This window comes from Bubalus bubalis, chromosome 3, assembly GCF_019923935.1.
Source record: "Bubalus bubalis isolate 160015118507 breed Murrah chromosome 3, NDDB_SH_1, whole genome shotgun sequence".
NCBI lineage: Eukaryota > Metazoa > Chordata > Mammalia > Artiodactyla > Bovidae > Bubalus > Bubalus bubalis.
In genome coordinates, this window is record NC_059159.1 from 103496588 (window position 1) to 103992266 (window position 495679).

Sequence of the window (495679 nt, forward strand, 5' to 3'; positions counted from 1 at the left end):
TTATTTTAGTAGGCCCCAAACCCTCATTCTGCAGGTGCAAAAATTAAGCCTCAAGAGAACTGACTTCCTAATGCTCGAATATCCAAGTTATTGTCCTGGATAAGCAGCTTAGCTGCCTGTGTTGGTTTGGTGTATTGGCAGGGCCTGAGGGCATATTTCTGCAGGATTCTTGTCTGCTGGGAATTGGGGGAATATGTTTGAACCCTGTGGCGTTAGAGGCTAATTCGATACCAATGGGGGTTCGAGACAGTTGTGTGCTAACAATATCCATCACCAAGGGAAGCCATTCGTCTATCTCAAAACACCCGGAAGGAGCAAGACCCTTAGTACAGCAGGTTACGGAACCGGCGACCGGGACGAGGCAAGTAGTAGGACACCGGGTTGAGCTCAAATCCTGCTTTGGTCAGCTTCAAAAAGGGACGAGCACTTAAGAGGGCTGAAGATAACGGGACTCTAGAAGAGACTAGGTCACCCCACCTCCCAAAGCCTTTCCCGGAGGGGGCCCGCCATGCGTCTTTGCGTTCCGGGAGAGACCGATTTCTTGTTCATTAGTGGCGCTTACTCCCCGCCCTGTAGGTAGGGAGGGAGTCAAAACCTCGCCTCTTCGCTCCTGAGGGCCGGAAGAGCTTGGACCTTCCCGGTGCGCGCCACGCCGCGGCTGGAAGGCGGGAGGCCGGCGCGCAGCCCACGCGCGCCCCGCGTTCGCCCGCTCTAAAATGGCGGCGGAGGCAGCTCGCTCACACCCCGCCGCCCGCGCTCCTCCGAGTCGTGGCCCCGGGAGGCGGGAGCGGGCCGGAATGCGCGAGGGCTCCAATCCAGAGAGTTCCCCATGGCCCCGGCATGCTAGAAGTCAGCAGGCGACCGCTACCGGGAATACAGCCGGCGCCTCAGAAGCGGGAGGGGTAGCTAACGAAAAAATGAGGGTAAAAAAGAGAGCGAGCGAGCGGCGGCACATCCGGGAGCTTACGCCCGCCCCGCCCCGGAAATGGTGTTTACATGGGGGGCGGGGTCTCTCTTCAAAGTGGATTCTTCCCCAGCTGTAGCTGGTTGTCTCACAAGGTGTCTGGAATCGTCTTCAACAGCCCCTCTCCTGGGTTAGCCGTTACCGTCTCCCGCTCTGAGGCTTCTTGGCACAATGCAGGCTGCTGCGACTGGTAGCTCTCGTTTCACAGAAAGTATCCCTCGCGCTACGGCCCTAAATTCGTCCTCCAGCCTCGCTAGGGCGTGTAGTAGTGTACCTCCGAGGGGAATCTGGGGGTAACCTCAGCCCCTGCCAAACCTAGCGCATCTCTTTGGAATCCTTTCTCGGAAACCTGCCCTCGCTCCCCCCGGTAACTCGGTTCGGGGGTTGTCCGTCACGGAACTGAGCCCGCCCCTTCCGGCTGCTAGTCGGCCCGCCTCCTCCTCTCTTCCCTCCCCCACCCCTCCCCGTGCGAGTGTCTCCCTCTCCCTCTCGCTCCCTCTCTCTTCTCCCTCTCTCTCTCTTTTGTGAGTTATAGCAACCGTTGCCTTGTGAATCAAGCGCCATAGTCACCGTAGTCCTGGCGACTGTTACCCATCAACAACAACTACTCCTCTCCTCCTCCTCCTCCTCCTCCTCTTCCTCCTCCCCACCACCACCATCTCCATCACCCACCAACAACACCACAATAATCCACAGCCAAGGTGAATATTCTTCGGTCTCTACATGTGTGTGGGAGCGTGTGGATGCGTGTGAACGCTTGTGTCCGTGCGTGTGTGTGTCCGTGTGTGTGCGAGCCTAGTGTGGCTGTGCGGGGGTCTCACTTCTGACACCGGGGCTGCAGCTGCGGCGCCGCTGCCGAGGGGATCGGTCCCCCGGGCTTGTTTACAATGGACCGTGCGCGCCGCGGCTGGGTCGGGGGTGTGGGCGCCGCGCCGCCCGCCCGCCGGCCCTGGCCCTCCGCGGCCGCGCTTCAGGGATGGAGCGGGAGCTCGGGGGGCTGCGAGCGGAGCGGGAGAGGGAGCCACAGTTCTGCGCTGCGGACGGTGGAGCTCTCCCCTAGGTCTGGGGCTGAGGAGGAGGGCCAGGTGAAGAGAGGATTTTTTTTCCCTTTCTTTCTTTAATTTTCTTGTTTTTCAAAGCTGCTTGATCCCTGCTTCTTTCAAAACCGAAATAGACAACAGTGTGCAAGGGGGGACCCAAGAGGTGGTGTTCTGTTGTTGTTGTTCACTTGTGGGGCCTTGTTACGGGTTTTGTTGTTTTTATCCTTATACAACGGTGAACTTTTCTCACCGCCTATTCCCTTCATTTTTGCCCCTCTTTGCCTTGTGCTAAATGAGCTGCTCTTTTACCATCATCATCAGCTGCATGGTTTTCTTTTTTCTTTTAAAACTGTATTCTTTGTGCTGCAAACAGTCTTAATATCCTTTCAGCACTCTTCCCTCCTCCCTTTCTTTTACCCCCACACCCCTTTCACACACACTGGAACCAGGGGCTTCTTGGCTGGGTTCTTTGCTGCACTGGGAAGAAGATCTTTTTTTTTAAAGTCTCTCTCCTCTCTCTGTCTCTCTTGGTGTGTTTGTGTGTGAGTGTGAGATTTAAACCGGATGCAGGGCATCTGTGATACTTGGTTAGTAGTTATTGACAGTGCTTTATCCTTCATGTGGAGATGGGAGGGGTACTAGTGAGGTTCCATTTCACTTTGATGAACCGCCTTCCCCACAGTGGAGTGTTAACAATTTTCATTGTGGTTATGAGACTTTGTGTGTTACAAACAGGGAAAGGACAGAAGGAAGCTTTGTGAGAACTGTTTACAGTGTTATTTGTGACACTTATGGTACTTCTGAAGAGTTTTTTTTTTTTTTTCCTTCATCTTCTCTGTTCGTTTTCCTTTGAGAGTTGAAATTGAAGTCAAGTTGTTCATAAAGAATGTATGAAGCTACTCAACTTGAAACGTGTGTATATTTCACTTTCTTTGTGGTTGTTAAGATCTAGGCATGTGTGTACTTAACTGTCTTTTTAATATTAGTTTTTGGTTTTCTTTGGACAGTGACTTAAGCCTGCTGAAGAGAGAGAACTTTTTCCTTTTTAGGTCTTTCCTTCAAAATTCTATTTTTCTCTGTACATTTGAATATTTGTCAGTCCTCAAGTTATAGGCTCTTAGATACAGGTAACTCAGTTTTAGAGATCCTGTAAATTTGTTCATTTTTCAGCACAACGTTTAATTAATAGATCATGAGTAAAGAGTTTGATAGTGTGTGCTAAAGCAAATGTAATGTACTATTTTATTTGCACATATTGAAGTTTCCAAATTGAAATTTTTAAATACTTACTTAGTCTTTTTTTTCTAACAGCAAACCATATATTGATTTACCCGACAGAACAGACCGTGGATAATGTGACAGTATTAATTATTCTTGAGATTGTCAATGAGCAGGTTGGGTAATTGTAATGCAATTTAAGGCTAATACTTTGTAAAATAAGAGAGTTTAAAAACTTTTCCTTTTTAAAATTAATTTCCTTGTGGTTGGTATTTTAAATGAAGATGCTGTTGGTTCTGAACGAAGACTTTCTCAGAGCACTAAAATTTCTTTATGTTTGTCGCCCCCTCCCCAACCTAGGTTTCATGCAAATCTCTAATACTAACCTGTATTTTTTTTCTGTTCAGGTGAGTGTCAAATGCCTGAACACTTTTGGCTGGTGAAGTTCCTGGGTCCTTATAAACTTTGAAGTTAATAGGAGTTTTACTGTCTTGAGACAGTTTCAGACTTTATGCCATTTACATAATACATTTTCAGTCGAGTAGATTATATGCTATAATTTTATAGTTTAATGTTTTTATTGGCAGTGTCCAAGAACTTTTTTGAGGCATTTCACTCATTACAACTATCTCAGGTTTTCTCTAAGTTAGATTTTCATTCACAGGGTGTTTTGAGAGCAGAAGTTAATTTGAATTCTATTACTTATCTGTTATTAAAAGCACATATGTGATATAAAAGTTGCTGCTAGAGATGCCTTGGACTCAGGTGTGTCAACATTATTCATATGGATCAAGTAAATAATAGCCAGAAATACTAACAAAGGATAAATATTTAAATTTAATATACCGATAAATACTTGGTAACACTTAAATTTTTTTTTTTCCTGTGATATTTTTCCTAGGAGAGACTATATTATGTGTTGGTATTTGTGTTTGTATTACACTAAAAAAAAACCTGAAGTGTCCAAACTTTAAAACTAAAATTATTAAATAGGAGTTACTTGTAACTTATTTTGAATAGCTGAATATTTGTGATTCATTGTATGTCATAATGTCTGTCTCAGCCTTTTTATGTTATTGTGCCTATTGCATTAAATGGTATAGGCATACTTCTGTAGTGCATTTAAATGCATAACAGTAAACTAAAATGCACTTCTCAAATGCATCATTCCACAATGTTTTCATTATATGGGATGATTATGCTAATTAAAAAATAGTATATTATTCCTCCAGTATTCAAATACTCTTGTACTCAAGAGGTTTATAGTTAATAAGTTTAGGATATGCAAAAAACTTATAGTTTATGAATTTAATATATGTTAACCCTAAGCAATATTTTCTATAGAAGCATTTAATGGTAAAAAGGTATTGCTATTAAAAATTAGGAATTAAAATATGAATTTTGAATCAAAGATTTAATCTTTTATTTAAACGATACATGTTACAGTTTGATAGCATGTTTCATTGTTCTTCAGAAGGTTGATGTTTTATGTACCCTATAAACTGTCAACTGAAGAAATCAGTGGGTGGAGTTTGATTTTACATCTCAGAGTTTTTAGTAAGTATGTGTATATATGTGTGTGTATTTAAAAGGGAAGATAGAGTATCGATATGTAGGAAGAGTTTAAAAAAACTTTTCTGAACCGTGAAGTAAGAATGTTAACTTTGTTTTTTTGTGTGTCTCTAGTGAGTATGTTACAAGAAATAAGAATACCAAACAAAAACTTTTCAAATTACAAGGTCTTCAAAGACATAAACTTTTACATTATGAAAAATCTGATAGGTTTTTTTTTTTTGCTTGCTTGCTTTGTTTTTATTCTGAGCATTAGGCTAAAAATCCTCTATATCTAGTTACTTTTAAAAATAAACAACTTAGTTTCCCTAATGCAAATATTTGTCTTTAACTCTTTGGTATAGAGTCCCAGTGGCTGTTGGAAAACAGATTTTAAATTCCTTTCCGTTCACAGGTGCATAGTGTTCCCATATTTTGGAAATCTAAGATTAAATGGATTTAACTAAATCTAGCTTTGTTAGGGACAGATGGCTGTTTTAAACAGGTGTCACTTTCGTTTCTAGTGCATTGTGTTGGGACTTCCAGTGGTTCACAGACGAGCTGTCTAAAGCAGGTGGCATCCTTTGCTTTTGTTCTTAGTAAAATATACTTTTGGAGTTAATTATTTTCCTAGGAAGAGTTGTTTTTCTTTTTAAAGTAAAGGTTTTGAACTATTCAAATTGAGATTCCTAATTTAATTAACATAACTTTTTTTTGAATATCATTCTGTTTTTGAGCTGTGTAAGCTGCAGGTCCTTTCAGAAAACACTTCAAATTCTTTAAACAGTGATAAATTCCATTTGAATCCAGAAAACGTACTCAGGAGCACTTTACACAGTCAGTTTATCTGAAGCAAAAAGCCAAGGCAGATTTGAATAAAGTGAAATTAGGGAGCATGAAATTAGGTAACAAGTTAACTTTTGCTGTCCCATACTTGAATGTTTTTTTAGCAGCATTATTTTAATTTAAATATTAAGTGTTGAGAACTGGTGTTGTTTTGTTGGTTACTTTAAATATTATCAAGTGAAAACATTTTCCTGACCTACTTTGATTATTACTATAAAGATTTTAGTGCTCTTTTTAAGTGAACATTGTTCTTAAGCATTAATGTTTAAAAATATGTACTGAAATAAATAAGAGTGTCAATCTATTGATTTTTAAGATTCATATTTACTTGAATTCTATCCTTTTTTGGTGGAAATTTTATACATCTTACAACAGATGCACCAGAGGGTGCTATGCTGTTTGCAACAAGAGATTATTATCACAAAGAATGTGATCTGATTAGAACTTTTATTTAAAGAAAAAATTTAATTACATATGCATTCAAGCATATAATAGCCTTATTTCTTTGGAGTTTAAATTTAATATACTGTCTTAATTGGCAGTTTTATATCAAAGCCTGTCTCTCTGAACTAATATATATTAGCATAGTATAAAACAATATCAAGATTGATATCTTTGGTATCATCTGAATGTCAGCATTTGTCCCATACGCACATACATTTATCTTCTTATTAAGGTATTTTAATTTGTATCTAAAAAAAATTAGCTAACTTGAGAATCATACTATTTTGGCCGTGTGGCTTTGTACTCTGTAAATTGGTTCTTGTTGCACCTATCAATATATTGTATATCCTTATAACATTTATATATGGCATAATTAGTGGTATGCTTTTTTATGGTATAATCTAAAAAAAGCCATTTCAAAAGTATAAATTGTAATAGTTATCAGGCTAATTAACTCAACAGCAATAATAATAGAAACTGTCTGGAGAATTTGGTCCCTACTTCATGCTGTTAGAAGAGTCTGGTTTGAATATTTAACTTGGCTTTATTATGTGAAAGTTTTAGATTCTCTGCTTTACTCTGTGCCTTATACTTCTAAACTGGAAGTGACCATATATTACTTTATGTTTCTGAGTATTTGTTCAGCAAGGTTTTTTGGGAGAACACTTGAATTCAGTCTTTGGGGTTCTTGCATCATTGACTTTACTTCTTCCGTAGTGCATGTACATGTAAGGTAAATACTGAAGCGGTAGTAGTCAGTGTTTTCCTCAAGTAAGCTTAGAAAGGCACAGTTATATCAAGTCAGCTTTTCTCCAGATGATGGATTTATGTGTACTGTAGTTCCACATTTAAGTACAATCAGCAAAATGTGATTTTTTTTAAAAGTGCCTTTATAAGACATAGTATTTCATGTGTTGAAATGCCGCCAAGACTCCAAAACATCAATGGAGAATAACAATATTTTAAAGTATTAGTCTTGTTAAAATAGGTTAGGCATTTCTCCTCAAAAATATGGTCCTACTAATTCATTAACAGAATTGGTTAATGAATAAATTATTAAATTGGCATAACCAATTTTTGCTAAGAATTTTAAGTATTATGACATTGTTTCAAAACCTTTATATTTGATGTTTTATATTTCATATCAAACTATAAGACATATTTCATGAAAAATCAGTTAAAAAGTTGGAATGTATTTAGAGTATCAAATAGGTGTATGTTTTGTTTTTTAAATATATTGAGGGTAAATATATTGGTTAAAAACACAAGGCTTTGGATGCAGATTTCAGATAATTTTATCAGCTGTGGAACCTTGGACAGGTTGTTTCCCTTCGTTTGGCCTCAGTTTTCTCATCTCAAAAATGGATGTCTTAGCCTGCCTTACAGAGTTTTGTGAAGAGTAAAGGAGCTAATTTATGTAATGTGCTTTGTTCAGTACTTGACACAGAATATATGCCCAGGGGCTCAGTGGTAAAGAATCTGTCTGCCAGTGCAGGAGACATAGGAGATGTGGGTTCGATCCCTGGGTCAGGAGGATCCTCTGAAGGAGGAAGTGGCAACCCACTCCAGTATTCTTGCCTGAGAAATCTCATGGACAGAGAATCCTGTTGGGCTACAGTCCATGGGGTTGCAAAGAGTTGGACACGATTTGGGAACTGAACATGCAGGCACCCATTCACACACATGTTCAGTACATGTTGGCTCTTATGGAATACTGAGAAAATACCCAGTCTAAAATTTCTTTGAATATGCTATTGGGTCATAAGTTTTGAAAGATTTTGCTCACTGACCTACATATTAAATGATTATTCCCTTTCCCTCCTTTTGAAAATAAAGAGACCGAAGCTATCAACCGTAGGCTTGGATCACCATTTAATGACCAGTCTTGTTTTTACACTGAATTAATAGGATGCTGGGGCTTCCCAGCTGGTGCAGTGGTAATGAATCATCCTGCCAGTGCAGGAGATGCTGGAGACCCAGGTTTGATCCCTGGGTTGGGGATACCCCTTGAATGAGGAAATGGCAACCCACCCCAGTATTCTTGCCTGTAAAATCCCATGGACAGAGGAGCCTGTGGGCTAAAGTCCATGGGGTTGCAAAGAGTCAGACCCGAGTGAGTGATTGAGCACACACAGTAGGGTGCTAGCCCAAAGTTCTGTTTTAGTTTTCTACAGCCTTGGATTCTTTTTATGTTGGATACCTTTTCTGGTCTAGGGATCTCAGACTGAGAATTAATGGTGTAACACTTCATAAACTCTTACACTTCCCATTGTCCAATTTATATTTTCCCTTTCCCATCTATTACACATGAATTCATTTGAAAACATTTTGAGCCCTACTTATATAAAATGCAGTCATTAATACATAATGATGACAATAGTTGTATAAAGATGAGTTCATCAAGGGGTTATTCCCAATTATAATGCACTGCTTAGAATTGTTATTGTAACAACAGTAGAAAAGTGTGTGAGGTCACCATTTATATACCTGTAGCAATAAGTAATTTTAGAAGAGTTTGCCAACCCAAATCTTGGGGTATAAAGTAACCTCAAGAATGTTATTTTGTAAAACATGTAATATGAAATTATAGAGGAAAAATAACACCTTTGGTTTCCTTTGTTAGGGCGTTAAAGATGTTGAAAGAATCATTTTAGTTGACTGCTATATCTGAAGTTACTGTTCAGTAAGCTTGCTATGTTTCTATTTTTCTAAGCACTTTGACTAAGAATGAAATGTTTTTCTCATTTTAGAGTGATCTAAATAGCCCCAGTCTTTCTCCAAGTGGAAATATGATTTATCCATTACAGTTGAAAATTTGCCTGATACTGTGTGCCATCATTTTTGCTGAAGCATTGTATACTGTACAGGCTTTTTGCCCATCACCCTCATCTTACCTACTCCCATCCTTCCACTTCTGTTCAGTGTTCAATTAATTATATGACTCCTTTACATTATTTTTATAGATAATTAGTCCCAACTTATAAAGTAGGCAGACTCTCAGCTCAGCCATCTCTGCTTCCTTTCGCCAGTGAATCTAACATACATTTTCAAGGGAACTTTTGGAAAAAGGCTAGGAAATGTGACTTAGATGGTAAGATTGTATATCATTCTTACCAGTTTCATTCATCTGTTATCTTTATAAACTTTGTCCTCTTGAAGAAATTCATATCCTTGTTCCACTAATGATGTAGCCTGAGCGTAATTATGCTCCACAAGTTTCTCTTCCTAGTCCCGGCTATGTACTGGCCTCTGGCTAAGCACTTTTGGTTGACTCTCTGCTCTAGTCCAAGAATACCTTGTTTGCAAAGTCACATGTGCCTGCCCATTGCTGACTTTTAACTCCTGGATTCTTTTTTCTCTGCTTTCATTAGAAGCTGTAATTTGTTGTTGTTTAGTTATTAAATCTTATCTGACTCTTTTGTGACCTCATGGACTGTCGCCTGCCAGGCTCCTGTGTCCATGGAATTTCCCAGGCAAGAATCCTGGAGTGGGTTGCTATTTCCTTCTCCAAGGGATCTTTCCGACCCAGAGATCGAACCTGTATCTCCTGCATTGCAGGTGGATTCTTTATTGCTGAGCCACCAGGGAAGTCGGCCAGAAGCTGTAATACCCAGTCAGTATTGCTTGCCTTGATGTCACAGTACCTGGTTGAGATTAAGAGAGGTCTTCCTGTTTAGGCAAAAATGGTCAAGGGATAATAGGAGCTAAGAGTGAGGCAGCTTACCTGAAAATGAAAATACATTGGTTGGAGAGAGGAGACAAATACACTGACAGGTGATATGCAAGGAGAAGATAGGGGAACTAGGCTGAGAAATAAAGGTCTTCAAGCAGCAGCCAAAGAACAGTAAAGAGGAGGGAAAAAAGCTTCTGTGCTGATATGCAGTCTGCCACTAAGTGAAAAACCTTAGGCTAGTCACTTAACCCCCCTAGGTCTCAGTTTCTCCATTTGTAAACTGAAACAGTAGGGCTGTGTGATCTCTAAAGCCCTTTCCAGCACTAGTCGTCTATGATTCCATGGTGAGATTGTCGGGGGTGGGGGGGGGAGGGAAACATGCCAGTATCATGGAGCCTGGAATCAGTGTTGCCTTTACTGATGGCATTTTGCTTGCCTGTTGTTTCTTCTGATAAGAACAACAAAGAAAACCCAGAGCCTGAGTCTAGCATAATGGCCATGTCTATGGCATAGCCTCAGAAGCTTCCACTATTTCAGTGGGCCCTGAGGGGAGCTGTGGCCAGGTTCCCTGATTTCCTCACCGACATAGGAATAAGCTGAGTCTCGCAGCTTGAGCTCCTGCCGCGCCAGCTCCTTTATGTCTCTGTGCCAGACAAGTGTCTGACAGTTGGGGCTCCTGCCTGTTGCTCACCAATGAGATAGTTAAAACAGGACATGATTTCCCAACTCTGTGGATAGGCAAATTGACAGGGAAAGTGGGGGCATGGAAGATAAGCTCTCTCTGTGAGCTTTGTTCACTCTCATTAGAAGTAGTAAAAATTAATTTAGTTTCTGTTGGTCTCATTTTTCAATATTTCTTCCCCAGTTACTAAAGCCTTGACCTTTTTTCTTCCCTTCATACTATTCGGCTACTTTTGAGAAGAGCTAAAATCCTGTCAAGGAGTCTGAGTAAGTTCTTGCGCTTCTTGACTGCTTTTGGGGCCATGCTGTGGGATGCATTGGCAATCATTGTTGCTTTTTGCTTTCTGAATATTGTTTATACTTCGGTATGCATTTTTTAAATTCAGGTTTTTTGGCAGAGAAATTATGTCTTTTGGTCAAGAAGTATGCATTTTCATAACTTAAAAAAATCTTTATTGGAATATACTCGACTTAAAATGTTGTGTTAGTTTCAAGTGTATAGCAAGATGAATCAGTTATACACACATATATATCCACTCTTTTTAGATTCTTTTTCCATAGAGGTCATTACAGGGTATTGAGTAGAGTTCCCTGTGCCATACGGTAGGTTCTTACTAGTTATCTGTTCTATATATAGTAGTGTGTGTATGTCAGCCCCAGTCTCCCAGTTTAATCCCTTCCTTCCCCTTTCCCACTTGGTAACCATAAGTTTTGTTTTCTACATCAGTGACTCTGTTTCTGCTTTGTAAATAAATTCATTTATACTATTTTTTATATACCAAATATGATATTTGTCTTTCTCTGTCTGACTTACTTCACTCAGTACTTTATTTGGCAAGTGCACTTAAAAGATTTTAGAGGCTTTTTCATGAGTTCATTAATATAAGTCTGATGTTCCGCTCTATCTCACCTTACCTCTCTTACCAGTTTAATAAGGGGTATATGAAAGATTAACAGATTTTAATCATTACTTTTAATATTTGAATGCTATTTTTTATTGATTAATAGAAATGTATTCAAGTTTCTGAATTACAGATCTGAATGCTTGATGGCTTCAAACATTTCAGTATAAAACTATCATCCTTAAAAATGCATCTGGCCCTCTCAGTCTCAATCAGCATAGTTTATGTTAACATGCAATTAGAAACCCTTTGCTTCTCAGTTAAATTTGTTTCTTCAATGCTTTAGTTGTGGGGTTGGTGAGGGAGGCTGCTGGAGCGGGGCAGGAAGAAAGAGATACATGTAGAAATTATATCCTGTTTCCATGATTGAATATTAGTGCTTTGCATACTCTATCCAGTTGGTTTTCTGGACTGTAAAGTTTTGGTGGAAATAAAGATTAGAGTGGGGATTGCAGAGCATGTGCGGTGGGGTGGGGAACAGAAATGACTTTAGGTGACCCGGTATTTCTTACAGATCTGTTTCCTTTCCTGTGTTGTAGTATTAATCAGGGTATGTACACTTTTGGAGGATAGGCATTTTATTATTTCATATTTGTCTGATTCCTTTTCTCCTAAAACTTGACTGTATCTGTGTATGTATGTTGTATATACAACACCCTTTGTATATTGGTATGCAGTAATATCTTTCTCTTTTTAAGAGTCTATATTGTGATTTAGTCCTGCACAGATTTAGAAAGGTAGGAGTAAATAGTGAGAAAATGTAGTTTCTGTGCTAGATAACAGAAATGATTCCTTAAATACACCTCTCTGCATTTTTCTTTGATAGATTGTTTTGTGGATATATATTTTTTGCAATAAAATCTAGATTTTTCCTTTATTCCTGCTGAGGCTTACATTTTAAAAGAACCAAAGACTGTAGTCTGTCACATCAGGCTTTCACTGATTGACATCTGATTATATCTGATAACAATCTTGGAGATGAGTTTTAATGAAGTGTCAGCATAAGAGTCATTAAAAAAACACATAAAAAGATACTATATTAGTGATCTTAAAATCACTTTTACATCTTAAATATACAATATGCATATTTGACATGCTGTGATGAAAACCCAACATGAAATATTAATACACAGACACCAGATAAAGTGAGATTATTTGTTTTGATCATGTAACATGATCACATTATATGCTTTTAAAGGACATTTTAAAACATGATAATTTGTTTAACAAGTCATATTTCTAGGGTGTACTTTCATTAAGAAAACTGGATTTTAGCTTATATGTAGTGTTTTGTGTATGTGTATATGTTTGTGTGTAGACCTTTAGAAAATCATTTTAATTGGTACTTCAGAACTTCGGTCAACACTTTTTGCCCACTGGTTTTTGTATTTTGCGTATCTTGGAACAATATTAGTGTTATTTTCTTGAAGCAGAGAAAATTAGGGGACTTTGTGGCTTAAGTTCTTTGAATGACCTTTCTGTGAATTGGGGAACAATTTTTAATAGTGCCTCACATTATACAGTGATATTTAAAGGCTACCTTTACTTAACAAAGGCCATGAATGCTGAAATTGAATTGAATTGTTAAAGGCAAAAATTGTAACTCTGATTATAGTAGGTTAAGATAATGTATTGCTGGATCAACATTTGATCTTTTATTTTCAGAAACCTGCCTAGTTTGAAATTTAAAACCTTTTAAATAATGTTGAGTGAGTAGAACTGTATAATAGATGTGGATTTATATTTCAGCAAAGGTTTGAGAGGTAGATGGTTTGGAAGTCAGGTGGGATTTTATCTTTGAAATTGGGAGGTGATGTATTTTAATATTTTTTGATTGGATTAGATTTACTTGAGTACTTACTGGTCTTGATAGAAATGCCAGTGACCGTGGAATGGAGATGATCAGAGACGTTTGTGGGAGGAGGTCATTATATTGATCCTGGCATGTCACTCAACCTTCCTTCGTGCTGTCCTTGATAAACTTTAAAGTGAAGACATCTTTTTTGGATAATATGAACCTATGATATTGTGTTTTTGTTAATTTACATGGCTGTCTGGAATTTCCCAAATCCTACCACAGCCTTGTGTGATGCATTGTCCATGAGCTTCGGAAGCTCCAGCATAAGTTTTGGTTTATAAATCTTAGAAAGAATGATAATTGATGACTAGGCATGCCTAGCAACCCACTCCAGTGTTCTTGCCTGGAGAATCCCAGGGATGGAGGAGCCTGGTGGGCTGCCATCTATGGGGTTGCACAGAGTCAGACACGACTGAAGTGACTTAGCAGCAGCAGCAGGCACGCCTAGAACAACACCTTAATCTGAAGGAATGGGATAAGATGAGGGTAATTTGGTAATTTCCAGTCATATACTTGGAAAAATTAGACTAGGAATAGCGACTAGTACAGTATAGAGAAAAAGAAGGGTGATGTTAGGGGCCACATAGGAAATTCACTTGGCTAGATTAAGCATATTTAGTAATATTACTACTATCATTAATAACATTATTTATAATATTTTATTCTAAAATATTCTAGCAGAGACATAAGAACACTTTGATATGTTAGTCTATAAGCTTGTAGTTTTATATCTTTGTTCTTTAGCTTTATTTTTGAATGAGAAATTAAGGATTTATATCAATGTGTATTTAGTGCCAGTACTGTTTTGGTTAATTTAGGAATCCTGAAATGGCTTGACTTTCTATTGGGTTTTAAGGAATGTTTTAAAAGAAAAGTGAAAAATTAGGTATTTGATACAAAATTAGATATTCTTGGCTAGGTGGACATATTTTTTAAGATCTGAAATTTTAGAAGGCAGAAATTATCAAGATGATATTTAGACATCAGGAGGGATTTAAAACAAAGGATCGGAGGAGACATTGAAAATGCAGTTAGATGAAACCTTGAAATAAAGGTTAAAAATAAGGTGAGATGGATAAATCAAAATACGAATGGTGTAATAATTTGTTAGATGAATAATCACTTCTTGGCCTTACTATGATTTTAACAAAGAGAGGAAGCTGAGAAACAAATTATACTTAAGTTCCTTATGGGCACCACATTTGTTTTTTTGCCTGAAATATTTACAATAATATCTGAGACCTTTGACTATTATTGTATGGGACTTTACTATTAATGTTGTATATAGAAAAAGAATTAAATGATAAATTACATCAGAGTTTTCTTGTAATTCTTTTATTGTTACAAAGTTAAATGTTAGTATAAAAAATTAATATATTCCATTAGAGTATCTGATTAGTGTATATGATATCCAAAGTAGTTAACATTTGGGAAGCCAGTGTATAGTGAAAAACTGTGTACCATAAATGTGTATATTCTTAAAACTTCCTTATTTTGAAATTTTAAAAACTAATAGTGGAGAAGATAGAATAGTATAGTGAACCCTTATGGGTCTGTCTCTCAGACCTAACTATTATAACGTTCTATTGTTTTCAAAGCTGTATAATATGAAATAATTTGTTTATTGAAATAAACTTGAATCACACTTTAACATTGCTCTGAAGAAGTTTAAGTCAAATGTTAAGAACAGATTCAGTGTAGCCTTGAAACCATGGAAACCACGCTTTCATTAATTTAAGACAAAATATTTAAGAGTGATTGATCTTCTTGTTGTTTCTTCTCAGCAAAGCATTTGTACATTAGGAAGTTTCTTCTCATTTGTTGGTCAAGTCCTTTGTTTATTACTTGCAGCCTCTTCTACTTGGAATCTACCTGTCATTACTAAAGGGAACAAGTGCACAGCTGCAGCCCTTGTTCACAGGGCACAGGAAAACAACTGTCTTTATATACACCTGCTAGAGGTGAAAGGGATTACTGTTTTGTACATCATTCTTTTAACTTGTTTTTGGGTAGATTTGGATGAACTGTTAAGAGCCATTTTGTAAGGTGACAGGGAAGAGACCATTTATCTTCTGGAATATTCCCTTTAGAGTTAGCTATTCAGTTACTTGGAGAAGGCAATGGCACCCCACTCCAGTACTCTTGCCTGGAAAACCCCATGGACAGAGGAGCCTGGTAGGCTGCAGTCCATGGGGATCGCTAAGAGTCTGACACGACTGAGCGACTTCAATTTCACTTTTCACTTTCATGCATTGGAGAAGGAAATGGCAACCCACTCCAGTGTTCTTGCCTGGAGAATCCCAGGGACTGGGGAGCCTGGTGGGCTGCCGTCTCTGGGGTCGCACAGAGTCAGACACGACTGAAGCGACTTAGCAGCAGCAGCAGCAGCATTCAGTTACTTGGATATAATAGAACATAAAGGAAGAGACATCCATTGGTAAGAGTTACTGTACTGAAAACTTATGACATCATTCAAAGCAATTTAATGTTTTTTTATTGTCTTCAGAGAATGAGGAGAGTCCCTTAGTTTTATTATTTCACTGAAGTTTTGTTGTTGAGCCACTAAGTCGTGTCCAACTCTTTGTGACCACATGGACTGTAGCCCACCAGGCCCCTCTCTCCATGGGATTTCCCAGGCAAGAATTCTGGAGTGGGTTGCCATTTCCTTCTCCAGGGGGTCTTCACAACTGAGGGATCGAACTTGCATCTCCTGCTTTTTGCAGGTGAATTCTTTAACAGTGAGCCACTAGGGAAGCCCGTGACTGAAGTCAGGCGGTATAAAAGAAGCTTATTTCCAATGCTGGAGTCTATTCCCCCTCGCCAAATCCATTATTCATGTTGAAAATTATGCTGTAATGAGCAGAATAATATGTGTAACAAATAATGATTAATGTCATTTTGTATGTTGATAAGGGAAGAGAACCAACTATCTTTATATTTTAATGTAATTTAGAAACTAAGCAGTTCCTAATGTGAGAAAATCATGTTGCTCTACTTACTCTCTATTGGAGTAACTCCCCAGTAGCAAACAATGTTCTGATTTGGAAGAACACCATGAGAAGGAAAGCTATGTCAAATAATTGACTTCTGTTTTAAAACCTGAACCTGTCTGCATAACAGCTAAGCTTTTGAGTCTGAAGCTGGAGCTTCAGATCGCCTAGAAAGAATGTTTTCCTTTCTCAGGGACCCAACTTCGGCCTTTCTCCCTGTTTCTGCTTAACTACTCTATATTCTTCTGCCTCTTCACTATGTCTGGTCAGCACAGCTGAACAAAAGGGGTAGCCAGGATGCTAGAGTAGAGATTGAAGAGGTGAAAAGGTCTGTTGCTAGATTTACACATGCTTCCAGGTGGTACAAATAGATTCCAGGAGAGACGTAATTAGGATGTTTTATTTTAGAAACAAAATTTTTAAGTTGGAACAGACTGGAGGTTATCTCGTTCAACCCTCCATCCTCTATTTATTTGAAAGAAAATGGAGGCTAAGTGACTTGGAAGTATAACAAATCAGAGCTGGGGCTCTTGAGCTCCAGACTCCTCACTCCTTGACCAGTGTTCTCATGCTGTATACTTCTTACGGTGTATACTTAACTTTCATTAAAGGCTGGCAACTCAAATGTGCTGCCTTAAATATTCACAGTACTTGCTTATTTTATCTACAAGTCTGAGCTCCATATTTTTCCTAGAAAAAGTAAAGTTTTATAATTCTGTATTAAAATTTTGAATATATATCTTAATTTATCGTGTTATTGTCATTGAGTTGCTAAGTTGTATCTTTTGCGACCCCATGGACTGGAGCCCGCCAGGCTCCTCTGTCCATGGAATTTCCAGGCAAGAACACTGGGATGGGTTGCCATTCCCTTCTCCAGGGGATCTTCCCTACCCAGAGATCAAACCTGCATTGGAGGCAGATTCTTCACCACTGAGCCACCAGAGAAGCCCAGTTTTTATCATTGTCAACTATAATTTTTGGTATACAGGTCATTATTTAATTGTTTTATTTAAAAATGACATAGAAATGCAATTTAAAATGTTTTCCAGGCTCTTAAATAGGCTGTATTCTAAGGGGAAGTATCGTATTTGCTTGTTTTTTTTTTAAAGAAAAATAGCAGATTTGTAATCTCTATCGTTTGTACTTCCCCTTTCTGGGTGTTAGTGATGTATGTCATAATTGTATTAGTGTACATTATCTTCAAACTTGGCATATACCTCTTTACTTATTTGAAGAGGTAAGGGTGATTCTAATCATTCTAAAGATTGTTGTAAAAAGTTAATGAATTATTAATTATAGAAATTGAGATATTTGTTCCTCTAGGTCACTCTCTTGAGTGAAAGTAAAATTACTGGCAGCTGATATTGGCTATACAAGTTGAGACTTGCCTAGCTGGGATTTAAAGGTGCTGCAGCACTCTTAAGTCAAAGAACCAACAAATGAGAATGTGAAGGGACTGCCTGTATTCCATAGCAACTAGAAGCAGTATATGCAGTCATGCTGTTATATGACTTCTTATTTTCTTAATCTGAGTTTTTGGAAGGATCTATTGTTTACTGATTAATAGTTTGAGACTGTGGCAGGAATAAGTAATTACCAAGATTTTGTCTTATTTTTCTATGTGTGTGTGTGTGTGTGTTAGATTTGGAAGTAAACCTATGAGGTTAGGCTTGAATTTAGTTTTGGTGTATCCGGTTTTGTGATAAAGATGAACAATTTGAGCACTAACCCTGTTGATTATTTGAAACAATCCACCTAAGAGAGACTGAGAAATTGACAAAAACCCTGAACTTTCTAGCAGTAACCTGATGCTCTTACCAGCTTTATTTGTGGCACCAAATCTTAAAGGATGCATTTATATAAAACAGGAGTAGGTTTCCTATGGGGGAAAACCATTTGTCATTTGCTCTTAACAAGATAAATCCCTATGGACAAACGTTTCTTGTAAAACTGTTCCCCTTGGATTTCTTTTCTCCTTCAATAAAAAAGGAGCTATGATAAACAAAGGTATGATGAAATATTAGTTAGCTCTTGCATTTTTGCCTAGAAGTTACTCATTCTTAATCTTTATGGTTTTATTTTTTTAATTTAATGAGAATTAAGAATCAGGATGCAGTGCATTAAATCGACTTTGTGTTAACTGAAGAAAAGGGGTTTTGTTTTTGAGTGAGCGTGGGGGGTGTCTTAATCATTTACTTTTAGACTTTATAGTCCTGATTTGCCAGCATGTACCAACTGGCCCATAAAATGGAACAGAATATACAAATTATTCAGGTTAAGAAATGCTGATTACTTGGAAGTCTAAATTGAGGTTTCAATACAGCGTTGCTGCTACTGCTAAGTCGCTTCAGTCGTGTCCGACTCTGTGCGACCCCATAGACGGAAGCCCACCAGGCTCCCCCATCCCTGGGATTCTCCAGGCAAGAACACTGGAGTGGGGTGCCATTGCCTTCTCCATCAATACAGAGTTACCAGTTACTAAATATTAGACTGCTGGATTTGTTGGATATAAAGAGGAAGAATATGAAACATGGTGTGTGGTCTTAATAGCTTATGAATTTATAATCTGGCTAATTTTTTAAATTAAAACTGTTTCTAAATATGAATTAATAGAATCATCTAAATAGGAGATACTTTGGATGTTCTCATATAGCCCAGAGTTTTTTTGTTGGTGTCAAAGGCTAATAGAGTTTGCCAAGAAAGCACACTGGTCATAATAAATACCCTCTTCCAACAACACGAGAGAAGACTCTACACATCACCAGATGGACATCACCAGATGGTTAATACCGAAATCAGATTGATTATATTCTTTGCAGCCAAAGATGGAGAAGCTCTATACAGTCGGCAAAAATAAGACCGGGAGCTAACCGGGGCTCAGATCATGAACTCCTTCTTGCCAATCTCAGACTTAAATTGAAGAAAGTAGGGAAAACCACTAGACCATTCAGGTATGACCCAAATAAAATCCCTTACAGTAGATGTGAGAAAAACATCCAAGGAATTAGATCTGATAGACAGAGTGCCTGAAGAACTGTGGATGGAGGTTCCTGACATTGTACAGGAGGCAGGGATGGAGACCATCCCCAAGAAAAAAAAATGCAAAAAAGCAAAATGGCTGTCTGAGGAGGCCTTACTAATAGCTGTGAAAAGAGAAGCGAAAGCAAAGGAGAAAAGGAAAGATATACCCATTTGAATGCAGAGTTCCAAAGAATAGATAGCAAGGAGAGATAAGAAAGCCTTTTTCAGTGATCAGTGCAAAGAAACAGAGGAAAACAACAGAATGGGAAAGACTAGAGATCTCTTGAAGAAAGAGATACCAAGGGAACATTTCATGCAAAGATGGGCTCAATAAAGGACAGAAATGGTATGGACCTAACAGAAGCAGAAGATATTAAGGAGAGGTGGCAAGAATACACAGAGGAACTGTACAAAAAAGATCTTCATGACCCAGATAATCATGATTGTGTGATCACTCACCTAGAGCCAGACATCCTGGAATGTGAAGTCAAGTGGGCCTTAGACAGCATCGCTACGAACAAAGCGAGTGGAGGCGATAGAATTCCAGTTGAGCTATTTCACATCCTAAAAGATGATGCTGTGAAAGTGCTGCACTCAATATGCCAGAAAATTTGGAAAACCCAGCAGTGGCCACAGGACTGGAAAAGGTCAGTTTTCATTCCAATCCCAAAGAGAGTCAATGCCAAAAAATGCTCCAACTACCACAGAGTTGCACTCATCTCACATGCTAGTAAAATAATTCCTAAAATTCCCCGAGCCAGGCTTCAACAATATGTGAACTGGAAACTTCCAGATGTTCAAGGTGGATTTAGAAAAGGCAGAGGAACCAGATATCAAGTTGCCAACATCCATTGGATCATAGAAAAAGCAAGAGAATTCCAGAAAAACATCTACTTCTGCTTTATTGACTATGCGAAAACCTTTGACTGTGTGGTCCCAACAAACTGGAAATTTCTTCAAGAGATGGGAATACCAGACCACCTGACCGGCCTCTTGAGAGTATGTCAAGGCTGTATATTGTCACCTCGCTTATTTAACTTACATGCAGAGTACATCATGAGAAACGCTGGGCTGGAAGAAGCACAAGCTGGAATCAAGATTGCTGGGAGAATTATCAATAATCTCAGATACATAGATGACACTACTCTTATGGCAGAAAACGAAGAAGAACTAAAGAACCTCTTGATGAAAGTGAAAGAGGAGAGTGAAAAAGCTGGCTTAAAGCTCAACTTCAGAAAACTAAGATCATGGCATATGGTCCTGTCACTTCATGGGAAATAGAAGGGGAAACAGTGACCGACTTTATTTTTCTGGGCTCCAGAATCACTGCAGATGGTGACTGCAGCCATGAAATTAAAAGACGCTTGCTCCTTGGAAGAAAAGTTATGACCAACCTAGACAGCACATTAAAAAGCAGAGACATTACTTTGCCCACAAAGGTCCATCTAGTCAAGGCTGTGGTTTTTCCAGTAGTCATGTATGGATGTAAGAGTTGGACTATAAAGAAAGCTGAGCGCCAAAGAATTGATGCTTTTGAAGTGTGGTGTTGGAGAAGACTCTTGAGAGTCCTTGAACTGCAAGGAGATTCAACCAGTCCATCCTAAAGGAGATCAGTCCTGGGTGTTCATTGGAAGGACTGATGTTGAAGTTGAAACTCCAATATTTTGGCCACATGATGTGTAGAACTGACGCAGTGGAAAAGACCCTGATGCTGGGAAAGATTGAAGATGGGAGGAGAAGGGGACAACAGAGGATGAGATGGTTGGATGGCATCACTGACTCACTGGACATGGGTTTGGGTAGACTCCGGCAGTTGGTGATGGACAGGGAGGCCTGGTGTGCTTCAGTCCACAGGGTTGCTAAGAGTTGGACACTACTGAGCAACGGAACTGAACTGATTTTTTCTGGCCCTGATTTTATAGTAACCATTTGAGCAATGCAGTTATAGTATTCCAAATGGATTTTTTTAAGTTCTGCTTTTTTAAACTGATTTTGTGGAATGAAATGATTTCATAAGTTTTTGTTATTTGTTCAAATTAGCATCATCAGGGAGTAGATTTGAGCTGACCTAATCAAGGTCTCTTTTCCTGTTATGTTTTCAAGTGACATTTTGTTACCTAACTCGGTATCTGTATATGCCTTGATGTGTGTGTGTGTTTGTGTATGTGTCTGTGTGCATAGAATTTCAGAGTTGCCTGGAAATTCCTGTGTGTAACAAGAATAGTTCTTAGTTTCAGAATTTGAAGAGTGCCTTGTAGAATCCAGTACCTTCTTCCCATTTTCTCATTGTTGCAGACTGTGGAAATTCCTCATGCTGCTTACTGTGGGAGAGACCTGGGGGACAATTTTTTGGGGGGTGGCTACTTTGAATACCCTCAAACTCTTTAGTTTCTCCTTTTGCTGCCTAGCTTCACTGTTCTGCTGAGATGTCCACAAAGTGCAAAAGTAGGGCTTGAGTTCCCAGGTTTACTAATGCACTTGGTGTCAGAGTGGATTATTACAGTAGTCAGGTGTGTGGTTGCACTTGTGATGTTCCACTACAGTTGCACTATGAGATGTTACAATTGGCTTTGATGTCTACTATGGAGATTTTACCCTGAAGAATGTTTTCATTTTTATGAAACTATCATCCATGAGTCCATCCAGCTTTTTTTTTAACCAATATATGTTCATTCTGTATCATCTCTTGAGATTTTGTTTGGTAAATTTGCTACAAGTTATGAAGTCATCTTGACCTCTCTTCAGACTTAAGGGGTTCCCTTCAATTTCTGCAATCACTTTAGGTGTACAAGTTCATTTTTACTGTTTATATCTTCAATTATTTATTGAGTAAATATTGGCACCTACTTTATGGGCCAAGCAAAGGAATGCTGTGGAGGATACAACAGTGAACAAAATTGATCAGGTCTGTGCTGTCAAAGGGTTTATAGTTGAACAATTGGCAATGAGAGAGAGAAAATAAATGAATATTATAATAAATGGTTATAAATGTTATAGGGAAAAATAAAGGAGAGTAGAGAGGGTAGGGAGAAGGCAATGGCACCCCACTCCAGTACTCTTGCCTGGAAAATCCTATGGACGGAGGAGCCTGGTAGGCTGCAGTCCATGGGGTCGCGAAGAGTCGGACACGACTGAGCGACTTCACTTTCACTTTTCACTTTCATGCATTGGAGAAGGAAATGGCAACCCACTCCAGTGTTCTTGCCTGGAGAATCCCAGGGACAGAGGAGCCTGGTGGGCTGCCGTCTCTGGGGTCGCACAGAGTCAGACACGACTGAAGCGACTTAGCAGCAGAGAGGGTAGGTGATGAGAGTGAAGGAAATTTTAAATAGGGAAATTAGGAAAAACTTGAAGAGAAAGTGACAAAGTGTTACAGAGGTAAGTAGTGTTTATTTCTTCAAATGTGGCTTTATGTGTTTATACTGATGCCTTGATTGATAGTAGCCTTCCTTCTGTAAAGGAAGAGCTACAGAGCTTTATTTTCTTCTGTCAATACAGAGCCCTATCTGTTTACACCTGTCCTTACATAGTACTTTTCTTTCTTCCTTTCTCTTTGCTGCCTTTTATCCATTTTATATGCTTTTCTCTGACTATACAACCTTTTCATTTATATATTCTTTTGAAGTTGTATTGACTAAAACTGTTGACTAAAAACTGGTTTCTATAAGAGATTGGGAAGATTAAAAATCTCTTTTAAAATTTTTTATTTTTTTTTGGAGGAGAGAGGAGATTTTCATTTCTTTAAGTTCACCCTACCTGCTTACAAGTTAGGTTCTTCTCAAACACCTGTAACCGTCACTAAAATATATATTTAAAAAAAATGGAAAGAATTGATGCATGAAGTATTAAAGGTAAAAATCACAATAGATAAATAGAAATTACTCTAGCCAAACTGCTTATTTGTTGATTGTGGTCTCAGTTTACTTATATGGCTAATTTAAACAGAACCAAGAATCTTTGTATACGATGGTTTCTATGGTCAGTGTCTTAGATATGAAATTGAAAAGTCCTTGTTTGTATAGGCTAGATATCTGTCATTATCCAGTCATGCTAATTGTGACTTCTCATAGGTTTATGAATTGAATTTATTTGTAAAATTTTGTATATGCAAAAAGAGATAAATGAGATTATTTAGACAAATAAAAGTTATTAATGGGGGGAAATTGTCTTGAATTCTGTTATTTTGACAAATAGGTTGTCATACTGATATTTTTTGAATAAAATTTTTCAGTGTACTAATGTCAAAATTGTATTTTCCATTTCAAATTCAGTGTCAGATATTCAACACTATGTGCCTGTCATCCATTATGAAATGTACATATGGTTTGACAGTATTTGAGGGTATTGTACTGTATTGGAATACTTAAAGATGGTACAAAATATATAATATAAAAGTATAGTTTTTAATGTATTTAAGTTAAGAAAGTGGAAACTGCTGTGGAGTTTTAATCATATAAACTACATTTCTCTGAATTTATATGACTTTGTATGTAATATTTATTTCTAATCCTGGTTTCCTTCTTGAAGGTTGGTTAAATGGTTATACTAGAAGATATGCCCAGGCATTTGTGTCTGAAGTAAGTCATATATTCCCACATTTTAGCAGCTGGTAGTTCAAAGTTTATTGAACTTGAGTACTTGCTATTTTTGCCATTAAAAATATAAATAAATAAAGTCAAATTTAGTATCACCGCTTGTTTGTACCATCACCATGTTTATGAAAAAATATGTAAGCTATATGAAAGATTTTGGAAAGCAAGTCTGCCCTCATATTCTCTCCTACCTAACTTTTCATTAAGGAAAAATGTTAAAATACACAAAAATAGAAAATATGATGAAATAATGAAATGAATTCCTATGTATCCATCTCTCTGCTTTAATTAGTAAGTTGTGGTTAATCCTACCTTAGCCATTCCTTCTCACTTCCCATCGACTCCATTATTGTTGGCCTCACTTTTTACCTGTGAAAAGGGATCCAGCACAGTCGAGTCAGGCCTAGTGCTCACATTGCCAGTCCTTTCCTCTGCTTTGCCATGTTGTGCCATCTCCCCACCCCCTGGAAATAGAGAGATGAATGGGAAAAAAAATCACGAAAAGAATAAAGATTAGTTTCCAAACAAGTATCGTTTAAGATTTTGAATTGTGAACTTTCATATTTCTTATCTCAGATTTTGAGTTGGAATTAAATATTATCTTCCACATTAAGTGCAGACTCCACAAAGTCAGTTTGTTAGTGCCCTGCGAGAAAGTAACATTTTTCTCTTTACAAAGATGGTTCCTTTTTATTTTTTCTAAAGATTTTCTATGTCTTTTCTTTCACAAAAAAAATTGTGAAATATGAATCTTTGAGATTTTTGGCATTTATAATGTGGTACAACTGAAATTGGCCCTCAGATTTATAGAATGTACTTCAAGATGCTTTTTTCAGTATCCTGTTATGCATTTCAGAAATCAATTGATCCAGTTTCTTTTTGCCCATTAATTCAATATTTTTTCAAGTTTCTAAATGATAAAAGTGATTATTAGTAGTTAAAAAGTAAAAGTGTTTTTTGAGGTTTTAAAACAAGTTTTTAACTGATAAGCAGTCTTCCAATCAGATGTTGTATCACAATCCTTTAATAAATCTTAATATTTAAAACTCTTTCTTTGTCCATCAATATCCTTTGACCTTGGCTAAATAAATTACAGAAAACTTTTGAAAAAACGTATTTTGGGAAGTATTCTGTCAGTAGATAGGAGCTGGTAGAAGCAAGAAGGGCCATATATTTGGGGCTCTTATAATGATTTTTTTTCTTTTTAATTAATAAGATGATTACTAAAAAGAATTCTAACCTCTAAGTTGTTGGCTACCAACCCTAGTTATGTGATTTATTAAAAAGCCTATAATTCTTGACAAATGCTTATGAAATTTTTAAAAATTCAGAATTCAGTTTTATTCAACTTTTGTTGAGGATCTTTGATTTTTAGGGGAGAGGGGTTGGTATGTAGAAATGAAGTGTGACAGGGCGTTGCAAATCCAAGCAAACTTGAATGTGTAAAAGACAGGCCAAATTCCATAGATAAATATGTGATTCTCTATAGCTGCATACTTCTGGTTCTTATAATGAAGCCACACTTCATGATTTGTTGTGGCTTCATAACTTGAAAGACAGAAGACCTCAATGGACACCAGAAAGCTCTTTTTCAACAACACTTCTCCTATAAGATATCCATTCTCATTTAACAATTTATTATTCTTTATTTCACTCCATTGCTTTTTAGTTAACACTGCCTGTGAAAAGTGAAAAATTAAAGTGTTAGTCTCTCAGTTGTGTCAGACTCTTTTCGACCCTATGGTCTGTAGCCTACCAGGCTCCTCTCCCCGTGGAATTCTCTAGACAAGAATACTGGAGTGGGTAGCCATTCCCTTCTCCAGGGCATCTTCCTGACCCCAGCGATCGAACCCCGGTCTCCTGCACTGCAGGCAGATTCTTTACTGTCTGAGCCACCAGGGAAGCCCAGGTAACTTTGATTCTTTCAGAGCAGATTCTTCTAGAATTATGTAATACATACTGGTAATTAACCAACTATTAATTGCTTTAAAATAAATGCATTTGCCTGACACAGGCCCTGTGAATGGTATACTCATAAGTAGAATCTGACTTTAATGACTTTATTGACTACTGTGTGTCTCTGTGTGTGTAGTGTGTATATTCTAATGTTTTGTTCTTGTTGAAAAAAACCAATTTTCATTACTTGAGAAAGGTTTTCTTATATTATTAATAGGTTCTTAGTTTTAGAATTAAGTTTTTCTAATCCTAAATGAGAACTGGAAAGTTTTCAAAGTTCTAAACTGTAAAATTAAGTTGAATCTTCAAGTTAAAAACTCTTTTTTTTTGCATTATAGTTGTAACTGATGATCACTGCATCTTTTAAGAACCTTTTTTTTTCTTTGTTGTTGCTTGACTTAAGAAGAAGTAAGAGTGAGTCAAGGAAAATACAATTATTGAATTTAAAATTTTTTGTCTTTGTGTTTTTTCCTTTTTTTCTCAGCTATAAAATTAATCCTCATGTTTCTGCAAAATTTCTTTCAGTTCTTCTCTTTCTGCATTCTTGTCTCTCTTTCCTATGCTTTCTGTCCCATTTCCCCCTTTTGCTTGGTTCTACTCTGCTTGGCTTTCCTTACAGACTTTTTCAGCTCTCAACTTTCTCAGCCAACCCATCCTGCCTCAGCCTTGGTTTGTTGCTCAAATGCTGCCTTTGCACCTCTCAGCCTGCTTCAGCTCTCTTGTTATTGAATTCTTTGTCTTTGTTTTTGGAATAATTGTTCTGCATTCCTCTGCTTATTGTTTCTTGGTACGTTTAGAGAAATAGCTAATTTCCTTTATTCTGCTTCCTATGGTACATAATGAGAAGAAGAAATAAAAAACAACAGTTGAAGGACAGGTGCTGTTGGCTCTTTAAAAAAGAATAAGATGATGCAGTTGACAGCTTATTTTAAACAATGCTCCCAGTTTGGAGTAGATAGAAGGGCTAAATGTTGCTGTGAATGTAAAAAAATGAATGTTGTTTTAATTTTTTTAAAATTATTTTTAACTTTCAGAAGTTACAGGCAATATTAGTATAGCCAGAATATACTCAGAAAGTTTGGATTAGATGATGATGTAAAATCATGTATTGTTTTTATTTCTCTGATGGTCTTTGGTATTTTATAGTAGACCAGCATCTATTTTTGTCTTTAAATACTTTATGAAAAAATGCTTATCATACATAACTTAATAAACCTCAATACAGTTTCTTCCTTTAAAGAAGGTAGAAGTCCCTGCCCATGTTTCAAATTCTGTTTCACATAATTTGTTTAGCAGTATTTTATTGATAGACTACTATTTTTTCTTTTGTTTGCATTTGCATTGAAGTAGTACTAGATGTAATTAATTTATGTCATTAACTTGTTGAATGTTAATCTTTAAAGTTATAGAATATCTGATAGGATACAATAGATTTTGGGATTAATATAAAATTATTACCAAAAGGGGTGACAAGAAAAACAAAAATCTGGTTTTATAATAAAATGAAACTTAGAATTTCTTTAGTTTTTCAGTGATTTTGTGTGTGTGTGTGTGTGTGTGTGTGTGTGTGTGTGTGTGTGTGGTGGGGGGCTGCTTTTAGTTCATGACTTCATGACTTCTGGGTTCCTAGGTTTAATTTACTTTTCTACTATTTTTTTTAATCAAAGTTGAAGATGCTTAATACTGCCTTTTTTTTTTCTTCCTTGAAACTTTCTCAGTTCATCTGTATCCATTATAACCTTTTAGGAGACTGTGTGGAAATAAAAACTTGGGGATGCTAGATGGTATAATTGAAATGTAGATCATAATCTGTTCTTTATTTGTTTTACCAAATTAGGGATTCTAAGGATACATTTTGAATATTTGTGTATGTTTAGCATTTTGTTCCTTTGTTAGAAATCTCTCAGTGTGACTTATTTTTAATAGGATGTGTCTTGAATTGTGGTCCAATCACTCTTGAAAAGTATTAAGCCCCTTAAACACACTGGTCAGACCCATAGAGGGAAGCCTACAGGTTTATTAGCACTCCTTAGCCTGAAAGCACAGCATACCCTTCTAGGTTGCACAGCAACAGACTCCTAGCAACCGTAATAGATTGAATTTCTAAGAGTGACCAGGCCGGATGTAATAATAAAGCAAGAGGTACAAACAGTTGTCATGGTTTTCTTTTCACAGTAGGCTAGTTTGATTTGGGGAAGCTTAGCCCCTAAAAAATGGGTAAACTTCTTATAAAAGTACTACTATTTGTACATACGACTTCTGGTATTAAAATAGCAATAATAATACCAAATTTAAAGAGCTACTGATTTTTAAAATGTATGCTCAAAATAAAAAAGTAAAAGGAATATCATGTAAAGGAGTTTTCAGGGAGGTGTTTATAAAAAAGACTTATAAAACCAAACTGTAGCAAGACAGTCATACTGAATGCTTGTTAAAAATTGCAGTATTTGTGCTCTCTTTTGGGGATCCTCTGTTTTAATTTTTCAGCAACTCTTTGTAGTTTTATGTATGCAATTTAAATGATGAGCATATAAAACTGATGCTTATGATAAACTTAAAAATTATAAAAAAAACCACACTATTTGAACTATATATAAACAGTGTTTTTTGAAATTATGAGTCAACAACCAATGGAGCAGAGAATCTATTGAAGAAAAATGAATAAAGTAGTAAAATGTACAATATTCCACAGTGAGAGTATAAGTATCTGTGATAATTCCTAAAGGTGTAATACTGTGCTACAACTTTGTTAACATTTCTCCTGGGTATTTTTTAGTCTGTATTTGCTTACATAGGCATGAAAAAGAGATGAATTCAGATACATTCACAATCTGAAACAGGATGCCTCCATCAAAAGAAGTAGATCCTCATATAGCTGCTGAAGTTGGAGTGGAACCCTATAGCCTTTGACAGCAATAAGCTGTAAATATACACACATACTAATACCCTTGATTTGTTCATCTTTTGTGTCAGCATTTGGACGAGATTGTTAAAGTGGCAGTTTTAGTACATACTGGTAATTACAGTAAAGAGCAGAAATTAGGTATTTGTGACCTATTATATTTCATTAAAAGACTTCTTTATTAAAATGGCACCGCTTATTCTGATTACATGACAGCTGCCCTAAACAGATTAGAAAATACACAGCTTTAGCTAAAGGTAAAATCAACCTCTTAAGCTCATGGCATAGAATGAGTAAATGGTAAATAGTATAAACTATTTTTTAACAATAAATTTTCTTTACATAGAAATTTTTATCAGTGATTAAGTGCCATTCTTTTTGTGTGTGTGTTAGTGTGTGTGCATTTCTATAATAATAAGTTATCCACAGTGCCATTTTCCTCTTGAGGTATTTTAATACACCCACCTAATATTATATTAGCTTCCTAGTAGAGAATGATATTAGGAGGTGTCATAGACCCAGGGATCAGCATGGCATCACCAAAGAAACTTTTTTCTGCTCACTGGTGAATTAGCGTCCAAATTCAAATTCAGTGTAAATACTACCTTTACCAAGCAGAACTAGGTTGTTTGGAAGTTTTACCACTAGAATATCTGAAGTATTAGTAATCCACTAGAGCTACAGTGAGTTTAATACTTGAATTTAGGCATCACTTGTACAACATTGAATTGTCTGCTTTTCTAGGGAATAAATTTATTATGTGGTTGTTTTTTACAGTCAGTGATATTTCTGAAGTGTTACTGTCTTTATTTTACATAGTGACTGCATACCACCGTATAGAAGTCACGCCTATATTCTGAATTGTAGTTGAGCTGTTCCATAGGCTGACCTGCCACACCTTCTAGTAGTTAACGACTTTGTCCTCTTCCACATCATGAGGCATGGTGTGAACTGTAATTCAGCCTATGAGTATGAAATCACAGCTCACTCTTGAAGACACAAAAACGATTAGTATGAAGCAGACTTCTGGAATGATTACCTCTTTCAACTAATCTTGAATATAGATTTTTGTTGTGATTGTCCCAATATTAATAGAAGTCTATTGGAGTACTTGCATGGAACTGTAAAGTTTCCACAGAGACCCAAAGTATGCTATGTGAGACACTCATGTGAATTTCACTTACACTAATATCCATGGCTACTTATGTCTTTAGCTGAAGAAAATAAAAATATCTGATGCGTGTTGCATGAGCTTTGTCAACTTGCAAAACTGTTAGAGGAAGGTGTGAGTCCTAGCCTTTTGAAAATTAAAATAGACCTGAGTTCAATTCCTGGCTTATCATTTGATGACTAATTATTTTTAAATTCTTCAACTATTTTAAGCCCAGATTTTTAATGTAAACATGAAGATATTGCATATACAGGTTGCATTATAAAGTAAAAAGGTGAATGATAAACAAGATGTATCTATAGAGAACTTAGCGTGAAAGTCTGTTTTGGCACTCAGACGGTAGCAAGTATGGTCATTATCTTTCTAGCTTACTCCTTGTGGTAGGATGTGAAGAGGGTTTTGTTGGAGAGGGTGGCAGCTGAAAATAGTAACATGAAATCAGAAAATAATCAGAAAATAATGGTTTTCCAAGAGGAATATGTATGTATATTTTATTAAGTCATTTTCAGTATTAGGAATTTGTTAGAATAAACAGTTTATAGTAATCCCTCTTGTTCACAGATTCAAATATTGGGACATCATCTTTAAAGATTACAGAGCAATAATTGATAAAAAAATACACACTGGTCAGATGAAATATTAATTACTCTAACATAGGGTAGAATTTAAAGAATAAAGCAATTTTATTTTAGTAAGTCTGTATGGTGATCCTTTGGACAAGGAAATGGCAACCCACTCCAGTGTTCTTGCCTGGAGAATCCCAGGGACGGGGGAGCCTGGTGAGCTTTCGTCTATGGGGTCGCACAGAGTCGGACACAACTGAAGCGACTTAGCAGTAGCAGCAGCATGGTGATCCTTACATTATTTAAACATTTGACTTCTCTCCAGTTTTTTCTTCCACGTAAAAAGTAGGAGTGGAAGTGAGTAAACTGCCCAGCCTTGTGTTAGCACCTAATACTAATGATAAAGGAAAACTGAAAATGAGTTATCAGTAGCTTCTGCTAAGAAATAAAGCAACAGTAGAGTCCCATAAAAATCTGATTACCTATGGTGCTTTTTGGCCTACCCTTGAAAAAATGTTCAATATACTTAATGTTCGATTTACAAAATATAGTTTAAATTTTAATATATACCGTTGTTGCTAAAGGGATCATAAAGGCATTTAATTTAATGATAATATTTGCAAAAGAATAGAAGTGGTTTGAACTGTAGCATTTTGAAGTAGCTAGTGGGATTAAACTGGTTTAGGCAATAACTCTCCTATTTCAGTTCTTTGAAGAAGGTAATTCTAGCCGAAGCTTAAGTAAAGGAGGAGGTAAGGAACATACTTAACTTTGCCTTGATATTGTAAAAGGGAAAAAAATACCAGGCTACAGTGATACTTAGAGCCAAGGGAAAATAGCACTTACTGTTAAGAAAATACAGTTTTTCAGATAAAACTACTGGCTATTGCCTGTAGTTCTATAAATTTTAGATTGAGTATGACTTATGTATGGGCTTCCCAGGTGTCTCAGTGGTAGAGAATACACCTGCAAGTACAGGATACCTGGCTTCGACCCCTGGATCAGGAAAGATCTCCTAGAGAAGGAAGTGGCTGCCTATTCCAGGATTCTTGCCTGGGAAATCCCATAGATGGAGGAGCCTGGCGGGCTACAGTCCATGGATTTGCCAAAGAGTCAAACAGGACTTACAAATTAAACAACAACGATGACTTATGTGCTCATACTGTTAAGCTGTTTTAACAGTATCATTTTGAAGAAGTAAATATTGCTAAAAACATTAAATTGGGAAATATAAAATTTAAGTTAACCAAAATATAATTCTGTTCTCAAGCTATTTTTTTACATCAGTGAATATGTAACTCTTGATTTATCATTTTGTACTTATGGTGCCATTGATCACTTGTGAAAACATAGAGGATAATTGTACCTTTTATGCTTAACTGAAGATTATGGCCAACCAAGTGAAGATTCATTTGTGAGCTTCATAAATATTCTTTTTGTAAAGTTTTTTCTCCTGAAAATGAAGTTTTTACTTTATAATTACATCTTCCTTGATATTCTTTGTACTTTGAGTTGTTGAATTGGGAAGTATATTTGCATATATATATGTGTATGTATATATATGTAAATATACACAGGAAATAGCATAAACTTTCTTCTCAGTGCAGACTAAAGTTAGAATTCTCCATATTTAAATAATTGCTAAGTGAGAAAAACTTAAACTACTAAACTAGTCCAAACTCTCACTATTGGTAAGATCTTTTCACACCACAGTCTTCTATATAAAATTGAAAGTGAAAAGTGAAAGTGAAGTCGCTCAGTCGTGTCCGACTCTTAGCAATCCCAGGGACTGCAGCCCACCAGGCTCCTCCGTCCTTGGGATTTTCCAGGCGAGAGTACTGGAGTGGGGTGCCATTGCCTTCTCTGATATAAAATGTATACTGCATGTGAATGCTGCTCAAAGTATGAAAGGAGGACCCTGGGGCGGGGGTGGGGGGGTGGTCACCAGCCCCAGGAAGTCTTTCCTTTTCAACTAAATATCTATGTGAGGCTGCATTTATTTTATATATTTCAATCAAAACAGCAAGTTGTGTGTAAAAGTAGACCTGAGAAGCCAGTTGCTTTCTATTAATATGTTAAAGAAGTTTATGAAACTAAAATAATGCCTACCGACCTGTGTCCTGAGAAGCTCCTATGCAGGGCAAGAAGTAACAGAACTGGAGATGGAACAATGGACTGGTTCAAAATTGGGAAAGGAGTATGTCAAGGCTGAATACTGTCACCCTGCTTATTTAACTTTTATGCAGAGTACAGCATGCTAAATGGCAGGCTGCATGACTTGCAAGCCGGAATCAAGATTGCCAGGAGAAATATCAACAACCTCAGATATTTAAATAATTTAAATCAGATAGGCAGATGATACCACTTTAGTGGCAGAAAGCAAAGAGGAACTAAAGAGCCTCTTTTTTTTTTGTAAACTCCAATTTTTTTATTTTTAAAATTTATTTATTTTTTAATTGAAGGATAATTGCTTTACAGAATTTTGTTGGTTTCTGCCAAACATCAACATGCATCAGCCATAGGTATACATATGTCCCCTCCCTCTTGAACTTCCCTCCCATCTCTCTCCCCATCCCACCTGTCTAGGTTGTTACAGAGCCCCTGTTTGAGTTCCCTGAGTCATACAGCTGTCTCTTTACCAGTCATACCAGTCCCATTGGCTATCTGTTTTACATATGGTAATGCAACTCTCCATGTTACTTCCTCCATACATCTCACCCTCTCTTTCCTCCCGTCCCCCCACCATGTCCATAAGTCTGTTTTCTATGTCTGTGTCTCCACTGCTGCCCTGTGAGTAATTTTATCAGTACCATCTTTCTAGATTCTATACATATGGGTTAGTATGCAACATTTATCTCTCTCTATAGAGCCTTTTGACGAAGGTGAAAGAGGAGAGTGAAAAGGCTGGCTTAAAACTCAACATTCAAAAAACAAAGATCATGGCATCTGGTGCCAACACTTCATGGTAAATAGATGGGAGACAAGTGGAAACAGTGACAGATTTTATTTTCTTGGGCTCCAAAATCACTGTGGACAGTGATCGCAGCCACAAAATTAAAAGATCCTTGATCCTTGGAAGAAAAGCTATGACAAAACTAGAAAGCATGTTAAAAAGCAGAGACATCACTTTGCTGACAAATGAACATATAGTCAAAGCTGGGTTTTTCCAGTAGTCATGTATAGATGTGAGAGTTGGACCATAAAGAAGGCTGAGTGCTGAAGAATTGATGCTTTCAAACTGTGGTGCTGAAGACGACTCTCAAGAGTAACTCGTGGAACAGAGATTTGCAAGGAGATCCTTCCTGGTGCCTTCCACGTTGCACCGTATATGTAAGTCCATTCGTATATAAGGTTGATGATCCATACTCAGCTGGACCAGATGCTGGGTCCAGAATGTTTATGAGTACATTCATTCATTCACAAGATATAGGCATAAAAGATACTCTCCAGGGCATCATAAACTGTGGAAGGAATTTAGAGATCACATTTGAGTGCAGAAGACTGGAGATATCTGTGGGAAATGTAAATGAGGAAGTGTGTGTATTTAAAAGGCTTCTCTGGTGGTTCAGTTGATAAAGAATCTGCCTGCAGGAACTCAAACAGGGGCTCTGTATCAACCTAGAAGGGTGGGATTGGGAGGAAGCTGGGAGGGAAGTTCAAGACGGAGGGGGCATATGTACAGCTATGGCTGATTCATGTTGACGTTTGACAAAAACAAAATTCTGTAAAGCAATCATCCTTCAATTAAAAAATAAATAATTAAAAAAAAAAAAAAAAAAAGAGTCTGCCTGCAGTGCAGGAGACCTGGGTTTAATCTCCAGGTCAGGAAGATCTCCTGGGGAAGGAAATGGCAACCTACTCCAGTATTCTTGCCTGGAAATCCACATAGACTGCTTCATCTAGTGGGCGAGGCAGGGTGTAAACTGATAATCTCCATAAACTCTATGACAGAAGTAGAAACAGAGAGTTCAAGAGCAGAGGTATTGGTTAGCAGTGTTAGTTAGCATTAGTATTAGTTAGGTATTAGTTAGCATAGTAGCTATGTCTCTGGAGAGTTGTATAGCACAGAAGCCAGTGCTCTCTGCAAATGAGATATAACAAATGGAGATACGAAAAGTAACTAGGAAAATAAAGGACCTTCAGTTGTGTTCTGATAAAGCCAAGAGGTGGGATTTAAATGACTCAAGGGAAACTTATTTAGAAAGCATGGAGAGACAGGAGAGAGGAGGAGAATAGAATATCTCAGTTGGTAGGTTTAAAACAGGGAAATAGACAGCCTCTTAGGATGGTCTCAGTCAGTTCAGTTCAGTTCAGTCGCTCAGTCGTGTCGATGGTCTAAGTCTGGAGAAATAAAGATGAGAAGATAATCTGAGGCAGCAGATACAAAAGTGCAAAGGCCATGTATCCTCTGGCAATGGCCAGAGGGGAAACAGGAACCATTGCTGCAAGTTCAGGATGCTCCAGGACATGGAAGTTTGCCTCTTTTAATTAAAAGCAAGTCCAGGCTACTTAGAACCCAAATAACAAAGGACAGTATTTCTCCTGAGATCATAAGGGAGGCAAGAAGAAGTTTGATAAGGCATTGAAGGTCTAAAATGAACCATGGACTGAATTAGAACTTTCAACCTCAGGGAAGTGGTGGACACCAGTCCCGCCCAGAAGGCATGTTTTATACAGCAGTCAAGACTTTCATTGGCATAAATATCATTTCAGGAACAATTAAAAAAAAAAAAAAAAGAGTAACTCGGTCAGCAAGGAGATCCAACCAGTCAATCCTAAAGGGAATCAGTCCTGATTATTCATTTGAAGGACTGAGGCTGAAGTACTTTGGCCACCTAATACAAAGAGCCAACTCATTGGAAAAGACCCTGATGATAGGAAAGATTGAGAGCAAGAGGAGAAAGGGTCAACAGAGGATGAGCTGGTTGAATGGCATCACCAACTCAATGGACATGAGTATGAGCAATCTCTGGGAGATAATGAAGGACAGGGAAGCCTGATATGCTGCAGTGCATGGGGCTGCAGAGTTGGACACGACTTAGGGACTGAACAATACAAAAAACAATGCTACTGTTCTCATAAAATTGTTTTTTTTTCCTCAGAAAATTACAGTTATTTCATAAAATTGTGACTGTTATAAGATGTAATGGTTTTATTAATTTCTCTTTTTTTATTCATGTATTTTTAGGTGTCCAACATAATGATTTGTTATTTGTATACACTGCAAAACGATCAGGACAGTAAATCTGGTTACCAACCATCCCATACAAAGTTACAAAATTTCTTTTTTCTTTCTTGTGATGAGAACTTTTAAGATTTACTCCCTTGGCAACTTTCAAATATACACTACAGTATTATTATAAACTATAGTCACCATTTGTATATTACATGCCCTTAACATTTTTTATTTGCAAGTTAGTACCTCTTAATCAGGTCATCCATTTGCCCACCTCCAATTCCCCTCCACTTTGGCAGCCATCTGTGTTGTTTTTATTTTTTTTAAATGAATTTGGCTTGTTCATTTGTGTTGTCTTTTAGATTCTATAATAAAGATCGTACAGTATGTCTCTTTCTCTGTCTGACATATATACACACTGTCCTCAAATAGTGACAGTTTTACTTGTTCCTTTTCAGTTTGGATGCCTTTTATTTATTTATTTTCTTGCCTAATTGCTCTCACTAGGACTCTAATACTACGTTAAATAAAAGTGGTGAGAGTGGTGAATTCAGTTAACAGTTTGTCAGTTTTGGTTATTTTGTCAAAGAATGGGTTTTTAGGTTCATTGATCTCTTCTGTTGCCTTTTTAGTCTCTTTTTCTGCTCTGATCATTTTTATTTCCTTCTTTCAACCTACTTTGGGCTTTGTTCTTCTTTTCTAGTTCCTTTGAAAAGTGGAGAGTGTTAGTTGCTTAGTTATGTCCAACTCTTTGTGACCCCATGGACGTAGCCCACCAGGCTCCTATGTCCATGGAATTCTCCAGGCAAGAATACTGGAGTGGGTTGCCATTCCCTTCTCCAGGGGATCATCCCAATGCAGGGATGGAACCTGGGTCTCCTGCACTGCAGGCAAATTCTTTACCATATGAGCCACCAGTGAAGCCTAGTTCCTTTAGGTGTAAAGTTAGATGGGTTGAGACTTTTCTTTTTTCTTGAGCTAGAGTTGTATGACTATACATTCTTCTTAGAAGAACTGCTTTTGGAAATGGCAACCCACTCCAGTATTCTTGCCTGGAAAATTCCATGGATGGAGGAGCCTTATAGGCTACAGTCCATGGGGTCGCAAAGAGTTGGACATGACTGAGCGACTTCACTTTTTCACTTTATATTTTGGTACCTTGTGTCTCAAGGTATTTTTTTAATTTTTCTTTTGATTTCTTGACCCATTGGTTGTTTAACTGTATGTTGTTTAATCTTCACACGTTTATGAGTTTTTCAGTTTTCTCATAATGTGTAGATGAGCTATTCATTTATGTAAGTGGGTTATTAAAGTTCTGCAATATAATTGTATTCCCATCACTTTCTCCCTTTAGGTGTGTTAATATCTGTGGTGCTCTTATGTTGGGTGCATGTATATTTACAAATACTATTGTCTTCTCTTTAGATTGACCCCTTTATCTTGATGTATGTGTGTGTGTGTGTGTGTGTGTGTGTATTAGTCGCTCAGTCTTGTCCAACTCTTTGTGACCCTATGGGACTGTAGCCCACCGGACTCCTCTGTCCATGGAATTTTCCAGGCAAGAATACTGGAGTGGGTTGCCATTCCCTCTCCAGGGGATCTTTCTGACCCAGGGATTGATGTTTTACAGTCTATTTTCTTTTTTTTTCTGATAGAAGTATAGCTGCCCCAGCTTTCTTTTGGTTTCTATTGGCATTCTATATCTTTTTCCATCCCTTGACTTTATTTGTGTGTGGTGTTCTATATCTGAAGTGAGTCACTTGTAGGAGTATATAGATGTGTTTTGTTTATGTATCCATTCAGCCACTCCATATCTTTTAATTGGAGCAGTTAGCTTATTTACATTTATCTTTTACTCTTTCAAACAAATTACTTATCTCTGTTTCACTGAGGTTTTTGTTGTTGTTAGGTTTTTTCTTGTTCTTCTCTTTCAGACTTGTTCTCTGTCTTCATTTTGCTTGACTCTGTTTGTTTCTATATATTAGGTGAAATAACTACCTTCCCAATCTTGAAGGAATGGCGTTGTGTTTGGAGATGAATCTTTGTATCTTTCAGCCTCACCCTAGGTCTTGGTTGTTGAACCTTTGTGGTTATCCAAGCAGCCTGACTTATTCCTGATAGTTCCCAGTTGTTGAGGCTATGTCCATAACCTATCAGTGTTCCAAAGGGAAGTAGCTCAGTCAGCAGCTATCTTTAAGCTGACGAGAAGCTAGACCTTCAAACAGCTTTTTAAGAATGCAAATATATACAGACCTGTGGGATTGCAATCATAAACACTGCTGGTAACCTGGAGGTGTCTTGAGCATCACTTGTAAAAATCGAGGCTTCAGTCATGTGTATAAGCTGTTTTCTGGGACAAAGTAGAGAACTGTTGCAAGGTCAAGAGATGCACAAAGATGGTATTTCCCAGCCTGTTTTCACTGGGCAGCTTTGTAGTCTCTAGATGTGTTTGACAAGCCTTAGTCTGCCCCTAAAGCTAAATAAATTATCCTTTTTCACTGAAAGATCTAGGATATGTTTCATTCTACTGACTCTGTGGTGCCTTGAGGCTGATGCTTGCCACAACTATCTTTCCAATTGTTAATAGTCCTGTGGGACCCAAGAATGCCAGCCCCCCGGCCACCATAGCCAGATAGGTGAGCAAGGAGTGTTCTGTGTGTGTATTGCCTATGCCTGCCAACTTCATTGAGACAGCAGGAGAGCTCAGGACTTGGGTGAGCCCACCATTTTTGGCAGGGCCGCGAGAGAGTACAGGGTCAGGGTGTACCTGCTAGCACCTTCATGGCGGAGGGGAGCAGAAAAATGACCAGCTCCTGGTGGCTCAGACAGTAAAGAATCTGCCTGCAATGCAGGAGACCCAGGTTCAGTCCCTGGGTCTGGAAGATTCCCTGGAGAAAGGAATGGCTACACACTTCAGTATTCTTAACTGGAGAATTCCATGGATAGAGGAACCTGGCAGGCTATAGTGCATGGGGTTGCAGAGTTGGACACGACTGAGCAACATTCTCTTTCTGTCCCCATAGAGTCCAGTCAGGTCTCTGTCCTTCTGGTAGCTGCTTTAAGACTATGAGTGCATCTTATTCACATATAGTGAGTTTTCAAACTGCTGTTTTTGTGCTGGTGTCCAGAGAGAGTGAGTCTGAGCTCAAGCCCTTTAAAGTATCCCGGCTCCCTACAGTCCTTTGGGTGTCTTGGATGTGAGCCCCATTGTTTTCATAGCCAGACATTTTGGAGGCTTGTCTCTTTGCTGCGTATCCTAAGGGTTGGGGTGCCTGATACGGGGCATGCACCTTTTCCTCCTGAGGGAGAAGCTCTGGATTTGTGAAATCCCCCCAGTTGCAGGTTGCCATGCGGGGATGAGGTTCTTGGTGAGGCTGCCTCTGCTCCCGGTTGTGATCTGGCCTTTTTACTGTTTGCTGGCAGAATTTTTAGTTTTTATTTTTTTTCCCCAGAGGGAATTATTCCTTATGTAGCTGTAGGTCTGGTTTATCCACGGGAGGAATGTAGGATCTTCCTGTGCCACTATCTTGGACTTTCTCCTTCCATTTTATTTTCTAGTACAATAAATGAACAGGCATAACCAGTAGTGAACTGAAACTCCTCTTAATAGCTGGAGAGAGCCAGTGTTGTTCATATCTTCTTAAATCTTTATTCAAATGTCACATTGCTAACTTGAAACTAGCCATATTGGGAATATTTACATTATAAAATGAGTTGAAACTACAAATTTGGCATTTTTGAGGGTGAAGGGAGTAAAGTTGGCTGATGAATATATCAGTTCAGTTCAGTCACTCAGTCATGTCCGACTCTTTGCGACCCCATGAACCCCAGCACACCAGGCCTCCCTGTCCATCACTAACTCTGGGAGTTTACCCAAACTCATGTCCATTGAGTTGGTGATGCCATCCAGCCATCTCATCCTCTGTCATCCCCTTCTCCTGCCCTCAATCTTTTCCAGCATCAGAGTCTTTTCCAATGAGTCAGCTCTTCGCATGAGGTGGCCAAAGTATTGGAGTTTTAGCCTCAGCATCAGTCCTTCCAATGAACACTGATCTCCTTTAGAATGGACTGGTTAGATCTCCTTGCAGTCCAAGGGACTCTCAAGAGTCTTCTCCAACACCACAGTTCAAAGGCATCAATTCTTCGGCGCTCAGCTTTCTTCACTGTCCAACTCTCACATCCATACATGACAACTGTAAAATCCATAGCCTTGACTAGACATACCTTTGTTGGCAAAGTAATGTCTCTGCTTTTGAATATGCTATCTAGGTTGGTTATAACTTTCCTTCCAAGGAGTAAGTGTCTTTTAATTTCATGGCTGCAGTCACCATCAGCAGTGATTTTGGAGCCCCCCAAAAATAAAGCCTGACACTGTTTCCACTGTTTCCCCATCTATTTCCCATGAAGTGATGGGACCGGATGCCGTGATCTTCGTTTTCTGAATGTTGAGCTTTAAGCCAACTTTTTCACTCTCCTCTTTCACTTTCATCAAGAGGCTTTTGAGTTCCTCTTCACTTTCTTCCATAAGGGTGGTGTCATCTGCATATCTGAGGTTTGATATTTCTCCCGGAAATCTTGATTCCAGATTGTGCTTCTTCCAGCCCAGCGTTTCTCATGATGTAGTCTGCATATAAGTTAAATAAGCAGGGTGACAATATACAGCCTTGACTTACTCCTTTTCCTATTTGGAAACAGTCTGTTGTTCCATGTCCAGTTCTAACTGTTGCTTCCTGACCTGCATACAGGTTTCTCAAGAGGCAAGTCAGGTGGCCTGCTATTCCCATCTCTTTCAGAATTTTCCACAGTTTATTGTGATCCACACAGTCAAAGGCTTTGGCTTAGTCAGTAAAGCAGAAATAGATGTTTTTCTGGAACTCTCTTGCTTTTTCCATGATCTAGCGGATGTTGGCAATTTGATCTCTGGTTCCTCTGCCTTTTCTAAAACCAGCTTGAACGTCTGGAAGTTCACGTATTGCTGAAGCCTGGCTTGGAGAATTTTGAGCATTACTAGCGTGTGAGATGAGTGCAATTGTAGTTTCAACATTCTTTGGCATTGCCTTTCTTTGAGATTGGAATGAAAACTGACCTTTTCCAGTCCTGTGGCCACTTCTGAGTTTTCCAAATTTGCTGGCATATTGAGTGTAGCACTTTCACAGCATCATCTTTCAGGATTTGAAATAGCTCAACTGGAATTCCATCACCTCCACTAGCTTTGTTCATAGTGATGCTTCCTAAGGCCCGCTTGACTTCACAAAGTCTGGCTCTAGATGAGTGATCACACCATCATGATCATCTGGGTCATGAAGATCTTTTTTGTACAGTTCTGTGTATTCTTGCCTCCTCTTAATATCTTCTGTTTCTGTTAGGTCCATACCATTTCTGTCCTTTATAGAGCCCATCTTTGCATGAAATGTTGCCTTGGTATCTCTCATTTTCTTGAAGAGATCTCTAGTCTTTCCCATTCTGTTTTTTTCCTCTATTTCTTTGCATTTTGCTGAGGAAGGCTTTCTAATCTCTCCTTGCTATCTATTCTTTGGAACTCTGCATTCAAATGGGTTTATCTTTCCTTTTCTCCTTTGCTTTTCGCTTCTCTTCTTTTCACAGCTATTAGTAATACCTCCTCAGATAGCCATTGTGCTTTTTTGCATTTCTTTTCCATGGGGATGGTCTTGATCTCTGTCTCCTGTACAATGTCATAAACCTCTGTCCATAGTTCATCATACACTGTCTATCCCATCTAGTCCCTTAAATCTATTTCTCACTTCCACTGTATAATCATAAGGGATTTAGGTCATACCTGAATGGTCTAGTTGTTCCTACTTTCTTCACTTTAATTCTGAATCTGGCAATAAGGAGTTCATGATCTGAGCCACAGTCAGCTCCCGGTCTTGTTTTTGCTGACTGTATAGAGCTTCTCCATCTTTGGCTGCAAAGAATATAATCAATCTGATTTCGGTGTTGACCATCTGGTGATGTCCATGTGTAGAGTGTTCTCTTGTGTTGTTGGATGAGGGTGTTTGCTATTCCACTGTACAACTAGGTATAATACACATAAACAAAAACTCTTTGGTATCTCAGAAAATTTAAGATCAAGATGGGCTCTAGGACCAAAAGTTCTGCTAATCATAAATGAATTACTTTGCAAATTCAGTTCCAAAGTCTGTGCTAATATATGATCAAGGCGGATTATCAGCCGGGGGGTTTGTCTTTAGAGCCACTTTACCAGTTTCCCCTATAGTTCCTTCCAAAAAGATTAACTTCATAAAGTGACATGAATATACATCATATCCTTTGATGTTGCCACCCTGCTAAGTTCATAGCTAATTACTTGTTGAGTGATCAGAGACTCACAGTATTACAGGGATATTTAACATTGGGCATGAGAAAAGATTCTGGGTTGAGTAGTCAGAGAAGTCTTTAGGAAGGAGGCAAAGTATGATGATATGGATCTTAAACGTTTTTAGGGAGGTGTGTTGGCTAGGGATGTGGGGAAGGGCTGGCTTACATGGGAACGAAAGGCAAGGTATGATTTTGGTGTGAAGACATTGAAGAGTATTTTAGGAAATAATGAACAGATGCGTTGAAAGAAAAATCAGGCTAAGGACTTGAAACTTAACTGAGTAGGGCATAACCAGCAGTGTATATTTTAAAAACTGGATCAAATGTTAAGGTAAAAGAGATCTTTTAGGGAGATTAATCTGGCAGATATATGCAGATTAGCAGGGAGCAGTCTAAAGCCAGGTAAATCTCTTAATCATCTGAAAGGAAGTGTAGTGTGAAGAACCTGGGCTGTTAATTTAGGAAGACCTTGATTAGAATCCATCTTTTGACACTCTGTTACTTTCAACTCATGGATAAGATGAAGATATAGATAGTTGGGTTGTAACACAAAGGGTGTGAACGAGTTTAGTAAAGATTAAATGGTTGGTACTATGCTAGGACTCAGTGAGTGGTATTATCAGTGCTAATTTTGCTGCTACTGCTGCCACTACATTTGTAACATTTGATGAATTATAATGAAGATTAAAACTGGTGAACCATCAATGGAAACAGGGTGTAGAAACCAGGCCCATCCTTAACACTTATGGATGCAAGAATACACATGGAAGTTCACTCATTATGTGTCTTGACTATTTAAATGCTGCAAATCAGTTAACTGTTAAATAAATGCATGCTCAAATTAGGGTTCTAATTTGACTGATACAGCTTTATAATGAGGTTTTAGAATTTTAGGATTTTTAAAGTGTTCTGTTCTGGAGCATAGTGGCCAAAGGAGAATTGGCCTCTGTCACCTCATTTTTATCCTGTACTCTCCCTCCTTTTCCCTGTATTCTAGGTTCTTTGCCATAGCATGTCCACATGCCCACTCCCAAAGCAACCTTGCCTTACCCCTTGCAGACTATCTTTTGACTACCCCTTGGGTATGCCTGTGTTTCTGTCCTGGGGACGATACTCCAGGGTTCTCGGCCTGGCAATTCAGAATCTTGGAGATCTGCTGTGATACAGTCAGAGAGGTCAGAAAGCATTCCTTGGACTCTACAGATTTTTTACTTCATGAAGTACCTGGACAGCAGTCAAGAATGGGTTCTCTAAAGTGTAAGGCCCAAGGCAGTGACCACTTTTGCCTGGGTCTCAGGATGGTACTGGAAGGGACCATCTGACATGAGTGGCAAGTCAGAATTTGTTTACTATTAGTTGTGGAGTTTGAGAAAATGAGAGTGAAATAGTGACTACCAGGAGAATCAGATGTTAAAGAATCTGCCTGCAATGCAGGAGACCCAGATTCAGTTCCTGGGTTGGAAAGATCCCCTGGAGAGGGAATGGCTACCCACTCCACTTTTCTTGCCTGGAGAATTCCCTGGACAGGCAAACCTGGCAGTCTACAGTCCGTGGGTCACAAAGAGTCTGACATGACTGAGCATCTACTATAACATAAAGGACAATTATAAAGCCACTGAGAAAGTTAGCATAGTATGTGGGAGCAAATGGGGTGGGACCTGAATACAAAAAAATATTGTGTTTTGTTTGGCATTAAGTACCTAATCAACTTCTAGCATATTGCTAAGCACATAGTAATGACTCAGTGTTAAAGGGAAAGATGAAGATACTTGGATTATCTGGACCAGAGATGAGAAGAAAGTCATTGTAGAGTATAGAAGGAAAATAAGTTCTTATGGGGCCAGTGTGGAGTTTTGAGGGTGGGAGCATCTTGCTGTTATTGTCATGGCAGTGAGTGCGCTGCTTGTGTGTGTGGATCATGTATATTAAATATTTGTATGTGTGGCACCTAACAGTTGCAATTCTTTCTTAAATGAGTAATTAAATAATATTATATGAGAACAGGCTCTAAGAAATGAACTGGATTTTAAAGTTAAAATCATAAATGGCAAAGATTTATATTATCAGTGAACTGATATGGAGGCTGAGAAACTTGTAATAATTCAAGACATGAAGAGATCCCGAACAATTATGTTATTATCAGAATGAGGTCGTGGAATATGTCTTCAAAGAGGAGATGTTACTTGTAACTTTTCTGGAGAGGAGTAGAAGACACAGATAACTGTAGATTAGCTTGACTTTTCTTACTTGATATTCAAGTTAGGTACAGGTGAATGTGGTTGAAAAAAGAATTAGAGCTAAAGGAGTTGGTAGAATTACCTGAGAAAAATCTAATTGTAGGATGTATAAATCATAGTCATTTTGCTCAAAATTATTATGAAGTATTTAGTCACTTGTGTGTGTGCATGCTAAGTTGCTTCAGTCGTGTCTGACTCTTTGCGACCCTATAGAGTGTAGCCTGCCAGTCTCCTCTCCCCATGGGATTCTCCAGGCAAAAATACTGGAATGGGTTGCCATGCCATCCTCCAGGAAATCTTCCCTACTTACAGATAGAAACTGTGTCTTTCTATGTCCCCTACATTGACAGGTGGCTCCTTACCACTTGAGTTACCTGGGAAGCCCATTTAGTCATTTAGTTTATCATAAATATGTACAGTAATGCCTCATGTCAGAAAATATATTTCATAATGATAATAAAGTAACAGGAAAATCTGATAATAGGGTTAAAAATTTCCAAGTTATTTTTGAGAACTCTGGTGTGTTAATTAGTGTTGATTATTGCATTTTTGCTGTAACTGACTTGTAATCACCTAAATACACAGCAAACACCTGTGATTATTTTAGTGATCCTTGTCTTGTCTTGTTCAAGTAACCCTGAGAGTGTGTATTTAGACTGTTCCTGTTCATATATACTCAGCTGTGCCTGTTTGCTTTGTTATTGTTCATAGTTTAATGGACCAACATAAAAATTTATGGCAACTGTCACTTAATGTCACCTTTAACTTTAAAGAAAAAAGAAAGCAAGCAAAACTAAAGCATGCCAGGCAGCTCTGATATTGTTTACAGTTGACTAAATGATAGAATACTCTATACCTAATTTATATCTGATATTATGGGCCAAATTTAGGGCAAAAAAAGATGTGAACATATATAAATAATACACTTAATTGCATTTTTGTATATCAGTGTTACCCTAAATATATTAGCCAATAGAAATCATTAGTTTTAAAATAATCTTGCCCATTCTTCTCCAAACCAAGTATTTCTTTTTAAAATTTCCATAAAACTGAATAATCATATATACTTAGTTCTCCAGTTTGTGAACTGTTTGTATATTATTTCTGGTTTTTTATTTTTAAGAAATAAATCTTATTTAATCATTTTTAAGGAATGAATAAATATATGTTACCTGCTAATCCGTTCTCACTTTTGCTTCTCTGTATCAGGGTGCTCTCAGAATTGGCTGGCCTGTCATCTTCACAATTTATTATTATTTTTTTCCATTTTTCTACATTAACTTTATTTTTTTTCTTTTTTTTCATTTTTATTTATTTATTTTTACTTTACAATATTGTATTGATTTTGCCATACATTGACATGAATCCGCCATGGGTGCTCTGGGCTGGTGCACTGGGATGACCCAGAGGGATGGGATGGGGAAGAAGGTGGGAGGAGGGTTCAGGATGGGGAACACCCATGGCAGATTCATCTTCACAATTTAAAACGGTAGATTTTTTTCCAAGTATTCTTCTCTTCATTATTTTCCCTCACTTATATTTTTTCCTAATTATTATGTTCATAATGTTTACTTGCATTCTAATTCTTTGAAAAATCTCTCTTCTTTTGTGCAAAATCAAAACAATATTTTTTTTGGCTACATTGGAAGCTTTAAAAATACAATTATACAAAAATACAATAAAATAATTCATTTGTATGGTAATTAATATTTATCTAGATTCAGTAATTTAAAGTAATCATATAATTTCTAGATATCAAAGAATTCATTTTTAATGTTAACCTAATTCTTCTTGCTTTTAATATTTTAGGCCACTTGGTCATTCTGGCATTTTATGGTAGAGAATACATTGAGTTTGGCTCATGGAAAGAATATGAGGTAATTGATCCATGTTCTCTATAAATTATGAAGTAAATGTACACAAAACCTAGAGTAATATGTCAAATATGGAATCTCATGTCTGAATTTTTTCAATAACTTTTAAAATACGAGATTTTGAGATAGGTTTTTCATTTTTTAATGCTTAACAGTAGCTAATATGGTAAGGAACTTTATTTTCATTACTACTTTATATATTTAAGACAGAACAATATTAGAACTCTTTTTCACATTATATGGTTACAATTAATATTTTTAAATGCTTCAGATAGCTTAGCTGTCTGTGGGGCTATAGAAACCACAGGAGCATGCCTCCTTCCTATCCTCCTCCCCATCCTCCTTTAAGTAGGATTAGAGGCATGCTACACTGTGAAATATTAACAGCTAGCGCACACAGTTTATGGGGGAAGTAGTGAGAAAGGGCGTTGAGGCTCCTATAATGTGAAATTCCTAGGCATTCAGAGGGTGAAAGCGGTTGTGAGCCTCACAGGTTAGTCTTTTCCTGTCCTTTGGCATCCTTATGTCACCCTGCATGTGCCTGTGTTTGGTTAACCCTGAAATGGCACTCAGCTAAGTGCATATGCCACATTCATTTCCATAGTTGTTTCATAGATTACTAAGCTTCAAGCCTGTATCAGAATTAGTTCAAATTAAAGATAGTAAAATATAGGAGCTATCCTTATGAAATCCAGCCAATGGCATGGGAGTGTGAGAATCAGTAGATATTAATTATGTGGTAGAATAATAGGCTAACCTACTGCTGATGTCATAATTCCCCTGCTCAGTAATGTGTTGGTTATGTAAGAAGGTACAGCAGTTTGTGTGAACTTCTGCTTCCACTACAGCAGTACTTTAAAGAGAGGCTTTCCATTGGCATTCAGAAAGGTGAAAAGTGCAGAGGTGGTGGTGGAGTGGGTGGTGGGAGGGGCATAAGAGGGATAGGCGTAGAGTCTGAGTACATGTATGCTGTTCCTCATCACTGGGCTTGGAGACTGTGTTTGTTCCCGAATTGAATTACATTTTTACCTTCCCACATAGTTGGTATGCAGCTAAGATGCAGCCCATTCAAGGTGGTAAAACATTGCTCTTTTGACATTTCTTTAGTCTTCAGCATCTGTGGGAAGATAACCACACAATCTGCTGCTTAAGAGACTTAACTGAGACTCAGAAATAAGCTGGAGCTATTTCCTCCATTTCAAACCTGTGGTTTTATAAAAGTCCACAACAGGATGCACTGAAAATTTCCCTATGTGTTTTTCAAAATTCTTTATCAATATGAGGTTGCAAGAAAGATAAGGTAAATAGTTCTACATCTAAGACCTTTGTAATATGATTTATAACAAAAGCTATGCAGTCATGTATGGGAGTTATGATTTAAGAGTTATAATCTTCATCACTGATAGTACATTTTAAGAGACTCAGTGCCCATTCCTTCAAATAGTTTTCCTAGGAAATTTTGCAGCTTTATCATATTTCTTAAACCATTTGAATTGTCTTCTAATGAATGAGTCTGATATTTATTCCTTATCATTCATTTTTTATGATTGAGGGCATCTGATATAGACATTGATATCATATCTAATAATTGTGAAAGCTTGTGTGGGCCTAGAGAAAAGGGTTTCCATAATATACTTTGGTTAAAAATGCTTGCAAATAACGTTTATGTAAGATAACTTGAATTCTCCTGAGAAGCCATAGAGAATAAGTTTATATGTGCTCTCCTCCCACTTTTTCCTTTTAATCTGACTTTTGGACTTTGTTTCATTTTGATAGTCTTAAACTTCTTTGTTATATGTGAAACAAGTAAATTGTCCTGGGAAGGAGAGAAGTAGGGAAGGAAAAATACTTCTCCTTTTTTGCATAACATATGGGATATAAATTATAATATACTTTACATTTACATCGTAGATCACGCTTCAAAAAATATTAAGTTCTTCTGTGTGGACAGCATCTCACTCAACTTTCCCACTAACTAGTTATATGGGACCATATTATGTATGTGAAAACCCAAGTCCAAGAGAGGTTAAGATCACACCTTTGAACACAGTTACACAGCAGGTAGTGGAAAGTCTAACATGTACACCCAGGTCTTGTGATCTCCAATGTTCCTGTCCACTGTATTAGTAATTTTCAAACTGTATTTTCCAGTCAAGTTCTACAGGAGCTGGCTTGGGGAATATTGGTGGCTGCAGAGAAGGTCCGTTTTTGTCTCCTTTTCTTTTGAGGGTCTGGGAAGTATTTCACTAGGAGTAGGGTTTTAGAGCCACTGCTCTATACTGCTTTTCTTTGTGCAAGGACTGTAGAAGAGCGAACTTATCCTACTAAGTGACAAACAAGGCTATCTACCTCTTTTCGTACTGACATTGTGAATCTAGAAATAAAAATTAGGCTAATGGCCTTTTGCTTACTTCTCTTCCTTGTCAACTAAGTACTTACTGAATAGGTACTGAACACAGTACACAGGATACATGAATTGTTGGCTTTTTATAAGGGCCAATGACAGTTGGCTTGAAAGTAGTAATATAGTTTTTTAATAAAAATTAAAATAGAAACTGTTCATATTAAATGTATCATATCTTGGTTGTAAAGTGACATTTATAGGCATTATCATTTTTATATCATTTAAAATATTGATTGTACTTAATAATCCCAAGCCTAGTGGTTAAGCATGTGTTAGTTGCTCAGTGTGTTTAACTATTTGTGACCCCAGGGTAGCTCATCAGACTCCTCTGTCCATGGAGTTCTTCACACACTAATACTGGAGTAGGTAGCCATTCCTTTCTCTAGGCAATCTTCCTGACCCAGGGATTGAACCAGGATCTCCTGCATTTGCAGGCAGATTCTTTACCATCTGAGCCACCAGAGAAGCCCCAGTTAAGCATATTCATCCTTGAAAGTTGTTTCATCAGCTACTGTTTATGTAGAGAGCCTTGAAAATTCTAGATTTTAGTAGCATTTATGAGTAATGCTAATAGTGTCATGGAATGTTTCCTTCATCATATTGCAGAACTCTAGAGTCTTTGATAATAATGGATTCCAAAATATGTATTCACCTTAACCAAGCCTTATTGTAACAATCTATGTAATTACATATCTTCAAATAGAAAATAAATTTCATCAGTGATTCAGCAAAACCATCATGAAATTTAATGACAGTTGGCAGAAAGCAAAGGAGAACTAAAGAGCCTCTTGATCAAAGTGAAAGAGGAGAGTGAAAAAATTGGCTTAAAACTCATTCAGAAAACTAAGATCATGGCATCTGGTCCCATCACTTCATGGCAAATAGATGGGTTAACAGTGGAAACAGTGTCAGACTTTATTTTGTTGGGCTCCAAAATCACTGCAGATGGTGATGGCAGCCATAAAATTAAAAGACGCTTGCTCCTTGGAAGAAAAGTTATGACCAATCTAGATAGCATATTAAAAAGCAGAGACGTTACTTTGCCAACAAAGGTCCATCTAGTCAAGGCTATGGTTTTTCCAGTAGTCATGTACGGATGTTAGAGTTGGGCTATAAAGAAAGCTGAGCACTGAAGAATTGATGCTTTTGAACTGTGGTGTTGGAGAAGACTCTTTTGAGAGTCCCTTGGACAGGAAGGAGATCCAACCAGTCCATCCTAAAGGAAATCAGTCCTGAATATTGGAAGGACTGATGCTGAAGCTGAAACTCCAATACTTTGGCCATCTGATGCAGAGAACTGACTCATTTGAAAGACCTTAATGCTGGGAAAGATTGAAGGTGGGAGGAGAAGGGGACGACAGAGGATGAGATGGTTGGATGGCATCACTGACACAATGGACATGAGCTTGAGTAAACTCCAGGAGTTGGTGATGGACAGGGAGGCCTGGCGTGCTGCAGTCCTTGGGGTCACAGAGTGGGACATGACTGAGCAACTGAACTGAAAAGTTTATCACATATTCAAGATAAGAGTAATTGTTTAGACTCATAGCATTTATAGATTATAGAACAGTTTTTTATCTTTTTTATTTTTAAATTTTTTGATTGAGATATAGTTGATGTACAATATTATATAAGTAAATTTACAGCTTTATGATTCACAATTTTAAAGGTTATACTCCATTTATAGTATAAAATTTTGGCTATGTTGTACAGTATATCCTTGGAGCTTATTCATTTTATACATAATAGTTTGTACCTTTTAATGCCCTTACCCCATATTGTCCCACCCTCCTGTCCTCTTCCCACTGATAATCACTAGTTTGTTCTCTATATCTGTGAGTCTGTTTCTTTTTGTTGTATTTACTAGTTGTTTTATTTTTTAGATTCCACACATAATGGACACTGTACAATACTTGTCTTTCTCTGTATGGCTATGTAATATGAGGATAATAACTTTTGTCTTGCATCCTTATGAAAATTAAATAAAGGATATATATGAAGTACATAATCCAGTGCTTGGTACAGCATAGTGGTTACTAAATGATACAGTCATGCCTGGGAGATATTGCATATTCAGTTCCAGAGCATTGCAGTAAAGCAAACATTGTAATAAAATGAGTCACATGAGTTTTTTTGTTTGTCAGTTTGCATATAAAAGTTGTGTTTACACTGTTCTATAGTCTGTTAAGTGTGCAATAGCATTATGTCTAAAACAATAATGTATACCCCTTATATATGCAAAGTATTTCTTAAAGACATAGCACATTTATACTAAGTATAGTTTGAAGCACTTAAATATTTCTGCTTTGCTTTTATTTTTTAAGAGAAATCTTTAGCAAAATTAAAAATGTTAAATGATTTGTAAGAAGAAACAGCTGTGAAGGATTTATGATTTGAAGCTATCATTTGGAAGAGGAATAAAACTAAATTTTCATTCAGTGCACATATTAACTGCTTTTTAATCAATATTTTGTATTAAAGGTAATAACATTTGAAAGTTTACAGAGCCTCAGGGTTATGACAGTTGGCATTATTTTAAATGAAAATTATTTTATTTTATTATTTCAAAAGTTATATATGCTTAATATAAAACATTCAGAAAATACAGAAAGGCTTCCCTGATGGCTCAGATGGTAAAGAATCTGCCAGCAGTGTAGGAGACCTGGGGTCAATCCCTGGGTCAGGAAGATCCCCTGGAGAAGGGAATGGCAACCCGCTCCAATATTCTTGCCTGGAGAATCCCATGGACAGAGGAGCCTGGCAGGCTACAGTCCATGGAGTTGCAAAGAATCGGACACAACTGATTGACTAGACACACACAAAGGGAGTAAAAAAATCATTCTCCTCAAAGCTCACTACCCATCTGCTTACAAGATTGCTGTCACATCTCAGAATTTCTCTAGTGAGTTTGTATGGCATTCTTGGGTATGCTTCTGGCCACACATGTGCATGTTTCCTTTCCCTGTAAACACAGAAATATGTGCATATTCTCTTAAAAGTTGTCATTCAATTTGTTTTTTAACTTTTAACACTCATATTCTTTCATGATAATAATACTGTATGTATTCTTTTTGGCATATCTGCTTAATCAGCTCTCTAGCTAGACATGTAGGTTGTATTCTGAATTTTGAGTTTATGGTTAATTAATGTACATACATCTTTGTGCTTCATCCAATAATTTTCTTTGAATGAGTTCTTAGGAATGTAATTGCTTGGGTAGAAGGCTGTGTACAGTTCAGTGTTTTGCTCTCTAGATGGATCATGCCATTTCATGCTTGGAACAGTAACACTTTAATGTTTCATTTCTTTGCATGCTTTCTGATACTAGGTGTTATCAATTTTTGTAATTTTTTTTTTGTATTTATGCCAGTTAGTTGGAAAAAAAATCTCACTTGTATTTGCATGTCTTTGGTAACTAATGGTAATTTTTTAAAAAAGTATATTAGCCATTTTATTTCTTTTGGTGATTGTCCATTTATTTCGTTAGTACCCTTTCCTGTTGGACAATGTCTTCTTTTCCTCCTCCTTCATTCTTTTAAATTTCAAGATTTCTTCATAATAGAGGGACATAAACTTTTATTTGTAGTTCGTACTCTACATATTTTTCCATTTAAAAATATTTGCTATTTTACTCTTTTTGGTTTGCTCTTTTAGAAATATTTTAGAATGTAGATATATCATTTTTTTCAATAGATACTCCTAAATTATAATAAGACCATTATAATTCATGATTCAGTACATGGGTTAAAATTTAGATATTTTAAAAAATGGTGGTAGTTTTCTGATTGGAAACCGTTTTGCATATGAGAAAGGTGGTGAATTTCTCATATTAGATATGTTTGCTGTAATTCCAGTTTCAACTGCAAATAAAAAAGAATTGTGTGAGAGAAAGATATTTTGATGGAGTTAGTTGTAGTTACTTTAAAGCCAGATAGTCCTGGGTTTGTTTATTTCTCTTTAATTTAGATGAGAAGCATTTTTCAAGCGTCTGTTATACATTAAACATTGAAAATGGATTTTCCACTTATTAGCTGTGTGACTGTTGGCAAGTTACTCTGAGTTGTCAGTTTCTTGACTCAGTTTATTTATTTGAAAAAGGGAGATAACTACTTTGTTGAGTTACTGTAAGGATTAGTTATAGTTTACTTGGAGTATTTAGCAGCACCTGACATAATCAGACAACAATAAATCTTAGTTTTAGTGTTTTTGTTCTTTATATTAATGATAAATAATTTTATAATATTGCTGTGATAGTATTATAATTTAGCATATTGGGTAATTAACTATGATTATTATAATTTTATTAAGAGAGAATGGTGCCTAACTAGATTTACTATACCTAGAATCCTATCAGATAAATATTACTTCCTTTTATTTGTATAGCAGTTTTGTTTTCAGAGCTCTTTCTCATTTCTTGTTTTATTTGCTCTGTACAATTTTCCTATAACATAAACAAGACCTGTATGATTATAAGGTCCTATGGCTTATAATTGGTTTTCAGGTTCATTTCCTTCTGCCTATAATCAAGATTCTCACAGAACCTAGATTGACCTTCAGAATGGAAAGGAATAGAATAAAATTTGACTATAATTGCCAAGTCTTCATTTAACTCTAGCCATTTATAGATTCTTGTGGTTGTTCCCATTCTAGTCATCTGAACATTGGCTTTAATGTTTTAATAGTCTATTATGTTGATGGTGGTTACAATGAACCATATCTGGGGTATTCACACCCTTGTGAACTCTTTTTTCTTTCAGTTTGGTCTGGGCCTTACTTGTGGCTCAGCTGGTAAAGAATCTGCCTACAATGTGGGAGACCTGGGTTCGATCCCTGGATTGGGAAGATCCCCTGGAGAAGGGAATGGCTACCCACTCCAGTATTCTGGCCTGGAGAATTCCATGGACTGTATAGTCCATGGGGTTGCAAAGAGTCAGACACGACTGAGAGACTTTCACTTTCTTTACTTAACAAACAGAATGCAACAGATTAGAGCTGTTTGAAGTCTGAGCATAAGCCTTAATACAACTAGGTTACTTTTATATTTTGGGGAGACCTAAACCATTATGTCAGAAATCTGGCTACCTTCCTAGAGGAATCATGTTGAACCGAGACCACATGGAGAGAGAGGGAGGGAGGGAGAGAGAGAGAAAGAGTGAGAGAGAGAGAGAGAGAGGAAGGTGCCAGGGAGGAAAGGGAAGGAGGATCAGAGAGGCTCTGGAATTATGTAGAGACAGAAGCCCAGCCACCCTAATCCTAGTATTCTAGTTAAGCCCAGTTCCTATCTTCCAGCTCAAAGCAGTTGTGTGAGTGACCATCAGCAGGATGAGCAGAAGAACAGCCTAGCTGAGCCTAGCCTCGTTTGCAGAATTATGAGCAAATAAAATAGGTGTTTTTGTTTTTTTTCTTTTTGAGCAGTAAGTTTTGAACCCAGGTTGCAGAACTATGAGCAAATAAAAATTTTTTTTGAGCAGTGAGTTTTGGAGTGGCTTGTTGCACAACAGTAGAAAAGCCTGAGAAGCTTGAGGTGTACTTGAAAATAAAAATCTTGCTCAAAGTTGTCTCCCTTTCTTGGCCCATTTTGACAGTTTTGGTCTTTTTGTGGTTTGCTAATATCCAGGAGTGTTGAAGACAGATGACAGTAATGAGTAACTTTCCTTTCCAGAAGTTCTTAAATGCATAGGTTTGGCAGGATACTTGGATAAACCTGAGGTAAACCCTATTTCTGGGCTGAGTCTCTTCAGAAAAGTCTCAGGAGCTAGGGTTGCTTCCTTGGTTCAGATGTCAGATTCTTCTTTGTTGAGTTTCACACTCTGTCTTTTGTGGCTTTTTTTATCCCTATCAAGTTGAATTGGATTTGGCCTAGGTTGGCCAGTTAAGATGGAGAAGGAAATGGCAACCCACTCCAGTGCTCTTGCCTGGAGAATCCCAGGGACGGGGGAGCCTGGTGGGCTGCCGTCTATGGGATTGCACAGAGTCGGACACGACTGAAACGACTTAGAAGCAGCAGTAGCAGCAGCCAGTTAAGAACAAGATAGAATAGTCTTTCTTCCTTTCTTGAACTTGTCCAGAAAGACGTGGGAGGCCTTTAGGTTTGAGAGTAAAACTATGACATGGACTCACCTTTATTTCTGATCATTCACATATTACTTAACAGGAAAGATATACTACTGTGAGACATTACTTACTCAGTTTATTTTTTTCCTCTCACAGACCAGTTTCTTCCTATTTAACTGTAAATATTGCATATTTTATTCTACAATTATAATTTAAAAATTATAAAAATAAAAAAATTGCAAAATGTTCTGTAAGTTTTTACTAGAGATGAGAACCAGTGATCTAAATGCTTATAAGTATAATTTTAAAAACAATTTTGTTGTTAAAATGCTTTTTGTTTTTTAAAAATACATGAAGATAGATTTATAATATTACAGAGCTTGATTGGCTTCTAGATTACTGGAGTGAGGGCCTCAGTGTACTCCCTCTCTGTATAACACAACAAAAACATGGGCTACTCAACTAAAATCAACCATTTCAGAATTATGGCTGTTGATCTTAGCCAGAGGATGAACTAAAAATTGTCTGTCCGAGAGAAAACTACTGAACTATGGATGATGACATTGGCGTCTGATTTGTGTACTCTCCCATTTTCCCTCCTTCCCCAGCTTGTGGTATAGCAAAAGCTGACAACATTGTTGACAATGGAGAGATCTGACCACTTTTGGAGGTCCATGAAAAGCACCATATCTAGAGCACAGTTAATATTTTGCCTGAACTTGCAGCTCCCTGGGAAAACCCAGCTCTCAGAGAGAGACTGGCTGTTCATTTGACTCAGAGCTCAGCTCTCTTGGGGGGAAAAAAGGCCTATGCTCTGGACTTTGCTAAAACAGTAGCCACTCTTGGCAACATCTCCACCATTTAAGGCTGTGATTTCTGGTGAGGCAAACAAGACCCTGGCCAGGAACTTAAAAGGAAATCCTTGAGGATTAGCCAACAACCATAGGGAACTTTGAAACGCTCCAAGTATTTCTAAGATACCCCAAAGACTATAGGATGTACAAGGCTTTGCATATGCCTGGGAAAGGAGAGGATCCACCTCTGGCTGATTTTGAGGCTCTGTGCAAGAAGGAAGTGAAAGCTATGGCCGTCTTAAAAGCTACCTGAAGTTAAAAGGTGTGACTTCTCACAGGCGTTGCTTTGGCAAAGGGTGGAAGATACACAGGCAATTAAAGAAATCTTCTGACCAATCATTGGTTGATCAATAAATTATACTGATCCAGGAAGCCAGGCTTAAATATAAAAACCTGAAATAACTCCAGTCCAGTTCAGTTGCTCAGTTGTGTCCAACTCTTTGCGACCCCATGAACTGCAGGACGCCAGGCCTCCCTGTCCATCACCAACTCCTGGAGTCTACCCAAACCCATGTCCATCAAGTCGGTGATGCCATCCAGCCATCTCATCCTCTGTCGTCCCCTTCTCCTCCTGCCCCCAATCCTTCTGAGCATTAGGGTCTTTTCCAATGAGTCAACTCTTCGCATGAGGTGGCCAAAGTATTGGAGTTTGACCTTCAACATCAGTCCTTCCAATGAACACCCAGGACTGATCTCCTTTAGGATGGACTGGTTGGATCTCCTTGCAGTCTAAGGGACTCTCAAGAGCCTTCTCCAACACCCCAGTTCAAAAGCATCAATTCTTCAGTGCTCAGCTTTCTTCACTGTCCAACTCTCACATCCATACATGACTACTGGAAAAACCATAGGCTTGACTAGATGGACCTTTGTTGGCAAAGTAATGTCTCTGCTTTTAAATAACTCAGTAGCCACGTAATACAGGGATATATAATTAGTTCATGAAAGTGCTAAACAAATAAGCAGCACCAAGAAAAAGAATAGAACTAGTGATTAAAAAGTCTCAGTGGGGCACTGTGGAAGATTCTGATACCAGAATTGTTAAAATGTATTATTTAAAATGGCTAGCTTTCAACACAAAAATGGGATTTTAAGAAATAGAAAAGTGTGCTACATACATGAGAAAAAGTGAAAAACAGAAAAGTTTTACTTTTACTTTTTACCTAACAGAAAAGTACCCCTGTGGGAGTCTAGATTTGGACTTAAAAGACAAAGACTTTTAAGTCAGCTATTGTAAATATGTTTAAGGAACTCAATGAAACCATGTGTAAAAAACTAAAGAAAAGTGTGAAATTGTTATTTTTCCAAAGAGAATACGAACAAGCATAGAAATTAGTTTAGAAGAACCATATAGCAATTTTGAAGTTTAAAAATATGTAACAAAAATGAAAAATTTACTAAAGGGGCTCAAGTAACTGATATGAGTTGGTAGAAGAAAGTATTAGTCAACTTGAATGTAGTTGACTAATTATCCAGTGTGAGGAGTAGAAAGGAATTGAAAGTGAACACAACTTCAGGAGACCTATGGGACATTGCAAGTGTATCAACATACACATAATGGGAGTCTGAGAAGGAGAAGAGTGGAAAAAAAAAAAGGGCAAAAAGAATATTAAAAGAAATAATGACAGAAAACATCACATACTTGCTAGAAAAATATTAGTTTGTGCATTAAAGAAACATAGTATACTCCAAGTAGAATAAACCCAAATATAGACAAATCATAGACATCAAAATCAAATTTAGACATCATAGTCAAATTTATGAGAGTGAAAGAGAAATCTTAAAAGCAACAAAAGAAAAATATTGATAGCTGACATCAAAAACCATGGATACTAGAAGACATTTTCAAAGTGTTGAAGGGAAAAAAAGACTGTTAACCATAAATTCTGTTATGTTGCTAAAATCTCTTTCAATGATGGAGAAATTAAGACATTTACAAATACACAAAAACTGAGTTTGTCACTAGCAAACCTGCCCTACAGGAAACATTATGGGGAATATTTCAAGTTGAAACAAAAGGATACTAGACAGTAAACATGAAGAAATAGAGAGCAATGGTAAATTGATGAGATTATAACATATAGAGAAGTAGTTTTACAATAATAATAGACAGGCAAGGAAACAGAGGCATATTGGAGGCAAGTTTTAAATTATTATTAAAATTTTAGTGTTAATCCAGACTCAGTTCAGGTCAGTTGCTCACTCAGTCGTGTCCAACTCTCCACAACCCCATGGGCTGCAGCATGCCAGGCTTCCCTGTCCCTCACCAACTCCCAGAGTTTACTCAAGCTCATGTCCCTTGTGTCAGTGATATACAACCATCTCATCCTCTCGTCCCCTTCTCATCCCATCTTCAATCTTTCCCAGCATCAGGGTCTTTTCCAATGAGTCAGATGTTCACATCAGGTGGCCCAAGTATTGGAGTTTCAGCTTCAGCACCAGTCCTTCCAATGAATATTCAGGATTGATTTCCTTTAGAATGGACTGGTTGGATCTCCTTGCAGTCCAAGGGACTCTCAAGAGTCTTTTCCAACACCACAGTTCAAAAGCATCAATTCAGTTCAGTTCAGTCGCTCAGTCGTGTCTGACTCTTTGCGACCCCATGAATCACAGCACGCCAGGCCACCCTGTCCATCACCGACTCCTGGATTTCACTCAAACTCAAGTCCATCGAGTCGGTGATGCCATCCAGCCATCTCATCCTCTGTCGTCCCCTTCTCCTCCTGCCCCCAATCCTTCCCAGCATCAGAGTCTTTTCCAATGAGTCAACTCTTCGCATGAGGTGGCCAAAGTACTGGAGTTTCACCTTTAGCATCACTCCTTCCAAAGAACACCCAGGGCTGATCTCCTTTAGAATGGACTGGTTGGATTTCCTTGCAGTCCAAGGGACTCTCAAGAGTCTTCTCCAGCACAACAGTTCAAAAGCGTCAATTCTTCGGCGCTGAGCTTTCTTCACAGTCCAACTCTCACATGCATACATGACCACTGGAAAAACCATAGCCTTGACTAGACAGACCTTTGTTGGCTAAGTAATATCTCTGCTTTTCAATACGCTATCTAGGTTGGTCATAACTTTCCTTCCAAGGAGTAAGCGTCTTTTAATTTCATGGCTGCAGTCACTATCTGCAGTGATTTTGGAGCCCCCCAAAATAAAGTCCGACACTGTTCCCACTGTTTCCCCATCTATTTCCCATGAAGTGATGGGACCAGATGCCATGATCTTCGTTTTCTGAATGTTGAGCTTTAAGCCAACCTTTTCACTCTCCTCTTTAACTTTCATCAAGAGTCTTTTTAGTTCCTCCTCACTTTCTTCCATAAGGGTGGTGTCATCTGCATATCTGAGGTTATTGATAATTTCTCCCAGGAATCTTGATTCCAGCTTGTGCTTCCTCCAGCCCAGTGTTTCTCATTACTATAGTCCAACTCTCACATCCATATATGACCACTGGAAAAAACATAGCTTTGACTAGATGGATCTTTGTTGGCAAAGTAACACCTCTGCTTTTTAATATGCTGTCTAGGTTGGTCATAACTTTTCTTCCAAGGAGCAAGCTCTTTTAATTTCATGGCTGTAGTCACCATCTGCAGTGATTTTTGAGCCCCCCAAAATAAAGTCTGTCACTGTTTCCATTGTTTCCCCATCTATTTGCCATGAAGTGATGGAATCAGGTGCCATGATCTTAGTTTTCTGAATGTTGAATTTTAAGCCAACTTTTTCACTCTCCTCTTTCACTTTCATCAAGAGGCTCTTTAGTTCTTTGCTTTCTGCCTTATGTGTGGTATCATCTGCATATCTGAGGTTATGGATATTTCTCCCGGCAATCTTAATTCCAGCTTGTGTTCATCCAGTCCAACATTTCTCATCAAGTACTCTGCATATAAGTCAAATAAGCAGGATGACAATGTATAGCCTTGGTGTACTCCTTTCCTGATTTCGAACCAGTCTGTTGTTCCATGTCCAGTTCTAACTGTTGCTTCTTGACCTGCATACAGATTTCTCAAGAGGGAGGTAAGGTGGTCTGGTATTCCCATCTTTTGAAGAATTTTCCACAGTTTGTTGGGATCCACACAGTCAAAGGTTTTTGCATAGTCAATAAAGCAGAAGTAGATGTTTTTCTGGAACTCTCTTGCTTTTTCTATGATCCAGTGGATGTTGGCAATCTGATCTCTGGTTCCTCTGCCTTTTCTAAATCCAGCTTGTTCAGGGTTCACATACTGCTGAAGCCTGGCTTGCAGAATTTTGAGCATTACTTTGCTAGCATGTGAGATGAGTGCAATTGTGTGGTAGTTTGAGCATTCCTTGTCGTTGCCTTTCTTTGGGATTGGAATGAAAACGGACCTTTTCCAGTCCTGTGGCCACTGCTGAGATTTCCAAATTTGCTGGCGTATTGAGTGCAGCACTTTCACAGCATCATCTTTTAGGATATGAAATAGCTCAACTGGAATTCTATCACCTCCATTATCTATGTTTGTAGTGATGCTTTCTAAGGCCCACTTGACTTAGCATTCCAGGATTCTGGCTCTAGGTGAGTGATCACACCATTGTGATTATCTGGGTCATGAAGATCTTTTTTGTAAAGTTCTTCTGTGTATTCTTGCCACCTCTTCTTAATATCTTCTGCTTCTGTTAGGTCCATACCATTTCTGACCAGAATGTTTTAAATAAAATGATAATTGTAATTTCCAGAGCAACCACTTAGAAAATAAAACATTGTAGTGAAAGAAACAACCAAGGAATGAAAAAAGTATACTAGACAGTATCTATTTAACACAAAAGAAGGCAGGAAATGATAAAAAGGTACTGTAGAGCTCAAATATACCCTTATAGAATTGAAGTTATTAATATATAATTTCCATGGAATAGCATATTTATATAATCTTTAAGAAAATGTTACCAATAGAGAATATAGGTCAATGCTTAATTTTATGGTACTATTGGATACTTATCTATAGATTAAAAATATGGTATAAGAAAAATGCACTGAAGTGAAGTTAGTGTGAAAAGATTCAATTAACCCTGGGTTCTTAAAATGTAGTTTTGTTTGCTTGGAAATGAAACAGCAACGTATGGATATGAGAGATACTCTTTTTTTTTTTTTCCTGGAAGTTTAGGTGTAGAAAATTTAGTTCTTCACCTTCCTCTAAATATGGAAAAGAAATAGTGAGAAAAGTGCTTTGGGGAAAAGAGGAGATCATGGCAAAAAGTCATTGAGATAAATGCACATAGGAAAGGGCTGTCAAAAAGAGTAATGTTCTGGACACAGTATTTCAGAAGTCTTGAGAGGTATTTCTGCCTGCATTTTCCATATATTGTTGATTCTGTTCTCCATTGGTGCCCAGTCGAAATGAATATGCGATCTCATAACAAAGGTTGTTCATTGTTCAAACAGCCACATTTACAATGTCTTCCGTATGCATTCAGAAAATAGAACACATGTTTAGCTTCATAGTGTGAAGAAAGTTTAATTATATCAAACACTACGTGTAATTTTCTTATAGGAAAAGTGATTAAATTGAATAGTTTTATTCCTGATTTAAACTGTCATTTAAATAAAAACATAATTCTCAACCTGTTTTCAGTCCCAGCACAGTTGAAGAATATAGCACAGTTGCCTCAGTATTGATAGCTCACTCTACTGGGAGCATCTCTCTAGGTGAGAGTAAGAAATATTTTAAAAGTCCTGCAAGTAATTCTGACATACCGTATGTCTTTCCATTAGAAGTAACAAATGTAAGTCATAGGTTCCTAGAATTTTATAGGAATTAGTGTTACTGAGATTATAATGATTAATATTGAATCTACTCTTGTGAGATTATTTTATTTCTTAAGCAAGTTATAGTGAACGTTTTCAGTACTTTTCCTGTGAACTTATCAGAGTTTTCAAGATGTTTTTATTTCTTCGGCTTTTCTCTAACCAGACTAACCATTTTCAAGTACAGCACGCTAACTGTATGTGCATTGTTGTACAACAGACCTCTAGAACTTCAGCTTGCAGAACTGAAACTTTACACCCTTGAAGAATTTCTTCCTTCCCCTTAGCCTCTGGTAATGACAATTCCACTTTCTAAGAATTTTACTATTTTAAATATCTCATATACATAGGATCTTTCAGTGTTTGAGATTTTGTGAGTGTCTTATTTCACATACTGTAGTGTCATCAAGGTGTTGTAGAATATGACAGGATTGCCTTCTCTTTAGAGTCTAAATAATGTTCCATTGTACAGGCACACCTCATTTTATTGCACTTCATTTTATTGTGCGTCTCATATAGTGCACTTTTTTTTTTACAAATTGAAGGTTTATGACAACCCTGCATCAAACACATCTGTTGGTGCCATTTTTTCCAACAGTATTTGTTCACTTCTTGTCTTTGTGTCACATTTTGATAATTCTCCCAATATTTTAAGCTTTTTCATTATTATATTTGTTATGGTGATTTGATATTCCTATTGCGAAAAGTTATGACCCACTAAAGGCTCAGATGGTTAATATTTTTTAGCAATAAAGTATCTTTTAACTGAGATTTATACATTTTTTAGACATAGTGATATTGCACATATAATAGACTGTAGTATAGTGTCAATATAGCTTTTATATGCATTGGAAAACCAAAAAAATCACATAACTCAGTTTGTTGGCAATATTTAGTTTATTGTGGTGGTCTGGAACCAAACCTGCAATAGCTCCCAGGTATGCTAACTTTATGTGTATACTATTTATGCATTTATTTTTTAAAATTTATTTTATTGAAGTGATAGTTTTTTCTTCAGTGGTTTTTAAATTGAGATATATTTGACTTATACTGTGTTAGTTTCTGCTGCACAGCAAAGTAATTCAGTTTACACATGTATATATTCTTTTTCACATTCCTTTCCATTGTTTATTACAGGATATTGAATATAGTTCCCTGTGCTATATAGTAGGACCTTGCTTATTCATTTTATATATAATAATTTCCATCTAGTAATCCCAAACTCCCAACACATCCTATCCATTTATTTATTAATGGGCATTTAGGCTGCTTCTACTTCTTGGCTATTGTGAATAATGCTGTAGAGAAGATGGGTGTATAAATATCTCTTCAAGGTCTTGTTTTCAGTTCTTTTGTATATATACCCAGAGGTAGGATTACTGGATCATTTGATAATTCTATTTTTAATTTTTTTAGTAACTTCCATACAGTTTCTCATAACAACTGCACCATTTTACATTTCCACCAACAGTACACAAGGGTTCTACTTTCTCTGCATCCTCACCAACACTTGTTATTTTATGTTTTTGGTTTGGTTTTGTCTTATAGTGACCACCCTAACCATTTCTAGGTCTATAGCTTACTGCTAACATGATGTTAGGCCTTTATTTACTTTTGAATCACTTTCTAAAGAAACAGAATAGTTATTGCAAATCTTCACAAACTGTTCCCTGACCTCAAATACTATAATACTAATTGGGGCTAGTGTTCTAAACATATTACATTGAGTGTGTAAAACTGGCCATTTGAATTCCTTCATACTTTATCAAATATGGTCCTCTTTACTTTTGCAATTCATATGATGCTACATTACACATCAGCACCTTCTAAGGCAAAGATAAAATGCTTTTTTCTGTACCTCTAATTTCTAAAATGGTAAGCTTGCATGATCATAATGGTGATTGCTGTCACTGAGTAGCTTATCTTGTTTCCAAGCAGTCTATAAATGCCACATCCTCAGGTACATTACTTCAGCGTATATCTAGGCTGCTGCTTTGATGTTCTCTGAACATGGTGTTCTCCATTTCACTTACCCTACTGCATCCGTCTGTGAATTTTTCTGTCATCTGTTTTCCACAAATTTCTTGCCTAAACAGTGTTGTGTTGCCAAAAACTTTGCTTCAGTGTGGGTAGACCAGCTCTCTTACAATGCCCTATATAGAATAAACTAGCCATTTAATAGTAAGTATGCCTTTGGGTGTGCTTACAGTCTTATTGAAAACAGCAGATATAATGCTTATAGTTCATCTAGTTTTAAATAGTTGAATTAATTTCGGCAGTTTCTATTTTGCAGACATGTAGATTGATTGGGAGCCAAATGTTGTTTCTAATTTGTCTTGAACTCTTCCAAAGATCATACTGCCATGTTGTAAGGTTGGAGGAAAAGCCACTTTGAATATGAGGACAGATCTGTAGTCAAGGCTGGACTCTGCCACTTGGCTGACAATGTATATTTCTAATCCTCCAATGCACAAATCTCATAAGTAAGTTTAGATAGTGATACATAAAATTTTTATTTTAAAGGTTTCACTGATACTGTAAGCTTGTGTTTTTAGCAAAATTTTTAACCAATTCTACACATTAGAATTTTCCTTTTACAAATAGTGAAGATGAAGGGATTTTTGTTGTTGTTTAGTTGCTAAATCATGTCTGACTTTTTGCAGCCCAATGTACTGTAGCCCACCAGGTTCCACTGTCCATGGGATTTCCCAAGCAAGCATACTGGAGTGGCTCGCCATGTCCTACTCGAGGGGATCTTCCCGCCCCAGGGATTGAACCTGTGTCTTCTGCTTGGCAGGCAGGTTTTTTACCACTAAGCCACCTGGGAAGGGATTTTTAGACTCTGGTAATACTTTTATCACTTGTATTTGACAGGAGGTCTCTTCTGATGAGTTTGTTTCTTATAGTTTGTCCATTAATTGAAAAAGTCAGTACAGCTCATAAAAGATGATGTATACGTTCCACTAACGTCTTAACTCAAAACATAAATGTCTCTGGGTTAGGGCCAAGGCCTTTCCTTTGAATGGGTGTGCTGACTGGAACAATGCGTCTTTCTTAAATCTATTATATTTATAGCAAATCATTTTCAGTTTATACTTTGTTTCTGTAATGTAGATTAAAACTTTAGAGAATTGAAAAGCAATAGTTTTCTAAGTGTGGTTTCCAGACGAACAGCATCAACATCACATGGGACTTTCTTAGCATGCAAATTTTTGTTTTCACCCTAGATTCACTGAATCAGAAACTAAGAGTGTGGGGCTCTACAATCTGTTTTTATAAGGCCTCTGAGCTAAAGTTTGAGAGCCATTGTTCTATATTTTATGATTTTCATCAGTTTTTTATATTTCTCTTAACTTTCTGTATTTTAACACCAGTGTTACATAGTGACTTGCCTTTATTAAGTCTTTCAAAGCTTTTGAAGAAGTTTTTAAAGATACTTTAGCTTTTGTTTTTGCTTTCACTATTTGTCTAGTAGATAATTAAATTAATTACAGGAACAATAAAACTCCCCTAATCAGCAAATACTGATGATCTGGGGAGAAGAGACACTCAGCATTGGGGAGCAAGACTATAAGGGGTGGACCAGAGAGTAGGCCACATTCTGTGAGTTTTCAGCACACTGTGGGCATCTGTCCCTGTAGAGGGAGAGGAAATGGAGAATGTGGGTTCAGTTAACAAGCTGGGTAAATGAAGCCTGGTCAAGAGAGTTTCTCATATATTGTGATATTTTTCTGTGTAAGCTTATCAATTTCTGTGATCCTTACCTTTGTAGCCCTTAATTCAATACTTGAATATTAGACTTCTTTCTGTTGATCTATGAGTAATCTTGATTGGAACCTGAAGTTTGAGATTTGTTTTTGATGACTTCTAGACCTCTTAGGCAGAGAAGGCAGTGGCACCCCACTCCAGTACTCTTGCCTGGAAAATCCCGTGGACGGAGGAGCCTGGTGGGCCGCAGTCCATGGGGTCGCTAAGAGTTGGACATGACTGAGCTACTTCAGTTTCACTTTTCACTTTCATGCATTGGAGAAGGAAATGGCAATCCACTCCAGTGTTCTTGCCTGGAGAATCCCAGGGACGGGGGAGCCTGGGGCTGCCATCTATGGGGTCGCACAGAGTCGGACATGACTGAAGCGACTTAGTAGCAGCAGACCTTTTAGGTCAATGTGGAGAAAGCAGAGAACCCACCCAACAGCTCATGGAGGAGATGGACCTATTCTCATTGACACCAAGCAGGAAACTGCATAGCAGCTGATAGTTGAAGTAGAAAAGATAGAAATGTTGCTTCCTAGCCTGAGACTATAACTCTTGATCCAGTTTATAGGGCATACTTTGATTTGGGAGAAAGCAGTTAGACAATGTAAGGTTAATACAATTCAACACATCATGATGGCTATTCCTACCAAAGTGCAGGTAAAATATTTGCCCATCATCGAGATACAAGACTTCCCAGGTGGCACCAGTGGTAAAGAATCTGCTTGCCAATGCAAGTGATGCAAGAGACGTGGGTTAGATCCCCTGGAGTAGGAAATGGTAATGCACTCCAGTATTCTTGCCTGGAAAATTCCATTGACAGAGGAACCTAGTGGGCTACAGTCCATGGAGTTGCAAAGAGTCGGACATGACTGAGCATCTGTGCACATGATGTGAGCTACAAAAGGTGTTATGTAAGTCAGTCTGGAATCTGGCCTGCTGAACTGAAAACAGTGTTGTTTGGCTACATTCCGGATGGAGTTTCGATTGAGCTGCTTTTCTAAATATATGTTTTAATTATTTGTATATTTTTAGCCACATTGCTAATCTCCCAAAGGAGAAGGGCATAAATAAGCTATCTGTATCAACTCTGGATTTTCTTGTTACTGCAATAGTTGGGTCATAGTACCGCTATGAAACATGTATAGAAAACTACCTAATACAAAGAAAGTAACTATCATATAACAACATCAGATACTGAAACAGTTGTTCAGTAAAGCAGCTGTGCTAGGCTCACTGAAGTTTGGATGCAGATTTGATACTGCTTAGTATTCATTCTTGAGTGACACAGTAACTCTGTCATTCTACTAACAAAGTAATGGCTGCTATAAATCTTATTTTAAAAAGGAGTGACCATTGCTTAAATGCTTAAGACAGACTGGAAGTTTTGTTAAAGATAGGCTCTAAATTCATGTACTTTATGTGCATAGCATAAATTGTAAGTCTATATTTAAATTCCACTTTGTTGTCTGGAGAAATATTTAATAAAAGCAATGAAACTTTAGTTTCACACCAAACTAGAGTAAAAGGAAATGAAAGTTAACAGATAATAATTGCTGAATAAGTTTTAAATGGTAACTATAGACTAGTGATCTATCAGATCAGATCAGATCAGTCGCTCAGTCGTGTCCGACTCTTTGCGACCCCATGAATCGCAGCAAGTGTTAGGTAATGTTGTTATTACAAATATTCCTCTAGAATGTTATTATCTAAGTTTTATAGATGGGTAAAATGAATTAAGAAAACTGCTGCCTTGCCCAAGGCCACTTAACTAGTAGGTAGTGGAGCTAGGATTTGAACTGTGTCTGTTTAATATCAAAGCCCAAGCTTTTAAACACTACTTTACACCTTAATATACGATGCTTTAATATTCCTGGCCTGCTCTCAGAAACTTCTCTCTTCCTGTCAAATCCAGAGATAACATTCAATAACTTGACAACAGTGACCTTTCTAAGCAAATATAGAGTGCTACAGAACCAGATGGCCCAAGATTATATTTTATTTTTCTGGCTCAAAATGAATTGTCTGTTCTTGGAATGATAAAGTCCAAAAAAGAACCTTCTGTGGCCCCAGACTTCATCAGGCCACAGGACCAGCTAGTGCCTTTATCATGAACCAGTCACAAGTACAGGGCCTTATGTCTTCATACCGTAATTTAGATAGGGCCTAATGAAAGGGCAAGAAGCTGCTTTACTAAATGAGATCATTCTGGCCTTCGGTAATGTCAGTGCATTTGGGTAGAAAGATTTTGAGGAATTAATGCCAAGAAGGCCGTACTACTGACTGTCCTATTAAGTGGATATAAGCAAGGAGAAGTCTGATTTATAATTTAACAAACTCGCAAATTAGGCATCTTTTTTTTTTTTCCTTGGTGGGATTCAAGTTGGATTTTTCTAACGTGCAGAACCTTGTTCTTGATCATTCAAAATCTGAGTGGAAATCTTTTTGACAGTCATAGGCAGATATCTTTGGAAAATAAATTCTGTATTGGAAATGTAAGTTATGTCACATGTAAGTGTAGACATGATGCCTTCATGGGCTCCATTCCACTGAGTAGACTTCAGAGTTGGAGAGACCAGGTTACATAGTGTAGGCATAAAAGTGTTTTAAAGATACGTTAAAGCCAACTTGTAATTGACAGTAAAAATTACAATGACAAAAGAAACACGACTTGGAGTCAGGAAGCCTGTGTTTAAGACTTTGACATCACTCTGAAGGATTCTTCAGCAAGTGGTTTAAATTTCTCTCTGAGTCTCAGTTTTCTCATTTGTAAAATGAGGCCAGAATACTACTATTACCTGCCTTGTTTCATTACAGGGCTGTTTTGAGAACCTAAAGAGGAGCATGTAACCAAGTTCTGGTGATGTACAAATAGACCGTGTTGTTATGGTGGCCTCTAGTACCTGATCGGAGGTGTCCTGAGTTGTGAGTAGGGCAGACCTGCCTTTGGAATTACTCTGTTATTTAGTAGTTCGGTGATTTGTGCCAAGTTACCACAATCTTGAACCTAGTTTCTCTCACCTGTATATGATGATAATCCCTCTAACAGAGTTGTGAGAATTGTATTAGTTGTAGATGCTATTTTTAGGTTTTTATAAAATAATCAGCTGGGAATTATAATGTTACCTTGAACAGATGTCAGAAAGTAAGAAAGAAATAGCCAGAGGCTTCTTATCTGTTCCTAAATGTCTTAGCAAGATAAATAATCCAAAGTATATTAGAATGTTAGTGCTAAAAGGACCCTGGAGGGTCACCTATCTTATCCTCCTCATTTTAAGACAAAGGATTGTTTCCCAATCATATTTTTTCATTTTTGCTTTGTGCATTTGGATAACACTCTCACCAGCATCATCAATTGTACAGGATGGCAACCATTGCTCGATCTTGATAGATACAGATTTTTTAAGATGTAGAGTTAGAGAAGAATTCTGCTTGGGGATAGTATTGTGTTATGAAAAGAACCTGGGCTTTGTTGGCAGAGTTACAATGGAATTTTGATCCTGTCAATTGCTAGTTAAGGGACAGTAGAAATTTTGCTTCATGTTTGTTTGGTCCTTAACTATACTATTTCTTTACCTATCGCACAGGCCATGTCTGTGTCTGTAGCTTAGCCATTTCCACATGTGAGTCTTTGGATCTGAGATGACTTTGCTTTTTATGCCGTTAAAGATTCTTGACCTTTTCTCCCTTATCTCCTGAAAATAGATAAGTGATTCCTTTAGATGGAAGGGAGGAGTGCTGGGTTAGATGTAGTTAGAAAAGACTTCTCTTTAAGGCTGGTTTAGGGACTTAAACGTGAAGCTACTATGTGTAAAACTAATTTTTTTAGGCTATTTGTTAGGTTTTTTTCCTTATGTAATTGAATTTCAATTTATCTATGTTGATTTTGCTTATATTAGGGGGTACATAGGTTTAATTCTCTAGAAAGCTAAATGCATAGTGTTTTAATATGGAATTTTAAAATACTGTTAAGTGTATTCTTGCGAGAAAAGCTCTTTACAAGAAATAAAAGAATAATGTTTTATCACTGAAAACTCAGTAAGAGCAAATGCGCAGAATGTTTATGTTCATAATCAAGAATAATGGCCTTTGTATACTATTCCATAGGTTATATAGTGATTTTTTTTTAACTTATTAAGAGTAATCTTTTCATTCTTGTTTGATATTTTCTGGATAAGAAATATACAAACTAATTAGCTATTCAGTTTTAGATTTTAATGGGACTAGATTGAAAAATGTAAGTTTGATAGATAAAAGACTACATGATACTACATAGAAGGTGGTAATTCAGTGTGAATTTTCTGTTATTTATCAGGATTTTAACTTTGGAATGAGTTTTTCTTTCCCTTTGTTAAATAAATGGCTAAAATTTCTCCTTTGATCATCTTAACATAATTTCATTGCAACCACTAGTCTGTGGGGTTTCAGTTGAATTTTTTTTAATATGAATTTATGTGGAGAGGGTTGGTATCTTTCAAAATTTTGACTACACTAATTAGAGAATGGGCAGTCAGTTTTTTGAGTATTAAAATGAATTGGTTTTGAAAAGGGATACAAATGTTTATTCTTACATTTTGCAACTTGTTTTTTACATTGTCCTTCAGAATGTTTAATATTTCATAATGAGATATGTTTTTTCAGAAAAAGAAAACAATTGGCAAAAATATGAGAAATGTTTTCAGTTGTCCAAGGCTAATATTGACTTAAATAGGTCTAGGTCTTCATGGTTGACAGCTGCAGATAATTAGTTTTTTCTTTCTTAACAAAGAAAGCAAATGGAGCTGCAAGACATTCATTGCCTTTTCTGTCATCATCATAATAATGTATGTATTTAACTTCTGCAGTTCCTTAAATTGATTTAGTGCTAAGCTGCCTACATTACATATAATAGGAGTGACAAGTGAAAGCTGCAGCACATATTTGCGTGGCAAAAGGGAGCTGTGATTGACAGCAGAGTTCCTCTCTACAAGAAATAGCAGTGTTGTGGAACTCAAAAAGGGCCAGATACATAATTCTTCAAAGTTTTGAGCAGATTCATGAAATGAATTTTAAGAATTGATTGCCACTTGGTATATTTGAGTGTCTGTGTTCTTGGCTCTGGGTGAGGGGCACAGACGGACAGAATCTTCCCCTGACTGCTGAATGTGAGGAAGTTCCTTTTAAGCATGTTAGGATTGGTAATTTAAGATTGATACTTACAAATTATAGATCAAATTATGACTCAGTAACTGAAAATTCCTTCAGCTCTAACCTGTTCCCTTTATTTGAAGAAGTCAAATAATACATCTATTCAAACGAGAATTTTAAGACCATAAAGCAAACTGTTTTTTTCACTGAAAATACTCATTTTCACATGTTTCTAAAATCTGAAGGATCACTTCTGGAAAGATAATTGTGTAACATGTCGTGATTTCTTTTGACCAGAGAGTGGCTAAGTGTGATCATCTTTCAAAAGTACTCAAAATACCCTGCAGTTCCTTTGTTTGTTTAACACATGCCCAGAAGCTATGGTTGAAAAGATACTTGGTGATTGCCATTGAATAATATTCTTTGAGGAGCCCAGAATGCTGGGCTTCATACTGTGCCATGGGACATGCGTTTTGTTTTGGTGGCAACACCTTGTATGTTTGTGAGGTGGAGGGGAGCCCTATAGGTCTTTGTACATTGGCAGCCTCTACTGGCCATTGCAAAAGTGCAGTATTGACCTCTGTTCTTTCCACTCTGGGTTGCATAGGATTTTATTTGGCCCCAGCTCTCTGTTGTTGTTCAGTCTCTAAGTAATGTCCAATTCTTTGCAACCCAGGGACTCAGCACGCCAGTTATCCCCTTTTAAGAACTAGCTTATCTGTTGGATCTCAAGTTATAGCTATTAAAGAGCTACCAGTCCAATGCTGTTGTCAGTAAACTAATATAAAGAATGGAATTTTTTTAGAATCTTGGGAAAGATTACACATATAGCCCTGCTCTGAGAAATAATTTCCAACTAAGAGGTAAGATAGATTTGATTTTTTTTATAAATTTTAAAATACTTTCTAAGTTGCGTGCTTTTGAATAGGAATTTACTTATTACTGGTAAATAACTCTGATCTCCTGGAAGAAAGCCTTGACTCAATGATAGTTAATTAAACAGATACTTATTTGTTCTTTAGTTTATGGTGTATCAACTATTTTAAAAGTTTCCGGAAAGTGGGCATATAACTCTTACTGGGCTTTGTGACTGTAGATACCTGTGGGGATTTTTGGAGGTTTTGGACTGTTTAGAATATAAATTACAAATATCTGTACATAAAGGATCCAAGTGCAGTAAACCCTGCATTATTCTGGCTTTAGTTGTAGAGACTTGTATAATGTGTTTATCTTTGTGTTTGGGAAATAATTTGACCACAGTAGATGATTTCCTCAACAAAACAGATCTGTTATGACATTTCAGTTTTGTAAGTGGCTCTACTAGTCTTCTGCTTATTTTTTAGTCTCTTGGCATTTCAAATAAGATACCTAGTTGAATCTTTGTGTAGTCTTACAGATACTGACTTTCATTCCTATGGCTTCCACTTATTCCTGGATTATTAGAGTACTAGATCTCTTTGCTACCAGGTTCTGTGCATTCTAATTCAACTCATACATCACCACCATATGTATTTGACTAAAATACTACTTTTATCACATCATGCTGTTTTTTTTTTTTAATGATTTATTGTTTTCTTGAGGAAAAAGAGCATAATAGTATGGAGAATGGAGCAACAGAGGAGCACTCAGGTAGGTTTAGAAGGATCTGGGTTTTTTTCTCTCCTTTGTTGTTGTAGTACTTTAAGCATAAACATAGACCTTCCAAGTCTCTGTTTCCTCATTCTACAAAATCATTTTTTGTGAAGATTGTTTGAGATAATATATGTGAAATTGCCATGAGCTCTGAAGAACTCTCTTACTTTCATTGTCTACAGAGTAAAAAGACCAAATTCCTAAGACTAGAATTTCTTCCCAAACTGCTCCATTTCTGTACTGTGCCTGACACATACAATAGGTACTCAATAAATGTTGCTTGGATAAATAAACCCTATTTTTCCAACTTACCTTGTACTTCTTTCTAATCTTCCAATTTAGGTAAGTCTTTCTCTGTTGAAATTGTTGTTCACATAGTCACATCTATGTCATTTTTGTGTTCATTTTTTTCATATCCATGTTCAAGAATGATCAAGTCCCTTATATCTCAAATAAAAGTCCACTTTTGCTTTCTTTCTTACCCTAACAGTGTTCCAGTCCTTTTATATATATATTTTTTGGCATATATATTATATTGTTAATAAAAGTGTCCTGTATATATGCCTTCTCTTTTCAAGTGTAGTATAAGCTCTGGCAATACAGGAATATTACATTTTTCTTTGTAGTTACTCTTTAGGAATATTTTAATGTGACTTGTAATATACTTAGATTGATGCGTTAATAAGTATTGATTTATAATGCACATGCCAGGAGATAAAGTTTAAGACAAGGATTGGCAGGATGTTACAAGTGAGATACTAAGACACTTTCAGACCACTGATACTGTGATTTATAAGGGTAAGACTCTGGGAAAAAATAAGTTACATGTTATTAGTTTTCTATTTTATTAAAGTGTCCTTTAGAATAAATGTCTTAATTAATAAGCCGGTCCTCATATACTAGTATAGTTTCTTTGCAAATATAAATGAAGTGATAAAAGGCATAGAAATCATAGGGATGCTAGAGTGACTGACTTTTCCACTGATAACTGTTTGGGGTTTTTTAGCATTTAGAGTTTTACATATTCAAATCAAACGATGTATACTTGTGGTGGATTCATTTTGATATTTGGCAAATCTAATACAGTTATGTAAAGTTTAAAAATAAAATAAAATTAAAAAAAAAATCAAATCAAACAAATTGCAGTTATTTCTTGAATAGGTAAGTTACCAGAGATTCTTACTAATGTATGTCTTCAGCATATTTTTGAGTGAGTTTATTTTTAATTGGTTTTATTCAGCCATATTTTACATATAATTCACCCACTATCACCCAACAAGAACATTTCTATCACCTCAGCAAGCTTGTTTATGAGCCTTTAAAATCAATCCTTTACCTCTTTCTTAGGCTTCTGTCAGCCACATCTCTGCTCAGTGTCATTGTTGTCTTGCCTTTTCTAGAATGGAATCATAGTGTACAGTTTTTGTACCTGTTTTTTTTAGATTGTATCTGTACGTGAGTCATGTAGTTTGTTCCTATTCATTGTATGGCTGTGCCACAATTTTTTTTTTGTTTAATAGTTGATGGATCTTTGGAGTATTTCTGGATTTGGCTATCATAAATAAAGCTATTATATACGTTTGGTACAAGTATTCATATAAGCATATGTTTTTGTTTCACTTGGGTAAATGAGTAGGAGAAAGATTGCTGAGTCTTATAATGAGGAAATATTTTAATGTTATAAGTGACTGCCAAACTATTTTCCAAGTGTACCATTTTTGCATCTCTTCTGGTAATGTATGAGTTCCAGTTGCTCTGCATCCTTGCTAATAGAAGTACTGACAGTGTTTTTAATTTTAGCTCTAGTTACATTGAGTATGTAGTAGTAGTAGTTTATTGCAGTTTCAATTTGTATTGCAGAGAGTGACTAATGATGTTGAACATTTTCATATACACTTATTGGTTATTTACATATCCCCATTTGTAAAGTATCCATTTACCGTTTACATTTACTTAAAAAAATTATTTATTTTTAATTGAAGGATAATTTCTTTACAGTATTGCATTGGTTTCTACCAAAAATAAACATGAATCAACCATATATTTACACATGTCCCCAAAAATCATGTTTTTTTCCTCCTTATTGAGTAATTTTTAGATATTTACATATTCTGAATACAAACCCTTTATCAAAAATATATTTTGCTGGTTTTTCCCCTCACATTGATGTGCTTGCCTATTCATTTTCTTAAGTGTGTCTTTTCAAAGAACAGAAGTCGTACTTTGATGCAGTTAATTTATCAATTTCTTTCTTTGGGCTTTCTATAGAGTATTAAAAATTTTGTCTAATCTAATGTCATTTTATCTGTCTGTTTTCTTCTTGAAGTTTATCATCTCTTTAGGTTGATGATACATCTTAAGTTGATTTTTATATATGGGGTAATGTAAGTTTCATGTCTTTCCATATGAGTATCCAATTTTTTCAGCATCATTTGTTGAAAGCACTATAATTCCTTCATTGAATTACTTTGACACCTTTATTGAAAATCAATTCATGATATATGTGTCGGTGTATTTGTCTTTTTGTATTTTAGTCTGTTAATCTGGTAAATTACACTGATTGATATTCTAATATTAAGCAGCTTTTAAATTCTAGGATAAGTCCCATTTTTATCATGATTTATTACACTTTTTATGTGTTACCAGTTTGATTTCTTAGGATTTTCTTACAGACATACTTGTGTCTGTTTTCTTGAGAAATATTGGTATTGATTAAATTTTCTTATAATATTTTTGTCATTTAAAAAAAAATTAGAATCATGCTGGCCTCATAAAAGGAGTTAATGAATGTTCCCCCCTCTTTTATTTTCAGAAATAGTATAAGCACCAATTGATTTATGAATTGGGAAACACAAAAGTTCACTTATGTTACTCTAACAACTTATTTATTATCACAGAAATAAATATTTTAATATATGATATAGGGCATGTTATTCTTTTCAGATGTTCTCCAAATGGTTATTTATTTCTAAAACCAAGATAAAACAATAAAATAGCTTATACAGGTATGTTCATGCAGATATTTGCAAAATTTGACATGCAAAGCAAATGTAAATTTGGATGAGAATTTGTTTTCAATAAACTGTAAATACCTGATACTGTGTTTCATAAAGATGTTAATATTTGCATTTGCTGTTCATTGAAACATTTTGTACAGCCTTTTGTACATTCTTATTAATTCGTACTTTATACTTCAACTTCTTAAGATTTGTCAGTGATAATTGTAATTGCAGTGAATTTTTGAAAAAAATTTGACCTAGCATAATATTGTTTTCATTGTGCTTCTTCCTAGCCAGAACCAATTCCTTGAAAGGGCAATAGTTCTTAAATTTTATCTTTTTGATGGGAGGACTGGTAGATGGATTTCAAGTGCTTAGTTGTTGATTTGACTAAACCTTATTGGATGGCTTTTTACACGGTGATGTTAAAATCATTCTACCTTCCTCCAAAGCATATTCTGTGGGCTTTAGGATGAATAAAAAATGCTGTTTTACTAACACAGTATCTGTTAAAATTGTTTTGGAGGATTGGGAAATTGGATTAAATGAATAAAACTTGTGAACTATACTGTTGAATAAAGAAACATAAAACTCAATTTATGTTTTCATGCAATGAAAATTGTTATTCTCTGATGTACTTTCAAGAGTTTTAAAAATTTAACATTGCTACAAGGTTTAAAAACGTTTGTTACTTATGTTTTGCTATGTAGCTTAGACTGTAAACCCCATGAGGAGAGACCCTATACCCTGTAAATCATCTAGTGTATTCTTATCTTTATAAATATCATATAACATTTATTAGAATAGTGAGATTTCAAAACTGCCTGAAAAGTTTAAATTATATGAAAAAGAATTTCACAAGATGCTTAAATAGATCTTTTTGCATTTTTTCTCATTATAGCAGTCATGAACTTGAAATTTTTCTCCTGTGTAAATTTGCTAAATGCTTACTTTGCATTAAATACCACTGACATAATGACATAAAATATAAGAATCAAAACCTGTAACTAAATCGTTAAACATATTGTTGATATTTTGCATGATTATATTTTAAGAAGCATTCACCCCATGAGTTGCATTTACATTTATTTACTGTATAGAATGACATAAAAAGGCAAGTTACAAATTACTGCATTAAAGGCAGCTGTGGTACTACTACTACACTGTACATTTTAAATGAATATTAGTGAAAGAAAATAGGAAAGAAATAGTAAATCTCAAGGGTGTCATAACTCACTGGGAAAAAATGTATTTTGTAGATTACAATAATTTGTCATTTTACAAGTAAATATCATTCTGTGGGAACATTAAATACGTCAAAGAGAGAATATAAAGAAGCATTGGTAGGCATGTGTAATTCTCTATTGTACATACAGTAAAATATGTTGCTTATTAGGAAACTGATTGTTTAAGTGGTCATCTGAGTATAATTCTTCCTCATTATAGAAATAGAGGTATGAATACTTGGAATGGAAAGAAAAATAGCAGTGTTTTGGAGCTTTTTTGTTAGTGGACTTTTGTAGCGTATAACTTAACTATTATCATGTCTTAGTGTAATTAGTGATTTAACATATTGTTTGAGGACTTGTTTTAGCCCCTAGTACTATTCTTGAGCCTGAGAAGGTGAGAGGTGACATACCAGCTCTGAGATTCTGTGAAATCCCAGCTCAGTTAAGGTGTACAAAGAATGAGGTGACTAAGTGATATGAATAAACAGGTTTATTAGTTTCAAATTGAATGTTAAGAAAAGTAAAATTGGACATTAAATGTTATATTGTTGTTTTTTAAATGTTGACTTACTTACGATTGTGTAAGAGGAAAGCTTGGTAAATATCAGGCCAATAATTGTTGTACTGAGCAAGGACTTTTTCCTTACCATACTGTTAAAACTATTATGTGACATTGCTAATATTAGGTTATTTCACTTCATACATGGGTAGATTGAGGTGCAAGAATATTTGTATTTATAGCATGAATTGTTGAGGTGCTATATTAATGTGTCTCATTATATGAAAAATAGGCATCTTGGTATAATATAGAATTTGAGTCCAGAGCAGATTGTCTTTTCTAAGTATATATATGTAGCTTTTAGACTTTGTCAGTCTTTGTCAGTCACTCTTCAATTTCTCACAGAACCTTTGACAAAGCTAATGATTGTGGATTTGTATCTAAAGTTGGATTTTTAGCCAGGAAAATGAGAGGGCAAGAGGAAGATCCTAGACTGAGGTCCTTTGATATATAACCATCTATTTTTTTTAATTGTAGGATAATTACTTTACAATGTTGCACTGGTTCTGCCATACAACAGCATGAATCAGCCATAAGTATATATTTATCCCCTCCGTTTTGTGTCCCTCCCACCCACCACCTCATCCCACCTGTCTGTATCATCACAGAGTGTGGGACTGAGCTCCTTGTGTTATATAGCAGCTTCTCACTAGCTCTGTTACACATAGTGATATGTATATGTCACTACTCTTCTCTTGATTTGTCCCACCCTGTCCTTCCCCCACTGTATCCACAAGACCATCTTTTATGTTTGCATCACTGTTTCTGCCCTGCAAATAGGTTCATCAGTGCCATTTTTCTAGAGTTCATATATATGCATTAACATATGATATTTCTTTTTCTCTTTGACTTACTTCACTCTGTATAACAGGCTCTAGGTTTATCTACCTCATTTCAAATGACTCAAATTCATTCCTTTTTATGGCTGAATAATATGCCATTGTGTATATGTACCTCAACTTCTTTATCCGTTCATCTGTCAATGGGCATTCAGGTTACTTCCATGTCCTGGTGATTGTAAATAGTGCTGCAAAGAACATTGGGGTATATGTGCCTTTTTCAGTTATTATTTTCTCAGAATATGTGCTCAGTAGTGGGATTGCTGGCTTGTATGATAGTTTTATCCCCCCACCTTTTTTTTTTTAAAGATTCTCCATACTCTTCTCCATGGTGGTTCTATCAATTTACATTCCCACCAACAGTGCAAGAAAGTTCCCTTTTCTCCATATCCTCTGTAGCATTTATAATTTGTAGATTTTTTTATGATGGCCAGTGTGACTGGTGTGAGGTGATACACTTCATTGCAGTTTTGATATTAACCATCTTTTGAAGTTGAGAATTTCTTATAATGAAGTTTTCCCTCATCATGTCACTGTGGAAGTGAAAGTTGCTCAGTCATGTCCGACTCCTTCCAAGTCCAGGACTATAGACTCCATGGAATTCTCTAGGCCAGAATACTGGAGTGGGTAGCCTATCCCTTCTCCAGCAGATCTTCCCAACTCAGGGATTGAACCCAGGTCTCCTGCTTTGCAGGCAGATTCTTTACCAGCTGAACCACAAAGGAAGCCCAAGAATACTGGAGTGGGTAGCCTATCTCTTCTCCAGCGGATCTTCCCAACCCAGGAATCGAACCGGGGTCTCCTGATTTGCAGGTGGATTCTTTACCGACTGAGCTATCAGGGAAGTCACTATAGTAATTTGAAATAGTTTTTCTTGATTATACAAGAAACACATTTTATATAGAGGGAAGGAACTAATATCCCTATCTCATTTTCCATAGATAATATGTATTTAGTTCAGTTCAGTCACTCAGTCGTGTCCGACTCTTTGCAACCCCATGAATCACAGCACACCAGGCCTCCCTGTCCATCACCAGCTTCCGGAGTTCACTCAGACTCACGTCCATCAAGTCAGTGATGCCATCCAGCCATCTCATCCTCTGTTGTCCCCTTCTCCTCCTGCCCCCAATCCCTCCCAGCATCAGACTCTTTTCCAGTGAGTCAACTTTTCACATGAGATGGCCAAAGTACTGGAGTTTCAGCTTCAGCATCATTCCTTCCAAAGAAATCCCAGGGCTGATCTCTTTCAGAATGGACTGGTTGGATCTCCTTGCAGTCCAAGGGACTCTCAAGAGTCTTCTCCAACACCACAGTTCAAAAGCATCAATTCTTTGGCGCTCAGCCTTCTTCACAGTCCAACTCTCACATCCATACATGGCCACAGGAAAAACCACAGCCTTGACCAGACGGACCTTTGTTGGCAAAGTAATGTCTCTGCTTTTGAATATGCTGTCTAGGTTGGTCATAACTTTCCTTCCAAGGAGTAAGCGTCTTTTAATTTCATGGCTGCAGTCACCATCTGCAGTAATTTTGGAGCCCAAAAAAATAAAGTCTGACACTATTCCCACTGTTTCCCCATCTATTTCCCATGAAGTGATGGGACTGGATGCCATGATCTTCGTTTTCTGAATGTTGAGCTTTAAGCCAACTTTTTCACTCTCCACTTTCACTTTCATCAAGAGGCTTTTGAGTTCCTCTTCACTTTCTGCCATAAGGGTGGTGTCATCTGCATATCTGAGGTTATTGATATTTCTCCCGGCAATCTTGATTCCAGCTTGTGCTTCTTCCAGTCCAGCGTTTCTCATGATGTACTCTGCATATAAGTTAAATAAGCAGGGTGATAAGTAATAATAAGGGTAAAATAAAAATGCCCCTTATAAATAAAATAGTTTTGGTTATTATTTAAGATACCCTCCTTTAACTTCCACTTTTTATTGAAGTTTACCTTACTCTGAATGGATGAAAAAATAGTAAGATGAGATGATGGATAAGTAAGTAGGGGCTGGAATGATACTTCATGAGAAGATTCAGAGGGGAAAGAATGTCTTTCAGATTAATGAAGCACAGACCAAACAGAAAAACAAACATTTGACCCTCATGAACATGTCTGTAGAAATGTACGGTTATATATGTGTGTGTTCAGTCGCTTAGTCATGTCCGACTCTTTGTGACCCCATGGACTGCAGCCTACCAGGCTCCTCTGTCTATGGGATTCTCCAGGCAAGAATACTGGTGTGGGTTGCCATGCCTCCTCCAGAGGATCTTCTCAACCCAGGAATTGAACCCACATCTCTTTTGTCTCCTCTATTGCAGGTGCATTCTTTACCGCTGAGCCAACAGGGAAGGCCCCGTGGTTATATGTACAGTATTGTTAACCATGTTATGTATTATGTATATGTATCATTTTTAATTAAAATTTATTTTGATTCTGGTTGCTTTTTAGTTATATTTCTGCATTCAAATGAAAAAAAGTGTCTTCACAATAGTGAGAGTGAAAGTCGCTCAGTTGTGTCTGATTCTTTGCGACCCCATGGACTATACAGTTTGTGGAATTCTCTAGGCCAGAACACTGGAGTGGGTAGCCTTTCCCTTTTCCAGGGTGTCTTCCCAAACCAGGGATTGAACCCAGGTCTCTCGCATTGCTGGCGGATTCTATTACCAGTTGAGCCACAAGGGAAGCCCAAAATACTTGAGTGGGTAGCTATCCCTTCTCCAGCAGATCTTCCCAACCCAGGAATCGACCCAGGGTCTCCTGCATTGCAGGCAGATTCACAATAGAGGACTGCTAAATAGGCTGCCAACTTTCTGTTTTTAAGTTCTTTGTTCTGAACATTTAATGAGTAGGATCTCATCCTGGAACTTCCCAGGTGTGTTTTCCACAGATGTGATTGGAAGAGAAATCATTCCTGTTTATCTGAATGAGAATGCTTTGATAAAATTCCTTTGATTCTAAGATAACTAGATGAAATGTGTTGCATAAATCATGTCAAGCAAACAGTTGTCACCTGGCACTAGAGCTTGATGAAGTTTTAGAATATTGGCTTGTTGCCTGTAGTGTTCAGTTATGGTTCTATAGAAAGTCTGTTTGTACAGATGAAGCAGCTCTTGGTATTGCAAATGGTATGGCCTGTGTGAGTTTATTGCAGAGACACCTATTCTGAGTTCCCAAGACACACTCATCAAGACTTTGTTTTAATGTCTCATTGCTCTCCCTTTGGCATACTTATAAGAAAATGAAATAGACCCTTATCTTGCTAAAACCCTTACTATTTACATAGTTCATTATCTACACAGTAAAGTTTCCAGAAGATAGTAAAATTTGGACTGTAAGATACTGCTTTTATTTGCAGCTATTAACTCTCTGTCCAACCTAGTCTTCCATTTCATCTTTTAACAAAAGTTCTACATCCCTCTTTACTTATTGGCAGTTTAGTCTGCCAGTTTTCCTAGCCTTTTTAACAGAATGATAAAGATCTACTCAGCATGTGCAGAAAAGCGATGATGAACCCATGCTCTTCAATTCTAGAATAAACTATATCTACAGGGGTTTGCAGTTCACAGTGGGCCAAACTTTCTTCCTAAAAAGTATATTGTATTTTGCCATTTCCAGGCTTTAAAATTTCTGTCATTTGTAGGAACACTAAGTTGTTTTTTTTTTTTTCTTTATGTCTTTGGTTGTCATCAGTTCAGTTCAGTTCAGTTGCTCAGTCGTGTCCGACTCTTTGGGACCCCATGAATCGCAGCACACCAGACCTCCCTGTCCATCACCAACTCCCGGAGTTCACTCAAACTCACATCCATTGAGTCGGTGATGCCATCCAGGCATCTCATCCTCTGTCGTCCCCTTTTCCTCATGCCCCGAATCCCTCCCAGCATCAGAGTCTTTTCCAATGAGTCAACTCTTTGCATGAGGGGGCCAAAGTACTGGAGTTTCAGCTTCAGCATCATTCCTTCCAAAGAACACCCAGGACTGATCTCCTTCAGAATGGACTGGTTGGACCTCCTTGCAGTCCAAGGGACTCTCAAGAGTCTTCTCCAACACCACAGTTCAAAAGCATCAGTTCTTCGGCGCTCAGTCTTCTTCACAGTCCAACTCTCACATCCATACATGACCGCAGGAAAAACAATAGCCTTGACTAGATGGACCTTTGTTTGCAAAGTAATGTCTCTGCTTTTCAATGTGCTATTTAGGTTGGTAATAACTTCTTCCAAGGAGTAAGCGTCTTTTAATTTCATGGCTGCAGTCACAATCTGCAGTGATTTTGGAGCCCCAAAAAATAAAGTCTGACACTGTTTCCACTGTTTCCCCTTCTATTTCCCATGAAGTGATGGGACCAGATGCCATGATCTTTGTTTTCTGAATGTTGAGCTTTAAGCCAACTTTTTCACTCTCCTCTTTCACTTTCATCAAGAGGCTTTTTAGTTCCTCTTCACTTTCTGCCATAAAGAAAGTGAATCTGGCAATCTTGATTTCAGCTTGTGCTTCTTCCAGCCCAGTGTTTCTCATGATGTACTCTGCATATAAGTTAAATAAGCAGGGTGACAATATCCAGCCTTGATGTACTCCTTTTCCTATTTGGAACCAGTCTGTTCCATGTCCAGTTCTAACTGTTGCTTCCTGACCTGCATATAGGTTTCTCAAGAGGCAGGTCAGGTGGTCTGGTATTCCCATATACACTTTTAAAAAATTCCTTTCTTTTCATCTCCAGACTTCTCATTACATTGCCTTTCTGTGCTGTGCTTAGTCACTCAGTTATTTCCAGCTCTGCGATCTCATGGATATACTGCAGCCCACCAGGCTCCTCTGTCCATGGGGATCCTCCAGGCAAGAATAACTGCAGTGGGTTGCTATGTCCTTCAGAGGATTTTCCCCACCCAGGGATCAAACCCAGGTCCTCCCAGATTGCAGGTGAATTCTCTACTTTCTGAGCCACCAGGGAAGACCCTCCCTCTTTGTAGGGGATTATATTTTATCATATCATATTTTTGATCTGAATCCTTTTATTTGTATAAACTTGTAGCTTTGTTTTGTGTGCATATAAACACTCAATGTCAATTCAGTTTAGTCACTCAGTCGTGTCCGACTCTGTGACCCCATGGACTGCAGCACTCCAGGCTTCCCTGTCTATCACCAACTCCTTGAGCTTGCTCAAACTTATATCCTTTGATTCAGTGATGCCATCCAACCATCTTATCCTCAATCATCCCCTTCTCCTCCTGCCTTCAATCTCTCCCAGCATCAGGATCTTTTCCAATGAGTCAATTCTTTGCATTGATGTACATGTATTTTAATTTTGCATTGCTGATATTATGTTATAGACATTATTTAGTTTGCCCTCAGCACTAATACTAAAGACCATTCCATGTTACTGAGTATACACCTTGATTTGTTTTAACTGCTGCATAGTGTTTTGTGGGGTTTCCCTGGTGGCTCATTTGGTAAAGTCTGCCTGCAGTGCAGGAGACTTGAGTTCAATCCCTGCATTGGTAAGATCCCCAGGAGAAGGAAATGGCAACCCACTCCAGTATTCTTGCCTGGGAAATCCCATGGACAGAGGAGCCTGGTAGACTACAGTCCATGGAGTCACAAGAGTTGGACAAGACTTAGCAACTAAACCTACCTACCTGTATTCTGTAGAGAGAATTTGCTTCTTTGTATTTGTTCTGTGCATTGGACACCTAAATCACAAGGCCTTATAATAACTGGGTTTATATTTTCAGGCAGTCTCTTGCACTCCAGGCAACTTAAATCCCAGCTACTTGACGTTAACCACTCTTGTATGAAAACAAGGCACTCTTTATATTACCCTACCTTTGGACATACTTTTAGTCTTTTACTGACTATTTCCTCACCTCAGGACTCATTTCATTTATCATTTTCTTGATGAAGACTTCAGCAACTGTTTCATCCTTGAGCTAGTCGCTTTGTAGCGTGCTCACATAGCACTTTTATCTTGGCATGTTTGGGCCTGTATTTCTTCCCCAATGTCTGTTTTTTTCCTCTGGATTCCTTGAAGGCAGGGATAAGCTCTTAGGTCTCTTTGTATCCTTTGCTCTAGTTGGGTGAATTGCATATATTTGGCAAGCAATAAAATCTTGATTGAGTGCATGAAATGTTTATAGTGAAGTACTGGCAATGTAAGCATAAGTGATCCTCGTACATAAGATGGGGTTGGAACAGAAATGCAGAAGTGGTATAAAAGAGAAGAACATACAAGAGGCTGAATCCCAAACTGTTTTGAAGCTCATAACGGGGCTAAGGACCACAACATGTGTTCAGATCGTGAAGGAAAACGAGAAAAAGGATAAAATATTGCTTGGGTTAGATTGTGTGATAATACCAGATATTGGAATTTAAGGCAGAGCTATGGAACTTCTTGGTGATCTCAACGTCTCTATAAAAAAAAAAATGATACTCAGATTCAGTAAAGGAGACTAATGATGGTAGCAAGAGAGTTAAAATTTCCAGAAGGTGAAGCAGTGATAAGAAAGTACTCAATGCTCTCAACTAGTAAATGTCCTGAAATTAAATGACTTGGAGAAATGAGTGGTTTTTGAGCAATTTATGGTCAGTAGTAGAGGTCCCCAAAGACTTAAGATCCTGCAAATACTGCTTTTTTAAATTTATTTATTTTTTAAAAAGGGGTAAAAATAGAATTCTGAAACTCTGAGATTAGTGGGTATCATGTCTGTCTTTGGGACAATTTTTAAATAGATCATTAAACAAATGATTTGTGAAGACTTAACTAGAAAAGAAACAGTCCTCTGGAAACCACATACGTTCAGTTGGAATATATCATATTAAACTCATGTGATTCTTTTTCCTGTGTAGGTGGAGTAAGTTGATTTGGCAAGGCCTTGGACAGAGTATCTCACATTATGTTTATGAAATAGATGGTCAAATTAGGTGCTGTTTTGAGAGGACAGGTAGATTCATAGATGTTTGAAAAAAGGTGATGAATGGATTGCTGTCGGCTTGAAGAGAGGTATTTCTAGAGATGTGACTTGGCTCTTTCTTTCACTCTATCCTGTTAATCAATTTTATCTCTGGCTTGGATGAAACAGGCCCATCATATTTGCATATCACATAAAGCTGGAGCTAAAGCTAATAGTTTGGATAAGGGAATCAGGATTGAAAAAAGGCTTAGTTGTCTGAAATGATTGGCTGAAATTAAAATGGCCTTCAATAGTGATTAATGTAGAATTCTGCATATAGGTTTGTCAAATTATCACACTGGTAAGAATCAGATGTGTTTTAAGAGCAGTTCATCTGAAGAAGACCTGAAAATGTGATATAACTGTCACCGCTGTGTCTCAGGTATAGATTATTTTAATAGAAGTGCAGTGTTTGGAACATAAAAGTTGCAGAATCCCTGGACTGGTTAGAAAATACCATTGTGTTCCTTTATAGCTTCCAGGTTTTAAGAAGTGTCTGAGAATTTTGTCATAAAAAGATTATTTTAAAGAATCAGAGTGGTTTCCTTAATAAAACTTTTGTGCATGTATGTGCAGAATGAGGGATCATCAGAATAATAGTTGTTTTCAAATATATAAAGACTGAAAGAGGAATTATCCTAATTCCATATTTGTTCAACTTTTAAAAGGAAGTATTGAGTTCCTATTCTAGGGCTGGAAATTGTGCTGGGCATTGGGAATATAATAGTGACTAAAAATGGGAAAATAACTTCATCTTTACCCTTTGTGGTACTGACAGTCTGGTGGAAAAGTCAGACAGTAAGCAAAATAATTATATGAGTACATGTAATTGCAGCTATGCTAACTACAGGAAGTAAAGGTACCTGGCATCCTGGGAGTGTATAATAGGAGCATTTGATTTGATTAGTAAGGGAAGGCTTGCTTGAGAAAGTGACATGAGGTAAGAGAGTATACTATATGTTGCTGCTGCTGCTGCTGCTAAGTCACTTCAGTCGTGTCCGACTCTGTGCAACCCCATAGACAGCAGCCCACCAGGCTCCCCTGTCCCTGGGATTCTCCAGGCAAGAATACTGGAACGGGTTGCCATTTCCTTCTCCAATGCATGAAAGTGAAAAGTGAAAGTGAAGTCACTCAGTCGTGTCCTACTCTTAGCGATCCCATGGACTGCAGCCTACCAGGCTCCTCCGTCCATGGGATTTTCCAGGCAAGAGTACTGGAATGGGGTGCCATTGCCTTATCCAATACTATATGTTAGCTTGGTGGAAAGGGGAGCAGAGAGGGACCTAATGTGAGTAAGCGTGCTGATTATAAAGGATGGAAAGCCTGTCTGGTGCACAGAAATTATGTTCCAAACCGGAAAAGGAAGTAGTGGTCAGGCCATTCAGACCTTACCAAAAAGTTTATTCTGTGTCTGGAAACACTGAAAAGCATTTGCTGGTCTTACCTTAAAGAGTGATTTAAATTTGGGAAGATGTCTATGGCTATAGACTGGTGTGAGGTCAGAAAGGTTGTGGTAAACCACCTGGGGAAGGACTGCACGGGGTGGACGGGGGGCATCACGCTGCACTAAAGGGGGTGGTCAGTGAAAGGGGACCTGAGCTATGGGGAGAGTGGGGAGAGCAGTGTTTGTATGGCCAGAGGACTTGGGTGTGAATCCCACTTCTGCCAATTACTAGCTTGGTGCCCTTGTGCAAATCACATTCCCTGTATCCCTGACTGAATGAACTGCACAACATTTGCTCACAGGTTTTGTCAGGATTACCATATATGTTTTAACATCCGTGTGAGTGACTTACAAACTGTGAAGTGTTACATAACATGGAAGAATTGAGAAAAAAATCAGTCAACAGTGGTCATTATTGTATTGGCTGGTGGAGGAACGGGATGAATGTTCTTAAATGTTTCCTAACCTAACCGTTTGAAATAGATGATTCTTTAAGATTTTTATCATTGTACTTTCAGATTTCCACTGAAAATTCACTGACAGGCACAGTGTAAAAATTTATAGTTATTCAATGCCTTTTGACTTTCTAGTTAACAGTCAAGTTGCTTCAAGTGGTTTTGAGTCAGAGATACAGAGATACATGAGTTTTTCTTATGTGTAATCTCAAAAGCAAGAAGGGGTTTTAAGGAGTCTTGTAGCAAAACTCTAAAAAAAAAATCAGGAAGTATAAAAAAATACCTCAAATAATATCTTTTGTTAAGGTACTACTTTCATATCTTAAGTTGCATGCAAGTATGTAGAGATACACACTTCTACTAAAGTGTTTGCCTTGTATTTGTATGTAGATGTGTGTGAATCCCCACAAACACAAAAGGTCCTGTAAGTGGAAATATTACCTATAGTTTTTGAAGTGCTTTAATTTAAAACCTGTGGTAAAATAGGTATCAGTGTAAAATATATTGTTTAATTCCCTTTTTGAGAAAGGATGAGAATGGTATTTCTCATAACTCATAGGAAAGAAGATGCATTGGTTATGTATTATTTATTTACATATTTATACACTCAAAATTCATTCAACAAATATTCATTGATCATATAAAATTTTTATATGTGTTGCTCTAACTTGATTTTTATTAAAATTATTTATATATGTTACCACTAGTCTCAGAAAACTTTGTCTATGTGTGACATACCCCTTTGCAAGTAAACTAAAACAAAGGGCCAGTATACAAATATAACCTAAAATTTTAAACTTAGCAATTCTCTGGCAGAATCCCAAAGACAGCTTCAACCATAGCATTTGCACATTTAATCAAATTTTCTGTTATTGTCATTGATTATTTTGTTGCTTTTATGGTTCAAAAGAATTATTCAACTTTAAGTATGTTACCTATAGTGTGTGAGTCTTTCATGTTTCTTAAGATTGGAGACTTTTCTGTGCAGAGAAGGAAATACTGTTCATTCTAGTTCTTTAATGCTTTTTCTTTAGGAAGCTAGAAGTAATAATTGCTGAAAACCAGTTGCATTTTAAAGGTATTAAAACTTGGAAGTTGCTTCTGGATGCATAGCTAAGTAGAAAAACAAGTTTGAGTGAGAAAGCAAATCTTCCCACAGGCTTCTATTTATACTGATAATGGCTGTAATAGATGGACCAAGCATGGCTAAGGATTTTACATGTACTTGTATTTAATCTTTCCAACAAACTTATGAAATGTGGGTATTGTTATTCCAGTTTTACAGATGAGGACGCTGGGGTTTAGTGTGGTTAAATAACTAGTATACAGGCAAACCTAGATTCAAGTCACTTTTGATTCCAAGACTGCTTTGCCAGTTGAGACAGCTGATTTGGTACAAAAGAAGTTGTTTGAAATAATTTTAGATTTCTCTGGAGCTGTGCTTCTTGCTCTTTGCTATGATACTGCATTAAAAGGAGATAACAGACAGCAGGTATGAAGGTAGAAGTAAGAAAATTATAGTAATCCCTGAGTAGTAATGAATTTCTTGTTACTTCTGTAATAACTTTTTCTTTCTTTCTTTTTGAAATTAGGAAAGTATGATAACACATTTGCAGGAGACTTAAAAAATACAGAACAAAGTTACATATAGTTCCACTATATATATTACAATTTTTTAAAGTGAATAAATTAAGATTTTTAGTTGGAATTGCAATATCAAATTCTCAAAGATTAATAGAATGAATAGACAGAAAAGTAGAAGGCCTGAAACGCACTATGAACCAATTCAACATAATGAAGATTTATACAGTTTTCAGCTAATGTGTACACATAGTAAAAAATAATTCAGGTAGCCCATGAGTGTATACAGTTGAATTATGTTTGCCTCCCACGCCTGTATCCACTAGAGTCAACTGTTCTATCTGATTTCTGGTTATTCTTCAACAGATAGAATTAACATGGATTGATTTTTTTTTTTTAATTAAGAATGACATTTGAGCATCAAAGAAACAAACTGGAAACACCCAGGTCTGGAAACTGGTTAACACCCAAATGGGCCAAACTAGGGATAGATGCCGATGAGATTCATTGATGAGAATGCAGACAGGCCATCCCGTTAGCCTCCATCCCATAGGAAAGTCCTCCAGGTAGGCTTGCTCCATTTTATAGATGAGGAGATTGGTTATTTCTGTCAAGTGCATAGTTCCATAAAGAGCCAAACTCAAATGCAGGTCTGTGACTCTCACCTTTCCATTCTACTGCAGTGCAAGTTACCTCTGGATTTGAGAGTGTTGTGAAGAATTGTACAATTGAAGTGGTCTAAAATTGACTAGAGTTTCTGCAGGTAAGCTAGATAGCAAACTTTAGACAGTGAAAGGCAGTGGAAGATCTTTCTTTTTTCAACTTTTAAAATACATCTTTAATATTACAATAGATTCAGATTTACAGAAAGCTTATGAAGGTAGCACATAGAATTCTCATGTATCTTGCACATATTTTCCTCTTATTAACAGATTTTCCCACTCTAAAGTCTCTCTTTAACCCCCTCTTTCCACACTATACTATTTGAAAGGAGGTTACTCTATGGAGCCCACACTTAAGGAGTCAGGAGTTATGTTGCACCTCTTTGAGTGGGAAGTAGCTTTGTGAATTATTTAGAATACTTCTGAACAAGATATATGTTTCTTCTCCCTATCTGTTTGTTTATTTAGCCAATCATTTATTTATGTAAAGTATGGATTCAGTGATATTTATTTTATACTTTAGGTTAAAATCCAATATTGTTTTATTGCTCAAATTATTCTAGCTTTGGTCATTGGCAGCTTTTTAATTGTTCTGTGTTAACTCCTGTGTTTCTTTGACATACCCTCATCATTGTGTTTTGTTTCATTTTTTTTTCTTTTTTGAGGCTTTCCTTTCTCCTCAGGATGCATCAGACTTACCTTTACATTTTCTGCTTTACTCCTAGAATCAGTCATTTCTCTGAGGGGCCCTGGTTTCTTTTACTGGAAAATGGTATTAGAAACTGTGATTTTGATGACAGATAGCAGCTCTTTTAAAACTAAATGTTGAGTTGAAAAGAAAGTTACAGCCATTGTCCCTTGAAGTGCTGAATTAGGTCACTGCAGTAATTTATTTGTTAATATTGTTAGAATATAAAACTTGCCTGAGTGAATTGAATAGGATGCTCATAAGAGTTTTTAAGGTAAAATTCTAAGAAATATTATTTTATTATTCTTTTCTGTTACTAAAAAAATAAAAGAAAACCTGTCCTTGATGGCACTTTATTTGACTTAATTTGTCCTTGACCAGAACCTGAGGCAAAACTTCAAAACCTGGTAATTTGAAACAGGTTGGGATTAATGCTAGGATTTGAGAAGACTTTATGCTCCATTAGGAAAATTACCAAGCATGGAGTCTATGAAAGACATATAATTAATATTTATCTAAAGAATAATGTGTCACTAAGCATTTTAAATTTGTGTAAGAATGAATGAGAAACTATTAACAAAAAGCAAAAAAAAAAAAAAAGTAGAAAGGAGAAGGAAAAATGACCACTGAGCATGGTTACAGTATCGAAACAGTGTGTCCTTACTGATTTATAGGAATATTCCCTATTAAAGATCTGGCCTTTCTAATGCTAGAATTGAGATTTCTCTTAATCTGAGATATTTGTTGATAAATCAGACAACCCTTTCGGTGGGGGCATTAAGGGATTTGTGTATATGTATTTGCAGTCTTAGTAGTACTGATGAACATTTCTTAAAAGTTTATTTCTCAATTTTATTTTTTGCCCTGCCTTGTAAGGCAAGTATTCCCTTTTGCTCTTCAGCATCTACCATTTCAGTAAACAAGTTGAATTTTTACACCTCATCTAGCAACCAGGTCAGAAGTATCCCAGGATCTGATAGGTGAATGTGTATAGTGTATGTTTGTTTAAAAAAAAAGAAGCAGCAGCAATTTTGTAAGAATTAACCAGATGCTTTTTCCTGGGCTACAGTCATCACTATCCTAAACTGTTATACTGTAATTTGCTGTTTTTTAGTTTAACTGTGAAGAGTAGTCTTTTGAATCAATGTAAATAGAAAAGTATTGAATTAAACTGATGAGGCGTGATTGCAGTTAGTAAAAAGTACAGCATTAATGAGGAAAAGAACCAGGCAGGTAAAAACTGAAAGTTAAATGAAGCACCCTCTAATGAATAAGCAAACGTGACTCAGTGCCCAGAAAAATGGAGTGAGACAGAGATGCCCAGAGAGCCCTAGCATGAAAATAGCTGGCAAACCTCAAGAGGGATGGAGCTGAGTTTAGACATTGGGAAATTAAAACAAAAAGGTTCTGACAGAAGTGCTAAAGATTATGCTTGAAGAGCCTGGAAATGCTGATCTGGGACTCACTGGAGGAAAGCCTAAATGCATTAAATGTGCACATTTGCTTGGTGTAGTATGCCATTTAATTCTTACATCAGCTGTTTCATTTATTATGTCATTTTATTCTTTCATCAACTCTTTAAGGCAGTGTATTATTACCTACAGTATTACAGATGAAAGAAATGAGGCACAGAGGGGCTTGAGAATATGCTACCAACCTCACAGAAACTAATCAGGTAAACCCTAAAAATTTGAATTTTGAATTCCAAAGCAGTTTGGAGATCAAGGTAGAGAGAAAAACCCAATTCAGTTTAGCATACACGCAGACACTTAGGACCAGGGCAACCACCGGGATGATTTTGGAGTCTATGGGTTGAATTGATTAACAGAAAGGAGTTTAAAATGGTGGCTGTTGGGTTGAGGTAGTTTAGAGCAGTTGAAAAATGAAGACTGGGATAGCCTGCTGTATTCAGAGGGCCTTGGAATGGACTGAGGACTGGAGATAGCTGATGGAGCAAGTGGACTTGGGGATTGACTGAAAGGTGGAGATGGGGTTATTGTTGGTCCATTTAATTATCGTTTCACATTCATTTTGATCTTATCAGGATTCTTATAGACTAAAGAGAGTAATTTGTGACTCTCCTCTTGAGGGGAAGATACATTTTAGGGGTTATTCTTGAGTCCGAAAAACTGGTTGTTGGTATTATTAGTCTGTGAATGGGAAAGGAGAATAAGGAAAACCACTGTGAGCTGTAAGAATGTAATATATTTTAAATGGTATGTTTATGTTTACAGAGTAAATCTCAAGAGCAAATTAATTACAGGTCTGTAGTTCTTGAAGTTAAGTAGGCTAAGTAGGGGAAAAGCGTGATTTAATCTTGCTTTATTGCTGGCCAAATCTCTAGGCTGGTCATTTTTTTCCTTTTAATAAAAATCCTTGTGGTTCCTTGTCTTCCCATTAGCTCATAGTTGAGAGCTCTGGTAAGTTGTCTGTGAGACGGAGTGTATTAGGCTTGCTTGATTAAAATTGTTCATGAGAGATCAAGCAGACAAGGGACTTTTAGCATAATTAAAAAAGCACTGCTAGCCTTTAAAGACGAGATTTCAGAGATTTCTGAACTTAAATCCACCTGTAGGGAAGTGTGTTTATATAATTAGATTCCAGTTCTCTCATGAACCCTTCTTTCTTAATTCATACATGGTGTCCTTTCCTTTTATGGAATATCATATTTTCATGCAGGAGATGAGAAATGCTGAGGAAAGCCAGAACTTGAATGTGCTGAAACATTTCCCTTGAAAGATCATAATGTGATAAGTTAAACAATCAGTTACCTCCTTATGTTAACCTGTTTGTTTATAAAAAGAAACTCAGGAACAAAGTTGAAGATAGTAAAGAGAAAAATCAAAGCGAATTGCATATCCTGCGTTCGCTGCCTAATCTGAGAAAATTTATATCAGCGTTTGAAAAATAGTCTCCTTTTATTTAATGGATATCTTAGCCCCAAAGTATTTTTTTTTTTTTTTGTCTTTTCATTTTACAGCCCAAATTTTTCAGTGCTGCACTCTGAAATCATTCAGTTATTATCCCCATTTTACTATCATGTTTCAGGGGAAAAAAAAGATGATTATAGTTAATGTGGTTTAAAATGGCATCTTTTGTCCTTTTAAAGCAAAGTTGACTGCTATATACTTTTAGAGCACTTTATTGAGCACTTCAGTTTTCCTTTGTGTGTTTTTTAAGATACCTTTTAGTTTTTCAGAAAGCATAAATCAAAATGTTACTGCTATAGTGAGGCAGTGTTTTAGAAGAAAATTGCCAAGGTGTGAATTTTTTTTTTTAACCTACCTACCTGTGTAAGGCATTTATTTCATGGACTAAGGATTACTGAACATGTGAACATTTCTTTAGGAAAGTCATTTTCCTTGGCTAATAAGTAATGTTTTGTTTTCACCTGGAAAATTGCTTTAGAACATTTCTCTTGTAATTAAAATAATTTTTCCATTAGCTGAGAGTGGTTCTCAAAGCTTCTTGACTTTTTTTCTCTAAGTTCCATCTTATTTTGCATTTTTTAAAAGAATTAAGTCTAGGCTGATTGTAACATAAAACAACAGGATCTAAGCTATTTCCATGTCATCCCAGTGCAAGTGGATAATATAATAAAAGAAGCTCCCCAAAGTGTAGCATAAATTATCCCAGTTAGACATTAAGACTGATTTTAGGAACTTAGTCAAAGATATATTGGCTAGCATAAAAATAATTTAAATTCATAAAGAACTGAGGAAGCTTGGAATTGAATTTTTAAATGGAGGTGTTTTTTTTTTTTTTGATGTCTCATATCAATCTGTAGGAAGAGAGCTCTAAACAAGGTTGTATCTTGAAATGGTATAATCTGTGAATAGTTTTGTTTGTGGGAGGAGGTCACAGAAAGGTTATTCCTCTGGCTTTTTTCTTGACAAGTAATCAGAGTACTTCACAGATCCCCTGGTTTCCAATTATTTTATATAGTCTTGAGAATTAATTTTTGCATCAAATTATACTTCCTTAGTTTTGATTGAATAAACTGTTTTGATAGGACTGTACAAATAGGCTAGATAATAATAGTTGCTTCAATTAATACATACTTTAGGATGAAATCATAAAGAATTAGCAAGGTGCAGTGTGTGTTATAATAGTGGCAACTAGTATGTCTCTGTCATAGGCAGTATAATTTCTTTTGTGTACCACATAAAGGAAAACCCTTACGTTTTCCTTATTCTTGTTTAATTTAAATGCTAGTTAGTATAGCCATTTAATTGTTTATTCATCCACCTGTCCACCATCCATTCATTTAGTCAATAAACATTTATTGAACCTTTCTCGAATATCAGGAATTGGACTTGGGTACTGGTGATTCAGAGATGAATAACTGTTCTTGAGATTATTTTTTTCAAGAAACAAATTCACAAGTAATTAGTATGAATAGAGTGCTGAACATGGGAAAAAAGGTACATCTAATTGTTGCTGAAATGTCAATGAAGACATCAAAGGGGAGGCACTATTTAAAGTGAGTCTGGAAAGATAAAAAGTTCCTTCAGTTCACTACAGTTGCTCAGTCGTATCTGACTCTTTGCGACCCCGTGAATTGCAGCACGTCAGGCCTCTCTGTCCATCACCAACTCCCGGAGTCTACCCAAACCCATGTCCATCGAGTCGGTGATGCCATCCAGCCATCTCATCCTCTGTCGTCCCCTTTTCCTCCTGCCCCCAATCCCTCCCAGCATCAGAGTCTTTCCCAATGAGTCAACTCTTCACATGAGGTGGCCAAAGTATTGGAGTTTCAGCTTTAGCATCATTCCTTCCAAAGAACATCCAGGACTGATCTCCTTTAGAATGGACTGGTTGGATCTCCTTGCAGTCCAAGGGACTCTCAAGAGTCTTCTCCAACACCACAGTTTAAAAGCATCAATTCTTCGGTGCTCAGCTTTCTTCCTAGTCCAACTCTCACATCCGTACATGACCACTGGAAAAACCGTAGACTAGACAGACCTTTGTTGGCAAAGTAATGTCTTTGCTTTTGAATATGCTGTCTAGGTTGGTCATAACTTTTCTTCCAAGGAGCAAGCATCTTTTAATTTCATGGCTGCAGTCACCATCTGCAGAGATTTGGAGCCCCCAAAAATAAAGTCTGACACTGTTTCCACTGTTTCCCCTTCTATTTCCCATGAAGTGATGGGACCGTATGCCATGATATTCATTTTCTGAATGTTGAGCTTTAAGCCAACATTTTCACTCTCCTCTTTCACTTTCATCAAGAGGCTTTTGAGTTCCTCTTCACTTTCTGCCATAAGGGTGGTGTCAGCTGCATATCTGAGGTTATTGATATTTCTCCCGGCAATCTTGATTCCAGCTTGTGCTTCTTCCAGTCTAGCGTTTCTCATGATGTACTCTGCATAGAAGTTAAATAAGCAGGGTGACAATATACAGCCTTGACGTACTCCTTTTCCTATTTGGAACCAGTATGTTGTTCCATGTCCAGTTCTAACTGTTGCTTCCTGACCTGCATGTAGGTTTCTCAAGGGGCAGGTCAGGTGGTCTGGTATTCTCATCTTTCAGAATTCTCCACAGTTTCTTGTGATCCACACAGTCAAAGGCTCTGGCATAGTCAATAAAGCAGAAATAGATGTTTTTCTGGAACTCTCTTGCTTTTTCCATGATCCAGCAGATGTTGGCCTTTTGATCTCTGGTTCCTCTGCCTTTTCTAAAACCAGCTTGAACATCTGGAAGTTCACAGTTCACATACTGCTGAAGCCTGGCTTGGAGAATTATGAGCATGACTTGACAAGCGTGTGAGATGAGTGCAATTGTGCAGTGGTTTGAGAATTCTTTGGCATTGCCTTTCTTTGGGATTGAAATGAAAACGGACCTTTTCCAGTCTTGTGGCCACTGCTGAGTTTTCCAAATTTGCTGGCATATTGAGTGCAGCACTTTCACAGCATCATCTTTCAGGATTTGGAATAGCTCAACTGGAATTCCATCACCTCCACTAGCTTTGTTCATAGTGATGCTTTCTAAGGCCCACTTGACTTCACATTCCAGAATGTCTGGCTCTAGGTGAGTGATCACACCATCGTGATTCTCTGGGTTGTGAAGATCTTTTTTGTACAGTTCTTCTGTGTATTCTTGCCACCTCTTCTTAATATCTTCTGCTTCTGTTAGGTCCATACCATTTCTGTCCTTTATCGAGCCCATCTTTGTATGAAGTGTTCCTGTGGTACCTCTAATTTTCTTGAAGAGATCTCTATGGATGGAGGTTTGTGACAGTGTACAGGAGACAGGGATCAAGACCATCCCTATGGAAAAGAAATGCAAAAAAGCAAAATGGCTGTCTGGGGAGACCTTACAAATAGCTGTGAAAAGAAGAGAAGCGAAAAGCAAAGAAGAAAAGGAAAGATATAAGCATCTGAATGCAGAGTTCCAAAGAATAGCAAGGAGAGATAAGAAAGCCTTCCTCAGCGATCAATGCAAAGAAGTAGAGGAAAACAACAGAATGGGAAGGACTAGAGATCTCTTCAAAAAGTTCCTTCACCAGGCTGAAAATAAGAGGAAGGCCATGCTGAAAGGTGAGAATAGAAAGTACAGATGCATTGCATTTCTTAAAGAATTGCCAGTATCTATTTGGAATATACAGCAGAAATAATTGGAAATGGTGTTGGAAAAGTAGGCAGGGATGTCTCTCATTCAGCACATTGATGACTTTAGGCTCTACTTGTAGGGAGTTACAAGGCATTGAGGGAAATAAAGCTGGATAAGTAACATGAGATTATTTTGTACTTTTGAAAAATAAATTGGCTAGAATTATAGGAAATATTTGGATAGGGAAGAAAGAGATTACATAGTGAGCATCAGATGGCCTAGTGAATTAGAAAGCAATCTTATATCATTGGGTTTTGGAGCCAGACAGACTTGACTTCAGATCCTAGATATGAAGAAGGTTCCCTTAACTTCTTTCAGCCTAAGATTCTTCATTTGTAAAATGGAGATAATAGCTGTCTTGAAGTATGGTAAAGTTCAAGAGCTCTAAATTCTTTGCTTAAATTTGTAGGCTTATAATACATATTCAATAAATGGTAGCTATTATTATTAGTTATTGTCCTGTAAGTACTTAGAATTACATGGTAAACATTATAAGTGCTCCTTTCCCTCAAGAAATTTATAATAATTTAATATATGCTAAAACAAATGAACAAGATAAATACATATTTTTTAAACTATTTATTTTTGAAATCTCCCTTATTGCTTTCTCTGTGTGGATAACTCAGTTGAAGATTGACAAATGAGTTCATTAACCTTGCTCATATATTCCCAAATACTTTAAATCATTCAGAATATTTGGTGTTGATGGGTTTATGGTCTGATAAATATGATTAAATAAATTTCTCCCCAATTGGAAACTGTTCTGTTTTTATAATCAGTGCATTTAAAGACCAAGAAATACTGTCTCCTATCTCAAGTGGGAATTTCTTCTAGGATCCCCCTCAACAGGTGATTAAATTTCTGCTTGAACTCCTTTGTGAGGGTCCTTTACCCTACAGAGAAGTCTATTCCACATTCAGCTCAAACTGGAATTGTAGGATATTTTTCTCATGTATTTTATGCAGCTTAGTTTTAATTTCTACTGCTTGGGTACTAGTTCTCTCCCCAAATCAAATAGACCAAATCTAATCAGTTTTCACTTGCTGTGCCATCTACTGTTTGTCAAAAGCCATCCTGTCTTTTTTCAGGCTTCTCATTTCCAGGTTTACTATATTTTCAGGTTTTCCAGGTTTTGTGGTTGTTGATTTGTTTAAGGAACAGGTTTGTTGACATATATTTGATATAAACTACACACATATGTTAAGTATACAACTTTGATATATGCACATATTTGTGAAACCATAACAGCAGTCAAAATAGTGGATATGCATTTACCCAATGGTTTCCTTGTGTCTCTTTATATTTCCTTTGTTCCATCACTCCCTGTCCCACCAAGCCAGATCCCACCCTTCCAACCCCTACAATCACTGCTCTGTTATTGTTGATATGGATTAGTTTACATTTCCTGAACTTTATGAAAATGAAATCATACAATATGCATTCTTTTTTTGGCCTGGCTTCTTTCATTCAGCATAATTATTTTGAGATATATCCATATTGTTACAGATAATGATATTTTATTTCCTTTTATAGATGAGTAGTGTTTCATCATAAGGATATTCCACAATTAGTTTGTTCATTCACCTGTTTATGGACAATTGGATTATGTCCTGTTATTAAATATTATGATTAAAGTAATTATGATCATTGATATTATAAGACTTTGTATGGACTTAGGTTTTCTTTTGAGGAAAGGATGATAAATACCTAGGAGTAGAATAGTTGGTATACATGATAGGTATATGTTTAAATTTTTAGGAAAAATTCCAAACTTTTCAAACTAATGGTACCTTTTTATATTTCTACCAGCATAGTATGAGAGTTCTAGTTCCTCTGCATCCTTACCAACACTTGGTATAATAGAATTCATCCTACTGTATGTGTAGTTGTTTCTCCTTATGGTATTAATTTGCATCATCCTAAGGTTAATGATTTTGAACATGTGCATATTTATCATCTTTATATCTTCACTGTTCAACTCTTTCATCCATTAAAAAAAATCAAGTTGTTGTTATTGAATTTTTTTGTTGTATAGTCACTCAGTCATGTCTGACTCTGCGACTCCACGGACTGCAGCACGCCAGGCTTCCCTGTCCTTCACTATCTCCCAGAGTTTGCCCAAACTCGTGTCCATGGAGCCAAAGCTGCCATTCAGTCATCTCATTCTCTCTCACCCACTTCTCCTCCTGCCCTCAGCCTTTCCCAACATCAGGGTCTTTTCCAGCGAGTCAGCTTTTTGCATCAGTTGGCCAAAGTATTGGAGCTTCAGCTTCAGCATCAATCCTTCAGTGAATATTCAGAGTTGATTTCATTTAGTTTTGACCTGGTTTGATCTCCTTGCTGTCTAAGGGTATCTCAACAGTCTTCTCTAGCACCACAGTTGGAAAGCATCAGTTCTTTGGTGCTCAGCTTTCATTATGGTCCATAATGAATTTTAAGAGTTCATTATACATTATTGATAAAAGTCTTGTACTGGATATATGATTTGCAGATATTTTCTCCTGGTCAGCTTGTCCTTTCATTCCCAAACACAGTGTCTTTCAAATAGCTGAAGATTTAATTTTGATAATGTCTAATTTATCAATTTTATCTTTGATGGATTTTAGTGGTAGCATCTTTCTAAAAAAGTCTTTGAAAGGAAGAAAGTGAAGTTGCTCAGTCATGTCCGACTCTTTTCAACCCCATGGACTGTAGCGTACCAGGCTCCTCTGTCCATGGGATTTTCCAGGCAAGACTACTGGAGTGGGTTGCCATTTCCTTCTCCAGGGGATCTTCCCAACCCAGGGATTGAACCCAGGTCTCCTGCGTTGCAGGCAGACGCTTTACTGTCTGAGCCACTAGGGAAGTAAAAAAAAAGTCTTTACCTAACTCAAAATCTAAACTATTTCATCACATATTCTCTTTTATAAGTTTTATGGTTTTACTTTTGACATTTGTGTCTACAGTCTACTTTCATAATAAAGTTTTTGGTTTGAAATAATTTTCAACTTGCAGAAAAGTTACAAAGGCAGTAAAGGAGTTTATTAATCACTTTCTCTTAATAACATCTTATGTAACATGGTAAATTTGTCAAAACTAAGTAATCAGTGTTGTTACATTACTGTTAACTACATTTCAGACTTTATTTAGATTTCACCTTTTTTTTTTTTTTTTTAAACTATCTGTTTTCTATTCTAGAATTCAATCCAGGATTTTATATAGTGTTTAGGCCTTATAGCCCCTTAGTCACCTCTGATCCTTGACAGTTTCTTAGTCTTTCCTTGTTTGTTTTTAATGACTATGACAGTCTTCAGCAGTACTGGTCAGATTCTTTGTAGAATGTCCCTCAATTTGAGGTTGTCTGATGTTTCTCTTATTTTGACTGGGATAATTTTGGGGAGAAGCAGAGATAAGTAGACACATGGTGTCAACATGTTTTATCACTGGTACTCCTTAACCTTGATTACCCCACCCAGATGATATTTGACAGGTTTTTCCATTGTAAAGTTAATCTTTTTCTCACCCTTTCCATGCATTATTCTTTGGAAGCAAGTTACTAAGTATAGCTTTTCTCCAGGGAGGCAGAGGGTAGCGGGGTGAGGTGGGTTCAGGGGGAGGATTTATGCTTCCAGGAAATGAGTATCTACTTAAATTGTTTGAAATTATTTTGAAAGATCAGTACTATAAATGGTATTATTTTTCTCTTTTCCCCCTCTTATTTATTTCTTCAATAATTTATTATACCAATATGAACTCATGTATATTAATTTTATACTTTTGGTTATAATAAAATACTGTGTTTTAATTTTGCTGCTCAGTTTGCCCCAGTTTTTGCCATTCCAACTCTTTCAGGTTGATTCCTGTATCCCTTGGACTTAACTTTTCTTTTTTTTTTTTTCCTGCCTTTCTTTCCCCTTTAGTACTTCTTTGTTTTCTGCCACTACAAGATGTTTATTTTCAGTGCCCCAGCCTTAGAATCAGCCAGTTCTCAAAGGAGCCCTAGATACATTTGGGGGCATATGTTATTTAGTAGAAACCAAGATGTGGGCATTGGATATGCTGGTTTCTGCTAGTGGGGTGTCACTGTGTCTTGGTTCCTTTAGCAAGCACAACCAGGAAATATATGTATGCATGCTAACCTATGGTATACACATCTAAAATTACTTCTGCATCTGACCATTTTTATCTATATTAGTCTAATTCTGAATTCATACTGATATTGCTGACTCTTCTGTAATGAATAATGTTTATTCATAAGGTGTCTCTCCATCAGTGAGAAGCATGATTCACACCATGTTTATTTGTTCAACCACAGTATACATGTAAAGCAGTTTCAGAGTCATTAACCTGTACCCTGCAATCCATTTTGAGTTAGTTTTTGTATATGGTATGAGATGGATGAGGGTTCATTTTTTTAAAATGTGAACATTCAACTGTTCCAAAAATATTTGTTTAAAAGGCTATCCTTTCTTCACTAAATGCCTTTGCATCTTTGTTAAAAACTGATTTTCCATTTATATATTGGTCAGTTTTGGAACTCTCTGTTCCATTTGTTGGTTTGTTTGTCTTTCTTCATTCTAATAACTGTTGATTATTGTAGCTTCATTGTAAATCTTGAAATCAGGTAATGCTATTAGCCCTCTTTTTCAAAGTTGTTTGGCTATTCTATGTCATTGCATTTTTTTAAAATTTTATTTTATTTTTAAACTTTAGAATATTGTATTGGTTTTGCCAAATATCGAAATGAATCCGCCACAGGTATACATGTGTTCCCCATCCTGAACCCTCCTCCCTCCTCCCTCCCCATACCATCCTTCTGGGTTGTCCCAGTGCACCAGCCCCAAGCATCCAGTATCGTGCATCGAACCTGGACTGGCGACTCGTTCCATATATGATATTATACATATTTCAATGCCATTCTCCCAAATCATCCCACCCTCTCCCTCTCCCACAGAGTCCAAAAGACTGTTCTATACATCAGTGTCTCTTTTGCTGTCTCGTACACAGGGTTATTGTTACCATCTTTTTAAATTCCATATATATGCGTTAGTATACTGTATTGGTGTTTTTCTTTTTGGCTTACTTCATTCTGTATAATAGGCTCCAGTTTCATCCACCTCATTAGAACTGATTCAAATGTATTCTTTTTAATGGCTGAGTACTACTCCATTGTGTATATGTACCACAGCTTTCTTATCCATTGCATTTTTATATGAATTTTAGGATCAGTTTGTCAGTTTCTACCAAAAAAGACTAGTGGGATTTGGATTTGAATTGCATTGAATCTTTTGATTAATTTGGAGAGAACTGACATCTTAACAATATTGAGTCATATCTCTCATGACTATATAATACCTCTCCATTTACATATGTCTTTAACGTCTTTCAGGAGGGTTTTGTAGTTGTCAACTTATAGTCTTAAACATCTTTTGTCAGGTTTATTCCTGAGCATTTTATGTGTATTGATGCTACTGTAAATGGTATTGGCTTTTAATAGCAACTTCCAATGATTAGTTATTAGTAAATAGACATATGATTGATTTTTTTAATATTGTTTGTTATTCAACTTACTCTAGTTCTGGCCATTGGGAGCTCTGTTTGGTTGGGTTTTGTGTCCCTTGGACTTACATCTTTTTTTTTTTTTTTTCCCTTTTCCCAGCACTTTCTTTTTTATTGACACTATAAGATACCTAAGGCTCATCTTATATTTTCAATGTCCCAGCCTTAGATTAGCAGTTCTTAAAGGAGCCTTAGTGTCTTGAAACCTTATAAAACTTACTAGTTCTTGTATCTATTTTATAGATTCTGTCTGATTTTCTACATAGAAGATCATGTTGTTTGTGAATAAAGAAAATTTTATATCTTCCTTTCTCGATGCCTTTTCATTTCCTTTTCTTGCTCAACTGCAACAGAGAAGTGATGGGAGCAACTATTTCTAACTTGTTCCTGATCATAGAGAAACGAAGCATTCAGTCTTTCCCCATTAAGTATGATGTTAACTGTAGGTTTGTCATAGATGCACTTTATCAAGCTAAAGAAATGTTCTTTTTTTATCTTGTTTGCTGAGGGTTTTATCAGAAGTGACTGTTGGATTTTATTGAGTACTTTTTTGGTACCTGTTTAGGTGATCATAAGATTCTCTGTTTTTAGTTTCTTGACATGGTGAATTACATTTAATTCACTGTCCCTTTCAGTTTTGAAACCCATAATTGACTCTACTTGGTTTTGATACATTATATTTTATGGATATTGTTGGATTCAGCTTTTTAGAATTTTTATATTTAATGGGGGAATATTGGTCTAATATGATTTCCTTTTAAAATATCTATGTCTGTTTTTGTTATCAAGAGCAATGCTGGTCTCATAGTATAAATTGGAAAGTATTCATTCCTCTGTAATTTGGGGGGAAATTTTTAGACTTATTTCTCCAGTGAAACTACCCGGGGATGGATTTTTCTTGTGGGAAGGTTTTTAACTACAAATTCAATTTCTGTATTAAAAGTTTACTTTCATTATCTATTTTCTGTGTAAACTTTGGTAATTTGTATTTTTCAAGGAACTGATTATTTTTTCAAAGCTGTCAACCTTACTGGTATAAAGTTATTATAATATTCCCATATGATCTGTATATTCTGTAGTGATGTCGTGTTTCTCATTCTTGATATCTTTTTCTTTCTGATCAGACACATCTATCTAGACAGCTATCAATTTGTTGACCATTTTAAAGAATAAGCTTTCTATTTCATTTACTTTTCTTATTTTACTGTTTTCTACCTCATTGAATTCTGCTGTGATCTTTATTATTTATTTACTCTCTTCTGCTTAATTTGCAGAATTTTTGCCCTTAATTTGCAGAAGATTTACCCTTCTTTTTCTGGTCGTAGAGTGGAAGGTGAAGTCAATGAGTTGAGACCTTTATATTTTTCTAATACAGATGTTGTCTATTATAGATTTCCCTGTAATTACTATTTTAGCAGCATTGCACAAAGTTTAATATGGTGTGTTTACATTTTTTTTCCATTACATACTTTCTACCTCCTCTTTTTGTTTCTTCTTTGACTCTGGTTATTAAGAAGTGTCTAATTTAGTTAATATTTGGGAGCTTTCCAGAGATCTTTCTGTTATTGTTTTCTAATTTAGTTCAGTTGTGAGCAGAGAATATACTTTGTATGACTTGAATCCTTTTAAATTTGAGACTTGTTTTATGACCAGAATATTCTATACCTTGATTTCCAGTCAGTTTTTGTTTCATGTATTTTATTTTATTTATTTTTTTGAGGCTTGGTGTCTGTATTTGTTTAACTAAAAACTACTTCAGCAGTCTATGCATTGACCAATACATAGACTTTATTTTTTTTTAATTTTAATTTATTTATTTTAATTGGAGGCTAATTACTTTACAATATTGTAGTGGTTTTGCCATACATTGACATGAATCAGCCATGGGTGTACACGTGTTCCCCATCCTGAACCCCCCTCCCACCTCCCTCCCCATCCCATCCCTCTGGATCATCTCAGTGCACCAGCTTTGAGCACCGTGTCTTATGCATCGAACCTAGACTGGCGATCTGTTTCTCATATGATAATATACACGTTTCAATGCTGTCAAATCATCCCACCCTCGCCTTCTCCCACAGAGTCCCGAAGACTGTTCTTAACATCTGTGTCTCTTTTGCTGTCTCGCATATAGGGTTATTGTTACCATCTTTCTAAATTCCATATATATGCATTAGTATACTGTATTGGTGTTTTTCTTTCTGGCTTACTTCACTCTGTATAATAGGCTCCAGTTTCATCCACCTCTTTAGAACTGATTGAAATGTATTCTTTTTAATGGCTGAGTAATATTTCATTATGTATATGTACCACAGCTTTCTTATCCATATCTTTCTTATCTTTTTCATGTATTTTAAAGCTCTTTTTCAGATACATAAACATTTAGAATTATTATGTTCTCTTGATGAATTGACTACTTTATTATTATGAAGTTATCCTCTGTATTCCTTGTAACTGTTCTATCCTGACATCAACTTTTTCTGATATTAGTATAGTCACTCTAGGTTTCTTTTGATTAGTGTCAGTGTGGTATGTCTTTCTGTCCTTTTCCTTTTACCCTGTGTGTGTCTATATTTAATGTACCTTTTTCAGAGACAACATATTGTAGGGTCTTGCTTTTTTTAGGAATGTGATGATATGTGTCTTTTAATTGGAGTGTTTGGATCATTTACATTTACCATGGTTGTTGACATGGTTCATTGTAAGTCTGTCATCTTACTGTTTGTTCTCTGTCCCATCTGTTCTTTGTTCCCTTTTTCTCTTTTCCTGGCCTCTTTTGTTTATTTGTATGCTGTTTCTGTGGTGATTTCTAAACGCTTTAAGCATCTTGGTTGTCATTTGGGTTAGCTTCAGTTTTTTGGAAGATTGTGTAGATTTATCATGTCAGATTCTCAAAGCTTGTATGTTTAATGTTCTCTAAATGTTTTTGACTAGGAAATTAAGGTTTTTTTCTTAATCCTGAAAAATTGCTTATGGCTTTAATGCTGCTGCTGCTAAGTCGCTTCAGTTGTGTCCAACTCTGTGCGACCCCATATATGGTAGCCTGCCAGGCTCTCCAGTCCCTAGGATTCTCCAGGCAATAACACTGGAGTGGGTTGCCATTTCCTTCTCCGTGGCTTTAATACTTAGATGTTAATGTAAACCAGTGTTGCAGTTGGTGTTAAATAACCCTTTTTAGGATCAACTATTGGCTTCTGTGTTCTTTTCATTCCTTGATGCAAGACTCTGTATGAGAAGGTGAGATATTTGGAGCCTGAGGGTTTTTACTCCTGAGGACCAGATGAAGTGGATCTTAGAGAAGCCATCTTGCATTCCTAGGTTAATTACTATTTATCTGTCTTGATTCAGGATCATTTTCCACCCCCCATTTTATTTAGAAAGAGGAGAAAAAGAAGAGAGATAAATTAATAGTTATTTTCTATATCAGTCTACTCTTTCTTTCCCAAATAAAGGACTGATGTAGTACATGTTTCAAATAATGAACAACATATTCCTATAAAGAAGTACATCAGTATGTCATCCAACATGGAGAAGGCATTTCATGTCTTATAATTTCAGTAGAGAAGGGAATGGCATGACAGAGAAAGGAGACATGAGCTTAAGTTTGAGTGATGGTATGGTTATTTTATCAGGTTTGGAAATTGCCAGATCAGCACCTATCTGTCTTGGATTCTAGGAAGTGGCAAAATATGAGCTCTGTATGTAGGTTCTCAAGAGGCCTGTGTAAGGCCATTCACCCTGGCCTTGAACTGAGAAAAAGAACTTCTCCAAATTCCTCCTTTCCTGAATTTGCCTTGTTCCTAGTGGTTTTCCTTGAAATAGCTTTGTCACTAGAGGATTTTTGTTGAAGTAGCTCTAGTTTCTAGAAGATACGTAAATCAGGGTATTCTTGTTCATTCTGTATTCTAAGTCTAGCTCTTAAAATTTCAAAGAAGCAGAATGTGGTACATCCCTATTAAATGCAGGTGCTTTCTGCCCTGTTTGCTTCAGACAGTTGAGTGTCTATAGTGGTTAGAACTGATGATTTGTAAGCTGATGAATGGGTGCCAAAAACTGAATATCTCTCAAGTACAGTGGAGCCTATAGTCTGGTCTCCATGAATATTAGGGCAGTGTGCCAACTAGAGCTGGCTTAATTCTGCAAGCAGGAGCCCTTTGCAGAAGGATTCATGGTAATTAACCAATTCAAAGTGCAATATTTTCCTTTCATTAATTTGGCAGAAAACAACTAAATATCTACAGCAAGAATGTTTTTGACATTCTCACTTGCTGCTTGGAAAAAAATGGATACTTTGAATAATACTATAAAGAAAACTGCTAAGATTTTGTCATTTTTATTTAAACTTCTTAATGTGGATTACTCAATTAGGAACTAATTTTTTTTAACTAAATAGGAATAGTTGGCTTCATGGGTGATCAGAATTGAGTCATATTTTGAGGTAACTGGCTTGATTCTTAGGGAGTTTATGGCTTGGACTCATTGCCTTTTACATCTCCTTTTTCACATGTCTGAATAATAGAATTCCAGTTTGGTGTTATAATTTCCTATCCTTTCTCCCTTCAGAAGTTGATTTCTACTTCACATGTGACTTAGAATTTCTCTCTGTTCTTTTTTTTTAGATTAAATATATTTGTTGTCTTAATAAGTTTATTCCAATAATGGTTAATTTTTTGCTTAAAAAAAAGGTAGTTAGAACCAGTCACTGGGAATGAAGTATTTTGAATAATTTTGGAACTAAAGGTCCAGTGACAGCAGATTTTTCCCTGGAGGAATTACTGAAAAATATTTGTTTTAGGATATATTAATCTTTATATAAATGCTCTTATCTTTTGAAAGCATTTATCTTTTCACTAAAAATATGTTTAATAATATTATTCATATCTTTGATTACTGGGGTCTGGATTTTGAAAACTTTCTTTTTAGTTGAGTTATTTCTTAGTTTTATTTATTTGAGTTATTCCTCAATTTAATACCTTTTCCTTATATAGTTTTGACATACATTGGATATTGGCATAGCTCTTGAAATCCCAAAGAATAGCCTGGCCTCACAAGAAACTGGAAGTCTTTGTCAGTAAAGCCATGAGCAGCCTAGCTACTAGTAATATTTTCCTCACCTTGCATGTTTGCTTTATATCTATATGTCTTATCCTCACACTGCAAATCTACTGTCACATGACCAAATATATGGTCACTTTTACATCTTATTACCACAGTGTTCAGTATACAATGAAAATTATTAGACATGCAAAAAACAAATTTACAGAATAACCCAGGAAAAATTTTATTCCCTAGTGAAGAAGAAAAAAATAAAAAGAGACCTTGCAGTGGCCTAACTGTTGGATTTAGTTGACAAAGACTTAAGTATGCACACCCAAATCAGGACTTCAAAAAAAAAAAAAAAATTCTGTGGTCTTTATGTATGAACAGATAGGAAATCTTGGCAAAAAAATGAAAACTATACAAAAAGAACTAAATGGAAATTCTAGAACTGGAAATAATTGAAATTTTATTGGTTGAGCCTAAATCTGATCTGATCTGAACAGTTTATTGGTGATAATAGAAAAATAACTGAACTTGAAGCATACTAATGAAATTTATTTGATATGAAGAACCTAGAAAGAAAAAAGCTAAGAAAAATGAACCAGAGATTCAGGGACCTAAAGAATTTCACATTTGGTTATCTGGAGTCACAAAAGGAAAGCATGAGAAAGGGCATAAAAATTATTTCAGATATAGTGGTTGAAATTTTCTGTATTTAATAAAATGTGAATTTACACATCCAAGAAGCTCAACCAACCCCAAGCACCTGGGCACATTATAGTTAAGCTGCTGAAATAGCCAGTCGTCAATAAGGTGGTGGTAAAGAAACTGTCAAGTGGCTTTAAGTATTCCACTACCATTTTGGAAAGAGCAGTTAACTTTAATCCCACATGGGGAAAAATATGGAAGGTAGGACTGGTTTATATATATGGAATCATATTCTACATGCCTAGATTCATTTTAAAATATAGGATTTTGCTTTTCAGATTACAAACATAATGCAGGCTCATTGGAGGAAATATATGATAATATAGAAATAGAATATGAATTGCCCATGATCAAATGGCTTTTGGCCTTTTATTCTACTATGTTTCCTTTTTTTTTTTTTAATTTTTTTTGTCAATTAGTGGGAAACCATTAAAAAATACAAAATGTTTTTATTTAAGACATATTTCAAAATATTGCCTAAATTCTGATCTCTAGTTAGTCATAAACCAATTGTGGATGAGAAATTATACACAGAATTATAGACCATGGAAATTGCTTACAATTTCTATATTAGGAAGCCTGAATACATTTTTTATAAAATTAATAAGACATTCAACTGTGTAACTGATATTTCTTTCTCCTCCCTCATTTTGGGTAAAATATTGTCCTGCTAAAATTTTTCTATAGACACTATGAATATTTAAGAATTTTTTCTCAATTAAGTGATATGTAGACAAAATGAAATTGATTTTTACCTGAAGATCACCAAAGACAACGTCCTATTTCTTATAGATATTTTTTATCAGAGGAACTTAGACAGGAATCTTCAATGGTTCTCAAAATTCCAAAGTGGTGAGGCCAATTATTATATTTTCTTACCAGTATTTAATTTTTTTTTCTATATAATTCTTAAACGAAATATTTTAAATGATGAGTCACATTAATACTGGGGTCCTTTGCTTTTAACAGTAACTTTTTTTAAACAACTTTATTGTCTCGTAGCTTTGTAGTCTGGTTATTAAAAGTTCTATATCTGTGTTCTCAGGGCTCTGATATATTTGGGAATTGGAACAGGATTCAAGAGGAATAGTGAGAAACTTTGTAGAGCAGAGGCTACCTACATGTCCACATTTCACTTATCAGTTAGAGCTGAACTCTAGAGATTGAAGGTTCTTTCACCCAATTTCTAATTGATTGTGGCAGCTTGAAAATAGAGATGGCACCATCTTGTTTTCACCTCACCAATTCAAGAAATGTGGCCCAGACCCTTTAAGTCTGGAGCTCCTGTGGAGGAGTAAGTTAGAATAGATCTAAAACCATTTACAAGTTTTAAAATAAGTGCTTATATGAAATATCAACATAGGACAAATAAAAGATGTCCAACGAATGGGAACTTAGATTATGTCTCTGTTTAACACCAGAATTACTTTAATAGTGAATTTGCCAATAAATTACAAAATCAAAAGTCTGATACACAACTTGTGCATTCTAGTCTGTTTTCCCTTGGCATGAAGTTCCTGCCTTCTCAGTTTTTATTGCAAGTAATAAAAATTTTTTTCTTAAAATATGAAATAAATTTTAGCCTTAAATGAAATACATTAACTAATGTAACCCCAGAGTCCAAAATGGGGCTACTTTGGGAATGAACCCTTGGCTTTGTGACTTCCTTTCTTTATTCTGGTTTCCTGATGTTGGCTTCATTCTGATTCCGCTGTCTTGATTCTGATTTGGCTTCTAGTAGATCCTAAGACTGACCATTTCCGTATTTATCTCCCCTGGACAAAGGCGTATTGGCCTCAGTATTTCCAACAAAGTCTTGGTATCTATTCTGATTCAAGCAGTTTAGGTCATACTTCACCTCAGAACTAATCACCATGGCCATGATAGTTGAAAGTCGTAATTGTTGAATCATGCTGGATTGTGTGATCCATTCCTGAAGTAAAGGGTGGAGTTAACATCCTTGGATCCCCAAGTTAAAATGTTATCTTCTGGGAAGAGAAAAGGGGGGAGAGTAAATGTGAAGGGACGTGATTAATGTTCATCACATATGCCATCATCCTTTACAGCCACCTCACCTTTAAGACATACTTAAAGACTAAACTTTCTTTTATTTCTAACATAGGGGACTTATTGTTTTCCTCTGAAAAGTAGGAAAAGCACAATTTTCCTGGTCAGTTGTTTTCTATCACTAGGACAAACAGCTTGTTATTTTTTTCCTGTGTCAACAGTTTTAGGATCATGTGAGTCATTCTGAAGTATATTTTATTTTCCCATACTGTAGAATTTTACCATTAGGTGGCTTATACCAGCCAGGAACTCTGCATTAAGTATGTTAGTGATGAACAGCCATATATTTTAAAAAGCAGAGCACAATTTTTAAAAAATTATTAAACACCAATATATGAAAGACATGGTACCTGTAGCAAGTATAAAGTTCAGTAATTTGAAATTGTAAAATTTAGTTCAAGTTGTATAAAAGGGAATAAAATATTAATATACCCTAAGAAAAAACTCTTAGAGTGCATCTAATCTGTCACCCTATCTAATTCCCTTTCCAGTGAGCCTGACAGGAAGAGTTTAGCAATGAGAACTCAGTAACTACTTTCTTAGAAGGTTCACATTCCATTTTATATAGGATATAGTGAATATTCAAATATGATTTGATTTTTAATTTGAGCACTTATTAAAGCAGTTATTGTCTTCCATTTATTGAGGGGAAAATTCGTGTGTTTATAACAACTTCCACCCGGTAGGTGTCTCTTTCTTTCCACTAGACAGAAGTGCTTCATATGTATTTGGGCAACATGTCTCCCTATTTCATCTTGTCACTAAAGAAGACATTCAGTTATTTCTCATACATGATAGCATTGTCCACACACTCACCGTTCAACTTACCTTCCTCTTAAATTTCTTTAATTTTTAGTTTGCTTTAAGATATTCACATAAGTAGACACTATTACCTTGATATGATATGAACAGTGCAGTTCATATAGTGGGGATATTTATTTCCTTGTTCTAATTGTGTTACTTCCAAAATCTTTTAAATTTGCTTTAGTCGACGTACATGCATTATAAAATGCACAATACATATATTAAAATGTACTACTTAAAAGTGTTCAGTTGAATTTTTTAAAATTTTATATCCATGTAACCATGACCTCCACAGTTAAGTTACAGAACATTTCTATACCCCTCCAAAAACGTCCTGTGCCCTTACTCAATGTCGTACCCACATCTGACACCCAGACTCAGACAAACACTGATCTGCTTTCTAGAATCCTAACATAGGAAATGGAATTGTACAATGTGCACTCTTTTTTGTCTGGCTTGTTTTGCTCAGCATAATGTTGCGATTCATCCATATTGTCATGATATTAATAGTTCTTTTCTTTTTACTGCTGATTAATATTCCATGTAATGACCATACCACAACACAAGTTATTGGCTATAGTTAACAAAACTGGTATGGAATTTTGTGTTCAAGTCTTTGTTTAGACAAATGTTTTCTTTTTTCTTGAATGAATACTTGTTTGTGAGTAGAATTGTTGGGTCATATGCCCATTTGTTTGGGGTCCAAAATCACTGCAGATGGTGATTGTAGCCATGAAATTAAAAGACGCTTACTCCTTGGAAGGAAAGTTATGACCAACCTAGACAGCATATTAAAAAGCAGAGACATTACTTTGCCAACAAAGGCCCATCTAGTCAAGGCTATGGTTTTTCCTGTGGTCATGTATGGATGTGAGAGTTGGACTGTGAAGAAACCTGAGTGCCAAAGAATTGATGCTTTTGAACTGTGGTGTTGAAGAAGACTCTTGAGAGTCCCTCGGACTGCAAGGAGATCTAACCAGTCCATTCTAAAGGAGATCAGTCCTTGGTGTTCTTTGGAAGGAATGATGCTAAAGCTGAAACTCCAGTACTTTGGCCACCTCATGTGAAGAGTTGACTCATTGGGAAAGACTCTGATGCTGGGAGGGATTGGGGGCAGGAGGAGAAGTGGATGACAGAGGATGAGATGGCTGGATGGCATCACCGACTCGATGGACGTGAGTTTGAGTGAACTCCGGGAGTTGGTGTTGGACAGGGAGGCCTGGCGTGCTGTGATTCATGGGGTCACAAAGAGTCAGACACGACTGAACTGAACTGAATGCTTAGTGCATGTTTGACTTTAGAAGAAGCTTTCAAAGAACTTTCTGAAGTGACTGCACCATTTTACATTCCCAATGTCAATGTAATAATAGCTCCAGTTCATACACATCCACTCATTGTTTTAAAGCTGAGTAGAATTCTTAGCATATGTTTGGATAGTAGTAGATTGATATTACAAAAGTGGTCTGCGGTTATCCAGAGTTTCCATTTACTTTGAGTAGTCTGTATTATCGGAGAAGGCAATGGCACCCCACTCCAGTACTCTTGCCTGTAAAATCCCATGGACGGAGGAGCCTGGTGGGCTGCAGTCCATGGGGTCGCTGAGGGTCTGACACGACTGAGCGACTTCACTTTCACTTTTCACTTTCATGCATTGGAGAAGGAAATGGCAACCCACTCCAGCATTCTTGCCTGGAAAAGACCAGGGACGGGGGAGCCTGGTGGGCTGCCGTCTATGGGGTCGCACAGAGCTGGACACGACTGAAGCGACTTAGCAGCAGCAGCGGTCTGTATTATAGTCCTAAAGTTAGGAAATAACTTGTTTTCATCTTTTATCCTCTCAAGATTGTCAGTTTTCTTGCAAATCTTTAGCTTTCTGAAAAAAATACTATTTTTATAAAGCTTCTTTTTCTGTACTTTTAAAAATATAACTCCATTGTGACAGTCTGGTCAGGCATTACACTAAAATCATACAGAAATCATGTTTCTGAAATACATTTCTCCTTTTGAAGCTCTTCAAGTTTATAAAACTCCTTGCCTCTCAATGTGCCTTGTATGTAGCAGACCCTTACCCACAGCAGGTGCTCAGTCAATGTCTTCTTATTTCTTAAAAACCATGTTTTTACTCCATAATACCTATTATTTGCCTCCTAAGCAAGTAGACAAATTGGGTAGAACTGTAAATAAATCTGACTTTTTATGGAATCTCCTTAACTAGCATAATAAGTGATTCAAGTTGTTGAATTTGATCTGTAAATCAATTTGAAGATCTTTTATTCCCAGTAGTATCAAACAGTAGAGAGAAGGTGCTTCTAAGGCAGTAGTGGGTTTCTCCTTTGTTGTCTAACAATTCAAAATTAATTTATATTGCAAACCCTAAATCTATAAGCTGGGGCAGATCCACTCCATACCACGGCAGAAGTATCGTAGCGTTTTTGCCTTTGCCTTTAGATCATTTCTTTTTTAAAAACAAACACACATGCGCCGCCACCACCACCAACAAAAAACGAAGAAAACCCACATTTGCTTCGGGATCAATTTGGTAATGTAGGGGAAAGTTTATTGGTCTAAAACAAGACCAAGTCCTCTCACGTGAGAGGTATATACATCAGAATGGTTTAACTAAAGATCTTTCACCTGGAGTAATTGCCACAGATGGACTTTTGTTTTCCATATTCCTGTTTCACTGGTCTTTTCTGTAGCCACTCCTGTCCTTTCTTAGGTACCTTTTCTATTCTAAAGAACAAATCAGCTCTTTTCCCAAATACCTTCTCCCCTACCATTTTTTTTTTTTTTCTTACCTGAAAGTTCACTTCTAACAAACGACAGTATTTTTTTGTTTTGGAGTGCATGGTTTCCCTCAACAGGACTACAGACCCTGTTGGTGGACTCCATTTCCCTGCTGGAGTTAACATGATAATCTTTCATGTACATTGTGTTGGGGAGAGAAGAACAGAGAGGCAGAGAAAGAGAAACTGTATGGGAGGAAATGTGTAAAGAAGACAGCATCATTCTATCAGGATTGCTTTTTATATTTCATTTATGTCATATAGCTTATCTACAACTACTGTAAACAAATACATGCCTTGATTTCCTCACCTGTGAAATAAGGATGCTATCTCTTATTCCTCTGTCATTGGGTTAGTGGGATGATCAGATTTCATATAGGGGAAGGACTTGGAATGCTAAGAGTTTTAATCAACTGCTATCCTGTACAGTGATAAGTACTAGATAGTATTTGTTTTAAAAATACACACTCCTCCTGTCATATATTTTCATAAAATAGACTAGAAGAATGTTAACAGTAGTTATTTCTGTAGAGTTAAATGTATGTAAATTTAAATATTCCTTTTTTTTATATTAAAATTCATTTTAAGTTTTAGATGAAAGACAGATATTCAGCTCTTTAGCAATTGCATTTAATCAGTAGAGGTTCCTTTCCATTATTTTTGCTAGCATCTTCCACTTAGTTCGTTTTGACATACTCCTCAAGACCTCGTGAGCTTTGAGTTCGGAAAGACTGTAAACACGTAATATAGTAATCTAGGTAGTTCTTCAGAGGTTTGTTGTTGTTTAGTTGCTAAGTTGTGTCAGACTCTTTTGTGACCCCGTGGACTATAGCCCGCCAGGCTCCTCCATCCATGGGATTTCCCAGGCAAGAATACTGGAGTGGGTTGCCACTTCAACCAGGGGATCTTCCCGACCCAGGGATTGAACCTGCATGTCCTACATTTGCAGGTGGATTCTTTACCACTGAGCCACCAGGGGAACCCCACTTGAGAGGTTAATATCCTATTTTGTCACTTATTGTGACTTATCATTCTCAGTGGTTTGTCTAGGTCAGTCATTGAATGAGTCCAGCCTGCAGGGAATGGGAGATACTATATTGATAATTTATTGCCTGCCTGCTTTTTTGGTTTATGGTTGAAAAAAAATTTTGCCTCTGAAATTTACACAAATTTCATCACTCCTTAGGTCAGTTTCTCATATAGCCAGAGATCTTAACAGAAGAGAAGGGTCCACAGTTGCTGGTTTCAGCTTTGCCTTAGGGTTATTTTTGGTTGTGAAGATCTGTATCTAAGGGATTTAAATGGACAAAATGGTTTCTGGCCATTGGGTCATCGGAATGAAAGAACTAGGAATGAAGGGAGGTAAGGAATAAAAGGAGTGGGACTGATAATTAAAGGTAGGTAGGGAAAAATACAGTGGTTTATAAGAATAATTGCTCATTTTGTTCAGTATGGAATCTGCTTCTTTCAATTTACCCCTCTTCCTTTTTCTATATGGGCTACAGCAATGTATCTGGAAGACTGAAATTTGCCATTAGTTTTGGAGAAATAGAAGTGGAGTTCCTGCTCACTTACTAATTAAAGTGATCTTAAGAAAGTCTCAGTTGGGTTTCTTCAGTTTTTTCACCTGCAAAATATAGTGATTAATAAAAATATCTGCACTATATTCTCATTAGACTGTTGTGAGAATCAAATAAAATAATGCATATCTTGTAAGTGGTAAAGCTTAGGTAAATATTTGAAGATGATGATAATTGATGACCTTGCTCAGTCTTCAGAGCTATCTTAGATTTCTTTTTTTGCTCTGGGCTTCTGTTTTCAGGTTTCTGTTATCTTCTTGGTAGACATTATGCTCAGTGAACCATAGACTGTTTCATTAATACTCTGCTTGTGCATGAGTGTTTTCCTGGCCTCAGTCCTTCTCCCAGTGGTGAAAGCTGCTGGTTGGTAGAGTTACAAAAAGCTTGAGAAAGACAGCCCACGTGCTGAGAGCTTTAATCTACATCTGGCTGGCTGACGGGTGGGTGGAGGCTGAGAGGCCGCTCAGAGGACAAGCAGAGCTGTAGACATCTACGTGCTTTCTGCCTCCTTTCTGCTTTCTGTCCAGCTAGGCTTACTCACACTGCTCTTCTGTGCCATTGTGACCAGCTTCCTTATAATTTGAGTGTGAAGAAAAAGTGCCTGTGTAGTATGAGGAGAGGAGAAAGGTGGTTTGCAAATGGCTAACATTAGGGATGAAATTTTAGTTACGTTATTAAAAGTATAGAAAATCTTCTCACCTACTTCAGAAACAGTAAAATAGAGTAAGTCAAACTTGTTTTGGTATCCTATTACCATATTGATTCAGGCACATGCTCATTCAGTCCAGCTGAAGAGTCTTTAGTGTCATTGTCAAATAGCTGAAGCTCCCATTTCATTATAAAAAGTAGTATTTATTAAAACATGAAAATTTGGAGCTACTTAGTAAAAATATATGTTTTACCTGATTCTTTAGAGCACATAAGAGACACATGAAATCAATTAAAAAAAAAAACTTGTCCTTTTGAAATTTGTAAGAAATTATAAAGTATAATTATATCAATTTGGTATTCTTTACAATTTGATAGTACAGCATCTATTTTTGTACTTTTAGTAATATATGCAGTGTTGAAAGCATTGAAGTTGCATAAAATAAATGTGAAATATGTTCCACGTTTATTTTGTGTTCACCAAGTGGAATTTGCTTAAATGATATACTGCTGAATGCTGCCTCTTATCCATTTAAAAACAAATTTAGAAATGAATGTTTTGTCATTTTTAAATTATAATATTTAAATCCATAAAGTCTAGTTGAATGAAGCACTTAGGAGGAATAGATGAAGGCAGCAGTATAGCCCTGATGTGTAACTTTAATATTCTATCATATATGACAGTATTAAATTTGTTGGTTGATCCAGAAACACTCTATATAATCATTTTTCATTGGATCATTGTCTCCTGCTTTGAAGAGAAATTGCCTCAGCTTTGTTTTGACATTGGCTTTCAAAGAAATTCTGAGCAATTTTGTTAACACTTAAGAATTGGAAGCAACCCGTTTTCCTGTGCTGATATCCTGTTTTAATTGATGTCACCTAATTAAAAATAATTAAAATCATTGTCTTGACTAATAAGCCTCAAGTAATTATAAATGAATGATATGTAATAATAGTTGTCATTTATTGAGCTCTTACTATGCATCAAACACTGTTGTAAACTTACTGAATCCTTATTATTGCTTTAGGGGGTAGAAACTACTTATTCTCATTTTATGGTTTATTCCTGCTTTACAATTGAAAAAACTGAGACATTGGTGGTTAGATAACTGATAACTGGCCTAATATCATGGTTATTATTAATAGTTGTGATAAAACCAGAGTATGAATTCAGGCAATGTAGACCAAGACTTCAGTATTCTTAATTATTATACTATGTGTGCACATATGGAAAACATACAAGTAAAGCACAAAATACATTAGTCAGGCATAGGCAAAGAAATGTGTACATCTGTTTTATAAAACCTTTTTCTGCTTTTATTAGATGCAAATAGGCATTTAAAGTATTCAGACAATTGTATAATGTAGCTACTAGCAGAGACTGCACATTTTAAAATGTTTACTATTATAAACCCCATTAAGCAAGTCATATGTTCTTCCTGGAACTGTTTCCTCTATAAATTTTGTGAGTTTTTAAGTTTTAGAAAGATTTCTAGAATCCTTCCGGTTTCAATATTTTATGAATTTGTGATCCTCTTTCTTTCATTATTAATTCCTGATTTTGCTTACTTGAAAAATCTATCGATTGATTCATATAACTATCTGTTCCTTCACTCATTTACCAAGGGAATAAGGCATCTCAGGGGCTTCCCAGGTGGCACTGTGCTGTGCTTAGACATTCAGTCATGTCCGACTGTCTTAGACACTCAGTCATGTCCCATGGACTGTAGCCCACCAGGCTCTTCTGTCCATGGGTATTTTCCAGGCAAGAATACTGGAATGGGTTGCCATGCGCTTCTCCAGGGGATCGTCCCAACCCAGGGATTGAACCAAGGTCTCCCACATTGCAGGCGGATTCTTTACCAGCTGAGCAACCAGGGAAGCCCCCCAGGTGGCACAGTGGTAAAGAATCCACCTGCCCATGCAGGAGACATGGGAAACATGGGTTTGATCCCTGGGTCAGGAAGATCCCTTGGAGGAGGAAATGGCAACCCACTCCAATATGCTTGCCTGGAGAATCCCATGGACAGAGGAGACGGGAGGGCTGCAGGACATTGAGTTGCAAAGAATGGGACATGACTGAGCAACTGTGCTCGAACACGCAAGGCATCTCATAATTGTATGTCAATTTTCATTCAGTTCAAAACACTTCTAATTTGATTTTTATTCTTTGGACACGAGTTATATTTTTGTTTGTTGTGAGTGTGTTTTGTTCTTGTTTTAACTTTTTATTTTATGTCGGAGCATAGCTGATTAACAATGTTATGATACTTTCAAGTGTGCAGCAAAGCAACTCAGCCATTTTCCCATGGATTATTCAGAAATATATTATTTAGTTTCCAAGTGTTTGGTATTTTTCCTGATATTTTTGTTATTGATTCTAATTCTATTCTGATCAGACAACTTAACCTTCTAAGATTTGAATCCTTTGAAATATATTGAGACTTGTTTTGTGATCGGAGTATGGTCTCTCTTAGGTGTTCTGTATGTATTTGAGAAGGATGTGGATTCTGCTGTTGAGTGGAGTATTGCATGTCAGTTAGGTCAAGTTGCTTAATGGTGTTGTTTTCTATATCCTTACTGATTTTCTATCTACTTGTTATATCAACTATTGAAAGATGAGTATTAAAATCTCCATCTATAATAATGCATTTTACTCTTTCTCATTTTTCAGTTTGGTCATGTTTTGATTTATATGTTTTGATGTTCTGATAGTAGGTACATGAACATTTAGAATTGTAAATTCTCTTGATGAGTAGATTCATTTATCATTCAGAAGTGTTCCTGTTTATTCCTGGCAATATTTCCTGCTTTGAAATCTACTTGTCTAGTATTGATATAGCATTGTGTATCTTTTTCAGTCCTTACTTTTAATCTATTTGTGACATTGTATTTAAAATGAATTTCTTATAAAGAACATTTAGCTTGGTTTTTGCTTATTAAATGATAATCTCTACTTTTCCATTGGTGTGTTTAAAGTACATCTTATGTGATTATTGATAGGTTAGGTTTGAATCTACTATGTTACTATTTGTTTTCTATTTGTCTTTCCTAACCTTTGGTTCCTTTTCCCTCTATTCCTGCTTTATTTTGTATCACTTGAGTAATTTTGTGATTCCATCATCTTTATTGGTTTATTGTTATACCTTGGTTTTATATTTTAAGTTGTTACTGTATGGTTTGCAGTTTGTTTCTTTAATTTGCCGTGTTACACCATCATGTAATCTCCTGTCTAGTACAGGAAAAGCCAGTGGCTCTCAGCAGCAGTTGGGGCAGTGGATTGGACACCCATACTGGAATCATGTTTGGTGTATATGTGGGCACTTTGAAAAGCTCCTTGCTTCAGATACCCTCCTTGGGCTTGTTGTTCCTCCCATAGGAACACTGATAACATCCTTTCTTTTTGTGGATGAACAAACTGAGGCTCAGTTTAAAGTGACTGTAATAAATGGCAAAATAGGCCCAACATAGCATAATGTAAGGAATAGTGATCGTAAAGTCAGCTGAACCTAGGTTTGAATTCTAGAACTACTGCTTGCTAGATATATGACCCTGGATGAGTTATTTAAATACTACAATTTTATGCCCTAATATATAGATCATAATCACTTCAAGGAGTTGTTGTCCTGTGTGCTTATATAATGTTTTTTTCTATCTTGATTGTCAAAATTAAATGGAATAAAATATTTATAAAATACCTAGTTAATCAGATTGCTTGGTACATTGTAGGGCTTCAGATATACTTGCCATATAAAGATCATGTAAGTTATTGCCTGATGCCGAAGTAAATGCTTTTAGTTTTTTCTCACAGTCAATTATCTTTACAAACTTTATTCTGTCCTTTTGACCTGGAAACATTTGTATGTGTGTAGGGAAGATAAGTTATTGTGGGTGGGGTTACCATGAATGGGTATGGTAATCACATAGGTTCAGAGTTCAGGGGAGATCTAAGTTGTGAATCAATTCCAAGAAGACCAGAGGTTGGGGCAGTCAGAGATACTGGCCTCTAAATTCTAGCAATGGACAGAGAGAGACTGAGGGGTCAGTACTCATGTGCTATGAGAGAGAATATCATCTTCATCTGATTGTATGGCATTTGCAGAGACAGTTTCTGTTAGAATCTAGGTCAATGAGAAGAACAACAGTAGATTTGAAAGTCATCATAATATACAAGTGAACATTAAGGCTGCACTATTAGTCAACGGGCAGTGTGTACATAGTGGAACACAGAAGGACAAGCATGTATCTTCAGGGAATAGTCTTTGTTAGAGAATTAAAGAGGAGGCAGCCAGGAAAGTTAATGCTTCCCTAATCCTTCCATTTTCTTCAGCCTCTAAATGCAGTGACTTGCATTCTACAAGTGAATTTTGAACTTTGATGCACATAGGCTGTGAGCTTAATTTATTAGTTTATTATTGTATCTATTAAAATGATATGTAATGTGATGTGCTTTTTTGGTTAAACTCGAAATATTTCTGGGAGTCTTTCAAACTGATGTGTGTAATGAACACTTAAGGACCATGATGTTTTTCAACTTTTTGCTGACATTGCAGGACCATGAATTTATTCAATTAAGAGTGCCATTCTCAGTGAAAATTTCAAGTGTGAAATGCAAATTTTGTTTCTGTTAACTTGGAACTATGAAAAACAAGCAAAACAAGCAAAAAATTTCAAGCAGGGGGGAGTATGGCAAGAACATAGATTTTATAGTCAGATCAAGTTCCATGTCGGTCTTGGTGTTGTCTTTTACTAGAAGTAAAACTTTGAAAAAATATTTCTGGACCTCAGTGTTCATTTTTATAAAGTAGAAAACAACATACATTTTTTCAAAGTTGTCATGAGAATTAAAGTATTAAATTTAGTGGTAGGAACTCAGTAATAAACATCAGCTTTAAAAGAATTGAATATAACTGAAGAGCTGAGGATGGAAAAAATTTCTTATTTATTGGTAGAATCTTTTGGGTACCAAACAGCAGCCTTAACTTTCTTAATGTTATTTAGGTGGAGGGCATGACTTTTTTTTTTTCTGTTTCCTGAGTTATTGCTTAGTATTCATCTTTCCATGCTGAGATGCCATACAAAAAAGCTTAAAAGGTTTTTCGCTTGCAGACTCACCGTTGGCCAGGAGAACTGCTATATTACAGAATTTAACTTATATTTGCTCCAAATATTTTGACTGTAAAGGTGTTAAAGCAGTGAACTCTTAGGTTAAATTCTACATTCAGGAAGCACTGATTTATTGCCTTCAAAGCAAGAAAGGAAGAAGGCATGAATTCTTCAAAAAGTAGTGTCCAGGATGTGCAGTAGATAATAAGTTATCAGTAGGTACCTTTTACTATTGATGTGCCTTTTTTTCTCCCTCAAGTGAAAGCTATACATGAAGAAAAAGCTTAATCTAAATACTGAAGGTGGGCCTTTTAAAAATAAAATAAAAGGAGAATTCAGTCCTCAACAAATTGAACAAATTGTAAACTATAATAAAGTATCCCAATTTAATACTTGTGTAAAAAGAACTTAATTACACATTATTGGGAAGGAACATAAATCACTTAAATTCAGTTCAGTTCACTCGCTCAGTCGTGTCTGACTCTTTGTGACCCCATGGACTGCAGCATGCCAGGCTTCCCTTTCCATCACCAGCTCCCGGAGCTTACTCAAACTCATGTCCATCGAGTCAGTGATGCCATCCAACCATCTCATCCTCTGTTGTCCCCTTCTCCTCCTACCTGCAATCTTTTCCAGCATCAGGGTCTTTTCTAAAGTGAGTCAGTTCTTTGCATCAGGTAGCTAAAATATTGGAGTTTCAGCTTCAGCATCATCACTTAAATTATGAATTGTTAATTTTTGTTGAGCCTTATTCATGATATTTAACAAAATAATTTTTGGGTAAATTGAATACATTTTAAAAGTTTTAATTGCTTTGTGTTATGTTATGCTTTAACAAATATTTTCATAATTCTCTAAGACTATGTAGATATTGGATAAGTTTTCTTTAGGAGAAAAGGCTGTTATTGAAAAAAAATTAGATGTTACTATAAAGTGTCAGTTTGTAGAAATTTGTATAGTCTGTGTATTTCTCAAGGGAAAGGCTTTTGGATATTTTGGTTTTTCTTGTTAAACTGAGATAAATTTTCATGTGTATAAAGCCTGTGCTTTAAGAACCAACTTAAGATGTCCCATTTTTAGATTCTTCAGTATAATACACATTGGAATCTTATTTTGTGATTACTCTGTTATCTTTGTTGATTCTCATATTAAAACATACATAGATTTTCAGCTTGGTGGTTGCTTTATTAATACCCAATTTGAAAGAAAAATGAATTTAATACTAGAATTGCCAGCAATGATGATTTTAAAAATAAGAAGTTTGTAATTTTTTTCCTGGAAGTTCAAAGATAGGCATAAATTTCCCCATTTTTAAAATAACTTTGAGTAAAAACATGCTTCCTATATTTTGGAACCAGGTGATAGCTTTTCTTGCAGGCGTTGTTGCATCTCTGGAAGCTGCCCTGGGGACTTAGGTTTCACTGACAATGGGTTTGGAGCAACAGCTGGTGAACTTCAGAAATGTCAGCTTCATCCTTTGCACCTTTATTTTATGACTTTTTACTCAATATATTTGCTCTAGGAAAAATGTATGGTTTTTAGAATTTTCTCAGGAAGACAAAAAGTAAAATGAATTAATAATCTTTCTTTAATAATTTTTCCTGATAATCTTGTTGGAAGCCTTTGTTTCTTTTCCCTTTCTACTGTTAATTATTATTTACCTACTTAAAAACAAAAATATAGTGGAGTTACCTTGAAGTCATGTTAAGAGCTAAGTTATCCCTTGTCAAGTAGTATGGTAGAGCTTCATTGCAGAGATCAAACAGGCAGATCACAGCCTAAACTATGACACAGGATCTTACCTTGAAGTGCTCTGAGCCTACATTGCTCTAAACATAATCACATAGAGTAATATGACTAGTGTTGACTGTTAGTGGTCTTATTATAAAGTGGTTCTACTGTAGTCTGGTAAGTATAAGGAAGGAATATTCAGTGCTGTTGATCTAATTTCACAGTAACCTTTGTTTTGAGACACCAGATACTTTGGACATGTGGCTTATCTGTAAGTTTTGAAAAACAATTTAGCTATTATTTTTTATGTCTATAATGATTGAAATGGTGTGACTCTACCAAACCTCAAAATGTCAAAATTAGTTGTTAAAATGTATGAGAACAATTTTAAAGAAAAAATGATTGACATAATTAAGCTACATTGCTGACTCAGCCTATGTACTTAGAGCAATTTGGAGGAGCTGTTGTGTGGCTACTAGTTAACTATGGGCCTAACTAGGTGCTTATATTGGAGAAGGCAGTGGCAACCCACTCCAGTACTCTTGCCTGGAAAGTCCCATGGACGGAGGAGCCTGGTAGGCTGCAGTCCATGGGGTCACCAAGAGTCGGACACGACTGAGCGACTTCACTTTCACTTTTCACTTTCATGCATTGGAGAGGGAAATGGCAACCCACTCCAGTGTTCTTGCCTGGAGAATCCCAGGGATGGGGGAGCCTGATGGGCTGCCGTCTATGGGGTTGCACAGAGTCGGACATGACTTGAAGTGACTTAGCAGCAGCAGCAGCAGGTGCTTATATTTGGGAAAGTGGAGCAGGATGAGTAAAAGGGAAGGAGGTATGGGAGAAAAGAAAGAGAAAGGGACTCAGGGAGGAAGAATGATTGATTCATTAGCTTACATTAAAAAACATTCTGTTGTCTTAATGAAACAGAATGTATCAGTCAATGTTGAATAAACCTTGTTAACAAAGAGAATTTTCATTGTAAACAACCTTTTTTGCTCTGAGGGAAAAAACCACCCTTGTAAATCAGGGCTCAGTTGTGTCCAGCTCTTTGCGGCCCCATGGACTGCAGCCTGCCAGGCTCCTCTGCGCATGGAATTTTCCAAGCAAGAATACTGGAGTGGGGTGCCATTTCCTACTCTAGATGATCTTCCCAACCCAGGGATCAAACCCATGTCTCTTGAATGTCCTGCATTGGAAGGAGAAGCCCTTGTAAATCTGGTTTGTATAAAAAAGGACCCCGCAGAGAGAAGTAATCAGCCCATATTTGTATCTGGTTTTGAATATAATATATGCATGTCTTGGTACAACAAGAAAAAGCATTTATATTACCTTCATAAGAAAGGTGACATAGAAAATACAAGTTTTGAGTAGTTATATTGGGAGGTGTTTGCTTTCACCTGGCTTTAATGTCCTTCAATATTACAGAACTACGATAGAACTACTACAGAACTATGTAAATTAGTTGTAGATGACTTATGAGGCAATAAAAACCCAACAGTATGCATCACGTGCATAAAGAAGTTATGCAATATGGTTGGTTTGGGAATTACATTTGTACAAAATAATTTAAAAAATTTTAAAAGGAGGAGTGATCATAATATGTAAAAGAAGTAATTGCATAACATTTTAACATGAATGAATAGTGCAAGTTGTGGAAAGCTTGTAAACCTGCCATCTAAAACTGATTACTCTTATGAGCATTTCATGCTGTTCGATAGTGAAAAGTACACCTTGTAAAAGCTGTTACACAAACCATTACATTTAAAAGGTTTCCATCTCACACCCCAAAATTACACTTATTTGCTGCAAGTGAAAATTCAGAATTTGTTCCTTGTTTATTTTGGTGGCAGTTATCATGGTGTTGAATTTTGCTTCTCCCCCTTCTTCCTGGAAAACTAGAAATTAGCCTTTTTGATTTGTTTATTTCAGTATAAACACAGTCAGTTTGTGTGCTATAGGCTACAGACAGAGATAATGTAATAATGAAAGTCGAACCTGAAACACTCTGATATTCCATGTAATAATAAAATACTGAACCTAGGTCACTTAGATGCTTCATGTATATGAGGAATAGACACATGAAGACACAAAAGACAAAAGACAATTTTGCAAGAGGATTCAGAATCTCTACAGAATATAAAATCCAGTGACCCATTTTAGTTAGCATCTCCATACACACACACGTTTGCCGTACTTGAAATCTTGTTAAACATCTTCAAAGAATACCTTAATCATTTATGTGAGAAAGAAACTTGAAAATGTCTAAGAGACTCACTTATTTTAGAGTTTCATTCTCCATGTTATGTGCATTTCTTTCATTGTGTAAGAAGCAGTTTGAGCTTTTGACAGGCCTTCCTACTTCTTTTTGCATGCATTCCTTCTTTCTTCCCTTATGCACCATAGTTTGTTAGAAAGAGCTATTGACTGGGAATTGGGAATTCTGAGTTCTAATGCCAACTCTGCTACTAACTGATGGATCCATTTGGTTTATTGGTCTCAGATTCCCTGTGAAATGGGGACCTGAACCATATGACCTTGTGGATACTTTTTAGCCTTAAATGCTGTGATTTTGAGAAGTAGAGCATTTATCTGAAAATCTATTATATACCCTCTTCTCCAGGGTTTTTTTTTTTTTTTTTTTAACTGAGTGATCAATTTACTGAATGGATATTTCTTCTAAGAGCAGTTTGCTGAAACATGAAATTCATTGGGTGGCAATTTTAAGTTCTCCAAGTACTCTGATTTATTAGTTAGCTAAGAACCAGTTTTCCAAATTATCATCTGCCTGAAATATGTTTGTATTAATTACATATAAAATTTATCACAAATTACACTGCACTAAATAGTCACAAAAGCTTTTGAAATTTTGGTAAGAAGTATTAATTAGGCAAGCATCATCACTACGAACAAAGCTAGTGGAGGTGATAGAATTCCAGTTGAGCTATTCCAAATCTTGAAAGATGATGCTGTGAAAGTGCTGCACTCAATATGCCAGCAAATCTGGAAAACTCAGCAGTGGCCACAGGACGGGAAAAGGTCAGTTTTCATTCCAATCCCAAAGAAAGGCAATGCCAAAGAATGCTCAAACTACTGCACAATTGCACTCATCTCACATGCTAGTAAAGTAATGCTCAAAATTCTCCAAGCCAGGCTTCAGCAATACGTGAACCGTGAACTTCCTGATGTTCAAGCTGGTTTTAGAAAAGGCAGAGGAATCAGAGATCAAAAGGCCAACATCCTCTGGATCATCGAAAAAGCAAGAGAGTTCCAGAAAAACATCTATTTCTGCTTTATTGACTATGCCAAAGCCTTTGATTGTGTGGATCACAATAAACTGTGGAAAATTCTGAAAGAGATGGAAATACCAGACCACCTGATCTGCCTCTTGAGAAATATGTATGCAGGTCAGGAAGCAACAGTTAGAACTGGACATGGAACAATAGACTGGTTCCAAATAGGAAAAGGAGTATGTCAAGGCTGTGTATTGTCACCCTGCTTATTTAACTTATATGCAGAGTACATCATGAGAAACACTGGACTGGAAGAAACACAAGCTGGAATCAAGATTGCCAGGAGAAATATCAATAACCTCAGATATGCAGATGACACCACTCTTATGGCAGAAAGTGAAGAGGAACTAGAGAGCCTCTTGATGAAAGTGAAAGTGGAGAGTGAAAAAGTTGGCTTAAAGCTCAACATTCAGAAAACTAAGATCATGGCATCCGGTCCCATCACTTCATGGGAAATAGATGGGGAAACAGTGGAAACAGTGTCAGACTTTATTTTTCTGGGCTCCAAAATCACTGCAGATGGTGACTGCAGCCATGAAATTAAATACGCTTACTCCTTGGAAGGAAAGTTATGACCAACCTAGATAGCATATTCAAAAGCAGAGACATTACTTTGCCAACAAAGGTTTATCTAGTCAAGGCTATGGTTTTTCCTGTGGTCATGTATGGATGTGAGAGTTGGACTGTGAAGAAGGCTGAGCACTGAAGAATTGATGCTTTTGAACTGGGGTGTTGGAGAAGGCTCTTGAGAGTCCCTTAGACTGCAAGGAGATCCAACCAGTCCATCCTAAAGGAGATCAGTCCTGGGTGTTCATTGGAAGGACTGATGTTGAAGGTGAAACTCCAATACTTTGGCCACCTCATGCGAAGAGTTGACTCATTGGAAAAGACCCTAATGCTCAGAAGGATTGGGGGCAGGAGGAGAAGGGGACGACAGAGGATGAGATGGCTGGATGGCATCACCGACTTGATGGACATGGGTTTGGGTAGACTCCAGGAGTTGGTGATGGACAGGGAGGCCTGGCGTCCTGCAGTTCATGGGGTCACAAAGAGTCGGACACGACTGAGTGACTGATCTGATCTGATCTGATCTGATTAATTAGGCTTTCCTGGTAGCTCAGCTAGTAAAGAATCTGCCTCCAATGCAGGAGACCCTGGTTCGATTCCTGGGTTGGGAAGATCCCCTGGAGAAGGATAGGCTACCCACTCCAGTATTCATGGGCTTCCCTGGTGGCTCAGATGGTAAAGAATCCACCTGCAGTGTGGGAGACCCTGGTTCGATTCCTGGGTTGGGAACATACCCTGGAGAAGCGATAGGCTACCCAGTCCAGTATTCGTGGGCTTCCCTGGTGGCTCAGATGGTAAACAATCTGCCTGCAGTGTGGGAGACCTTGGTTCGATTCCCGAGTGAGGAAGATTCCCCTGGAGAAGCATGGCAACCCACTCCAGTATTCTTTCCTGGAGAATCCCCATGGACAGAGGAGCCTGGCAGGCTATATAGTCCATGGGATTGCAAGGAGTCGAACATGACCGAGCGACTAAGCACACACATTAATTAGTTTTAATTTTTCCACAGCAGCTTCACCACGGATATTTGTCAACAAATATTTATCAGTACAGCCCAATTGAATGCCAAATGTATTGTTGACACTTTATATATGAAATACCTTTCAGTTGCTTAAAACCAAAACAATATATTTATCTATTTGTTGCTGCTGCTAAGTCACTTCAGTCGTGTCTGACTCTGTGTGACCCCATAGACGGCAGCCACCAGGCTCCCCCATCCCTGGGATTCTCCAGGCAAGAACACTGGAGTGGGTTGCCATTTCCCTCTCCAGTGCATGAAAATGAAAAGTGACAGTGAAATCGCTCAGTCGTGTCCAACTCTTAGCGACCCCATGGACTGCAGCCCACCAGGCTCCTCCATCCATGGGGTTTTCCAGGCAAAGTACTGGAGTGGGGTGCCAATGCCTTCTCCCTATCTGTTTGTAGTAGTTAACAAATTTGTTAAATTAGGATAAGTATAGAATGTATTCAATAGGTGAAAAGTGTATTAAAAGAAATACACCTTCCCTGTTCTCATTTATAAACTCCATGATATTCAAGACATGCACATTCCTTTAATTTAAAATTAATATGAATTTTCAAAAGTCATTGGCTCAGAAAATGGTGAAATTCCAGAATATAGTTATAGGTAGCCTATAGTGTGCTAACTTGTAGCAAAATTTCAGGTAAGTTAAAATCTTGAACTCATCAATAGAAGGATCAAAGAAATCCTCAAAGGCCCTTTAAAACTTTTATTCAATACAAATTGTGTCATAGAGTAAATGGTTAAAAGAAACGAATTTTGAGTGAACTGGTCAATTTGTCAACAGTGGTTCTTATCTAGCAAGTTGATTTTTGACAGAGTGGTCTTAGTGTTATCATATACCCATCAGCATCTCTACCAGGAGTGAGGGACAGTGAAGCTGTAATGGAAGAGTACTACTGCCTTTAGAATTAGAGTGTTTTTCCTCACCTTTGCCTATAGCCAAAGTTGGAACCATCTGGAAGGTCTGCCTCTGTGTGTATTTGCATGTGTGTTGTATACTTACTACATGTACAGCATAACTGTTGATGCTAAATATCCATTTTGTGTATGTCTGTGGGTGTGTGCATGCACATGCGCCATGGCTACCACAACAGAGGATTAGTAGCTTGGTTAAAAAATTACAGCATGTCTAATTTCTGTTGCAGAAGATTAAAAATATAGAAAAGACTACTATTTAGACAGGACTACATAGATAGCATATTCAAAAGCAGAGACATTACTTTGCCAACAAAGGTCTGTCTAGTCAAGGCTATGGTTTTTCCTTTGGTCGTGTATGGATGTGAGATTTGAAATGTGAAGAAGGCTGAGCACCAAAGAATTGATGCTTTTGAACTGTGGTATTGGAGAAAACTCTTGAGAGTCTCTTGGACTGCAAGGAGTTCCAACCAGTCCATTCTGAAGGAGATCAGCCCTGGGATTTCTTTGGAAGGAATGATGCTAAAGCTGAAACTCCAGTATTTTGGCCACCTCATGTGAAGAGTTGACTCATTGGAAAAGACTCTGATGCTGGAAGGGATTGGGGGCGGGAGGAGAAGGGGACGACAGAGGATAAGATGGCTGGATGGCATCACTGACTCAATGGAAGCAAGTCTGAGTGAACTCCCGGAGTTGGTGATGGACAGGGAGGCCTGGCGTGCTGCGATTCATGGGGTCTCAAAGAGTCGGACACGACTGAGCGACTGAACTGAACTGAACTGACTTAGTAGTTAGTCTGTACAACATTTAAATCATTGTATCATAAGCCCAATACAGCATATAGCTAGGGTAAAAAAAAGAAAAAAAGCCCACAGTTTTTGCTCCTGGTACCTAATACATGGTATGGTATATTTATGTCCTCACTCTGTCCATTTCTAACTATGTGACCTTGGAGATTATAGAATCATTTAAGCTTTGGGCCTAAGTTTTCTTATCCATAAAATGGGATAATAATAGTACTTACCTCACAGGATTTCTGGACAGATTAAATAATGCATGCAAAATCCTTACATAAATGTGTTAACTAATTTATAACTAGAGGTTTCTTGAAATACCCTTCTATTATTTTTTTTTGTGAAGTTTCAATGATTGTTAAGAGAACATAGAAGAATGTCAGTTGAATATTGCCAAGCTCAAATAAATTTCAAATGGTTAATTAATGATGAAGTTAGAATAATTACTATTAGGCGAATTACTTATTCTTAGCTTTTCAGCTATGAAAATTAAAGATCTCTGAGTGCTTCTGTCTCTTGAAAACAAAGGAGGCATACCAGGCTACATTTTCTCAGATGATATGATTAGAGCATTGGTTCTTAAACCACAATTCAGTGAATCAGGTGTACTTATTAAAATAGTAAATGATGTGTCAGGAGATTCAAAGCAATAATTGCAAACTTAATTTGCTCATTTGAGTTTATTTAATCCTTATTTTGTTTCTTTATTGAAAAAAAAACTATACACAAAATCTGTTAAGGCATACAAATATTAGAATATGGGAGTTATAAAATTCTGCCATAATGGGAATTGAAAGTGAAGTCACATTAGAAAATTAAGAGAAAATATTCCTAATAAATAACTTGGTTGTAAATGGCTCTCAGTTCAGTTCAGTCACTCAGTTGTGTCCGACTCTTTGCATCCCCATGAATTGCAGCACGCCAGGCCTCCCTGTCCATCACCAAGTCCCGGAGTTCACTCAAACTCATGTCCATCAAGTCGGTGATGCCATCCAGCCATCTCATCCTCTGTCATCCCCTTCTTCTCCTGCCTGCAATCCCTCCCAGCATCAGGGTGTTTTCCAATGAGTCAACTGTTCACGTGAGGTGCAAAATCCTTACATAAATATTGGAGTTTCAGCTTCAGCATCAGTCCTTCCAATGAACACCCAGGACTGAGAAAACTATATTTTTTCACAATTTTTAAGTATTAAATGCACCTGGTATAGTGTGCTCTAATAGTACTGTTTCTGCAGGGTCTTAAACTCATCCTCCTTGTAGATTCATCTGTTCATTCAACAAATTGAAGATCCTCTGTGTGTTAGGCAGTGTTACATATTTGTAGGTAAAAAAGATAAGCATAGTCCATGTGCTCATGGTTTTTATAATCATCTGGAGAGACAGTTAACTGCATCTAATATTGTTGCTAGCTGAGTAAAAGTAAGATGCTATAGGAACACTCAAATACCAGATCCAGACTTATTTGGAAGCAGAGGGGTCAGGGAGAGGGAATAGTGATGGGGTTTGGTAGAGTGTCTGGGGGAAGTGGAAGGTATTCTGAGATCTGAAAGATAAAGTGAAGAGGTGGGAAGGCACATTTGAGTCAAAGAGAACTTCCTGTGCAAAAGCCCTGGGATCAGGAAGCTGAGAGTAGTTCCATATGGCTAGCTTGTATTTTGGAGAAGGAAATGGCAACCCACTCCAGTATTCTTGCCTAGAGAATCCTGTGGATGGAGGAGCCTGGTGGGCTGCTGTCCATAGGGTCGCATAGTCGGTCACGACTGAAGCGACTTAGCAGCAGCAGCTTGTATTTAGTACTTTCTGGAGATGGTAGGCGGGAGCTATATTCTAAAGAGTCTTTCTTACAAACCCTTGTTGAGGGCTTTGCTGTTCATCCTAAGGGCACTGGGAACCTATTGCAGGGACTGACCTCCACTCTGGAGCTGAAGAGATGAAGATAATGTGAGTAAATTTTGAGAGACAAAGAAGCAGAATCATTGGCCTCCGTAATTGATTAGATTTGGGGATTGAGAGAGAAAAGTTTGGTGATAAAAGAAATGATAGAACAGTTACTGTTGAAGGTATTTTAAGGGTTAAAGGAAGAGTTCTGTTTTAGTCCCCTGGGAAGATCCCCAACGTGTAAGAAGAGGAGGGAGGGTAGAAATAAAATGCATCTTGTAAAATTTTACAATTATATAAAACATTACATAATGACAATAGCTTTTAATAATAGAGAATTTACAGGTGAATTGCATATTAATATCCCCAGTTAAGGGGTCTTAACCATAGATTTATGAGATAGCCTAAGGCCTAAGGCTTTAGAAGGAACTCTTGTGTTTGAAGCCATGAAAATGCTTTAGAGTGAATTGAAAGGAGCATCACCAATTCCAAAAAAGAAGCTCTGAAGGAAGTGTCTTTAGTTCAGTATTATTGACTTATTTCAAGTATTATTCATTTTTAGAAGTAATTTTCTCGTTAAGTTTGAGGGCGAACAGAATTGGGTAGAATCTTCAATCTATTTTAATTTTCATCTTTTATCCAAGCCTTTTTTTCTAAGTGTGTACATATGCATTTTATAATGAAAGTCAGTGTAACTATTTCACTTGATTAATAATAGTATTATGTTTTAGAGCAGTTATTTCCAGTATTTATGTATGTATGAATATATAGATTTTTTTGAAGTCCACCCTCTCTCCCATGTTCACTACATTCACCAAAAAATGGCAGTAATGAATTTAGTTCTTTTAAGATATTGTACATTTAATGGAGTATATTATTTCCATTATTAGCAATGTTATTATACAGTATTATATCCCCTTTTAGATGTGTTGATCTCTTTGAGCCTGTCATTGCAATAGTTAGGAACTGCAAAAGGCTCTATTCTTTACTTTTATAAAAAGAAAAAGAAATAAGAGGTAGAAAAAAATAGAAAAATTTCTTGCGTGGGAAAGAGAATCCAAGAAAAAGTTGTTATTGAAGCCTTTTTTGGTGTGAAGAAAATTAAGAATTCGTGTTTTACTTCACTCCATGTTAAATCCAAAGGAAATCCTGTTTGGAAACAGCATTACCTGTTTGCTTTCTTTTGTGGTTCTTTAAGTAGGCTACCTTTTAAGCCAATGTTTCCTCTCTCTTTGCTCTCATCCCATCTAAAGTAAGACCATTTATTTGGAAGCCCCAGCTGGCAACCATATTTTTGTTTATCAACACAAATCATAAGGCTGAAAGTGAATAATTTCATGTGTGTGGATAAACCCCACTACTGAGTATAGGGGAAAAAATAAAACTTTTTAATAAAGTTTAGGGTGTGTAGGAAGAAGAAACCAGATGTCACTAGGCTTGTTTTAAGAGACACTAAACACCTAAATTCCCCACCTATATCCCCTTCTCAGTTTGAAATCTATGGAAAGGGCACCACTGCTTTTATGAGTTTCAGTATGTGGGAACAGAATTGAAATTCATGTCTTTATTCTGGATTGGACAATAAGTACTAGGCAGTGTCATAAGGAAGGGATCATATTTGACATTTGGGAATGTGTATTACCATTGATTTCCTTCTTTCAGCAGAAATATGACCAAGTTCATGGCACTAGCAATGAATGGACCTGTAGATATAATCTCCAGATAATTTTTTTTAACTTCTTATTTTGTATTGGGGTATAGCCAGTTGGGCTTCCCTGGTAGCTCAACTGGTAAAGAATCTACCTGCAAGGCAGGAGACCCCAGTTCGATTCCTGGGTTGGGAAGATCCCCTGGAGAAGGGCATGGCATCCCACTCCAGTATTCTTGCCTGGAGAATCCTCATGGACAGAGGAGCCTGGCGGGCTACAGTCCATGGAGTTGCAAAGAGTTGGACATGACTGAGGGCTTAAGCATAGCACAGAATATAACCAGTTAACAATGTTGTGATAGTTTGGGGGGAACAGCAAGGGGACTGACTCAGCCATACAAGTACAGGTATCAGTTCTCCATCAAACTCTCCTCCCATCCAGGCTGCTGCATAACAGTTGAGTGGAATTCCATGTGCTATACAGTAGATCCTGGTTGGTTATCCATTTTAAATATAGCAGAGTATATATGTCCATCCCAAACTCCCTAACTATTCCTTCCACCCATCCCTTCCACCGGCAACCATAAGTTCGTTAAAGTCTGTGTGTCTGTTTCTGTTTTGTAAGTAAATTCATCTGTGTCATTTCTTATAGCTTCTACATAGAAGGGATATCATATCACTCAGTATGACAATCTCTCGGTCTACCCATGTTGCTGCAAATGGCATTATTTAATTCTTTTTAAATAAGTATGTGTACATAGATACAATGGACTGAGTAGTAGTCCATTGTATATATGTACCACATTTTATCTGTTCCTCTGTTGATGCACATGTTGCTTCCATGTCTTGGGTATTGTCCACACCCCAGTGAACACTGGGGTGTGTGTATCCTTTCAGATCATGTTTTTCTCTGGGTATATACCCAGAAGTGGGATTGTAGGGTTATATGATAGCTCTTATTTTCAGTTCTTTACGGAACCTCCATACTGTTCTCCATAGTAGCTGTACCAATTTACATTCCCACCAACAGTGTAGGAGGGTTCCTTTCTCCTCACACTATCTCCAGCATTTATTCTTTGTGGACTTTTTGATGATAGCCATTCTGGCTAGTGTGAGGTGACAGCTCATTGTAGTTTTGTTTTTCATTTCTCTAATAATTAGTTATGTTGAACATCTTTTTATATGCCTCTTGGCCATCTGTATGTCTTCTTTGGAGAAGTACCTATTTAAGTCTTCTGCCCATTTGATGACTTAGTTGTTTGTTTTGATGCTGTTAAGCATCATGAGCTGGTTATAAATTTTGGATACTAATCCCTTGTAGGCCACATCATTTGCAAATATTTTCTCCCCATCTGTGGGTTGTCTTTTCATCTTGTTTATTGTTTCCTTTGCTGTGCAAAAGCTTTTGAGTTTAAGTCAGTCCCATTTGTATATTTTTGTTTTTATTTACATTATCCTGGGAGATTGATCAAAAAAGATACTGCTGCAATTTATGTCAGAGTGTTCTGCCTATGTTTTCCTCTAGGAATTTTATAGTGTATAGTCTTACATTTAGGTCTGTAATCCATTTTGAGCTTATTTTTGTGTATGGTGTTAAAGAATTATCTAATTTCATTGTTTTGCATGTAGCCTGTTCCATTAGAAATATTGAAAATGTTGGTTTTTAGAGCACTTTGGGAATTTTGAGCCACTTAGTAGGAAGGCAGACAGAACTTTTACTAACTGAAAGGATCAAATACTATACAGGTATTTTGGGATCAAATACTATACAGGTATTTTGGGGATTATAAGGGCTATTTTACAGAATACAAAACTGACTTTTTGGGATGGCTCCAGGGTAGGATGAGTCTCTGGAGCTCATGTTGCTTTTGACCAGCAAGCCTATGGTTAGCTTGAGGCCACCCAAAGTTAAGATCATTGGTTTGGGAAACCTTGTATTCAGGAGTCCTTAGGAGTTACACTGTTGTCACTGTATACCCTCAAGAATTTTACCAAACCATGCCATTTTATGGACAAGGCAGTGGCACCCCACTCCAGCACTCTTGCCTGGAAAATCCCATGGACGGAGGAGCCTGGTGGGCTGCAGTCCATGGGGTCACTCAGAGTCAGACGCAACTGAGCGACTTCACTTTCACTTTTCACTTTCATGCATTGGAGAAGGAAATGGCAACCCACTCCAGTGTTCTTGCCTGGAGAATCCCAGGGACAGGGGAGCCTGGTGGGCTTCTGTCTATGAGATCGGCCAGAGTCAGACACGACTGAAGCGACTTAGCAGCAGCAGCAGCAGCATGCCATTTTATATCTGTGAATAAAATTATACCATGGGCTGCATATTATTTGGCATCCTGCTTCTTATATTTAAGTATTATGAACATCTTTCCATGCTGACTTTTATAGATCTATAGAGTGTTCCATTATAGGAATATAGAGTAGAAGAATTTATTAGTTCCTCCATTACAGACATTTCAGTTATTATTGACTGTCATAAATAATACTTGAGTGAACATCTTTGTATTTGTGTATATTATTATATTATAATAGTATAATATATATTATTATAGATAATATTATATATATTATTATATAGAGATACTAGCCTAAATGTGTCCATTTGACTGTTTTTTTAAGACAAATTTAAATTCTTAAAAGGAAACAAGTCTCATATTATTTCCTCTTCCATCTATAAAATATTTTCTGAACACAAGGTTAGTACATATCTCTTTTAACCCATGATATGCTTTTCTATGTCATAAACATAACTTTGATTACATAGTGATCAAATACTAGGCATAGTACATACTTACAGTTCATGTGATATTTGTGTCCATTTGTTCAAATTTAGAATTCTTTCTTAGCACCCAAAGTCTCCATAGAATACTTTATTTTGATGATTTCACTAAAATAGCCTCACCTGTCTAGCTGTTTATGTTGCTGCCTGGGATCCAGTGCCATTATTGGAGTGAGACAGACCTGAACTTGAATCCTTTCTTTATCTCTTAATAGTTCTGTGACTGTCAGCAAATTACATAGTTCTGAGTTTGAGTGAACTCCGGGAGTTGGTGATGGACAGGGAGGCCTGGCGTGCTGCAATTCATGGGGTCGCAAAGAGTCAGACACGACTGAGCGACTGAACTGAACTGAACTGAAGGCTTTTCTCTCCTATAAAATGAGAATATCTACTTCATGGTTGAAATTAAGGTTCAATGTATGCAAAGATGCAAGGTATCTATCACATAGGAAATGCTCAACATATGTTAGCTATTCTTATTACTCTCTCTAGTAATGAAAATGATTGATTTATGATAGAATTATTAAGTGCTGTCATCATTAAATACTCTGTTTAATAGGTTCTAGTCCCTGTCAGGATTGAATTGACCAATAATAAGAAACATTTATAGATTTGTCTAATAGATTTTGGTAAGAATCTTTCTGTATGTTGCATCATTTTGTTCTCAGACTCCTCTTCTAGTAAGAAAAAGTATAGGATATTCAGAAATTTTTGTTCATTGGTTTTCTTTTCTTTTAGCTGTTATCTGAGTGCTCCTTTTTTTTTTTTTTTTTTTTTTAGCATATGTTACCTAGGTAAGACTGATTGGCCTTTTAATTTGTCAAAGTGAGTGCGAGAAAATGCCAGGCAGGATGGCCTCAGCAGTAGACTGGACAAGCACGTAGGTCTCTTTTCCCAGGAATTACCTCTGTAACTGATAATAGTCTCTCTTGATAACTAGAAACAAATAACAAAATTCTTACATCATTTCAGCAGTTTGGTTTCAGTAATGTGTTAATAGGTTGTTTCATTTTTTAATTAGTCCATTAAGATAAAAAAGTGTTAAAGTTATTTAATTTGATTTGTTTTATCCAAAGAACAGTTTTTCATAATCTATTTCTGAATCAAAGAGAAAACTTTTGCTTGAAAAGTGAAAAAAGTTACCCAGGCAAATTGTATATGTTACCAGTGTGCTGATTAATCATTGCCAAGATTAATCTCTGTTATCAGTTATCACAGGAAGATGACTGCCAAGCAGTCTACACTATTATCATTCCATCATTTTTCTACAGATCAATTTAGTACAAAAGATTAAATATACACAGGAGGATTATAGCATCAAATATAAAGAAGAAGCAGAGCTTTTATAATATAGAAAATTAGAAATTTTTGTTTTACATCTCTTTAGTTACTTGATTTACTGATTTGAGAAAGCCCTGTGCTTTATTTACAATGAGTAAACTTTTCACAGAGGTATATTTCAAGTAAAAAGAGCTGACTGTTAGTTTGTAGCTTAACCAGTTTGTTTTCATTTGTGCTAGTGAAGTGGAAAAAAAAAAACAAAAAACCAAGACATAGTATTTTACATTTGTAGGTATATTATTCAGCCCAATAAAGTTTTGTCAGTTTCAAAAAAGAAAACCACATTATTTTAACCCTATATATAATTTCTAATGTACCTCATTATTTTTCATTATATTGTCAACTTTGAAAAAAGCTTAATATTCTTAGTTTTTTCCTGAAGAATTGGAATGATCTTAATATTTTCATCATCTACTTCAGAATAGTCAGAAATGTATATTTCATACTGGTTTTGTGTTCAGGAAAGTATGTATCAGCTATTTTGTTTCCCAAAATCATAACTCAGTTATCTAATTTTAATAAGTAGAGGTTTTCAATGCTATGGGTGTTATATATACTCTTATTTATTTTCTAACATTTATTCAAGAATACTGATGCTTAATCAGAGTATTAGTAATAATCTCATACTGAAAAAGTTTTGTTGTGATTTTGGATGTTTCTCTGAAAGCACACTGATGTTAAACTCCTTATTCTGTATTATAAAAGTAATAATTTTAAATCATGACTTTTTGTTCTGTAAATAGCATTCCTATGGTCTTATGTTGAACCAGGTTTCTAAGTAATTTATTCTTTAATGTCACATTTTAGGTGTGATTTATTTTTACTATACCAATAACTAACTATCATAATAATATTGGTTAATTTGGTTGAAATAGAAATTGGAATTACCATCTTTTGCTTTTCTATACTAAGGATAAAGGAAGATAATTCTCTGTTGTATTCAAAATTACAGGTTTTTATTTTGAACTGAACTGAATTAAAACTTGTTACATTCCTTGGTGTGTAACGACAATACAGTCAGTATACTGGGACCAAGCTTTGCAGACTTTGCCTTTTTTTTTGGAAAGCAAATTATTTCAGGATAAAAAAACCCAAAAAATTAGATGATACTATGTGCTTTTAAGCTAGCCCAGTTATATAGTTCTGTTTGATAAGTAATTGATTAGGTCAGACTATTAAACCATTTAATCTGGCATGTACATTGTGTGTGATGAAAGAAATCCAGCTGTGAATTTGAGTGTATTAAATAATCTTCAGGAAGTTTCACAAAGAACACTTGAATGCCTTGAAACTTGCAATAATGTGTGTTTGTTCCAAACACATTTGCTTTGCCTGGGTTTTGCCCATCAGGTTGCAGAATGGTAATCTTGCTGCATTCAGCAGCTGGGTTTTTGCAATATTCTTTTCCTTTTTCCAAGGGTTAATTAGCCTTCTTTCAAAATGTGGCCTATTTAGCTGTAGATTCGCATGATTCAGCCAGAGCTGGCCATACAAAGCAAAAACCGTTAACAGGCGGGTGTGTCCAACTGCTTAATTAGCCAGAATAAAAAGGTCCTTTGTCAAACAAGCATCTGTTGCTCTTGACACACCTGACAGCCACATTAGACAAGGATGACTAGACTGAAATTGTGCATTTCTCTCCTGCAAGAATATACAACTTATTTACATATGGACTGCATCATGGACAAACGGCAGGGGTTTATTTAGCTTATCAAAATGGATTAATGTGACAGCATTTGTGGCTGATAAACAAATATCACTTGAAAGGGGGCTATGAAGGAACTAAACTAACCAAATTACTCCCAAACATAAACAAAACATCAGAAACCACCATTAGATGAATGGGAACACCTCAGATGTACACACAGTCCTTTATACTGGATCTAAAACAAAACCTACAAATGAAGCATGCTAAGACAGTACCCTCATGTGATGGTCTGTGCTTTCAAGTAATGTTGGAAAGCTACCAAAATACTCTGCATGTGTCAGTGGGTTTAAATGATCTGTTTAGGAGAATTTGGCGGGAAGCTTACACTTCTCAGCATGCTTTAACATTCAAATTGATCTGCTATTAAGTCAGGTCTTCAGAATTAATCAGTTAAAATGCCTCTGGAAAAACACTAGTTGGGTTTTATTGAAAGTGAAAGTGAAGGTCGCTTAGTTGTGTCTGACTCTTTGTGACCCCATGGACTGTACAGTCCATGGAATTCTCTAGGCCAAAATATTGGAGTGGGTAGCCTTTCCCTTCTCCAGGGGATCTTCTCAACCCAGGGGTCGAACCCAGGTCTCCTGTATTGCAGGCAGATTCTTTACCAACTGAGCTACAAGGGATGCCCAAGAATACTGGAGTGGGTAGCCATCCCTTCTCCAGGGGATTGTCCTGACCCAGGAATCGAACCAGGGTCTCCTGCATTGCAGGCGGATTCTTTACCAAATGGGCAACGAGGCTTCTCTGATAGCTCAGTTCAGTTGTATTATGTCTCAGTAGAAAGAGAATGCTTCCTGTGTTCAATGTCAGAGAGAGAAGAGATGTCTCACTGTTATATATCAAATAGGATAGATTGAGAATCCCAAAGATTTTCTGTTCAGACCAGTTATCTCTAGCTTTTCATTTGGAAGCCTTTGATTGTGATTTTGCAAAGTATTCAGTAATGTACATTATGACATGTGTGTGGTATATGATAACACGGGCTTTAGAGTAAAGCAAATCTGGATTTGAATTTAGACACTTACTCTTACCAACTGTGTGACTTTCAGCAAGTTTTTAATCAATTTGTGCTTCAGTTTTCTCATCTTTTAATGGGAAATAATAGCATTACCATTATAGGGGTCTTTTGAGGATTAAATGAGAAGATATATTTCAAGCTGCTAGCATATTGTGTGGCACCTGGAAAAGACTAGTTAATGAGAGACCTAACTATGGGATTGTGAGTGTTTTTTTGTTATAACTTTTTGAGCCAGTCTCTGGGAGGGATGTGACTAAGATCCTTTGAAGGCCTGAGGCTTTGGTGGAGAGAACCTCTTCTGCAAACTTGAGGAAGAAAATGAAATCAGAGGATAATTAAGTTGTGTCTATTAAGGAAGGGTAGAGACCAAACTGAGAGACTAAGTTCTCATCAATTGGCATGACCCTGTAATTCAGGAGCCAAGGAGATTAGATGATGAGCAGTAACTTGGGAGTAAACAGTAGATATTCTGGGAAGTTATTGAATGTTCTGGATTGGTCTTTCTGTGTTGCTTTTGATGTGGTATATTCTAGAGCAAGAAGCTGGATGGAAATTTCTTCATGACTGTCTAACTTTAAGGTATATAGGCCATCATTTTCTCTCCATCTTATTTTCCCCATTGTATTCTGTAAAGGTTGCTCCTATTAAATAATTGGGATCTTTTTCCTTCTTTCTCATTCTAAAAGTTTACCAATTTGCTTTTTTAAATTCCCTTCACTTCTGGTCTATTCAGGGTCAATTATGAAACTCAGGACTTCTAGTTTGTTAGTAGTTCAGTGCATGAGCTTCAGTGTGATGTCCATACCCTCTTTTTTTACTTCCAACAGCTATTTGGTCTCGGTTCAGTGACTTAACATCTCTGGGCCTCAGCTGACCCAGAGATGAAGTTAAGTGATAAAGATTTTAGTTCCAATCATCTAAAAGTTAAACATTCCTATTAGTAAAGTAGTCAAAGCTTGGGTGTTTTTTTTGTTTTGTTTTGTTTTTTCCATTTTATTATTTTTTTTTTCTTAATTTTTTTTAAATTTTATTTTATTTTTAAACTTTACATAACTGTATTAGTTTTGCCAAATATCAAAATGAATCCACCACAGGTATACATGTGTTCCCCATCCTGAACCCTCCTCCCTCCTCCCTCCCCATTCCATCCCTCTGGGTCGTCCCAGTGCACCAGCCCCAAGCATCCAGTATCGTGCATCGAACCTGGACTGGCAACTCATTTCATACATGATATTTTACATGTTTCAATGCCATTCTCCCAAATCTTCCCACCCTCTCCCTCTCTCACAGAGTCCATAAGACTGTTCTATACATCAGTTATGCCTCAAATGCCTATAAAGGCCAAGCATATGTATTGCCATATAAATAATTTGAGTATAAAACGCATAATATGGGCTTACCTTTTCTAGATATTCAGATTTTTCAAGAGAATTTAGAAATTTGGCTTTTAACACAGAATTTTCTGGTTTTTAAAGGCTGACAATTAAAAATTTTAATTTGTAGATAGTCAATGCCAAAGCCTATCTAAGGAGTCTAATATGGTCCATAGGCACCCAGTTTTCAAATCTGTGTCTTTTATCTTCTGATAAGCTCTCTCAGGTGATTTACTGAGGAATTACTTTCAAAGTGCATTTAATTTTTTAAAGATCTTCATTATTTATAGTCTTAACGTATATTTGTCTAAAACAGTGGTTGTCAAATTATGAGTCATATACCAAAAAAGAGTGTGTAGGGTGATCTTCCGTACAGACCCCTGGACACACGAAAGTGCCTCAGTGAAGTTCCTAGCCAAGACTGGAATGAACAGGAGAGGGTTTTACTTTGAGTGACTTCATTGTAAGAATCTCATCCAACCCTTGATTGAATAGCTTAAACACAAAAACATAACTGGCAACTGTGTTCCTCATTTGTGTACTAAATTGACCAATGCCTCGCTTGGAGTTGGGAAGAGAATCTAAGAAAAACTCACTGAAGATGATATCAGTCTGGTTCATTCCTCATTCCCTACAGAAAGGTGTCACCTCGCTCTCACTAATAGCCCTCTGCTCTAGTGCAAGTGGCATCAGTTGCCCAAAAGTGTGTAATGAATTGAAGGAAATTGGCATGTGTTTTCTTTTGGGGGAGGGTATTTCTTCCCTCTACAATGGAATAAAGAAGAGGTACAGATAGAGTTCTGAATTTGTGTATCCCCTCTCCCAATTTTGGGAACCACTAATCCCCAGGAGAAGGAAATGGCAACCCGCTCCAGTGTTCTTGCCTGGAGAATCCCAGGGATGGGGGAGCCTGGTGGGCTGCTGTCTATGGGGTCGCACAGAGTCGGACACGACTGAAGCGATTTAGCAGCAGCAGCAGTCCCCAGGTGATCTTAATTAGGCAAGAGTTTTATGTAGTGAATACTGTCATTCTCAAATATTGTCAGGCATATTCGTGGTCTTAATACTAGTGAAGAAAAAAGGCTGTGTGTGTGTTTGGAGATCAGTGTTACATTTTTTATTAATTAGCCACAATCTTTAGCTATTTCACATAAAAAAGTCTTCTTTTGGAAAACTGGAGAAACTGACAACTAGTTTTGCTTTCCCATAAATTCAGTTTCAGTGAGCTGAACATAAGCTGGCCCAAACAAATGGAGTGGTAGCCACTGTCACCATCACTTTCCTTCTGTAGCCCCTCTCTGCCTTCACTGTATGGGCATAACGTTCCTCATCTGTAAATGGAGATTACAATCATACCAACCACATTGGGTTTTCACGTGGAGTTGTTTATGAATTAACATGTAAAGTACTTAGAAGAAAACATAGCATGTGTTAAATACTCTGTCAGTGTTAGCTTTACTGCTGTATCTTGTTGTATGCATTAAGGTTTATTGTTCTGCTTTAGAGGTTTGACTAACAGTGGAATAAGAATAGTCAAACACCTAAAGTTATACCATTATCAAGGTCTAGAAAGAAAACTAAGCAGAGCTTCTAAGTGAAAAGGCCTAGTCCTGTCTCTACTCCCTGTGACCTTGAGCAAGTCTCTTAACCTCTCTGGCTTTAGTTTTCTCTTTTACGAAATAAGTTTAGATTAGATATCTTCAGAGGTCCGTTTCTGAAATTGAATGAGATGATAGAAAAGGTTTGGGGAAAAATTGGAAGAGGTCATTCTGTGACAAAAGATGCTGAGAGGGGTTAATTTTCTACTGAAAGAACTGAATGCTCTTTCAGAATTTTCTTTGGGAAAATTAATGTTCATCATACTGTTCATGGATTTAAACCATAATGCAGTATTTTTCTTAAGCTACCAATTAAATATTGTTTTTTCCCCTAGGAAAGAAAACTAGAATTCTGGTCCCTGCTCAATAGCAAAGAAATTAATATGTTTTCTATTGACTGTAAAAGTAACAAAAGGGAATATCAGGGTCTAAGAAACCATACTTGTTGAATGTACACTGCAAAATTTAATCCTGATTGAGTTATTAAATCCTTAATTTAGTAAGGAAGGCACATGAGAACTGAAAAATATGCCATGTTGAGCTGTGAATGAGAGATGGTAAAATTTCGTGTCTTTGTTTGCAAATGTCACTAGATAATAGTGATCCTCCTTATCTTTCAAAATATCCAACATTATTGTTGTCTGGCTATCTTTGTGTAAGAATATAATTTAACTGTAATTTTAGCACCATATCATCCCACAGGCAAGAAAGTCAGCTTGATCCTGTGGCTAAGTTTAGGATATATCAGTTAGTTTTTATATACACATTAATTTTTAAAAGTCAGTGAATATTGAGTTCGAAAGTTGGACCTCAGAAATAATTTATTCTAAATTGTACACTTCCAGTGACATCCTATAGTTTATAAAAGTGTTGAGAAAGTACAATTTATGACATTTGCATCCAGTTAAGGTTTGTGTTATGAGAATTAAGTCTTCACATAATTTACGATAGGACTAGTTTATAGTGTGCTTGAAACAGCTTATAACAGATGAGACCTCATTGAAGTTCAACCTTTATAGCCTCAAAATAAGAGGTATTTCTGGAGATTTTTAAAATGTAGATTAGAAATTTTCTATATTGATTTTAAAAGTGGTCAACATGACTATAACCATGCATGGAATATCTAGAGAGCATGTTGGGTGGAGTTAGAGATATTCTGGGAGTAGAAAGTTAGTCTCAGTGTACGATGTTAAGAACAATGTGATGTATCTAGTCATATAAGAAGAGCATTTTAAACTTTCTTTCTGTTTTAATAAATTTCAGAGACCATCATGCAGACATCAGAGACCGGGTCGGACACAGGTTCGACAGTGACTTTACAGACATCTGTGGCTAGTCAAGCAGCAGTGCCTACACAGGTGGTACAGCAAGTACCGGTCCAACAACAGGTAAGGAGCTGCTGTTCCCAGAGAAGATGCTGTGCATCTCCTTGTGCTGCCCCTCCAACACAGCTGTGTTGAAGAAATGATTCGCATAATACTTTCTGGCACAATGGGTGCCAAAACAGACCTCGTTCAGTTCTTAGATAAAGTCAGCAAATGTTCCTTGAGCATTTTCTGGTGTGCCAAGTTCTTTCTGAGATAGGCTGTAGGGATACAAAGATAAACACTCAAACTATAATCCGTCTTCCAAAAGAGCCTCTTAAGTCCTAAACAGAGCATTTGTTTCTGACTTGACCACTCTAACTGGGTTTTCTCCTCCTCTTCACCCCTCCTTATTTTTTATCACATCTTCCTATTTCTTTCTTATTGAAATGTTGGCACTCATATTTTTATGTAATTGGCTTATGGTAGTATTTGATAAAGGAGAGGATGTTTGTACCCTACAGGAAGGGATTTTGCCTTTGTGATATTTTGGAAGGTGCCTGGGTGTTATGGTGACTGATACTGTTTAATGAAAATTAAATTATCTTAAAGGTCTGAAAGTCTGAGTCATGCCACTTAAAAAATTGAGAATGAATTCATCATCACATGTTTACTACAAGGCTTATTCATACTTGGGACACTGAGCTTGTTTTGGAAAGCTACTGACAAAATGGTGTTATTTTGTGCCAGTTAATAGTTCTTTGGATTGTGAATACATTGGCCTGTCATTTCTTCTAAAGAATGGTGAGAAAATATGTGAGAAAGATAATTTTCCTGTAATTTCTCAGTATCAAAGAAAATCTTTAGCAAATGTGCTTTTGAAATTGCAATATAAATAAGTCTTTGGGTAGAGGGATAACTTTTCTTAAATTATAGACAGAAGGACTCAAGGTTATGTTCTTCTCAGGAGATAGAAGTGGGATGGGCAGGGGGAGTGCCAGAATCATGGAGAAGGGTCTTGGACTCCCAGTGTAAATGAAGACATCTGTCACAATTATTTCTTTTATACTTAAATCTCAGCACACTCTTCTCTCTGTTCTGTATAATACAATGGTATTGATGTCATCACCAATTTCAAGACTCTGAACATTATTCAGAAGAGAGTAGCTTATGGCATATCATCCAAAGAGCAGGTAGAGAACTATTGGAACAATGTTATATATAATTTTAAGAAGATAGTTCAACAGCCTACCAATATTAAGTACATATTGAGCAGTTACACTCACTGGTTTGTTGTTTGTCTTCTTCGTGGAAGAAGAATGGCCTTGAGCATTCCTGTCTCTAATGGCAGTGCAGTGGAGAGCCTGCTCTTTTCTCCAGAAGGTGCTCCCTTGAGAACTTGAAGTGTGTGTGATAAGTGCACCTGGCCTTCACTCCTGGACTATCATTTCTTTCTCTCTTTCTCCTTTCCCTTTTCTTCCTTTTTTCCTTCCTTCCTTTTCAAGGAACATTTTTAAAAAATTAAATTTAGTGTTACCAGATGTTTGCTACAGGTCAAAATAGTTTAGCAAGTTTGTTATTTTAAAAAAAAGCAGTCCTCACCCTCCCTCTATTCCTTCTCAGAGGCAAGCAGTGTTTATTTTACTGTTTCTTGATTTTTTTAGTTTTAAACATTTTTGTATCACACTTTTCTTTCTAGTTAGTCCTTAACATATGCTTGTGTGCATGCGTACACACACTTTTTCCGTCCCAGAGGCTCCTGATACACTAGGTTGAACTATGTGCAATTTTTGATCTACAAAAACAGCAATTTCATACGTTTCAACCTAATAGTTATGCTGTAATTTTGATAGATCATTAATGTTTATATTCTCATGACATATAAAAACTATTCAGATCTATCTAGTGAGCTGTGATTACTTTTCTTTTTTGTAAAACTCATTTAATTTCCTTGCATTTAACGATTATGTGTCCAGTTGAATAAGTCTCAGAGCATTCTGACCTGCTCTAGTCTGGAATGGATGCTCTTTGCTCAGCCCCATCCTGGGCAATCCCTTTGCCATCATCCTGGGATTTCCCTTTTCTCTGTTATGTTGGCTTTCCTGTTTCCTAAATCAGTGTCTTAAACTCTTTCTTTATTTGCTAAAGCACGACTTGCAGTAGCATCCTAAGAAATGGTGTATTTTGCACTCTTTTGTGTCTGAGAGGGAATTTATTTCACAGTTTAGTTGTTGGATGGGTACAGAATTGGGGGTTGGATATCTTTTTCTTCAGAATCCTGAGGGAATTGTTCCAATGTCTTCCAGTTTTCAGAATTGCTATGGAAAAGTGAAAGTCTGTTCTGATTCCTGATCCATTGTATGCAACCTATATGTTTTTTTCTCTCATGTTTTAAATCCCAGCTTCTTAAAATTTCATTTCTTGATATGGGCCTATTCCCATACATTGTGCTGGAACCTTGATGAGCCTGTTCAATCTCATGGACACTCATGTTCTCCAGTACTGGGAGTTTTTATTCTTTTTTTTTTCATTTATGATTACCTCCCCTCTTTTTTCTCCTTTTTCACTTTTTGGACTTTTTGGTTCTGTTTTTAGTTTCATCTTTCATCCCATCTATTGCTTTTCATTTCTGTTACCATAATTTTAATTTTTAAGAGCTTTAAAAAATTCCTTATATGGCCCTTTTTATAACATCATGCTTTATTTCCTGTTTATAGTATCTTTTTTTCTCTCTCTCAAGGTATTAATTTTTCAAGTTTGTGAAATTTTCTTCTCATATAGTCTCTTTCTTTCATGTAGAATAATTTTTTTCTGGCCTGTCTTTTGTATTAGAAACTTTTCTGAAATACCTGATAATCTTTGAGGGTTTATTCATATTTTAAAATGTGGGGATAAAAGCCTGATTTGAATGCATCAGTGACTTTGTTGACTTCAGTATAGAGTCACTTGACTGGGCTTTTTAACTGGGGACCTTCTGATGTTCAGTACTTCTTTTCCTCTTGAGGTGGTCATATTTTTAAAGACGACTTCAACTTCTTGCCTGGCGGGGTGAATGCTTAGTAGCCTGGGGAGCTGAAAAAGGAAAGATAGTTGGATATTTCTTGTGCTAATTCACTGAATCCTTCATTTCAATATGGTTTCACCTGTACTTGGTTTCCTCAGTGCAGAGGTTAAACCAAAGAATAAATGTTCAGACTTTCACCATAGTTAGGGAAGGCCAGTCACCTCATTGCACAGAGTTGATAGAGGAGATCTGATTGCTTCTTAAATAGAATCACTTTTTATATTAAATATAAAAAAAAATTAAGTTCTTAACAGAAGTAGAAAATCAATATCACCAGCTATAAATAGAAAATTACACATATACACGCACACTTTGTTCATATCCTTATAAAAAAATAATCTCATGTACGTATGGAACACAGTATAGAAAACTTTATGGTTATGCCACATGGCTCTTTCCCAACAGGCATATTTTTCAGTCCCTCAAGTTCTTTCCTCTAGGACATTCAAGGCAGGTGACAACCTGGTCCCCTTACACCAAGCAAAGAATTTGAGAGCTTTCATTTTCTTTTTGTCAACAAAGTACTTTATTTCACATAATGGGTTCTTGTGATATATGCCTGGAAATGCTTGTTATATTTTCCTTTCAGGCTTATCTTATTGGGAAAGATTTTGTCTACTCTGTCCTTTCCTTCCTTCCTCCCTTCCTGTCTCCATTCCTCCCTTCCTTTCTTTCTTCTTCCTCACCTCCCTTTTCCTCCCTTTCTCATCTCTCCTCCCTTCTCCTCCTCTCCCCTCCCTCCTCTCTCCTCTCCTCTCCTTTCCTTTCCTCTCTTCTAGAACAGTGACATACTTGAAGATCCCCAGTGCATTCTAAGAGTGTTTCTGTGAATATAGATTGTCTATAACTGATAAGATAGGTGCTATAATTTCTTATTATTCTGACATCTTTGTATTGTTAATATGCTGATGTCATCTTAAGTTTTCAAACTGTGGTCAGATCAGATCAGATCAGTCGCTCAGTCGTGTCCAACTCTTTGCGACCCCATGAATCGCAGCACTCCAGGCCTCCCTGTCCATCACCAACTCCTGGAGTTCACCCACATTCACATCCATCGAGTCAGTGATGCCATCCAGCCATCTCATCCTCTGTGGTCCCCTACTCCTCCTGCCCCCAATCCCTCCCAGCATCAGGGTCTTTTCCAGTGAGTCAACTCTTCGCATGAGGTGGCCAAAGTACTGGAGTTTCAGCTTAAGCATCGTTCCTTCCAAAGAAATCCCAGGGCTGATCTCCTTCAGAATGGACTGGTTGGATCTCCTTGTAGTCCAAGGGACTCTCAAGAGTCTTCTCCAACACCACAGTTCAAAAGCATCAATTCTTCGGCGCTCAGCCTTCTTCACAGTCCAACTCTCACATCCATACATGACCACAGGAAAAACCATAGCCTTGACTAGATGAACCTTTGTTGGCAAAATAATGTCTCTGCTTTTGAATATGCTGTCTAGGTTGGTCATAACTTTCCTTCCAAGGAGTAAGCGTCTTTTAATTTCATGGCTGCAGTCACCATCTGCAGTGATTTTGGAGCCCAGAAAAATAAAGTCTGACACTGTTTCCACTGTTTCCCCATCTATTTCCCATGAAGTGGTGGGACCAGATGCCATGATCTTTGTTTTCTGAATGTTGAGCTTTAAGCCAACTTTTTCACTCTCCTCTTTCACCTTCATCAAGAGGCTTTTGAGTTCCTCTTCACTTTCTGCCATAAGGGTGGTGTCATCTGCATATCTGAGGTTATTGATATTTCTCCCGGCAATCTTGATTCCAGCTTGTGCTTCTTCCAGTCCAGCGTTTCTCATGATGTACTCTGCATATAAGTTAAATAAACAGGGTGACAATATACAGCCTTGACGAACTTTTCCTATTTGGAACCAGTCTGTTGTTCCATGTCCAGTTCTAACTGTTGCTTCCTGACCTGCATACAGGTTTCTCAAGAGGCAGGTCAGGTGGTCTGGTATTCCCATCGCTTTCAGAATTCTCCACAGTTTATTGTGATCTACACAGTCAAAGGCTTTGGCATAGTCAATAAAGCAGAAATAGATGTTTTTCTGGAACTCTCTTGCTTTTTCGATGATCCAGCGGATGTTGGCAATTTGATCTCTGGTTCCTCTGCCTTTCCTAAAACCAGCTTGAACATCAGGAAGTTCACAGTTCACATATTGCTGAAGCCTGGCTTGGAGAATTTTGAGCATTACTTTACTAGCGTGTGAGATGAGTGCAAACTGTGGTAGGATGCCTTTAAAATATTCCAAGTCTTGTCACTGACCCATGATGGATGTTGAAATCATAGCATTGATGTCAAAGGTAGTTGCTTCTATTGATTTAACTTTTCATTGTGTTCTAGCTTTCCTTGCTTTGGCCATTTGGTGTAAAGAGAAAGCCCATAGCTGAATCTTTAAATTTTGAGACAATGTAATATTAAATGTATTGGAATTTTGAGAAACCAGAACATTTTAAAATCTTAATATATAGTTTTATTTCTCCAAAGCCCTAAGGGTTCTAATTTCACTGTGTAGTAAGTACCAAGCAAAACGTTTATTCTAAAAATATTTCAGTTATTTTTAATTTATTCTGTATGATGTTAAGAATCAGTTTTTCGCTTTCCTTGGACAATCTGATTTAGGAATGGAGAATTCTAAGAAGATATTTTGAGGTATTGCTATATAATTATCAAATTTTCTATTTTTTCCAATATTTCATTATTCATAAAATGCCATAGAGTCTCAGCTTAAAAATGCAGACATTGTTGCCCATTTAAATAAAATACATAAGAACATTCAAGTTCAGTATCTTGATTAGAAGCTACAAACTTGATATTATTTATCCTTATCATATTTGTAAAAAGCCCTTTTGAACTAATAGGTCTCTATCGAATATGACTAGAAATGTGCTAATCTCCCTTCCCCTATCCCTTCCTTGAGGGATTTGTCAGAGTTTCTTGTAGATACATCTTCAAGTTGGTCATTTTATGCCTAATTTTGAGAGGTCCTCTAACCCTACTTGCCCTGGACCTGAATTAAAAATCCAGGGTAAATGACTCAGGGAACTCAACATTGAAACTGCAGCATTGAAACTTCTTTTCATGTGATAAAAGCTCATTTCAAGATTATATTCAGTTAAAGATATATATATATACACACACACACACACACATATTCTTACAAATATATTTTTAAATATATGTATAAATAAATCAGCTATTTAGGCACTGACTTTTTGTTTATAATTTGAATTCACAGAATGGATGTAATAGCTGTGTGGCTATATTGTTTCCTTTTGTCTAGTATCAGTTTATCACCCATTTAGCATTTCCACTTAAGTTATGGTACATCCTGGAGAGTGAGCGTATTATCATGTGGTCAAAAAGACATTTCGTGTAGGAAACAAATCCAGCCAGAACTGTCAGTTAGGCAAAGGACAATCTTCAAGAAGGTTAGGTTTATAGATATCTTTAAAATGGTGCCACAACCCTTAGAAGATGGATTTTAGGGATTCATGTTAGGTATCAATGCTCCTGACTTCCCACTTTAGGCCACAGCTTAATGGATTATTTCTGTTCTCACTTCTCTTCTCCATGTTCCTGTGTGTAGTAAATCATCACAATCAGAAGGAAGCCATGTAATTAGCAGTATACCCATGAGAAAGTTCTTCTAATGGAAGTAGTCAACAGTGATTAAGAAGAAAAAATTATTGCCTATAAAATATTGAGTCCAAAACAGAATGTTCTATTGGATTAAAATTTGATCAGTAATATTGTGGATGGAACCCTGTGTTAGCTTGGAGAACTAAGCCCCAGGTAATGCATCCATCTTCCTTCTCTATCTTTCCTCTCTTCTGGGTCAAGAGGTTTGCTTCTTGTTCATCCTAGCTTCAATGGGCATGAACAGAATTCTTTTAATTTCAGACCATTATTTGATATAATCAACAGAAACAAAGATGTTTTTCTCTCATTTGCTCTTACTTGGGACTTGATTCTCGTTGGCTTAGTCCCCTAAGGGCATAGTGTTTTCATAATTAAGGCTGTGGCAGACATCCTAAAAGGTGGGGTTATATTTTTAAATGAATTTCAATTGAAAGTCTTTTGTAAAAATAATTTTTTAAAGACATTAATTTTAGTTCTTGAGGAACATATTTATTTTTGGAATCAGAGCTGCTAATTTTTAGTATCCAATATAAAAAAGTAAAGTGCTTTGAAGGGACATGCTGATTTATAATCAAAATAAATTTTACTGTGCGAACCCAATAAGAAGATTCTTTAGTTGACCAACTGTACTGAATATTTGTAAAAATAAGAACTACTATAAATTTTACTGTGCGAACCCAATAAGAAGATTCTTTAGTTGACCAACTGTACTGAATATTTGTAAAAATAAGAACTACTATTTAAATAGTTGGGTAGTTATAGTCTTTGATTCTAAGTGATCTTTAGAATATTTTCTCATCTAGAGTTAAAAATTATTAAAAAATTAACAGTTCTGGATAGTATATTTTAAGAATAATATGCCAGGCACTGTGTAAATGCTGGGGTTTCAAAGGTAATTCAGTTTGGTACCTGATTTCAGGAAACCAGTGATCTTATTTATTTATTTGTGGCTGTGCTGTGTCTTTGTTGCTGTGTTGGCTTTTCTCTAGTTGCAGCAGGCGGGGGCTACTCTCTAGTTGCAATGCGTGGACTTGTCATTGCAGTAGCCTCTCTTGTTGCAGAGCACAAGCTCTAGGGCATATGGGTCTCAGCAGTGCTGCACGCTAGCCATATAGTTGCAGCTCACAAGCTTAGGGCACAGGCTCAATAGTTGTGGCCCATGAGCCCAGTTGCTCCTTGGCACTTGGGATAGTCCCAGACCATGGATCCAACCCGTGTCTCCTGCATTGGCTCTTTACTACTGAGCCACCAGGGAAGCCTTGGAAACCAACTTTTAATGGAGATGGATTTGTTATAGAATTAGATACAAAGTTCCTTAGGAGTAAAAATGAACATTGTTTTGGAAATGAGGGTCAGTGATGTCTTCAAGGATGTGACCTTTGAACGGTGTGCTGAAGGAAAAATTGGCGTTCACAAGAAAAACAAACTGGAAAAGGGCATTTCTTCATAGAAATATTGAAGAGCTCAGGTGAAATCAAGGAGTTGTAAAAGGAGGTAAGGGGACTGGGAGTGAGGGCTGTGGAACAATGTTGCGTAAGAACCTCTTGTGGGAGCTTGAGTATGGTATCTTTACATGTATCTCCTCCCTAGTATTTTCCCTCTTCAGTTGACATGTTTCTTTAGGTATTCCCTCATTGCTGTTTTCCTGCATGTAGACATCACAGTTATCTATTACATTTCCCTTTTGTCTAATGACTTTAAATCCTATGAAATTTGGGTGCTACCCATGCAATGGATACTGTGCACTTAGAAAGTGAAAATGTTAGTCACTAATTATGTCCTACTCTCTGTGACCCCAAGGATTACTGTCTGCCAGGCTCCTCTGTCCATGGAATTCTCCAGGCAAGAAAATTGGACTGTGCACTATCAGTTCAGTTCAGTTGCTCAGTCGTGTCCGATTCTTTGTGACCCCATGAATCGCAGCACGCCAGGCCTCCCTGTCCATCACCAACTCCCGGAGTTCACTCAGACTCACGTCCATCGAGTCGTTGATGCCATCCAGCCATCTCATCCTCTGTCGTCCCCTTCTCCTCCTGCCCCTAATCCCTCCCAGCCTCAGAGTCTTTTCCAATGAGTCAACTCTTCGCATGAGGTGGCCAAAAGTACTGGAGTTGCAGCCTTAGCATCATTCCTTCCAAAGAAATCCCAGGGCTGATCTCCTTCAGTATGGACTGGTTGGATCTCCTTGCAGTCCAAGGGACTCTCAAGAGTCTTTTCCAACACCACAGTTCAAAAGTATCAATTCTTCGGCACTCAGCTTTCTTCACAGTCCAACTCTCACATCCATACATGACCACTGGAAAAACCATAGCCTTAACTAGACGAACCTTTGTTGACAAAGTAATGTCTCTGCTTTTTAATATGCTATCTAGATTGGTCATACCTTTCCTTCCAAGGAGTAAGAGTCTTTTAATTTCATGGCTGCAATCACCATCTGCAGTGATTTTGGAGCCCAAAAAAATAAAGTCTGACACTGTTTCCCCATCTATTTACCATGAAGTGATGGGACCAGATGCCATGATCTTCATTTTCTGAATGTTGAGCTTTAAGCCAACTTTTTCACTCTCTTCTTTCACTTTCATCAAGACGCTCTTTAGTCCTTTTCATTTTCTGCCATAAGGGTGCTGTCATCTGCATATCTGAGGTTATTGATATTTCTCCCGGCAATCTTGATTCCAGCTTGTGCTTCATCCAGCCCAGCGTTTCTCATGATGTACTCTGCATATAAATTAAATAAGCAGGGTGACAATATACAGCCTTGACGAACTCCTTTTCCTATTTGGAACCACTTTGTTGTTCCATGTCCAGTTCTAACTGTTGCTTCCTGACCTGCATACAGGTTTCTCAAGAGCCAGGTCAGGTGGTCTGGTATTTCCATCTCTTTCAGAATTCTCCACAGTTTATTGTGATCCACACAGTCAAAGGCTTTGGCATAGTCAATAAAGCAGAAATAGATGTTTTTCTGGAACTCTCTTGCTTTTTCGATGATCCAGAGGATGTTGGCCATTTGATCTGTGGTTCCTCTGCCTTTTCTAAAACCAGCTTGAACATCAGGAAGTTCACAGTTCACATATTGCTGAAGCCTGGCTTGGAGAATTTTGAGCATTACTTGACTAGCATGTGAGATGAGTGCAATTGTGCGGTAGTTTGAGCATTCTTTGACATTGCCTTTCTTTGGGATTGGAATGAAAACGGACTTTTTCCAGTCCTGTGGCCACTGCTGAGTTTTCCAAATTTGCTGGCATATTGAGTGCAGCACTTTCACAGCATCATCTTTCAGGATTTGAAATAGCTTAACTGGAAATCCATCACCTCCACTAGCTTTGTTCGTAGTGATGCTTTCTAAGGCCCACTTGACTTCACATTCCAGGAATCTGGCTCTAGGTGAGTGATCACGCCATGGTGATTATCTTGGACAGAGCCAAATCCAGTACTTTTCTCTAGGGTCTTTCTAGATATTTCTTTAACATTAGATTCTCTTGACTGTTATGTATTTCTTTTTTTGCATGGATTTTGATTTTCCCCTTTTATTTCTTTGATAGATATTTCATCAATAAATCAGGTTTCGTACAGATTAAGAGAGTGAGATTCATAGTCAAAAGCATGGATTTAAATCCTGACTCTTGCTCTTTTTAGTTATATGACTTTTAAGAAACAATTTATTTTCTAAGACTGAATACCCTACTGTATAAAAATAATTATGTCTTACATATTTAGATAAAGTATTAAATAACCTATTTATTAAATAATTTAGAATAGTTCCTGATATATAATAAACGTTTGATAAAAGTTCTCTTTTTGCTATTATTATTTTCATTCTTATCACTATCAGTAGTACTGGTAATATTATCAGACTTGTCTAATGAAAAATTGGAGGGGGTGGGATTTGACCTCCTTTTCTAGAAGAGTTGGTCTTTGACTCTCTGTCTTTGCCCTCATTGTCAAGTAACTTATCTTCTGCAATTACATTAGTCTTAAAGCCAGCTGCTTCCATTTTATTTACTAAAAACCTCTGGTTCTTCCTTGTATTGCTCTGGATTGTGAGTTATTGAAACTCAGGCTCTAGGTCAGAGTGGATACCAACTTGGTCTGAGGCAAGGTCAGCACTGGTGTCCTTCACCCTGGATGGTCTGTCACCCAGTGTAGTCACCATAGTGATTAGAGAAATGCCAATTTTTTCAGTAGAATTCAAGAACACCTCCAGTTTTTACTCAGTTCATAAAATATAATTTTGAACCAAGTTTGGTGGTGTGGTATGATATGACCTTAAGAAATTAAAATGAGAATAATATATTAATATTCTATAGCTACTTTGACCTGGAATTCAGTTTTCTAATTAGAAGAGGCTTACACTTTTCATTTAATATAGCTATTCCAAAGGACCTCCCAAAGCTGAACTGCAGAAAATTTTCTTTTTCAATAATCACTTAGTTTTATCTACTTACTTTAGTCAATTCCATAATTTTGTTCTTAGAGACATGTAATGTTTCATATGAATCATCAAATTTACTTATCAAACTGTCAGTTTCAACATCAGTACTTTTTGTTTGTTTGAAAAGTTCAGTTTGTCCTGTAAAATTTTTCCTATAAGTAGAAAATAGAAAACTATAATAACTGGCACTTCTGTTTACATATAATTTGAAGAAATTGGAACACAACTTAAACAGAGCACCTGCCCTCTTTGCCAAAGTAAATCAGAGGAATTCTTTATGTGTGCTAGAAATACATTGTCAATATAGACCTCAATATATATATATATATAGCTGAGCCTCCTTGACATCAGTATTTGAAAGAGAAGAAGCAATAAAAGTTGTTATTTGTAGTAATAGCTTGTAAAGAAGTCTTCCCAGAGGAAGTGATGTTTAAGCTAAGATTTAAAGAATATAGGTGACCAGGGAGGGAATAAAAGGAAGAGTCTTCTGAGAGTAGGGTGTTTGTGAAGACCTGATGTGAGGGAGAACATGGGTTGATGGAACTGAAGCAGGGTTAAAGTGCCTGGAGGAGTGGATAGGAGACCTGAGTAGTGAGAGGTGAGGTGGAGTGCTCCGTGACTACTGGTCGAGCTCTATAAGCTATTTAGGTTTTCAATAATAATTCTTATTTTGAAGTCATCTACCATTCTGCTTTGTCAGAAATCCAGATACAGCAATGAATAATAATAATAGTAGCTGCCACCTACTGAGCACCTATTGCGTGCCATTTCCTGTGCTTAATGCTCAGCTCTTTATTTCTAAAGCTTAAAACAGTTCCACAAGGGTAGGTGGTATTATTGCAGGTGAGGAAACTGAGGATCAAAGAATTTAAATAACATACTTTGGATTACAGTCATTTGGCCTTGACAGCCTGTGCTTAACATTTGAGAAGTATACTTTTAGATAGTAATTACAAAATGTATGTATGTGGGATTGATGTTATATTTCTTTCAAGAATGGGATTATATTTGTATTGTTATTTGACAAATAATTTTTTTGAAAGTCTTCTTTCATGGGACTCATAAATGCTGAGCAAGTAGATACTCAGTTTGTATTGATGGAGTATACTAAATCATACAATAGCTTGAGCTCTTCAGACTCAATCCTTGTGTGTGTGGAGGGGAAAGGACTTGGGTCTTGTCCACTTCTTCTGCCCCTGTTAACAGCTCCCAAGATGCTTTTCACCTATGGAATTCTCCAGGCCAGAGTCCTGGAGTGGGTAGCCTTTCCCTTCTCCAGTGGATCTTCCCGACCCAGGAATCAAAACAGGGTTTCCTGCATTGCAGGTTGATTCTTTACCAACTGAGCTATCAGGGAAGTGGAGCCTCTAGGGATATATAGTATACAAGCTGAGAATCATCTCCTCCTCTGGACTGTTTTATAGCCAAATGAATGATCCATTAAAATTCTTCAAGTTTAATACCTGTATTAAACCAGCATATCATAAGGTTTATCCCATGGCATAAGTAACATAACATTTCCGTTCATGAAAAATGATCATTCTGCTCTTTCTTTTATCCAGGGCTGACTTTAGAAATAGACGCACATTGAATGGCTCTTTATTTTATTTAAAAGCTTGTGTTGATATCAGTCAAAGCCATTTCTGCTGGGACACTGAGGTTTCATTTTTCTTACAGCCCTTACAAACTAATAGACTTACTCCTGAGTGGAAATCACAGCCACCTCTTTATCCTGGCTGATTGGTAGTTCAGTGCTAAATCCTCAACCTGATGTTTAACTAATATACCTTCCTTCAGCCATGATTCTTTCAGATCACCATCAAACCCAAGATACCTGTCTTCAGGACCTGAGCTCCTAAGCCACACCCTATAGAAATAAAGCAGTCATATAATGTATAATAAGATATGGTATAAGCCTACTGACATAGCTGGACAGTCTCATGGTGAAGAACATGATATATTTTATATCAAGAAGGATCAATTTTAGTTCTATGAATCAATCACAATGCATTTTTGAAGATCCCACAAGTAAAACTAGTGAAGCAGGTGCATCTGGGGTATAAAGGGCTGCTTAAGCAAAGTAAATATCAAATAAAAAAATTATAAACCTTAAGCTTGCTAAAAGCCCTCTCTAAACTCAGATTCTAAGTACCAACATCAGTAAATAGAGAACTTTCAACAAAAAGAGGGAAAATATGATAAAAATAGATGTAGTAAAATGTTGTCATTTAGAAAATCTGGAGAAAGAATAACTTGGGAATATTTTATATGACTCATGACTCTTGCACCTTTTCTAATCTGCAGGTACATTAAAAAATTTTTAATAAGTGTGCTAATTTGAGGTAAGGTTTGTTAAGTGATCGTTTGAGCTACTAATCATAATATTGTGTTCAGTAAACATGGGTTCAGTTCAGTTCGTGTCCGACTCTTTGTGACCCCATGAACCGCAGCACGCCAGGCCTCCCTGTCCATCACCAACTCCTGGAGTTCACCCAGACTCATGTGCATCGAGTTGGTGATGCCATCCAGCCATCTCATCCTCTGTCGTCCCCTTCTCCTCCTGCCCCTAATCGTTCCCAGCATCAGGGTCTTTTCCAATGGTCAACTCTTAGCATGAAGTGGCCAAAGTATTGGAGTTTCAGCCTCAGCATCAGTCCTTCCAATGAACAAATCAATTGATTAGCAGCCTTTTAAAAAAATTAAACTCACCCAAATTTATACTACAGTTGATACATTAATTATTGAATAGAAGAAGAGGTAGAATATAGATTTTTATTCAATAAAGAGGTACAGTTTTTTATCTTATAATGTAATATTTAAAGATTGTTTACAAGGTTGTCTTATATCTGTAAGGTACAGTTTTAATGAGTGACAAAAAGAAAGGCGTCAATACTGAAAATAATAATATGTGGAACTTTTTACTTTTGGTTTACAGCTTGGTCAAGCTGTTTCTCAGAAATCTCTATAACTAACCAAAGCTATGATTTTTTTTCCCCCCTGTTGCCCTTTAGTACTTGGTGTTCCTGGGTTGTTAAGTATTGATAGCTTTGGGTTCTGTTAGATCTGTGCTTCCTCATTATTAGCAATCTCAACATTTTAAAAATAGTAGGATTAAAGAAGAGAAAAGGAATGAGAAAAGTTACACATTAGAAAAGAGATCACTTGAAATATAAGAAGAAACATGATTCTTAAATAAAAATGCTTGTCAGTATTATATAATCAGGTTTAAAGAGGCACTGTCCCATTTATACATCTCAGAGTAGCTTTTTATCTTATTGCTAGCAGAGATAAACTATAATACAGACTACCATGAGGCTTTGTGCTTCTTCTTTTTTTTTTTGTAAATGTAACTATAAATGGAATAACTGAGAAAAATTATTTCTGAACTTTTGGAAAAGTGATAGTAAGCAAGTTAATTTTACTTTGAGTGAACCTAAACATTAGTTGGAAGAGGGTGCTTGCTATGACCAGTGCGTTCTCTTGGCAAAACTCTATTAGTCTTTGCCCTGCTTCATTCTGTACTCCAAGGCCAAATTTGCCTATTACTCCAGGTGTTTCTTGACTTCCTACTTTTGCATTCCAGTCCCCTATGATGAAAAGGACATCTTTTTTGGGTGTTAGTTCTAAAAGTCTTGTTGGTCTTCATAGAACCGTTCCAACTTCAGCTTCTTCAGCGTTACTGGTTGGGGCATAGATTTGGATTACCGTGATACTGAATGGTTTGCCCTGGAAACGAACAGAGATCATTCTGTCGTTTTTGAGATTGCATCCAAGTACTGCATTTCAGACTCTTTTGTTGACCATGATGGCTACTCCATTTCTTCTCAAGGATTCCTGCCTGCGGTAGTAGATACAATGGTCATCTGAGTTAAATTCACCCATTCCAGTCCATTTTAGTTCGCTGATTCCTAGATTGTTGACATTCACTCTTGCCATCTTTTGACCACTTGCAATTTGCCTTGATTCATGGACCTAACATTCCAGGTTCCTATGCAGTATTGCTCTTTACAGCATCAGACCTTGCTTCCATCACCAGTCACATCCACAACTGGGTATTGTTTTTGCTTTGGCTCCATCCCTTCATTCATTCTGGAGTTATTTCTCCACTGATCTCCAGTAGCATATTGGGCACCTACTGACCTGGGGAGTTCCTCTTTCAGTATCCTATCATTTTGCCTTTTCATACTGTTCATGGGGTTCTCAAGGCAAGAATACTGAAGTGGTTTGCCATTCCCTTCTCCAGTGGACCACATTCTGTCAGACCTGTCCACCATGACCCGCCCATCTTGGGTGGCCCCACAGGGCATGGCTTAGTTTCATTAAGTTAGACAAGGCTGTGGTCCTAGTGTGATTAGATTGACTAGTTTTCTGTGAGTATGGTTTCAGTGTGTCTGCCCTCTGATGCCCTCTTGCAACTCCTACCGTCTTACTTGGGTTTCTCTTACCTTGGACGTGGGGTATCTCTTCACGGCTGCTCCAGCAAAGCGCAGCCGCTGCTCCTTACCTTGGACTAGGGCTATCTCCTCACCGCGCCCCTCCTGACCTTGAACGTGAAGTAGCTCCTCTCAGCCCTCCCCTACGCAGCCACCGCTTCTTGGACATGGGGTTGCTCCTCTCAGCTGCCGCCCCTGACCTGAGGCGTGGGCTAGCTCCTCCCGGCTGCCGCCCCTTGCCTGGGGGTGGGGGGGCGTGGATAGATCCTCCCACTGCTGCCCCTGACCTAGGACGTGGCGTAGCCCCTCTTTGCCACCGCCTCTGACCTCGAACGAGGGGTAGCTCCTCTTGGCCGCCGCCCCTGACCTCAGACACGGGGTAGCTCCTCCCAGCCACAGCCCCTGGCCTCAGATGTGGGGTAGCTCCTCTCGGCCACACTTGTGCGCCGTCGCAGCCGCCTGCACTTGACATCCTGGAATGTGAAGTCAAGTGGGCCTTAGAAAGCATCACTACGAACAAAGCTAGTGGAGGTGATGGAACTCCAGTTGAGCTATTCAAATCCTGGAAGATGATGCTGTGAAAGTGCTGCACTCAATATGCCAGTAAATTTGGAAAACTCAGCAGTGGCCACAGGACTGGAAAAGGTCAGTTTTCATTCTAATCCCAAAGAAAGGCAATGCCAAAGAATGATCAAACTACCACACAATTGTACTCATCTCACACGCTAGAAAAGTAATGCTCAAAATTCTCCAAGCCAGGCTTCAGCAATACGTGAACCGTGAACTTCCAGATGTTCAAGCTGGTTTTAGAAAAGGCAGAGGAACCAGAGATCAAATTGCCAACATCCGCTGGATCATCAAAACAGCAAGAGAGTACCAGAAAAATATGTATTTCTGCTTTATTGACTATGCCAAAGCCTTTGACTCTGTGGATCACAAGAAACTGTGGAAAATTCTTCAAGAGATGGGAATACCAGACCACCTGACCTGCCTCTTGAGAAACCTATATGCAGGTCAGGAAGCAACAGTTAGAACTGGACATGGAACAACATACTGGTTCCAGATAGGAAAAGGAGTATGTCAAGGCTGTATATTGTCACCCTGCTTATTTAACTTATATGCAGAGTACATCATGAGAAATGCTGGGCTGGAGGAAGCACAAGCTGGAATCAAGATTGCTGGGAGAAATGTCAATAACCTCAGATATGCAGATGACACCACCCTTATGGCAGAAAGTGAAGAGGAACTAAAAAGCCTCTTGATGAAAGTGAAAGAAGAGAGTAAAAAAGTTGGCTTAAAGCTCAACATTCAGAAAACAAAGATCATGGCATCTGGTCCCTTCACTTCATGGGAAATAAATAGGAAAACAATGTCAGACTTTGTTTTTTGGGCTCCAAAATCACTGCAGATGGTGACTGCAGCCATGAAATTAAAAGACTCTTACTCCTTGAAAGAAAAGTTATAACCAACCTAGATAGCATATTCAAAAGCAGAGACAACCTTTTTTGGACCTTTGCCAACAAAGGTCCGTCTAGTCAAGGCTATGGTTTTTCCAGTGGTCATGTATGGATGTGAGAGTTGGACTGTGAAAAAAGCTGAGTGCTGAAGAATTGATGCTTTTGAACTGTGGTGTTGGAGAAGACTCTTGCGAGTCCCTTGGACTGCAAGGAGATCCAACCAGTCCATTCTAAAGGAGATCAGTCCTGGGTGTTCTTTGGAAGGAATGATGCTAAAGCTGAAACTCCAGTACTTTGGCCACCTCATGCGAAGAGTTGACTCATTGGAAAAGACTCTGATGCTGGAGGGATTAGGGGCAGGAGGAGAAGGGGACGCCAGAGGATGCGATGGCTGGATCGCATCAACGACCCGATGGACGTGAGTTTGAGTGAACTCCGGGAGTTGGTGATGGAGAGGGAAGCCTGGAGTGCTGTGATTCATGGGGTCACAAAGAGTCGGACACAACTGAGCGACTGAACTGAACTGAACTGAATCATTATTTTCTGAGTTTCTGATGAGACTGAGTAGGCCATTGATTACAATCCTCTGTTTATGACTGTTGGTAACATAATTATTCTATGCCAAACCTTTTTATTACTAGCTTTTCTGTTATTGTGCTGATTTTCAAGGCTTTGTTCCGACATTGTGGTTCACTAAGGTGTTTGTTTCATTGATGTGGTAGATATTTATACACTTAAAACTTATTTTCCAATCATTTCATAGAGGTTTCAGAGATTGTATTTCTTTAGTTATTTATTTTAGTTAGATATTAAAAATAACAAAGCAAAAGACCATCAGGGAACACTATCTAGGGAAAAAAAAATATGATCTACAGAAGCTAGTGTAATAAACAAAACCCATACTCTTTTGTCAGTATGAAAATAGAGTCCTGAAAGTGCTAATTGATCTCAGTAGACAGTTTATTTCACACGTGGAAAATGTTTTTGAATTTTGAGCTTCAATTAGATTCATACCTTTGTTTTGGTTCGTAATACTTGAAATTAGTATTGAAGGAATGCAGTTTTTGTTGTTACACTTCAATAAAGCAATGGTGGTGGTGGTTTAGTTGCTAAGTCATGGCCACCTCTTGAATCTTGGTGGATTAAAGTCCACCAGACTCCTCTGTTCATGGGATTTCCCAGACAAGGATACTGGAGTGTGTTACCATTTCCTTCTCCAGGGGATCTTCCTGACCTAGGGATTGAACCCATGTTTCCCTTGTCTCCTGCATTGCAGGCAGATTTTTTACCTGCTGAGCCATTGTGGAAGCCCCTATAAAGCAATAATACTGCCTCAAATATTAGAGATATAGACTGAAGGAACAGCGACTAGAATTTGATCTTAGAAGGTGTGAGTAAGTCAGAATTCTAGTTCTGCCACAATAAGCTACATGGTATTGAGCTCATTTTAACCACCCTATGGTTTAGTCTCCATGGCTGTATCATAAAACCTCACTGGACAAATATTGATTGAACATCTGTAACGTTCTACTGGCATATAAAAAACTTTAAAGTTAGGTCAAAGAGATGGACAGTTGACCAGAAGATGACATAGAGAACGGTGATGGCTGAAGTTTATAGAGAGAGCTATAGGAAAAACAAAGAAACAAACACATAATATAATTTGGAGGTCAATCAGTTGATGCGAGGGGGCAATTGTGGGAAACTTCTTGAAGAAAATATCACCCAGCCTTAGTTTGCTTATTTTAAAATAGATAATTCACCCAGAGTTGTTATTAGAATCAAATGAGAAAATCTTTGTGATGTGGCTTTATAAACTGCAAAGCATTTTGCAGATATGAGGACAAATTACTGGTTCATTTACCAGACGCTGCTAAGAACTGGAGGTTAGAAAATGATTATAAAGAGCAGTACTCCTGAAAGTGTGATATATGGATAATTTCTTAGGAATCCATTCTGTGTATATGTGTTCATTTAGATAATGTTTGTAATAAAAGTGTGAATGTAGTCAAGATTATCTTAATTTATGCATTATAACTGAAAATGCCTTTCAATTTCAGTGTGTTTTCATATGTATTTAAAATTCTTTGGTGCCAGGAGATTGGATTGCTATAATTTTTGAGACTAATGAGGAATAGAATCAACCTTAATATGAAAATGATCAAGGATAAATGATACTACAAGATAGATTGAATGCAAAAGAAGGTTTATCATAATATTTGGCCCCACGGCTATCATTGTTTATGCCTTGGTTTATGTTTATATGTTTTAATAATATTTTATTGAACACTTGAAGTCTGTAATCATCATCCCCAGGAAGCATGGTTAGTCCCCAAACCAAAATTAAGGCTTTCTGTTCTACACTCTCCTAGACCCTTGTACCTTCCCCTCACAGATCATTTCATTGCTGTGAAATGATTTTCATTTTAACTGATTTATGTGATTAGTGTCTTTCCCCAAAACTGTATCTTAAGTTGATGATCCAGACACCATATCTTCTTTTTTTTTAATTTAATTTTATTTTTAAACTTTACATAATGCTCCCACTATAGTACAACCTAGCATACCTTATCTGCCTGACACATAATAAGTACTCAATAAATGTTTATTGAATTAATTAGTGAACTAGGTAATACTGAAGTGCATTCTAAACTAAGTGGCTGAAGATACTTAATTACATGTTCAGAGTTAAGTGTGCACACACACATACTCTAGTTTTTAAACACTATAATTTTTTGAATAGTATAAATGGTCTGTCTCAGATGTATCCAAAGCAGAACTTCTACACCCTGTATTTGTACAAGATTTATTAGAGTAAGAGAAAGATATGTTACAATAGCTGCTTATATTTTTTACTAAAAATAGGAAATATAGCAAATTAGTAATTACTTACATCTACCACATGTATAAATGAGGCATCCTAAAGGAAGAGGAGGGGGTAATGGTAGCCCCCCATCTTTTGAAAAATATTTTATTTATTTATTTTTCTTGAAATATAGTTGATGTACAATATTATAGTTTCAAGTATATACCATAGGGATCTGACATTTAAATTCATCACAAAATGATCACCACAGTAAGTCTGGTAAACATCTGTCAACATAAAAGGTTATTACAATATTAGTGACCGTATTCACTAAGCTGTATGTTACATCCCCATGCTGTATTTATTTTGTAATCTTAAATTTTCCCCTCTTAATCTCCTTCACCTATTTCACCCTTCTATTCACCTCTTTTCCCCCTTTTGCAGCCATTGTTTTTTCCTCTGTATCTGTGAGTCTATATCTGTTTTATTTGCTTTGTGTTTTAGGCTCCACATATAAGTGAAGTCATACAGTATTTGTCTTTGCTTGACTTATTTCATTTAGCATAATACTCTAGAGATCTATTTATGTTATTGCAAATGGCAAGAATTCGTTTGTTTTATGGCTGAATAATAATCCTTACATACACACATAACATATATATATATACCCCATCTTCTTTTATTCACTCATCAGTGGACAATTAGATTGCTTCCATATCTTGGCTATTGTAAATAATGCTGTAGTTAGCATAAGGGGTTTTTGTTTTCCTCATATAAATACCCAGAAGTAGAATTGCTAGATCATATGGTGGTTCTGTTTTTAACTATCTGAAGACCATCCATAGTGTTTTCCGTGGTGGCTGCACCAGTGTACATTCCCAGCGACAGTGCACACCTGTTCCCTTTATCCACATCCTCACCGGTATTTGTATTGGTTGTGTTTTTGATAATTTGTATTCCCCTGATAATTAGTGATGTTGAGTATCCTTTTATGTGTCTCTTGGCCATCGGTATGGTTTCTTTGGAAATAAGTCTATTCAGACCCTCTGACCCTTTTTTAAATTGCATTATTTATTTATTTTTTTCTGAAACTGAGTTGTAAGAGTTCTTTATATATTTTGGATGTTGACCCTTTAGCAGATGCATCATTTGAAAACACCTTTGCCCATTCAGTATGTTGCCTTTTCATTTTATTGATGGTTTCCTTCACTGCAAAAGCTTTTTTGTTTGACATAACCCCATTTGTTTTACTTTGCTTTTGTTGCCCTTGCCTGAGGAGACAAATCAGAAAAATATTACTAAGACTGATGTCAGATAGTGTACTGTTTGTATATTCTTCTAGAAGTTTTGTAGTTTCATGTCGTACATTTAAGTCTTTAATTTATTTTGAGTTTATTATTATATGTGGTATGAGAGAATTCTTTTGCATGTAGTTTTCCAGTTTTCCCAACACCATTTATTGAACAGATTATTCTTTCCCCATTGTGTATTCTTAGTGCTCTTGTCAAGGCTTGGGTGACCATATAAGCATGGATTTATCCCTGAACTCTGTCTCATTGGTCTGTATGTCTGTTTCTGTGCCAGTACTAGTCTGTTTTGATTGCTGTAGCTTTATAGTATAGATTTGCATCAAGGAGCATGATTCCTCCAGCTTTATTGTCTTTCTCAAGATTGATTTGTCTATTCTGGGTCTTTTGTGGTTCATACAAAAGTTAATATTATTTGTTGTATTTTTCTGTCGCTCATCTGTGTCTGACTCTTTGAGACCCCATGAACCACAGCACGCCAGGCCTCCCTGTCCATCACCAACTCCAAGAGTCCACCCAAACCCATGTCCATTGAGTCGTTGATGCCATCCAACCATCTTATCCTCTGTTGTCCCCTCCTCCTCCTTCCCTTAGTCTTTCCCAGCATCAGGGTCTTTTCCAATGAGCCAGCTCTTCACATCAGGTGGCCAAAGTATTGGAGTTTCAGCTTCAACGTCAGTATTTTCAATGAACACCCAGGACTGATCTCCTTTAGAATGGACTGGTTGGATCTCCTTGTAGTCCAAGGAACTCCCAAGACTCTTCTCCAACACCATAGTTCAAAAGCATCAATTCTTTAGCGCTCAGCTTTCCTTATAGTCCAAGTCTCACATCCATACATGACCACTGGAAAAACCATAACCTTGACTAGGCAGACCTGTGTTGACAAAGTAATGTCTCTGCTTTTTAAAATGCTGTCTAGGTTGGTCATAACTTTCCTTCCAAGGAGCAAGCGTCTTTTAATTTCATGGCGCAATCACTATCTGCAGTGATTTTGGAGCCCAGAAAAATGAAATCAGCCACTGTTTCCCCATCTATTTGCCATGAAGTGGTGGGACTGGATGCCATGACCTTGGTTTTCTGAATGTTGAGCTTTAAGCCAACTTTTTCACTCTCCTCTTTTACTTTCATCAAGAGGCTCTTTAGTTATTCTTCACTTTCTGCCTTAAGGGTGGTATCATCTGCATATCTGAGGTTATTGATATTTCTCCCAGCAATCTTGATTCCAGGTTGTGCTTCCTCCAGCCCAGGGTTTCTCATAATGTACTCTGCATATAAGTTAAATAAGCAGGGTGACAATGTACAGCCTTTGACGTACTCCTTTTCCTTTTTGGAACCAGTCTGTTGTTCCATGTCTAGTTCTAACTGTTGCTTCCTGACCTGCATATAGGTTTCTCAAGAGGCAGGTCCGGTGGTCTGGTATTCCCATCTCTTGAAGAATTTTCCAGTTTATTGTGATCCACACAGCCAAAGGCTTTGGCATAGTCAATAAAGCAGAAATAAATATTTCTCTGGTACTCTCTTCCTTTTTTGATGATCCAGCGGATGTTGGCAATTTGATCTCTGGTCCCTCTGCCTTTTCTAAAACCAGCTTGAACATCTGGAATTTCACAGTTCATGTATTGATAAAGCCTGGATTGGAGAATTTTATTCTATTTTTATGAATACCTTTGGCATTTTGGTGAGTCCATTGAATCTGTAGATTGATTTGAGTGGTATGAATATTTTAACAATACTGATTCTTCCATTTCATTAGTATATCCTTTCATTTCTTTGTATCTTCAGTTTCTCTCATCAGTGTCTTAGAGTTTTCAGAGTCGTCTTTCACTGTCTTGCTTATGTTTGTTTTTAGATATTTTATTCTTTTTGATGCAGTTTTAAGAATCTATCAGAAAAAGAATTATTGATACATAAAAATGAACCTAGTTCCAAATGTTTATTGGTTGAGTCTTTTGGCCTTTCTGCTTAAGTTTCTAAATATAGTATCCATGGAAAGAGACAAACCCAGGATCTTCCTACTCCACCACCTCTCCCATCTCTCCCCTTCAGTTACTTTTGCATTTTCTGTTTCCAGTAAGGTGAATTAATAGATTATATCGTTTAGTTTTAATTAAACTCACTTTATAATGTGGAAAGGCAGCTTAAAAGTTTTCTAATACACAGCCTATGGATTGAAGATAGTACTAATACTGCAAGCAGAATCAAGATGGCAGAATAAGTGCTCCTCTGATTCTTTGACAGTCATGTAAAGAATGTCTGTTTAGAAAGGCACTATCAAATTCTACATACTGAGAATATTTTTGATATACAGATTTATGTCCATTATCTTTAGTGATGAACACCTCACCTAAGTACATATGCCATTTGATTAGCTAATGAAGTGCTTCAATTAACAGGACACTTCATTATTTGATCTTTAGTTTTTTATTTTATAATTCCTATTTTTCTGTATTTTTGTAAAGTATATACTTCTAAACATGTATGTAATTTACAAGTAATTTTTTAAGTAAAAGAGGAACATGATTTTAAAAGTTTGCAAACTACTGAACTAATATCTTACTTACCATGCTAACACTTTCTGTGAAGAAGGTTCTATTTACACACAATAAAATCCATTTAAATGTACAGTTTAATGACTTTCGCCAAACATGTATTTTTGTATAAACACTATTGCACTCAAAATATAGAACATTTCATCACCCCATATAGTTCCATCTTTCCTGTTTGCTCTCAGTTGTTTTCCTCGCCCATTTCCAGTTTCAGAAAAGTACTGATCTGCTATTATTTAGATTGTTTTGTCTTTTCTAGAATTTCAAATAAAACTTCACAACATATACTCCTTTATTTTGTGTTTCTTTTACTCAATGTAATGTTTTGGAGGTTCATCCATGATTTTTCGTCTCTCAGTGCTTCATTCTTTTTCATTCATGAATAACATTCTATCATAACAATATATTACGCTTGTTTATTCACTTACCTACTTTGAGCATTTGGTTTGTTTTCTGTTTTGAACATTCGTACATTGCTTTTGTTTGAACATGTGTTTTTATTTTTCTTGTGTGAATACCTAGAAGTGGATTTGTTGGGTCATACAGTATGTGTTTGTTTAACCTTATAAGCAACTGCCCTACTGTTTTCCAAAATGTTAATATGCCCACCAGCAGTGTGTGAGTTCTAGTCGCTTGACATCCTTACCAAAGAGTTATCAGTGGTTTCAGTGTTAGGCGTATCAGTGAGTTATAAAGTGGTATTTCACTATAGTTTTAGTTTGCATTTCTCTGATAATAATGTTGAACATCTTTTGTGCTTATTGGCAACTATATATATCTTAATAGTTTATTAACTATGGGTAGTTTAATTTTCTTCCATTTATACTTTTATTTAAATCGGTAAGTACCTCATCTGTGTCTAATAGATTTTTAAAATACACTTAGATGAGTTCAAGTAATTTTTTTTAATTTTAAGTTAAAGCCTAACTTATTAAGAAAAGAGAAAATTTAATAATGATAAATTAACTTAGGTCAAGTTTATGTTTTCAGTAAGAAATAAATAGAATTATACAAAAATAAAAAGACATGAGATGTTTTATTTAATTTTAGATATCCTCTTATCAGCTCATATTAAGAAATGTGAGAACTTACGAGTAGATGGTATGCTAATTGTAATAATACTGTGTGGTTGCAGTGTACTATGGGCAGAGCTAGAGAAGATCAATAAGCTACTGTACGGTGAGGTCTTACTCACTGGGGCTCAGAATCAAGGTAGAACGGCAGACACAGGATTGACCGTGAAAGTGTAATAATGTTATGTTTTGTGGGAGCACAGAAGAAACTGACTGCTCTTTGATCTTGACTGGCATATAATGCCTTCAAAGTGCAAGTGACAGCTTTCAATAGAGATTAATAGTAACCTTAATTTTCAGAACTTTCTATTTGGACATAAGATTTTTAACATTCAGGTAGTATTTTAGTGACTCTCCATAGAGAGCATAAATAAGTATTAGTCACCAAGGCTCATTGCTTTTATCATAGAGATTAGTGGTTCTCATCAGTTCAGTTCAGTCGCTCAGTCGTGTCCAACTCTTTGTGACCCCATGGACTGCAGCACGCCAGGCTTCCCTGTCCATCACCAACTCCTGGAGCTTGCTCAAACTCAGTCCATTGAGTCAGTGATGCCATCCAACAGTCTCATCCTCTGTCATCTCCTTCTGCCTTCAATCTTTGCCAGCATCAGAGTCTTTTCCAATGAGTCAGTTCTTCGCATCAGGTGGCCAAAGTATCAGAGCTTCAACTTCAGCATCAGTCCTTGCAATGAATATTAAGGACTGATAATGGTTCTAACACACGTACTGTAAATATTGTGGATAATATTTATGGGATGGATAACTTTTTTGTTTTAATTTTGTTTATGAACCTTGAATCATGACCATGATAAATTACATAATTGTTGTTAATGCTAATTTGAAGATTGTGGAGCTGAAAGAGATCTTAAATATTATATAGTCCTGTGGGTTTTATTTTTAATCTGTATCTTTAAAAAATTTAATTCATGACAAAATAAACATAACATTAAATTTACCATCATAATCATTTTAAGTGTACAGTTCAGTAGTGTTAAGTAGATTCACATTGTTGTACAACCAGTCTCAAGAACTCTTTTCATCTTGCAAAAACTGAAACTCTTCCCCTGGTTACCTCTATTTTACTTTTTGTCTCTGATTTTGACTACTCTAGGCATTTCATATAAGAGGAATCATACAGTATTTGCCTTTTTGTGATTGGCTTATTTCACTTAGCATGATGTCCTCCAGGTTCGTCTATGTTGTGGCATTAATCAGAATTCCTTCCTTTGTAAGACTAATACTCCATTGATGTATACATCTCATTTTGTTTATCCATTCATCTGTTGAGACATTTGAGTTGCTTCCATTTTTTGACTGGTTGTGAATAGTGCTGCTATAAACGTGAGTATGCAAGTGTTTCTTTGAGACACTGCTTTTAATCCCTTTTAGGTATATACCCAGGAGTGGAATTGCAGGATCATGTGGTACATTCTACTTTTATTTTATTTTATTTTTTTTCTACTTTTATTTTTTTTGAGGAACTGACATACCGTTTTCCACGCTGGCTGTACTATTTTACACTTCTTCCAACAGTACACAAAGGCCCTAGTTCTCCACATCCTCATCAACACTTGTTATTTTCTCATTTTTTCAGTAGTGCATATTCTAAAAAGTAGAAGGTGTTTACCTGTATATTTAAAAGTCATTTTCCTTTCTCTTTCTTCTCCTAGTCTTCCTCCCTGCCCTTCTTTCCTCTTCACTTACTCCTTACTTTCTTTCTCTCTCCTGTTTCCTCTTCTTCCTAGCAAATAGGTCTGTATGTAAAACTGCTCTTCATAGAACTGCTTTGAAGGAATGGGACTGGGAAACCTACAGCTTCATCTTTGCTCGCTCCACTTCTTCCTGAAGTGGCAAGGAGGAGAACGGAAAAGATAAGACATTGATCTGTTTCACATTTTTATTTTAAGTTTGAGGAAACTGAGGTCCAGAGAAATGAAGTGACTTGGCCTCAGCTACACAGAAAATTAAGACTAGAATTCCTAATCCTCTTTTAATAGTTTCTGAAGCTATAGAGATCAAAGAAATATTGAGAGATCTCTGATAATTTTTTTCTGAGTAAGATTGTGAATTATCTTTCTCAGGTTTATCTATTCTGTAGCATAAAATTTTCTGAAGTGTAGAATGTATATTCTATTGAGCTTTTAAATGGTCCAAGATGATAAAATGGACTTCAAGTGGTTATAAGAAACAGATTTAAGAAAACATTGAATCACAGAGTGAGGGGGTTATTCCCTCTTCCATTGTCTGTCACTCAGTTGTAATCAGCAAGGTCAGTTGGGTGCAGGATACCTGTAATACTTCACAAACATTTGCTGATCTTTCTCCACTCCCATGTACATACTTTTGAAAAAAGAGCAGGATTCAGACTCAAAGATAATAGGCAGCAGTAGCTGGCTTGTATTAAATGACTCTTTTAATATCATTTACTTTTAGTGTATTGTAATAATGAACGTTGGAAGGTATTAGTATTCTAGTTCTTGTGTTTAAAACAGTTTTTCAAGAAATTTTACAAGTGGGGAATTTAAAGAAACTGTTGAGTATTTGAAAGACAGGTGGTACAATAAAATGGCATATATGTTATCTTGGTTTGGGTACTAAAGAAACAAACTTGAATATGAAGATTTCAGTGCAAGTCATTTATTTCATGGGTGATCCCTGGAAATGCCAGCAGGTTATTGGGAAAATGAGACAGTGAAGGGATTTTATCTAACAGATATTATTATACAAGTTACAACTGTAGGTAATTAGAGATGATCACACTGGGACAGTCTGGGAACCAGTGTTATGTCACATCTCAAGAGTTACTTCACCTGAGGGCAAAGGAAGCCTAGGGTATTTATATAGACTCCTGTTCTTCATTGGCCAGTCACAGGTAAGGGTTAACTTCCTGACATTTATGGCTGATGTGCAAGTGGGCAAATAGGGTGCTAAAGTTCTGATAAAATCTCTCAGATGCTGTAATGTAAAGCTAGACAAGTGTACATTGGAGTGTGTATGGCCTTGGGGTATACAACTTTTGCTACATGTGCATTAGAAGAATAGCTACCTTTGGTAATTTCTATTGTGACTGAACATTTTCAGAGAAAATGTCTTGAAACTGAAAAGGAAACTTTTTTTCATATTCAACATAGCCCTTCTAGTTCCTACTTACGTTTATCTTCTTATCCTTTTCTCAGTGGGCAGAATACTGGAGTTCTATTTGTATATTATTTTATCTAGTTGAATAAAGACTGTTATTAGTTCCCACACCAGTCTTTTGTTCCCTACTAACCCACATTATTTTAGGCTTTCTTTGTTAAGTCATTTAGTAATTTATATTACTTGTTCCTGGACTTTCTGCAACTTCTCTCATTTTAAGTTGATGAGCCTATTTTCCGTAACTGCTTTTTCAAGAAAACACATTTATCAAAGTCTTATATAATTTAAATTTCTGGCCACGTGTAAAACTTCATAGTTTATTAATAATTTATCATCATTTGAATGGTAATTTAAATTTTAGTTATGCACATTACTGAAATTATCCCCAAAGTTATAGCATATCTATATCAATTATTTGATAGTTATTATAATGTTATCATAAGTTATTATAATGGAAACAAGGAGCAACAGTTAGAACTGGACATGGAAAAACAGACTGGTTCCATTCGGGAAAGGAGTACGTCAAGGCTGTATATTGTCACCCTGCTTATTTAACTTATATACAGAGTACATCATGAGAAATGCTGGAGTAGATGAAGCACATGTTGGAATCAAGATTGCCAGGAGAAATATCCATAACCTGATATATGCAGATGACGCCACCCTTATGGCTGAATGCGAAGAAGAACTAAAGAGCCTCTTGATGAAAGTGAAAGAGGAGAGTAAAAAAGTTGGCTTAAAACTCAACATTCAGAAAACTAAGATCATGGTGTCTGGTCCCATCACTTCATGGCAAATAGATGGGGAAACAATGGAAACAGTGAGAGACTTTATTTTTTTAGGGCTCCCAAATCACAGCTGATGGTGACTGCAGCCATGAAATTAAAAGACGCTTGCTCCTTGGAAGAAAAGTTATGACCAACCTAGACAGCATATTAAAAAGCAGAGACATTACTTTGCCAACAAAGGTGCGTCTAGTCAAAGCTGTGGTTTTTCCAGTAGTCATGTTGGCAAAACTAATACAATTATGTAACGTTAAAAAATAAAATTAAATTAAAAAAAAAAAAAAAAAGAAAACTGAGCTCTAAAGAATTGATGCTTTTGAACTGTAGTATTGGAGAAAACTCTTGAAAGTTGCTTGGACAGCAAGGAGATCCAACCAATCCATCCTAAAGAAGTCAGTCCTGACTGTTCATTGGAAGTGCTGATGCTGAAGCTGAAACTCCAGTACTTTGGCCACCTAATGCTAAGAACTGACTCATTTGAAAAGACCCTGATGCTGGGTAGGATTGAAGGCAGGAGGAGAAGGGGACAATGGATAATGAGATGGTTAGATGGCATCACTGATTCAATGGACATGAGTTTGAGTAAACTTCGGAAGTTGATGATGGATAGGGAGGCCTGGTGTGCTGCAGTCCATGGAGTCGCAAAGAGTCCAACACGACTGAGTGCCTGAATTGAACTGAAGTGGAAACACTGATTTAAAATGATATAAAGTTAAAATTAAGCAAAAGGAATTAACTATGCTGCAAAAGAAATTGAATTGATTACATTATTTTGTAAGTATCTAAATTCATTTGCTTTGTCTTACCTCTATTGGCAGAAGAAAAAAAAAGAAAAAAACAATACTGACAATATAAATAGAAACATCTGAAAAATAAAAGCCACAGTAGATTATAAATACACAACTCTGATGCTTAGAGGGCTTACACTTGATAGCAACTAGTAATATCTTCCATAAGTGATATATATACAATAGCAAATAAATTGAATTACTTTCCTTCAATTAAGTATTTATCTTATGAAGAGTCAAATGATTACTTTGCTTCATTTAAAAAGGGATTTATTTTATGTTAATACACAAGAATTTGAAGAATCTTTGTTTAATTATGTTCTTGGTCATTACTCCCACAGGTGTTTTATGATGCTATTGTGGCCACATATCATTATGAAAAGTTACTAAATTACTGCTTCATTTTTGGGAGGAAACACCCACTTTCCCCCTCCACACACACACCAGCATCTATTTTCAGTATTGAATTAATTATATTCTGTAATTGTATTTGCTGAAGTTGAATGCTTCTATGAAGACATAAAAGACCTTTTAAAACTAACACCCAAGAAAGATGTCCTTTTCATTTTAGGAAACTGGAATGCAAAAGTAGGAAGTCAAGAAACACCTGGAGTAACAGGCAAATTTGGTCTTGGAATACGCAATGAAGCAGGGCAAAGACTAATAGAGTTTTGCCAAGAAAATGCACTGGTCATAACAAACACCCTCTTCCAACAACACAAGAGAAGACTCTATACAGGGACATCACCATATGGTCAACACTGAAATCAGATTGCTTGTATTCTTAGCAGCCAAAGATGGAAAAGCTCTATACAGTCAGCAAAAACAAGACCAGGAGCTGACTGTGGCTCAGACCATGAACTCCTTATTGCCAAATTCAGACTTAAATTGAAGAAAGTAGGGAAAACCACTAGACCATTCAGGTATGACCTAAATCAAATCCCTTATGATTATACAGTGGAAGTGAGAAATAGATTTAAGGGCCTAGATCTGATAGATAGAGTGCCTGATGAGCTATGGAATGAGGTTCCTGACACTGTACAGGAGACAGGGATCAAGACCATCCCCATGGAAAAGAAATGCAAAAAAGCAAAATGGCTGTCTGGGGAGGCCTTACAAATAGCTGTGAAAAGAAGAGAAGTGAAAAGCAAAGGAGAAAAGGAAGGATATAAACATCTGAATGCAGAGTTCCAAAGAATAGCAAGAAGAGATAAGAAAGCCTTCTTCAGCGATCAATGCAAAGAAATAGAGGAAAACAACAGAATGGGAAAGACTAGAGATCTCTTCAAGAAAATCAGAGATACCAAACGAACATTTCATGCAAAGATGGGCTCGATAAAGGACAGAAATGGGATGGACCTAACAGAAGCCAAAGATATTAAGAAGAGGTGGCAAGAATACACAGAAGAACTGTACAAAAAAGATCTTCACGACCCAGATAATCCTGATGGTGTGATCACTCACCTAAAGCCAGACATCCTGGAATGTGAAGTCAAGTGGGTCTTAGAAAGCATCACTACAAACAAAGCTAGTGGTGGTGATGGAATTCCAGTTGAGCTATTCCAAATCCTGAAAGATGATGCTGAGAAAGTGCTGCACTCAATATGCCAGCAAATCTGGAAAACTCAGCAGTGGCCACAGGACTGGAAAAGGTCAGTTTTCATTCCAATCCCAAAGAAAGGCAATGCCAAAGAATGCTCAAACTACCGCACAATTGTACTCATCTCACACGCTTGTAAAGTCATACTCAAAATTCTCCAAGCCAGGCTTCAGCAATATGTGAACCATGAACTTCCTGATGTTCAAGCTGGTTTTAGGAAAGGCAGAGGAACCAGAGATCAAATTGCCAACATCCGCTGGATCATCAAAACAGCAAGAGAGTACCAGAAAAATATGTATTTCTGCATTATTGACTATGCCAAAGCCTTTGACTGTGTGGATCACAATAAACTGTGGAAAATTCTTCAAGAGATGGGAATACCAGACCACCTGATCTGCCTTTTCAAGAAATCTGTATGCAGGTCAGGAAGCAACAGTTAGAACTGGACATGGAACAATAGACTGGTTACAAATAGGAAAAGGAGTACGTCAAGGCTATATATTGTCACCCTGTTTATTTAACTTCTATGCAGAGTACATCATGAGAAACGCTGGACTGGAAGAAACACAAGCTGGAATCAAGATTGCCGGGAGAAATATCAATAATCTCAGATATGCAGATGACACCACCCTTATGGCAGAAAGTGAAGAGGAACTCAAAAGCCTCTTGATGAAAGTGAAAGTGGAGAGTGAAAAAGTTGGCTTAAAGCTCAACATTCACAAAACTAAGATCATGGCATCCGGTCCTATCACTTCATGGGAAATAGATGGGGAAACAGTGGAAACAGTGTCAGACTTTATTTTTGGGGGCTCCAAAATCACTGCAGATGGTGACTGCAGCCATGAAATTAAAAGACGCTTACTCCTTGGAAGGAAAGTTATGACCAACCTAGACAGCATATTCAAAAGCAGAGACATTACTTTGCCAACAAAGGTTCGTCTAGTCAAGGCTGTGGTTTTTCCAGTGGTCATGTATGGATGTGAGAGTTGGACTGTGAAGAAGGCTGAGCGCCGAAGAATTGATGCTTTTGAACTGTGGTGTTGGAGAAGACTCTTGAGAATCCCTTGGACTGCAAGGAAATCCAACCAGTCCATTCTGAAGGAGATCAGCCCTGGGATTTCTTTTGAAGAAATGATGCTAAGGCTGAGACTCCAGTACTTTGGCCACCTCGTGTGAAGAGTTGACTCATTGGAAAAGACTCTGATGCTGGCAGGGATTGGGGGCAGGAGGAGAAGGGGATGACAGAGGATGAGATGGCTGGAAGGCATCACTGACTCGATGGACGTGAGTCTGAGTGAACTCCGGGAGTTGGTGATGGACAGGGAGGCCTGGCGTGCTGCGATTCATGGGGTCGCAAAGAGTCGGACATGACTAAGTGACTGATCTGATGTGATCTGTAATTGTATTTTCATTATAGTCAAGAAAAGAAATATTTTACATACTCTTTTTTCTGCCTTTTATTTCTTTGTTAGCTGCAATTTATTTATAGTGAAAGACATGGATCTTAGGTGACACAATTCAGTATGCTGAGAGAAGTGTTTTTATCCCTATATCCCACACCTTGTTCAGGATATAGGACATTTTGTCATGCCCAAAAGTTTTCTCTGCCTCTTCCCAGTTGATCTCTGCCTTCCTGTCCTGTCAACTCAATCTGAGAAGCAAGCCCTTCTTATTTATGATATATAAATAGTTTATGTGTATAATTTGTATATAATAAATAATATAAATTTATATAGATATAATTTTATTTCATTTTTGAATAGCCGTGTATCCTCACAGAAGAATTTGAAGTTAAAGAGTTGAAATTTATTGAATACTCTTTTGAACTACTGATTAAGGATTGAATATTTATGTTATGATTTTAAAAATCTCTAAGATAGATCACATGCTAGGCCACGAAACAAGCCTCAGTAAATTTAAGAAAACTGAAATTATATCAAGCTTCTTTTCTTACCATAATGCTATGGGAATAGAAATCAACTACAAAAGAGAAACTGCGAAAACACTAACAGGTAGAGGCTAAGCAATATGTTACTACAACCAATGGATCACTGCAGAAAGTGGAAATTTAAAAATATCTGGAAACAAATGAAAGTGAAAACACAATGATCCAGAACCTATGGGATGCAACGAAGACCTAAATAGACATTTCTCTAAAGAAGACATACAGATGGCCAACAAAAATGTGAAAAGATGCTCAGCATCACTAATTATTAGAAAGATGCAAATCAAAACTACAATGAAGTATCACTTCACACTGGTCACAGTGGCCATCATCAAAAAATTTACAAACAATAAATGCTGGAAAGGGTGTAAAAAAGGGGAACTCTCTTACACTATTGGTGGGAATGTGAATTGATACAGCCATATAGAGAACAGTATTCAGTGTACAGGTGCTCTGTCATGTCCAACTCCTTGTGACCCCATGGACTATAGCTTGCCAGGCTCCTCTGTCCATGGAATTTTCCAGGAAAGAATACTAGAATGAGTTGCCATTTCCTCCTTAGGATCTTCCTGACCCAAGGATCGAACCTGTGTTTCTTGGGCCTCTTGCATTGGTAGGTGGATTCTTTACCATAGTGCCACCTGGGAATCCCAGAGAACAGTATGGAGGAGGCTCCTTAAAAAAACTGAAAATAGAGCTATCATGTGACCCAGCAATCCCACTCCCAGGCATATACCCAATGAAAGCCATAATTCAAAAAGATACATGCAACCTGGGCTTCCCTGGTATCTCAGTGGTAAAGAATCTGCCTGCCAGTGCATGAGACTCGGGTTCAGTCCCTGGTCCAGGAGGATCCCACATGCTGTGGAGCAGTTAAGCCCATGTGTCACAACTATTTTGAGCCTGTGCTCTAGAGCCCATGAGCTGAAACTGTTGAGACTATGTGCTGCAATTACTGAAGTTCACAAGCCCTAGAGCTAATGCTCCACAAGAAGAGAGGCCACCATGTTGCAAGGCATGCACACAGCAACTCAGGAAGAGCCCCCCACCTCACCACAACTAGAGAAAAGCCAGAGGAGCATCGAAGACCCAGCAAAGCCAAAAGTAAATGAATAAAAATAGAAAAAAAGATGCATGCATCCTTATGTTCATTACAGCACTATTCACAATAACCAAGACATGGAAGCAACCTAAATGACTATCAACAGAGGAATGGATAAAGAAAATGTAGTACATATATACAATGACTGTTACTTAGTCATTAAAAGGAATGAAATTGTGTCATTTGCAAAGATATAGATGGACATAGAGACTATCATATGAAGTGAAGTAAGTCAGAAGGAGAAAAACATATATTAACACATATATGTGGAATCTAGAAAAATGGTATGAAAGTGTTAGTCACTCAGTTGTGTCCTACTCTTTGTGACCCCATGGATTGTAGCCCACCAGGCTCTTCTGTCCACGGAATTATACAGGCAAGAATACTGGAGTGGTTTGCCATTTCTTTCTCCAGGGGATCTTCCTGACACAGGGATTGAACCCAGGTCTCGTGCATTGCAGGCAGACTGTTAACCGACTGAATCCCCAGGGAAGAAAAATAACATAGATGATCTTATTTGCAAAACAGAAATAGGGACACAGACATAGAGAACAAACATGGATAGCAAGGGGAAGGGGCGGGATGAATTGGGAGATCAGTGTAAAGCAACTATACTCCAATTAAATAGAAAAAAAAAACATGGGATGCAGCAAAAGCAGTACTAAGAGGGGAGTTTATAAAATACAAACTTAATGTAGGAAACAAACAAAAATCTCAAATAAATAACCTAACCACATAACACCTAAAGGAGCTAGAAAAATAAGAACAAACAAAACCAAAGTTAGTGGGAGAGAAGGAATCATTATCACAGCAGGTTTAAATGAATACAGAATAAAAATCAGTAGAAAAGATCAATGAAACTCAGACTTAGTTCTTTAAAAAGATAAACAAGGAGAGAACAAGATGGCAGAGGAGTAGGTGGATGTGGAGTACATCTCTCTCCACGGATACATCAGGATACATTCAGACACAGAAGTGCATGCAGAACACCAGTTGAGAGCAGACAGGAGTACATGACAAGTGGAAAAAATATATAGAGAACCACACAAAACTCGGTATGATAAAGGAACTAGGGGGGGAACAGGAGTGTTAGTAGGAATGGACCTGCCCTCGGGGGGCGGGGAACTGAAGCACAGTTCCCCACATCCAGGCAATTATCTGAGTCAGAGGAGAAACATTTAAGGCTGAGAGTGAAACAGCTTTTCTGTGGCAGCCTAAATAGAATGAGAATCAGACAGTCCTTGCTGCAGCCATACATCTTCCGGACAGGAACGCTGGTACCCTAGAAGGCGCAGTGGCTGGGAGGTGGAGTTTAGGGATTGTGGAGCAATCCCAGGGCGAGGGCTGCTGTTGATTGTGGAGAGAGAGATCTGAGGGGATGTGAGGGAGGAGATTGTGGGGGGAAATGCCAGTGGAGGAAAGCCTGGCAGCCATGGAAGCAAGGCCATATTGCTGAGCCACACATAGGGGGTGGAGCCATCACCATTGCCTCTCTCCCCAGACACCAGCATTGGCAGCTGAACAGTAGAGAGGTTGGCCCATCAAATGCTGCCTCACTGAACTACAGAGCAGGACCACACCCAGGGTGCTCCTTGAAGTGACTGATGCCCCAAACTACAGAGTAGGATCCCACTCAGGGTGCCCCTTTAAGTCCCTGATGCACCGATCTACAGAGTAGGGCCCCAGCCAGGGAGTCCTCTCTATGTGCCTGACGCAGGGAACAACAGAGAAGGACCTCAGACAAGGGAACCTTCTAAGTGCCTGAATGGGCAGAGCTAACAGGGAAAGACTGGCCAAAGAGCCCTTCTGATCACCAGCTACGAGAGGCTTGGAAAAAGACTCTAATAGGGCCATAACTCCTTTGGCAGAGGGTATCCCTGCCCAGTTGGCACCAACAGGGTCCCCATAAGCCAAACAGCTGTGCCACCTTTACTCTCAACTCTCACTGTGGCAGAGCTGCCACAGGCAAAAAAAGTCTTGTGTCTATGCATGCAGGGTCACTTCAGTCGTGTCCAACTCTTTGTGACCCTGTAGACTGTGGCCTGTCAGGCTTCTGTGTCAGGGAGGGTGTTCTCCAGGCAGTACTGGAGCATACTGGCCAATACTGGTTGCCATACCCATCTAGAGCACTATATTTCCTGCTGCCCTAGCCGCCAACTCCCCTGAGTACCTGGTGCTGCCAGAACCCCTGTGACCCAAGCAGCTGCACACCTCCACACCTGGCCCTTACAGGGGCAAACCCAAGTCCTCCAGGGCAGCCGCAGGAGCAAACCCCAGCAGATGAGCCACATGCAGAGGTGGAAATAAAACCACAATTGAAACCTAGGGGGCAGTGTGGCTAAGGAAGAAGACCCAAAACCTTTCCACCAACTGTACAAGCTGCAGATTAAATCCATACAATCAACTTGGCAGACTCTGTGTCTATGGAATATATAAAAGGTCATTGAGAGCACCCACAAAAGAAAACGCACTAGTTTTGGTAACTGTGGATGGACATTGGAGGCAAGAAAACACAGGAGTAGGACCAGATTAGAATCTGAGCTGGCCCCACAGCAGGTCCAGAGATGAGCACAGTGTTGGAGGGCATCCTAGGCAGGTAAGGTGGACTGTGACTCCCAGCAAGGGAGAGGACTCTTGACAGCAGTGACTCAAGAACAACATTTATAATTCTTATTTTTGACTTGTTCTGTAGAATCTTTGGGATTTTTTTTTCTTTTTTCCTTTTTTTTTTCTCCTCTGTTGTAGTTGTCGGTTTTATTGCTCTATGAAATCCAATTAAGCTTTTGAACTTTTTTTTTCCTCAGTCACATTTTTTATTGTTGTTACAAACCTCTGCCTTTACATTGGATGTTTATAGTTCTGTGCGGTTTTCGTTTTTTCTTTTTTTAATTTTAATTTTTAATTTTTTCAATCTATTGTTTTATCTACATTTATTCCTTTGTTTGCCTTTCTCGCTGTTCTTCTCCCCTTGCAGTTACTCTTTAATGTATATAAATCTTCTCCATCTGCCTCTATTTAACTTTGCATATCTGTTCTTTCTTTCTTTCTCTGTTCTTTCTTTCCTTTCCTCTCAACATATTTGTTAGATTTGTTTTCATTGCTTTATTACCCACTTGACACCTTGCTTTAGTTTTGTTTTCCAGTTTGTGCTTTAGTTAGTTTTGTTCTTAACTGGTAAATATAATTTTTTATTTCCCTTGTTTGTCGGCTCAATCTATTGTACTTTATTTTTGTTGGACTGTTTTGACTTTGCTCATGGGTGTAAATGTATATATGTATATTCCATTAGTTTAATTATTATTTGCCTTAGTTTGTAACTGCCATTTGTCTGGGGTTCATCTATGGTTTCTCATTTTTGGATATTTGTTTTAATCTCACTTAATGCCATAACATACCACTTGTGGAATCTCTGTTCCTGACCAGAGATCAAGCTCTGAGCCGTTGGAGTGGAACCACTGACTCTAAGACTACCAGAGAACTAACCCTAGGGAGCATCAAATAGTAAGAACACACACACAAACAAAACCACTTGAATACAAGACCCAATATCACCCAACCACCAGTAGCACCATGTGCAGGACACCTCATGTAAACAACAAACAAAACAAAAATGCAGACCCAGTCATCAGCAGATAGAACTACCACCTCACTCAGCCTTGCCCATCAGAGGAAAAACAAGCAAACAAAAACTGAGCACAAATCTTACCCTATAAGAAGCTTACAGAAACCACTGGACCAACCTTAGGAGGGCAGAAACCAAAAGGAAGAAAGAATTCAACCTTCTTCAAGGAAAGAATTCAACTTTCCTTGAAGCCTAGGCAAAGGAGACCTCAAACACAATAAGTTTAAAAAAAAATAATGAAAAGGCAGGGAAATACTACACAAATAAAGGAACAAACTAGAAACACAGAAGGCCAAATAAATGAAGAGGAAATAGGCAAACTACCTGAAAAAGAATTCAGAATAATGATAATAAAGATGATCAAAAACCTTGAAAATAAAATGGAGAAAATGCAAAAATCAATTAACAAAGACCTAGAAAAATTAAAGAATAAACATACAGAGGCAAACAACACAATTACTGAAATTAAAAATACTGTAGAAGGAATCATTAGCAGAATAGGTGAAGCAGAAGAATGAATCAGTGAGCTGGAAGATAAAATAATAGAAATAACTTCTGAAAAGCAGAATAAAGTAAAAAGAGTGAAAAGAACTGAGGACAGTCTCAGAGACCTCTGAGACCATATCAAATGCTCCAATATTCAAATTATAGGGGTCCCAGAAGAAGAACAGAAAAAGAAAGGGTATAATAAAAGTTTTGAAGAGATTATAGTTGAAAATTTCCCCAACATGGAAAATGAAATAGTCAATCAAGCCCAAGAGGTACAAAGAGTCCCATACAGGATATACCCAAGGAGAAACACACCAAGACATACTAATCAAACTAACAAAGACTAAACACAAAGAAAGAATATTAAAAGCAGCAAGGGATAAGCAAGAAGTAACATACAAGGGAAGCCCCATATGCTTAACAGCTGACCTTTCAGGAGAAACTCTGCAGGCCAGAAGGGAATGGCAGGATATATTTAAAGTACTGAAAGGGAAAGATCTACAACCAAGATTACAGTACCCAGCAAGGATCTCCTTCAAAATTGATGGAGAAATAAAAAGCTTTCAGACAAGCAAAAGTTAAGAAAATTCAGTACCATCACACACACCAGTTTTACAACAAATGTTAAAAGGACTTATATAGTCAAGAAATACAAGAGAAGAAAAAAGATCTACAAAATCAACTCCAAACAATTAAGAAAATTCCAGTAGGAACATATATACCAATAAATACTTTAAATGTAAATGGATTAAATGTACTAACCAAAAGACATAGATTGGCTGAATGGATTAAAAAAAAAAAGACCCATAAATATGCTGTCTAAAAGAAACCCACTTCAGACCTAAAGACACATATAGACTGAAAGTAAGAGGATGGAAAAATATATTCCATGCAAATGGGAAGCAAAAGACAGCTGGAGTAGAAATCCTCATATCAGACAAGACAGACATCAAATAGAAGATTACAAGAGATAAGGAAGGATACTACATAATGATCAAGTGATCAATCCAAGAGAAAGACACAACAATTCTAAGTATCTATAGACTCAACATAGGAGCACCTCAATACATAAGACAAACAATATCAGACCTAAAAGGAGAAATTGACAGTAGCACAATAATAGTAGGAGACTTTAACACCCCACTCAACCAATGGACAGTTCATCAAAACAGAAACTTAATAAGGAAACACAAGTCTTAAATGATAAATTAGATCAGATGGATCTCATTGATATCTTCAGGACATTCCATACAAATGCAGAAGATTGGACTGAGAAGAAGGTAAATACCTTCTTCTAAAGTGCACATGGAACATTCTTCAGGATTGACCACATCTTGGGTCACAATTCAGAATTTAGTAAATTTAAGAAAATCTAAATTGTATCAAGCATCTTCTCCAACCACAGTGCTATGAAACTAGATATCAATTTCAAGAAAAAAGCTGTAAGAAACACAAACACGTGGAGATTAAACAACATGTTTCTAAATAACCAACAGGTTACTGAAGAAATCAAAAGGGAAATCAAAACTTTTCTGGAAAAAATGACAATGAAAACATGGCAATAAAAACCTATGGGATGCAGCAAAAGCAGTTCTAAGAGGGAAGTTTATAGCAATACAACCCTACCTCAAGAAAAAAGAAAAACATCGAATAGGCAACCTAACTTTATACCTAAAACAACTGGAAAAAGAAGAAAAGAAACCCAAAGTTAGCAGAAGGAAAGAAATCATAAAGATCCAAGCAGAAATAACTGAAAAAAGAAACATTAGTAAAGATTAGTAAAACTAAAAACTGGTTCTTTGAGAAGATAAACAAAATTGACAAACCTTTAGGCAGACTCATCAAGAAAAAAAGAAGAATCGAATCAAGGAAATTAGAAATGAAAAAGGAGAGGTTACAACAAGACAACAAACAATGCAGAAACACCAAGGATTATAAGAGACTATTATAGAAAACTTTAGAGTAATAAAATGGATAACCTGGAAGAAATGGACAGATTCTTCAATAAGTTCAACCTTCTACGACTGAACCAGGAAGAAATAGAAATTATGAACAATCCAATTACAAGCACTGAAATGAAAGCTGTGATCAAAAATCTCCCAAAAAACAAAAGCTCAGAACCAGATGCCTTCACAGGAGAATTCTATCAAACATTTAGAGAAGAGCTAATGCCTATCCTTCTAAAACTCTTTCAAAAAATCGCAGTTGTTCCAAACTTCCATACTAATTCTATGAGGCCACCACCACCCTGATACCAAAACCAGACAAAGACAACTCTAAAAAAGAAAACTACAGGCCAATATCACTGATGAACATAGACGCAAAAATCCTCAACAAAATTTTAGCAAACAGAATTAAGCAACACATCAAAAAGCTCATACACCATGATCAAATTGGGTTTATTCCAAGGGATGAAAGGATTCTTCAATATATGCAAATCATTAATGTGATACACCATATTAACAAATTGAAAGATAAAAACCATGCAATCATCTCAATAAATGCAGAAAAAGCCTTTGACAAAATTCAGCACCCATTTATGATAAAAACTCTTCAAAAAATGGGCATGGAAGGAACCTACCTCAACATAGTATATGATAAAACTATACAAGCGTTATTCTTAGTAGTGAAAAACTGAAAGCATTCCCCCTAAGATCAAGAACAAGACAAGGGTGTCCACTTTCACCACTGTTATTCAACATAGTTCTGAAAGTCCTAGCTACAACCATCAGAGAAGAAAAAGAAATACAAGGAATCCAGATCAGAAAAGAAGTAAAGCCCTCACCGTTTACAGATGACATGATACTGTACATAGAAAACCCTAAAATAATATCAGCAAATTATTAGAGCTAATCAGTGAATTTAGCAAAGTTGCAGGATACAAAATCAATACGCAGAAATCACTTGCATTTCTATATACTACCAATGAAAAAGCCAGAAAGATAATTAAGGAATCAATCCCATTTGCCATTGCAACAAAAAGAATTAAATATCTAGGAATAAACCTACCTAAGGAGACAAAAGAACTGCATACAGAAAATATAAGACACTTCAGGTATGACCTAAATTAAATCCCTTATGATTATACAGTGGAAGTGAGAAATAGATTTAAGCGACTAGATCTGATAGACAGAGTACCTGATGAACTATGGACGGAGGTTTGTAATATTGTACAGGAGACAGGGATCAAGACCATCCCCATGGAAAAGAAATGCAAAAAAGCAAAATGGCTGTCTGAGGAGGCCTTACAAATAGCTGTGAAAAGAAGAGAAGCGAAAAGCAAAGGAGAAAAGGAAAGATATTCCCATTTGAATGCAGAGTTTCAAAGAATAGCAAGGAGAGATAAGAAAGCCTTCCTCAGAGATCAGTGCAAAGAAGTAGAGGAAAACAACAGAATGGGAAGGACTAGAGATCTCTTCAAGAAAATTAGAGATACCAAGGGTACATTTCATGCAAAGATGGGCTTGATAAAGGACAGAAATGGTATGGACCTAACAGAAGCAGAAGATATTAAGAAGAGGTGGCAAGAATACACAGAAGAACTATACAAAAAAGATCTTCACAACCCAGATAATCACGATGGTGTGATCACTCACCTAGAGCCAGATTCCTGGAATGTGAAGTCAAGTAGGCCTTAGAAAGCATTACTACATTGTAAAGTTAAAAAATAAAATAAAATAAAAATAAAAAAATTAAATTTAAAAAAATTAAAGAAAAAGAAAGCATTACTACGAACAAAGCTAGTTGGAGGTGATGGAATTCCAGTTGAGCTATTTCAAATCCTGAAAGATGATGCTGTGAAAGTGCTGCCCTCAATATGCCAGCAAATTTGGAAATCTCAGCAGTGGCCACAGGGCTGGAAAAGGTCAGTTTTCATTCCAATCCCAAAGAAAGGCAATGCCAGAGAATGCTCAAACTACCACACAAGTGCAATTATCTCACATGCTAGTAAAGTAATGCTCAAAATTCTCCAAGCCAGGCTTCAGCAATACGTGAACCGTGAACTTCCAGATGTTCAAGCTGGTTTTAGGAAAGGCAGAGGAACCAGAGACCAAATTGCCAACATCTGCTGGATCATAGAAAAAGCAAGAGAGTTCCAGAAAAACATGTATTTCTGCTTTATTGACTTGACAAAGCCTTTGACTGTGTGGATCACAATAAACTGTGGAAAATTCTTCAAAAGATGGGAATACCAGACCACCTGACCAGCCTCTTGAGAAGCCTGTATGCAGGTCAGGAAGCAATAGTTAGAACAGGACATGGAACAACAGACTGGTTCCAAATAGGAAAAGGAGTAAGTCAAGGCTGTATATTGTCACCCTGCTTATTTAACTTATCTGCAGAGTACATCATGAGAAACGCTGCGCTGGATGAAGCACAACCTGGAATCAAGATTGCTGGGAGAAATATCAATAATCTCAGATATGCAGATGACACCACCCTTATGGCAGAAAGTGAAGAGGAACTCAAAAGCCTCTTGATGAAAGTGAAAGTGGAGAGTGAAAAAGTTGGCTTAAAGCTCAACATTCAGAAAACGAAGATCATGGCATCCGGTCCCACCACTTCATGGGAAATAGATGGGGAAACAGTGGAAACAGTGTCAGACTTGATTATTTTGGGCTCCAAAATCACTGCAGATGGTGATTGCAGCCATGAAATTAAAAGACGCTTACTCCTTGGAAGGAAAATTATGACCAACCTAAATAGCATATTCAAAAGCAGAGATATTACTTTGCCAACAAAGGTCCGTCTAGTCAAGGCTGTGGTTTTTCCAGTGGTCATGTATGGATGTGAGAGTTGGACTGTGAAGAAAGCTGAGCGCTGAAGAATTGATTCTTTAAACTGTGGTGTTGGAGAAGACTTTTGAGAGTCCCTTGGACTGCAAGGAGATCCAACCAGTCCATCCTAAAGGAGACCAGTCCTGGGTTTTCATTGGGAGGACTGATGCTGAGGCTGAAACTCCAATACTTTGGCCACCTCACGCAAAGAGTTGACTCATTGGAAAAGACCGTGATACTGGGAAGGCTTGTGGGCATGAGGAGAAGGGGACGACAGAGGATGAGATGGCTGGATGGCATCACTGACTTGTTGCACCTGAGTTTGGGTGAACTCTGGGATTTGGTGTTGGACAAGGGACGCCTGGAGTGCTGTGATTCATGGGGTTGCAAAGAGACAAACATGACTGAGCAACCGAACTGAACTGAACTGAATGAAAGAAATTAAAAGATGACATAAAAAAATGGAGAGATATTCCATGTTCTTGGGTAGGAAGAATAAATATTGTGAAAATGACTATGCTACCAAATGCAATCTACAGATTCAGTGTGATCCCCATCAAATTACTAATGGCATTTTTCACAGAACTAGAACAAACAATTTCACAATTCATATGGAATTGTGACAAAAGATTCATATGGAATTGTCACAAAAGACCCTGAATAGCCAAAGAAGTCTTGTTAAAGAAGAATGGAGCTGGAGGAATCAACTTTCCTAACTTAAAATTATACTACAAGGCTACAGTCATCAAGACAGTATGGTACTAGGCACAAAAACAGAAATATAGACCAATGGAACAAAACAGTATGCCCAGAAATAACCCACGCACCTATGGGTACCTTATTTTTGACGAAGGAGGCAAGAATATACAATGGGGCAAAGACAGCCTCTTCAATAAATGGTGCTGGGAAAACTGGACAGCTACATGTAAAAGAATGAACTTAGAGCACTTCCTGGAGAAGGCAATGGCACCCCACTCCAGTACTCTTGCCTGGAAAAATCCCATGGACAGAGGAGCCTGGTAGGCTGCAGTCCATGGGGTCGCTAGGAGTTGGACACGACTGAGCGACTTCACTTTCCCTTTTCACTTTCATGCATTGAAGAAGCAAATGGCAACCCACTCCAGTGTTCTTGCCTGGAGAATCCCAGGGACGGGGGAGCCTGGTGGGCTGCTGTCTATGGGGTCGCATAGAGTCAGACATGACTGAAGCGACTTAGCAGCAGCAGCAGCAGAGCACTTCCTAACACCATACACAAAGATAAACTCAAAATGGATTAAATACCTAAATGTACACATGTTCCCTATCCTATACATTTAGGTCTTTAATCCATTTTGAGTTTTATCTTTGTGTATGGTGTTAGGAAGTGTTCTAAGTTCATTCTTTTGCATGTAGCTGTCCAGTTTCCCACACCCATGGCAGATTCATGTTGATGTATGGCAAAACCAATACAATATTGTAAAGGAAAAAAAAAGACCTAAATGTAAGACCAGAAACTATCAAACTCTTAGAGGAAAACATAGGCAGAACACTCAGTGACGTAAATCAAAGCAATATCCTGTATGACCCACCTCCTAGAGTAAAGGAAATAAAAACAAAAGTAAACAACTGGGACCTAATTAAACATAAAAGCTTTTGCTCAGCAAAGGAAACTATAAGCAAGGTGAAAAGACAACCCTCAGAATGGAAGAAAATAATAGCAAATGAAATAACTGACAAAGGATTAATTTCCAAAATATACAAGCAGCTCATATAACTCAATACCAGAAAAACAATCTCATCAAAAAGTGGAAAAAAAGACCTAAACAGACATTTCTCCAAGAAGACTTACTGATGGCTAACAAACACATAAAAAGATACTCAACATCGCTCATTATTAGAGAAATGCAAATCAAAACTACAATGAGATATCACCTCAAACTGGTCAGAATGGCCACCATCAAAATGCCTACAAACAATAAATGCTGGAGAGGGTGTGGAGAAAAGGGAACACTCTGTTGGTGGGAATGTAAATTGATACAGCCACTGCGGAAGACAGTATGGAGATTCCTTTAAAAACTAGGAATAAAACCACAATATGACCCAGCAATCCCACTCCTAGGTGTATACCCTGAGGAAACCAAAACTGAAAAAGGCTCATGTATTCCATTGTTCACTGCTGCACTATTTACAATAGCTAGAACATGGAAGCAACCTAGATGCCCATCGACAGATGATTGGATAAAGAAGTTGTGGTACATGCACATACACAGTGGAATATTACTCAGCCATAAAAAGGAACATATTTTGAATCTAGTAATGAGGTAAGTGAACCTAGAACCTATTATACAAAATGAAGTAAGTTGAAAGAGAAAGGTAAATGTCATTTTCTAATGCATATATACAGAATCTAGAAAAATGGTACTGAAGAATTTATTTGCAGGGCAGAAGTGGAGAAACAGACATAGAGAATAGACTTATGGACATGGGGAGAGGGGAGGAGAGGGTGAGATGTATGGAAAGAATAACATGGAAACTTACATTACCATATGTAAAATAGATAGCCAACAGGAATTTGCTGCATGGCTCAGGAAACTCAAACAGGGGCTCTGTATCAACCTAGAGAGATGGGATGGAGAGGGAGATGGGAGGGAGGTTCAAAAGGGGGGTATATTGTATACCTGCGGCTGATTCATGTTGAGGTTTGACAGAAAGCAACAAAATTTTGTAAAGCAATTATCCTTCAATAAAAAACAAATAAATTTTAAAAAATAGGCAAAAAAAGATAAGCAAAGTTATAAACCTTTAGTCAAGGTATTAAGAAAAAAAGAAGAGGACTCAAGTCAATAAAATCAGAAGTGAAAAAGAAGTTAGAGCTGATACCACAGAAATACAAAGGATCACAAGAGACTACCACTAACAGCTATATGCCAATAAATTGGGCAACCAAGAAGAAGTAGACAAATTTCTAGAAATGAACAATCTCCCAAGACTGAAGTAGGGAGAAATAGATAATATGAACAGACCAGTTACCAGTAATGGAAAAATATGTACTGTAATTTTTAAGAGTGATTTTTAATCTTCTGACTTTCTGACTTTGTAAGTATTGTATAATAGGGATTAAAGTAGAATTGAGTCCCACATATGAAATTGAGTCCCACATGTAGTTTACATGTATTTATTGGATAATTTTCTGGAGATCCCTAAACTGTCCATCTTTAAAAACAAAAATGCAAACCTGTCTATAAAACCATTGATTCAACTCCAAATTAGTCATGAGCCATTTTTGTGACCCATATCTTTACATTCATCTTTGGCTTTAAAATATTTTTTGCTTTGCTAATGTAAAAGTATTCTTTACCTAAATAGTTATCTAATCTAATATGCTATTAGTGCTTACTGGGCCCCATGTCTTTATCTCTTTGGAAGAAGTCTTACATGGTAAACTGTTTTTTCCCCTACCATTCCAATGAATTTTATTCTTTAAAATAGCATATGGGTGGAACTACTTAACTGAGAAAGTTGTGAAGAAAAAACAGAATGCCTTTATTTAGGAATGGTATGAAAACTGAACTTTCTTGTTCCTTTGACTATCACCTTCTTCTCTTTATGTTTTCTTTCTTCCCTAATGTGCCATTTGCCTGTGTCATTTTTTGTTCTTGTTCGTTGGCAACTCAGCGCTATTGAATTTTAGTTTGTGCTCACCTTTGTAGCTCAGCTGGTAAAGAAACCACCTGCAATTCAGGAGACCTTGATTTGATTCCTGGGTCAGGAATATCTCTTGAAGAAGGGATAGGCTACCCACTCCGGTATTCTTGGGCTTCCCTGGTGACTCAGATGGTAAAGAATTTGCCAGTGGGAGACCTGGGTTCAATCCCTTGGTTGGGAACATCCCATAGAGAAGGAAGGGAATGCCTACCCACTCCAGTATTCTTGCTTGGAGAATTCCATGGACAGAGGAGCCTGGTAGACTACAGTCCATGGGGTTGCAAAGAGCCGGACATGACTGAATAACTTTAATTTTAACTTTTACTTCATCAAATCCTTACTGAGAATTTACTATGTGCCAGTCATTGTGATAGAGGATAAAGAAGAAACAGATATTGTTCCTCCCTTCATGGGACTTACATACAAAACACAATTCTCCCTCTTTCCTCTACATCAGAACTAGCCTTGTCTTTGCAGGGAAAGTACATCTTGTACTAAGATGTAAATGGATGACAAAATAATGACATTTAAATTATAAACTACAGTGCTTAGGAATAGGCAAGCATTATTAGATCAGAGGGATCGTTCTCCCTTGTGAGGTCCCATGCAAAATTGTCAGGCAAGTGGAAAGTAGATTTAGATGTGCTTTCCCAGCAACTGTTAAATTGACTGCAATCTGCCTTACCAACAGGCAGGGGCAACTTGGTAAATAATACCTTTTGTTTACTGAGTGAAAAGCCGTAGAGACATCAAAGAAAATCAATTAAGGAAATAAGATCCCTGTCTATCATCCTGATAAGACCACCTGTTAAAATTTTGAGAAGGATATTGGTTCCTAGGTTTACCACTACAATTCCTCTTATTTGTATATCATGGAAATTGGTATTTTGAGGAGAGCAGGACAGGTCAATAATTTTAAAAATCACTTTTAATAAGAAAATAAACTTTAAAATTTTAGACAATGGATGGATTTTCTTTTTAATTAACTCATAACATTGTTTTGATAGTTCTAACAAATATCTAATCATTGTTCCATGTTATGTTATTTGCTTTCATTTCTTTCTTCTCTATTTTTCCTTTCGTTTAATTTGTTTTCTGATTCCAAAACTGTCTCAGTTCCATGAGAATTAAAATCATTATCTTTCATATTCACTAAACTTTTTTCTTGCTTTATTTATTCCTTCTTTTTAAAATTTTTACCCAAGAGCTATAAGTAACATGCTTTGTTAAAAAGGATTCAAATAGTATGGAAGCATGCTGACAAAATAAGTGAAGCTTATTTTATTGTCAGTCTTGTCACTGAGTACCATTGTAAGTTTTCTTTTATCATATCTTTAAAAAAATTACATAATTCAGCCGTGCATCAGCTCAAAATTCTATAAACTGATTTCAAAGTATGAATTATTTAATATTTCTAGACCATGAAGAGTTTTATAAATTTAACATACTATGTAATCAATTGCATTTTTAATTAAAGGAAAAGGTAAATAGTGCAATAATTTATTCAGTGGAATCAAGAATGTTGATTATTATTTTACCAATATACTGTATTTGTTTTTAAACATTGTAGTCATTATAGATAAATTACTGAAAGAACCTTGGCTATTGTATATATCCTGGCCTCTTGTGAAATAGATTTTGGATTCTAGTATTTGATACCAGTTAATACGCTCCTACTTTTCATTAGGTGATTTACCCAATGATTTTTAGGGTTTATGTTCTTTTCTATTTGTGTTTTCAATTTACATTGTACCTTAAATATTCAAACTTTTTCAGGAAGAGATAGCATTTTACTCCCCAAAACTTAACATTTAACAGGAAATTGAAGATTTTGATTGGCATATATGACTTAATTAAGGAGTATTAGTGGAACTACAGGGGAGGAAGGGAGAAGTGATTCTGAATGTATTTTCGTTTCCCCGGGAATCCTGAAACCTTATGGAGGTGGAAAGTAGTAATAACAATTGCTTTGGAGTCTATCTGGATTAGTTTCCTACTGCTGTATAACAAATTACAACTAACTTAGTGGCTTGAAACAACACCCATTTATTATCTCATAATTACTGTAAGTCAGAAGTTTGAGTGGATGCAACTGGGTTCTCTGTTTTAGGTCTCAGAGGACGGAAATTAGGGTGTCTGTCACACCACAGTTTTATGTAGTGGTCCTAGGATTCATTCATTTTCAAACTCATTCAGGTTGTTCAGTTCACTTCACTTCAGTAGCTCAGTCGTGCCCGACTCTTTGTGACCCCATGGACTGCAGCACGACATGCTTCCTTGCCCATCACCAACTCCTGGAGTTCACTCAAACTCATGTCCACTGAGTCGGTGATGCCATCCAACCATCATGTCCTCCATCGTCCCCTTCTCCTCCCGCCTTCAATCTTTCCCAGCATCAGGGTCTTTTCAAATGAGTCAGTTCTTCACATCAGGTGGCCAAAGTATTGAAGTTTCAAGTCAGCATCAGTCCTTCCAAAGAATAGTCAGGACTAAATTCCTTTAGGATTGACTGGTTGGATATCCTTGCAGTTCAAGGGACTCTCAAGAGTCTTCTCCAACACCACAGTTCAAAAGCATCAATTCTTCGGTGATCAGCTTTCTTTATAGTCCAACTCTCAGATCCATACATGACTCCTGGCAAATCCATCGCTTTGACTAGACGGACTTTGTTGGCAAAGTAATGTCTCTGCTTTTTAATATGCTATCTAGAGTGGTCATAACTTTTCTTCCAAGGAGCAAGCATCTTTTAATTTCATGGCTGCAGTCACCATCTGCAGTGATTTTGGAGCTCAAGAAAATAAAATCTGTCACTGTTTCCATTGTTTCCCCATCTATTTGCCATGAAGTGATAGGATCAGATGACATGGTCTTAGTTTTTTGAATGTTGAGTTTTAAGCCAGTTTTTTCACTCTGCTCTTTCACTTTCATCAAGAGGCTTTTTAGTTCCTCTTCGTTTTCTGCCATAAGGGTGGTGTCATCTGCATAACTGAGGTTATTGATATTTCTCCCAGCAATCTTGATTCCAGCTTGTGCATCATCCAGCCCAGCATTTTGCATGTGTACCTTGCATGTAAGTTAAATAAGCAGAGTGACAAAATACAGCCTTGACGTACTGAAGCCTGGCTTAGAGAATTTTGAGCATTACTTTGCTAGCGTGTGAGATGAGTGCAATTGTGCGGTAGTTTGAGGCTAAGTCAGTCTGAATTTTAACAATTGTGCCATGTAACACAATCACAATAGATATCTCTCATCGCTTTTATAGGTTACAGGGATGCAGGTTTGGAATCTGAGAGATTTTTAGAAATCTGCCTACCACATCACTTTGAAAAATAGCATCAAACTTCATAATAGGTGCTCATAACCAGTGAGTTAGGGTAAAGCTTATAACTCACGTATGAAAGGACATTAAAGAGGCCTAAATTTAAAAATGAGATTTTTTTTCTACAAAGGATATATGGTGAGATTATTTTGTTTCTGGATGGATAGACTCCGTATTATGCAGAATTCATTTCTTTCCTAAACAAATGCACAGTTTCAACATAGTCCAACTAAAACATCCATCAGTGTTTTCTTAAAATTTGCGAAGCTAATCTTAAAGTTAATGGAAAAGAATATATACAAGAATAGCCATGGAGGACTTGTTCTACTAACCTTATAAAATGCTACAAAGCTATAGTAATAAAAACTGAATGGTAACAGACCAGGAGTAAATAAACAAATCCAAGTAAAAATGAGAACTTGGTTTATGATAAATATACTCTTTCAAATAAGAAAAAAAGATAATGCAGTAAATACATTGGTGCAAATAATGCAATGGTGTTGAGAAAAATTGGTTATCTGTTTAGAAAATAATAAAGATATACCTTTGTCTTAAAACCTAAAATATATTCTAGAACTAATCAGTTTTAAAACTTCAAAACCAATAGAAACAAAAGCCGGATAATATTTTTTCATAATCTTAAAAGGAGGAAGATCATCTTATGTAGAATATAAAACATCACAAGGTTTATAGGAAAAATGTTGATATATTTTGCCAAGTAATAGTTAACAAACACCATAAGTAAAGTTAAAGGAAAAAATATCAAGTGGATTGCAATAAAAATTTTATCATGTTTATTAACAAGATTCTGTAAATCATTAAGGGAAGAGAGTACAATAGCTAAATCGACATAGGATATGAATAGGCTGTTCACAGAACATGAGAACCCAATGGCCAGTAAACATATGGACAGGATCAACTCCATAAAATGTTTGATTAAAACTTAGGTGTATTCTTTTTTTATAGTATTTTTTATAATAGAGAAAAAGTGGCCTGAATATACATCAGTAGTGGAATGGTTAAGTGATGTAGCTGTGCTATAGTTACTGTGAAACCAATAAAAATGGTTGTATGTGCATATACACATACATACATACATACAAACATACTTGAAAAGAGCTCTGAATATATTATTAAGATGAAGAAAAGTATATGGCAGGAAAACACATTCTCTTTCACCTGATACACATATGTACTATTGAACAAAATGGTATTGTATCAGATATATAAGTTCAGCTTTTTCCCTTATGTTTAGGTTGCACCCTGTGGCATATTCTGGATAGTGGGTTGTGAGCAAAAGTGGCATGTATTATGTGTGAGTCATGGTATTTAGGAGCCAGGATGCCACCTCTACAGTCTCTTAGCTCCTCTAAAGCTACATCAAAGACACACAAGTACAGAATGGCAGAGCCTTGTTAATCAGGGTCTCTAAAGTGAGCATGTGGATCGTGGGCTCCTTGTACCCTCTGTAGGTGGGTAACTTAGGATTTGATAGCTGTCTCTTGTAGCAAATAGTGTTGACTTTCCTGGCTAGTATGGAGACAAAAACATACATGAAGGTGAATTTACTGGTAGGATATTGGAGGAACACTATGAAGAAAGCTAGTGGAGATGATGGAATTCCAGCTGAGCTATTTCAAATCCTAAAAGATGATGCTGTGAAAATGCTGCACTCAATATGCCAGCAAATTTGGAAAACTCAGCAGTGGCCCCAGGACTAGAAAAGGTCAGTTTTCATTACAGTCCCCAAAAAAGCAATGCAAAAATGTTCAAACTACCACACAATTGCACTCATCCCACACACTAGCAAAGTAATGCTCAAAATTCTCCAACCCAGGCTTCAACAGTACATGAACCAAGAACTTCCAGATGTTCAAGCTGGATTTAGGAAAAAAAGAGGAACCAGAAATCAAATTGCCAACAGCCGTTGGATCATAGAAAAAGCAAGAAAGTTCCAGAATAACATCTACTTCTGCTTTATTGACTATGCCACAGCTATTGACTGTGTAGATCACAAACTGGAAAATTCTTAAAGAGATGGGAATACCAGACCACCTGACCTGCCTCCTGAGAAATCTGTATGGAGGTCAAGAAGCAACAGTTAGAACTGTACATGAAACAGCAGACTGGTTTGAAATTGGGAAAGGAGTACATCAAGGCTGTATACTGTCACCCTGCTTATTTAACTTACATGCAGAGTACATCATGAGAAATGCCGGGCAGGCTGAAGCACAAGCTGGAATCAGGATTGCTGGGAGAAATATCAATAACCTCAGATATGCAGATGACACCACCTTTATGGCAGAAAACGAAGAGGAACTAAAGAGCCTCTTGATGAAAGTGAAAAAGGAGAGTGAAAAAACTGGCTTAAAACTCAACATTCAGAAAACTAAGATAATGTCATCTGATCCTATCACTTCATGGCAAATAATTGGGGAAACAATGGAAACAGGTACAGATTTTATTTTCTTGGCCTCCTAAATCACAAAATTAAAAGATGCTTGCCATGAAATTAAAGACGCTTACTCCTTGGAAGAAAAGCTATGACCGACCTAGACAGCATATTAATAAGCTGAGACATTAATTTGCCAACAAAGGTAGGTCCATCTAGTCAAAGCTATGGGTTTTCCAGTAGTCATGTATGGATGTGGAGTTGCACCATAAAGAAGGCTGAGCGCCAAAGAATTGATGCTTTTGAACTGTGGTTTTGGAGAAAACTCTTGAGAGTCCCTTGGATTGCAAGGAGATCAAATCAGTCAATCCTTTTTTTTTTTTTTTTTAATTTTATTTTATTTTTAAACTTAACATAACTGTATTAGATTTGCCAAATATCAAAATGAATCCGCCACAGGTATACATGTGTTCCCCATCCTGAACCCTCCTCCCTCCTCCCTCCCCATTCCATCCCTCTGGGTCGTCCCAGTGCACCAGCCCCAAGCATGCAGTATCGTGCATCGAACCTGGACTGGCAACTCATTTCATACATGATATTTTACATGTTTCAATGCCATTCTCCCAAATCTTCCCACCCTCTCCCTCTCCCACAGAGTCCATAAGACTGTTCTATACATCAGTGTCTCTTTTGCTGTCTCGTACACAGGGTTATTGTTACCATCTTTCTAAATTCCATATATATGCGTTAGTATACTGTATTGGTGTTTTTCTTTCTGGCTTACTTCACTCTGTATAATAGGCTCCAGTTTCATCCACCTCATTAGAACTGATTCAAATGTATTCTTTTTAATGGCTGAATAATACTCCATTGTGTATATGTACCACAGCTTGCTTATCCATTCATCTGCTGATGGACATCTAGGTTGCTTCCATGTCCTGGCTATTATAAACAGTGCTGCGATGAACATTGGGGTACTCGTGTCTCTTTCCCTTCTGGTTTTCTCAGTGTGTATGTCCAGCAGTGGGATTGCTGGATCATAATGCATGTCTATTGCCAGTTTTTTAAGGAATCTCCACACTGTTCTCCATAGTGGGTGTACTAGTTTGCATTCCCACCAACAGTGTAAGAGGGTTCCCTTTTCTCCACACCCTCTCCAGCATTTATTACTTGTAGACTTTTGGATCGCAGCCATTCTGACTGGTGTGAAATGGTACCTCAAATCAGTCAATCCTAAGTGAAATCAGTCCTGAATATTCGTTGAAAGGACTGATCCCGAAGCTGAAGTTCTAATAATTTGGCCACTTGGTGCAAATAATTGACTCATTGCAAAAGACCCTGATGCTGGAAAAGATTGAAGACAGGAGGAGAAGGGGACGACAGAGGATTAGATGGTTGGATGGCATCACTGACTCGATGGATTGAGTTTGAGTAAGCTCCAGAAGTTAGTGATGGACACAGAAGCCTGGCATGCTGCAGTCCATGGGGTCGCAGAGTCAGACACAACTGAGTGACTGAACTGAACTGAACTGTTGGAGAAATGCATTTTGTCTTACAGTTGGTTAGTCATTATGTCCAGGAACAGAAATAGCTGGGAGTATGAGCATGAAGTGGGAGGAGCCTGGTGGGCTGCAGTCCATAGAGTCGGAAAGAGTCAGACATGACTGAGTGACTTAAACACAAACAGTCACATTTTACTCTGATTATTCTTTTTGTTTGAATCTTATGCAACTGTATTTATGTATAACTTCTATTGTAATAGTATTAGAATAAATGAAATATTGCTAAAAAGTAGGTGATACACCAAATTTCCTTCAAAACTAACTTGACTCTTGCTATGGTAGTATTATGGCTAATGTACTCATTTAGGAATTTATGTAAGTAATAAGTTGATACAATGAAGCAACTAATTGATTGAATTCTGTATGAAATGTAAAGTTCTCTAAATTGGAAAGCCTTTTGGTGGTCATTATTAAGAGTATGATTTATTGTATTTGATATGTAGTAGAATATTTTCAAGTTTCATTTTTTGCAAACTGATTAATGGATTTTTATTTTTTGCAGAATCCACTATATTTTTATGTACTAGTTTTCTATAAAATTACTAACATTAATTTAATAAAGAGAACATTATGTTTCTACCTAAAGTGAAAAAAAAATATGTCCCTTGACATAAATGGAAGATAAACATAAAGGTGTGTGTGTGTGTGTGTGTGTGTGTGTGTGTGTTAGTCACTTGGTTGTGTCCTACACTTTTGACCCCATGGACTGTAGCCCAACAGGCTCCTCTGTCCATGGGATTCTCCAGGCAAGAATACTGGAGTGGGTAGCCATTTCCTTTTCCAGGGGTTCTTACCAACCCAGGGATTGAACCTAGGTCTCCTGCATTGCAGGCAGATTCTTTACAATCTGTGCTACATAAAATGAAATACTTTATGATTTGGCTAAATGCTTTTGCTTGACAACATTCAACACTGGAGCATAATTTCCAGAATCAGAGGTGGTAAGACTGGAATGGGTGAATTTAACTCGGATGACCATTATATCTACTAATATGGGCAAGAATCCCTTAGAAGAAATGGAGTAGCCATCATAGTAAACAAGAGTCTGAAATGCAGTACTTGGATGCAATCTCAAAAATGGCAGAGTGATCTCTGTTCATTTCCAAGGCAAACCATTCAATATCATAGTAATCCAAGTCTGTGCCCCACCAGTAATGCTGAAGAAGATAAAGTTGAATGGTTCTGTGAAGACCTACACGACCTAATAGAACTAACACCCAAAAAAGATGCCCTTTTCATCATAGGGCCTGGAATGTAAAAGTAGGATGTCAAGAAACACCTGGAGTAACAGGCAAATTTGGCCTTGGAGTATAGAATGAAGCAGGGCAAAGGCTAGTAGAGTTTTGCCAAGAGAATGCACTGGTCATAGCAAAAACCCTGTTCCAACAATACAAGAGAACACTCTACACATGGACATCACCAGATGGTCAATATTCTTTGCAGCCAAAGGTGGGAAGCTCTATACAGTCAGCAAAAAAAGACCGGGAGCTGACTGTGGCTCAGATCATGAACTCCTTATTTATTGCCAGATTCAGACTTAAATTGAAGAAAGTAGGGAAAACCTCTAGGCCATTCAGGTATGACCTAAATCAAATCCCTTATGATTATACAGTGGAAGTGACAAATAGATTCAGGGGACTAGATGTGATAGACAGTGCCTGATTAACTATGGACAGAGAACCATGACATTGTACAGGAGGCAGTGATCAAGACCATCTGCAAGAAAAAGTTATGCAAAAAAGGTAAATGGCTGTCTGAGGAGGCCTTACAAATAGCTGTGAAAAGAAGGGAAGTGAAAAGCAAAGGAGAAAAGGAAAGATATACCCATTTGAATGCAGAGTTCCAAAGAATAGCAAGCAGAGATAAGAAAGCCTTCCTCAGTGATCAGTGCAAAGAAATAGAGGAAAACAACAGAATGGGAAAGACTAGAGATCTCTTCAAGAAAATTAGAGATACCAAGGGAATATTTCATGCAAATATGGGCACAATAAAGGACAGAAATGGTATGGACCTAACAGAAGCAGAAGATATTAAGAAGAGGTGGCAAGAATACACAGAAGAACTATACAAAAAATACCTTCATGACCCAGATAATCACGATGGTGTGATCACTCACCTAGAGCCAGACATCCTGGAATGTGAAGTTAAGTGGGCCTTAGGAAGCATCACTATGAACAAAGCTAGTAGAGCTGATGGAATTCCAGTTGAACAATTTCAAGTCATAAAAGATGATGCTGTGAAAGTGCTGCACTCAAAATGCCAGCAAGCTTGGAAAACGCAGTAGTGGCCACAGGAGAGGAAAAGGTCAGTTTTCATTCCAATCCTAAAGTGTGGCAGTGCCAAAGAATGTTCAAACTACCACACAGTTGCATTCATCTCACATGCTAGTAAAGTAAGGCTCAAAATTCTCCAAGCCAGGCTTCAACTGTATGTGAACCTTGAACTTCCACATGTTGAAGCTGGTTTTAGAAAAGGCAGAAGAACCAGAAATCAAATTGCCAACATTCATTGGATCATCAAAAAAGCACGAGAATTCCAGAAAAGCATCTATTTCTGCCTTATTGACTATGCCAAAGCCTTTGACAGTGTGGATCACAACAGACTGTGGAAAATTCCTAAAGAGATGGGATTACCATACCACCTGACCTGCCTCGTAAGAAATCTGTATGCAGGTCAGGAAGCAACAGTTAGAACTTGACATGGAACAACAGACTGGTTCCAAATAGGAAAAGGAGTACATCAAGGCTGTATGCTGTCACCCTGCTTATTTAACTTCTATGCAGAGTACATCATGAGAAATGCCGGGCTGAATGAAGCCCAAGCTGGAATCAAGACTGCTGGGAGAAATATCAATAACTTCAGATATGCAGATGACACCACCCTTATGTCACAAAGCAAAGAAGAACTAAAGGGCCTCTTGATGAAAGCGGAAGAGGAAAGTGAAAAATTTGGCTTAAAGCTCAATATTCAGAAAACTAAGATAATGTCATCTGATCCTATCACTTTATGGCAAATAGATGGGGAAATAATGGTAGACTTTATTTTGGCGGGCTCCAAAATCACTGAAAATGGTGACTGCAGTGAAATTAAAAGACGCTTGCTCTTTGGAAGAAAAGTTATGGCCAACCTAGACAGCATATTAAAAAACAGGAACATTAACTTGCCAACAAAGGTCCGTCTAGTCAAGGCTATGGTTTTCCCAGTCGTCACGTATGGATGTGAGAGTTGGACTGTAAAGAAAGCTGAGCACTGAAGAAGTGATGCTTTTGAACTGTGGTGCTGGAGAAGACTCTTGAGAGTCCCTTGGACTGCAAGGAGATCCAGCCAGTCCATTGTAAAGGAGATCAGTCCTAAATATTCATTGGAAGGACTGATGTTGAAGCTGAAGCTCCAATACTTTGGCCACTTGATGCAAAGAACTGACTTATATGAAATGACCCTGATGCTGGGTAAGATGAAGGAGGCAGGAGAAGGGAATGACAGAGGATGAGATGGTTGAATGGCATCACGAACTCAATGGACATGAGTTTGAGTAAACTCCGGGAGTTGGTGATGGACAGGGATGCCTGGCATGCTTTAGTCCATCGAGTTGCAAAGAGTCAGACATGACGAGCAACTGAACCGAAAGAAGGAGACCTTTTCCTTGACACATCAGGATGCATCAAAGATCATTGAAAATGGAATAAATTCTTAGCATATGTTTTGTAGTCATTTGCTATCTTACCTCTGTATCACTAGTAGTATTAATCCCATATTTGCAGAAACACTGGTATTTTAGAAAGAATTTTAAGATTGGATTCATAATCAAATCACTGTTACCTGTCAGACCATATCTTTCGGTTGTCACTATATGTTGTACTTATATCAGAATTTATAAAATGGGGCAAAAATGCCTATCACCTTTAATTCATCTTAGAATATTTGTGAGGAACAAATGAAATAATATTGCATGTCACTATTAATAGTTTCAGTGCTGGTTTAACAATCATATATAACTAAGGAATTCTGCTCTTTTATGTTACAGTGCTTTGTCTGCCAATGCTTAAGTTTAATAATTTATTCTGCTAATTTCATGTACTCCTCCCAAAGGGGATCAACATCTTTCCTATCTTGTAAATATGCTTTATTACCATAGACACTCGGTGCACATATGAGTTTACACCTATGCAGTCTCACCATAGAATACATTCAAAATACATATTCTAATGGTGAGTCTCGAGTTGTGAAATGTATTTTGTGCAGTTAGATTTTCTGATGTGCTGCTTACATTTATTGATATTCTAAGTTTCTATAGATTCTGTAGTAGATTGACTTTTTACTAAGACTGAAGCAGTCTCCCATTCCAAAGTCTTCTAATATGGCAGTGAGATTGGTATACTGAGCTCATTTGCCCCATCAGGTCACTAGAGTGTTATTCACTAAATTTCTTCCCCTAGAAATTATTACTTAGTTTAGTAGGATCTTATTGGTCTGTCCTGCTGGGCCCCAAGGAAAATAATGTTTAGTGTCGTAATCATGACAGAAAATGTTCCTCACTTGTAGGAAGTAGTTGTTACTTTGTTCTTTTTGAATCACAAAAGTAGGTTTATATATTTTATGAAATATCTATCAAATTTGTTATTGAGAAATCCTTATAAGCTGAATCTTCTCTTAGCCACATCCCTGCTCCCAGAAACACTTCCACTCTCGTCTTCGGGAACTTGCTTCACCTTTACCAGGTAACTTCTGTTCTTTGAAGCTAACTAGGTATTTTGGGGGGAGATAGATGGTAGGCAGTTGGGGTGATTTATTGAAATAATTCACTCCCTATTGATTCTCTCATTTTCATGTGGTCAGAAGTGTAAGAAAGTGAGCCAGGACCTCAACACTGTATTATTAGCTTTCATATGACTCTCTTTGAAGTCCAAGTATAATAATGATTTTCATAATAAGTTTAATTTGCCTGTAACAATCATATAATTTTAGTAAATAGTTCCTATACATTTGTTTACCTCTAGTCCTGTTGATGAAGCAGGCTTCGTGATGTTTGTTGGATCTGAATGTGCTAGAAGCATCTTTTATTTACATAGTCTGCTATAAGAAAAGTATATCCAAAAATGTGAGTGTTTCAGAAAAAAAAAAAAAGTGCTACATAGTTTTTAAGGGAGATTCAATTAACACAGGAAGAGTGAGTATCCTATTTAAATTTTACAGTGTAAATGAACAGATTCCATTTTCTGCATAAAATGAACTCTGTCATTTAAATAAACAATATCCTGTTTTCCAACAGTTCATGTTCATCACATTCTTTGAAGTGGAGGCTACCAGTCTTAGAAGATAAAACAGGAATTTTATAGTTATCATTGAATATCCCAGGAAGAACTTTGGAAATTAACAGTAAACATCTAGGGAAACTGCTTGGTCTCAGCAAACATAAGGAGAATATTTAAGTAGTAATTTTTTAACCTGTCCTGTCACTTAACCATGCTTTTTGTTCACCATGATCTTGTGATCAAAATGTATAACCATCCGGTACCTGCAGATGAACTTTGAACATTCATAATATTTGTGGGATTCTTTCTTGGCAAGATTTATTAAACACCTCTGTAATATATGATTACTTTTTAATTTTAACCAAGACTGAAAACAATGGTTTTAGGTTTTTGATTTCTGTTCCTATAACTATGCTTCTAAAGAAATTGTTGTTGTTGCATCTTTTGGAGGCATCTTTTTGATTACAGTCCTAATGCTGTAGTCATTGAACTTTTTGACTATGTTTCCACAGTCCCTTCAATTCCCTACAGTTTTCCTCATCCAGAATTATTGATTTAGTTCTTTCTGTTTTCTCACAAGGTGGCTTTTCTAATTAACTCTCTGCTGCTACTCTGGATGTCTTACTTCCCCTCTGCCCTTTTATTAATACCTGTTCCAGTGTTGATCTTTTTCTTTCTGCCTCACTTTTGGTCAGTCACATAGCAGTCTCTAAGCTGTTCTAATATCCCGTTTTTAATCTTCTGAGAGCTCTTTCATATCTCTTGTGGGTTTATTAAAGTCATTTTAATGCAGTTTTTGACAGTTCTCAGTACTAAAGTTAGACGTTTGGTGCCAGCCACATGTGTAAGGAGTGCTTTTATACAAGAAAGGCAATGAATATCTTGACATAATAAAGACATTTTTACAGAGACTAGTATTATTCTTTACTGTCTAATAAGCTTAGCAATTATAAATGATTTCATTTACTGTTGAAAAGAATTGCTGTTTTGAAGTGTGATTCATTTTATTTTTCTTGTAGCACATCCAAAACAACATATTGTATAAATTTGTCCTCAAAATATACTAATTGATTCTGTTGAACCAGCACATTTTCCTGTAGTATGTAGTTTGTTTTGGTATTCACTTCTTTTTATAAACAATAAGAAATAAAAATGCAGTAAAATAAGGAAAGGCATTTGTCACACTACATTTGAATAGTAATGAGGTGCTTCCATTTAAGTGTGTATTAGTAAGAGTATTAAGTTGCTTAATTCATCTAGTGTATAAATGTATCTACATTGTTACATATATTTATATTTGGAGGATTTTTTTTTCCCTTCAGTTGACAAAAAATGGATGAATTTCTTGTACAGAATGTTATGGTTTCACTTCATTCCCACCAACATTCTGGTATGTATTATGTAGCCTTTTAAAAATTAACCCAAGGTCATTTTTATTAAATAAACAATTAATTGTAGAAATTGTTGGTTTATTTCTGTTAATTCCATCTCTTTTCAATATTTTTACCAATTTGTTGTTTATTAAAATTCAAGTGGTGAAAATTATTTGTTTATCCTCTTTGGAAACACTTCTGAGAATTTATCTTGGAAATACAATAAAATTAAGAGAAAATTAATTTCCTGTAGGGTTTTTTTTAATCATCTTCCTTTCCCCTGAGGACTTGGATAGGGTAGGCGGTAAAATGTGACACTTTATAGATTTCACAGAGATGGATGGAAAATACTGTTACTGGGAATAGTAATAACATGCTTACAGGATGTTTGTTTTCCTTTCTTTCAGCATTGCTAACCTGAACAGTTCCTGCACTGCGATTGGCAAATAAAATAGAAAATGAACTTACAAAAGATAGCAATTTAGTAAATATTTGAACAGAAATTAATGTTTAACAAAAAGATGGTATAAAATAATATTTGAACAAATTTGAGATCACAGTTAATTACTTTTGGAAAAAGAAAATAGCATGCAGCTTCCTTTTAAAATTTTACCTTTGGTCTTTAATGACACATTAAAGGGCATTAAAAGTAATCACATCAGTTCACTTTGGAATCATGAGCATTTCTTGGTGTTTTTTTAAGAAATGAATATATATCCACATTTAGAAGATATTATAAACTGTGCAAATATTCACTGAGCATTTCCTTTGCTAGGTACAGGGTGTTATTTAATTATTATGCAATATATATAGTATAAAGGTGTTGGGTTTGGGGAAATGTATCAAAATATACAAAATGCTCTACATGTGCATTTCCATCCTGTGACTGGATTTATAAGTCTCGACAGAGGTATTTTGTAGATATGTCTCTCTTCCTAGATCTGAATAATTTTGAGATAGGAAGGGAGCATTTCTGCACCTCTCCAGTGACCTTTAACTAATGATAGTGCTCCACTTTCCCCTCCCTCACAAAGGAAAGACAGTCAAATAACCCTCAACTAAAAATTAAAAGGACTTTAATTTTTCATTGGTGAAATGAGACGTACAGAAATAAGGTAGTTATTTTTCCTTTCTCCTTTCTTTTTCTGCCTTTTTACTCCTCTTTTACTTCACTGTCATTATACCTTGAAAAAATACCTTATCAAACTGTAGGCAATTCCATTTCTCATCACTAATTTGTTTCAAGGCCTCTTCAGCCTAGTTTGTAATGATTAGTCTGGATAATAAGGAAAATTGTGTTACCTCCAATATATGCTATAATTCATTATTTTTAGTGTTTTTCTATTTTCTATTAAGTAAATAGGTCTTCTGTTTACTTCATCAGTTCTTTAACTTGGTAGATAATGCAAAGAATTATGCCCTATTTTTACACTGTACAGTTAAGTCTCAGTGTAATCAAGAGCCATATTTATGTATTGATGTCTTAGATGAGTTAGCCAGCATCTACTCAGAATTCTTTTCTAAGACTCATGACACTTTGAGTTTATTTCTACTTTAATTATAGAATTTCATGATTTGAAGGAACTCTTGATGAACATTTATTGTACATATTTATGGCTGAAACCAAGTGGAATATAAAGATGAAAATTACACAGATGTAGAAGACAAGATTCTTATTTCAAAGTATTTAATAATGTCTCTCATTATTCAAAATGTATTATAATTATCATATATGCCTTATGACATGCTTTGTGTTTGTATTTAGTAGCTTTGGATTCTCACAAAAATTCTTTTTGACAGAGTAGATATAGTTTTTCTTTACACACAAAGAAATTATTAGTTAAAAAAATGAATTGACTCTCCCAATATATAAACAGCAAGTGTCAGCATAAAGACCTAAAATGAGTTCTCCTATTTCCAAATTAACTGAATTTGCAACCATTCCATATTGGCCTCCACAAAGGAAACTAGTTAACATTCGATTCTTTCAGTTTTTGCTTCATGTTATTTTGAAACTGTTGTTAGATGCAAAGACATATAGGATGTGTTATTTATTCTTGATAATATTTTGATTAAATTTCCATCCTTTTCTTTGGTAGTATTGGTTGTCTTGAAGTCTACTCTGACTGATGTTAACATAGCCACTCTTTTTTGTGATTGGTGTTTGCTGAAGGCTGTCTTTTTATATCCTTTTATTTTTAACCTGTCTTTGTATATTTAAAGTGTGTTCTGGTGGAGAGTATATAGTTAGAGTTTACATTTTTACCCATTATGACAATCAAGATTTAAACTGAGTATAATTTCTTTTGTGCTATTTTTGTCATACTTACATTTTATTTCTGCATATGTGGTAAGCCCTGTTATATACATATTGTTATTTTTACTCTGCACAGGCAGTTATCTTTTATAGAAATTAAAAGATGAGAAAATAATCAAAATTACCTTACCTACAAATTTACCATCTAATGCTCCTCATTTCTTGTGTAAGTCCCCTTTTCCATCTGAAATTGTTTTTCTTTAGTCCAAAACTCTCTTTTGTGTTTCCCTTCACTGGAGGTCTGCTAGAGCAGAATGAATGATCTTAGTTTTTGTTTAAGAAAGGATTTTCTCTTCATTTTTGAAGAATATTTCACTGGTTATGGGATTCTTGATTGAAGTTTTTCTCTCCCTGCATTAAATACATGCTATTTGATTATCTTGGGCTTGTATTTTTTGACTGGGAAGTTTTCAGTCATTTTAATACCTGTTGCCTTGTGTACAATGTATCTGTTTTCTATCTGCTTAGGAATTTTTCTCCTTTAGCACTGTAATTATAATGCACTTTACTGTGGTTTTCATTTGTCTATACATTGTCTTGAATATTAAGCTTCTTAGATCTGTGTTTATAGTTTTAATAAAATTGTAAGTTTATACCACTCTTCCTTCAAATATATTTTCTGTTATTCCTCTTCTGGGACTATAGTTACATTGTTTAGACTACTTGATATTTTTCCACTTTTCTCTGTTCTTCATTATTTCTTTTTTTCTGTTCTCCAAATAGTTTTTATTCCTGGGTTTTCATCTTAACTTATCTTTTCTTCTGCATTATGTAATCTCTCTATTCCATTGAGCAAATTTTTCATTTCAGATACTGTATTTTTCAACTCCACAAATTTGACTCAGCTCATTACGTGTTCTTTCTTTCTTACCATATTTGCATCTTCCTTTAAATCTCAAGGCTATTTAGAATAGTTGTTTTAACATCTCTCTGACACTTCATATCTTTCATTTCTAGATTTGTTTCTATTGATTGATTTTCTTCCTCATTAGCGATCACATTTTCCTGCTTCTTCATATGTCATAATTTTTTTTTTGAATGCTGGACACTGTGATTCTTATGGTTTTATATGTCTGGATTTTTGGTATCTTCCTTTACAAGTGTTAAATTTAGTTCCATATAGGCAGTTACTTGTGGATATTATCAAGGCTTTTCTTTTAGATTTGTTAGGATGGACCTAAAGTAGTTTTTGAGACATAGGAGATGCAGGTTTGATCCCTAGGTCGAGAAGATCCCCTGGAGGAGGGCATGGCGACCCACTCCAGTATTCTTCCCTGAAGAATCCCATGGACACAGAAGCCTGGTAGGCTATGGTTGATAGGGTTGCAAAGAGTTGGACACGACTGAAGCAAGTTAGCACGCACGCAATTTTTAGTTTTATTCTAGATGTAGTTTAGTCCTTTTATCAATACTATGGCTCTTCCCTCTGGTGTTTCTACAGAGTGTCCTAGCTGTTCAGTAAGGTCATGACACTATGGATGGTCAGAACTTATATATCTCTGTCCCTGCACATGTGCAGCTTAGTATTCGGCATCAAGGGGATCTCTACAAACATTTCTGGATCTATTTCTCTACCTAACTTCCTTTCTGATACTGTCCTCAAACTTCAGGTAACTCAGCCTTCCCCAGATTCAGTATCTCCTCACCTCAGTGAGGTCACGATCCTCTGCTTTGTTTCTCCATTCCTCCTCTATATTCTGCATCCTGGTCTCCAAGATCATCATAGGGTTCTCTGCATTTGTTTTCCTTCTGTTAAGGAACAGAATCGCATGATGCCTTTTTGTTGAATGACTGAAAATACTGTTTTACACATTTTGTTTACTTTTCTACTTGTCTACAGGGGGAGGGCATTTCCAGTAGTATTTACTCCATCGTGGCCAGAAGTGGAAGTCCTTTCATATATTGAGATATATAAAATACAGATGTGAATTCATAAAGGATGTTAGTCATTTCTTCTCTCCCATCTCATTTAATGTCGCTCAGTAAAGTAACCATTTTTAGAAATTTAGTGTGCATTCTTCTATCTTCCTTTATATATTGAAGCACATTTGTATGCACATGTGCCCATATATGCAGATATATACGTAAATCAAGTTACATTGTAAGTCTCTGGAGAAGGAAATGACAAGTCACTCCAGTGTTCTTGCCTGGAAAATCCCATGGAGAGAGGAGCCTGGTGGGCTACAGTTCATGGGGTTACAAAGAGTTAGACACAACTGATTGACTGAGCACACACTGTTAAGTATTTTTCAGCAACATTTTCACTTAGCATATGTCTTAGAGATCCTACTAATATAGTATATATTAATCTTAATTTATTCTTTTATTGGGCTTCCCTGATGGCTTAGAGGGTAAAACATCTGCCTGCAATGCGGGAGACCTGGGTTCAATCCCTGAGTCGGGAAGATCCCCTGGAGAAGGAAATGGCAACCCACTCCAGTACTCTTGCCTGGAAAATCCCATGGATGGAGGAGCCTGGGAGGCTGCAGTCCATGGGGTCGCAAAGAGTTGGACACGACTGAGCATCTTCACTTCACATTCTTTTATTATCAACCATATATTCTATAGAATGATCTTCTATATTTAATTATTCCACTTTTATAGTCATTAAGGCTTTTCCTTCTTATTGTTCTTATAAGCTGTATTTTTAAAAATAATATTGTACAGCAACTCTTCATATGATGAATATTTCTGTAGAAGAAATCACAAAGGTGTCGAACAGTTTGCCTGTTGGTAAATTTCTTTCCCAAGCAGTTTTTACATATTTATATTACAACTAAAACAGAAGACCCAGGGGTTTTAAAAAAATGGTTGATTTCAGATCTAGGATAGATCTGGGAATTAAGAAAGATTACTGTGGTCATGAAGGCACTGCTGTGTGTGTGCTGTGCTTAGTCACTCAGTCGTCCAAATCTTTGCAACCCCATGGACTGTAGCCAGGAAGCTTCTCTGTCCATGGGGATTCTCCAGGCAAGAATACTGGAGTGGTTTGCTATGCCCTCCTCTAGGGGATCTTCCCAACCCAGGGATGGAACCCAGGTTTCCCGCATTGTGGATCCTTTACTGACGGAGCCACCAGGGAAGCCCCCATGAAGGCACTACCAGTAGTCAAAGGTGGGACAATTGTAGGGGAAAAAAACGATTGCTGTGTTAAATATATATATATATATATATATATATATAATATGTTCAAAAGCTGAAAATCTTAAGGGATACAAGCAAGATCAAACTGAAAACAACACTGGCCACCTTGGGGAGGGAGCTAAGGGAATAAAATCATTATTCCGAGTAGCGATAAATAGTGAAATCATACATTTATCCTGTTCTTCCTGTACAAACTTTAATTCAGAGTAATCAAATACTAATAAGAATTCTTTTATAGAATTCTGTTCATAAATGAAGAGAGAATAGCAGAATCAGATTACCACAAGTTTGAAGCCTTTTATTAATTAAAGTAATTGCTACAGAAAATGATGATTAGTGATATCCTCAAGTCAACATTTATAGGAAACATTGTAACCAGTGAAACCAGCTGACAACACCTGAAGCTCTTGATGAAATAATACTGCAGAATGAGAGACAACCAGCTGTTCAATGGCAACTTATATGATTCAATAGTACACAGCTTTTTCAAAATTGAATCTGATCAGGGTTCCTAATCTAACTATTCATTTATAGGAAATATAGAAGATAGAGGAATTTATTAAGTGACATCTCAGGGATGCTATTAGGCAAATTTAGCATTCTAGAAATTCTAGTAGATAACTGATCTAGTTTTTTCAGTCACAAATAACTAACAGCCAAATATAAAAAGGATGGGAAACTGTTAGAGACTAAAAGAGAAAGAAAGGAAATATCAACCAAATGTAACGGGTAGACCTTGTTTGGATTTGGTTTGAGCAAGCCAACTTTTAAGAAAACATTGGAATAATTAGAGACATTTGAACAATCACAGGGTTTTATATGATATTAAGGAATTGTTAATGTTTTATTTATGATGTTAGTATTGTATTCATGTTAACAGTAGTTCTTTTCTCTTAAGAAAAAATGAAATATTACCAATGAAATGCTGTAAGTTCTACACTTGTTTATAAATAATCCTGTGAGAGGCTGAAGAGGAAGATCTGGTGACAGTTGTTTATGTTGGATGATGAATACATGGGGTCTATTATAGTATTTTTTTCTACGTATAAGTATTTGAACTTTTCCACTGTGAATTTTTTAACTAAAAAATAAATGTAGCATTCACAAGCCAGGTTGAAGAGAATTTCATAAACCATCAAAATAAGTGCAGAGCTTTCAGAATTTTCACTCTAAACACTTGAAGTGTGTATATACATACATACTTGCAAGAACATTACAGAATTTATTCAGCATAAATGCTACATTTGATTTGGACCTTTGGACCCAGCACGTACTTACGCTGAAATTAGCATGAACCTAACGGTTTTCATTATAAAACATTCTTGGGTTTATCAGTACCCTAGAAAAATCTTTGCAGTAACTCTGGCACCGCGCCTTCATTCTGTCACAGGCACCTCTCATCAGGTCCTCCTGTTTGCTTTCCAGGTGCAGCAGGTACAGACTGTGCAGCAGGTGCAGCATGTCTATCCAGCTCAGGTGCAGTACGTGGAAGGGAGTGACACTGTCTATACCAATGGAGCAATGTAAGTTCATATGGGGGAGTCGTCTCCATTCCCCCACTTGGAGAAAAGGAATGCACTTCCTGACACCTTCTGCTCATCCCAAGTTATTTCCTTGCTTTCACAGTAATTTTTTTTTTTTTAACCAGAGTAAGATTATTGAACTTAAACTGGTGTTTTGAGCCTTGTTTATGTTTGTTAAAAATATGTGTTCATTTTCCTCAGTAGAATATTTAAAAATTTTTTTTTATTTTTATTTATTTATTTTTTTAATTTATGGACTCTGTAGGAGAGGGAGAGGGTGGGAAGATTTGGGAGAATGGCATTGAAACATGTATAATATCATGTATGAAACTAGTTGCCAGTCCAGGTTCGATGCACGATACTGGATGCTTGGGGCTGGTGCACTGGGACGACCCAGAGGGATGGTATGGGGAGGGAGGAGGGAGGAGGGTGGAGGGTTCAGGATGGGGAACACATGTATACTTGTGGCGGATTCATTTCGATATTTGGCAAAACTAATACAATTTTGTAAAGTTTAAAAATAAAATAAAATTTAAAAAAAAGAAAAACTAAAACATAAAAAATAAAAATAAAAATATTTTGAAATTTCTACCCCAGTAAAATATTTTAAAATTTTAAATTGTTGTACCCATGAATGGTTTTCTCTAGGTTGAGAAAAACATATCCCCTTGTTGGTGATTTCTGTATCGTAATATAACCTTCTAAAATCTATGCTTTTTGTTTTTATCAATAAGGCGAATTTTTGTGTGTCTTCTGTAAAGTAATATAAATCTACTGTAGTAGTAGATTAGGAGGAGGTTTTTTTTTTTTTGGATTTATTAAATGAGGTACTTAACTACTCTATGTAAAAGTGCCAGATACTCAGTAAATCTTATTTTCCTGTCTGAACTTCCCCTTCCTCCCCAACTCTCACTCCATCTCCTTTGCATCAACAATAATGTCAGTTTGTATATTTTTTTCATTAGAGTTTTTCAGCCACTTTGAGATTCAGGATGTTATTATAAATAAAGGGACTAAGAACTGTTATAAGTCACCATGTTTGTTTTCATTTACCACAGGTTTTTGTTTGCAATCTGTTAGATCTCCCGGTCTGAAATGAATTCAGATTCTCTTATTGACTCTTCTGCCCCAGGCTGCTGTGCCTTAGGTTGAGAATCTCTGCTTTCTTAATTCTTACTGCACCTACTGTTTCCTTGGGTGATTTTATAGACCCCCATGACACCAACCTGTAAGCTCCATGAGGGGCAGGATTTTTGTATGTTTTTTGTTGTTGTTTCACTGCAGTAAATCTAACAGCAGAAGTGTGGGTAGTACGTAGAAAGTGCATTTATTCTTATTATAGCTAAACATCTTAAAATCCTGGTTTAACTATCTATTAGTTTTATAATCATGGTCAAGGTACTCAACTATTCTGAGCTTTTATTGTTCTTTCCTGGAAAGTGGGAGGATAATAAACTTACTCTTACTGGATTATTGTGAGGATTTAAGGCAGAGTATGTAAAGCAGCTCGCACAGGACCTGGTTTACAATAGATGATACAAAACTGAAAGTTCTTCACTGATCTTGACTCATTGTCTCTTTTTTCTTATTGCTTTTGGTCACTGAATCTGCATACATTACCACCGCCTTTAGAACCTATATTAGCTATAAAGTAAAATGTGTCTCTCTGTCTTGGTTTTACCCCCCCTTCTTATCTCCCTGGCTTCATCTTCCATCTGTTCTAGGAACAACCAACTTTGTACTTGTTTCCCCTTTCATGCCTCTGTATTATTGGACACGTGGTTTGTTTCCTCTGCTGGAATATCATTCTCTACTTCTCTCTTCCGTTCCCAAACCACTACACCCAGTATAGCAATATCTTTGTAGACTGACATGTCACATCCTCCTTTGTGTCGTGAACCCTGGCTCTCCTCTGCAGGTAACTTATTTGTCTCCTGTACAGTAAAAATAGCAATGTACCCAGACTCAATGTACACCAGGGACTTCCCTGGTCGCTCAGATGGTAAAGCATCTGTCTACAATGCGGGAGACCTGGGTTCAATCCCTGGGTCGGGAAGATTCCCTGGAGAAGGAAATGGCACCCCACTCCAGTACTCTTGCCTAAAAAATCCCATGGATGGAGGAGCCTGGTGTCCATGGGGTCGCAAAGAGTCGGACACGACTGAGTGACTTCACTTTCACTTTCACCCAGACTCTTAGTTCCACCATGGTGCAACAAATCCTTATATATATTTATCATACTAAGAAGAACTCTTCCTGAATGGGAATTGTTGTCATTTTGTTATTTTATTTACATCAGTTTAGGTGAAGGGCACATGATGAAGGATCAGCACATTTCTGTTACTCTAGTGAATCTATAACACTTTATATATATTAGACACACTGTGAATATTCTTTACCTCTTTGTTGTATAAGGCCAGGACATTCCGGAGCCTGTTTTTGGAATCTCTACCATAAATCTAAACTCTTATTGGCATTTAGACCAGAAAAAAAAAAAATGAGGATGCCTGCCACTTGGTCCTTTATGGTATCAGGGAATATAAATGGGTTTCTAGACACTGCTGGAGGTCACTCAGTTGTATTGTTGCTGCATCCTTGTCTGTAGTATATTTCCTTCCAGAACCTCAGAGTAAAGTCATTATATTTTCTACCTTTGTTTGCTGCTGCTGCATTGCTTCAGTCGTGTCCAACTCTGTGCGACCCCATAGATGGCAGCCAACCAGGCTTCCCGTCCCTGGGATTCTCCAGGCAAGAACACTGGAGTGGGTTGCCATTTCCTTCTCCAATGCACGAAAGTGAAAAGTGAAAGTGAAGTCACTCAGTCGTGTCCAACTCTAGCAACCCCGTAAACTACAGCCCACCAGGCTCCTCCGTCCACGGGATTTTCCAGGCAAAAGTACTGGAGTGGGGTGCTATTGCCTTCTCCAACCTTTGTTTAAGGAAGTACTATTTTCTACCTAGTTTGTTCTCCTAATTCAAAGACATCCTAGGTAATGCCTTAGCAGACCCCACTGGAGGGCTACATTATCACTCTCTATTCCATAACGTTTTACCTTATGTTTATTACTGCAACCAATTAGCTAAGAAACCAAAAAAATATGACAGAGATTTAAACAAATTAGGGCTTTTATTTTTGTCAAAAAAAAAATCCAGAGTTAGCATATTGTACAAGTAACTGGCACTATGTGTGCAAATATAAAATAAGCCTTATTGAAGAGATCTTACAAGGTGACATACAGCAGATACCTCTAGTAAGACTGGACGATACCGTGGAAATTGCTCCAGTAGATCTCTGGCCTCACCAAGTGCTCCATATTTCTAGGGGGCAGGGGTAGTGAACATTAACTGGTTATTTAGTAGAAAAAACATGGCTTTCTTATCTAGGGAGGAGTGGGTGCCTCTAAAGTTCAGGTCCCCTAGCTTGTTCTTCCATTAGGATTAACTCAGACCACCTGAGCCAGCTTAGTGCTAAGCTACCGAAAGATGACAGGAAATGAGCATTTAGAAACATCCACAACCGTACTTCCTCTCAGTCTGTTGCTGACATTAGCAGCTCAGGGATATCAGGGCAAAGATTTGCTGGTATGATAGTAAATCTGCTTTGGTAGCAGCCATCATAGCTGTATTCCAGACAACAAGAAGACAGAAGGTGGAAAAAGAAGATACATTATATATGCGTACGTACATACGTACATATAAATATGTGTGTACACACACACAGGCTTTCCCAGAAACCCCTAGCTCCCTTTTTGTTTATATCTCATTGGCCATAACTCTGTAACAAAGTAATTAGCTGCAGAGGAATCTAGGAATGCAGGTTTGTAGCTTTTGTGTCTGTATGGTAGATGACAGCAAAGGAAAAGGATAGTTGGAATGGGTGTTGAGAGAATTAAATCTGTGGTATCTATCACAGTCATTTATCATTGGCCCAAAGTAGAATAGGGTGATTGCTAGTGTGTGATTTTGTAAAAGATAACACAGCCTGCTTCACTCTCTTCGTTTATGAAATATGGAGATAGTTTATCCAAAGTGTTTTGTATAGCTTCTGAGAAATTGAATGAAAACACTCACTAAACATTAGTTATTACCATACAATTTTGCTCTCTAGTTATTTTTTTCTGAATTCTGCATATTGCCTTGTGCCTTTTAAAGCTATCCCACCACAGATACTAGGGTCTTCTATATGTGTAAGTATGAGATAGTGATTTCATTCATTCACAAAACCTTAGAAAAACAACATCTCTAAAAGTTGACTCTTTAAAATTATAGGGCCCATTAAGTGTGGAAATAATTCAAAGTAAATATCTTGTGCCAACATATATTTTCTGTGGCCCTCAAACTTAGTTAGTTAGATCATGACTAATGAGGTCTAGGTCACGAGTTCATTTCCCACAAAGTCCAATTAGCTTTGATCCAGTCTGTGTGTGCCCAGATTATATCCTCAACTCCAGCTAATTATGTCACAAACGTGCACTCTTGGTCAGGATAAAGAAGATGCATCCTTAAAACCTTTCATTACAATTTCAGTTTTGGTGCTTCTGACTAAAGATTCTATAGCATCATTTTCATTTTTACTAAAGAAACATTGTGTTGCCATGAATTACACTCAACATTTTAGTAGCTAGAGGACTATGAACATATTTTTAAAATATAACAAGAAAATTTTTCAGCTTAAGCTATTTCAATCTTTCTGTAATTTTGCAGTGCTGACATTTAACTATGTACAGTTTTTGTCTCTAAAGTTCATTTTAGAGCCTTTCTACTCTTTATATTTGATGCACTTCCATGTATGTTAGAAGAGTAGTCCATATTCATTTTCACCACAGTGAATTAATAGCCAGCTAGTGTTTGATCCCTGACTCAGATCATATTGAGAGTCCCACTTCTGTGTGATACAAATGCTTTTTGCTAGTTATTCTCCCAGAAGATTGGGATGCTGATCTTTATCATGAACTTTCACGCATCCAGTACACGGCCCTGCAGCCTGTGCATGGTTAGTAAATCCTGGTTCGCTGTTGCTCCTGTCACCGGCAGCCTTGCCAAGTAGCCATAACGCACAGGGTTTGACTCAAGAGGTGATGGTAGCCCTCACAGATATGTGTCATCGCTTATAAAAATGTGTAATCCTTATAATTTGGTGGTACTAACGTGTTTACGTTTTTTCTCTGTGACTATGGACAATTACTGGTAGTATAACAGGATTAATTAATGGGAGGCAGTGAGTGAACATTTCAATTGAAACTGCTTTTCTGTACCGAGTGTTGGAGTAGAATAGCTTTTTACTCAAGGGAGAAGGTAATCTAATTCACTCTTGTTCCTATTTATCATTACTTCTGTAGGAACACACATTTACGTATTTCCTGGCAATAGTTTTCCCAAGAATATTTTTTTACTGGGCTGGTTCATAGTCTTGTCCATTGCTATAGATTCTTACAATTTATGGTATCTAATAATTTAGACTACTGTAATGAAGCTAGCTGGGAAACATTGCATACCATGTAGAGAGTGTCCCATTCAGTTGAAATTTCTTGATGTAACTGAGAAATCAGTTTTTTTAAATGATGAATTTTTTTCTTTCCCATCTCTGTTTTTTGAATCTCACTTCCCCCACTTACTCCATCATGTTAGTCAAAGTGGAAATAAAGACATCATACTATATCTTGTCCAAATTAAGAAATATCTTTTGAAAACACTTTTAATTTTCTCATATCAACCACTCTTTGAAGATTATCCCCTGGTTAGAGATGATCAGTGTTTTAAAATGTTAAGATTTTCATTGTGTGGGTTTCTATTGCAATAAGACTTGACCGATAGGAAGCATTCTCATAATCTTTAAATTATAGATTTATCAAACTCAATAGAGAATTTATCAGATGTGTTTCATAAAATGTTAGTTCTCTAAAAAAGTTCTGTGATGACACAAGCAGAAAAACACTACATGAACTTCTTTTTAGGACTCTAAATTTCTGTTCGTTTTTTAAAGATTCTGAGAAATCCCCTAGGAAAGAAATGCAGTGTTTTAAAAACTGATCTCAGAACTCTCATCTGAATCATATCTAATAACATGGCATCGTATACTTTAGGAGGTGGTACATTAATGATATATTGACAATTAGTAGATCTATTCAAAAAGAAAATAATATAGTTAGGGTATTTTCTGAAGCCATCCAGTTATCCTTTCCATATACTTTTTTTTAATATTTTATTTTATTTTTTAACTTTACAATATTGTATTGGTTTTGCCATATATCAACATGAACCTGCCACAGGTATACACGTGTTCCCCATCCTGAACCCTCCTCCCTCCTTCCTCCCCATACCCTCCCTCTGGGTGGTCCCAGTGCACCAGCCCCAAGCATCCAGTATCATGCATCGAACCTGGACTGGTGACTCGTTTCATATATGATATTATACATGTTTCAATGCCATTCTCCCAAATAATCCCACCCTCTCCCTCTCCCACAGAGTCCAAAAGACTGTTCTATACATCAGTGTCTCTTTTGCTGTCTCATATACAGGGTTATTGTTACCATCTTTCTAAATTCCATATATATGTGTTAGTATACTGTATTGGTGTTTTTCTTTCTGGCTTATTTATTCAAAAAGAAAATAATATAGTTAGGGTATTTTCTGAAGCCATCCAGTTATCCTTTCCATATACTTTTTAATTGATTAATTGTTGTTTAGTCGCTGTGATGTCTTACTCTTTGTGATCCCATAGACTGCAGCACACCAGGCTCCCCTATCTTTCACTATCTCTCAGAATTTGAGTTGCTGATGCTGTCTAACCATCTCTTCCTCTGCCCCCTTCTCCTTTTGCCCTCATTCTTCCCCAGCATCAGGGTTTTTTCCAAGGAGCTGGCTCTTTGCATCAGGTGGCCAAAGTATTGGAGCTTCAGCATCAGTCCCTCCAATGAATATTCAGGGTTGATTTCCTTTAGAATTGACAGTTTTGATTTCTTTGCTATCCAAGGAATTCTCAAAATTCTTCTCTAGCACCACAATACAAAAGCATCAATTCTTCATGCTCAGCCTTCGTTATGGTCCAACTCTCACATCTGTACATGACTACTGGAGAAGCCATAGCTTTGACTATATGGACCTTTGTTGGCAAAGTGATGTCTTTGCTTTTTCATACACTGTCTAGGTTTGTCATAGCTTTCCTTCCAAGTAACAAGTGCCTATTAATTCCATGGCTGCAGTCACCATCCACAGTGATTTTGGAGCCCAAGAAAATAAAACCTGTCACTGTTTCCACCTTTTCCCCATCTTTTTGCTGTGAAGTAGTTGGCCTGGATGCCATGATCTTTGTTTTTTGAATGTTGAATTTTAAGCCAGCTTTTTCAATCTTCTCTATCACCTTCATCAAGAGGCTCTTTAGTTCCTCTTCACCTTCTGCCATTAGGGTGGTATGATCTACATATCTGAGGTTATTGTTATTTCTCTCAGAAATCTTGATTCTAGCTTGAGCTTCTTCCAGCCTAGCATTTCACATGATGTACTGTGCATATAAGTTAAATAAGCAAGGTGACACTATACAGCCTCGTCATACTCCTTTCCCAATTTTGAACCAGTCAGTTGTCCCATTTCCAGTTCTAATTGTTGCTTCTTGATTAATAAAGAACCTTAAAAAGGATATTCTTCAAGTTCATATTTTCTGTTTCAGTGAAATAGTCTCAGGATTTTCAGGTAAAATTATGCATTCTTATTATCATTTAAATGCTCTCTGCTTAGAAGAAATGGTTGTATGGTGTTTCTATGTTTGAGATGAAGAGGCTGGTTTCTTTATTTATACTGTCTTCTGCCTTCAGTATGACTTGGAGCATTCAAGAAATAATCTGTTTCAAAACTCAAAAATATTGTTTCATGCTAGCCAACCAGAGATTATGTACCACATGAATGCAATTTGTTGATTCCAAATAATGTAGCTACTTCCATGTAGGGCTTTGGTGACTTTCACAAAAACTTCACAATGTAAAACTATTTAAGGCAGAGTTCTTGGTTTCAAGCAGCAGAAACCAAGTCTGACTTATTTAAGCAAAACAAATAATTTATTGAAAGATATTTGTGACTCAGGATTTTCAGGAAGTCTGAAGAAACAAGCTGAAAAAAAAAATAGGTACAAGCATTGTTAAACAGTAGCTAGACCAAAGGAAAAACTGCACGCCAGGAGTTGTCCAGTCAGAACACCACATGACCACAACCCTCTCAAACACTGCTGGCCACTGCTGCCGCTGGATTCCGATCAGAACTGTGCAACCTGTGTGACTGATTGAATGAAGGTTCCATGAAATCATGTACCTCTGTCCTTAACAACACTTCTCCCCATTCTCATATTCTCCTAGCTCCCAAACTTTTTGAAAATATTTAAAACTTATTCATTCTGACTGCCTTTAGTTATTTCCTCAGTCTGTCCAATCAGACATGTACTGCTCTCACTACATGGAAACACCTTGCAATAAGATCACCTCCTGTTATTACGTCTAATGAACATGTTTCAGAATCATCTTCCATGTTTCGACTGTAGCAGTGGCTCTGATTGCCCTCCCTTTTCTCCTGGTCTCCTGTTACCTCTCTGACCTCAGGCCTTTCTTTAGGTTGTTTCTCTGCCTGGAACATTCGCTTACCTCCTTGAACTCCTATCCCAGCTTAAAATAACATCCAGACTTCATTCCGCAGTCCATCATGATGTCTTTCAAGCTTTTTAAAAAACCATCTCCAGTGAGAAAACTAGATGTGCAATTTTTTACTCAGCTAAATATACATAGGCACACACACACACGCTGTATATGCATATGACAGGAAAAAAGCTTCTCAAAATAATTCTTATCCTCCTAGGTATAATATGTTCTGATGTTGTTTAGTCTTTTTCTTTTTTAATGCTAGTGTGACCCAGTAAATTGTGGATCATGACCCACGAAAAAATTTGTTTACTTACATGTTTAGTTTTCACATACTTTTTAAACTTCATTTTTTTCTAGTGTCCTCATTCATTTTAAACAACCACTCTAGACTTCTAGTTTATTCCTAAACACCAGAATCTTCCCTGTGTCATGGCTTTTGTACATGGCTACACTATCTTCTTGATATATCTTTCTTCCTATTTTTCATAAAACTGACTTCTTTTCATCCTCTAGTTTCAACCTAAATATCTCTTCTTAGAAAGTAACAGCACTTGATTACTTGATCTAATATGTGCCCTTCCATTTATTATACTTTAATATGCTATTTTTCTCTTCTATAGGTTTAACAAACTATCTAATGATCTTATTTCCTTTTTTATTTTGGACCACCTACTTCTTATCTAACCTTTATATGAGTAGAGGTCATGTTACTTTTTTCCCAGGTGCCATAAATATTTATTAAAAGAATATGTACAGAGTAGCCTAAAAGCAATAAAAACATTGTACCAATGTAAGATATTATAATGATCATCATTACTACATTTTACCTTCATATTGAATTTTATAGTATGAAATTTGTAAGGTATTTTATTATCTTAATTTGCAATTTTTCATACCATTGCTTTATTTTGTAGTTGACTAGCTTATTGGTGAGAGGATATTCAAAACCTAGGTAAAACACAAAATGCATAATTTAGAGATATTATATATCTGGACTTATGGATAAGACACCTGAAGATAAAGAAAACAGAAAAATTGGTTATAACTAAAATAAATGGACATAATTATTGTAGTGAATAAGCAAGGAGTAAATAATCAGGGTCATGCTTAGCCAAGGTATATGCTGAGGCATGATGGGATGCAACAGCACTAATTTACTGAATTCAGTGGATCAGAGTCCTGACATTTACACAGAACCTGATAATACCTTCAGCTATAAAGAACCTTCTGTCAGCAAGTATGGGCATATCTGTGTGTTTACATTCATTACTGGATATATATGCAGAACAATGGAAAGATTCCTCTTCTGCTATAGAATAATATGACATAGTGTTTTCATAACAGTCTGTGGCAATCAATAAAGAACAAACAAACAAACAGGCATGTTTCAAACGTGCACAAAATTGCTTGGGAATTTAGTTGTTTCAGGAGTGTACAGTCGGAAATAGTTAGCTGCTTTCAATCTGATATGCCAAAAAGTGAGTAATTTTCTCAAACATATGTCTTGGGGATTTCTGGGGGAAATAGTGTGCAAGCAGTAACTCTTATGTATTCATTATAGCAGTATGAAAGACAGCTGATCTTAGATATCAGAATTAGAATCATTATTTCTAGTTCCTAAGAAAGAACTGTTTGTTTTTGTTGTTGGCACTTCTTTTTTTAAACAAAATTTCTTCAGAATTTATCCAGGAGCTTAGAGCATTTAAAACTGAAAAGATATTAAGGAATTAAATTCTGCCTGACTCTGGCTCTGGCTCCAGAAAGGCCTCCAGCAACTGAGTTAGTACTTATCTTCTTACTCTTGAAGAGCAATGTCTGAGAACATTGCGGTCTGCCTCTGTTACCCAGTCCAGTGTTGAAAAGTCTCCTCTCTTCCACATTGCAAGTATTTAAGTGCCGGAGACAAATTCAGCAACAATTTGTGACACTTCATCTACAAATATAATTGTGCCCTTTTTCCCCCTGGAAATTACCAATCTTTACCCCTGTGTGTGCTTACACAAGCTTTCTCCTCAGTCCCATGGGTCATGATTGAGTAATGAACATAGTTTATGGATTAGACATACTCTTTAGTGACTTTCACTCTTCTCCTGTCCTTTGCTCATTTTTTTAGCTAATGAATCATCTCCAGCTAGGGGGAAGTATGAAAATCAAAGCTCTTTGCTGCCGTATTTTTATGCTGACTTGAGGGCTATAGAGCTTTTATATATATCTGTGATGCATTTATTTGTATTGCTATTGTTCACTGAGGACTAATTATATAAAGGAATCATGCCCAGAAGATGGTGTGATTTAAACCCCTTGGAATGATGCTCTTATAATAGAACTGCAACTTCTACGATCATAGAACTTCCAAAGTCTTAGTGTGCAGTGGTAAATATCCTCCAAAATAGTCTGACCTTTTCCATCTCTCTTTCTTTACCAGTGCAAGTACATCGTCTGCAGATCCCATTCTGAGTAAGATAGGAGAGGAGTGGGGTGCTGATAAACAGTTAGCAAAGTGTAGTTGTAGTTCACTGGCTCAGTCATGTCTGACTCTTTGTGACCCCTTGGACTGCAGCACGCTAGGCTTCCCTGTCCTTCACCATCTCCTGGAGCTTGCTCAAACTCATGTCCATTGAGTCAGTGATGTCAGTGATGCCATCCAACCATCTTGTCCTCTGTTGTCCCCTTCTCCTCCTGCCTTCAATATTTCCTAGCATCAGGGTCATTTCTAATGAGTCGGCTCTTTGCATCAGGTGGCCAAAGTATTGGAGCTTCAGCATGAGTCCTTCCAATAATATTCAGGGTTGATTTCATTTAGGATTGACTGGTTTGATCTTCTTGCAGTCCAAGGGACTCTCCAGAGTCTTCTCCAACACCACAGTTCAAAAGCCTGAATTTGTCGACACCCAGCCTTCTTTATGGGCCAGCTCTCACATCCATATGTGACTACTGGAAAAGCCATAGCTTTGACTGTATGGATCTTTGTTGGCAAGGTAATGTGTCTGCTTTTTAATATGCTCTCTAGGTTTGTCATAGCTTTTCCTTCAAGGAGCAAGCATCTTTTAATTTCATGGCTGCAGTCACCATCTGTAGTGATTTTGAAGCCCAAGAAAATAGTCTATCACAGTTTCCATTGTTTCCCCATCTGTTTCCCATGAAGTGATGGGACCAGATGCCATGATCTTAGTATTTTGAATGCTGAGTTGTAACCTAGCTTTTTCACTCTTCTCTTTCACCTTCATCAAGAGGCTCTTTAGTTCCTCTTCACTTTCTGCCATTAGGGTGGTGTCATCAGCAGCTCTGAGGTTATTGATATTTCTCTCAGAAATCTTGATTCCAGCTTGTGCTTCTTCCAGCTCAGCATTTCTCATGATGTACTCTGCATATAAGTTAAATAAGCAGGGTGACAATATACAGCCTTGGCGTACTCCTTTCCCAATTGTGTAGCAGTCCATTTTTCCATGTCTGGTTCTAACTGTTGCTTCTTGATCTGCATACAGATTTCTCAGGAGGCAGGTAAGGTGGTATGGTATTCCCATCTCTTGAAGAATTTTCCACAGTTTGTTGTGATCCACACAGTGAAAGGCTTTAGGGTAGTCAGTGAAGTAGAGTTGATGTTTTTCTGGAGCTCTCTTGCTTTTTCTATGATCCAACAGATGTTGGCAATTTGATCTCTGGTTTCTCTGCCTTTTCTAAATCCAGCTTGAACATCTGGAAGTTCTCGGTTTATGTACTATTGAAGTCTCACTTGGAGAATTTTGAGCATTACTTTGCTAGCATGTGAGATGAGTGCAATTGTGCAGTAGTTTGAACATTCTTTGGCATTACCTTTCTTTGGGATTGAAATGCAAACTGACCTTTTCCAGTCCTGTGGCCACTGCTGATTTTTCCAAATTTGCTGGCACATTGAGTGCAGCACTTTAAAAGCATCATCTTTTAGCTAAAATATAAGAAACTCTTAAATAGCAATAGAAAGTTTGTATGTTACCTGTACCACCTTTTGTGACTATTCCGCAATAGTCATTGATAAATATCATTGACATATTTAAAAGTTAAATTCTTTTAATGTGATGAAATGTTTGAGAGAATGGCTAATTGCATATTCCAAATCCAGTTTTTTACCAGCTGTGTGCTTTGAATAAAGCTGTTTATCTAGACTTCTGAGTATTCGCCTTGTCTTTGCAAATAGAAATAACAATATCTATCTCATAAAGTTGTAATGAAGGTTAAGTGAGTTAATACCTGAAAAGCACATAAGATCGTACCTGTTGCATAGTAAATAATAAATATTAGCTATTAATAGCTATTATTATATGATTTATTTGTAAAATCAACTTACTACTGGAAAGCATACTTAAGCGTTTTGTTCAGACTGTGAGAAGGAAAGTTGACACAATTTTCTGCATCTGTCATAGTGTTTATTTCCCTGTATCTATTTGTACATCTTACTTGATTTTACTTAAATACCAACATCATATTGTGTTAAGTGCAGCTAAATAGGGTCACTGTCATATTTAAGGGACATAAGATGAACTCATTTCTCTTTTTATCCAAATTTAAAATCAACATGGCTGTTTTATTAAAATAAGTATATACTGAAAGAAATACATAAATTAGATTTCCAGTTGGAAAATACAGCAGTATTGAGAAGAAATGTGTATTTTAAATACTTTTCTATGTGTAAAAAAAAACAACAAAAAATATTCTCTATGGAGTTGTTTCTGTCATCATCCGAAACTAAACTTTATACCTGATCTGTGGTGGTTTTTTCTGGAAAGCAGTAACTTTACCCAGTCTTGAATACTTTTCAGTTCAGTTCAGTTGTTCAGTCGTGTCCGACTCTTTGCGACCCTGTGAATTGCAGCACGCCAGGCCTCCCTATCCATCACCAACTCCTGGAGTTCACGCAGACTCATGTCCATCGAGTTGGTGATGCCATCTAGCCATCTCATCCTCTGTCGTCCCCTTTTCCTCCTGCCCCCAATCCCTCCCAGCATCAGAGTCTTTTCCAATGAGTCAACTCTTCACATGAGGTGGCCAAAGTACTGGAGTTTCAGCTTTAGCATCATTCCTTCCAAAGAACACCCAGGGCTGATATCCTTTAGAATGGACTGGTTGGCGCACTCTTATTATTTTACTGAAATTTGCATTAGAAATTGCAATATAAATATAATTTGTAATGGGTTAAATTACCTATTTTAAATAATACAGAAAAATCTTAAAATAGTTTAGCCTAATTTCTCATGCTTTAACAAAACAGCAAAAAAAGAATGTATGTTTTATAAATTTATGAAAGTGACCATTATGCCAAATATACTTTTAAGTAGAGTCATATTTTATTTGTTGATTAGTGAGCCCACTATGTAGCAATAGTTATGTTAAGTGTTAAGGGTACAGATGGGAATAAAACATAATTTCATGGGAGTATGAAGACTTAAGGTAATTAACAGTGCATTGAGAGTTATATTTCAGGTATGTGCAATGGGTTAGGAAAGTATAGAGAGTAAAACATAACAGTCCTGTAAGGAATGGCCATAGAATACAAGGGGTGCAGAGGAATAATTCTGAGATAAGGTGATGTTTGAACTGAGAGCTTAAGGGTGATTTAGGCAAAGGAAGAGAGTTGAAGACATGTAAAGGCTTTCCAGACAGGGGAAACCCTACACAATATAGCAGGGAGACAAAAGAAGATAGTGCTTTACAGGAGATCAGCATCAAGGTCAGTGTGGTGTGAGCAAAGAAATCATTTGAAGACATGGCTAGTACCAAATCTGGAGCTTGTGCCGGCATCGGCCCTGAGAAAACAGGTCAAGGGTTGTGAATTTCTTCCCAAGGCAAGAGAGAATCACAGAAAGATTTTTAAGAAAAGCTTAAGTTTCATATTTTCCTTTTAAAAATATTCGCCTGGCATCAGAGTTGAAGATAGATTGGAAGAGAACCAAATAGAGGAAGGAAAACTGGTTAGAAGGCAATTTTAATGGAGAATATTATGAGTTAAAGGACCCCTGATAGCTCAGTTGGTAAAGAATCCGCCTGCTATGCAGGACACCCTGGTTGGATTTCTGGGTCGGGAAGATCCGCTGGAGCAAGAATAGGCTACCCACTCCAGTATTCTTGGGCTTCCCTTGTGGCTCAGCTGGTAAAGAACTGCCTGCAATGCAGGAGACCTGGGTTTGATCCCTGGGTTGGGAAGATCCCCTGGAGAAGGGAAAGGCTACCACTCCAGTATTCTGACCTGGAGAATTCCATGGACTGTACAGTCCATGGGGTCACAAAGAACCGGACATGACTGAGAGAGTTTCACTTCACTTTACTCACTCATTATGAGTTAAGGCAGTGAGTACAAGAATGGAAAGGAGAGTTGGACAATTGTTTCAGAGGTAAAGTTAGTAGGACTGATGTCAATCTGAGCAAGAAAAGTATGCATGCACTCAGTCACATTCATAGTCTGCAGCCTGCCAGGCTCCTCAGTCCATAGATTTTTTTTTTTTTTTTAATTTTATTTTATTTTTAAACCTGAAACACTGTATCAGTTTTGCCAAACATCAAAACGAATCCGCCACAGGTATACATGTGCTCCCCATCCTGAGCAAGAATACTGGAGTGGGTTGTCATTTCCTCCTCCAGGGAGTCTTCCCAACCCAGGGATCGAACCTGCATCTCCTCGCCTCCTACAGTGACAGGCAGATTCTTTTACCACTGAGCAAACTAGGAAGTCCTGAGCAAGAAGAGTTAGCAGTAATTTCCAAAGCTGAGTGTTATGGTGCTGCCCTCTGCTGAGAGGGGGGAATATAGGAAAAAGAGCAGGAGAGAAAAGAATTCCCTTTTAGGTATACCTTCACTTTTACATAGGAGACCTCCCAAATATCAGGGCTTCCCTAGCAGAGATACTTAAGTGACCCTCAGAAATCTAGATTTAAAACTCTTAAAGTATAACCTAGCGTTCTGCAGTCCATGGGGTCGCAAAGATTCAGACACACCTTAGAAACTGAACAACAACAACAACAACAACAACAGTGAAACTAGAAAGTGAAGAGAGTGGAGGTATGAACTTAAGAACATGCATATGGTCATGTAGTATATGATCAAAGTGTATGGTCTGGATAAAAGTGAGAAGAGATGAGAGCTAAAATTGGAGACCTCAGAAAATTACTATTTAATATGCCAAAAAAAACCGAGCCTCCAAAAGATTCTTGAAACACTGGTTAAAAAAATTAAAAGGTGAAAGAGACATGCCATAGAAACTAATGAACAAGAAAGATTAAAACAGAAAGACCTTGCATATACATAGAAATGTCCACAGACATCTACAGCAAATTGTCAGTGCTGGCTCACTCTGAGATGTAGTGTTGAAGAGAATGACCAAAAACACTGGGAATTTTAATTTGATGTTTGAATTTTTAAAAAGAAAAGTATTTTACACCTTCCTACTATTTTTTAAACTTCTTGAGAGCCTACACTAATTGCAAAATAAAAACAAAAGTCGTGTTAAAATGTACAATATAGTCAATTGAAAATTAAAATTAAATCCATCAAACAAGCTGCTTAATCAGAACAGGGCAAGGAGGGAAAGGGCAACATGGCATAGTCAACAACATTGTACTGCAGATAAGTCAAGAAAGAGGAGGACTGACAGCAGCCTTTTAGCTTGGTATTTAAATGAGGTCACAAGTGACCTTATTAAAAGCATTTTCAATGAAAGGCTAAGGGCAGAAGCTTGACTGTTATTGTTGGAAAGCAGAAAATGAGGACATGAGGTGGCCTAGTCATCTCATTGAGGAGAAGCTTGAGTGTAAAGAAGAAAGAGTTAGGGATTTAGGGCACATGCTTTGCTCAAGATCTTGCCTAGTGGTTAGAAAGAGATTCATGCATACTACCTTAGTCATGGAGGTTTCCTGCAAGTCACCAGCAGTGTGAAGTAGTTTGGGGAGCTGACTTGTCAACCCCTATTCATTCCAGATCCCAGCTTTCCTAAAACTGGGATTTGCAGGAAGTTTTATAAGAAATTTAAGAAGTCACACAGCAGGATTTCTTGAAGGGACAAGACCTGAGCTTATTTATACACTTGAGGTAGGCCCCAATAGTGGTAAAAACTCTATACTGTGCAGAAAAGTGTTGAGGTACTTCTAAATAAATGCACCTTTAATTTGGAAAGTAAGCCCAGCTATTTCTGGGAATGAAGTTTCACACAAAATGCAAAACTCACCATGTCCCAAAGGCTAAGCTGATATATTTTAAACATGTATTTACCCTGGAAAAAAAATAAGATAATATAAATAAATTTCTTTCTTTTCTTCTTCTAAAGCCGAACAACAACTTACCCTTACACAGAAACACAGATGTACAGCCAAAACACTGGAGGGAATTACTTTGATACTCAAGGGAGCTCTGCACAGGTGACTACCGTGGTCTCATCTCACAGTATGGTGGGCACCGGTGGGATTCAGATGGGCGTCACGGGAGGACAACTCATCAGCAGCTCTGGAGGAACCTATCTGATCGGCAACTCAATGGAGAATTCTGGACACTCGGTGACACATACCACTCGGGCTTCCCCAGCGACAGTAAGTATCTTAAGTTTTTATTTGTTTAATTCAGCTTCTTGGTGGCTTCTTCCGTACACTTTTCTCTTCAGAGGAAAAAAAAAAAACCAAACACTGGGCTGGGGCAAGAATGTGTTGAGAAGTTTTAGCATGTAACTTTTTCTAATGTATGTTAAAATCTGTGCTTACAGAGTAAAATTAGGCATGCTTACCCATTTGTGAAGTTATTTTACATTGAACCGGAGGGACAGTTTGGGAAGCACTGACAAAGGCCATCTAGACAGTGATTTTCACAGTGGAAAGGGAAGTACTTGCCACTTATCAAGGCCTTAAGATGAGTCCTTTGCCACTTTCATTTTCATTCCAGTGAAAAACGTTTAATAATTTGGCTCTGATCATAGGTGTGAGCAAATAATAACTTAGGAACACAAATACATATTTGAGTTTTCAAGTTTTTAAAATTTAATATGTTTATTTTGACACAAGATATTTTAATGTGCTAAAATGGTATGATAGAAATAGTAATAAAAACCTGTGCAGTTTTTGATGTCCTCAAACTCTGTAACCTGGTCTTTCCTTTTTACTTCAGCTAAGCATAGGGAGAATAATCATTTAGAACCACCTAGCCAAAGTAGAAATGGAATTGATTTTACAGTTGTTTCATATAAAAGGGGCCTGGAAATTTTACTTAAGTGTGTGTACCGCTTTTCTGTACTCCTACCATATAATTTGTTCTTATAATGAAATAGAAACAAATAGAAAATAATTATGTGAGGGTCTTTACATTTTTCACTTTGTGTATTTTCTTCATGATATAATATATACTTGGTAAGTATTTTCTATATATATTTTCTGTTTGTAATGATTACCATGTATTCATACCTTCATCATTTAGTATCTTTTCCCTAATCTGTCTTTAAAGCCCTTTATTTTTAATTAACTCTTTCCTACTAACATCAGAATAGATGTTGCATTTTTTTCTTTGTGTTTTTGAAGCATTTCTAATATCCATTTCCCTCTTGCTTTTAATAACACTAAATATGGCATTTCTAAACCTTTCAGTAACATCAGTATATTTATGTAGGTTAGAAACTAAATCATAGATTCTCTTGACCTCAGTTCTTTTGTCAATGAAATAAGGGATTAGTTAGACTAAATGATTTCCTAATTTCTTTTCAGCTTTAAAATCATATTTACAAAGGAATTGTAAAATATTTTGGATGTAAAATAACTGTATATTTACCATAAAAGGAAAGGCGATAGATTAGGTGCCAGTACTTTATAACACTGCTCATAAAGGTCACCCAGACAGTCTTTTCAGTGGAAAGGGAAGTACTTGCCGCTTACAAAGGCCTTAGGAAATCTGGGAAAATGGAGAGGAAGAGTCCCTTTCCCACTTTCATTTCATCCACCTCTCTCAGGCTGGCTTATCACTGCTCCACCCCCACCCGCTCCTGCTTCACCTTACCCAGACATTCCTGCTTGCCTTCACATTGATTTCTAGCTATCTGTTAAACATCCTCATGAGCTGGATATAGGTTTACTAAGTTTACTAGTGCTAACACTACTGAGATAACTAAGTTGATTATTTCAGGTCATGTGTTCAGGTACAGATTTTAACAGGGTAAATTTTATAGCTTGATTTTTTTTCTTTCTTTCCTATATAGAATATAAAAAGTGGCATGACTCCTTAAGTTATCCATTACACAAATACAGTGCAGTTTTTGTTATATTAATTGGTAAATTAGACCAACACTAAATAATTGACTTATACCAACTGAAAATAGGGGAAAAACTATTTAAAAAAAACAAACCATCAATTCCTAGTATCAATTGCACATATTAATTTACACTTTTTAAAAGGCATTCGTATTTAAGCTTTTGTTAAGGGTGGTTTTTTCTTTGTTTTCATTTTTACAAGAACACTTCCTTTTTACCAAAAGGAGTTTAAATGTTACCTAAAGAAATAATTTTTACATAGAAAAATCTTAAGGTGCCCTCATTGAAAACACACAAAATAGTGGCATATGATAGATATGTATTAACTAAATATACATCTGTTAGTATTATGTTACCTTGCATTTACTACCACTGTTTATATGTGATTTAGATCCCCTCCTCAGTCGTGCTGAAGGTCTTCATCTGCTTCTTTCATTGTAGGCGGTGATTCTGTGCACAATTTCATCTCTGTTCTTTACTATAAAAAAGTTAACAAAGTTTAAGTGCCATGACACCTGTTTTAACATTTCCTCCCATCCTCCTCTTGCCAGATGCTAGAAAATTTGTGCAGTATAGGTGCTTAGACTACTAGAACTCTAGAGTTTTGGGTAGGTGCCGTGTTATTAGAGGAGATTTGCTTATTTTCATGTACCTTTTTCATTCACTGTAGAACCATACGAAGAATGTCTATGAGCATAGTCTTTAACAACTTGCTAGTTAAGATGCAAGCCATTTTTTTCCAGACACTGAGCCAGACTGTGCCATATAAGTTCTGTTTTTCTGACTATTCTTTAGTGTTCAAGCTCTCATCTATAGCAAGCCTGATGCAACTAACTGTGTAGGAATGGCCTCTACTGCGGCCAGAATTCCTCAAGGGAAAGGTCAATTGGGCTATTCCTTAACAGCCTATAATAAATGGAATAAATCATTAATTCAGTTGATGTGAAACTAATTAAATTTGAGGACTTAGGAACAGCACAGACCTAGTACTTCTACTCAGTTCCTGGTTAGCAAGGTTTCCTGCTCCAGTTCTTAGAATAGTTGCCTTGATTCTCTCTTACCTTTGACCTCTGTCTAGATAGAAATACTTTCATTTAAATTCATTAGAAATAATTTTCTGCCACAGAAAGGTTTACTCCATTGTGCAAACTTACTTTTCAGGATAAGCCAATAAAAAGAGGTCATGATTTGAAATTGAAGCCACTACTAAGAAAAATAAATGGTTAGCACTTGAGATATTTTCTTTCCTAATAGTCGACATAAAACCATCTTTCTTACACTACAAGAATATCTACATTAATGGAGAATTTATATTTGAGTATATATTTAGTTTTATAACCTTAAGTGAAAAAATATTTTACATAAACATGTTTTAGTGTTTTATTTTTCCTATGCATTGTAAAATGTTTCAGTTTTCAAGGTATAGAGACATTTCAGAATTTTTCAAAAGATAATGATGGTAACATGTTAAATTTTATTTGATGACTGTAGTATGGTACAAACTACCAATATTCAGATTTGGTCAAAATACTTTTTCTCCTTTTACTTACTATATTCTTTTATTTGGTCAATAAAGTCCATGTGTATAACATTATATATGTATATATATTTTAGTTATTTAAATATAAGTATAAACTTACATTTAAAAGGCATCTCCTGCTGATAATATTAGATAAGAATTTTTCAAAAGATTATGTAACATTTTTTTTGGGACATCACTGCATATGACTTCAGCTAAGTTACTACTTGAATACATGTTTTACATTTCATTAAATTAATGCTAAGGATCTATTTATTGTTAACATTTTGGGAGAACATGGACATTAAGGTAGAAGAGTTGACTGCTGTCATATCTCAACTCATTATGCTTTGATCTTCTTCTAAATACATCTGCCTGTCAGTTTTCATTCCAATCCCAAAGAAAGACAATGCCAAAGAATGTTCAAACTACCGCACAATTACACTCATCTCACATGCTAGTAAAGTAATGCTCAAAATTCTCCAGGCCAGGCTTCAGCAATACGTGAACTGTGAACTTCCAGATATTCAAGCTGGTTTTAGGAAAGGCAGAGGAAACAGAGATCAAATTGCCAACATCCGCTGGATCATGGAAAAAGCAAGAGAGTTCCAGAAAAACATCTATTTCTGCTATTGACTATGCCAAAGCCTTTGACTGTGTGGATCACAATAAACTGTGGAAAATTCTGGAAGAGATGGGAATACCAGACCACCTGACCTGCCTCTTGAGAAACCTATATGCAGGTCAGGAAGCAACAGTTAGAACTGAACATGGAACAGACTGGTTCCAAATAGGAAAAGGAGTACGTCAAGGCTGTATATCGTCACCCTGCTTATTTAACTTCTATGCAGAGTACGTCATGAGAACGCTGGGCTGGATGAAGCATAAGCTGGAATCAAGGTTGCAGGGAGAACTATCAATAACCTCAGATATGCAGATGACACCACCCTTATGGCAGAAAGTGAAGAGGAACTAAAAAGCCTCTTGATGAAAGTGAAAGAGGAGAGTGAAAAAGTTGGCTTAAAGCTCAACATTTAGAAAACGAAGATCATGGCATCCGGTCCCATCACTTCATGGGAAATAGATGGGGAAACAGAGGAAACAGTGTCAAACTTTATTTTTTTGGGCTCCAAAATCACTACAGATGGTGATGGCAGCCATGAAATTAAAAGACGCTTACTCTTTGGAAGGAAAGTTATGACCAACCTAGATAGCATATTCAAAAGCAGAGACATTACTTTGCCAACAAAGGTCCATTTAGTCAAAGCTATGGTTTTTCCAGTAGTCATGTATGGATGTGAGAGTTGGACTGTAAAGAAAGCTGAGCGCCGAAGAATTGATGCTTTTGAACTGTGGTGTTGGAGAAGACTCTTGAGAGTGCCTTGGACTGCAAGGAGATCCAACCAGTCCATTCTGAAGGAGATCGGTCCTGGGTGTTCTTTGGAAGGAATGATGCTAAAGCTGAAACTCCAGTACTTTGGCCACCTCATGTGAAGAGTTGACTCATTGGAAAAGACTGTGATGCTGGGAGGGATTGGAGGCAGGAGGAGAAGGGAACGACAGAGGATGAGATGGCTGGATGGCATCACCGACTCGATGGACGTGAGTCTGAGTGAACTCCGTGAGTTGGTGATAGATAGGGAGGCCTGGCGTGCTGCAATTCATGGGGTCGCAAAGAGTCGGACTTGACTGAGCGACTGAACTAAACTGAGGGTCTCCTTATGTGTCTTTAAACGCTAAATTGTTTTTCATACAACAATATATTTTTTAAAATTTTGAACCTGAAAACATTTTGCACTTGAAGATCAAAAATTTGTGGTTATAGTTAGTGATATTTTTATACTCATCACAACATAGTTTATCTTATATGAAACTATACAGTAATTAGCAATTTGCTGTAAGAAGCTTTATTTACTCATTCCTCCATAAAATAACATTTGTATTCTTATAATTAGATTGTTATTTATGGAATTGTTTTTTCTTCTTGATAAGGAAACTGAATAAGATTACATTAATCATTTTTGAGACTGTGCTATGAAAGCTAATTTTCTACTTTTCTGTACATACATTTAGTAATTATATATGTTAAATGACTCTTGATAAAATTAGATCCCACCAAAGGCACAAGGTAAATGTATCAAAACTAGTATTGTTCGTATCTCTGTCTCTTTTGATTAATGTAAAACACTGTAATTTCTTTCAGTTGTTTGGAGGAAAATTTGAATGTCCATCTATGGCTATTTAAGTAAAAGTTTGAGCTGTCTTATGTAATATATAGAAAGTTAAGAATTCATTCAAGAATTTTAATGCTTTTATTTCTTTATCCTTGGATTTCCACATTTGTGGATATGGTATGTGAGAATGCTTTTTCTAGGAAGATGAATACATTTTGTTATTGTTTAGTCATTAAGTCATGTCCAACTCTTCTGCGGCTCTGTGGACTGTGTAGCCCACCAGGCTTCTCTATCCATGGGGTTTCTCGAGCAAGAACCCAGAGAAAGTGCTTCACAAGATAGTGCTTCATAAAATGACTTTGTTTTCTTATTTTTTACTGGCGTGGTACCAATGGCTATTTCTTTTAAAGTTTTTATTAATTTATTTTTATGAATAAGTTGTACATTCTTAAGTTGCACAATTCAAAAGATAAGAGAAAGTGCTTCATGCAGTGTCTCTCTCACTCGTTTCTCAGTTATTCTCCTAGGAGGCACAGTTACCGAGTTCTTTGAGTATCACTCTAGAGATACCTTCTGAATGTATAAGCAGAATGTCTCTCTCTTTCCCTCTCATTAAATTTTTTTACAAGTGGTAACAAAAATAAAACATATTGCTTTTTTTTTCCCACTTCAGTATGTGTCAGAGATTTTTTTTTTTTTTATCAGTACTTGAAGGGCTTCTTTATATTTAAGGGAAAATGGCTATATTAGAAGGAGCTGTACTGCCCATGCTGCTGCTGCTGCTGCTGCTGCTAAGTCGCTTCAGTCGTGTCCGACTCTGTGCGACCCCATAGACAGCAGCCCACCAGGCTCTGCCGTCCCTGGGATTCTCCAGGCCAGAACACTGGAGTGGGTTGCCATTTCCTTCTCCATTGCGTGAAAGTGAAAAGTGAAAGTGAAGTCGCTCAGTTGCAACCCACTCGTAGCGACCCCATGGACTGCAGCCCACCAGGCTCCTCCATCCATGGGATTTTCTAGGCAAGAGTACTGGAGTGGCTTACCATTGCCTTCTCCAGTACTGCCCATACTTCTTACCAAAGGGTAAAAAATGTTAAAATAATGTTGGATTACTTGTTATATCTATATAGAGATAGAAAAGTAACATAGTCACATGAGATGACAATGTGTTTAATTGTCATATATATAGATATGCTTGGAAGAAATGTTTTGTTAGAAATGTGATGTTATACTTAAATCACTGTTATTTTACATTTTGCATATTATAGAAATAATAAATTTCTATTTTAAATAATTTTCTTATAGCCTCAATGATTTAAAAATGAAAAGCAAAACTACTTTTTCCACTTATTTTGGCAAAAGTATGTAAGTCCGTTATAATCTTCATATTTTCTCTTTTCCTATGTCCCATTTTCCCTAGGCCAACCTGAGGTCTCAAATAAAACTCCTCTGAAAGAGTACCATGAATCTTCTGCTTTCTGCACTAAATCCTGAATTGACTGAAGGTTCTGGGAACTTATTTTCAAAGCACCTAATTAAATGGGACTTTGAGTGACTTGTAGTCTCCATTGCTTTATATATATTCCATTCAGCTGTCAGTCAGTTTCACACTGCTCCAGTCTTGAAGGTGATAACATCTAGAGGCAGTAGTTTTATGGTTCAGGTTGTAAGACATTCCACCCCCTAGAAATCTTGATAAAGTAGAAGGTTAAGACACACAAAATGATGGGGCCTTCAGCCACTCCTTAGCATAGCTGATGGAGTCCTCCTGAATTTCTAAAGCAAAATAGAATGTGTTATTTTAATTTTTAGCTATTTCACACTCAAACAGCATTTCAGAACCCCGGGTATGTTGCAACATGCCAGAAATGGTAGATTTTATTTCAGCCAGAATCTAGATTAGGAGTGTTTAATGATGTTTGTAAATTCTGATTATAAATATGGAAGTTAACTATGTTCCAGGTGACCTGTTGCATAACTTTCACTTGCTCCTTATATTTCTAAATCAAATTGTAAGCTAATTTACTAGTTTGAAACTAATATAGATTTTGATGGAAAAAATCACTGATGTTTCATTTGTGGAAACTGTGTGATCCAGATAAAATATAAAATGTATTGCTAGCAAATGTAAATATACTGTCATCTGTGAGTTACATATGAGTCAGCTTTAGACCCATAAAATTTTAATACTGCCTGTTCCGCTGATCCATGTCTTTTAATTTAATGAGGCTAAAGATCACATGATGCCTGTGACCAAATGTCAGTTCTCAAATGAGAGAGAATTTTTCCGTATTCCCGTGTTTATGAGTTCAAACTCCAAAAGCATGTGATTTGGTTAACACTTTCTCAGCAAGCACAACTGCAGTTGTATTTATTGGCCATGGAATTATTTGGTTTCTTTTAAAATCTAGATTTTAAAAAAATTGGTGCCCCAAAATTTCATGGGTTAGGGATTTTGTAAACTAACTCTAGAATGTTAAAGTAATTTAACTCATTTATTTTAACTTTACCCACTATAAGTTTTAGTAACTTTTCTCATCACCTTGTGAGAAAGGAAGATGTGATTTATTAATTGTGCTTTCAAAATTATAGGAAAGAGGCGGTTAGACAGGAGAAGGAAATATAAAATTAGAAAGGGGGTAAAGAGGTCAGAGTTTGTAGATATGACTGTATACTTGATAAAAAATCAGAGAGAATCAAATGAAAATCTGTAACAAATAATAGGAGAATTTAATAATGTGACTTAGTACAAAATTTATATATAAAGAAATCCATAGCTTTTCTAGATACAAATGACAGTAGTTACAAAATAAGCAAAGAGATTGTTTATAATAAACTCAAAATATACCAGGCAGTAAGCTAATAATATATGTGCAAGATCCAGCTGTTGAATAAAACTTTTTAAAGTTCCTACAGGAGACAAAAGGAAGCTTGAGTAATTGAAGAAGTTTCACTATCAAATATTTTGAATCTCCATAAATTAACTTAAAAAATTTTAATATGATCTCAATCAAGATACCAGTAGGTTTTTTCTATTCTAAGAAAGGCTGTTTACATAAATAAACCTACCTACAAGAATAGTGAAGAAAGTTGTGTAAAAAGAAAACTAATGATGAATGACAGGGGATACAAATGGCCATACCAGTTATTCAAATGTACATAAAATTAATACTTAAAACAATTATTTATGCACATGAATAGACTAATATAGGCCAGTAATAGACTAAAAATCATAAATAGGCCAAATGCATTTAGGAATATAAAAATGGCATTGCCTGTGGGTAGAAAAATGATGAACTATTGATAAATGATGTTTGAGACAACTGGGTAACTTTTTAAGAGAAAGTTAGATTGGTTCCATACATTACTCCAAATATAAAAATTAATTTCACTTGGAAGGAAAAATATTTTTCTTATCATTCTCTTATAATGGGGAAACTATATAAAATTTAGATCCTACAAAAAAATACATTGGTGTGATCAGCTCCATAAAAGTAAAAACATTCCATATGAAAGAAACCACAACAAAAAAAGGCAACAGTGAAACAACAACCTCACATCAAGTTTTGAAACATTATATTCAAAGCATGAATTCATTTAATATACAGACCACTCTTAGAAATCCTTCAGAAAAAAAAAAAAGACCAAAAATGAAGACAGCATTTGAAGAAGCAATCTACTGAAAAAGAAATGAAAAATAAACTACAAAGAGATACTATTTTTTCTCTCTCACACAGGCAAAACTAAAAAGTTAGTAAACCTTGGCAAAGGCATAAGGAAATAGGCAGTCCCATGTTCTTAAGAAACTATATTGGTATAGGATTGGTGAGCAATAAGAAATTTTAATCAAGATTAAAAATACACATATCTATTGACTCAGAGAAGGCTATGGCAACCCACTCCAGTACTCTTGCCTGGAGAACCCCATGGACGGAGAAGCCTGGTGGACTGCAGTCCATGTGGTCGCTAAGAGTCAGACACGACTGAGCAACTTCACTTTCACTTTTCACTTCCATGCATTGGAGAAGGAAATGGCAACCCACTCCAGTGTTCTTGTCTGGAGAATCCCAGGGACGGGGGAGCCTGGTGGGCTGCCATCTATGGGGTCACACAGAGTCAGACACAACTGAAGTGATGCAGCAGCAGCAGCAGCATTGACTCAGAGTACTTATAAGAATTTAATCCACTGGTGATACTCTTACATATGTGAAATGCTGCATAAACAACTATATTCATTCAAGTTATTTGTATTAGAAAAAGATTGGAAGAAGCCTAATTGTCCATCACCAGAAAAATAAATATATATTTTTCTGTTTGTCCATTCAGTGGGATTTTATACAGTCATTAAAAAGAGTGAGGCAGTGTGTATGTGTATATATGTGTATAAATAGATATGGAAAGATCCCCAAATATATCGTTAAATGAAAAAACAAGTAGTGTGTATATGTGTGCATGTGTGTGTACGTTGAATAGAAACATACTTTTTCTATGAAAGAAAGAAAGTGAAAGTGTTAGTCACTCAGTCATGCCCGAGTCTTCATGACCTCATGAACTGTAGTCAGGCTTCTCTGTCCATGGGATTTCCCAGACAAGAATGTTGGAGTGGGTTGCCATTTCCTTCTCCAGGGAATTTTCCCTACCCAGGGATAAACCCAGATCTCCTGCATTGCATGCCAATTCTTTACCGCCTGAGCCACCAGGGAAGCCCCGTATATTCCTATATGCTTATATAAGTACAAAGATATCTCTAGAAGAATGCATGAAGAAAAAAGGGTGGGAGGCATATGAATATATTTTTAGTTAAAAAGTGATTTATTATTTAAAAAAAATTCAGGCAAGCTCTTAATGATTATAAAGTGTATCTACCCAAATGCATGTAACTACAACCTTTTCTTTCACTTTATGCCCAATAAAAGATTGTCTACGAGGTATCATAGTTCAAATTAAACCTTGATCCTTGGTTTTAGAAAACGTCCTCTTTTATTAGACTGTAGAAAGCTTAGAGAATGAAAACTTGCATAAAATTTAGTAAAGATGTGTAGAACCATTCTTACTATTAAATATTTTGGAGTGAAGGTGAACATTTAGTATTTTTATTCATGTACTCAGAGTCTGGATTGTTCTCTTTAATCACTAACTCTCTCAGTCATTTATTGAGCAATCACTATTGACCAGGCACTGTGCTTCTATGGATGTAAAGGTTTACAGTATGGGTAATAGAGCTAATTTCATCACTGAAAGAAAGGTACCTAATACTCCAAGGCAAAAAATGGAAATCCACAAAGAGCCCCAAACTTCTTTCAAGTGGTTAGTTTTCATTTTCTTTCTTATCACATTATTTTTTAAATTACAAATGTTAATATGTTATAAATTGATTAATTTTAGATTCACCAAAATTATGATTATCTTCTGATTATGTTACTAATATAAATTGCAAAATATCTAAAAGTTGGGTAAGATTGGCTAGCAAGAGAATGAAGAGAGGCAAAAATTCAAATAATACTTAAGAAACACACGTTACATATAGTTAGCCAGGGCCATTGTAGGAATACCTTTTATCGCTTTATTTATTCTCCCTGAAGTATTAATTGCAGTCTAACCCTGGCAAAGAAAAAGATTTGATCTTGTTTAGTACAAGTTTCAAGTTTCAGTCACTCAGTCCTGTCCGACTCTTTGCAACCCCATGGACTGCAACACTCCAGGTTTCCCTGTCCTTCATCAACTCCCGGAGCCTGCTCAAACTCATGTCCATCAAGTCGGTGATGCCATCCAACCATCTCATCCTCTATCATCCCCTTCTCCTCCTGCCTTCAATCTTCCCCAGAATCAGGGCCTTTTCTAATGAGTCAGCTCTTCGCGTCAGGTGGCCGAAGTATTAGAGTTTCAGCTTCAGCATCAGTCCTTCCAATGAATATTCAGGACTGATTTCCTTTAGGATTGACTGATTTGATTTCCTTGCAGTCCAAGAGACTGTCAAGAGTCTTCTCCAACAGCATATTTCAAAAGCATGAATTCTTTGGTGCTCACCTTTCTTTATGGTTCAACTCTCACATCCATACATGATGACTACTGGAAAACCCATAGTTTTGACTAGATGGACCTTTGTTGGCAAAGTAATGTCTCTGCTTTTGAATATGCTGTCTAGGTTGATCATAGCTTTTCTTCCAAGAAGCAAGCATCTTTTAATTTCATGGCTGCAGTCATGTTTCCATTGTTTCCCCATCTATTGGCCCTGAAGTGATGGGACCGGATGCCATGATCTTAGTTTTCTGAATGTTGAGTTTTAAGACAACTTTTTTCACTCTTCTCTTTCACTTTTATCAAGAAGTATGTTTAGTACAGTGTTCCTCAAACTTGAATGTACATTATATTTGGAGTATTGATTAAATGCATTTCCGGGCCCCACCCTCAAGCCTTTTGATTGAGTATGGAGAAGGACCTAAGATTTGCATTTCTTTTAAGTATCTGGTGATTCTGATAATGCTGATCTAGAATTACACTTTGAGAAAACCTCTGTTTTAATGATTAAATGAACTAAATATAAACTGAAAATGTTCATAGTACTCAAAATAGTCTGCAAAAGGCAGATTTGAAATCTTAAATTTGAAAATATAAATTTGGCCTTAAATCCTATCACCTAACCATAGCCTAGCAGATTCCTGAAGGGTGATTGTAATCCCTAGAGCTTATACAGTTTATATCTTAAAATTAATTTTATATTCATGCACCAGTAACGCCAGTCTCAAAGAGTCCTGGTGAGGGTGGAAGGATGTGGGATTTACAGAATACTCAATGGAGAAGGCAATGGCACCCCACTCCAGTACTCTTGCCTGGAGAATCCCATGGATGGAGGAGCCTGGTAGGCTGCAGTCCATGGGGTCGCTAAGAGTCGGACACGACTGTGCGACTTCACTTTCACTTTTCTCTTTCATGCATCGGAGAAGGAAATGGCAACCCACTCCAGTGTTCTTGCCTGGAGAATCCCAAGGACAGGGGAGCCTGGTGCGCTGCCCTCTGTGGGGTCACACACAGTCAGCCACGACTGAAGCGACTTAGCAGCAGCATAAAAGAAGCCCAAAATGACAGTGGTTTCAGTTTACTTAGTTAAGCCAAATGTTCTCAGAACACATTGAGTTCATGCAAGTATCTTTTGTAGATTTTTTTTTCTTATCAATATTTCAAAATAGCTTGAGGGAATACAAAATTGCCAAAACTTCAGGTTGAAAGCAAAACAATAAAAAAAAATTTTAGATGTCATAAAATTATAACTGAGTAAAAAAATTTTCATACAGTTAAACATTTGCAAGATCTAAGACTTCTTTTCTCTAAATGCTTAATGTATAAGATTAAGATACTAGCTACTTCTGGTTCAAGAGATGAAAAGCAAAACTGGTTAAGTGTGTTTTCTGGGCACTTTAAATTTTTTTAAGAGTTAAAAGAACAACCAGTCCTGAATTTTTCATTGAAACTTTTCTTTAATATTGCTATGGAGTAATATATTCACATGTTGATTTCTGTATCGGTTGAATGTACAACTTACAGAGTAGTATCATATTCACAACTTTAGCTTCAGTAAGCTGTTTCTGTCTGCATTGCAGGGATTCATGGGCCCAAGAAACACTTGTAGATCCTTAGAAGGGATCCAGTTACTAGAAGGGACTAACTGGTCACGCAGAGCATTCATGTTTGGGGGCCACAATCTACAGTGAAAATACCATTACATTGTAGCCTTTTACTACTCATACACATACATACATGCATACATTCATGAGTACACACTTGCATGCACACACATATGACTATTATATATATAATATACATTCATATACGGAGGACTGAAGCCAAAGTTATGCATACTGTGTGCCAGGATATTTGAGTATTTTTCTACTGTATTTGATTTCTTTAATGTTTAAAAAATGTTGGTCAGGGTAGTTGATTTCATAACCTACTAATGGGTTACACCTTACTTTCTGAAAAATGCTGCTTTGGAAAAACTGGAGAAGAGATCAAAGCATCAGCAACACATATGAGCAGCCAGGATGCAGTTTTCATTATTTTTTTAAAATTTTATTTATTTTTAATTGGAGGATGATTACTTTACAATATTGTGTTGGTTTCTGCCATACATCAACATGAATCAGCCACAGGTATACATATGTCCCCTCCCTCTTAAACTCCCACCCACCTCCCATCCCATCTCACCCCTCTAGGTTGTCACAGAGCACTGAATTTGAGCTCCATTCTTTTTATTTTTTTTTTCATTATTGTTGTTTTGCATTTCTAACACATGTTCAGATGATTCTAACCAGCATCTAGGACCACACTTGGAAAACACCTGTGTTGTAATTATATAGACTAAATCCAGAGTGAAAGGGTTTTTTCCTTTGTGCTCCTGGTTTGAAATACTTACTGTGAAAGTCCCCCGCCATCCAATACACACTAACACACCAGGAGGTGGTCATTTCTAACAGGTAGAGGGCAGTTGTCACATGGCTCATGTCAGCGATCACGGGTACTTTTTCTAAACAAGCCACCAAGTAGCAATATTTGTGTCTTGCTGTGCTGTGCTTAGTCGCTCAATCACGTACAACTCTTTGCAACCCCATGGACAGTAGCCCACCAGTCTCCTCTGTCCATGGGGATTCTCCAGGCAAGAATACTGGTGTGGATTGCCATGCCCTCCTCCAGGGGATCTTCCCAACCCAGGGATCGAGCCCAAGTGTACAATCCCACATTGCAGGCAGATTATTTACCTTCTGAGCCACAAGGGAAGCCCAAGAATACTGGAGTGAGTACCCTATCCCTTTCTCCAGGGCTCTTCCTGACCTAGGAATCAAACCAGGGTACCATGCATTGCAGGTGGATTCTTTACCAGCTGAGCTACCAGGGAAACCCATTTGTATCTTACTTGATCTCAAATTCAAACAAAATGTAAAGTCAAGAGTTCAGGAGAAAAATCATCCCAAAGGAAATTTCCAGTCTTAAGTGTATTCTCTTCATTGGGTTTCTCTAACGAATTTACTTTCCTTTTACAAGGAAACAAAAATGATGTTTCTCTAAAAAATGTTAACTTGTGAGGTTAACAAAATAACCCATATTAATAAGAAAATTAATCATTCATAACTATTTTATGATAAGTAAAATTAACTATCATTCAGAACTTTTTGTTGCTTTGTAACTTGATCACTTTGAAATCATTTTCAAGCAATGCTTATTAATCATATTTAAGCCCTTTCTATTAGAAAATGAATCTTGTTAATAGCAAATCATTTAACAAATTTTAATCTTACAAGCCACTCCTCAGAAGATATTTTGTTAAAAACAGTGATATTTCCACTTGATTAATGTTCATGTTGTATTTGTATAAAATGGAAATTATGTTGAATGTAGAGTGATAAATCTTGGATTCCAGTCTCCAGGTGTATAAATACCTATATAATCCCAGAGACATTCAATTTTCTGATCTGTGAAAAGGAGATAATATTGCTTGCCTTTGCTCTTTCACAAAGTTGTGAAGATCAAATGAGATTTAATCTAAAAAGGCTTTATAAATCATAAAACATTATGGTATTATTTTCTATTTTTAAATTGCTTTCTTAGTTCTAGAAAGGAAATAATTTCTACCAATGAGACCAATTTTAATTATAGTGGTAGTTGAATATATCAATCTTGACCCTTAGTCTTTAAAAAAGATTAAAAGCCATTTCAGAGTAACTAGAATATGCCTTGACCTATAGACAATGAATAAATTGATATAATTATTCTTTTTCCTTCTGTTAATGGCATGTAATTGAATGGTCGATATTTACATTAAGACAAAGTTCTAACTGTCCACATATATGATATTCTATTTGGGCCATGGAATAGATGCCTATAATATGTATATAAATCACATGTACAGGGGAGCCTCTTTTTGGCCCTGAGCAATTCCTGCAAAAAGATTCAGCATCTCTCAGTTTGAGGTCAACCTTCCTGTTCCTTTTCACTGAAGGTGATTGAACATTCCCCAACATTGATGCATCCTGATGTTTGAAATAAGATTAGCTCTAAAACAACTGTTTCCAGAATTACTTAAATAACTCTCTCTCTTAGAAGTAATGGTGATGACAAAATTAATGTCAACAATAAATAAAAGACTCAATACCTCTCCAAGTTTCTCTGCATTTGAACCTGAGATTTACCTTTATGACAGCATCAACTGCCCCTAAATAAAGCCTGTGCTCCAGCCAGTTTTGACTCCTTGTACCTAAGGTATGTGTGAGTGGCATCAATTTTACTGACGATGTTGTGGAGGAAAGAGCTGAGGGTAAAGGGTCACACACTGCAGAGTCCCTCAGAGCCCCTCTGCACCACCTGTCCTCCCCAGTCTGCCCATCATCTGCCAATGAACGTTCCCTTCCATCTGCCCAGGTCCCAGTCTCCTCAAATCTCTCAACCCTCCAGCAGAGCACTTAAAGCCTGATGATAGCTCTGCAAAATAAGATGCCATCCTGTGACAAGGATTCTCCTGCATGAAAAGGCAACAGGGAACCATAAATACCAATTATAAATAATGATGGGGAATTATAAATAATAGGCAAAACGCTTTTTTCTTGTTACATTTTTCTCTTTAAAAATATTTGCTGCTTTAGTAAAAGTACAATATTGATCTCTTCTTTGAGCTCTGGAAAAGAGAATACAAACACTGTTATCTACCAGACCTCAGACAGCATTTGACCCCTCTCCTGTGCTCTCTCATCCTCTTTTCTTAAGGGCTTGGTGTGACTTTTCTAAGTCCGTATCATGACACTGATTCTTGGGTGAATATTTTACTAGCCTCAAGTTACCCTGGGTGCTTGGAGACTCTCCACCTGTCCTTTGATTCTAACAAGGCAACGTTAGCATTTCAGTGATTGGAAAAGAGTCTGCAGCCTGATATTTAGGTCACATTCTTAGTATGGAGAAACTTTTGCCCAAATGAGGGAAGCCCTGGTATTCTGTCTTTTGAGAATTCAGTGTTTGGTTGTGGGAACCGAGTCATACCTGTATTTACTTTAATTCTCCAGTTCCTAACTGGTGACACAAGCCCAGTTTTGTCATAGCAACTGGTGTTACCTTCCTCTCTTTCTTCACCCAAATTAGGCTTCACTCAGAGCAAAACTCATGGGTGTCCCTGCTGATGAAGTCTGGGTTTCCCTGAATAGTCTTCACTGTAAAATATTCTCAGCAAATGCTCAAACCAGATCTTTAGAATTATGCTGCGTAGTGCTTTGTCGTGCAGCACACTGCAAAGCAGTCTTCTATCTTCCTGCTCTTGTGTGGTCAGGAAGAAACCTGGCCTATGCATGTAGGAAGCTCTCCACGTTTCCTGAATTCTGACTCTTCAGACTTTGCCAGGCATTCTGTTGGGGTAGCATCTGAGGTTGGTCATCCCACACTTGTAACTCCTATAGCTGGGAAACTTTTCATTGATCTCTGTCATTTTTCTGACCGAAAGGGTGGTCAGTCTTCTAATATTTCAATGATGTTTCTAAACACAGTGTGAAATCCTCTTTTCCAGTTTCTGAAAATGTTTCTGCAGTAGCACTGGAGCAAGGGTTTCTCTCTCTGATAACCACCCTCAGAGTAGATTCCCATTCTCATAGGAATCCTGTTTTACCTGGTCAATCTGGAGGGTTTTAACTCGCCCCAAGTATTAATATATTACTAAGTATCTTTTTTTATCTTCCAGAAAAGACTTATTTTTCTAAGAATTTGTATGCCCATTGTGGCTGAAATGTATATCAGTTTCTTACCTGCTCTTTCACACAGGGAGTTTTAAGTCTCACCCACTCCATTAATCACACTTATAAGCCTGGCTTTCCAGGCCGAACATCTCATCTCAAATAGAGCATCCCACCATTTGATCTAAGAGTAGTTGCCATAGCTTCTTACCTGATTATGAGGCAGTAGTACAGGATCACCATGGACCAGTCTAAACCCCAAAGCAACACATATCCTAGCATTAGATAATCGTGGAGAGAACGTGTGCACTATTAGACGCTCAGTCCTAGGATGGTTAAGAGACACAACTGGGCTATAACATACCTTAGTTCAGAGAACTTATTTTTACAAAAAAAGGAAAGAAAACAAGCTAAGCTATAGTCCAAAGCTTAATTAGTTTAGGGAAGAAATGGAAAATGTTTGTTTACTGCACTCAATTTTTAATTGTCAAAAACAACAAATCCTTTAGTCATAAAGAAATGGAAATTGCTGTTAACAAGTAAATCTGAATGTGGATCTCTCCCACATTATTGCTCTGCTCTTACATTTTTGGTGATTTTTACCTTTCACCTAAACCTCTAAAATCACAGGAAACAGATTATTTTATTTTTAAATAGACTAAAATCTAATTTCAAATTTTCCACATTCAAACTTTAAAAAAAAGTAGGCATTTTAGCAAATTAGAGTTTTGAGCAAATTCTTCCTAGAGGAGATTTACAGTCACTTGAGGATGGGACTCTTCAGCTATCTCTTGATACATGTTTTCTCTCTGAAAGTAGGAATACTTATTGATACCCTTTTAAGAGATGTAATACTGAGATTCTTTAGTTTTACAATTTAACATTTAGTAAATTTAGTAGAATTTATATTACTCTTTTTGGCTTGTACAGTATCATTTTCATCAGTTTATTTTCAAGTATAATGATGAAATATATTAACATTCCATCTGGCAAAAAGAGTATTTCAGAAGCCAGTTTACTTAAGTGTGTGACCTAAAAAAATTTAACAAAATAATAAATTGTGTTCTATCACCTTATGAATTATTTTAATACATATTTAAGAGTATTTTTCTATAATTTCTAATCTAACATCCTTCTCTGTATTACATTTTATTAACTCTGAGAAAGAAGAACCAGTAACTTGGGGAAATAACATAAAATTAAAGCTACCAATTCCTAAGGAAACTAAATTTAATGTTGGCATAATTGAGACTGAACATTCTATCTATAAAGTATTCTACCATAAAGCAATTGGACACTTGGTGGGGAAAACAAGACTTTGCTCTGCTATGGATTTTGCCATCCCCCTTTTTTTTTTTTTTTTTGGGGGGGGGGGATAGGAGTAGGCAGTATGTTAACATTTCAAGGCATCGTTAATTTCCATAGCTAGTGTAAAATATAACTTATCTATGTTTTAAAGCATGAAATATTTTTCTTAACTGCTTATATGAATATTGATTTGATCAGGTAGCAAAAATAAAAATAATGATTTCTTTCTTATATAGTGTGATTTTTAAATTTAACTTTCACTAATATTGTTAATAAAATCCAGTAATCAAATACAGGGTGTTTGGACCCTGATCTTACAGTAAATGCTGTAGTGCTAGGAGCTCAGAGATAGTTATCTTTAAATATGAAGGGATCAGCAGCACATCTCATTTATTATTGGCACCTCCTGCAATTTTAATTAAGGTGTTATGATCACTCATCATACGCTGAGATTACACAGAATAAAATTGTTTCTGTGGTTGTCCCTTTTCTTTGTTGGCTCTGAATTATTTTCTCTTCTACATTCCATTTCTGCTATCATTTCTAATATCTCTGCCTCACCACCACATCTTAAAATATGATATAGGATCCATGCTTACGTCTAAATGTGTCTATACTAATGATGCTCCACTTCCAAGTTTTAATACAGGGTTTAGAGAGAAATGGTTAGATTTAGTAACTTTTGAACCTTTATAGGGTGTCTGCACATTTGCATTAAAATATTAATGTATGTAAAATACAAAATCTGTACTATTTTCCTTTTGTGACAGAATAGGGTAAATATTAAATACTTTTTAGGTGGGAGACTAGAGAGAGAGGTTACTATCTAACATCTTGAACTATGAAAGTCAAGAATGTTTTAACTAGCACAATCCACTGGGGTTCCTGTTCCTCAGGTCTCCGTTCTGATTATAATTGTGGGATATTCAAAAAGGTTTACTTTTATGATTGAGCTTATTATTAGTGTGCCTGTTTTTATGTTATTCTCTGGGATTGGGGGGAGGAAAGGGGAAATACACATTTAGTGAGAGCTATTCATTAGCCACCATTGAAGGAGAAATTGAACTTTAAAGAATCGATCAAAAATTCTCTGGTGAGCCTTTTATTACTATCTTGTCTTGAGCCCTTTTTTTAATGACATCTATTATCAGATTGAAATGGCGATTGAGACGCTGCAAAAGTCTGACGGTCTGTCCACTCACAGAAGCTCTCTTCTCAACAGCCATGTAAGTTGCCTCTTCTTCATGTAAACTAATCTCTTGCTTGTTCTGCATGTGTTGCTTGCTTCTAAATGCTTGTTTTATTTATTTACTTATTTATTTTGCTTCTTAACCTTCCTTTCTCAGCTGCTTATGATCTCTATATCACTTAATGGCATTTTTGTACAGTGGACTAGCTAAAAATAGAGCCCACAATATACTACTTCATTAGGATTTTGTACTGTTTTGGTACAGATATAAACATCCAAGTTAATAACAAGCTGCCATGACTGATAAAAAGTGGCTGATGATTTAAATTTTGCTAGTGTGGTATTTGTTTATAATGTTATGAAGCAAATGTTTGTAATCTGCATCTTCATGTCTGAGATGATGAAATGGTTGTCTCTATTTGTATGTCCAGTAATATCCTTTAAGTGGAAAAGCGTTAATGCCAAACCCAGTGATAAACTGTTTAAAATGATGTATTTAACAGTGGGCAGGAAACAGCTCTCCAGAGGAGCTCAGATCCTAAGACTTAAATAAAAATAAGTCTGGGCCAAGAGAAGAAGTGAGGCTCTAAATAAGCCATAAACTGCTAATAATTGAGATAAAACAGTATTATTGTTGTTACTATTTCTTAAAGCTTTTAACCATTACCCAGATGCAGTATCACTATAACACTGGTGAGGATAAGCAAGTGATAACCATTTGTGAAACTATAAACATTCTCATTAAATGTTCAAATTTTGGGGAATCAATGAAAATGGATCGCAAATTATTTTGTTATCATGATTTCTGAATATATGAGGAAGAGTAAATAGACCTAGACTTAAATCTGTCTAGACAGTTCTTTTGCTAAATTATTATCAGTAACAGTATAATAAGAATTAGAGTTTTCCCTCCCAACCGACAATGAATTCTTAGAGATAAGTTATTTTTAATTCTTCCCCATATTTTGTGATGGAACAGTCCAAAATTGGATCACACAAATGAAATAAAATATCATTTTTTTCAATAAACCTTAGCTTATAGAAAATGTTTTCGTTATGCTTTTAAAATATGTGGATTTTCAAACATTTAAATTTTATATTCCAACATAACACAAAATACTTCGTTATGTTCTTACATATTTGTTTTTAGATGAATTAGTTTGTTTTTTTTTGTTTTCCCAAAGGGAGGTATCATGGCAAATAAAAACAGGTTAATGCACTTGGAGAATGACTACAATTTTGGTGAAAATTATAGATTATAAATTCTAAAGTAATATATATTTTGGCCCTTCTTTTGAAAGTTTAAGGAATATGATTTTCCCCTTTCTGAACATTTGTATGCAGTATATCACTCTTTTATATCAATATGTTTCATAGGTATATTCCTGCTGTGTTGGCATGAATCTGTGGTTGTGTGTAAGGCTGATTTACTATATACTATTAGAATGTTTGTTTCGGGGAGGGGGTGAGGACCACCTGGTGTATTGTTATGAAAATGGCAAGTGTCGAAAGTGTTGTTTATTTTGGTCAAAAATGTGCAGAGGTATAAAATAAAATTCCTTAAGTTTCCAGTTACTTTTTTGAACTTTCAGACATCTTAGAATTTGTGCTTTGATATTCAATTCACATGTCATTTTCATTTGAGATATATATTTTAATAAAATATGTGATGTGCTTAATTTAACTTGAATTAATCAAATTAATTAGTCTTTTATGAATAATAATGTGGATATAAGAAAATTTTTTCTTGTATGTTTTGATTTGATTTTTAAACTTTTCAGATATTTTAAAATTGTTATTCTCTTACAAAATTCATGAAGCACTAATGTTAACGAATGTGTGTATTAAGCTGCATAAACAGTAGAGACATGTTTTTTACTCTATGGCTTTATATTTTTTATCACATAGCATGGCAACTCTCCCATACTGTTTACAACTGACAGAGGCCTTTCATTGTATAGAAAGATGGGCATAAATGTTGCTAATGCAGTGATAATCTTTCTCTAAATATCCTGATTCATTGTTACTACACCTCTGAGGTACAGTTACTTTTACTTGAAAACAACACATTTATAATCAAGTCTTTGGAAATAAAAATGATTCTTTAGATGGATATAAGTAGTGAAGAAGGAGTCAGTGTTTCTGGTGACGGTCAGGTTTTGTTTTTATCTCAACAGAAAAAAAAAAGGTCCTCCTGTCTTTCTGTCCTTGGAAAGTTAGTGATGCTCCTAATTTTTGTTAGATTTATCCAAGGAATAAGCTACTACATGCATTCCAGTTAATAATCACCTGGTGAGGGTATTTTAAATTCTGTTAAACTAATTGGTGATCTTCAGTTGTATAAAAAACATGTGTGAAGTGTTTTCTTTTTAATTTAAATATGGCTAACAATTTCAACGTTAATAAACTGGAAGTTACCTTTATCCCTTCCTATATATGACAAAGAAATATTTGAGGTTTGTGGGATTCTTTGAAGTGGACATGAATTCAACTTTATGATGGTAGTTCCCTGACATCAGTTTCTACAAAGGACCGATTTCATCAGGCAAAACTTAGGAGAAATTATCAATAAGTTGTGTTCCATACTTACTAGTCATGATTATTGAGCTGAAAGTCATTGTCATTCTATTTTGCAACATGGAATAGAATAGATTTTCTATTTTCTCGTTATATATTTGATTATTTGCAATAATTCAGGAGTCTGTTATTAGAGTCAAATAAATAACCCCTGTCAGTATAATCCATCTTGATTGCTTCATTTTTCACCTCTCTTTGTACACATTTGAAGATGGAGTGAGGTATTAAACTTTATATCCTTGTTCAGCATATTCTTAAGAATATTTTGTACTGCTGCTCTATTTTTATCATCATCATGCTGTTATCATGCAGGTCAAAATACATTTACAACTTGCCTTTTTCATATCCAACCTCACCAGTGACTGAGTACAGTTACATTGAATGCCATGTTCTATTAACATTATTAACATAATGGCACTTATTTCAGTAATAGCATCATACAGGCAGATGGTAAATATTTATTGACAAGTGAAAATTCTAAGACAGTAAAGATTGATATGTTTTGTCCCCTGATAACATCCCTGGTGCCTAGAACAGTGCCCGATACATAGTAGAGTCTCACTAAATATTTGCTAAATGATTAAACATAGAAAACAAATAATGGATGGGAAAAGACCTTATCTTACCTTCAGTATTATAAGTATCTTTGCCAATCGTGTGTGCATTTATTTGGGGACTCATACGTGCATCCTTTGTTATGAAGTGTGCTTCGGTTAGGTGTATGTGTGAGCCTTATTGATAGACAGGGTCTTTTCCCTGTATACCATTTGAATGAAAGAATGGCTGGTCTGTCATTTCCTCATGTGGAGCCTTTAGTTTATTTAAATATTTCTAAGTTTTTTGGCATGTGAAAATGTTATGGGTAATGATGGGTGGTCTTCCTAAATGGAATTAGAATATCTTAATTCTCTTCATTGCAGATTTAAGTTTATTTTATATTCCTTCTCAGTTATAATTAATATAAATTGGTATTTAATGGTTATACGTATCCAATTTGGGATACTCTGGATTATAAATTTAAATGCAGAAATGTTCTTAAGTTAATTGTCCCTAAATTTCATGTAACATTCTTCAGCTTGTACATTTAAAAAATTCCCTTTAAAATATATAAATAGCTTTAGGCATTTATTTTCACATATACCTTTCACAATTGAGCAAATAACGGTTTCATCAGTTTTGCATTTTAGCTATTGAAATATATTCAGCTCAAAGCAAAATGTTGTTTTATGCTCACTTTCCCTTGACTTGGCTGTGTTGTAAATATAAGTTATGATGAAAATAAGACCTGTCAAAATGCATATCATCAGTGAACTGAACTTAAAATGAATCCTAATGGATAATAATCCATCTGGGAAAAAATGCCAAATGTTACATTTAGATGTTAATTGGTGAATGCAATATGTATTTTTTTTTAATTTGTCAATCAGTATTTCCCTTTGGGAAAAATAGGAACTGTTCATCTTTCTTAATCTACTCTGATTAATACAGATTAAATGCAAAGGTTGAAAGATGCAATTATCTTGGTTTCGACCCTTACATGAATTTGTTAGTTCATTAGTAGAATACTCAGGTTTTAAAGATAAAAGTTAAAAGTTCCTGTGGTATTTCATAGGCTTTCAAAATCATAAATATAAACAAATATTTTTAAGACATTTTATGAAGGAGTAAAAGAAATAGCAATGGTTTATTTCTAAATTAGTAAATGTTAAGGATATTGAATTACTGTCCAAATATATTTTATTAAAGACAAACCCAAGGAAACAATGTATCTTATAACAGGCATTAACTTCCCTGGGGTAACACGCGGAGTAAATGCCTTCAGGTTACATTTAACTGCCCAGTTTCCCTTATAATAAAAATTAGTCCTTTCTTAATACTGTTTTAGACGCAAAGATCTGACTTAAAGTTTCATCACTGTGTCAAAACTCAAAGGTTAAATGCTGGCATGTAGAATGTAGATTATACTCCTCAGCTAAATTTCAAAATCATGTATGATAACTCCTAAACCAATTTCTGCTTACACAGTGAGTTTCTAGGAGCACTGCCCTTGTATGTACAGCTGTTGGCAGGCTTCCTTGCTGGAGCTGTCATGGCCACAGCAGAGCCACCTCTCATCCTTCAGGGCTTTTACCTCCACTTGACCTCCCTGTGCTCTTCCCACGAGATCTCCAGGCTTCTGGCAAGGAATAAGAGTTCCTCTTCCTGCAAACAGGGCACAGGGAACAAAGCCCAGCTTTGCTGCTATAAAACTTTATATATATCCACTAGAATATCCACCCTTGTGAAATTTTTCAAACCACTAATGATTTTGTGTACATAATATGTGTATAATTATGTATACACATATGGATGTGTGTGTACATACACAGACACACAAATACATATTACAAATAAACTCAGATTTTTAAAAACTGGACTAGAAATGAAAAATAATCATAAGAATGTAGAACTATATAATAAAAACAATGTTTGCAAAACAGCCAGTACAAATTGAGTGACTTGCTTAAGCCACTTTAGAGAACCACATGGCCAATCCAATAAAAACTTAGTTTTCTCCAGGTTACTCACTGGGGGCTTAAGTAATATTATTTAGGCTTATGAGTATTTTAAGTCAACCTGTGCTGTAATTATCTTACTATTTCTGTGGAAGCTTTTCTTTGATTAAGAATGGCCTGATTAACATTTTTATATGTGCAAACATATCTTTGGACTAAAAGTATTTTATGTTAAACTTTAATTTTGGCACAAGTTTTCACTTTTACAAAAGGCAATTTATGTTAGTACCATTCAAATATTTTATTATGGATTTGTTTTCAAATTATTTTATAGATTTTAAAAATTTATTTAAAAGAATTCTCTTGATCATGAGATAGTAATAAATTCTCATTTTTAGATATTTATCTTTACTTTTAAGTAACTAAATATTGCAAGGAGACTAGTAAGCTATTAAGGCAGGTTTTTGAAATTTTAATTTGTATCTGATTAAATAAATTATTTTCATTTACTTTATATCTTATTAAAAGTATTTTACATCAGATCTGTTGTTGTTATTTGTATACTTTTGGTTATAAAGTTCACATTTAAAAATTGATTATTTTTCCATTTCTGAAAAAGTCCTTTAAACCAACACTTCCTATACAGATATATGTTCTGTTCATTAGCAAAGGGATAAATATTTGATGTTTTATTGATTTTTATTTTTTGATAAATAATTGTGTCATTCTGGCTTTGACAATATGTATTATTATGTGAGGACACACACATATATACATACAAACATATCTTTGACATTTTTAACTTTGACATTTTACTGGCATTGTATGTTTCATGCTTGTGGATGGGGGTACTTCATTAGTTCAGTTGCAAAATATTACTGTTTTTCAAAAAATACTTATAGTTTTTAATACATTTGCCCTTTTGTAGTATTTTCTTTATATTTCTTGATCTCAAGGAATTTAAGTCCTTGTAGAATATTCCTTTATATATATTTTGTATTTTGATACTCTTTATTTACTTTATATCCTTTATATATTTAGAATACCAGTGGAAGGCTCTATCTAGTGCATGTACACAAAACAAGAGTCATTACTTTTGTGCAATATGGTTCACTAGAGCTGTCCTAACAGTATTAAGTGTGGAGACAATGCTTTCCAATCCCAGTTATCTTACTGAAGCACGTGGATAAAATATGTGAAACAGGTTTAATTTGCCATGTTTTATGTGTTGTCTCCATCAGTTGTGCTCATAATCAATGAAGTCTTAAAAATTTAAAAAGGAGTGCTAAAGAGAGGTACTGACCCACTGTTGTAGGCAGAATACTAGGCTGAGCTTTAATAACTGAATATCCCAATCAGTTTACCTCTTCTCTTTACCCTAAATAAATATGTATATGTGAACTTTTTCTATGTGTCATGTAGAATATTCAGGAATCATGTGTGAATGCCTCCAGAAAAGTTGTTTACTGACAGTAAGGTTACAAATGATTCATATCAAAAAAAATTCTTAATTTTTTGACCATTATAAAAACAAATGCTTATTTTGTATAATCTTTAAAAAAATGTTTAGGGGATTATTGTATATGTTCAGAGGCAATAGGTATATTTAAATGTATTGATATGCACATGTGCTTCATAGAGAACTTAAAGGCTTCCTGACCAGAACATTAATTTTTATTTTTTTTTAAAGTACTCTGCTCTGTCCTTTAGGCTTAGTGGCCGTATTTTCTAAGCCAACATCGATTTGGGTTTAATGACATAAGTTTTAGTTACATATAAATATCATGTATGACTATTTGAAATTGAAATGGTTCTGGAATATTGTCTTGGTTAAAGGAAAAAAATTTTAAACATTTTAATGGTCTTTTTTATTAAGATTCTGAAAGTGTAGGTTTGAAGTTTGATCACAAATCTTTATGTAAGCAAAATGGAGAGATGCTTTAGTTTATTTGACTGTCCATATTATCACTTTTAGTATGTGATTGTGAATTACCGGAGGACGGGGGGGAGGTCACATTCGTTTTTGCATCTGGTAGGCACCTAGCACATTGCCTAGCTAATAGTCGATGCTAATAAAGGGATTCTTTTACTTCCATAACTTATGTTTAACTTGAATTGCATGTAGAATATCAGCTTTTTATCACACTTCATACATATGGCATGGAAATTTGGTTTAGACAAGTAATATGTGTTATATATGCTACTTTTGTAGCAATAATAACTGATATGTGAGTCATTAGGGAAATGTGTTGGAAACTATATCAGGCCCTGAGACAATTCATGTATGGCCTTAAGAAAGTTATTTATACCTATTTCAATTCTCTTTTTGTAAATAAGGGCTCCCCAGGTGGCACAGTGATAAAGAATCCGCCTGCCAATGCAGGAGATGCAAGAGACCTGGGTTTGACAGTCCATGGGGTCGTGAAAGAGTCAGACATGACTGAGCACGCATACACGTTTGTAAATAAATAATGAACAGATTGATGATTTAATTTTACTAACATTGAAACTCGGTAATGCCTAGATTTGATTTTTCTAAAAATTTCTTGCACATACTGTACTTTCAAGATGATTTTTTAAAAATACACACAGGACAACATAAAACTTTATTTTCTTAATTTATTTTTTAATTGGAGGAGAATTGTTTTACCATGTTGTATTGGCTTATGCCGTACAACAACTCAAATCAGCCATAATTATGCAGACATCCCCTTCCTCTTGAGCCTCCCTCCCCTCCCTGAATCCCATCCCTCTAGGTTATCAAAGGGTGCTAGGCTGGGCTCTCTGTGTTCTATAGCAACTTCTCACCAGCTGTATTACACGTGGTAGTGTATATGTGTAGATGCTGTGTTCTCCGTTCCTTTCACTCTTTCCTTCCCTCACTGTGTCCACAGGACCATTCTCGACATCTACGTCTCCATTCTTTCCCTGCAAATAGGCTCATCAATACCATTTTTCTGGATTCCATATATCTGTGGTTATAGACAGTATCTGCTTTCTTCTTTCTGGCTTCACTCTGTGTAACAGGCACTAGGTACATCCACCTCATTAGAACTGACTCAAATTAGTTCATTTTTATGGCTGAGTAATACTACTCATATATATATAGTAATACTACTATATATATATATGAAAACTTCTTTATCCATTCATCTATAGATGGACATCTAGGTTGCTTCCGTGTCCTAGCTATTGTAAATAGTGCTGCAATGAACACTGGGGCACATGTGTCTTTTATTTTTTATTTTTATTATTTTTTTTAGAATTGTGGCTTTCTCAGGGTATATGCCCAGTAGTGGGATTCCTGGGTCATATGGTAGATTTATTCCTAGTTTTTTAAGGAATCTCCATACTGTTCTCCATAATGGCTGTATCTGTTTACATTCCCAGCATTGATATAAGAGGGTTCCCTTTTCTCCACATCCTCTCCAGCATTTATTGTTTGTAGATTTTTTTTATTATGGCCATTCTGACAGATGTGAGGTGATAACCTCATTGTAGTTTTGATTTGCATTTTTCTAATCATTCGTGATGTTGAGCATCTTTTCATGTGTTGTTGGCCACCCATAAAACTTTAAAATATGCACTACAGACTGACAAAACATTGCTTTACCAACTACCATTGTAGTGTGTCTTCCAAAATTATGAAAAAAAACATAGAGAAACTCAAATGATTGTAAAAAGTGATCCCTTTTTTTAACACATAATTTTTTAAAATCAGTGCCTAGCGAGTTTCTTTCTGGGGAAGAAAAGACTGAAAATTTTCCTTACTGCTTGTAGAATTTATCCCAGTAGATAATGCTGTTATTGTATTATCTTGTGTAAGTAAATTAGATAAGTAAATTAGAATTCTATAAAAACGAATAGAGCCTTAATATAAAAATTTATACAAGGCAGACTGCTGATTATGTGTTGTAACAAACCAGCACTGAAGACATATTATGCACCATGCTGCCAGGCTTGGTGATATGTTTATTTCTGTAGCAATTATAAATTATATTTATAAGCAGTTAATGGGATTATTTGAATTCCTTGAAGAGGTTTTTATCTCCAAAATAGGAATCCATACAAGGAAAACTAGTATGTCTGTATAGATGCTTGAATGTTTGAAGGAATGGACATGGTCTGAGGTCAATAAATGCTGGTCAGCTATCTAAACTTTCAAGAGTTTTCACATTCAGATTACACAGGCCTCCAAATTGCAACAGTTTCCTGTCATATGGTTTGAGGAAGATCTACGTGTTTCTCTGTGTTGTAGTCGCAGTGTCTTAGAGGCATTTTGGTGAATGATTGGGTTTCTCTGTGTTTACCCTGTCTTGTTCACACTAGCTCCAGTGGCTGTTGGACAATTACGAGACAGCAGAAGGAGTGAGCCTTCCCAGAAGCACTCTGTACAACCACTACCTACGACACTGTCAGGAACACAAACTGGATCCAGTCAATGCTGCTTCTTTTGGAAAACTAATAAGGTCAATCTTTATGGGGCTACGAACCAGGAGATTGGGAACTAGGTTAGTACTAAAACATAATATAAACTAACCTCTCTTTTTTAAACTATAGTCATTCAGTATATTGTTTGGGCAAAAGTATTTGATTACAGATAATACATTATGAAAAAAAATTTTAAATTAGCTCAGTTTATGAAAATCCTCAGGAAAAGGGAAGGTCATCATTATTCACTGAAAACTGACAATACAGAATGATGTCTTGTCCTAAACATCCAAGTAGCAAAGATTTGAGAAAAACTGATTCTCAAATCACATAGAAATGAACAGACCAATGCAGGAGACCCTGGTTTGATCCCTGGGTTGGGAAGATCCACTGGAGAAGGGGTATGGCAACCGACTCCAATATTCTTGCCTGGAGAATTCCATTGACAGAGGAGCCTGGTGGGCTATAGTGCGTGGAGCTGCAAAGAGTCACACACAACTGAGTGACTAACACTTTCACTTTTCAAGCTATTAATGGAAAATTTATATATGATGCTTTGAAAATCAATGTATACCAACTTTTTTCTCTTTTGGAAAATAAATGTACTAAAGATGAGGAATAAAGTGACATAGTAAGTAGAAAACCATGTATCTCTTGATTTGCAAGATTACATTGAAAGATCTTTATAAATAACTCTTCTATTTGCATAGAGTAAGAAATTAAAGCTGAGTTATTCGTGTCACTTTTGGAGGCGAATTAAAAATTATTTGGTGAACTTACAAGTTTTGGATGTTTGAAGCTCTCAGTTAATGACATTGTCCTTTATAACCTTTTATTAGCTTTTTTAAAACTCTTGATTTTGAAGCCATGCATTTATGGAAGCAAAAATTTAGTATGGTTCCACTGCAAGGAAATCAATAATGTGAGGAAGACTCTTAGAGTTTCTCTGTTTCCTTCTTTTGGAAATACATATGAGTGTTTTTATTAGTCAAAATATGGTGAAAATAATACTTAAAACTGCAGAGCTTCATTTTACTGCTATAATTTTTTACAAATTATCATAATATATTTTGACTAGCTGAGCAGAGTCTTATGCATGCTTCTGATTTCTTATATCTTATGAAATCTATATTTAAAAGTATAAATGTAAAGATGCTATACAATATATATAAGATGATATACCTTTAATGAATGATAAGTCACAGCCCTATAGTATTCTAGCAAAGAGTTTTTAATAATCTTAATAAAATAAACAGAGCCTTTGTAATTGACTTCAATGTAAATTTATACAGAAAAAAGGAATGTGACAGTTCTATGAGGATTATAAGGTCTGTATGTATTCAGAGTGTGAATTATTCCTTTCTGTTGCATTTTAAGTGATTGTACAGCTTTCAGATTGCAGAAGGTTCTGTTCTCTTGTAAATGTATTTTCTTCTATCTGTGCTTCAAAAGAATAGTGTATTTTAAACTGAAGAATATGATTATTTGTTCAGAGTAAAAGAACTAGCTTCCTATCACTTGAAAAAGTCTTTTTGTTTTGCTAGTATTTTTTTTCCTGGAACCACAAAAATCATTATTTGGGGACCTAATCTACTATATCCTAGCTGATGGATCAGTAGTTATGCATACTGTGCCAATATTTTGAATCTCTGGGCTTTATTCAGCATTCTAATAGCTGTATTGTTGTGCCTCTTTTGTTACTGAAAGGGATTTCAATGAATCCTATTTTGAGGCTCCATTCAAGCTTTGAAAGGCATCTTTAAAATAGAAGAGGACAAAATTGGGGTTGTTTGGGTTTGCGAATGAGTGGAATCCATACTCTAGGCTCTATAAGTACATATTGCAATATTGCAGCTTTTACTTTCTATGTTCTTTTCTTCCCCTTCGCACTATATAACAGTTGTGTCTCCTGTTCCTTTTAAAATTGTATGTAATGTTTGAAATTAGAGATGGAAAACAAAGCCTAGAAGAATAAGGAGAAATGAAATCCTATGGAGAAAGTTTAAACAAATACTGTGTTATGAAGATAGCAGGACTCTAATGTGGAAAAGCTGACAATGGTAGGGGTGAAGTACCAGGGACTCTTTCTACCGTGGAAACAGTTTTAGCATTTATTTTCTATGCCTAACCCAGGGAACAGAAAGAAAATCAGTATAAATCATGAGGCAGACCAACTCAGATACTTTTTTTTCTCGAAGCAAACCATATGTGAATTGTTACTTGCTGCTGCTAAGTCGCTTGCGACCCCATAGACGGAAGCCCACCAGGCTCCCCTGTCCCTGGGGTTCTCCAGGCAAGAACACTGGAGTGGGTTGCCGTTTCCTTCTCCAATGCGTGAAGTGAAAAGTGAAAGGAAACTTGCTCAGTCGTGTCCAACTCTTTGCAACCCCATGGACTGCAGCCTACCAGGCCCCTCTGTCCATGGGATTTTCCAGACAAGAGTACTGGAGTGGGGTGCCATTGCCTTCTCCGAATTGTTACTTATCCGTCAATAAAATTATCTGGTGAATTCATTCAAACCAGAACCAGACTGGTTCTCAAGTTTCTGGAGCTAAGTAAATGATGAGTAAAGTCATCATGTTTCTGCTGCTGCTGCTGCTAAGTCACTTCAGTCATGTCCGACTCTGTGCGGCCCCCTAGACGGCAGCCCACCAGGCTCCCCCGTCTCCAGGCAAGAGCACTGGAGTGGGTTGCCATTTCCTTCTCCAACACCGTGTTTCTAAACAAAGGTAAATCAAAGGGTAGCTTTTGTTACATCCCATCTCCAAATTAAGTTAAAACAAGACCACAGAACATACTGATATCCCGATCTCCAGTGGCACAGAAAGAACCACCTCCCCACCAACTCACCCAAAGTGCTGATTTATAGGAAACTGAAGAAAAACTACTGATAGATACTTCATGTATTTTGGGGTCTCACAAGAGCGAAGTCATTTTACTTTGTAACTTTGTCATTGGCTTTTCCCTCTTGTTCTGCCGTTTGTGGGGGAGAACAGGGCTAACTGAGTTTGTAGTATTTGTTTGTTTGTTTTTGTATTTTGCTCTATTTGGCAGAGGATATTGGAGAAAAAAATCTAATGTCTACAAATGGAAGGCATTAAGTTTTCCTACTGGTTTATTTTGCTATAGCTGTGTAGGTATTCAAATACCTATACCGATAACTATGTAGGTATTCAAATTGGTAGTCTACTTTTTTAGACTACCAATATTATTTATATAATAAAAATTTAATGTATTTTCAAATATATAGGGTTCATCTAATGTATGTTCTTGAAGCTTGGAAGTAAAATTTTGTTTTATTTTTATATAAAATATTGAATCCACACTCCACTTGCATTTTTTTTTTTTTGTAAATGAAGAAAAAATTGGAAAGAGCACTGATGGCTTGCTATATATAGACTTGTGAAACACTACTATTTTCTATTTGCAAAAATTTACATATTTAAAATGTTATTTTTGAAAGAATTTGCAAATTTCATTCAGGGTAAAACTTCGTCATTTCTAATAACAAATATGGTCTTTCTCATGAACATGAGGAAATTGTGACAATTTTTTATCCAGGTGGAAATTTGCCATTTTCACAGAGAAATTTCTCCATATCTGTTGTGACACATCTTATTCAGCCTGCAAAACTGATATGAATCCATAAAAACAGAGACTAATAAAATATGTTTTGAAATCAGTAGGATTAAATGCTTGCTTTTTTAGGTTTCAAAATATTAAATAATAGACTTCACAACATTTTGTGTCAATGAAGTTATCTTAATCACCCCTGCAATAATAGAACTAGAAAAATACAGGACTTCTCCAAGAGAGAATTAATATTTTTTTCCTCTTTGTTCTGCATAACTACTTTATAGTAAATTCTTACTGTGCAGCCCTTTATCCTGTTAGTGAATATCCTGTTAATATAATTTTCTAAATTATAGCTAAAATATAAATTTGAAAACAGTTAATTTAAATCAAACAAATGGAATGTGACTAATATTTAAGCAAAAGTTTATAAGGAAAGATTTTCCTTAGGGCCTTGAACTAATTGATTCAGAATCTTCTTTTGATTCTTCAAATGTAGCCGCCATAAAAATATACAGGTGTCCAGAACAGGTAAATCATAGATATATAACATTAAGTTTGCCTTTACCTAATTTTTACAAATATGAAATTAAATGGAATCCTATATGATTGATATTGACTTGACTGACTTTTTTGTGTCTCTATTTGCTGTTCTCTTAACGAAGAGGAAACTCCAAGTACCATTACTATGGGATTCGTGTCAAGCCTGATTCCCCTCTTAATCGCCTCCAAGAAGATATGCAGTATATGGCTATGAGACAACAACCCATGCAACAGAAACAAAGGTAGACTTTGGGATTGTCATTGACATATCAAAGTTATGGGTTTCTTTAGCTGTTTCATTTTTTTTTTTTCTGAACGAGTAGAACAAATACCTAAGTGTGCAAAAATGTCACTATTGTTGATACGCTTTCACTACAGACAGTTCTCAAATATAATTTAGAATTTCATTCATTCTGTTTTCCAAATCTTTTAAAAATTACTCATCAAACAGCCTGTTTAGTCCCTTTAAATAAACGTGACATCCCAAACTATTCCAGTAAGGAGTCTAAACACATGCTATAAGAAGCATCTGGAGAAATTTGTTAGTATTCATGAGCTTCTTGTTAATCTGCACGTTTTTAAGTCATTCTTTTTGACAGTATAAATTCTTGCAGAATGTTTGGGACTTCTTGCATTCTCTTTGACTCCAACTTTCATAAATGTAGAATTGTAAATATTAGGGCTTTAAGATATCTCAAGCATTCATGAATGGATGGGTGGATAAATAGAGTTATAGATCTTAGAACTGAAAAATAGATCAGTATAGTCTGCCTCCTCAGCCTTGTGGCAGTCAAAGCACTAAAACCTCTGGTTTAGTTTGTTTGTTTGTTTGTTTGTTTTTTTCAGATAAGTCCCAGAGAGGTTAAATGATTTGCACAAGCATGTAAAGTTGCTACATAGCCAAAGGCCTTCTGTCTCATGTGACTTATATCACAGTTTGGAGTAAAATGAAAAATCTTTCCCTCTTTACTAATATAGCTCAGTCATGGCAGTTGTTTCAGTTTTTGTTTTCAGTTGAGCATGCAATATTTGATAGGGAAAAGAAGGACTGCACATAAGTAGTCTGATGATCTACGTCAATCTGCTTGATCCATTGATCTGGGATAGTGAGTCATCTTGGCAAGACCTCCTCTGCATCATACTAGCGAAAGCAGATGCATTAGTTCTAAGTTACTGCTGGAGAAAAAGGATACCATGCAGTGTGCTCATGCTCAGTCATGTCCAACTTTTTTGTGACCCCCATGGATTGCAGCCCACCAGGCTCCTCTGTCCATGGAATTTTCCAGGCAAGAATAATGGAGTAGATTGCCATTTCATCCTCCATGGGATCTTCTGACCCAGGGATTGAACCTGCGTCTTTTTCATTGGCAGGCGGATTCTTTACCACTGTTGGACCTGGAAAGGCCATACCACGCAGTAGCCCTTTATCTATTTGGTAACTGAGCACCGGTTGCATCTCTACCATGTGCTAGGTCCTGAGTACAGAGATAAGACATAGTTCTTACCTTTGAGGAGTTAAGAAATTAGATGACCAGGTCATGAGAATTTTTTTTTTTTTTTAAGGTAATGCAGCCTGTGTGCATGCTGTCACTAGTCCTGTCTGACTCTTTTCGACCCTGTGGACTATAGCTCTCCAGGCTCCTCTGTCCATGAGAGTCTCCAGGCAAGAATACTGGAGTGGGTTGCCCTGGCCTCCTCCAGGGTATCTTCCCGACCCAGGGATTGAACCCATGTCTCTTATGTCTCCTGCATTGGTTGGCAGGTACTTTACTACTACTGCCACCTGGGAAGCCCTTAATGCAGCCTAAGAAATGCTAAAACAAAGCTTTGATCAAGGAACTATTGGAATACTTTGCCAAACTGTTTGAGCAAAGTCTTGGAAAGGGAGGATTGGAAAGTTTCACAAAGACGGTGCTTTTTGAGTAGGGAATTAGAGGGATCAGAATAAGAGAAGAACATTTAGGCAGAGGGAATAATGTAAACACATATACCACTGAGGCATAAAGTCCATGATATCTCTGGTGAATACACTCTGATATGGTGAGGCTGATATTGCAGGAGGAGAACTGAGAAGATTGGGTCCTTTAGGGTTAAGATTAGACTTGAGTGAGAGATGGGATTTTAAAAGTAGTTTGGATCACAGATGAAGGGATTTGGTTGCATATGGAGTTAATGACTTTGTGCTTAGAAACTGTCAAGACTTCAAAGGCTTGCTTCCAAACAAAGCAGTGACATATTCAGATTTTGTCTGAAGAGATTACTTTTTGATTTGGGGCAAGACATATTTAGTGGGAGGAGACTGGAGGTAAAGGCGCTTGTTAATACAGATACAATTTCTAGTGCGAGTATTCAAGACCGAAGAGTCAGTTCAAGATTGGCTATTAAATAAATTATGTTTCACAGATTCTCAAACTTAGTTTTGAAATTACTGATTCCTGTTTTTTGAGGTATAGTCAATGAAATCTATTAAGAAGAGTTCTAAGGAAGAAACATAAAACAGTCCCTTTTATATTTGGAAACAGAGTTTGTGTGAGTTGGAATAAACTGTTTTTTGTCTTGATTTTCAATTACTGTTTCCACCTGTTAGTGACAATGCTTATAGCTTTTACTTTCTGGTATAGTGTCTGCACTCATGCATAGCAGCACTTCACATTGGAGATGTTGGTGCAATAAGGAAAGAAAAGATCAATTCAAAAATAACATATATTCAAACTTAAATACAAACAATGCCGTGGTAAATTACACCTAAGATAGCTGAAGCTTACTTTATCCAGTGATTTCACTGCAAGTTTTCATGGAAACGGAAGCCTTCAAGGAACATTCTTTTTACAAAACCTGGGTTAGGAAACCAAAACCAAAGAGTTATAAAGGTCTCCTTATGAAACAGATTTCAGAGCTATAAAGTTTAATGAGCTATGAAAACCCTGCAATCCAAGTACTGCTTTTAGAATTAGATGTAATATGGTTGTATTTAAGAAGTGATATACAATTCTCAGTGATATTCATAGTTCATAAGACTTTAGTTTCTTACAGTGTTTGCTTTCTTATGAAATAAGAATATTAGAGAACCAAAGAAGTACTGAAACTTCCTTTAATTTGTTGTTGTTATTTGTTAATGGTACAAGTTTGGGATTATGGACAGTTTCTCTTGGCACAGTGTCTTGGATAATTGCTTCTATTATCAACTTCACCAACCCCTCATTGGGATTAGGAGGACAGAGGGAAATGCTTTTTTTTTAAGTATCTCTGAAGGGTTATATCATTGGCAACATTGATGGGTCTTAAGTGAAGCCAGTTACCCCACTGAGAGGAAACACTTGTACAGAAGAGGAAAAGTGTCTCTTCCTGAGTCTAAATGCAAGGGTTAAAGTATTTGTTGAACACAGTGAAAAAAGAACTTCTGTATCATTTGCTTTATAGCTTATAAAATAAGATGGTTCCAAAATTCAAATGAGTCTACTGAATGTATTAAATTTCACATAAGAAGAGACTGCCATTCATCCTGGTAAAGTATGAGGGACATTTGAAAAGTTTAAAATAGTTTATAGCATCTACTAGTATTTAATATTTTAGAATATTCAAGTTGTTTAAATACATTAGGGGTTTTTTATGAATCTATATGTGCATATCTTCCATAGTGTAAATGTATGTGCTTCACCTGCTCCTATAAGAAAATTCAAGTATAAATAGTAATTATTTTATCAAAAGAAATCATTTTTTGGAGTTCAGTTTGTGCATTTTTTTTTTCTCATTAGTTTGGAATCACTGTAGCTATAGAGTTTATAATGATTTTTGTTTTGCATAGCTTTGTAATTTTTAGAACTCCTTTACATATGGTATCTAATCTGAAGATCTGATAGGGGAGTAGAGGAAATTTCCACTAGTAGAGGAAATTTCCACTTATCTGCAAATCAAATTCCCAGCAACACCACCATATGGGAACATAGCCATGAGTCTGGAAATAAATGGAAACAGCTTCTGATTGAAAAACAGATGTCACAGAGCCCATAGATTAGCTTAATTGAAAAGATGAAGCCATCCTCAAGTCATTTACCTAAAATAAAGGAGCAGATTAGAGCCCACTTGATTCATAGGCAATCGTGAGATATAACAGCTGGCAAGAGGAAATAAAAGTAGACAAGTGTCTTTGATTCCCTTTTGGGTTATTCAGCCCAGCAATCTGCATATTCCATGGAGGAACACGTAGACCTAGGCACTCCAGTAGGCCCTTTAAGTAGCACTATAGTGACTAAAATCTAGTGATAACCATTTGGCATATTGATGGCATTATAGGTAATCAAAAAGAGGTTAAGTACTCTGATTAAGGAAGCAGGAGAACGTGTAATAATTGGGTAATTTTTAAGACCTTCCTTTTGAAAATATTTCAAATGAAAATAACTTCTGCACTTAAATGAGGTAATCTTCAGTTTTCAAGGAATTTCACTCATGGACTAATTTGCTTACTCTAATATAGACAATAAATAAATTAGGTTAGTGTAGAGCAAAAAGGAAGTGAATAATTTTCAGCTATATGATCTAAATAAAAATCTCTGCTGCACTTTCTTTTTAATATTTAAAAGACACACATTGAGAGTGTTGGCACATATATTTCAGTTATTCTTCCAAATTCTAGTAGCAAAAGTGGTGGAATAGAGTCAAGTGCTTTTGACAATGTGCTTTGCTGCATTTGATTCCTTCACCAAATACGTAACAATCAATGGTGCATATAGAATATGTCCATCACATCTAAGAGCGAATTCACAGAATCATAGAAAGAGCTGGAGCAAGGGGTCACCTAGTGCACCTAAAAGTGCAGTTTTCTTGATGAGAAAACTGAAGTCTATAACAGTAGGTAATATATCAACGATCATATAGAAACCAGGACAAGAACCCAGGCCTCTTATCTTTGATCTTATAAGAATTCTTTCCCTAAAGAGGTAGTATAGCCCAGAGAGAAATGTACACATGTAATTAAAGTTTTGCATATGAAATAAAGGGGAAGATTACAGTTGAGTATGTCCTAAATAAGTGAAGAAACGTGTCACTTCCTGACTCTGTGAACAATCTCTTCATAGTAATTGGATTCTGTGAAAAAAGAATTTTTGCTGCAGTGAGGGGAGGAAAATAGAGGCCAATTGAAAAGCAAGGCTAGTTGTGCTTTGGCTGTAGACAGATGTGAAAGCATGCGTGTTCCTAAGGAGTGAGGGCAAGAACTTCTGTCATTAGAAGACCTTTCTTAATATAGTTTTGTAGACTAGTGAAAAGAATTCTATATTTAAAGGTTGAAAATAGGGATTTGAGTACAGGCTGCTTGGCACTTTGGTGTGTATGACTGAACTTCACTGAACCTCAGTTTCTTCATCTGCAAAATGGAAATTAATAATAATTGTTATTGTTGTTGTTCAGTCGCCCAGTCATGTCTGACTCTTTACAGTCCCATGGACTGTGGCATGCCAGGCCTCCCTGTCCCTCACCATCTCCCGGAGTTTGTCCAAGTTCACATTCATTGCATCAGTGATGCCATCCAGCAGTCTCATCCTCTGACGCCTTCTTCTCCTCCTGCCCTTGATCTTTCCCAGCATCAGGGGCTTTGCTAATCAGTCATTTGTTCACATCAGATGACCAAAATACTGGAGGTTTAGCTTCAGCATCAGTCCTTCCCGTGAATATTCAGGGTTGATCCCCCTTAAGATTGACTGGTTTGATCTCTTGTGTCCAAGGGACTTTCAGGAATCTCCAGCACCACAGTTTGAAGGCATCAATTCTTTGGCATTCAGCCTTCTTTATAATCCAGCTGTCACAATCTTACATGACCACTGGAAAGACCATAGCCTTGACTCTGCGGACCTTTGTTGGCAGAATAATGTCTCTGTTTTTCAGCACACTGTCTAGATTTGTCATAACTTTCCTGCCAAGAAGCAGTCTTCTGATTTCATGGCTGCAGTCACCGTCTATCATTGTCTGCAGTGATTTTGGAGCCCAAGAAGAGGAAAGTGAAAGTTGCTCAGTCGTGTCCGACTCTTTGTGACACCATGGACTATACAGTCCTTGGAATTCTCCAGGACAGAATACTGGAGTGGGTAGCCTTTCTCTTCTCCTGAGGATCTTCCCAACCCAGGGATTAAACCCAGGTCTCCCACATTGCAGGCAGATTCTTTACCAGCTGAGCCACAAGGGAAGCCCAAGAATACTGGAGTGGGTAGCCTATCCCTTCCTCAGGGGATCTTCCCGACCTAGGAATCGAACCAGGGTCTCCTGTATTGCAGGCAGATTCTTTACCAACTGAGCTGTGAAGGAAGGGGAAATCTGTCACTAATTCCACCTTTTCTCTTTCTATTTGCCATGCAGTAATGAGGCCAGACGCCACAATCTTAGTGTTTTTATTTAGTCTTAAGCCAGCTCTTTCATTCTCCTCCTTCACCCTCATCAAGAGGCACTTTAGTTCCTCTTCTCTTTCTGCCGTTAGAGTGGTAACATTTGGACATCGGAGGTTGTTGATGTTTCTCCCACCTATCTTGATTCCAGCTTGTAACTCATCCAGCCTGGCATTTCTCATGATGTGCTCAGCATATAGATTAATCAAAGAAGGTGACAGCAAACAGCCCTGTCATGCTCCTTTCTCATTCTTGAACCACTCAGTTGTTCCATACAGGGTTCTAACTGTTGCTTCTTGATCTGCATACAGGTTTCTCAGAAAACAGGTAAGATGGTCTGGTATTCCCATCTCTCTAAGAGCTTTCCACAGTTTGTCATGACAAAGGTGCTGATGAACCTATTTTCAGGGCAGGAATAAAAACTCAGACATAGAGAACAGACTTATGGACACAGTGGGGGAAGGAGAAGGTGGACCAAATTGAGAAAGTAGTTTTGAAATACATATATTATTATGTGTAAAATGGACAGCTAACAAGATGTTGCTGTGTAGCACAGGGAGCTCAGCCTGGTACTCTGTGACAACTAGAGGGGTGGGATGGGGCAGGGGGAGATGGGATGGAGATTCAAGAGGGAGGGAACATATGCACACCTATGACTAATTCATGTAGATGTATGGCAGAAATGAACACAACATTGTAAATCAGTTATCCTCCAATTGAAAATACTTTTTTTAATTAAAAAAAAACACACAAAAGCACTCAACTCCTCCACCTGCCCATTCTTCCTGCCTTTACCACCCCCTCCATGGGCATTGATCCCCTGGGTGCTCGCCAACAACTTCCAGAATACAATTCTCTGTCTCAAGATATGTTTTCTTCTTCTATATAGCAAAGGGAAATATACTCAGTATTTTTAAATAACCTACAAGGGAAAAGATTCTGAAAATGAACTGTATTTTATATAATCATTGAGCTGTACATCTGAAACTAGCATGATAATGTAAATCAACTATACTTCAATTTAAAAAAATTAAAGACTAAGGCTGTTTTGGAGAACAATGAAGGTTGGAAATTGGACAAGTTTGGCTTTCATTTCTTCACACCTCTGGGCCAGTGGTTTTCAACTGTGATTGATGTTAATGGTTTACAGTTCCTTTCCTGACCATAAATTCCCTGAGGTCATTACTGAGATAAGCATCTAGGACTGGTAAATTGCTCTGAGGCAGCTGAAGGTGGCAGGAGTCTTTAGTGAGAAGATGATCAGATGTCTGTGCGTTTGACTTTTGGAAAAAAATAAGGAATCTTGACACTGAGGTATTTAATGTTTACTATACTGCTGCAGCAAGTCCCTAATGTAAATATATTTTCCACTGAAGATAGAATCATAAATAATCACATTCAGTAATTATTAAGTATAGTAATTCATGTAAAGTTTGTTAATATTAATTCTTCTGATGAACATTTATTGAACTTGTGAAATGTTCATTTATATGCAAGATCTCATTTGGCAATTATATTGTTTGTTATTTACTGATAAGGAAACAGGCTTATTTAATTTTGCTTTATGCAAGAAGCTCACTAATTTATTTTTTCTGAGATAGAGCTTCAGATGCCCTTTTTTGTTTTTGTTACTATCTTGCAGTCAGGTGGAGTCATGTTGTCATTCTCCAAATAAAGGAAGAGTGGAAGCATTCCTCTAGGATCAGTTTAACAGAAAGGACCAGCTATACATAAAAGAAGTATCATAAAGGTGTCATACATATTTGTAACAAGAATATATCAGTTCTACATAGTTAAGCCTAAATTACCTACAATAGGAGAACTCAATGAAAGAATTCATGAGCTAAGGGAATTGTATTTGCTTCTTTCAACAGTGCATTTTCAGCACCTAGGAGAGCAGTGAGCATCATTTGTGAAATGAATAAAGGATCCACAGGCTTCTGTTTCAGCCAACAGCTTCAACCTCTTCCCTGCTTCTCCCACATTTCCTACTAAACTGCTGCAGTGAACTCAAATACTCCCATTTGAATTTAATTTTTCCTACTCTTCTTTCCCAATTATAGATGTAGAGCTAATGACAAGACAAATATAGAGCTACTAACAAAGATTGAAAAGTTGTAATAACTGTCATTAATCAGCAGGGTTGATGCTATAAGTCAAGATAGAAACATATTCAGTGTGACATCAAGAAGTCCATTACTATTCTGAAAAGATGGCACTCAACATGATTTTCTTCTGATCTGTTCATGTTTATATCATTTGATTTACTTCATACCTCAAGTCACCTAAGAATTTTCTGGGACAATTTTTCCAAAGGAAATGTCATGATTCCTGCAGAAAATTTTAGCCTTTTGTCCCAGTTATGAGCTCAACATTTAGGTTTGCTCATGCAAATCAAATGATTTTGTACTCTCTATAGTTATAAGCATAATGATGACTCTAAATGCCTATACAGCTCAGATTTTACATCTTGCTTGTGCATTTTTCTCCTGGTTCAAAGATAGTTGTCCAAATGGTTCATTTAGTCTGTTGAAAATCCTTCTGCCTGTTACTATTAGTTGAATGTGATAGTAAATATATACCCTTCTTTGCCTTCCATTGAACTCCTTCAGTGTCTGTATGTATGAGATTATTGACAGAATTAGATATTATTTTACAGTAGAGTTACAGCTGTCCAAGTTCTAAATAATAGCTATGACTAACCCCATGGGGGAAGATTCCTAATAATTTTCTAAGTTTCTTTGTTAGTGACAGGTTTCATGCATAACGCCCAGCTATTAAAGCATTAGAGTTTCTTTGATTTCTTAATCATTAACAACTTTAGCTCTGATTGCCCATGGAGTTGCAAGCTGTTAAAATTATCGTTTGGCTCTTACTAATTTTGAAACCAAGAGCTGTTTGTTCATTTGATGTAGCACAGGTCTTTATCAGAGCACACACAACTCGAGCACTAAGAATCGACTATAAGAAAGCCTATTATAAAACAATAAATTTGTAAAAATAAATGGGAGTAAAAGGAGAGAATTCTTAAAACACTAAAGAGTTTTGTTTTTTGAAAGATTCAACAAATTTTTTTCAGTAGAAAACTTTTTTTTGGTAATTTTAGTATTTAAATAGAGATTATTTTATTTAGAAAAGATAGAGACATGGCTGGTTCTTGTTGATGTTTGAAAGAAAACAACAAAATTCTCTAAAGCAATTATCCTTCAATTAAAAAATAAATTAAAAAAAAGGATAGGAAATCTGAAAGCTGTGTTTCAGTGCTAAAAGGTCACTTGAAATTCAACCAGAGCTAAGATAATGTTGGATTATCGTGTAAGCCAATGGAATATTAAAGCATCCTGGAAAATTCTATGCATACACAGCCTTTTCAAAGCTATGCCCCTACAATACTTTACCTATAGTAAAGTAGGTATTTGTTATCTAGGTTTTCTATTTGTTAAGATCAATTGATGGTCTGATACAGTGAAAGGTGTTACCTTGACCATTCATTCATACATTCATTTGATCATCCACCATCTATTCAGAGATAGTTATTTACATTCCAAATATAGTTTATTGAAAAAAATTGAGAAATGACTTATAAAAATGACTTTTCTGTAATGTTATGGTTCTATTTCTACAATATTTGACTGAATGAATTTATTATTGGGTCAAGATGCTCCTATAGACTAATTCTGTGACGACTACCTAAGAAATATATGAGAAGCTAGTTAAAATAATAAATTCCTAATCCCTATTCTCAAAGATTTTGTTGGATAGATCTAGGGTAAGCCTAGCATTTTAATTTTTTTGAAACCTACTCAAATACTGATCAGAGAAGGCAATGGCACCCCACTCCAGTACTCTTGCCTGGAAAATCCCATGGACGGAGGAGCCTGGTGGGCTGCAGTCCGTGGGGTCACTGAGGGTCAGACACGACTGAGCGACTTCACTTTCATTTTTCACTTTCATGCATTGTAGAAGGAAATGGCAACCCACTCCAGTGTTCTTGCCTGGAGAATCCCAGGGACGGGGGAGCCTGATGGGCTGCCGTCTATGGGGTCGCACAGAGTCGGACACGACTGAAGTGACTTAGCAGCAGCAGCAGCAGATACTGATATATAAATAGCTTTCAAAACTTCATATAATATCATCTATAACTATTTCTTCCAAGAAGAGTCAGTTACCACATGTATTTGTTTATCTTATGTTTAATGTGGCTATTCAACTTCCTATTAAACTCCCTCCTTCTCTGGGAAGCCCCAGTGCTCTAAAGTAAGGGCAGGGATAGGATGTTATCCTTAGATAGGACATCAGAAAAATGAACATCCAGCTTTCCTCAGTTCAATATTTCTAATTTCTTGGGGTTTCTTTCTAAGTATTAATTTAGTACCAGGCAATACCTGGCATTTGGAAATGCCACTACTAGGAAAAGTCAGCACTGCCTGGAAGCTCTCTCTTATTTATAGGCCCACACTCATACTGTTCTTATATATGAGCCATAAATCTGCCCTTCCAATGTCATTCTTTTTTAATACTTATCTGTGTGGCTGCGTCAGGTCTTAGTTGTAGCACGTGAGATCTTTTGTCATGGTGCATGAACTCTGGCTGTGGCACACAGGCTCAGTGGTTGCAGTGGGCAAGCTCCAGAGTGCACAGGCTTTAGTAGTTGTGGACTGTGGGCTCTGAAGTGCTTTGAAGTATGCAGTCTCTGTAGTTGTGATGCGTGGGCTTTGTTGCTCCGTGGCATATGGAATCATAAGTTTCCCGACTGGTAATCGAACCCATGTCCTCTGCTTTGCAAGGTAGATTCTTAACCGCTAGACCACCACAGAAATCTCTTTTGTCATTCTTTATGTCACAAAACCCTCCCAAACTTGTCTTCACAGCTTTTTCTAAAGAGATACAACATAAGCTTCTGGCATGTAGAGGTCCTATTACTGAGGCGAAGGGCTTCCCTGGTGGCTCTGACGATGAAGAGTCTGCCTGCAATGTAGGAGACCTGGATTTGATCCCTGAGTCAGGAAGATCTTTGGAGAGGGAATTGGTAACCCTCTCCATTATTCTTGCCTAGTAAATCCCATGGATGGAAGAGCCTGGTGGGCTACAGTTCATGGGTCACAAAGAGTCGGACACAACTGAATGACTAACATTTTATTATTACCCAGGCAAGCAAAAATAGAAACACTTAGTGCATTTTCACCCAATCCATTCAATCCATCATTCACTTTGCAACCCTTACTCTATGGTTAGAATTAAACCTCCTATTGCCCAGTTTTGAATGTATTTTCTTTTTTTTTTTTTTCTTCACTTCTTCTTTATAAGATTTGTTCTTAAGTACTGACCTGCAGAAATTTCTCCAGAATTAACTTATTTCCTTTTTGTCTACAAGCTAATCTTAATGAATTTTTGAATCTCCTGTATAATAGAATATACCTCTAATCAGTGCTTCGCACTCAGTATCATTATTATTAAGCATAATCATTCATTAATTATAATATATTGTGATTTGAGTGCTTATTAAAGATAACTCTCGTCTTTCTGAGGAAGTAGCTCATTTTCCTTGCAGACTATAGGCTTGCTGAGCACTGTGTGCAAGTAGAAGATGACACAGCACGTGTACAATGTCTGTATGTCAGTCTAAGGTGAATATATGTCATATCCTTTTATGGTCCTTGGTATTTGTGCCTACTGAACATCTGTAGTATACTAGATGCTGTGCAGGACAAAGGAAACTGATAAAGCATAGCTGGACAAAGTCTAATAATTACTCTCTCATCCTACATTGAAAATTAATATAATTGAAGACTATAGGAAATATTTCCATTTTGCTCTTCTCTAGAGTAAGTAATCAAGTCCCTTTAACCACTTTTGTTTATTAACTCCGTGATCCCCAAACTCTATTACATAAATGAAGAAACATAGTTAAACAATTTTAGCTTCTTTTATTAGTGATATAAAATTTCATAGTTGAAAAAAGCAGGCTAAAATAAAATGAAACCTGGAATGGATCAATGAGGATAAAAGCTTCTCTAACCGTATTCCCTAAAGATAAAATCATTAAAGTCTTCTAGAACAGAATGGTTAGTAACTGCTCCCCCACAAAAGTACTCAAAGTTCTTGCCTCACAAAGGATTTTTTCTTTGCCTCTCTAAGATGATTCTTTAAGGAGGGGAAAAATCAGAAAAACATTCTTTTTTTTTTAATAAATGGCACTTCTTGCACACTACAGTACTAAACCATGTGTTATCTCTTGATGTGGCCCCAATTGAAAAGTACTTTCAGATGTTTTTTTCCATTATATAAAAGAATAGGCTTGAGTTCTTTTATATCATTAGAAAATAACAACCAACATTTTGGTGTACGGGGTCATCACTAAAATGATAATAAGAATGAAGCGTGTTGTATCCTTTGTTCACCCTGTTCATCTTCTGACTTTATTTTTGCTTTTCATATAGTTCTTTGTGAGATTCCTGTCACATAAAAAATACAAGTAAATGTCATTATGAGTGACTGCAGTTTTTCATGGAAGTTTCATTTATCTAAGTCATAACATTCAAAGTTGAATTGCTTCCTAAGGCAACCTCAACATTAGTTTGTCCGATGTTTCACCAGGTTCATTCATTTCCTCTCTGTTGTCAGACTGTAGGTGTCTTTGAGTATATCTTGTTCATGTATTGGGGACATTGCTACTCACAATAACTTCATATTAACACACTATAAACAGTTAACTTACAGTATCAGTGTAAGAGTCAAGTATCTGGATGGTAAGACTATTAGGTGGTTCTGTTTATAAATACATTTAAAAATAGGGAGAAATGGAAGGACAAACAGCATAAAGTGCATAAGTGTAGATAATAAACTTACTGTAGATTTTAACATTTTCTTACATTTATCTGTTTTTTTAAATTTCTAAAATGAATAAAAATATTTGAGATCTTAGAAACAGAAGAAATTATAGTTGCTGCTTATTTCTTATTTTATATTTGCTTATCTTAGGAGACTTACCTATGCATTTTTCCTATGGTATTTCTCTCCCAGGTGTCTTTCTTTCTTGCCTATGCTGTTGAAGCATATTTTTTCTATTTTAACAGTATAGAAAGTTCTTGAGTTTATATGACTAGGACCTAAAGATAAATACATAACTATAGGTGACTTTTATTCCTTTTACTTTTTAAAATTTGATGACTCAGGTTTATAGATTGATTTTTGCATGTGTTTGGCTACAAGCTGATGCTTATGGTCTTTATATTTGCAGATGTGGACAGAAGTCAAGGGAGATTAATGTGTTGAGATGCATGGGAGGCTTTAGGTGGTATGGAAAACAGTATGGTTGAGTTTTAGGCTGAACCACATTTTGGAGATATTAATTAAATAAAAGCCATTTTAAACATTTCTCAGGCCCAAACTCCTAGATTTTAATTCAGATTCACATCCCAATGTATTTAAAATGTTTCTCCCTTGATCCATTGGCCATTAAGAATTATGTTCAAATAGTGTATTAAAAGTATAATCATGGACTTCCTTACCACTGCTGTCCAAAGAAATACTTCATAACTCTTTCATTCTTAGCTAAATTTCTGAATTTTTGAAAATGGGTACCCTTCCTAAGTGCTTCTCCTTTTTTCTTTTTACAATTTAAAAAATTTCCTCATCCTAACTTTATGAGACTATCAAGGAAGAAAATCTTTTACAACTATCATGAGACAGTTAAAGAAGATAAAATTGAATGCCTTGGGAGTTTTGTGTAGTACAAAAAAACAAGGAATAATTTGGTTTATTTGTTTTTTCCCATCTAATATTTTTAGGTACAAGCCTATGCAGAAAGTGGATGGGGTTGCAGATGGTTTCACAGGAAGTGGTCAACAGACAGGCACATCTGTTGAGCAAACTGTAATTGCCCAAAGTCAACATCATCAACAGTTTTTAGGTATGTTAAGGTGTAATACGTATTAGTTGTTATTAGAATTTTGAAAACAAGAGAACTACAGTAGTGTTTTATCCAAGTACAATGTCTATTACAGGTATTAATTACATAGATTTTTCGTGTGTGCTGAAACTATGCACATTATGTGATAGTTCTAGTTCGTTTCTACTTTTTTTGTGTCCGCTAGACTTATTTTTAAAAATCTCAAGCTATGTAAAACTTTTAAATTCATATGAATTAAAGGCTCATTTCTGTGGAATTGTTTCCCAGAATTTGTATTAATTGGGCTTTTGTGATCAAAATTGTGTTGTAGTTTCAGTAGTATTAGTAACTTCAAGTGCCAGAAGCAGTTCTCATTTCCTATGTAAAAAGTTGCATGTGCTACAATCTCAGATTAGAAAAAATTATAAACTTTTAAGTAATTTATTCTTTTAAATTGATCATAGTATTTCCTATTTTTGTAGTTTTCTAAATGGTATACATGTTTCTTGTTACTTAAAAGTTAAGGAAGTGGAACTTGAACATTTTGCATATTCCTGTAAAAGCTAAAAGTGCAAAATGCCATTTTGCACTTTAATTGACAGCTTTTCTAGGGATGAACATGCATAGTTTCGGTACAACAGATCAAAATTAGTAGAATATATCGGATGTGTATATGTATGTGTGTGTATGTGTCTGTGTGTGTGTATATGTGTCTATGTGCACTTTCTGACAAAGACAACTAAAATGTACTCTCAGGACAGAATAGCTGCTGAAGTATGAGAACATTATGGTGCATTCACAAACTAGAGTCTTCAAGTATATTCTTATAGACGTATGAGCTCTCAACAAGAATTTTTATGTTTCTTATTTTATGTTCTTACTTCAATTATAATCTTTTTTAAAAAAAAGCATATTTTGGATTACCTAGAAGACTAGAACGAATACTGTTCTGAAAATTGAGTTTCCGCATTTGTATTTGAGTTTATGATATGGCCGGCACCAAAGTGTATTGCATTAATTGTCCAGAGCTAATGAGAAAAGAACAGACTTACTATGTAAATTACGGCTTCATCCTAAGGGAAGGCTAAATGATGTCCCAGTGCTCTGTGTGGAGGAAAGTTTCACAGCTCATTTGAATATAGAAACATAATGGGAGAACCAGCCACCATGAAGTATGTGTTGGTTGTCAAACTCAAAAGTTCCTGCACTGCAGCAGTCAGTACCATATTCATGTCATGAAAGATTCAGTTACAGGACAGCATCATCATCTATCATATAAATTAACATTGTTAATTTAATGTTTTTTTAGGTTTCTTTATACTTACTTTGTAGGTCTTTTGTTTTATGATTATATGAGAGGTATAAGCATAATGAGTTTAAAGCTAATGTATTTTATATACCTAAGTAACAAAATGATAAAAATAACTAAAATTGATACTGGCCGGCTCAAGGTATTTTTCTTATCATAGGGGTCCTGTATTGAGAGAGACTGTGATATGTTATTTCCAGTATAATCATAGTGAAAATTTAGTTTCTCCAAAATTTTAAAACTATTCCCTCTATTCTTTTGTGCTGCTGCTGCTGTAACTTTTGTTTATAAAATACTAGTATGCAAAGTCCTTGCTTTTTGGACCTCTGACCTTTAATTTTTTTTCCTTTTTAGTCTGCTTAAATTTTCCTTCATTAGTCTTTAATTGGCACCATCCACAGTAACTTTTTTCCATTGTGTTGTCATGGTAACAGATGCATCTCGAGCACTTCCAGAGTTTGGAGAAGTTGAAATCTCTTCTCTGCCAGATGGTACTACCTTTGAGGATATCAAGTCACTGCAGAGTCTTTATCGAGAGCACTGTGAGGTAGGTCTTTTCAAAACATAGTATGGACACAAGCTAAGTTTTTCCAGACAACTGGCTAAAACAAATACTCCAATGTATTCCTAGAGGACAGATGAAGTTAGTTCATATTTTCTTTGAACACTGATAAGCTGTTTTTTTCTTGTCTCAAACTGGAGAAGTGAAGCATGAAGGGGAGAATAAATTTTACTTTCCATCCTCTTAGCCTAGTCTAATACGAATCCTTTGATGAAGCAGTTCCACTTCTAGGTACTTATCCTAGAAAAATCCTTACATGTGGTTGAAGATACAAGTGTATAGGGAACTTGTTGCATTATGGTTTTTAATTAAAAAGATTGATTATAACTTCAGTATCTAACAGGGACTGAATAAATAAAATATGGTATAATCTATAGAGTTGAACACTATGCAACCATTAAACAGAATAGGCAACTCTAAATGTACTTTTGTGGAACAAGCTCCAGGATTTATTTTTAAGAAAAAATGCAAGATGTAAAACAGTGAGTATAGCATACTGTTGTTTTCATGAAAAAGAACATGCTGTATACATCTCTCCAGAAGAAAGAACAAAATATTAATGCTGGTTGCCTTTGGGATCAAAACTGAGTTTAAGGAGTCAGGGGAAAGAGGCTTAATTTTTTAATACACGCTTTTTAATCTTCTGAATTTTATACTGTAAATATGTATTTTTATCAAAAACTATTTTCTAAAAATGTTTAGGCATTCCTTCCAGGGATCATTGAGGCTCTAGTTTTGCTTGTTTCTTTTTTACCCAGAGTCTTCTCTTGGTGTTTTCCATCCCTCCTCCTACTTCCTTTCTTATCATCCCAGATCAGAATTGGATACGTTGTCTCCAGGAGGTGAATTCTCTCCAAGTCCACATATACTGGCCACTTAACTGGCAGAAAGAAGATAGCAGATTGCAATAGGAATTTTCTAAAGTATCCCTCCTTTTCAAAGAGGAACTGTTTAGAATTTAAGTAGCTTTATTCCAGGGCTATTTATGATCTACTTAGAAGTAAAAGATAATCCTTGGGCAGTCCTCCTGACTGCTGACGATGCAGTATGTAGTGAGAAGTCTCAGCTCATAGCATTCACAGGTTTTTTTTTTTTTCCTACTCCAGAAATAAGAACTGCTTGAGTGAATCTGAGTGCTTGTCAAGGGTGCTAGGTTATTAACAACCAAGGGCAAGTTCTCTCCTTATTAACAAACCATGTGCCATAAGTATTTTTCAACATGTCCCGCCAGTTTGTTCCCAACATTTCTTGTTATGATGAAAAACACTGTCCGTTTCTCTTCCACTGCTGTACTTTTTCCAGTATTAGAGAATTTCTGGATGATCCTTAGTTATCAAGGAAAAAAAAACTTCTTTCTTGCTTTCTATGTGAATATCATGTCTATTCAAAGGTTTATGTATAGATGGTCTAATCATTTTCTCATTGCTCTGTGTTCAGGTGAAACTCGCTTCAAGCAACCCAGCCTATACAAATATAATTTAGATTTTTTTAAGTTTATCATATTATTCAAAATATAACTTGGGGAATGATTATTTACAACTCTAAAGAATATACACTAAAATCAATCTAAATGAAAAACTCCCCCAATAAAGATGAAAATATTATTTGGATTATAAAATTTTCATTAATTGTCAGGAATACTCTATATGAGGGCTTCCCAAGTGGCACTAGTGGTAAAGAGCCTGCCTGCCAATGCAGGAGACATTTGAGGCGTGTGTTCCATCCCTGGGTCGGGAAGATCCCCTGGAGTAGGGTATGGCAATGCACTCCAGTATTCTTGCCTGGATAATCCCATGGCCAGAGGAACCTGGCAAGCTACAGTCCATAGGGCCACAGAGAATTGGATGCAACTTAGCGCGCGCACACTCTATATGAAGAGAAAGGAACATTTATAGTAATTAATCTACATGGGAAATGGCAGTTCATAGAATAATCCTCATTTGTTTCAGAGTTACCAGTTTTCATGGCCACTCTCATGGAGCATAAAGTCATCTATGAAAAGGAAGTCCCTAATTATTGTTTCCTGTCACACTTCTAAACTTTTGATGGACAGGTACTTGGGTCTCAGATCCAGTCCTATAAATGGTTGTTTGCTTTAGGCTAGTGGCATTAGGATTATTTTAAACTATATTTGCCATACATTTTAGTCTGAACAAATTTAAAAGTGGGTGGACAGATGACAAAACGTTTTATTCATTTGTGAATGAGGCTGATACAAATGTCCTTTCAATAGAATTATTTGAGGTTATTTAATTTGAAGAGATACTTAATTTAAGGTGCACTGAATTTGTTACTTGCCTTATTTTATTTCATATTTCCTATTGTTCATGTTTTTAAGAAAGAGTAACATACCTATTTTGACTGTTATTTGGAATTCTCATAGTTGGTTTATCAAAGATACTTTGAAAGGATCACTAGTTACATAAGGAACAAATATAAGTTTCAATACAAGTTGCTCTAACAGTAATTTTTCCTTTCAATATATGCATAGTGTTCCTACAGCAGTCTCATAACTAGAGACATATAAGGTATTAGATCAGATATTACTAGTTGCTCCATTAATAGATGTCTGTCAGAAGAAGCTTAAGTTAGAATCTTTCGAGAAAGCAGGTATAATAATTTGCCTCCTGAGAAGGTTTTGGGTTTTGCTGGGAGCAGCCATATCTGGATGCCCTTTACTTTGAGGGCTTGCTTTTGCATTTTTATTGTTGCTGATATTAAAGGGTGAGGAATGTGATATTAATTTGTCCCCTTCCCTTCATTTTCATTATCCAACTACTTGCAGCCTTTCCTTCTAGTTCCCAGAACATGCTCCCAAACAAATTTTACTTAATATTTGAATTGGTCTCAAAGTGTCTTTGTATAGAACATTAGTTATTCTCTGTACCATGCACAAGGCCAGGTCTACACAGGTAGCACATACTCCAGCATTAGGAAGTCATGGTTTCCTCTTTCTTCCTTAAATGTTCAGATTGATTCTTTCAGTTGCTTCTTATTGTCTCTTAGTTTCTGTGAATTTTGCAGATCTTGAAGGTGTTGTTTTACGTGTTTTTGTTCTCAATGCTGATGACATCAAACACATTATACTGAGGACTTGTCTTTTATACTCAAAATAATCACAGAATCACGTGATCTTTGCACAAATAAGTTATTTAGTTTTATGACTGCCTTTATCTGAAGGCAAATTTGCAGACTAATTGCAATGACAGGGTGAAATTAAATATGATCATCAAAAGCTAATGAAAGTGGCAAATTTTAGCATCATTGAAAAAAATATCTTGATGCAGCTGGAGATCTGAGAAAATTAAGAAGGAGAGGTGAGGCCCATGCCCTCAAGGTTAAAAAGGAAAGAGAGTCTTACAGCTTCTTTCTAAAGGGAGTGTGTGCAAAGAGGAATGAGTGGAAGCCACTGTGTGACCACAGAGAGGCTTTTTTTCTGCCAAGACAGGCACTACCCTTGGAAGGTCAGCCTAATTCTAGTTTCTACCCCCAGCCTCTGCTTGGCTAGAAATGCTTCAGAAGCCATGGTCTGCAGCCCTAGACCAAGCTAACTTAGCCCTAACTCCATCTGCCACGCACAGGCACCTCCACACCTTTATCTTTTGCCCTCTTTCAGGACCAGTGGACACAGTTCAGTGAAGGCTGATGTGACTCAAATCTATGTTCTCTGCCCATATGAATCTAACAAGAGTGGAGGCAACCAGGGAAGCAGTGGGTTAATGGGTGAAAGAAAGCGTAGGGAAGCAAGCATGAAAATAGAGAGAAAAGAGGTAAAAATAAGGGTGGGGTGTGAGGTCATTCTGAGAGGAATACAAGTTACCCTTCTTAATCATTTACGTATGAGATATTTTCCTCCTTGTCTCTAGCTAATCTCTTTTGTGTTCCCATTTCCATTGGCAAAACTTAGTCCAGTTTCACTATGTCAGTTTATGAGCCCAAAAGTATCTTTACCTTTTAAGTCTTGTTACAGTATGTACTCCTCACACATCCCCATAAGTGATTTTGTAAGGTAATATCGATAACCATTTTGTTTTATAGGCAATATTGGATGTTGTTGTGAATCTTCAGTTTAGCCTGATAGAAAAATTGTGGCAAACATTCTGGCGCTATTCTCCCTCAACTCCAGCTGACGGCACTACCATTACCGAGTCAAGGTCAGAATCAATATGCTTTTCCAATTCATTTTCATGGCTGAGTAGATGTCACAGCTAATAAATTAGAGATATGTATACCAGTTGTGAACCTTACCTGATAACCTTAATTGAAGAGATTGAAATAAACCACAAAGTACTCTCTTGAGGTTTCAGCGTGTGTATTATAGCTCCCATTTTTATTGATTTGGGGGACTGTGGTAGAACTATTTCATCCTCATGGGTTTAGTATCATATCTGCCTTTCATACTGTCAGAAAGTCTTAACGTGCATAGGCAGCTCCGGGGGAGTATTTTATATATCCAGCCGTATGGCACCAGGGCAGTGGTGGTATAGTTCTAACCTCAGTAATATTTGATAAACTAAAACTATTTTTAAAGTCCATTTTCTTTTTTATCCTCATTTGCCATCTATTCATTTGCTACATTTATTCACACCAGCAATCTGAGTGAAATAGAAAGTCGACTTCCGAAAGCAAAGCTGATAACTCTGTGCAAACATGAGTCTATCCTGAAATGGATGTGTAACTGTGACCATGGGATGTACCAGGCTTTGGTGGAGATTCTCATCCCCGACGTCCTTAGACCTATTCCTAGTAAGTTAAATGCAGACAAGTACGGATGCTTTTGTTCTCCTACATTCCACCCAGGAAGTTTCGGGTAGTGACGTTGCAAACTAGAGTGATTCTAATCTCATTTAAATTTGCCACATAGAAAACACGCAACACAGAATATTGCATGAAAGCAGCCTAGAGCAACACTGTAGTTAAAAGGGAAAAATTCTGTTTTTCAATCTTTCATTTTCTTTTCGACGAAAAAAGACAACCTAAAGATGTGACAGCCCTGATGACTAATTGCAAGAACACTCCCAGGTCAGTCAGCCAGTGAGAAAATCATTCAACCCAAGGACACAGTGTCCTTCATAAAACCCCTAATTTTTGAAATCTGTGATTGCTAGACCAGCCTCTTTCACGGTTGCTTTTGATTTGAAATGAATTTATCTTGGTTTCTACTGAAGTTAAATTTCTTTTAAAAGCATTTACTTTGTCACTGACATCATGTTAAAAACTACAAATGCAGTTTCCACTAACAGTAATGGTTAACTGGCATTTTGAGAGAAAAATATATGTAACTGCAAGAGCATTGTATTCCCGCCATGAAGCAAATAGGAATTACGTAGATAAGTTACATTACTTTTTTAAGTGATAGTGCTTTTTAAGCTACTCTGTTGCAAACAAAGCTATTTTTTTTGCAAGTGTCAGTCTAAAAGCCACTATGGATACATATGTTGGAAGCAGTTGAAAAGATTTTAGGTCTACATCTTTATCAGCACATACTAGTAAACTTAACCTTTAGAGAAATGGAACAGAATTGCTACTCTACAGTGACATTAATAAAGTAAAACAATCTTTTAGCTTGTAAAATTAGCAACTGTGTACTTCAAGTACACTGTTTACGGTAAATTTGTATTAAAGTATTCCAGAAAATATTAACATAGGGATTTAGTAAGAAAACGTGAAGATTTAACATTTGTATATTTATACTTTCTTTTTAAAAATATGGTAGAGTGGAAGATATGTATGCTTCCCACCACCTAAAAAAGTATGCTTAGATGTACATTTATATATAATATCAATGAACACACACATAAACATACATAAATATGTACACAAATTAGTTTTTTTAAAAATGCAGCTGCCATAGTCTCATGCTGTTATAAATTGCTAATATCTTCTCTACTGCACCAACTGACAGTTGGTGTCCTGACTAAAGATTGATTAAAAGTGACATTGTCATGGAAAATTTCAACATGTAAATTCTCTACTGATTTATGTTCCAGAATCTGATTTTCCTTGTTTTTGTCTTACTCCCTGTGCTCTGATTAATAATCTCTAGAGATGTTTAAGAAAAGTTGCATAGGGTAGGTCATTAGCCTATGACATCTTGCCACCAACATAAATTTCTCTCATGAGATATAAGAAAAAAATGCCAGTGAGCACCTTCTTTGAGGCAAATCAACAACATCAGTATTCGTTAAACAATTCTAAAATCTGTTGCTTCTATGTTAGCATCACAAGACTAACTTGTAAATTCAGCAGTTACCTAACATGAACCATGTATCAAGTTTAGATGGTTTTAAGCCCCATAATTTTTAAGTACACAATACACATGACCTTTGTTTTTCACAAATTTTTGTTTGAAAAACATTTTATTTTGTCTCTGCATTCAGAGAACTCAAATTCAGGAATTTTTATATAAGTACAGTTTTATAGTTTCTCTGAAATTACAAGATACATTAATATGCCACCCTACCAAGTAAATTTGGAATTTTAATTCCTGTTCTATAATAAGATTTAACAAAAGTAAAGCTTAAAATATAGTTTAAATCACAGTCTTCTGATTGTATGCATTTTTGTATTAATCATAAGTAGGCTGAGACAAGTTAGCTTTAGAATAGCTTTAAATTTCTAACCATCCATTCATGAGAAAAAGTTGTCAGTCAATCTGCACAATTTAATCTGACATGAATCCCTATAGAGAGAACAAACTTAATTTTATTTTTGAAAATTTTATTTTCCTGGCTACTAGTACTTCACTCTACCATTTACTGTCCAGATGGGATTCCTTTTTTTAGCCAAAAAAAAAAAAGTTTGCATATCACACTAATTTAAAGTCAGCTTGAAGCTACTATACTCTAAAATACATTTATCTGAAAATGGAAAAAATAAAGTGAAGTGTAAAAAAATTGTATAAGAACTCAAATGGTAGCACTTAAATGTACAATTTATGATTTCAGTTAAAGGTGACCCAAAATGTCATATAATACAAAAAAGTAAAAACTAAAAATCATTTGAGATATAAAACATATGTTTTTATTTTATAACCTCCCTAGCATTAAATTTGTTTAGATACAAGAAGACCCATATTAAAAATTTTAAAGTAGCTTTTCCCAGTTCTTGGTTTTTTCAGATTAAATAATTATTAATTAGAGAAAAATACATAATACAGATAGTCAAACTGAATCTTGAACAAAGTTTTACTGACTTTCAAAAAGGGTCTTTAATTTTTTTTCACTCTTTTTCATTTCCATTCATGCCTGCCCTCCATGGTTCTAGTACATAATACAGCAGAAAAATATTTTTCTTTCTTTTTTCTTTTTGACTAATATGGGAAGCTTTGGAAATTTCAAAAACTTAGCTCTCAAGAAATTTCCAACTCAGGGTTTCCAATGGATGATTCTCATGTTTAAAATCTGCACTACTTGAGTATTTTTCCAAAAAAGATAGCCATTTAAATCTTTTTTGTCATTTTACCACTTAAATAAATAACTTTTAAAAATTAGTTATTTTATTATTGGATCAGTATAATTTATATCTGATGCAAGCAATTTGAGTAAGCTAAATTATGTCTAACTCTGCTTTAACAAAAGTAATAAAGATGCATGTCAGACTATTTTGAGCACAGAAGAAAAATGAGGGAATTTGATCCCATCATTAATACTCTTGGGAGCCTTGGGTAAAAATGTGACTTCTCTGTCTCTTATCATGGACTACCAACTGCACTACCTACCCGCATCATAGGGAACCCACAAGGATTTGCTTTGTGTTCTGGGTGCTTCAGACATTTATTAAATGTCTTAAACTACTCCCTACACCGTGTAGCCTTGGGCACAGATGAAATGAAATGCTCTGACTGAATTACTTGTTGAACAAGAGAAGAATTCTGTTTCCTATCTCAGTAAGGGATCTCAGTAAGCAGATCCCTTAGAATAAAATAATCATAGTCACCCCTGATACTGGAAAATGCTTCCAGTTGTTTTATGACCACCATAAAAGTTGCTCTCATGGGACCTATACTTACTTAGGTTTTAACAGAGATGCAAGGAATATGGAACAGACTATTTTAGGAATATCTTAAGAATATTGGTCTCTGTGACAGCAGTTTTATCACAGTAATCTTTTATCGCTACCTGCCAGTGATATGGAGAATAGTTATCCAGAATATCAAGTCAGGCAATTTTAATTCTACCTTACTTTTCAACAACAGTGAGATAACTACTCTAATTGACATGTTCCAATGTAAAGAGATGCATAGAGAAAGAAAGCTTTGCATTATTTTCTTTCTAGCTAAAGAAATGAAAATAAGAGCTTGAAAAAAGTCACCAGATTTCTAAAGACAATACTTAGCCTTTGAGCAAAAAGATGTTTTTGAAAAGAGTATTTTGTCTAAGATAGAAAATTCCATAAGTATATTCACAACTGGTATATGTTGTTATAAGCAAAAAATGCTTGAATGTTTTCATTTCCCAACGAAGTGTCATAAGTATCTGGGAACAAAATAGCTTTAAGACAAAAAAAGCCCATGATATAATATTTGGATTCTTTCATAGTTAGGAATAATGTTAAATAAAGTCTTGTTAATGAGGATAAGTTCTGTCTGTGCTATTTCAAATGTTATGGTTGTATGTTTTCCCTTATTCTAGCATAAAAATTAATGTTCTTTGGTATTTGTTTCGTTCTGCTTCTCTTCTTTAACATTTAGGTGCCTTGACCCAAGCCATTCGAAATTTTGCAAAAAGCCTTGAAGGTTGGCTTTCCAATGCCATGAACAATATTCCACAAAGAATGATACAAACCAAGGTACACTTTCATGTCCTTGCCTTTTCTTTTGTGTTTAGGAAATGGTCATGAACTATGAATTTTAAATTTGTCCTATCAAATGATGTTATGTGAAATATAGCATTGATTTTTATATTTGTATTTTATAACCATGTGGCAAAGAACTTCACAAGATATGTTGTTTGATAATGCTCCTTTCAGAGAGACTAGAGAAGCATTGTAGGTGTGGTGTATTTATCAGCCCTTTTCTAAAGTATATTTCAGGTTGCTTAATTTCAAATATTGAAAAGAATAGCCTAGAATGTGCAAATAATTTCCATTTGAATGAGTTTTAGATTTTTTTAAGTCCCCTACTATACTCGTATTCTGAATGCTCATGTGAAATAATAACCATTTTGCTTTTCAGGATGTTTTGTTTTTAACACTGGAGAATGCTTTTGTGAATCAAGTAATCATTTCTTAAAGAGAACCGTTATCTCATAGTTGAGTATATTACAGGAATATGGATTATTTAGCTGGAGATATGAATTCTATTCTTCACTTTTTCCCCTACTAACCATGTTACTTTAGATTAACCTGTGAACACACTTGACAGATTGGACTGATTCTGTCGAAACTTTGATAACAAAAATCACATTTGTGGCCTTTTGTCAGGGACTGTATCTCCTGTCAGACTCCAACAATATGCCTTGGCTTTCAGTTTGAAAATGTAGCTGAAGCTCTTGTAGCTGACAAGTCTGTGATAGCACAAGTAACTCTCAGTTCTTCCTGTTTTGGCTTAAGGTTTGCAATAACATATTCTATCTCTAAAACATACTGAAGGTCATATTTCAAGGACATGTCCACCTTAGATTGTCGCTTGATTGAACTGTGCTGTCAATATGGTAGGGTTAACCATATGTGGCTATTTACATTTAAATTTAGTTAAATTGCATTAAAATTTTTGTTCCTCAGTCACACTAGCTACATTTCAAGTGCATCTTAACCCATGTGACTAGTGGGTACAATATTAGGTAACACATATGTAGAGCATTTCCGTCATTGCAGAAATGATTCCATCCGTGGCAGTTCTGTTCTAGAGTGCCACATTGAGGTGAGAAAATAAAGGAGATGCTCTTTGATTAAGATAATCAGAGGAATGCTTTCCAACTTGCAAAGTCAGTCATAGTCATAACAATACTTTCAAACAACTGAAAGCATCTCCTACCCCAGTATCATCAAGTGGTTGTGATAGCAATCCAGCTGCACTATTGGTCATCTCATTGATCTCCAGAATTGATTTGGGTGGTTTCCCTTGGTGAAAGATGTCTTCTGCTACTCCTCTCTCAAGGATGTGCAGCCTTTTTTCAGCTGAGCATTCAGTCAACAAAGATGATCCAGCTGGACAGTAAAAACAGCATAATGAGGATGTGACTGGAAGTTGTTATCAAAATGCCTGGATTCATATCCCACCTCTGTACTTTAGTTTCTCTGTAATCTTGAGTAAGATAGTTAACCTCCCTAAGGTAGAACATGTGTCTAATGGGATGTTTATGAGAATTGAACATGGTAAAGTATGTTAGACATTTAACACAATGCTGGCACATAATATGTACTTGATTAGTCCAAACCTCAGAGATGGGAAAATGTGAAATATTCTCTCTGAGGATATGTGGATGTCCCCAAGCTCCACATGGTCCTAAAATATCTCACTATCAAGACAGGGCATCGTTGTCTTGTGGAACATCTATTCCCACTCAGCCAAATGACTGTTCAATCAGTTGCTTGTTTATATACCCACAGTGATTTAATGGCCTTCCATCTATTCCTATAAATACATTAAAATCCTCATCAGATCTGCTATGGAAATAACAAATTTTCATGAGATCATGACATTTAGATATTTATTTAGACTTTTTTTGTCATTATCTTTGCTATCTTTCAACATAACCTGATTTGTTCAGGGTTTCAGCAGGAAATAAAAGGTGTATCCAAAGAGAAGAATAATTGAAGAAAGTTTAATAAGGGTCTGTTTCTAAATGTGTAAACAGAGCTAAGAAAACCAAGGACTAGCATTAGTAGGGGAAGCCTGCCCATCCCTAGGTCTGAATGGGAGAGAAGCGATTATGGCATCAGGAGCTCTTCTCCTCCATGCAGGACTGTGGCCTTAGGGAGGAGAGAGCAGAGGTTGTGAGGGAATAAATACTTTGACCACTTTCTTCTGTCCTTCAGTCCCTTACCAGTGTCTCTCATTGACCAAATCCAACTGGAAGCCCAAGGACAAGGGAGGCAGTTAATGTAATTTTTTCAGTTTAGTCTTCCTGGGCACAGAGCAGAAGGGGGAAGGATAGAAAGTACATTTCAGAGGGCAAACAGGGATTTTTCTGGATAACCCTTTTACAAACATCCAGATTCTGAAAAAAAAAAAAAAGAGTTCTTGTTGCCTGTGTCTGAGAAGTTTATTAGCTATCTATTTGCTAATATAGGCTTTGAGTTCTCCTATTTCACCTCAAAATTGACCACCCTTATTTCACCTCTATAAAATAAAGATTAAAAGAGTGAATCTGAATGATAATGCTGTGAAAAGTATATTTTTTAATCCAGTTAAAAAGTGGGACTGGACAGTTTGGTTTTCCAAGTAAAAGGAAATTTTTTTTTTTATTTGCTTAGTTAGTAGCTGACTGTCACACTGAGAATAAGAAATGAAAATCAACATTTTCCCTAATTTCCTAGACTAAATCATTTCTTGCTGATGATGAGTAGCTACTTGCAAGACCAGTTTAATTAATGGTGCACTCAGATGTCTAAGAATGTGGGAGTTTGTTTTAGCCTTGACCTCAACCTACTGAAAAGGAAAATAACACTTGGTTTAGAGGTTTAAATGCTATAATTTACAAGTAAACTGTCTCACCAAATGAATTTGAAATAAGTATCAGAGAGAAGCATTTAAAATTTGGCAAGGGAATAAAGATTTGAAAATTGCAGTGGTTTCTTTTATTGGAGGAGAAAAGAAATCCCAATTTAATTGGGTTTCTTTACAGGTTGCAGCTGTAAGTGCCTTTGCCCAGACTCTGCGAAGATACACATCGCTCAATCACCTGGCCCAGGCAGCTCGTGCAGTGCTTCAGAACACTTCTCAGATCAACCAGATGCTCAATGACCTCAACCGTGTCGACTTTGCCAATGTCCAGGTACTCTGTTTTCTTTCAAAACAGATCTTTTAATGAAAGCTATCCAATGTTTTTCTTCTTAATCAGGATCATCATATTTCTTTTCCAAAGTTACATCAATTCATAGGCACATCTAGATTCACAATGTCCTGAAAGAGGAGAGTTTTACTCAGCTATCGGAGAAGGCAATGGCACCCCACTCCAGTACTCTTGCCTGGAAAATCCCATGGACGAAGGAGTCTGGTAGGCTGCAGTCCATGGGGTCGTTAGGAGTTGGACACAACTAAGCGACTTCACTTTCACTTTTCACTTTCATGCACTGGAGAAGGAAATGGCAACCCACTCCAGTGTTCTTGCCTGGAGAATCCCAGGGACGGGGGAGCCTGGTGGGCTGCCGTCTATGGGGTTGCACAGAGTCAGACACGACTGAAGTGACTTAGCATTAGCATTAGCATTACTCAGCTATAACTTTACTGCTCCTCTGTTTTGTGGTTAAAGCCTGGGAAGATTTTTAGTGCTAGACTGCAACATATGTCACCAGGGTTTGCTGAATGATTAATAGAGTAAGGACAGCCACGGTCATTGAAGATTGGTAGGCAAGAGTCAAAGCTATGGTAGTCATGTGTGGATGTGAGAGTTGGACCATAAAGAAAGCTGAGCACCAAAGAATAGATACTTTTGAACTATGGTGTTGGAGAAGACTCTTGAGAGTCCCTTGGACTGCAAGAAGATCCAACCAGTCCATTCTAAAGGAAATCAGTCCTGAATATTCATTGGAAGGACTGATGCTGAAGCTGAAGCTCCAATACTTTGGCCACCTGATGCGAAGAATTGACTCACTGGAAAAGACCCTGATGCTAGGAAAGATTGAAGGCAGGAAGAAAAGAGGACAACAGAGGATGAGATGGTTGGATGATATCACCAACTCAATGGACATGAGTTTCAGCAAACTCCAGGAGATAGTGGATGATGGGGAAGCCTGGTGTGCTGCAATCCATGGGATTGCAGAGACTCAGATATGACTTAGCAACTGAACAGCAACAACATACACTAAAATAGGTATTATCAAAAAGACAAATAATAGCAAATGTTAATGAGGATGTGGGGAAATGGGAACCATTATACAGTAGTAGTAATTGGACTGTAAAGTGCTACATCCACTTTTAAAGCAGTATGGCAGTTTCTTAAAAGGTTAAACAGAGTTACCATATGATTTGGCAGTTTGACTCCTAGGTACATACCAAGAAAAATGAAAACACGTCCACCTAAAAACTTGTTCTTGGATATCCAGCAGCATTATTCATATTAGCCACATTAAAGTGGAAACAACCCAGATGTCCATTAACTGATGACTATATAGACAAAACATGGCATTTCACACAATTAAATGTTATCAGACAATAAAAAGAAATGAAGTTCTGTTCTGATACATCCTACAACACAAGTGAACATTACACTAAGTGAAAGAAACCAGATTCAAAGGACCTTATATTACAAGATTCCATTTATATTAAAAGAGCAGAATAAGCAGATCTATAGAGACACACAGTAAATTAGTGGTTGCCTAGGTCCTGTAGACTAGGCGATTGGGATATGATAGATAAGGAATATGTCATTTCTTCTTTAAGAAATGAATACATTTTAAAATTAATTGTGGTGATAGACGTACTACTCTGTGAATATACTGAGAGAAGCCATTGAATTATATACTTTTATTGAATGAATTGTTTGCTATATGAATTACATCTCAATAAAACTGTGTTAAAAAACAATAGCATTGCTCAAAGATAAACTATTTCTCCATTTCCTACAAATTTTAATCTACAATTCTGGGCTCATTTTATCATGGAAAATAAAAGTAATATTTGGGCTTGATTAATTTTAGGGCTAGGGTTTAGAAGTTAAGTTCATTCTAACTTTGACAAATTTGATTTGGTCTTCTAATGTGCATAGTTTTTCTTAAATCTATATAAACATTTGTTTATATATATGTATATGTATATATATATATATATATATATATATATACACAAACATACATACATACACATACAAATTCATAATCTCCGTAAGAACAAACTCATGTTTACAAATCCATTAACTTTACATATTTCAGTGGAATTTACATTACCTGATTTTAGTGGGACTATTAAGAGCTCATACAGTATTGTCTTAAAATGTATACTATAATGTTAATTTCAAATCTTCATTCAGAAAAGATATGTTTAAAAGTACCTTAAGAAAAGTTGAAATGGTAAGGAAACTTCTAGTGTCAAAAAGTAATTTAAGTTTAATAACAAAAAACATATTTAAGACTGATTCCTGGTAAGATATGAGAAAGATTTTAAATTTTCTGTTAACATTATTTTCATTTGTATAGTTGTGTGCCTGAATCCTGTGAAGTATTTACAGAAATGAGTTCTTCCTGGCTATAAATGCCATCCTTGGCAACATTATTACATACAAATGGTTAGTTATACATTTTTACTATGCTCATTCTCATCCTCTCTACTCACCAACTTTGAGGCTACCTTTTCCCTTCTTTAAGTACCAGATTTTTCTGGGTTTTCACAGCAGTTATTAGTGCTGAAACCTGTGTGCTCAAGTATCTATCCTCCAGGGCCTCCTTCCTTCAGTTCATTTCAGTTGCTCAGTCGTGTCCGACTCTTTGCCCATGAATTGCAGCACGCCAGGCCTCCCTGTCCATCACCAACTCCCGGAGTTCACTCAAACACACACCCAGGACTGATCTCCTTTAGAATGGATTGGTTGGATCTCCTTGCAGTCCAGTGGACTCTCAAGAGTCTTCTCCAACACCACAGTTCAAAAGCATCAATTCTTCGGCACTCAGCTTTCTTCATAGTCCAACTCTCACATCCATACATGACCACTGGAAAAACCATAGCCTTGACTAGATGGACCTTTGTTGGCAAAATAATGTCTCTGCTTTTAAGACCATGAACACAGTGGTAGCCCTGCATTTCCCTCTACATTTTACTTCTCACCACTCTTGTTCAATACGTAATCTTTCTCAGGTTAACATATTTGATTTTAACTCCCTTCTGGCTTTCCTTTTCTGTTTCACATTTTGCCTGGTTTTCTGAGTCCCCTGGTTTTCTCAGTCTTCTAGCTTCCATTCCACCTTCATCACCATCTCCTGTTCATTTGAAAATTGTCCCTGTCCCTATGAGATTAACCTCAGTAAGACTGAAACATGTAAGGATGATGCTCTTGTAATAAGGAAACTTTAATTTAAAACAATGAAACCACGTGTAAGGGTCAATATTTTAATGCTATGAAAGAAAAGTGAAGGTGTTAGTTGCTCAGTTGTGTCTGACTCTTTGCGACCCCATGGACTGTAGCCTGCCAAGCTTCTCAGTCCATGAGATTTTCCAGGCAAGAATACTGGAGTAGGTTGCCCATTTCCTTCTTCAGGGGATCTTCACAGCCCAAAAATCAAACTCGAATCTCCCACATTGTAAGCAGACTTGTTACCGTCTGAGCCACTGTCTAGCCCCACCAGGGAAGCCTCTGTCATCACTTCATCATTCTCTAATCAAATCTTTTCCTCATGCATTCAGGATAACTTTTGCTATTGCAGTATAATTGGTTTTCTGTTTAATTGATAGCATTATAGTAGTATTGCTTTCTAATTTTTTTGTGTGTAAATGGATAGTTTTTCAACTACAGTATGGGCTAACTATACTTGGGTTAGTTAACCTGATAACCTAACTTTTGCATATACTTGTGTTTCTATATTTAAAAGAGAATCTGATTTTGAAGTTACTGACTCCTTATCATCTTGGAGATATTTATTTCCAAGATAATAATATCTTTAGTTTTCATCCTTACCTTTTTCCACTAAAGAGTTAAAATATCCAAATTCCTTCACAAGGGAATATTTACAGGGTACTCAGCTGTTAGTATATTTTCAACCTTGAGAGCAGTAAAATGAAACATAGTTTGAAAAGCCAAAATAATGTCCTGTGGCTTTATTTCTCTAAGCTTAGTCTTAGATTACCATTTTCTCTTGGCAAATCTAACTGTAGGAAGTAGTGAGTTTGATTTTATGTTAAATGAAATTAAATTCTTCCAAGATACCAGTAAGTCCCTTCTATTGCTTGCCAATACATAAAACATATCTCCCACAGTGGCTTCCCATAGAATTTCAGTTTTGCAAGATGAAAAAGATCTAATGTACAGTATTGAGCATAAGTAGACACTCATATTGTTGTTGTTGTTTTGTAGTTGCTAAGTCATGTTCAACTCTTGTGACCCCTGAGAATCTGTGGGATTTCCCAGGCAAGAATACTGGAATGCGTTGTCATTTCCTTCTCCAGGGGATCTTCCTGACCCAGGGATTGAACCCATGTCTCTTGCATTGGAAGACAGATTCTTTACCACTGAGCCATCAGGAAATCCCTAACACTCCATACTGTATACTTAAAAATGGCTAATATGATAAGTTTTATGTTTCTTGTTTTATACCACAGACCAAAAAATGCTTAGATATTTGTGGATTTTTAAAAAAAAACACACACAAAAAACCCAGCATCCCCTGTCTTTTTCTTGAGGCCTAAATTCTTCACTCCTTATCTGCATCCCAGGTGGTGCTAGCGGTAAAGAGCCCATCTGCCAATGCAGGAGACATAGAGATGTGAGTTCAATCCCTGGGTTGGAAAGATCTGCCCCCCCCACCCGCTGGAGAAGGGCATGGCTACCCACTCCAGAATTCTTGCCTACAGAATCCTATGGACAGAGGAGCCCGGGCTACAATAGGGTCACAAAGAGTCGGATATAACTGAAGCAACTTAGCATGTATCCAACTTCTTCCCTGGGTGCTCTCCTCAAGTGTTGAACTGATATAAAATTTCTGGGAGTCATTTAACTGTATTTTGAAAGATCTTAACTATTCTTATGTAAATCTATTATATAGAAATAAGTAAAAAGTAAAGATGTAGTTACAAGATTGCTAATTCCAGAAGCATTTTTCCTAAGAGTAAAAATTTGGAATGACCATAAACGTGCAGCCATATGGAATTGACTTTGTAAATAATGGTATATTCATGTATTGAAGCAAATTGAGTCATTGAACAATAAATGTAGCTCCTCATTTGCCTATATATAAAGTGAAACTAAGCAAAATATCAAGTAAAATATATAATATGTTCCTCTTTTAAAATAATATATATACATAAATATACATGCATATGTATATATTGCATGTGAACAGTTTGAAAATTAGCATGTTGTAGTTCTCTCTTAATGTTGGCATTTTAGATACTCTCAATATTTTGTTTCTTTTTATTTGTACTTTCAAATTTAATAGTCGTATTTTAGTGTACTTAAAATACTCAAAAGTGATACTTAGGAGGTAAAAATCTGAAAGCCTTTTTTATTAATTAGATAAGAGAAGGAAGGTTAGTAGATGGCATCATCAGCTGGGAATTTGGAAGAAGCCCTAAATTTCCCTGAGAAAGAAAAATGAATTGAGTTTAGCCATTTTCTATTTGAAGTGCCTCCCAGTTGAAATGTCTTTTGAGTAAGGTAAAGTCTCGGGGGTTAGGAGAGATCCTGGAATCAGAGGGTGGAGATTAGGAATTGATTCAGTTGAAAGGTTGATTTAAATAAATTTGTCCTCTGAGAACAGACAGATTGAAAGCTATAGAGACTTTTCAGAAAAACACACACATATTGATAAGGTTTTACATATAGAATTAGGACCTTCAAAGACACCCCTCCACAGAACTCTACATTGAAAATATTATCTGGACACAGTGAACCTAGCTTAAAAATTCTTGTCACATTTCACTTCTCTAATTTTATGCTTGGGGAAAACGAGGCCCACGTAGGTTAAATGAATTGCTTAAAATCAAGTTAGTGGATTCAGGCCCTATGTTAAAATCCAAGTCTTCACTCAAATATTATATTAGTATTATCAGATAATTATATTCTGACCTGAAAGAGTATTATATTTTTTAATCTTAAAATGCAGCATAGCACTAGAAACATGATAAAACTTATGTCAACCACTGAAAATTAACTTTAAAAGTTTCTATTTTCATCCCTATTACCAAACATGAAACTTTCCCATCAGAACCAGAAGGAAATCAAATGTCTTCGTAGGTAGCATCCCTACATTTTTTCTAATGTATTTTTGGTTATTTTTGCTGTTGTTTTCGGGTCTATGAATTAATTTGCATTCGTAGCTTTTACCTTGCGAGTCCTTGGGACTTCACTTTCTTTCCCATGAAACTCATACTGCATGCATATGCTTCTGCCTCGTATCATTCATTGTTTGTTTTTGTCTTAATCCTGAGGGGCTACTTTTGGCCAATTGAATCTCTTTATCCAATCTGACTTACCCTAAATCTTTTCAAATGAATTGGCTTTAGTTTTATCTGATTGAGAAGTAAAAGAGCATAAAAACTAAAAAAAAGACTCTACATACGGTAAGTTCAGGCTCCTCTTCTTCTTAAGTAATGATGTATTTTAGTCTTTCACACAGACTAGCTAATGTAGAACACCAAGTCATACCTTTATGTCACATCACTTTTTCATGCACAGAAGTGATGTTAGTTTCCTTAACAGCTGCCAAGTGGTCATTCATTTTTCGTAATTCATTTAATTGTTTTGCACTTTCAATATAGTTTGCCATTCATTCATATGGTTTGTGTGCTGACATTCAATGAAAAAATGCTGACTTGAACTTGTCCTTTGCTTTCTGTGTACTGTCCCAGGAGCAGGCTTCCTGGGTGTGCCAGTGTGATGACAACATGGTTCAGAGACTAGAAACAGACTTCAAGATGACTCTTCAGCAGCAGAGCACCCTGGAGCAGTGGGCAGCGTGGCTTGACAATGTGATGATGCAAGCACTGAAACCCTATGAAGGAAGACCCAGTTTTCCTAAAGCTGCCAGGCAATTTCTGCTAAAATGGTCTTTCTACAGGTATCATCTCAATTTTTCCTATTCTGCAATTATGTATGTACATGCTTCTCAGGAAAAAAAAAAAAAAAAGAGAGAAGAGTGAGGAGTTTAGTATGTAGAAACTCTCTTCGTGATTATCTTCAGCCCAGCTCGTGACTACAACATCATGGAATTGAACCAGGAGGGTTTTGGAAATAAAATTTCTGCTGGGAAAGGAAAGCCTCTTATTCAGAGCCCTAGAAGTTCTCAGATGGGAACATCAGAGATTCCCATCTCTGATGGGTCAATCTCTAAAACATCAGTCTAGATAATGTGCTTAACAAGAGTCAGGAAAGTCCTCCGTTTGGCAAACATGTATCATTTAGGCTTTCCACCACTCTTCTTTTTATTCTCTAGTTCAGGGATTCTCAAACTGTCCTTCCCTAGACCAGTAGCATCTCTATTGCTTGGAAACACATTAAAAATGTGTATTTTCAGACCCCTCCCCCAAACCTACCTTAATCACAAATTGCAGAGGAGAGGCCCAGCAATCTATGCTTTTTTTAAAAGTTCCGTCCAGGCAATTCAGATGGATGCTCAGAAAAATCTAGTTAATTTTTTAATTTGATCAATTAAAATTGTTTTCAAACCTAGCTGCACCTCAGAATTAGTGGAAAGAAAAACAAAGCTCCTACCTACCTCCCAAAACTTACTCAAAATCATGGTGGTTAGAAAGTAGTATTTAGCAATATAGATAATCAGAAATTCTTTTTTTTTTTTTTTCCCAGAAAGGTTACTCCTGGTGATTCTAATGCATAGCTAGTTTAATATCAAATAATCTAGTAGATAATTCAAATGAATTGCTTTTGGGCTAAAATAACTTATAAATAAATGTATTTTTTTTAGACATAGAAGAACCCCAGAATAGAAAAATTACTTTTCAGTTCAGTTCAGTCACTCAGTCATGTCCAACTCTTTGCAACCCCATGAATCGCAGCACGCCAGGCCTCCCTGTCCATCACCAACTCCCAGAGTTCACTCAAACTCGTATCTATCAAGTCGGTGATGCCATCCAGCCATCTCATCCTCTGTCGTCCCCTTCTCCTCCTGCCCCCAATCCCTCCCAGCATCAGAGTCTTTTCCAATGAATCAACTCTTTGCATGAGGTAGCCAAAGTATTGGAGTTTCAGCTCCAGCATCAGTCCTTCCAATGAATACCCAGGACTGGTCTCCTTTAGAATGGACTGGTTGGATCTCCTTGCAGTCCAAGGGACTCTCAAGAGTCTTCTCCAACACCACAGTTCAAAAGCATCAATTCTTTGGCACTCAGCTTTCTTCACAGTCCAACTCGCACATCCATTCATGACCACTGGAAAAACCATACCCTTGACTAGACGGACCTTTGTTAGCAAAGTAATGTCTCTGCTTTTGAATATGCTACCTAGGTTGGTCATAACTTTCCTTCCAAGGAGTAAGCGTCTTTTAATTTCATGGCTGCAGTCACCATCTGCAGAGATTTGGAGCCCCCCAAAATAAAGTCTGACACTGTTTCTACTGTTTCCCCATCTATTTCCCATGAAGTGATGGGACCAGATGCCATGATCTTCGTTTTCTGAATGTTGAGCCAACTTTTTCACTCTCCTCTTTCAATTTCATCAAGAGGCCTTTTAGTTCCTCTTCACTTTCTGCCATAAGGGTGGTGTCATCTGCATATCTGAGGTTATTGCTATTTCTCCCAGCAATCTTGATTCCAGCTTGTACTTCTTCCAGCCCAGCGTTTCTCATGATGTAGTTTGCATATAAGTTCAATAAGCAGGGTGACAATACAGCCTTGACATACTCCTTTTCCTATTTGGAACCAGTCTGTTGTTCCATGTCCAGTTCTAACTGTTGCTTCCTGACCTGCATATAGGTTTCTCAAGAGGCAGGTCAGTAGTCTGGTATTCCCATCTCTTTCAGAATTTTCCACAGTTTATTGTGGAAAATAAACACAGTCAAAGGCTTTGGCATAGTCATTAAAGCAGAAATAGATGTTTTTCTGGAACTCTCTTGCTTTTTCGATGATCCAATGGATGTTGGCAATTTGATCTCTGGTTCCTCTGCCTTTCCTGAAACCAGATTGAACATCTGGTAGTTCATGGTTCACATATTGCTGAAGCCTGGCTTGGAGAATTTTGAGCATTACTTTACTAGCGTGTGAGATGCGTGCAATTGTGCAGTAGTTTGAGCATTCTTTGGCATTGCCTTTCTTGGGGATTAGAATGAAAACTGACCTTTTCCAGTCCTGTGGCCACTGCTGAGTTTTGCAAATTTGCTGGCATATTGAATGCAGCATTTTCACAGCATCATCTTCCAGGATTTGAAATAGCTCAACTGGAATTCCATCACCTCCACTAGCTTTGTTCATAGTGAGCTTTCTAAGGCCCACTTGACTTCACATTCCAGGATGTCTGGCTTTAGGTGAGTGATCACACCATCATGATTCTCTGGGTCATGAAGCTCTTTTTCGTACAGTTCATCTGTGTATTCTTGCTACCTCTTCTTAATATCTTCTGCTTCTGTTAGGTCCATACCATTTCTGTCCTTTATCGAGCCCATCTTTGCATGAAATGTTCCCTTTGTATCTCTAATTTTCTTTTTTTTGGTTTTTATTTTTTTTTTTTAATCAAAATGGAAAGTATTTTTTTTAAAGAGATCTCTAGTCTTTCCCATTCTGTTGTTTTCCTCTATTTCTTTGCATTGATTGCTGAGGAGGGCTTTCTTATCTCTCCTAGCTATTCTTTAGAACTCTGCATTCAGATGTTTATATCTTTCCTTTTCTCCTTTGCTTTTCGCTTCTCTTCTTTTCACAGCTATTTGTAAGGCCTCCCCAGACAGCCATTTTGCTTTTTTGCATTTCTTTTCCATGGGGATGGTCTTGATCCCTGTCTCCTGTACAATGTCACGAACCTCCGTCCATAGCTCATCAGGCACTCTGTCTATCAGATCTAGTCCCTTAAATCTATTTCTCACTTCCACTGTATAATCATAAGGAATTTGATTTAGGTCATACCTGAATGGTCTAGTGGTTTTCCCTACTTTCTTCAATTTAAGTCTGAATTTATATATGATATCAAATGTTGTGATGAGCCATTGACCATAGGTCTACTCCAGGGTTTAAAAACAGACCCTGTGCAAGTTGGCATATATACCATATATATGGCATAGGATGGAACTGACAGATGGAATTCCATTTCTTAAGATGTTAGGTAAATTATATTTTTGACCGCAGCATTTACTCTTCTGGTGAGAGTTCATTTCTTTTCTTCTTTAGATCATAATGAGCTTTCTAAAAGCCATATCTACTTTGAACTTTAGGCAGTCCCTAATTTAATTCCTGTGCAACCATGCGCTCATCAAATTGTGGCTACAGGACCTACCACTGACTGTGGCTATGGGTATATTGTGGTCGTCATCTGGACATCAGTAGTGAATCCAAAGCGGTTGTGAGGAGAGATGATACGCAAATAAGTAGCAAAGTTTAGAGACTAGTAGAAATTGTGAACCTGCTAAGCCCAAATTATAGGATTTCCATCTTGTTTTGATTACCTTTATAAGGATGGAACCAAAGATTCCATTATCATGGTAGAAGGTTTTTATTGTGACTTCTTTCTTTTTCAGTTGATTTAGTCCAATTCTTATTTCTTAAACTGAAGTAGAGTTGATTCCATATATGTTTAATTAGGAGTTAAATTATCCTTACATCCTGAAAATGATTTTCTAGTGTCTGCATACATGCCCAGTCAAGTCTGACACTTTGCAAGCCCAGGGACTGTAGCCCTCCAGGCTCCTCTGTCCGTGGAATTCTCTAGGCAAGAATACTGGCGTGGGTTGCCATTTCCTCCTCCAGGTGATCTTCCTGACCCTGGGATTGAACCCATTCCCAGAGTTAAATGAATGCTATGAAAGAAAGCCTAGCAGTGGTGGTGGTGGTTTGTTTTTATTTTGGAATGGAGTAACTCCACCATTTTGTCTCTCATATATGTAATACTTTTAGCCACAGGGTTTGTAAAGCACCTTATCAAGGTGCTGTCTAACTCTGTGACCCACTGATATGCTTCATTAAAGCCAGCCCTGGGTTTAGATCTGGGTGTCAGTGAGAAATGTGTTGCTGTTTTCCCTTGATATATGGGAAAGATTTGGAAAACAATATCACAGTATTCTCAAAGTAGATGTAGCAATAGTAGTAGTATTAATGAAATTCAAAATTTTAACTTGGGAACATTTCTTTAAAAGATTTCAGATATTTTCCCATTTGTTTGCAAGTTGAATTTCATCCATTTTTTTTTCCTCAGAAAATCATATAGATGGTATATATGCTTCATGAATGATAAAACAGATGTTACACTAGCTGTTGCTGTAAAACCTATAGGGGCAAAAGCACGGTACATCCTCTATATCAGAAAAACCAAAGGTTTTTTTTTTCCTCCTCTTCTTACTGTTGTCTTATGCAGTTACATCAGACTTGCCCTTATTCCTCCCTGAGGATTTTTTTATTATTTTTTAATTTTATTTTATTTTTAAACTTTACAATATTGTATTAAAATCTGTTTAGATATTGTTTTAGAAATACACACTCCTGGAGCCTTTGTCTCCACAGAGATCTGTTGCAGTATCTTGAAAGGAGAGAAAATTACTTACTCGTGTTTCTTTTTCTCTGCAGATATACAAACCCAGTAGATCATCACTTGCCTGCCCTCTGTCTGCCCTGAGTTGGGGATAATGCCTTGTTATTATTAGACACTATTATGGTTATTATTTTCATTTCAAAAAGTCTTGAAGGTATACAGTTCAGTCAGGGCTACAGAAGGAAAGACATATTCAGAAAGATGCATACCTCCTGCTGGTAGGCGAAGTAAAATCTGACCTGTTTTGTACTGAGGCATAAGAACATATTGAGTAATGAAAACTTCATTCACAAACAGAAGGAGTGTTACAGAGTATTTTTTAAATGTTTTTGGCTTTGTAATAAGAATTTTGCAGTCACATATACCAACCGTTCATTTTCTGAAGTTGATTAATTCTAAAATTCTGTGTATAGATTCACACGTATATACAAGAAATGGACTGGCAGAGAGTCGTGATAGCAGTAGTGGACATGTTGCTGCAAACACCCTCTGCTCCAAATGGGGGTCTCTTCTTGCCTAACTGGCTTTGAATGTCTACTGCTGGCTTCCTGGGAGGTGGAAAAAATATTGCCACCTTTCTTGGGCAGCAGTGCAGAAGTTAAGTGGGCCGTTTCTCAGCTTGGGTGTTTTGTGAATAACAGAACACAGAATTCCTCAGGGCCACCCTGAGGGTCAACCAAACATCCCATTTTTAAACAATTAAATGTATAGCTTTGATACAATAACTTGAAAGGGGGCACAGAGAACCTAGTTTGCCTACAGCTGAACAATATATAAATCTTCCAGTTTTGGAATTAGCTGTAAGCACTGTTTGAGGAGAGTTCACATGGTGGAGTTGGGGGGTGGGGGGTGGGGTCACAGGTCTCACCTTTCTTCTTAGGAATGTGTGATGTCTCCCCAAATACATAAAGAGGTGGATTGAGTATCATGTGTTCAAGTATATGTTTTAATTTTCATGCCATGAATTATAAAGATATATACACAAAGGTATTTCTCATCTGTTATAATTAACAGTTTTAACTCCAGTTTTAAAGAGTGGAATTCATGGTAACTTAGCAACATGAAATTCAGTGGAGTCAATTTTGTAACATGTCTTACAGAAATCTGAATCAGACAATAGGCTTCCAATTAAACTGTTAATTGTGTCATTTGATACTTGGCTTGTAGGGCAGAGGCCCAACACAGAGAACAGAAAGTAGACATAGACATTATTAATAATATAACAATAATATTATATTATTATATTAATAATATAATTCAACTGATTCTCTTCTAAGCATATGACAATAATTTCGTAGCAGATTATCAGTACTTTCCAAAGTAACTATTATAACTGAAGGTCATCACACTTTTTTTTTTCCATTTTCCAACAGAATTTTGTGTTACCTATGTCTTTATGCTGCAGTAAGGTGATTGCCCAATTGTCAAAAAGTTTCCAAAACACTTGGGATAGAATATGAAGCCTTTATCATGGCCTACAGACCCTCCATGGTCCAGCTGCTAGTGATTTCTAGTCCTATGATATATATTCTCTTTGCTCATGTCTTCCCAGCTGCGGCTTCTGGGCTATTCTTTCAATAAAACAAACATAGTTCTGCCTCAGTCTCAGCATTGACTCAGCATTTGCTCTCCTTTCTGCTAAGAAAGTGCACGTGTTCACATGGCTCACTCCCTCACTTCAGTCTCATTTCTGCTCACTTATCACCTCCTCAAAAAGTTTTCCTAACACCCTGACTTTAAGTGCCAGAGCCCATCACTCTGTAGTCTCTTGACCTGATTTACTTTTTTCAAAGGATTTCAGTTCAGTTCAGTCGCTCACTCGTGTCCAACTCTTTGTGACCCCATGAATCGCAGCACGCCAGGCCTCCCTGTCCATCACCTACTCCTGGAGTTCACTCAGACTCAAGTCCATCGAGTCAGTGATGCCATCCAGCCATCTCATCCTCTGGTGTCCCCTTCTCCTCCTGCCCCCAATCCCTCCCAGCATCAGAGTCTTTTCCAATGAGTCAGCTCTTCGCATGAGGTGGCCAAAGTACTGCAGTTTCAGCTTCAGCATCATTCCCTCCAAAGAAATCCCAGGGCTGATCTCCTTCAGAATGCACTGGTTGGATCTCCTTGCAGTCCAAGGGACTCTCAAGAGTCTTCTCCAACACCACAGTTCAAAAGCATCAATTCTTCGGCGCTCAGCCTTCTTCACAGTCCAACTCTCACATCCATACATGACCACAGGAAAAATCATAGCCTTGACTAGACAAACCTTTGTTGGCAAAGTAATGTCTCTGCTTTTGAATATGCTATCTAGGTTGGTCATAACTTTCCTTCCAAGGAGCAAGCGTCTTTTAATTTCATGGCTGCAGTCACCATCTGCAGTGATTTTGGAGCCCAGAAAAATAAAGTCTGACACTGTTTCCACTGTTTCCCCATCTATTTCCCATGAAGTGATGGGACCGGATGCCATGATCTTCGTTTTCTGAATGTTGAACTTTAAGCCAACTTTTTCACTCTCCACTTTCACTTTCATCAAGAGGCTTTTTAGTTCCTCTTCACTTTCTGCCATAAGGGTGGTGTCATCTGCATATCTGAGGTTATTGCTATTTCTCCCGGCAATCTTGATTCCAGCTTGTGTTTCTTCCAGTCCAGCATTTCTCATGATGTAGTTTGCATATAAGTTAAATAAGCAGGGTGACACTGTACAGTCTTGACGTATTCCTTTTCCTATTTGGAACCAGTCTGTTGTTTCATGTCCAGTTCGAACTGTTGCTTCCTGACCTGCATACAGATTTCTCAAGAGGCAGATCAGGTGGTCTGGTATTCCCATCTCTTGAAGAATTTTCCACAGTTTCTTGTGATCCACACAGTCAAAGGCTTTGGCATAGTCAATAAAGCAGAAATAGATGTTTTTCTGGAACTCTCTTGCTTTTTCCATGATCCAGCGGATGTTGGCAATATGATATCTGGTTCTTCTGCCTTTTCTAAAACCAGCTTGAACATCAGGAAGTTCACGGTTCACGTATTGCTGAAGCCTGGCATCGAGAATTTTGAGCATCACTTTACTAGCATGTGAGATGAGTGCAATTGTGCATTTGAGCATTTAGTTTGAGCATGTAGTTTGAGCATTCTTTGGCATTGCCTTTCTTTGGGACTGGAATGAAAACTGACCTTTTCCAGTCCTGTGGCCACTGCTGAGTTTTCCAAATTTGCTGGCATATTGAGTGCAACACTTGCACAGCAGCATCTTTCAGGATTTACTACTACCTAACTTTATAATTTATATCCACTCTGTTTCTATCAACCATCTGTCCTACTAGAATGTGAACTCTGTTGAAACCAAACTTTTGTCTGACTTGCTGTAGAACAAGACCCTGACACACAGTAAGAACATAATATCTATTGAATGAATGAAAATTAATTCTCTTGGAAAAAAGAAATTGGCTTTGCATTTCTTTTACAAATACCATAAATCTACTCAATATGAATATTCTTCTCAGTCATTTACATTATTTTGATGGAAATATAAAGGCTTAAAAATTGGATTTAGAGGTATATATATATATATATAATTCATTCTGTATCTGTCATATCTATCCCTGTAAAGATTTACTGACATTCAACTGACACAGGATTGTTTTTCTATATTATAATAAATCTCTTCTTTTAAAATAAACCATTTTTATTATGAAATTAGTGTATACTCACTTTAGAAAACCTGAAAAATACAAATACTGTACAAAGAATAAACTTAAATCATCTATAATTTACTACCCAGAAAGACCAATGGTAAAATGTTTTCTTTCAGTTTTATATAAAATTGAGATCCAGTTGTTTATCAGAGTTTATTATCTGTATTTTTCCCTTAACATTATACCTCAATCATATCTTAAGAAATATAATTTTGAATGTCCTTCCAATATTCCATTTTATATAAAGTGGCAACCCACTCCCGTGTTCTCACCTGGAGAATCCCATGGACAGAGGAGCCTGCAGTCCATGGGGTCACAGAGTCGGACACGACTGAAGCGACTTAGCAAGCACTCATGCATACATTATTTAAACATTCCTTTTGTCTCTTATTCTTGAACATTTATGTGGGTTTTGGTCTTGCAGTACAAATATAAAACATACTATCATGCTTATCTTTATATAAAGTTGCATGTTTATCTTCAAATAAATTCAAATAAATTGGCAGTTTTAAGTTGACTGATACTATTTTAATGAAGTATGCTGTCTTGAGGCTAATAAGTATTAACCATTCCCATTTATTTAGAGGTGGGTCTTTTTTAAGAACTTTGCAGATAGTTTCTGTGTTAAATGGGCTCATATCACACGTTTTCCTTCTTTCACTTAACATTTTATCATAGACATCTTTCCGTCTTACTGCCTTTATGTGTAATCTCTCTCATTTCTTTAAAGTGAGTGAAATTGCTCAGTCACGTCTGACCCTCTTTGTGACCCCAAGGACTATGACTCTCCGGGCTGTTCTATACATGGAATTCCTCAGGCAAGAATACTGAAGTGGGTTACCATTCCCTTCCCCAGGGGGTCTTCACAACCCAGGGGTCAAACTCAGGCCTCCTGCATTGCAGGTGGATTCTTATGATTTGAGGTACTCAGGAAGCCCAATTTCTTTAATATATTGTATAAATTTCCATATATGAATGAGCTATTTTGTACCTAGTATCCTACAAGTGGTTATTTAGTGTTGCCCCCTATTTTCTCAGTAGTATAAATATTGCTGCAATTAAAACCATCTTTGCTCATTTGTTTAAATTTCTAGAATTAGAACTGCTAGGTGAAAGCATTTGTGCATTTTTAATTTTGACATTTGTTGCCAAATTTCCCTTCATAAAAGTTTTGTGAATTTATGCTTGAAGAAACAATAAATGAGAGTTCTTTCCCCATAACCTCTTCAATGCTGATCTTTTAATTTCTTATAGTATAATAGATAATATAGGGTATCTTAATTTGTATTTCTTTTAATTTTGAATAAGGTTAATCATATATACTTGTTATGATTCCCTTAGAAGAAATGGAATAGCCATCATAATCAACAAAAGAGTCTGAAATGCAGTACTTGGATGCAATCTCAAAAACGACAGAATGATCTCTATTCATTTCCAAGGCAAATCATTCAATATCATGGTAATCCAAGTCTGTGCCCCAACCAGTAACGCTGAAGAAGCTGAAGATGAACAGTTCTATGAAGACCTATAAGACCTTCTAGAACTAACACGCAAAAAAGATGTCCTTTTCATTATAGGGGACTGGAATGCAAAAGTAGGAAGTCAAGAAACACCTGGAGTAGCAAGCAAATTTGGCCTTGGAATACAGAATGAAGCAGGGCAAAGGCTAATAGAGTTTTGCCAAGAGAACGCACTGGTCATAGCAAACACTCTATTCCAACAACACAAGAGAAGACTCTACACATCGACATCACCAGATGGTCGACACCAAAGTCAAATTGATTATATTCTTTGCAGCCAAAGATGGAGAAGCTCTACACAGTCAGCAAAAACAAGACCAGGAGCTGACTGTGGCTCAGATCATGAACTCCTTATTGCCAAATTCAGACTGAAATTGAAGAGAGTGGAGAAAACCACTAGACCATTCGGGTATGACCTAAATCAAATCCCTTATGACTATACAGTGGAAGTGAGAAATAGATTTAAGGAACTAGATCTGATAGAGTACCTGATGAGTTATGGACAGAGGTTCGTGACATTGTACAAGAGACAGGGATCAAGACCATCCCCATGGAAAAGAAATGCAAAAAAGCAAAATGGCTGTCTGAGGAGGCCTTACAAATAGCTGTGAAAAGAAGGGAAGCGAAAAGCAAAGGAGAAAAGGAAAGATATACCCATTTGAATGCAGAGTTCCAAAGAATAGCAAGGAGAGATAAGAAAGCCTTCCTTAGCGATCAGTGCAAAGAAATAGAGAAAAACAACAGAATGGGAAAGACTAGAGATCTCTTCAAGAAAATTAGAGATACCAAGGGAACATTTCATGCAAAGATGGGCTCAATAAAGGACAGAAATGCTATGGACCTAACAGAAGCAGAAGATATTAAGAAGAGGTGGCAAGAATACACAGAAGAACTGTACAAAAAAGATCTTCATGACCCAGATAATCACGATGGTGTGATCACTCACCTAGAGCCAGACATCCTGGAATGTGAAGTCAATTGGGCCTTAGGAAGCATCACTACAAACAAAGCTAGTGGAGGTGATGGAATTCCAGTGGAGCTATTTCAAATCTTGAAAGATGATGCTGTGAAAGTGCTGCACTCAATATGCCAGCAAATTTGGAAAACTCAGCAATGGCCACAGGACTGGAAAAGGTCAGTTTTTATTCCAATCCCAAAGAAAGGCAATGCCAAAGAATGCTCAAACTACTGCACAATTGCACTCTTCTCTCACTCTAGTGAAGTGATGCTTAAAATTCTCTAAGCCAAGCTTCAGCAATACGTGAACTGTGAACTTCCAGATGTTTAGGCTGGTTTTAGAAAAGGCAGAGGAACCAGAGATAAATTGCCAACATATGCTGGATCATTGAAAAAGCAAGAGAGTTCCAGAAACACATCTATTTCTGTTTTATTGACTATGCAAAAGCCTTTGACTATGTGGATCACAATAAACTGTGGAAAATTCTGAAAAAGATGGGAATACCAGACCACCTGACCTGCCCCTTGAGAAACCTGTATTCAGGTCAGGAAGCAACAGTTAGAACTGGACATGGAACAACAGACTGGCTCCACATAGGGAAAGGAGTATCTCAAAGCTGTATATTGTCACCCTGCTTATTTAACTTATATGCAGAGTACATCATGAGAAACACTGGGCTGGATGAAGCACAAGCTGGAATCACAATTGCCAGTAGAAATAGCAGTAACCTCAGATATGCAGGTGACACCACCCTTATGGCAGAAAGTGAAGAAGAACTAAAGAGCCTGTTGATGAAAGTGAAAGAAAAGAGTGAAAAAGTTGACTTAAAGTTCAACATTCAGAAAAGTAAGATTATGGCATCTGGTCCCATCACTTCATGGCAAATAGTTGAGGAAACAGTGGAAACAGTGATGGATTTTATTTTGGGGGGCTCCAAAATCACAGCAGATGGTGACTGCAGCCATGAAATTAAAAACCCTTGCTCCTTGGAAGAAAAGTTATGACCAACCCAGACAGCATATTCAAAAGCAGAGTATATTACTTTGCCAGCAAAGGTCCATCTAGTCAAGGCTATTGTTTTTCCAGTAATCATGTATGGATGTGAGAGTTGGACTATAAAGAAAGCTAAGCACTGAAGAATTGATGCTTTTGAACTATGATGTTGGAGAAGACTCTTGAAAGTCTCTTGGACTGCAAGGAGATCAAACCAGTCCATCCTAAAGGAAATCAGTTCTGAATATTCATAGGAAGGACTGATGTTGAAGTTGAGACTCTAATACTTTGGCCACCTGATGTGAAGAACTGACTCATTGGAAAAGATCCTGATGCTGGGAAAGACTGAAGGTGGGAGGAGAAGGGGATGACAGAGGCTGAGATGTTTGGATGGCATCACCAACTCAATGGACATGAATTTGAGTAAACTCCAGGAATTGGTGATGGACACGGAGGCCTGGCGTGCTCAGTCCATGGGGTTGCAAAGTGGCAGACACGACTGAGCGACTGAACTGAACTGAACTGAAATCCAACATACTTAATAGTGTAGCAATAGCCAGTTTTTTAGGATCTCACACACATTATCTCACTTGACTCGCAAGCTAATTTTGAACCTTAAAATGTTGAATGATATACAATCAAGATCATATAGTGGTTAATGTGGATCTGACTCCAAACCTATGGATGAAAAACAATGTTTTTTTTTTAATCTTTTTAGTAAGTAAATCCACAGGAGAGATTCTCTGCCATCTTATTGTAACACCTATTCTTGTTGCCATAACCAAATGAGAGTGAGAAGTTCAGCTCCTCCTGTTCTGTGTATTAGGATCATAATCACTTATATTTGAGTCTTGTTCTATTCATTCATAAGTTTATTTCACAACCTTTAACCCACTCTATCCTTGAAATAATCACATAAATTAGATAAGGCCTAAAGTATTGCTTTTATTTTCACCCAAAAGGAAAACACTCTCGAGGAAATGGTGTTTTTTGAGATTGACAGTGAATTAATGAAAAACCAGAATCAGAATTCAGGGCTTTAGGGCTTTAGATGTACAATGGTGATCTGTCACTTGCCAAGTTGAATGTGTAGAATCTGATGCATTAATAGCCACTATATAATTAAGTTTAAAAGTGAAAGAGAAAACAAAAGTACAGTCTTCTGTATTTCCATCTGTCCAGCATTTTACAGTTCTTCATTGCAAAATAAAGCTTAGGAATATTGTTGTTTGTTGTTCAGTCACTAAGTCGTGTCTGACTCTTTGTGACCCCATGCACTGTAGCCTGCCAGGATTCTCTGTCCGTAGAATTTCTCAGGCAAAAATTCTGTAGTGGGTTGCCATTTCTTTCCCCAGGGGATCTTCCCAACCCAGGGATCAAACACACTTCTCCTACATTGACAGGTGCATTCTTTACCACTGAACCATCAGGGAAGCCTCTTAGCGATATTAACCCATACATTTGTGAGATTCTCTCTCTTCCTCATATCTGAGCATATAATGGCTATTTTAATTTGTGTAGGACAAAAACCTCTAGAGAAAGACACTAAATGAAAGTGAGGAGAAACACACACATACACACACATACATCCTACTCTGACTCTAAGTTAAAAATATTAAGGAGATTTGAAGTGCGTGGTCAAGCTTAATAATTGACATGTCTTCAATGAAGCCAAAATTTTATTTTGACTTACTTCTATTTTGAGTATAATAGAGTGTATTTTTAGTACTTAATTAAAAATATATTTCATATTTTGGTATGTTATAGTTACACATTCATATTTTTCAAGGTTATGCATTTTTAATTGACTTTATTATGCTCTTGCTAATGGGAGAATCACTGTAATTTAATGAAAATCAGTACAGAAGTAGAATCATTTAATAAATTTGCCTTCCAACAAAAGTTGCAAGGAACCCTGTATGTCCTCTCCTACATTCTACATTGCCACATCTGGGAACATTGCTTAGTATATTTGTAAACTTGCTTGTGTATTTGTAAACATTGCATAGTATATTTTGTAAACTTAGGGACAAATACATACTTTTCCCAAAGTGTACCTCAGAAGTCATTGAGAGATGGTGATACAGTGTTTACCCATCATCATAAGACTTTCACTTTGAGATGCTTTTTCTTATGGTGATGAATTGTCACCCTTCCAAAAATCTTTTCTTTTAATTGATTCTGAGCAATTTGTCAACTTGCTTATGATAGTAAAATGGTTTTTCCCAGTGAGTGCCTATCTAGTTCTCATAAGGATCTAGTCAAGTCCTAATGAAGATGACCTCTTTACCACTCTGTTTGAAAGAGTTAAGCCAGCTGCTTCACTTATGAAATTATTCCATGGAAAGTCATGCACTATACCAATCTATTAGACCTATAACTTCTTTTAATGGGAAAAGTAGGCTGAACGCTAATCCTGGTCACTAACACTGGCTGCATCTGTGTCTTTTCTCTTGGAACAGCTCAATGGTGATTCGGGACTTAACTCTACGCAGTGCTGCTAGCTTTGGCTCCTTCCACCTGATCCGTCTACTCTACGATGAATACATGTTCTACTTAGTAGAACATCGTGTTGCTCAGGCAACAGGAGAGACACCCATAGCAGTCATGGGGGAGGTAAGAGAAGCTAAATGAGCTATGACCCACAAGGCTTTCTAAAAAGATCTGAATTTTATTTTAATCTAAATATTAATTATCAAAGCAATGGTTTCTAATCAATGAGTCTTGGACTCCAGAGATCCTGTATAGTTATTTCAGGGAGTCCCTAAATCCCTTTGTTCATATTTTATTAGTCAAAAGATTCTAAGATTGTAGATGATATCATGGAAAAGTACATGGACTATTTCAATATGGTATAAAAGCCTCTATATAAAAAAGCTTGAGAATGACTGGACTTAAAAATCCTTAGTACTACTCAACCATAAAACAAAATCAGATAATGACATTTGCAGCAACATAGATGGTCCTAGAAATTATCATACCAAGTGAAGTAGATCAGAACGAAGACAAATATATGATATTTATATGTGGAATCTAAAGAAAATAGTTACAAATAAATTTATTTACAAAACAAAAACAGACATACAGATGTGGAAAACAAAATTATGGTTACAAAAGGAAAGCAGGTGAGGGATAAATTGGGGAATATAGGATTAATAATAATGTAAATCAGGCTTCCCTGGTGGCTCAGACAATAAAGAAGCTGCCTGCAATGCAAGAGACCCGGATTAGATCCTTGGGTCAAGATCTCCAGGAGAAGGGAATGGCAACACACTCCAGTATTCTTGCCGAGAGAATTCCATGGACAGAGGAGCCTGGTGGGCTACAGTCCATAGCGCCGCAAAGAGTTAGACCTGACTGAGCGACTAACACATAGGTTTAACAGATGCACACTACTGTATATACAGTAGATAAACAAGGTTTTACCATATGGCACAGGGAAATTTATCCAATGTTTTTATAATAAAATATAATAGAAAAGAACTGAGAAAAAAGTTTGCAGATATATATATATATATATATATCAGATCAGATCAGTCGCTCAGTCGTGTCCGACTCTGCGACCCCATGAATCGCAGCACACCAGGCCTCCCTGTCTGTCACCAACTCCCGGAGTTCACTCAAACTCATGTCCATCAAGTCAGTGATGCCATCCAGCCATCTCATCCTCTGTCGTCCCCTTCTCCTCTTGCCCCCAATCCCTCTCAGCATCAGAGTCTTTTCCAATGAGTCAACTCTTCACTTGAGGTGGCCAAAGTACTGGAGTTTCAGCTTTAGCATCATTCCTTCCAAAGAAATCCCAGGGCTGATCTCCTTCAGAATGGACTGGTTGGATTCTCCTTGCAGTCCAAGGGACTCTCAAGAGTCTTCTCCAACACCACAGTTCAAAAGCATCAATTCTTCAGCACACAGCCTTCTTCACAGTCCAACTCTCACATCCATACATGACCACAGGAAAAACCATAGCCTTGACTAGACAAACCTTTGTTGGCAAAGTAATGTCTCTGCTTTTAAATATGCTATCTAGGTTGGTCATAACTTTCCTTCCAAGGAGCAAGCGTCTTTTAATTTCATGGCTGCAGTCACCATCTGCAGTGATTTTGGAGCCCAGAAAAATAGTCTGACACTGTTTTCACTGTTTCCCTATCTGTTTCCCATGAAGTGATGGGACCAGACGCCATGATCTTCGTTTTCTGAATGTTGAGCTTTAAGCCAACTTTTTCACTCTCCTCTTTCACTTTCATCAGGAGGCTTTTTAGTTCCTCTTCACTTTTCTGCCATAAGGGTGGTATCATCTGCATATATGAGGTTATTGATATTTCTCTCAGCAATCTTGATTCCAGCTTGTGTTTCTTCCAGTCCAGCGTTTCTCATGATATACTCTGCATATAAGTTAAATAAACAGGGTGACAATATACAGCCTTGACGTACTCCTTTTCCTATTTGGAACCAGTCTGTTGTTCCATGTCCAGTTCTAACTGTTGCTTCCTGACCTGCATATATATATATAGCTAAATCACTTTATTGTATACCTGTAACTACCACAGTATTATAAATCAACTATACTTGAACTAAAAAATAAAAACATTATTGACTGGAAAATAAGGAAGATTGATGCTTCTGATAAGGCTATGGGCTAGGAACTGAGAGGAAGAAGTTAAATATGTATCTTGTTGACTCTATCCAAGTGCCCAGGAAAAGAATGAAGGATAATAACAATGATGATGAAAGTGATAGCTAACATTCCAGGAGCACTTACAATGTGCCAAACATAGTCCTAAGTCCCTTATATATATAATAAAGCATTTAATACATATAACAACGCTTTGAGATAGGTGCTAATTCATACTGTTTTACTGATGAGAATCTTAGGTTCAGGAAGGAAGCTAAGGCACAGAGAGATTAAAAGGTTATATATCTAGCAAGCGGTGGAGACCTCTTTTAAGTATTCAGTCTGATTTTCACACCCATGCTCCTAATCACTAAAGATGTAGAAAAAAAAATTCTCTTCTTCATAATTTCTGGATAGTGCCAAGATGTCATTGATATGTTCAACATATTGTAAAGCTAAAATGCTGAAGTTAATATATACAAGGTTGGTTATTATATTGAGGGATAGATGAACATGCTTATATGATTCAGCACTGGCTCACTTTGTTGTACTGTACTGGATTTTGACTGAATCCAGGTTTTGCTAGATTATACCAGATTAGGCAGTGTTACATTTTATCACCCAAAGCAGTCAAGAAGACATACTCACTTTTAAACTATGAGTATGTGCTTATTTAAATTAGAAAATAGTAGTTTTATAAATATGATGACAAAGTATAAATTAAAATATATAGTAAAATACCTCAAGGACCTATGTAAGTATCCTAATATAAATAAAATACATGTGAATTTTATTTAGAATGTTGGTTAAAATATTCTTCTTTCCCTCTTTAAAAGCCCTTGCTGTTTGCTGATCTACATGTGTTTGTATGTTTCTTAATGGTGATTGTGCCTAAATGATGCCAATTATGTGTATATGAGAATTAAGCAAGATTCATTTTAGCTTTTAAATTATGAGCAGATCCTCATGTGACCAAAGCAGTCTGAACTTTTCTTAGATTTGACTTCCCCTCAGTGCCTCTTTTCTTAGTTCTTCTCTGATTGTCTGGTTGCAAAATGCCCGATTGGCAAGTAGATTAAATACTATAAACTTCCTTAACCCAGGGCCCAAAAAGTTCTGCAATAGACATCCCTTTTGGTATATTTAATGCATTTGGCACATACCTCCTAATGCTCCAGGACCTCTATAACAGGATGACCAGGATAATGATAATAGGGATTCTCATTAATACCATGTGGCTAATCCTGATGGCATGGTCTTTGCTTTCCTTGCATCTTTAGGGAATAAAAGCTGTGGCTGTAAGCCAGTGACATGGCATGAAGACTTAACTACTTCCTCATACGCTAGTACAGGAAGTACTGGCTCACCAGAATTAAAATGGCTTTATAAAGTCTATACTGCAACAAACATTCTAAATGGCTTTTTTTTTACCTTATGTAAACAATGTAAATGAATAAGACACTGCCACATGATTCAAAAATATGACACAAAATCTAGATCAGAAAATGATCTTCTCTAAGATCAAAGATCTAAGCATACCTCTTGATTTCTTTCCTTACTATCTCCTTACTCAGTTTATAGGAAAACCCTCTGAGTTGTCCGTGCTCATCATTATTCAGTCCAAATCAAGTAAAGCTAATTTTACAGGTTTGATCTCCCTATAGCATTTATGCCTCATAGAACAATAAGCCATTATAGACTTGTTACCTATGGTCATATTATCATATCTAAAATTTCTTAATTCTTGGGGAAAGGAGAAAGAAATGCGAGAGAAAGGAAGGCTGTTTTCCCATGTATCTTTTCATGTGTTACCCTAAGTCTACCCTAGAAGTCAGATTGGAGGTAAAAAAGCTTTCCTGTGTCAAGGCTCAGCTGTAATCCTAACTACTTAGATGACTTCCATTTCAAAAGAAAAGGTCCAGAAGTGCCTGTGTATACAGTGGGCACGACACCACAGGCCGAAATCCATAAAACTTAACCACTACTCTCAATTGCAGCTAGTGGTTTTCAATCATCAGTGATAACAACCGCAGTTGTCACTATTTAGTGTGAGTTTATCATACCCTCAATGAAATTAAGCTCTTCATCTATCTACTAATGGTTCTTTCTCAGTAAACGGTACTCTCCCTGTGGATCAGGTTGGATATGTGAGCATCATCTTTACGTATCTTTCTGTTTTGACCTGCGTGTCCAACCAGTTGCTAAGTCTGCCCTTTCCCAAACTCCACATAGTGCAGGCAGTATCATCTTACGAAAATGCAAACCTGATTGTGTTATACCCTCTTAAAACCCTTTAGTGAGTTTATCTTCTGCTAGTTAAGAAACAAAAGTCTTTCTGTGGTATAAGATCTGGCCTTTCTCTCTGATCAAACTCACCCTCTCTCTTCCAGGTTCTTCTGTTGCAATTACAGTAGTCCTTTTTCTGTTCTTACTCAAGTTTTTCTCATCACTGGACAAGTGTGTAAATGGTTCTTTTACCTAGAACTGTCTGCCTGACTCTCTTTGCCCATTCTAACTCTTTCATGTCTTAAATACCATTTCCTCTAAGAGATCCAGTTTCCCTCAGACTACAGTTAGATACTCCTTTTCTCTCTAATTTATACTTTTCCTGTTCATTCTAGAACCTGCAGAATAATAATTGCACAGTGCTTTGTATGATTTGTGTTATTATAGATTTAATGCCTGGAAATAATGGAGGACTTTGCATCAGAAGAATTGAACTCTGCCTACAGTTCTATAACTTATGGTAGTATAATCTTGGGCAAATCATGTTCACTTAGGGTGATTCTCTGACGTATCTCTAAAATTAATGTATTCATTTATTTAACAAATACTTCTTATGCATCTTTTTTGTTGTTCAGTCGCTCTGTCGTGTTCCACTCTTTGCGACCCCATGGACTGCAGCACACTATCCTTCCCTGTCCTTCGCTACCTCCCAGAGTTTGCTGGAAATCAGGTCCATTGAGTCAGTGATGCCATCCAACCATTTCATCCTCTGTTGCTCCCTTTTCCTCCTGCCTTCAGTCTTTCCCAGCATCAGGGTCTTTTCCAATAAGTCATCTCTTCGCATCAGGTGACCAGATCATTGGAGCTTCAGCTTCAGCATCAGTCCTTCCAGTGAATTTTCAGGGTTAATTTCTTTTAGGATTGACTGGCTTGATCTTGATGTCCAAGGGACTCTCAAAACTCTTCTCCGGCACCACAGTTCAAAAGCATCAATTCTTTAGCACTCAGCCTTCTTTATGGTCCAACTCTCATATCCATACATGACTACTGGAAAAACCATATCTTTGACTATATAGACCTTTGTCAGAAAAGTGATGTCTAGGTTTGTCATAGCTTTTCTTCCAAGGAGCAAGTGTCTTTTAATTTCATGGCTGTAGTCACCATCTGCAGTGATCTTAGAGCACAAGAAAATAAAATATGTCAGTTTCCATGGTTTCCCCATCTATTTGCCATAAAGTGATGGAACCAGATGACATGATCTTAGTTTTCTGAATGTTGAGTTTCAAACCAGCCTTTTCACTCTCCTCTTTTACTTTCATCAAGAGGCCCTTTAGTTCCTCTTCGCTTTCTGCCATTAGGGTGGTGTCATCTGCATATCTGAGATTATTGATATTTCTTCTGGCAATCTTGATTCCAGCTTGTGCTTCATCCAGCCCAGCATTTTGCATAATGTAATCTGCATAGAAGTTAAATAAGCAGGGTGACAATATAAAGCCTTTATGAAGTCCTTTCCCAATTTTCAACCACTTTGTCATTCCGTGTCTGGTTCTATTGTTTCTTGACCTGCATACAGGTTTCTCAGGAGGCAGGTAAGGTAGTCTGGTATTCCCATCTCTAAGAATTTTCCGCAGTTTGTCATGATCCACACAGTCTTACACATTTATTCTATAATGTTTAGGATATAGTAATGAACAAGATGAATTTTGACACTGTATTCATGGAACTTATATTTTAGTAGTGGATACATATTTGTTAAATGTTCACATAACTATATAGCTATAAATTCTGAAAAATACTGCAAAGGAAAATTAAAGGGATATAGGAATACTTAGGGCTTCCCTGGTGGCTCAGCTCATAAAGAATCTGCCTGCAATGTGGGAGACCTGGGTTTGATCCCTTGGGTTGGGAAGACCCTCTGGAGAAGGGAAAAGCTACCCATACCAGTATTCTGGCCTGGAGAATTCCCTGAACTGTATAATCCATGATGTCGCAAAGAGTCGGACATGAATACTTAAAGAATAATACATTATTACTATTATATTAATAATACTTAAGGAATACTTAAAGAATAATATTCATTTGTGAGTGAATATTATTTTCAACTCATTTTACAAACAGTGAAATGAAACAGAGAGCCATCAAGTCACACAGAGTCACACAGCTACTAGATTATAAAATCAGGTTTGGAAGCCAAGCACCCTGGCACGATTAACCCTTGCTGATATTCTGCCATGCTTGTTACCTGCTAAAGGATAGAGTGAGACTGAAGCAAGAATAGTTCAGATATCAGTGATGGGAAAGTGGAAAAATAGTCACAAACTTACTGGACATTTGTTTTACATTTATAGGTATATGTGGGACAGATATCAGACAGCTAAGGGGCTTCCCTGGTGGCCCAGCCATAAAAAGTCTGCCTGCAGTGCAGGAGACATGGGTTCAATCCCTGGATTGGGAAGATCCCCTGGAAAAGGAAATGGCAACCCACTCCAGTCTTCTTGCCTTGAAATCCCATGGACAGAGAAACCTGATGGGCTACAGTCTATGGAGTCGCAAAGAGTCAGACATGACTTAGTGACTAAAGAGAGAGTCAGCTAAATAGATCCAGACTCAAGGGGAAAGGTTTCCCTTTTAAAGTAGCTTAAGGGACAATATATCTTTTCATTAATGTGAATTCAATACATGTTTTTAAATTAAAATTATTTACATTATTTGAGCTAGCAGGAGAGACCAATACATCATGTTTTATTATATAAAACAAGCATACAGTTTCATTTTTGCATTCCCTGTAGCACTATTTCAGTTGTTGAAATGAAGGCCACCATGTAATGGAACTCCCAAATAAAAGAGCATCACCACTATGAGTTTTCTTCTAAATGTCAGCCTGCTACTACATAACACCAACTAGCAAGTTATTTAAAGTATTTGCATTTTAAAAATGATATTATTATTTTTATTTTTTGTCTGGATGATAAAAAGGAAACAATTTATTTACTGCTAAAATTTATGCAATTTTTAAATTTTTTTTTAAATATTATAAATATGCCAATAGACTTTCTGGCAGTGATAAAATTTTAAGAGAAGGAATAAAATAAACAAGTTGCATCTGTTTGCACACTTGTTAAATTCTTTAAAAAATCATAAGGTTTTCTGTGCAGCTTTGACACAGAAAATTGAGCAGAAAAATATCCTTTTATTTGGATTTTATGACTATTTGAAGTATATTTGGAAGTTTATGGCATACATGCTTTATTACTTTAAAATATACGTTGTCTTAGTATAGTCATTGAATCTACAAATTTGTATTGCTGCATAAAATGACTTTTTGTGACAAACATTTTTAGGTTTAATGTATTAAGTATATTTAAATTGTCTTTATCGTGATTTAATTATACTTAATAGAATATCTAAAACATCTGTCTAATCAACTTTTTGAAATAAAATTAGGAACCAAAACATGCTTTAATTTTTAGTTGTGAATATCAATATTAAAAATATAATATTTTAGTAATATTTTTAGTGAAAAAATTAAGGCACTCTTAAGGATTTATCATTAAAAGAAAACTGTCTTGGCTTCAGTAAAACTGATATACGTAGAGGGAAAGGACAAAAACTGTTTAAAACCTAAAAAGTGGAGAAGAGCAATAATTCACAGGCAAGCCTTTAGGATAAAAATTGAGTGAAAAAGTTCCATTTGATAGAAGTACAACCATTGTAAACAAGTATGAATGCTCAAAATCAAATTAATGATAAATAGATTTCAGTGAGCACTATTATTCTAGTGCATCAAGGGAATACACTGAAAATTTACTTGTTGAATAATAGACTTATTACAGAATATTTTGGGATTCCCTGGTGGCTCAGATGATAAAGTGTCTGCCTGCAATGTGGGAGACCTGGGTTTGATCCCCGGGTCAGGAAGAACCCCTGGAGAAGGAAATGGCAGCCCACTCCAGTACTCTTGCCTAGAAAATTCTATGGATGGAGGAGCCTGGTGGGCTGCAGTCCATGGAGTCGCAAAGAATCGGACACGACTGAGTGACTTCACTCACTCATTCACTCACTCATAGAATATTTTAAAAGGGATTATATCACAAGTTAAAATCATTTGCAGGAAAAAAGCACATCTTGGAACAGTAGTGACTTAAGTATAATGAGTGCTTGTCAAAAGTTCTATTATTTATAACAAAGCTTACTTTTTATTAATATTTTTTTCTAATTGAGGACTGGCCTGGTGACAATTACTGTGCCGAATGCCTTACATTCTTATTTAATATTTACCAAAATCTTGCAAAGGATCTCTTCGTGTCCCCATTTCACCCATAAGGAAAATACAGATTGAAAGTCACCCAATATCAGAACTAGTCAGTGGTAGAGCTGACTGTAGAAGGTGGGTCAGTCTCACTCCAGATAGCCAAATGAGTTCAATCCACATTTTAGTTTTTCACTGCATAAATTGTTTATAGATAGTTTCAAAACATGGACTAATTTATTTCTGTCTGAACTTTACAACTCCCCCCAAATGCATGCACGCTTGCAGTCATACACAAACTAGATGCCTGGTGTGAAAGCTTTCATTATGTTGTTCTAGGGCAAGGCTTCTTTCCTCTGTTTTGCAGGTTGCATCTTGATAGTCCTACCACCCTTCCCCTTTCCACTTTTTGTTAGTTAGCAAACTAAATAGAGTATTAGTCTAAGCAAATTGCAATTGGGAAGCTTAATCTGCCAGAAAACAACAACAACAACAAATTATACCCTTCAGTTCCTCTGTACCCACCCACAGACTAGACCTAAATCAAAATTATGTTTTTAGAATTTGCAGTTTGCTTTTAGCTGTAAATATGCTCCTCTACATTAGCACAATTCTAACAACTTGAAAATAAATGATAAAAGTGACCCCCTGGAAAACCTTTCTCCTACACTTCATCCTCCAAGTTTCTAAGAATTATCTCTGTAGATATTTTCCAATTTTTTTTCCTCTTTCCTGGTTTATCATTCTGCTCCTAACTCTCCTCGCATTTGAGAAAAGCATCTATTGACTCAGCACCTCAGAGCTGCAGCCTTGTCCCTCTGGGATGGATCCCTGTGCATTAGCTTCCTCTACTTGGTTTCCTTCGTGGCTTGCTCTGGGCTCTAACCTCTCCTCACATCCTCTTCAGGGAATGGAGTTTTGCTTAGAGATCTGGTCTAAACACAATGCAGCAATAGATGCCCCCAAAATACTCATTCAAGATTGTTGTTGTCGTTCAAGCACTAAGTCACATCCAACTCTTTGCAGCCCCATGGACTGCGGCGTGCCAGGCTTCCCTGTCCCTCACCATCTCCTGGCATTTGCTGAAACTCATGTCCATCGAGTCACTGATGCTATCCAATCCATTTCATTCTCTGTCATCCCTTTTTCCTCTTGCCCTCAATCTTTCTGAGCCACAGGCCTTTTCCAGTGAGTGGGCTCTTTGCATCAGGTGGCCTAAGTATTAAAGCTTCAGCTTCAGCATCAATCCTTCATTCGTGGTGAAGTGAAAGTTGCTCAGTTATGTCTGACTCTTTGCAACTCCATGAACTATATATACAGTCCATGGAATTTTTTAGGCCTGAATACTGGAGTGGGTAGCCTTTCCCTTCTCCAGGGGATCTTCCCAACCCAGGGATCGAACCCAGGTCTCCCGCATCACAGGCGATTCTTTACCAGCTGAGCCACAAGGGAAGCCCTCATTCATGGTAGGAAGTAGAAAAAATGATAGAATACCAGCTAACAGAATGTCTCATTTCATGTCATGATGAACATACTGGATTTCCATATCAGGAAAATAAAGCTCCTAGACTAGCTCCTAGAGGGTGATGTGCTCCCTCTCCCCAGAATATGCCTTCAGTATTTCAGAGAGCCTATGTATGAAGTTGGGTTTTCATGAGTGCTTACAAATAGAGCTTGTTTTTCCCAGAGAGTTTGGAAGTGGGCAAAGAGAAGAAAATCAAAATCCAAGATTTCTGGACATTTTTCAGGAACTAAAATGGTCAGTGTAGACAATAGGAAGGGAAACTCAGCGCACTGTCCTCTTCAACAATGTCCATCTCTGGGCTCTTTGCTTGGAAACAGCTCGTTGGTAGCCCCAGCCTTGGAGTCAGCTAGGTGTGAAAGGTTCCCTGGCATAGATTAAGCATGACAGCGCCCCCTGCTGGCCTCCTTTCCACACTCTGTCTTCCTGTACCCAGCCCATGTGTCTGGCCCTGCCCGTTGTCTTCCTGGTATTTTTGCTCACAGACACAGGTGAAGATGGTGGTCGCTGGTCCTCCTGGGAAAAAAACAGTCCTTGTTTGAGATGGGTAAGCTCCTTAATTCACAGGAATGGTTTTCTGCTTTTCACCATCACTGTACTAAAATATACTTTCATATAAGTATGAGAGACTTTCAGCATGTATATGGGCCAAGTGTGGTAATCCTACAGGTACTTCAAATCTGATTCACTCTAGTGGCAAAAGTCTTCTTGTTCCAAAGAGAACATGTTTCTACACTCTCATCACCTTTGTCTCCCCAGTTAATAATTTTCAAAAAAGGGAAGTGGCATAATCAAAATAAGAAGTGCTCCTCTGACATAATAAATTAATACCATGGTTTTCTGATAGATAGTGAAGGTGGCCTCAGTGGGAGCCTGTCTGTAGTTAAAAGCACCAAGGTTCTTCTTTCTTATCAGCCTATAGTTTTATTTGCATAAAGGGTATACTGCCGGGCCCCACCCAAACATTGGCAGGGCCTATGGTACCCTCCATCTGAATATTCTAAAAATTACAAATCAAACTAGAAATAAAACCTGTTCTACCCATCTAGGTTGAAAAATATATTTTGATAATAATTTGGAAGACTTTATTTTTTTTTTTTAAACTTTACAAAATTGTATTAGTTTTGCCAAATATCAAAATGAATCCGCCACAGGTATACATGTGTTCCCCATCCTGAACCCTCCTCCCTCCTCCCTCCCCATACCATCCCTCTGGGTCATCCCAGTGCACCAGCCCCAAGCATCCAGTACCGTGCATCAGACCTGGACTGGCAACTCGTTTCATACATGATATTATACATGTTTCAATGCCATTCTCCCAAATCTTCCCACCTTCTCCCTTTCCCACAGAGTCCATAAGACTGTTCTATACATCAGTGTCTCTTATGCTGTCTCGTACACAGGGTTATTGTTACCATCTTTCTAAATTCCATATATATGTGTTAGTATACTATATTGGTGTTTTTCTTTCTGGCTTAACTTCGGTCTGTATAATAGGCTCCAGTTTCATCCACCTCATTAGAACTGATTCAAATGTATTCTTTTTAATGGCTGAGTAATACTCCATTGTGTATATGTACCACAGCTTTCTTATCCATTCATCTGCTGATGGACATCTAGGTTGCTTCCATGTCCTGGCTATTATAAACAGTGCTGCGATGACTTTAAAAAGATTTAAATTTAAAATTCTTAGGCTCCTCCTAGTTCTGTATCAGAATATGGTGACATAGGCATAGCTGAGCCATGGCCCAGCCTCTGTCCCCTAGACCACTTCTCTTCTCTTAGGTTCCCTACCTATATTGTGAAGAGCCTGTGCTCATGCTTGTGGACACCTTGGTCCAGTGTTCAGGTTTTGTCTGTCTTTTGCAAATAGCTGCTGCTTCCCCTACGCCACCCCCCACACCAGCATGTTCTTTCTTCCAAAAGGTAGACTTAGAAAGAGACCTATACAGGACTGAAAGGGGACTTTGGGGTTTTAGGCAGGAAATTCTGGGATCTCAGATAACAGAAGTGTGGTCTGAAGGATAGGAGTAAAATACAGGTTTCTGGAGGGCACACCCACATGACCCAGTAGACTCCTTGCTCTGGGGAGGGCCATGGCCATAGGAAAGCCAAAGCAGGGCCCTCTGTGATGTGGGGCTCAGGACAGAGGCCCCTCTTGGTTTGACCTAGTGGTAGCAGTAAATGTTCCTATTTTTGTAATTACTTTTCTCCTCAAAAGCAACTAAGGCCTGTATTCCTTCTTCTTCATTACCTGCTTGCTCACTCATGAGTGCTTCTTAGAGGTTTTTTTCTTGAAATATAATTGCTTGGCAATATTAATTTCACATGGACAGAATAGTGATTCACTCTTTTTATAGATTTTACTCCCCATTTAAAGTTATTACAAACTAATGCCTTTATTTCCCTGTGCTGTAAATATATTCTTGTGAAAGTGTTAATAGCTCAGTCATGTCCAACTCTTTGCAACCACATGGACTGTAGCTCACCAGGCTCTTCTGTCCACGGAAACCGCCAGGCAAGAATACTGGAGTGGGTTGCCATTTCCTTCTCCAGGGGATCTTCCCCACCCAGGGGTCGAACCCAGGTCTCCTGCATTGCAGGCAGATTCTTTACTGTCTGAGCTACTATGCTACTTATCTATTTATACATCAGATCAGATGAGATCAGTCGCTCAGTCGTGTCCAACACTTTGCGACCCCATGAACTGCAGCACGCCAGGCCTCCCTGTCCATCACCAACTCCTGGAGTTCACTGAGACTCACGTCCATTGAGTCAGTGATGCCATCCAGCCATCTTATCCTCTGTCGTCCCCTTCTCCTCCTGCCCCCAATCCCTCCCAGCATCAGGGTCTTTTCCAATGAATCAACTCTTCGCATGAGGTGGCCAAAATACTGGAGTTTCAGCTTTAGCATCATTCCTTCCAAAGAAATCCCAGGGCTGATCTCCTTCAGAATGCACTGGTTGGATCTCCTTGCAGTCCAAGGGACTCTCAAGAGTCTTCTCCAACACTACAGTTCAAAAGCATCAATTCTTCAGCTCTCAGCCTTCTTCACAGTCCAACTCTCACATCCATACATGACCACAGGAAAAACCATAGCCTTGACTAGACGAACCTTTGTTGGCAAAGTAATGTCTCTGCTTTTGAATATGCTATCTAGGTTGGTCATAACTTTCCTTCCAAGGAGTAAGCGTCTTTTAATTTCATGGCTACAGCCACCATCTGCAGTGATTTTGGAGCCCAGAAAAATAAAGTCTGACACTCTTTCCACTGTTTCCCCATCTATTTCCCATACAGTGGTGGGACTGGATGCCATGATCTTCGTTTTCTGAATGTTGAGCTTTAAGCCAACTTTTTCACTCTCCACTTTCACTTTCATCAAGAGGCTTTTGAGTTCCTCTTCACTTTCTGCCATAAGGGTGGTGTCATCTGCATATCTGGGGTTATTGATATTTCTCTTGGCAATCTTAATTCCAGCTTGTGTTTCTTCCAGTCCAGCATTTCTCATGATGTACTCTGCATATAAGTTAAATAAACAGGGTGACAATATACAGCCTTGACGAACTCCTTTTCCTATTTGGAACCACTCTGTTGTTCCATGTTCAGTTCTAACTGTTGCTTCCTGACCTGCATACAAATTTCTCAAGAGGCAGATCAGGTGGTCTGGTATTCCCATCTCTTGAAGAATTTTTTACAGTTGATTGTGATCCACACAGTCAAAGGCTTTGGCATAGTCAATAAAGCAGAAAAAGATGTTTTTCTGGAACTCTCTTGCTTTTTCTATGATCCAGCGGATGTTGGCAATTTGATCTCTGGTTCCTCTGCCTTTTCTAAAACCAGCTTGAACATCAGGAAGTTCATGGTTCACGTATTGCTGAAGCCTGGCTTGGAGAATTTTGAGCATTACTTTACTAACGTGTAAGATGAGTGCAATTGTGTGGTAGTTTGAGCATTCTCTGGCATTGCCTTTCTTTGGGATTGGAATGAAAACTGACATTTTCCAGTCCTGTGGCCACTGCTGAGTTTTCCAAATTTGCTGGCATATTGAGTGCAGCACTTTCACAGCATCATCTTTCAGGATTTGAAATAGCTCCACTGGAATTCCATCACCTCCACTAGCTTTGTTCGTAGTGATGCTTTCTAAGGCCCACTTGACTTCACATTCCAGGATGTCTGGCTCTAGGTCAGTGATCACACCATCGTGATTATCTGGGTCATGAAGATCTTTTTTGTACAGTTCTTCTGTGTATTCTTGCCACCTCTTCTTAATATCTTCTGCTTCTGTTAGGTCCATAGCATTTCTGTCCTTTATGGAGCTCATCTTTGCATGAAATGTTCCTTTGGTATCTCTGATTTTCTTGAAGAGATCCCTAGTCTTTCCCATTCTATTGTTTTCCTCTATTTCTTTGCATTGATCGCTGAAGAAGGCTTTCTTATCTCTTCTTGCTATTCTTTGGAACTCTGAATTCAGATGCTTATATCTTTCCTTTTCTCCTTTGCTTTTTGCTTCTCTTCTTTTCACAGCTATTTGTAAGGCCTCCTCAGACAGCCATTTTGCTTTTTTGCATTTCTTTTCTATGGGAATGGTCTTGATCCCTGTCTCCTGTACAGTGTCACGAACCTCATTCCATGGTTCATCAGGCACTCTATCTATCAGATCTAGTCCCTTAAATCTATTTCTCACTTCCACTGTATCATCATAAGGGATTTGATTTAGGTCATACCTGAATGGTCTAGTGGTTTTCCCCACTTTCTTCAATTTAAGTCTGAATTTGGCAATAAGGAGTTCATGGTCTGAGCCACAGTCAGCTCCTGGTCTTGTTTTTGCTGACTGTTTAGATCTTCTCCATCTTTGGCTGCAAAGAATATAATCAATTTGATTTCGGTGTTGACCATCTGGTGATGTCCATGTATAGAGTCTACATAGTAGTTTGTTTAACTTCTTAGAGATTTTGAAACCATGTAAAGGCAGATAAATTACTGTGTCACTAGGGTGCAGAAGGGAAAAAATCCTGAGGAGTCAGAATCATGATAAAAATAAGCTACCTGGGTATAGAGTAGCCAACAGCACAAGTTGCCAGGATAGCCAGCTAACCTGAAAGGGTAGGACCAACAGTGAGTGTTTGGCAGAATTTTCCTTGGCGTGAAGCAGACTAGCGGAAATCTTACCCATATTTTCAGGCTTCAGTAAAGCTATTTGGAAATACATAGAAAAGTCTACCTCTAGAGTGAAAAAATGGCCAAGGAACACACAGTTTTCCCAAATGGAACATTAACATACCTTGCAGATTTTCCCTGGCTGCCCAGATGATGTGGTCATGATTACTGATGAATCCTCCTTCCCCAGGATGGGGTAAACTCTTCCATCATCCCAGTGAGTGAGATCTTTGTCTCAGGCTTTGGACACCTTCCTTCTGTCCCTAGTCTCTGTGTTGCGGGCTCCCATGGAACCTCCCCAGTTTGCTGTCTGGGCCTGCTGGCATCCTCTGCATTGCTTCAGTTTCCAGCTATTACAACACACAGCTTGCCTCCCTCCCTGTGGAAAGTTCATGGCTGCTGGATCTGGCATGTCGTGGTCTCTGGAGTAAATCTGTGGGCTGCGTTCTCCTGTGCCAAGCCTGCTTCCTCTCTTGGTGCCTGTGCTTGTGCATCATAGTCCCGTGATGAACCACTTCTCAGCCACGTGGCCACAAGTCAGGGTCATACTCAGGGTCGCTCCCAAGGATGCTGCCCATTGTCACACTGGCTATGCTGACTGACGAGTCTCCCACTTATACTTCCTGGCCATTACTACTCGTTGTGAACTCATGGTCTAACAGACACCCGCTGGCCACACATTTTTCAGTCTGCTCTTGTCTAGGAGCATGCTCATTATTATGACCCCTTGTAAGGCCTGGAGGAAACAGTTTCTAAGGTTAAGAGGTCTGTCTTCCTAAAAATAACAGATATGCTTTCTCTGCATCCCATTCAGTCTCTGCTTTAGAATGTCCCCTATTTATCTATCTGGCTGACAATTTTAATTCCTGTGTACATCCAAGGCCATATGCTTTCTACCCCAAAGCACCTGTTAAGTCCCTTAATTTATATTCTCTCCTCCTTGTGTGAAACATACATTCTCTCTCTCTGACCTTCTCCCCCTTTACATCTCTCCCTGCAGATCCCTAACTCCCTCCCTTCCCAAACTGATGGTCAGAATATCTGGTCTCAATATTGCATACTCGATGCTATATATATAGGAAATATGGTGTCTAACACCATCATATTTCCTATATAATGTTAAACATATTAATGTGTTTTCAATAGCTGTAAGATTAACTCTAAGCTCCTTACCTTGCCAAATTCATAAACTTTTTTTGTGAGGCTGCTGCTGCTGCGAAGTCACTTCAGTTGTGTCCAACTCTGTGCGACCCCATAGATAGCAGCCCACCAGGCTCCCCCGTCCCTGGGATTCTCCAGGCAAGAACACTGGAGTGGGTTGTCATTTCCATCTCCAATGTATGAAAGTGAAAAGTGAAAGTGAAGTCACTCAGTCGTGTCCGACTCTTAGCAACCCCATGGACTACAGCCTACCAGGCTCCTCCGTCCATGGGATTCTCCAGGCAAGAGTACTGGAGTGGGGTGCCATTGCCTTCTCCGTTTTGTGAGGCAGTGATACTTAAGTAAGATTGTGAGGAAAAGGCTCTCTGAGGAAGTGACACAGAGAAGGTGATATTTGACACCCTTGTATTTGAGAGGAAACCAACCACCTACTAAACCATGACAGTACTTTATGAATTGTTAAGATGTCACCTCAGTGAATAGCAGTCCCCTCCAGTCCCCTGTGCAGCAAGGGAAATTAGAAAGCAGTAACAGTTTTTCTGATTTCTGAAGCATAGGTTTACACCAATCTCTGGACCTTCTTGCCAACCTCCATTTTTTCATCTGTATCATGTCTCTCCTCCTCTACTCTTTCCGGTTTGTGCTAGCCTCATTTAGGTCCATGTGTCTCTCTCCCATCTGGGATTCTGTCTTCCTTATGCCCACCCTCAGTCTTCCCTGCCTCCCTTCCCTTCCTGCTACTTTACCCACTGCTCACTCCAATTCCCCCTGCAATTAACTTCCCTTTCTAATAACCCTGTACTTTTAAAACCTTCCTGAAGGTTTCCCAGGCTGCCTCCATTTTTGGCTAAACCACCTGTCCTTTCCAACATAAGCAACTTTTGATATTCACCTTCAGAAAGAGGGAGTATTTCCAGACTAACCTGACTGGAACTGGCCAGCAGAGTGTCTAGCACATAGTAAGCTCTTAGTAAATATTTTTTGAATCCTGAGTGAATGAACTGATTTTCCTAATCTTAGTCTATCTATAAGATTAAAGTGATTTTTTTCCTTAATATGTGTATATTGTTTCCTCACCCATAAAATGCATATAAAAGCCTTTACCTTGCACTATATAGAGATATTAAAATCTCTTATTCACAAGATTTTTATTTTAAATCTATCCTGAGATTAACTTTGTAATTAATCCCAGAGACACCTAGAGGCATTGGCAGTGTCTCAGAGATTATTATTATTATTGGTACATTGTCCCCCATAGTACGTGGTCATGAGCCTGCAGCATTGAGTGTGCAAATATTTATTTACTAATGAGCATAACAATCACAGAGATTTCAGTTGTTTGGGTTTTTGTTTTTATCATCCTGAGTAATCAGATATGTGTGCGTGCATGCTAAGTCATCACTTTAGTCGTGTTGGACTCTTTGTGACCCTATGGACTGTAGCCTGCCAGGCTCCTTTGTCCATGGGATTCTCCAAGCAAGAATACTAGTGTGGGTTGCCATGCCCTCCTCCAGGGGATCTTCCCAACCCAGGGATCAAAGCCCCTGTGCCTCTTTTGCTTCCTGCATTGGCAGCTGGGCTCTGTACCTAGCGCTGTGTACCTGGCGCTCTGTACACTAGCGCCACCTGGGAACCTGAGTCTCCTGCACTGCAGACAGATTCTTTACTGTCTGAGCCACCAGGGAAGCCCAGTAATCAGATACATTCATTCAAATTAAGCAGAAATTTTCAAGAAAAATATTTATATTAAGATGTCATATTTTCAGTTAAGTAGCAACTAAAAAGCAGTGTTTATTTTGAAGAAAAATTTTCAGATGTGTCCAGAGTTTGGTTTTAGCCACTTTGCATGGTATTATTGATCACCAGTAGCAGGAATAATTTCATTTCAAAAAACTTCTCAAGATTTATCAAAAACAAATGGTGTGTTCACTTTTTATAGGTATAGATGTATGCTTAGATTCATCAGTGCCAACTTGTTTCCAGTATGGGGTCCTAAGTGTTGTTAAGTACTCATTTACAAGAAATAAAACTCTAGTTCTGTGTGTCAAATAGAAATAACATATCGACATTTCAGCTTTGAGCATTCTCTATGTATAGTCCTAAAATATTTATTTATTTTTTTTAAAATTTTATTTTATTTTTAAACCTCAAACACTGTATTAGTTTTGCCAAACATCAAAACGAATCTGCCACAGGTATACATGTGCTCCCCATCCTGAACCCTCCTCCCTCCTCCCTCCCCACACCATCCCTCTAGGTCGTCCCAGTGCACCAGCCCCAAGCATCCAGTATCGTGCATCGAACCTGGACTGGCAACTCATTTCATACATGATATTATACATGTTTCAATGCCATTCTCCCAAATCTTCCCACCCTCTCCCTCTCCAACAGAGTCCATAAGACTGTTCTATACATCAGTGTCTCTTTTGCTGTCTTGTACACAGGGTTATTGTTACCATCTTTCTAAATTCCATATATATGCGTTAGTATACTGTATTGGTGTTTTTCTTTCTGGCTTACTTCGCTCTGTGTAATAGGCTCCAGTTTCATCCACCTCAATAGAACTGATTCAAATGTGTTCTTTTTAATGGCTGAGTAGTACTCCATTGGATATATGTACCACAGCTTTCTTATCCATTCATCTGCTGATGGACATCTAGGTTGCTTCCATGTCCTGGCTATTATAAACAGTGCTGCGATGAACAGTGGGGTACACGTGTCTCTTTCCCTTCTGGTTTCCTCAGTGTGTATGCCCAGCAGTGGGATTGCTGGATCATAAGGCAGTTCTGTTTTCAGTTTTTTAAAGAATCTCCACACTGTTCTCCATAGTGGCTGTACTAGTTTGCATTCCCACCAACAGTGTAAGAGGATTCCCTTTTCTCCACACCCTCTCCAGCATTTATTGCTTGTAGACTTTTGGATCGCAGCCATTCTCACTGGTGTGAAATGGTACCTCATAGTGGTTTTGATTTGCATTTCTCTGATAATGAGTGATGTTGAGCATCTTTTCATGTGTTTGTTAGCCATCTGTATGTCTTCTTTGGAGAAATGTCTGTTTAGTTCTTTGGCCCATTTTTTGATTGGGTCATTTATTTTTCTGGAGTTGAGCTGTAGGAGTTGCTTGTATATTTTTGAGATTAGTTGTTTGTCAGTTGCTTCATTTGCTATTATTTTCTCCCATTCTGAAGGCTGCCTTTTCACCTTGCTAATAGTTTCCTTTGATGTGCAGAAGCTTTTAATTTTAATTAGGTCCCATTTGTTTATTTTTGCTTTTATTTCCAATATTCTGGGGGGTGGTTCATAGAGGATCCTGCTGTGATGTATGTCGGAGAGTGTTTTGCCTATGTTCTCCTCTAGGAGTTTTATAGTTTCTGGTCTTACGTTTAGGTCTTTAATCCATTTTGAAATACCAAAAATAGGTAAAGAAAATCCTGTTGTGATTTTAGTACTTCTATTCTCTAGTTCAAGAAATCCCATATAATTTAAACTGTGGTGTTTATTTAGACTAGCATAAGGTTCTGAGCCATGTGAACGGGAACAACTTAAAAACAACAGTTCAGTACTTGCGATTTTGTGTTTACTGCCCAAGGGATATAACTGTAAGGCGATGGGGCAGTCTTTCAAACAAACATGCTGAGAGTTATGCATCCAGGAGGGCTTGCCCCTTTCAAAGCAGTCACCTAGGGAGGCTACACATTTATTCTGGTCATACCCTCATGGCTTACAATGTTGTGGAATGCCGTTTTTTAAAACTGCCTCCAAACCTGTTAAGAAATAATAAAGAGCAAGATGACACATTATTTTGGATATCCAGAATTGTGGTAGAGATGCATTTGACTTTGATGAGTAATCAAAAATCATCTTAGATCAAACACAGTGAAGAAAATGCAGAGTATTTGGTGTGATTGTTTGATGTAAAAACAACAAGATGGGCTTTCTTGAATGATACATAAACTAACTCTTGACATTGATTATCAAAGAGGAATTCCAGAATCATAAAACTTGGAATAAATGTGGAGGCTCCTAAGGTAGCTACTATGAAGAACAATACATGTCTAGGTAAAAATTAATAATGTGTGTATGTTTGCAAAATAAGATTAGTTTTATTACTTTGTAGACATACTTTGTAGGTGAAAAAAATACTATCACGGAACTTTTTATAAGCAAACTTCCAAATGTAAGTAGAATTTCTCTTACCCTTTCTAAGCTTTTTGAGAAATCTGAATTTCTAATAATGACTTATTCTGAATCTTCAGCTTTCAAAAAAGTAATGTTTACCATTTGAAAAACAGGTGCTATGAGATTTCACTTCAGCTTTTTCTGAATAGCTTCGTTACCTCTGCTCTTCAGTTTTTTATTCAGTGTATCCATATTTGTTCATCCTGAGAATCTCAAAGTTTATTTTTTCAGTGTAAAAATATCATTAAGCTTTCGAACCAAGGTAGAAAATAAAGCCTAAGCTGAATATTATTAATTGTTCCATGTTGTTTTAAGCCCTTTTTTTGTTGCATTAGTAACAATGCCTTTCTTTTTTAATTTGGGACCCTGTATCTTAGTAAATAAAAAGATCAAATTATAAGAAGTCTCAAAGGCTTTGTAAAAATAAATACTCTCAGTTGTTGGGGCTCCTATTGTTTTTCACTCCTACTAATAAAAACTCAAAAAGCAGAGTTCAAACATGTGGCTGGACCACATTTCTGTAATGTAGACTCCTGGTGGACTCTTGGGAGTTAAGGGGGGTGGAGCTGATGCATCCTGCTTCATCAGAGCGTTTCCAAATTTATTCTACCACATCCATCTTCATCCAGGTCAGCCAGGCCCCTATTTCTTCACTGCTGAGTTCAACTAATGAAAAGTAAAATGGAGCATGGAAGGCAGAGAAAATTGTTATCCTTTTGTGAAGAGGCTAAGACAGCTAAATTGTGACACAATTTAAACTGTTCAAATTCGACAGGTTTGATTGGAAAATTAGGTGACCCATGTAGTTAGAGATCAAAATGGTCACGAGTGTAGACTTTTAAAAAGTCATATTGTGGTATTTTTACTACAGTCTCTTAGAATATTATTTTATTCCACCTGGTAGTAACTGTTGCACAAATGACTATTGTTTTGCAGTTTGGTGATTTAAATGCTGTGTCTCCTGGAAATCTGGATAAAGGTAAGAATTGAAAATAATGTACATTTTTAAGGACTTTTTTTGAGTAAGAAGTTCTCAGAGGAAAATGTAGTATATGTACATATATAAAGTATATGTACACATACATTTCCATTTTATAGAAATGGCATAGAATCCTTGATGAATGTGACAGTTGTATCTTTTGAAATACTTCACTATTTCTCCAGTTCTATGCTTTCTTTATGTTATGTATATTAAGTGCAAAAATTGAATTTAAATGCAGTTTAAACTCTTCTTGACTTTTTGCCTGCAGTTGATTATACAAGTAACAAGAAATTCTTTCTGGCCTTCACCGAAGTCCTGGAGAAAAGTGATAAAATTGGGTCAAATATTTTTATTCAAGGCCCACTCGGCAAGAAAAAGATTCTTCAGCTTACCCAAGTCACTAATTCATACTTTTCAGTAGAAAGAGAACTCAGAGATAGCAATGAAGTTTACTATAAAAGCACAATCAGTATTAGGGAAGTAACATATATACTTCTTGAATTTTCATATTAGCGTTGCCATTCTAATATGACAACCCAATATATAATTCTTAAGAAACTCACAACCTATGACACCAGAGTAAAAGGAGAAGGGCTCAAGGGAAAATGAGGTTGGAATAGAAACAAACACTCCTGAAAAAAAATTCTAACTCGGATTTTATTTTAATGTAAAATTTCTAATAAGTAAGCAGTGCAGAAAGTGTACACCATTCTTAAAACACACACACACACACAAAGTGAAGACATCTTGAGGTTTAAGGAATTGAGTTTTGGAGTCAAAGTATACAAAGACTGGGAAGAGCTATACCATTAGCCCTTCCAGGACAGAGCCAGTGGGGAAACTGAGGCATGAGGAAGGATGTGGGAAATCTACACACAAGGTGCTGTGCTGTGCTCTGCAGCATTCTGCACCAGGGTCCTCAGCGCTCAGCCTCCGAGCCTTCCTGGTGGTGGGAGACAGTCACATGCCGGGAAAGTCCCATGTGAATCAATGTCACTCCCACATTAAACGCCTGTCACTATTTGTTAACCATGTACACCTCAATTCCCATTTTAATAATATGCATCATAGCTCAATAATAGCAAAACAGGAAAAGTAGAAAATGATAGCCCCTATAAAATAGCTGCAAATATATATTATTTAGGATTAACTGAAGAAACATCAGAAAAGTAAATCAATGATGAGGCCAGTTTGTCATTTCAGAGCAGGAAGTGTAGCTGTTGAAACCCAGGTCCAACATAAGACAACCCTGATGATGCACTGATAAAGCCTGCTAATTCAGATTCAGGGGTTTCATCCCAGGGTACCTGGAGGTGTCCTAGGAATGTTGCTTCTGGGCCAGACACTGACTGGCAGCCAGTCTTCTTTGTCAAGTGTTGAACCAAAGTCTTTAATAAACTTCAGTAGCACCTAGTTTTCGTTCTTTTGTTCCAAATTCCCATGACTTCAAGTAGGTTCCTAGGGAATATCTTGAATTTTATAGAAGTCTTTCTATAAAGACTTGAATTTTATCTTTAGTCTCTATAGAAGTTTAAAATGTCTGTGGGAACTAGAGAAAGGGCTTTTGTGCTCCTGTGTAGCCTGTCCAAAAGAGCCCTGTCACTCATGAGTGGACCTGAAGCAGGGTGGTCTCGAACACTAGAGTTTGTTCTGTCCTTCGCCCCATGGCCTGTTTCAGGGCGTCCCACTCTCTCTCCACTTGCCTGCCTGCTTGAAATGATTTTTTTTTTTTTAACTTCTGCCTCATTTATTATTTTGGCACTATTTTCTAGTCACAGAAAAGTTGGTAGAGACGGAGCCAAGAAGCAGTGTGACTTGCCCTCTCCTTCCTGGGTGGCTCTGCTGGTCCCATTCACTCCCAACTAGACTCTTCTTGAGACATAACCACACTAGCATATTCAGAACCCAAGGCTTGAATGTGAAATCTTCTAAGAAATTTTTGTGGGTTTTTTGACATAAAATGAGAATTTAATTTTGTCCAGATAATGGAAGTAATATTAGCTCTGTAGAAAGATTTCAAATAATGCAGAGAATTAGAAAGTATAGAAAGTGAAAACTTCATAGTCAAAAGCCTAAGGGACTTCTGAATTTAAACATTCAGAATGTAATGAGAAGATCCTTCCAGACCTACTTTTGTTTATATATATAAAACCACAAAAGTATCATGAAAATCAAAGTATTAGTTGCTCAGTCATGTCCAACTCTTTGGGGCCCCATGGACTATAGCCCACCAGGCTCCTCCGTCCGTGGGGTTCTGCAGGCAAGAATACTGGAATGGGTAGCCATTCCCTTCTCCAGAGGATCTCTCCAACTGAGGGATCAACCCAGGGATCGATGGGTCTCCTGCATTGCAGGCTGATTCTTTACCATCTAAACCACCAGATCCTCTTATTGAAGCAAATGTCTATGGAATGTAGTCCTCTCCTGCAGCCCTCCAGACCTTTGGATATTTTCTGACAAACTGCAATGTTATCATCAAGTCCATTTTCCAGAGGCAAAAGGTAACTGGATAAAGTAGGTGAGCCAGGATATCTTGCCTCGTCAAAGAGAACTTCTCCGTATATTGCTTAATGCAGTACAGATATCATTTCTAGTCGATACACCTAATATCAACCTTTTTAATGGCACCCCACTCCAGTACTCTTGCCTGGAAAATCCCATGGATGGAGGAGCCTGGTGGGCTGCAGTCCATGGGGTCGCTAAGAGTCGGACACGACTGAGAGACTTCACTTTCACTTTTCACTATCATGCATTGGAGAAGGAAATGGCAACCCACTCCAGTGTTCTTGCCTGGAGAATCCCAGGGATGGGGGAGCCTGGTGGGCTGCTGTCTCTGGGGTCGCACAGAGTCGGACACGACTGAGTGACTTAGCAGCAGCATTCCCAGAAATGTTGCTCCTGGCAGCCACACACTGTTCAACCTGCACAACCACATATGGAGGCTCTGTTATTCCTCATCATTTCTCTGTGGAGCCGTCTTTGCACCAGTTGATAGGAAAAGGAGAAAAGTCAAGGAGCCCATTTATGTTGAGAGCTGTATTAGCAGAACTTATGCAGGTGTGCCCTCAAAGGGTAAAACTAGCCTCAACACCCCTTAGAAAGAGTCCATCTGACTTTTCCAGTTACTAGTTACACACTCATTATACGTAACATGCCATAGAATGTAATGGACATCTAATTCTGTTAATACAAGTCACCATAAAAAGTAAAAATATCTAAGAGTAAGTATAGATTTATTTTATTTATAAATGAGGTTTTGGTGTAATTATATGTGGGCTTTGTTTTGTGGGGGAAGGGTAAACAATAAAACATATTAAAGATGAAGTAAAAAAGAGGTTTTTTTCCAGCTGCACTTCACAGCTTGTGGGATCTTAGTTCCCCAACCACGGATCAAACCCAGGCCCCCAGCAGTGAAAGTGCAGAGTCTTAACCACTGCACCACCAGTGAATTTACAATAAAAAGATTTCTCAAGCAGAAATATATCCCTAGCTGTTTAAAAATTAGTGCTCATGAAGAGGTATTCTCTCCACTCCTCTAAGGAGAATCTTACACAGTAGTAAAGCTGTGTGTGACCATTTTCTCTCTCTGCTGTGCTTTTGAATTTTAATAGCACATGCTGGAAAAAATTAAATAGTATTCCATTATAACAATGTTTTAGTTAATATAGAATGTATTAAAATATGAAGGTAATAGTGACTACTTAATACACCTAATTTCCAGAAATGAATACCAGCTATTAACAGAGACTATCAGTGTTGCTAGGAAGGAAATTCACTGTGCGTTTTAAATCTGATACTGTGCCTCAGTCTTCATAATGTTTTGTAAGGAAAGTTAAGGATCTAATTAATATTGTGATCGACAACATTCATGTGCACAGAAGGTGTATACACAGCCCCTGCTGATATATGCTGTAGTTATTTTGTGAATCAACATAGTTCCTATCTGTGTTAACATCAGCACAGATGAAATTTATATCTAGTGTAGGTCTTCAGAAGAAACTGTAATTTTTTCTTGCTTCCTTTTTTTTTTTAAGTTAGCATTTTTGAGCTCAGTACATTCCCTGCAAACCAGCATAGTGTACCAAAATAATGACACAAGTTATGCTACTATTTAATGTAAAACTTTAGGAAACTCCAGAGGTCTTCTTAGAAGAACTATTAAAGGTAAGAGCCACAAACAGGTCAAGAATAAAGTACCTTTGCTGTGTTTGAAAGAATAGGGTGCTGACACAGGTAGAATCCATTGAAAGGGAAAACGCACAAGCTTTGTCCTCCAAGAAGGGCTAAGGAGTTGCTTTCCTAATGTGCTGTATTAAAGTGTTTCTAAAGCATGTGTGGATTGCTCTTTTCCAGTTTGTCTTCTAGTACTAGTCTTGGTATTATTTGTTTGTGCAGATGAAGGCAGTGAAGTGGAAAGTGAAATGGATGAGGAATTAGATGACTCTTCAGAACCTCAAGCCAAAAGAGAGAAAACGGAGCTGAACCAGGCGTTTCCGGTGGGTTGCATGCAGCCCGTTCTTGAGAGTGGCGTGCAGCCAAGCCTCCTGAATCCAATTCACAGCGAGCACATCGTCACAAGTACTCAGACTATCAGACAGTGCAGCGCTACAGGAAATACCTACACCGCAGTCTAAAGGATATTAAAGTGTATTTTTCCAGCTAACATTAACCCTGTTGATATTGGGCTTAAGTTGAAATTTTAATAAGCCTGAAGGTCGACTGTTGTCAAATACTATCTGTGCTGAACATTACCTTTTCGGAGTTGTGAAATGGAATGGGTGTATGTATTTTGCCAGGTCTTTTTTTTTTTAACATAAACAAAATTATTTGCCTCTTAATAATGAGTTTTTTTTTCCCTTAGTTTTGGGTGTCAAGAAGGATTTTTACAACACTTAATGTCAATGTTTTTGTTTTCTTATAATTAAAAAGTAATTTACATTTTTGTAGCTTAAAATATTTTATTGTTGATTGTTAGTCTTGGTGTATGATTTCATGTGTAAGTTTTTAATTAGATGCACTTCTGTGAAATATCAAAAGAAATGATTTTCTTTGATTTACACTGGAGGCATGCACATTTGGCAGCAGATGCATCAAATTTGCTTTTGAAAGGTGCTTTTCATCGGACAGAACCACAAGACACTATTTTGATAACATTTTGGAGTATGGAGAGAGAATACAAAGCATTTTTATTATAGTGCTAGAGGGTTGGGAAGGTCATCTATTTTTCTCTGAAGAAAAATTGAGCTGTGCATTTATCAGTTCAGAGTAAATGACAGAATTGCAAGAGATTATGCTAATAAGTACATAATTTGTGTACATAATTATTAAACCATGTTAATGCAAGCTTCCGTTAAACACTGAATTTTAACTGTTATTTGCATACCAATTCCTCTGTTTAAAGACTACTGATTCTGTATTTGGGACCACTGCACAGATGCATTCTGCTGTTGAGTGGGGCTGTTATAGTTAGATACTGAAGCTGAAAAAAATGACTTGACTTCTTTTTTTTTTTTTTTTTTAAGTGTACACGCTACTTATGCTGAGCTGGACATACAGGAAACCATTCCATTTGGATGACTTTCTTTTATTCCAGGTCTTTTTCCTAATAGTAGTTCAATGTGCTGCTATTGTAAAAGAAAATTTATAGAATGCAAGGAATGTAGCAACCTGCATATCGTTATTTCCTTCAAAAATATTTCCTGGTTTCTAAAGTACGTGGAGTTAAATTTTAAACAGAACCTGAAGGCAGTGTAACTGGCACACCGCACTGCTGCTTATCTCCAATTCTGTAGGATTTGGATAGGTGGCTGGGTGGACCAGTGCCATTGAAGAATGTACATCAGGGATCATCGTACCTCGGCTATTACATGGTGCCTTAAAACAGAACTGAAGCTAAGGTTTAGTAAGGCTTATTTTGTTCATGTGAATTCCTTTTCAATCCATTTGACAAGGTGTGCCTGTCGTTTTCAGATTGCCGAAGTGAGGACAGGTAACATGTTCTTCAAAGGAAATTTAGGGAAAGCTAAGCAAAACAAAAAGACAAAAATCACTTCCCCTCTTTGAGTGACCATGAATTTATTTTTGTTCCTAGAGCTGAAGATTACTTGATTACAAATCACATTGCTTAAAGATTAAGGATCAGATTGCTGTTGTGGAGTAGCAGGCTAGTTTTAATTACCAACTTTGTTACATAAAATCATGTATGTTTTAGACCATTCTTATCTAGTTATAATTTAAGAAAATTAACAAAATAAGCAGGTACTTGTTGAAGTGCATCTTTTCGGTCTAAATGTTTCTCTGTGTGTCTCCGTGTCTGTGTGCCCATGCACACAGGAGTGTCCATGGGCCAGAGTCAGCTACAAAGTCAGGTGAGATCCCAGAGAGGATACACCCATCCCTATTTTAATTTATGTGAAAAGTGAGGTTCTTTTAAGCACTCAAATTATTAACAAAAAGAACAGGCACATCCATTTATTTAAATAGTTCTAAAAAAGCTAATTAGCAAAAATAAATAGTATACAAATACACAGAGCCAAAAAAAAGGGAAAGCACAAAATGATTTACAGATTATTAATGAGGCCTATGTTAAACTCAAGAGGTTTATCTTCTCAGTTTTATTAGGGTGGGGGTGGGGGGTGGGAAGGAGAGAGTGAGCCAATCTAATCTGTTAAATTGAAAATACCAAATGGCTTATTGGGTAACACGTAGTACATTTCAGCTGCTGTTACCTGATTGCCTTAGACTACTCAAATAACTAAGATCAACAAAGCTTCTTAAGTTTAAATGATTTAGATATAATTTTTTAAATTGATTCAAATTTTGTATCATACAACTCACATATTTGAAAGTCTTCACTAGCATCCTAGCATCACCTTCTTTAAATATCATTTAAATGATCATTCCCCTTTTTCCTCCCCAAAAGGCAATGAATTTGCACTATCACACACACACAAAGGCAACCAACAAAACACGTTAAAGCTGCAAAGACGTGTATCTACTTCATTGTGCATTAGAAGAGGTTTACAGGTAAAATTAAAATCTAAAAAGGAAAAAATCATTCTTCATTATGACCCTCCTTTCTGAATTTTTTCACTTTCCCATTCACCACCCCCAGAACTATATTATATCTATATTGGGCCAAATGTATTTACTGGTTTCATCTTGTTTATTGAATGATTTTAAATATTTATTATCATTGTTTAATGTTGGATATATTTGTATCATGAGAGGAATCTGATAAATAATGGGCAAGTTTAGATTGATGAAATTTAGGGGTTGGGTACCCTCCAGGATTCAGCATTTCTTCCAGTTGTTCACGGTTTGTTCTAAATTAGGACAGATTAGAGGAATCAAATATTGTTACATTTCAATGAATATTACAATATTCTAATGTCTTTTATGAACACAGGAACATTGATTCTTTGGGACTAGGGCAGGCAGTTCTGACCAATAGATAAAATAACATCTGTGGTCTCTGCTATTTCCGGTTATCTGTAATCCACAGAAAGACACACACAGCTTAAACAATTTTGACTTTGAATTGTGAAATATATTAGAAAATAAAAGTGTGATTTATACAGTTGAGCAAATTGGAGCAAACATTGAGTTTTTTTTCATTTTTTTATTCACAGATACGATTATCTTTTCTAAATAATATTATGACAGTAACACTCTCAGAGTAGATTTACTGATGAGTGAAAGTACACATTTTAAGGACCTCTTAAGATTTCTTGACATTGTAATAAACTACTAGTCATGAAAGTATCTATATAGACCCAGTGCTAGATTTTCAGTGAGGAAAAATGTGAGGAGGACATGTTGGCTATTTTTAAGTTTCTAAAAAGATATTTGCATGTAATAGTATTGAGTATCATGGGTATAGTTTGACCTTCACATACACTTTGAGAATCATACCCAAAAGATTTGCATTCACAAAGCCAGTGAACAATGGGATGAAATGGCTGAAATATCTCCTTGGAACATAGGACCCAATTTAAAATTTTTTCTCTGGATATCAAATGGCTGGTCACTTTTTCAGGATTCTCATCCAAACTATGTTTGGACTGACTGTATAAGTCTTACTGCCTTTTCAGAAATCTGCTTTCCTTTTTGTGCTTTTTCTTGTACTGTATAGCACGGTTCATGCACCTCTCTTTAGATGGTGTACTTTAAAAACAAAAGTAAATTTTAGAAAATGATTTTTAACACTGCATACCTAAAATTAGTAGTGTGCATCATGGACTGCCTTTGATTTGTAGTAGACATGTAAAAATGAACACGTTCTTGTAGAATGCTGTCAAAGTCATTCAGGACTGAATATGGTTTCATTACCGTAATCATGAACCTTTTTACATGAACGCACTCTCTAGAAGTGCAAATTGTGATGCATTTTCAAATTGAAAAATTCTTCAGATGTATTTGAAATGTCTAAAATAATGCTGTGCTGAAACATTAGTATAAAAAAAGTGTAGGTCACTGTGATGTTGGTCCTCCTCATGTGGACACAAGTAGAAAGTAAAAAACTTTGGCAAGTCACCTTTGTGTACAATTTGAGGCAGTGGTTATATTACAATAAATTGACCTTTGTTATAACCTCCCCTCCTCCAAATTCCTGGTGAGAAAAATAATAATCATCAAAAAACTAAAGTTAGAATTTATGATTTGTATGAATCACACCAGAACATGGGGGAGAGGGGTTGACATGCAGTGCTACTGAAAATTAGGCTTGTCACTAGATCAGATCAACCTCCATGTGTGTGGTTAGAACAAATCAATTAATGGAATCCTAGTATTTCTGCAAGTTTGGTGATTTTTAAAAACTGGAATAGAAGCATTAATTCAGTGCTTAGTTCTAGTATTAGAAAACCCCTTTAATGTAATGCCTTGTATTAACCCTTTGAGCATTGTAAGATATACAATGGGGGACAAAAGCCTTTCAGATCATTTATTTAGACTTAGACCGGTAAAATATACTCTATATCCAAATGTCTAATTATGCTGTTTTTTTAAAGGGGGGGTAGGAAGATAAAGTGTTTCCATGCTGAACACTTGCATTTTATATACAACTCTTAATTTTCTTCAAGAGGGCTTGATATATTTATTCCCAAATATTCACTGCCATCTAAGGAAGTGTACTGTTTACAGAAAAAAAAAAAAAATCAACTTTTCTAGCATCACATCATGACTCTAGAAAAGGAGGACAAATACATGGGCCTGTAGACCTATGTCATTACTGATCTCTGCACATTGAAAGTACCTAGATTGCCTTTAAAAGGTATGATAAAGAAAGGGTTACATTTTTTTTTCCCCAAACAGAACAAAAGATCTTGTTTATTTAGCTTTAGAAAGTACAGTTGTAAGTGAAGCCTTAGAAACGAGTGGATAAAGAAAAGCTGAACTATGGGGGCAGGTAAGTTATTTGGAGTTAGATCTCTCATAAAATATTGTTTGGGAATTTCATGTAGGGCATAATTTTATCTATGCTCCAAAACTTTAATACTTTGTCAAAATAATTATATATAGATAGAATGGCACTTGATTTTAAGCTCATCTGTCAGGAGATGCTATGACTACTGCTTCTGGTATCTGTAAATGCCAGTGTGCTTACACAGTTGCTGACTTTGTTCAAGGGCCTCTCTGCGTGCACTGGGCCCCCTTTGTCCCCTGCTCAAGGGAACCTGAGAGCTGTATCATCTGCAGATGTGCTTGTGCTGCGCTAGCCAGGCGCTCATAGAGAGTGTAACCTATTCTGATGTCTGGTGAAAGGACATCCATAGCATAGTGCAAGTTTGCCGTAAACGTTGCTTTTTTTAGGCAGTTTAGGAAGTCAAACCATGCAAATTACTCATGTGTTAACATGCAATACTCAAAGGGTTTTAATTTAACTCTCTTCTTTTGAATTCTTCATGATGATTTACTGTAAATGCTTCTAAGTTTGCATGCCTTGATCATTGCTGCTAGTGATTTTATGTGCCAGTAGACCTGAGTTTAGTTTACCAATTTTACTTAAATAGTAAAAGCCACTTACAAAGTGACTGCCTAGGATTTCTGTTTTGTTTTTTTTTTTCTTTTGGTTTGAAGTAATTGGTAATATGTCCTATTTTCAAAGATGTATTTTGTCTCGTATTTGGTTCTGGTATTTGATCCTTTCCCCTCCCCTCCACTTCTTTCCTTTGTTTTTTTTTTAAATGAATTATGATGTTGGGATTGGAAGCCCTGAGTAATGAAATCTTTGGTAAGGATTGTTTTTATGTAGCTCAGTAATGAGGACAAGTCTTTATTAGAGGGATTATGATTCTGGGGAGGAAAAGAAAAAGTGAAAACTCCCATTGACTGTTGAGAACCAAGTAAATTTTTCCTTCAATGAATTAATACTTTTGAATAAATACTTGCCTTGTTTTAACCCGCTAAACACAATTTTAAATGACCCAGTAACGGAGGTATTGAATTTTATTCGTTTAAAAAGCATCTTTTGTACCAAAGCAAATTTTTTTCTCATCTCCATCATCAATTGGGACCTATGGTGGTGACCAATGCGTTGGTTACAGAAACTATAAGTGAGTGCCTTGAGAAAACTTGGAAATTTGTGCCTGGGGTGGTAAACTTTTAATTAGGTTAATTGTAGTGCTTACCAATCAGTAATTTTACTATCACTCAGGGCTTTCGTACCTTCTAGGTAAAACTTATTTCATTGTGTTTTTTTAAAATATTGTATTTTTTTTTAAGTGCCATCATTTAAATTTCACTTAGTAAGTGGCAGATTACATTATTCAGTCCCACAAGCACAGAAACATAGTAACACTAGGAGATATTTGAACATTTATTTTACAATCGACTGAATATATTATGTAAATGAGGTAAGCAACTTTTGTAGAGATTGTATGTGTGAGATAATGTAATGTTCTTTTCCAGTTTTGGACTACAGTTGAATAAACTTTTTAATTATTTAAAAACATCTTTACCGAATAACATGTGATGGTTTTTTGTATAATGTATTTGATTTTGTAAATACGTATTTCCTGATGTGATTTTTGTGAGAAATGCTAAATCTTTTAGTATATCATGTCCTCTCAAAATTGGCAGGAGCTAAATAATAGTTTGTGGGCGATTTGTATTGTGTACTGTACAATAACTGGGGAACTTTTATAATTATAAAAATATATATTAACTTTTAGTGTGTTGTTTAAACAAATGACTGGAACATACTAAAGATATTAGTAGGATTTTTCTGAATATTTCAGACTTGAACTCAGGCTAGCTTCCTTGTGTTTTTCAAAACAAAATGGTGTCTTGTCTTTTAAAATCAATAAATTTGTTTCCTTGTTACAAATACGTTTGAAATGACTTGATTCCCTCCCCCCCACCCCCCGCCCGCCCCCCGCCACACACACCTCATATCATTGCCAGGAAGCATATATTACACTGCCTCATCTAGGGTGTCTATCATTCACTAGCTTAGAAACAAAATTAAGTTGTTTTCCCTTTTTGTGTCAAATGAAATTGGCAATATTTACACATGAACAGCACAAAAAGAGAAAACAAAATTATAAGCCCAGCAGGGTACAAATCTTACCCTCAAAGAAAATTAGTGATTGAGTGCTGTTTAATTTCAAAAGCTGTCAACATGCCCATTGTAAATCCAGATTTTTGGATGTTCATAATGTGTTTGTTTTGTGTCACTTCACATTGATATTTGGCACCCAAGTTTCTTGCTTAGATTGAAACAGTTTATTAAAATTCATTTTAATACACTTAAGATACCCTGCCTCAATTTTTTTTCTTCTTTGAATTATGTATTTACATTCAGGAAAATTCACCCTTTGTACAAAGAAATGAGTTCACAGTTTCTAACCTCTTTTTTTTTTTTTTTTTTTTTTTGTACTTGGTTTCTCTTGGAAATCTGAGGTTCTGTGGAGGCAACCACAAAATGAGGCGCCAGACCAGTGATACTGGTGAACTGGAGAGAGGCAGAGAGGCACAGCTCAAAGGCTGGGATCACCAGCCTCCGTTCCCTGAGGCAGGAAGGGTGCCCCTAGGCCAGAGCTCCAAGACCAGCAAACGGGCTCCTTCTAGGAAAGTCTGGGGGTTTCTCTCAGTCAGCTGTCTGTGCAGTGCCTTGGGGGCGGTCCCCCCAGCACGACTGTCTCGCCATTATTCCAGTCCTGTGGTGTCTAGGACTGCAAGTCCCCCATCCTCCCCCGGTCATGTGACTGAGCCATGTCCCCAGTGCGCAGCCACCAAACCCAGGCACCAGACAGGTGTGAAAGTTTCCTTCTAGTTAATACTGGCTCAGGAGTGCAGCAAAGGAAGGGGGCACCTGCCAGGAAGAAGAGAGAAAGACCTACCAAAAAAAAAAAAAAAATCACGCTGGCGCTGGAGCGAGGGGATGGTGCCTACCTTCTGTCCCAGAGGATGCCCTTAGTTCCCAGGTGAGTGGGCCAAACACTCCATGCCGCTTGTAATAGAAAAAAAGAAGCCTCCTCGTTCACTTCAAGTCTGCACGGAGCCGGGGGCGGAGAGCCCTTTAGGAGTCCTTCTCAGTTTTGTTAGAGCCTTGTGTGTCTCCTGTTGGTTTTCAAATGGTTTAGATATTTTAAGGGCTTGTCTGTGAGGCGAAGGTGTTAAACGTTGGGCAGCCTGGCTCCTCAGGCAGTAGTTCTGGATTTTGAGTTCTCTTCTGATTATGGGGTTGGGTTTGGGCATGAAGTTTAAGGTGAGGTTGTGTCGCAGTCTCTTCTACCCAGTTTAATGTATTTTTGTTCCTGGTTTGTTCAACATGTCGCAGTTGCTCAGCCAGCCTTTAGGGTTTTATTAGAGGAAATTGGTTCCATCTGTAGCTGTAGATTCCCTGTGTCTATGGGTGAGGTGAGTCAGGAATTTAATCCTCAGGAACCTCTCTGTCTTGATCACTGCAGAATTCTCTGTGTAGCATGGTACTTGGCATATTTTATAATTAACTAGTTAATTTAGGCTGCGTTGGTTCTTCCTTGCAGCAAGCAGGCTTTCTCTAATTGCAATGAGCAGGGGTCATTCTTCCTTTTGTTGCTGCGGCTTCTCTTTGCAGTGGCTTCTCTTGTGAGCACAGGCTCTAGGCGCCTGGGCTTCAGTGGTTGCAGCTTGCTGGTTCTAGGCTCAGTAGTTGTGCATGGGCTTAGTTACCCCCTGGCATGTGGGATCCTCCCAGACCAGGAATCGAACCTGTGCCCCCTGCATTGGCAGGCTGATTCTTTACCCTGGACCACCAGGGAAGTCCTTGGTGTGAATTATTTAATAAACAAATACTTGTTTGAATTGAATACCTTAATTCATTGTACCTAATGTTTATACAGTTTTAAGGTTCATGGTTTCTGCCATTACAAATAATTCTTACAAACTCCTCTTGCGCATTTTGTCTGTGCATTTATCCCATTTTTCCTGTAAACACATTCTCTACACACATTTCCAAAAGCCTAAAATGGTAAAACTATTTTTGGAACACATTGCTGAACTCTGTGAAAGCCGAAACCAATTTATAATTCCTTCAAAAACTCTGAATCAAATCTCGGGAAACAAATTAGTTGAAAAAAATTGTTTTAAAGGCATCTTATGTTTGATCTAGGACTATTTACCATTTTACAGGCAGAGAAATCAACCCTTCAGAAAATTCCTGAATAATTTGGCAAATAGATTACCCAGCAAAATGATAGCTGATTATTTGGAAACTTTCCCTCAGCAATGGTCATATTAATTGTAAAGGCATTTTGGGAAGTAAATATTTTACACCCCAAGTGCTCATCCTAAAGTTAAACTTGGAATATGAGTTATAAATACAACACTAAGCACTTATGTTAACATATCATTACATCACTGTCATTTTAACTGTAGCCAGTTGAACATACCTACAAATTCTCAGAACACTACGTGTATTAAGTAGAGGAACTGTTTTTTAAATTATGGAAAAAAAGAAATTTTTAAATCTTTCTGAGCTAAAGAAATGACTCATAATCTTACCAAACTGAAAACAACCTGTTTCCTTCAAATGTAGAATGGATAAAGACATTACAGGCTATTTATGTAAGGAGTACCATATGTTAGTGAATTAAACAGAGTACAATTAACTTGATAAATTCCACAAACATTCCATGGAAAAAAGGTGACAAACATGAAGGACTACATGTTACATGATTTCATTTATAAAGTTCAAAACCAGGAAGCTGCATACTAGAGTTTATTGCTTACCTTTGGAGAGGAGAAAACCCAAACTTGGGTCTCCTGGCCTGTATGCAGTAAAGCTGGTCTACTGACACTAGATTATGGAGAAATGCAGCATTTATTTCAGGGCACCAAACGAGGAGTCCAGGACAGCTAGTGCTCAAAACACCAGAACTCCCTGATGTATTTCAGGAAAACATTTTTAAAAGCAAGGTTGGGGGTGGTGAGTGGGGTCTAGATTATGTGATCAGCTCATGTACAGTTCTGATTGGCTGATGGTGAGGTAACAGGGGAGTGTCACAGGGGTTAACACCATAAATCTTTTGAGGCTAGTAGGTCTGGGGGCTACATGTTCATGGTCATCAACTAGTTCATTTCTTCCATTTGGTGGTAGTTTTTACATCAATAAAACAACTCAGGAAATGTGCATCAGATACTATTACCTAGGTACTTCAGCGAGGAGATAAAGCAGAGGATACGGAGAAGGGGTCTGTCCCAGGAAGGCATCATGGGGTACTGCTTGGTTACAAAAACACTTGCAAATTAGAAAAGAGTGAAGTTTTGTGATGCTAAGAACATTCTGTTTCTTGATCTGTGTAGTGGTTATCTGTACATTTAGTTTAAGATAATTTATTGAACTGATTTTTTAAAAACATTGAAACTAGTCTGGGTTCAGTCTCCCCTGATGTTAGGCTTAAAACCCCAAATCCACCAAACAGTTTTCTTAAGCCCAGGAAACATTTAACTTGCGCATTTGCATCCTAAATGCTGTGTTCCAGATTTACATTTAACACATTATTTAATGATGTCTTGAACCAGAAGTAGCTATGAAATGTTCATGCTTCAGTAATCACAGTTGACTACTGCCTACCTGATTTCTTGTATCTTGTTACAAGAGGATGTATTTGTTGGAGTTGATTTAACAAATAAATGCTAAGCATACTCTTTTTAGAAAAAAAAATCTGAGTGCCTAGTAAGTTAAGAGTAAGGATACACTCTGTCACAGAATATCTCAGAGAGTCTCCCAGGTTTACAGGTTGTCAAGATCCTGCAGAAATGTCTCTCAGTGGTCTAGAGGGCCCAGTGTTTGTCCACTTTGCCCAAATGCCTATTCAGATGATTACATCAGCAGGTTCTGTGCGTTGAAGAGTAGCTCTGTGATCTTTAGAACACAGAGGCCTCACTGTGTGTGACACCTGGCAGCAAACTAAGGCCTCACACTGTGTCTGGGGGACCCTAAGAAACAGAAGATGCTATGAGCAGGAAATCACACTGTTTGCATTGCAGAAATAGGATGATTTACTTGCTTCATGGGTGTGTTATCACTACAGTATGCCCGATGCCAGTCAGGTAAACCTAGGATGTCATATGGCCATCCTGAAGGATTTGCAGAATCCAAAATACCACACCGCGTATGACTAGTGAAACAGCAGCACTCACGCTGTTGCACAGAAATGCTTTTGCTAAGCAGTGTCATAAGAATGCAAAGAGCCAGAGCAGGGAACTCCAGGGCTTGCCTGCCCCACTCCGCAAGTTCTCCCTGTCTTGCTGGCTCTCGGCTGTTGAGCCAGTGGAGATGGCCACTCTCACTGTCTGTGCTCCTCTTCAGTCCTGCCTCTCTACTCCAGCTTTTAATGTACTCAATTTTCTGGCACTAGAATGTTTCTGTACCTTATTTGAGGCCCAAATTCTTAAAAAAAATTTTTTTTAATGAAAGTATAGTTGATTTACAATCTTGTATTAATTCCTTCTGTATAGCAAAGTGACACAGTTATATATGTATGTGTCCGTATATATTCTTTTCCATTATGGTTTGTCACAGCATATTGAGTATTGTTCCCTGTGCTCCACAGTAGGAGCTTGTTGTTTATCCATCCTATATATAATAGTTTGCCTCTGCTAATCCCAAACTCCCATTCCTTCCCTGCTTTCCTCTCCTCTCCCTTGGCAACTCTAAGTCTGTTCTCTATGTCTATAAGTCTGTGGTTTTTTTTTATAGATATGTTGATTTGTATCACATTTTAGATTCCACATACAGGTGATATCATTTGTTCTCTTTCTGATTTCCTTTGTTTAGCATGGTAATCTCTAGGTTCATCCGTGTTGCTGCAAATGGCACTATTTTATTGTTTTTGATTGCTGAGTAATACTCCATTTGTGTGTGTGGTGTGTGTGTATGTGTGTGTGTGTGCACGCATGCGTGTGCATGTGTGTTTATACCATGTCTGCTTTATCCATTTGTCTGTCGATGGACATGTAGATTGTTTCCATGTCTTAACTATTGTAAATAGTGCTGCTGTGAATATAGGGGTGCATGTATCTTTTAAAATTATAGCTTTGTCCAGATATATGCCCAGAAGTGGGATCACTGAATCATATGGCAACTCTACGTTTAGCGTTTTTGAGGAACCGCCATACTGGTTTCCATAGCGGCTGCACCAATTTACAGTCCCACCAACAGTGTGAGAGGGTTTCCTTTTCTACACACCCTCTCCAGCATTTGTTATCTGTGTTTATTGTTGTTTAGTCATCAAGTCGTGTCCAAGCCTTTTCAACCCCACGGACTGCAGCATGCCAGGCTTCCCTGTCCTTCACTATCTTCCAGAGCTTGCTCAAATTCATGTCCATTGAATCAGTGATGGCATCCAGCCATCTCATCCCCTGCTGTCCTCTACTCCTTTTCCCTTCAGCCTTTCCCAGCAACAGGGTTTTTGTTTTGTTAGGTCCCATTTGTTTATTTTTGTTTTTATTTCTATTGCCTTAGAAGACTGACCTAAAAAGATGTTGGTAAGATTTACGTCAGAGAATGTTTTTTCCTATGATCTCTTCTAGGAGTTCTATGGTGTCATACCTTATGTTTAAGCCTTTAAGAGAGACCCAATTTCTTAATATGTGGGTGCATCAATTCAAACATAGGATGTTTCAAGATGGTTTCTGGGGGAAGGCATATCTGCTGTCATGTTCTGCTGGGAGAAATCTGAAGCATCACCATCAACTACCTGTTTTTCCATGGGTAACGGGGTTTGTCTGAATCTGGTCCAAAAATGATTTTCATTAGGTGTTAGGGCAAATGGACCCCTTTCCAAAAAATAATAAAGTAAAATTGCACAGAAGTATAGAAAGTTAAAAAAAAAAAAACTTGTTCCTCCCAATCTAGTTCTACTTTACAAAGGTAACAGCTAATAAGTGTTCTGTTAACCAGCAGAAGGGGAGCTGGATATAAGAGATTTAAAAAATACTTTTGTAACAGTGAATTTATATGTTATTAAATTTACACCCACTGCTAAAATTCTTGGGCTCCTGTAAATGGCATGCCCTCTCTAAAATTCAGTGCATTTCAAAGTTTCCACTCAACATTGGATGTCAGATTTATTAGGAAGCCTAAATGCATTATTTTGTCTGCATCATCAAGACAAATACATGAGGCAGGCACAGTTCCTCTGATCTTCTTGCACAGGACTGAAGGACCAGCAGGAAGTGCTGGTAAAGGGCTTCTCTCTCTGCTCATCGAGGGCAGCTGCTTAGTCGTGGGTTTACAAGAAACTTGTTCTTTATATTTGACTTTTATAAGATTTTTTCACACTAAGAATGAATTTGAATATGAAAGTTCAAGGAGACCAAGATCTATTTAAAACTCCATGACACACTCCACTAAGCAAAGATAAAAATGGGAAATGTGTGTAACACATGACTCACGATTCCTTAAACTTGGTGTTACACACTGCACTGATTCACGTAACAGATCTCTGAGAAACTAGAGTATGGACCTGGTACAGGAGTGAGAGGAGTGAGAGTAATGAGTCTGGAGAGGAAGTTCATTCCAGAAGGGAGATGACAACTCCTTAACTCATGATGGCGAAGCCTAGAGCACTAGGATGAGGTGCATAGCTGGTAGCTTAATTGATCTGATCAACCTCTAACAGTCCTTCAGATTTGGGATATTTCTCCTCTGAGAGGAGCCAAAATTATGAAATTTGGGTGTTCTTTGTAATTGTCTGTGGATGCTTATCAGAATGTAATGCAGTTGGGGCTGGGCAGACTCAGCATTGGTTGGCCATGATGGAAGGGTGAACGTTGTTTTGTGGAGATGCTCTGACTGCTTGCATCTTGGTGGGTGACATAAAGCATAAATATTAGCTCATCTAATATCCCAACAACTCTACAGGATAGTTTCTATTATTTAAACCCCATTTTCTGGAGAGAGTAAATATTTGTCAAGTGCTCTTTTAAACAACTTTTATGGGTAACTGCTGACTACCTGCTGTCACACGATGGCACAAACCTCAGAATGTCCTCATTCTTTAAATAGCTATCCAAAGGTCAGTCCTGGGCACCATATGCTGCTTTAAAATAGTCAGTACTGATTTATCTGTGCCAGGGAAGGGCTGTGTTGTTGTGGGGAAGCAAACACTCCTGATGGATCCTGCTGGGAGGCTCAGTGGGACCACTAATAAATAACATGGATGTAGAGGAGAAGCGAAGGGTATGAGTTTTCCAGTACCGTCAATTGGCCTGTCTTCCATCCCCACCCATACCCTCTGTTAACCATGTGGCTGTGAAGATCACTTTTCTAAAGTTCAGCTTCGTCATCTGTAAAATAAAGATAAGAATAGGATGCACACCACAGAGATTAAAAGAGGCAATACAGGAGTTTAGGCAGTAATCTATGTGGGAAGACCCAGGGCATGCTTGTGGGAGGGCCTGCAGCCCCACCCACCCCTGGGCAGTTCAGGAGGAAAGGCTTGGTCAGTCATTGCTATAATTATGCCAGAGGGGAATGGCCTTTTCCTGAGATTCCAGTCTTTCGTTTTTGATGGCTAGTAAGGTAGTAATGAACTCTTTTGGAGTGCTTTCAGGAGCAGTAACAAGTACTGATTCACTGTCTTCCTTCTCTTCTAGACATTTTTCAGACATGCTTTCTTTGATTAATGCTTTTCTACCATTCACTCTATCTTGTTTTATTAATTATTCCTTGAATGTTTATTGAACTTCATCAGTTCAAGCCACTTGGACCTAGAATTTCCTTTTCTTCGGAAGATTTTAAGTGACTGGTTCAATTTCTTTCATGATTATGTTACAACTCAAGTTTTAAATTCCTTCCTAGGTTCAGGGTTTTTTTTTTGTTTGTTTGTTTTTCAGGTCAGTTTCAATAAGTTATATTTTTTATAAAAATTTTCATTTTCTGTAGGTCTTTCTATCTCATGACATAAAGATGGTCCAGAGATTTTGTTGTGTTTGTATTCACTCTGAACATTGTCTAATTTACATAATCATTTCCTGTTTAACCCATGGACAAGTTGGAAGTCTGTCTTACTTTCCAAACATAAGAAGATTTTTTTAGTTAACTTGTGATTGATTTGTCACTTAATTACATTGCTGTCAGAGAAGAAATTCTGTATGATTTCAGTCTTTTGAGATGTGTGTAGGTTTTACTCCATGACCCCATATATAGTCAGTTTCCTTAAATATTATGTGTACCGTAAAAGAGTGCATTATTCAGTACTGTGTGCAGATTTTATGTACATCCATGTGCTCTAGTTTGTAATTATGTTCATATTTTTAATGTTCATACTGGTATGTTTTGTCTTCCTGTTCTATAATTTAGTCAGAAACATGAGTTTTTAATCTTTTACTCTCTGATTACGGATTTGTCTACTTCTTGTAATTCTGTGTTTGCTTGTTTGTTTATTTATTGGCAATGTTGTTATAAGTATAGCAACTTAAAATTATTTTATCTTCCTGAAGGATTGAGCCTTTTACCATTAAGGAAGTGGCTTCCCTGTGCTGCTTTTTGCCTGGAAGTCTATGTTGTCTAATGTTAATATGGATATACCAGTATTCTTTTGACTTATCCTTTTTCATAATTTTACTTTCAGTTTTTATACATTATAATGTTTTAGATGTATTTCTTGTAAATGGATGGAAGTTAGATGTTTTCAAAAAAATCATGGATGCTGGCAGGAACATTTACTCTATTTATGCTGATACAACTGCAGACATAATTAGGTTTCATCTATCATTTTGAGCCCTTGTCATGCCTGTCCTGTTTTCCTTCTCTGTCATTTCTATTGGACTGAATAATTTCTATAGTTACATTTCCCCTTCTTCTGGGTAAGATGTTATGTACTCTTTTTCTATTCTTTTATTGATTAACTTAAAAATAATATATAATACAGTACATAGTATCATACATAATATATTATTATTAACTATATGTATGATTAAGATCTAAAAGTATCAATACTTTTACCTTTGTCCTGGGTAATACACAGGCCTTAGAACAACTTAACTCAATTTATTACCTACTCAGTTATATGTTATAATTGATACATTAGAACTGTGTGTTTTAATTCTAAATGTAAGAAAAACACAATTCATAATTTTTACTGTAGTGCATGTATGCTAAGTCTCTTCAGTCGTGTCCAACTCTATGCAACCCCATGAACTGTAGTGGTCTCGCCAGGCTCCTCTGTCCTTGGGATTCTCCAGGCAAGAATACTGGAGTGGGTTGCCATGCCCTCCTCCAGCAGATCTTCATGACCCAAGGATTGAGCCCGAGTCTCATATGTCTCTTGCATTGGTAGTCGGGTTCTTTACCACTAGCACCTCCTGGGAAGTTCTAAGTTTGTTTAAATTTATTTCTGTATTTACTTCCTTTGTCACAAAGTTATGGTGTGTTTTTCTCATGATCTCCAAATTATTCTCAATCTGTAAAACATTATCAACTTCAGTTAAAAACTTGGTTCAACACAGCTCTACAAATATTTATTATCAAATACTCAGATCAACAGTAGAGAACCATCAACCTGCTGATTCCTGGATTGTTTGGGCATGAAGGAACAAATATCCCTGCTCTGACAGGTGGTCTGTATTCATACTCAGTCTTGTCTGACTCTGTGCGACCCCATGGACTGTAGCCCACCAGGCTCCTCTGTCCATGTGATTTCCCAAACCAGAATAATGGAGTGGATTACCAGTTCCTAGTTCAGAGAATCTTCCCAACCCAAAGATAGGACCCACATCTTCTGCATCCACTGCATTGGCAGGCAGATTCTTTACCACTGTGCCAGACAAGTGGTCTCCTTAGATGTAAAATAGCATCATAATAAATATATAGAGAGTTTATGCTTTGCTGTGCTTAGTTGCTCTGTTGTGTCTGACTCTTTGTGACCCCAGGGACTGTAGCCCACCAGGCTCCTCTGCCCATGGGGATTCTCCAGGCAAAAATACTAGAGTGGGTTGCCATTTCCTCTTCCTCCTCCTCCTGGATTCCCAACCCAGGAATCAAACCCAGGTCTCTCACATCGCAGGAGGATTCTTTACCATCTGAGCCACCAGGGAAGTCCTATAGAGTTCGTGTGGTGGAGTAAATAAAACATTGTATGCCGATGTGCCTTGTGAGGTGGCAGACACGTGTAAAGTCACTGCCCTCCACCTGCCATTGGCAGATTGTGTGACACTCGGAAGCACTGGTTTTCCTGTCTTCCTCACCTCTCCGTAGGGCTTTGGAGTATTGGACTTACACCCTATTTCTGAAGGGTCTATGCTTCTGTGACTTCGGATTCATCGTATGCAATGTTTCTTCATGCACAGTCATTTGGAGAGAGAGCAATGTCTTTGGCTAGAACTTGTTTCAAAATACATCCCCATGTTATCAGAGTCTTTTCATCTCTTCATTAATCTATAGCATCATCCCCACTTTCTCCTGTAAGTGTTTAACACTTCACCTTTTCACCGGCATCACACCTACCACCTGGGAGTGACTAAGCCATGATGACTGAGTGAGCAATGGATATAGAAAACCAGGTGGGAGCCCAATCAGGGGCTGTCAGTGCTGAGACAGGGAGGCAAGGCCACAGGCCAGCTGCACAGGTGCTGAATTGAATGGGAACCAGGGTCTGTGACGGGGCAGCTCCCCTGCTGAGATTGCAGGCATCTGCAGCCAGCAGTGCTCACTCTCATTTAGGGAAGAGCCCATGGGGCCGAGGCTGAGTGTTGGGCAGAACCAAGGCTGGCATCCCCTCAACAACTAAGGCCAACACAAAAACAGTCCTGTGCAAAATAACTTTTGCAGGTGCTCAGAATTAGCTGACAGAGTAGAGGAAGCAAAACCAAAGGGAGGGATGAGATTCAGTAGTTGGCCTAATTGTCTGCATAACCATCCATTCGTTTGCATATCCATTCTTTCACTCATTCACTCAGTAAGCATTAAATACAAAGAGACTTCTAAGAATGTTCTTTAAAAAAAAAATTTATTTACTTTGATTGCACTGGGTCTTTGTTGCTGTGCGTGGACTTTCTCTAGTTATGGCAAGTGGGGGCTACTCTTCACTGTGGTACGCAAGCTTCTCTACTTGAGGAGCACAGGTTCTAACTGCGTGAGCTTCAGTAGTGGCAGCGCCCAGGCTTGTTGGTTGTACCTCACGGGCCCTAGAGCGCAGGCTCAGGGTTAGTTGCTCTGCGGCTTGTGGAATGTTCCCAAACCAGGGATCAAACCCATGTCCCCTACATTGGCAGGCAGATTTCTATTCACTGTGCCACCAGGGAACTCCCCAAGGATGTCTTTAAATCCATGGAATCCACACGTTTGCCTTCTCTAAGAACATATTATTTTCCCTCCTGCGTCTGAAATAGTGAGCATAGGGGTAAATTAAAAAAGATTGAAAATTTTCATTAGTTCAGTTCAGTTCAGTCGCTCAGTCATGTCTGACTCTTTGCAACCCCATGAATCGCAGCACACCAGGCCTCCCTGTCCATCACCAACTCCCGGAGTTCACCCCAATTCATGTTCATGGAGTCGGTGATGCCATCCAGCCATCTCATCCTCTGTCGTCCCCTTCTCCTCCTGCCCCCAATCCCTCCCAGCATCAGAGTCTTTTCCAATGAGTCAGATCTTCGCATGAGGTGGCCAAAGTATTGGAGTTTCAGCTTTAGCATCATTCTTTCCAAAGAACACCCAGGACTGATCTCTTCTAGAATGGACAGATTGGATCTCCTTGCAGTCCAAGGGACTCTCAAGAGTCTTCCCCAACTCCACAGTTCAAAAGCATCAATTTTTCAGTGCTCAGCTTTCTTAACAGTCCAACTCTCACATCCATACATGACCACAGGAAAAACCATAGCCTTGACTAGATGAACCTATTTACTTGGCAAAGTAATGTCTCTGCTTTTTAATATGCTATCTAAGTTGGTCCTAACTTTCCTTCCAAGGGGTAAGCGTCTTTTAATATCATGGCTGTAATCACCATCTGTAGTGATTTTGGAAGCCAAAAAAATAAAGTCTGACACTGTTTCCTCTGTTTCCCCATCTATTTCCCATGAAGTGATGGTACCAGATGCCATGATCTTAGTTCTGAGAATGTTGAGCTTTAAGCCAACTTTTTCACTCTCCTCTTTCACTTTCATCAAGAGGCTTTTTAGTTCCTCTTCACTTTCTGCCATAAGGGTGGTGTCATCTGCATATCTGAGGTTATTGATATTTCTCCCGGCAATCTTGATTCCAGCTTGTGCTTCTTCCAGCCCAGTGTTTCTCATGATGTACTCTGCATATAAGTTAAATAAGCAGGGTGACAATATACAGCCTTGACTTACTCCTTTTCCTATTTGGAACCAGTCTGTTGTTCCATGTCCAGTTCTAACTGTTGCATCTTGACCTGTATACAGGTTTCTCAAGAGGCAGGTCAGGTGGTCTGGTATTCCCATCTCTTGAAGAATTTTCCACAGTTTCTTGTGATCCACACAGTCAAAGGCTTTGGCATGGTCAATAAAGCAAAAATATATGTTTTTCTGGAACTCTCTTCCTTTTTCAATGATCCAGCAGATGTTGGCAATTTGATCTCTGGTTCCTTTGCCTTTTCTAAAAGCAGCTTGAATATCTGGAAGTTCACGGTTCACATATTGCTGAAGCCTGGCTTGGAGAATTTTGAGCATTACTTTACTAGTGTGTGAGATGAGTGCAATTGTGTGGTAGTTTGAGCATTCTTTGGCATTGCCTTTCTTTGGGATTGGAATTAAAATGGACCTTTTCCACTCCTGTGACCATTGCTGAGTTTTCCAAATTTGCTGGCATATTGAGTGCAGCACTTCACAGCATCGTCTTTCAGGATTTGAAATAGCTCCACTGGAATTCCATCACCTCCACTAGCTTTGTTCATAGTGAGCTTTCTAAGGCCCACTTGACTTCACATACCAGGATGTCTGGCTCTAGGTGGGTGATCACACCATCATGATTATCTGGGTCGTGAAGATCTTTTTTGTACAGTTCTTCTGTGTATTCTTGCCACCTCTTCTTAATATCTTCTGCTTCTGTAGGTCCTTACCATTTCTGTCCTTTATTGAGCTCATCTTTGCATGAAATGTTCCCTTGGTATCTCTAATTTTCTTGAAGAGATCTCTAGTCTTTCCCATTCTGTTGTTTTCCTCTGTTTCTTTGCATCGATCGCTGAGGAAGGCTTTCTTTTCTCTCCTTGCTATTCTTTGGAACTCTGCATTCAGATGCTTACATTTTTACTTTTCTCCTTTGCTTTTCGCTTCTTTTCTTTTCATAGGTATTTGTAAGGCCTCCTCAGACAGCCATTTTGCTTTTTTGCATTTCTTTTCCATGGGGATGGTCTTGATCCCTGTCTCCTGTACAACATCACAAACCTCCGTCCATAGTTCATCAGGCACTCTATCAGATCTAGTCCCTTAAATCTATTTCTCACTTCCACTGTATAATCATAAGGAATTTGATTTAGGTCATACCTGAATGATCTAGTGGTTTTCCCTACTTTCTTCAGTTTAAGTCTGAATTTGGCAATAAGGAGTTCATGATCTGAGCCACAGTCAGCTCCCAGTCTTGTTTTTGCGGACTGTATGGAGCTTCTCCATCCTTGGCTGCAAAGAATATAATCAGTCTGATTTCGGTGTTGACCATCTGGTGATGTCCATGTGTAGAGCCTTCTCTTGTGTTGTTGGAAGAGGGTGTTTGCTATGACCAGTGTGTTCTCTTGGCAAAACTCTATTAGCCTTTGCCCTGCTTCATTCCATATTCCAAGGCCAAATTTGCCTGTTACTCCAGGTGTTTCTTGACTTCCTACTTTTGCATTCCAATCCCCTATAATGAAAAGGACATCTTTTTTGGGTATTAGTTCTAAAAGGTCTTGTAGGTCTTCATAGAACCATTCAACTTCAGCTTCTTCAGCATTACTGGTTGGGGCATAGACTTGGATTACTGTGATATTGAATGCTTTGCCATGGAAACGAACAGAGATCATTCCGTCATTTTTGAGATTGCATCCAAGTACTGCATTTCAGACTCTTTGTTGACCATTATGGCTACTCCATTTCTTCTGAGGGATTCCTGCCCGCAGTAGTAGAACTAATGGTCACCTGAGTTAAATTCACCCATTCCAGTCCATTTTAGTTTGCTGATTCCTAGAATGTCGACATTCACTCTTGCCATCTCCTGTTTGACCACTTCCAATTTGCCTTGATTCATGGACCTGACATTCCAGGTTCCTATACGATATTGCTCTTTACAGCATCAGACCTTGCTTCTATCACCAGTCACATCCACAACTGGGTATTGTTTTTGCTTTGGCTCCATCCCTTCATTCTTTCTGGAGTTATTTCTCCACTGATCTCCAGTAGCATATTGGGCACCTACTGACCTGGGGAGTTTCTCTTCCAGTATCCTATCATTTTGCCTTTTCATACTGTTCATGGGGTTCTCAAGGCAAGAATACTGAAGTGGTTTGCCATTCCCTTCTCCAGTGGACCACATTCTGTCAGACCTCTCCACCATGACCCACCCGTCTTGGGTGGCCCCAACCAGCATGGCTTAGTTTCATTGAGTTAGACAAGGCTGTGGTCCATGTGATTAGATTGACTAGTTTTCTGTAATTATGGGTTGTGTGTCTGCCCTCTGATGCCTCTCGCAACACCTACCATCTTACTTGGGTTTATCTTACCTTGGACATGGGGTATCTCTTCATGTCTGCTCCAGCAAAGCGCAGCCGCTGCTCCTTATCTTGGAGAGAGGTATCTCCTCACAGCCGTCCCTCCTGACCTTGAATATGGAGTAGCTCCTCTCAGCCCTCCTGCACCCACTCAGCCACTACTCCTTGGACATGGGGTTGCTCCTCTCAGCCACCACCCCTGAACTCGGGTGTGGGGTAGCTCCTCTCGGCTGCTCCTGCGCCGTCGCAGCCTGTCACTCTTGGCCACCGCCCCTGACCTCGGACATGGGGTAGCTTAATTCAGCATAATTTAGCTACCAATAAGTAATGAAGGATGGAGCCAAGATGCATAGATACCTATCTAGTCTGGAAATGGAAAACATCGAATTAGAAATGTGAGTCCCCCATACAAAGGAGAGCACATTCAAATTATAAGGAAACTTTGAAACAATTTTAGGTAACTTTTGCCTGTGTTACATCAAGTTGCTTTTGTTTGGAGAATGATGAATACCTTGTGAGCTACAGAGACTGTAGATATTTGTTAAAATGAAATGACCTAGTTGCTAAATGCTTGCTTATTTTTAAGTAATTGCTATTCTTTGCTTTTCTGATCTTAAGTTACCAAGAGATGAATCTGTTCTCAAAGGTACGTTATGTCTATCTTTATCCTGACTTGAAATGCAGATCCTGACTTTATATTTTATGGAGATGTCTTCCCTCAAATGTGGTCAGCAACTTTTTCTCTCTCTCAATAGCTCGAAAGGAGCACTTACAGAAAATTCTTGGTGTTTCTCTTCATTCCTGCAGTTCCTCTGTACTTTGTGAATAGTGCCACTGAATAATATCTGCAGTAGTTCTGATGCAAGTGAAGGTCACTCAGTTGTGTCCGGTTCTTTGTGACCCTATGGACTATACACTCCATGGAATTCTCCAGGCCAGAATACTGGAGTGGGTAGCCTATCCCTTCTCCAGTGGATCTTTCCAACCCAGGAATCAAACCAGGGCCTCCTGCATTGCAGGTGGATTCTTTACCAACTGAGCTATCAGGAAAGCCCAGTAGTTCTGATAACCCTCTTCCAATGTCAGTGCCATCTTTGCCCAGTATTTTGGTTTTGGCTTGTTTCTCTGTACACACATTGACATTATGATTGTTGTTTTGTACAGCCAGTGTTTCTTTTAGATTCACCCACAGGTCTGACAAATCTCATATTTCAGACCTCCTATGTGGCATCTAAAGGGCTTCCCAGGTGGCTCAGTAGTAAAGAATCTGTCTGTCAAGCAGGAGGAGCAGGTTAGATCCCTGGGGCAGGAAGACACCCTGGAGCAGGAAATGGCAACCCACTCTAGTATTCTTGCCTGGGAAATCCCATGGACAGAGCAGCCTGGCGGGCTGCAGTCCATGGGATCCCTAAAGAGATGGACACAACTTAGCAAGTAAACAACAACAGCACATGTGGGAACTAGCTGAAGAAAATCTTTTTGAATTTCTTTCAGTGGATAAATGCAATGCTTTAAAACATTTTAAAATAATTTATATTAATACAAAGTTATATGTATTCACTGTATAAATTTGGAAATTTTCTTTGAAACAAAACAATAATAAATTTGTGAAGAATTGACAACTCAAAGGGATTTGGGCTTGGGGTAGTAAATGGTGAAGAAGTAACTAAGAAGATATGAGTTAGTTTAACAAGGTTTGTTTGTATAGATTTCTTGGTCCCAAATTCCCTGTTTTTGGTGATATGAATGTCTTTCCTCCCCCTGGTGTGGGATACTATTCACATAGGAGTTGTATGACCTGTTTCAGGGAAGAAGAGTGATTTAGGAGAGGTCAGAGTGATCTTCCTGCTTCTGCTGGGGTTTTTGTTTTGTTTTGTTTTTGTTAATTCCTTCAGCTTAAGATATTACTATCCCAAGGTGCCATATTTTGGGTAGCATATGCTGAACTTCATCACATGCTCTGTTTTCACGTAATGATGTAAAGATAATTACAATAAGTCCCCTACATATGAACCAGCTTTCAAAGATGAGAACATATGTTTGCATGTTCAGTCATGTAAGTTAATTCATGTGTCTGGTATACATTGTCACATGCATGCTTCCTGTACACGTGGTTGTGCTTTAGTGTACTTTACAATACTGTATAGAGTACAGTGGTACAGTATTTTTATTTCAAGCCCAGGATGTCTGGAAGCAAGCATAAAAGCTTGCTTCATACTCCATACTCCATATCAGTATGGAGCTGATAGTGTTATTTGGGTACCTAGGCTAATGTTGTTGGACAAATTGGACTTCGGAACCCACTCTTAGAACAGAACTCATTTGCATGCAGAGGACTTACTGTACTGCACACCGTCACAGCGTTGTTGAACCCAAGTTCCTGGGCCCAATGCATAGTGAGGCTGAACAAACTGAAACATTGGAGTTTGGAGCAGAGAAAGGCTTCTTACAGGGCCAAGCAAGGAGACGGATGGCTTGTGCTCGATAGACCAAACACTTCAGGGAAGTGTTCTTAAAGGCAGCATTTGGCAGAGGGGTGGAGGTGAGAGGCTGCAGGATGTGTGACTTTCTTTTCATTGGTTGGTGGTGAGGTAATAGGATGGTGTTTCAGGAATCTCAGTCATCAGCCTGATCCCAACCAGTCTAGTCTGTATGTTTGTGCTCAGCCTGAAGTTACCATCTTTAGCCTGAGTGGGAACCTTAGTTCTGTAGAAGCACTCAGAGATCTATTTCAGATTGTTGTGTGTCTCCCTTGAGGAGGAACTGGGACCCGTCTTCATTGTAGCACTGTTGTGTCTTGACTGCTTTTTCTTTTTTCTACATTCACTCAGTTCCCTTATCCCTAACTGTTTGAATTTCCCCTTTGGAACTCAGGGAAGGTCTGGCTGAAGCCTTTTCCCTGGCTTCATTACCAGAGGCCACCCCAGGTCTGCCCCCAAAAACCTAGTGTGTGTCCCCGTGGAACTCTGACTCAGTCGCGTTCCCAAGACAGCAAACAAGAGGTGCTGTTTGCTGTTAGTTCAGAACCAGAGTTCTTAACCATGGTGCTCTGATGCCCTGAACCCGTATTCAGCGTCCAGCAGATTCCCAGGTGCTGGAGGTCTGTGGGGAACAGACTCGTCTCTCTGGTTGAGAGCTGTATGTAGACCCAGTTTTGACTCAAGGATGACAGTGGTGGGGGACATCCACCTAGTTTGGACTGAATGCGTGTGCCCTTCCCAGAATGATCAGCTGAAGCCCAAAACCCCAGGTGTGGCTGTATGTGGCAATGGGCCCTGTAAAGGAAGTGATTAAGATCTAATGAAGCCATTACGGTGGAGCTCTAATCCAGTAGGATTCAGGTCTCTATAAGAGACACCAGACACCTCAAGCAACCTCTCCCTGTGTGGGCTCCAAAGAGAAGCCAGTGGACTGGTTGAAAGTTAGATTAACATAAAAGAATCCATCTGCCTAATTGACACAGCCCCTGTCCAAGAAGAAAATCCTACAGCTATGTGGAGACTTTGTTCCAAAGCACCTTCACCGTCTGAAGGTGTGCCTCATGCCTTGTTCCTAGGCTCTGCCCACAGTTTGCATCCCCTCCTGGCTCCCCAGGCAGCCCTCGCCCAGAGCCGACTCCAGCAGCACCAGGAGCCCCAGGCTTTCTGACAGGACTGTGTTCCTGCTCTGGTGTATTTTGCATTAATGAGTTCTCCTCGCACTGCTGTAGTAAGTGATGTGGAGTCCTCTAGAGACCATGCCCGGCCGGCCATGTTTAGTCCTGAGCCTCTCAGCTGCCTGTGAGAGGCTGGAAAGATCTGAGAGGAGGTTGGGGAAAGTACTTCAGGGGCCCCCAAGGCACTGCTTCCGGAGACGGTTGAAAGACATCCCAGCAGGTGTGTCAACCCTGTGCTGACTGACTAGACAGGGAAGGAGGAGAGAACAGGCTTCTGGTTTATGGAGAAGGCAAACCCCGTGAGCATTCCATGGGGTGAGCGGGGAGTTACCGGGGGTGTGGAGCAGCGAGGGCTCCCAGATCGGGAGATCTCTGGGCAGGACAGTCCTGCCTCAGGGTAATCCCTTCTTAGGAAGGGTGCTCACCCCAAGTTTGCCAAACCTCCAGAATATAGTCAACATTAGCAAATGAGGATGAGTAAGAAGAGAGGGATTTTGGCTGCCAGTGTTATAAGTTTTTAAAGACCATTTTATGGAGTATGTCGGGGGAGCTCTTACTCAAAGCCAACTGAAGCACCAACCTGAAAAATCACATAAAAGATGAGTTGGTGGGGCTGTGTGGAAAGAGAATGGAATTTAGAGTCCAAGATGACTGGAGTTTGAATGCTGATTTTCTAATGAAAGGTTTTCCTCCACTCTTCCCTCCCAAGGACTCTCCATTTCTCTCTCCTGAGGTGAATACCTTTATCAGTCTTTTTTGGTCCTTCCAGAGAGTTCTACATATAGATAAGAACTTATTCTACACCTGACTTTTTTCACTTACCACCACATTGTGGAGATTGTTCCATCTCAATACATCTAGTTTCCTTCCTTATAAAAACCATATTGTATTCTATCATACAGATGTGCCAGATTGATTTAAAAACCTAATTTATGTAAGTTGTTTGCAGTCTCTTTTGGCAGTGAATTTCCTTGTCTGTTTTTCTGATTATAAAGTGCAGTTCCCTCAAAAGACATTTGGGTAAGCTCAACAATAAGATCAAATATATTTCCACACATTTTGGAAAAGATATATTGTTCCATAGCCATGATAACAAGTAGCCACCTTATAAGCCAATGGATCAACAACTTGAACACACTTTTACAAACCAGCCAATCAGTGTCAACCCTGGCTACTGAAAGCCAGTCAACCAGAGACCCATGCCAGTAAATACACCTCAAATACAACCAAGCAACCAACCAACAGCCTCACACAGGTAACCAGGCTTCTACATACGATGTTAGCCTACCTACACCTCTGAAAAGGTGCAACCCCTGAACTCCATGCTTTCAAAACCAAACCAAATCAAACCAAACCTTGTAAGCTCAACAATCCCTTCTATGCAGAGACAATGCGCCTGAGCACGCATGCTTAATCCTTCAGTCGTGTCTGACTCTTTGCAACCCTTTGAACTGTAGCCCGTCTAGGCAAGAATACTGGAGTGGGTTGCTATTTTTCTCCTCCAGGGGACCTTCCTGACCCAGGGATCGAACCCGCATCTCTTGTGTTTTCTGCATTGCAGGCAGATTCTTTACCTGCTGAGCCATCGGGGAAGCCCGTGCCTTAGCATACCCCTCCTTTTCTATAATCATCAATAATTTAAGCTTTGTCTTTTAATTTCCAGTATTGAATGAGGGAGGGTCTCATCATCCTTTGTTGCTAGAAATACTGTAAAATTATATTTTATACATTTATCTCTACACATTTATATATTTCTCAGATGTAGACTACATTGTGACTCTATAAAATATGCTGTACTTTGAGGCAGATTGAAGGAATTTCTGAGTACGTTTATAAGTTTTACATTTTCATCATAAAATTTGTGCGCTTCATAAGCTTTGACTCCAGTCCATTTTTAGAAGTGGAATTGTTGAGTATTAAGAGATAGGTATTTTGAAATTTGATGTGTACTGTCCTCTAGAGAGGTTTATCAGTTTACATAGCCCTCATCAATGAACAGGATGCTTATTTCTCTACCTCATGGTTGGTAGAAGTTTAAAGACATTTTGTGATTCTAGAAAGTGAAAAAATGCTTAAAGATTTTTATTTCACATTTTCCAAACTGAACTTGAATATCTGATCCTATGCATGTATATACATCTGATCCTATACACACACATATATATAATTTGTATTTTGTGTGTGTGAGAGAGAATTGGTGGTTTATACCATGGGGACCAAATGCTCTTTGAAAATCATCCTCAAGGCTGATAATTTCTCTCAATTGTAGTGACATGCCTAAAGAACTAGGAAAGTAGTGATAATTAAGTTTTGTTTCTAGTTTACCAGTAAATGTCTTATTGCTCTTATTTGACAAACAAGAACAAGATCTTATTTGTCTTATTTCATTTCTGATTTTCAGAAAAAGACATTATTTGAAAAAAACAATCTTTTCAGCTACAAAGGAGGAGAAAAATTCTTTGTGTGTACTAGGGTTGAGGTGGTTCTCTGCCCCCACTTGTGTTAAGCCTCCACAAGTTAAAGTGGTTTTCTATTTTTAAAGAGCAGAGATTGCAGGTGCTCCAGAGCACGGCCCCTCTTAGCAGGTCTCTGGGGAAGATAATTGGCAGGTATCACTGAATGTCGATGCAAAGTGCTGAGCATTGCCCACTCTGAAAGACCCAGGGACGTGTGAATGCAGTAAACCTGTGGGAGGCTTGGCTCCTAGGCAACCATTTGGGGCTGTTTCTGTCTGTGGCCAGCAGCTATGTTCTTCCCTTATTGGGGGAGTCATTTAAAGAAATATTAATAAAATTCTTTGTGTGCTTGTTCTTCTTACTAAGCACTTTTGCATGCATTATTCCCCTTTGCTGTACCTTCCACTACAGAATTGTTCCTGTTTGGGGAATGGAAACAAAGTTTACATTAGCCCAAATAAATGAGAATTAAGAGGATGAACCTGGCCATTACTCTGAGATTAGTTTTGTTGTTATCCTCCTCTTATAAAGGGAGACACTTGTGGCACAGAGAGGTAAAGAAGGTACCAGCTTGTGTGGCTGAGATGGACGCACACATCTGTTGACTAGGAACCCTGTCTCTGCACCATAATAAGCTGAAAACCAAATACAGGAACATTTGAAAATAGCATCTCTTCAGCAGGTACTGGGAATCCCTTTCTTAAGAGTGACATGATTTCCAAAGAGTAAAAATTAGTGGCAGAAAGAGCAAAGACTTAATGCAAAACTATAGAAGATTTGAATTTATTTTGAAAACTTTTCAAGCTAATGCACAAGCACTGCAGGTTTAGTTCTGATTGCAAAGCTTAGGGAAGTGAAAGTGAACGTCGCTCAGTTGTGTCCGTCTCTTTGTGACCCCATGGACTATACAGTCCATGTAATTCTCCAGGACAGAATACTGGAGTGGGTAGCCTTTCCCTTCTCCAGAGGGTCTTCCCAACCCAGGGATAGAACCCAGGCCTTCCCCATTGCAGGTGGGTTCTTTACCAGCTGAGCCACAAGGAAGCCCAAGAATACTGGAGTGGGCAGCCTATCCCTTCTCCAGCGGATCTTCCCAACCCAAGAGCTGAACTGGGGTCTCCTGCATTGCAGGTGAATTCTTTACAAACTGGCTACCATGGAAGCCCCAAAGCTTAGGAAAGCTTTCTAAAATGGCCTACTTTACCTTTATGTATATATAAAAATTGTTTTAAGATTTATCTTTATTGTCTGCAATGAGCTTGTATATGCTGACTCCTCGTGCAACTTCTGGCTCAGGACCAAGCTGTTTATTTCTCCTTCCAAGGAAACACACTTAACAGTGTGAGCTCAATGATATAGTGTCTTTGTACTTTTAAGAAATTCCTATTTTTAACTTGTACAGTAAAGCTGTCGTACTAATAAATGTCCTCATACCAAAAATTAATTTGGATCCTTGAAAGGTAAAAATTTATGTGCTTTGTGTGTGTCAGTGTTCTTGGCAATCTAACTGAGCAGTCAGTTCCCCCACCCCCACCATCATTACAAAGTTGACGAATTTGGCAGACCTATGGCAACTACTGAGCTGCAAATCTGCATTGTGTTTGTAAAGTCTAAGATTCTTCACTTATCCCTGACTTCAATTTTCCATTAAAAACTCAGAAAGAACAGGCAATACGTTTGAAGAAATGAGAGACAAAGTAGATTCTTAAACAAAAAAGAAGGACCCAAGAGATCAGTAGCTCGACCTTTTTACTTTTTCCTGGGAGCTAATAACCCAACTTTTAGACACCACAGTGGTCAGTCTTGGCTTTGCAGTTGCAGCCAGCAATCTCAGGGGTCCCCTGAGGGGACCGCAGCACAGAGGGCTGCGCCGGCTTTGCAGCCAATCCTAGTGGCATAGTCAGATTCTCGATTAAGAATGCCTTCCTTCTCTAAATTGCTCATTTTTATTGCACCTAATATTTCGTGTGTATCCATTTTAAAATTGACACTGTGTTTTTACCACAGGCCAAATGCTGTCTTTTCTGATGGCCTGCTAAAAACCAGGAACTGGGTTAAGGGTGTGGATTCAACAGCGAGCACAACGGATGCTCATGGGGTTTATGATAGTATGTGTGTGAGAGAGAGAAGTTAATTAAGTCATACCCTCCCCACCCCCAACATGTAGAGTTATAATCTCCAATGAGCATACTGAAGGAAAGGAATGAGGTGCCCTGAGAGAATGGAAACTCCGGGGTGTATTCTCTGGGCAGTGTTTTGCTTTCATGTCCATTATTCTTTTAACCTTCACGCCAAGTCTTTGATACTGGCACTTCTCTTCTCACTTTGCAAATGAGGAAGGGGAAGCATGGAAGAGGTTAAAGTGCCTGATGTGCTGTACCTGGGATGCTCATGGGAATGAGAATGAAAGGGAAGTGCTGATTGGTTGGTGTACAAGCATGAAGGTGGAGCTCTTTCAAATAATCCCATTCTTATTTGTCCCTTCTGGAAATTTTGTGTCAGTGCATCCCCTGAAAAGATAAGCTATTATTATTACAGCTTTGAACTTATAGGAAAATAGTTCAAGATGTTTGTGGCAAAACCAGCTCCTGACAAATACTTTGTTGTTGTTTAGTTGCTAAATCATGTCCGACCCTTTCACAACTCTATGGACTGTAGCCCGCCAGGCTCCTCTGTCATGGGATTTTCCAGACAAGAATACTGGAGTGGGTTGCCATTTCCTTCTCCAGGGGATCTTCCTGACCCAGGAATCGAACCTGCATCTCCTGCTGGCTGGATGATTCTTTACCACTGAGCCACCTGGGAAGCCCTCCAGCAAATACACACGTGTAATTGAACAATATAATTCTCCTTCATCATCTCTATGCAGTTCTTAGGTTTTCTGGATTAGCTGCTGCACAGTTTAACATTCAGCCTAACTTGGGATGCAACTGTTCCAAGGTTAGAACAGAGTTACTTAAAGTTTGGTCTACTGGTGGCAACCAGCAGCATTGCCATCCCCTGAGATCTTGTTAGAATTATTTCTTGGGCACCACACTAGGCCTGTTAAATTTGAATCTCTGAGGACTGGGCCCAGCGATCTGCATTTTAACCATCTCTCCAGGTGATTTTTAAGCATAATAAAATTTGCCCAGCATTGCCCTTCAGAATGTGGAGGAGTGCTAATACTAGCCTAAAGGTAAATCTGCAACCATAGGATACAAAGGAGAATCCATGTAGACCAATGAATAAATACCAGCTAGTCTACATACTGAAAATAGTAGAGCTGGAAGGATGCATTAAGATTCACTGGTGAGGCAACTTTTTTTTACTTCGTGGAGAAACTGAAAAGGGTAAGCATGTGGTATAATATAAAATATATACTGATGCATTGTTTATAGCATCTCTTTTATTCTTCCTACTGTGTTTTCTAATAAATCAGATAATAAGGTGTATTCTGGTTTATGGTGGTGGCTGAGAGAGTGAGAGGTGGGTCAGTAAGCTTACTATGTCTGTTTTATATTTCTTGCTTAGAGATCAAGATGAGAACCTCGTGAGAAATCATGCATAGATCTCACACAAACACTTCACCTCTCGGGGAAGAACTCTAGTGGATGATCACTGAAGTAATTTCCTTGTAACTGACAATTGCAGTGGGGTCTGACCCTGGAGTTAAGCGTAGATTGGCAGATTAATAGTAATCACATTAGTTTTTCAAAATGCCCCTCCAACCATTGTCTCAGTTTTTCAGCTTATTTTCTCCAATTCTCATGTTTGCTTTCACCTCCATACAAACGGATCTGGAAATATAGTTGCTGTTAATTTATTTGGTAGTTTACAAAACATGCCGATGTGCCTCTGGGCATGAGTACAATATAAATCACAGCCATAAATAAATGACAGAACAACAAAAGCAAAAGTGAGTAAAAGCTGACACTCATATGCCGGTGTAACAAGTCTTTCTTATCCGAGAAAAATGGAGTCAATCCTGTATACATACATCTCTCTGACTTGTGGGTATTCACCGTTTTTTTTCTTTCAATAAAAAAATTGACTTAATGCCATGATTAGCTAGCTAACAGGAAAAAAATAGTGTAAGAAATAATTCTTCTAACATAGTTCCAATACTTGCATTCAGGTGAGGGAATATGATTTATTTAAACTTCTGTCTTTTCACTTTTCCATATTTCCTTGCATGAATAATAATACTAATGATGTGCCGTGTGCTCAGTCATGTCTGACTCTTTGTGACTCCGTGGACTGTAGCCACCAGGCTCCTCTGTCCATGGGATTTCCCAGGCAAGGATACTGGAGTGCGTTGTCATGCTCTCCTCCAGGGGATATTCCTGACCCACAGATCGAATCTGCATCTCCTGCATTCCAGGCAGTTTCTGCATTCCAGCCACCAGGGAATAGCCGCTATATATATTCAGTGCTGTACCATGTCATTTAATTTTCACAATAAACTGACAGGGGTATTATGAGTTCACTGTAAAGGCTTCCATAAATTCAAAGCATCTGAATAATTTGCCGGAGTTACTCAGGTAAGAAGGAATAGGGCTGGGATTAGACCCCAAATCTGCCTGGCCCAAGTCTCCTGGCATATTCCTCAGCAGGTCTTGCTCCTTCCTTTCACTCCCAGCCCTGTAGGGTCCCATTCACTTCTTGCTAGTAATGATCTGCAATCCTGGATACAGTCTTCTAGATAAATGCTCCCTCCCCATGCCACTGGTACATTATTTCTCTTACGCTGAGTCCCAGCCCACCATCACACTCAGCTGCAGAGGCAAAGCTGACAAACTGAAGCCCTGAGATGGGGTGCTGAAAGGAACTTACAGCCCGAGACGAGAAAACTGCACGTGATGTGCGACTTTGTGAGCTAAGGGACATGAACCTCTCCCATGATGTTCCCAAGTCCTAACCTTGCTTCCCTCATCTCAGGTCCACCTCTCCCTGCTGCTTCTTCTAACTTTGGCCATTCCCATACATCTTTCTCAGGAAACCTCACCATGGTGGGGGTAAGGGTGGGGTGGGGAGGGGTCATCCCAGGGTTAATTCCCCTTTTTCTTATAAGTACCTCTTCCTGCATCTGAGTTACTGAAGTTAGAATCGTGTTCCAGGGTCGGCCACAGAACTATCTGAGGTAGACTTGTGAGTGACATCACAGTTTCTTCATGATGTGTAGATTTTTGTTGTTGTTGTTTGGAACAATATGATAAGTAATGTGGTCACTGTGTAGCTGAGGATAATGTACTTTGAAATCAGTGTTTCAGGGACTCTCATCTGAGCTTTCTATTGAGGATATGAGGGAAAGAGCTTGTCAGGGGTTGAAGAGACTGGTCTAGACTTCAGGCAATTGAGTTGCAGTTCATTAGCAGATTGGGCGGAGAAGGCAATGCCACCCCACTCCAGTACTTTTGCCTGGAAAATCTCACGGACGGAGGAGCCTGGTAGGCTGCAGTCCATGGGGTTGCTGAAAGTCGGATATGACTGAGCATCTTCACTTTCACTTTTCACTTTCATGCATTGGAGAAGGAAATGGCACCCCACTCCAGTGTTCCTGCCTGGAGAATCCCAGGGACGGGGAAGCCTGGTGGGCTGCCGTCTAGGGGGTCGCACAGAGTCGGACACGACTGAAGTGACTTAGCAGTAGCAGCAGCAGCAGATTGGGCTGCACCCTACGGAAGGCAGGAGATAGACAAAGTGGACCCCTTTCTCTGTCTCAGTTCAGCACTGGTCTGATGATGTCTCTTTGGAGTCCAAAGCTGAGCTGAGCTCGCAGCCACAGGCACCTGCAAATGCGGTTGGCCAGATGTCCTTTTCTGTGTGTTATCTGGAGAAAGAAAAGGGTAGAAAGAATCTCTCGAAGCTTTGGACACAGATCACATACATAAACAAAGACAATGCTTTTGATGCTGCACTGACAGCAGAATCAATCTGGAGCTGGACATGGTGGGTAGGGGTCTGTCAAGGATCTCAGGTGCCAGGGGCCCTCCCTCACATCTAAGAGAACGTATTCTTCCTAGAGGATATGAAGGAGGAAGAATCTGGAGCATGGGTTTACTTCCCCCAGTTGGACCTTCAGACCTCCATTATGTTTCTGCCAATTGCTCAAAAAAAAGCCTCCCCTTGGCACACACCGAGGCTGGCAAAGCAGATACAGGAATCTAGTAGATAAGTCTCTCCAATTACTCCTGATCAGTATTCCGTTGCAGGCTGGAGCTCCTCTTTCCTTCTTAACTATCCTGTACTGATTTTTTTTTTTAAAGTTTGGTGGCCCTGAAAAGAAAGTGCTGATGACAGAAAGGAAGATGAGGAAGAGAGTGATGGCTGTTGGGAAACAGAAATTAGGGATAAACTAAAGATAAAAAGTCAAATTCACTGGTGGATCGAATAGATGATGGGAGCGAATCCACACTACACTTAAGACAGAATAAAAATGATTCATGAAACTTTCTGCTTAGTACATGCACCAGGGCAAAAACTGTTCAAGTATAAATATCACCAAGACTATGGGAAGGTGAAACACCTGTGGAGGGGAAGTCTAAGTGATTCTTAACCATGTGCATGGGTGGGGGTGGGGCATGAGAGGAAAGAAAACGGGACCCGTTTAAATAATGTGCTCACAATTCTGGGGACTCTTAAGGTCCTGAGTTCTATTTGGAATTTGGAATACCAGGAAATTAGTCTACTAGCTTCTAACTTTGAAAAATGGTAGTAAGGGCATTCATGGACTTATTTTTGTGTCTGAACTGTTGTAGTTTGTCCCTTCTCAGTTATGACTTTGGGCAAATTGGTTAATCTTTGTGCCTAGTTTCCTCATTCGTCCAAACAAGGGTCATAATAGTCTTATTCTGCTCTCACAGGGTGGTGGAATGTCTGTGATGTATAGAATAGTGTCGGCATGTGGTAAGCCCTCAGTGTTAGATGTCATGATTATAACTTGCTTTATCATCCCAGCTACCTCCTCCCTTTGGTTTTCTGCTCAGCAGTCATTCAGGTGATGCTGATTTGGCAAGGCTTCTGATTCCCTGGTGGTTCAGACGGTAAAGCATCTGTCTACAATGCGGGAGACCAGGGTTCGATCCCTGGGTCGGGAAGATCCCCTGGTGAAGGAAATGGCAATCCACTCTAGTACTATTGCCTGGAAAATCCCATGGACAGAGGAACCTGGTAGGCTACTGTCCATGGGGTCGCAAAGAGTTGGACACGACTGAGCTACTTCACTTCCACTCTCCCTAGTCCAAGTGCCAAGTTGGGTAGACCTCACAGCAAATCAGTCATTTTCAAATGGCTCAACTTGACTTGGAGTTAGAGGAGAAGTGGCCTTGCCTTTGCTGAAAGGTTGTAAATCAGTGAGGACTTCCAGCATGTGACTGAGGCCTCTCTGTAAGATGAGACGAGACCATCTGATCAATGAAGTCCCTAAATTTAGTCATGACCAAAACTTAGATTTCCTGGCTTTGTGGTGAATCATATTTTGACTTTTTTCTCCAGTTAGCTGAGGTTGGGTTTTTGCGCCCCACATTAATGTGGGGGAAATACTGCCAATGTGTTTTATGTTTGCTTGTTTGGTTTAAGGAACAGAGAACTCCTGGTTTCTTTAGAGTATGGTGGAAATTCTAAGTTCATTATATTGTCCTTGTAGAGATGCTTTATGAGTCATTTTCATCTATCATTCACATTGTAGTATGAATCCAACTTAACAACTGAAAGCATTTGAAGGCTGAACAAGCTTTTTTGACAGAAGGATAAAGAGGTCCAAGCGCTTCTTGGGAGGGTTTTGGGTAGCATGAAAATAGTGCCACCAAGGCAGGGCTTGAGAAGGCAAAAAGAAATGAGGAAGACAGGAGAATGTTTTGAGGAGGCTGGAAGCAGGAGAGGCAGAATGATACAGGGAAGGGCAGGGTGCAGCAGAATACAAGTGTTCTGTGGTCTTCACCCCAGAAACTCTAGACAGCTCCAGCTTTTTTAAGAATTTCGGATTCCCAGGGACTTCCAGGGCACAAATCAAAGCCCTAAGAAGGAAGAGCAGGGTACTTAGATGAAAGAGACAGACAACAGACAGCGAAAGGGGAGAAAAAGCCCTGGGAGGGAATAAGGGGGGCAGTCAGAGAGGCCATGTCAGGAACTTAGGGCCACGTGGGAGGTGGAGTGGTAGTGGGGAAGGAGGTGAGACCAGGGATTCCATAAAGCCTGTCTGGGTCCAATCCAGTCGGAAATTCTGAAGTTACAAACCCCAGAACCTCTAGGGAAGCTCATTCTTGTCAAGTCAGCCTGTTTGGTTAAGGATATTGCCTTCAAGGAATCTACATGGATTTACAATCCTTGCTTTCTCCCTGCAGTTCATTCTGTCAGGAGATGACAGATTTAGAATACATAAATTGGTGCAGAATTTGAAAAGTTTCCTTTATGGTAAATGAGTCTGTGACTGAGGGAGACTCCCGTCAGGACTGCTGCTTTTTCTTACCCACCTGCAGCAGAAGACCGATTTCTCTTTGGAGAAGAAAACCTCTAATTGGGTTTGGAGGCCCCATCCGTTGACGCCGGAGCTAACTGGGCAGGTTAGGTGGCTGGTGGAGGCAGGCGTCAACTTGGGGATGAGACTCCCTGGCCCTCCCGACCCACGTCTAGCGAAATGGTTCACCATCCAGCAGCCAGTACGTTTTCAACTCCCAGTTAGACGACGGAAGATGAAAGTGGTCATTTGGACCAGCCGGTCGGGTCGCAGGAGCGTCCTCGGACTTCTCCGTTAGCGTCCCGCCGCCCGCTCTCCCCGGCCATGCTATTGTCGGGAAAACTGTCCATGAGGAAAGAGCTCAGGACTTGGGACGTGTGTTCACACGTGGGCGCCGGGGAGCCCCAGAACCTCCCCACAAGGGCGAGTGGCCACCCAGCAAAGCGCGGGCCAAGGCAGGTTCCAAACCGACGCCCACGCGGGTCCCAGGGAACAGCAGGCGTCACCGTTCCCCAGCTCCCTCCAGGTGCCTCGCGCGCTCTCTAAACTTGAGAGTTCGGAGCCGCGGCCCCACAGGGCGCCTGGACCCTCCTACTCGTTGACAACGCGCCCTGTGAGCCGGGGTCCCCGCGTGCCTGCGGCGGCCGGGCCCCGGGTGGAGTTGGGGGGATGCGCGGGTGCCGGGTGTAACCTCCCCGGCGGGCACCTCCCAGGGGGGAGCGCGAACCCGCGGCAGAGGAGAGGCAGGTGCCGGCGCTTCCAAGCCCCGCCCCTTCCCGCGGCTGGGTTTTGGGAGCGCCGGGAGGCGCGGCTCGGGGCGGAGGCGCTCGCACCTTGGCCGCGGCTCCAGCTCCTGTCCGGATCCTGGCTCGCCGGCACTACAGCGTGCAGCTCTGCTTCGTCACCGAGGAGCAGCTCTGCGCCGCGGGGCCGCTCTCGCTGCCCTATCCGAAGTCTCTGCGGCTGGAGATGCACCCGGCGCGGGAGGAGGCGGATGCGACGGTGACCGACGGTGAGCTGCTGGCGAGTCCGAAGGGTTCCGAAGGGGCGGCCCTGGGCCGGCGGGCTTGGGGTGGGGGCAGAAGGCTGCGGGGTGCGCTCAGGCCCAGGGTCGCGTCTCCTGGTCCTGAGAGGGTGTGCACCCCCTCCCCACGAAGGCTTGGCTTGGGGCATTGCCGAGCTATAGCGCCAGTTCCCAAAAGGCCCACGTGTTTCCAATTGTTTCTTAATTGCGATCAGAGAAACTTTGGCGCTCTGGGCAGACCGGCTCTGCGAACTAGTCTTGGCCGTAACTTGTAAATGTCAGAAGGGAGGCGCGCGATTTCCTCGCTGGGAACCTTTGTCTCTCTCCTTCCAGGCCTCGCTGCCTTTCGAAGGCAGTGGGCCACCACCTCCCGGTCTGAAGCTTTCTTGGGGGCGAAGTTCTGAGTTGGAAGGACTGAGCCGGGTGTGCAGAGTCTAACGGCAGCAGTTTCGGTTCCAGAGGTGACTTTACCAAAGACGCGCAAGTGCCAGTCGCCTGGCTTCCTTGAGTCGAGGAGTATGAAGGGAACGCTTCTGATCTTTGTGGGATCTTACAAGTTTTGAGAATTCAAGGAAACCTTTAGAACCTGGCCCCAGAGAATGTATATACACGCCCACCACACTTTGCTTATTAACTATGGGGGGTGGGGGTTGGGTCACAGCTCTTTTCTGCAGCTCATATTAAGTCACCAGTTTTAATAAGTGTAGGGAATAGATCCTAAGGCAGCTGCAAGTCTTGAGACTGCTGAGGTTCCTTCCGACCCTAACTTCTAAGATGTTGAGTCCAGTTTAGAGTGTTCTGCGTTGTGGTTTGGTTCCAGTGGGAATTTCAAGAACTGTCCCTCTGCTCCTCACCGAAAAGTGTGATCCCGGCTCACTGCTATTTCTCTGAAGCCTTAGAACAGACCCAGGCACATAGTTCACACTCAAAAAATGCTTGTTGTGGAATAATTAAACCCTTCACATGTGTCTTCTCTCTTTACTGTGGGCTGGAATGATGAAGTTTGGGTCTTTAAAAAAGAAGTATTAAAGGCTGAGTATTATTCCATTGTGTATATATAGCGCATCTTCTTTATCCATTCCTCTAGGTTGTCTCCATGTCTTGGCTGTTGTAAACAGTGCTGCAGGGAACACTGGGGTGCCTGTACTTTTCGGGCCATGTTTTTCTCTGGATATGTGCCCAGGAGTGGGATTGCCGGTCATATAATAGCTCTGATGTTAGTTTTTTAAGGAACCATACCGTTCTCCATAGTGGCTATATCAATTTCCATTCTTGCCAACAGTGCAATACTCCCGCTCCATACTCTCGCCGGCATTTGTGGTTTGTGGGGTTTTTTTGATGGTAACCATTCTGACTAGAATGAGGTGATATCTCATTGTAGTTTCGATTTGCATTTCTCTAAAGCCATGAAATTAAAAGCCATAAGCTTTCTCAAACTCATGTCCATTGAGTGGGTGATGCCATCCAACCATCTCATCCTCTGTTGTCCCCTTCTCCTCCCGCCTTCAATCTTTCCCAGCATCAGGGTCTTTTTCAGTGAGTCAGCTCTTCGCATCAGGTGGCCAGAGTATTGGAGTTTCAGTGTCAGCATCAGTCCTTCCAATGAATATTCAGGACCGATTTCCTTTAGGACTGAGTCCCTTGACTGTCTACCTGAAACTATCACAGCATTGTTAATCAGCTATACTCCAATACAAAATATTTTTGTTGTTAAAAAATTTATAAAAATTTTTTAAAAATGAAGTGAAAGTTGCTCAGCTGTCTTCAACTCTTGGCGACCCCATGGACTGTAGCCTGTCAGGCTCCTCCATCCATGGAATTCTCCAGGCAAGAATACTGGAATGAGTAGCCATTCCCTTCTCCAGGGGATCTTCCTGACCCAGGGATCGAATTGCATTGCAGGCAGATTCTTTACCATCTGCCTGGGAATCCCCACACACACACAAAGATTTTTTTTTATTTTTTAAGAAATATTAAGTATCATTTGACCAGTGTCTTAGGAAGCTTGAGATTTGGCTAGAGATCAGAAGCCTTACTCAAGCGACTCGTGGATCTCTTTTTTGGATATAAGAAGGAAAAGGAGTAGGTTTCAGTGTTTCTCTGGGGAATTCCGAAACTCAAGGTGCCAGAAAGAAATTCAGTTTGCCTATTACAGTGATTTTGTTTAATCTGTAGTCATACATATAGAGAAACAGAAGAGCAGATTTGAGATAAACATGGTACTTGGTGTCTTGTGGCTTTCCCACAAATGTGCTTTAAAAGAAATATCAGAGGTTCAAGGTGGCTGAAGTTGTAGTTTCCTGAGAGCACACCCGATGCCTGGCCGTTGAGGGTATAATCATTTTACAGAGAGGAATAAGCTTCCCTCAATGAACAGATCAAATATGGAGATGACCTGTTTGGTATGCAGTAAACCAAGTTAATGGAAACAAAAGGAATAATTAAAGCTAAAGCGAGCAGTCCCTGCCACAAGATTTTGACTCAATTCCTAGCGAAAGATCACTAACAAAGAAGCAGAGAACTCACTCTCCTAACAACTTGAGTCCTAAAATGTGTTCTATACATGAATGCACTTACTTAAGTTTGCTGCTCTTTTATGGAGAGTTTTTGGAGAACAATTCTTGAGTTGTTTTTTCAAGTAGCTCATTTTACTGTATAACCGACTAGACCCCTGTGGATGGTGGTTGGGCAGAGCAGCTTACCAACAAATTCTAAAGAACTGTTAGAAGGAAGACTATGTTGTGCTTAGTTGCTCAGTTGTGTCCCACTCTTTGCGACCCCATAGACTGTAGCCCGTCAGGCTCCTCTGTCCATGGGGAGTCTCCAGGCAAGAATACTGGAGTGGATTGCCATGCCCTCCTCCAGGAGATCTTCCTAACTCAGGGATCGAACCCAGGTCTCCCGTGTTGCAGGTGGATTCTTTACTGTCTGAGCCACCAGGGAAGCCCAAAGGAAGACTATGTTGTATTCAAATATTGTACATTTAGTAGCAGCATTTTGAATGGGTAGAATTTCTCCTGGGGTAAAAAATGACCCAGATTCTTTAATGGGCTGTAAGAAAGGGTCTAAGCAATGTACTCTTAGAAAACAATATCGTTTCTCAGTTCGTATCTAAAATTTGTTGTTAAACAAGTAGACTCTGGAGTAACACGGCCTGAATTCAAATCCTGGCACTGCCTTTTTCAGCTGTGCTACATTTATCAAAACTTTCATCCTACTTAAGCTTCAGTGTCTTCATTTGTCAAATAAGAATGATAATACACATTTAGGGCTCTCTGGTGGCTCAGCAGTGAAGCATCTGCCTATAACGCAGGAGACACAGGTTCACAGGTTCAATCCCTGGGTCAGGAAGATCGCCTGGAGATTGAAATGGCAGCCCACTCCAGTATTCTCGCCTGAGAAATCCCATGGACCGGAAGATCCTGGCAAGCTACAATCCATGGGGTCCCAAGAATTGGACATGACTTGGCAACTCAACCACCACCCCCACCCCCACATGAGGATTAAAAGGAAGAATGCATATACCATGCTTGTTACAATACCTGGCATCTATTAAGAAATCAGTAAGTGTTTTCCGTTGTTATTAATATTTATGTTGTGTCCCCCAGACAATAGTTTTCTCAGGCTGTGCTGAAGAATAGATAGGCTGTATTTTTGTGAAGGTGTTTCAAAGAAGGGTTAATTAAATCTGATCATTACTTGGAAAACTGAATAATTTTCTTGATTCCCAGTTTCAATAGCTTGTCATGTAAAGAATGGGACAGAACAAGACAAATTAGTTTATTCTATTTTCAGTCCCTCCCAAATTGACAGTTTCATGAAGGGAACACACCAGGGGATCTAGCCAGTAATGTGCTCTAGCTTGTGAACTCTGGGAAGACATTCATCCATCCCTTCTTTCTTAAAATTTGTTTCAGCCCCCATCCTACCGGGAGCCCGCCTGCGGCATGCTTCATTTATTCTCCTATTCCCAGAGCCTTCCACAATACCTGGCACACACAAGACATCAATAAATGTTTCTTGAGTGAGTCAGTGATTTAATGCAAGAATTTTTTAATCTTGCTAAAATGAAAGCTGAAATACTGAGTACTCAGAGTGCAGACTCTGAATTGTCTCCCAAATGATTAAGACACTGGCTTCATTTACAGTCTAGAGGGATGTTGTAAAATATAGTGAGTTAACAGGCAATTGGAGGTATAGTAAGGTACACAGGTCAGGAGACAGTTGGCTTGGTTGTCCAGGGGCCAAAGCTCTGCTTCCAGTGCAGGGGCCCCAGGGTTTATCGCAGGTCAGGGAGCTAGAGCCCACATGCTACAACTAAGACCTGGTGCAGCCCAATGAAAATAACCATTAAAAAACAGAAGGTTTGTTACTCAGTTCCCAAGAAGAGAGCGAGGGCACAGCACGCCACGAGGGTGGGTGGATGGAACACACGGAGAAGCACTGGAGTCCTCAGGCAGTGGGTGGGAGGAGATAGGGAGCTGTGGGCAAGAGCCTTTGTCGTGGTTTCTATGGGAAGGAATGGGTGAGGCAGGGTGGGCAGGTGTCAATTGGCTAGTTAGAATCATTTCAGTGGGCTCTGGGGGCATACAGGCTCTCCCTGGTGGTCTGGTATCTGGCCCTATAGTGTTTAGGTCAGGTGGAGAGTGGCCCAGGTGTGGGGGCCCAATAAAGGAGACAGTTGGTGTGTGGGCCCTGGATTGATTGGATTATATTTGAAAAGTGTGCTTGCAGGTAAGTTGTTAACTATCTCTAGGAATTGGTTTACCCTGGGAGAGGCAGTGTACCCTGTGTCAGAGTATCAGAATATACAATGAAAAGTCATGGTTAATACAAGGGAGAATCAGAATACAAAAGAATTAGCAAGTGTATAGGGTGGGGTGGGTGCTGCTGGCGTGGAGGGTGGCTGCAGGTAGGAAGGGCTTGTGGGTCAGGAGTTGAATTCAGGTGATGGAGAAAAACATACATTGTTTTCATTGAACTGGGAAAGGGAAGGGAAACAAAAAAAGTGGGGGATGGGGCTGCTTCTCCTCCACCCCTTTCTCCAAGGTCTCTATAAGCTTGTGCTGGGGAGCAGCGGGGAGATGAAAAGCTGAGACTGTATTGTGTAAAGGCTAAGAGGAGAGTGGATCTCCAGGAGGAAAGAGAGAACTTTTTATTCCTTTTCTCAGTTTAGAGTTGTCTTTTAATTAATCTGGAAGAGTTTGGAAAATACATAAATAAGCCACATTGATAATCCAGTATGAAAATGCAGTGGTTTTTGTCCCTGAGGGATTGTGAAAGGAGGCCAGGTTTTTTGTCCCCTGGTGGTTGCTCATCTCATTAGACGAGGGAGAAGGAACGTCAGAGAAACACATCCTTTGTATCGCATGGTACACTCATCTTCCTTCTTTAAATCTGTGCTGAAAGTGTTAGTGGGCTGAGGCCTAGGGACTGCAACTTAGAATCTGCAAGTCAGGCATCTGTGTATGACATGAGCATTAATAACTTTTCTTTTTTTTAATATTTATTTGGCTGTGCTGGATCTTAGTTGCGGCATGTGGAATCTTTAGTTGCAGCCTGAGGGGTCTAACACCCTGACCAGGGATTGAACCTGGGCCCCCTGCATTGAGAGCACAGAGTTTTAGCCACTGGACCACCAGGGAAGTCCTGAGCATTAATTACCTTTCATTCAGCAAATATTTATTGAACATGTGTTCTGTGCTAATCACTGCGTGGGCAGTATAGGGGCTGGATAAAGACCCAATATTATGGAACTAATATTTTAATTGGGGGGAGACAATAGCCAAAGATGCAGCACGATAATTTCAGATTGAGGTAGATGAACAGAATGAAAAATTAGAGACATTGAGAGGAAGGCTAACTTATAGAGAACGTGGTCAGGGAAGGCCTCTCTGAGGAAGTAATCCTTGATCTGAGGCAGGAAGGATGAAAGGAGCCAGCTAAGCAAAGTGCTGGAGGAAAACCATAACAGGCTGAGGAAGGGCAGGTGGAAGGGCCCTGGCGCTGGAGGGAGCTGATGTGTCTGACATGGCCAGTGTAACTGATGCTTCTTAAGGGGGAGGGGGAGTAACGTGAGTTGAAGTTAGCATTCCTGTTTTTATTGAAGCATAACAAGCTCCCGCAGTGCCTTAAAATAACTGCCATGCTCCCAGACCGCTTGGTGGGTTAGGAAACCAGGCAGGACTTGGCTGGGTGATTCTTTTGCTCCTTGTGGCATTGACAGGTGACTCCTTGGCACTCAGCTGGTAGCCAGCATGGTTTGGGGTATCCAGGAAGGCTTTTCACTTGGGCTGGCATCGGGGCTGGTGTGATAGTTAACTGTGGATGTTAATTTGGGTGGTCCATGTACCCAGATAACTGACCAAACATTATTCTGGATGTGTCAGTGAGGGTGTTTTGGGATGAGAGTAATATTTAAATCAGTAACTTTGGGTATGGCAGATTGCCCCTGTAGAATTTGGATGGGCCTCAGCCAATCACTTGAAGGCCTTAATAGACCAAAGACTGGTTTTTGCTCAGCAAGAAAGAACTCTGCCTGCTGATGGTCTTTGGACTTAAACTACAGCACTGAGACTCTGAGTAGGGAGCCTGTATGTGGCCTCTGTGTGTGGTATGACTTTGTCCCGCATGGTTTCTTCACACCTGGGGCTTCTCCCAGCGAGACTGCTATTGCCCAGTGAGAGTTTTCCAGCAGACGAAACAGAAGCTGCCTTCCTTTTTGTGACCCGTGCATGGATGTCAGTTGACATCACCTGTGTCATGCTCTGTTGGTCTGGGCAGTTACAAACCTGCCCAGCTTCAACAGGGGAGGATGTAGATGGACCTCACCTCTTCATGGGAGGGGTGTCAAATAATTTAGGTAAAATGCTTTAAAATTGCCGCTGAGACCAACGGGGTCATGTAGGATACACACACACATTCTCTCTCTCTCTCTCTCTCTCTCTCTCTCTCTCTCTCTCTCTCACACACACACACACACACACACACACACACACACGCACTTAGGGGTTTTTGGAGGAACTGTAATAACAGTCCTTTTCCTCACAATTACTGAAACAGCTGATAGACAGCATGGGTTTTGATGTGTACCACAGAGGGCTTTCTTAATTTTCTCTTATAAACTGAATTTGCCCCCACTTGAGATGAACACCTCATAGAATGCCTTCTCTACAAGCAGCAGATCAGGAAGCAAGCAGGGAGGGGCTAGAGCATGCGGGTTCTATGCTTCTCTCAAAGTCATAAATCAGAGAATCCTGGGGGAGAGAGAGAGGGCATGGGGAAAGAGGCTGGAGTCCTTACTGGGACACAGTATTCCTCAATGGGGCATAAACAGCATTTGTGCTGGAACATTCTTCATTGTGAGAGACATTGCAGAGTGGTTAGCACCTCTGGTCCCTTGGCAGCAAATGCCAGCAGCCCCAAGTTTCATACCCCAATTTCTGTGACAAAGAGAAACAGTCTTCATGCATGCTGGTGGAACTCCCTTCAGGTGGACATGTGAGGGAAGAAGAATGCAGAATTTCTTCCCCTGCCTATCCCCACCCAGCAGCCACAAACTCAGCACACCCTAATATGTCTCCTTCCAAACTATTTGAAAAACAACTACGTATTTCTTTAGCACAGTAGTCCACCCCCCAAACAGTAGGTCATTCCTTATATTCATGGGCAAAGCTGACCTTGCTACTGTTTAATCCTAGCAACTATTTTGATTTTGTTGCACTGAAGAGTTGTTTTAAAATGTGAAATACTGTCAGAGTCCTGCCAAGTAACTCCTTTTTTTCATTGTTCTTTTACCAGAAGCAGTGCTTTCATGATTTCTTGTGGCTTTCCAAGGAAGATATTTAACGGAATGAAATGGAGGCTTTCAGCTGGACCTGGTTTTGTGTTCCAGCATTAGGGGATGCACAAGCAGTGAAGCAAAAGCCTTTCCTCCCTCTGTCAGGCAGTAATGGAACCTCGAATGGGTGACAAATGGAAAATGGTTCAAGGCCCTTGTGTTTCACCAGAAGTGAAAACAGATGAAAAGACTTGTTTTTCTGGCCGAATAAAGACCTTTTAAAGATCCCTTTCTTTCCCCATTTTCAATAGTGTTACTAAGTTTGTGATTACTACCAGTGAATAAACTATGTCAAGGACAGGCAATCCACTGATTAAAACTTAAAATCAGTGCCACTGGGAAGAGCAAAGAGTCATGAGGATCTTGTGAGTAAACTGTAGATACCATAGTTGCTTGTAATATTCAGAGTTGTTTTTTAAAACAAAGAGATTATTGAAGCAAAAAAAAAAAAAAAGGAAAAGAAAGCTATGTCACTGACATTATATTTGTGCTTTGTGTTGTGGCTGGCCACAGGATATTTGAAATGTTTAGTTACTTTAAAAGATGAGGCTTATAAAAATGAACCAGACTAGGACCATCCTGATGACGAAACTGCTTCTGCACCTCCTTCTCCCCTCCTGTGGTTGCATCGATGTGCACTCTTATCCCTGGCACATGGGAGCATATGGGCATCAGTAACCTCCTCCCAGGATTTTCTTCCCTTTTAAACCCCTAGTGCCTGAGAGGCTTTCCCCCACACCCCTTGGTTCCTTCTCTGTCTTGCCAGGGTTTCACCTGGAAGATCTGTAAAAGCCGAAGGGGTTAGGTTTTCCCAGTACGTTAGCATTTTAATAGGAACACAGTCCTTGCTCAATGGAATGCCCTTACATTCTTGAATAAGGTCTCACTATAAGGTATCTCAGATCACTCTAAAATATTTAAATTTAATTAACTAATTTTTGGCTGTGCTGTGTCTCTATTGAGGTGTGTGGGCTTCTCATTGCGGCAGCTTCTCTTGTAGAGCACAGGCCCTGGTGTGCAGGCTCGGTGGTGGCGGCACGGGTTTGGTTGCATGTGGAATCTAATTCCCGGAACCTGTGTCCCCTGCATTGGCACGCAGATTCTGAATCACTGGACCACCAGGGAAGCCCCTCCCAGATCACTTTTTAATTACTACACTTCCACTTAGCTAAGCTACTCCCTCCATGATAGGTGCTGCACACATTAGGTTCACAATGACCTGGAGGGTAGAGAATATTGACAAATGGACCTTATTTTATCAGTCCATTTGTTCCAGGTACATTGTCCACAGACCAAGGACCTCCTCCTTGCCATGGTAACCTCTTGTGTTTAGCTACCCAGTCTTTAGCCTGTAATTAAAATTGGATGTCTGGCCACAAATCCATAGGATGAGAAAATACTTGCTTGTTGCTTACAGGGCGCTGGATTCTTCAGTGAGCTTAGAAACCTGAGTGAATGGGTAGAGTGGCTATCTACCACTCTATGATACTATGGTATCATTCTTGGCATATTTTAGATAGAAATGAGGTTTCCTAAACTCCAGGTCAGCAATCTAAATAAAATTGTATGACTGTCTTTTGTTAATTGATTCTCACTGTTTGAACCTGTTTTATAATTAGGCTGGTTAGATGGTTGGATCAACCAGCTTGTGTGTGTGTGCTAAATTGCCTCAGTCCTGTCCGACTCTTGGCTACTGTATGGACTGTAGCCCGCCAGGCTCCTCTGTCCACAGGATTCTCCATGCAAGGATACTGGAGTGGGTTTCCATGCTCTCCTCCAGGGGATCTTCCCGACCCAGGGATTGAACCCGAGTCTCTCCTGCACTGGCAGACAGGTTCTTTATCACTAGGGCTACTTGGGAAGCCCCAACCAGCTCAGATTCCCCAAAGTACTGGCTTCATTACCTTGGGTAGTTTTTCTGAACATGCCTGAACCTTAGTCTTCTTTCCTAGAAGCTAAGTTTTATCTAATAAAGTAATGGAAAAATAAACAGAATAACAACAACAAAAAAATGACATTTATTAATTTTTAAAGTAAGTGGGTTCAGTTCAGTTCAGTCACTCAGTCGTGTCCGACTCTTTGCGACCCCATGAATCGCAGCACGCCAGGCTTCCCTGTCCATCACCAACTCCCAGAGTTCACTCCGACTCACATCCATCGAGTCAGTGATGCCATCCAGCCATCTCATCCTCTGTCGTCCCCTTCTCCTCCTGCCCCCAATCCCTCCCAGCATCACAGTCTTTTCCAATGAGTCAACTCTTCCCATGAGGTGGCCAAAGTACTGGAGTTTCAGCTTCCGCATCAGTCCTTCCAAAGAAATCCCAGGACTGATCTCCTTCAGAATGGACTGGTTGGATCTCCTTGCAGTCCAAGGCACTCTCAAGAATCTTCTCCAACACCACAGTTCAAAAGCATCAATTCTTTGGTGCTCAGCTTTCTTCACAGTCCAACTCTCACATCCATACATGACCACAGGAAAAACCATAGCCTTGACTAGACGAACCTTTGTTGGCAAAGTAATGTCTCTGCTTTTGAATATGCTATCTAGGTTGGTCATAACTTTTCTTCCAAGGAGTAAACGTCTTTTAATTTCATGGCTGCACTCACCATCTGCAGTGATTTTGGAGCCCCCCAAAATAAAGTCTGACACTGTTTCCCCATCTATTTGCCATGAAGTGATGGGACCGGATGCCATGATCTTAGTTTTCTGAATGTTGAGCTTTAAGCCAACTTTTTCACTCTCCACTTTCACTTTCATCAAGAGGGTTTTGAGTTGCTCTTCACTTTCTGCCATAATGGTGGTGTCATCTGCATATCTGAGGTTATTGATATTTCTCCCGGCAATCTTGATTCCAGCTTGTGCTTCTTCCAGCCCAGCATTTCTCATGATGTACTCTGCATATAAGTTAAATAAGCAGGGTGACAACATACAGCCTTGACGTACTCCTTTTCCTATTTGGAGCCATTCTGTTGTTCCATGTCCAGTTCTAACTGTTGCTTCCTAACCTGCGTACAAATTTCTCAAGAGGCAGATCAGGTGGTCTGGTATTCCCATCTCTTGAAGAATTTTCCACAGTTTATTGTGATCCACACAGTCAAAGGCTTTGGCATAGTCAATAAAGCAGAAATAGATGTTTTTCTGGAACTCTCTTCCTTTTTCCATGATCCAGCAGATGTTGGCAATTTGGTCTCTGGTTCCTCTGCCTTTTCTAAAACCAGCTTGAACAACTGGAAGTTCACGGTTCACGTATTGCTGAAGCCTGGCTTGGAGAATTTTGATCATTACTTTACTAGCGTGTGAGATGAGTGCAATTGTGAGGTAGTTTGAGCATTCTTTGGCATTGCCTTTATTGGGGATTGGAATGAAAACTGACCTTTTCCAGTCCTGTGGCCATTGCTGAGTTTTCCAAATTTGCTGGCGTATTGAGTGCAGCACTTTCACAGCATCATCTTTCAGGATTTGAAATAGCTCAAATGGAATTCCATCACCTCCACTAGCTTTGTTCGTACGGATGCTTTCTAAGGCTCACCTGACTTCACATTCCAGGATGTCTGGCTCTAGGTCAGTGATCACACCATCGTGATTATCTGGGTCGTGAAGATCTTTTTTGTACAGTTCTTCTGTGTATTCTTGCCACCTCTTCTTAATATCTTCTGCTTCTGTTAGGTCCATACTATTTCTGTCCTTTAGTGTGCCCATCTTTGCATGAAATATTCCCTTGGTATCACTTATTTTCTGAAGAGATCCCTAGTCTTTCCCATTCTATTGTTTTCCTCTATTTCTTTGCATTGATCGCTGAGGAGGCTTTCTTATCTCTTCTTGCTATTCTTTGGAACTCTGCATTCAGATGCTTATATCTTTCCTTTTCTTCTTTGCTTTTTGCTTGTCTTCTTTTCACAGCTATTTGTAAGGCCTCCTCAGACAGCCATTTTGCTTTTTTGCATTTCTTTTCCATGGGGATGGTCTTGATCCCTGTCTCCTTAACAATGTCACAAACCTCCGTCCATAGTTCATCAGGCACTCTATCAGATCTAGTCCCTTAAATCTATTTCTCACTTCCACTGTATCTTCATAAGGGATTTGATTTAGGTCTTACCTGAATGCCCTAGTGGTTTTCCCTACTTTCTTCAATTTCAGTCTGAATTTGGCATAAGGAGTTCATGATCTGAGCCACAGTCAGCTCCTGGTCTTGTTTTTGTTAACTGTATAGAGCTTCTCCATCTTTTGCTGCAAAGAATGTAATCAATCTGATTTTGGTGTTGACCATTTGGTGATGTCCATGTGTAGAGTCTCTTCTTGTGTTGTTGGAAGAGGATGTTTGCTATGACCAGTGCATTTTCTTGGCAAAACTCTATTAGTTTGCCCTGCTACATTCTGTATTCCAAGGGCAAATTTGCCTGTTACTCCAGGTGTTTCTTGACTTCCTACTTTTGCATTCCAGTCCCCTATAATGAAAAGGACATCTTTTTTGGGTGTTAGTTCTAAAAGGTCTTGTAGGTCTTCATAGAACCATTCAACTTCAGCTTCTTCAGTGTTACTGGTTGGGGCATAGGCTTGGATTACTGTGATATTGAATGCTTTGCCTTGGAAACGAACAGAGATCATTCTGTCGTTTTTGAGATTGCATCCAAGTACTGCATTTCAGACTCTTTTGTTGACCATTATGGCTACTCCATTTCTTTTGAGGGATTCCTGCCCCCAGTAGTAGATATAATGATCATCTGAGTTAAATTCACCCATTCCAGTCCATTTTAGTTCTCTCATTCCTAGAATGTAACTTTCACTCTTGCCATCTCTTGTTTGACCACTTCCAATTTGCCTTGATTCATGGACCTGACATTCCAGGTTCCTATGCAATATTGCTCTTTACAGCATCGGACCTTGCTTCTACCACCAGTCACATCCACAACTGGGTATTGTTTTTGCTTTGGCTCCATCCCTTCATTCATTCTGGAGCTATTTCTCCACTGATCTCCAGTAGCATATTGGGCACCTACTGACTTGGGGAGTTTCTCTTTCAGTATCCTATCATTTTGCCTTTTCATACTGTTCATGGGGTTCTCAAGGCAAGAATACTGAAGTGGTTTGCCATTCCCTTCTCCAGTGGACCACATTCTGTCTGTAAGTGGGTTAAAAATGATCAAATAAAAAGAACACAAAGCTATTTGACAAGCAGTTGTGAAGCTAAGCTGACAGTTTCATGGAGCTCGCATTTTAGTACCATTCAGAAGGCCTGAGGTTCTTTGTCTTTGCCGGACCTCCTGCAGGACTCTTGGAGGAAGTGTACCATTTGTGATTCCAACAGATTGAGTGTGTGCAGTTGCCTTTCACTCAGAATATGGCTGACTCAACTATCAGCCTCTCTGCTGAGGGATCTCACAGCCTTTCTGTGTGCTCTTCCTTCTGCTTGAAGTGCTATTCCATATCCACATCCCTGTCTCAACCCTTTGTATTATGGGTCCTTCTCACCCTTTAATTCAAAGTTTGAAACTTACATTTCTCACAAGGCTGAGTATCCAGGGTTCCTACTGTGTTTACCACCATTTATCTCAGCCCTCTTGCTTTCATAGCAGTGATCACAACTTGCAATGAGAAATTAAAAAAAAGTTATTCCCTCTTGGTTAAAATTGAAGTTGGAATCACAGGCCACAAATCACAAGAATATTTAAGAAGAAACCTTGAGAAGAATGGAAGTTGACTCCAAAGCTTTTGAGAATGTGGAGAGTAGGTTGCAGCATATTTTCCAATTAGGAGCCATGAAAGTATAAAAAATAAAGAACACTGCCAGGTCAGGTGGAAGGACTACTTGAATCAGAGCTACACAGCCTCTGAATTTTGTCATGAAGAAATTGAGTTCCAGACCAGTCCCTGAGAGTTGGGGGGGGGGGGGGAAGGGGAGCGGAGGCCTCCTGTAATATTTCATTTTTAGCTATAGAAAGCTTATTGTTTTCTCCTGGGAAATATAAGTCAACATTGAGGCTCTTATGGCTACTGAACAGTTTATTTAACATGTTCATTATGGGAAATTGTATTTACTTAGTTTCTTTTACAAAATTGCATTTATTAGAATGTTTGTAGAAAATTGAATTTACTTATTTGTGTTGTACACAGCAGCACTGTGATGAATAGGTTACTAACTTTCTTCAGTAACACTCTCCATATCAGTGCTGGAAATTAATTTCATTTGTTGGTTCATTCAGTTCATGTTTATTGCACACCTACTATGAGCCAGGCACAGTACAAGGTGCTGGGCAAATAGCAGGGTGTGTGTGTGTGTTAGTCACTCAGTCATGTCCAACTCTTTGCAACCGTATGGACTGTAGCCCCCCAGGCTCCTCTATCCATGGAATTCTCCAGGCAAGAATACTACTTCAGTTCAGTTCAGTCACTCAGTCGTGTCCTACTCTTTGCGACCCCATGGACTGCAGCACGCCAGTCTTCCCTGTCCATCACCAACTCCCGGAGTTTACCCAAACTCATGTCCATTGAGTCGGTGATGCCATCCAACCATCTCATCCTCTGTCATCCCCTTCTCCTCCTGGCCTTAATTTTTCCCAGCATCAGGGTCTTTTCAAATGAGTCAGCTCTTCACATCAGGTGGCCAAAGTATTGGAGTTTCAGCTTTAGCATCAATCCTTCCAATGAACACTCAGGACTGATCTCCTTTAGGATGGACTGGTTGGATCTCCTTGCAGTCCAAGGAACTCTCAAGAGTCTTCTCCAACACCACAGTTCAAAAGCATCAATTCTTCGGTGCTTAGCTTTCTTTATAGTCCAACTCTCACATCCATACATGACTACAGGAAAAACCATAATGTTGACTAGACAGACCTTTGTTGGCAAAGTAATGTCTCTGCTTTTGAATATGCTGTCTAGGTTGATCATAACTTTCCTTCCAAGGAGCAAGCGTCTTTTAATTTCATGGCTGCAGTCACCATCTGCAGTGATTTTGGAGCCCCCCAAAATAAAGTCAGCCACTGTTTCCCCATCTAGAGTGAGTTGCTGTTCTCTTCTCCAGGGGATCTTCCCAATCCCAGAATTGAACCCAGGTCTCCCGCATTACAGGCAGATTCTTTACTGTCTGAGCCACCAGGAAAGCCTAAATAGTAAGGTATTAGCTACCTATTGCTGAGTAACAACCACCAACTCTGTGGCTTAAAACAGCACACTTTGATTGTCTTAACTGTTTCTAGGGTCGGCAATCTTAAGTGTGGCTTAGCAGGGGCCTTTGCTCAGGATCTCTCAGAGCTGCTGTGGGCATCCCTGATAGGTCAGTTGGTAAAGAATCCGCCCACAATGCAGGAGATCCTGGTTCGATTCCTGGGTTGGGAAGATCCACTAGAGAAGGGATAGGCTACTCTCTGAAGTATTCTTGGGCTTCCCTTCTGGCTCAGCTGTAAAGAATCCTCCTGCAACGTGGGAGACCTGGGTTTGATCCCTGGGTTGGGAAGATCCCCTGGAGAAGGGGAAGGCTACCTACCACTCCAGTATTCTGGCCTGGAGAATTCCATGAAATGTATAGTCCATGGGGTCACAAAGAGTCAGAGATGGCTAAGCAAATTTCACTTTCAGTTTCTCAGAGCTGCACTCCGGGCTTTGTTGCACCGAAGGCTCTGCTTGTGCTGAGATTTCATGTGAAGATTTGCCTGGGCAGAGGATCCTCTTCTAAGCCCTCGTGTGTGGTTGTTGGCTTAATTCTGTTCATCAGTGGTGGCTCACTGAGGGCCTCGATTCCTTGTGGTCCATTTGTAGGAAGCCTCCTCCAGCTCCTTGGTATACATGGGCTGCCCAGCATGGCAACTTGTGTCATAAAGGCCAGTAAGAGAGGAATGAGTCTGATGGCAAGATGAAAATCTCAGTCTTTTGTGACCTAATCATGGAAGTTATATCCATGACCTTTGATGTAGTCTATTGGTTAATCACTGGGCCATTCCACATCTGACGGGAGAGGATTCCATAAGTAGCGTGAATACCAGTGACCACTGAGGGCCATCGTAGAGTCTGCCTGCAACAAGGATTGAAGGAAACAAAATCCCTGCTTTTACCAAGGGTACGTTCTAGTACCAGTCAGAAAGCATCTGTTGGACCTTCTGAGGGCCTGTTTGAAAAAAATATATTTGTGTTTCTAACACAAATTGCTAAACACCATGTGAAGAATCCTTTTTCAAATTAGTTATCACATACAGTATTGCTGTGAAACCCTAAGGAAGTTTGCAGCTAACTTGCAGAACTAAAACACGTATCTCAAAGTATACGGAATCTTTCAGCAGAGCCGCACTGATCAGTGGAACAGAAAACTGGCTCCAGTGTGCTTTTGGCCTCTAGGTCCTTTGCTTTGCTTTGGATAGTTGGATGGAAGAGGCCTGTATTTATGATTAAGACACATCCTTTGTGGGAACCTCTGTCTAATTTTTAGACAGCTTTACTTTATCATGACTTCATTTCTTTGTTTGCTGGGCTCAGCTAGCTTTTCTTCTTTGCAGGAATACAGGGACAAGATGCACTGAAGATAAAATTCGTCTTTTGTTTAGGTTCAGACACTGAAGTGTTTTTATTAAGTCACTCACAGGAGAGACAGAGGTAGCTGCTGTTTCAAATACTAGAAATTACAGTGAAGTTTTATAGAGTGAAACAAAGAAGTTAGGACAAAGATAGGGAAAGAGAAAGAAAGGAGTGATGGATGGATGGAGGGAATAAAGGAAGGAAGGGGTTAAGAAGGAAGGAAACGAGAGTACTCACCCTAGGTTTATTGCATCTTGGGGATAAACAAACAGATTCACTCTAGCTATATTGGTATTTTCTGTGCTAGCCATGTTTTAGGTCCTTATCTAAAATATGTTTCACAAACTTTGACATTTATACAGTCATGGGTTTAGAATTTATATTTTAAAAGACATAGAGACAGATTGTGGACAGGCTTGAGAGAATACCCACGCCTTGAATCATGGGTATCAGAAAACCAAAGATTAATGAAAATCCATACATTGAGATGGGGAGGAAAGTGAATCTGAATTTTATGCGTTGCTGTCAGCCAAACCCAATCCAGCTGATGAAGCTGAAGCGTAGACCCCCGAGATATTTATAAATATTGCAAATTAATGTGAGATGATCTGCTACCTTGGAAGAAGACTGAGGTATAATTCAGTAACTGGCCTAAAACTCTTTGAGGAAAGAACAGAGCCGACAGTGTGAACACAGTCATTGGGGCCGGAATCCGGGCCCGTGTAATGCTGCTTTGTGCCTGGGAAACAGGAGGTCTGTGTCGTTATTTCACGAATTTCTTTTGGATAAAGCTTATGTTTTTCTCCTTATAGGAAGACTCACTTCTAATTTCATAGTTTTTTTTCTTCCTCAGAAAATTAAGTTTTTAAATCCTGTTTCCATAGATGACAAGTCCTTCAGGATATGAATTCTGTTTCCTTAGATTTTTAGAAAGATCAGATCAGAAGACCAGGGAACATGTCAACCATAGGCAATGAATATTAATTTTCTAATCTATGGAATAATAATAGCATTCGAAGAGACTTTAGTTCAGTGAGGTGGAATAAATCCACAGGGGCACCTAGCTCATACATAGATGGGTAGGGCTGGGCTTGGCCCCTGCATTTCAAAGTCTCCTTGGGGAATATTTAGAATGAGTTCTCTTAGCCAATTTATATGATTTGTATCTCTTGACTCCCTGCAATAGTTGTGATTTTTCTTTTTCATTTACAAGAGATGTATTTTTTTTCCATAAAGTTTTTGGTCCCCTGATATTCCAGTTAGAATGGTAATTACATTATCTGGTGTTGAAACATTTTAGGGGTACTGCTTTCTCTGCATTTCTCCATATTCTGATGTAGACCTTCACTTTCCTAATCAAAATGTGTACCTGAACCTTAATATAATCTAACAATACAACTATAAGGGGAAGTGTTTGTGCTAAGTTACAAGTATACTTCAACAAAGCATCGTTTAGTGTTCTGGAAGTCATCTCCAGGTTTTCCTACTCATTTTTCCCCTGATTCATTCTTAAATATATTTTTTCTGCTTTTAGTTAACTCAGTTCACATGGGCCCAAACGTATTTTGCGATCTGTGAATAACACCCACCTTGCAAAAAGGTGAAATTTCTAATAAATCTAGTTCCTTAGAAAGCTAGAGAGGACACTTTTCTCCATGGAGCTTAGATCCCAAGAAATAGAGACTTCATTTGGTGTGAAGCAGAATAGTAGCTTTTATATAAACATTTTCTAAAGCAGCATATTCTGTCACTGACAAGTAGCAAGATTGTGAAGGGTCATGGTCATTTTCATTATTTCTCATATTCATTTTTGATTATTTATTAAGCATCAGTGCCTGTACCATTATACCATCTTATCAGTAATAAAAGAGCAACCAGTTATTTTGTACAATTCTTACTGTTGGTAATGTGACATACTAGACGCAATAGAATGTTTTCAGCAGCTGGTAGTACCTGGAGTCCCAGAACTGATGTAAGTGTACATCTTTGCTCTCATACTTCTTGACTTGATCCTCCTGATTATCTCTGGAAACAACCAGCCTTTCAATTCATGGAATGAAATTTCTCTTAAAAGATACCAATAACACTGTATTAACAGATAAGAGAAAAGAGACATATAACACAAAGGAACTGAAACATGAGAGGTAAAGTAATGAACGCTAGAAAAAAAGCACAATCCCATGTCCATCCTTTTATAATAATCTCAGAAAGTGATTACCAAATATCATGTTTCCTACTTAACAAAGGTATCTTATTACCCTGTATACGAGACAGCAAAAGAGACACTGATGTATAGAACAGTCTTTTGGACTCTGTGGGAGAGGGAGAGGGTGGGATGATTTGGGAGAATGGCATTGAAACATGTATAATATCATATATGAAACGAGTTGCCAGTCCAGGTTCGGTGCATGATACTGGATGCTTGGGGCTGGTGCACTGGGATGACCCAGAGGGATAGTATGGGGAAGGAGGAGGGTTCAGGATGGGGAACACATGTATACCTGTGGCAGATTCATGTTGATATATGGCAAAACCAATACAATATTGTAAAGTTAAAAAATAAAATGAAAAAAAAAAACACAAAGGTATCTTATTACATTAGTTACTTACCATGGACCTGCTCCCCCAAATTTCTGCTTTTTCTTTTGGTCTCATATTTTTCACTTTCAGCCAGTTAATTATGTGGGCATATATCAAAAAGAAACAATACTAATTCAAAAAGATTCATGTATCCTAGTGTTCATAGTAGCGTTTATTTACAATTGCCAAGGTGTGAAAGAAACTTAAGTGTCCATCAACAAATGAATGAATAAAGAAAATACGGTGTATGTATATACAATTAAATACTACTCAGTGATAAAGAATGAATTTTGCAATTTGCAGCAACATGGATGGACTTGGAGGGCATTATGCTAAGTGAAATAAGTCAAACAGAAAGACAAATACTGTAGCTACCATTTACATGTGAAATCTAAAAAAAATACATCAAACTAGTCAGTAAAACAATGCAGCGGACTTAAAGTTATAAAGAACAAACTAGTGGTTACCAGTGAGGCGAGGGAAGGAAGTTGGGTAACATAGGGATAAGGAGAAAAGGGTTATTATAGAATTATGTGAAACTATGGTGTAAAACTTTGGAAAGTTGTAAAGTACTATAGAATTTAAAGAATCCTCCATTCAGTGAGAAAAAAAAAAAAAAAGAAAAAAGGTGTTCAGTAAATCTACCCCATTTTGGGCTTCCATGGTGGTTCACCTGGTAAAGAACCTGCTTCCCATTACAGGAGAGACAAGAGATGTGGGTTTGATCCCTGGATTGGGAAGAGCCTCTGGAGTGTTCTTATCTGGAAAATCTCATGGACAGACGAGCCTGGGAGGTTATATTCCACTGGGTCACAAAGAGCCAGACATCGCTGAACACACATGCATGTGTGCACACACACATGCCACATTTTAGTACCCTGATAGAAGAATGTGCTCTTATAGTAGGCGTCTCTTAAACCACTCTAGACTACCTATATACAGAAATGCAGAGGCATAAACAGTATTTATTTATATGTAACTACCATAAAAATATAGCAGGAAATGAGAAGCAGATTAATTCATCTAATGAAAATTCTACCAGCTCAATCAAATGAAATAAAATACTCCCAAATAAACATTTGAAAATTTGAAAAAACAAACTACTTTTGGAGGAAGCAGCAATTTAAAAATCAATAATAGGTTTGGACACAAGATTTAAAAGTTGATTAAAGTTAATAAGGGGAGGGAGCGGGGAAGTTGGCAGTCAGTGTCACTTGTCTCAAAGGTGGGGTTTGTACCAGGAGATGTGAGGACAGTGTGTGCTAGGTACCCCTATCTGTGCACCCACCTCTGCTAGGGAAGAAAACTGGGTGGATTTGGGGGTGGTCTTCCTTTTCACAATAAACTGTGGAAATTTTTGAAAGAGATGGGAATGCCAGACCACCTGACCTGCCTCTTGAGAAACCTGTATGCAGGTCAGGAAGCAACAGTTAGAACTGGACATGAAACAATACACTGGTTCCAAATAGGAAAAGGAGTACGTCAAGGCTGTATATTGTCACCCTGCTTATTTAACTTCTGTGCAGAGTACATCATGAGAAACGCTGGACTGGAAGAAACACAAGCTGGAATCAAGATTGTCAGGAGAAATATCAATAACCTCAGATATGCAGATGACACTACGCTTATGGCAGAAAGTGAAGAGGAACTAAAAAGCCTCTTGATGAAAGTGAACGAGGAGAGTGAAAAAGTTGGCTTAAAGGTCAACATTCAGAAAACTAAGATCATGGCATCCGGTCCCACCACTTCATGGGAAATAGATGGGGAAACAGTAGAAACAGTGTCAGACTTTATTTTTCTGGGCTCCAAAATCACTGCAGATGGTGACTGCAGCCATGAAATTAAAAGACGCTTACTCCTTGGAGGAAAGTTATGACCAACCTAGATAGCATATTCAAAAGCAGAGACATTACTTTGCCAACAAAGGTCCATCTAGTCAAGGCTGTGGTTTTTCCAGTGGTCATGTATGGATGTGAGAGTTGGACTGTGAAGAAAGCTGAGTGCCGAAAAATTGATGCTTTTGAACTGTGGTGTTGGAGAAGACTCTTGAGAGTCCCTTGGACTGCAAGGAGACCCAACCAGTCCATTCTAAAGGAGATCAGTCCTGGGACTTCTTTGGAAGGAATGATGCTAAAGCTGAAACTCCAGTACTTTGGCCACCTCATGTGAAGAGTTGATTCATTGGAAAAGACTCTGATGCTGGGAGGGATTGGGGGCAGGAGGAGAAGGGGACGACAGAGGATGAGACGGCTGGATGGCATCACTGACTCTATGGATGTGAGTCTGAGTGAACTCCAGGAGTTGGTGATGGACAGGGAGGCCTGGCATGCTGCGATTCATGGGGTCGCAAAGAGTCGGATATGACTGAGCGACTGAACTGAATTGAACTGAAAGTTAATAAGGGTTAGTTAAATTCTGGAAAAACATGAAAGAAGTAGTCTAATTCTTAAAGGAATTAAGACTAATTTTAAAAATTCCCTAAGGAATATGAGAATCAAATGAAAATAAGAGTATTAAAGAAAATCAGGAAAATACCATGAGAATGAAAAATGACATTAATAAAGAAATTTTAGAAGAAGTATTTGAAATGAAGCATAGGCAAACATAATCCAATTAGGTGTAATTGGATTCCCTCAAAAATGATACATAAAACAATGGAACAATTAATATTTAAAACTATAATTTAAAAAATCCTTTTTCTTGGAAGTTAAAGGTCAGAATCTACATATTAAAAAGGCTTACTAGATAACAGGAAATATTGATTCTTAACAACTAACTCTGACTCCTAACAGGTAACTTTCAGACATATCTGAGTAAAACAGTTAGACTATAAAGCGTTTTTAAAAAGTCTTTAGAGTAACATTGCAAAAAATGTAAAATATGTTATAAATATGTTTATAGGGTGTCTTTAAACATTCAAAAACAACATACAAAGTACATCAGTAACAGAACAGCATTATCATGTCTTTTAAATACATAAGAACTCAGGAACTTGTAACCAGGGGCCTTCTTGAGAATATCAGAATTCCACCACACAAGAATTGATTCTTTTGAACTGTGGTGTTGGGAAGACTCTTAAGAGTCCCTTGGACTGCAAAGAGATCCAACCAGTCAATCTTAAAGGAAATCAGTCTTGAATATTCATTGGAAGGACTGATGCTGAAGCTGAAACTCCAATACTTTGGCCACGTGATGCGAAGAACCGGCTATTTGAAAAGACCCTGATGCTGGGAAAGATTGAAGGCGGGAGGGGAAGAGGATGACAGAGGATGAGATAGTTGGATGGCATCAATGATGCAATGGACATGAGTTTGAATAAACTCTGGGAGTTGGTGATGGACAGGGAATCCTGGCATGCTACAGTCCGTTGGGTTGCAAAGAGTTGGACATGACTGAGCAACTGAACTGAACTACACATGAAGAGTTAAGCTTCAGCAAAAGGTCTGATGATATGAATTTAATATATTTCATTGTACATCTCACACTAAATTAAAAATGAAGATGAGGATAGAGAAATCTGTTATATGTTAAAGTAATGATTAGAAGAAGAATTAGTCTTAAAACACCTATGAAAATGAGAATTAACAAATGCCAGACTCAAAAAGCTAGAAAATGTAAACAAATGAAAGGAAAAGGAGGAAAATAATAATCAAAATAAATAAAATTAGATGTAATTAAGCCAGAAACAGGTTTTTGGAAAAATTAGCAAAGTATACAAACCCTGAACTAACCTAATGAGAAAGTATAAATATTCAAAATAGGAATTGGCAGAAATAACTGTTAAAACAGAAGAATCTTAAAAAATCATTAGAGACAGTTTTGCTAACATCTATGCAAATGAATTTGAAAACCTGTGTGGAATAGAGTTTCCTAAAGAAATTGACTTTGTTATGAAAAAGAAAGTTAAACAGACAGTTCCATCAAAGAAATAGAGATGATTATAAAGGAGCTACTTCATAAGGAAACACCAGGTCCTGATGGTTTCACAGGGGAATTCTTCCAAACCATCAAAGGCTAGATATACCCACTGCTTTATAATGTATTTAAAAGTATTGAAATTCTTTTTAATAAATAAGTAAGTGAATGAAATTATAATTAGAAAACTATTGCCAATATCATTTAGGAATATTGGTGCAAAGTTTAATAAAACATCAGCGAACAGAATCCAACACTGCAATAAAAATCTGGTAAACCATGATAAGTGGCATTTATTCCAGGAGGGCAAGCTTGTTTCACAATTAAGAAATTCAGTAAAGTGATACACCACATTAACAGATCTAAGGAGAAAAAAAGATCCTACAAGTATCTCCAGAGATGCTAAAAAGTCTTTGAACAAAAATTAAAACTATGTAAGTCGTTCCTTTTTTTTTTTTTTTAAGATTTGTTTGTTTGTGGCTGCACTGGGTCTTCATTGCTGTGCATGGGCTTTCTCTGGTCTCAGTGAGCAGGGACTCCTCTCTTTGTGGTGCTCAGGCTGCTCATTGCAGTGGTTTCCCTTGTTGCGGAGCACAGGCTCCAGGCATGCGGGCTTCTCAGTAGCTGCAACTCGTGGCTTCTAGAGCGCTGGCTCAGGAGTTGTGGTGCACAGGTTTAGTTGCTCCAAGGCACGTGGAATCTTCCCAGACCAGGGATCGAACCCAGATTGCATTGGCAGACAGATTCTTTACCAGTGAGCTACCAGAGAATCCCTGTAACCCATTCTTCAAGCTAACATCTTTGGAGAAGTACTAGAGGTACTTCCATTAATACTAAAAACAAGGAAAATATGCCTACTATCTGTACTACTATTCAACGTTGTCCTAGAATAGGACAAGGCAATTAGAAAGCTAAGAACTGGAAAAGAAGAAATAGAATTGTTTCTATTTGCCGATAATATGATCATGTACTTGGAAAACTCAAGGGAAACAATGGTAAAACTTTCTCACACAATAAAAGGAATTCAGTAAAATAACAGCATATAAAATTAACATAAGGAAATTGAAATCACTTGTCTTCAGATAGAGAAACCAGTATGCAGACATTAATGGTAGAGAAATCACATTTAAATAGCAACAAAAGAGATTAACTACTTAAAATTAGTTTGCGAAAATCGAAAAGGTAATCTTTAAAACACTTGTGAAAGACACAGAAGTATGTGAATAAATTAAAGACTCCATCCCTTCATCTTGAAAAGGTGACTCACACCATAAATATGAAGTTGGATGAGTTGATACTAGAGTTTATGTGGTGATGAATAGCCAGGAAAACACTAAAAAAGAAAAGCTATGCAGGCAAAGTAGCCCTACCAGGCATTAAAACACACCACAATGCCTCTATACTTAAAAAATGAAGAGAAAGGTCAATGGAATAGAATAAAAAGTCCAGAAATAGATCCAGGAATATCTAAAACTATTTATTATAAAGATGTCATGTCAAATTACATAGCAAAGATGGACTTTTAACTAAGTAATTCTAGGACAACTTATTAGTCATCTGGAAAAAGTTAAAATTAGATTAATAACTCACATGATACAGGAGAATAAACTCCAGATGGATCAGAGATCCAAACCTAAAAACTAAAATCTTATATATAATAGAAGAAAATGTGCATAATTCTTCTTTTACCTATGTGAAGGAAAAGGGTTTTTAACTGGGCCTCAAAATACTGATGCAGGGCTTCCCTAGTGGCCCAGTGGTTAAGAATCCACCTTGCGGTACCACAGGAGGGATACCACTCCTGTCCCTGGTCTGGAAAATTTCCCCATGCCGCGGAGCAACTAAGCCTGTGCGCCACGGCTACTGAGCCAGTGCTCTCGAGTCCACAAGCCACAGCTGAAGGCCATTTGCCTGCAGCCTGTGCTCCACAAAAAGAGAAGCCACCTCAGTGAGAAGCTCGCACACAGCAATGAAGAGAGGCCCCAGCTCGCTGCAACTAGAAAAAACCTGCACACAGCATCAAACTCTGCACAGCCAAAATATAAAATAAATACATAAAACCTTTACAAAATACTGAGGCAATAAAAGAAGCGATTAATAAAATTTACTACCGAAAAATTGTCTCAGGGACAATGGGGCAAGGCAAAGGAGAAAAGGAAAATATACCCGTTTGAATGTAGAGTTCCAAAGAATAGCAAGGAGAGATAAGAAAGCCTTCCTCAGTGATCAATGCAAAGAAATAGAAGAAAACAATACAATGGGAAAGACTAGAGATCTCTTCAAGAAAATTAGAGATACCAAGGGAACATTTCATGCAAAGATGGGCACAATAAAGGACAGAAATGCTATGGACCTAACAGAAGCAGAAGATATTAAGAAGAGGTGACAAGAATACACAGAAGAACTATACAAAAAAGGGCTTCACGACCCAGATAACCACGATGGTGTGATCACTCACCTAGAGCCAGACATCCTGGAATGCGAAGTCAAGTAGACCTTAGGAAGCATCGCTAGGAACAAAGCTAGTGGAGGTGATAGAATTCCAGTTGAGCTATTTCAAATTGTAATGCTGTGAAAGTGCTGCACTCAATATGCCAGCAAATTTGGAAAAGTCAGCAGTGGCCACAGGACTGGAAAAGGTCAGTTTTCATTCCAATCCCAAAGAAAGGCAATGCCAAAGAATGTTCAAACTACCACACAATTGCACTCATCTTACACACTAGTAAAGTAATGCTCAAAATTTTCCAAGCCAGGCTTCAACCATATGAGAACTGTGAAATTCCAAATGTTCAAGCTGGTTTTAGAAAAGGCAGAGGAACCAGAGACCAAACTGCCAACATCCATTGGATCATGGAAAAAGCAATAGAGTTCCAGAAAAACATCTATTTCTGCTTTACTGATTAAGCCAAAGTCTTTGTGTAGATCACAACAAACTGTGGAGTATTCTTAAAGAGATAGGAATACCAGACCACCTGACCTGCCTCCTGAGAAATCTGTATGCACGTCAAGAAGCAACAGTTAGAACCGGACATGGAACAACAGACTGGTTCCAAATAGGGAATGGAGTATGTCAAGGTTATATATTGCTACCCTGCTAATTTAACTTACATGCATAGTATATCATACGGAATGCCAGGCTGGATGAAGCACAAGCTGGAATTAAGACTGCGGGAAGAAATATCAATAACCTCAGATATGCAGATGACACCACCCTTATGGCAGAAAGTGAAGAGGAACTAAAGAGCCTCTTGATGAAGGTGAAAGAGGAGAGTAAAAAAGCTGACTTAAAACTCAACATTCAGAAAACTAAGATCGTGGCATCTGGTCTGATCATTTCGTAGCAAATAGATGGGGAAATAATGGAAACAGTGTGAGTTTATTTTTGGGGGCTCCAAAATCACTGCAGATGGTGACTGCAGCCATGAAATGAAAAGATGCTTGCTCCTTTTAGGAAAAGCTATGACCAACCTAGACAGCATATTAAAAAGCAGAGACATTATTTTGCCAACAAAGGTCCATCTAGTCAAGGCTATGGTTTTTCCAGTAGTCATCCCTGGATGTGAGAGTTGGACTATAAAGAAGGCTGAGTGCCAAAGAACTGATGCTTTTGAACTGTGCTGTTGGAGAAAACTCTTGAGTGTCCCTTGGACTGCAAGGAGATCCAACCAGTCAATCTTAAAGGAAATCAGTCCTGAATATTCATTGGAAGGACTGATGCTGAAGCTGAAACTCCAATACTCTGGCCACCTGATGTGAAGAACTGACTCGTTTGAAAAGACCCTGATGCTGGGAAAGATTGAAGGCAGGAGGAGAAGGAGACAACAGAGGATGAGATGGTTGGATGGCATCACCCACTCGATGGACATGAGTTTGCGTAAGCTCTGGGAGTTCATGATGGACAGGGAAGCCTCGTATGCTGCGGCCCTTGGGGTGGCAAGGAGTCGGACATGACTGAGAGACTGAACTGACTGAAATACACAAAACTTTGCAACCAAAAATATAACTGACAAACTGGAGAAAGTATTTGCATCATGTATCACAAAGTGCTAATATCCTTAATATATAAAATCTTTAAAAATTAGATTAAAAACCAATAGAAAAATGTGCAAAATACACGAACAGACAATTCACAGATAAAGATATAAAATGACACTTCAACAAATAAGTTTTTCAGCCTCACTTTAATGAGGAAAATGAAAAGTAAAGTGCTCTGCAATGTGACTTTCTATATATCAGATTGGCACGAATTGAAAAGTAAAACAACCCATTCTGTGTTTGAGGCTGTGAGGAAATAGGCACTCTCACACACTGATGACAGAAATGCAAATTGGTACCGTCCTTGTGGAGGGGAGTTTGGCACCATCTTAACAAAACAAAACAAACTACATATGTTTTGGCATTTGATCCAGCAATTTCACTTTTAGAAATTTACCCTGGAGGTACCCCTTTAACAATATGGAAGCACATATGTGAAGTTCTTGCTGTTGCAGTAGAATTTGTAATTATATAATATTGGAAACAACCGAAATGCTGAAATATTGAGGAATGATTAAATAAACTGTTAAATATATGTGATGGAGATTGTGCAGATGTAAAACAAGAGAGGTTTATCTCTATGAGCTTTTGTAGCATGACTTCCAGAAGTGAAAAGGCAAAGTGAAAAAGAGTATAATATGCTACCTTTTGTATAGGAAAGAAGGGGAAATAAGAAAATACATGCATCTGAAATTTATACACCAAAGAAGGAAAGGTACTTGAGAGATTAATTATATTGGCTACCTAGAGGGAAGGACAGGGAGTGGGAATGCAGTGGAAAGGTAGAAATAATTGGGAAGAGAGGTTGAGACGTCTTAAGATGCATGGTATTTTATAGAACTGTGCTGATGTTTTATGTACACGATATGAATAAATAAGATCAGCAAACAAGGGGGAAAACTAGAAATCAAAATACAGACAGAGAAATAAGCTGAACTGTATTTCAAATGAAAAACATAACCGCACTACAGTTCTCTGAGAAAGATGAAAGGAGAAAACAGTAATTCGGTGATGTTTGAGCATCGTAAACTTAAAAAGTACTTCGTTTACCCTAACTGTTGACTAGGGCCCAGGGGTTGAAATCCAGGTATCCTGTGGCCGCAAGTCACAGAACACCTGGAGCCAGCAGAAGCTGAAGGAGACAAAGGATGGATTCAAGCACAGACCCTGCAGAGGGCACACAGCCCTGCTAACACCTGGGTGTGGGACTTCTGGCCTCTGGAACTGGAAGCAGATACATTTGTATTGTTTTCAGCCATCTTATTTGTGGTAATTTGTTCCAGCAGCCACAGAATTCTAACATATAAAGCATTCAGTTACATTCATGTTTTGAAATTTTTGGTATGTGGTTATTTAAAACAGAAAACAAGTATCTGAGTTAAGTCCCTCATTCAGTCTATTATCATTTGTCTCTAAGTAGACATAGTCCGTGCCTTCTCACAGGAGTTTGTGCTGCATTATCTCAGTGTAATTAGGGGCAGTCAAGTTATACTTCTCTGAGACTAAGAATATAGCTCAATATTCCTCTGGACCTTGAAGTTAAATATAGGTCACTTAATGACCATGCCTCACCACAAAGAATTTGAAAGCTCAGAAATATTTGCTCAGACAAGGATATATCATAATAACGATGATACTTTACTTTAAGATAGATACTTTAAAAAACACTGTATGAGGAAAAAAAGAAAACAACCTTTGGACACTGTATATTGCAAAAAGCTCACTGAATAGCTAGAAACCATATGAAATAAATCTATCGTTAACTTTCACATGAGACAATATGACATACTGGAAAGACAGCTAGATTGAGAATCAGTTTAGTTACGTTAGGTTTTTTGTGGTTCATTCCAAGAAGTTGGAAAAGAATAAATTGCTCCATTTATGACTATGATGGGTTGGACAGGTGTCTCCTCTTCCAAGGAAAATAAGCTCTTAAGTTGCAGTTTTAAAATTTTTATTGACGTATAGTTGATTTACAATGTTGTGTTAGTTTCTGGTATACTGCCAAGTGATTTAGTTATATATAGATAGATAGATAGGCTTCCCTGGTGATTCACATGGAAAAGACTTTGCCTGTAAGGGATGGGAATATATGTTATATATGTATTATATATATCCTTTTTCATGTTCTTTTCCATTATGGTTTATTATAGGATGTTGAATATAGTTCCCTGCGCTATACAATAATACCTTGTTTTTTACATCCATTTTATATTTAATAGTTTGCATCTGCTAGTCCCAGTCTCCCAATCCAACCTTCCTCTTTCCCCTTTATCGCCCTGGGAACCACAAGTCTGTTCTCTGTGAGTCTGTTTTTGTTTTGTAGATAAGTTCATTTTTGTCATATTTTAGACTCTATAAATAAGTGATATCATACAGTGTTTATCTTTTTCTGACTTACTTCACTTAGTATACTAATCTCTAGATTTGAGATCCATCCATTGTTTCTACATATGGCATTATTTCACTCTTTTTGATGGCTGAGTAACATTCTTTTATATGAGTGTGTGTGTACAGTGTTTATATAAACATATGTGTGTATATATATCTCAACAGCAGTAATAATACTTAAACTATTCCAATGCAGAGGAAAAGACATCTTTCACATTTATTATAGAAACATATTTATTGTTGATCCCCAAAATGATAAAGACTGTATAAAACTTTATTGGTTATAAAAATTTGTAACTAATCTGTTATGACTATTGATGTAAAAAGCCTTAAATAAAAATACAGACTGCAACAGAATATTTTTAAAATACCCAGTAAAATTTCATTATAAGAATATTAGAAAATTCATTAATTTATTATTTTAATAAAACTGGGGAGGCAAAAAATTGTATAATTTCTGGAGCTGTGATAGATGTTTAACTTCTCTAGATGCTCCTCCAGGCCCGCTCCCATGCCTGGTCCTGCTCTGCACCCTGTGGCGTCTGGTGGTGCTCCCAGGTTCCCTGCCCGCCACCGTCTTCCTCATAAGCACCCGTGGCGGCTCAGGGAGAAGAGCTGGGGAGTGGGTAAGGACTCCACTTGTCTGTGGCTCCCAGGGCTTCTAAACCGCTGTGCTAGTCTACTTCCAGGCTTTAAAAATGTAGTTTTAAATGTGGAGGACGTAATCTAGTTTTGAGCTGATGTTTTCATGCTTTTAGGTTTATCGCCTCTTTCTCTCCTAGTTTTCCAATTGCTGTCTCCCATCTCTCCTCAGGGGGGTTTGAATTCAGTGTGGCTTGTTGCCTTGAAATCTCAAGGTTATTCTGGGTTCTCCTTAGAGAAATGGAACCAGTAGGATATGAAAATACATACATACGTCCATACACACACACACACACACACACACATACATATATATATATATATAGAGAGAGAGAGAGAGAGAGAGAGAGAATTGATTGTAAGAAATTGGCTTGTGCAATTAGGAAGGCTCAGAAGTCCCCTGATATGCTAGCTACTAGCTGGAGACCCACGAAAGCCTGTGGTATAATTCAGCCCAAGTCTGAAGGCCTAAAAACCAGGCATGCGGAAGGCAGGAGAACATCAGTATCTCGGCTCAAGGCATAGGGCAGGAAGGGTTGAATTCTTCCTTCCTCTGCCTTTTTGTTTTATTCAGAACCTCAGTGGGTTCGATAATCCCCACCCACATTGGAGAGGACAAATTGCTTTACTGATTTTACCAGTTTAAATGCATAATAGAAATTCATCATATATACCCAGAAATAATGTTTAGTCAAATATTTGGGCACCTCATGATCCAATCAGGTTGACACATAAAAAGATATAAAATTAGGGTTAGAGTGATGTTCTTTGGTGGCTTTCTATATTCTAAACTCAGGAATTTGTGGCTTATTCATCTCCTTATGACTGAACACACAACTCTCCTATTAACAACCTCATATTGAGATAAACTAGGCATATGAAGTTACATTAGTTGGAAGACTTTCTGTTTCTTTTCCTTCTGTGTTTAAAGAATCTCAGTATTTACTCTTGGTTACTCCCTAGTGGTAGCATTAAAAAAAAACAAAGGTGACAGTATTTATTAGCAAATTATCTGACCATATTTTAGGAATGAAAGAGAAGCTGTGACTAATAAACCAGTACACAGAATAACAGAAACAAATCCTTTTGGAGACAAATACATATTGCTGTATTAAAGAAAGATGAAGAAATAATCACCAAGAGTTTTCTTAAACAGAATGCATTTCTGACAATAGTTACCAACTTCAGATTTTCATCCCTGAGACTTTCTGAAGATAGCCAGGGCTTTCTTTTGTGTTGTCAGAGTTCCACCTCTAATGAATGTTGCGATTAGGAAGAAGAACAGAAAAACAGACCAAATAGATGCAAAATTAAATGCCTAGCTGGGAGAATGAAAAGTCCAGTCCTCTGAAATGGCACACAGCCATCCAGACTGTTGAAATTAATTGGGCATTTCCTTCACTTTTCATCTTGCGTAACTTCTGTTCTATAATTTGTTTATCTGTCTTGTTATTTTTGAAAAACTTTTATTCTGATTTTGATTCCTAGCAGCCACTGTTCTCATGGGTCACTTTGGCCTCAGCTTTACCACTTACCTCAGTTCCTGTTTCTCTGAGAGGGTCTGAGATTGTTAAGCCCTTGTGATTGTAAACACCTCTGGTGTGTGTGCATACGTGCTCAGCCTCTTTTGCTTCCCCATGGATGATAGCCTGCCAGGCCCTAAGGATACTAGAGTGGGTTGCCATTTCCTCCTCCAGGGGATCTTCCTGATCCAGGGATCGAACCTGCATCTCCCATGTCTCCTGCATTGGCTGGCAGATTCTTTACTACTGAGCCACCTGGTAAGCCCCCTCTGTTATGACCGACCCCCATTTCATGGCCAGTGTTTCAAATTAGATTACGTTCTCCACATTTCTGTGTATATTTCATGTCTCTTTCAAGTTTTCTCTAATGTCTACCCGACAATATCTTATTCTGGGTTCATTTACCTTAATCCATTAGTCTCCGGTTCACACTTCCTCATCCATTCAACTTGATTTGTGTGTTAATGTGTCTGAATTACGTGTTTCTTTTCATGTTTTCCTTGTGTTCATGGAATATCTCTGGTGATCCATTAGTAGATTACTTGTGGTATCTCTCTTTGTCCATTCTGTTTTCTCAGGAGATTGTAAATTCAGCATAGGCAAGATGGAAACTTAGCCCATTTCTAAACTTTAGAACAAAGCTTAATTTCATGCATGTTAGGAGGATGCAATAAAAAAACCTTTTATGAGTCTGGTGCCTTCATTGTGAGCTGTAATTAATATATGCCCTTTAGTGGTTGTTTGGAAATGCTTGATCTAGATGTGCTTTGGATGACATAATGGGTTATTTAAAAAAAAAAACAAAACTGCCCTTAGAGGTTTTGGAAGAGAATGCAGATAGCAAGCATCCAGATTACCTGTTATTTTCCTTGTTATCTTTTGCACCTTGTTTTCTTTTGAGACTAAAATAGCATTTCCATAATTATTATGAGGATTCTTTGATCATACACAAGTATCACTGACAATATAGGTGACCAGTTCTTTTCTTAACTAGAATAAGCTAATTATGACACTTGACAGACTTTCAAAAATACTGCCTCATCCTTCACTCTCCAATCTATTGGTTCAGGCAGACTATCTTCTGAGTGGATAATAGCTAATCAAACATATGTACTATCTCTATTTTACTTTTCATGTGTCTTCCCATGGTAGAAAGGAGGAGACAGGCTTCTCCGGGGTCTCTTTTCTAAGGGCACTAACCCATTTATGAGGACTCCACACTCATGACCCTAAGCACCTCCCAAAGTCTTCACCTCCTAATAACATTATATTGGAGGTTGGGATTCCAGCATGTGAAATTTTGCTGGGGGACACAAACATTCATAAATGGCAGTTATTACATTTTGTAATAATTAGTTATTGGCTTATATGAAATCTTTGGCCCTGTGTAACACTCTAAACTTCAGATAACTTCGAAGAAAATTTGCCTTACAAATTAGTTTTGGTCAGCAAATACTAGATCTGTTTTTGTTGCACAGTCTAATTTTTAACATCTTGGGGTTTTGTTTCTCTCAATCACATAATACCAATTTATACTATAGAAAGTTTGCTGTGTGAATTAAAAACAGTGTTATTTAGCGAAGTCAATTATTTGATTACCTCCCTGTGCTAGTCGCAGCCTGGCATTTAATCTGGCTGAGGCCCACAGACCACAATTTGAACAATCAGGGTAGTTTTCTGTAATTGCAATAAATCATATCATTAACCATGACAGACTTTTCCTCCCACAGATTTTTTTTTCAGTAACAGTTAACTCCTGAACCCCTCAAGAAAGCCAGATTTCACTGTAGTCAAATGAATTTCATAGTCAGCTGGCGGAATGTAAAGACGGAGCCTGTGTTGGAAAAACACTGATGTCCCGAGAGCGGAGCCTGAAGAGGTCACTCTAACTTTGAGAGATGGAAGGCTCAGATGAATGTGCTGCACACAGAGGCCATCTGAAGGATGATTTGTGAAAGGATGGTCTGCTGCAAGGCTGTTTAATTTTCTCACAGGGAAACAGATGGAGATCAAGATGTGAGGCATACTTACATTGTTACATTTTGGTCATTTATATAAAATACACCTGCCACTGTATTGAGGCTTCCTGGGATAAAAAATATGAAAAGAGAAAATATTTTAAAAGGAACATTTATTGCCACCTTATGTAAGCTCATTTTACAATATGTTCCTTTTGAATTGGAACTTGAAAAATGGACCAGGTTCAAGGCTCCACCGTCTTAGAGACTTTTACCTTCACGTGCTCCCTGTCCAGTCGGTGCCTGATACATATCCCTGCTTTGTTGTTTATGATGTTCTGTGATATACCTTTCTCTGTTATCCAGTTGGTTTTCAAACTGTTGGCTCTGGCCATGGAAGATGAGAAGTTTAGACCATTTTCACTCAACCCTTACTCATTTTGTTAAGCACATATCTCTCCCCATTATTGATGTTTTGACCGTTTATTTCTTGTTCTGTATCTCTGTCTCCTTTGCTTTGTCTGTAAGTTCAATAAATAAAGTAGTATGATTATCTACATTGTACTTAAAACAGTACCAGGTACTAGTTAGGACTTAACATAGAGAAAGTGATATAATTCTATATATCTAAACCCTTGCTAACCAAGGAATAATGTGCCAGTGGCAAAGACATTGCTTTCTTTGATTTCTTTTGGGATTTTTTTTCTACCTTTAAGTCATTTTTGACTGACATTGTGTGCTGTATTAGGTACATGGGAGGTGAATTTTTTGAGTCTTGAATAACCCAAACTGTCATCATTTTGCCAAATTAATTTCTGTCTACTGGCTGAACAGTTCAGTTTTAAGATTGTTTTCCCTCAGACATTTGAATATATTTCCACATGGTCATCTGGTATTCAGTGTTGTTTTGAGACATTTGTTCTCAGTCTGATCTAGTCTTTTATAGATAATCCATTTTTCCCCTCTCTAGTGGGAAAAGCTAGTTTTATTCTTCTATCTATACTTGGTGTTCTGAAATTTCATGAAAAATGAATCTGAATCTTTAAAAATATAAAAAATTTGTCTTCCTCAGTAATTGGTGGGCTTTCACTTTTTTGATTTTTTAAAAAACTATATATTTATTTGTTATTTCTTTGTCTGCACTGAGTCTTAGTTGCAGCATGAGCACTCTTAGTTGCAGCAGATGGAATCTAGTTCCTTGACGAGAAATTGAACCCTAGCCCCTAGCATTGGGAGTGTAGAATCTTAGGCACTGGACCACCAGGGAAGTCACTTACTCATTCAGATCATCACCACCTTCCTTTTCAGAATTCTTTCTTACTTTTCATTCCTCAACTATAGTAGCTTGTCTTTGTCCTTGTTTTATAGACTAATATTCTTTTGCCTGTTAACTTTTCAAAAACTTTTCTGAACACAGAAGAATGTTAAAAAGTGGGTATAGTGGATATGTAATACCCTCCAGCTAGATCCAACCATTGCTAACACTAGATGCAATATCCTTTGTAATCTGTGGATAGTGAACCTTCTAAAGTACCCTCTTCTATCAACTAAATTGTATCTGATTCTTCTGGTGTCAGTTGTTCTGATTATTTCTCTTGGTTTTTCTCCTCTGTGGCATTGATTTTCCTTGGTTGTATATATTTGTATTAGTTGCTTATGTTATTTTATGCACTTTTAAAGACTGGATTGATTAGTGCATAGGATTGGTGAGTATTTCTTATGCAGTTATGTATTGATTATTCTATAAGCTGGCATAAGTTTATACTGACATGCATTTGTGAATGTCTATTTCCCCAACATACTCTTCTCTTCAGTGAGATGCCTAGTAGTATGCTTTGCATAAGAGGGCAGGGCATATTGGTTGGCAGGCTTCATTTTATGGTGTGGATGTAAAGCAGACAATCAGCCCAGGGGACCTTTGTTCCAGCTGACAGAAGTATAGATGACACTGGGACTACAGTGTATGTGTTACTGGGCAGAGCGATCCTCCTTATTTTTCCTCTTGCGTATCTGTTGTGTGCTTCCAGAGTTATCTTCCACTGTGTTTGCTTGTCTTCTAGATCTATATTCAGGGCCATCGTTTAGTTAAAAGAAGGTACTTACTCTGCACAGATACAAAAGATATGATTAACAAGAGTGTGGCCTGGATTTCAGCTCCATATAGTGAAGGGAACTAGATGGAAGGCTGTGACGGCTTGTCTAGTGCCCACCCCAATTCCTAATTACATATGATTTCTACATTGCTACCAGTTAGATTTTTCCAATACTCACAAACATAGCATCTTCACTTGTCCAGCAAGAGAGGGAGATGTGAGTGTGAGGCTTCCATCCTGAGTAAAATTATATTAATAGATGCTGGGAAGTCATGAGAGGGAGCTACTGGAATGTTAGGACAAGGGAAGCCTAAAACAGAGATGAAAATGCCTGGATGGAAGAGGGGTGAGGTGTAAAACTCAGAAAGGGCACAGGGTTAGCAGTAGTGTCTGGAGCGTCATTTCATGGAGGTGATCTCTGAAGCCAGGGCAGCAACAGAAACTGTGATGGATCGAGTGCAGAGAGCCTTTCCAAACAGGTCGAGGGTGGGAAAGGCAAGAATTGGTGATGCTGAGAAGAAACATCTTAGGCGTGGGAAAATGGTCTGCCGTTTTATGTCATGTTGATCCTACATTTACAGTTATTGTTTCCTCACTGAACATTAGAAGCAGAACTACTACTGTGCATGGCATCCGGTTTCCTCCAGAATCTGACCACCAGTTAGCTGCTTCCTGTCCCCCAACTCCCGGCTTTCCTGGGCACTCCTACATTTCCTAACCCTTTTGTGTATCCTCATACGTGTCTAACTTTGAACATAGTAGTTCATGTAATTCTTTTCCATCAACCTGAAAAACTCACCTGTCTCCTCCCAGACTTTGCCACTGAAACCATTCTCAACTGTAGCCCATGTGGACTTGATTTGTTCCTCCATTGTCTTCCCTTTGTAAATATGTTGCCCTTAAGTTATATTGCATTTGTTTAATTAGCCATAGCAGTAGTCTTTCCTTTAAAAAACTGTCCTCATCATGCCGTCCACATTCCTTGATACTCAACAGGGACATGCTTTGTGATTGCCAGCTAAGTGGATGAATGAGGTCCATGTCGCGCTCTTTCTGGCCCTTCAATCTCTGACACATCTGCCTACTTTTGGCCCTCTTTTATAGATACACAGATTTCATTCTTCAGATTCAGAAGAACCCATCTGAAAGACTAACTTGCTCGGAGGCTACGATAGCAAGGAGTCTGTGTATTCCTCTATACATCCATTCAGTACACAGTACTGGATACTGGCAGAAATACTGGAGATAAACAAAGGCAGACCCAATTCCCAATCTTCGATGTCAGTGGAAGACACTGATGCCAATCACTTGATTATACAGGCAAGTATAATCTTGTTCTCCAAAGAAGGAGAACAGTGCTAGGAGAACCTCTAATAGGGCAGTAGGTAATCACGGAGATCACAGAAAGTCTGCTTCTGGGAAAGTGACACATGAGCTGATATTGAAAAGGAAGAGAGGGGAGAATGATCCAGCAAGAATGAGCAGGATGTGCAAAGACCTTGTGACTGGCACAGGGGACAGAAGGCACTAAAGAGGCCAGAGTGGCCAGTAGTGAGGATCCAAAGTGAGCATATTGAAGAAGTTGGAAAGCGGTAGGCATCCACACGTGTTGTGTCCTCTGGGCCAGGCTAAGTAACTTTTAACTCTCTTTTTTTGTTTTTTTTTGGTTGGACTAAGGTCTTTGTTGATGCACGTGGGCTTTCTCTAGTTGTGGTGAGTTGGGCTACTCTTTGTTGTGGTGCGTGGGCTCCTCATTGCAGTGGTTTCTCTCGTCTCAGAGCATGGGCTCTAGGGTGTGTGGGCTTCAGTAGCTGCTGTATGTGGGCTCAGTGGTTGTGGTTCCTGGGCTCTAGAGCACAGGCTCAGTAGTTGTGGCACATGGGCTTAATTGCTTTGTGACATGTAGGATCTAACTGGATCAGTGATCAAACTCATTTCTCCTGCATTCACAGGCGGCAGCTTTTTTTTTTTTTAATTTATTTACTTTTTAATTCAAGGATAATTTCTTTACAGAATGTTTTCTGTCAAACTTCAGCTTGAATCAGCCATATATATATATATATACATATGTTCTCTCCTTCTTGAACCTCCCTCGCATCTCTCTCCCCATCCCACACCTCTAGGTCGATACCAAGCCCCTATTTGAGTTCTGAGACATATAGCAAATTCCCACTGGCTATCTATTTTACATATGGTAATTAATGTAAGTTTCCCTGTTACTCTCTCCATACGTCTTACCCTCTCCTCTCCTCTCCCTGTGTCCATAAGTCTGTTCTCTATGTCTGTTTCTCCGCAGGCGGATTCTTTACCCCTGAGGCACCACGAAACCCCTATGTAGCTTTAGCCTTTAGTATGCAGATCCTGGGACCAGTCTGCCAGGGTTTAGATCATGATTCTAGCACTTATATCCTGTGTGATCTGAGAAAGACTCTGTGCTTCAGTTTGTTCACCAGGAGCAAAAGGATCATATTAGTACCCACCTTAGGATTAAATGAGTTAGTTTGCAAAGCATTTAGAATGGTGCCTGGCACATTGCACTATGATAATTGCCAGCCATCATCATATGTATCCCAGGCATATTATCAAAATAAATATGGGCTATATTACAATCAAGGAAGTATTTGCACTAAATCATGGGAAAAATATATGAGACACATACCTGTGATGTGTGTATATACCTATATATATAAACTATAGTAATGACAATATAGATGTTTATACATGTATATAAAATATATACTAATGATACACATCTTATGTATTTTATATGTATGTCATCACTGGTGTATATTTTTTAAAAATGTATATAGTATATATATATCATTGTGTGTGTGTGTATATACATATAGTATTGATTTTTATGACAGAGGAGATACTTCCTTGTTTGTAATCTTGTCCATATTTATTTTTGTAGTATGCCTGGGAAAGATATGTTATGTTGGAAAGTAGAGAGAGGAGGAAAATTAAAAGATTATTTTTCTAATTTTCCTTTCAGAACTGTAATTTGAGATTATAAAGACTTTATTACAGTTAAAAACCTCTGTGTGTAAAGGATACTTTTTTTTTCCATTTCTTACATCTATTTAAGAACAGAACGACCTGTAGCTCTCATTTTTCTATAAGCTAAGAAGCAGCATGTGTTATGCACCTGAATACATTGATCCAGTACCGCTTGACCCCTTAAGTCAAGGTGGACGTGCAATAGCAGAAATCTTGCTAATAAAACCCTCTTTTTCAAATTGCTAACTACCACTAAAATATACTTGCATAAAGTATAAAAAGATTTCGTTTCAAGCATCATTGAGTTGTGAAAGTAAGAATTATGTATAATTTGTTTTATTGGAACTACTGTTTAAGAGGCCTTATTGATTTTCATTGGTGACCATATATAACTTGTAACATCTCCTTAAAGATCATTTTGAGTGCAGTTGTGTTAAAATAACATCAAAAGTACAAATAGAGGGAAAAGAAAGATTTCGTTTAGAATTCATTTTTTTATTGAGTGCCAGCTTTGTGGTGGTCAGCAAAAGTAGAGCCTGATGTATGTATGTGTGTGTGTGTGTGTGTGGTGTGTGTGTTGTGTGTGTGTGGGTGTGTGTCCAAGTTTAGTGTTTCATAGAAGATATTAGCTTTTGAATACATTTGGACCATGAAACAATATTCCCTTTGTCTCCTTTTGTCATTGTTAATTAGGAAAAATTGCCAGACTCCCCAGCGGTAGCATGTCTAATTTAATAACCTGAGAATCTGATGCTTGAAAATATAATGAAATGTACTAAATACCATGGCTGCTTTATAATTACTGATACAAAACATATTGTAACTAATCTTTACTGATTAGAAAAGACTTTTATAAAGCACAAAATAGAGTCAGTTGAGAACTACAGCTCTATCTGCATAATTTAATATAATTATCAATCAGGAAATTATTCTTGAGCATGGGCTGATGGGCCAGAATTTGGTTGAAGATGAAGAATATTAGTCAGCAAACCTCCTGCTAGATTTTTTTTATTACCTAGTGCAAGTCTCCCTTTCTCTCTCTCTTTTTTTAGGGGGGGAAAGCTTGTATCATTTGGTCTCTACCAGCAGTCTAAGTGATCATCCTAACAGAAACGGCAGTTTTACGTGATGTTTTCATTTCATGTGTACTGCCTGAGTCAATATTTCTATGTGTTAATACTTTAGAAATTCCAGGCTCTTCCAATATTTTCTTTGTTTTAAAAAAATTATATAGGTGGTAGTGTGAAATAGTCATCCTTACTTGCATTGAATTCCAGTTTGAGTCTTCCCTAGGTGTGTGACCCCAGAGAATGATGAATTTGGCATGTGTCTTAACCTTGGAATCTCAGTTTCCTTATCTGACAACACAGGTACATTTATTACAGGGATTAAATTTCAATATAAAGCTTACTACCTAAAACATGATAGGTATCAAAAAATCTTTTCTCTTCTGCCTTCTCCCCTTGAGAAAGCAGCCTGATATGAGAGCAGTGACATGAAAGCTTAAGGTAATGTGTGACTTTGCAGCAGCAACACAACTTATTAGTTTATATCTTAAGTGCCTTTAATATTGTCGGGAGAGAGGAACCCTACATGCGTGGGAGATGGTTGAACGTGGTGATTCAGAGCTTGGAGGTGAATGAATTTAAGCTTGGATGAGCTTGAATCCTGGCTCAGCTACTTGTGAGGTTTGTGTTCTGGGAGATGAATGTCTTCCCTGATGTGTAAAACAGGGGCCTTAGTAGTGTCACTTCCTCTAAAAGATTAAATAGTGAAGGTTCAATCAATCGAGGCATGTGAAACCTCATACATAAGGGACCCATGCATGCTTTCCTGTGTCCTTGTATTTTAGGTGTGTGATTTACATATCACACACCCTGGTGAGGCCTTTTGCTTTACCAATCTGCCCCTTATTTCTGATCCTGGCATCTGAAATTCTGTTTAGGTGAAACATGGATTTTTATTCCCCATTTAGCAACTCTTTTGACTGCAGTACTGCAAGGATAGTTTAATTAGTTCGAATGGATTTGTGATTGGTGGTGGAATCAGGTTTTTTCCCTACTAATAATGGTAGCAAAGAGGTTCAAAAGCAGGCTGAAGCTAGTAACACAAACTCCTCCAAAGAATAAAAACATCTCTGCATAGTATCTCCAAAATTACACATTTTCAGGTAGTATCAAAGGATTGAGAAGAGAAGAAGCTCCCAAATGTTTTTAAAAATGATCACATTTTTTCCTTATGCTATGCTATGCTATGCTAAGTCACTTTAGTCGTGTCTGACTCTGTGTGACCCCATAGACGGCAGCCCACCAGGCTTCCCCGTCCCTGGGATTCTCCAGGCAAGAACACTGGAGTGGGTTGCCATTTCCTTCTCCAATGCATGAAAGTGAAAATTGAAAGTGAACTCGCTCAGTCATGTCTGACCCTCAGCGACCCCATGAACTGCAGCCTTCCAGGCTCCTCCATCCATGGGATTCTCCAGGCAAGAGTACTGGAGTGGGGTGCCATTGCCTTCTCCTTAACATAGACTAAATTCCCTGCATATGTTATTTGCTTATTTCATCCATTTTTTTTTCCTCTGTGCAAATTTATTGAGCATTTAATAGATTTCGAAAGTTCAGGCATGATCCCTACCTTCAGGATATTCATAGATAGGGTTGGAGAGTGGTGGGGACCAATGCATGCATGGATAATATGATAATAGACTCTGATGGATGGTACTGCAAACCTGCAAAGATGTGTTGGGAACATGAGAAGGGCTCCTGACCTGGGAAAAAGCAGGAAGGGAAAAATGGAGGCAGCAATGACCAGGGATCAGTTCTCAGAGGTGGTTCTGTGTTTCTCGAGGTGTTTAGAGTCTATGGGGGCAAGTCTGGTTGTCACGATGACTGGGGAGTGACATAACTGACCTTTTAGTGAGTGAAGGCAATAATGCTAAGTGCCCTTTAAAGCACAGGACAATTCCACATATTAAAGCTCTCGTTTCACAAATGTTAATGGTTGAGAAACACTGAACGAAGAGACAGAATAAAGGGAGTGGCATTATATTCTGTATTGACTATGGCATCACAGGCGGTAGAGGGGAAGGTTGCTTTGAGCTTGTACCACTTGTGAAAATAAAAGCAGTTAGAAAGCGAGAGTGGTCTTTTTCTGTCTGTTGCTTTCTGTTGGAACGCCTTGCACTGGCTTTGCAAGACCACAGCTTTCCCAAAGCTTACTGATCCATGCTGACTTGAATACACCTATTGGAGAGGCCAGGGCTTCTCAAGCCTCTGGAGAAGGAGTCCACCCAGTTCACCAGCAGAATGATGAAAACCCCAGGAAAAGAACATTTCCATTTTTTTTTTTCTTTCCAACAGACTGCCAAGTTAAGAAGGGGCCAACTATAAAACAGTGGCGACACTCTGAACCAGAAAATCTGTTTTTCTTTGCTTTGATACATTTTAAAATAGATTTGCTTAGACATCCAGAGAAGTTAATAGAGTTGTCCATGGCTATGGCCTAAAAGGAGAGGAGACACCAGGAGAAACAATTAAGTTGAGCTCATATAGGCGAAGGAGGAAAGGAAGAGAAACAGGGCTCGTGGGTCTGGGTGCCTCTGGCCCCAGGGGAGCATGCAGTGATCACAGAGGACATAGCCCAGGAGTGAAGGCACAGCTAAGGAGCCCCAGAATTTCAGCAGAAACAGTTTCAAGATGATACATGCAAAGGTTCAGACTCCACCTCCTTAAATCCCAGGGTTTTGCAGAAATGTGGTGCTGGCCAGAGCTGGGGATGGGGTGGAGGAGGTGTGGCAAATAGGAAGAGGCATGAGGAGGGGCTAGGTCAGCCAGTCCCTCCCTTGGCCATCAGTCGGCACCTCTGACTAATTATATATATTGGAGGTCTGTGTAAGATTTCATAACAAATAATGAAGAAATTAGAAATTTTTTTTTATTTTTTCCTTTAAAAATTCTTTGGAAAACCACTAGTATTGAAGTATTGAAATGTTCTTTGCTGTTAGCTGTTCATTTAGAAATTAATCTGCTGTACAACTTTGGTCTAATGCCTGGGCCTCTCTGTGCCACCATTTTTGCTCATCCAGATGATAAGGGAGTCAGTCTAGAATTTCTAAGGACCTCGCTGCTTTAACATCCTGTGAATTTTCAAATGTATTAGTTAGTTTACTGCACTGTTACGAAAGGGAATGATTCGGTAGCCCACGTATGGATTGATTCACAACTAGTAACAGATGAACCACACAAGACCTAGGAGACTCTAGGTTTTCGATCTGAAAATTATAAGAGGTGTGAAATGAAAATGTGGTTATTTATGGAAATTCACAGTTTCCTGCACTCACAGATGCTGGTGGTTTCATCTAGTCAGAACATCTTGACAAAGAACAGGAGCCCTAATTCACCAGTCTCCCCAGTGTTCTGTGTCTTTAACTGGGACAGTTAGTGGGCCAGCCTTCCATGGGGTAAATGTGTCAGTTTTTATGGAGTAACTAAAGTTTTTACAGGGGCATAGTCAGAAAAATAGGTCTCTCAATTCATGTGGTTAAATGTCTTTAGTTAGATACATGTGCATGGGGTATAAAATCACTTTTCTTAGAACCCTTTGATTAAGCAGTACTCTCTTTATGGCCGTGCTTCCAATGTAAGGATTTGGAAGCACCTTGCAGCCTTTCTGTAGTTACAGTTTCATACATCTGCTTTCTGTTTTCCTATTAGCAGTTACACAACAGTATTGCTTATTTGACCTCCATTAATTTTAAGCATGTTCAAGCTGGTTTTAGAAAAGGCAGAGGAATCGGAGATCAAATTGCCAACATCCACTGGATCATCGAAAAAGCAAGAGAGTTCCAGAAAAACATCTATTTCTGCTTTATTGACTATGCCAAAGCCTTTGACTGTGTGGATCACAATCAACTGTGGAAAAGTCTGAAAGAGATGGGAATACCAGACCACCTGATCTGCCTCTTGAGAAATCTGTATGCAGGTCAGGAAGCAACAGTTAGAACTGGACATAGAACAACAGACTGGTTCCAAATAGGAAAAGGAGTATGTCAAGGCTGTATATTGTCACTCTGCTTATTTAACTTATATGCAGAGTACATCATGAGAAACACTGGACTGGAAGAAACACAAGCTGGAATCAAGATTGCCGGGAGAAATATCAATAACCTCAGATATGCAGATGACACCACCCTTATGGCAGAAAGTGAAGAGGAACTCAAAAGCCTCTTGATGAAAGTGAAAGTAGAGAGTGAAAAAGTTGGCTTAAAGCTCAACATTCAGAAAACGAAGATCATGGCATCTGGTCCCATCACTTCATGGGAAATAGATGGGGAAACAGTGGAAACAGTGTCAGACTTTATTTTTCTGGGCTCCAAGATCACTGCAGATGGTGACTGCAGCCATGAAATTAAAAGACGCTTACTCCTTGGAAGGAAAGTTATGACCAACCTAGATAGCATATTCAAAAGCAGAGACAGTACTTTGCCAACAAAGATTCATCTAGTCAAGGCTATGGTTTTTCCAGTGGTCATGTATGGATGTGAGAGTTGGACTGTGAAGAAGGCTGAGCGCTGAAGAATTGATGCTTTGAACTGTGGTGTTGGAGAAGGCTCTTGAGAGTCCCTTGGACTGCAAGGAGATCCAACCAGTCCATTCTGAAGGAGATCAGCCCTGGGATTTCTTTGGAAGGAATGATGCTGAAGCTGAAACTCCAGTACTTTGGCCACCTCATGGGAAGAGTTGACTCATTGGAAAAGACTCTGATGCTGGGAGGGATTGGGGGCAGGAGGAGAAGGGGACGACAGAGGATGAGATCACTGACTCGATGGACGTGAGTCTGGGTGAACTCCGGGAGTTGGTGATGGACAGGGAGGCCTGGCGTGCTGCGATTCATGGGGTTGCAAAGAGTCAGACACGACTGAGCGACTGATCTGATCTGATCTGAATTTTAAGCATATTATCCCTGTTGAAGGTTCAAGCTGTTTGTTAAGGAGCAGCCCCTCTGGGTTCTGCTATCATCTCTTCTATTTTCCTGGGTAGGTCCCTTGACCATTTGTCCACAATTTAAAATGGTTTTGGAAGATTGTTGGGTTTAGGCCCACTCTCTACTTGTTTGTTTTGAAGCATACTGGCTGGCATATAATAATTTGTTCAGAATGATCTGCACATTAAAAGAGAGATGAAATGCCCAAGGAGAAGAGAAAAACCTAACATATCTATACACCAATTACAAATCCACACGTTGATATTTTTTTTAATTCTCACAACAACCCCATGAGGAAGCTATTAGTATTATTATTATTCTCATCATTATCATAATCATTATTATCTTTTAGGTAAGGAAGTTGAGACTTAGAGAAGTGAAACAACTGATCCAAAGACTCATAAGCCTGTTTCTAATGCTTAACAAGCTTCCTTAGCTAACTTCTACTTGGTGTTCTTTGTAGAAATTCTAAAGATATGTAGCAATATATTCTTCAGTTACATGTATGGTTTTGTAGTCTGGTATCTGAGATTTTTAAACTAATTTAAATTGCAATGAGGGCTGGTCTGTGCTTATTTGCTCAGTCGTGTCCAACTCCTTGCTTCCTCATGGACTGGTAGCCTCCCAGGCTCCTCTATCCATGGGGATTCTCCAGGCAAGAATACTGGAGTGGGAAGCCATGCCCTCCTCCAGGGGATCTTCCCAACTCAGGGATTGAACCCAGGTCTCCCATGTTGCAGGCAGATTCTTTACTGTCTAAGCCATCAGGGAAGCCCAATGAGAGCATGTCACTTTTATTAGATTAATTCACACTGGGCTCTGATGAAATGTCATGGACACCAGGTGACATGTGATTGTTATTTTGTAGGAGCTTTTGTTATGGGGCTGGTGTTTTCATAGTTTATTGCTAATGCATCTAGAACATGGACTGATAAAATGCAGGCTGGCCCACAGCCTTTCACTATGGAACGCATGGCCACTGATGTCTCTCAGTAATGTTTTGTGATTCTGTGGATCGGAATGCTCTGTCTAGTTCCTTTCCTTTGTCATTTCTGAAAGCAGATCTGAACCCTGAAGTCTTTCTTTCCATGAATGCTTAGAGATAAATAGTGAGAGAAAAGGATTCATTACACATTGTTTTTCAGCCTTTCTAAGGAGGGAGGAAAGCAAGTGAATTCAAGTGATGTCAAGTATCAATGCTGGTTTGTTTCAATGGTGCAGCACAATTTCTCCTTTGAGAATACTGTCAGTATTTAACATTGCCTTGACTCAGATCTCTCCATAGTTCTTAAAGTTGCTGGTATTTACAGAAACACAATAAAATAGCACGTCATTAAAATGTCCTGACTTTTCCTTACCAATTTCACCTGTTTTCTCCAAGAAGGTTAGTCTTAAGTTTTCCCTTTTTGCCCTCATAAAAATCTTATAAACAGCCTGAAATTCTTATCAGAAATGGTAAGACTGTAAATAATTTTCACTGTGTACTTTGGCTAGTATCTCCCTCCTGCTACGCATCTATAGTTCAGTTTATGCTGATTTCTTGCACTTTATATATATATATATATATATATATATATATATATATAGTTTGGTTGTTAATTTAACTTTCAGTTCAGTTCAGTTCAGTCACTAAGTCGTGTCCAACTCTTTGCAACCCTATGAATCGCAGCACGCCAGGCCTCCCTGTCCATCGCCAACTCCTGGAGTTCACTCAAACTCACGTCCATCAAGTCAGTGATGCCATCCAGCCATCTCATCCTCTGTCGTCCCCTTCTCCTCTGGCCCCCAATCCCTCCCAGCATCAGAGTCTTTTCCAGTGAGTCAACTCTTTGCATGAGGTGGCCAAAGTACTGGAGTTTCAGCTTCAGCATCATTCCTTCCAAAGAAATCCCAGGGCTGATCTCCTTCAGAATGGACTGGTTGGATCTCCTTGCAGTCCAAGGGACTCTCAAGAGCCTTCTCCAACACCACAGTTCAAAAGCATCAATTCTTCTGTGTTCAGCTTTCTTCACAGTCCAACTCTCATATCCATACATGACCACTGGAAAAACCATAGCCTTGACTAGATGAACCTTTGTTGGCAAAGTAATGTCTCTGCTTTTTAATATGCTATCTAGGTTGGTTATAACTTGTTTTTGAGGGCACTGAGTTATATTCATTTTTTAACATGAAGGCTTTTTCCATCAGTGTAGAAGTACTGCATACTCATTATGTAAAGAAAAAAAGGAAACCATACAAAGATGGAAGACAAAAGAAAACAAAGCTTTCTTATAAGACAATCATCACTAATACTCTGTTTTTCTAAGTTTCTTGGTTCTAAGTACATATTTTTTATATATTTATTTTTACAACCTATGTAAAATTGGTGCTCTGGTTTTTCATTGGTTATAGTGTAGCAGTTTTCTGTGCTAAAAAAGATTATTTCTAAATGTCATCCCAAGTAACTCTATGGTATTATATTAAATATCTAACATAATTTTCTGCTATTAAACTCAGGAAAAGAAGGATTTTTAATATCTTTAAGGGTACAGATCACTCAACATTCTGTTTTATAATATTGGTATAGGAGATACGGATGGATGACATCATCGACTTAATGGACGTGAGTTTGAGCAAACTCCAGGAAATAGTGAAGGATGGAGGAGCCTGGCGTGCTGCAGTCCATGCTGTCACAAAGAGTTGGACAGGACTGAGCGATAAACAACAATAAGCAGATTGTAGGCACTACCAGACGGGATGGCCAGGAGCCTTTGAGCTGGATGAGTCTTTAAAGGCTTTTACTATGTGAAGCATTAACTTTCCTGGGTGGGTATCTAGGGGTTGTCAGGACAGCAACTCTTTTCCGGCATGTAAGGCCATACCAGTCGGACTGGGTGAAAATTAGTTCTGGCTTTCCTTTTAGCCCGAACCAGCACTTTTCCTTTTGTAGTCTGGACCAGGACTATGTCACCTGCTAAACAGTTATTAGTCTGGAAAATTCTAACTAGTTCAGTGAGAAGTGTAAAAATAACAGAAAAAGGAGAGAAAATCTGTAAATGCTGTAACTATGTACCTTTAAAAATTAAGGAGAATCAATTGAAAAATTAGAATTATCCTGAGTTGTGGCCAGATTCAAAACAAATATACAGAAATAGTTCACATGACCACAGAGGATCTGAAGTATAATAGAGCCTATAATGGAATAAATTCTGTTTAGACAGTTTTTGCAAATATAAATAGGAATGAGCTTAAAAAAAAATCTAGTAATTTACATTAAGATACGTTAAAACTTGACTGGGAGCCATGAAAAACTTGTATAAATGAGGGAATATCCTGTGTTCCATATTGGAAAAATTCATTATTGTTAATGCTAGTATTTAAATATACTCTAAACTGTAATCAACAGACTGATCAAAGGGAGAGAGTTGATATTGCAGAAGTAGACGTAAGTACCTAATTTTCTGTTCACGTGTGCATGCATGTTAAGTCACTTCAGTCATGCCCAGCTCTTTGTGACCCTGTGGACTGTAGTCTTATCAGGTTCCTCTGTCCATGAGATTCTCCGGGCAAGAATACTGGAGTGGGTTGCCATGCCCTGCTCCAAGGGATCTTCCAACTCAGTAATCGAACCCACGTCTCTACACATCTCCTGCGTTGCAGGCAGGTTCTTTTCCTACTAGTACTGCCTGGTACCTGGGTATTATTGTGGAACACTGTCAGGTGTTATTGTGGGAGGAAATGTATATGGAGGGGGAAAAACATACTGTGGAATCAGACTGGCACAGCTGAGATCCAAAATCCTTTAATTTTTGTGGTTTGCTGTTGTTTTCCACATAGTTGTAATGGGGGATAGTAACTCCAATTATCTGAAAATTAAATGGTGCATTGCACATAGTCAGCAAATGGTAGAGTTAATTAATGCTACTCCATCTTCAGATGTTTGGAAAAGTATGCTTCCTGTTTCTTTCCAAACTTATTATCCTTATGATTTTAAGATGTGTTCTTAAATCTGTATTTATTAATTATTAAAGATAAAGAAAATATAATAGCATTTGACTCCTATGGAGTATAAGGAGATGAATATAATATTTTGTGTCCCTACAATTCACCTAATCATTATTTATCATGATATCTGTCATTTTTACTTGAGTTCCAGAAGCATCTTAGAAATGAGTCATGCATTTCTATGATTGAATTATATGCAATGTCAAGTCTGTGATTTACTGTACTGTTATATATAAGCAATCCTTGGTTATAACTGTGATAATTTCTATTGTGGAAACTTTGAGAACTATGAAAGTATGAAGAAATTTAGAATGATTCATAATTCCACCACTTGAAGATAATCATTGTTCATATTCTTAGGTCTTTCCTTCTAGATTCTTTTTCCACTTAGTATATATTTTAGTTTCAAAATTAATAGATACATTTAATCCAATTTTAATAAAACCTCAGCTGAACTTGCTAGAAATTCAATTTAACTTAACAAAATTATTCTAAAAAGTTATATGGAAGAATAATAAAAACAGTTTAAAAGATGTTTCGAAAAAAATAAAAACATCCCCTATCAGATATTAAACTGTGTTGTAAAACTCCAAGAATTAAAATGGAGTTGTACTGGTACAAGATTATAGATTTGTATGTAGTATTATAGATATCCCATAAATAGAATTTAGTGTTTAGAATAGAAGAATTTAGTACATCATAAGAATTGCCATCATTATTGGTGGGAGGAGACATTATTTAGAAAATTTGAGATAATGAATTAGTTCCTTACCTTTGACCATAAAGCAAAAGCAATTTCATACCAATCTAAGGCTAAAACCATTACAGTTTCCAAATTGGGTACTGTATTTGTAATTTTAATACAGGCTTTCTTTATCCTAGGCTGTACCTTTCTGGTAATAGTCTATTTTAAAAAGGTGGTTTCTTCTTTTATCTCATTAAGAACTTTAAAACTTTCTTCTTGAAGTAAGTTTGTTTTATCATAGTGACTTTTATTTGAGAGCATTATTTACTATGCTTTTTGTGTGTTTTCAAGTAATTTTGTAGGCCCAGCACATTTACTCATTCTTAGAGAGTAGTAATTATTTTATTATAGCAAAATTAGTTTTTCATGCTTTATAGATGGCTTCTACAATCTTTTTCAGAATTCAGAAGGCACTTTTCTGAATTCTGAAATTCACTCAAGTACTCGTTTTTACGTATGTCTGATTTATTTTGTTTCATGTCTCTGATTTCATATATTGCGCATGATCACTGAGTTCCTCTTCATGATCCAGTCTAATATGGAGAGGATTCTACTCATTTGGATTTCCATTGCTCCCCTTATTAGGACTTTGATTTGTTTAACTCATGTAAGTGTTTCATCAAATAACCACTGGAAATCCATGCAAAGTTGTTGCACCTGTAGCATTTTAATTGTTGAGGGCGGAAGCATGATTCCAAGATTACCCAAGAATTGTGTGACTGAATAATTGCTCTTCTAGAATCCTCTATTCACTTGGATTGTACCATCCACCTACCTGTGATGGGTAGATCTGTCATGCACCTCAACATTTGTCTGGTCACTTAACAGTTCCCATTTTTGGTTTGTGATATGCTGAGTATATTTAGTAATTTTAGCACTGTTAGAAATTTCTAGAATCTTCAAGTTAAAATTAATTGTGACCTACTATGAACAAAAATGTCATATGACTTTCTGGAGAATGATAAAGGATGTTGATGCAGTTAGCAGCAAGAAATAATGAATGAGTGGTCAGATAATAAACACTGATAAGGAAACCCAACACATTGAAATGTCAAACTTTTCCTAGTCTATGAACCCTTTTATTTTTTGTATTCTCCTTTTTTTAAAAAAAAGAAAAGGCTTGCAGTAAAGTTACTATTTACTTTTCCTTCTTTTGCAATTGTTGAGAGGATTCAGTTGCTAATGAAAATGCCTTTGTCTATTTTTAAACTGTATGAGAATGTGCTTTAGAAACGAGTATTTTTTCTTCTTCAGATACTCTTGTAATAATCTTTAAGCAGCAGTCATTGTAAATGTCAGTTCACTTTCCTAGGAGATGGACCCCAGCGTGAGGATCATGGCTGCCCATATCTCACCTGACCCTAAAGGGCTTACTTTGATTAACTTCATAAACCAAGGCCCGCTGACCAGCTTGAGCTTCGTAGGAGGTAGGCTCCTTTCTGTTTGGGCACAACTAATGTCTTCTACAGGTAGTTAAGCCAGCCAGTGAAGCTGTCACACTTTTCCGAATTCTTCAAATTATGCTCTGATCTCATAATTTATCTGCTTAATTCTATAGGTGAAGTAACACCTGGATGAAACCATTGTAGGTTCTATTAATTTAAATAATTTTTATTGTGGTGAAATACACCTAAGATAACATTTAGCATTTTAACCATTTCAGTCACAGTGTGTGGAACTATTACTATCAGATTGGCCGATAAATTCATTTGGGTTTTTCCGTAAGATGTAATGGAATAACCTGAACGAACCATTTGGCCAACCCAGTACTATCCATTTCCAGAACTTTTTGTTACCCCAGACAGAAACTCTATGCCCATGAAATGATAACCCTCTACTCTGTCTTCCTCCTAGTCCTGGTCACCTCTGCTCTAACTTTCTGTCTGTACGAGAATGCTTCTTCTGGGTATCTCGTGTAGGTGTAACCATACAGCAGTTGTCCTTTTGTGTCTGGTCTCTCTCATGTAGCTCACCGCTTTCAGGTTTCATCCATACTGTAGTATCAGAACTGTTTTTCCTTGCCCTTGGTTCTACCCTTAGTTCCCCTCCTCTGACTCCACCCTTATTCATGTATCACAGTTTGATTTGTTTTGAGTCCCTGCTGTAAATTATTTTTTGTATTTATATCTAGGATGAAATTGGTGGATCAGTGACTAAGTTTGAGAGGATCCACTAAATTGTTTTCCATAGTGACTACATCATTTCATACTCTCATTACAATGTACAGGTTTATAATGTCTTCAGCTCCTCATTAACTTTTGTTACTTTGGGGGAGGGATTGCTTATTTTTATAGTAGTCATCCTAACAGATGTGAGGTAGTATCTCATTTTGAATTTGACATGCGTTTCCATAATGGTTAGTGATGTTGAACAACTTTTCGTCTGTGTCTTGACTATTTGTGTATCTTCTTTGGAGAATTATCTGTTTAAGCCGTTTATTTTTGAATTAGGCTGTTTGGCTTTTTTGCTGTTGTTGAGTTGTAACTTCTTTATATCTTCTGGAAATTGATCCTTTATCAGAAATATGCTTTGCAAACAGGTTCTACAATTCTTTGGGTTTTCTTTTCATTCTCTTGATATTGTCTTTAGATGTCCCAAAGCTGTTAATTTTGATGAAATCTAGTTTATCTATTTTTTAAATCTGTAGTTGCCTGTACTCTAGTCTTTTTTTTTTTTTTATTAAAAGGACATTTGTATATGGTGGTTTAGTCGCTAAGTTGTGTCTGACTCTTGCAACCCCATGGACTGTAGCCTGCCAGGCTTCTCTGTCCATGGGACTTCCTAGGCAAGAATACTGGAGTGGGTTGCCATTTCCTTCTTTAGGGGGTCTTCCCAACCCAAGAATTGAACCTGGGTCTACTGTGTTGCAGGCAGTCTCCTGTATTGCAGGTGGATTATTTACCAACTGAGCCTCATTCTTTACTGACTGAGCCATTCTTTACTTTCCTGAGCCAGGAAAGCCCTATATTTGGGGAGGAATAACTATTTCCTCCCCAAATGGTAGATCCATTAGTGTATTGGATATCCTATTCAAAATATATTCTAAATCTCCCTGAAAAAACAAATGTAGGCTTCATGAACCAAAATAATATAACATGGCACAGTGATTAGAGCATGATCTGAAAGTTAGACTGGTGGGGTTTTAAGTTTGTTTAGCCATCCTCTAGTGTGATTTGGGGCAGAGTAAGTCATAGTTCTATGCCTCAGTTTTATCATCTATAATTTTGGATTATAATAGTGCTGAACTTAACAGGTTGTTAGAATTAAATGAGATAATTACTGTCAAATCTCTAGAACATTGCTATTAAATTATATGTCAGTGTATGTTGGCTGTTATTATCCTACTTTGGAAAGCAGGTGGGATTTAGATAGAGCTAGTGTAAAATAGACCACTAATATATTCTTTATAACCTTATAGATAAATCTGTCAGGATTCTCTGTATAACTTTTCCAGAATTTTTATTGCTCTTTTCTCTGTCTTTGACCTTATGCACAAGAGCTAGCTAACTTGCTTAACCTCAGTAAAAACTTTAAAGTTGTTTATATAGAGCTCAAAAATACCCCTAAAAAAAGTCAGAATGAGCAGGCAAGGATGTTCTGACACAGAAAATAATAATTCCTTATGTTGTAAAGCTGAGAGAAATTTGGCCTATTCTCTTATTCGTAACTTGATCTTAAGATGTCAACCCAGCTTTGGATCACATTCCCTTAGACAGATAAGGAAAATATAAGAGAGATGATTTTACTGTCACAAATTAGGACTAAACTCAACTGACAGCTGGTCCTGCTAGATATCTAATTACTGTCAGAACAAACCATGGCTCACAATCAACTACTTCTCAAATAAGGTCATTATTTTTAACAGACATTTTAGGTTGTTGAATTGGTTTATATCTAGTAACTATACAAAAGGTCCACTCAGGGCATTGCCTAGGGGTTAGTTTTGCAACTGGTTCATCTTAGAGGGTTCATGAGGATGTTGCATTACTTAAAATCAATAATGCCAATTTTGAAAATTTCCAAGGGAAAAAAAAAATCTAGCACAGCCACGCTTTCTTTGAAGCATTGGAGTGTCACTCTTTCCCCCCTCTTTGGATTAGAACAGATCCAAAGCTTTTTTCTCGATATATGTTAGCTTTATCCAGTGATCTTCCATCAACTCTTTTGGCCCATCCCATTTGAAGTGGACTGTCTTATTCTGGGAACAAGGATACTTGATTTAGCTCCTCAATTTTTAATATCAAAACATGTAAATCTTCCATTTTGGGGGAAAGAGGGAAATTGGGCATTATAGTTTCTTGAGAGAGACTATAACATAACCATCTGCTGTCCGGAGTTCACAAAAGTCAACGAGTCAACAATTTAAAATAATATACATGGAGGGTCGTGTCTGAAACAATCAAATTCACCCCTTCCTATAGATATACTAAGTTTTATCTTTGATAAAACTAGGCTGTTTATGACTGGAGAGCATTACTTGTGCTCTCTAGAAGAGTAACTTGATTTATTTACAATTTGTCCGGAAATTCTCAACTTAAGTTGAAATATAAGTAGAAGCTATATGAAATTTAGCCTGGTATTTCTTGTCAGTTGAGAGTGTTGTCCAGCAAATCACTCTGTTCTCAAAATTCAGAGAAGGAACTTCTTAGGTATCTCTGATGATGGTGGTGGTTTAGTCACTAAGTCATGTCCAACTATTGTGCCAGGCTCCTCTGTTCCTGGGATTCTCCAGGCAAGAATACTGGAGTGGGTTGCCATTTCCTTCTCCAGGGGATCTTCCCAACCCAGGAACCAAACCCAGGTCTCCTGCATTGCAGGCAGATTCTTTACCAACTGAGCTATGGTATCTCTGATATCTATGAGTAATTGATACATATTTGTATTCTGAACATTGTGAACCAGTATCTGATTATATTTATCTCTTTGCCTAACCTGTTAGCCAGATGAGGAAGTCTGAAACAAATTGACAGCCCATTTCTAGCAAGTGATGTGACTAAAGGATGTGTTTCTATGTATTTACTCCACCTTCAAGCAGAGAAGTGGATTAACCTATTAATTAAGGGATGGTTTTGAAACAAATCAGCTTGGGTTCAACTCCTAGTGCCCTCGTTTGCTAACTTTGTGACTGGGGTGGGTTAATCTCTCAATTTTTTTTGCATTTTAATATCCTTATCTATATAAGGGAGATAATAGTAACATTTTAATCATTGTGAGAATTAAATGAGTACCACATATAAAGCAATTAGAACACCTTATGATACATGTAATTCTCCATGCATGTTTAGATGTTATTTTTGCTCCCTCAGTGTTGTTCTTTATTCCCTTTTTTATCAAGCTATATATGTATTTTTATTAGAATGATTTTTTTCTGGGGAATCTTTTTGTTGCAGGTGTTGAAATCACATCTTAAACTACAATAAATAAAGAGACTAATATAACAAAATTTCAAGAATGAATTTGCTTCAAGCATAGCAGGACTCAGGAGCTCAAATAATGTCATTGTTTCTCATGTTTAATTAGTCCTGGTTTATTTTAAACAGAGTCAGAGATCACCTCTTTCCCTTTTGTCACAGTCACTCCAGCCTGTAGGTTTTTATAGAAGCAAATTGAGTTAAAATACCTTTGTTGAATGAAAAAAGTGCACAACCTAAAAGTTGAGAATGATACTTTATTTGGCAGACAAAACTGAGCACTTAAGCCTGGAAGACAGGCTCTCAGATATCTCTGAGGGACTGCTCTGCAGAGGTAAGGGAGAAGCCAGGATATATTGGAGTTTTTGCAACAAAGACCAGGTAGTCCGAACATCAAAAGATACCATTAATTAAAGAAAATCAGACGTCTTAAGTTAATGAGTTTAGTGCTTTTCTGTGTATGGGATGATGCAAGACTCTGAGCTCATTGAAATCCTTCCTTTGATTCACACCTTAACGAGTTAGGACCACTATCCTGCTTTTCTCCATCCTGAATCCCCTCAGGGTGGCACAGTTAGGGGTGGCTGCAGGGGCTGCTGGTTCCATGGCCTCAATATCCTTTGTTTACTGATAAGGCAGGCAACATGTTTCCTTCACATCTTGATTCCGCAATCTTTAAAAACCACACAGAAGAAAACAAATGAGCTAATAAATCTCTTGTGCTATTTATTTCCTGAGGACCTTCAAAACCTTTTGGAAATGAGATAGAATATAAGTTACTAAATGAAATATGATACTTACCAGTGTCTTCAGATTTGACTCATGGTTAATATTGCTTTCAATGACGCACAAATTGGTTTTGCTAAAAAGATGAGAATTATTTTGCTTCTACCATGAGAGAATTTTCAGCTACATAGTTTGAAAATTCTTTAACAATTCAGACTGTTTCCATTAGAGAATCCTCCACAGTCAACAGAACTCAGTTATATAACTATCAAGTCGTGTTTGTAGTTAACAGTAAAGTGGCTAATACATCACCACTTCCATGACCTAAAGACAGATGGGCAAGGGCCAAGTTCACTAAGTTTCTTCTAGGTCAGCTCTGACCACTTAGTAATGCCTGCTAGACATGGTGTTGAGAAGGATTCCATAACTGCCCTGGGCTGGATGGGACAAAGTGCCTTAATGGATTATTATGATTTGTATTAATGAGTGCATTGCCATGTATCTTGTCGTCCTTGTTTTATACTATCAGTTCTAACAAGCTACAGGTTATATTAATATCTTAAGGAGCCACAGGGAGTTCTCATTCTATGTGCTCAGGCACGTCCAACTCTTTGTGACCCCATGGACTGTGGCCCACCAGGCTCCTCTGTCCATGGAATTTTACAGGCAAAAATATGGGAGTAGGTTGCTATTTCCTCTTCCAGTGGATTTTCCTGACCCAGGGGTTGAACCCATGTCTTTGCATCTCCTGCATTGCAGGTGGTTTACCACTGAGCAACTGAAGACACCCATATTCTCATATACCTAACTAAAATAATTCAAAGATATTAAGAATCTGTCATATGTAAAAACCTAAAGGTAGAAATTTTTCTTTTTTGGTAGAATTACTAGAAATAAGAATTGTCACTTAGAAATTCTAGTTTAACACAACTATTATGATTTAAACTTATTTTCTTTGCTTCCCTATGTAGAAAACACTGGAATAAAAAAAGGATTGCTTTATTCAAAACAATTAAAAATAGAAAGCCATTAAGTTTCCCAGATGATTAGAACTTGACACATACAGATATGAAAAAAGTTTGGATTGAAGTAAATAATTATATCTTTGGAAGACAGTTATTCAAAACCAATTCATAATTGGCTTTCAAAATATGCCTTTCAAAATTACATTCTATCTGTAGATACAGATTAGGTATTCTGATATAGCTTTAATAAAAATAGGTAATATAAGCACAGTTATTTCAAATTACACATTTTAGGTTATACTCAGAATAATATGCCTTAACTTTAGAAAAATAGTCATTATGGCCACAAATCCTCCATTTTTAAAAATAATACTGCTTTCAAATATGTTCACGTAAATTTCAAGAAGTACAATCAAATTTCCTCTTTTCCCCAAATATTTTAATGAAAATTTTATATTGTTAAATTTGTTTATACAAAACCCAAAATAAATCATTAATGTTTTCCTATACTTGCTTTATCATGTATCTGTTGATTAATCCATTCCTCTGTCCATTTGTAAATATTTTTGTTTTTGACATGTTTCAAAATCAGTTGTAGACATCCATACATTTCACCCTAGATACTTCAGCATGCAAATCATAAATATTTGTTTACTGTTTTACTTGTTTACAAGTACTTGTTTACTGTTTTTCTTTCTTTTTTGGTAAAATTTATACATGAATGGAACGTATAAATCTTACGTGTACCATCTGATAAATTTTGACACATACTTCTGTCTGTGTAACCCAGTCTCTGTGAAGATAGCGAATCTTTCTATCAACCCTGAAAGTTTCTCCATCTTGCCCTCCCCACCCCCTCAAAAGCAACCACTATTCCTTTTTTTAAAAATTTTGTCAGTGTCTTATTTTTTTCATTTTAAATACAGACAAATTATTTCCAGTGTAAATGAAGCCTAGTGAATCTTGTAAGGTTTTTTTTTTATCCAGTTAGCTTGCCGTCTTCTCATATTAATCTTCATAGTACTAGAGTGTATATCCATCATAAGTCAAAAGACAAAACAACCTAGGAGAAAAAATAATTTGTAACAAAAATGACAGATATAGATACATCTCTTAACATATAAAATAACTCTTACAATCCAATAAGAAATAAAACAAAAAAGCAATAGGAAACATTCTAAAGAATATGAAAGTCCCTCAGTTGTGTCTGACTCTTTGTGACTCCATGTACTATACAGTCCATGGAATTCTCCAGGCCAGAATGCTGGAGCGGGTAGTCTTTCCCTTCTCCAGGAGGCCTTCCAAAACCAGGGATCGAACCCAGGTCTCCCACATTACAGATGGATTCTTTACCATCTGAGCCCAAAGGGAAGCCCAGGAATACTGGAATGAGTAGTCTGTCTATCCCTTCTCCAGTGGATCTTTCTGACTCAGGAGTTGAACTGGGGTCTCCTGCATTGCAGGCGGATTCTTTACCAGCTGAGCTAGAAAGAATATGAAAAGGTAACTACATTGAAACATCTATATTACCATATGTGAAATGATCACCAGTCCAAGTTCGATGCATGAAGCAGGGCACTCAAAGCCCTGGGACAACCCAGAGGGATGGGATGGGGAGGGAGGTGGGAGGGGGGTTCAGGATGGGGGACACATGTACACCCATGGCTGGTTCATGTCAATGTATGGCAAAAACCACTACAATCTTGTAAAGTAATTAGCCTCCAATTAAAATAAATAAATAAATTTTAAAAATAATATGAAAAGGTAACCACAAAAGGTAAACACAAAAACAGAAATGGCCCATAAACATTTGTAAAGATGTGAAAACTCTTGACTTTAAAGAAATGTAAATTAAAATGTTACTATCAGATTAATAAACATTTGACAATTTGCAGTTGCATACCTTTAAAAATGGTGATAAAAACAAAATATTCTCATGGGCACTCTTCATGGTAAAATCGGTTTAATTAAACTTAATGTCAGTTGATACTACCTGTTTGGAGCAACCACTTTTCTGATCCTTTCCACCTTGATTTAGTTTTGCCTGTCTTCCCTGTGGAATCATGCAGTATGTATTATTTTGTGTAAAGCTTCTTTTACTTGACATAATATTTTTGAGATTCATGTGTTCTGTGTCACGTATCAGTATTTTAGTTCCTTTTTACTGCTGAGTTGTAATCCATTGTATGTATATACCTCAATTTGTTTATACATTTCTGTTGATGGACACATGGTCTCTTTCTAGATTCTGGCTGTAAATATCTGTCAGCTGAAAAAAGAAAAGCACAACCTAGAAGTGGAGAAATTCTGTTTTATTCTGAGAACTTTCTCAGAACTCAAGCCTGAGAGGCAGCCTCTCAGAAAGCTGTGCAGACTGCTCTGAAGAAGTAGGGGGGAGCCAGGACAGGGGCCCGCCTTCGGAGACTGCTGCAGCGGCTGACACCTTGGTGGCCTTCGGGGCAGCCTGTTTGTCTCCATCCTGAGTTCCTTCAGGGCTCACCATGGAAGTGGGGGCGGCCATAGTGGCTGACACCTGCACTTTCTCATGAGAAAATACCTGCAATTGGAAAGGCTGAGTCCTAGAGTGAATTGGTCTTAAGTTTTATAAGACGTTTCCAGTGGTTTCTAAAGTGAAATTTCCACATTTCTACGTGGTTAGACCATTTTGCACTCCCACAAAGTATGCATGAATGTTCTGCATGCTTCACATGCTCAATTAAGTGTTCTCAGTCTTAATTTTAACCAGTCCTGTGGGTTTTAGTAGTATATATTTTGTTATAGTTTTTATGGCCTACTGATGTTGAGAACTTTTTCCGGTGCTTATTTTGCTGTGCATATTTTCTTTTGTGAAGTATCATTTCAGGTCTTTTGCCTATTTTGGGGGGTTGTCTTTTTTTAATGGACTTAATGGACTGTTTTCTAAATCCTGGTATCAGTATATTGCCAACTGTGTGTTCTGGAGATGTTTTCTTCTAGTCTGTGACTTGCTTACTCATCTTTTTAAATCACTAGAAATAATGTTTACTTGGGCTTTTTGTAAATACCCTTTGTTAGATTGAGGAAATTCCCTTCTATTCTATTTGCTAAGAGGTTTTATAATTGGTGATTATTGAATTATGTCAAATGGCTTTTCTTCGTTAATTGAAACATTACAGTTCAAAGTGGTGAATTATGTGATTGATTTTTGAAAGTTAAACCAGCCTTACATTCCCGGGGAACCCTGCTTGCTCTTGCTGCATTGTCTTTTCTATATACTACTGATCAGTTTGCTTTTGTTTGGTTAAGAAATGTTGTGTCTGGTTTGTGAGGGAAATTGATATGTTATTTAAAATTTGATTGCTGCTTTGTCAGAAGTTATTCCAAATAAGTATTACAGTTATGTTGGCCTCAAAAATTATTTAGGAAGTGTTCCCTTCTCTATATTTGGAATAAATTTTATTAGATTGGTGTTATTTTTTCTTTGACTATTTGACATCAAATTCATTTATATATAGGGCCTTCAGATATTTTTATTTCCTTTTGTATCAGATTTAGTAAGTTGTTTTTTCAAGATATTTATTCATTTTATGTAAGTGTTTAATTTGGTTTTTAAATATATGTATTTATTGATTTCCCTTTTAATTTTTTGTCATCAGAGATCGTACTAAATATGATTTCATGCCTTTCACAATTGTCAACACTTAATTCATAGCCCATGATATGGTCTATCTTGGTTACAGTACTTTGTATATGTGAAAAGAATATGTATTCAGCACTTTTGGGGGTAAGTGTTTTATAAATATCAATTATGTCAGGGTGATTGATGGTGTTGTTGAAATCATCTGTGCTTTTACTGAATTTTTAATTTATTATTTCTGGCCATTCTTGCTTCATATATTTTGAAACTCTGCTGCTAGGTACATAGACTTTTCTGATTATTTGTCTTCCTGATGAAGTGATCATATTACATTGTGAAATGGCCTTATCTCTGGTAATATCTTTTTTTCCTTGAAGTATACTTTTTGTTATATCAGTGTACCTACTCCAGCCATGTGCTTATGGATTGTACATCAGTTCAGTTCAGTCAATCAGTCATGTCCGACTCTTTGCAACCCCATGAATTGCAGCATGCCAGGCCTCCCTGTCCATCACCAGCTCCCGGAGTTCACTCAAACTCACATCCATCGAGTTGGTGATGCCATCCAGCCATCTCATCCTCTGTCGTCCCCTTCTCCTCCTGCCCCCAATCCCTCCCAGCATCAGAGTCTTTTCCAATGAGTCAACTCTTCACATGAGGTGGCCAAAGTACTGGAGTTTCAGCTTTAGCATCGTTCCTTCCAAAGAACACCCAGGACTGATCTCCTTTAGAATGAACTGGTTGGATCTCCTTGCAGTCCAAGGGACTCTCAAGAGTCTTCTCCAACACCACAGTTCAAAAGCATCAATTCTTCGGCACTCAGCTTTCTTCACAGTCCAACTCTCATATCCATACATGACCACTGGAAAAACCATAGCCTTGACTAGACGAACCTTTGTTGGCAAAGTAATGTCTCTGCTTTTGAATATGCTATCTAGGTTGGTCATAACTTTCCTTCCAAGGAGTAAGCATCTTTTAATTTCATGGCTGCAGTCACCATCTGCAGTGATTTTGGAGCCCCCCAAAAATAAAGTCTGCCACTGTTTCCACTGTTTCCCCATCTATTTCCCATGAAGTGATAGGACCAGATATGTACATGTATTTAAAAATGTTGTAGAGGTCATATAGTTGGGTTTTGGTCTTCAATCAGTTCTGATAAGCTATGCCTTTTAATTAAATGCTTACTTCATTGATATTTAATTATCAATATAGTTGATATACTTCTGTCTTCTTATTTGTTTGTCCCTTTGCAGGCAGTTCCTCTGTTTCTTCTACCTTGCCACCCTGTGGATTATTTGAATATTTTAAATCCTCTTAAATTTATCTGTTAACTTTATAACTATATCTCTTTGCCATTTTAGGAGTGGATTTAGAAATTATACATTTTAACTTTTCATAGTATGCTTATTATTATTATAATTATTATTGTACCACTTATGTAAAATTTGCAACTGTAGAGTTCCACTTACTCTCCTATTGTTTATGATACATTTATTATAAGTATTACATCTCCATTTGTTATAAACTGTGTCACTGTATCTGAACACAGTGTTATACATTTTAAAACATCTAGAAGAATAGAATCTTTTTAAATTAAAACATACATTTACTATCTCTGTTTTTCTTTCCTTCCTGAAGATCCAGGTTTTCATCTGCTATAATTTCCCTGTAGCATTTTTTTTTTTTTTTTTTTTTGTAGTGCAGGTGAGCTGGCAAGGCATTCTTTCTATTTTCCATTATCTGAAAATATCTAAACTTTGCTTTCATTTTTGAGGAATATTTTCTCTGAATATGGAATTTTGGGTTAGTAGCTATTTTTTTTCTTTCAGTATTTTGAAGATACTTTATTATCTTTAAACTCTGTTAATTACAGATAGAAGTTACTGATAATTCAAATTGCTATACTGTTGTATGTTATGTGTAATTTTTCACTGGCTACTTTCAAGATTTTATTTATTTTTTTCTTATGCACTATCAGTTCAGTTCAGTCACTCAGTCATGTCTGACTCTTTGCGACCCCATGGGCTGCAGCATGCCAGGCTTTCCTGTCCTTCACCAACTCCCAAAGCTTGCTCAAATTCACGTCTATCCAGTTGGTGATGCCATCCAACCATCTCATCCTCTGTCGTCCCCTTCTCCTCCCACCTTTAATCTTTCCCAGGGTCAGGATCTTTTCCAATGAGTCAGTTCTTTGCATCAGGCGGCCAGAGTATTGGAGTTTTCAGCTTCAGCATCAGTCTTTCCAATGAATATTCAGGACTGATTTCCTTGAGGATTGACTGGTTTGATTTCCTTGCAGTTCAAAGGACTCTCAAGAGTCTTCTCCAACACCACAGTTCAAAAGCATCAATTTTTGACACTCAGCTTTCTTTATGGTCCAGCTCTCACATCCATACATGATTACTGGAAAAACTATAGCTTTGACTGTATGAACATTTGTTGGCAAAGTAATGTCTCTGCTTTCTAATACGCTGTCTAGGTTGGTCATAGCTTTTCTTCCAAGGAGCAAGCCTCTTTTAATTTCATGGCTGCAGTCACCATCTGCAGTGATTTTGGAGCCCAAGATAAGGTCTGTCACTGTTTCTATTGTTTCCCCATCTATTTCACATGAAGTGATGGGATCAGATGCCATGATCTTAGTTTTTTGAATGTTGAGTTTTAAGCCAGCTTTTTCACTCTTCTCTTTCACTTTCATCAAGAGACTGTTTAATTCCTCTTCACTTTCTGCCATAAGGGTGGTGTCATCTGCATACTTGAGGTTATTGATATTTCTCCTGGCAACCTTGATTCCAGCTTCTGCTTCATCCAGCCTGGCATTTTGCATGGTGTACACTGCATATAAGTTAAATAAGCAGGGTGACGGTATACAGCCTTGACGTACTCCTTTCCCAGTTTGGAACAAGTTTGTTGTTCCATGTCTCGTTCTAACTGTTGCTTCTTGACCTGTGTACAGATTTCTCAAATGGCAGGTCAGGGTGATCTGGTATTCCCATCTCTTGAAGAATTTTCCACAGTTTGTTGTAATCCACACAGTGAAAGGCTTTAGTGTAGTCAATGAAGCAGAAGCAGATGTTTTTCTGGAATTCTCTTGCTTTTTCTATAAGCCAGAGAATGTACTATATGTACTATAGTTAATTTATAATGTTGTGTTTCGGATGTACAGCAAAGTGATTCAGTTATATGTAAATATATTTTTGAAATTACTTTTCATTACGAAAAGTGAAAGTGAAAGTCTCTCAGTTGTATCCGACTCATTGTGACCCCATGTACTATACAGTCCATGGAATTCTCCAGGCCAGAATACATTCTATTTTGTATAGCATGACCACATAAATTTTAGTCTGGAAAAATTATTAAAGCAGGTGCAACCAGATATCCACCATAGTCATAACTCATTAAAACATCCTGAAGGCTAGGTTTGAGCAGGACAACCGCTGGTTGTTTTTCAAGATTAATTACTTGTGAAATGTAAACCAGTGACATAAGTATTGTGTTGTGCTATGTGAAATTATTTGATCTACACCAATTAATAGTTCCTCTGAACCACTTTATGGTGGCAATATTAGACAGTAGGATCAATTTCTTCTTAAGGTCCATGTTGCTCATAATTAGAAAAGAAATCATAAAGCAATAAGCCATGTACTTCAGAAGTGATATTTGCTTAGTTAAGAGAAATTTGAAAAGAACATGATATAAAAATCTTAAAAAGAAATAGGTTAAATAAAGCATTTTGATTGGTGGGAAAGTATCAATGGAGTTAATTCCTCAGACCTCTGACACTTTGTATAGCTGAATGGTGGGGAGTTGACAAATATCAGAGACCAGGAGTCTACATGGAGAGTAAGTAGCTTTTAATCCATATCCAGTCTCTGCCTCTGGACTCAAAGGGCAAGGAAAGAAAACAGCAGATGTTGTATATAATCTTGCACTTACTCATTTAGACGAATCTGTAGAAGTGATAAAGAGAATCATACAGCTTGAAGTGGACTCACCAGATCTTACCTTTTCATCAGCTCTGTCAGCCTCTTCCTTATTTTGGGGTAGATTGGACTAAGAAACCCCACTTTGCAATTTGCTCAAGCAAGAAACCAGCATATGGTTTGGAGAGCATTCTGAAAGATATGGAAGGATATAATTCTGGAGAAAAAAGTTAAATGCCATTTTTTACTAGACTGGGATAGTTAATTGGGAGACTTTTATCAAATCCTTAAGAAAGAGATAATTACAACATTACTAAACTAGATCCAAAGTTAGAGCTTTCTTATCAGTTTCATGAAACACTGTATTCATTTTGATGAGTTAACATGCCATTGATGGCCAATTAGGACAAAAGAGCAAACAAAGCAACCACAAATTAATTTTCCATGGGAATAAAGATGTCAAAATACACCAAACTCTTAACAAATTAAGCACAATAGCTTCTTAGAATGATAATTAACAATTCTTAAGTCAATTTATCAAAGAATTGCAGGGATAGATTACCTGTGAATACCTACAAATAAAATTCTGCACTTAGCACATTAATATACTAAAGGAGAAGAAATATAAATAGATGCTGAAAACTAATAAATTCAAACTTCCTTGGTGATAAAAATATTAGCAAACAATGTTAAAAATTTAAGCACTCTTTACATGGTAAAGAGTTTGTATCATGTCTATAGCAAACATCATACTAAATGGTCAAACTAGAGCTATGAATCAAATAGTAAAAAATAATGATGCAGATGCCTACTCCCACTGCTATTTGTTCCATGGTGTCATTGAAGTTTTAGCCAACAAAATGAAGTTTTTAAAAAAGGTACCATAAAGGAAATCACAAAATTATCATTTTTTTTCAAATGTCAGATTATTTACCTAAAATCAACTGAAAACACTACTAGTTACAATAATAAAGTTTGGTCAAGTTACCTGATAAAAGGAGAAGAAAGATTCCAATAAATATTTTAATGGAGAGCATATTATATATATATGTATATATATAAACTTACAAGTTAAAACTCAGACAGTGGTAAAGCTATGTGGGGAATTAAAATAGGGTAGTGTAACAGTCACTGAGAGACTGAAGATGGAGTGATTGGGGGCGGCAGGGTGGCTTTATTAGAAAGTGATGTTGAAACTGATATTTGAGTGAGAAAAAGGAACCAGTCATGGAGAAAAGGAGTTCTCACCGACAGAACTGTAAGCTAATAAACTTGTGTCAGTTTAAACTGCTAAGGTTGTGGGAATTTGTTGCCAGCAATAGATAAGTCATACCTCAGGGGTGTCAGAAAGAAAAATAGCTTTTAATTGAGAGGCCTGCAGAAGTGGGCTCATTACAGGTCAGCCAGGTTTCTGTTATACAAGAGGATGAGGGGAGCTTCAAATAGCAGATCAGGGTTATGGAGAAAAAGACCAGAGACATCGTAACAGGGTGTTGGGGGCCATGGAATTATGGGATGCTGGGCAGGATAAATGAGAGACTTGGGAGGCTTGAAATTCTCATACTCTGTGAGGTTAATGGGCGGGTGAGGCACAATGGGAAAAGTCCTGAGATTTGGGGCCACTAGGCATTAATCTCTTCTATAGTTCCTGATGATGTGACAGCAAAGAGGTCAGTAAAATTTTCTTGGAGAACTGTTATCTTAGTGACTGGAATTAGGAAGTAGCATCTTACTTGTCCTGGTGGTGGTGGAGAGCTGGGAAAAAAGTGATCTCGCTGGAAAGAGGAGGCTGGAAGCATCTCTTTCTTGCACAGAATCTAGAGTATAGAGAGACACTCTACTGAAAAACCTAGCAGACACTAGGGACATAGTGGTAATAAAACTGGCCTTGATTTACAATTCGGAGAACATGGATCTCCCACTATTAACCTGCATGTCTATGCTTCCAGTCTTGTACCTCTTCAGACTACTGATTAGAATCCTTGGTGACCACAGCTAACATCATACTTAATAGTGAAACACTTAAAAACTTTCCCCCGAAGATCAAGAACAAATCAAGGATGTTTCCTCACTGATTCTATTCAACATTGTACAGGAGATTTAAACAAGAAAATGAAATTGAAGCATCCACATTGAAAAGGAAGAAGTAAAAATATTTGTGTATAAAAAAAGCCTGAGGAACCCATACATTACTAAGGATAGGGTTCGAGTTAGTAAAGGAGTTTGGCAAGTTTGCAGTATACAAAATCAGGACACAAAAATCAGTTGCATTTCTATACACTAGACAATCTGAAGATAATATTTTAAAAATTCTAATTTGTTTGAATGAAATAGGAATAAATTAAACAGAAGTGCATGACTTGTATACTGAAAACTACAATACATTGTTGAAAGAGATTAAATAAGACAAATAATTGCAGAGACATCCTGTGTTCATAGATTGGAAGAAAATTTTATTAAGGTGATTTTGGAAGACTATTATTAAGATAACAGTACTCACCAAATTGATCTACAGATTCAGTGCAATTCTGTAAAACAAAACAAAAAAATCCGACTGTCTCTGTTGCAGAAATGAATAAACTGGGGAGAAACCGGTCCTAAAATTTGTATGAAAATACAAGAGACCCAGGATAGACAAAACCATCTTGCAAAAGAACAAAGTTGAAGGACTCACAGTTCTCAATTCCAGAACTTAGTACAGAGTTGTAAGTAATCAAGGCAAATGTGGTATTGGCCTAAGAACAGACATTTAGATCAATCAACTAGACTTGAGAGTTCAGAAATAAACCTGTATAACTATGGCCAGTTGACTTTTGGCTAGAGTGTCACATCAATTAAATGGAGAAAAAATGGTCTTTTTCAGCAGTTGCTATCAGGACAGCTGAATAGTCACATAAAAAGAAAAAAGAATTTGGGCTGATTAATCATATACAAAAATTTACTCAAATGGATAAAATTCTAAGATTTAAAACCATGACACTCTTAGAAAAATATAGGCTTAAATCCTGTTACCTTGGATTAGGCAATGATTTCTTAGCTATGATACCTATATACATAAGCCACTAAAGAAAATCCAGGTAAACCAGACTTGATCAAAATTAAAAACTCTTATGCATCAAAGGAAACTACAAGATAGTGTAAAAAGACAACACACAGAATGGAAGAAAATATGGGCAAAGGATTTGAATTGACACTTCTCCAAAGAAGATGTAAAATGGCCAGTAACCTCATGAAAAGATGCTTACTTACCTCGGTAGTCATGAGGGAAATACAAATGAAAATTACAGTGAGATATCACTTTATATCTACTAGCATGGCAATAATAATGATAATATAATAACAATAATAACCAGATAATAGCTAGTGTTATATGTAGGGAAATTGGAAGCCTGATACATTGCTGATGGGAATATAACATGGTATAATTATGGTGGAAAACAGTTTGACAGTTCTTCAAGAAATTAAACATAGATAACCGAGCAATTCTACTCCTAGCTATAATCCCAAGAAAATTGAAAGCATATTTTAAAACAAAGATTTGTGAAGAATGTTCACAGAAGCATTATTTATGAAAGCGAAAAACATGGTAACAACCCAACTGATGAGTAGATAAACTGATGAATGGATAAACAAATTATGGTATTTCCATACATTTGATTATTATCCAGCCATATAAAGAAATGAAGTGTTAATATATGTTATGGCATGATCAACCCTGAACACATTATGCTAAGTGAAAAAAGCCAGACATAAAGACATGTTGCGTGAGTCCATTTTTTAAAAATGTCCAGAGTAGAGAAATACATAGAGACAGAAAGCAGACTAGTGGTTAGCAGAAGGTAGAAGAAGAAAAGAATGAAGAGTGACTGAGGATGGGTATGGGACTTCTTTTTATGGTAATGAAAAAGTTTTGGAATTATAATAGTCATACAACCTAACGAATTAAATAACCCACTGAATTATATGCTCTAAAATGGTGAATTTCATGGGATGTGAATTACATCACACACACAAAAAATCCTTGATGAAACCCAGGCTTCTTATCAGAGTGTACTGAGGATTATAGTTTTCATGGCTTGAATCTATTTTATAACTTTAGTAGCAAGCCTTCATGCAGGCTAGAGGCTGGAGAGTTTCCACCAAGCAGGTGAATCTGGGAGAGTTTTTTTTTTTAAAGCCAGAAGTGATGCAAAGGCAATGTTTCTGGTCTTCCTACCACGAACACATTTGGAATTTAAATTTATTATGTTTTCAATGGCAAAGGCAGCAGAGTTCCCAGGATCTGGTGTTGAAAAGTAGAGCTGAAGTGCCCATTTTGCTGACATCAGTTGCAGCTGGAGTTGTGTAACCCCGTAGCCAGCAGCTGTAGCAGAAGCTTCTAGATTCTCTGGTTTCTGACTATGTCAGAGATGGTAGCCTCATTGGAGGGTCTTTTGGGAGGGATTGTTGTGGGGATCACTCTTTAAAGGTCAGCCTGGAAGCTGCTTTCAAAACTCTTCCAATGATTTTCTAAGCCCTGTTTCTCTAAATATCTTTTGTTTAATCTAGTTAGAATGATTTCTGTTCTTTCAACTAAAGCCTGATGAATGAACATGAATATGAGGCTCCTGCCAACTTCCTCCTCCTGTTTTTCCTGGCCTCACACTTTGTGTTCCAGCTACATCAAACTAATGTCATTCCCCATACATACCCTGCTTCTTTATGCCTCTGTGCCTTTGTACCTGCTGTTTCTTCTGCCTGGATAATTTCATTCTCGCTTCCCTGACTAGTCATTTTTAAGCCTCAATTTAGAATAATCTCCTGGAAATTCCCTGGAATATCTTCACTCCCCTCCCAAGTCTGGGCAGGTGCTCTTCATTTGCACACACTGTCACCATAACACTTTATGGTTATACTTTATGTTATAACACTTTAAAGTTGAGACTGTGAACCCCTTGAGGGCAGAAACTCTTCCTACTCTTCTTTGTTACCATTTTAATTAGCAGAGACTGGAATATTATAGTGCCCACTCATGCTTGCTTTTCAGAATTGAATTTATGCTTATAAACATTCCTAAGAATATTTATGTGTGACATTATATAAGGGCTAAAAACCAGCTTAAAAATAAAATACTGAGATACATATAAGGGAAAAGATAATAAATTGGGGCTCTATTTTTAAGTCCATGATGGAGTGGAGTGCAGTTATTAATTTACCAGGAGGATGACTCGTTACAATGAGAAATATTTTCACAGAATTGTCAATATGGTGAAATCAGAGCATACCTTAATTTACTTATACAAATGGTAGTGTCTAATACACGAAGGATATTTAGGTTAAAAAATGTGTATGATTTGATAATTGGATGAGAAACATTCCAAATTGCCATTAATTATTTTTTCTTTATTGCCAACTACAACTTTAACCCCACAAATACATATGATATATTTTATGAATATAAATATATGAATGTGTATAGATGTTTTAGCAAAGTATTTCAAGGTTTACAGACCTATAGGTCTGAAGACTGGTAATTTCAGTGATGGAAACTTTAGAAATATGACAGAAGAAAAAAAGCAGGAAAGATAAATTTTTATCCAGTGGTCTTTCAGAGAGTGACCTTTTGTCTGCGAGTGTCTGGACATTCAGAGTGTTTCATATGTACATAAGTTTCATGTTCTGGATTTATCAGAAAAATTTTAAACAGATAAAGACTTCAAGATAAGAAAAAAAGGCAGATGGTCAAATTAGGGGAGCTCACTACTCAAAATACAGCATGGTGTTTTTAAATAATAGTGAGTTAGGAAGATGTGCATAAATACCCTACTATATATGAATTTACACTCATGTTGTTGGAAACCTATGTGAATTTTTAGGGAAATGTAGGAAGATAGGCACACTCAGACTTAATGCTCTCATTCTTCACTGTGTACTTAACCAAGTTCAGTGTCAAATGCATTCTAATAATTCCCTGGAGGGAAATTTCAGTGTCGGGCTGTACATACACATGATTCATTTTCTGCTCTTTCCAATTCAGTGTAACACTAGGTGATTACCACCACTTTAAGGCATATGAGATATATGCTATATTTTTATCTTTTTGTGAAAAGTTTTATTGTATTTTCTTATGAAAAAGCTATACATATTAATTAATGAAAAAATAAAATAATGGAGGCAAGATTACCTTTTATTCTACCTACCAGGGGAAAAAAATGCTCTTAAAGATTCACAGGGAGGCCTGGCGTGCTGCAATTCATGGGGTCGCAAATCGGATACGACTGAGCGACTGAACTGAACTGAAGTGAACTGACTGAAAGATTCACTGCCTGTTTCCAGGCACTTTCATGTAATTTTTTCTTTAAAAAATAAGAGTTACACAAAATATTTTATTCTTTAGAATGTAGGAGGAACAACTATCCATGATAACATTTTTGAAAATTTAATGGTGTTCTTTTATAGGGATTACCATGATCTATTTAATTAATCCCCTATTGCTTGACATTTAAAATCTTTCAATTTTTTTGAAAGTACAAGTAGCACTATAATGAATTGTAATTAAATCCTTCCACACAGTCTTTATTATAGTCTCAGAGTAAACTTATCAATCTAAAATTACTGAGTCAAAGGGCATGATTACTTTTAAAGATTTTGATATATATATTACTAGGTTTTCCTCCCCAGATATTCTCATTTACACTCTCATAGTATGAGTATTACTCTGTTTTAACCCACATTCACAAAAAACATCTTCATGAGTTGAATAGACAAACATGTTGCTTCTCTCTCTGTGGGTCTTTAACAAAAACAACAATAAAAATATACTGTTCTTTTGCTGTATATTGTGGTATATTTCCATTTTATAATTTGTCTTAAGTTTATGAGCTTTTAAAAGAATAGATTGTCAAATGTATTTGTTTTTTTCCCTGAAAAAAAATAAAAGCAAGGCTTCAGTATGGCTAAGGAAATGAGGGTGCTGAATCCTAGCTACTAGGCCACCAGAAACCAGAGAGAATGCCCTGGCCCCTCAGTTGTATAGAAATGAATTTCCAAGTAGAGACAGACAGCAGTGAAGCAAGTAGTGTTTATTAGGGAAAAAGAGTACAGTATATGTAGACACATGGGCGTGCTCAGAGAGTTGTGCCCTTCTGGTAGTTTGAATCACTTTTATGGGGCATTTCTTCTGGGTCTCCTTTGGCCAGTTGCCCTGCTTTGCCTGGTCCTGAGTGTATTAGGTATATCTCAGGGTCCTTCCATGTGTGCGTGTCCATCTCTTACTAGCCAAGATGGATTCCAGCAAAGAGGCCTGTGGGTAGTTGACATCACTTGTTATGGGGTGGCGCCCCCTCCCTTTTTGACCTCCAGGGAGCCTCTCTGCGCATGTGAAGTTGGAGAGGTCTCCTTGACTTTGAAAATAAGGAATACGTAGTGTTTTGTCTCTTAAGCTGGCAGGGCCTGGCCTCCTCCGTTATCCTGCTTTCATGGAGTTTCTGTCTACAGGGGAGAAACTGTTCAGCCTGGGGCCATCTATCTCCTGCCTCAGTGTCATGTCTGGAAAATATACACACATATTCTGCAGCCCAAGTTTATATGGCAACTGACCTATATTTTCTTCTAATATCTTTGTGGTTTAATTTTTAACAAATCCTTAATTTTGGGGGGGAGTGGGGAAGAAGTAACAGGTAAACATGTTATTATTTCTATTCCTTAAATGTTTATCCAGTTGCCTCAACACAATTATTGAATAAACCATCCTGTTCCCACTTATTTATGCTTTGTAGAGTTGTAAAAGTAATTCAGTTATTTAAAAATTTGCATTGTGTTCTATAAAAAGTGCTGATCTAAACATTTAGGAATGCTTCTGTGACTGTAGTAAAAATGCAGGATTAATGTTGGATCAAGTCTCTTAGTGTCTCTTATTAAAAAAAAATCCTTTATAAAGTGAAGATGTGGGGCAAAATTATGATTTGACTTACATACAGAATCCCTTTTCCAGTAACGCTTTTCAGACTGAGGTCTTAACATTAATTATTCCACCTGTCGGTGAAGTGGACCATCCAGATCTGCTGTCCTCATTCATGACATGCTCATTCACTAACCCTTTACAAAGGCTGTGCCCTCTGCTTGCAGTGTGACCTTTCTCCCTTCTTTCCTTTCTGCTTGGAAAGCTCTTATTTTCTTCCAGGGCTCCCACACAGTGTAATGTCTCCTATTAGGGATCTCCTAGGCAAAATTAGTTGCTTCTTTCTCTCAGGGACCATAACATGTGAACAGACCTCTTCTCCTTGCACTGTGAGCTCTCTCAAGGCTGTGTCTGCAGTTTATCTTTGCATCTTTCCCTGGTGCCAATCAGTAGTGACTGGTTTACAGCAGATGCTTGTAAATGTTAGCTGTGTGTGCACGTATGAGTGAATCCCCAAGCCATGGCTTACAGACATCTGGTTCCACCACATCTGCTGCAGGGCAGAAACAAAACTGAATCTGTACACCAGCTCTTGACAGCAGAATTGTTATTTTATGCTCTTTCATTGGAAGCTCTTGCTTTTTTGTTGTTATCGTCAGTGAGTCCACATCAGAGCAATTATCCCTGACTGAGTAACTTCAATAGAATAGTCTGTAGTCTCTGGAAACCACAAGGAGAAAGCTGGAGATCGGAGAAGACTCTTCCCAGGAAGAAAGTAGATGGTACAATATTTAGTTTAGACCCTGTAGAGACATTCACAATGAAGTTTAAATTTAAACCTGAGATGACCAACTTATTCAGGGAAGGTTGGAAGAATTAAGAAGTTTACATTCTTAATGGAGAAAAGAGAAAGTGCACTTTTCCTTGATCTTATATCATAACAAGAAGAACATTTCATTAACCAAAAGCTCCAAACCATTTGCAGGAGTTGGAAAAAAAAAAAAGTTGACTCCAAGTACCAAGTGTTTGATTGACACTTTGATATCCATAATGCTCTATTTCATTTTCTTTGTTTTTGTGTGGTTTAAAAGTGACCATGGCTTCTATAACTGTAATGATTCTGTTGTTTAATTCAATAAGTATGCACCAGTCATATTCTTTGTGCTGAGTGATATCTGGAAACAATAGACATGTATTTGATAGGGAAATTTTGAGATTAAAAGAAGAACAAGACCCACTACTCCATTTTCTAGAATTCCATGTATCCATGGCTCTCTGGCACCTAGTCATTTTCCCACCTTGAAAAATTTCAGCTGAAGTATTACTCAGAGAAGCATTGCAAATAAATTTGAGGGAGGAGTAGGTTCCTAGGGAGTTGTTAGGGACATGGCATACTCTTTCATTAAAAGGCAGTATGAAATGTTACTTCCTTCTGATTTGAAAATATTGGTTGCAGAGGTGTTTAAAATTTCATTATGAAGTTGGTTTCAGTGTTTATTTGTTTTTTATGCTGTGGTTATGTGTGGAGAGAAGAATGTGGAAAAAAAGAGAGAGTGGTTAAAAATATATTTAAGCTGATTCAAAGGCTAGGAAGATGAGTTGAGTTTGTCCTCGAGCTTTGTTTTCAGCAGTAAATATGGCAAACACACCAGATGTGTCCAAACTGGAGTGATGCTGATGGTGGTTCCTGTCAAGTTAAAGCTTGACAGTCCTTGCTATGTATCAGGTCCTCCGGGAGGATAAGAGAAAGGAGGACACGATCTCTGCCTGTGGAAGGTCTGACACGTTGCAGAATAGTTAAAATTGGGCTGCAAATGGCAGAATAAGCTAAGTGCTGTAACAGAGTGCTGTTGAACCTCTGTTAGTAAAGTGAGGGAGATAACATGCCAGTTTGGGGCAATCAGGAAAGGTGCCATGGAGGTGATGGTGTTTGATATGGACATTGGTAAATTAGGCAATGTTGACAGTGGCAGATTTGATTTTCTGTATCGCTTTAGAAGTTTCTGTTCTTCTAATTCACATCTCTGCTGTTACTGTAATCATAAGCTCTTCTTGCAGAGCAGCTGGTAATTAGCCTTGTTGGAGTATGGTATATGTTTAGGGAGTTGTGGATTGGCTGCGCGGAAGTAGGAAAGATTCCCAGGGATTTACAATTCCAGGCAGGAAGCTCTGTACTTTAATATTCAGTGGGGAATCTTTGAAGGTTTGAGCAGAGCATTGCAATGACTGCATGTGTGCTTCATTAATTGTAACCTGGCAGCATGGAGTAGTGTGAACTCATTTTCAGTTACCAGGGCAGATGACAGTGAAGAGACTGTCACTGTTGTCCATTTAGAATGTAATGAAACCATAGAACAAGCAAGATCAAAGGACTCAGGCAGAGAGTTCTTAGACACTGAAAGATAATTAATAAAAGGAAAAATTGATAATTGGACTTTATCAGAATTAAGCATTTGCTATGTGCAAAATCCTGTTAGGAGGAATAAAAGGCACACTACAAAAGGGGAGAAAATATTTGCAAACCACATATCTGTTAAAGGACTGTATCCACAATATATGAAGAACTCAATAGTTAAACCCAAACCAGTCCATTTTGCAAATGGGTAAAAGCTATCGTTTTTCCAGTAGTCATGTATGGATGTGAGAGTTGGACCATAATGAAGACTGAGCACCAAACAATCAGTACTTTTGAATTGCAGTGCTAGGGAGGACTCTTGAGAGTCCTTTGGACAACAAGGAGATAAAGTCAGTCAGTCCTAAAGGAAATCAACCCTGAGTATTCATTGGAAGGACTGATGCTGAAGCTCCAATACTTTGGCCACCTGATGTGAAGAGCCAATTCATTGGAAAAGATCCTGATGCTGGGAAAGATTGAGGGCAGGAGGAGAAGGGGGTGAAAGAGAATGAGATGGTTAGATGGCATCACCAACTCAATGGGCATGAGTGTGAGCAAACTCAGGGAGATAGTGAAGGACAGAGAAGCCTAGCATGCTGCAGTTCATGGGGTCACCAAGAGTCGGACACGACTTAGCAACTGAACAATGACAACAGATGATATAAACAGACATTCACTGAAGAGAATATTCAGATGGTAAATAAGCACATGAAAAGATGGTCAGCATCATTAGCATCCAGGTCTCTTGTGTCTCCTGCCTTGGCAGGCGGATTCTTTACCACTGAGCCATCTGGGAAGCCCTTATTAGATGTTAGTTCAGTTCAGTTCAGTCGCTCAGTCGTGTCCGACTCTTTGCGACCCCATGAATTGCAGCACAACAGGCCTCCCTGTCTATTACCAACTCCCAGAGTTCACCCAGACTCACGTCTAATGAGTTCACCCAGACTCACATCCAGCCATCTCATCCTCTGTCGTCCCCTTCTCCTCCTGCCCCCAATCCCTCCCAGCATCAGAGTCTTTTCCAATGAGTCAACTCTTCGCATCAGGTGGCCAAAGTACTGGAGTTTCAGCTTCAGCATCATTCCTTCCAAAGAAATCCCAGGACTGATCTCCTTCAGAATGGACTGGTTGGATCTCCTTGCAGTCCAAGGGACTCGCAAGAGTCTTCTCCAACATCACAGTTCAAAAGCATCAATTCTTTGGCGTTCAGCCTTCTTCACAGTCCAACTCTCACATCCATACATGACCACTGGAAAAACCATAGCCTTGACTAGACGAACCTTTGTTGGCAAAGTAATGTCTCTGCTTTTGAATATGCTGTCTAGGTTGGTCATAACTTTCCTTCCAAGGAGTAAGCATCTTTTAATTTCATGGCTGCAGTCACCATCTGTAGTGATTTTGGAGCCCCCAAAAATAAAGTCTGACACTGTTTCCACTATTTACCCATCTATTTCCCATGAAGTGATGGGACTGGATGCCATGATCTTCATTTTCTGAATGTTGAGTTTTAAGCCAATGCTAAAGCTGAAACTCCAGTACTTTGGTCACCTCATGTGAAGAATTGACTCATTGGAAAAGACTCTGATGCTGGGAGGGATTGGGGGCAGGAGGAGAAGGGGACTACAGAGGATGAGATGGCTGGATGGCATCACTGACTCCATGGATGTGAGTCTGGGTGAAATCCAGGAGTTGGTGATGGATAGGGAGGCCTGGCGTGCTGCAATTCATGGGGTCGCAAAGTGTCGGACACAACTGAGCAACTGAACTGAACTGAACTGAATAGGGAATAATATATTGTATAAGGACTGTATGATTTGACAGTGTAGACTTAGCATAATAAGAAAACAAAATGTAGAGGGAGGGAAGCACATTTACAAATCCAAACCAAACCTTAAACCAAGGCAACAATAAAACAATTAGACACCTGTTTCAGTAATCATAGTTGGTGCTGATAGTGTTCATATTGTTAGTCTGAAACTGATGTCTTAAAAGCCCCTTTTCTTTGTCTTCTGTCTCTCACATACGGCGGTTTCCCCAGTTCTTAACTCTAAAACTATCTCTAAATCCCTTTCTTCCTTCTTCTGATTTTTCTGCTCTCTTCATTTCTTTTCTATTAACCTTTAGCCTGTTTTTAATCTGAATCAATCAGTCCATTTTCAGTTTTACTTCACTCTCATTACTCCAGCAAGCAAAAGCTGAAAATCTAATCTTTCAAATGGAAAATTCACCTTACCAGGTAGAAGACAGGAAGAAACCATGACTATCTCACTTATGACTATTGTGTTGTATTCCCTAGGAAATTGTTTTATTCAGCATTGATGCCTAATTTTATTGATTTAAATTTAAATTTATTTATTTAATTGGAGGCTAATTACTTTACAATATTGTTTTGGTTTTGCCATACATCAACATGAATCCACCATGGGTGTACATGTGTTCCCCATCCTGAATCCCCCTCCCATATTCCTCCCCGTACCATCCCTCCGGGTCATCCCAGTGTGCCAGCCCCAAGCATCCTGTATCCTGCATTGAACATGGACTGGCAATTCGTTTCTTGTATGATATTATACAGGTTTCAGTGACATTCTCCCAAATCATCCCACCCTCTCCCTCTCCTACAGAGTCCAAAAGACTGTTTATACATCTGTGTCTCTTTTGCTGTCTCGCATACAGGGTTATTGTTACCATCTTTCTAAATTCCATATATATGTGTTAGTATACTGTATTGGTGTTTTTCTTTCTGGCTTACTTCACTCTGTATAATAGGCTCCAGTTTCATCCACCTCATTAGAACTGATTCAAATGCATTCTTTTTAATGGCTGAGTAATACTCCATTGTGTATATGTACCACAACTTTCTTCTGCTGATGGACATCTAGGTTGCTTCCATGTCCTGGCTATTATAAACAGTGCTGCGATGAACACTGGGGTACACGTGTCTCTTTCAATTCTGGTTTCCTCGGTGTGTATGCCCAGCAGTGGGATTGCTGGGTCATAAGGCGGTTCTATTTCCAGTTTTTAAAGGAATCTCCACACTGTTCTCCATAGTGGCTGTACTAGTTTGCATTCCCACCAACAGTGGAAGAGGATTCCTTTTTCTCCACACCCTCTCCAGCATTTATTGCTTGTAGACTTTTGGATAGCAGCCATTCTGACTGGCGTTAAATGGTACCTCATTGTGGTTTTGATTTGCATTTATCTGATAATGAGTGATGTTGAGCATCTTTTCATGTGTTTGTTAGCCATCTGTATGTCTTCTTTGGAGAAATGTCTGTTTAGTTCTTTGGCCCATTTTTTGATTGGGTCGTTTATTTTTCTGTAATTGAGTTGCAGGAGTTGCTTGTATATTTTTGAGATTAGTTGTTTGTCAGTTGCTTCACTTGCTATTATCTTCTCCCATTCTGAAGGCTGTCTTTTCACCTTGCTTATAGTTTTCTTTGTTGTGCAGAAGCTTTTAATTTTAATTAGGTCCCATTTGTTTATTTTTGCTTTTATTTCCAATAATCAATGTAATACACCACGTTAACAAATTGGAAAATAAAAACCATATGATTATCTCAATAGATGCAGAGAAAGCCTCTGACAAAATTCAGTATGCGTTTATGATAAAAACTCTCCAGAAAGCAAGAATAAAAGGAACATACCTCAACATAATAAAAGCTATATATGACAAACCCACAGCAAACATCCTCAATGGTGAAAAATTGAAAGCATTTCCCCTAAAGTCAGGAAAAAGACAAGGGTGCCCACGTTCACCACTACTATTTAACATAGTTTTGGAAGTTTTGGCCACAGCAATCTGAGCAGAAAAAGGAATCCACATTGGAAAAGAAGAAGTAAAACTCTCACTGTTTGCAGGTGACATGATTCTCTACATAGAAAACCCTTAAGACTCCACCAGAAAATTACTAGAGCTAATCAATGAATATAGTAAAGTTGCAGGATATAAAATCAACACACAGAAATCCCTTGCATTCCTATACACTAATAATGAGAAAATAGAGAAATTAAGGAAACAATTCCATTCACCATTGCAACGAAAATAATAACATACTTAGGAATATATCTACCTAAAGAAACTAAAGACCTATATATAGAAAACTATAAAACACTGGTGAAAGAAATCAAAAAGGACACTAATAGATGGAGAAATGTACCATGTTCATGGATCGGAAGAATCAATATAGTGAAAATGAGTATACTACCCAAAGCAATCTATAGATTCAATGCAATCCCTATCAAGCTACCAACAGTATTTTTCACAGAGCTAGAACAAATAATTTCACAATTTGTATGGAAATACAAAAAAACTCAAATAGCCAAAGCAATCTTGAGAAAGAAGAATGGAACTGGAGGAATCAACCTGCCTGACTTCAGGCTCTATCTACTACAAAGGCACAGTCATCAAGACAGCATGGTACTGGCACAAAGCCAGAAATATAGATCAATGGAACAAAATAGAAAGCCCAGAGATAAACCCATGCACCTATGGACACCTTATCTTTGACAAAGGAGGCAAGAATATACAATCGATAAAAGACAATCTCTTTAACAAGTGGTGCTGGGAAAACTGATCAACCACTTGTAAAAGAATGAAACTAGAACACTTTCTAACACCATACACAAAAATAAACTCAAAATGGATTAAAGATCTGAACATAAGACCAGAAACTATAAAACTCCTAGAGGAGAACATAGGCAAAACACTCTCTGACATACATCACAGCAGGATCCTCTATGACCCACCTCCCAGAATATTGGAAATAAAAGCAAAAAAACAAATGATGCCCAATTTTAATATTAGATTTTTTAGAGTCTATAATCCTGTCCTTTTTTCCTTACACTATTTTTCCATAGTTAAATTTGTTAAAAAATAACTACATAGTTGTCTATATACTTTATTCCATTTACGCAAGTGCTGCCTATACAGTCTTTTGTTTTTTAGTTATTTGTTTCCAGGAAACATTCCTTAGATAGACAAACTTCCTAGTTCTTGATAGGGTTACTTAGCAAAGAATTGACATAATGCCATATTATTAGGTCATGAGTACTCTTCAGTCTTGGAATTTATGTATAAAAATACATCTTAGAATATCTGTTCTAGACCATGCCAGATACCTAATATTCTTGATCAACTAGTGTTTTAGCTTTCCTGTAGAGACTGAACTTTTGCATTTGCATAAGCTGAAAGGTTATGGCTGCAATACAGGAGACCCTGGTTTGATTCCTGGGTCGGGAAGATCTGCTCGAGAAGGGATAGGCTACCCACACCAGTATTCTTGGGCTTCCCTTGTGGCTCAGCTGGTAGAGAATCCCCCTGCAATTCGGGAGACCTGGGTTCGATCCCTGGGTTGGGAAAGTCCCCTGGAAAAGGGAAAGGCTACCCACTCCAGTATTCTGGCCTGGAGAATTCCATGGACTGTATAGTCCATGAGGTCGCAGAGTCAGAGACAACTAAGCGACTTTCACTTTCACAAGCTGAAAGGATTGGAGATATATATGTGGAAAGGTAGAGAAATATTGGTTAAGAGAGGCAAAGACAATTCTCTTGATGTTTCCCTGTGGCACTTTCCATGTTTCCTTGTATGCACTTGTAAAATGGCTGGATCCTGAATTTCTTTCTGAACCTTTGCATTTTTTGTCAGATAAGGCTAAGGTGGAGAATAGAGGATTCTCTACCTGGAGAGGATTCTCCATCTGGATTCACTGTCTCTGTGGATTTCTTCTGAGAGTCCTCTGGTAGAACAAGTGGCCTTCCTCAAGGAGGAAACAAGGCTCCGGGCTTTGCTAAAGTCAGCTAAAGTTTGTGCACATGAACTTACTCCGCTTATTACTCTGCTGCTACCAAGAGATCAGGCATTGCCCTTTGAAGAAGTAGCAAAGAGGATCGCTGATGAAAGCAAAGTTCAAAAGCCGAATGATAGGGAATACACAGAAGTAGCCAGCCTTCTGTGCCACTGAAAAGGTGAAATGCAGTGTTTGTAAAGGGAGTCAGAGTGCTGTGCAAGTGTAGTTATTTTTACTAGTAATAACAGCTCGATAGAAAGATAGATGTCCTGTTCAGGGTTGACTGGAAATAATTTCCCTCACCACCCTTACTTTTCACGGATAGAATTTTTCCCAGTCTTAGATTTGTATGTATTCCTCAACAATATTTACATATTTCTTCATTTTTCTAATATAAATTTTAAAAGACACAATTCTCTATTAATATACTCTTCCCTAAAATAGCTGCATTTTAATCTCGATCATATTAGTTGGCAGAAATAATTTAGAATGTTTGTTTTCTGTATAACATAGTCAGAGGGCAGGAAAGGAAATAAACACAAGAAGATATAAGATTAGCAAATACAAACATGATAAAACATTCATTTCCATGAATTATGTTTAAAATGAGAATTAAAATGATTATATTGACTGCAGGAATTCTTAAATTCTTATGTTGAATGAATGAGGTACCAATTAATATCTATCTAATAAATGAACAAACAAAAGGAATGGTAATCCTCCCCAAGAATGAGCATGTGGTAAATACACTAGTAGGTTACATGCCAACTGCATTAGCAGTGGTAGAGTGCATTTTGTTTGATTGGTTTTTACCAGTTGAAAATAGCTTTCTTGTTTTTTTTTTTTTTTTTTTTTTAAATAAAAAGTACAGCTCACACAGAAAATTCAAATAAGGGAGAACTTAATCAGGGGAAAAGTAAAAATGTTCCCACATCTCTCTATTCAGAGGAAACCACTGATGATGCATGTCTATATGTCTTTGGTGTATGTCTTTTAGGACAGCTTTCTCCCAAGACAAACATAAGGTTAAGTTGTTACAATAATAGTATACATGCTGTTCTGCAACCTTAACATGAAGATACCTTGTTTGATTTAACTAACCATGTAAGTGACAGGCTCTTAGCTTCTTTATGTTTATGTTTATGTTGCATACCTGTAACAAACAGCTCTAAAATGAACTTCTTGAATATACGTTTATCCACACTTGAGAAAGTCATGCTGGAAGAAATTATATTATGAGTAAAATATCTGACAAAGAGTATATAGGTTTTAAATTTTGAAACATATGGGCAGGCTGTACTTCAGGAGCATAGAAATTTATATTCTTAAATTGCTGCCATCCGCTGTTTTCTCATACCCTTGCCAATATTTGATATTGTCAGTTGATATTTTTAAAAACTTAACAGTGAGACATAAAAGTTTGATCTTATTGTTTTATCATATATTTCAATTTTATTATTTCTGAGGTCCTTTTTTTTTTTCATGTTTTTTTTAGCATCCGCATTTTTCTAGTTACCAGTTGTTTATTAATCCTTCTTACTGAATTTTCAGTAGGTCACTTCTTCTTTTTTTTTTTTTTGCAGCTAATTGTAGATTTGAGTATTAAGTCTTTGTTACATTTTTGAAAGCATTTTCCTTGTTTATCATTGCTTTTTAATTTGGTTTAAAGTATTAACAATTTTTTGCCATTTGTAGATTTAAAAAATTTTAAATTATCAGTGTTTTCTGAATTCTGTTGCATACTTAAAAAGACATTCTCCATCTATATTTAAACAGAATAGAAAGAGGATGAAGAAAAGAGGTTATATAGACAGACATTTTATAATTTATAAAGGTAGGAAAACAAGCTACTCAATTTATATTCTAATCAAATTACAATGAAGCAAACAAACAATAATAAAAAATGTCTGCACCTATTTGGCTAAGGACTAAGTTAAGTGAAGTCGCTCAGTCATGTCCAACTCTTTGTGACTCCATGGACTGTAGCCTACCAGCCCCTTCTGTCCACGGGATTTTCCAGTCAATACTACTGGAGTGGACTGCCATTTCCTTCTCTAGCGGATCTTCCCGACCCAGGGATCAAACCCGGGTCTCCTGCATTGTACTCAGACACTTTACCATCTGAGCCACCCAGGAAGTCCTAACCAGATAAAAGTTAAAGCTTTGTACCCATTCTGTGGTGGTGTGCTATCAGTACATGGAGAAATACTTTCACTGATTCAACAAATATTAAGTACCAGGTACTGGGCTAGGTTTTGATTCAGAGAGAAAAAGATATTGATTACAAAAATAAAGTAAAATTGCCCCTGCCCACAAAGAGTTCACAGATTATAATAGTCGTGTAGGGACAAGGGACTGTGGAACCCTTGACTCATTCCTTCTTCCTCCTCTGTTATTCTGCTTCTAAACCATCAAAGAAATAATTGGTAAATGCTAGAAATCCTGCTTTCTTGAAGGAGTTTTTGATAAAAAAAAAAAAAAAAAAAAGAAAACATTGTTTAAAAGACTCCAAACTGTTCTTGTGTATCTACATTCACGGCAGTCTCTCTGCAGGGAGACACTTATGCCTTTGAGACTCTCCCTGTGTCATAACATCTAAACCTGTAGTCATGTTTTATGGCAGGAAAATGTTTTCAAAACATCTGTACTATTTAATCAGCCAAGATGTTTTGTGAAAAATATTTGTAAATGCCTCCATTAGGAGGTGCTCACTTAATTGAAATAGTGCATGAAAATATTTAAAATATTTTGTCATTTTAACTCTGTGTGTGTGTGTTTTGAATGTGCACATGCTCATGTGTAGAATTTTATATATAATTATGTTTTTCAGTTAACATGATTATTTAATTTTGTTAGGGAGAATGGAAACCATTAAGAATAGAAACTAAGGTCTACTTTATAATGAGAGAAATAATAGTCCTTTTTTGTTTTAATAGGATTTTAGAAGTTATTTACCTTTGTTATTCAGTCTTCGCAAAAAAAGCCTGTGAAATAAGAATCACTGTTTTTATTTTACATAATGAAGAAATGTGGTGATTGGGTAATTGACGTTTCCAGGTTAGTAAATATCAAAGATGAAAACAGAACTGCAAGTTTCATTGCTGTTTCTACCTAGTCCTGTCTACCCAGTAAAGAGAAAAGTTGAGAGCTAGTTCCCAATTATCTATGGGTGAATCTAATGAGACTATAGCCCCTTATCACAGGTTCTGCTTGTAGAAACAAATCTCCCCTTTTAATCATGCTTGCACATTGCAGTAGGAAGAACATGCTTAGGAGTAAAATAATTGGGTTTGAATTCTAATTCTGCCACTTATTAGCTGTGCATATTTGGACCTAAACTCTTTTCCTGGTATTCAACTAACATTGCCAGTAATAATACATACAGTGAAGATTTGTTGTGAAATCTCTGGCATGTAGTTGGTGCTCCAGAATCACCTAGAAAACCATTACCTGATCTCTCCTGGAATGGTGTCAAGAGATACAAAATGTTTTGGGGAATGAAGAGTTGTAGGGGATGGAATGATGTACACAGTGGCAAGAGATAAGAGTCAGTTTTGAGCCCTGTATTAGCCCACATGCGAAGAATTATTTTTTGGCCATGGTTGCATTCCTGCTCATGTTCACATATGTCTACATATGCATTATATTACATTAAGATAGAAATGGGGAGCCTTGAAAACAGAAATGAATCTTTTTTACAGAGCTCAAAATGAATTTCATAATCCTTTTTTTCCCCCTTCCTTTTATAGCTGATGGCCTCTGTGTCTTCAGATGCTCACTCAGTGGGGACACTGAATGTTGCTAAGTGGGGAAGGAGTCCATCTTGATTACTCTGGGCTACCACAATGCTTTGCTGAAGTTTGCGTCTCATGCTGGTAAGTTTTGTGCCTGTCCCAACTCCCTGACTTCAGTTCAGTTCAGTTGCTCAGTTGTGTCTGACTCTTTGCAACCCCATGGACTGCAGCACACCAGGCCTCCCTGTCCATCACCAACTCCCAGAGTTTACTTGAACTCATGTCCATTGAGTTGATGATGCCATCCAACCATCTCATCCTCTGTCATTCCCTTCTTCTCCCACCTTCAGTCTTTCCCAGCATCAGGGTCTTTTCTAGTGAGTCAGTTCTGTGGTACATATACACAATGGAATATTACTCAGCCATTAAAAAGAATGCATTTGAATCAGTTCTAATGAGGTGGGTGAAACTGGAGCCTATTATACGAGTGAAATAAGTCAGAAAGAAAAACACCAATACAGTATACTAACACATATATATGGAATTTAGAAAGATGGTAACGATGATCCTATATGTGAGACAGCAAAAGAGACACAGATGTATAGAACAGTCTTTTGGACCTTGTGGGAGAAGGGGAGGGTGGGATGATTTGAGAGAATAGCATTGAAACATGTATATTACCATATATGAAATAGATCACCAGTCCAGGTTCGACGCATGAGACAGGGTGCTCAGGGCTGGTACACTGGGATGACCCTGAGGGATGGGATGGGGAGGGAGGTGGGAGGGGGGTTCAGGATGGGGAACACATGTGCACCCATGGTGGATTCATGTCAATGAATGGCAAAAACTACTGCAATATTGTAAAGTAATTAGCCTCCAATTAAAATAAATTAATTAAAAAAATAAATGTTCTGTAGAATTTACCTAGGAAGCTATTGTTTGTTGAGAGTTTTTAAGTGACTGATTCAGTTTCATTACTGGTAATCAGTCTGTTCATATTTTCTATTTCTTCCTGATTCAGTCTTAGCAGATTGTACATTTCTAGGAATTTATCCATTTCTTGTGGTTGTTCACTTTGCTGAGGTATAATTGTTTGACAGTCCGCAGTTCTGATTGGGTTATAGTTGAATCAATTTTCATAAAAATAAGAAATTTCTATTTTTGATCATGAAAATCAGGATGTGGCTTACCTCAGCATGTGAATGTTTCATAATTTCTTGGTACTTTATGGATTTCAGTAATTGAAGGCTTTAATAAATGAAATTTTTCTGAGTCATGTGATCAGACATAACCAAGTTAAAAGCAAACTATGATTTTGGCTTTCTATACTATAAACATTTAACATATTATCTCATCTCATATACCATTCACTTAAGGGAGAATTTAATCAGATCATCTTACTGATGAGCAACTGAGATTCAGAGAAAATTGGTCACTTGCTCAAGGTAATATGACAATAATTAACTGACCAAGGATTTGAATCTAGAGTTACCTACTCCAGAGCTCATGTACTCTTCCCACACCGCAATGCATCCTTCTGTAATGACACACAGTTTTCAGAAAGAAAGAAACCGGTGAAAGAATAAGGTGCAATTGCACAATTGAATGGAAAAACCTCTCCTTTAATGTGTTCACACTTAGAGCACTTAATGCTTGAGGTTATCCATGCTTCAGGAATTCCCTGATGGTCTAGTGGTTAAGACTGCATGCTTGCACCGCCAGGGGTCTGGGGGTTCCATTCCTGGTTAGGAAACTAAGATCCTGCGTGCCCCTGAGGCACAGCCAGGAGGGGGGAAAAAAGATATCCGTGTTTCAAGCTTATTGTACTGTTTAGAGTTGGTACCAAAATCTAAGCAGGCCTGGAAACTTCATGTTTTAGGTACTCTTGAAGTTGAAGCTGCCTTCATTTTCTGGATGAAACTTTTCTTTGAATCTATACATGGCAGTGAAATGGAAATTTCGAGATGCTAATAGACAAAGTGTAAATAATTTGGGATGTATTTTATTCCTATTGCATCCAGTGACCAAGCAGTTTCCATGTACTACTCCCATACAACTTCCACCTCTCTACCTGAATGAGATAATCATAAATAGCCTGGAAAGTTATAAGACCCAGAACTAACATGGCTCACTGAGTGTTGGGGGCCTTGATCCTACACCAAGGTCCTGCTGTCATTCTGTTGACTTACCTGACTAGGAAAGATAGTATACAGACCTTTTCTATTACATTTCTTGAGACAGAAAATTTGGGTTCAATAATTTAAAATACTGAGGTACTTTTAAAGCTGTTTATACCAGTTGGGGGGGGGGGTAAGGCAAGAGAGTAAGTTCCTAAATAAGGAGCCCTTTAGGTGGGACAAATTCTGTATCATGAATTCTTAGTTGGTTCAGTGTATATTCTGTGTTTTAGGAATGAGCATAAAGACCTGGTCTCACCATGCTTTAGAGCACTGGCTATAACTTATTAGTCTCATTTAGTATTAGTAGAAAGGGAAAATACTTATTAACAGGAATTTCTGTTGTTTTGAGAATTTTGCCAGGGATGCCTTATAATAGCTTCCTCTTCTGGAGTTCGTGTGTTTCTTGATCTCTGCTGAAAGTGAATACCAGCACCAAAAGGATTGCAAATGCAGATGTTTGCAAATTGGTGGTCGTCCATGGTTTAATTTAATAGTAGTTTTCAGACTCAATGAATGCCCCTGGGGAGTTGGTTGCCTGTCTGATTTTCCTGGCCCTGGAAACTGAACAAGCCAAGCAGCTGATCCCTCATTCTGGATCTGTCAGGGCAGGTTGCAATGCAGACCTGAGTCCACAGCTGCAGGAAGGTAGTGGCAAGTGAGGAACAAGCTGGCTGTGACTCGGAGGGTCCCAGGTGGCCCAGATCCCAGGTGGCAGTGGGATATTGATTGTCATTTGTCAGCCTGGGTGTTGACAGAAGGCTGTCTACTGGTGTCACTGCCCATCAGACACAATTGCTGAATTTTTGAGATGTGCTGTGCTTTTCTGGAGTAAGAGGATGTGGCGTTTGAAATGTGAGAGTTCTATTTTATATTTAGAAGTGAGTGAGCAGCTGCCAATTATCTGTAACTTGGGTAAGAAAGAAAATCCAACTGTACTGGGGATTGCCCTGTCTTGATAATTAGGTAGAACCACTAAGAAAGAAATGAATCAATATTCAAATGTCTGTGTGAGGAATATTTCTTCTTTCCCTTCTTTCCTTCTTCAGAATTGTGACTCAGTGATCTCCAGGCCTGATTCAGTTACATGTTAAATAATCTCCAGTAATTTGAAAGACTACTGTGAAATCCAATGCACTTAAATTCATTTTATTTTAGAAGCAGTTCAGTTAAGTTGCTTAGTCGTGTCCAACTCTTTGAGACCCCATGGATACTGAAGCGTGCCCAGCTTCCCTGTCCATCACCAACTCCTGGAGCTTACTTAAACCCATGTCCATTGAGTCAGTGATGCCATCCAACCATCTCATCCTCTGTTGTCCCCTTCTCCTCCCGCCTTCAATCTTTCCCAGCATCAGGGTCTTTTCTAGTGAGTTAGTTCTTCGCATCAGATGGCCAAAGTATTGGAGTTTCAGCTTCAGCATCAGTCCTTCCAGTGAATATTCAGGACTGATTTCCTTTAGGATTGACTGGCTGGATCTCCTTGCAGTCCAAGGGACTCTCAAGAGTCTTCTCCACCACTGTTCAAAAGTGTCGGCACTCAACTTTCTTTATAGTCCAACTCCCACATCCATACATGACTACTGGAAAAACCATAGCTTTGACTAGCTGGACCTTAAAAGCAGTGGGGATATTTAATAGTGACAGATGTCGACAGAGAAAAAAAATGACATTTTAATTAAATGGAGTTGAGATAATTTCTGTGAAGCACTATGTATCTACTAGATATGTGCAAGGCTTCCCTGTTCATTCATTCATTTAACAAATATTTATTGAGAGTTTGTTAATGTTCCAAGCACTTGTTTATGTGCTTAAAATGCAGTACTGAGTAAATATAAGTCCTTGAAATTGTATAGCTGACATTTTAAGAGAAGGACACAGGCAATTAGTAAATGAACATACATACATGGTGGATTGTGTGTGATAAATATTGAAAACAAAAATCAGGCAAAGAGGCAACCAATAAGGATTAAGTATGTTTACTGTCTTATAGGTTATTTAGGGGAGAAATCACTGATAAGATGTCTGATGTGTAAGCAGGGAGCTGGAAGGGAGGGCCCTTGTGTTTACCTGGTGAGACAGACAGGTGAGGAGAACTGCAAGGACCTTGAGGCAGAGTGTGCTTACACAATGGCACTAAGAACAGAGAAGGAGAATGGTGAGCTCAGAGAATTAGAAACCAGTCAGGGGAGACACTGGAAGTCATGGTGAGGATGCTAAGGGATATTGAAAATATCTGAGGTCAGGAAGCAGAGGCCCAGCATTGCCTGAGCGTTATATAGGTACTTTTTTGTACTTTGAAAGGTATGTGTTTATACTTTCTCTTATTGCCATTCTCACAGCAGCCCTGTAAAGTTGGTATATTTATTATTACTTATTCCCATTGTTAGCGGGCTTCCCTGTGGCTCAGTGGTAAAGAATCCACTTACCAGTGCAGGAGATGCAAGAGGCTAGGGTTCGGTCCCTGGGTCGGGAAGATCCCCTGGAGAAGGAAATGGCAACCCACTCCAGTATTCTTGCCTGGAAAATCACATGGACAAAGGAGCCTGGTGGGCTACAGTCCATAGGGTCACAGAAGAGTCGGACATGACTGAGCTGCTAAACAATATTCCCATTGTTACACAAAGACACTAAGATTCATAGACAGGAAGGAAGTTTCCCAAATGACAGAGAAAATATAAGGCTCATGTTCTTTCAACAATTTCCCATCTGTCCCTGCACTCTTCATGAGCTGACATTTAATCTAGAAAACTCATATCTTTAATTGGGATGATAATACAAACGGGAAAACCCACTTTTATCAACATTCCACTACATGAGAAAAAGAAAGACACAGGTAAACCTTATTCTGGGAGTAATGGAGAACTTCTGAATATCCTTTGAACAGGTTCATTAATTTGCAACATTTTTCATGTTTTATCTATCTCTTTATATATGTGTACATATATATAAACACATATTTCTGAATCATTGGAGAGTAACTTGCATATGTCATAGTTCTTTACTTAGATTCAGGAGTCTAACATCTATACAATATTTATGTTTATTTTACCATCTACAGCCCATTTTCATGAATTATGCCAGCAATGTCCTTTACACAGTACAAGGTGGTGCAGTGGTAAAGAATCCACCTGCCAGGGCAGGAGGTGCAAGAAATTTGGGTTCAATCCCTGGGTTGGGAAGATCCCCTGGAATAGGAAATGGCAGCCTACTCCAGTATTCTTACCTAGAAATTCAATGGACAGAGGAGCCCGGTGGGCTACAGTCCATGGGATTGAAAAGAGTTGTACACAACTGAGTGACTGAGTACACAGACAGACAGACACACACACACAGTCCTTTAGAGCATTTTTTTTCCCCTCTCTATTTCTAAATCTGGTCCAGGGTCATATATTGCATTTAGTTGTCACTTCTCTTTAGACTCCCTTTGCTGTAACAGTTCCTCAACTTTTCTTTTCATGTCATTGTGTTATTCAGAGAACAGGGGCCAGTTATTTTATAAAATATTCCCTAGTTTGAGCTTTTCTGATGTTTCCTCACGGAAAACTTCAGGTTATGCATCCCCTGTCAGTAAACTATGTAAATGTTCTTGTGTCCTTCTCAGGATTTCACATCAGGGAGCACTGAGATCTATCTCCCCCTTTTTGATAATAGAAATTTTAATCACCAGGTCAAGGTACTTTTAGTTTCTCCGCTATAAAGTTACTGTGCTTTCCCTGATAGATAGAACTAACAAGCAGTCTCTAGGAAGGCATTTTGAAATTACTCAAATATCCTGTTCCTCGTCAGACAGCCCAGACTTAGTATTCATTTATTATCTGTTGCTTTGGAAAGACAGTTTGCTGCTGCTAAGTCGCTTTAGTCGTGTCCGACTCTGTGCGACTCCATAGACGGCAGCCCACCAGGCTCCCCCGTCCCTGGGATTCTCCAGGCAAGAACACTGGAGTGGGTTGCCATTTCCTTCTCCAATGCATGAAAGTGAAAAGTGAAAGTGAAGTTGCTCTCTTAGCGACCCCATGGACTGCAGCCAACCAGGCTCCTCCGCCCATGGGATTTTCCAGGCAAGAGTACTGAAGTGGGGTGCCATTGCCCTCTCCAGGAAAGACAGTTTACTTTATAAAAAATATATGTGGGCAAGATCCTGCGATCTTAGTAAGTCACTTAGTTCTTGTAGGTTTCTTTTGCAGATTCTTAGGATTTTCTGCATAAATGATTATGTCTTCTGTGATTAAAGACAGTTTTGCTTTTTTCATATATGTGCTTTAAAGTTTCTTTTTCTTGCTTATTGCACCAACTAGGATGGCACCCCACTCCAGTACTCTTGCCTGGAAAATCCCATGGGCGGAGGAGCCTGGTAGGCTGCAGTCCATGGGGTCACCAAGAGTTGGACACGACTGAGCAACTTCACTTTCACTTTCCACTTTCATGCATTGGAGAAGGAAACAGCAACCTACTCCAGTGTTCTTGCCTGGAGAATCCCAGGGACGGGGGAGCCTGGTGGGCTGCCGTCTATGGGGTCGCACAGAGTCGGACACGACTGAAGTGACTTAGCAGCAGCAGCAGGACCTCTAGTACTGTGTTGCATAGAAGAAATTAGAGTGGACATCCTTACCTTGTTTGTCTTCAGGGCTAGCATTTATTAACTATAGTTCTGTTTTTGTAGATGTCTTACATCAGGTTGAATAAAGTCCATTCTATTTCTAATTTATGAATAATTTTTGTGAAATTCTGTTTCTGACTCTGTGATGATTGCCTCATTATCATGATGTATGATCCTTTCCTTGTGTTGCTAAACTAGATTTGCTAGAATTTTATAAATAATTTTTGTGTCTATATTCCTTGGGCTTCCCTGGTGGCTCAGAGGTTAAAGCGTCTGCCTGCAATGTGGGAGACTCGAGTTTGATCCCTGGGTTGGGAAGATCCCCTGGAGAAGGAAATGGCAACCCACTCCAGTATTATTGCCTGGAGAATCCCATGGACAGAGGAGCCTGGTAAGCTACAGTCCACGGGGTTGTAAAGAGTTGGACACAACTGAGCGACTTCATGTTCATATTCCTTAGGTGTTGCTTTCTTAATGTTTTAGTTTGATTTGTGTATCAAAGTAATACAGGCCTTATAAAATTCAGATTAGATTCCCTAATCTGCAGACTTTGTATAGAATTTGGCATTGCTTCTTCCTCAGATGTTTGTTAAAATTAACAACTGAAGCCAAAAGGACCTTAAGTTTTCTTTCAGAGAAGATAGTTAACTACAGAGTCAGTTTATTAATATATATAGGTCTGTTTAATGTATCTGTTGTTTATTGAGTGAATAACATTGAGTGAATAATGTATCTGTTGTTTATAATTGTTTACATCTTTCATGAAATTTGATCCTGTGATTAACTCTTGTCTTTTTAAAATTTGAGTATAATTGCTTTACAGTGTTGTGTTAGCTTCTGTTGTATACAAAGTGAATCAGCTATATGTACACATATATCCCCTCCTTGTCGAACCTCCTCCCATTCTCCCCATCCCACCCTTCTAGGTCATCACAGAGAACCAAACTGAGCTTCTTGTGCTCTAGCTAGATGCTTAGATCATTCATTTCAACCCTTTCTCTTTTTTTCCAATATACACATTTTACATTCTACATTTCTTTCTATGCACTGCCCTACTGCTGCTGCTGCTAAGTTGCTTCAGTCGTGTCCGACTCTGTGCAACCCCATAGACGGCAGCCCACCAGGCTCCCCCATCCCTGGGATTCTCCAGGCAAGAACACTGGAGTGGGTTGCCATTTCCTTCTCCAATGCATGAAAGTGAAAAGTGAAAGTGAAGTCGCTCAGTCGTGTCCGACTCTTGGTGACCCCATGGACTGCAGCCTACCAGGTTCCTCTGTCCATGGGATTTTCCAGGCAAGAGTACTGGACTGGGTTGCCAATGCCTTCTCCTAGCTGCATTCAATAAATTTTGTTATGTTCTGTTTTCCATGTCATATGGTTAAAAATAATTTGTGTTATTTGGTTTTGGGCCTATGGGTTTCTTCTTTGATCTGTGGATTATTGGAAGTATATTGTTTAATTTCCAAATATTTGGACACTTCCCTAATAGCTTTCGTGTTCTAGTTGGATTCTTTTGTGGTCTGAGAATGTGGTTTCTATGGTTATTAGTGGTTTCAGATTTGTTCAAGTTTGTTTTCTGGTCTACAGTATGGTCCATCTTGGTGAATTTTCATTTGTGCATTTGAAAATAATATGTGCTTTGTTATTATTGGGTGGACTGTTGTCTAAATATCAGTTAAGTCAAATTGATCTTTAACAATTCTTAGCCTACTTATTTATTAATTATATAGAGAGGAGAGTTGGACTGACCAGCTATAACTGGATGCCCCTTTTGCTATATAAAAATTGAGTATATTCTATTGAGTATATGTGAGATTACATTTCAGATAGTGAATCAAGAAAGCAAAAAGTAAAGATTCCAAGTTTCCTGAAACTGTATTTCAATTTTTTTTCATATGAGGAAAACTCAGACCTCGCTTAAACTCAGTTGGAGTGTGGTTTTCCATGCTTTTCTGCTCTCAGTATTTACTACATATTCTCTGGCCCCTGTTTCCTGCTGAACATGTGCACAAAATATGCATACTGCTGAAATATCTATGGATGAAATGACATCATATCTGTGTTTTACTTTAAAATGTCCAGCTAAGAAAACAAAAATTACATGCTAGCAGAAATGAATTAAGATCAGCAAAGTCTTAGTACCTTTTGAATCTTGATGATAGAAATCTTTATTAATCTATGTATTTTATGTGCTTTTGAAAATCTTCATAATGAAAGTAAAAATATGTGAATAAGTCCATAAAAATATGATTTGGAGCATCAAGAGATATAGACATTTTTCAGGAAACATCTCATTTACCTATACGTTTATCTTCCTGCTGGTCATCTGAGGTATGATTACAGTATGGTCTGCAATGTGGGAGACTAGCTTTCAAGCTGCATTGAAATGCCCTCTTCAGATTATAGTAGCAATGGCAGGAAGCTGAGGTGGCTGAAAAATAGAACTTGAGACCCTTTGTAGTTTGGGCTTTATTGCATAGTTACTGGAAAAACAGAAGGTTATTTATGAATAATACAGACAATCTGGGCTCGGTAATATTGTTTTTATCAGTCTTCCCCAGTCCCATCTCCCCATTCTTCTTTAAAGTGCCTTTAAATGCTTTAGGACTCTTGAGAGTTATTAAAGAAACTTATGTCATAAAACAGCTAACACAAAAGAGAATATGTCCTCATGCGAAGAGTTGACTCATTGGAAAAGACTCTGATGCTGGGAGGGATTGGGGGCAGGAGGAGAAGGGGCCGACAGAGGATGAGATGGCTGGATGGCATCACTGACTCGATGGACATGAGTCTGAGTGAACTCCCAGAGTTGGTGATGGACAAGGAGGCCTGGCGTGCTGCGATTCATGGGGTCGCAAAGAGTCGGACATGACTGAGCGACTGATCTGATCTGATCTGATTTATTCATTAAAAACAAGGTTGGAACTTCCCTAGTGGTCCAGTGGCTCTGTCTCTGCTCTCCTAGTGCAGGGGGCCCAGGTTTGATCCCTGGTCAAGGAACTGGATCCCACAAGATCTGATGCAGCCAAATAAATATTGTAAAAAAGTGTTAGCTGCACTATGTTGGTAGTGATGTGCAGAAATAGGCATTGTCACAGATTCCTGAAGAGTGTAAATTATAATAGTCTATATAGAGGATGTGTGTCCGTGCTAAGTCACTTCAGTCTTGCCTGATTCTTTGAACTGTAGCCCTCCAGGCTCTTCTGTCCCTGGGATTCTCCAGGCAAGAGTACTGCAGTAGGTTGCCATTTCCTTCTCCAGGGGATCTTCCTGACCGAGGGATTGAACTTACATCTCTTACATCTCCTGCGTTGGCAGGTGGATTCTTTGCCACTAGTGCCACCTGAGAAGATACAGAGCACAATTTGGCAATATATTTCATAATTAAAATGGATGTCTCTTTTGATCTCACTTCTAGGAATTTAATCTACAAATATACTCATAAATGGGAGAAGTTAAATTTAAGAAAATACTGAAATTAACTAATTGTTTCTAATAGCAAAATACTGAAAACAACCAAAATGTCCGTCATCTTACTATTGGTGATTTGAAATATGATATAGCTGTCTAAAAACAAAACCCTATGCATACTTTGGAGAAAAACTTCTAGATACACTGTTAAATTAAAAAGAATTTTAATGGGAAGGATTATTTATGTCATCAATTTATGTTTTTTTAGTGGAAAAAAAACTTAGTGTTTAAAACCCTCAATCATTCGAGCACTATGCTAGATGATAGGGATATAATAGTCCCTTTCATTGGTTTTCATTTGTTGAGTGATTTTTTACCAGGCAAGTGCCTCTCCCATCCTTCCCACCTTCTCTTTGCAAGAGAAGACTTTCTATGGTTCCCAGATAAGATAGTGATGCCCCAAAAGCAATTTGATTCATTTCATCTTAGGCTATTTTTAGTGTTTCCTATGGAGTCATGGTGGAGAAGGCAATGGCACCCCACTCCAGTACTCTTGCCTGGAAAATCCCATGGATGGAGGAGCCTGGTGGGCTGCAGTCCATGGGGTCGCTAAGAGTCAGACACAACTGAGCGACTTCACTTTCACTTTTCAGTTTCATGCATTGGAGAAGGAAATGGCAACCTACTCCAGTGTTCTTGCCTGGAGAATCCCAGGGACAGGGGAGCCTGGTGGGCTGCCATCTATAGGGTCGCACAGAGTCGGACATGACTGAAGCAACTTAGCAGCAGCAGCAGCATGGAGTCATGGAGCATACAGGAAGAGGCAGTATGGTATATCAAACCCATCTCAAGGAAAGGGAATCATTATAAAAAATTTGTTGATGAGACAGCATGGTAGTTCACCCATTTAAAGGACTACCAGATTTGAATGGTGGTCATACATCAGAATGGAGTTAAAATCTGCTTCTGATAGTTGGAAATTCAGACATCTTTGCTCTTTGAAGTAACTTGCAGGAGGTATCGTGTTCAAGTCAGTTTGCAAATTTCATGGTATATCTGAAGCTAGTACTCAAACTCTATAAAAACCAGCAGTGTCGTGAAGTATAATGTCCATATTCAGAAAGAATAATAATGTGGGTAAAGGTTTCTCTGAGGGAGAATTTAAGATGCCACCATCTTCACCAGTGGTTCATGTGTTAAAGAAATACATTCCCAGAAACTCACAGATACAATAATGGTTCCTATGATCTGACACGACATTGCATATCACACAAATGTGTGGATAAAGTATTGGCTTCTAGGAGTCCCTAGAGTAAGGAGTGGAACAACTTTTGTCTAGGAGTGCCTTTATTGTAGTTCATTGCTAGCATCTTGGTCACCCCTCTTCATATGCTGGTTCCAGAAATTGGCTAAGCCTTTTAAATTCTACCATCCACACCTGTAGATCCTCCCTAGGGTTCAGGGATTCCCTGCACATCAAGCTAAAAATCTCCCTTTTCTCGAGTCTTCTCTTTTCAATTCTCACAAAACTACTTTGACCAGAGGTTTTGAGCAGCAGCACTGTTAAAATTTTATTTTATTTTATTTTTTAACTTTACCACCTCCCAGAATATTGGAAATAAAGGCAAAAATAAACAAATGGGACCTAATTAAACTTGAAAGCTTCTGCACAACAAAGGAAACTATAGGCAAGGTGAAAAGACAGCCTTCAGAATGGGAAAAAATAATAACATTTTAGTCTGGATAATTCTTTGTGGTGGTAGCAGGGGGTGGGTGGTGTCCTGTACTCTGTGGGATGCTGAGCAACATCCCTGACCTCTGCCCACTGGATGCACACATCCTGGGGCAGAACCAGTCTGGGGAGGCTGTTCGTTCTCGATTTGAAAACTGTTTATCTCATTAGTGAATAGTGGTATCTAGTCAGGCAGGGTTCCTGAGAGAGAATCCCTCTATTTTCATCTTCTCAATTCAACATTTGTTTGTGGTTGTTTTTCTTTTTTCCATTAATCTTTCTTTTAAATTTATTTATTCAATAAATGTTTATTTATAAAAGATATGTTTTTGGCTTTTTTTTTTTTACTGTTTGTACTTTAAAAATTTATTGTATATTGGAGTATAGTAGTTTAATAATTTTAGTTTTGGGTGTGTAGCAGAGTGATTCAGTTATATATACACATGCAGCTGTTTCTTTTTTCAAATGATTTTCCTGTTTAGGTTATTACAGAGTATTGAGCAGTTGCCTGTGCTATACAGTTGGTCCTTGTTGGTTATCTGTTTTAAACAAAGCAGTGTGTATGTGTCAGTCCCAAACTCCCCATCTGTCCCTTCCCCTCAGTAACTGTAAGTTCGTTCTCTAAGTCTGTGAATCTGTTTCTGTTTTGTAAATAAGTTAAGTTGTATCATTTTTTTTAGATTCCACATATAAGCAATATCATATGATACTTGTCTTTCTCTAACTTACTTCATTTAGTGTGATAATCTCCAGGTCCATCCATGTTGCTGCAAATGGTATTATTTCATTCTTTTTAACAGATGAGTAATTTTCCATTGTGTGTGTGTGTGTATGTATGTGTATGTGTATATCTATATATATATAGATATAGATATATATGCTATGCTGAGTCGCTTCAGTCGTGTACGACTCTGTGCGACCCCAGAGACGGCAGCCCACCAGGCTCTCCCATCCCTGGGATTCTCCAGGCAAGAACACTGGAGTGGGTTGCCATTTCCTTCTCCAATGCATGAAACTGAAAAGTGGAAGTGAAATCGCTCAGTCGTGTCTGACTCTTAGCGACCCCATGGACTACAGCCCACCAGGCTCCTCCATCCATGGGATTTTCCAGGCAAGAGTACTGGAGTGGGGTGCCATTGCCTTCTCCGAATATATATATATATATATATATATACACACACACACACACACACACACACACACAGTGAACACTGGGGGTTCATGAATCCTTTTGACCCATGATTTCCTTCAGATATATGCCCAGGAGTGGGATTGCTGGATCATTAGAAGTGAAAGTGTTAGTCGCTCAGTCACGTCCTACTCTTTGCAACCCCATGGAGCGTAGCCCACCAGGCTCCTCTGTCCATGAAATTCTCCAGGTGAGAGTACTGGAGTGAATCACCATTCCCTTCTCTAGGGGATCTTCCTGACCCAGGAATTGAACCTGGGTGTCCCACATTGCAGGCAGATTCTTTACCTTCTGAGCCACCAGGGAAGCCCTTGTTGGCTCATATAGTAGCTCTATTTCTAGTTTCTTAAGGAACCGCCATACTGTTCTCTGTAGTGACTACTAGTTTACATACCCACTGACAGTGCAGGAGCGTTCCCTTTTCTCCACATCCTGTCCAGCATTTATTGTTGGTAGACATTTTAGCGACGGCCATTCTGACTGGTGTGAGGTGGTACCTCATTGTAGTTTTGATTTGTATTTCTCTAATATTTAGCTAAGAGCATGTTTTCATGTGACTCTTGGTCATCTGTACATCTTCTTTGAAAAATTGTGTATTTAGATCTTCATTCAATAATATTGTTTAGCACCTCCTGTGATCTTGCATTGTGATAAATCCATGATTTTATGGGAAAACCATTTTCTAAATATTTGGCAAAACTAATACAATTATGTAAAGTTTAAAAATAAAATAAAATTAAAAAAAAAATAATAAAATAAATAAATAAATATAACTTCTGCCCAAGCAGCCTCTTCACAGAATCCCTTGCAACTGAAGATAATTTTTAATTTTCTCAGGTTCCATTTTAAAGTTTATTTTTCATTATTGTATATGATATGAAAATGTTAATGTATCTGCTGTTAGCATTTGGTTGTGATGATTATTTGCATATTATTTTGCATCCTACTATTTTCATTTACTACTCCGTCATAAGCATATTTCTCTATTTGTTGGACTTTATAAACATCATTGAAAATACATAAATTATATTCCTCAAAGAGTTTCTCTAGCTTACTTAACCCAGAGTCTGTAATAGGATGTTTTGTTTCTACTTTTTAAATTATAAATATTTTTGCAATTATAATTGGTAAAAGCAACATTCATTATATTACAAGTAAATGAATGTCTTTGAACCTATAGCTTTTGGATAGTTTCATTCAGATCAGTCCTCAGAAACTGAACAAAGGTGCCAAAGGATGTAAACTTTTACTTCTTGCTCTAATACGTACTGTCAGACTGCTTTCCACAACACATGTTCTGATTTATGGTGACTCCAGGAGTATTTGGGTGTATCATTTTACTGAAACCTTAACAAAATTGCATGCTGTAAATTTACTGATTCAGTTGTTCTTAAAAATAGTACATTATTTCAGTTTGAATTTTGTTGCTTTCTGTTCGTAACAAAATTGAGGGCAGTCGTGTAGGAATCCTAGACTTTCAGGGCACTGGATGGCATCATATCTCTGCCATCACATGACCATCTACCAGAGAGTGGCAATCAGAACTCTACACGGGTATTACTTTTCATTCCTTCTTCCCAGCCGTACAATCCGATTCCATTTCCCTACTCCCTCGAAGTCAGACGCAGACATGTGACTGGCTTTGGCTAATACATGTGAGCAAGCGAGATGTGTCATTTCTGCCGGAGTGTTTCAGGAGCCAGAGTGAGCATTGCCACGTTCCTGCTTCCATGCAGCCACAATCCTGGGCACTTCTTGCCTGGGTCCTTTGGTGAGAATCACATGAAGTCACAGCCCGCACTGAACTGTGCATGTAGCATAAATGAGAAGCAAATGTGGTGGTGCTCGGCCCCTGAGATTGTGGCGGTGGTGAGTTAGCAACATAACCCACCTGCCTGGGTGGCCCAGCCAAGCCCAGCCTCTCCACCTGCCTGCGTGGCTGTGCCATTGCTCCCGCGTTCGGGGCCCCTTCAGCACCGCCAAACATGCAGCAGCCCTTCAAGTCAAGTGCTTTTCCAAACAAGGCAAGGGTTTGGTGGTATTTATGTACGATCCATTCAGTTCCAAGCAGCAAAGTGGGTGACAGCACCCTGCCATCTGCCAGCTCAAATTATTTTTGTCATCTCAGATTAAAGACTGTTTTAATATTCAGCTGGGAAATGACTTAATATGGGTTGGCTTCAGGCAGCTTTTAAAAAATTGCTTTTCCTTCGCGATGGGCCCATAAAAGCTAATTAAGAAAAAGCTAACATTTATGGGTCGTCTTTCTGCTTCAGGGACTGTGCCAGCAGGCTCTCCTTATTTCTCCTTGCCATGTGGGGTCAGTGCTCTCATCATACAGGTGAAGACAGGGAGGCTCAGAGTACACATCCTTGTCAAGGTCATGCTCTGGTTCGTAGCAGTACCAGGGTTTGAACCTGGGTCTGTGGGGACTGTGCACTGGCCACTGCTCACAAGGGACTACCTTGGTTCTGCCCAGTCTTTCTCAAGGCCCCAAATTGGGCACATTTTGGTCCTGCTAGACCCTTGCCCTTGACTGCTGTCATCTTAGCCTCTCATTGGCCTTAGTCATACCATCATATTTCAGGGTGATGAGGGGGATGGTGTGATAGAATGTCCATGGGGCACTGTGGGGGGACAGCAAATGAACACTTACCTCACCCTGGTGCTCCAGGGGGTTTCTAGAAGATGGTACCTGGGCTGGGCAAAGAGAAAGAGGTTTAAGGCATGGAGGCAGACCGTGCAAGGAACTTCCGGCAGTTTGCTTTGATGAGCAGAAACGGCAAGGTGGGAAGAGGGGTAGGAGGTGTGACTTGGCAGGGGGATCAGGGCCAAGTCATAAAGGGCCTCGTATGGGAAACCAAGGGCTGTGGGCTTTATTGCGTGTGCCTCTGCAACTTTATAATGGCCTTTCATACACGTTGGGAACTTGTCATTTGGAAACAGTATCAGCCCTTGAGGTGAGCATTTGTGGCTAAGACTGCTTATTGCCTCTCTTCCATTGTCTCCTCCTTCCACATTATGAACTTCTGTCTTTCTAGGGGTAATAATGACTATAATAAAAATGTACACCTCCCAGCCAGCCTTGCAAATAAAGATGGCAGTTGATTGAATAGGGTTTCTAGGAAATCTCCTTAACGAGCTGATTCAGAGAAGAAGTACATCATTTATGCATTGCCCCATTCAGCTTCTTGCTACCTGGAGTGTAAATGTGCCTGCTGGAGCTGAAGCAGTCATTTTTGAGTATGAGGCACCCTGAGGATGGAAAGTAGGTTCTAAGAACATCAGAGGAGGATTACATGCTACCTGTGTTTGTTTGACTGTGTAACTGCTGAGCCAGTCTTACCCTGCCTAATTCTGGACTTCTTTTATCTGAGAGAAAAGTAAATCACTCTGTCATTTAGGTCACTTTTATTTGAATTTTTATTATATGCAGACAAGCCTAGTCTGGACTTACATAGGATGCATAACCCATTAATTAACTCTGTTAGTTCATTTTGCAGAGGAGTTTACCAGAAATCTGAAATGAAAACTTAAGTGATCTGATAAGGGCTATACAAGGAGTACTAGTGTCAGAGACAAAACTGAAGCCTGGGAATTCTGGCCCCAAAGCCTGTGTTTTATTTATTGTACTGTCTTGTTTGCCAAAGATGTGATTTCTGTTAATTCCCCCACTCCTCCATTACTGCACATTTTCAGGAGAACTGCCATGCAGAAGACTGACCTTAGAGTACCAGGTCACAGTTAATGATGTTATGTCCTGCATGGGGGATCTGGTAAGACCTGGTGTGCTGACCGCTTTGTCCCAGCCCCTTCCTGAGCATGGGTATCCTTTGCCTTGACCATATGGCAGGAGGCCAATAAAACATAAAGCCAAGTAATGACCATCTCTGGCTTTCTCCTGAGCCCCCTCCCTATTGCCCAGAGCTGGTTTCTTGCCTCTGGGGCTCTCTGTGGCTGCTTGCATTGTGTTCTCCTGGCTGTGCAGAGAGATGGGTCATCTGGGCCCTTCTCATCCTGCAGGTACAGGATTGCAGGGGCATCTGGCTTGTCTTTCTCCCATCCTGCTGTCTGCCCCCTGGCTTTGTCACTGCTCAATTAGCATCCCTATCGCAGGATGGTGGTACTCAAATCTGTCAGTTCTGCGACTTGTTGGCATCTCAGCAGAGAGCTCAGCAGGAGAGGAGGTTGCTGACTCAAGGCTAATGTCATTTTCATATCGTCTGCACAGCTCGGTCATCCACAAGATCCTTTTTACTTGCAAGCAGTGGTTTATTGAGCATCCTCACTGACCTTCGGAAATACCATCAGCAACGTCTCCTCTGCCAGTGCATGGTCCTGAGCCAAGTGCTTTGTGCCTCTGAGTTCCAGGTGTGGCCAGGTTGTAGCCATGGCCTTCAGACGGTGCCTCTGAGCTGACCTGATGCTCATGGCTCCACGACTTCTCTGACCCCGTGTGCCAGTGTTCCTGCACAGCTGAGCAGAGGAGCATGTCTGCTGCTTGACTGTATCTAGGAAGGAACTGAATAAACTTTTTTTCTGTGAAGGGCCAGCTACTAAATATTTTGGTTTCATGGACGATTTGGCCTTTGTCACACCCACTCAACTCTGCCCTTGTAGCATGGAAGCAGCCTTGGACAATATGAGGAAGAGTGAAGATGGCATACTCCAGTTAAACATCTTTTATGGAATACTGAAATTTTAATCTCATGTAATTTTCATTTGTCACAAAATATTATTATTGCTTTGATTAAAAAAAAAACTATATGAAAATGTAAAAACTGTTCTTAGCTTGTGGCCAGTACAGAAACAGACCACGTTTGGCCCATGGGTAGTAGTTTACCTGCCCAGGACTAAGCGACTTCACTTTCACTTTTCACTTTCATGCATTGGAGAAGGAAATGGCAACCCACTCCAGTGTTCTAGCCTGGAGAATCCCAGGGACGGGGAAGGCTGGTGGGCTGCCATCTATGGGGTCTCACAGAGTCGGACACGACTGAAGTGACTTAGCAGCAGCAGCAGCAGCAATCTAGAGGAACGGTAATGTGGTAGTTAAAACACATGACGACTTTCGGTGCAAATCCTGGTATTTTCACCAATCAGCCGTGTAACTTAACAGCAGTCGCTTCATCCTCCTGAGGTTTGGTTTCCTCATTGTGAAATAGGAATGACTACAGTGCATACTGCAGAGGACTGCTGGTGAATTAAATGAGACGAAGGATCTCATGGCCATGGCCCAGCGCACTGTCAGCATCCACCGCAGGCCCAGTGCTGGCTAGTCACCCTGGGAGATCCGAAATGAAGCAGGCACAGCTGCACTCTCTGGGAGCTGGGAGTCTAGCAGGAAGGTGGCCGTATGCCCCGGTAGCTGTCACACACATGGCAGAGTGATCATAGCTATCAGAGGTGCACAGCAGGGACAGTCTGTCATCTTGATGTTTGCAGTGCTGCTTCTCAGGCTTTGGAACATGCGGGGTGTTCTTTCAGAGAAAACACAGACCCATCTGGGAGTGCCCCGGCGAGGCCGGTCCCTGTGCCTCTGATAATCCCCAGCCACCCACGGTGGCGCTGTTGCACCAAAGCCCGGCTTCCCGGCTTCCCCGTCACCCTTGCCAGCTTCCCTGTCGTCCCTCTGTTCACTGTCCCTCGGCAGCCACAGAGGTAGAGCTTCCACTTTCCACTCTTCCTCGTGTAGGCCAGTTGAGTTTGGGGCAGTTAGCACGTTGTCATTGGTAAGTTTACATTACATTGAAGTCATTCTGATATGTTAATACACAGTGTGCTGGTATGCCACTTTACAAGCAAAATGAGATGTATGGCTATTGACCTTTGGGGTTGTTGTTTCGTCCCTAAATTGTGTCCGATTCTTTTGCAATTCCGTGGACTGTAACCCATCAGGCTTTCTGTCCATGGTGTCTTCCAGGCAAGAATACTGGATTGGGTTGCCATTTCCTTCTCCAGGGGATGTTCCTGTCCCAGGGATCCAACCTGTGTCTCCTGCATTGGTAGGAGGATTCTTTACCACTGAGCCACCAGGGAAGCTCAGAGCTTTATTTTAATTTCCACTTGAAAATCAGTCTTACTCTTACTTCTTTGTAAAGTTTCTTATTCTGCTCAATGTGGCCACCAACTGGAATGCTATCTGGGCTTGTCACCTGAGGGCCACCTACCTATAATCCTAGCCTTGTTAGGGAATTTCTTTAACTCAGCCCTTAAAGACAAAGGATAACAAAGTGACTTGTGAATGACTAGAACCTCCATATGGTTTTAATGGCATGCAGCTTTCTAAATTGTTTCTTTTTATACAACAAATGAATCACAGACATACTTCTTTGAGTATAATAATACCTAGCGATATTCACATGCTAACAGCTGATCTTACTTCCAGAAAGAACTGGTGAATCCCTTAGCAACAGTCCTGAGCCTTTACAGTTTGTTTCCTGAAGTTTTCCTTATATCACCCACAAATCCTTTTATGTCCCATGTTACTCATATCCTGGGCTGTTCATCCCAACTTGACCTCACACACTCTTGAGTCAGATGTTTTATACCGATTGCAGAATTTTCTGTCTTCGACTGCAGTACTCAAGTTCAAGCCTTTAAAGTAGTGATCTTCCTATTCTTCCTTTTTGCAAAACCTTTAGGAGGGTCCTTTTCTTCCAATACACTTAAACGATGCCTGCTGCAGCTGCCAGTTACCAGAATGCCTTCTTTCATTTTTGCACTGTTACAGTTTCTTTCTACTCTGTCCACTCTTTGATCTACCTTCTGCTGTGATGCTGGGAAGGGGTTTTGAGGTTATTCTAGAATTTGAAAGCATGAGAGGAGTTTCCAAGTTCAGTATATCATGGAAATCTTGCCTGTGCAGGGCTGTTGTGTAAAACAGTTTCAGACAACAACCTTCTCTTCGTGGTCTATGTGGGGATGTTGTGCCGTGCACAACCCACACAGTCATACCTGGTGACCCCTGCCCAATGGACAGGACCCATTGAGGTTATGATGCATCTTCTGCCTTATTCGTGAAGAAGGGAGAGGAGGAGGAAGAGGGAGAATAGCAGTACTTTTGTAGAGCTTCTTTTGTGTTTGACATTCTTCTGAGTACTTTACGTATATTAACTTACTTAATTATCAAATTGGAGATTTTTACTTGTCCCTCCTACACAGTGCAACCCCCATCCTGGACAATGGTGAACAGGCCAGAGATAGACTTTCTTCCCTCACACAGGATGCAATCTAATGATTTTTGAGGGAACTGATCAAAAAGTTAACTGTGACATCTGCGGTAACACCAAAGCTCAAGGCAAAGAAAATTGCTGAAATGGTTATCAGACCCTCCTCAAAGATCCACACAGGCTATCTGTTGTGTGAGATGACAAATCTAACCTTATACTGTACATTGCAGCACCAAGGGGCCTTTATGTGAAGCTTTAATGTTCTCTGTAAGTCCATATGTTGGCCCGTCCACGCTGGAAAATTAGGCTGCTTCCCCACTTGCACTGCTGCTGCTAAGTCGCTTCAGTCGTGTCTGACTCTGTGTGACCCCATAGACGGCAGCCCACCAGGCTCCCCCGTCCCTGGGATTCTCCAGGCAAGAACACTGGAGTGGGTTGCCATTTCCTTCTCCAAAGCATGAAAGTGAAAAGTGAAAGTGAAGTCGCTTAGTCGTGTCCGACTCTTTGCAACCCCATGGACTGCAGCCTACCAGGCTCCTCCATCCATGGGATTTTCCAGGCTAGAGTACTGGAGTAGGGTGCCATTGCCTTCTCCCCCCACTTGCACAGGTACTCAGAAATCTACCTGCTGGGAGCTCTGTTTCCAGGCCACGATGCTCCTCCTTCTGCTCTGCCTTTCCAAATTCTTCCTGAATCCTTCAGCTCACCATCCACCTCCTCTGAGCACCCTTCCCTGATGAGATGAATACACAGCGCTTGGTTTCCCTGGATTTTTGAATAAAAATTATCCCACATTTTGTGTGTAATAATGCTTTGTTTTGTAATAGTTTGTGTGTGTGTGTATATGTATGTATCTAGTTACATCTTCCTGAAGGGTGGAAACCTTATTTCTAATTTTGTTTGTACCCCCTCCATAGCCCCTGCTCCTGTACCCAGCACTCAGCAGGTGATCAATAAGTGCTTTTTAATAAGGAGTTGACTCACTGCCAGCACTCTGGCCCCCTTGGCTTAGGTTGTTCTAAGGCTTGCAGCCTTCCAAGAAAAGCTGACTTTCTTGGCTTCCTTCCATAGTACTGGAATGAATTTCAATACTAGGCCTTCAAAGAAAAAAACTCAGAAAGGGCCATCCTACCCTTGAGTAATTGCGAAAGAAACAAATCCCCAGTGCAGAGGAGGCCTAGGGCTCACTCAGATAAAAATCACAGCTATGTCTACTCATTTTCCTTTAGCAAAATAAAATGGTCTCCAACCTGAGCAAACACTGAGTGCTTATTATATGACATGTAAATATGCATATAAGTATATATACATTTGTAAGTAAATGCAAATATATATGTGTATATATTTATACTCAGCAAGCACACTCGGGGAAAAGTGTTATTACCTATTCTCATCTTACAAAAGATGCCTTTATGTAACCTGTCCGAGGTCACACAGTAGCAAAAGGTAGAGCCAGATCTGTATGCCAGGCAGGCTACTTTGAGTCTGAGCTCTTGGCATTTGCATTATATAGTATTCTATACTGGACCTCTTAGGGTTAATTCGCATCCTGTGAGAGAGGGAGTGTATGTGTGTGTACCTGTGTGTAGACAAGACAGGAAACAATTTTGAAGTGTAATATTTTATAAATTAGATTTTTTCTAGCTTTATCAAGGTATGGTTTATATATAATGCTGTACAAGTTTAAGGTATGCAATGTGTTGATTTGATACACTTATATATTGTGAAATGATTACCTCAGTAGGGTCAGTCAACACCTGCATCCCCTCCAATAATTACCATTTGCTTTTTGTGACAAGAACAGTTAAGGTTTACTCTCTTGGTAATTTCAAGTCTTTAATACCATATTGTTAACTGTAATCACCATACTGTACATTAGATCTCTAGAACTTATTCATCTAACAACTGGAAGTTTGTATCTTTTAACAACACTTCTCTGACTTCAAACCCCTTAGAAGCACCATTCTACTGTTTCTATGCATTCACCTTTTACAGAGTCCACATGTAAGTGATACACAGTATTTGTCTCTCTGTTTTACTTGTTTTACTTACCATAATACCCTCACAGTATGTCCATGTTGTCATAAATGGCAGGATTTCCTTCTTTCTCATGGCTGAATGATAGTCCATTGAATATATATGCCACATCTTTTTTGTCCATTCATCACTTTTATGTATTCATCTTCCACTAAGGTTGTTTCCATACCTTGGCTATTATGAATAAAGCTTCAGTGAACACGGGCGTGAAGATAACTTTTTGAGGTAGTAATTTCATTTCCTTTGGATATATACCCAGAAGTAGAATTATTGGATTGTATGTGTAGTCCTGTTTTTAATTTTTTGAGGAACTTCCATACTGTCTTCCATAATGGCCCTACCAGTTTATATTCCCACCAACAGTGCACAAAGGCTCCCTTTTCTTCACATCCTCACCAGTGCTTGCAACTTCTTGTCTTTTTCATGACAGCCATCCTAACAGGTGTAAGGTGATTGAGGTTTTGCTTTGTGTTTCCCTGATGATTAGGATATTGACAATCTTCTCATGTATCTGTTGGCCACCTTGGTATCTTCTTTGGAAAAATATCTATTCAGGTCCTCTGCTCATTTTTTAATGAGGTTGGTTTTTTTTTTTGCTGTTGAGTTTTATGAGTTCCTTATATATTTTTTAACCCTTTATCAGATGATTTGCAAGTATTTTCTCCCGTTATATAGATTTTCTTTTCATTTGTTGATTGTTTCTTTTTTGTGAAGAAGCTTTTTGATGTAGTCCCACTTGTTTATTTTTGCTTTTGCTGTCATATCCAACAAATCATTACCAAGATCAATATCAAGAAGTTTTTTATTGTTTTCTTCTAGTAGTTTTATGGTTTCAGGTCTTATGTTTAAGTCTGTAATCCATGTTGAGTTAATTTTTGTAAATGGTATAAGAAAGGGTTCAATCACATTTTTCTGTATGTGGTTATCTAATTTTCCCAATACCATTTTTTAAAGAGATTATCATTTATTCATTGATTATTCTTGGCTCCCCTGTCAAATATTAGTTTACCATGTATGTGAGGGTTTATTTTGGGGCTCTCAGTTCTATTTCATTAATCTGTGTATTTTTATGTCAGTACCATATTGTTTTGGTTAATATAACTTTTCACTACATTTGAAATCAGGGAGTGTGATGTTTCCAGTTTTGTTCCTCATTCTCAGCATTGTTTTGGCTAATCAGTGTCTTGCATAGTGCCATTACAAATTTTAGGATTGTTCTTATTTCCATGAAAAATGCAATTGGAATCTTGATAGAGATTGCACTGAATCTGAATCTGTAGTATTGACATTTTAATAATATTAATTCTTCTGAATGATGAACATGTATATGTTTCCATCTACTTGTGTCATCAGTTTCTTTCATCAACGTCTTACAGTTTCAGATTTTCACCTCTTTGGTTAAATTTATTCCTAAGTATTTTATTGCTTCTAATGCTCTTGTAAGTGAGTTTAGTTTTTTTCTTTTTCAGGTATTTCATTGTTTTTGTATGGAAATGATTCTGATTTCTGTATGTTGATTTTGTGTCCTGCAACTTTACTGAAATTGTTGATTAGTTCCAACGGTATTTTGATGGAGTCTAGGATTTTTTCTATATAAGATCAAATTATCTGAACACAAAGACAGATCTTCCTTTATGATTTATGTACCTTTTCTTTCTTCTCTTCACTTATTCTTTCCTTCCTTACTTTCTTTATCTCCTAATTGTTCTAGCTAGGACTATGTTGAATATAATATAATATAATTATAATACTATGTTGTACTGAATCGGTAAGAGTGGGCACCTTTCATCTTATTCCTGATCTTAGAGGAAAAGCATTCAGCCTTTTACCATTGAGTATAATGTTATGTGTCCCCTTATCTTTCTTATTTGGGGTACATTCCTTTTGACTAAAAAAGATAAATCCTTTTAGTGTACTGTTAAATTATGTTTGGTAACACTGTGTTGAGAATTTTTACATTTATGTTCATCAAGGATAATTGCCTATAGTTTTCTCTTCTTTTGTATTTAGTATTCTTATCTGACTTGGAATCAGATAAAATAAGTTCAGGAGTGTTTCCTCTTCTTCAATGTTTTAGAAAAGGGAGGAGGGTTCAGGATGGGGAACACATGTATACCTGTGGCGGATTCATTTTGATATTTGGCAAAACTAATACAATTATGTAAAGTTAAAAAAAAAAAAAGAAAAGTTTGAGAAAGATCAGCATTAATTCTTTAAATATTTGATCAAATTCATCTGGAAAGCTATTGGACCCTGGGCTTTTCTTTGTTGGGATATTGTTTTTTTTACTGATTCAGTCTCCTTATTCATTATTGATCTGCTCAGATTTTCTAATTCTTCATGGTTCAATTTGGTGGTTTTTATGTTTCTAGAAATATATCCATTTTCTTCTAGGCTATCCAGTTTGTTGACATGTAATTATTAATTATAGTCTGTTTGATTATTAATTTAGTCTCTTTGACCTTTTGTATTTCTGTGGTCTAGTTGTAATGTCTCCTCTTCCACTTCTGAAATAATTGAGTCTTCTCTATTTTAAGATGGTGTTTTTAAAGTTTTGACAATTTTATGTATCTTTTAAAAAAACAGCTTTTCATTTTGTTTTATTCTGTTGTTTTGCTGGCCTGTATTTTATTGGTATCTGCTCTGATCGCTGTTGTTTCCTTCCATCTGCTATCTCTGAGCTTCTTTTCTTCTTCCTTTTCTAGTTTCTTAAGGTGTAAATTTAACTTGTTTGTTTGATAACTTTCTTTTTTCTTTATGTAGTGGTTTATTATTATAAACTTCCCTCATCTTATATATTTTGGAATTTCTCCTTTGACCCACTAGTTATTCAGGTGAGTGTTGTTTGATTTCCATATATTTGTCAATATGACAACCTTCCTCCTGTTATTGACTTCTAATTTCATACTGTTTTGGTCACTAAAGATACTGGTATGATTTCAATCTTAAATTTGCTCAGACTTGTGACTTATTGCATGCTCTATCCTGGAGAATGTTCTTTGTGTATTTGGGAAGAATGTCCTTTGTACATTTGGTCTAAAGGATAATTCAGCTCCAATGTTTCCTTATTGTCTCTCTGAATGACTTACTCACTGTTGATAGTAGCATATTGAAGTACTATACTATTATTATATTGTTGTCTATTTATCCATTCAGATCTTCTAGTATTTGTTGAATATATTTAGGTGCTCCAGTGTTGGGTACATATATACTTATGATTGTTAATCTTCTTGATTATTTGACCCTAATATCATTATATAATGGTCTTCTGGTTTTATAGTTTTTGGCTTAAAGTCTATTTTTTTCTTTTTTTGGGGGGGGGGATTGTTTGATGATATTTTTTTTCCATTAATTTCTTTTTTTTTTAATTTTATTTTATTTTTAAACTTTACATAATTGTATTAGTTTTGCCAAATATCTATTTTTTTCTGATATAAGTACAGTTGACCCTTAAATGATACAGGTCGAATTGCATAAGTTTACTTATATACATTTTTTTTTCAGTAACTACATAGTGTATTACTACATGATCACTTGAGTGATTGAATCCTTGAATGTGGAACCATGGATGTGGAGGGCTGATTGTATTTATATGCAGATTTTCAACTGCATGGGGGTGAGTTTGGCAGCCCTAAGCCCTGTAGTTTTCAAGGGTCTACTCTATAGCTACTAATGTTCTCTTTTGGTTTTCGTTTGCATGGAGTATCTTTTTCTATCCCTTCATTTGGAGCATTTGTGAGTCCTTAAAACTGAAGTGAGTCTCTTGTAAGCAGCATATAGTTGAGTCTTGTTTTTTTTTTAATCCATCCAGCTACTCCGTGCCTTTTGATTGGAGAATTTAATCCATTACATTTAGAGTTACTGTTGATAAAGCAGTTATTGATAGGTAAGGACTTGACTTAAAATAATAGGATATTATTATTTTCTTGTTGTTCTGTGATTCCCTTGTTCCTTTTTTCCTCTCTTGGTGCCTTCATTTGTGAATAGATAATGCTCAATAGTGCTATACTTTGATTCCCTTTATCTTTTGTGAATCTGTTGTAGGCTTTTGCTTTGTGGTTAATATGAGGAGGCTTACACAGAACATTTTATAAATATTATAGTCTATTTTACACTTACAACAAGTTCAGTAACATAAAAACCATGCCCTTTTATATACCTCCACCCTGTTTTGTTTTTCTTGTCTCAATTACCTCTTTTGATATAGTGTGTTTATTAACAGATTATTTTAGCTATTTCTAACAACTCTTGTCCTTTAAGCCTTGTACTGGAATTAGATGGGTAACACATCATATTGCAGTATGACAGTATTCTGAATTTAACTATATACTTAGCTTTACCAGTGTGTTGCATATTTTCACATGTTTTAGCCTTGGGTGAAGTGTAGTTTGAGTGATATCACATTGGTTCTCTTACCCTCTCCAGTGTGTCCAAATTCACATTTTTGTTTTGTTCCAGTGGTATGCTGGCACTATTGGAAACCTGGATTTCCACAAAAGATCTCTTGTCCATGGTTGATTGTCTAAGACAACCTTTTCCAGAGCCTCCCAGACCATGTCTTGGAGGGGCTGGAGCCAGTCCATAGGCCACTCAGAGTCTACAGCTAGAATTAAGATCTGTGTACCTATTACCCAACACATGGGTGGACTCCTTCTGGGTTTCTTAGTGTATTGTGTTGGACCCCATAGCTCCTACAAAGGCACTTTTGTCCATGGATGGACACCAAATTGTTCTTGTTTTGGGGGTTGTGGTGGGGGGAGACAGGAACAAAGGCCATCTTATTCAGCTATGCTGCTGATATCACTCTACACTTGATATTCATACTTGTGTATTGATAGTTACCTGGTTTATGAGGACAATGAGAGATTAGCTATAGTGTTTTAAATAAATTTTTGGCAAAATTTTGCCAACCTAGAATAAAAAATAGCTAGTGTTGAAAGCAACATCTCCAAATAAGGAAATTCTGCAGTTGCACACAGAGAATTGTTTGCCATCGTGATTTTGTAACACTTGGAATCAAAAGCATTTCCCTGTTTAGCCAATCACTCTGGCTGCAGCTGAAATCATTTCCCTGTTTCTTATGTTACATTGATATGTTATATCTTAATTTTTGTTTTTTTTTTTGTTTTTTTTCCCCCCAGCCATTCTCACTTAGTACATAGACAGCTTCTTCCAATGTAGAACACACTCCTCAAGGATTTTCTATATTTTAGAATTTCCCCCTCTAAAATTCTATATTTTAGAATTTCTGGAATGCAGATAGTGGTATTGGAATGAACACTGGCCTTGCTAATTTTAATCAGAATAAACTATGTCCTTCCCTTTCCTTCCTGTGTACAGTGGCGATCAGAATACCTCCTGGCAGTGGGACTTGAATGAAGTGACATCATAAATGTGCAAACATTATCAAATGGAGCAGTTCATAAATGTGGTCTTGCTTTATAACTGTGGCTGAGAATGGTAGCAGGAAGTATCTCTCTTGTCTCCTCCTGGTTGCTCTTTTGTGTTTCTCTCCCCTTGTGCTCTTTCCCCCGACCCCCTCCTCTTCACTTTGGTTCCTGGGCAGCTGCTACTGTGAAGCCAGTGCAGATCCCATCTGCTTTTAGCATATGGACCAACGCTGTTGCTTCCACAGTCCTTGCATTTTCTGTTCAGAGCAGGGGTGGGTTATTGTGTGGAAAGTGAGGCAGAAAATTGCAGAATGATTTAACAACCAGTCTTTGTTACATCTTCATATAGTAATGATGAAAACAATAGATCTTTCTATCCATCATCCATCCATTTCTCATTTTTTTTCCTACTGATAAGTTGTTTCCTTACACATTTATATTAAAAAATACAAGTAGATACATTTTAAAATCAGGGAAAATATAGAAGGACTGAGGCTAAGAGGAAATTGAAACACAAACCTGCATATTACAGGACCCATAAATATTACTGTCAACCCATGATTTTGGCTCTGAGCATCCTGGCACCCTAGCAAAAGAGGCAATGCTGTTGACCTACAAGATTCCTGGTGTCCATGAGGGGCCGATCAATGGTAGGTGGGCAGAATGTCAGGCAAAGTTTCCCTTGGCATTTTGCTCTGAAGAAAGTTTTTCAAATGGGCTCCTAATAAGATTTGGAGCATTCTTCAGAATAGAGTATTAAGGGCTCTAAACTTAATGCTCATTCTAGAGCTAGGATGCAGTTAAACTTTCAGGTAAACCTCACATATAAAACAAACTGCTGGTTGTAGTTATGAAAGTACTGAATGATAACCAATATCCCTGGATTTAATTTTCCTGACTTCAGAAAATTAAAATGGTCAGTGTCATCCACCATTCCATATGAGGAAAGTATAGACAGATATCACCCAGGAAGCATCCATTCATCTATTAATAAATCCACTAGTGATTTGTCAGCAAAGTGGATGGTGGGATCAGTTTGTTAGGGGATGAAGACAGATGCAGTGCATGCTCTGGGCATCCTTCCTGAGTGGAGTTGCTCTTCACTGTACATGTCACTCTTCTGAGCCTCCTAGATTATCTCTAATTACAGGGGAAGGTTGGGGGAAGTGGATGGTGGAATGAAGGTCATTTTCACTGCTGAAATCACCCTGTGGGTCAGTCCGTAGTACCCTTTCATATGGAAATTGTTTGGGAATGATAGTGATCATTTCACCAGAGCTTATCTAAGAGCTCTAGAGTTTGAACCTGCACTGATGAGTGTCTGTACAAAATAGCCAAATAAAATCACTGTCAAGAAATTCAACAGCTTCTTCTGTAAGCTTAAAATGCAACTAACAATTGATTGAAAAGACAGCATGATAAAATGTGTTTCATTTTCCTTAGTTTTTATGGTTTCACAGTGCTTAAAAATTGAAGGGAAATAGTTGATATTTTAAGTTGCAGACTTGCTCTCCACTAAGGTTTGTAGTCGACCCCTGGGGATATGGAATTGCAGACCCAAAAGCCTACAGGGCCCAGGCAGGTCATGGCAATTCACGAAGGGAGCTGGTTGCAAATAAGAATGAATGAATGGCGGCAAATGTGGTGACCTGGAGATGCATTCTAAAGGTGGTGGCGACTAGTTCCTGCATGTGATTGCTGTCCTAGAGAAAGTCAGGCCCAGGGATTTCATGCTGTGCCATTTTAGTCAGAAATTCATATTTTCTGTGAGATTTTTCTGATTATTAAGACATATGGTGACCAAGTTTAAAAGTGCCTATAGGCTAGATTTAGCCTCTGCTCAGTGGTTTTGCGCCCAGTAGACCAGCTGGCTAAATGTGAAAGAGGAAACAAGAGGAAAAGAAAGAGACTGGGCTAAGAAAACAACTTCATATCCATGCTTTTAGTCGATTAAACGTTCATGTCATTGAGAGAACTATAGTAGATGCATTTTGCTTTCTAAAAAATGAAGACAAGATTAATTTCCTGTAAGTGTGCTGTGTCAGTTCAGTTCAGTCGCTCAGTCCTGTCTGACTCTTTGCGACCCCGTGAACTGCAGCACGCCAGGCCTCCCTGTCTATCACCAACTTCCTAAGTTTACTCAAACTCATGTCCATCAAATCGGTGATGCCATCCAACCATCTCATCCTCTGTCGTCCCCTTTTCTTCCTGCCTCCAATCGTTCCCAGCATCAGGGTCTTTTCAGATGAGTCACCTTTTCGCATCAGGTGGCCAAAGGATTGGAGTTTCAGCATCAGTCCTTCCAATGAATATTGAGGACTGATCTCCTTTAGGATGGACTTGTTGGATCTCCTAGCTGTCCAAGGGACTCTCGAGTCTTCTCCAAAAGCATCAATTCTTCGGCACTCAGCTTTCTTTGTAGTCCAACTCTTGCATCCATACATGACTACTGGAAAAACCATAGCTTTGACTAGACGGACCTTTGTTGGCAAAATAATGTCTCTGCTTTTTCATATGCTGTCTAGGTTGGTCATAACTTTCTTCCAAGGAGCAAGAATCTTTTAATTTCATGGATACAGTCACCATCTGCAGTGATTTTCGAGCCCAAAATAGTCTCTCACTATTTCCATTGTTTCCCCATCTGTTTGCCATGAAGTGATGGGACCAGATGCCATGATCTTAGTTTTCTGAATGTTGAGTTTTAACCCAACATTTTCACTCTCCTCTTTCACTTTCATCAGCAGACTGTTTAGTTCCTCTTCGCTTTCTGCCATAAGGGTAGTGTCATCTGCATATCTGAGGTTATTGATATTTCTCCCGGCAATCTTGATTCCAGCTTATGCTTCATCCAGCCCAGCATTTCTCATGATGTAGTCTGCATATAAGTTAAATAAGCAGGGTGACAATATACAGCCTTGATGTACTCCTTTCCCGATTTGGAACTGGTCTGTTGTTCCATGTCCAGTTCTAACTGTTGCTTCTTGACTTGCATACAGATTTCTCAGGAGGCAGGTCAGGTGGTCTGGTATTCCCATCTCTTGAAGAATTTTCCAGTTTGTTGTGATCCACACAGTCAAAGGCTTTGGCATAGTCAATAAAGCAGAAGTAGATGTTTTTCTGGAACTTTCTTGCTTTTTCTATGATCCAACGGATGTTGGCTATTTGATCTCTGATCCTCTGTCTTTTCTAAATCCAGCTTGAACATCTGGAGGTTCACAGTTCATGTACTGTTGAAGCCTAGCTTGGAGAATTTTGAGCATTACTTTGTTGTCATGTGAGGTGAGTGCAATTGTGCAGTAGTTTGAGCATTTTTTGGCATTGCCTTTCTCTGGGATTGGAATGAAAACTGACCTTTTACAGTCCTGTGGCCACTGCTGAGTTTTCCAAATTTGCTGGCATATTGAGTGCGGCGCTTTCACAGCATTATCTTGTAGGATTTGAAATAGCTCAACTGGAATTCCATCACCTCCACTAGCTTTGTTTGTAGTGATGCTTTCTAAGGCCCACTTGACTTCCATTCCAGGATGTCTGGCTCTAGGTGAGTGATCCCACCATCATGGTTATCTGGGTTGTGAAGATCTTTTTTGTATAGTTCTTCTGTGTATTCTTGCCACCTCTTCTTAATATCTTTTGCTTCTGTTAGGTCCATACCATTTCTGTCCTTTATTGTGCCCATCTTTGCATGAAAGTTTGATGTGTAGTATTGTTGTTAAAGCCATATTTGAGTTGGAAGAGAGCCAGATCTTAAAAATTGTATTGCAAAACCAAAGATGCTACCTGTCATCTGAAACTGTTTGTTTTTTTTTTTTCCCCTTAATGTAACTTGAAATCTCAAGTCTGCCAGGTACGAAGTCTTGTCTTTGCTTTGCAACAGGTACAGAATTTCTCAGCTGAATTTCTGGATATTTTTGTCTCATTCGTGTAGAGATAATATATAAAGAGAAAGCCTAGAGAGATTTTTGTGTCTAGTTATTATGCTAAATTTTCTCTTGGCAAAGTGAGGTGCCCCGAACATTATATACTGAAAGTTCAGGCTTCTATTTCAAGTTTTTAAGTTTTATGCTGCATTGCGTTAATGCTTACGCAAAGTTAACTGTTTGGGGGAGTGTAGGGAGTATGGCATAAGCATCTGAAAATGTGCATTTAAGTTGTTAAACATCATTTTAAAGTCTGTGTAAATCTAACCAAATTGGAAATGTGCCTCCTTGCCACCTGTTCGGTGCTCACCTGTGCTGCTTTGCTTGCTGGGAATCACACAGAGACCTTAGGAAGCCATGAAAACCAATCGAATCATGGCTTGTGCTGCCGCATAAATAAATTAGTCCCTCCGTGAATATATGCTAAAAGCTCTAGAAGGTATATTCTGGCCTCACTTAGTGAACTGAGGTACCATTTGTCTTTCTGCAAGTCTGATGACCTTCAAATGACTAGGCGGCTTTGTGGAATTCAGTCTTGATCCTAAATAATGCACATATGGGAGGGCCTTCACTGTAATAGGTTAAAATATAATGGTAGAAATGAGCCCAACTGTAAATCAGCTGATTCACCTCTGGGATCAAGCAAAGTATGGTGTAGATTAAAAAAAAAAAAAAAAAAGACAAGCCTTGAAATGAGCACAGCATAAAAACATATAAAATTGTTTGTAAAACCAAACCCAACCCAAACCAAAAACCTCTCAGTAATCCTGAGTCAACTGACAATGACTCAGAAAACAAAAACAAATAAAAAACATGATCATAACATGGGGAGATTTCTGTTCTAGTGGAGGCTACCTACACAGAGTAGCTCAGGACAAAAAAGGAGTTGCTGTAAGGAAATGTTTCATGGCATTTAAGGCAGAGGAACACAGTGTACTGGAACTACATGAGGAAACAGGTATTTTCTGCATGGTTCCCCCATCTGCATCTTTCTGTATCATCATCTCTCTCAGCTTCCTGTCCCTCTTGCACTTGACCCTGCCTGGCTCCCTCCTGTAAGACTGCATCATCTTGTAGCTAAGGTGACTCAGTAATTTATCATTCCAACCAGGACTCTTTGAGTATGAGAGGAAATGTAACCAGTAATCCCTCCAGGAGGGCAGACATAAACTGAAATGTCCCAGGTAAGCCAGGATGTAGGATCACCCCCCATCCCCAATTTGGAGCCCCAGAACCCATCATGTTTATTAGTATCTGGGTCTGTTGGTCCAGACTGAAAGATCTTTTAATCAGCATCTCATTCCTAACTAATCTATGGGATAAGGTATGGGATCAAGTAGTGCAAACAGAGTATCGGGAATAAATAGGAGAAAACAAATCCTTGATTCTAAGGTTGATGAAATCAGGAGAAGCAGAACTCAATGGAAGCAGATGGTAAGTTTTGTTCCTTTTTTTGAAAATAGGTATCTTTTACTTTCTTCCCAGTAAGAAGACCTTAATTTTGCATATTTGAGCTGATGAACCATAGAGAATTAAGATGGGCTATTTGTAAATTATTCAAGATAGGTCACAGGCAGCTCTGCAAGAAAGTCTGAAGTTGGACTCATGTATACCTGTGGCGGATTCATTTTGATATTTGGCAAATCTAATACAGTTATGTAAAGTTTAAAAATAAAATAAAATTAAAAAAAAAATAATAAAATAAAATAAAATAAAAAAAAAAAAAATAAAATAAAAAAAAAAAAATGTATACCATGGTTATCATATTGTCGGTTTGGGATTTTCCAGTATAATTTTGGGACATGTGTCCAGAACAGCTGAGGCACTCAGACAGGTATTACCCACTCCTGGCACAGAAAGATGCTAGCATCTTGGTAAACAAACTCTGTGTGGCAAGTTCCACAGACAGTATCACTTGTAAACAGCAGCTTTTTAAGGGAGGCAAGAAAACAAAAACGGGTCCCTTCAATGTTTTTTTTTTAAGCAATAACAGAACAAAAAAGAAATTGCTGTGTCTGAGTAGTCTTTACTGATCCATGAGTACACTACATGCTAAAGCATCCTGATCTCAGACTTCCAGCCTCCACAACTGTGAGACACAAATTTCCCTTGTTTAGAAGTTCCCCTGTCTGTGATTCTCTATTATAGCAGCCCACATGGACTAAGACTATGTGTCTCTAGTGGCTAAGAGTCCTTTCTTCTAGAGGCTGAGGGAAGGGGACAAATCAGCAATTAAATTTCTTTTCCTTTTTTTTTTTTAAATTTTATTTTATTTTTAAACTTTACATAATTGTATTAGTTTTGCCAAATATCAAAATGAATCCGCCACAGGTATACATGTGTAAATATGATGGTTCTTTTTTTCTGTCTTTATACATCATGTGGAAACACAGTGTCGACAAAAAATTTAGTCACAACCTTAAAGTGGAGAGGTATTTTACTTGGTGAGAATGTTAAGGACCCCAAGCCCCAGAGATATCTTCTCATTAACTTGGAGAAAACTGTTCCAAGGATGCGGGAGGGGGAGCCAGGCTATGTAGTAGTTTGTAAAAAAGGGGGCAGACAGTCTGAACATCAAAGATTATTGTGAGGTAAGGAAAATCAGGTACCAAGTAATGTTCTTCTGTGTATGGAAAGATGTAAGCCTGACATTGATTTATTTACACATATTTGTTTAACCATTAAATAGCCATAAAAGTAAGGGTAACTTGTGAAAAGAACATTCTCCTGGCAACCATTGTGATAGAACTCACAGTAGTGAATGATGCTGATTCCTGGACTTGCAGAGGATTGGCTTCTAACTTCCTAAAATCCCATAAAGACATCTCAAACTTGTCAAACTAGAGACCCTGATTTTTGGTTTGTCACATATGGTCCCTGTGCCAGGATTACAGGATTGTGGTTAAAGTGTGTAATGTAGTGAGATTGGACTTTTTAAAAATAGCAAACACAGACTTGATACATCCAAATTAGTATTGATTTTAGAAGGCTGTATGTGCATTGCCTGAATGCTGGTCGTAACACAAAACTTCATTGGAGATTCTCTTTCACTTTGTCCTTTGGAGACAATTGGTGAGGTATACAAGCAGACTCTTCTTGTTACTTTATAATCAGAATCTTGCTTTCAAACCCCAAATGGTACTTTGCAACTTGCCATACATCCTCTTCACCAAGAAATTTCAGATGTTCAAGCTGGATATAGAAAAGGCAGAGGAACCAGAGATCATATTGCCAATATCCATTGGATCATAGAAAAAGCAAGAAAATTCCAGAAAAACATCTGCTTCTGCTTCATTGATATGCTAAAGGCTTTGACTGTGTGGATCACAACAAACTGTGGAAAATTCTTAAAGAGAAGGGAATACCAGACCACCTGACCTGCCTCCTGAGAAATCTATATGCAGGTAAAGAAGCAATGCTTAGAATTGGACATGGAACAGCAAACTGGATCAAAATTGGGAAATGTGTACATCAAGGCTGTATATTGTGACCCTGCTTATTTAACTTAAATACAGAGTACATTATCTGAAATGCCAGACTGGATGAAGCATAAGCTGGAATCAAGATGGCCGGGAGTAATATCAGTAACTTCAGATATGCAGATGACACCACTCTATGGCAGAAAGTGAAGAAGAACTAAAGACCCTCTTGATGAAAGTGAAGGAAGAGAATGAAAAAGTTGGCTTAAAACTCAACATTCAGAAAACTAAGATCATGGCATCTAGTCCCATCACTTCATGAAAATAGATGGGGAAACAGGAAATAGTGACAAACTTTATTTTTGGGGGGCTCGAAAATCACTGCAAATGGTGACTGCAGCCATGAAATTAAAAGACTTTTGCTCCTTGGAAGATAAGTTATGACCAACCTAGACAGCATATTAAAAAGCAGAGACATTACTTTGCCAACAAAGGTCTGTCTAGTCAAGGCTATAGTTTTTCCAGTAGTCAGGATGGGATGGTTGGATGGCATCACTGACTTGATGGACATGAGTTTGAGCAAGTTCCAGGGATTGGTGATGGACAGGGAAGCCTGGTGTGCTGCAGTCCATGGGGTCACAAAGAATTGGATACAACTGAGTGACTGAATTGAGCTGTATGGATGTGAGAGTTGGACTATAAAGAAAGCTGAGCACTGAAGAATTAATGCTTTTGAACGGTGGTGTTGGAGAAGACTCCTGAGAGTCCCTTGGACTGCAAGGAGATCCAACCAGTCCATCCTAAAGGAAATCAGTCCTGAATATTCATTGAAAGGACTGTTGCTGAAGCTGAAGCTCAAATACTTTGGCCACCTGATGCGAAGAGCTGACTCATTTGAAAAGACCCTGCTGCTGGGAAAGATTGAAGGTGAGAGGAGAAGGGGATGACAGAGGATGAGATAGTGGGATGACATCACCAACTGGATGGACGTGAATTTGAGCAAGCTATGGGGGCATGACTGAGCGACTGAACTGACTGACTGACTTCTGACTGTATGTTTTTGTTCAGTCGCTCAGTCATGTCCAACTCTTTGCGTCCCAGTGGACCGTAGCATGCGAGGCTTCCCTGGCTTCCACCATCTCCTGCTGCTGCTAAGTCTCTTCAGTCATGTCTGACTCTGTGCGACCCCATAGACGGTAGCCCACGAGGCTCCACCGTCCCTGGGATTCTCCAGGCAAGAACACTGGAGTGGGTTGCCATTTCCTTCTCCAGTGCATGAAAGTGAAAAGTGAAAGTGAAGTCACTCAGTCATGTCTGACTCTTAGCGACCCCATGGACTACAGCCCACCAGGCCCTCCGTCCATGGGATTTTCCAGGCAAGAGTACTGGAGTGGGGTGCCATTGCCTTCTCTGCCACCATCTCCTAGAGCTTGCTTAAACTCATGTCCATCAAGTCAGTGATGCCAAACAACCATCTCATCCTCTGTCATCCCCTTCTCCTCCTGCCTTCAATCTTTCCCAGCATCAGGATCTTTTCTAAGAAGTCAACTCTTTGCATCAGGTGGTCAAAGTGTTGGAGCTTCAACTTCAGCATCAGTCCTTCCAATGAATATTCAGAGTTGATTTCCTTTAGGATTGACTGGTTGGATCTCCTTGCAGTCCAAGGACTCTCCGGAGTCTTCTCCAACACCACAGTTCAAAAGCATCAGTACTTCGGTGCTCATCCTTCTTTAGAACTGACTGTATGAGAGTTCAAATTTCCACCAAAGGATGGGGACTTGCAACTCTAGAGAATATTCAAAAGACTATTTATTGGACAAATGAATTTACCATAGGCTTTGAAAGAATCTGCCTACAATGCAGGAGACCCAGGTTCTATCCTTGGTCAGGAAGATCCTCTGGAGAAGGGAATGGCAAACCACTCCAGTATTCTTGCCTGGAGAATCCCATGGAAAAAAGAGCCTGGAGGGTACAGTTCATGGGGTTGCAAAGAGTTGGAGATGATGGAGTGACTCACACTACTACGCTACTTGAAAGCCCAAACAACTGAGATGTCCAGGACTCAAAGAACTCACAGATGGGGGACATAGACACTGCTCGCAGTCTCTGAGAGCTCAGAGGGAATTGGAGAAGGCCCAGGAGACTAGAGCTGGGTGAATAGTGTCCAGTATCATCTTTGTTTTTCAGGGTGTTATTGTAGTTTGTGCATGTATGCTAAGTGCTTAAGTCCTTTCTGACTCTGGGATCCTATGGAACGTAGCCCACCAGGCTCCTCCATGGGACGATTTCTCACTGGGATTCTCTGTCAATGGGAGTGAGTTGCCATGCCTTCCCCCAGGGGATCTTCCCAATCCAGGGACCACACCTGCATCTCTTAGTCTCCTGCATTGGCAGGCAGGTTCTTTTACCACAAGTGCCACCAGAGAAATCCTGTTATTATATTTTATTTTACTTTATTGTTACTTTTTTTGCTGAGAACATCTAAGTCCTCTGTTAGCAAATTTCAATTCTATAATACATGTTAACAACTATAGTTACCATGCTATATTCCAGATCCTCAGGCCTCATCCATTCTGTAGTTGAAAGTTTGTACCTCTTTACCAATGTTTCCCTGTTTTCCCACCGCTTAGCTCCTGCTGCTGCTGCTGCTACTGCTGCTAAGTCACTTCAGTCGTGTCCGACTCTGTGCGATCCCATAGACGGCAGCCCACCAGGCTCCCCCGTCCCTCCCTGGGATTCTCCAGGCAATAACACTGGAGTGGGCTGCCATTTCCTTCTCCAATGCATGAAAGTGAAAGTGAAGTCGCTCAGTCATGTCCGACTCTCAGCGAACCCATGGACTGCAGCCTACCAGACTTCTCCATCCATGGGATTTTCCAGGCAAGAGTACTGGAGTGGGGTGCCATTGCCTTCCCCTTAGCTCCTGGTAACTACCTTTCTACTCTGTTTCTGTAAGTTTGACTTTTTAAAAAAAGGTTCCTGGGACTTCACTGGTGGTCCTATAGTTATAACTTATCCTTCCAATGCAGGGGGTTCCTGTTCAATTCCTGGTTAGGGTGCCAAGATTCCATATGCTTCGTGGCCAAAAAAAAACCAAAACGTAAAACAGAAGCAATATTATAATAAATTCAATAAAGATTTTTAAAATGGTCCACACTAAAAAAAAAGTTTCCACATACAAATAATATAATATTTGTTTTTTTCTATCTGGTTGTTTAGTCACTAAGTCGTGTCCGACTCTTGTGACCCATAGACTGTAGCCCACCAGGCTCCTCTGTCCATAGGATTTTCCAGGCAAGAATACTGGAATGGGTTGCCGTTTCCTTCTCCAGGGGATCTTCTTGACCAAGGGATTGAACTCATGTCTTCTGCACTGCAGGCAGTTTCTTTACCAACTGAGCTACCAGGGAAGTCCCTTCCTCTATTTTATTTCACTTAGCATAATGCCCTTGAAGTCCATCCATGTTGCTGTTAAGTGGCAAGATTTCCTTCTTTCTTGTGGCTGAATGATATTCCATTGAATGAATATATATATATATATATATATATATATATATATATAATATAATATATATCACATCTTCTTAAAATCTGTTCCTCTGCTGACACATGAAATAGTTTCACCAAATTCATTCATCATCTCCCCAAATTTATTGAAC

The 495679-nt window shown here is 37.9% G+C and overlaps 1 protein-coding gene across 6 annotated transcripts; it reads left to right on the top strand.

The window, feature by feature from the left end:
* The first annotated feature begins 492 nt into the window (after window positions 1–492).
* RFX3 (regulatory factor X3) lies at window positions 493–342983 on the top strand. Of its 6 annotated transcripts, XM_025281551.3 has the most exons (18): window positions 493–1665; window positions 45934–46001; window positions 142793–142917; window positions 210307–210404; window positions 227319–227577; window positions 247127–247201; window positions 256566–256747; window positions 260906–261025; window positions 274948–275069; window positions 276792–276904; window positions 280958–281073; window positions 281511–281665; window positions 285612–285709; window positions 288709–288858; window positions 295578–295786; window positions 310025–310178; window positions 331606–331648; window positions 331920–333861. In XM_025281551.3, the coding sequence occupies exons 3-18, from the start codon at window positions 142801–142803 to the stop codon at window positions 332162–332164; spliced, it is 2256 nt and encodes a 751-aa protein (XP_025137336.3). In that variant the 5' UTR covers window positions 493–1665; window positions 45934–46001; window positions 142793–142800; the 3' UTR covers window positions 332165–333861. The 6 variants fall into 6 exon arrangements, with proteins under 6 accessions (XP_025137336.3, XP_025137337.3, XP_044795847.2 ...); XM_025281552.3 differs by lacking the exon at window positions 45934–46001 and having other exon boundaries at window positions 494–1665; XM_044939910.2 differs by lacking the exons at window positions 493–1665; window positions 45934–46001 and adding an exon at window positions 65620–71569.
* Window positions 342984–495679: the final 152696 nt, after the last annotated feature.

Bases quoted from the DNA above. Each gene is read 5' to 3' on its own strand.
- RFX3 (XM_044939910.2), top strand. From the start codon at position 71,500: ATGATTTATTGTTTTCTTGAGGAAAAAGAGCATAATAGTATGGAGAAT. The intron at 247,202-256,565 runs GTAAGTTGCCTC...TGTTCACACTAG, and splicing joins GCTCTCTTCTCAACAGCCAT to CTCCAGTGGCTGTTGGACAA. The intron at 275,070-276,791 runs GTATGTTAAGGT...TCATGGTAACAG, and splicing joins ACATCATCAACAGTTTTTAG to ATGCATCTCGAGCACTTCCA.